The sequence below is a fragment of the Siniperca chuatsi genome, linkage group LG7 (genome assembly GCF_020085105.1).
Source record: "Siniperca chuatsi isolate FFG_IHB_CAS linkage group LG7, ASM2008510v1, whole genome shotgun sequence".
Lineage (NCBI taxonomy): Eukaryota > Metazoa > Chordata > Actinopteri > Centrarchiformes > Sinipercidae > Siniperca > Siniperca chuatsi.
In genome coordinates this window covers 23,335,110-23,911,825 of record NC_058048.1, presented here as the reverse complement: position 1 = coordinate 23,911,825, position 576,716 = coordinate 23,335,110, and the positions used below count along the sequence as shown (strand labels likewise).

General features: G+C 40.0%; 31 protein-coding genes and 3 pseudogenes across 63 annotated transcripts; 17 read left to right on the top strand and 17 right to left on the bottom strand.

Moving 5' to 3' along the window:
• Positions 1-1,918: 1,918 nt before the first annotated feature.
• Positions 1,919-21,671, bottom strand: wdr95 (WD40 repeat domain 95). 2 transcript variants are annotated; one of them, XM_044202874.1, is made up of 30 exons: positions 21,121-21,671; positions 20,418-20,682; positions 19,166-19,219; positions 18,995-19,078; positions 18,799-18,864; positions 17,499-17,729; positions 16,678-16,763; positions 16,452-16,544; positions 16,320-16,365; positions 16,173-16,219; positions 14,692-14,809; positions 14,427-14,496; positions 13,703-13,943; positions 13,508-13,613; positions 12,698-12,849; positions 12,387-12,489; positions 12,133-12,239; positions 11,957-12,036; positions 11,806-11,860; positions 11,676-11,721; positions 11,193-11,252; positions 6,824-6,986; positions 6,630-6,725; positions 6,469-6,527; positions 5,768-5,900; positions 5,600-5,639; positions 5,107-5,195; positions 4,037-4,221; positions 3,809-3,910; positions 1,919-3,684 (listed from the first exon to the last, which is right to left on the bottom strand). In XM_044202874.1, the coding sequence occupies exons 1-29, from the start codon at positions 21,186-21,188 to the stop codon at positions 3,842-3,844; spliced, it is 3,012 nt and encodes a 1,003-aa protein (XP_044058809.1). In that variant the 5' UTR covers positions 21,189-21,671; the 3' UTR covers positions 1,919-3,684; positions 3,809-3,841. The 2 variants fall into 2 exon arrangements, with proteins under 2 accessions (XP_044058809.1, XP_044058810.1); XM_044202875.1 differs by having other exon boundaries at positions 3,813-3,910.
• A 106-nt stretch (positions 21,672-21,777) lies between these two features.
• Positions 21,778-26,280, bottom strand: LOC122879131 (testis-expressed protein 26-like). 2 transcript variants are annotated; one of them, XM_044202876.1, is made up of 7 exons: positions 26,151-26,280; positions 23,346-23,424; positions 23,082-23,244; positions 22,819-22,975; positions 22,471-22,632; positions 22,208-22,366; positions 21,778-22,097 (listed from the first exon to the last, which is right to left on the bottom strand). In XM_044202876.1, exons 1-7 carry the CDS (start codon positions 26,197-26,199, stop codon positions 21,964-21,966), a joined length of 903 nt encoding a protein of 300 aa, XP_044058811.1. In that variant the 5' UTR covers positions 26,200-26,280; the 3' UTR covers positions 21,778-21,963. The 2 variants fall into 2 exon arrangements, with proteins under 2 accessions (XP_044058811.1, XP_044058812.1); XM_044202877.1 differs by lacking the exon at positions 26,151-26,280 and adding an exon at positions 24,421-24,998.
• hmgb1b (high mobility group box 1b) lies at positions 25,540-28,343 on the top strand. The gene is made up of 5 exons (XM_044202878.1): positions 25,540-25,694; positions 26,869-27,024; positions 27,176-27,321; positions 27,430-27,604; positions 27,766-28,343. Exons 2-5 carry the CDS (start codon positions 26,878-26,880, stop codon positions 27,898-27,900), a joined length of 603 nt encoding a protein of 200 aa, XP_044058813.1. The 5' UTR covers positions 25,540-25,694; positions 26,869-26,877; the 3' UTR covers positions 27,901-28,343.
• Positions 28,344-30,653: 2,310 nt separating this feature from the next.
• On the top strand, positions 30,654-45,236 carry LOC122879166 (protocadherin Fat 4). 3 transcript variants are annotated; one of them, XM_044202956.1, is made up of 16 exons: positions 30,655-31,067; positions 31,340-31,577; positions 31,820-32,158; positions 33,592-34,505; positions 34,603-34,777; positions 34,896-35,076; positions 35,342-35,592; positions 35,704-40,035; positions 40,128-40,229; positions 41,102-41,403; positions 41,513-41,604; positions 41,712-41,888; positions 42,252-42,379; positions 42,473-42,690; positions 42,780-43,038; positions 43,495-45,236. In XM_044202956.1, the coding sequence occupies exons 1-16, from the start codon at positions 31,014-31,016 to the stop codon at positions 44,898-44,900; spliced, it is 9,168 nt and encodes a 3,055-aa protein (XP_044058891.1). In that variant the 5' UTR covers positions 30,655-31,013; the 3' UTR covers positions 44,901-45,236. The 3 variants fall into 3 exon arrangements, with proteins under 3 accessions (XP_044058892.1, XP_044058891.1, XP_044058893.1); XM_044202957.1 differs by lacking the exon at positions 41,513-41,604 and having other exon boundaries at positions 30,654-31,067; positions 41,788-41,888; XM_044202958.1 differs by lacking the exon at positions 31,340-31,577 and having other exon boundaries at positions 30,656-31,067.
• Positions 45,237-46,612: 1,376 nt separating this feature from the next.
• Positions 46,613-48,225, bottom strand: LOC122879171 (olfactory receptor 52B2-like). Its single transcript, XM_044202964.1, has one exon. The coding sequence runs from the start codon at positions 47,839-47,841 to the stop codon at positions 46,885-46,887; it is 957 nt and encodes a 318-aa protein (XP_044058899.1). The 5' UTR covers positions 47,842-48,225; the 3' UTR covers positions 46,613-46,884.
• A 748-nt stretch (positions 48,226-48,973) lies between these two features.
• LOC122879167 (olfactory receptor 52E8-like) lies at positions 48,974-51,922 on the bottom strand. Of its 2 annotated transcripts, none has more exons than XM_044202960.1 (2): positions 51,718-51,922; positions 48,974-50,897 (listed from the first exon to the last, which is right to left on the bottom strand). In XM_044202960.1, exons 1-2 carry the CDS (start codon positions 51,916-51,918, stop codon positions 49,905-49,907), a joined length of 1,194 nt encoding a protein of 397 aa, XP_044058895.1. In that variant the 5' UTR covers positions 51,919-51,922; the 3' UTR covers positions 48,974-49,904. The 2 variants fall into 2 exon arrangements, with proteins under 2 accessions (XP_044058895.1, XP_044058896.1); XM_044202961.1 differs by lacking the exon at positions 51,718-51,922 and adding an exon at positions 51,077-51,695.
• Positions 51,923-53,541: 1,619 nt separating this feature from the next.
• On the top strand, positions 53,542-54,563 carry LOC122879172 (piggyBac transposable element-derived protein 4-like). The gene is made up of 2 exons (XM_044202965.1): positions 53,542-53,655; positions 54,133-54,563. The coding sequence occupies exons 1-2, from the start codon at positions 53,559-53,561 to the stop codon at positions 54,561-54,563; spliced, it is 528 nt and encodes a 175-aa protein (XP_044058900.1). The 5' UTR covers positions 53,542-53,558.
• Positions 54,564-55,719: 1,156 nt separating this feature from the next.
• LOC122879169 (olfactory receptor 52E8-like) lies at positions 55,720-77,567 on the bottom strand. Its single transcript, XM_044202962.1, is given in 2 exon segments — positions 55,720-57,633; positions 77,028-77,567. Coding segments are annotated over 2 exon segments (966 nt in total). The 3' UTR covers positions 55,720-57,207.
• LOC122879168 lies at positions 61,735-64,086 on the bottom strand (annotated as a pseudogene).
• Positions 70,133-72,261, bottom strand: LOC122879170 (olfactory receptor 52E8-like). The gene is made up of 2 exons (XM_044202963.1): positions 72,082-72,261; positions 70,133-71,851 (listed from the first exon to the last, which is right to left on the bottom strand). The coding sequence occupies exon 2, from the start codon at positions 71,809-71,811 to the stop codon at positions 70,849-70,851; it is 963 nt and encodes a 320-aa protein (XP_044058898.1). The 5' UTR covers positions 71,812-71,851; positions 72,082-72,261; the 3' UTR covers positions 70,133-70,848.
• A 2,410-nt stretch (positions 77,568-79,977) lies between the features above and the next one.
• On the bottom strand, positions 79,978-81,563 carry LOC122878939 (olfactory receptor 52E8-like). The gene has a single exon (XM_044202479.1). It carries the CDS (start codon positions 81,369-81,371, stop codon positions 80,406-80,408), a length of 966 nt encoding a protein of 321 aa, XP_044058414.1. The 5' UTR covers positions 81,372-81,563; the 3' UTR covers positions 79,978-80,405.
• A 926-nt stretch (positions 81,564-82,489) lies between these two features.
• Positions 82,490-85,479, bottom strand: LOC122878965 (olfactory receptor 2AT4-like). The gene is given in 3 exon segments (XM_044202542.1): positions 82,490-85,068; positions 85,071-85,234; positions 85,440-85,479. Coding segments are annotated over 2 exon segments (972 nt in total). The 5' UTR covers positions 85,210-85,234; positions 85,440-85,479; the 3' UTR covers positions 82,490-84,235.
• Positions 85,480-89,750: 4,271 nt separating this feature from the next.
• On the bottom strand, positions 89,751-91,896 carry LOC122878937 (olfactory receptor 2AT4-like). Its single transcript, XM_044202476.1, has 2 exons — positions 91,857-91,896; positions 89,751-91,647 (listed from the first exon to the last, which is right to left on the bottom strand). Exon 2 carries the CDS (start codon positions 91,620-91,622, stop codon positions 90,648-90,650), a length of 975 nt encoding a protein of 324 aa, XP_044058411.1. The 5' UTR covers positions 91,623-91,647; positions 91,857-91,896; the 3' UTR covers positions 89,751-90,647.
• A 3,113-nt stretch (positions 91,897-95,009) lies between these two features.
• LOC122878971 (olfactory receptor 2AT4-like) lies at positions 95,010-96,035 on the bottom strand. Its single transcript, XM_044202549.1, has one exon. It carries the CDS (start codon positions 96,021-96,023, stop codon positions 95,049-95,051), a length of 975 nt encoding a protein of 324 aa, XP_044058484.1. The 5' UTR covers positions 96,024-96,035; the 3' UTR covers positions 95,010-95,048.
• Positions 96,036-99,490: 3,455 nt separating this feature from the next.
• LOC122879308 (olfactory receptor 13G1-like) lies at positions 99,491-106,309 on the top strand. Its single transcript, XM_044203277.1, has 2 exons — positions 99,491-100,526; positions 105,667-106,309. Exons 1-2 carry the CDS (start codon positions 99,639-99,641, stop codon positions 105,703-105,705), a joined length of 927 nt encoding a protein of 308 aa, XP_044059212.1. The 5' UTR covers positions 99,491-99,638; the 3' UTR covers positions 105,706-106,309.
• Positions 106,310-108,116: 1,807 nt separating this feature from the next.
• Positions 108,117-109,667, top strand: LOC122879310 (olfactory receptor 4D1-like). Its single transcript, XM_044203279.1, has one exon. The coding sequence runs from the start codon at positions 108,289-108,291 to the stop codon at positions 109,213-109,215; it is 927 nt and encodes a 308-aa protein (XP_044059214.1). The 5' UTR covers positions 108,117-108,288; the 3' UTR covers positions 109,216-109,667.
• A 6,319-nt stretch (positions 109,668-115,986) lies between these two features.
• LOC122879309 (olfactory receptor 13G1-like) lies at positions 115,987-123,167 on the top strand. 2 transcript variants are annotated; one of them, XR_006378676.1, is made up of 2 exons: positions 115,987-117,352; positions 123,088-123,167. XR_006378676.1 is itself a non-coding variant. In XM_044203278.1 (1 exon), exon 1 carries the CDS (start codon positions 116,164-116,166, stop codon positions 117,088-117,090), a length of 927 nt encoding a protein of 308 aa, XP_044059213.1. In that variant the 5' UTR covers positions 115,987-116,163; the 3' UTR covers positions 117,091-117,700. The 2 variants fall into 2 exon arrangements, 1 of the variants encoding a protein (XP_044059213.1); XM_044203278.1 differs by lacking the exon at positions 123,088-123,167 and having other exon boundaries at positions 115,987-117,700.
• On the top strand, positions 119,491-121,025 carry LOC122879307 (olfactory receptor 13-like). The gene has a single exon (XM_044203276.1). The coding sequence runs from the start codon at positions 119,657-119,659 to the stop codon at positions 120,590-120,592; it is 936 nt and encodes a 311-aa protein (XP_044059211.1). The 5' UTR covers positions 119,491-119,656; the 3' UTR covers positions 120,593-121,025.
• Positions 123,168-123,596: 429 nt separating the features above from the next.
• On the top strand, positions 123,597-125,281 carry LOC122879311 (olfactory receptor 13G1-like). Its single transcript, XM_044203280.1, has one exon. The coding sequence runs from the start codon at positions 123,745-123,747 to the stop codon at positions 124,669-124,671; it is 927 nt and encodes a 308-aa protein (XP_044059215.1). The 5' UTR covers positions 123,597-123,744; the 3' UTR covers positions 124,672-125,281.
• Positions 125,282-127,070: 1,789 nt separating this feature from the next.
• On the top strand, positions 127,071-128,236 carry LOC122879314 (olfactory receptor 13G1-like). Its single transcript, XM_044203283.1, has one exon. It carries the CDS (start codon positions 127,242-127,244, stop codon positions 128,166-128,168), a length of 927 nt encoding a protein of 308 aa, XP_044059218.1. The 5' UTR covers positions 127,071-127,241; the 3' UTR covers positions 128,169-128,236.
• An 821-nt stretch (positions 128,237-129,057) lies between these two features.
• Positions 129,058-131,197, top strand: LOC122879106 (annotated as a pseudogene).
• A 5,868-nt stretch (positions 131,198-137,065) lies between these two features.
• LOC122879312 (olfactory receptor 13G1-like) lies at positions 137,066-138,403 on the top strand. The gene has a single exon (XM_044203281.1). It carries the CDS (start codon positions 137,214-137,216, stop codon positions 138,138-138,140), a length of 927 nt encoding a protein of 308 aa, XP_044059216.1. The 5' UTR covers positions 137,066-137,213; the 3' UTR covers positions 138,141-138,403.
• Positions 138,404-140,555: 2,152 nt separating this feature from the next.
• On the top strand, positions 140,556-143,332 carry LOC122879313 (olfactory receptor 13G1-like). Its single transcript, XM_044203282.1, has one exon. It carries the CDS (start codon positions 140,704-140,706, stop codon positions 141,628-141,630), a length of 927 nt encoding a protein of 308 aa, XP_044059217.1. The 5' UTR covers positions 140,556-140,703; the 3' UTR covers positions 141,631-143,332.
• A 4,726-nt stretch (positions 143,333-148,058) lies between these two features.
• LOC122879508 lies at positions 148,059-152,289 on the bottom strand (annotated as a pseudogene).
• A 3,272-nt stretch (positions 152,290-155,561) lies between these two features.
• On the bottom strand, positions 155,562-157,181 carry LOC122879422 (olfactory receptor 24-like). The gene has a single exon (XM_044203493.1). The coding sequence runs from the start codon at positions 156,957-156,959 to the stop codon at positions 156,018-156,020; it is 942 nt and encodes a 313-aa protein (XP_044059428.1). The 5' UTR covers positions 156,960-157,181; the 3' UTR covers positions 155,562-156,017.
• A 5,898-nt stretch (positions 157,182-163,079) lies between these two features.
• Positions 163,080-165,693, bottom strand: LOC122879421 (putative gustatory receptor clone PTE03). The gene has a single exon (XM_044203492.1). The coding sequence runs from the start codon at positions 164,725-164,727 to the stop codon at positions 163,786-163,788; it is 942 nt and encodes a 313-aa protein (XP_044059427.1). The 5' UTR covers positions 164,728-165,693; the 3' UTR covers positions 163,080-163,785.
• Positions 165,694-172,884: 7,191 nt separating this feature from the next.
• On the bottom strand, positions 172,885-173,875 carry LOC122879318 (olfactory receptor 52B2-like). The gene has a single exon (XM_044203289.1). The coding sequence runs from the start codon at positions 173,872-173,874 to the stop codon at positions 172,936-172,938; it is 939 nt and encodes a 312-aa protein (XP_044059224.1). The 5' UTR covers position 173,875; the 3' UTR covers positions 172,885-172,935.
• A 6,174-nt stretch (positions 173,876-180,049) lies between these two features.
• On the top strand, positions 180,050-182,817 carry LOC122879319 (olfactory receptor 52E4-like). The gene is made up of 2 exons (XM_044203290.1): positions 180,050-180,119; positions 180,421-182,817. The coding sequence occupies exon 2, from the start codon at positions 180,443-180,445 to the stop codon at positions 181,376-181,378; it is 936 nt and encodes a 311-aa protein (XP_044059225.1). The 5' UTR covers positions 180,050-180,119; positions 180,421-180,442; the 3' UTR covers positions 181,379-182,817.
• A 2,098-nt stretch (positions 182,818-184,915) lies between these two features.
• chrna10a (cholinergic receptor, nicotinic, alpha 10a) lies at positions 184,916-189,071 on the bottom strand. Its single transcript, XM_044201762.1, has 5 exons — positions 188,854-189,071; positions 187,715-187,860; positions 187,384-187,538; positions 186,190-186,722; positions 184,916-186,102 (listed from the first exon to the last, which is right to left on the bottom strand). The coding sequence occupies exons 1-5, from the start codon at positions 188,912-188,914 to the stop codon at positions 185,402-185,404; spliced, it is 1,596 nt and encodes a 531-aa protein (XP_044057697.1). The 5' UTR covers positions 188,915-189,071; the 3' UTR covers positions 184,916-185,401.
• A 379-nt stretch (positions 189,072-189,450) lies between these two features.
• Positions 189,451-191,873, top strand: LOC122878665 (post-GPI attachment to proteins factor 2-like). The gene is made up of 6 exons (XM_044201763.1): positions 189,451-189,731; positions 189,994-190,173; positions 190,272-190,521; positions 190,882-190,988; positions 191,087-191,195; positions 191,379-191,873. Exons 2-6 carry the CDS (start codon positions 190,006-190,008, stop codon positions 191,507-191,509), a joined length of 765 nt encoding a protein of 254 aa, XP_044057698.1. The 5' UTR covers positions 189,451-189,731; positions 189,994-190,005; the 3' UTR covers positions 191,510-191,873.
• Positions 191,874-193,478: 1,605 nt separating this feature from the next.
• Positions 193,479-219,634, top strand: stim1a (stromal interaction molecule 1a). 11 transcript variants are annotated; one of them, XM_044201753.1, is made up of 15 exons: positions 193,481-193,694; positions 194,405-194,536; positions 197,282-197,412; positions 200,527-200,641; positions 202,250-202,361; positions 202,949-203,064; positions 206,255-206,432; positions 211,971-212,148; positions 212,977-213,144; positions 213,525-213,625; positions 213,957-214,186; positions 215,048-215,128; positions 215,775-215,838; positions 216,119-216,192; positions 216,680-219,634. In XM_044201753.1, exons 1-15 carry the CDS (start codon positions 193,688-193,690, stop codon positions 217,141-217,143), a joined length of 2,151 nt encoding a protein of 716 aa, XP_044057688.1. In that variant the 5' UTR covers positions 193,481-193,687; the 3' UTR covers positions 217,144-219,634. The 11 variants fall into 11 exon arrangements, with proteins under 11 accessions (XP_044057685.1, XP_044057688.1, XP_044057687.1 ...); XM_044201757.1 differs by having other exon boundaries at positions 193,482-193,694; positions 216,633-218,555; XM_044201750.1 differs by having other exon boundaries at positions 193,479-193,694; positions 215,775-216,192; positions 216,633-219,634.
• Positions 219,635-219,946: 312 nt separating this feature from the next.
• On the top strand, positions 219,947-227,807 carry LOC122878662 (protein sel-1 homolog 3). Of its 3 annotated transcripts, none has more exons than XM_044201748.1 (23): positions 219,947-220,107; positions 220,208-220,682; positions 220,992-221,118; positions 221,218-221,339; positions 221,428-221,543; positions 221,637-221,698; positions 221,789-221,921; positions 222,004-222,139; positions 222,256-222,393; positions 223,166-223,371; positions 223,465-223,644; positions 224,314-224,433; positions 224,684-224,824; positions 224,958-225,020; positions 225,136-225,309; positions 225,404-225,531; positions 225,620-225,703; positions 225,794-225,884; positions 225,976-226,063; positions 226,154-226,263; positions 226,362-226,489; positions 226,595-226,697; positions 227,391-227,807. In XM_044201748.1, exons 1-23 carry the CDS (start codon positions 220,060-220,062, stop codon positions 227,478-227,480), a joined length of 3,063 nt encoding a protein of 1,020 aa, XP_044057683.1. In that variant the 5' UTR covers positions 219,947-220,059; the 3' UTR covers positions 227,481-227,807. The 3 variants fall into 3 exon arrangements, 2 of the variants coding, with proteins under 2 accessions (XP_044057683.1, XP_044057682.1); XM_044201747.1 differs by having other exon boundaries at positions 221,197-221,339; XR_006378519.1 differs by lacking the exons at positions 226,595-226,697; positions 227,391-227,807 and having other exon boundaries at positions 221,197-221,339; positions 225,794-225,835; positions 226,362-226,393.
• Positions 227,808-230,121: 2,314 nt separating this feature from the next.
• Positions 230,122-559,006, top strand: robo2 (roundabout, axon guidance receptor, homolog 2 (Drosophila)). Of its 14 annotated transcripts, none has more exons than XM_044202720.1 (33): positions 230,122-230,272; positions 233,054-233,192; positions 236,511-236,630; positions 403,456-403,782; positions 493,538-493,695; positions 494,000-494,120; positions 494,953-495,091; positions 506,162-506,298; positions 507,497-507,508; positions 511,897-512,021; positions 513,681-513,852; positions 516,531-516,736; positions 517,798-517,879; positions 517,994-518,159; positions 518,295-518,461; positions 519,854-519,975; positions 521,772-522,003; positions 524,933-525,057; positions 525,149-525,320; positions 526,423-526,611; positions 527,525-527,551; positions 530,482-530,524; positions 534,528-534,655; positions 535,590-535,862; positions 536,855-536,980; positions 543,891-544,047; positions 546,330-546,593; positions 547,649-547,863; positions 551,993-552,175; positions 552,679-552,837; positions 553,063-553,329; positions 554,974-555,168; positions 555,954-559,006. In XM_044202720.1, coding segments are annotated over exons 3-33 (4,797 nt in total). In that variant the 5' UTR covers positions 230,122-230,272; positions 233,054-233,192; positions 236,511-236,524; the 3' UTR covers positions 555,956-559,006. The 14 variants fall into 14 exon arrangements, with proteins under 14 accessions (XP_044058655.1, XP_044058658.1, XP_044058659.1 ...); XM_044202723.1 differs by lacking the exon at positions 230,122-230,272 and adding an exon at positions 230,278-230,292; XM_044202724.1 differs by lacking the exon at positions 230,122-230,272 and adding an exon at positions 230,733-230,747.
• LOC122879058 lies at positions 330,893-333,811 on the bottom strand. Of its 2 annotated transcripts, XM_044202734.1 has the most exons (3): positions 333,675-333,811; positions 331,183-331,642; positions 330,893-331,055 (listed from the first exon to the last, which is right to left on the bottom strand). In XM_044202734.1, exons 1-3 carry the CDS (start codon positions 333,784-333,786, stop codon positions 330,893-330,895), a joined length of 735 nt encoding a protein of 244 aa, XP_044058669.1. In that variant the 5' UTR covers positions 333,787-333,811. The 2 variants fall into 2 exon arrangements, with proteins under 2 accessions (XP_044058669.1, XP_044058670.1); XM_044202735.1 differs by lacking the exon at positions 333,675-333,811 and having other exon boundaries at positions 330,910-331,055; positions 331,183-331,498.
• Positions 559,007-576,716: the final 17,710 nt, after the last annotated feature.

Genomic DNA, 576,716 nt, shown 5'->3' with positions numbered 1-576,716 from the left:
GAATGTGGTGACGTGGGGCTACTTGTGTTATATTATGATCCCAAACATTTTTACATGTCAGACACATGTGCAACTACCAGTGATTGACATTAATAATGGCTTCATTGTATTTAAGTGTTGCTGAACTATTTTGCATGCTGGCTTACTTGTACACCTAAATTTAACTGAAACATCATTAGTGTTTTTAGTTACACCTGTAATGAAGGGCTGTAATGAAGCTGAGAGCTTAATGATGCTGTAGAAATGAAAGTGTCTAAACCCTGACCACCACTGGCTTGATTTAGCTTTTAAATGATAAAGAAGGAACGTTAAATCATGCACACTGTCTGTGATATGCGCACCATAATCATTTTATTTTGTATTGTATTATATTGCCCTTAAATAATCACAGCAAGAATGTGTGTAAGGATGCTTTACTTACAGTAATTTATTGAAAACAGTGTGACATGCAACAATTTAAGTTCAAGAAAATAAAAACACGGTCTAATTTAATAATAACTGTTTATACATACTCGATAGAATATCATTAACTTTGAACTTTAGTTGTTGGCATGACCTCTGTGGTCTGAGACTCAGAAATACCATATTATGGGAGCATGGGTGTTTCACTTTCACAGCTGTATAATTAGTTTTCTTTCAGTTGTAGAAACAGTATTTCCGACATCCTGTGAAGGCAGCATTCATGCAGATGCACTTTGACAGATCAGTCCAGATTTGTGACTATGAAGAAGTCTCTCCCACAGCTAGAAACAAGAAAACCAAGACAGCATCGCCCTGAATTTTTCTCCAGTGACAGTAAATGAAAAAGCAAATTTGTGGACAGTGACGGTTACTTGATTTTACAGAGACACAGTCAGATTTTCTGGTTCGTGATTGCTGGCAAAAGAAGCAAAGTGTCTGCAGTTTACTGTCACTGAAGCAGATACAAGTTTTGTGTGATGAAAGCCTCAGCTCTCATGTCCATAAATATTGATAATCTGCCTAAAACTCTAAGTACATCGTGCTTAACAAAAGATTTTGGCGTCCAAAAATGGATTTTCACTTTAACACCAGACTGTTTTCCTCCAGCCTGGGTGTAACTGAAACACATCGATTTGTGGAAAGTTGTGACCTATAATTATGATGTTTCCCACCCAGAATATTTCTGGTTTTCACATTCAAAATTACTGCTTCTCTCTCTGAAGGTGCTTACATTTACTAAACATTTCTGAATAATTCAGTGGTCCAACTGCTTTGAATCTGTGTGGGTAATTAGGTTATAGGGTTGGACCAAGTGTAATATTTAGTGTAATCAAAAAAATAAATGTGGTGTGTATTACCTCCCCCGGGTTACTCTTGTAATTATTGTTTGTCAATATTAAATTGCATACCCTCATACTTTCCCAGTAAGAGAAGGAGGGGGAGTGTGCAGGTGAGTGTGTGTGTGTGTGTGTGTGTGTGTGTGTGTACACAAGGTATGATAAATTGCAGGTTTTCAAGATCTCCATTGTTATGATTTCTATGAATAGTGGCCCAACAAAATATCAAAAACCACAGTGACGATTTACTTGATGGACTGTGCAAAATGCAATTGTATGCACACGCTGTACAATACACCTCATTCTGTTATGTCACCCTTTATTTTGCTTGCACAAACATGACTGTTTGCTGCACTCATATTTCTCACTGTCCCCTTTCTCATACCTAAAATGCACAGCCCTCTATTCTCCACGGTCACATGTTCTACAATTTTACTGCCCCTATCGTTTAGTATATGGTCTTTTTAGTTACCATGAAAGTCTATTTCCTCTAATGTAGCCTAGACAGGTGGTGTTTAATGTGGCAAACTCCAATGTCAGATAGATATCTCTCTTTGTCAAATCCTTGAAAGCTATAAAGCAGGTAGAGAACAGCTAAAGCAAGGGCATTGCATAAACTGTAATGTTAAACATGATTTATTTATAAAATATAAGGTTGGCAAATTTGAAAGTATACAGGCTTTTATTAATAATACAATGTATGCCAGAGCACCTTCACAATCATCTCTCATAATCAATACATTTATTACACATAATACATCATACATGTCGAAGATAAAATTATGCAAACTAGAGAAAATTATCACTGAAAGGATGTGATATGTTTTCTTTTCCCAGTAATTCTATCATATTTTCAGAATCAGGTCTGGATAGCTGGCTCAGGAACATTAAATTCTCTTTATCCCAGCCATTAATTCTTCAAAAAAGAAAGAAAAAAGTTTTTGTTATATTTAATCCTGAAATTACAGGGTTTTTTTGGCGCCTAGGGCGCAACTGAAACAACATGTAAACACAGTACAGACATATTATCACCTTTAAGTTGATATGGCTACATGTTAGTAAACAGTTGCCTATTTAGCAATCCAGCAGTCACGGAGCAACAAAAGCATTTATTTGGAGTCATGTTTGTGTCCACCTGATGAATGTAAGTCCAGTATACACTCACCTTTTAACTCTGTTTTTGGTCTCCACACACTCCTGAGGGATATATCTGGCTCTTTAGCTGCTAAATGCTCCACTATGTTCACCAGCTAGTCGCTAACTGTGTCTGCCTGCTGTTTAGTACTGGGCAGATAGTGTGCAGTGGATTTTTAGAGCTTTTTCACTGAAAACAGCTGCCTGCTGCACCCGAAAACAACACTATGAGAGCAGTGAGAGTGAACCAAAATAGTAAAGCTGCAGGCCAGTAAACCAAAACAATGAGCTTAAAGTCGCTATAAAGGTTTATAGAGTTGACAGTCGGGTGATAATTCTCTGAGGCTTTGTGTCTATGACCCATTTCACATTCACAGGAAGTCATGTGATTCATTGTTAATATAAAAATATTGGATTTAGCTGCTTAAAGGATGACAGACTGAAGTTCAGTATCTGTAAAATAATTCCATCCTTAGTTTAAATATTTGGCCTGGTTATAATAAAGAATATCTATGAGGAATTTATTTCTATTGTTTTACACATTGGTGTGTAACTCACTAAAATGGTCTACGTAAGTCTAAGGAACACTGAGGAAAATGTGTCCTGCTCATCTGAAGCCATAAATGTCAAAGTTATCATTGCTGCTCTAGTCTGATTGTAAAGTTTCCAACCTCTTTTTACTTCACTTCCTACCAGCACTAAGACCTGGACAGTTGTGTGTTTCAAAATGCAAATAAGAGCAATTTTGTGGAACAGCACTCTGGAAAGCCGTTTACTCAGCTCCTTTTTAAACGCGAGCAGCTGTAGATCCTGCAGAACTTGTAGAAACCTTCCAGCGAGCACTTGTGCAGGCTTAGTTTGGATTAATGATCATTTCAGTTATCGTCACATTTTCTCTTTAACACTTTCATTTATTCATTGTTTTACTTCACATGGTCTGTTGTTGAAAAATCCAGTTGGGTGTGATTACACACAGCCCGAATTCTCACTATTATTTCATTCTATTTATTTTTTCTTTGCTCTGTCTTTATGGTACTGGATGCTGCAATGACCCAGTTTTCCAGTTGTGATCAATACAGTTTCATCTTATTCAGTTGACTCCAGTTCCTCAGTGCTGCTTATGAAAGGATCGATACCAGCAAGGGAGGGGTCAGGTCTTTCAATAGTGTTTGGTGGCTCCACAGTATCAAAGCCTTTCAGAGCACAGTGGTTCGATTGCTTGTTAGTATGCCTGACAATTTCATGACAGAGCCTGAAATGCAAAAGAAGACGCACTCAATCTAAATATAAATCTGTCACTTTTAAAGCTGAGTCTGGTGTAAGACTTGCATTGCATATGTACAGTAGCCTTTGCTGTTGTAATGGTTATAACTCACCCACCCTTGTGTTCCTCTGGGTAAAACATGCTTTTAATCTTCCTCAATGTCTGTGTCACTGATGGATGTTGGAGGAAGTCTCAGCTTGCTGTGCGTCTCTGGCTGCAATTATGCCGCAAGAGAAGCACACAAAGTTCAGTTCAGTTCAACATTTGGAGGGGGACGAGACAGAGAGAGAAACACACCTTACACAGCTCAGATAATCATTTGTGAAGTAATGCAGCTCACCTTTAGTTCCCCTATATGAGCCTCAGTCTTGTCAGGATTGATGGCATCAGAAAGGCATGTTTTTACATTCAGAATTTCATGATCTGGCATACTCAGAGGATCAATCAGAATCTCATAGGGGACAGCAGGATGCTTCCAAGAAGAGGAGATGTGGATGCTCCAGCTCTCAGACTGCCCAAAGGTCCCTGTGGATAAAGACAGAAATTCTCCAATTTAATATTTTTCCAAATTGTACAGCATGGTGCTGAAGCAATGTGACACAGTCAAAACTGTGGCTTCTTAAAATGTCACAATGTCTGAATCTATTTGAAATAATTTCTCTGCAGCAGTGCCCTACTGTGCATCACACCTCCTACAGACCCATAGAACATTTTTATCTTTATTTCCTTTAAGTAATATCAATCCATTTGAAAAATAAATGCCACATTATTGCTTTTATAAACTTGAGCATTTTAATGACATTTCTTCACGTGCAACTATTTTTCAAAAAGGTGTGGAAAAATATCAAGACAGATGTGAACTTTACTTTCATTTTTTCTGTCTACTTTCTCTCAGTGGGCAAAACTGAAGATCATTGCACTGAGAAAAATCCCAATTTTCACCAAAATGTTATGGACTTTAGGGAGGTTCTGCATCACTACCAGACTGAATGGCCTGACTCAAAATCTAGTTCTAAGATTTTAATTTATTTAGGTAATATTGAGCTTACATAGTGCATATCTAAGTAGCAGTGCTTGTTTACCAGCTCTCTAGGCAAAATATAATTAAGCTGCCATGTAGTTTGCTAGGTGCACTGTATTTGATGGATACTTGAAGATAACCGGGCACATACACAATGCACAGGGAGTGGGTGGAAGGGGGTACCACAGGGGTACAACAGCTAATTTTTACCCCCCAAGCTCCCCTAGAGGGTTAATCCAGCCATGTGTACTGTCACACTGAAATGAACATGCCCATAAATAACAGCATTTCCACCTTATGCACTGCACCATGCTCAAGATTAATGTTATTAGCATGAACATTAATAATGTCTAGAAAGAGGGGACTGACAGATGCAAAATGACACCTACCTATGAATTCTCCATGTGCACTCCAAAGGCGCACAGTGTAGTCAGTGGATGAGGTAAGCAGCACTTGATCAACGTCAACAATCTGCAGGCTGGACCAGAATAAAGAGACATGAGATGAAATGGGAGAAGGCATTTCTGGCAGAACACTCTAAATCATCCACTCTGTTGGTACGTCTGATGGCAGATGCACCCCGGGCAGCATCTCACCTATACTGATCGTCTGTTTAAGACCTTCCCCCACACAGTCTCTTCTACACTTTGTTTGTCTGCTGCAGCAGGAGGAAGTTATCCTGTTCCTGCTGCCACAACACCCCAGACTGAGAATGATTGGTTCCACTAAGGATGTACCCACGGGGACTTTTAAGCATACAACTAGCTAAAAGTCAACCCAAAGTCTAACTGCTGTTTGACTGCAGTTACCCAATCATTTTAAACTTAAGATAAGATGAATTTGTGACTGACCATGCTAAAGCGTGTTGTGTATTTTACATACCCAGTAATGCTGCTGGTGTGGGCACGCCAGAAGTATTCAACTGAATCAATGTGAAAAAACAAACAGAAACACTCTCACAAAAGTGATTTTGCATGTTAGACAATATCTCTTCGTATTTCCACTGTATATCAAATGAAAGTCAATGGCAAGAAAAAAAATGAAGCTAACCTCTAGGTGATTTTTGCTCAGGGGAAAACTTCTCCATGTTGTAAATGTAGACATAACCAATTTGGTCTGCAGCGTACAGCAAAGTGTCCTTGTCTGTTTTAGCCAGTTTTATAATCTTTTGTTGGAATCTAGACTGCAAAATGGAAACAAAAATTAATTCAAATTCTTATGAGTACTTTTCAGTCACACATCACCAACTATTCATATTCATTATTTGGAAATGGCTCTCTTCCACTCAAATAATCTGATATATAAATGTGCCAGGCAACATACTGTAGAAACTAATCATGAAGAAATGAAAGTACATGAAAATAAGAGCACCTAAAAATTGGTAAGAGCCATTGTTGCTAGGTAACAAAACACAAGTGGGGTATGATGTTGTTTTTAGGGTTTTTTTGTGTGTCTTGTGTGAAAAAATATGAACATCTTTATGTTTTATAACCTAAAAAGCTGTTTTATTTCAGCTTCATGCCCTCATGTTCACCCACCTCCCAATATTAAGGTCCCCTGCTTTGCATTATGTAGCTGCAAGGAAGGTACCTGCTAGTTGTTAAAAAAAGTAGAACTAAGCAAAGAAACAGTGCACCACAAATTATCTTACTGTTTAATCAGCAATTTTGAAGGTAAGAGAAAGAAAAGTAAAACTAGAGTCCTTTCCCTTCATATCCCAAAGTGAAACCAAGAAATGTTAAATATCTTACAGCCTTGAAGTTGCCCACAAATTTTCCTCCACTGAGCACGTTCCAGAGATTTATAGAACCTGTAACAGAGAAAATACATAATCAACAGTGTATTGACAGACATTATGAAAGGTTGCAAAGTGCAATCTCGCGCTGTGATTATTGCTGTTCATAACACTGACCCATGGCCCCAGATGACAGGAGAGCTGTAGCCGAGGAATACTGCTGTAACTTGGAGTTCTTAAGGAAAATGATGCTTGGGACACTTGTATCCAGTCCTGTGGAACAGAAGAAACATCAAACAAATGCAATGTTGTTATCACATCAGAGTTTTTATTGAATACATTCATCATTCACTTTGAAGCTACAAAATCACCTTCAACATTTTGGTGCTCAGCTAGAAGAGGGCTGACAAACCGACACTGTATACGTCTAGAAACCACATTCCACACTATAATCTCTCCATCATAGCTGCTGGTGGCTAGGAGAGATGGGGGACACTGCGCCACACAAAGGATGTCCTCCTTATGGCCATTTTTCTGAGGAAAGACAAAAGTGTGAGCCTCTCTAAACAACTGCAAGATAAAAAGTTAATTAATGCCAAATTGAATTTGCAGTTCAACTGGCCAGAGTCATTTTAGTCAAGACCGAGTTATTATGAAGGATTCCTGTCTTTGTTTGCAAATTAAAAGATTTAGTGTATTACTTCTCCCATCACTTCAGCATGTTTTTAACCAGCTGTGGAAATAGGTTAAAGCTTCAAAGTGTATCTCTTACACTGGCATAGACAGTGCAAAGTTTCTGCCGCCTTTTCTTTTAAAACCAAATATTATTTTCTAACAGATAAAGCTTGATATGCTAATAGAAGGCTACAGATCATATACTACCTTAAAGGAATAGTTTTTGGGAACATTTCGGGGAAAAAAGCACATTTGCTTTCTTGCCGAGCATTAGATGAGAAGATTGATACCACTGTCATGTCTGTGCCTAAATATGAAGTTACAGCCAGCAGCCGGTTAGCTTAGCTTAGCACAAAGACTGGGAACAGCAGGACCGGTTTGTCCGAAGGTTAAAAACTCTGCCTATTAGCACCTCTACACCTCACTAATTAACATGTTACATCTTAGTCTTTGCAAAAACCAAAGCATAAAAAGGACGAGCTAGCTGTTTCCTCCTTTTCCCTGTTTTTATGCTAAGCTAAGATAACTAGCTGTCGGTGGTTGCTTATATTTCTCACTCAGTCAGACGTGAGTGGTATCAATCTTCTCATTTAACTCTCGGCAAGAAAGCGAATAAAATTATTTTACCAAAATGTTGAACCATTTCTTTAACCATATCAATTTCGAAATGATCAAGGGGTTTGCACACCTCACAGGATAAGTGAACATCTTAAAGATCACCAGTCTGTTTCAAAGAAAAAAAATCAAAGAAATGTCTCTCTGAAGAGCTAAGGAGTCCCATTAAACAGCTGGATGAAAAATTTTAATGTTGTGAGTTTTCACTGAAGTCTTGATTTTGCTTACAGTTCTCTGGCCAAGTGTGTCACACATTTTGGATCAACGACTGACTTGCTGTCAAACCCCTGAGTGAGCAGACAAGCCAAACATTGCTCCAGCCGCTGTAATTCACACTGATACAAAGCGATCCGTCTTGTGCTTTATGTGCTTATTTCTCACTGAGCTCAACAGGAATATTTAGCTTGGAGCGCTGCTGCCAACAAGAAACTACACAAATCAGGAAAAGCAGATGGCATTTTTGACTTAGTAACTGATTAGTGAATTTACTGTAAATTGTATTCCAAGCCAAAGCGAAATATTTAGCTGAATTGGGCCATGTATTACATTTTTAATGAGAATAATTTAATGAAATATTGAGAACACAACACTGACCATATGGAGGAACAGAAAATTCACAGTGAACCCGAGGCTCAGTGGATAAGGGAAAGGGACCAACATATATAGAACAACCCATTGATCTTCCTCCGGCAGGCCATTAATGAAAAACAATTTCAAGGAAGGGCTCTATAGAAAATCAAAGGGGTCACTTTTCTTACTGGCCACTGTAATGCAATCTTTCTTCTCTGTTAATGGTCCTCTTTGGGGGTGAGTGTAACCACCAGCTATAATGAAAGAGATGGAAGTGGACTCAGCGTCACCTCCTCCAATGGATTATACAGCGTTGCTGAGAATCAATTTTCCCTCTTATAGCTCATGTAGAGAAATTGTGTGCATTGTTGTCAGAGGTAACCTGACCAGTTATACAGGTAAAATCAGATAAAGGAACTGTAATCTACTGTGTGATATTGCTGGGGACTGATTATAAAAGGAGGTTTTAAAGCAGTGTAATGTGTGTTATATTGTATCACATATAAGCTATAGCAGAAATGTCTTTGGAGAAGGAATTTAGTTTTTAGTGAAATATCCCAACAACTATTTGGTTGATTCCATGAAATTTGGTACAGATACTCATGGTGCTCAGACAATAAATCCTAATGATTTTTAGTAAACCCCTGACTTTCACTGTAGTGCCAAACGAATGACATTCCCATCAGCCTCAGCTGTATTTTGTGTTTAGTGCTAATTAGCAAAAGTTAGCATGCTAACATGTTAAACTAAAATGATAAATATAGTAAACATTGTACCTGCTAATCATCTGCATGTTAGCATTGTTATTGTGAGCATGTTTGCATGCTGATGTTAGCATTCAGCTCAAAGCACCAGTTTGTCTTAATACAACCTTTATTTAACTAAGATAGGTCCCACTGAGATTTTCAAGGGAGTTCTGGCCAAGATAGGCAGCAGCACAAAATAAAAACAAGCGATTATAAACAGACACAAAACAGAAGAACAGACAATACTACAATATAAAACATCTCAAGGAACAAAGTGCAGTACAAGCAACGCATCCAAAACATCACTTTAAGCACCAACAACGATTCTAGTAGTAGTTGTTTAGAAAAATATATATAATATAAAAATTTTACCTTATAAATATAATAAATATTGTAGTCTAAAGGTTGGGTAATCAAATTAAATGAGTGGTTTCTTTCACAATGAGATATCCACTAAGTATAAAACCTACTCTGACAAAATGATCAATGATGAGAATTAGAAAGCAGAAAAAACATCAGTGGTGTTGGCAGCTATCTGTCGTGCCTTGCATTACAAAACATTTTAGAGGATCAAATCCTATTTCTTGAAATATCTGTATAACTTTTTGAATACACAATTATCATGTACCTAAACTTTTGTTCCGAAACTAATGCTCATCATCATTTTATGTACAAACAACAACGTGCAAGAAAAAGTCAAGGGATAAAATACTGAGGTAACCCTATGAGACACTGTGGTGGGAGTGCATTGGGCATTTGATGCACACCTTGTGTTCTGAACTGAGACAGTGATAAAACCATTCTTACATTTCAGTGACAGCTCTGGAGCACAGCCTGTCATAAACTACATGTATACTGACAGGTCAAAGCTTGGCTGCACTGGGACTTAGACAGAAAGCTACAGTATGTGATCTGAGGACATCAACAATGATGTGTACGGGAGAAAACTTTACTGAATATGATCAATAAATATTATATAATTACACTATATACATTAGTATATATCCAATATGGGTACAGGAAGATGGCAAATCATTTCAAAATATGTAATAGAAATTCTCTAAACTGAGAGAAATGAAACAAGGAAAAAGCAAGAATAAAAGGGAGATGGGGTAACTCTCTGCTTGAGTTAAAAAAATAATTCTGCAGGCGATGCTGCACAGTAGGGCAGAGATCAGGGAGGCTTTGTTACCCATCTCTCTCTGAGCTTTCCAGCGAGTCAGCAAAAACGATTTTTAGGACCAAAGACTACAGTGTCCTCCATGTGTCCATGTAATATGAACACAGAATCAGCAGGGAAGCTTTATCTTTACGGCCCTGTGGGTGCACCAGTGACTGAGGCAGGGCATGGACAGAAGTGGCCAAGCACCCCTACTATATAATGCACAATGATGAGTTAGTGTATACACAGCATTTCAGTGGTCTATTGTAGTCAATACGGAGCTAATTTAACAATTTCATATCCTACTGGGTACTTAAATATTTGCAATGCATCATATTTTCAGATTTTTATGTAAAATCTTAAACTGATTCTGCAAGTAGCTTGTAACCATGGCTGTCAAATAAATGTGATGGAGTAAAAAGCACAATATTTGTCTCTGAAATGTAGTGGAGTCGAAGTATAAAGTGACATAAAATGGCAATACTCAAGTAAAGTACCTGAGGTACCTCAAAATTGTACTTAAGTATGACAGTACTTAAGTAAATATACTTCATTACTTTCCACCACTGGAAAATGCAGTGCAATTTTAATATTTTTATAAATAAAAATACACTGAAACAACAAACAGGCTATGTCTGCTTTTGCCATGCTGATTATAAATATGGTGCTAATCGAATAACTACAGAGCTCGCACACATTGTGCACTTGCCTGATGTGTTTTTGATCATGTATTAAGTTCACAACAAAACGATCCAATTTGGCCTTCTGTCACTTTCAACACAGAAAGCTGTGCTTTTTAGAAATGGCGGAATAACGATTGAATCCATCCAATGTTTCTACTGCTGTCATCTAGTCTGCCTGAAATAAATGTCACAGGGGGAATACAAACTCTCAGTCGGAACTACTATTTTGGTCCACGTGAACATCTTTTCTCAAAGTTATTGTCAAGACAGTTTTCTGTTCATTAATCACCAGATCATCCTGCCATGAAGGCTGCGGCCTCTGGACATGATGAAGGTCCTCGGGTGTGTCCTGACAAAATACAGATGCACAGTCAGCAAACAGGAGACATTTTACATCTCAGTATGCAAAAGTACAAAACATTTTTCTATGTTTGAATCATAAAAATAGTAGCTGATAGAACACACTATTAGCACATTAAAATTATTATTAACCAAACAATGACAGGAAGTGTCATCCACAATGCACCAAAAAATGTGCACACTTCTTTCTCATTTGTCTGGTTTTATAATAAAATTCAAAACAGGCTACATGTGGCATGAACTATCAGTAGTTTTTTTGCTGTTTCAGAATGAAGTTTAGCTGGTAATAACATTGCAAACAAATGCAAATAGGATGCAATACGATGTAGGGATGGAGGAATTGAAGAAATAACTGGAATGGGATTTCTGAAACACAACTGACAAATACTCATGTCTTTTCTTTTGTACTCACTGAGTAAATGTCAATCTTCCGGTCCCGGCCGACAGACATCACATACCTTCAAACATAAATTGCACAAGCTCAGCATGGATTAAAATTTATACTGAGCCTACTACTTGCCAAATATCATGTCATTACTCACAAATTCCTGTGAACTTTCAGAAAGATGCAGTCACACACCTCATGACATTCACCATCTACAGGAAAGATTGAAAGTGATTTTTCACAATTACTGGATAATATAGTATTTCAAACTTTCGGTTGAGGGAGTAATGAAAATGTACAATACGTACCCTTCTTTAGTGTCTTTAGACACTGACCATTGTTGAAGTTCCAGATCTTTAAACAACCATCCCTTCCACCTGTAATGAGTCTGCAAACATAATAACATTCTGTAGTGTGATGAAGTGGTGGGTAAATATATTTTATGAAAGGTGAAACATTTCACAAGCTGCTTCATGTACTGTACCGCCTCCCTTTAGGGTCAAAAGTCATGCACGTGATGGCAGACAGGTCATGAGTGCCACCAAACTCAAAAACCTGACGACCAGTGTCAAAATCCCAGACTTTCACCACCTGAAACCAGTAACATTTTGAGTTAATTGTATGGTACTGTCTATGATGGTCATGTTCCTGTTTTAACACAGACTGGATTAATTTTTCAGTGGAAATGTGAAGTTGGTCATCTGTGTCCGTGATGTTGTAAAATACTAATTTACTCACAGATCCCTCGGTGCAGCTGACAACTTGACGAAACTCCTCACTGTAGCCGCAGCACATTACAGGCTCATTATGTGAAACAGTCAAACGGCTGTGAAGCCGTAGCCTTACAGAGGGAAAAGATAACAAAATGAATAACAGGGAGATGAATATTAAGAAACAGCAGCCATCTCTGAAGAAAATCTTAAATTCTGTATCTTTTGGGTGAAAGTGGGATGTTTAATCACAAACCATCATCCTTAAATTATTTTCAAAATGTCCTCAGAGTACATTTGATTCTATGATGAATAAAACACAATTGCATGACAGCCAACCTTATCTTCAGGGAGAGCACAGCCAAACAGTCAGCTGCAATGTAAAGGGATTTCATAGCAGAGGAATACGAGCATGCAGATATGTCACCATGAATCCTGCTTGATTTGGGGTCTGCTGTAAACAAGCAATACTGATCTTGAATATCCCAGATCTGAAATGGGAACAGGTGAACAGCGAACATAATTTATTTAAGCAAAAGCAATACCACATTAAAGAAACAAGTCCTGCATTTAAAATTTTAGTTAAGTAAAAGTATATAAGTATTAGCAATAATATCTACTAGTATCAAAATTAATTGTCATGCAGACTGGCTCCTGTATTGTTATATTATACTACTGGATCATCAATATTAATGTATGTAAGCTGCACTTAAACATTGTAGCTGGTTGAGGTGGAGCTCATTTATACTGCTTTTATTACTGCTGTGTAGTTTCATCTGTAATTATGCATCATGTTTTATAAACTGATTATACATTTGTTTGTAAAACCTTAATATGAAAAGCAACTAGTATCTATAGTTGTCATATGAATGTAGTGGAGTAAAAAGTAGAAACATTTCCTTCTGAATTGTAATGGAGTAGAAAAATGGACAAAATGGAAAACTCAAGTAAAGTACAAGTGTCTCAAAATGTTACTTAAGCACAATACTTGAGTAAATATAATTCTAATAAATAATAATCTTTCCACCACTGCTGGTGAAATGTCTGCAGTCGTTAATGCATATGCAGTAATACGAATGCTGTATCCATCTGGATCATTTAGAACAGACAAAATCACATATGAAAGATAAAAAACAAGTTATGAATCACTTTCACAGAGCCGTCTATGGAGACAGAGAAGATCTGACTGTCCGCTGAAAGGATGCAGAGGTAGACGATGGGAGCAGAGTGGCCTTTCAAAATACCAGTTGGTTTCCTAAAAAGAAAAACAGAACCAAGAGGAGGAGGCTTTTTAAGATAATGTTAATTGTCATAAAGAAAGCCCACTGAATTCTGGTTCCTCACCCAGAAAAATGCGGGTTCCACATGCGTATGAGTCTGTCCATGCCTCCAGTGACCAGCAAGCTGTGCTTTCGACAAAGATCAAAAGTCTTGACACCTTTTTGGATGGTGAAAACTGTCTGGTCACATGATGCCCGGAGCTGTGGAGTCCAGCTCAGTTGGACCTTCTTGGTCTTACCTTCATAGCAGGCCTCTCTAATCTCACTCAGCTGCTGCTCAGCGTCTGTTAAAGGCAGCACACAGCCTCAAGAAAAAAAACAAATAAAGCTTTTAATTACAAGGCCATGGGCATCAATCAAAACATGCTTTTTGGAGCAAGGGTAAGTCATTATCAGAATAAATGACCAAGCTGGCAAGTGGATGGGTGATCACGCACATACACACACACATATATACACACACATGCTGGCATTGATTGGTGAATTTGTGATAGATGAGTCATCATGAGTCATCACCCACAGCTCTCCTACCAGGCTGCCTAATGTTCAACACCAAGTTTAATTACTGCACATTGTAAAGTGAGTACTTTCTACCATCATTTTCAGCATGCGCCATTTTTTATTTGGATCTTAAATCACAGACAAGTCGAGGAGAATATGCATGCGGAAGAACAGATAAGTGTTGGTAAGTCCAAGTCACGGATTGTTTGTTATTATCCTGATGGTGCTGCACATACTATGCCAAATAAAAATAAAAAAGCCAAAGAAACAAGCTAAACAGAAATTACCTATAACGAGAGACGAAGATTCTTCATTTGATGAGGAGACAACAGCTTGAAAACTTTGAATATATTTTGCCTAAATATAGAGAGAAGAGTTAGTTGCTCAGTCTATTTCAGGATTATCTGTTCATAATACAAGTAAAATTCCACACCATTGAACAATATTTATTGTTACACAGCTTCTGCAGATATTGTAAGTGGTCACTTGGCTGAACATAAATATATTTCTTTTTAAGTAAAGTGTACATACACATGAAAGCTAAAATGTCACCTGTGTTACCCAGTCCTGATGAACCTTCCATCTTACAAATGTCACATTCGGAGAAAGCACTGCATTGTCAATCGCTATGTTGGGTATATTTACAACCTTTGGTAATTTATTCCATAATCTATAAAAAGAGAAATTGAGATGTACAATCAGACCTGAAACTGTCCACATTTTCTGAGTTATAGCCTCATATTTGTACACAACATATAATTTATTTGATTGGCAGGAAACCTATAGGAAGCAAAGGTATAATTTTCCACCACATCTTTGAAGTGACTGTGCTAATGCGACTCTCAACCCATACACTCCAGTTCCAGTAGAACAAAATAATTGCATGCTCACTACTGTGAAAGACATGCACAGGTGCCACATTTAACTGAAAAAAGAGAAATACAAAAGAGCATTTTTAAATGTTGTTGCCCACAATATGGGCACAATACAATGGCCTATCAATCAATGAATTACTAAGTACTGACTCACTGGAACAACTTATACATACTGTATGACACAAACAGATTCCCAACAGGTTTTTATAGCCTGGGAAAATAATAAAAACAGATGCATTTGCAATTGTTTTAAAAAACTAAAAATAACTCTTACTGAACTGAAGACCAGACATTTTAGTCTTAAATGTGATTCAAGATAAAAACGTACTTTTCTACTGCTCTAAATATCTGCCTATCAAAGTTCAATAGATGAAAATTGCATTATGTTAGAACCAGAAAGTTTGATTCATTGCAAATGTGTATCACAATTCAGAATGAAACTAAGCCATGACCTTTAAAAAAATAAACTCAAGAAAGGAAATCATAATTTTCATCTTATTCAGTTAAAGTAGCTCTGTTATTGTATGAATGCACAGATTTCTTTTTACGTACAATATTGGAAAATTACGCATCTAAATAAGCCATTCGGATTCTGAGTCTGATGTGGCATTTATTGTAAAATCGTGCCATACCTGCTATCATGTTACTCAGTAGAGAGTCCCAAACTTTTTACTCATCAGCACAAGTGTTATGTTGCTCAGGAATCACCAAACGTGCTACAAAAGTATCTTACTCATAGGAAATATTCTTGTTTCTGTTTTTCACTAACAATTTCTTTTTGATCAGACAAGAACATGATCTGGAAGGGAAACAAGTACACAAATCTGATTGGCTGTTAATAATCTCCCTCAGGCTCAGCTGAGTTTTCTTTGGTTACCCAGCTGTGTAGAGAATCAAAGAGTCTATTCGCTAACTTTGAGGAGCTGGCAGAATATATGCTCAAATATAATATGCTCTAAATTTTCTGATACAATTATTCTGTAAAAAAGTGTATACTGTGGATGCTAATAATACCTTTATAATGTGTTTATGATACCTTGCTATGGCGTCTTCTAATTCCTGTTCAAATAATACTGAATGGCAGTGTGTATGATGGTTAATTGAACAATAGAAATAAGAGTGAATATGTGTAGCAGGTCTTTGGAAAAGCACATTTACCTGAGGGTATCTCCAACAGAGGATATTAAAATGATGGTCACACATCCCTGAAACACAAACACAAAATTAACCTATCCCAGTATTAATAACATGGGATATAATCATTTTTGTTTGACAATTGGATCAGGATTTAACAAAGTGACCTACCTCAGTGTCTCCATACAGAATACAACATTTATCAGGGCCAGTGTAGCTATGAGGAAAAACACAAACCATCATGTGTGTTGGGACTTATTGTGACATTTGTAAGATACATTAACATGCAGTATTGTTGCTCACCTGTAGTCTAATGTCAAAGGCACTGTGTCTAGTGCATTGATCTGGCAATAAGGCTCCAGCGTGGAAAGCTCATAAAGTTGGATCTCTCTGTCCCTGCAAGATAATGAAGACAGGCACAATAAATAAAGCTAGAATAGTCTGGAACCTGCTGTTAACAAGAGTAATCAATGTACTCAATAAATAATTTGGTCTCTAACTTATTTTATTAAACCTTTTCTCATATTACCCCGTTCCGATCATCAACTTGTTGTACTCTGTCATCAGAGTAAAATCACTTGCCCACTTTGACTTCCTGTTTGCAGGTCCTTCATTCTGTAAATAATGAACAAATTAATGTTAAAAACTATCACTTTCATGAAATTCAATATATAACTATAAGAGGTAGACAAAATAACAGCTTTATAATTTGATGCAATCCAATAGAACAGACCTGAAATAAATACTTGACAATAAATAAATTGATCCAACTAACAAGTGTTGCCTGTGTTGCCTATAAGCCTGAAATATCTTATTTCCCTCATTTATAGACCTCCATTGCTGTCCAAAAACTACTAAAAACACATCAATGAGCACTGGGTGACATGTTCCTTCATTATGATGAACAGGACACTAATTTATTTTGAGCCATTGTCACATACACATCCTGCTGCTGTAAATACTCACTAGAACACCAAAGTGTATTAATCAGCCGCTAAAAATAGTCCCCAACAAATCGACTATTTACTCCTGATTGAGTCATTTTTGCTAAAAACTACAATGCCCAGCTGTTTTTGGAAATGTCTTTTAATGAAATATTCTAATGAAACTATATATGTGTGAGCCATTCATAAAGATTTGTGTCTTCAGTAGGAACCAGTGAGCTTGGGGCTGAGTGCCACAGACAGACTAGAGAAGTCAGAAAGTATTGAAAAATGGACTAACACATTGTTAGTTTTGATCTTTTCATGGGATTTGTTGACAATAAGACATATATAGATATATAGAATGACACCAGACTTCCAAGAGTCCTTAAAGTATTCAGGTAAATGTACAAAAGTTAAAACATACAAACATGTGTTTGGTCTTCAGTGGTTTAAGTTCAGGGCTCCAGTAGCAAACAACTCCATCTTCTTGCACTGTGACGATGGTGCCATCATGGGTGGAGTGGATGTTGACGATGGGAACGCCATGACACAACTCCTTCATAGTGGCTGGCATAGTGAAAGCCACCTGCTTACTGCGTCTTGCACTTTCCTGCTTCTCTTTGTACTCCTGCAGCATGTGCGTGCAGAACTCACCCTGCATCACATTACTTTGTGTTAGAACTGTTAATGTTCAGGTTGTCTATCCTGGATAGTCATAAAATTGTTATCATGCTTATATGAGCAAGGGCGTAGGTTTGGATTCAGAGACAAAAAGTTAGAAGTTCTTCAAAAAACAAACAAAAACAAAAAAATTCAAGTGTGTGGATAATGAATGCTATTTCCGACATTACATATGTATATCAATCTAGAAAATATGTAATTATGAGATTTATCATATCATGCTTTCCAAATTAATGGTAGTCTAATAAAAAAATAGAAATGCTATGCAATTTCTGTATTAATTCACTAACCTTACTTCAAATCACATTTTGTTTTTGTTGATAGAGACCTCATACTTCATGACGGATGAATATTGTATATGTATCTTCACTAAAAAGAGCATTGTCCTTTACTGTCTTATTTAATGTTCAATTTTTGACTGATGTTCTAGTATAGCATATTTTCAGGAGAATATTAAGTATAAAAGACATAGATTAATGATATAGATTAGACATATGCGCCCCATCCCCAGTGGAAATTCCGCCCCTTGTGTACAATTGTAAAACTAATTATTTGACTCTTGCAATTAATAAACAAATCATGCTCCAATGTTATATCAGAAATCTAGAAATATATTCTAATCACTTCTTTACAAATGTACAAACCAGGACAAAATGTTTCAGCTTTACAATCCATACAACCTGTAAAAATTGACTAACTATCCAAACGGAGAAAATACAGATAGAAAATATATTAAAAATCAAGTCAAGCGTCAAGAGTCAATACCAATGTAGGCTATTCCTTGGGACACCATCGCCTTTGAGTCAGCACAAGACAAATGTGTTAGTGTACAGTCAACTTGGCACTAGAAAAGCTGATTTAGCCCGAATCATTGTGTTCAGTTACACTTGCTTCACAAATCCTAACTGAATTACTGTTGCTGTCATATTTCATAGTGGCCTCACTTTTTTATTGCAGATTCCTGCTAGCATGCAAGGCAATTCTCCTGACACTGAATAAAAAGGCTGCATGCTCCATAATAAAAAAAAAGATTTTCATCTCACCCATGAAATCCTTCCTTGGCCTGAATAATCAATCTTCTTAAATAACCCTTGAATCTGTGCATTGCTCTGTGAAATTCAAAGAATAAAAGATTAAAGTACAATGCCACTTATTGTAAATTAATCAGGTAATTGCAAAGTCGTGAGACACAGAGAACACAGAGAGAAAGACATAAAGAGAAATGTCACACTGTCTTACTGTCTTAGGCAAACCCAAACACTTCTTCATTATACGTCCAAAATTCTTCGCATCAATGGATCTCAAGCCACCCGTTTCAAATTGCTTTATAAAGAAAAATACAGTCAAATCTTCCAGAAATGAATAACCAGACTGTCATTGTGTTTTTAAAAGATGCAGTTTATACAGTACCTCAAATGCTAGTTTCAGTTTCTGTAGGTTGTCGAATGATATCGTCTCATCAATCTTGTTGGAGAAAGGAAAAATGGTGACATTATATTATGACATAAGCCAATTTCTATCATGCAGGTTGATTATGAATATTATAAGAAAAAAGCACAATGCACAATAAGACCAGTTATTAAGTTTAACTGGCAAAAATGCTCCTTCCATTTTTTTTTACAGTCCACTCAAATCAACTCACCAGGCAGTTCATAAAGTCTGAATGCTAAAAATACAAATTAAGGTTAGAGAAGAGATATTAACAGTGTATTTTTATCAACACACATGATTAGAACTCCACCTCTGAGTACTAATGACTAACTTTTATGGCCACTGCAAGACACCACCGGCTATGACATGTCTCTGAGATGCTTGCACAAGGCCGGATGACAGGCCATGCTCTCTGTGTTAATGGCCTTTGCCACGGTTTCCTAGCAACGGGTCCTCGATCCATGACACTCTTTGATCTATCATTAATAAATAACAGGGATAAACAGCCTAATTCCTCAAGGATGTAACTAGGTTTCCCCACAGTATCTCCTGAAATGCCGAGATAATTGTTTAATCAGTCAGAGTGATGGAAGTACTGAACGTGTTCACATAACCTTAGCTGCTTTACAAATCCCTTTATTAGAGCTGCATAACTCTGAACTCCTGAGCCTGTTCCGCCTAATCTGTTATGGCACATTGCTCATTACATTAAGCAAGAGTGTGACTGACATCTGAAACTGAAACCCACAAACTACAGCCGGTGCATTTGCACCAGCCTCCTACATCATTCCTGTCAGTTTGAAAGCTTGAATTTGAATCTACTGGGGTCCTTTAAAGTAGTTGGCTCAGCAACTATGTTTGTTTTACTTTGGCCTGAAACATGGCCATCCCGTGCTCTGGGACAGATTGTTCTACCCGATGCACCGTCAGGCTGTAAGTAAATTGATCATCAACTTGATTTAAAATGGCATTTTTAGCATTACCTCACATTCATTATGCTGGTGGTGAGATATGCTTCAGCTGAAGTTGAGTTTAAGCACTCTAGAAAGAGTCTGTAAACTGGCAAGTGTTGCAATGTAACACTCTAGTGACACCTTGAGGAAAGTAGAAACTAGGAAAGTGTGAAAATGTTTAATTTCACTGTAGATTTCGGACAACCTTTCAGATGCAGATAGGTTCAAATAGGTCACATTTACTTTCTCTGATTTCATAGATGTTTTTAAAACTGTACCTTGAGGCTGCAGAGACTGCGAGTTGAGTCAATACTGTGGTGTTGTCGTCTCATGATTTGAGCCTGATCTCCAAGTGTGACAGAGTGTCTTCGCCTGTTCTGTTTCAGCAGCTCTCGAACCAGCCATTCTGGATGCTCTTTTCTGTCCTCGCTGATGCCCACTCGTCCTGGTGCTGAGAAGTCATCTGTGACTTTCTCATCCCGACTACCTGGCCCAGAAGTTTTTCTCGTCCTCTCCCCTGTACTCCCCAGTTCAGAGAGGATGCTAGAGGATTTGAGATGTTATTTTGACTAAATTCATGCACTGTTCTTATAGCACATTGTTATTATGGGTAAATATTGTTTTGGCCCTCATTTAAAGTATATGAAGACATTATTGTATCTTTACTTGACTCAGGGTAGCCAAAATTGTTACAAACTTTAAAAAAAGTGCTAGTGGAAACCACACATAATCTTAGGAATGTGTTTATAAATTCCACGTGACCAGACTTCTTGTATTACATGGTAACTGCTCCATGCTGCCACAAATGGCAACTCAAACACCATAACAACAGTAAACATTTTCTGAACATAGAGAGAAACAAGGCAAAGTCATTAACAACTGTCTAGACATTAAAACTAAATTGATATTGAATAGGATGAAACTCAACATAAACATGTGTTGTACTATGGCAGTAAGGAGAGCAACAAAATAGCAGATTACCTGGTCACATGTTGGGTTTGCAATCTTCCTGAAGCTGAAGAAGAGCGAACCTTTTTCCCCATAGGCATCCTTGTAAGATGGTGTATGTTAAAGGTTGATGTGATGTAAAAAGCAGACTTTAATGTAGCACATTTCCTCAGTCAGACCTCCAAACAAATGTTAAACAGACAGATCTCACATTAGACTACCCGACACTCACGCTAACATTACACCTGAGCAGAGCAGGTGGCCCCATGGTAACTAAGAAACCAAGAGTGACAACTGAGACTACAAAACTAAAGATAAGACTCTGCACTTACAGAGAAACAGCTTTATCACCATGTTAAATCTTGTTTAAAACTAACAATAGATTGCATTGTTTACATTGTTCTTTAGTCAGTTAACTATTGTAGCAATTTTCAGGTAATCATAGTTTAATTCATCTCAATATTTACACATTTTTACATTTTCATTGCAACTACCAAGGGAATGAATTAAACAAAAAGACAATTAATATTCCTTTTGGAAAGACTTGGAAAACAGTATTTCACAATACAAAAGTGATATTCTGTGCAGATAATCAATGCAACTTTTATTCTGTCTAGTTATCAAGCTGCAAACAGACTGCATAATGTCAGATAGCAGAATATGGGGTCGATGAAACAAGGCAGACAAATATCTTTTCATCAGGCAGAGATGTTTAATCATCACAACACACAGCTTCCACACAAAAACATCTGAAATTAATTCTGTAAGACACAAATTTACAGTGTGTGTGTGTGTATATATATATAATTTTACTCCTACCTTGAAAAAATGAAATACAAACACAGATAAACAAACTACTAACATAAGCACTAAGGTTCAGAGAGGTCCTGGCCAGCTTGATATCCACTCTGGTGAGCAGGAATTAAGCACAACTGCTGGAAGTTTATTCACATTCTCCCTGTTGTTTGGATATGCATCTTTACGCAAAACTGTTTTTACAGCCTCGTTTTCTGCAAAGCCAAAGACACAAAACAGCTATTACATGTCTGTCAAAATCAAAATCATTAAGCAATAAACTGTTCAAATGCTCAAACATTCAAAGGCATAATTTGACGCTAACCCTCAGGTAAAATTCTGTGTAACTGCTGCAGCTCCTGGGGTAGCAGAGACTTTATCACACATGTGACATTAGGGACACTCTTTCCACAAAACCTGTCGTAGTTTGTCAAATCTGATCTTTTCTGCAGAGTGTGGACGTGCCTTTGCACAACAGTTGGAACTGCAACACACAAAAGATAATCAATTGACTGAAATCATTAAGCTTGGTTGCAAGGACTCCTTGCTGTGTTTACATCAGTATTTGTTTTTTTTAGCATACAGTACCTATACCACGGCAGGCCACATTAGGATCTGTGTTGTTGTTGTTGTGAGAGTTATTGCACAGCAGTTCGAGTTTTTGCTTTGGCTGGCGGTAGTTGTCCCTCATCTCTGTGTCAGTAGGGAGTGGCACTTCACGCTTGCTGTGTACAGGTTCAAGTCTTCTTTCTGCATTATTAATATAATCATATCCTATCAAACAAGTCCCACAACAAAAGGAAACTAAGCTGTAGAGAGAAATATTATGATTTCAGTGATGGTTTGATTTGGACATGCCGGAGTGCTTGAATGTCATTAGTTCAGGCATGTTCTGACATGCTTTCATACAAGACTGAACCAACAGACTTGTCCTACCTTGAGGCATACCCATGAAGTCACATCTGTAGGTGGAGCGGTACTGTGCTGTCAAGGCCTTACGGATCTTCCTCTCAGATGGGGGACAATTCCAAGGGAAGCTAACATATTCAGAGCTTCGTGCGGCATCCCTAGGCAGCCTCCACATCATGAAAGACTTGGGGAAAATAGCTTGATTTAAAGGTTACGGTACACTGTGAGAGGTCAAGCATGACATTCAACTATAAATGTAAAATTGAGGCTAACACAGCCTAAATACCAACCTGACTGGGATGCGGGTTGTTTCTCCTCTGCCCTGAGGCTGTTCCTGTGCGAAGGCATTCAGGTTTACAGGCTGGCTTCCAGCAAAAATCCTCATTGTACACAGATGAACCAAAAGGTGCAGACAGCGAATACGAGTCTATAAATGAAGATGACGTTGGGCACCTACATATGCATCAACATAGACATATAATTACACACACACAAACACACAAATTCTCCATGTCTATTCAGAACTTTACCAGAAGCCCATAAATAGAACTTACAGCAGAACCTCTGCGGCTGTGTTTGGCCAGTAGACGAATTGTCTTGCATGAGATGTTTCATACGGATCCCACCACTGTTCTACAAAAGATTTTACTATTAGATCGTAACCCTGAATTCTTGATAGGACGTGCACACCAGTCACTATTATTACAAGTAATAAGCAGGGTGCACCTTCTCTTTGAATAATCTTTTTTAATCAGTTCAACACGCAAGACAGTAAACACACCTAACTCAGAGTTCACATCCAAGTTTCCCTCTTACAGTCAAGGGTTCAGGTTTCAGAAGTGGGGGAAACAATGAAGTAAAAAAATTAAGCAAATAACAAATAATGCTAAAATTGGTTATTGTGTTTTCCATAATAATGGTAGTATAAGAAAATTTAGAAATGCTATGTAAGCCTCTGTATTGTAACCCTACTTAAAATCATTTTTAGTTTCCTTAATACATACCTGATACTTTCTGATTTGCATCTTTATTACAAAGAGAACTGGGCTTTACTATCTTATTTTTGACTAATGTTCAGTTCTAGTTCTTCTTTTTTTCAGTAAGAGAACAATGTTCAGACTTCACTGAGAAAGTCAACTTGAAACTACAAAAGTGAGGGGGACATAAACAGGATTTTGTAAAGTGAGGGGAACATGTCCCCCCATCCCCAGTGGAAATTACACTCACACTCACAACAGCAGTTAAAAACCAAAATTACCCCGAGGCAAGGGGGCATGGATAGAGAAATTAAATGTGACACAATAATATTTACAATGCTGTAAGTTAAAAATTAAAGTATAACTACAGGAGCAATTATAATAAAATGTGACTTTGTAACAGTCCAAAATAATACTGTGGAATTATTCCCACTAAAAATGTATAGTATAATGTACTATATGATGTATATCATATAGCCTAATTACTCAACATAATGAGATAAACCTAGCAATTTACAGTAAACCAAGACGTAACAGAAATGTAAAAAAAGATATTATGATGCCTGCTAAATGAAATTAGACGTAGATTGTTACTTTCAAATTAGTTAACAAGTTTCTTTCAATCTTTACATATCCTTGGTTTTAAAATTACCTTTGGTTGCCATTGGTGACCACTGTTTTGGAAACTTGTGCTATAGTTGTTTTCGGTGTAATGGAAACCTTTCCATTTCTATTTCCAGAAGAAATTTCCCTCAGTGGACGGCTTGCTGAAAAGCGTAACTGACAACTGTGGATCCTAAATTTGAACCTTTATGTATAACAATTAGAAAGTTTCTCTTTCATGTATTGGCTCAATCTGTACAGCAGCAGAGCTGATCCCAGCAGGATGTTTCTAGGTGCTGTGGTTATGGAGACCTACAACATTTGAATGGCTGCTGTGAGCTGCTCAGCAGGGGAGATGTGGCATTAAAAATTCAACATTGCCAGAGATGCCTTATTTATGTCTGTTTCTGACAGAAACTCACAATGCTTCAGAAAGAAATACTGGACCTTTTACTCCACTTCATTTACTGTAAATGACAGCTATAGTTACTGGTTACTTTGCAGATAAACATGCTATATACAAAACATGGAACCATCTTATAAAATGATGGCTAGTATATAAAGAAGTTCAAATTCTTCCTTTATTTCGGGAGACTCATCTTTTTACAATTTATGATATTAATCACATTAATTCACAGACTCACTCCTACTCAACCAGACAGTCAGCCAATAATCTAAATCTTTAAATCTGCTATCTTCTAACCTGTGAAATAAATAAAAACTAAAATAAAATAAAATTAGCTTTACCTTGACCAGATACAGCATTAAAATGCTGCCTACATATTAATGCACACATAAAGACAATCTAGTGGTATAACACCATATATAGGCCTATAACAATATAACACTCTAAATCAGTGTTAAGGATAGTTTGTTGATAATAATACTTTTACTTAACTGTACTTAACGGAGTATTTTCACATTGTAGTATTACTTTTAGTTAGGTAACTTAAAGGATGTGGGTACTAGTTATACCCCCACACAATTCTGCACTTGTTTTCCATCCCAACTTCACTGACTTGCATGCATCTTTCCCTTCTCTGAAATAAAGGCGCAGACTGTTTGTCATTCAAGTTTAGCGCCATCGCCCCGTCGTGTTTTGGACGACCAACTGTACAACAAACAGGACTGAGACAGTGAGTGTCCAATAAGATACTCCAAGGAGTTGACGGCAGCCAATGTCCGACAGCCGGAGCCCAACACACGGGATAAACCTAAACACACAAGGATCCTCACTGCCAAAAGACCGCGCACTGACAGTGCTTTTCGTCCCATTGTTTGAAACGTATCGACGTACAGCTGGCCTCTTGTAGCGTTGTAGGGGTAAGCATCATAAATGTTATCTTATTAACAAAGCGACTTGTGTGTACATGTTACAGATGAAACAGTGGGCAGCGTTGTGGTTTGGACAATGTGCATCGGGTGTTGTAGGTTACATGTTTAGTTGCATGACTGACCTTAATAGGATGCTAACACAGAATCAAGATCCTGCTGTTGTTTAACACTGTCTTGCTAACTTGCTAACTGTCTAGGTACGTAGTTACCCAACACTGACATTAGCTGTGGCCATAAATAATAACCAAAACAAAGAGGAGGCTAACTCCCCCAATGACCCAAGTTAACTACTACGCTCGGGTTAGCGTAACGTCCGCTAATGTGTTACCAGCTAACAGCGACGAGCTAGCTAACTCACATAGCCTGACAATGGTGGCTGGTTGGTCTGGCCGTGTTGCTATCATAAAAGCTAACGCTAGCTAGAAGGTGAACGTGGGTTAATACCGCTGACTGGTGCTGAGGCAGCCCGGGTGTGGTGATGCAGGCGGAGCATCTTTCTCCGAGATCATCGGCACTTTCACTGAAATTTTAAATCCAATAATCTACATTTTTCAGACGTGCCATTTAGGTTAATAAACGGGTGGTGTGTGGCAGCAGTCTGCTAGCCATTGTTAGCAATCTAATCAGCCATTTTAATAATCGTCTCATGTGAGGAGCACTGTGGCATGACAGCTTGCTAGAATTAGCTAGCCTAGCTAAAAGGCTAACGCTAAAAGGAAGATGACACAAAGCAAAAGAGCGGAGCCATACTGGCTAGCGAACAATCAAAGGCGGTGGTAGCTAATATATTCATCAACATCCCAAAGCTGTCTAGCTACACGTTATATCAATGGGAGGCTAACGTTACTAGATAATATAACGCACTGTGCTGTTTGTCACTAGCGCTGTACTGTGTCACTGAATGGATGTTGGAAGTAAAGTACCAGTAAAGTAATTTGTAGCTGAGTGTAGTATTAAAATAAGCATCACGTTGGCCTCTGAATATAATGAATTATCAGTCACCCCAGACACCCTCCTCCCACCACCCATTTTAAACAATAGATGGAACTGACAAAGCAAGTGGCAGACAATTGACTAGGGGAATATTTAGATATTGCCACTGCCGCTGCATGACTAGACTTGGATACATTTCTCTCATAACATTTTTTTTCTCTCTATTTAGTCATCCAAGATGGGAAAGGATCCAAAGAAGCCAAGGGGCAAAATGTCCTCGTATGCCTATTTTGTGCAAACATGCCGAGAGGAGCATAAGAAGAAACATCCTGATGCCTCTGTCAACTTTGCAGAGTTCTCCAAGAAATGCTCTGAGCGATGGAAGGTAAATTATTGTAATAATTAATATTTCTAAATATTAATTATTCTAAATATCTGACTCTTAAAAAAAAAAAAAGTATTCTCTGAATCCAATATTTTCTTTCAAGCAGTGTATATCTTCTAGGTTGTTTAAAACTGCTTGTGTCTTCCCAAAGACAATGTCACCGAAAGAGAAAGGCAAGTTTGAAGATATGGCCAAACAAGACAAGGTGCGTTATGAAAGGGAAATGAAGAATTACATTCCCCCCAAGGGCCAGAAGAAGAAGCGATTCAAGGACCCAAACGCTCCCAAGAGACCACCGTATGTACCATAATCAACTTGCTCCACACTAATTTTTATTATATTTTTTTCTGACAAGTGCTAAGGGGATTATGATATTTTAAACACTGACATGTTATTTCCCCACAGGTCTGCATTCTTCCTCTTCTGTGCAGACTTTCGCTCCAAGGTAAAAGGTGAGAATCCTGGACTCACCATTGGGGACACAGCAAAGAAGTTGGGAGAGATGTGGAACAGCTCATCTGCAGAGAACAAGCAGCCATATGAGAAGAAGGCTGCGAAGCTGAAGGAGAAATACGACAAGGTAAATAGACTAAGCTAGACGTGTTTTTGTGAAATTTGAAAATCTTATTGTTGTTTTTGAGGTCCAAACGTGAAAGATTTGGGTGGGCGTTTACTTGGAAGCATATAAAAGAGTAGGTTTCTCTGTAGCACTAAAATCAACATTTGTTGTGCTTTCCACAGGATATCGTTGCCTACCGCACGAAGGGCAAAGTGGACTCAGCATCGGCTGCTGCAGCAGATGATGATGATGAAGACGATGAAGAAGAGGAGGGAGACGAGGAGGAGGACGAAGACGATGATGAGGATGATGAGTAGATTGCATAGGGATGGGACCTGAAGTTTTGTTTATGCCATATAACCCTAATATAATCAATTCACCATCTTGAAACAGAAGTCAGACTGAACAAGAACATGTGTATATTTAATGTTTTTAAGATGTATAGTGTTATTCTCCTTTTCTTGTAAAGTTAACACTACATATCTTAAGTTTGGGATTTTCTAGTGGTTGTTCTTTATCCCTGCCATATTATGTAACGATTTAGGAGGACTACAAATCAGTATGAAAGTAACTAGTCTTTAGGTGTTACGACTCAAAAATGAGATTTCTGAGTTGTTAGTGTATTTTTCTTTACTTTGAAAAATATTTTTTTATGTGCCGTCCCAATGTCTTTTTATTGTTCTTTGAATACCACTCTAATATCAAATGCAGCTGTCGACATTCAAGAATGTCTTCAATAAAGGTCGTTTTTTTTAAAGAGGTTTGTGTTTTTTTTCTTTGTCTAATTTGACTTTCTAAACATCTCCTTGGCAACCAGTCAGTTATCAAAGGTCTATCGTCATTTAAAAAGTATAGCTGATGGCTGCACAAGTGAGTAAGTGTAAGATAACATGACAGCTCTTAGTTTCTTCTGTCAAATTACACTTAAAGAGCAGAGTTGAAAACAGTTTTTTTTTTTTTTAAAGTTGAAATGAGGACTAAATGGTAACCAGATTAGTTGGATTCAGGGAAATGTTTGGCCAGCAGGACAGGAAATTGGCAACAGCAAGTAATATGAACACAATCAAACATGTCTTAGTTTGATTAGTTTGATTTTGCAGAGTTTATTGGTTCTAAAAACAGTCTAAGGGCTGTGATTTGGAAAGAGTCAATGAATCAGTGTTCTGCAGGATTATTGCATTTACCTGGAAATAAGTGTGCGTGTCTGCCTGACTTGTATTTTATCTTGTGCTAGGCTTTGTTTTTTTCCCCAAACTGTTTTGAAAAGTGAGCCTAATCCCTGGTTAATTATTGTGCTAAAGTTTGAGCAACCTCAATCCAGAAGGTGGCGCCACGATGGAGTAAATTGTACAGTATGCAGTTAAAAGTTTAGACTATAGTTAGTTATTGTGTCATGTACACACAAGTGCCAAGCCCACATGGACTTACAAGACACCAAAAAATAGTTGCAGTGATGAAGCATTTGTCAGAAATGAACATAACATTGCAAAGAAAGTATTTTGTCTTCTGTCCCATGCTATACAAATAAAATCAGCCAAACATAAGGTTCCCTTCCTAAAACACAGCTCAGGTTTCTTACAATCATTCATCCAGAAGAACTCACCAGAAATTAAGGACATTTCACTATAAAGAATAACCCTTTAATCATCATACAATGAGCAATAAAACATGAAAGGGACTTTGTCTTCAGTCTCATTTAAATAACGTAGCAGACTAATTCTTCTCTTCAGGAAGACTAGTAAACCTGCTACTTCCATAGCTCATGGTAATGTACCTAAATGTAATTGTGCACACAGAGATCTTTGACCTTTGGCTTTGACTGCTTCACATAGTGCTCTACACTGTAGTTATTTTTCATCAGACAATATGTCCCTAATTTAGGTTTGTACCAAACATACACAGTGCATATATTGTTTGTCCCTAAATGTCACCATGTTATATTATTGAAGCGGTATAATTCAATCAATGCCACGGACACACTTTACCAACAAAACAAATAGTCACATATAAGAATTAGTAGTGTTTTTTGTGACTTAAGGAGGATGAATTCTAACTGTTGGTTGAGTTATACTGGCCACATCCAAAACATAGAATTAAGTATTGAGCATCTATTTTAGTCTCAAAGTGTCCAGAGAAAAGTACTTTTTGTGTTTTGTGTGCACTTCCCCAGTGAGTCCAGGCAGGGACCTTTTGTGATCCTTTGCTGGGATAGAGTTCCCTCTCCGTGTAATTGGAGACAGTCTCACAGTCACGGTGGCCTCACAGTCCCTTAAAGGGGGTTCACATGTCCATTTATCAGACTTTTCCCAGCAGCATTGCCCTTTGCCATACAAAGGACTGTCCTCCTCTCAAAAGTGTTTGCAAATACGAATGAAGCCATACTGGTCTCCCTTCAGTGGGTGTAACACAAAAACAGGCTTTCATCCTCAGTGTTCCTGCATGTAGTTAACATTAGGATTACAACAGTTGTTTTTATTAGGGAAGAAGAAGTAATGATGGTGGTCCTGTTCCCCCGTGTACCACTTACATTATGTATTATAGTAACAATAATTCAGTAAACCATAAATGTAATCACTAAATGTAATCACATAAAAGGAATATCAAAGAGAATATTCTGGCAATGTGAATCATATACTCTAATTAATTATACACAATTGCTCCAAGAAACTGTTAGATTTTAGTTTACTTTAGTTGCTACACTAACAATCTGGCAATCTAAATTCAGTTTTAACATTCTGTGCTACAGTCATGTCAGCCCTCTTTTGAAACCTGTGATTCAGAGCAGTAGTTTTTTTTCTTTTCTCTCCTTTCACCCATTGAATGAATGCCTTGCAGTCTCTGAATGAATCCCGTATCTGACATGCAGCAAGAAAGGCTCCCTCTAGGCCACCTTACTGGAGGCAACTGTTCAAAGAGTCCATTTCATCTCTACACTGAGCAACCTCAATAGCAAAATCCATGGAGAGAATGTAAAACAGACTGATTCAGCAAAACATAGTAGTGCATATTATTAATCTTTTCTTTTTTACTTCCCAGAATTTGGGTTCATTTTAAAAAGAAAGCAAGGGCATGTGAACTAATTTATTTTAAGATTATGAGGCATGTTTTCTTTTGAAATACATATAACAACAAACTTTCAATGTGCTGCATTTTGGAGCACTTTTGGAAACTTTTTTTCCATGCAGGATTTGCATAGAGTGATGTCAAAGGGGCGTGTCAGTCAGGATTACAGGCTGAGGAGATTGAGTAATCACTATGGATACAGCTTTTAGTTTTCCATTTGTTGGTCTTGTGTGGAAGTAATGCTGTGCAGTTTCCAGCACTTCACTTTTTTACCACCATGTCTGTTTTGTTTTGCTCAGAATCTTATTCTCTTGCTTGATTTTGAAATTATGACGAAGTAAGAGGCACTTAGGAAGTAAACTTTATAATGGACTCTCCTGGACAATGGACAAAATATACACTTTTATTGTTTAATTTTCTGGTAAGTTGGAATCTTGACTCGTGTTGCAGTGAGAGCAGGTTTTTGAGATAACTGATCAACATCTCAATCACTGTTTAAATTTTAATAATTTATTAGATTTATAAGATTACAGTGCATTTAAATGTGCGGAATATGTACAGGCTGTGAAAACAAATGTCCCTGTAGGACAATAGAGACTATCTATCATTTAAATGCTTCAAAAGTTGCCTGTTTATGCATATTTCACTTCAACAAGAAACAGTCATTTCTTTGTTTTTTCTGTGGTTCCTCAGGTGTTTAATACTACCTTCATCATACCTTCATCTGGAAATACAGTGAATGTGAGCAGTGAGAGGCAATTTGCAGATATAATCTTAGGGCAGCATACGCCTCCCTCCTGGTTTTATACATCTATTGATGCTGTGTCCAAGCATGGCACAGTCAGCTTACACTCTCAGAACAGATGGCAAACACAGATGGCTTTCTCCAAAGCTGTTTATTCATTTGAAGTGAAAGAAGACACAGTACCAGGTTAGTCATCTGTGCAGGGAGGCCTATGTAAATTAGGCTCAAATGCATAATGTATGCTGACAACAGTTATTTTGAGTATTACGTGATTTAACTTGGGATTTTAGATCTATACTATACTCAATTCTAATATTCAGGATAGTTAAGGTCCTTCTGTTTTTAACAACAATGTTGCCAGAATGTTTTCTTTTCATTACACAGTCACTAGATCACCCAGTGATTATGCATTATCCATGTGTTGACAGGAACTGTTGTGGGAAAGGTGGAAACAGTGTTTGAGAGTCTCACGTCTATCACATACTCAGTGCAGGAGGATGACGGAGAGAACCTGTTTCTCCTCAGCCCTCTCTCAGGGGAGTTCCTATTATCCCGCAGGCTGGATTTCGAAGCACAAAGATTCTACATACTCACTGTGGTGATGCAGCAGGGGGATTCAGTATCCAGTGTCAGGGTGTACTTCAATGTGTTGGATGTGAACGACAACCCCCCTGTTTTCAGTCAGGATACCTTTTCTACTTCATTGCTGGAAGACACAAGGGTTGGAACTTGCTTCCTGTCCTTGAATGTGTCAGATAAAGATGATGGTAAGTGCAAAAGTACAACTGAAATATAACATTCATCCAACATTCAGCAGATGTCGCCATCCATGCATCTTCAGAAAACAATGAAGTAATCATTGATCAAAGGTGTCAACAACTGCAATGCAAAACAATATGATTAACAGTCAGAAAGAACCCCAAAATGATCAAAACGTTACACAGCAACAGTGAATAACGAAACAGTGTGGCAGAAATCTTTCAGTGTTCAGGTGAGTTTCCTTCTGATGATCAATTTTCTTCCCACAACAAAAAACCTGCATGTTTGGGATCCATGCAATTACTTCCTCCAATGGCCATGACTTAGGAACTGGTCTCTCTGGGTGCCAAAGGCTTTCTGATGCAGCCTTTACCTATCTACAGCAGCATCTATATGTTTAATAAGCATTGTTGATGAAAATCATAGTATTGAGAGAAGTCACCATATAGTGTTTAAATTTATATACAGCTAAAACCACATTTTAATGTTTAATTAATGGTTAGAATGACTTGATTGCAAAGAAAAAAATATACATGTGTGTTCAATGAATGAGAGCAGGGTGAGAAGCTAATGGGGCGCGGCTCTGCTACTGACCAGGTTTCACCTGTGCGGTGCTTCTGTGTTTGCTTCTGTTTTAACATTATTTTAACATGTCGTTTAAAGTATCCAAGTTGGGCTAATTGATCCATGTGTACAGCAAGTCTTTCTTGCCAAATGCAATTAGGATACAGAATGCAAAGCCTACTTACTTTGATCTTTCTTTTTATTTTACTTTGATTTTTATTTTATTTTACTTTACTTTTTATTTTTTTACTGTATTTGGGTATTTTAATCATGTTGTTTGCTGATAATTGGTTCCTGCTTAAAGTAAAAAAAATCTTACTTTTGTATGTTTTTGTAAAGGAAAGCTATTATTTTTGCATGAATATATTCATACTTTATACTTACTGCTCATGTACTACAAATACATGATTTTTTTCCACTGTCCTGTATCCTCCTTTTCATATTGGACATGCTGCTCCAACTGGGGTTTTATAGGTCCATCCAATTAATGGGGGTCGACAATCCTCACTGCATTGCATAGTTGAGCCAAAGCTAATGAGATGTTATAGCCATGTATGATAGCTATTCTTTTTTTGCCCCATTAATTTGATTTACCTGTACATGGCGAGCAGTCTGAAAAAAAGCATGGATGACTGTGAAAATTAAACCTTTTAAGTTATGAGTGTGAAAAGGCATGTAATATTCACACATTTCTTAGTTAAGTATATCAAAGTATAAAGTATATCATTAATATATGTACTTAGCAGCAAACAGATCTTAGTATCAGCGTGTCGTGTGCAAAGTGCAAAGCTTTGCTCCTTGATTTATCCACAAAGCCATTATGAGGACATTCCATCATTTGTGATAACATCATGTATTATCTTTTCCTCTCTGCCAGGTCACAATGGAGACTTGAAACTGAGAGTGGTTGGTGGAGAGGAAGAGGAAGTGTTCCTCATAAACTCAGCTGGTAGTTTATGCCTGAACACAGAGTTAGACAGAGAGAGACAATCCCTCTACAATCTGACAGTGACAGCCAATGACTGTGTCCAGCCTGAGTCTTTACAGTTCACCAGCACAGTGCGTGTTATTGTGGTGGTTGATGACATCAATGACAATGCTCCTTTGTTTGTGTCAGCCAAAATAGTCAGTATACCAGAGGACACTGCACTTAATTCTGTTATAATGACTGTACATGCTGAGGATGAAGACATTGGCTCCAACGGAGAAGTTTTATATTATTTAAATAACACTTCTGGTGGCATGTTTAGCATTGATAACAGAAGAGGAAAAGTATACCTGAAAAGGGCATTGGACAGAGAACATCTAGATACCCTGAATATTACTGTGACAGCTACTGATAAAGGCTCACCCAGGTTGGCAACCACTATGAATCTCACGGTGCACGTCGAGGATGCAAATGACCATGACCCCGAGTTCTCACAAAGCACCTACAGCCTGACAGTCAGAGAGGATACCCCCAGAGGAACGAGTCTGTTTCAGGTTCAGGCTCTTGATCGAGACATCGGGACAAATGGACAAGTGCGGTACATATTGACCCAGGGGGGTCCGTTTGTGGTGGACTCGGTGCGAGGTGTCATCACAGTCATGGATAAACTGGACAGGGAGAGTGATTCAAACTACATCTTAATCATAACAGCTGTAGATCAGGGGAATATACCCAGATCTGCTACTGCTGCTATCAGTGTCACAGTGTTGGATGTCAACGACTTTGCACCCCTCTTTACTCCAGAAACACTCACCATACATGTAATGGAGAATGAGGAGGACCCCTCTCAGCTAACATATCAGGTGCTACTGGCTCTTGTTAACCAAAGAGTTCAATGAATGTTGATCACAGAATGTTTTGATGTTAATTTCTAGATTGTTTATATCTTTTTTTAACCAGGTCTCAGCTTTGGATGAAGATTTAGGCATCAACAAGCAGCTTACCTATTTTATACAGAAAGAAAATAGTGATGGTTTGTTCTCCATCACTCCCAGTGGCACGTTTCAAATTTTACACAGCTTGGATAGAGAGAGGGAATCACTGTATTTCCTTACCATCATTGCTGTTGATTCAGGTGATTCAGGACAAAACTAAAATGCGATAAACTTTACAATATGTTGTTCTATAAACTTTGTACTGTCAGTGTCCCTTCACACAGTTTGATAATTTATTATTTACTTTGTCATTTGAAGGATTTCCACCTCTAACAGGTACTCTAAGTGTACATGTCATAGTGGATGATATCAATGATAACCGTCCAGAGTTTACTGAGGAAGTCTACAACACCATAGTGTCTGAGGACAGTCCTATAGGCACTGTGTTTGCCATGATAACAGCATCTGACATTGATGAGGGTGTCGGTGGGGAAATAAGGTAAAATGGCACATCAAAAAGTCACTTAAAATTTGACAGCAATGTTGAGAGGTACTGTCTATAATTTGAGAAATTACTGCTTAAATTACGCATTTTTGTCTGTGGCCTACTTTGGTATCACGTTTCTTGAGGATAGCTTAACATTAGGATCAACATTTCTTACACAGTAGTCTTGTGTATTTGCTGAATATGCTGCAAAAGAGCAACTGGAACTTGTTGATTTATACTTTATCGTTGGCTACTGCATCTTTTGACTCTCCTTTAGGTATTCCACGGAGAACCTCGATGTGCCTTTTGCCATTGACGAAACATCTGGTGAGCTGTTTACAACCGATGTACTGGACAGGGAGACAGTAGCCATTTACAGCTTGATGGTGATTGGCAGTGATAAGCATCCTACTCAGTCTCTGTCAAGCTCAGTGCTTGTTACTGTGCTCATTGGAGATATTAACGACCACTGGCCCCAGTTTATGAACAGCCCCTATGTGGCCTATGTGCCCACTGAGATGGCTCCAGGTAAGAGTTTTTACTTCCACTTGACAGTTATATATTTCATCCTGGATAACATGGACTTGATAGTATTGAGAGTTTTATTTTGTTTATGTTTTGTGTTTTTTTTCCCTACAGGCTCAGTTGTTTGTGCAGTACAAGCAACAGATGGAGATACTGAGATGAATGCAGAACTACATTATTCATTATATGGACTAAGTTCAGATCTGTTTGTCATCTATCCATATAGTGGCACTATATTCACTTCAAGTGCTATCCAGAGATGGGAAGATATAATTGTCAATGTACACGTGGAAGATGCTGGAGAAAATCCTAAATTTGACATCACTACCATCAGTATCAGGTTCCAGAACGTCTCTGATTTTCCAGTGATGAATGTGGACGTTCTGAGTTATTCCCTCTCTGAGGACAAGCCAGTGGGAACATTAGTGGCAGTTGTCTCTGCAGCGAGCATCAGAGCTGAACCTGTCTCTTTTTATCTAGCTTCTGGAAACTTTGAAGACATGTTTCATGTGGAGCAATTAAGTGGAGCGTTGACAGTGGAGAACCCTCTGGATTATGAGAACAAAAAGGAGTTCACTTTGTTGATAGAAGCTAGAGACTCTGGCTCGCCTCCTTTCTCATCGTTTGCAGAAATTCACATAAACATCAGTGATGTAAATGATAACTTCCCTCAGTTCACCCAAGTCGAGTACAGGTGTGAGGTTTTTGAGAACTCCCCACCATCCTGGGTTTGTGATGTTCTTGCCATTGACGCTGATTCAGGTAGTTACGGCATAGTGCAGTACAACATAACAGAAGGAAACACTAATAATTTTTTTACAATTGACCCTGAAAGTGGTTTATTGAGCACCACTTCAAGTTTAGACAGAGAAAATATCCCTGAATTCAATTTAACAGTTAAAGCTGCCGAACTAAACAACCCTCTTCATGAAGACAGAGCAACTGTTATTGTTGTTGTTTTAGACAGAAATGACAATGCACCTCGTTTTTCACAGATTTTTCTCACAGAGGTACCTGAGGATTCCCCAGTTGGACACACAATTATACAAGTCACCTCAACTGATGATGATACTGGTGCCAATGCAGTAATTAATTACTCCATAATTGTCCAAAGTGATGATATGCCATTTAATATTGACGTCACCAGTGGCTACATCACCGTTGAAAGACTTCTGGACAGGGAGATGCAGGATCATTATATCTTGAAAGTAAATGCAAATGATTCAGCATGGAGCATTAGCACCGACGTCACTATAGTCATTACAGATGTCAATGATAATAGACCAGTATTTTCTGATCATTTTTACACTGTTGTCCTCCCTGAAACAAAAGATAAAGAGGTGTTTGTTATGCAGGTTCTTGCTACAGATGCAGACATGGGGAACAACTGTGAGATTTTGTATGTTATTGAACCTCCGAATGAGGAGTTTTGGGTGAACACTTCCTCTGGTGAAATCAATACAAAGCAGCCACTGATGTTACATAATTCTGCTTTTGAAATCTACCAATTTACAGTCATTGCATTTGATTGTGGCAGAGTTCCTCTGCACAGTAACGCCACTGTCACAGTGAGATTAGAACCATATAACTACTACCCACCAATGTTTTTACCTTTGCAGCCTCTGATTGCTATCCCGTATCACATGGCTGTTGGTACTGAGGTGGCCCAGTTTGCAGCAATAGATCAGGATGTCAATAACACCAGCGTTGGTATTGAATATGTTTTGAATGGAGGTAATGCATCTGATTTCTTCTGGATCCAAGCTGACAATGGAAAAGTAATGTTAAATCAAAGTTTGATGGAGAGCGTAAATTTGTTTTTCACTTTATTAGTCATGGCAAAAGATCAGGGCCACCCCTCTTTATCATCACAGACTGAAATCACTTTTGAAATTACTGGGAGGAATCAATTTTCTCCGATCTTTAGAGAGCCAGATGTCACATTCACTGTTCCTGAGGACTTGTCGGTAGGATCAGTAATTGGGAAAATTCAAGCACAAGATGAGGATTATGGTCCCAATGGTGCTATCATGTACTGCATTACCCCAGAAAATCAATATTTACCATTCTCTGTAGGAGACTCCTCTGGGCTGCTAACACTGATCAGAGAGCTTGACTTTGAAACAGAAGGTATTTATCATTTCCAAATCAAAGCCATGGATGGTGGCTGGGTCTCTAAAACTGGCATGTTAAATGTTACAGTGGTAGTTATGGATGTGAATGACAATCCTCCAGTCTTTTCATCCTCAGAGTATACCACTTCAGTGCCTGAAAACTCAGAAAGTGGAACAAATGTCCTAGATGTGAAGGCTCTTGATGCTGATTCAGGTGCAAATGCACAAATATCCTACTCTCTCATTGCTGGCCATGTGGATAAATTTGCAATTGATTCAAGAAATGGCACAATCACCACTTTGGACGTCTTTGATTATGAGCAAGAGCAGATCTTTGATGTAACAATCAAAGCTTCAAACATTGGTGGTCATGCTTTATTTAGTTTGGCCCATGTTGTCATACAAATCTCAGATGTCAATGAGTCCACACCTACATTCAGGAAAAAAGAATACAACTTTTTGGTATTTAAAAATGTACCTGTTGGAACTAGGATTGGAAAAGTAACAGCTACAGATGATGACCAAGGCTCTGAAGGTCAGGTGTTTTACCTGATGTTTGGTCAAAACAAATATATGGGCTTTGAAATCAAAAAACTTTCTGGAGAAATATACACAACTGGCAGTTTGAGGAAACAAGGCAACAGTCACATAGTTTTAAAAGTTCTGGCGAAGAACTCTGGTGTTATTACTGGCGTGGACGTAGACGAGACTTTGGTCCACATCCGTGTCATCGACACTAACGATGCACCCATATTTACCTCTGCACTTTATTTGGCGAATGTGACAGAAGACAGCCCAGTTGGGGCATCTGTGATAACTGTGAGTGCTCTGGATCAGGACTCCATCTTTGACTGGAATCGTTTCTTCTTCACTATTGAAAATGGAAACACAAACTTCTCTTTTGCCATTGATCCATCCAGTGGTGTTATTTCAGTAAACTCTCCACTTGACAGAGAACTGGTACAAGTTTATAATCTGACTGTTACAGCCACTGATAATGGCTCTCCACCAGCCACAGGGACTACATATGTCATTGTGACTATTGATGACGTTAACGACAATGCTCCCAAACTCACATTCACTGAGGCTCAAGTGAAAGAAAATCAGCCTCAAGGCACCATAGTTGTCAGACTAAATGCATCTGATTCTGATTTGCCGCCAAACCAGGGACCTTTTACTTACTGGTTGGCAAATCCTTCAGCAGGTAGTCCTTTTTCACTGACTCCTGATGGAGTTTTATACACCACACGGACTATTGATCGGGAACAAATCTCTGCATATCGAGTCCTGGTGGCTGTTAGGGATGCAGGGATCCCTCTGCTGTCATCAACAACAATGATCCACATCAAGATTGTGGATTTAAACGATAACCCTTCATTGCCTAGAAACATCTTCATCGAGGTGAAATATTTTGGTAGTTCTTTCCAAGGAGGCATGGTCGGAAACGTCCATCCTGAGGATCAGGATGAGTCTGATACATTCAACTGCGCTATCAAAAGTGGTCCACTTAATATGTTTACAGTAGCTAATGGCACGTGTGAGCTGTGGTCGTCTCCTTTTCAAGGCGAGGCTACATTTAACATCACTATCGAAGCTACAGATCAGCTTCACCTCCCAGTCAACAACAGCATCTATGTAAACTACAAAGGATTCACAAATGCTTCTATAGACAGCTGCATATTATTCTATGTGTCATCATCCTCAATGGAAGAGTTTTTGTCTAATAATTATTTGCGATTTGTGAAAGCTCTGGACAGTCTGTTTAACCTACAGGCGTCTAAGACTCATGCATTTGGAATGAAACATATTGGCAGTGAAATCCTTCTATTGGCTGCGGTTAAAAATTACAACGGTCAATATCTTAGCAGAGAGGTGGCCAGTGGTATCTCTGCAGGCCATAAGAAATTACTGGAGGCTCAGAGCAATGTGACGATTTCTCACATCACCAGTGATCCATGTCTCACCAGCCCTTGTCAAAATGGGGCAACGTGCAACAAAAACATTTACATCACCCAGGATGTTGCTGTTCTGGAAAGCACGGCAGTCATCTTTGTGTCACCGCAGAAAGAGATTTTTAATTGTACCTGTCCAGCCGGCTTCACTGGGACACTGTGTGAAGATGACATTGATGAATGTGAGGTGAATCCCTGCGAGAATAAAGGCACATGTGTGAATACTCCAGGAAGTTTCTACTGTCACTGTCAGAGTGGCTTCTCTGGCTCTGTCTGCTCTACAGATGTAGATGAATGCCTGAAGGTGAATTGCCAAAACGGAGGAACTTGTATTCCCACTCGTGATAGATATCACTGTCACTGTGTGCCGGGATTTGAAGGTAGACTTTGGCATATTAAAAAATCCCACATTATTCTGCATTAATAGATTCCAGAATCTCTTGAAAGTCTGGACTTTATTTTCCTTTTCCAGGAGAAATGTGTGAGCAGTTCATAGACCACTGTAGATCAACCCCCTGTGTTCAGGGCAGCTGCGTCAATTCACAGACAGGATTCTCTTGTCATTGTCCCTTTGGTAAGAATAATGCTTAAAGAAAGATCTTTAAAAGTAAAACTTCAACATTTTGGGAAATATGTTAATTTGCTTTCTTGGGGAGAGTTAGATGAGAAGATTGATACCACTCTCTCACTTGTCCGTTAAATATAAGGCTACAGCCAGCAGCTGGTTAGGTTAGCTAAGCAGAAAGACTGGAAACAGGAGGAAACAGCTAGCCTGGCTCTGTCCAAAGGTAACAAAAGCAAACAAAATCATAAAGATCACTAATTAACCTGTTATATTTCGCTTGTTTAATATATATTTGGCCAGTAGCCTTTGCTAGGCAACCAGCGGAGACACCAGACACCAGTATACTCCATCAGAAGTGCTTGTCAGATGGTTGAATAGCTTCGGAACCCCCCCCACACACACACACCTTTCCGACATCAGAATTGGGGGGGATGTGTCCGACAATTTCTTTCACTTTCCTAAACCAATATTCACACCCACTTCATGCAGTGACTGGCCAGATGTGCGAAGGTGAGTAAGGAGCCTCTTTCTTTTGTTATTCTGCACACAACTATTTCTATCACTTTTCATGAGAGATTGTCTGAAATTGTATGCCATTTTCCCCATATTTAAACAAACTACTTCTCTTTTACCATATCACTTACTGTGCCCGCCAAAAAATTGTCTGGTGCATAACCCCTGGTAAAACAACAAATTGCACTTCAGTTCTTGACGATACATCTCATGTTTCAATTAACACGAGATGCTGCTGGTGGATTTTGTTTCCTTTGGACAGAGCCAGGCCCGTTTCCGTACTATTCCTTTCATTTTCATGAAATATACTCCAACCCAACAACTTATTTATTCAAATGTAGTAACACTATGTTTTATCTTTATTTTAGGAGTCAGTGGAGTCCACTGCGAGGAGCACAGTTATGGCTTTGAGGAGCTGTCCTTCATGGAGTTTCCCCCGTTGGATCGCAGCACAAATTTAATCTTTCTAGAGTTTGCGACAGTGCAGAGGAACTCCCTGCTCCTGTACAACCCTGGAGGATCATCCAGCAGAGAGTTCTTTGCACTGGAGATACTGGATGGGACTATACATCTCTCTTATGACCTGGGCTCAGGACCTGTGAGGCTGCAGACAAACAAGAAAGTGGCAGACGGATATTTTCACAGTGTTACTGCCAGGAGGACTGGCAATGTGAGTTTTAATTATACACATATACAAGGTTAATCAGATGATATTTTTAAGTTGGAAGTGAAAGAAGTGAATCTGGAAAGACTGATGTAGCACTATTTGCATTTAACAGATGGGTTCTTTGCATGTGGACAACTGCACAGATGTGATTGTTGAGAACAATGGATTTTGTTTTTCACAGAGTGATGGCAGAAGCTTAGAGAGGTAGCAGTGAAATGATAATTACTACTTTCCCATAATTCATCATTTCTGTTTTTTAGCTTGTGTTTAATCTTTATTAATGCCCTCTCTCCATCTTTATCTACAATCAGTACATTAGATGTTGGCAGTAATATGACATTTGGAGGACTGAGGACTTTTGAATCTATTTTACTGCATCCTGCTCAGATAAAAACCCATGATTTTGTTGGATGTATTCATAACATTCATGTGAATGGCATCCTGCTGAGACCTTCCATGGCCCTTGCAACATATAACATCCTTGATAGGTAAGCATTTCAATGTCCTTCACATTATACACAATTCACTTTCCCAATATAATGGTAAACTGTGAGGTTCTATGATTTAAACAATATTATCAGGGTGTCTTTGTGGCGTTTGGGATGCTGACCTTATGGACACAGCAGCCCTGTTCTGAGTCAAGCTGGGGACCTTAGTTGTATGTCATCCCCCCTCTCTCTCCCAACTAATTTGTCATCTCTCTACTGTCCCCATCTAATAATAATAAATACTTTTTAAAACTATACTATCAATTTATTTACATAATACAGAAAATGTATCTCTCTGTTACTTTTTTATAAATTTCTACATTTCAGCAATTTGTCTTTGTAACTTATTTTTGTTTTATAAAGGTGTCCTCGGGCAACACCATCCCCATGTCACAGCAACCCATGTAAGAACGGCGGCATGTGTCATGACCTTTGGTCTGACTATCTTTGTGAGTGCAAAAACCCTTTTACTGGAAGCAACTGTGCCAAAGGTAAAGACACCTTTTAATGTACAGGACAAATTTTTGTTAGACTGTTGTCTTAACTGAAATACTCCTTTTTTCATTTTCTTTCTTTTTGAACAGAAATTTCAGAGGAGCTTGTGTTGCGATTCAATGGGAATGACTACATTGAGTATGTCATCAAGGAGCGATTCAGGAGAGACTACCTGTTAAAAGACTTGCTGGATGATGAAAAAGAGGAAAATACCAGAGAACAAAGAATAATTAACATCAAGTTCAAGACCCAAGATAATGGCGTGTTAATGTTTGTTGCTGGACAGACAAGATACATTATGCTGAAGGTAGGTATGAAATGCTTTTATCCACAGATTTACTCAACTTGTATTTATTTTTGAGGTGTCAACTTGTTTGTTTTTTCTGTCTAATTTAGATAAAAGACAGAAAACCTGTGTACATTTCCAGAGATACACTGTCAGGACACCTTTCAGAGTTCACTGTGGGCTCTCCCGTGGCTGATGGGGTCTGGCATGTCCTCTCCTTGTCCAGCAATGGACAGAACACTTTTCTGATTGTGGATGGTAAACCAGTCTTGAACATCACTGACCAAAGTATGGATCTCACTCCTGTTAGTGTGGAAAAGATTATTTTTGGTGCAGCTCTGACAGGTGATTCAAAACTCCAACAGTCAGGTAAATATACAGTAATCACTACTGACAAATGAATTCTTTTTTTAATGTTAATGTGTGAATCCGATGTAAAAAGCCCATAAAATGTGTAGATCTTTTTACTACAATTGACTTTTTTTTAACCTAAATAATTAACATAATAATAATGACAACAAATTTTTCAGTTGGCAATGAATATATGTTGGACACATAATTACTCTTCACACAGGAGTTTTCATCATGTTAGGTTGTCTCTTTTTTGGTGTGGGAATAGAGCATGTGAGTTTGTGCTATATTCAGTCCTTTGCCTTTACATCTATAATAAACTTGTAAAAAAATTACTTAAATGAGGAGCAAACACCCACGTTTTCCTCACTGTTTAAGGTGATCACTCTAAATACAACATATATGTGTGAACTTACATGAAACGGTCAACTGACATGTTTTTTAGCACTTTGATCAACATTCTTTTTATGACAGGGTTCACTGGATGTGTGCAGTATTTCAATATGACCGGTTACACTCTGCCTGTCAGTGGACACAGTATGATGGTGGACGTCTGGCCGAGCTTGACTCTTGTCCAGTCGAGTTGCAGCTCTCCTGGGGTATGCCTCACCTCCCCCTGCTCTGAGGAAGACACAGCCAGGAGGGGTTGTCTCTCTTCACACTGTCAAAACCAGTGGAGGTGTGGACCTGCTGTGCAGAACAGGTCATGCATCTGTTTACATAATGTCTCCGACCACACCTGTGACATCTGCATCTCTACAACAGAGAGCAGTGATCGATGCTCTGAGGCGCAGGGTAGCGTGCCTCTGTGGCTCATAGCTGTGATTCTTCCTCTAATCTCCATCCTGGTGATTATAGGAATGTTTGTTGCCCTTTACAGAGTGAGGCGGCAGAATGCAAAGTGTCAGAGTCATAGCTCGCCACAGAAAACAGAGCAAGGGACAGACAACGTAACGTTTTGCTTTGATGACAACAGAACGGTCACAGATATTGCATCTGCAGAAAAAGAGAAACAACATGACTCGATGAGTGCTGCTCAGCAGAGGTTAAGTGTGGAGTTTTACTGTGATGCCAGTCTGTCAAGTGTTCAGCCGGTGCCAAACTGTGAGCTGGAGTATTATGAAATCGGCAGCATCTCTAGTGCATTTCATTCAGACACTGCCTCACTAAAGCTCAGCTGGCACAAGCATTTGTACAGCACAAAGTGTATGAAATCTGATCCTAAACGGTGGGGAGATTTGAGGACTTTGTTAGCAGGATTTAAGAAAGAATGCTCCAGTGAAGAGAGGGCAAAAAGTCCTACGAAGCCTCAAAATGTGGTGTCCCTAAACAAGCAGTTGTTGACCAAGATTGATACGGAGCAGTCCCAGCATTGTTACAAGAAGATGTTCCTACAACCAGAGTTCCTGGAACCTGTACAACGCCTCACTTTTGAAGAAATTAGTAAACTAAACACTCCTCTGGAGCAAACAATGTCACAGCGAGCATTCCTATGGTCCAAACCTGCCAAGTCCACCACAATGGTCGATGTGTCATCTGATAGTGAAACAGACAGCACATTCACTGGCTCACAGTATGAGTGCGGACAGTTTTCTTTCACCAGGAAATATATACATGACCAGTCTTCCCCGTCAGTGTGCAGCTTCAGACAACAAGACATCTTGCCTGTCAGCTCATTCTTAAAACACACCTGTCATTCTGCTGCAGGCCAGTATAAAGCTGAAAGTGCTCTCTCCAGTATGTGTGAGCAATGGGAAAATATTTTAAATATACACATACCTTTCAACAGCTATGCTTCCGTATTTGAGGATATTGCACGTCTACCCACTGAACCCAGCCATAGCTATGACATGCAAAGTGACATAGAGGAAACTATTTGATGGTCGTTATATAGGTGTAGCCAATGGGTCAGGTGGTGGCAGTCGGTAAATTACACTTTATTTAAATAATTTTGATATATTAAAACATGGCAATCCTAAGTTTTAGTTCGGACTTTGACCAGGTTCTGAATAAGCAGTGAAATATGTTTTCACTTAGACCAAAGCTCTTGATGTTTTCATGTTTACTTTCACTTTTTGCTGGTTTTCTCTGAAGACTTATCTGATTAAAGTTTATTTTTACATCTTAAGAGCAACCAGAGGATATCTGGTGATGATGCTTAAATGTATAAAACCCATGTAAAGTATTCATATGTCACTAAATGTCCTATTTATCCAGTCTTGTCTGTTTCTTCAGTAACCTTTGCATTAATTGATACGTGAATATTCAGGATGCTGTTTGCAGCTCAGTTTCTTATAAAATGGCACTTGTCAAAACATGAATTTTAGATAGCCAAAAGGCACTTTCCCAAAGACCAACAGAGTGGCTGTATTCCTTGTGTCAATTCACATTTACAGAACTGTCAAAATTCAAATTATGTTTAAGGGTAATGTGTCCTTGTGGAGTGTGAATGGAGAATTGCATGTGCCCTGAAATTGAACCCTTCAATACAATGCTGGCTGTGGATGAAACTGAGTTTACAATGATGAAACATTATGTTGTACTTGTTGTAAAAAGAGAAGACAAACTAATCCCTGAGACTCACTCAAATGACTGAATACAGTGGTCTGAAATTCTGTGGACTTGCATCCACAGTGTTCACTTTATTTTAATATACCCTGATGGTTTGGCTCTACCTAGTGGACAAATTCAAGGTTACATTCAGAGGAGCTCCCTTACTCCCTTAAACTGCATAGACTGTACAAAGATTGTGTATTTAGGACACATACAGAAGTGGAGTGCAGTGTTGGGGCACATTGTGATTTCAGGCAGAGTTGAGAGGTTTCACAAGCACTCTCGAAAATCAGCATAATCAAAAGAGTTTGTTTTAAATAGTACCAATGGTACCAAAGTACCAGAAACCTAAGCAAACAGTGGCATTGCACAATGTCCAGGATATTAGCCTGCAGATAAATTTCTCAAATATAACCAGTAATATGCTGAAAGTGTTGAAAATCTACTAGATGCATACTTGCAAACACAAAGAGGTGTTTTTAATGAAGTGTAGTGTAATTGTAATACTGTGTAGACAGTTATCTCTGTCTGTGGGGTTTTTATTTTGCATTTAAGTGTGCAGACCATCACAGTTTTAGATTTCAAGAACTAGACAGATACAAGATGAATTTATATCAGAAGCTGGTTTGATTTTCAGCTGAATTGGTATACAGGTATGAGCAGGAGCATTGTACTTAGCATTTGATGTCATTCTGTCCCACTTTCACTCTGCATGTTCATTTAAACATAAAAAGCTTATTCAAATACACAAATGATTATAGAAAGATATAGACTTAAAACACACATTTTGAAATAAAAATAACTACAATGGAATAAAAATAAACTCCATTAAAACTCACTGTACAAATACAAACGATAAAATAACATTTTGAGTTAACAATGTGATGAGCTTCTGCCTATTATACATTTGCATGTAGGTATTAATAAAATGATTCATTTTGACATTTTTATTTATTGATTGATTTTGGTCTATAATACGTTACAAAGATCTAGGGGAATGTTATCTAGTTCTTTTTGGGGTTTATTTCCATTTTGCGAAAATTCTTGCAGTACTAACCGTTCCCAAGATATATGTCTGTAGTTGGTCACCCAGGTTAAACAGAAGACACAGGTTAAAAATTGCTCCCAGGCAAACTTCCTGGTTAAAAAAGAAAAAACTTGTGGAAACTACTAGTGTGGTGATAAGTAATACCGGTAAATAAAGTAAATTCAAAATTTCTATCAACCGTCTTACATGGCACCTTTATGACAATGTATGATTTCCCATAGCTCATCTGAAAAATATTACTTAATAGTTTGTTTATGATCAGTTTAAATTGCAATGCTTAATTTTCTATTTTTAAATCTCTGCATCAAAGCTTCTTTAATGTCCTTCGTCTTGAAACAGTATATCGTTGGATTAACTACAGCTGGTATGAGGCTGTACATCATGGTAACAACAATACGGGCGTCAGTACTCAAACTGAATCCCAAATTGTCAGCAAGATAAACAAAACATCTCGGTACATAATAAAGGCAGGTAATAAAGATCTGAGGAGCACAGGTGGACAGGACTTTGTGGCGCCTCTCAGTATGAGACATTTTCAGAACAGCTATGATAATTGAAAAGTAAGAAAAAATTATGAATGTTAAAGGAACCAAGAGATTGACCAAGGCATTGACAAGTGAGACATTTTTAACATATGCAACATTTTCACCACACCCCAGCTGGGTTATTGATATATGATCACAGTAGCACTGTGTGATGATATTTAGGTTGCAGAAGGGCAAAGTTAAGGCATGAAGCACAATCCCTAACATACGTATGAATGTTACAACCCAGCACAGGCTACAAGCGATAGAAACTGCTTTATTTGTAATCACGGCAGGATATTGAAAAGGAAACCATATGGCAACAAAGCGATCCAAAGCCATTATCAGCAAAATTAAAGAATGAATAGCTCCCAAAGAATGGACAAAATACATTTGTGTAAAGCAGGCTCCAAATGAAGATATCGTGTCATTCCACCAATATATGGCAATGATTTTTGGAAGAGTCACAATGCCAAATGCCATGTCTGTCATTGCAAGGTGAAAAAAGATCAAGTATGTTGGTTTGTGAAGAGTCCTCTCATACATAATAACAGCTAAAATGAAAGCATTTCCAACCATGATAGTTAGGAAAATGAGAAGAAGAAGAACAGACACTGGTCCGTAATATTCAGGTGGAAGTCCAGGGAATCCAGTGATAATAAAGTCTTTTATAGTTGTAATATTGGTGTGTTTCATAATCACACGTTCATTGCAACAAAAATGAAAATGCAATAAATGGAACGGAATAAATAGCACTTTAGTGTCAATACTGATGTAGTAATATCGAGCAAAGGATACAAACTTATAGTACCTCAGAGGATATTCCACAAGCTATCCCAATGATTACTTTGCCATGCATGTCGCATATCGTCAGCACGTCTTACCTTTTAGACTCCAACTCTGAAAGACTATGGTCTGGTTCCATTAACAATCTTGATGCACTTTATATTGTTAATGCTTCCAAGAGTCTGGTCTAATGATGTGTGTGGAGATTAACACTCAGAGGAGCCTAAGTTTTTGAAGTGTCTAACTGCATACATTATGACAAACAAATAGTCAAGGTCTCAAGTCTGTGCTGTGGTTGACTGCAATGGTTTGTCTGTGTGATATTTGGGAAAAGCCATGTTTAATGCAGAAATCTGTTCAGGCATATAAAGATTTCTTGAAAGCGTTGTTTGTTTGAAATCGGAGTCTGTCTGGTTGAGGAGAGAAATATATATAATATATATAATAACATATGTATTCTGGCAAACATCTTCTGCAGTGAAGAGGCAGAACTATGGGAGGTCTATGGGAAGAAAATTGTCTTAAATCCTGCTAATTAATTTTAAAATCGTCATGTTAAAACAATAACAGCGATAATGAGAGGTAGCGTTCAAGAATTGCTCGATAACACTCATTGATCAAAAAAGCCTGAGCCAAGATATATAGTGTCTTTGCCAGGCCCCAACTAACTTCATTAAAAAGAGCATGTAACTTGAAGGAATAGTTTGACATTTTGGGAAATACGCGTTAAATGCTTTCTAGTTAGATCGATAACACTAATATCTGTCTGTTAAATACAAGGCTACAGCTGGTTATCTTAGCTTAGCATAAAGACTGGAAACAGCTTGCCTGGTTCTGTCCAAAGGTAACAAAACCCACCTATCAGCACCCCTAAAGCTCACTAATCAACATGCTATATCTCAATTGTTTAATCTGTAATAAAGCCCAAGTATAATTTCGCAAGCTGCCAAGCACGCTGAGCAGGAAGTCATTGTGCCAAGCCAAGAAACTGTCCCGCACATAACCCCCGTAAAACATCAACAACGATTAAACAAACAAGATATAATGGGTTAATCTGTAACCTTTATTGGTTGGCAAACAGATCTCTTCCCTGTTATTTGGAGATCCACTGGAAGGCTCACAGACAAAATAAACTGCCATAACATTTAGGGGCACTATGCATGTCAAATAATAATTATTTATTAATTTTGGTGATTTTTTAAATAATCATAGTTAAGCGTAACTGTTCGTTTCTTGAACGGAATTCCTCTCACACAGAAAACTCATAATACTGCGTCCTGATCTGATTTAAACAGACCCTTACAACTAATTTTCATGATCTGAGCATGTCTGCACAAAATAGGACAGGTCACTAATAAAGTATATTTAACATTATATTTTATAGTGTGCAGGAGTTTATGATTCTGATTTTTTACTTTGCAGGTGTGCGTGCATGTGTGAGAGAGATACATTCATTTGACCAGTTTTTTTGGCCAGAAGAATTCTTCAGTAATAAAGATTTTTTTGGACAGATGCTAGTAGAAAATATGTTTAAATGAGAAGAAATTGTAATAAATTTTATTTATGCACTTTTTAAACAAAGCTACAAAGTACTTTACAATAAAACAACAGAGTAACTTAGAGAACAACAAATAATGCTAAAGCATTATGAGATAACAAGACAACAAAATATATTACAATAGCCTGGGGAAAAGACCTGAGAGAGCCAAAAAGAAAAAGCTCAGTCACCCCTATTAACATGGCGTGTAGTTGGAACAATCAGGAGACCCCTGCATGAGGATCTCAGGCTGTGTTGTGGTTCGTAGAGGATTTTATAAATTCTAATTAGGAGCCTGAGAAGTTAACAGTGAAATCTTAAAACTGACTCTAAAATTCAAAGGAATGGAACACACAGCAAAGAAAATAACATATCACTTGATTTCATTAATTGCACAATGCTCTGCTATATTATTTTATTAATTGTACATGCCATATTATATTTTATCCAGTTTTGTGTTGATATTAACTTTCCAAATTAGGAATTTTTTTTTCAAATTTTCTTTGATATCTTTGGTTTTGAAACAGTAAATTATTGGGTTGACAACAGCAGGTAAAATACTGTACAGCATTACAACAACAATGCGAACTGGAACACTGAAAGTGAATCCCACATTATTTGCCAGGTACACGAAGCATCTTGGCATGTAATACAGACATGTGATGAGAAGCTGTGGCGTGCAGGTAGACAGAGTCTTGATGCGGCCCTCAGAGCTGGACATTCTTATAACAGCAACAATGATGACAAAATAAGAGAAGATAATAAAACCCACAGGCACCAACAAACTGATCATGGCAAGACCAAATGCAACAATTTGAACTTCTCGTACGTTCTCACATCCAAGCACTGTTATTGCTATATGGTCACAATAGCACTGTACAATTACATTTGAATTACAGAAAGGCAATGTAAGAGCATCTAAAACTACACCCACCATCCATGATATTGGCATAAGCCATGATATTCCACAAAGAACAGAAACAGTGGAGTTTGTGAAAAGAGCTGTGTAACGCAATGGAGCACAAACTGCAATAAAACGATCAAGAGCCATTACCATCAGGATGAAAGAATGAGCCGCCCCAATAAAATGAACAAAATACATTTGTACAAAGCATCCATAAAATGATATAATGCTGTCATCAAACCAATATTTTGATATAATCTTTGGTAGAGTAACAGTCCCAAATGCTAAGTCAGTTAATGCCAAGTGGCAAAAGATCAGATATGTAGGTTTGTGAAGAGACCTTTCACATTTAACAAACACTAAAATGAAAATATTTCCTACAGCTATAGCCAAGAAAAGTACAAAAAGCAGGGCCGACACAGGTCCATAATACTCCGGTGAAAGTCCAGGAAATCCGAGGATGAAGAAATGTTTTATCCTCGTTATATTAGTATACAACATAATCACTGAATTCACAATAACAACCTGTCAAATAGAAAACACAAAGATTAAAGGAGTTATTAGATGTGACAAGTTTAGAAAAATATTAAATAACTTGGAAGCATTAACAATAGACATAACTACTGCAATTCTGACATACAAATCATAAGCCACTACAGTTTGATTTCATGTTTTCTGTGGAGGATCTTAAGTGTAAATCTTACCTTGTAAGACTTACAGTAGACCTGCTTCCATGAGCGTACTGCAACATCTCACTGTATTGCCACCTAATATGTGCTTAATATTTTGTTTGATACTATATTTTATGTAAATAGGTAGAGCCCATAGGGTCACATTCCCAAATGAGTTCCACCAGTTGTACTTGGGATAAGTGTTGACATGACACATGACATGTTCAGTAAAATAGTATCTAGTTCATGGATACTATTCAGTTTCCAATCACTGGCTTACATCCATGAAAAATGTACAGCTACAGTGTAGTGTGGAGCAGCTTGCATGAAGACACATTATAAGACAACTCAGTTCATTTAAAAGTATAATACTTTCTTTTATGGGTTGCAACACAAATTAAATTGATTACATTAAGGCTTTGTCAGCAGTCAATGCAAAATCTCTGACGATGAAAGTGGAAGCCTGCTGAAATGTTTTGGAAAGCATGACAGGGCCTTAGTTCGTATGGAGTCTGGAGTGTGCCACTGGAAAATTATAGACTTATTTTGTAATGTGTTCGGCTTCATGTCTTGTGTAGTTTTACTTCCTGTCTGTCTGTTTTCTTTTCCCTCCAGTTTTGATTGTTTGCCTCACCCTAATTAGTTTCACCTGTGTCTTGTTATCCTGCCCTCACCTGTGTATTTGAGTCTGTATGCATCCTTTGCTTTGTGTCAGATTGTCTTCGTCCCTCTGTCATCAGTCCTGCCCAGTCCCCACTCTGTGGACCAGCCGGCTCCTGGTCTCCAGTTGGCAGCCTGGCCGACAACAGTCCCTGCGCCGCGGCGGCCAGCAGTTCCCACACCATGGTAGTCTTCTGTTTCTGCACCGCATACATGTCGTGTCCTGGTTGGACCGCAACTTCCTGAGCCGCAGCAGCCACCTGTTCATGAATTGCAGCAATCTGCTAAGCTACGACTGTCTCCTGAAATTCTTGAGCTGCAGCAGTCTCCTGAGCTGCAATCTCCTAATTTTGCTCAACTGCTACTGTCTCCTGTTCCTGAACCGCAGCAATGTCCTGAACCTGCTAAGCTGCAGCAGTCTCCTAAACTGCAGATGTCTCCTGATTCTGCTGAGCTGCTGGAATCACCAGACCCTGAGTTGGGGCAGCCTCCTGGTTTCTTGGTATCCCTGGCTCTACTGGCCTCTGTCGCCGGTCTCCAGCCTTGCTGCCCTGTCGCCGACCTCCAGTTATGTTTTTGTGTTTATGTTAAGCTATTTCCTGTTTATTTTGTAATGTTTAGCCTCATGTGTCTCTTGGCGTTTTACTTCCTGTTTGCTTTTCCCTCCAGTTTTGATTGTTTACCCTAATTAGTTTCACCTGTCTAGTTATCCTACCCTCACCTGTGTATTTAAGTCTATGTGCTTCCTTTGTTCTGTGTCAGATCATCTTCGTCCCACATGTCAAGCGTTTAGCTGTTTTCCCAGTGTTCTCTTGTAAGCCCTTGTATGTATTAATTTTTTTTTTTTTGTCATTAAATCACTGAACTGCACTAGCCCTGCTTGTGCATCTGCATATGGGTCCAACAAGTATTGCTTGACAAACCACAACTTTTCATTCTAATCAATAAATAACTTCATATATGAATGTTGCATTTAAATGATGCATTGAAAAAGATGATTACATTTTCCAATTAATTCTCTTATTTTTTCTAAATCTGGTTTACAAAAATTTTACAATGAGATTAATCGTAGAAAAGGTTTCAGTCGTAGTCATCTGGACACTGTTTTCAGAATCAAGCCGTTTTGGCTCCCATCCGGAAGTCATTCTCAATTGAGGCCCACCAGGTCAGACAGACCCATCGTTCCTTTCCTTTCGTTTTGTAAGACACGGTCAGACGCTACGCCCTCGGCCTGTGGGGTCAGGGAGACCCACAATAGTCTGCTCCGATACGACAAATGCTACGACACGCGCGCTGCCCCTGAGTGGCGGGTCAGGGTGATCCGATTGTATATCCTAGGCAGAACCAACGCCGCTCTGCCCTTGGGTGGTGGGTGGGTCAGAGAGACCCGTTCGTATATCCCATATATCCTTGGCGGTACCGACGCTGCTCTGCCCTCTCGCCTTCTCACTCAGTCCGCCGGGTCTGACAGACCCATTCTTATTATATCCTCTGCGGAACCGCTGCCGCCGTTCTGCCCTCGGGCGGTCCGCCAGGTCAGACAGACCCATGTTCTTATATTGTTGCTCGGCAGGACCCCCCCGCAACAACAAAAACAACAGGGGTCACGAAGGGTTACACACATGTACGTGCACACACACACCCACCCTACAATACAAAATGTCTCGCACCCTTACGGGGTGGAGCGAGGAGACTCCATCCGAGCGTTCAGGCTGTTGTTCACGCCGGCCGTAGAGCACCTGGTCCTGGATAAGACCAACCTGGAGGCCCGTCGTCGCAAGGCCACGGCCAGCCTGTGGGAAACCCGAGAGCGGATGGGTGGTGTTTCGCGCTGTCATACCCCTCAAGGTCTTTCATGCTTACTCCTCCCTGCTGCGATTCGACAACCGCGAGACCAGAGGCACCAGACGCGCCGGGGACAAGCTGGCTGTGGTCAGGGAGCTGTGGGACAGGTGGGTGGAGCGGCTGCCCTACCTCTACAACCCGGGGCCCAAGATAACTGTGGATGAGCAACTGGTACCGTGTGTGGGTGCCGCGGTAGGCTTATAATTGCCGTCTGTATATCCTTTGGTATTACTTTAGATAATATAGCGGTTCTAATTATAGGTGGTAGTGTAGGTGTCCTTATTGGTTTACGTTATTATTAGGTTAGTGCCATCCCGTTTATCGATTTCCTCTCTTCCCCTGTGTGTCGATGTTGACGTTGTTGATGATAATCGTATAATCGCCATCGGTATAACTTTCATTATTATTTTCGGTAATAACTCATATCTCATGCATAGATTGTATCGTAGGTGTCTTTATTGGTTTATATGACAGACAGACAGGCGCGGTGTGTCAACAACAACCACCAACACCACCTTTCGTTTCCCCACCACTGCCACCACCTTTCTCTTCCCCACCCACACATCTCTCCCACCCCACGCCAGGTCGCTGTCCCTTTAGGCAGTACATGCCCAGCAAACTGGCCAAGTACGGAATCAAGGCCTGGGTGGCCTGCGATGCAAAGTCCAGCTACGCATGGAAGATGCAGATCTACATCCGGAAGCCCACGGCCCCCGCTCCCGAAAGGAACCAGGGCATGCACGTGGTGCTTGACCTGACCGAGGGCCTGAGGGGTCCCCGCAACATCACCTACGACAATCTTTTCACCTCCTACGAGCTCCTCTGCTGGAACCTCACCTTGGTTGGCACGGTCAGGAAGAACAAGCCCAAGCTACCGCCCGCGCTGCTCGGCATCAAGGGAAGGGCAGTGCACTCCTCCCTGGTTGCCTTCACGGGCCCCGCAGCCCTGGTCTCCTACGTGCCCAAGAAGAACAGGAATGTGCTGCTCATGAGCACACTGCACGCGGATGCCTGACCGCGGCGACCGCAAACGGCTGTCGTCCTGCACTACAACAGGACCAAAGGCCTGGAGGGGGTTAGAAATGGGATGGTATGACTCACTTGTTTGTTGATTGTCAGAATTGTGTATCTTTTGTTTTTTCTTGTTTGTATTTTGTGAGTTAATAAACAACAACAATAAAATTCATTCATAAAGATCAACAGTTAACAATTTACATCAATATAAAAATAAAGAAAAATTTATTTAAAAATCCAGACTTGATCTTCCAAACAAAATTCCATAAAGAAATAATATTGTAGCACTCTTGTGGCAAAACCTTAACAAATGTGAGTCACTGTAATTGCTTTCCTTCAGGCTCACCTCTCGCTGTATATCAGTGACTTTTGAAAACTGTTGGCTCTGACTCCTCTCCCACTGAACTCAGATATTACTGAGATTCTTATTATTAGCCATGAACATATAGCAAAAACAAATTCAGTGGTTAGCTGCCTAAACTTCAAATGCTATGCCTAAAATCCATAGGTGTTATGTACAACCCTGAACTTAACATATTAAAATGACTGTACATGGTTGTATCTTTCTCCTGTAGATTATTGCATTTGTTGAAATGTCTCAAAATTCAGCTCAAATTTGGTTTCATTAAAGCCCCCATGTCTACAATATGAAAAGCTCTGACTTTGAGGGTGAGGCGAGCAGTTTTCAAATGGTTGCAATCTGCAATGTCACCGCTAGATGCCACTAAATCCTACACACTGCTTCTTTAACGCATTTATATGTAGAAGTGTATTAGTTGGCTTAATCTGTTTACTAGCAAAATATTGTGCCAGTGCAGGAAGTAAAGAAAATCCTTTTTACTTGAAAAATGTCTTTTGCGCTTAAGTGTATCGTAAGATAGTTTGAGCGGGCAGAATTGCAAGTACAATGTAATGCCGAAATTATTACAAAAACTGCACTGCGCCAACTACATGGAACACAACCACAGCTGTGCCACTCCATCCACCTTGGTGAGAACAGGTTTGTTTTGAGTCACATTTTAATGTCACAATCCATTTTCTATACAGTTAAGTGCCTGAGAATGTGCCAGGTGGGGAAAAAAACAAGCAGTATGATTTCAGCTCAACAACCACTACATTGCACTGTTCAGCAGAATTCAAGCAAGAAAAGTAAGAAATTTTGTTTACCACTTGTATTCACTGAGAGCTTAGCATTGAAAAATACAACATAATACAGTATGTTGTTACTATTAGTAAACCTCAAAATATCACTGAACTCCCAAACCCCTTGAGGATTTTCATATTGTCCAACAAAAGCCTTCTGCTTTTTAACTTGCAACACACACCGGTAGCATCACACATTGTTTTGTCATTTGACACATGCATTAATCAATGCCCGTAGAACAGACCAGAAACACAGTACAGACAGAAGAAGTACTCAAGGTACAGTTCTGAGGTACTGGGAGGTGCTGATCTAGGAGCAAATGTGACAAAATTGCTGCTTTTCTGGTGAATTGATGAGCATTAGAATTTTGTTCAGATCAAAGATTTGTCATCACTGACTATATAGGCTAGTTTGTTTTTCTCTAAGTGATCGCATCGTTCAAATAAACTTTAGTAAGTACATCAGTAGGTGATCACCGTTCATAATGCTGTGACGTTCAGTGCTGCTTTCGATTGTCTTCAGTCCATTCAGTCAGTCGTTGATTTAAACTGTTTTGTTCGGTTCAGTAGAAAACTAGGCCACATACAAGCATCGTTTACAAGGTTAATCTCTTCAGCCAACAAAGTTATCAAATCCTGATTGCTTCTGTGGCTTTCAGTATTTCATTTGGTCAGTGACAATGGTGATTCAGTATGGTCAGTTCAGTTGAAAGATTAGTTTGTACTTGTGCTGAACACCTCTAGGATATTGGCGCTTGGAAATAGGACAGCAGCTAAGTCGTAGTACCACTAGCATTAACAGACAATCTGGCAAAGACTGGTGAGAAGAGCTGGGTAGATATACTGCGTGGTCTTGATTGGTGGATGGAGAACAGCTGAGTAGCAGCAGATGACTAGCAGGTGTGTCTGATTCTGAGTGGAGGTTCTCTGGAGGCCACGACCCGCCAGCACACACATACAGACAAACACAGGAAAGGAACCAACAGGGGACAAAGAGACACTAGGAGTGGTACAGCTGTACCACGACAGCGTTGCCTTTAAGCCTCTAGACTGAACTGGGAGGACAAAAGATCCTTTGCAGTAATAGTGGAACAGTCTATTCAGAATATTCAGCCTAATTCAGACATTTTTATTATGGTTTTACTGTATCTATTATCTTAAAGGTAGTACCAACAACTTTGCAAAACAGGTAAAGATTATGTTTTTAAATCACATAGTTTGCCTATCAAGCCTTGCCTGAGAGATGACGCTTTTCAGTGCACAAGATAGAACTTGACATTAAATAGCAGTTTGCCATAACTGTTTCCTGTGAACTAAAGGTGCAAAAAAGAAAAAGGCCAAGGCTGAAATTTGGATAAATCAATGCCTGGGGGAAAGCAACAATTAAAGTTGGGGGTTAAGTGTACAGCCCACATTGTGATGGTGGGGTTGTCTTTAATTTCACAAGCTAAATCCTGCTGTTGTCTTATCATGTGCATTATGCCTCGCCTGTCAGCTTTACATTAATATGAAAGTTTTATCTCTATTCCAATTTTAGTTTTCTTCAGCCTCTTCATCAACGTCTGCTTAATGTCTTGAGTCTTGAAACAATATATGATCGGATTAACAGCAGCAGGAAAAAGACTGTACAACAATATCAATAAAATGCGAACATCTAAACTGAAAGAAAATCCAACAGTATTAGCTACGTAAACAAAACATCTGGGAAGGTAAAAAAGGCAAGTGATAAATATTTGTGGGGTACAAGTTGATAAGGTTTTTTTGCGCCCTGTAGCATTGGACATTTTCATAATAACCACAATAATGGAAACATAGGAAAACAAAATGAATGCAAGAGGAAGCAAAAGACAAAACATGGCTACACACAGAGAAGTGACTGCAACTATTTTAACATCCTCACCACATGCCTGACTTGTTATAGAAATGTGGTCACAGTAGCACTGAGCAATGACATTTGATTTACAGTAAGGTAAAGTGAGGGCATGGAGTACAACAGCTACCATCAAAGGCAGAGGTATGAACCAAGCAAACCCACAGAGCACAGATATGATGTTGTTTGTTATTAGGACAGCATAACGCATTGGAATACATATTGCAATAAATCGATCAAGAGCCATTACCAACAAGATAAAAGAAGTCACTGATCCTAAATAATGAACAAAGAACATCTGTGTAAAGCACCCATAAAATGAAATAATGCTATCACCAAACCAATATTTTGATATGATCTTTGGGAGAGTCACAGTGCCAAATGTTAAGTCATTCAGTGCCAGGTGACAGAAAACCAGATATGTTGGTTTTTGCAAGGACTTTTCATAGACAACAAATGCTAAAATAAAAATATTTCCTATTGCAATAGCCAGGTAGATGAAAAAGAACATAGATGACACAGGTCCATAATACTGTGGTGAAAGTCTAGGGAATCCAAGGATAAGGAAGTGTTTCATCCTTGTAAAATTGGAGATCATAATTTGAATTTACAATAAGAATCTATCACAACCAAGACATGAAATAAAGACCTGCCAGGTAAAAGCACTGATTAGTATATTAATTAATATATATATTAATTGCAGAATTTACTACCAACATACCATATCATTTAACAGATATATACAAAACAAAATGCCATATATCTGAAAATCACTTATGCAAAAAAGTATATCTAATGACTCTGATGCTCTCCCATACTCAGTCTGAATACAGCGCTTATTTTCCAGATTAGAGTTCAGTATCCAAAAACCCATTACAATGTGTAGATGCCAGGCAATATCAGCCTTTTATTGAGTTTGACATATCCTCTATGGATCATAATGTGAATCCAAGAGTCATATGTTTGTGAGTTCAACTTGAGGAACACATCAAAATAGCACAAAAATAATCCAGACACCATCTACTTCTAATTTTTGTTTAACTTTTTTGAAAGCTTAGATGAAACTAAAATCAACATTGATTAAGAAAGAGAAGAAAACTAATCAGGTCAATTCATGAAAATGACATGTAAATAAAATAAATAAATCACACCCAAACACTCTTTTTCATTGTTTCTTTTAGTTTAAGGCTGTACATAATTCAAAGGAAACCCTTTTCAAGCAAGCTTGTGTTCAAGCCTGGGCCAGAAAATCAATTTCCCCAACAGTGTTGAGCAAGTTACTTTCATATTTGTATTTAATTACATAATTTATATATATATATATATATATATATATATATATATATATTATTATTATTTTATTATCATCATCATCATCATCATTATTATTATTATTATTATTATTATTATTACACAGCTTTGTTGAATACTCGATTCTGATTGGTCAGTTATGGCATTCTACGATCTGTAATTTCCGAAGAACAGGCTGCTGCTATGAATAACAGACCGTTGCTATGGACGCAGTTCTAAAATCATTTTTAAACCAATTAAACCTATTAAAGAGGCACTTCTGGTGGCCCACCATGGAGGCAGACACTCTGGTGTTTGTGACGGCCTGCACAATCTGTGCCCGGGAAAAGTCTTCCAATCGTCCCTCTGCTGGGTTTCTACACCCTCTGCCTTTTCCCAGCTGTCCGTGGTCCCACATAGCCATGGACTTTGTCACCGGCCTACCTCCGTCCCAAGGTAACACAGTCATCTTAAGACTAGAAGTGCCAGAATTCCAAACTCACTAGAATTGCAGGAAGCGGTCATTTTGACCGCTAGATTCCAAACTCTATAATCTCTAATGATAAATTACCCAAATGGGCGATTAATGCATTTATTGTGTTAGGATATCTTTTAAAAAACAAATAACACCAAAATATACATATAAAAAACTTTAATTATACATTCATCAATATTCATATCGTCGCATATAGTAAACCGTAATTATTGCATACGTTATATTCACACCAGTGTCACCGGCTCCCGTTTTGCCTTCAGCCCATCGGTGATGCCCACGCTTGTGTGCACGGAACTCAGCAAACATACATTATTGCTCGGCTTTCCCTGGTAGATGGTGAACGTCGCATCTATACATGGCACACTTTTTGTGCTGAACAGCTCCGCTTGCTCTTTTGTGGAGGGAGGCGACTCACGCTTAGTTTTTTTCCCCAGGATGCCAACTAGGCTGGTCTTCTTGGCCTGTAAGGCAATGGCCAGTTTCATAGAAGTGAAGAAATTATCTGGTAATATTTCTTCTCTTACCCAGGAATGGCTCCCCAGTTTCAGCTCCACACTTTCTCCCACGAGCTGATCTTTGCTCCGCGTCTCCTCTTTTCTCAGAAACGGAGCCCCGTTCAGCATGTATTTTGAATTGATCTGCAGCCAGCCAAAATTGTCAGGTCATGAGCTGTCACCACGGTGCTGATGTGCCTCAGCCACAGTGCAGTCCCTGATGTGTTTCAGCATACCATCATCAAACACACACAAGAAGGCCGAGAGCCGTGTGTGCTGTGGGGCCAGCACAATAGAACAATAGAATAGCGCGAAAGTCACTGCGGTCAATATGACCGCGTATGGCCGAAATAGGTAAAAATGATCATATTTTCTTTGCCTTTTGTTTAATTTATATAAAACCTATTGTAAATAAAAATACAAATACTTTTAGGAAAAGTCAGGTACCAGCAAGATTGTATTTTATGTGGCCTATGTGCCCACTGAGATGGCTCCAGGTAAGAGTTTTTACTTCCACTTGACAGTTATATATTTCATCCTGGATAACATGGACTTGATAGAATTGAGAGTTTTCTTTTGTTTATGTTTTGTGTTTTTCCCTACAGGCTCAGTTGTTTGTGCAGTACGAGCAACAGATGGAGATACTGAGATGAATGCAGAACTACATTATTCATTATATGGACAAAGGATCAGTAATTGGGAAAATTCAAGCACAAGATGGGGATTACGGTCCCAATGGTGCTATCATGTACTGCATTACCCCAGAAAATCAATATTTACCATTCTCTGTAGGAGACTCCTCTGGGCTGCTAACACTGATCAGAGATCCTCAAGGCACCATAGTTGTCAGACTAAATGCATCTGATTCTGATTTGCTGCCAAACCAGGGACCTTTTACTTACTGGTTGGCAAATCCTTCAACAGGTAGTCCTTTTTCACTGACTCCTGATGGAGTTTTATTCACCGCACGGACTATTGATCGGGAACAAATCTCTGCATATCGAGTCCTGGTGGCTGTTAGGGATGCAGGGATCCCTCTGCTGTCATCAACAACAATGATCCACATCAAGATTGTGGATTTAAACGATAACCCTTCATTGCCTAGAAACATCTTCATCGAGGTGAAATATTTTGGTAGTTCTTTCCAAGGAGACATGGTCGGCAAAGTCTGATACATTCAACTGCGCTATCAAAAGTGGTCCACTTAATATGTTTACAGTAGCTAATGGCACGTGTGAGCTGTGGTCGTCTCCTTTTCAAGGCGAGGCTACATTTAACATCACTATCGAAGCTACAGATCAGCTTCACCTCCCAGTCAACAACAGCATCTATGTAAACTACAAAGGATTCACAAATGCTTCTATAGACAGCTGCATATTATTCTATGTGTCATTATCCTCAATGGAAGAGTTTTTGTCTAATAATTATTTGCGATTTGTGAAAGCTCTGGACAGTCTGTTTAACCTACAGGCGTCTAAGACTCATGCATTACTGCAGTATTACTGGAGGCTCAGAGCAATGTGACAATTTCTCACCAGTGATCCATGTCTCACCAGCCATTGTCAAATGCTTTCTAGTTAGATCAATAACACTAATATCTGTCTGTTAAATACAAGGCTACAGCTGGTTATCTTAGCTTAGCATAAAGACTGGAAACAGCTTGCCTGGTTCTGTCCAAAGGTAACAAAACCTACCTATCAGCACCCCTAAAGCTCACTAATCAACATGCTATATCTCAATTGTTTAATCTGTAATAAAGCCCAAGTATAATTTCGGCAAGCTGCCAAGCACGCTGAGCAGGAAGTCATTGTGCCAAGCCAAGAAACTGTCCCGCACATAACCCCCGTAAAACATCAACAACGATTAAACAAACAAGATATAATGGGTTAATCTGTAACCTTTATTGGTTGGCAAACAGATCTCTTCCCTGTTATTTGGAGATCCACTGGAAGGCTCACAGACAAAATAAACTGCCATAACATTTAGGGGCACTATGCATGTCAAATAATAATTATTTATTAATTTTGGTGATTTTTTAAATAATCATAGTTAAGCGTAACTGTTCGTTTCTTGAACGGAATTCCTCTCACACAGAAAACTCATAATACTGCGTCCTGATCTGATTTAAACAGACCCTTACAACTAATTTTCATGATCTGAGCATGTCTGCACAAAATAGGACAGGTCACTAATAAAGTATATTTAACATTATATTTTATAGTGTGCAGGAGTTTATGATTCTGATTTTTTACTTTGCAGGTGTGCGTGCATGTGTGAGAGAGATACATTCATTTGACCAGTTTTTTTGGCCAGAAGAATTCTTCAGTAATAAAGATTTTTTTGGACAGATGCTAGTAGAAAATATGTTTAAATGAGAAGAAATTGTAATAAATTTTATTTATGCACTTTTTAAACAAAGCTACAAAGTACTTTACAATAAAACAACAGAGTAACTTAGAGAACAACAAATAATGCTAAAGCATTATGAGATAACAAGACAACAAAATATATTACAATAGCCTGGGGAAAAGACCTGAGAGAGCCAAAAAGAAAAAGCTCAGTCACCCCTATTAACATGGCGTGTAGTTGGAACAATCAGGAGACCCCTGCATGAGGATCTCAGGCTGTGTTGTGGTTCGTAGAGGATTTTATAAATTCTAATTAGGAGCCTGAGAAGTTAACAGTGAAATCTTAAAACTGACTCTAAAATTCAAAGGAATGGAACACACAGCAAAGAAAATAACATATCACTTGATTTCATTAATTGCACAATGCTCTGCTATATTATTTTATTAATTGTACATGCCATATTATATTTTATCCAGTTTTGTGTTGATATTAACTTTCCAAATTAGGAATTTTTTTTTCAAATTTTCTTTGATATCTTTGGTTTTGAAACAGTAAATTATTGGGTTGACAACAGCAGGTAAAATACTGTACAGCATTACAACAACAATGCGAACTGGAACACTGAAAGTGAATCCCACATTATTTGCCAGGTACACGAAGCATCTTGGCATGTAATACAGACATGTGATGAGAAGCTGTGGCGTGCAGGTAGACAGAGTCTTGATGCGGCCCTCAGAGCTGGACATTCTCATAACAGCAACAATGATGACAAAATAAGAGAAGATAATAAAACCCACAGGCACCAACAAACTGATCATGGCAAGACCAAATGCAACAATTTGAACTTCTAAATGACGTTCTCACATCCAAGCACTGTTATTGCTATATGGTCACAATAGCACTGTACAATTACATTTGAATTACAGAAAGGCAATGTAAGAGCATCTAAAACTACACCCACCATGAATGATATTGGCATAAGCCATGATATTCCACAAAGAACAGAAACAGTGGAGTTTGTGAAAAGAGCTGTGTAACGCAATGGAGCACAAACTGCAATAAAACGATCAAGAGCCATTACCATCAGGATGAAAGAATGAGCCGCCCCAATAAAATGAACAAAATACATTTGTACAAAGCATCCATAAAATGATATAATGCTGTCATCAAACCAATATTTTGATATAATCTTTGGTAGAGTAACAGTCCCAAATGCTAAGTCAGTTAATGCCAAGTGGCAAAAGATCAGATATGTAGGTTTGTGAAGAGATCTTTCACATTTAACAAACACTAAAATGAAAATATTTCCTACGGCTATAGCCAAGAAAAGTACAAAAAGCAGGGCCGACACAGGTCCATAATACTCCGGTGAAAGTCCAGGAAATCCGAGGATGAAGAAATGTTTTATCCTCGTTATATTAGTATACAACATAATCACTGAATTCACAATAACAACCTGTCAAATAGAAAACACAAAGATTAAAGGAGTTATTAGATGTGACAAGTTTAGAAAAATATTAAATAACTTGGAAGCATTAACAATAGACATAACTACTGCAATTCTGACATACAAATCATAAGCCACTACAGTTTGATTTCATGTTTTCTGTGGAGGATCTTAAGTGTAAATCTTACCTTGTAAGACTTACAGTAGACCTGCTTCCATGAGCGTACTGCAACATCTCACTGTATTGCCACCTAATATGTGCTTAATATTTTGTTTGATACTATATTTTATGTAAATAGGTAGAGCCCATAGGGTCACATTCCCAAATGAGTTCCACCAGTTGTACTTGGGATAAGTGTTGACATGACACATGACATGTTCAGTAAAATAGTATCTAGTTCATGGATACTATTCAGTTTCCAATCACTGGCTTACATCCATGAAAAATGTACAGCTACAGTGTAGTGTGGAGCAGCTTGCATTAAGATATAAGACAACTCAGTTCATTTAAAAGTATAATACTTTCTTTTATGGGTTGCAACACAAATTAAATTGATTACATTAAGGCTTTGTCAGCAGTCAATGCAAAATCTCTGACGATGAAAGTGGAAGCCTGCTGAAATGTTTTGGAAAGCATGACAGGACCTTAGTTTGTATGGAGTCTGGAGTGAGCCACTGGAAAATTATAGACTTATTTTGTAATGTGTTCGGCCTCATGTGTCTTGTACAGTTTTACTTCCTGTCTGTGTTTGCTTTCCCCTCCAGTTTTTGGTTTGCCTCACCCTAATTAGTTTCACCTGTGTTTCCCTACAATATCTGATAGTAGCAACCAAAGCACCTTCTAATGTTTTTGGCTGGACTGCAGCAAAGCAGGACCAGCCCTATGAATACAAAAGTCTGTCCCTGAGTGAGTGACAACATTTCCACCTTGGCTGTTGCTCTTTCAAAATTAATAATCATGAACAATACTGAAGTACATGCTCAGGAGATTGTTACAGCGAGGCACGGACATTCCTAAATTATATCCTCAGGAGGCTTTTAAGCTCTGTTAATACTCGCAAGACACTGTGGCTCGGGCCTCCACAGATGGCACGTGATCTACGAGCACACACTGAGGTTTATATGCTCACCATTCTATCATTGCAGTATTCTCCAAAACTCCATTGGGCACAAAGAACCAGAAGAATGTCATAGACTCACTGACACTGCCAATCTCCTATACAGCTCCTCAATGCAGAGGAAGAATTGTAAGCTCATCTATTCATGGACGTACCTTTTTGCCGTACAAACCCTGTAAAGAAAGAAGTGAAGTATTTGGAACAACAAATGTATTCTAATGAAACAAAGGTTGAATATTCTGTAAACAATCTGATTCTGCTAGCAAAATATTGTTTATTCAAATGTAGATTTTTAAGATCGCCTCCTGTTTTCTCAGTTGTATTGTAATGAACTAATATCATGTTCTACAGGAACATGTGCCAGTTTGAACTTTTGTATTCAACAAAGTGAGAAAAAAAACTCTTTTGAACTCCATCTTGAAATAAAAAACCCCACGCCTAGTCTAAAAAATTGTGAGGTGCACTGCCACATACCGTGACAGGGACATTGCATCAAGCATAAACAAAGCTTTACAGTGAGCACATACAGTCCAATTACGTCCTGAGGAGCACATTGACCATACACAGTCCAGCCATATAGCCTACTTGGTTTTGAACTAGTCTTGTTATGGTTATGTTTAGGCACTCAAAACACTTGGTTATGGTAAGTTGGTGGTTAAATGTTGAAAAGTTGATATGTGACTTGAAGCACGAGACGTGTTTACTATTAATATTTAACCAAAGCCACACTCTTTCGCTTATGGTAACCAAAGTGCTTCTGTTGCCTAAAGAAAAACATTTAATCAATCAGCCATTACATATTTACTGAAAAAGTAAGTAGAACTTCACTAATACTTAAGAGCAAAAGTAATTAATTACATTACTTATTACATTACTTTAGTGTTGTCAGCCCAGCTCTGTTTAAAGCTACCTTTAAACAACTCCATTGCCTCCACCATGGATGTATTAAAAGAACAGCTTCCACACCAACAAGTCACATCTTTTGTACATGTAGGAGGGTAAAACAAGACATTGTTTAACAAGAAACTGTCCAACAGTTTGGAGGTATTTACTGACCATCAACAGCTTGCTCAGTACCAGTGACTGCACACAGCACACCAGAAGTCCCATCCTCTAAGTAAATTGCAGAGGTTCACAAATCCTCCACCTTGGGACAAAACCTAGATGATTCCTGAATGTAGGCCTAACAAAATGTTGAAAAAGCTGCCAATGGCTAGCTAGCAGCCAGGAAGACACAACATGTAAATAAGACAGCTTAGGAGTTACCGGGTTACCACTGAACACACAAAACTGAGATCAACCCTTCATCAACTCCTGGTAAGACAGCAAACAAGCTGGCCCCCAAATGTCAAAGTAACGGAGCATTACTGGGATTGTAATGTAATTACTCAGTTTCAACTGGTGATCCCTTACTCATTTCTAAACAAGACTAGATTGAAACGTAGTATATGGCTGGACAGCGTACGGTCAATGTGCTGAATTGTGGCCAAATTGATTAGACATATAGACAGTGTTAGTGTCTACAAAGTGAATTAGTATCCAAGACCAGCAGAATATTCCATTCTTAGCGTGCAATAGATTTGGAATGAGCTTCTGTCAATAGCACCTTATTTAGAGCCTGTATAAGGCAGAAATGTTGCACCGTTATTCCGCCTCGCCGTTCTGTATAAAATGAAAATGTCTGTGCCTGAAATGTGTTTGGGGGGTTAAGAGAAAAAATAGAGGGGTTCGCGAAATGAAGAAATTAATTTATTCTTTTAATCTGTTAAGTCTATGGGTCTTCTGAGGAGGTGGAGGGGTCTCTGACTAGCGGACTAGTGGAACATGAATAGAAGCCATAGGAAATGTGGCAGCTGCAGTTGTTATTAGTTGTTGGAGTTTAAAATAAGTTGCTGTTGTTTGCTGGCGTAGACAGTTGTTGAGACCCACAGACAAAATAACTATCTACTTGAGGGTGTGGCCTAAGTTTCTTTAGCACTCCAGTAACATAACAAGTAGCACCAGGAAAGCTACCTACCTGTACGTCAGGGTCAGTGAATACTGGAATCCTAGCCAGATTTGAATCTCCTATTATCAAAATAGGTTTCTCCACTTTAAATGTCCAATCCTGAATCTTCTTATTTGTGTGGGGGTGAACAGTGGGCTCAGAACATGACAGGTGAACAAATACCTGTGGAGGGCCACCCAGTGGATCAAAGGCTGGGAGGGTTTCAGATTGGATGGATCTCCTATTATTTTGATTTTCAGGAGTAACCCTCATCATCACGGAATCTGAAGTTACATGTCCTGTCCTGTTGAAAAACCTTCCTTCATTATCATTTAAATCGATGGCCCGTTGCAGGACTCTCAATATTCTGTGTGGTATTGTCAAGTGAAGGCCTAGAAGATGCTTCCTGTGCACTACATTGTAAACAAAGTAATTCTGCGTTATCACCGCGCACGAGATGGACCTTCTCCAGAGTCAATCCAAAGCGTGCCCGACCACCTCCCAGGGGGTTGAGGTGACGTTAGATGCTTCATCGGCTACAGATCTGTGTGTGTCTGTTTGGCCGAGGGCGGGGCTGAGCTGCACACACACAGGCAGAGCAGAGAACAGAGAAGCCGGGGACAGGTCAAAGTGTGTCACACAAATTCAAGTGGCACCTTCCCGCAGGGTTGTGTGGAGGTGTGGCCGTGTTTACAAAGTAACCGCCGTGAAACAATTAAAAAATAACATTTTATTTCTCAGATTCACTGCTTTCTTCTCGCTAATGCTGCTCCCTCTCTTCATTTAATCTAATGCTTGCTCGATCACTCCTGACACTCCTTCAAGTGGGTGGCCCTGTTGCAATGGAGATGCAAATCCCTGTCGCACTGGGCTGACGTGCTGAGTCAAACTGAGCCGACCTAAGCCACCACATGTATGCAAATGGGCTACTGGAGAGTCTTATGGAGCCTGGCTCAACACCATAGATCTATATTTCTCAATTGAAGAATTTGTTAACTTTCTCCTGTATCTAGTTCTACCCATTGACTGTATATAAAGATGGATGACATGAAAGCTCCCAAAAAGTGAAGCCAAAACATCTTCACCCCCCCGGTGGCTGGCTGCAGTATAGGTCAAAAAACCAGTCCCCTCCATGTTAGTGGGTGGGACATGGGCCAAAGTAAAAAATCAAAGTACAAGTTTCTTCCCCCAAAGATGGTTCTTTCATTCTTATCACGATGATGTACGCTCAAGTGTTAATTTTTCTGATAAGTTTGGTTTTAATTAGTTATTTGATGCTATAGAAAGGGGGTTACACATCATGAGTGACAGCTTAGGCCGGCACGCAATCCAGTCGGCTGGGTGCATGGACGGGACCTCGATACGTGGCTCCGACCTCGATCACTACTGGGCAGACTCTATCTGCAAATGACGTCACCAGCACAAGATGGCAGCTCCCGTATCCAGGATATTTTGGCTTCATTTTTGTACAGTGGGAGGAAGCTGAGACGCGTCGTCCATCTTTGTATGATCCAGAGCCTTTGCAAAAAGTGAGCCAAAAATATTATACTAATATTATCAAATGTAGCCTATAAACATTTATAAAATAGACTTATGCAGTGTCCAAAATCACCCACTACCCAAAATCACTCTCTCTATAGTGGACCATATTGACACAGCATATGGTCACTTCTGGTTACAAAAAAATAAGATGGCGACGGCCAAAATGCCAAACTCGAGGCTTCAAAACGGTAGTCCGCAAACCAATTGGTGACGTCACGGTGGCTACGGCCACTTCATTTATACAGTCTATGGGTGTAATGCTGCATTCCAGAAAAGTCGGAACTTGAAAATTTCACAGTTCCTACTTGTGAACTCGGGGCAAATTCATTTACCCCGACTTCACGAAGAAGCAGTTGTCTGACGTCACATAACAACGGCAGCACCCATGGAAGCGCACAGTAGGCTACATTTCAATCAATAGGGGTGGGGGGTAGTATGTATTTGTAGACTACAGTATTGTATTATGCTAGTTAATGTTGTTTCCTCCTCTGTTAAATGTAACCCACTCAAAGTAGTCTATATAGTGGGTGGTATCGTAGAAAAGGTTTCAGTCGTACTCATCTGGACACTGTTTTCAGAATCAAGACGTGAAATTGTGAAAAAATTGGACGGGAACGTTCCCGTCCAATTTTTTTCACAATTGAGAATGACTTCCGGATGGGAGCCGAAACGTCTTGATTCTGAAAACAGTGTCCAGATGACTACGACTGAAACCTTTTCTACGATGGAACACTCCTGGACGAATGAGGGACTACACCGTCCTATATAGTGGGTGTATTTTCAGTCTGTTTCCAGTCTGCAGTAGCTATTTTTCAGTGCTGTTGCTGCAGAGAGAAAAACAGTACTACAAGCATAGAGAGTCGAGCAGTTAGCATGAAAATGAGTCACAGTAAGGTGACGTTGAAGACGAATGTAAGATAAAAGTGTGGAGTTAGTGGTCCAAAGTTTATAATTTCTTACATGAACCATCTAGACAAGTTCCAAGGAGTAACAGGTACAACTTCTGCTGAGGATTTGATGCCTGTGTTTTATTTTCTCCGGTGTGTTAACACTAACGTTGTGCTAGCTTACCATAGCGGTTAACGTTAGATGAGTCTAAATGTTTTCAGCACTAACAAGTTCTTTTGGAAAGAGTACATGTCCTTTTTCATATTGTGTGTTTTGTGGTGTTTAGATCTGGCAGGTTTCTTGCTAAGACATTTGAAAACAAATGGAGCAATAATTGGAAAAACACTTGGTGGTCATGTTGCTGTGTAATATGCTTATGCCAGAGTTTTAACTTACATATTCAGCAGCTAATTTATCAATGCAGTCATTTTTACAGCTATAAATGTATCTTTTTGGATTTTTGAGAGATATTGGTGCCAGATCTGCAGTGTTTTTTTTATTTAATATAGACTAATGTTGCCCTGTTCATGTGGGTTGTTGGTTTTGTATGCATACATGACAAAAAGTGGACTGTTTGTTGGAGACATAGAGCAGATGAGTATCTGACCAGCAACCAGATCAACTCATCTCATCATTATTTCGTCACAGTTACTTCATACAGTAAGCACTGAGATTTCACCGCCCTCTATAATCCTCTGTTGCTCTTCTTGAGGTTTTCTTCCATTTTTTCCACCTTTTAAAGTGCGTTTTTTCTTTATCCAAATTTGAGGTCTAAGGATAGAGGGTCCCCACGGGGATAGTGAAACAAACTTAAATCCATGACATATAGTCTGAACACTTGTTGATGCACGTTAAATAAAATAGTAACAAAATGTTAACACTGACTTCTCTGGGAAAAGCTTTAGAAGTTATAATTATCTGATTAGTACCAGGTGTGGAGCATGATTTACTATGCCCAAAGAAACCTAACCCCACATCTGTGTACAGTAAACCTACACCTGGTGCTAATCAGTCCACTACTGATGGAAAGAAGAATGGATGTTTGTTTACACTATTCAGTGTGTTTGACAATGGCAAAATGAAATGTGCTTGGTATTTTTGCTCAAACTGTTGCAGTTTATTCTGGAGAGTGGTTGCTTGTCTCTTTTATTGACTTTCTTTCCCCTGTCTATCTGATGTCAGGACGTAACGTGCGTTCAGACCGCCACTGGCAAGTGCTTCAAAATTCACTCTGGCCGCCCTGCCAACAACGCTGTAGAAAGATTCATGGACTCTCTGACGTAGATGAAATAGGAGGCAAAGTTCGCTTGGTAACAAAATAAAAGGGCAGGAGTGTGTGAGTGAAAACGAGACTTTAGTTGTGGTATCTGAAGTCCTATCATAAAGCAGAAAATGTACAGGATTTTTTTCTTCCTGTTAGCTCATCACTTCTTTTGTATGATATACAGTGCAGTATTTGTAAAGCAATTACATGTGAATTTCCCAGTACATTTAGGCTAGCTATCATTATCTAAATTGCTGTAAAATGCATACTTAACAATAATGAAACACAAGCACACAAAAAAAATTTAATTTTCACATCTTGCTAACTTAAAAATAATTTTCTGTTGTCACATTTGTTGCAAATTAGGCTAAGCCAAACTTTTATCATCAGTATGCTAATTAGAATGAAATCTCTATTCCAATCCTAGTTGTTTTCAGCTTCTTTATCAAAGTTTGCTTTATGTCCTGAGTCTTGAAACAATATATGATCGGATTAACAGCAGCAGGAAAAAGACTGTACAACAATATCAATAAAATGCGAACATCTAAACTGAAAGAAAATCCAACAGTATTAGCTACGTAAACAAAACATCTGGGAAGGTAAAAAAGGCAAGTGATAAATATTTGTGGGGTACAAGTTGATAAGGTTTTTTTGCGCCCTGTAGCATTGGACATTTTCATAATAACCACAATAATGGAAACATAGGAAAACAAAATGAATGCAAGAGGAAGCAAAAGACAAAACATGGCCATACAGAGAGTAGTGACCTGCACAATTTTAACATCCTCACCACATGCCTGACTTGTTATAGAAATGTGGTCACAGTAGCACTGAGCAATGACATTTGATTTACAGTAAGGTAAAGTGAGGGCATGGAGTACAATGGTCATCATCAAAGGCAGAGGTATGAACCAAGCAAACCCACAGAGCACAGATATGATGTTGTTTGTTATTAGGACAGCATAACGCATTGGAATACATATTGCAATAAATCGATCAAGAGCCATTACCAACAAGATAAAAGAAGTCACTGATCCTAAATAATGAACAAAGAACATCTGTGTAAAGCACCCATAAAATGAAATAATGCTATCACCAAACCAATATTTTGATATGATCTTTGGGAGAGTCACAGTGCCAAATGTTAAGTCATTCAGTGCCAGGTGACAGAAAACCAGATATGTTGGTTTTTGCAAGGACTTTTCATAGACAACAAATGCTAAAATAAAAATATTTCCTATTGCAATAGCCAGGTAGATGAAAAAGAACATAGATGACACAGGTCCATAATACTGTGGTGAAAGTCCAGGGAATCCAAGGATGAAGAAACTTCTCATCCCTGTTACATTGGTGTAGATCATTATCACCTATTTCACAATCAGCACCAAGACAAAGAAATCCCTGAAAAGTACAAGTCAAAATTCATTATATGCGGCATATCAAAAGTAATATTTAACATGACCTAACAGTAACAATATGGAAGAAGATTATTAGTCTCTTATCAAATTAATCAGCTTAATCAATTAAAAAGATTTGAACTTGTCATGACAAACACAAAACATTTGCAAGTTAAAGCTTCTCTAATGTGAATATTTGCTTTTCTCTGTTTGATATGATTAGAAATGTAATACCTTTGAGTTTTTTGGTCAGAAAAAGTTAGCACTTTTGACGCATAGCTGTGGGTTCTGGTAACTTGTGATTGGCAATTACCATTATTTCTGACATTTAATACAGTAAATTATTTATCAATTATATGAAAAATAATCATTAGATTAAAGATCTCAAGATCTTGTCTCTGACTAAAATCTATCAAAACAAAACTGCCCAATGATAAAGGCATTTCCTCACATTTTGACAAAAGCATGTACATTTTGTTTTTTAACATTGAAACCCATGGGTTATCTGCGAATGTATAATATATAAAAGAGAACAAAGACAGTTTTAAATAGTTGTCGTGTTTTCCATTCTGAGTGCAGTGCCTGGGCGACAGCTAATATCTGCTCCCCCGGATGTCTGACCATGCATATCCTCAAAGGGTCATATTCTCAAATGAATCTTGAAAGTGCCCAAATAGCATAGTGGTATCTTCTTCCTTACGATTATCAACATTTAATCGAAAAGATTTGCATAAAACAATCTCAACCTTTTATATGGCATGGGAAAAAGGCAAGATGTTCATACTTCAGGATGTCTACTTCAAACAAAAAAGGTGGACTACAGCTACCTAACTTCAATTACCATATTCCAAAAAGTGAATACTTAAATCACATCACTTTACAGCATTCTATTACAAAGAATATTCCCATTAATATATTGAAGATTGACACACACAAATTTGAAAACACAATTTGTTCAATAGAAATATAGTTAAAATGTATTATACAATATTAAACCAAAGCACCAGCGATCAATTTAAGACTTAGGATTGAGGACCAAGACAATTTAATGAAATAGATCAGGGACCTCCATAAATTAGAGGATGATATATGGAAAAATGCAAGGCAGCCCTTCCGTTGTACAAAAAACTAAGCCCATTTAAAATACTCACACAGCTATACAAAATGGGCCTAAGGGATGGCAGTAAATGTATCAAATGTGGTGCTGCTGAAGGAACTCTGCTTCATCAGTTGTGGGACTGCAATAAAATTAAAGAGCTTTGGTTTAGTATAAGCGATGATCCGCATTAATATAGCTATTCCACTCACACCACAATCATGTATATTGGGAGATCTGCATAACGTCCATTGAGTATCTTCAAAGAATAAAAATCTTTCTCGTTATGTATGGTCACAAAGAAGGTAATCATGAATAATTGGATTGCTTTAAATACACCAATTCATTAAGAATGGATCACTGAAGCAACAGAAATTATTTAGTTGGAAAACGTAGCCTTTAGACTGCAAAATAATGAGACAGAATACTCTGAAACATGGGCGCCAGTGGAAAAGTACTTAATGTGACTATAAATAAAAGGAGAAAGAAAAAAAAAATCGAGATCACCATTTTATTTTTTTCTTATTTCTGATAAGCTGATAACTGTTAGAATATAATATTAACATTGCATGTTACCTGTGCTGTTAGATGAAAGTACAGTGAAAATTGAAGGATAGTTATGTTTGCGATTGATATTGTTTTAGGGGTGCATTACTAAAGGGCTGGTTTAGATTCATAAATTGGTTTGGAGGGGGTTAGAAATGGGATGGTATGACTCACTTGTGTGTTGATTGTCAGAATTGTGTATCTTTTGTTTTTCTGTTTGTATTTTGTGAGTTAATAAAAAAAGTGAAAAATCAAACAATAAAATTCATTCATAAAGATCAACAGTTAACAATTTACATCAATATAAAAATAAAGAAAAATTGATTTAAAAATCCAGACTTGATCTTCCAAACAAAATTCCATAAAGAAATAATATTGTAGCACTCTTGTGGCAAAACCTTAACAAATGTGAGTCACTGTAATTGCTTTCCTTCAGGCTCACCTCTCGCTGTATATCAGTGACTTTTGAAAACTGTTGGCTCTGACTCCTCTCCCACTGAACTCAGATATTACTGAGATTCTTATTATTAGCCATGAACATATAGCAAAAACAAATTCAGTGGTTAGCTGCCTAAACTTCAAATGCTATGCTTAAAATCCATAGGTGTTATGTACAACCCTGAACTTAACATATTAAAATGACTGTACATGGTTGTATCTTTCTCCTGTAGATTATTGCATTTGTTGAAATGTCTCAAAATTCAGCTCAAATTTGGTTTCATTAAAGCCCCCATGTCTACAATATGAAAAGCTCTGACTTTGGCGACCCCTAGTGGTAAGCAGTGTTGTGCAAGTTACTCTGGAAATGTAATTAGATTACTGATTACTCCTTTTGAAAGTAATCAAGTTACTTTTCTGATTAGTTTTTTTCAAAAGTAATTAGTTACATTAATAGTTACGTTACATGCCCGCACCCAAAAAAACAACAGAATAACCTTTTTGGCCCACTCATGAGTGTGTGAGTATTTTCTCAATGATGCAGCGAAAGGAAGGTGAGTCCGCAGTGGAAATAGGTAGCATTTCATCCACGATAAACCCAGCGACGAGTTTGTTCAGTTCTTCTCCACTTACGGTTGGTGTTGGACAGGAGAAATCCGACTTCCTTTGTTTAGCTGGAGAAGGACATCCACTGGCACTGAACTCGACAGTAGAAGTTGATGCATTGGTCTCATCACTTGGTGTTTTCTTGATAATTTTTACCGTGCTGTGCTGCCCTTTCAGGTGTTTTAATAAATTAGATGTGGAGTTTTTCGTGGTTGAAAAGGTTTTCGTCAACCCGCATAATTCACAACACACAATAATGTTCTTGCTTTTGACCGAAATAAAATCAAAATAATGACTCTTCTCCATGCTTAGATTGTTTTGATAGTAATCACCACTCAGGCGCTTACCAGTCAGTAGGTCTCAGGTAAATTTTTCTTTTTACAATCTAGATGATAAAACGCTGCATTCTGTCGCCAATGATATAACGCAGCTGTAACGCAAATTGACCTGGGCCTGTAACTATACTCTAATTACTATTTTCAAAATTGTAACGCGTTAAATTGCTCTGTTACTAAAAAAGAAATCAAATTACAGTAACGCGTTACTAAGTAATGCGTTACTGCCCAACACTGGTGGTAAGACATCGAAAAGAAATGTAACCCCCAACCCGTATAATTTGATTTAACACTGGAACTTAAAAAGGTCCAGTGTGTAACATTTAGGTAAAGCTATTGGCATAAATGGAATATAATATTTATAAGTATGTTTTATATTAGTGTATAATCACCTGAAAATAAAAATTGTTGTGTTTTCCTTACCTTAGAATAAATCATTTTTATCTACATAGGGAGCGGGTCTTTCATGGAGGTCGCCAAGGGGAGAGCTTAGCATTGAAAAATACAACATAATACAGTATATTGTTACTATTAGTAAACCTCAAAATATCACTGAACTCCCAAACCCCTTGAGGATTTTCATATTGTCCAACAAAAGCCTTCTGCTTTTTAACTTGCAACACACACCGGTAGCATCACACATTGTTTTGTCATTTGACACATGCATTAATCAATGCCCGTAGAACAGACCAGAAACACAGTACAGACAGAAGTACTCAAGGTACAGTTCTGAGGTACTGGGAGGTGCTGATCTAGGAGCAAATGTGACAAAATTGCTGCTTTTCTGGTGAATTGATGAGCATTAGAATTTTGTTCAGATCAAAGATTTGTCATCACTGACTATATAGGCTAGTTTGTTGTGATCGCATCGTTCAAATAAACTTTAGTAAGTACATCAGTAGGCGATCACCGTTCATAATGCTGTGACGTTCAGTGCTGCTTTCGATTGTCTTCAGTCCATTCAGTCAGTCGTTGATTTAAACTGTTTTGTTCGGTTCAGTAGAAAACTAGGCCACATACAAGCATCGTTTACAAGGTTAATCTCTTCAGCCAACAAAGTTATCAAATCCTGATTGCTTCTGTGGCTTTCAGTAAGAATTTAACCACGAAGTAATCACAATAGTGCTCTCAGTCACCAGTGAGCGGAGCTCAACTGCTAAAAGCTATTGATTCTGTCAGTGACAATGGTGATTCAGTATGGTCAGTTCAGTTGAAAGATAGGTTTGTACTTGTGCACCTCTAGAATATTGGCACTTGGAAATAGGACAGTGCCATTGACATACATCAGTCTGCAATCACATGTGTCAAGACACAATTTACATAGAAAACATGGGTGTGACTGACACGCATCATATGCCACCGTTGTGTGTTTGTTATATTACACAGATTCTAGATCCAAAAGCACGACTCAAAAACAGAGTTGAAATGGTTTGTTTTTGGTTTATTGTATGAACCAGTCAAAAGAGTAACTAGGTGCGTGGACTGTGCAGGACAGCTGGCTGGAGTGTAGCTGGTGAGATCAGGCAGGCAGAGCAAGGACAGCAGGCTGAAGTAGAGCAGAGGTGAACCCCGTGGTGAAAAGTTTCTGGAGAAACAGGGAGTAAATTGAAGGAAGGTGTCAGCTTGATTTCTGAACACAAGGAGTCAGAGAATTAGTGAAGGACTCAGGAAACATGCAGGGACACTTACTATAAAGCAAGCGCAGCAGCCAAGCCGTAGTACCACTAGCATTAACAGACAATCTGGCAAAGACTGGTGAGAAGAGCTGGGTAGATATACTGCGTGGTCTTGATTGGTCGATGGAGAACAGCTGAGTAGCAGCAGATGACTAGCAGGTGTGTCTGATTCTGAGTGGAGGTTCTCTAGAGGCCACGACCCGCCAGCACACACATACAGACAAACACAGGAAAGGAACCAACAGGGGACAAAGAGACACTAGGAGTGGTACAGCTGTACCATGACAGCGTTGACCTTAAGCCTCTAGACTGAACTGGGAGGACAAAAGATCCTTTGCAGTAATAGTGGAACAGTCTATTCAGAATATTCAGCCTAATTCAGACTTTTTTAATATTGTTTTTACTGTATCTATTATCTTAAAGGTAGTGTTCCAACAACTTTGGAAACGGTAAAGATCATATTTTTAAATCACATAGTTTGTGGTCACAGTAGCACTGAGCAATGACATTTGATTTACAGTAAGGTAAAGTGAGGGCATGGAGTACAACAGCTACCATCAAAGGCAGAGGTATGAACCAAGCAAACCCATAGAGCACAGATATGATGTTGTTTGTTTTTAGGATAGCATAACGCATTGGATTACATATTGCAATAAATCGATCAAGAGCCATTACGAACAAGATGAAAGAAGTCACTGATCCTAAATAATGAACAAAGAACATCTGTGTAAATCACCCATAAAATGAAATAATGCTATCACCAAACCAATATTTTGATATGATCTTTGGGAGAGTCACAGTGCCAAATGTTAAGTCATTCAGTGCCAGGTGACAGAAAACCAGATATGTTGGTTGTTCCAAGGACTTTTCATAGACAATAAATGCTAAAATGAAAATATTTCCTATTGCAATAGCCAGGTAGATGAAAAAGAACATAGCTGACACAGGTCCATAATACTGTGGTGAAAGTCCAGGGAATCCAAGGATAAGAAACTGTTTCATCCTTGTAAAATTGGAGATCATAATTTGAATTTACAATAAGAATCTATCACAACCAAGACATGAAATAAAGACCTGCCAGGTAAAAGCACTGATTAGTATATTAATTAATATATATATTAATTGCAGAATTTACTACCAACATACCATATCATTTAACAGATATATACAAAACAAAATGCCATATATCTGAAAATCACTTATGCAAAAAAGTATATCTAATGACTCTGATGCTCTCCCATACTCGTCTGAATACAGCGCTTATTTTCAGATTAGTTCAGTATTGAGTTTGACTTGGAACATATCTATTATTGAGTTTGACTTAACATATCCTCTATGGATCATAATGTGAAATGTGAATGTGTAAAGCTTAGATGAAACAAAAATCAATATTGATTAAGAAAGAGAAGAAAACTAATCAGGTCAATTCATGAAAATGACATGTAAATAAAATAAATAAATCACACCCAAACACTCTTTTTCATTGTTTCTTTTAGTTTAAGGCTGTACATAATTCAAAGGAAACCCTTTTCAAGCAAGCTTGTGTTCAAGCCTGGGCCAGAAAATCAATTTCCCCAACAGTGTTGAGCAAGTTACTTTCATATTTATATTTAATTATATAATTTATATATTACATATCATTATTATTATTATTATTATTATTATTATTATAACACGGCTTTGTTGAATACATGATTCTGATTGGTCAGTTGTGGCATTCTACGGTCTGTTATGGACGCAGTTCTAAAATCATTTTTAAACCAATTAAACCTATTAAAGAGGCACTTCTGGTGGCCCACCATGGAGGCAGACACTCTGGTGTTTGTGACGGCCTGCACAATCTGTGCCCGGGAAATGTCTTCCAATCGTCCCTCTGCTGGGTTTCTACACCCTCTGCCTTTTCCCAGTTGTCCGTGGTCCCACATAGCCATGGACTTTGTCACTGGCCTACCTCCGTCCCAAGGTAACACAGTCATCTTAACGGTAGTAGACCACTTTTCCAAATCCATTCACTTTGTGGCTCTCCCCAAACTTCCCACAGCTCGTGAGACAGCCGACGTCCTGGTCGATCAGGTTTTCCCCTCAATATCGTCTCCGACCGGGGTCTCCAGTTTAAAACTTCCACCAAGAGAATTCACCCCACATTCCATGTTTCACGAATCAAACCAGTGTCTTCCAGTCCTTTGACCTCTGACTCGTGATCTGTGAAAGATTCTCTTGCTTGTTTTTCTGAACTCCTGACTAACTTTCTGAATTCCTGTGTCCAGGCTCACCTCGTCTACCAACACCTGTCTCCAACCCTTCACCGGCTCCTCCAGCAACCGCTTACCACGGATTCTCTGCTGCTTCCACCTCAGCCTGCTGTCCTCGCTCCGCCTGCCTGCTCTCACCAGTCACTCGCCAGCCAGCTGTCATTGCCTAGTCCACTGGCTCCCGGCGTTTCACTCTACACACCTGGTGTCTCTTCGTGTTTACAATAAACTGAAACTAATCACCCCATCTCTCTCTGTGTCAGTCGTGCTTTTGGGTCCAGAATCTCTGTGTATCGTAACATTATATAATGTGGCAAAAACTCAGGGCATGAAGGTGGGGGTTTGAGATTCTGGAGAAATTCAATACCATGATATAGAGCGAACAACGACACAGCAAGTAATGTAACTAATTTAGCTAGGTTGTGGGATAACAAACTGTCCCTACAGTTGCTACTGAGAAGCTAAGAGCCAGAGAGGACAAGACGGTTTCCCAGAGCTAGCACACCAGCTCTAGACAGTGATACTCATAACTCTTTTGCTACTATAGCTAACATCACAACAACAGCAAACGAGAAAGTAAGCTGAATGTCCGTGGGCAAGTAATTTAACGTTACCTGACACATTAATCACGGCTGGAATAGTGTTGCGTGGCTCGGTAAGAGTCCCTTTGTTTATTTCCCATTTACAGAGCCAGGGCTGTGTACAAACACCAGATTTTTTTCTTAGATTCAGTCTTAGATTGTTCAGTATTGCACAAGGCAGAAATAACAATTTGGAAAGGTAAACATTTAATTGTTCTGGGTTTAGATGAATCTTTGAGATTTATTTTGGAGAGTTCAGAGCAGTGGAGTAATAAGACCTTTTGGCAGTCTTTTAAAGATAAAACTAAACCAGATCTCTACCAACAGAGGTGGATTAAGAAAAGAAAGGTGGTGTCCATTATGTGTTCATGGTTTGAAGTTTGCATGATGGCAAAATAGGCCAGTACTCTAAAGACGTACAGGGAAGGTGATTTATTTTTATCTTGCCTTTGTCAGACACAATTCCCACAGTATGTTGATATTTCTGAATCTCACTCACACGCTAAAATCCCTTAAGTGTGCATCATAATACAGCTCAGTTGGCTTCATATGACATCATAATATTGGAAACAATAAGGTACAATAAAGTACAACAATTTTTCTTTGGAAATGTTATTTGCAAATTTTAATCAGGCTTATTGAAATATATTAAAATTTTAAAGAAACATACAGTAAATGTAAAACAAGTAAGGTGCTGTGGTCTTTTGTACAGGTATTACATTTTTGTTTTATTTGAATGTCACATGGGTCGTGTCAATTTCTCACATTTACTTTTTACTTACAGTGCAGAACCATGTTTAGGTCATTGACAGAAAATGAAAACAACTGTATTTGAATTTATTTAGCAGAACTGCAAAATGTGTACATTCATAAAACAATGAAGTCTTTGCATCATAAAGAGTATATGTAGCACAAGCTTGCAATCTCTATTACTCTAGAATGGAAGTGGTTTAGATGGACAAACATTTTTCATTTGCTATACAAAGATATGGTAAGAATTTAATATATATATTCTGACACTTTATGCATTACTTTGAAACTTGCTTCATTCCAACTTGAGCATTTTTCATTCTCTTCATCAAAATATCTTTGATTTCCTTGGTTTTGAAGCAATATATGATTGGATTAACAGCACAAGGAAGAAGACTGTACAACAATATCAATAATATGCGGATGTCCAAACTGAAAGAAAATCCTATAGCATTTGCTAGATAAACAAAACATCTTGGCAGGTAATACAGGCAGGAAATGAATAACTGTGGTGTACAAGTTGATAAGACTTTGTATCGTCCCTGCATGTTTGGTATTCTCAAAACAACTACAAAGATGGAAATGTAGGAAAAAATTATAAATGAAAGTGGAAGCAAGAGACTAAACATTGCAAGACCGACAGCAACAGTCTGAACATATTTTACATTTCCACCACATGCCAGGCTTGTAATTGAAATGTGGTCACAATAACATTGCACAATGATGTTAGAATTACAATAGGGCAAGGTTAGGGCATGAATTACAACTGCCATCATCCTAAGAAATGTCCCAATCCATGACAACCCGCAAGCAATAGATATAATGTTGTTTGTAATTAGAACAGGATATTTTAAAGGAAGACAAACTGCAATAAAACGATCAAGAGCCATAATAAGCAGAAGGAGAGAATTAATAGCTCCCAAGGAATGAACAAAATACATCTGAGTGAAGCAGGCACCAAAAGATATTATCTTGTCATCCCACCAATATTTGGATATCATTTTTGGTAAGGTCACTGTCCCAAATAACAAATCATTCATTGCCAGATGACAGAAGATCAGATATGTTGGCTTATAAAGACGCCTCTCAGCCCTGACAAAAACTAAAATAAAAATGTTTCCAACAATAATAACCAAGTAAGTGAAGAAAAAAAGAGCAGACACAGGTCCATAGTACGTTGGATCAAGTCCTGGGAATCCAAGTATCATGAAGTCTTTGATTGTTGTTATGTTCGTATAAATCATTATAATTTATGTGTTAAAATGATGGAAAAAATCCTATCAAAAAAGCCATTTGCAAGATTGTAATTGGTCATCGATCTGCATTCAGATATTATTTAGGTGTTTTTCTATCACCTTTGAAGTATCATTATTTTAGTTTGAGAGCGTAGAGGCAAATCTCAAACATGATAGTCAAGGTTACAATGCATCCCGATCCAAACTGATTCTTACAGTGTTTTATACTCCTTAGTGAATGATGTAATGAGATGTTTGGAGTGAGATAATCTGTGTGCACTGTGCAGTACTTACCTCATTAATGCCTTGTTGATCAAATGTGTCTTAATTACCTGTATTTTATTTTATTTTAGGATATAGAATAACAGCTTGTAAACCAATAGAGATCTGTAACCAATCAAAATAACATTTGTTTGCAACTGTTAAGCAAAACACAAATTTTAATATATTCACACATATAACCAGATTTTTTCACAGATTATCTACTCCCAAATCATAATCACATTCGAACAACAACATATAACACTTTTAAGCACTTTTAAGTGCTGACATAAAAGTTTAAAAAATGTGCAAATTGCTACCAACTAGTTAGATGTGTAAAATTGATACAATTATAAGTTATGAGATGACCTGTTCTGTGGTAGCGACACACATACACCCTGTCTCTCACCTGTGAGTTCTCTCCATTGATGCTTTACTGTATCTGTACAGTCAAACACATGTTAGCCAACATTTTATATATGTTGGTTCCGATGTTAAAGTAATATTGTACTAATATTGTGGTAATATTTTGTTCATACATCTGCAGTCAAAGTGCTTGCTCTGAAAAATAACATTAGCATGCTAACAGTGTTTAACTGTAGCTCATGTCATGTCATGGCATCACCACCTGATTATGCCTAATCCTAGAGTTTTAATTATTGTTTTTACTCTTCTAATTACCTGTGCCAAGGAGGTTAAGTTTTCGGTGCTGTTTGTCTGTCAGCAGGATTACGGAAAAATTAATTGAATTCAATTAAATTCAGTTCACTTTTATTTATATAATGCCAATTCATAACAGAAGTTATCTCATTGCACTTTTCCTATAGAGCAGGTCTAGACCGTACTCTTTATAATATTATTTACAGAGACCCAACAATTCCCACCAAGATCAAGCACTTGGCAACAGTGGCAAGGAAAAACTTTCGAGAGAGAGCAGGAGGCAAGCACATTGCAATTTCCAATATAATTTTAAAATACTACTAATAAAGATACTAATAATAAGACTAATAATAATATGACTAATAATGATATTTGTAGTACTGGTTGTTGATCAGGACCATGGGGCAGTAGGTGGCTTGCAATCATAGATCCAGATTCTACAGCTCTGGAGGCAGAAATACCTGCAACTACTGGCCCAATTTTCATGAAATTTGGTGGAAGTGTGTAGCATGGGCCAAGGAAGAACCCATTACATTTTGGAGGGGATCCATGGTGAAAAAATATTATATGGTCACTCTAGCTTCTCTGTCCTCTCCTCTGCGTGTTTGACCAAGGGCAGGGCTCTGCTCCAACACACACACAGAGCGGACAGCAGAGCAGAGAGGCCGCGGAGGAGACAGTGAACCAGGTGACGTTTATGTCGTTTACGTACATGAAGTCCAGCACTTTATCATTTTTAACACAAAGATGATTATAACTATATTTGTATAAAAATTGTATATTTTAAAAACATATATTTTTGTTTGACAATTGAATTGAATTTTAGTAAAACATTATGGGATACTGTTCTTTTAAAATGTCTCAAAATCTGTGGATGGGCTGGTTCCAGAGCATGTGTCCGCTCAATCCTACTTCTGTTGTCATTTATTACTTATCGCAGTGTTAGACATCCATTACAATGATTTTATCCTCTGATTACAGTCCAATACAGTCCATTCTTTTCTTCTTGAAAGAAAGAAAGAAGACAATATAAACATTTCTCCTCAAAAATCTAAACAGAATATGAAACAGACCATTACAGTTACCTTGTAGAATAGACACTTGATAAGCAGTATTTATTTGACCTGTGGGACAGTATATATTTCTTGTACTAGTGGGTTTTGTCGTGGAGAAAACCTAATTTCTCTGCTGGAGGTCAAAAGACAAGGTAAATTATTCTGTTAAGAAGGAGCAGGCAAGGATCATTTTGGATTTGGCACTGTGTGATTTTGACTACACTCCCACTTCCAGGCAGTTGTTTTTGACCTGGCAACAACTGCATAAACTGGAAACCTGTGTGAGACATTGTCGGACTTAAGATAAAGTGTAGGTCAGAATTTAACAATCTTAGGGGATGCTTGATAAACAGTTCAGGTCCAAGGAGATTTAAAAGACTGATACAATTTATTAATAATTGATATATATATATTTTATTTAATTAATTTAGTAATAAAAATACAACATAGTGGATTGAAATATACCTTCATTCTCTATAATCCATTTTGAGCTCACTTTGTACTCTGACAGTAAAATACATGACACAATCCAATTCACATTACAACATGACAGGTCTCTACAGTAATTGCTGGGGTCAATAAGAGCGATAAACCTAACAATGGGGTCACAGGCCAGAAAACATTTGCAAAACCATTTTAGGCTGTTTTCCTCTGTACCCTGCAACAGAAATCACTGAACATTTTTGTAATAATGACATAAATGGCATTATTTGTTTTAAACCTTTTACCTCCCTCTAAGAATGGACTTCCTTTAAATTAAAATAATATGGTTAACATTGTGATAGCTTTGGCTTTCCATTTGTCCCCAATCAGTACCTTTTATGAAACTTTCCAGTCCTCACAAAGAGAGATGGCTGATAAGAAGAAAGGAAAAACATTGAATAATGCATTGGTTTATCAGTTACTAATAGCTGAAACTTGTGCTTTTTGTGGAACGTTCCTTCTGTTGAATTGCTTCCACAAGCTTTCTCTCATGTCTTTAGCTCTTAAGCAGTATATAAGTGGATTAATCATGGGGGGGCAAAGGCTATACAACATGATAATTACTATTCGCACATCAGCATTAAAATTAATGCCAACATTGCTGGCTAAATATACAAAACATCTGGGTAAATAATAGAGAGATATTATAATCAACTGAGTACTACAAGTGGACAGAGATTTTAGGCGACCTTGTACATTTGCTATCTTAAGCACTGTTATAATTATAGAGCAATATGAGAAGATTATAAATGCTAGAGGTACCAGTAGCGTAACCATTGCAAACACAAAAGCAGGAAAACCATAAGGGGCCCTGTCAGTGCATGCCAGCATTGTTATACCAATATGATCACAATAGCAGTGGTCGATTTTGTTTGAGGCACAGTAAGGAAGAGGGTATGCCCTTATAACTAACATTAAAGGGCCAGCCTTAGCAATAACCCATGCACTAATACTGAGAATGTGGATGGTGGAGTTTTTAAGAATAAGTGGATATCTGAGAGGATGGCAGATAGCCAAATACCTATCTAAAGCCATTAGGAAAAGAATATAGGAATTCACTGTGCCAAGATAGTGAACAAAGTACATTTGGACAAAGCAAGCAGTGAATGAAATGGTCCCTGATTGAAACCAATACTTACCAATGATCTTAGGTAAGGTGGTTGTGCTAAAGAGAATGTCACATGCACTCAGATTTAGAATTATATAATACATTGGCTTATGAAGGCTGCGATTGGTTGCAAATAAAAAAGAACTGTAGCATTGCCTGTCAAAGTTAAGAAATAAACTAAGAACAATACAGCTGAGGCAAGGCCTTGGTACTCTGGATGAAGTCCAGGGAATCCAGTAAGGATGAATTCAGTCACAATGCTATGATTTCCCTCTGCCATGATGGAGTAGAAATTTCCTAAACACCTTTGAAAAGGAAATATGGGTGCAGTGATACAACACATTAGATAAAACGCTCTAACATCATCTCAAACATTTAAACAGTAACAATACTTATATAGTATTATTTATCTGATAAACCATTTTATAGTAATTACTGTTGCATTAAAATAAAACCTTATTATAAGGCTTTAGCTACATCAGTTACTAGGACTCCACCTTTTACACTTACCTTTCTCAAACAGTGTGGCAGCAAACTCTGCAGATTCACCTGCTGATTCATCTCTTAAAAATACTTCTTACAGCATGCCTTGTGATGACAGTATGGTGTCCACCCTTTTTTTTAACTCTCTGGATCACTATCAATCAGTCAATTCATCTATCTAAGCCACACTAATGACATCAAGCAGAAAGACATCCATCAGTTAATCTCAAGATAAACAAAAAGTACAATAAACCCACTGGAGTCATTGATTGTGGATTATTCTGTAATCGAAATGGAAATTTTTGTCCCATAATTTTCTTATTACTATATATCATAGCTACTTATTATAGGTGTTAAAATGGTGCCTTTCAGACCATAATTAACAAAGTATTTGACATTAAATTGGTCAATGGGAAAATACTGTATACACTATAGCAAGGAACACTCACCTCATGATGGTTAATTGGAACAACCATTAATTTAATAATGCTAATGGACTATAAATCCCACAGGAGTAAACAACTGCACTTCAACACAACCCCACTGTGTACCTAAATTGATACTGAGGAAGAAGTGTTAATATCCTTAGTGTTTAATGGTGCTCTCAGCACATGTGCAGTATGTGTTTAATCTGAGTGGAGGGATATATGTAGTAGTTGTAGTTTTAGTATGGGTAATGTAATGTGTAAAATACTTGTAGTAACAGAATGATTAGAGGTGTAAGTGGTATATAACAGAAGCGTCATCTACATAAATGGTAAAACCTGTATTCAGTTTTGTAACAAGTATCTGTAAAGATAGAAGCAAAAGACAAACTTGAGATGCAATAGAAGGTCACCTTGACCCTTTATATCAATATGTATTTCTTAAAAAAAGAGTATCAATTAACAATTAAAATATTTTCTGGTTACAGCTTCTAAAATATGAGGGTTTGTTGCTTATCTAGAAAGCAACAACTTTCTCATAGAAAGGCTACGTTCTTTATGGTTTTAGTGAATTTCTGAATTTCATATCTGTTGCTCTGTATTTTATTTGCTTTTTTGTGTATTATTGTGAAGCACTTCATGACATCTGCTCTTGAAAGGTGCTATATACATACACTTACTTAATTGACTTTTCCCAACATTTTAAACTTAACTTTGTATTTTTTTACTTTTGGCTAGACAAAATAAGACATATGAATATTAATTTGGGCTTTGGGAAACACAGTGTTTGGAATATGTAAAGACAGACAGACCTACACGCTCACATGCACGCTTTAATCACACACTTGAGACCATTATTGACATGAGACACTAATTAGCTTCCTCTTGGAACTCAAATTTGTGTTGTTGCTTCTGAGTATCATCCGCCTAAAACAAACACGTCACTCTAACTCCAAGACAAAACTTTTTGAAGGTAAATTGTTGCGCTGAGCACAACATCAATTGATTGAGTGTATATCACTTTCACAATAAGCATTCATCTAGTCTAGGCCACCAAAATTGCATAGGTTTGTTGGGGTTGGGGTTTACAAGATGTTAGTTTTCAAGCAATTAAACTACTTGCTGGATCAGTATTCACATAAAAAAACTGGATGAAGCAGTGGGCAGTATTCAGAACATCCGTGTAATTTGCACATCCTGCCTGTGTCTGCATGGGTTTCCTCAAAGTGCTCTGGATTACTTGAATAGGCTAAAGACATTCAGTTTAGATCACTTGGAATTGCTAAATCCCCCATTAATGTGAATGTGGTTGTCTATGTTATCCCTGTGATAGACTGTGACCTGTCCAGGGTGTACCCCACCACTTGCTCAAAGCATGCTGGGAGAGGCTCCAAACAGGATAAGAGGATTAGAAAATGCTGCAAGTTAGAAAAAGCCATTGTCTATATGAAGACAATTGATTGTTGATTAAATAACTTAATAAGCACAAGCTTTTCTGATATAAGAAAACAACACTAAGAGTCTACAGCCTAGTGGCTGATGAGGCTGCACTTACAGTAGATACTACAGCAGTGCTTTGAGCTGAATGTGAACATCAGCATTAGTTTCAGTCGTAGTCATCTGGACATTGTTTTCAAAATCAAGACGTTTTGGCTCCCATCCGGAAGTCATTCTCACTTGTGAAAAAATGTGATGGGAACCCAGAAATTTAAGCTACTCTGTGTTACATAAGCCCTGCCCTTAGGAAGGAGTCTACCTGAGTATCTGTTGATTAGCTAGTTTCACCTGAAACTGACCTAATTGTTTCCATGATGGCCCAGTAATCAATAATCAGGCCTATTGTCCTTCCTGACGATAGAACACTCCTGGAGGAATGAGGGACTACACCTTCTTATCAGCATTAGTATTAGGTGATGGGGTGGGGTCACATTTTGGCCCATTCACAGCCCACCTACTCATCCGGTCTTTCTTTACTTTTCTTCCCTATTTCTTATAAGAATAGTGTGGCTCCTTTAAGGAACAGGGCAGTGCATAGTGAGTGTGTGGGTGGGAAAGGTTAGCAGTGAAGTTGTCTAGTGGCAGTAAATGTATAGTGTAGGTTACAGCCATAATCAGAGAATTAATAGCTCCCAAGGAATGAACAAAATACATCTGAGTGAAGCAGGCACCAAAATATATTATCTTGTCATCCCACCAATCTCTGGATTAAGCTTTATGCCTAATGTTTCTTGTTTCCAACAAGAATAACCAAGTATGTGAAAAAATGAAGAGCAGACAGGTCCACAGTACGTTGGGTCAAGTGCTGGGAATCCAAGTATCATGAAATCTTTGATTGTTGTTATGTTTGTATAAATCATTATAATTTATGTGATTTAGGGTTAGGTTCTTCTTGTTGAAGCTGCACTGGGTCTAATCGTGCCTGCTCACAGAGCCTCATCCTCATCACTTCCTTATGTACACACACACGTACTCACACAAACACACACTCACTCACAGCAGCTGGACCAGGCTTGACACAAAAGGTTCAATCCTTTATTGGCAGGTTACACTTTTCTGAAGTTGGAAAATTTCTGTGACACCGACATGTTTTGCACTTTGTATGTTTACTGTATAACAGAGTTTAGAGCTACTCTCCACTTAGGGAAAACTTGCTTAAGCTGGCTAATGTTCATAATAGAGCAACTGTATATGCTGCATGCAGTATCTCAAAGGTCCTGTCCTCATTGTAAAGTTGTGCCATGCTGTCACAGAGATGATTCTTAGATGGTGACTAACCTGCTATATTACACAAACACACATGATCTGGAACCAGCCTATCCACAGGTTACATGTTATATCTTGTAATATCAGAATCAGGATCAATAAAGTATTTCTGATTCTGATTCTGATAATACAAGATATAACATGTAACCTGTGGATAGGCTGGTTCCAGATCATGTGTCCGCTCAGTTTTACTTCTGTTCTCATGTATTACTTATCGCTACTTAGTGTTAGACATCCATTACAATGATTTTATCCTCTGATTACAGTCTGATACAGTCCATTCTTTTTTGAAAGAAAGAAGATTAAACAATATGAACATTTTCAAAACTCCTCAAAAATCTAAATAGAATATGAAACAGACAGTTACAGCTACCTCATATAATAGACACTTGATAAGCAGTATTGACCTGTGGGACAGTATGTATTTCTTGTACTAGTGGGTTTTGTCGTGGAGAAAACCTAAATTCTGTGTTGGAGGTCATAACGCAATCAGCCCAATCCTCAGCCTGCTTCCCAGCCAGCTAGGCTTCGAGCATGCTAGTCTCCAGCCTGCATCCCTGCCTGCTAGCCGCCAGCCTGATTCCCGGCCTGCTAGCAATCAACCTGCACTCCAGTCGCTGAGGCTTGGGTTCCTGAACCTGCTGCCTTCCTGTCCTGAGCCGACTAGCCCACTATCTGCCTTTTCTGAATCTTCCAAGACTTCTATGAACTGTTTGAGGCCATTTTCACAAGGTCCCGTGGAAGACACAGAAGAAGGCGTGGTCATCATGGCTCCCGACGCCTGTGGTTGTCTCAGCTGCCCAGAACTTCAACCTCTTCACCGCCCAGTGCCACAGAGCTGCCACCAGCCCTGTCAGGTTCCCAGTCGGTGGCCTGGCCGACACCTGCTCCTGGTTTCCAGTCGCGGCCCGTCCGTCTGTATGTGAAGCATTCCAGCCATTTTCCCCAGTGTTTGTTTCTAGTGTTTTTGGATGGTTTCACTGGTCCTTGCCTGTTTATAGATTTTCTGCCTGCTCCCTGTCAGATTTGTTTGCCTGTATTGGACTGCTTTCTGGCTTTGACCTTTGCCTGCCTCACCATCCCGTAAGCCTTTTGTGCATTGATTTTAACATATCATTAAATCATTGTACTCCACTTGCTCTGCCTCTGAGTCTGCGTTTGGGTCCTATTCTTCGTGTTCCCTGCTTACACAAGTGTGATATTGATAAACAGTTTGGGTCCAAGGAGATTTAAAAGTCTGATACAATTTATTTATAATTGATATATATATTTTATTTAATTAATTCTGTAATAAGAATACAACAGATGGGTTTGAAATATACCTTCATTCACAGTAAAATACATGAAACACTCCAATTCACATGACAACTTGACAGGTCTCTACAGTAACTGCTGGGGTCAATAAGAGCAATAAACCTAACAATGGGGTCGCAGGCTAGAAAACATTTGCAAAACCATTTTAGGCTGTTTTCCTCTGTACCCTGCAACATAAATGGCATTATTTGTTTATTTATTTGATCTTGAGAAGGTCCTTCATGCTTTTTTTCTTCTCGGTTAGACTATTATAATTAATTGAATTCAGGTTTGAGCCAAAAAACCATCTAGCGCCTTCAGCTGATTATATTTAATTTAATTTTAATATCTTATATTTAATTTCATTTAATTTCATTGTATTGCTGTATTTTTTAAATGCCTGACTGTATTTGCTTCAGTCCTGATTTGTTTTGACCCTGATTCAACCATGTAAAGCACTTTGTAATTTTTCTTTTGAAAAGTGCTGTATACATAAATTTGATTATTATTATTATTTGTTTATAAAATAGGACTTATGTTTCATTCAATAAATTTTGATATACTAGATAGAAGAAACCTTTTGCCTCCCTCTAAGAATGGACTTGGGTTTAAATTAAAATAACATGGTGAACAGTGTGATAGCTTTGGCTTTCCATTTGTCCCCAATCAGTACCTTTTATGAAACTTTCCTGTCCTCACGAAGAGAGATGGCTGATAAGAAGAAAGGAAAAACATTGAATAATGCATTGGTTTATCAGTTACTAATAGCTGAAACTTGTGCTTTTTGTGGAACGTTCCTTCTGTTGAATTGCTTCCACAAGCTTTCTCTCATGTCTTTAGCTCTTAAGCAGTATATAAGTGGATTAATCATGGGGGGGCAAAGGCTATACAACATGATAATTACTATTCGCACATCAGCACTAAATGTAATGCCAACATTGCTGGCTAAATATACAAAACATCTGGGTAAATAATAGAGGGAGATTATAATCAACTGAGTACTACAAGTGGACAGAGATTTTAGGCGACCTTGTACATTTGTTATCTTAAGTACTGTTATAATTATAGAGCAATATGAGAAGATTATAAATGCTAGAGGTACCAGTAGCATAACCATTGCAAACACAAAAGCAGGAAAACCATAAGGGGCCCTGTCAGTGCATGCCAGCATTGTTATACCAATATGATCACAATAGCAGTGGTCGATTTTGTTTGAGGCACAGTAAGGAAGAGGGTACGCCCTTATAACTAACATTAAAGCGCCAGCCTTAGCAATAACCCATGCACTAATACTGAGAATGTGGATGGTGGAGTTTTTAAGAATAAGTGGATATCTGAGAGGATGGCAGATAGCCAAATACCTATCTAAAGCCATTAGGAAAAGAATATAGGAATTCACTGTGCCAAGATAGTGAACAAAGTACATTTGGACAAAGCAAGCAGTGAATGAAATGGTCCCTGATTGAAACCAATACTTACCAATGATCTTAGGTAAGGTGGTTGTGCTAAAGAGAATGTCGCATGCACTCAGATTTAGAATTATATAATACATTGGCTTATGAAGGCTGCGATTGGTTGCAAATAAAAAAAGAACTGTAGCATTGCCTGTCAAAGTTAAGAAATAAACTAAGAACAATACAGCTGAGGCAAGGCCTTGGTACTCTGGATGAAGTCCAGGGAATCCAGTAAGGATGAATTCAGTCACAATGCTATGATTTCCCTCTGCCATGATGGAGTAGAAATTTCCTAAACACCTTTGAAAAGGAAATATGGGTGCAGTGATACAACACATTAGATAAAACGCTCTAACATCATCTCAAACATTTAAACAGTAACAATACTTATATAGTATTATTTATCTGATAAACCATTTTATAGTAATTACTGTTGCATTAAAATAAAACCTTATTATAAGGTTTTAGCTGGCTACATCAGTTACTGGGACTCCACCTTTTACACTTACCTTTCTCAAACAGTGTGGCAGCAAACTCTGCAGATTCACCTGCTGATTCATCTCTTAAAAATACTTCTTACAGCATGCCTTGTGATGACAGTATGGTGTCCACCCTTTTTTTTAACTCTCTGGATCACTATCAATCAGTCAATTCATCTCTCTAAGCCACACTAATGACATCAAGCAGAAAGACATCCATCAGTTAATCTCAAGATAAACAAAAAGTACAGTAAACCCACTGGAGTCATTGATTGTGGATTATTCTGTAATCGAAATGGAAATTTTGTCCCATAATTTTCTTATTACTATATATCATTACCATTAATTTAATAATGCTAATGTTTAATGGTGCTCTCAGCACATGTGCAGTATGTGTTTAATCTGAGTGGAGGGATATATGTAGTAGTTGTAGTTTTAGTATGGGTAATGTAATGTGTAAAATACTTGTAGTAACAGAATGATTAGAGGTGTAAGTGGTATATAACAGAAGCGTCATCTACATAAATGGTAAAACCTGTATTCAGTTTTGTAACAAGTATCTGTAAAGATAGAAGCAAAAGACAAACTTGAGGTGCACTAGAAGGTCACCTTGGCCCTTTATATCAATATGTATTTCTTAAAAAAAGAGTATCAATTAACAATTAAAATATTTTCTAGTTACAGCTTCTAAAATATGAGGGTTTGTTGCTTTTCTAGAAAGCAACAAATCCTCATAGAAAGGCTACGTTCTTTATGGTTTTAGTGAATTTCTGAATTTCATATCTGTTGCTCTGTATTTTATTTGCTTTTTTGTGTATTATTGTGAAGCACTTCATGACATCTGCTCTTGAAAGGTGCTATATACATACACTTACTTAATTGATGACATTTTCTACTTTTCCCAACATTTTAAACTTAACTTTGTATTTTTTTACTTTTGGCTAGACACAATAAGACATATGAAAATTCATTTGAGCTTTGAGAAACACAATGTTTGGAATATGTAAAGAAAAACATGCAATTCTGAGGAAAACAACATTGCAAAAGACTGTTTTGAGATGAGAATTCACTAAGGTATAAAGACACACACAGACAGACCTACACGCTCACATGCACGCTTTAATCACACACTTGAGACCATTATTGACATGAGACACTAATTAGCTTCCTCTTGGAACTCAAATTTGTGTTGTTGCTTCTGAGTATCATCCACCTAAAACAAACACGTCACTCTAACTCCAAGACAAAACTTTTTGAAGGTAAATTGTTGCGCTGAGCACAACATCAATTGATTGAGTGTATATCACTTTCACAATAAGCATTCATCTAGTCTAGGCCACCAAAATTGCATAGGTTTGTTGGGGTTGGGGTTTACAAGATGTTAGTTTTCAAGAAATTAAACTACTTGCTGGATCAGTATTCACATAAAAAAAACTGGATGAAGCAGTGGGCAGTATTCAGAACATCCGTGTAATTTGCACATCCTGCCTGTGTCTGCATGGGTTTCCTCAAAGTGCTCTGGATTACTTGAATAGGCTAAAGACATTCAGTTTAGGTCACCTGGAATTGCTAAATCCCCCATTAATGTGAATGTGGTTGTCTATGTTATCCCTGTGATAGACTGTGACCTGTCCAGGGTGTACCCCACCACTTGCTCAAAGCATGCTGGGAGAGGCACCAAACAGGATAAGAGGATTAGAAAATGCTGCAAGTTAGAAAAAGCCATTGTCTATTCAAAGACAATTTGCTGATTAAATAACTTAACTTAAAGCACAAGCTTTTCTAATATAAAAAAAAACACCAAGAGTCTACAGCCTAGTAACTGCTGAGGCTGCACTTACAGTAGATACTACAGCGGTGCTTTGAGCTGAATGTGAACATCAGCATTAGTATCGGGTGATGTCTACCAAACTGGCACATGACGATGTTCACAATGAAACATCGGGATGGACGATCACATTGTTGTGATCGATTATTGTTGTATCAAGGCTATTACCAAGACAGACTGCATGGTGATTCTGCACTTTAAATAAGATTGATTGATTGGTAAATTTGCCTCAGAGATTCAGCTGCCCAGCACCTCAACCTCTTCGCCGCCCAGTGCCACAGAGCTGCCACCAGCCCTGTCAGGTTCCCAGTCGGTGGCCTGGCCAACACCTGCTCCTGGTTCCCAGTCGGCGGCCCAGCCAACACCTAGTCCTGGTTCCCAGTCAGCGGCCTGGCCGTCTGTATGTGAAGCATTCCAGCCATTTTCCCCATTGTTTGTTTCTAGTGTTTTTGGATGGTTTCCCTGGACCTTGCCTGAGTCTGCGTTCGGGTCCTATTCTTCGTGTTTCCTGCTTACACAAGTGTGATATTGATAAACAGTTTGGGTCCCAGGAGATTTAAAAGTCTGATACAATTTATTTACAATTGATATATATATTTTATTTAATAAATTTTGTAATAAAAATACAACAGATGGGTTTGAAATATACCTTCATTCACAGTAAAATACATGAAACACTCCAATTCACATGACAACTTGACAGGTCTCTACAGTAACTGCTGGGGTCAATAAGAGCAATAAACCTAACAATGGGGTCGCAGGCTAGAAAACATTTGCAAAACCATTTTAGGCTGTTTTCCTCTGTACCCTGCAACATAAATCACTGAACATTGTTGTAATAATGACATAAATGGCATTATTTGTTTATTTATTTGATCTTGAGAAGGTCCTTCATGCTTTTTTTCTTCTCGGTTAGACTATTATAATTAATTGCATTCAGGTTTGAGCCAAAAAACCATCTTGCGCCTTCAACTGGTATCTTATAATATCTTATATTTAATTTAATTTAATTTCATTGTATTGCTGTATTTTTTAAATGCCTGATTGTATTTGCTTCAGTCCTGAAATGTTTTGACCCTGATTCAACGATGTAAAGCACTTTGTAATTTTGATTTTGAAAAGTGCTGTATACATAAATTTGATTATTATTATTATTTGTTTATGAAATAAGACTTATGTTTCATTCTATAAATTTTGATATACCTGATAGCAGAAACCTTTTGCCTCCCTCTAAGAATGGACTTGGGTTTAAATTAAAATAACATGGTGAACAGTGTGATAGCTTTGGCTTTCCATTTGTCCCCAATCAGTACTTTTTATGAAACTTTCCTGTCCTCATGAAGAGAGACGGCTGATAAGAAGAAAGGAAAAACATTGAATAATGCATTGGTTTATCAGTTACTAATAGCTGAAACTTGTGCTTTTTGTGGAACGTTCCTTCTGTTGAATTGCTTCCACAAGCTTTCTCTCATGTCTTTAGCTCTTAAGCAGTATATAAGTGGATTAATCATGGGGGGGCAAAGGCTATACAACATGATAATTACTATTCGCACATCAGCACTAAATGTAATGCCAACATTGCTGGCTAAATATACAAAACATCTGGGTAAATAATAGAGGGAGATTATAATCAACTGAGTACTACAAGTGGACAGAGATTTTAGGCGACCTTGTACATTTGCTATCTTAAGTACTGTTATAATTATAGAGCAATATGAGAAGATTATAAATGCTAGAGGTACCAGTAGCATAACCATTGCAAACACAAAAGCAAGAAAACCATAAGGTGCCCTGTCAGTGCATGCCAGCATTGTTATACCAATATGATCACAATAGCAGTGGTCGATTTTGTTTGAGGCACAGTAAGGAAGAGGGTATGCCCTTATAACTAACATTAAAGTGCCAGCCTTGGCAATAACCCATGCACTAATACTGAGAATGTGGATGGTGGAGTTTTTAAGACTAAGTAAATATCTGAGAGGATGGCAGATAGCCAAATACCTATCTGAAGCCATTAGGAAAAGAATATAGGAATTCACTGTGCCAAGATAGTGAACAAAGTACATTTGGACAAAGCAAGCAGTGAATGAAATGGTCCCTGATTGAAACCAATACTTACCAATGATCTTAGGTAAGGTGGTTGTGCTAAAGAGAATGTCGCATGCACTCAGATTTAGAATTATATAATACATTGGCTTATGAAGGCTGCGATTGGTTGCAAATAAAAAAAGAACTGTAGCATTGCCTGTCAAAGTTAAGAAATAAACTAAGAACAATACAGCTGAGGCAAGGCCTTGGTACTCTGGATGAAGTCCAGGGAATCCAGTAAGGATGAATTCAGTCACAATGCTATGATTTCCCTCTGCCATGATGGAGTAGAAATTTCCTAAACATCTTTGAAAAGGAAATATGGGGGCATTGATACAGCACATTAGATAAAACGCTCTAACATCATCTCAAACATTTAAACAGTAACAATACTTATATAGTATTATTTATCTGATAAACCATTTCATAGTAATTACTGTTCCAATAAAAAGAAACCTTATTATAAGGTTTTAGCTGGCTACATCAGTTACTGGGACTCCACCTTTTACACTTACCTTTCTCAAACAGTATGGCAGCATACTCTGCAGATTCACCTGCTGATTCATCTCTTAAAAATACTTCTTACAGCATGCCTTGTGATGACAGTTTGGTGCCCACCCTATTTTTGTTAACTTTCTGGATCACTAACAATCAGTCAATTCATCTCTCTAAGCCACACTTATGATGTTTTTTCATCAAGCAGAAAGACATCCATCAGGTAATTTCAAGATAAACAAAAAGTACAGTAAACCCACTGGAGTCATTGATTGTGGATTATTCTGTAATGGAAATGGAAATTTTTGTCCCATAATTTTCTTATTACTATATATCATAGCTACTTATTATAGGTGTTAAAATGATGCATTTCAGACCATAATTAACAAAGTAATTGACATTAAATTGGTCAGTGGGAAAATACTGTATACACTATAGCAAGGAACACTCACCTCATGATGGTTAATTGGAACAACCATTAATTTAATAATGCTAATGGACTATAAATCCCACAGGAGTAAACAACTGCACTTCAACACAACCCCACTGTGTACCTAAATTGATACTGAGGAAGGAGTGTTAATATCCTTGGTGTTTAATGGTGTTCTCAGCACATGTGCAGTATGTGTTTAATCTGAGTGGAGGGATATATGTAGTAGTTGTAGTTTTAGTATGGGTAATGTAATGTGTAAAATAATTGTAGTAACAGAATGATTAGAGGTGTAAGTGGTTTAAGTGGTACTTTTGGCTAGACACAATAAGACATGAAAATTCATTTGGGCTTTGAGAAACACAATGCTTGGAATATGTAAAGAAAAACATGTAATTCTGAGGAAAACAACATTGCAAAAGACTGTTTTGAGATGAGAATTCACTAAGGTATAAAGACACACACAGACAGACCTACACGCTCACATGCACACTTTAATCACACACTTGAGACCATTATTGACATGAGACACTAATTAGCTTCCTCTTGGAACTCAAATTTGTGTTGTTGCTTCTGAGTATCATCCGCCTAAAACAAACACGTCACTCTAACTCCAAGACAAAACTTTTTGAAGGTAAATTGTTGCGCTGAGCACAACATCAATTGATTGAGTGTATATTACTTGCACAATAAGCATTCATCTAGTCTAGGCCACCAAAATTGCATAGGTTTGTTGGGGTTGGGGTTTACAAGATGTTAGTTTTCAAGAAATTAAACTACTTGCTGGATCAGTATTCACATAAACTCTCAAAAAAACTGGATGAAGCAGTGGGCAGTATTCAGAACATCCGTGTAATTTGCACATCCTGCCTGTGTCTGCATGGGTTTCCTCAAAGTGCTCTGGATTACTTGAATAGGCATTCAGTTTAGGTCACCTGGAATTGCTAAATTCCCCATTAATATGAATGTGGTTGTCTATGTTATCCCTGTGATAGACTGTGACCTGTGACCATGAGGCTGCACTTACAGTAGATACTACAGCGGTGCTTTGAGCTGAATGTGAACATCAACATTAGTATTAGGTGATGTCTACCAAATTCCACAGTGAAACATTGACATGGATGATGAAATTGTTGGGTTTTTTTTTTTTTTTTTTTGGGGGGGTAAATTTGGGCCCATTCACAGCCCACCTACTCACCTGGTCTTTCTTTACTTTTCCTCCCTTTTTGTTATAAGAATAATGTGGCTCTTTAAGGAACAGGGCAGTGTGTAGTGAGCATGTGGGAGTGGGAAAGGTAGTTGTCTAGTGGTAGTAAATGTATTGTGTAGGTTACAGTTTGCCCATGAATAGATGCTGCAGCTCCTCAATACCCAAGACATTCCTGTGTCTTGCTTCCCAACTGCTGGGTAAAAGTGAAGGTGGTTAGCCCCAAGGTTAGCATCAACTTCAGCCCTGGTGGAAAACAAAGTCCTCCCTGTGCTTCCTGACCACGGTCTGAAAACTGCTTCAGGAATGGTTAACACTATGCTTAAGTTACCTCATTAAGCAGATCATATGATTATAAAAAATATTTTAAAATACTAGTCATAGTGATAAACTACTCTTATTAGCTTTTTACTCGCAAAGCTTTTATTGCACTTTCAATAAGTTCTCAGTGGTCGATGGCTGTCAGCCATCGGCGATGACCGATGCCGTCGTTTATCAGCCCAACCCTTTTCAGCATGCTAACGTGCTCACAATGACAATGTTTATATGCTAATGTTTAGTTGCTGAGACATTTCACTCATAACCACAAATATTAACCTCTTGGTGGTGCTAGAGGAAAAGTCAGGGGATCACCAAAGTCGTTAGGATACATCATCTGGGAACCATGAATGTCTGGTCAAAATTCTGCATCAATCCATTAAGTAGATGTTGAGATAATTCACTGGATAAGTGAAAACTTTGACCAGCTGGTGGCACTACATGAAAAGTCAGAGGATCACCCAGGTCACTAGAACTCATCGGAACCATGAATTTATTCACGGTAATCGATGGATTGCCTTGAATAATTGGAGATGTTTTAGCCCGGACTAAAGTGGTAGATTGTTAGGCCAATATTGCTATACCTCGAACCACGCCACTAGCATAGCTAAATATAGACAAGTCAGAGTTGGACAATTTGGACAATGAAAAGTCAGAGGATCACCCAGGTCACTAGAACTCATCGGGACCATGAATTTATTCACGGCAATCCATCGAACAGCTGTGGAGATATTTTAGCCCGGGCCAAAGTGGTGGATTGTCAGTTAGACATTGCCATCCTTAGAGCCACATGGCTACCATAGCTAAATATAGACAAGGCAGAGATGGCAACTTTTAAGACGCAAACATTTTCTCTTCTCAGGGTCCACTGTTTCCCTGTAATAGGACACCAGAAAGACAGCAATAAAAAAGACATTGTCATGTTTGATTCGTAGTTACTCTATGGTTACATGCACTATAGCTACTGTATAATGAGCAGTGATATAGAACACTAGTGAGTGGTGATGTTGATCCTTGACAGTACCTCTGTGTTTAAAGGAAAAGTTTAACATTTTTGGAGCTACAGTACACTTATTGGCTTTTGAGAACATCAATATCAGCCTTATGTTTGTGCGTTATGTACAGAACAAGAGCATAAAGATGGGGAGGGGGAAGCTAAAATTAGCTGGGGTCACTATCCAAAGTGATTGGATGATGGGTCTGCCCAATGAAAAGTTACTGTTCTGGTGAGCCTTAAAACCCTAAGTCTAGAGGCTGTCTGATGAACTCCATTGTTGGGTGTAGTGAAAGCTGTTTGATTGAGCTCAGAGTTATTTTTGTAAACTCTGACAACAACTGGTTAAGATTTGTTATGATCTACAATATGTTGCATGATCTTTTGCTTTGAGAAGAGTTTTTTCATCAACTTCTTTTTTGCATTTTATTTATCTTGATATTTTGACGAATATGCCTTTACAGAATGCTTCAATCAAAGTTACAGAATTTATTATAGGTGGTTTTGACACAACCAAAAGGCCTATGGTAGTTGGTGTGGTTATATTGATTACCTATGTTCTAGCTGTTCTTGCCAATATAGTAAATATCCTCTTCATTATTTATGACAAGAGATTACACAAACCAATGTATCTTCTGATTTGCAACCTTGCTGTTGTTGATATACTCTACACCTCCAGTGCCAGTCCCACAATGATCAGGGTTCTACTTGCTGGTGTTAATACTATAGCCTATGTGCCGTGCTTAATTCAAATGTTTGTTTTCCACTTGGGATGGGTGATGGAGATGTTTGCTTTAACGGTTATGGCATTTGATCGATTGATTGCTATTAGCTATCCTTTTCAGTACCACAGTTATTTAACAAATGTGCGCACTCTTGTCCTTACATATATCCTGTGGATTGTTGCCTGTGGTTTTGTGGCTGTAACGCCTGCAACTGTGCTTCCTCTCCCTCACTGCTACTCAAAGCTGATGTACACTTTCTGTGACTATGCTGCCGTAATACGAACTACTTGTGTTGACCCTAATTACTATTTCAATCTGACTACTGTCATATCATTCTTTTTTTTATTTTTCACTTTCACTTTTATTTGCCTGTCATACATATGTATAATATTTTTTGTGAAATTATCCTCAAATGATGACAAAAGAAAAATGGGCAGCACTTGTTTGAGTCACTTGATCGTGGTAACGTGTTACTACTGTCCATTATTTATCCTCATTGTCTTGACCAGGTTAGGTGTGGTATTAACTCTTGAGGCGCGCCATGGCTTAATGATCGGAGCCATCCTCGGTCCATCTCTTGTAAATCCTTTTGTGTACTGTCTTAGGACAAAAGAAATTAAAAATAAGATCTTTCAGATCAAAAAAGTTGTGACATCTCTATAGATTCTTGTGAACTGTGAATTTACTTTCATATAAAATTTGCATCCTTTAATGGTGTAATCATTATGCTAAAATGATGGAATATATCCATCCAAGCATTTTCTAAACTCCTCTTCACTTTTGTTTTACAATCTACATTTTGTCATTATAATTGTAAATTGTCATATATGACTTTCTGTGAATCTATTCTTTACACACAACATCTATTGCATGTCTGTCCGTCCTGGGAAAGGGATCCCTCCTCTGTTGGTCATCCTGAGGTTTCTTCCATTTTTTTCCCCTGTTACAAGGGTTTTTTGGGGGGGAGTTTTTCCTTAAGAACAGATCTAAGAACGGTCTAAGAACAGAGGGTGTTGTATGTTCTACAGATTGTAACACCCCTTGAGACAAATTGTGATTTGTGATATTGGGCTGTATAAATAAAATTGAACTTACCTGTTTTACCTGACTGTTACCTATTTTTATTATATCCTTTTCTCTGACATACATCATAGTAAACTGAATATCTTTGGGTTTTGGACTGTTGGTCAGACAAAAACAAGACATTTGAAGAAGTCACCTTGGACTTTATATAATTATAACCAACATTTTATAGACAAAACGATTGATCGAAAAAATAATCGGCAGGTGAAACAATAAATCAGTACATACATACAGGTATATGCGGGTGACAAATTAAAGGAAAAACCAACATAAAGTGTCTTAGGTGTTCAATGCGCCTTGGCATTGATTCTACACGTCTCTGGAACGCTAATGAACATCATTCTTCCTAAAGATCATTATAAACTTTATAATGATTTGGAGTGACCCTTTCCTCTAAGGGGACAAGGGGACCCAAACCATGGCAGCAAAATCCCCCCCACAGCATAACAGAGCCAACGGATCCCCTCACTATAGGGGTCAAGCATTCAGGCCTGTACCGTTCTCTTGGTGTACGCCACACATGCACTTGCCCGCTTGTTGAGAATATGACGAAGGACCATCTGACCATATCACTTTTGATATGAGTTGACTTGAGTTTGGTTTTTGTACCACTAAACTCTCAAATGTGCATTCATCTTTGTAATGAGGGGTTTATGCACTGCAACCCTACTATAATATCTCTCTCTATGTAATTATAATTAGTAATTATAATTACAATTATAATTACTGCCAGTTAAACCAAATAGAAAGCAAAATGTTACAAATACTGTGACAGACATAACAATATTACTAGTGTCACTGTAATTTGTCCAGTGTTTATATATTGAGTAAACCCTGATGCTCACATGTTATTATACTGGACATTTTCAAAAGGAGTAAAAAATGACTAAATCCCAAATTATTTCATTCTTGCAGTTGTGGCACATTCAATGCAACTTGATCTGTTAAAGACAATGTCCTTCTTATGCCTCATTCATTTCCCAAAACTGAAATGATATAATAAAAACTTGATCACAAAAATGATTGCTATGCATTACACTCAGACACTAACTGATGACAAGGAGCAGCTGGGAAGACAAGCAGCGCATCAGGGCTGAGAAATCAAAGGTGTGCAGAACAAGAAAGCTCATTGAGGACACCTGGTGGACAAGGAGCACAGGCAGGAAAACTAGAAACAGCATGGGAGGAGCAAAGTGAGGTCAAGGAAGGAAAGGATGGAAATCTAAAGTTACAAATATATAATTAATATTTAGTATGTACACAAAAAACACAAAAAGCTGTACAGTTAAAAGGGCTCAAAGGCTCTCCATACTCTTTGTTGCTCTCCACTGTGAGAGTGGTAATGTATTTGAAGAAGAGCCAACAGCCTAACAGTAATGAGTTTCATACCATCTCAGTATTATCAAAATAAGCAGCATAATATATAAGGCTAGTAGTGAATATGAAACTTTGATTGTTGGCAGGTTTCCCATTAACCTAATGTGCATGTCTTTGGACTGTGAGAGGAAACTGGAGCACCTGGAGGAAACCCACGCAGAATCAGGCAGAACATGCAAACTCCACACACGATTGCACCGTGCCACCTGACAAAATGTATTATGACACATACATGCTGTATATAATAACCTCAAAATGTTTGGTTTTGCAAATGCCGGTCAGTATACACTACAAAATTGCATACTTACCAGCATTACTTATTGCTTGTTAACAATTGTTAGGTCAATAAACTGTATGCCATTGTAGGTTGTCACAAAAAAATATACTGTTTAAAATGATGAATAAAAGTTTGAAGTTTGGGCACAAACAACAAATGTGACATTTGATTCTGATATCGTAGACACAAAACAGTTGTGTGACAGTAATCATGGTAAAAAAGTGCAAAAGAATCAAGTACTATAATGTTCATTTTTGTTAAAATCCTTGTTAATCCCTCAGATGAAAATTAGGGGGGATGGAGGGTGTGTGCAAGTGAATATTATCTAAATTCCCACATAGCAGAATATTTCTCTGAACCAGAAAGTAGTTTTCTTTCAAGGCTAGCTTTGAAACCTGGCCGGCTAACTGAGTGGCTTTCCACCTGTTTACGGCTGTCCTTAGCGTCTGGCGAGGCCAGCTAAGCCTTGGTGGCATCTTGCATCTAAGCCATGGGTGTGTACATAGTGTATATTTGCAAATAGTTCCTTTATCTGAGCACATGGGTGAGCACTCAGGTAGTGGTGATGTGTCATTTGAACTCAACCGCCATTTCATGCTCTAGCAGTAGCACACGGGTCATCATGGTCTCCTCGCGGTGTGTCTTACAGAGTGCCCGTACATATGGAATATGTAGGGTGGAGAAATAGTCTGGACACGATAGAGAATGGAGGGTAACCCAGGTTCTCTGAGTGGAGAGACTATCTCTCTAGCTCCCAGCCGCTCCGAAACGCGTTCTAATCAAGATTAACCGGAGAGGCCACAGATGATGAGTCTTAAAGAATATCCACGTCAGCTGCCCCCGTGGGGTCAGTCCACGTACATATGGAATATGTAGGGTGGAGAGATAGTCTCTGCAGTCAGAGAACATGGCTTACACATGTAACCCTCCGTTCCATTGACATGTCTGATTCGTACTTACTCTATGGTTACATGCACTATAGCTACTGTATAATGAGCAGTGATGTAGAATTTTTTTGACCATACCTCCATGTTTAAAGGAAAAGTTTAACATTTTTGGAGCGCCAGTACACTTATTGGCTTTTAAGACCATCAATATCAGCCTCATGTCTGTGCATTATGTATGGAACTGGAATCCAGTCATGTTTAGCTTAGCATAAAGATGGGGAGGGGGAAGCATCTAGTCCAAAGTGAGAAATAAAATGCCTACCAACACCTTTAAGGCTGAGTAGTTACAGTAACACGTTGTAGCTTGTGATTTAACATATCTGGTATTTTGGCATTCAAATATAGTCTTCTGTAATTGCTCTATTCAAACATGACAGGACCATTACAGATAGAGCTACAATGCTCACACCATAATTGGCACCTCTCAGGGAACGCAAAGCCCCCTTTTCCTACTTACAACAGTGATGCACTGCTGGAGAACAGTGATGAGTTGGAAATGAATGATACAGTATTTAGGTGATGGATTTTAAAACATTTTGCAGATGAATAACTGCTTATCTCTTTGGATTAATGAATGTTTATTGTATCTAAGGACAAAGTATCAGTATTGGGGTAGTAAATGGTAAATGGACTGAACTTATATAGCCCTTTTCTACCTTAACACACAATGCGCTCATTCACCCATTCACACTTACACTCACACACCTATGGCAGCCACTGTGTACCTGTATTCACCTGAGATCAGTCCTGACCAATGAAATTTAGCAGGCTTCAAATCTCTTCCACTTTGGGCCCTCTGACAGTTTGTTGTTGACATGCACAGATGTTGACCGACCTGTGCAGCAAATGTGGGATTTCTGATTATGGGTTTTGCTAATTAGCCAGCTACTAGCTAAAATTATCTGGGGTCAATATCCAATGTGATTGGACGATGGGTGTGCCCAATGAAAAGTTACTGTTCTGGTGAGCCTTAAAACCCTAAGTCTAGAGGCTGTCTGATGAACTCCATTGTTGGTTGTAGTGAAAGCTGTTTGATTGAGCTCAGAGTTATTTTTGTAAACTCTGACAACAACTGGTTATGATTTGTTATGATCTACAATATGTTGCATGATCTTTTGCTTTGAGAAGAGTTTTTTCATCAACTTCTTTTTTGCATTTTATTTATCTTGCTATTTTGACGAATATGCCTTTACAGAATGCTTCAATCAAAGTTACAGAATTTATTATAGGTGGTTTTGACACAACCAAAAGGCCTATGGTAGTTGGTGTGGTTATATTGATTACCTATGTTCTAGCTGTTCTTGCCAATATAGTAAATATCCTCTTCATTATTTATGACAAGAGATTACACAAACCAATGTATCTTCTGATTTGCAACCTTGCTGTTGTTGATATACTCTACACCTCCAGTGCCAGTCCAACAATGATCGGGGTTCTACTTGCTGGTGTTAATACTATAGCCTATGTGCCGTGCTTAATTCAAATGTTTGCTTTCTACTTGGGAGGGGTGATGGAGATGGTTGTTTTAACGGTTATGGCATTTGATCGATTAATTGCTATTAGCTATCCTTTTCAGTACCACAGTTATTTAACAAATGTGCGCACTCTTGTCCTTACATATATCCTGTGGATTGTTGCATGTGGTTGTGGGGCTGTAACGTCTGCAACTGTGCTTCCTCTCCCTCACTGCTACTCAAAGCTGATGTACACTTTCTGTGACTATGCTGCCGTAATACGAACTACTTGTGTTGACCCTAATTACTATTTCAATGTGATAACTGTCATATCATTCTTTATTTTATTTTTCACTTTCACTTTTATTTGCCTGTCATACATATGTATAATATTTTTTGTGAAATTATCCTCAAATAATGAAAAAAGAAAAATAGGCAGCACTTGTTTGAGTCACTTGATCGTGGTAACGTGTTACTATTGTCCAATTTTTATCCGCATTGTCTTGACCAGATTAGGTGTGGTATTAACTCTTGAGGCGCGCAATGGATTAATGATCGGAACCATCCTTGGTCCATCTCTTGTAAATCCTTTTGTGTACTGTCTTAGGACGAAAGAAATGAAATATAAGATCTTTAAGATATTCAAACAAGTTTAGACATTTCAGTAGATTCTTGTGAACTGTGAATTAACTTTATGGAAAACGTTGCACCCTTTGCTGGTGTAAGTATTATACTAAAATGATTGAATATATTTATCCATGCATTTTCTACACTGTTTATCCTGTTCAGGGTTGTAAGGGGCAGGAGCCTACTCCAGAAAACATTGGGTGAGAAGCAGCGAACACCCTGGGCAGGTCAGCAATCTATAGAAAAACACATTCACATTCACACGTACAGTACCAGCAATTTAGAGTTTCCAATTAACCTAATGTGCATGTCTTTGGACTGTGAGAAGAAACTGGAGCACCTGGAGGAAACCCACGCAGAGTCAGGGAGAACATGCAAACTCCACACACAATTGCACGGTGCCACCTGACAAAATGTATTATGACACATACATGCTGTATATAATAACCTCAAAATGTTTGGTTTTGCAAATGCTGGTCAGTATACACTACAAAAATGCATACTTACCAGCATTACTTATTGCTTGTTAACGATTTTTATGTCAATAAACTGTATGCCATTGTAGGTTGTCACAAAATGATATACGGTATAAAATGATGAATAAAAGTTTGAAGTTTGGGCACAAACAACAAATGTGACATTTGATTCTGATATCGTAGACAGAAAAGAGTTGTGTGGCTGTAATCATGGTAAAAAAGTGCAAAAGAATCAAAGACTTTAAGGTTCATTTTTGTTAAAATCCTTGTTAATCCCTCAGATGAAATTTAGGGGGGATGGAGGGTGTGTGCAAGTGAATATTATCTAAATTCCCACATAGCAGAATATTTCTCTGAACCAGAGAGTCGTTTTCTTTCAAAGCTAGCGTTGCAACCTGGCAGGCTAACTGAGTGGCCTTCCACCTGTTTACGGCTGTCCTTAGCGTCTGGCGAGGCCAGCTAAGCCTTGGTGGCATCTTGCATCTGAGCCATGGGTGTGTATATAGTGTATATTTGCAAATAGTTCCTTTATCTGAGCACATGAGTGAGCACTCTGGTAGTGGTGATGTGTCATTTGAACTCAACCGCCATTTCATGCTCTAGCAGTAGCACCCGGGTCATCATGGTCTCCTCGCAGTGTGTCTTACAGAGTCCCCGTACATATGGAATATGTAGGGTGGAGAAATAGTCTGGACACGATAGAGAATGGAGGGTAACCCAGGTTCTCTGAGTGGAGAGACTACCTCTCTAACTCCCAGCCGCTCCGAAACGCGTTCTAATCAAGATTAACCGGCAACGCCACAGATGATGTGTCTTAAAGAATATCCACGTCAGCTGCCCCTGTGGGGTCAGTCCACGTACATATGGAAAATGTAGGGTGGTGAGATAGTCTCTGCAGTCAGTGAACATGGGTTACACATGTAACCCTCCGTTCCATTGACATGTCTGATTCATACATACTCTGTGGTTACATGCACTATGCCTACTGAACAATGAGCAATGATGGAGAATCTTTTTGACCATACCTCCATGTTTAAAGGAAAAGTTTAACATTTTTGGAGCGCCAGTACACTTATTGGCTTTTAAGACCATCAATATCAACCTCTTGTCTGTGCATTATGTATGGAACTGGAATCCAGTCATGTTTAGCTTAGCATAAAGATGGGGAGGGGGAAGCATCTAGCCTATGTCAAAAGTGAGAAATAAAATGCCTACCAACACATTTAAGGCTGAGTAGTTACAGTAACACGTTGTAGCTTGTGATTTAACATATCTGGTATTTTGGCATTCAAATATAGTCTTCTGTAATTACTCTATTCAAACATGACAGGACCATTACAGATAGAGCTACAATGCTCACACCATAATTGGCACCTCTCAGGGAACGCAAAGCCCCCTTTTCCTACTTACAACAGTGATGCACTGCTGGAGAACAGTGATGAGTTGGAAATGAATGATACAGTATTTAGGTGATGGATTTTAAAACATTTTGCAGATGAATAACTGCTTATCTCTTTGGATTAATGAATGACTATTGTGTCTAAGGACAAAGTATCAGTATTGGGGTAGTAAATGGTAAATGGACTGAACTTATATAGCCCTTTTCTACCTTAACACACAATGCGCTCATTCACCCATTCACACTTACACTCACACACCTATGGCAGCCACTGTGTACCTGTATTCACCTGAGATCAGTCCTGACCAATGAAATTTAGCAGGCTTCAAATCTCTTCCACTTTGGGCCCTCTGACAGTTTGTTGTTGACATGCACAGATGTTGACCGACCTGTGCAGCAAATGTGGGATTTCTGATTATGGGTTTTGCTAATTAGCCAGCTACTAGCTAAAATTAGTTGAGGTCAATATCCAATGTGATTGGACGATGGGTGTGCCCAATGAAAAGTTACTGTTCTGGTGAGCCTTAAAACCCTAAGTCTAGAGGCTGTCTGGTGAACTCCATTGTTGGTTGTAGTGAAAGCTGTTTGATTGAGCTCAGAGTTATTTTTGTAAACTCTGACAACAACTGGTTATGGTTTGTTATGATCTACAATATGTTGCATGATCTTTTGCTTTGAGAAGAGTTTTTTCATCAACTTCTTTTTTACATTTTATTTATCTTGATATTTTGACGAATATGCCTTTACAGAATGCTTCAATCAAAGTTACAGAATTTATTATAGGTGGTTTTGACACAACCAAAAGGCCTATGGTAGTTGGTGTGGTTATATTGATTACCTATGTTCTAGCTGTTCTAGCCAATATAGTAAATATCCTCTTCATTATTTATGACAAGAGATTACACAAACCAATGTATCTTCTAATTTGCAACCTTGCTGTTGTTGATATACTCTACACCTCCAGTGCCAGTCCCACAATGATTGGGGTTCTACTTGCTGGTGTTAATACTATATCCTATGTGCAGTGCTTAATTCAAATGTTTGCTTTCCACTTGGGAGGGGTGATGGGGATGTTTGCTTTAACGGTTATGGCATTTGATCGATTGATTGCTATTAGCTATCCTTTTCAGTACCATAGTTATTTAACAAATGTGCGCACTCTTGTCCTTACATATATCCTGTGGATTGTTGCCTGTGGTTTTGTGGCTGTAACGCCTGCAACTGTGCTTCCTCTCCCTCACTGCTACTCAAAGCTGATGTACACTTTCTGTGACTATGCTGCCGTAATACGAACTACTTGTGTTGACCCTAATTACTATTTCAATCTGACTACCATCACAACATTCTGTTTTTTATTTTTCACTTTCACTTTTATTTGCCTGTCATACATATGTATGATATTTTTTGTGAAATTATCCTCAAATGATGACAAAAGAAAAATGGGCAGCACTTGTTTGAGTCACTTGATCGTGGTAACGTGTTACTACTGTCCATTATTTATCCGCATTGTCTTGACCAGGTTAGGTGTGGTATTAACTCTTGAGGCGCGCCATGGCTTAATGATCGGAGCCATCCTTGGTCCATCTCTTGTAAATCCTTTTGTGTACTGTCTTAGGACAAAAGAAATGAAATATAAGATCTTTAAGATATTCAAACAAGTTTAGACATTTCAGTAGATTCTTGTGAACTGTGAATTTATTTTATGGAAAACGTTGCATCCTTTTCTGGTGTAAGTATTAGGCTAAAATTATGGAATATATCCATCCAAGCATTTTCTAAACTCCTCTTCACTTTTGTTTTACAATCTACATTTTGTCACCATAATTGTGAATTTCATCATTATAATTGTAAATTGTCATATATGATTTTCTGTGAAGCTATTCATTACACACAACATCTAGTGCATGTCTGTCCGTCCTGGGAAAGGGATCCCTTCTCTGTTGGTCATCCTGAGGTTTCTTCCATTTTTTTCCCCTGTTACAAGTGTTTTTTGGGGGTGTTTTTCTCGAGGGTCTAAGGACAGAGGTTGTTTATATGCTCTACAGATTGTAACACCCCTTGAGACAAATTTTGATTTGTGATATTGGGCTGTATAAATAAAATTGACTTTACAACATTTGCTGGTTCCAACTTCTTAAATGTGAGGATTTGATCCTTTTCTCTGACATACATCATAGTAAACTGAATATCTTTGGGTTTTGGACTGTTGGTCAGACAAAAACAAGACATTTGAAGAAGTCACCTTGGACTTTATATAATTATAACCAACATTTTATAGACAAAATGATTGATCGAAAAAATAATCGGCAGATGAATCAATAAATCAGTACATATATACAGGTATATGCGGGTGACAAATTAAAGGAAAAACCAACATAAAGTGTCTTAGTAAGGTGTTCAATGCGCCTTGGCATTGATTCTACAAGTCTCTGGAACGCTACTGGCGGGATGAACATCATTCTTCCTAAAGATATTCCCTCATTTATTGTTTGGATGATGGTGTTAGAGAGCGCCGTCTTAACACTATGGTCCAAAATCTCCCATAGGTGTTCATTTGGGTTGAGATCTGGTGATTGCGAAGGCCATAGCATATGTTTCACATCATTTTCATAGTCAAACCATTCAGTAACCCCTCGTGCCCTATGGATAGGGGCATTGTCATCCTGGAAGAGACCACTCCCATCAGGTTAGAAATGTTTCATCACTGGGTGAAGGTGATCACTCAGAACAACTATATAATGATTTGGAGTGACCCTTCCCTCTAAGGGGACAAGGGGACCCAAACCATGGCAGCAACTCCCCCCCACAGCATAACAGAGCCAACGGATCCCCTCACTATTGGTGTCAAGCATTCAGGCCTGTACCGTTCTCTTGGTGTACGCCACACATGCGCTTGCCCACTTGTCGAGAAGATGGTGAAGGACCATCTGACCATATCACTTTTGATATGAGTTGACTTGAGTTTGGTTTTTGTACCACTAAACTCTCAAATGTGCATTCATCTTTGTAATGAGGGGTTTATGCACTGCAACCCTACTATAATATCCCTCTCTATGTAATTGTTGATGGGCTGTTCTTGCTGACACAGTCAGATCACTTCCTGCATTGACATTCTCAGTCACCTGAGGAAGAGTTGCTCTTCTGTTTTTCCTAACATATCGCACTAATGCACAAGCATCACGGTCATCAAATGTGCACTGCTGACCACAATTTCCACCCTGTTTACTGATGTCTTCCACAATAGATCTAAATAATAATAATAATAAAACTTTATTTATAGAGCACTTATCAAAACAAAGTACAAAGTGCTTCATAACAAGAGAAATAAAATACCACAATGAATGAAGAAATATAAAGAAATAAAATACACAAAAGTAATAAAATAAACAATAAAATAAACAGCCAGTTCAGTTAAAATCAGGATATGCTTTCAGATAAAAATGTGTTTTGAGAAGAGACTTAAATGAAGACACTGACTCAGACAGCCTAATTTCTTTGGGCAAGTTGTTCCAGAGCCTCAGGGCCCTGATAGCAAAAGCTCTGTCCCTCTTAGTTTTCATCCTGGACTCAGGAACAGACAGGAGACCCCTGCCCGAAGATTGCAAACTACGTGAAGGTTCATAAGGGATTACAAGGTCTAAAATATAGTCTGGAGCCAGGCCAAGAAGAGCCTTAAATGTAATCAACAAGATCTTAAAATCAATCCTAAAACAAACAGGGAGCCAATGTAAAGAGGCTAAAACAGGTGTTATGTGGTCGTACTTCTTGGTCCTTGTTAACAGCCTAGCAGCTGAATTTTGTACAGTCTGCAGTCGTGTCAAAGTTTTTTGATTGAGACTTGATTGAGACTTGAGAAGTGAACAGGCTGTTCCAATAATCAAGGAGTGAGGAGATAAAAGCATCTACAACAGTTTCTGCATCACTAAGATTTAAAATAGATCGGATTTTTGCAATGTTTCTGAAGTGATAAAAACATGATTGGACAAGCTTAGTGATATGTTGCTCAAAACATAAATTGTTATCAAACAGGACACCAAGATTTCTTGCAACAGGCTTGATATGTTCTGACAGGTTACCAGTAGATGGCAGTATTTGTTTAGTGATGTGTTGGGGCCCAATAGCAAGGATTTCAGTTTTATTTGAGTTGAGCTGAAGAAAATTTATCGACATCCAATTTTTCATGTCAGACAGCCAGTCCGGCAGAGAACTCAGCATACTAAGGTCAGTGGGCTTGACAGGGGAGGTACAACTGTGTGTCATCTGCATAACAATGAAAAGAAATCCCATGTCTGCGGATTACATCACCCAAAGGAAGCATGTATAAGGAGAACAGTATTGGTCCCAGAATTGAACCTTGAGGCACACCGCATTTGATATGGGAAAAGGATGACATGAAGTTATTAATGCTGACACAGAATTTCCTATTGGACAGATAAGATGAGAACCAGTCTAGTGCAGTGCCTGTCATGCCCACCCAGTGCCTCAGTCTATCTAAAAGAATGCCATGATCAATTGTGCCAAAGGCAGCACTTAAGTACAGCAGCACAAGAATTGAACACATGCCTGTGTCTGCATTCATTAAAAGGTCATTAGTGACTTTGAGAAGGCCTGTCTCAGTGCTGTGGTGTTGATGAAAGCCAGATTGGAACTTTTCAAAGGTATTATTGTTTTTCCACAGCAGCAAGAAGCTGCTTAGATACAAGTTTTTCGAGAATCTTGAAATAAAAGGAGATTGGGCGATAGTTATCCAGGAGGGTGGGATCAAGCCCAGGTTTTTTTAGGACTGGCTGGACACAAGCTGTTTTAAAGTAATCAGGGACGCAGCCAGTAAACAGCGAGCTGTTAAAAATAATTTGTAAATGGGGCGCAATGCAATCCATAACTTCCAATAAAAACCTAGTTGGGATTTTGTCGAGAGGGCTGGTGGATACTCTCATAAGCAACATGATGTCTGCGAGTTCAGGCAGCGTAACATCAGAAAAATAGCTCAAAGAATCCCTGAGCGGGTGATCCACATCTAAAAAGGCAAGATTGGGGGTGATATCAGATCTTATTAACTCCACCTTTCCAGCAAAGTGCAAAAGAAACTTTTCAAATGCAGATGTCACTTTAGTCACTGTTCCTGAAACGCTAGCCAGTTGAGCAGTCTTTGCTCCTGCCATCCGTGCCCCAACAATGAAGCCTCTTTTAAAGCCACTTAGATCTTTTCCTCTTGCCATCTTGATACAAATTCGGAATCAACTGGGCCTGCTCAGCATTTTTATACATGTCACATAGCATGATTGGATGTTAATTGCTTAATTGTACCATGCAGTGCACCTGTGTGGAAGTATCTGCATTCATTATGTTTCTCCGCTCATTTTTTCAGGTTTTTACTTTAATTTGTCACCCCTCTGTATATACAGATTATATATAAATATACTGTTTATAAAGAATTAGAACTATATTCTATGTTAATGGTATTCTACTTTTGCAGTTAGTATGCAAGAAATGAATGTATTGTTCCGGTTTGTACTAAAAGGACATGTGCCGATGACGTTAATTAAAATGCATCATTGGAAACTACTGCCAGTTAAACCAAATAGAAAGCAAAATGTTACAAATACTGTGACAGACATAACAATATTACTAGTGTCACTGTAATTTGTCCAGTGTTTATATATTGAGTAAACCCTGATGCTCACATGTTATTATACTGGAAATTTTCAAAAGGAGTAAAAAATGACTAAATCCCAAATTATTTCATTCTTGCAGTTGTGGCACATTCAATGCAACTTGATCTGTTAAAGACAATGTCCTTCTTATGCCTCATTCATTTCCCAAAACTGAAATGATATAATAAAAACTTGATCACAAAAATGATTGCTATGCATTACACTCAGACACTAACTGATGACAAGGAGCAGCTGGGAAGACAAGCAGCGCATCAGGGCTGAGAAATCAAAGGTGTGCAGAACAAGAAAGCTCATTGAGGACACCTGGTGGACAAGGAGCACAGGCAGGAAAACTAGAAACAGCATGGGAGGAGCAAAGTGAGGTCAAGGAAGGAAAGGATGGAAATCTAAAGTTACAAATATACAATTAATATTTAGTATGTACACAAAACCTGTACAGTCATAAGGGCTCAAAGGCTCTCCATACTCTTTGTTGCTCTCCACTGTGAGAGTGGTAATGTATTTGAAGCAGAGCCAACAGCCTAACAGTTATGAGTTTCATACAATCTCAGTATTATCAAAAAAAGCAGCAAAATGTATAAGCCTAGTAGTGAATATGAAACTTTGTTTGCTAGCAGGTTTCCCATTAACCTAATGTGCATGTCTTTGGACTGTGAGAGGAAACTGGAGCACCTGGAGGAAACCCACGCAGAATCAGGCAGAACATGCAAACTCCACACACGATTGCACCGTGCCACCTGACAAAATGTATTATGACACATACATGCTGTATATAATAACCTCAAAATGTTTGGTTTTGCAAATGCCGGTCAGTATACACTACAAAATTGCATACTTACCAGCATTACTTATTGCTTGTTAACGATTTTTATGTCAATAAACTGTATGCAATTGTAGGTTGTCACAAAATGATATACTGTATAAAATGATGAATAAAAGTTTGAAGTTTGGGCACAAACAACAAATGTGACATTTGATTCTGATATTGTAGACACAAAACAGTTGTGTGACAGTAATCATGGTAAAAAGTGCTAAAGAATCTTGAAGAAAGAATTTTGTTCAAATCCTTGTTAATCCCTCAGATGAAATTTAGGGGGGATGGAGGGTGTGTGCAAGTGAATATTTTCTAAATTCCCACATAGCAGAATATTTCCCTGAACCAGAGAGTCGTTTTCTTTCAAAGCTAGCGTTGCAACCTGGCAGGCTAACTGAGTGGCCTTCCACCTGTTTACGGCTGTCCTTAGCGTCTGGCGAGGCCAGCTAAGCCTTGGTGGCATCTTGCATCTAAGCCATGGGTGTGTATATAGTGTATATTTGCAAATAGTTCCTTTATCTGAGCACATGGGTGAGCACTCTGGTAGTGGTGATGTGTCATTTGAACTCAACCGCCATTTCATGCTCTCGCAGTAGCACTCGGGTCATCATGGTCTCCTCGCGGTGTGTCTTACAGAGTCCCTGTACCTATGGAATATGTAGGGTGGAGAAATAGTCTGGACACGATAGAGAATGGAGGGTAACCCAGGTTCTCTGAGTGGAGAGACTATGTCTCTAGCTCCCAGCCGCTCCGAAACGCGTTCTAATCAAGATTAACCGGAGAGGCCACAGATGATGTGTCTTAAAGAATATCCACGTCAGCTGCCCCCGTGGGGTCAGTCCACGTACATATGGAATATGTAGGGTGGAGAGATAGTCTCTGCAGTCAGAGAACATGGCTTACACATGTAACCCTCCGTTCCATTGACATGTCTGATTCGTACTTACTCTATGGTTACATGCACTATAGCTACTGTATAATGAGCAGTGATGTAGAATTTTTTCGACCATACCTCCATGTTTAAAGGAAAAGTTTAACATTTTTGGAGCGCCAGTACACTTATTGGCTTTTAAGACCATCAATATCAGCCTCATGTCTGTGCATTATGTATGGAACTGGAATCCAGTCATGTTTAGCTTAGCATAAAGATGGCGAGGGGGAAGCATCTAGCCTCTGTCCAAAGTGAGAAAAAAAATGCCTACCAACACCTTTAAGGCTGAGTAGTTACAGTAACACGTTGTAGCTTGTGATTTAACATATCTGGTATTTTGGCATTCAAATATAGTCTTCTGTAATTACTCTATTCAAACATGACAGGACCATTACAGATAGAGCTACAATGCTCATACCATAATTGGCACCTCTCAGGCAACGCAACGCCCCCTTTTCCTACTTACAACAGTGATGCACTGCTGGAGAACAGTGATGAGTTGGAAATGAATGATACAGTATTTAGGTGATGGATTTTAAAACATTTTGCAGATGAATAACTGCTTATCTCTTTGGATTAATGAATGATTATTGTGTCTAAGGACAAAGTATCAGTATTGGGGTAGTAAATAATAAATGGACTGAACTTATATAGCCCTTTTCTACCGTAACACACAATGCGCTCATTCACCCATTCATACTTACACTCACACACCTATGGCAGCCACTGTGTACCTGTATTCACCTGAGATCAGTCCTGAGCAATGACATTTAGCAGGTTTCAAATCTCTTCCACTTTGGGCCCTCTGACAGTTTGTTGTTGACATGCACAGATGTTGACCGACCTGTGCAGCAAATGTGGGATTTCTGATTATGGGTTTTGCTAATTAGCCAGCTACTAGCTAAAATTATCTGGGGTCACTATCCAATGTGATTGGACGATGGGTCTGCCCAATGAAAAGTTACTGTTCTGGTGAGCCTTAAAACCCTAAGTCTAGAGGCTGTCTGGTGAACTCCATTGTTGGTTGTAGTGAAAGCTGTTTGATTGAGCTCAGAGTTATTTTTGTGAACTCTGACAACAACTGGTTATGGTTTGTTATGATCTACAATATGTTGCATGATCTTTCGCTTTGAGAAGAGTTTTTTCATCAACTTCTTTTTTACATTTTATTTATCTTGATATTTTAACCAATATGCCTTTACAGAATGCTTCAATCAAAGTTACAGAATTTATTATAGGTGGTTTTGACACAACCAAAAGGCCTATGGTAGTTGGTGTGGTTATATTGATTACCTATGTTCTAGCTGTTCTTGCCAATATAGTAAATATCCTCTTCATTATTTATGACAAGAGATTACACAAACCAATGTATCTTCTGATTTGCAACCTTGCTGTTGTTGATATACTCTACACCTCCAGTGCCAGTCCAACAATGATTGGGGTTCTACTTGCTGGTGTTAATACTATAGCCTATGTGCCGTGCTTAATTCAAATGTTTGTTTTCTACTTGGGAGGGGTGATGGAGATGTTTGTTTTAACGGTTATGGCATTTGATCGATTGATTGCTATTAGCTATCCTTTTCAGTACCACAGTTATTTAACAAATGTGCGCACTCTTGTCCTTACATATATCCTGTGGATTGTTGCATGTGGTTGTGGGGCTGTAACGTCTGCAACTGTGCTTCCTCTCTCTCACTGCTACTCAAAGCTGATGTACACTTTCTGTGACTATGCTGCCGTAATACGAACTACTTGTGTTGACCCTAATTATTATTTCAATGTGATAACTGTCATAACATTCTTTCTTTTATTTTTCACTTTCACTTTTATTTGCCTGTCATACATATGTATAATATTTTTTGTGAAATTATCCTCAAATGATGACAAAAGAAAAATGGGCAGCACTTGTTTGAGTCACTTGATCGTGGTAACGTGTTACTATTGTCCACTATTTATCCGCATTGTCTTGACCAGGTTAGGTGTGGTATTAACTCTTGAGGCGCGCCATGGCTTAATGATTGGAGCCCTACTTGGTCCATCTCTTGTAAATCCTTTTGTGTACTGTCTTAGGACAAAAGAAATGAAATATAAGATCTTTAAGATATTCAAACAAGTTTAGACATTTCAGTAGATTCTTGTGAACTGTGAATTAACTTTATGGAAAACATTGCACCCTTTGCTGGTGTAAGTATTATACTAAAATGATGGAATATATTTATCCATGCATTTTCTACACTGTTTATCCTGTTCAGGGTTGTAAGGGGCAGGAGCCTACTCCAGAAAACATTGGGTGAGAAGCAGCGAACACCTTGGGCAGGTCAGCAATCTATAGAAAAACACAATCACATTCGCATTCACAAGTACAGTACCAGCAATTTAGAGTTTCCAATTAACCTAATGTGCATGTCTTTGGACTGTGAGAGGAAACTGGAGCACCTGGAGGAAACCCACGCAGAGTCAGGGAGAACATACAAACTCCACACACGATTGCACCGTGCCACCTGACAAAATGTATTATGACACATACATGCTGTATATAATAACCTCAAAATGTTTGGTTTTGCAAATGCTGGTCAGTATACACTACAAAATTGCATACTTACCAGCATTACTTATTGCTTGTTAACTATTTTTATGTCAATAAACTGTATGCCATTGTAGGTTTTCACAAAATGATATACTGTATAAAATGATGAATAAAAGTTTGAAGTTTGGGCACAAACAACAAATGTGACATTTGAATCTGATATCGTAGACAGAAAAGCGTTGTGTGGCCGTAATCATGGTAAAATAGTGCAAAAGAATCAAGTACTATAAGGTTCATTTTTGTTAAAATCCTTGTTAATCCCTCAGATGAAATTTAGGGGGGATGGAGGGTGTGTGCAAGTGAATATTATCTAAATTCCCACATAGCAGAATATTTCTCTGAACCAGAGAGTCGTTTTCTTTCAAAGCTAGCGTTGCAACCTGGCAGGCTAACTGAGTGGCCTTCCACCTGATTACGGCTGTCCTTAGAGTCTGGCGAGGCCAGCTAAGCCTTGGTGGCATCTTGCATCTGAGCCATGGGTGTGTACATAGTGTATATTTGCAAATAGTTCCTTTATCTGAGCACATGAGTGAGCACTCTGGTAGTGGTGATGTGTCATTTGAACTCAACTGCCATTTCATGCTCTCACAGTAGCACCCGCGTCATCATGGAGTCCCTGTACATATGGAATATGTAGGGTGGAGAAATAGTCTGGACACGATAGAGAATGGAGGGTAACCCAGGTTCTCTGAGTGGAGAGACTATCTCTCTAGCTCCCAGCCGCTCCGAAACGCGTTCTAATCAAGATTAACCGGAGAGGCCACAGATGATGTGTCTTAAAGAATATCCACGTCAGCAGCCCCCGTGGGGTCAGTCCACGTACATATGGAATATGTAGGGTGAAGAGATAGTCTCTGCAGTCAGAGAACATGGGTTACACATGTAACCCTCCGTTCTATTGACATGTCTGATTCGTTCTTAATCTATGGTTACATGCACTATAGCTACTGTATAATGAGCAGTGATGTAGAATTTTTTCGACCATACCTCCATCTTTAAAGGAAAAGTTTAACATTTTTGGAGCGCCAGTACACTTATTGGCTTTTAAGACCATCAATATCAACCTCATGTCTGTGCATTATGTATGGAACTGGAATCCAGTCATGTTTAGCTTAGCATAAAGATGGCGAGGGGGAAGCATCTAGCCTCTGTCCAAAGTGAGAAAAAAAATGCCAACCAACACCTTTAAGGCTGAGTAGTTACAGTAACACGTTGTAGCTTGTGATTTAACATATCTGGTATTTTGGCATTCAAATATAGTCTTCTGTAATTGCTCTATTCAAACATGACAGGACCATTACAGATAGAGCTACAATGCTCACACCATAATTGGCACCTCTCAGGGAACGCAAAGCCCCCTTTTCTTACTTACAACAGTGATGCACTGCTGGAGAACAGTGATGAGTTGGAAATGAATGATACAGTATTTAGGTGATGGATTTTAAAACATTTTGCAGATGAATAACTGCTTATCTCTTTGGATTAATGAATGACTATTGTGTCTCAGGACAAAGTATCAGTATTGGGGTAGTAAATGGTAAATGGACTGAACTTATATAGCCCTTTTCTACCATAACACACAATGCGCTCATTCACCCATTCACACTTACACTCACACACCTATGGCAGCCACTGTGTACCTGTATTCACCTGAGATCAGGCCTGAGCAATGACATTTAGCAGGTTTCAAATCTTTTCCACTTTGGGCCCTCTGACAGTTTGTTGTTGACATGCACAGATGTTGACTGACCTGTGCAGCAAATGTGGGATTTCTGATTATGGGTTTTGCTAATTAGCCAGCTACTAGCTAAAATTATCTGGGGTCACTATCCAATGTGATTGGACGATGGGTGTGCCCAATGAAAAGTTACTGTTCTGGTGAGCCTTAAAACCCTAAGTCTAGAGGCTGTCTGGTGAACTCCATTGTTGGTTGTAGTGAAAGCTGTTTGATTGAGCTGAGAGTTATTTTTGTGAACTCTGACAACAACTGGTTATGGTTTGTTATGATCTACAATATGTTGCATGATCTTTCGCTTTGAGAAGAGTTTTTTCATCAACTTCTTTTTTACATTTTATTTATCTTGATATTTTAACCAATATGCCTTTACAGAATGCTTCAATCACAGTTACAGAATTTATTATAGGTGGTTTTGACACAACCAAAAGGCCTATGGTAGTTGGTGTGGTTATATTGATTACCTATGTTCTAGCTGTTCTAGCCAATATAGTAAATATCCTCTTCATTATTTATGACAAGAGATTACACAAACCAATGTATCTTCTGATTTGCAACCTTGCTGTTGTTGATATACTCTACACCTCCAGTGCCAGTCCAACAATGATCGGGGTTCTACTTGCTGGTGTTAATACTATAGCCTATGTGCCGTGCTTAATTCAAATGTTTGTTTTCCACTTGGGAGGGGTGATGGAGATGTTTGCTTTAACGGTTATGGCATTTGATCGATTGATTGCTATTAGCTATCCTTTTCAGTACCACAGTTATTTAACAAATGTGCGCACTCTTGTCCTTACATATATCCTGTGGATTGTTGCATGTGGTTTTGTGGCTGTAACGCCTGCAACTGTGCTTCCTCTCCCTCACTGCTACTCAAAGCTGATGTACACTTTCTGTGACTATGCTGCCGTAATACGAACTACTTGTGTTGACCCTAATTACTATTTCAATCTGACTACCGTCATATCATTCTTTTTTTTATTTTTCACTTTCACTTTTATTTGCCTGTCATACATATGTATAATATTTTTTGTGAAATTATCCTCAAATGATGACAAAAGAAAAATAGGCAGCACTTGTTTGAGTCACTTGATCGTGGTAACGTGTTACTACTGTCCATTATTTATCCTCATTGTCTTGACCAGGTTAGGTGTGGTATTAACTCTTGAGGCGCGCCATGGCTTACTGATTGGAGCCCTCCTCGGTCCATCTCTTGTAAATCCTTTTGTGTACTGTCTTAGGACAAAAGAAATTAAAAATAAGATTTTCCAGATCAAAAAAGTTGTGACATCTCTATAGATTCTTGTGAACTGTGAATTTACTTTCGTATAAAATTTGCATCCTTTTCTGGTGTAAGTATTTTGCTAAAATGATGGAATATATCCATCCAAGCATTTTCTAAACTCCTCTTCACTTTTGTTATACAATCTACATTTCATCATTATAATTGTAAATTGTCATATATGATTTTCTGTGAAGCTATTCATTACACACAACATCTAGTGCATGTCTGTCCTTCCTGGGAAAGGGATCCCTTCTCTGTTGGTCATCCTGAGGTTTCTTCCATTTTTTTCCCCTGTTACAAGGGTTTTTTGGAGGGAGTTTTTCCTTATTCGAATCGAGGGTCTAAGGACAGAGGGTGTTGTATGTTCTACAGATTGTAACACCCCTTGAGACAAATTGTGATTTGTGATATTGGGCTGTATAAATAAAATTGACCTTACCTGTTTTACCCGACTGTTACCCATTTTTATTTCATCCATTTCTCTGACATACATCATAGTAAACTGAATATCTTTGGGTTTTGGACTGTTGGTCAGACAAAAACAAGACATTTGAAGAAGTCACCTTGGACTTTATATAATTATAACCAACATTTTATAGACAAAACGACTGATCGAAAAAATAATCGGCAGATGAATCGATAAATCAATGCATATATACAGATATATACCGGTGACAAATTAAAGAAAAAAAACACCATAAAGTGTCTTAGTAAGGTGTTCAATGCGCCTTGGCATTGATTCTACAAGTCTTTGGAACGCCAATGAACATCATTCTTCCTAAAGATCATTATAAACTTTATAATGATTTGGAGTGACCCTTTCCTCTAAGGGGACAAGGTGACCCAAACCATGGCAGCAAAATCCCCCCCACAGCATAACAGAGCCAACGGATCCCCTCACTATTGGTGTCAAGCATTCAGGCCTGTACCGTTCTCTTGGTGTACGCCACACATGCACTTGCCCGCTTGTCAAGAATATGACGAAGGACCATCTGACCATATCACTTTTGATATGAGATGACTTGAGTTTGGGTTTTGTACCACTAAACTCTCAAATGTGCATTCATCTTTGTAATGAGGGGTTTATGCACTGCAACCCTACTATAATATCCCTCTCTATGTAATTGTTGATGGGCTGTTCTTGCTGACACAGTCTGATCACTTCCTGCATTGACATTCTCAGTCACCTGAGGAAGAGTTGCTCTTCTGTTTTTCCTTACATATCGCACTAATGCACGAGCATCACGGTCAGCAAATGGGCGCTGTCGACCACAATTTCCACCCTGTTTACTGATGTCTTCCACAATAGATCTAAATGCAGATGTCACTTTAGTCACTGTTCCTGAAACACTAGCCAGTTGAGCAGTCTTTGAGACTCAAGCTCCTGACATCCGTGCCCCAACAATGAAGCCTCTTTTAAAGCCACTTAGATCTTTTCCTCTTGCCATCTTGATACAAATTCGCAATCAACTGGGCCTGCTCAGCATTTTTATACATGTCACATAGCATGATTGGATGTTAATTGCTTAATTGTACCATGCAGTGCACCTTTGTGGAAGCATCTGCATTTGTTATCTTTCTCCACTCATTTATTCAGGTTTTTACTTTAATGTGTCACCCCTCTGTATATACAGATTACATATAAATATAATGTATATATAAAATTAGAACTATATTCTATGTTAATGGTATTCTACTTTTGCAGTTAGTATGCAAGAAATGAATGTATTGTTCCAGTTTGTACTAAAAGGACATTAATTAAAATGCATCATTGGAAAACTACTGCCAGTTAAACCAAATAGAAAGCAAAATGTTACAAATACTGTGACAGACATAACAATATTACTAGTGTCACTGTAATTTGTCCAGTGTTTATATATTGAGTAAACCCTGATGCTCACATGTTATTATACTGGAAATTTTCAAAAGGAGTAAAAAATGACTAAATCCCAAATTATTTCATTCTTGCAGTTGTGGCACATTCAATGCAACTTGATCTGTTTAAGATAATGTCCTTCTTATGCCACATTCATTCCCCAAAACTGAAATGATATAATAAAAACTTGATCACAAAATGATTGCTATGCATTACACTCAGACACTAACTGATGACAAGGAGCAGCTGGGAAGACAAGCAGCGCATCAGGGCTGAGAAATCAAAGGTGTGCAGGACAAGCGAGCTCATTGAGGACACCTGGTGGACAAGGAGCACAGGCAGGAAAACTAGAAACAGCATGGGAGGAGCAAAGTGAGGTCAAGGAAGGAAAGGATGGAAATCTAAAGTTACAAATATACAATTAATATTTAGTATGTACACAAAAACCTGTACAGTTAAAAGGGCTCAAAGGCTCTCCATACTCTTTGTTGCTCTCCACTGTGAGAGTGGTAATGTATTTGAAGAAGAGCCAACAGCCTAACAGTAATGAGTTTCATACAATCTCAGTATTATCAACAAAAGCAGCATAATATATAAGCCTAGTAGTGAAAATGAAACTTTGTTTGCTAGCAGGTTTCCAATTAACCTAATGTGCATGTCTTTGGACTGTGAGAGGAAACTGGAGCACCTGGAGGAAACCCACGCAGAATCAGGGAGAACATACAAACTCCACACACGATTGCACCGGTACACCTGACCGTAACCACACAATGCGCTCATTCACCCATTCACACTTACACTCACACACCTATGGCAGCCACTGTGTACCTGTATTCACCTGAGATCAGTCCTGAGCAATGAAATTTAGCAGGTTTCGAATCTTTTCCACTTTGGGCCCTCTGACAGTTTGTTGTTGACATGCACAGATGTTGACCGACCTGTGCAGCAAATGTGGGATTTCTGATTTAGGGGTTTGCTAATTAGCCAGCTACTAGCTAAAATTAGTTGAGGTCAATATCCAATGTGATTGGACGATGGGTGCGCCCAATGAAAAGTTACTGGTTGTTCTGGTGAGCCTTAAAACCCTAAGTCTAGATGCTGTCTGGTGAATTCCATTGTTGGTTGTAGTGAAAGCTGTTTGATTGAGCTGAGAGTTATTTTTGTAAACTCTGACAACAACTGGTTATGATTTGTTATGACCTACAATATGTTGCATGATCTTTTGCTTTGAAAGGAGTTTTTTCATCAACTTCTTTTTTGCATTTTCTTTATCTTGATATTTTAACCAATATGCCTTTACAGAATGCTTCAATCACAGTTACAGAATTTATTATAGGTGGTTTTGACACAACCAAAAGGCCTATGGTAGTTGGTGTGGTTATATTGATTACCTATGTTCTAGCTGTTCTTGCCAATATAGTAAATATCCTCTTCATTATTTATGACAAGAGATTACACAAACCAATGTATCTTCTGATTTGCAACCTTGCTGTTGTTGATATACTCTACACCTCCAGTGCCAGTCCAACAATGATCGGGGTTCTACTTGCTGGTGTTAATACTATAGCCTATGTGCCGTGCTTAATTCAAATGTTTGCTTTCCACTTGGGAGGGGTGATGGAGATGTTTGCTTTAACGGTTATGGCATTTGATCGATTGATTGCTATTAGCTATCCTTTTCAGTACCACAGTTATTTAACAAATGTGCGCACTCTTGTCCTTACATATATCCTGTGGATTGTTGCCTGTGGTTTTGTGGCTGTAACGCCTGCAACTGTGCTTCCTCTCCCTCACTGCTACTCAAAGCTGATGTACACTTTCTGTGACTATGCTGCCGTAATACGAACTACTTGTGTTGACCCTAATTACTATTTCAATCTGACTACCGTCATAACATTCTTTTTTTTATTTTTCACTTTCACTTTTATTTGCCTGTCATACATATGTATAATATTTTTTGTGAAATTATCCTCAAATGATGACAAAAGAAAAATAGGCAGCACTTGTTTGAGTCACTTGATCGTGGTAACGTGTTACTATTGTCCATTATTCATCCGCATTGTCTTGACCAGGTTAGGTGTGGTATTAACTCTTGAGGAATGGCATGGATTAATGATCGGAGCCATCCTTGGTCCATCTCTTGTAAATCCTTTTGTGTACTGTCTTAGGACAAAAGAAATGAAATATAAGATCTTTAAGATATTCAAACAAGTTTAGACATTTCAGTAGATTCTTGTGAACTGTGAATTAACTTTATGGAAAACGTTGCACCCTTTGCTGGTGTAAGTATTATACTAAAATGATTGAATATATTTATCCATGCATTTTCTACACTGTTTATCCTGTTCAGGGTTGTAAGGGGCAGGAGCCTACTCCAGAAAACATTGGGTGAGATGCAGCAAACACCCTGGGCAGGTCAGCAATCTATAGAAAAACACATTCACATTCGCATTCACACGTACAGTACCAGCAATTTAGAGTTTCCAATTAACCTAATGTGCATGTCTTTGGACTGTGAGAGGAAACTGGAGCACCTGGAGGAAACCCACGCAGAATCAGGCAGAACATGCAAACTCCACACACGATTGCACCGTGCCACCTGACAAAATGTATTATGACACATACATGCTGTATATAATAACCTCAAAATGTTTGGTTTTGCAAATGCCGGTCAGTATACACTACAAAATTGCATACTTACCAGCATTACTTATTGCTTGTTAACTATTTTTATGTCAATAAACTGTATGCCATTGTAGGTTTTCACAAAATGATATACTGTATAAAATGATGAATAAAAGTTTGAAGTTTGGGCACAAACAACAAATGTGACATCGTGATATCGTAGAAAGAAAAGAGTTGTGTGGCTGTAATCATGGTAAAATAGTGCAAAAGAATCAAGTGCTATAATGTTAATTTTTGTTCAAATCCTTGTTAATCCCTCAGATGAATTTTAGGGGGAATGGAGGGTGTGTGCATGTGAATATTATCTAAATTCCCACATAGCAGAATATTTCTCTGAACCAGAGAGTAGTTTTCTTTCAAAGCTACCGTTGCAACCTGGCCGGCTAACTGAGTGGCCTTCCACCTGTTTACGGCTGTCCTTAGCGTCTGGCGAGGCCAGCTAAGCCTTGGTGGCATCTTGCATCTAAGCCATGGGTGTGTACATAGTGTATATTTGCAAATAGTTCCTTTATCTGAGCACATGAGTGAGCACTCTGGTAGTGGTGATGTGTCATTTGAACTCAACTGCCATTTCATGCTCTCGCAGTAGCACCCGCGTCATCATGGAGTCCCCGTACATATGGAATATGTAGGGTGGAGAAATAGTCTGGACACGATAGAGAATGGAGGGTAACCCAGGTTCTCTGAGTGGAGAGACTATCTCTCTAGCTCCCAGCCGCTCCGAAACGCGTTCTAATCAAGATTAACCGGAGAGGCCACAGATGATGTGTCTTAAAGAATATCCACGTCAGCTGCCCCCGTGGGGTCAGTCCACGTACATATGGAATATGTAGGGTGGAGAGATAGTCTCTGCAGTCAGAGAACATGGCTTACACATGTAACCCTCCGTTCCATTGACATGTCTGATTCGTTCTTACTCTATGGTTACATGCACTATAGCTACTGTATAATGAGCAGTGATGTATAATTTTTTGCAACCATACCTCCATGTTTAAAGGAAAAGTTTAACATTTTTGGAGCGCCAGTACACTTATTGGCTTTTAAGACCATCAATATCAACCTCATGTCTGTGCATTATGTATGGAACTGGAATCCAGTCATGTTTAGCTTAGCATAAAGATGGCGAGGGGGAAGCATCTAGCCTCTGTCCAAAGTGAGAAAAAAAATGCCTACCAACACCTTTAAGGCTGAGTAGTTACAGTAACACGTTGTAGCTTGTGATTTAACATATCTGGTATTTTGGCATTCAAATATAGTCTTCTGTAATTGCTCTATTCAAACATGACAGGACCATTACAGATTGAGCTACAATGCTCACACCATAATTGGCACCTCTCAGGGAACGCAAAGCCCCCTTTTCTTACTTACAACAGTGATGCACTGCTGGAGAACAGTGATGAGTTGGAAATGAATGATACAGTATTTAGATGATGGATTTTAAAACACTTTGCAGATGAATAACTGCTTATCTCTTTGGATTAATGAATGACTATTGTGTCTAAGGACAAAGTATCAGTATTGGGGTAGTAAATGGTAAATGGACTGAACTTATTTAGCCCTTTACTTAGCCCTTTTTTTAACACACAATGCGCTCATTCACCCATTCACACTTACACTCACACACCTATGGCAGCCACTGTGTACCTGTATTCACCTGAGATCAGTCCTGAGCAATGAAATTTAGCAGGTTTCAAATCTCTTCCACTTTGGGCCCTCTGACAGTTTGTTGTTGACATGCACAGATGTTGACCGAACTGTGCAGCAAATGTAAGATTTCTGATTTAGGGGTTTGCTAATTAGCCAGCTACTAGCTAAAATTAGTTGAGGTCAATATCCAATGTGATTGGACGATGGGTGTGCCCAATGAAAAGTTACTGTTCTGGTGAGCCTTAAAACCCTAAGTCTAGAGGCTGTCTGGTGAACTCCATTGTTGGTTGTAGTGAAAGCTGTTTGATTGAGCTCAGAGTTATTTTTGTAAACTCTGACAACAACTGGTTATGGTTTGTTATGATCTACAATATGTTGCATGATCTTTTGCTTTGAGAAGAGTTTTTTCATCAACTTCTTTTTTGCATTTTATTTATCTTGATATTTTGACGAATATGCCTTTACAGAATGCTTCAATCAAAGTTACAGAATTTATTATAGGTGGTTTTGACACAACCAAAAGGCCTATGGTAGTTGGTGTGGTTATATTGATTACCTATGTTCTAGCTGTTCTTGCCAATATAGTAAATATCCTCTTCATTATTTATGACAAGAGATTACACAAACCAATGTATCTTCTGATTTGCAACCTTGCTGTTGTTGATATACTCTACACCTCCAGTGCCAGTCCAACAATGATCGGGGTTCTACTTGCTGGTGTTAATACTATAGCCTATGTGCCGTGCTTAATTCAAATGTTTGCTTTCCACTTGGGAGGGGTGATGGAGATGTTTGCTTTAACGGTTATGGCATTTGATCGATTGATTGCTATTAGCTATCCTTTTCAGTACCACAGTTATTTAACAAATGTGCGCACTCTTGTCCTTACATATATCCTGTGGATTGTTGCATGTGGTTTTGTGGCTGTAACGCCTGCAACTGTGCTTCCTCTCCCTCACTGCTACTCAAAGCTGATGTACACTTTCTGTGACTATGCTGCCGTAATACGAACTACTTGTGTTGACCCTAATTACTATTTCAATCTGACTACCGTCATATCATTCTTTTTTTTATTTTTCACTTTCACTTTTATTTGCCTGTCATACATATGTATAATATTTTTTGTGAAATTATCCTCAAATGATGACAAAAGAAAAATGGGCAGCACTTGTTTGAGTCACTTGATCGTGGTAACGTGTTACTACTGTCCATTATTTATCCGCATTGTCTTGACCAGGTTAGGTGTGGTATTAACTCTTGAGGCGCGCCATGGCTTAATGATCGGAGCCATCCTTGGTCCATCTCTTGTAAATCCTTTTGTGTACTGTCTTACGACAAAAGAAATGAAATATAAGATCTTTAAGATATTCAAACAAGTTTAGACATTTCAGTAGATTCTTGTGAACTGTGAATTTACTTTATGGAAAACGTTGCATCCTTTTCTGGTGTAAGTATTAGGCTAAAATGATGGAATATATCCATCCAAGCATTTTCTAAACTCCTCTTCACTTTTGTTTTACAATCTACATTTTGTCACCATAATTGTGAATTGTCATATATGACTTTCTGTGAATCTATTCTTTACACACAACATCTATTACATGTCTGTCCTTCCTGGGAAAGGGATCCCTCTGTTGGTCATCCTGAGGTTTCTTCCATTTTTTTCCCCTGTTACAAGTGTTTTTTGGGGGAGTTTTTCCTTATTCGAATTGAGGGTCTAAGAACAGAGGTTGTTTGGATGCTCTACAGGTTTTAACACCCCTTGAGACAAATTATGATTTGTTATATTGGGCTGTATAAATAAAATTGACTTCACGTGTTAACTACTTTTATGTCAATAAACCTTATGCCATTTTAGGTTTCCACAAAATGATACACTATACAACATTGTATATAAAAGTTTGAAGTTTGGGATGAACCAATATGGATTCTGATATCGTAGAAAGACAATTCATATGCATGTCTCACAAACATCCAAAACATATGCCAAACATTTGCTGGTTCCAGCTTCTTAAATGTGAGGATTTGATCCTTTTCTCTGACATACATCATAGTAAACTGAATATCTTTGGGTTTTGGACTGTTGGTCAAACAAAAACAAGACATTTGAAGAAGTCACATTGGACTTTATATAATTATAACCAACATTTTATAGACAAAACGATTGATCGAAAAAATAATCGGCAGATGAATCAATAAATCCAACCAAGGCCATAGCATATGTTTCACATCATTTTCATAGTCAAACCATTCAGTGACCCCTCGTGCCTTATGGATAGGGGCATTGTCATCCTGGAAGAGACCACTCCCATCAGGTTAGAAATGTTTCATCATTGGGTGAAGGTGATCACTCAGAACAACTTTATAATGATTTGGAGTGACCCTTCCCTCTAAGGGGACAAGGGGACCCAAACCATGGCAGCAAAATCCCCCCCACAGCATAACAGAACCAACGGATCCCCTCACTATTGGTGTCAAGCATTCAGGCCTGTACCGTTCTCTTGGTGTACGCCACACATGCGCTTGCCCACTTGTCGAGAAGATGGTGAAGGACCATCTGACCATATCACTTTTGATATGAGTTGACTTGAGTTTGGTTTTTGTACCACTAAACTCTCAAATGTGCATTCATCTTTGTAATGAGGGGTTTATGCACTGCAACCCTACTATAATATCCCTCTCTATGTAATTGTTGATAGGCTGTTCTTGCTGACACAGTCAGATCACTTCCTGCATTGACATTCTCAGTCACCTGAGGAAGAGTTGCTCTTCTGTTTTTCCTAACATATCGCTGTGGAGGTGGGTATGGTTAGCTTTGGGTTTCCAGGCGGCTCATTACAACCCAATGGCCGGGCATATGGGGTGTAATAAAATAATGGCCCGATTCTATTGGCCTGGGATTTGGGGAGACGTTCGCCGTTGGTGTGCGTCTTGTCCCGAATGTCAGATGGTTAACCAACCAGCCACCCCGAGAGCGCCTTTGCGCCCATTACCATTGATGGAGGTCCCATTTGAACGCCTAGGTATGGACCTCATTGGGCCATTTTACCGGAGTGCACGTGGATATCGCTTTGTGCTAGTGTTAGTGGACTATGCAACTCGATATCCCGAAGCAGTGCCATTGCGCACAATCTCGGCAAAGAGTGTGGCGCAGGCACTGTTTCAGGTCATCTCCCGAGTCGGGATCCCGAAAGAGATCCTGACTGACCAGGGCACCTCATTCATGTCACGCACACTGAGAGAACTTTACGGATTATTGGGCATCAAGTCGATTCGAACCAGTGTATACCACCCTCAGACGGACGCAGGGGAGAGAGGCGGAGCCTGTTGCTCTGGTGACGACGGTGGATCGATGAGTTCGGGCCTGAGGTTTCAAAATCGACCAGTGCCGCCTCGCTCCCTTTTGACAACCATCTCACACTGTCCCAGAGAACAGACGTGGCCGAGTTGCAAGGGCGTTTTGCCGACGTGTTCTCCCCCCTTCCGGGTCGCACCAACTTTATAGAGCATCACATTGAGACTCACCCGGGAGTGACGGTGCGTTCACGGCCCTACCGGTTGCCTGAGCACAAACGGAAAATGGTGCAGGAAGAATTAAAGGCCATGCTGAAGATGGGGGTAATAGAAGAGTCCAACAGTGCCTGGTGTAGCCCCATCGTTCTTGTAGGCAAGAAGGATGGGACCATACGGTTCTGTGTGGACTACCGCAAAGTAAATGAAGTGTCACGATTTGATGCCTATCCAATGCCTCGGGTCGACGAGCTCCTGGATCAGTTGGGCACCGCTCATTTTTTCACGACGCTGGACTTGACCAAGGGCTACTGGCAGATTCCCTTGTCTCCAGAGTCTAAGGAAAAGACGGCTTTCTCTACTCCGTATGGGTTGTACCAATTTACCATACTTCCGTTCGGGTTGTTCAGGGCGCCGGCCACTTTCCAACGCCTCATGGACAGAGTACTGCGTCCGCACGCTGCATATGCAGCCGCCTACCTAGATGATGTTATCATCCACAGTGACAGCTGGGCGGAGCATGTGCGGCGGGTGGCTGCGGTGCTCGGGACATTGAGGCAGGCCGGTCTCACCGCCAACCCGAAGAAGTGTGCGTTTGGACGGAGGGAGGTACGGTATCTGGGGTACCACTTGGGCGGAGGTAGGTAGACAAGACGGCTGCGATTGCCGCCTGCCCAAAGCCTAAGTCAAAAAAAGAGGAGAGGCGGTTCCTGGGGCTGGCCGGCTATTACCGGCGATTCATTCCCAACTTCGCAGAGCTGACCAGTCCTTTGACCGATCTCACCCGGAAAGGTGCCTCAGATCCGGTCCAGTGGACGGAGCGGTGCCAACTGGCGTTCGAGAGGGTAAAGCAAGCCCTCTGTGGGGAGCCTCTCCTCCACACACCTGACTTTTCTCTCCCTTTTGTTCTGCTGACTGATGCGTCGAACAGGGGAGTGGGGGCCATTTTGTCCCAGCAGGTGCAGGGTGTTGACCGCCCGGTTGTATACATCAGCCGGAAGCTGTCAGAGCGGGAGGCCAGGTACAGTACAATCGAAAAGAGTGCCTGGCCATCCGGTGGGCGGTCGAGGCCCTGCGGTATTACCTGCTTGGCGCCCATTCACCCTCTGTTCGGACCATGCCCCCTCCAGTGGCTCCACCGCATGAAGGATGCCAACGCCCGGATCACACGGTGGTATCTGGCCCTCCAGCCTTTTAAGTTCAAAGTGATCCATAGGCCGGGGCGCAGATGGCGTGGCCGACTTCCTCTCCCGTTCCCATGGGGGTAGATTGGGCCGGATGGCTCCCGGCCTAAGTCGGGCGTTGGGGGTATGTGGAGGTGGGTATGGTTAGCTTTAAGCTGCAGAGGAGAGGTGGGGAGTTGCTCAGGTGAGCAGCATCAAGGAGAGATAATTGGCACAGCTGAACCCAGTGAACTAATTATTCTCTCCTTAAATACAGTAGCATGCTGGACAAGGGGGGGAGAGGCGGTTGGAGAGCGGACGGAAGAAGAGACAGAAAAGAAAGCAAGAACAACCAAAAATAAAGAACATACACTGCAACCCTGGTGTCAGCGTGGTATCTCTGGGCCAAGACGAACTCTCGGTAGCACGATAACGCTACAAATAATAATAAAACTTTATTTATAGAGCACTTATCAAAACAAAGTACAAAGTGCTTCATAACAAGAGAAATAAAATACCACAATGAATGAAGAAATATAAAGAAATAAAATACACAAAAGTAATAAAATAAACAATAAAATAAACAGCCAGTTCAGTTAAAATCAGGATATGCTTTCAGATAAAAATGTGTTTTGAGAAGAGACTTAAATGAAGACACTGACTCAGACAGCCTAATTTCTTTGGGCAAGTTGTTCCAGAGCCTCAGGGCCCTGATAGCAAAAGCTCTGTCCCTCTTAGTTTTCATCCTGGACTCAGGAACAGACAGGAGACCCCTGCCCGAAGATTGCAAACTACGTGAAGGTTCATAAGGGATTACAAGGTCTAAAATATAGTCTGGAGCCAGGCCAAGAAGAGCCTTAAATGTAATCAACAAGATCTTAAAATCAATCCTAAAACAAACAGGGAGCCAATGTAAAGAGGCTAAAACAGGTGTTATGTGGTCGTACTTCTTGGTCCTTGTTAACAGCCTAGCAGCTGAATTTTGTACAGTCTGCAGTCGTGTCAAAGTTTTTTGATTGAGACAAGTGAACAGGCTGTTCCAATAATCAAGGAGTGAGGAGATAAAAACATCTACAACAGTTTCTGCATCACTAAGATTTAAAATAGATCGGATTTTTGCAATGTTTCTGAAGTGATAAAAACATGATTGGACAAGCTTAGTGATATGTTGCTCAAAACATAAATTGTTATCAAACAGGACACCAAGATTTCTTGCAACAGGCTTGATATGTTCTGACAGGTTACCAGTAGATGGCAGTATTTGTTTAGTGATGTGTTGGGGCCCAATAGCAAGGATTTCAGTTTTATTTGAGTTGAGCTGAAGAAAATTTATCGACATCCAATTTTTCATGTCAGACAGCCAGTCCGGCAGAGAACTCAGCATACTAAGGTCAGTGGGCTTGACAGGGAGGTACAACTGTGTGTCATCTGCATAACAATGAAAAGAAATCCCATGTCTGCGGATTACATCACCCAAAGGAAGCATGTATAAGGAGAACAGTATTGGTCCCAGAATTGAACCTTGAGGCACACCGTACTTGATATGGGAAAAGGATGACATGAAGTTATTAATGCTGACACAGAATTTCCTATTGGACAGATAAGATGAGAACCAGTCTAGTGCAGTGCCTGTCATGCCCACCCAGTGCCTCAGTCTATCTAAAAGAATGCCATGATCAATTGTGCCAAAGGCAGCACTTAAGTACAGCAGCACAAGAATTGAACACATGCCTGTGTCTGCATTCATTAAAAGGTCATTAGTGACTTTGAGAAGGCCTGTCTCAGTGCTGTGGTGTTGATGAAAGCCAGATTGGAACTTTTCAAAGGTATTATTGTTTTCCACAGCAGCAAGAAGCTGCTTAGATACAAGTTTTTCGAGAATCTTCGAAATAAAAGGAGATTGGGCGATAGTTATCCAGGAGGGTGGGATCAAGCCCAGGTTTTTTTAGGACTGGCTGGACACAAGCTGTTTTAAAGTAATCAGGGACGCAGCCAGTAAACAGCGAGCTGTTAAAAATAATTTGTAAATGGGGCGCAATGCAATCCATAACTTCCAATAAAAACCTAGTTGGGATTTTGTCGAGAGGGCTGGTGGATACTCTCATAAGCAACATGATGTCTGCGAGTTCAGGCAGCGTAACATCAGAAAAATAGCTCAAAGAATCCCTGAGCGGGTGATCCACATCTAAAAAGGCAAGATTGGGGTGATATCAGATCTTATTAACTCCACCTTTCCAGCAAAGTGCAAAAGAAACTTTTCAAATGCAGATGTCACTTTAGTCACTGTTCCTGAAACGCTAGCCAGTTGAGCAGTCTTTGCTCCTGCCATCCGTGCCCCAACAATGAAGCCTCTTTTAAAGCCACTTAGATCTTTTCCTCTTGCCATCTTGATACAAATTCGGAATCAACTGGGCCTGCTCAGCATTTTTATACATGTCACATAGCATGATTGGATGTTAATTGCTTAATTGTACCATGCAGTGCACCTGTGTGGAAGTATCTGCATTCATTATGTTTCTCCGCTCATTTTTCAGGTTTTTACTTTAATTTGTCACCCCTCTGTATATACAGATTATATATAAATATACTGTTTATAAAGAATTAGAACTATATTCTATGTTAATGGTATTCTACTTTTGCAGTTAGTATGCAAGAAATGAATGTATTGTTCGGTTTGTACTAAAAGGACATGTGCCGATGGCGTTAATTAAAATGCATCATTGGAAACTACTGCCAGTTAAACCAAATAGAAAGCAAAATGTTACAAATACTGTGACAGACATAACAATATTACTAGTGTCACTGTAATTTGTCCAGTGTTTATATATTGAGTAAACCCTGATGCTCACATGTTATTATACTGAAATTTTCAAAAGGAGTAAAAATGACTAAATCCCAAATTATTTCATTCTTGCAGTTGTGGCACATTCAATGCAACTTGATCTGTTAAAGACAATGTCCTTCTTATGCCTCATTCATTTCCCAAAACTGAAATGATATAATAAAAACTTGATCACAAAAATGATTGCTATGCATTACACTCAGACACTAACTGATGACAAGGAGCAGCTGGGAAGACAAGCAGCGCATTAGGGCTGAGAAATCAAAGGTGTGCAGAACAAGAAAGCTCATTGAGGACACCTGGTGGACAAGGAGCACAGGCAGGAAAACTAGAAACAGCATGGGAGGAGCAAAGTGAGGTCAAGGAAGGAAAGGATGGAAATCTAAAGTTACAAATATACAATTAATATTTAGTATGTACACAAAACCTGTACAGTCATAAGGGCTCAAAGGCTCTCCATACTCTTTGTTGCTCTCCACTGTGAGAGTGGTAATGTATTTGAAGCAGAGCCAACAGCCTAACAGTTATGAGTTTCATACAATCTCAGTATTATCAAAAAAAGCAGCAAAATGTATAAGCCTAGTAGTGAATATGAAACTTTGTTTGCTAGCAGGTTTCCATTAACCTAATGTGCATGTCTTTGGACTGTGAGAGGAAACTGGAGCACCTGGAGGAAACCCACGCAGAATCAGGCAGAACATGCAAACTCCACACACGATTGCACCGTGCCACCTGACAAAATGTATTATGACACATACATGCTGTATATAATAACCTCAAAATGTTTGGTTTTGCAAATGCCGGTCAGTATACACTACAAAATTGCATACTTACCAGCATTACTTATTGCTTGTTAACGATTTTTATGTCAATAAACTGTATGCAATTGTAGGTTGTCACAAAATGATATACTGTATAAAATGATGAATAAAAGTTTGAAGTTTGGGCACAAACAACAAATGTGACATTTGATTCTGATATTGTAGACACAAAACAGTTGTGTGACAGTAATCATGGTAAAAAGTGCTAAAGAATCTTGAAGAAAGAATTTTGTTCAAATCCTTGTTAATCCCTCAGATGAAATTTAGGGGGGATGGAGGGTGTGTGCAAGTGAATATTTTCTAAATTCCCACATAGCAGAATATTTCCCTGAACCAGAGAGTCGTTTTCTTTCAAAGCTAGCGTTGCAACCTGGCAGGCTAACTGAGTGGCCTTCCACCTGTTTACGGCTGTCCTTAGCGTCTGGCGAGGCCAGCTAAGCCTTGGTGGCATCTTGCATCTAAGCCATGGGTGTGTACATAGTGTATATTTGCAAATAGTTCCTTTATCTGAGCACATGAGTGAGCACTCTGGTAGTGGTGATGTGTCATTTGAACTCAACTGCCATTTCATGCTCTCGCAGTAGCACCCGCGTCATCATGGAGTCCCCGTACATATGGAATATGTAGGGTGGAGAAATAGTCTGGACACGATAGAGAATGGAGGGTAACCCAGGTTCTCTGAGTGGAGAGACTATGTCTCTAGCTCCCAGCCGCTCGAAAGCGCGTTCTAATCAAGATTAACCGGAGAGGCCACAGATGATGTGTCTTAAAGAATATCCACGTCAGCTGCCCCCGTGGGTCAGTCCACGTACATATGGAATATGTAGGGTGGAGAGATAGTCTCTGCAGTCAGAGAACATGGCTTACACATGTAACCCTCCGTTCCATTGACATGTCTGATTCGTACTTACTCTATGGTTACATGCACTATAGCTACTGTATAATGAGCAGTGATGTAGAATTTTTCGACCATACCTCCATGTTTAAAGGAAAAGTTTAACATTTTTGGAGCGCCAGTACACTTATTGGCTTTTAAGACCATCAATATCAGCCTCATGTCTGTGCATTATGTATGGAACTGGAATCCAGTCATGTTTAGCTTAGCATAAAGATGGCGAGGGGGAAGCATCTAGCCTCTGTCCAAAGTGAGAAAAAAAATGCCTACCAACACCTTTAAGGCTGAGTAGTTACAGTAACACGTTGTAGCTTGTGATTTAACATATCTGGTATTTTGGCATTCAAATATAGTCTTCTGTAATTACTCTATTCAAACATGACAGGACCATTACAGATAGAGCTACAATGCTCATACCATAATTGGCACCTCTCAGGCAAGCATAACGCCCCCTTTTCCTACTTACAACAGTGATGCACTGCTGGAGAACAGTGATGAGTTGGAAATGAATGATACAGTATTTAGGTGATGGATTTTAAAACATTTTGCAGATGAATAACTGCTTATCTCTTTGGATTAATGAATGATTATTGTGTCTAAGGACAAAGTATCAGTATTGGGGTAGTAAATAATAAATGGACTGAACTTATATAGCCCTTTTCTACCGTAACACACAATGCGCTCATTCACCCATTCATACTTACACTCACACACCTATGGCAGCCACTGTGTACCTGTATTCACCTGAGATCAGTCCTGAGCAATGACATTTAGCAGGTTTCAAATCTTTTCCACTTTGGGCCCTCTGACAGTTTGTTGTTGACATGCACAGATGTTGACCGACCTGTGCAGCAAATGTGGGATTTCTGATTTAGGGGTTTGCTAATTAGCCAGCTACTAGCTAAAATTAGTTGAGGTCAATATCCAATGTGATTGGACGATGGGTGCGCCCAATGAAAAGTTACTGGTTGTTCTGGTGAGCCTTAAAACCCTAAGTCTAGATGCTGTCTGGTGAATTCCATTGTTGGTTGTAGTGAAAGCTGTTTGATTGAGCTGAGAGTTATTTTTGTAAACTCTGACAACAACTGGTTATGATTTGTTATGATCTACAATATGTTGCATGATCTTTTGCTTTGAAAAGAGTTTTTTCATCAACTTCTTTTTTGCATTTTCTTTATCTTGATATTTTAACCAATATGCCTTTACAGAATGCTTCAATCACAGTTACAGAATTTATTATAGGTGGTTTTGACACAACCAAAAGGCCTATGGTAGTTGGTGTGGTTATATTGATTACCTATGTTCTAGCTGTTCTAGCCAATATAGTAAATATCCTCTTCATTATTTATGACAAGAGATTACACAAACCAATGTATCTTCTGATTTGCAACCTTGCTGTTGTTGATATACTCTACACCTCCAGTGCCAGTCCAACAATGATCGGGGTTCTACTTGCTGGTGTTAATACTATAGCCTATGTGCCGTGCTTAATTCAAATGTTTGTTTTCCACTTGGGAGGGGTGATGGAGATGTTTGCTTTAACGGTTATGGCATTTGATCGATTGATTGCTATTAGCTATCCTTTTCAGTACCACAGTTATTTAACAAATGTGCGCACTCTTGTCCTTACATATATCCTGTGGATTGTTGCCTGTGGTTTTGTGGCTGTAACGCCTGCAACTGTGCTTCCTCTCTCTCACTGCTATTGGAAGCTGATGTACGCTTTCTGTGACTATGCTGCCGTAATACGAACTACTTGTGTTGACCCTAATTACTATTTCAATCTGATAACCGTCATAACATTCTTTCTTTTATTTTTCACTTTCACTTTTATTTGCCTGTCATACATATGTATAATATTTTTTGTGAAATTATCCTCAAATGATGACAAAAGAAAAATGGGCAGCACTTGTTTGAGTCACTTGATCGTGGTAACGTGTTACTATTGTCCATTATTCATCCGCATTGTCTTGACCAGGTTAGGTGTGGTATTAACTCTTGAGGAATGGCATGGATTAATGATCGGAGCCATCCTTGGTCCATCTCTTGTAAATCCTTTTGTGTACTGTCTTAGGACAAAAGAAATGAAATATAAGATCTTTAAGATATTCAAACAAGTTTAGACATTTCAGTAGATTCTTGTGAACTGTGAATTAACTTTATGGAAAACGTTGCACCCTTTGCTGGTGTAAGTATTATACTAAAATGATTGAATATATTTATCCATGCATTTTCTACACTGTTTATCCTGTTCAGGGTTGTAAGGGGCAGGAGCCTACTCCAGAAAACATTGGGTGAGATGCAGCAAACACCCTGGGCAGGTCAGCAATCTATAGAAAAACACATTCACATTCGCATTCACACGTACAGTACCAGCAATTTAGAGTTTCCAATTAACCTAATGTGCATGTCTTTGGACTGTGAGAGGAAACTGGAGCACCTGGAGGAAACCCACGCAGAATCAGGCAGAACATGCAAACTCCACACACACGATTGCACCGTGCCACCTGACAAAATGTATTATGACACATACATGCTGTATATAATAACCTCAAAATGTTTGGTTTTGCAAATGCCGGTCAGTATACACTACAAAATTGCATACTTACCAGCATTACTTATTGCTTGTTAACTATTTTTATGTCAATAAACTGTATGCCATTGTAGGTTTTCACAAAATGATATACTGTATAAAATGATGAATAAAAGTTTGAAGTTTGGGCACAAACAACAAATGTGACATTTGATTCTGATATCGTAGACAGAAAAGAGTTGTGTGGCTGTAAGCATGGTAAAAAAGTGCAAAAGAATCAAGTGCTATAATGTTAATTTTTGTTCAAATCCTTGTTAATCCCTCAGATGAAATTTAGGGGAGATGGAGGGTGTGTGCATGTGAATATTATCTAAATTCCCACATAGCAGAATATTTCTCTGAACCAGAGAGTCGTTTTCTTTCAAAGCTACCGTTGCAACCTGGCAGGCTAACTGAGTGGCCTTCCACCTGTTTACGGCTGTCCTTAGCGTCTGGCGAGGCCAGCTAAGCCTTGGTGGCATCTTGCATCTAAGCCATGGGTGTGTACATAGTGTATATTTGCAAATAGTTCCTTTATCTGAGCACATGAGTGAGCACTCTGGTAGTGGTGATGTGTCATTTGAACTCAACTGCCATTTCATGCTCTCGCAGTAGCACCAGCGTCATCATGGAGTCCCGTACATATGGAATATGTAGGGTGGAGAAATAGTCTGGACACGATAGAGAATGGAGGGTAACCCAGGTTCTCTGAGTGGAGAGACTATCTCTCTAGCTCCCAGCCGCTCGAAGCGCGTTCTAATCAAGATTAACCGGAGGCCACAGATGATGTGTCTTAAAGAATATCCACGTCAGCTGCCCCGTGGGGTCAGTCCACGTACATATGGAATATGTAGGGTGGAGAGATAGTCTCTGCAGTCAGAGAACATGGCTTACACATGTAACCCTCCGTTCCATTGACATGTCTGATTCGTACTTACTCTATGGTTACATGCACTATAGCTACTGTATAATGAGCAGTGATGTAGAATTTTTTCGACCATACCTCCATCTTTAAAGGAAAAGTTTAACATTTTTGGAGCGCCAGTACACTTATTGGCTTTTAAGACCATCAATATCAACCTCATGTCTGTGCATTATGTATGGAACTGGAATCCAGTCATGTTTAGCTTAGCATAAAGATGGCGAGGGGGAAGCATCTAGCCTCTGTCCAAAGTGAGAAAAAAAATGCCTACCAACACCTTTAAGGCTGAGTAGTTACAGTAACACGTTGTAGCTTGTGATTTAACATATCTGGTATTTTGGCATTCAAATATAGTCTTCTGTAATTGCTCTATTCAAACATGACAGGACCATTACAGATAGAGCTACAATGCTCACACCATAATTGGCACCTCTCAGGGAACGCAAAGCCCCCTTTTCCTACTTACAACAGTGATGCACTGCTGGAGAACAGTGATGAGTTGGAAATTAATGATACAGTATTTAGGTGATGGATTTTAAAACACTTTGCAGATGAATAACTGCTTATCTCTTTGGATTAATGAATGACTATTGTGTCTAAGGACAAAGTATCAGTATTGGGGTAGTAAATAGTAAATGGACTGAACTTATATAGCCCTTTTCTACCTTAACACACAATGCGCTCATTCACCCATTCACACTTACACTCACACACCTATGGCAGCCACTGTGTACCTGTATTCACCTGAGATCGGTCCTGAGCAATGAAATTTAGCAGGTTTCAAATCTCTTCCACTTTGGGCCCTCTGACAGTTTGTTGTTGACATGCACAGATGTTGACCGACCTGTGCAGCAAATGTGGGATTTCTGATTTAGGGGTTTGCTAATTAGCCAGGTACTAGCTAAAATTTGCTGGGGTCAATATCCAATGTGATTGGACGATGGGTCTGCCCAATGAAAAGTTACTGTTCTGGTGAGCCTTAAAACCCTAAGTCTAGAGGCTGTTTGGTGAACTCCATTGTTGGTTGTAGTGAAAGCTGTTTGATTGAGCTCAGAGTTATTTTTGTAAACTCTGACAACAACTGGTTATGGTTTGTTATAATCTACAATATGTTGCATGATCTTTTGCTTTGAGAAGAGTTTTTTCATCAACTTCTTTTTTGCATTTTATTTATCTTGCTATTTTGACGAATATGCCTTTACAGAATGCTTCAATCAAAGTTACAGAATTTATTATAGGTGGTTTTGACACAACCAAAAGGCCTATGGTAGTTGGTGTGGTTATATTGATTACCTATGTTCTAGCTGTTCTTGCCAATATAGTAAATATCCTCTTCATTATTTATGACAAGAGATTACACAAACCAATGTATCTTCTGATTTGCAACCTTGCTGTTGTTGATATACTCTACACCTCCAGTGCCAGTCCAACAATGATCGGGGTTCTACTTGCTGGTGTTAATACTATATCCTATGTGCCGTGCTTAATTCAAATGTTTGTTTTCCACTTGGGAGCGGTGATGGAGATGTTTGCTTTAACGGTTATGGCATTTGATCGATTAATTGCTATTAGCTATCCTTTTCAGTACCACAGTTATTTAACAAATGTGCGCACTCTTGTCCTTACATATATCCTGTGGATTGTTGCCTGTGGTTTTGTTGCTGTAATGCCTGCAACTGTGCTTCCTCTCCCTCACTGCTACTCAAAGCTGATGTACACTTTCTGTGACTATGCTGCCGTAATACGAACTACTTGTGTTGACCCTAATTACTATTTCAATCTGATTACCATCATATCATTCTTTCTTTTATTTTTCACTTTCACTTTTATTTGCCTGTCATACATATGTATAATATTTTTTGTGAAATTATCCTCAAATGATGACAAAAGAAAAATGGGCAGCACTTGTTTGAGTCACTTGATCGTGGTAACGTGTTACTACTGTCAATTATTTGTCCGCTTTGTCTTGACCAGATTAGGTGTGGTATTAACTCTTGAGGCGCGCCATGGCTTAATGATCGGAGCCACCCTCGGTCCATCTCTTGTAAATCCTTTTGTGTACTGTCTTAGGACGAAGGAAATGAAATATAAGATCTTTAAGATATTCAAACAAGTTTAGACATTTCAGTAGATTCTTGTGAACTGTGAATTAACTTTATGGAAAACGTTGCACCCTTTGCTGGTGTAAGTATTATACTAAAATGATTGAATATATTTATCCATGCATTTTCTACACTGTTTATCCTGTTCAGGGTTGTAAGGGGCAGGAGCCTACTCCAGAAAACATTGGGTGAGATGCAGCAAACACCCTGGGCAGGTCAGCAATCTATAGAAAAACACATTCACATTCGCATTCACACGTACAGTACCAGCAATTTAGAGTTTCCAATTAACCTAATGTGCATGTCTTTGGACTGTGAGAGGAAACTGGAGCACCTGGAGGAAACCCACGCAGAGTCAGGGAGAACATACAAACTCCACACACAATTGCACCATCATAGTAAACTGAATATCTTTGGGTTTTGGACATTTGAAGAAGTCACCTTGGACTTTATATAATTATATCCAACATTTTATAGACAAAACGATTAATCAAAAAAATAATCGGCAGATGAATCAATAAATCAGTACATATATACAGGTATATGTGGGTGACAAATTAAAGGAAAAACCAACATAAAGTGCCTTAGTAAGGTGTTCAATGCGCCTTGGCATTGATTCTACAAGTCTCTGGAACGCTACTGGCGGGATGAACACCATTCTTCCTAAAGATATTCCCTCATTTATTGTTTTGATGATGGTGTTAGAGAGCGCTGTCTTAACACTACGGTCCAAAATCTCCCATAGGTGTTCAATTGGGTTGAGATCTGGTGATTGCGAAGGCTATAGCATATGTTTCACATCATTTTCATAGTCAAACTATTCAGTGACCCCTCGTGCCTTATGGATAGGGGCATTGTCATCCTGGAAGAGACCACTCCCATCAGGTTAGAAATGTTTCATCATTGGGTGAAGGTGATCACTCAGAACAACTTTATAATGATTTGGAATGACCCTTCCCTCTAAGGGGACAAGGGGACCCAAACCATGCCAGCAAAATCCCCCCCACAGCATAACAGAGCCAACGGATCCCCTCACTATTGGTGTCAAACATTCAGGCCTGTACCGTTCTCTTGGTGTACGCCACACATGCACTTGCCCGCTTGTCAAGAATATGGTGAAGGACCATCTGACCATATCACTTTTGATATGAGATGACTTGAGTTTGGGTTTTGTACCACTAAACTCTCAAATGTGCATTCATCTTTGTAATGAGGGGTTTATGCACTGCAACCCTACTATAATATCCCTCTCTATGTAATTGTTGATGGGCTGTTCAGTCTGATCACTTCCTGCATTGACATTCTCAGCATTTTCATATATGTCACATAGCATGATTGGATGTTAATGGCTTAATTGTACCATGCAGTGCACCTGTGTGGAAGTATCTGCATTTGTTATGTTTCTCCACTCATTTATTCAGGTTTTTACTTTAATTTGTCACCCCTCTGTATATACAGATTATGTATAAATATACTGTATATATAAAGAATTAGAACTATATTTTATGTTAATGGTATTCTACTTTTGCAGTTAGTGTGCAAGAAATGAATGTATTGTTCCAGTTTGTACTAAAAGGACATTAATTTAAATGCATCATTGGAAAACTACTGCCAGTTAAACCAAATAGAAAGCAATATGTTACAAATACTGTGACAGACATAATAATATTACTGTAATTTGTCCAGTGTTTATATATTGAGTAAACCCTGATGCTCACATGTTATTATACTGGAAATTTCAAAAGGAGTAAAAAATGACTAAATCCCAAATTATTTCATTCTTGCAGTTGTGGCACATTCAGTGCAACTTGATCTGTTTAAGATAATGTCCTTCTTATGCCTCATTCATTCCCCAAAACTGAAATGATATATTAAAAACTTGATCACAAAAATGATTGCTATGCAGTACACTCAGACACTAACTGTTGACAAGGAGCAGCTGGGAAGACAAGCAGCACATCTCATGGTGCGAGCAGAACCAACTGCAGCTCAATGCGACAAAGTCTAAGGAGCTGGTTGTGGATCTACGGAGGGCCAAGGCACCAGTGACCCCGTTTTCCATCCAGGGGGTCAATGTGGACACTGTAGAGGACTACAAGTACCTGGGAGTACACTTAGACGATAAACTGGACTGGGCTAAGAACACTCAGGCTGTTTACAGGAAGGGCCAGAGCCGCCTCTATTTTCTGAGGAGGCTGAGGTCCTTAAACATCTGCCGGACAATGCTGAGGATATTTTATGAGTCTGTGGGAGCCAGTGCTATCCTGTATGCTGTTGCATGCTGGGGCAGCAGGCTGAGGGTAGCGGACGCTCAACAAACTGATCCGTAAGGCCAGTGACATTGTGGGGGTGGAGCTGGACTCTCTGGCAGTGGTGTCAGAGAGGAGGATGCTGGCCAAACTACATGCCATCTTGGACAGTGTCTCCCACCCACTCCATGACATCCTGGTCAAGCAAAGGAGCACCTTCAGCGGAAGACTCATCCCCCCAAAAAGCACCACAGAGCGCCACAGGAAGTCATTCCTGCCTGTGGCCATCAAACTCTTTAACTCCTCCCTCTAAGGGTTAGTCTGTATGTCTCTAGGTCACTAAACTGGACATTGATCATTACATCTCTGCTATACTTGAATAATTGTGCAATATCCATGTAATACTCATGTGCAATATTTAGCTTTTTCCTATTCATTATTCATACCTCCATTACTGCTGTTGCAATACTACTTATTACTTATATTATTACATTGCATTATTATACCGATAAACCCACTTGGTACTTCACACTTATTTTATTTTATACTTATACCCACTTGGTACTTGATTTATTTTCTGACCTATTTTTATAGTTTTTATAGTGTATTGTATTATATTTTTTTGCTAGTACTTCCTCCTGTGTACACTGACGTAAAGGCGAGCTGCTGTAACAAAGAGTTTCCCTTCAGGGATTATTACTTCGGGGAAGTATTTCTGATTCTGATTCTGATTCTGATCAGGGCTGAGAAATCAGTCAAAGGTGTGCAGGACAAGGGAGCTCCCTGAGGACACCTGGTGGACAAGGAGCACAGGCAGGAAAACTAGAAACAGCATGGGAGGAGCAAAGTGAGGGCAAGGAAGGAAAGGATGGAAATCTAAAGTTACAAATATACAATTAATATTTAGTATGTACACAAAAACCTGTACAGTTAAAAGGGCTCAAAGGCTCTCCATACTCTTTGTTGCTCTCCACTGTGAGAGTGGTAATGTATTTGAAGCAGAGCCAACATCCTAACAGTAATGAGTTTCATACCATCTCAGTATTATCAAAATAAGCAGCATAATATATAAGCCTAGTAGTGAATATGAAACTTTGTTTGCTAGCCGGTTTCAAACTTTGCAAGTTCTACACAACCTTAAAGATTATATTGATAACATTTTTATGTAGACAAATATTTTAAAAGAAAAATACATCCAGAGAGCTTTTAGAAAGGTGCGGAACAAAAGTATCACTTTTCCTTAAAAAATATATTATGATTGTGAATTATTCATTTTGACGGGTCCAAAATGAATATTTTGTTTATCTTTGTGTGAGATGTCTGAAGTTTGGTTCGTGTTTCTAACTAGGCTTGTGAGCCAATAGTATAATGGCGTTGGTATCACGTGGTATAGTTGCCAGTTAGTGTGGAAAAAATGGACACTGACATTAGCACATATTAGCTATCTTAATTTAATCGTCCGAACAATAACAATAACCCATAAAATTACAGTTCTGCATATTTAAACAAAATAAACAACAACTACTGACAGCCATAGCCCTTAAAACCTTAACTAATGTGTTGTCACTGGTTAGATTCAAAATTAGGAAAAAAAACAGCTTCAACCACTGATGAGCTATGTTAGCATTAGTGACGGTTGCATCCAGTTACCTAAAACTGCAACTGTTTCACAACGTTAACCACATATTTAACATCACGTGACTAATGTCATGTGATTTACGTAACATATGCTTGCAGCTCGTCCTCACCCTACAGCCAGTCCTCAACAGCCACCAGTATGGGCGCTAATTTAGAAAACACTCCTGTGGGTTGTATTAGAGGGTAAGAACAAATGACCTATGTGGTCGCATGGTTTGGACGACTTGTTGTTCATGAACAAGGGACATGCTAGCAGGACCGCCCTCAGCCCGTCATAATATCACAACTACCCTTCAGGAGGTGCAGTGCTAAAATATGTTAAGTACATTTACTGGAGTTCTGTACTTAAGTGTTTGAGGTACTTGTACTTTACTTGAGTATTTCCATGTCAGGCTACTTTATACTTCTACTCCACTACAATTCATAAGGACTGCATTTATTTGACAGTTTTAGTTACTACTTCACAGATTACGATTTTACATACAAAACATACAATGAGACCTACGTTTATTATGTAACGGCACAGTTAGGATATTCTAGACTAGTTCTAGATATTTTAGTGCTTTGAATCTCTTTCAGCTTGTAAGTCAAACTTTGAGAAAGCTTTCTTAAAAAGAAAAGATGTTCACAACTTTAGCATCACTGAATTGGAGAGCTATTGGTTGATTTTATGTACCAAATGTAATTAGTTACTGTGAGTAGTCTACATCTACTTGAGTAAGATATTAGTACTATTCCCATGGCTTATAAAGTGTTTCACATTCTTCTTTTTTATGAAATGCAACTTAGAGGCAAACCAATTAACTTTCACAAGCTCACTTGTCTGTCACTGTTACAAATGTTGCAAAACAAAATAGTAGCTGTTTACTGCAGTCACCAAACCCTTTGAGGGTCATTACCGGAGCTAAGTACTGAGGATAAATCACTCCGGAGGGCTGAGTGTGACGCATGTTTCCTATCAACACTTCGTAAACAATGAAGTCATTAACCTAATGAGCAAAGTTAAAGAAAGAAACAGTAACCAAGTGTTGGTAACCATGACAGAATGAATCACTGTGCCTCGCTTAGTAACAAAGTTCAATGGGCGAAGAGATCCTCTGACAGGTGACAACATACTCAGCCAACTAATCAGATGCTTTTAAACATTATGGGAAATTAATCTGGATTGGTTCTGTGTTTCTCAAGGTTCATGAATTACAAAACAAGTAAACAGCTTTTTTTCCCTTAATTTAAAACCTTTTTCCACAGCATGTCAAGTTTGACACATTATTTGCTGCCCTATGCCCAGTTTTCTGCTTTGTGGTACCCTTACCAGCCTTGTAAGAATGATAAGTTTTTATCTACAGTGATATACTGTATCTATCTGATCATTTCATTTTGTCAGCTTTGATATTTTATGTTATAATATAAAATCATATTTCCCACCACATAAGTTCAAATACTGTTCATTTACAAAAACAGATATCTCCATTTATTTTCCTAAATCATGTTTTTTTTATTATGGTTTTCGTGAAAGCAATATTCCCTCAGGAACGCTTTGAGGGAATTTCTTCCCTTTGGTGGTCAAAGGTCACTGTGACCTCACAAAACATGTTTTTGGCTGTAGTGTGTTTGTGCTACTGTGACTTCTCCTGGACACACACTGAGATACCGCTTACAGGTAATGTTTATTTATTACTGCCTTTGTTACACACACAATGTTACACTTGGTAATTGCCATTCCTCTGGACCGCGCCTTGCTTGCCCAGCTCCACCACTGGTTCCGAGGCTTCTCTGTCAATACGCCCCTACAATGGCAGCCCAGCCTCCCTGGCTGGCTGATGTGGCGCTGGTGTGTGTGTGAGAGGGCCCAGGTCCAGCATGCTACTGTGTATTTAGGGAGAGCATAATAAGTCACTCACTTTCAGCTGTGACAATTACCTCTCCCTGACGCTGCTCACCTGAGCCATTCCCCCACCTCTCCCTCTGCAGCTGACAGTTACCCATGCCCACCTCCACATTGGCCGTAACTCAAGATTGGATACCCATATTTCACAGCTGGTCGGACAATGAATTGGTGACACTTTTGACCCAAAGCTCAAAGGTCACTGTGACCTCAAAATGACCTTGACAAACACATTTTTGGCCATAACTCAAGAATTGATGCGTAATTATGACAGAATTTCACACATGACAGCGATAACGTGATAACATTACCCCAAAAGGTCAAAGGTCAACTTCACTGTGACATCATAATGTCCTGGATCCTCTTGATCCTGTGAGTGAGTGAGTGAGTGAGTGAGTTTCACCTACAGTTCATAGAGAGGCTTCGCATCTAGAAATGCCAGAAGAAAACAAAAGCACCACAAGAATCCATCTTTACATAGTAATCGAGTACATGTGTACCTATTTAGCCAATACATCCTTGACAATCCTTCATTAATCAGTTCATCGATGTATATTAACTGGAATCATACATATGTATCATCAGTATAGTGATGACTTCCATTTAGCCAAAAAATACACTTTTATATATACCTTTTATTCAATTCCTTCCAAGTATTCACTACATATATGAGTCTGGACAGACATGGATGTAAACTGCAACTTGACTGGTTAGCTGAGGCATACAACCACAGGGCGGTAATTCTAGGTCACACAACATTTATTTATTTTTTTATGTTTAATTACAGATAATTACAGCCCCAAAGGGCAGTTAGCATAGGTACAGAGGTTTAGTCTTCTCTTTTTTTTTAACACATTTTTTACACTTACTTCTTATCTTTCTTCCCTCTTGACTCTATTGGCCAGCAGTTAACTGGGATTTTACATTACCCTTCACGGTGTGTTTTTGTCTAATTTTGCATGGTTGTGATACATTATAAAACATTGTATAACAAAATACAGTAAAAACTTATTGTTGAAACTGTAAAACTATAATAATAAGTTATTATTGCTGCAGTTTTGCAACAGTTTTTCTCAGATCAGGGACATGCATTTATAAATTGCCAGATTACATTATTTGCTTCTTCTGCATAAATAAGCATCAATATTGTGCCCATATAAGCCTAATGGAGACAATGAAATGTTATTATAGGTTGAAAATGAACTATGTAGATAATTTGTGAGGTCTCTACACGGACATAAAATTTAGGTGTGCAATATCAAATTTCACCGCAGTGTGGAGACAAAGCATATTTTTGGCAAGGTAGCTCTGTAAGAATGATTATCAAAACACTGATATGATGTTTTTTACAGCATTTGGAAAGCTTTTAAATGTCATATTTAAGATAATTAGTACCATTGGCAGAGAGTGGGTGGGTGTGGGCATATGAAGACTCCTTCAAAGATTGTGAATACTTAACACAATATCAACAAATTCAGCTTAATTTCAGTTAACTTCAAACAATGTAACATGAGGCCCCATATTGCACTACCTATGGTTAGTTCCCTTGCTTGCAGCAACATAGCCATCACTCTGCTCTGTCAAGACTCTTCTCACCTTGTGCTCTTCTTATCTCTATCTGCTCCCATGTCTTCTAATTCTTCTTCTGAAGCATGATTCCATCCAGCCCAGTTCCTTGTCTGAAACACATCTCCTCTCTATACAAACATAAGCGCTAGTGAAGCACATGTTAATAAAATGATATTAAACTGCTGGTGGGAGGAAGGTTCCTGTTTTACTTTTATTGATAGACTTTGTGGCACTTGCTGTTTCAAAGCTCTGTTATCTGGCTGTTTACCCTTTTGACACTAGAAAAATGTTCACTTACTTTTTCCACTTTCACTGTGTTTCTAAATACCTAAATTATAAATTTGCCACTGTTAAAGTGTCATTGCATAACATCATATAAGCATCTGTTAATTTGCCACTATTTTCACATCAAGGATGCTCACAATGTGGTTATGATTGCTTTGTCAGTGGTGGTCCACAGTTTAGTTTCAGATCATCAAAGTAAACAAAAATTAAAAATGACAGTCAGTAGATATGTAGATGAAAGATAGTGCAGAATAGATGACCAAGAACAAAAATAGTCAAACTGTATTATAAATTTGATTATTTAGACTTATTTGATAACCTTAACTTTTAACTATTAACTAAAGAAATTTGAGAAAAAGATAAGCAAACATAAACATTTTATGTGCAGTTACTATGTACTTACAAGTTATTAAGTAATCAGGCTTCTTTAGATGTGTATATTGGATGATGTAATTGGTAGTTGATCTAAACCCATTTACAACAAAATAATACTTCTCCTCATTAAGGTAAGGGTCAATCTACTATAATGTAAAACAACACACGTAATATAGGATTTCCTTTCCTGAAGTTTGTGGCTTTCATTGAGCTTACTAAAACATGATTTATTTGACCATGCTTAGTTTTTATTGCTGGTTTTAATTCACACTAACTATACTGTGCTGTACTACCCTCCCCTGTCTACCAACCTCCAAAGGCACAAGAGGGCAGCAAATCACACAAAATGCAAACAGATACAAGCAGTGTGAGAGCAAATTCATGTGCTGTCTGTTTATTTGTTGTTATGAATGAGTTTAGTGTGTACTGATGGCGCCCTCTGCTGTATTTGTATTGTGAATACACACAGTAATATGAAGAAGTGATTGTTATGTGTTATGGAAATTTTTGTAATAGCTGCACAACATCAAGCTGCCAGTGACATGGATGACTGACAACCCTCACAGCCTGCTTTCTGTTTGCTTCATTTAAGGTGTACATTAGACATTTTAATTACTGAATTATGCCTTTGTCAGATTCCACGTAGTGCTCCTCTAATAAGCTGTAAATTTCAGTCAATTTCAATTTATTATGATGATTTTGGTTTAATTTGGAATTATTGCATGTTTGCCAGAGCTGAGAATAAGATGCATCATTCAAGTTAGTTAATATCTAATCAGCAGCATACAAGATACTGTGCATGACCTGTAGCAAATTAAATAGAGTTTACTGTCTATTCTAGACATTCCTCAATTTTTTTTTTATATCAAAATCCAATCTCTCCGGGTCTTTAGTTTACCTCATTCATTTCCTTTATTTTATATCCAAACAGCATTATTCTCCCACTTAGGTTAATGTACTGTATCTCAATCCTGTCTTTAAATTCTTAACTCAATAAGTTTAATCTCTTCAGTTTCACCCTGCACACATCAAATAGTGTCACATAAAACATGTTCACAGCAAACTTTGATGAGACACTGGAATCATAGGTTTCCCTCTTAACATATTAGATGAGTTCAACTATTTTGCATGTGCAAAATAATGCAATTAATGCATTTAAACTGTATATCAGCTGCCAAAAACAGTAGTGGTATGTTGTTTTACTGTTAAATTATTCTTGACAACAATAGGCATTGTGTAAACACACATCATTTGATAAGAGACATACCTCATTTTTGAAGCAACAGTAGATGAAAGAGCTCGAAATACAAGTCCTAAAGCACAAAACTGACAAACACTGGTAATTTATTTGTAAAATTCAAAGCTTTAGCTTGCTGCATAAAGGCACTGGCAGTGCATTAAGATGGAACGAGTTTATTCCTATAAAAGTGCACTAGTTTTTCTCGAATTTCTTTAGTTTTCAGTCCATATATGATTGGATTCAGTGTTGGGGGGAAAATTAATGTAGACATCCCTATGAATCTCCTTAGATGTGGTGCAATGTTCTTTATTCTGTATGATATGATGGTGAAAAGACCCAGACACTCCAACATGAGAAAAACAGTGAGATGTGTAGCACATGTCTGCAGAGCTTTGGCTTTTGTGTCTGATTGTTTGGATCTGAAGCATGCAACAAGGATCTGGAGATATGTATACAAAATCATCCCATTAGCTATCACTTGTGAAAGGGCGACTATAAAAAGCCCATAAATGTTATTGATGGTTGTGTCTGCACAGACCAGAGACAGCAAAGATGGATTATCACAGTAGGGGTGTGTCAGTTCAGATCGACAACGGGGTAAACGCAAAAGCAGAAAAAAAAGCACACCTATTAGAACTAAACTACTCATCCACATAAATGTGATTATTTTCATAATGTGAGCATTAGTCATAACTGTGTTGTATTTCAAAGGGCAACATATGGCAATGTATCTATCATATGCCATAGCAGTCAGAACGAACACTGTACCTCCTGCATAGATGTGGATAAAAAAAGCTTGGGCAACACAAGCTGAATATTGCATTGTCCTGCTGTTTGTCAGTATTTCTCTAATGGTCTGTGGAAAGAGTGCTGAGGAGCCTATAAGGTCGTTGATAGGAAGGTTCAGCAGAATTAGATACATGGGCTGATGCAGAGATTTGTTCAGTACAATGGTGAGGATTAGAATAAGGTTGCAGAAAAGTATGATCATGTAGCTCAGAGTTGCAAAAAGAAATGCAGGAAAGACAGTTTCAGAGGAGAGATTAAAGCGATTCAGCACTAAAACAGATGATGTGTTGTACAGGTCCATTTTTATGCTCTTCTTCCCTAGAAAATTGAAATATCCTTTATAAATTATATTATTAAGTAGCATAACTATTTCATACACAACATCAAGGACATAATACGACAAGAAATAAAGATAATGCTGTAAAAATTGTGAAAAGTCTGGTCATATTTGAGTTATAATTAGCAAACTTTAAATTCTCACTGCTAAGGACAGAACTTACCAAATTAAAGCCTGAATACGTCACTTCACTTTGAGTCCACATATATTTCAGTTAAACATGACACATCATATATCTTATACTGTACATAAAGACTGTACACGAGTTATAGTCTTTTTATTCACATCCAAGGTGAATAAATAATATAATAAGAAACATGTACTATCACTATCCAGTACTAGCAATACTAGCAATGACCAACTGGTAAGATGCTCAGATGGATTAGCAGCTTTATAGGAGTAATGTTTGCTTAACACCAGGCAGCTCCCTGGAGTTTTCTGGTTTACCATAAAGTTTCTTGTCTTGCAATGACAAACACACTGGCTCACAAGGGGCTTTGGAAGAATAAGAAATATATTAGTTAACCCGACCACCACCACACATTAACATAAACAAAGTAAAAATTATTGATTTAATAGAGATAGATTGAGATAAATGTAAATGTAAATTATGATTGTTTACAATTGTTTTGATGTAGTCCATAGCCTCCTAGTCAGCTGCATTTTATGACCTAAACACAGTATGTAAAGCATTACCTATTAATGCTTTACATACTGTGTTTTGGTCAGTTTTGGTCAGTTTTGGCTGTTACTCTGATGGTCAACACACCAGGCAATTAGGGATATTAAATTAACCAAGGATGCCAAGCCACATGGAAACATTCTTCCACCAACAATGAAAACTCCCAGGTACACAGGAAAGGTAACTAGGAATTTCATGTCTTGAAATTTGTAGCTTAGGCAAAAGATTAGTCTACAGAAAACTCTACAGCTAGTGTTGTGCCTTGCTGGCGATGCTTAGGCAAGTCAGCTGCTCAGCCCTGATGATAGAAGAGACTGGGCTCTGAAGAGACAGATTAGTCAATGATGGGGCCTATTAACTGCACTGGTTAAAAGAGGTGGTTGAGGGTGCTAGCTATTGACATTGGGGGTTGGTTCAGAATGCCCATGCTCGCATGCCCCGCAAGGGAAAGTATGTGAAAAATGGAGTGCCATACAGCATTGTATGCCCTAATAACATGCCCTAGTCATCTTTTCTCCCAACCCCACTATACTTTTCATCCTCAATACAGACAACCATTTATCCTCAATACAGACAACCATTTATCCTCAATATGGACCAGTGACATTGATCCTTCACTTCAGTCAGGACTGACTACCCTGCCTTGCAGTGGCTGATGTCATTTAGCAAATGAGAGCCCCATCTGACATGTTGGCTAGAGTACTTACAAGCATAAGATGATACACAGGGTGCGGGGCAAGACATGAAAATGCAAATGCTGTCTTTTTCACCGCCCCCGCAGTAATGACAATTGCCGCCACTGCAATAAACAGGAAGCACAGGACAGAGAGCAGATGGCACCTGATATAAAATACATCACTGTGGCTCCAAAGGGGCCGATGGTTGACAGTCGGCTTGCAGATTTGGATGTGACATAATGGGCGTGCCAACAATATAAGATGTTGACATCTCACCAGTGCTCCCATCCCTGGGAGTGGGTCACACAAAGAATAAGGGCTTTTAAACAAACAACTCAAAAGTTCACAAAAAGGCAAAGGTCCCAAAAGTTAACAGGCAGTGATTTCTCTCTCTGTTAGAACAGGTGGTGACGTGGGTGAGTGGGAATGGAGATCATTTTTCATACTCTTTATACAGTTCATTTTTATAGGGATATGCAACTATCTGAGAAGCCCAGTGCATAGCTAAAGAAATATGTATGTATATATACACAGTATGTACTTTTATTTAAAAACAATTTTCTTCCCTCACTGAATACATTTTCCATCCATCACTTTTGTGATTTGTGCACTTCACTAAAAGTATTTGCTACTGACAAAATGGATTGGTTTGCCAAAGGAATTAGGAGGATTTAAAATAAATAATCATTTGCATTAGGGCTGAAACAATTAATCGAGTAACTTGATTACTAGAAATCATTGATGCAAGTTATTTGCATTTAAGCTTCGTTTAATCCATATAACTGTATACAGCGCACTGTGTTTCACATGGATGATTATGTCGCACAACGCGCTTGTGTGTGATCAGAGACGGTTCAGAGTGTCTTTGGTGTGATTTAACAGCACAGATTACAAAAAGGAGGAAGAGAAATCTATCTATTATAAAACCGACCTAGCCTACCACAACAACATGAAGTCTATTCTTCAGCATCTCAGCAGAAAGCATAACGTTAGAGTCTATGCATCCAGTCCACAGAGCGGCCCCGACACAAGGTTTGTGAAGGCTAGTAATGCTGCGATGGTGTCAAGCAGGGTAGTAGGAAAACAAGGGTTTGATCCCAAATCCAGACAATGGGGGCAGAGCAGGTGCAGTTCAATGACTTTAATGATAAAAAAGTTTACACGGGTCACAGGCAGGTAGCGGTCAAAACCAGGGAATCAATCCAAACAAGGCAACCAAATCTGAGTCCAAAATCCCAGCAGGGTCCAAGGGAAAACAAATAATAACTCCAACAGCACTCCCAGGTAACAAAGGCCAGGACACTTGACACAGAGACAATGACAAAGAGACAAACCAATGACACAGACTAAATACACCCAGGTGAAGGGAGACAACGAGACACAGGTGAGACTAATCAGGACATAGCAAACAATCAAAACCTAGCTAACTTCCCTCATATGTCTGGCAGGAAAAGCAAACAAAGACCCACCTGGTTGCTTTTCCTGCCAGACATATGAGGGAAGTTAGCTAGGTTTTGTTCAAGATATTAACCACAGAAATAAAATACTGCAGTTAATTTGTTAAAACCTGAGCTTCATTCATCAGTTGTTTTTGCTTCCTGCAAATGCCACAAAGAAGACAGTAAAGGCTAACGTTATGCCTGAGCTGTAGTTAGGTTGAAACTTCCTTTTTTAAAGCAAAAGGTCTTTGTTTTTGCATTTCAGAACATGTTTTCTTTAAAACCCAGAATGTAATATGGCACTTAAATGCACTAAATGGGTTTAGTTTTGACATATAATATTATCGTATGCAATTTAAGCAATAAAAATGTAGATTTTTCTAAAAGAGGAAACCAATTGGTTGTTCATTTTAAGAGACGTGTCTTATTTATTTTCTTTTTTGCATATTTACTATTGCTCTTTGATAAAGCAAAAGTATTTCTTATCCAATTACTCGATTAATCGATGGAATAATCTGTAGAATACTCGATTACTAAAATAATTGATAGCTAATTTGTATATGTTTATTACATATATTTGTTAGCTCTTTAAATCAGTGTTGTCAATTACTGAAATAATAGACTATGTGTCTCAACCTCAACACAGTCAGATTTGTCACTGAATTTGCTTTTATTCCATTGTCAAGGACATGGGAAACGGATGCACATATTAAAAATGTCAGTGTTTCATTTCAGAATAAGTTATTCTTCGTATAGTGCACATACAGTATTAGAAAATACACATTATCCATTAAATTGATTTCATTTATTAGGAAATTAACACACAAAGCATAGGCACAGAGCATAGGCACATACTCAAAAGATCTGATTTAAATTCCTTTGATTTTATTGTAAAAGACATATATATGCACATTGCCACATAATTTCCATTGTAAAGGAAAATACATCTTTGTTTTTCATTTCCACATCAATAGCTTATATTATAATCCACATATTAGAAAACGTTAAATATCTGTAGACACAATTGCATTACATTACATTACATTACATTAGTTTTACACAGAGCAGAATGTATATATATATTTTTTCTCTTTTTAATTCAAATATGGATGCAGGTGCAACTGCTCTAACTTTCTTGAATTTACAGCAATGATTTTGTCCATATCTTCATATTTGTTCATCATATTCCTAAATAAAATATTTAAATAGGAAAGCCAAAAGTCAAAAGCCAAAACCGTGTTACAGCTTTGATGAAGCTACATTTCTTTTTAGAAACATTTTTATGCTCTGCCTGAGTTCCGTGGTTTTCAGTCCATATATAATGGGGTCCAAAATGGGGGGGAAAACTAAAACTGACACACCAAGAGCCCTTCTCACAAAAGGGGACACACTCTCAATGCGATGAGCAATGAGTGTGACTAGAGTATTGATTTCTAGGATTAAGTAAACCACTAAATGCGAGCCACATGTCCGAATGGCTTTTTGCCAGGCATCAGACTGATTAGTCTTGACACATGTACGCAAAATCTGTGCATATGTGTACATTATTGTTGACAGTACTCCACCTTGGAGTAAGACTATAGAAAACAGTCCATAGTAGTTGTTCACTCTGGTGTCCTCACAAGCCAGTTTCAATAATGATGGATTGTTACAGTACAAATCCACTATACTTGTTCTGCAAATTTTGAACCGTGCAAGCAATGAAATCAACGTGACTATTAATGAGAAATTTATAAACCATATTATAATAATAATTCTAACTAAGTTATGTGGACTCATGATGGCATTATACCTCAAAGGACAACATATAGCAATATATCTGTCATATGCCATGGCACTCAAGATCAGCAAGTTTCCTGTACCATAAACATGAATCAAAAAAGCCTGAGTAATACATACAGGATGGGAAATCAGTCTGTTCTGTGTCGCAATGCTGAAAACAAGCTGAGGAAAAAAAGCTGTAGCACCCACCATGTCACTAATAGGCAAGTTGAACAGCAGGATGAACATGGGCTTGTGTAGCTTTTTACTCCAAGCAATAGTTGTTAATACCAACAAGTTGAAAAACATAATAAACAGATATGTCAAAGTCCCAAAAACAAATGCTGGATAAATATATGCATCAGATAAGCCCAGTGTTTCCAATGTTAGTAAGACCGCCGAAGATGCATTTGTATACATACTTGTACAGTACTGTACACTATAATGTTGTAGTTGTTGTTACTGTTGAAATAAATTGCCAACTCTTACCAACTGATGAAGAAACAATTTTCAACTGAAAAAAAGAAAAACATAATTATAAACATGATATACAATATACAATATAATATACAATTCTAAATATTATCCCTATGAACAAACAATCTCAGATTAAGTGCTATGGAATAATGTTCTCAGCTGCAGTTGAACTGTGCTATAAGATGTAATGTAAAACTCTCTGCCTTTTATTGGCATTTAAGCACAAGAGTAACCAGTGATATTACCCAAGAGTGCAGTGCAGAAGGTTTTTGTGACAAGACTGACATACATAACATGTATGGTATGATGCAATGCACTTTTAAAATAGTTGTCTTTTGTATTGTGTACGAAACTACCGTTGCCATCTGTGTGACAACAGGGGATTAACCTCTTACAGCAGTTTCACTTTAATTGTATCAAACACGAGCTGAAAGTGTGTCCAGTAGACCCACATCATCGCCGATATGAAGAGAGAATAAAATCTATCCCCTCGAGACTATAAACTCACAGACCAGCTGATCGACTTCCATCACAGTGGCCACACATTTCACTTTCATTATGATCTCAGTCAGCTGAGTCAAGCTGATTTCATGCAGATAAGTGAGAGAAAGAAGTGAGAAGAATATTTGATAGCCACATGTGTGACAAAAACACTTCTTTCAGGTGTTATTTATAGATGTTTTGCTACATCTAAAATGTTCAAATCAAGTGCACGTTTTGCTAAGATGAAGTTTTAAAAATGTTCAAAGAGGGTCAATGTGGTTTTATTGATTGTTAACACTGGGTCATAGCAAATTTCACTCAGGTGGGATCATAGCTGAGCTTGATTCGTGGTTTTCATTGATGGCATTGTCCATCAACTCTTTGACTGGTGATGGGGTTGAGAGGCCACCACCTGAATTATGTTTCCGTTTTTCCAGGGAGAGAAACACTAGCTGTCGTGGGCCACACAACGGGGTAGCAAACCAGGAAGCGAGAAAAGTTTTTTGGCTGATGCGTTGGATGAGCAATTTTTATTAGAATGGATTCGCGCCATCTTGCAGCCTGGTAACAAGTCCTCCAAATTAAACGACAAGTCTACCATCTCTTGAATCCCAGTTTGTCTAACAATTTATTATTTTGCTAAATGTTGAAAATGTTTTCGTAAATATGTAAATGAACTTGGTGAAAACAGTTTGTGTTTGGTGCTTTTGCCTTTCCACACGCCATAGTCAAGTTTATGATCTTTGATCTTTGTTAAACTGGTACATACTCTGTTTATTATATTTATTTTAAAGTGTCAGCATCACTAATGCTACATAATATGACATATGGATTTGAATGTTAATGTATGTGTGCTCAGAATATGATGATTCAAAGATTCTTTGAGAATCGTGCTGACTCTGGTTTGTTATTAAAGAACTAATTGTGAATTTCCCAGTGAAATCTCAGTAGCTACTTGTTAGTTTTGTAGGATGATGCTTTACTTTACTTGATGGGGCACAAAAAAGGTTATGTAATGCGGGACTACTTGTTAACTACTCAGTGTGATGTACCACTTAACTTGAAAATAGTAACTAATGTTAAGTAATTAGTAATTAATGAGTCATTTCTGATTTTGTGCTGCTCAGTAGCTGATTCAGAGCTAACCCTAAAGTAGTCAGTATGTCAATTCAGATAGCTATGAACTAAACATACAAAATGATTCAGGAATATGCTGTCTTCAAGTCTGTCCATGACCATGATATTACACAACAGTACACACACACACACACACACATACACATATATATATAGTTAAGTATATATTCCTTTTTTAAAGCAAAAGGTGTGTCAGGTTCAAGATACCTAGAACATTTAAATCATATACAAGGAAAGAAAGACAAAGGCATTAACTTAAGTTTTACTCGAGGAGAGTAAGCATAGATGCATTCAGTTACATCTCCTACTCACTCTGAAGTGCATCCATGCAGCCTCCTCTTTTTTATTCAGTTTAGGAGATTCCCTGCTACATAGTTTTCTAAGGGGTGGGGGAAGTATATACTGCTACAATAAGAAAAGAAACAAAGTGATGTTGTCAGGTCTATCTCGTGAGAGCGGCCTTGGTGGTAGCCACAACTCATGAGACCATCTGGTGCGGTGTCAGCCTGCCCTGTCGGTATGGCAGGGTGCATTCCTGTTAATCTCACAGACACAAGTTTAATAACACACATATACACACAGCATTGCTGTGTACTTTAAAGGCTACTAAGAACAAAACATAAATGGGATAACTTATGTACATTTTTATTCTAACAAGGTGTTTGTTTTTGCATTTCAGAACATGTTTTCTTTAAAACCCAGAATGTAATATGGCACTTAAATGCACTAAATGGGTTTAGTTTTGACATATAATATTATTGTATGCAATTTAAGCAATAAAAATGTAGATTTTTCTAAAAGAGGAAACCAATTGGTTGTTCATTTTAAGAGACGTGTCTTATTTTCTTTTTTGCATATTTATTATTGCTCTTTAATAAAGCAAAAGTATTTCTTATCCGATTACTTGATTAATCGATAGTATAATCTGTAGAATACTCGATTACTAAAATAATTGATAGCTGCAGCCCTAATTTGTATATGCTTATTACATATATTTGTTTAATGCAACCACAAGGGGGCACAAGCCAGTGTTGTCTTCTGCCAGTCCCAAGTCTGGATAAATGCAGAGCGTTGTGTCAGGAAGGGCATCCGACGTAAAAGACATGCCAAATTAAAAATGCGAATCATGACAATGACTTCCATACCGGATCGGTCGGGGCCCGGGTTAACAACGACCGCCACCGGTGCTGTTGACCTACAGGGTACCAGTGGAAATTGGACTACTGTTGGTCGAAGACGAAGAAGGAGAGGAGGAAGGTGTGTTCGTAGGCAGAGAGAGAAGAGGAAAGCTAAGAATGTAGGACTGACAGTAGGGACTTTGAATGTTGGGACTATGACAGGGAAGGCTAGAGAGTTGATTGACATGATGCAGAGAAGGAAGGTGGACATACTGTGTGTCCAGGAGACTAGGTGGAAAGGTAGCAAGGCTAGAAGCTTAGGAGCAGGGTTCAAGTTGTTCTACCATGGGTCAGATAGGAAGAGAAACGGAGTAGGAGTTATCCTTAAAGAGGAGTTTGTGAGGAATGTTCTAGAGGTGAAAAGAGTATCAGACAGGTTGATGAGTCTGAAGCTGGAAATTGAAGGGGTGATATTCAATGTTGTGAGTGGTTATGCCCCACAGGTAGTATGTGAGTTAGAAGAGAAGGAGAAATTCTGGAGTGAGTTAGATGAAGTGATGCAGAGCATCCCCAGAGGTGAGAGAGTTGTGATTGGTGCAGATTTCAATGGACATGTAGGTGAAGGGAACAGAGGTGATGAGAATGTGATGGGCAGGTTTGGTCTTCAGGACAGGAACGCAGAAGGACAGATGGTGGTAGACTTTGCAAAGAGGATGGAAATGGCTGTGGTGAACACTTTCTTCCAGAAGAGGCAGGAACATAGGGTGACATATAAGAGCAGAGGTGGAAGCACTCAGGTGGACTACATCTTGTGTAGACGTTGTAATCTGAAAGAGACCAGTGACTGTAAAGTAGTGGTAGGGGAGAGTGTAGCCAGACAACACAGGATGGTAGTGTGTAAAATGACTCTGGTGGTGAGGAAGATGAAGAGGACAAAGGCAGAGTAGAGGACGAAGTGGTGGAAGTTGAAAAAGGAAGAATGTTGTGTAGTTTTCAGGGAGGAGCTGAGACAGACTCTTGGTGGTCAGGAAGTGCTCCCAGATGACTGGACCACTACAGCTAATGTGATCAGGGAGACAGGTAGGAGGGTACTCGGTGTGTCATCTGGAAAGAGGAAAGTGGACAAGGAGACTTGGTGGTGGAACGAGGAAGTTCAGGAGTGTATACAGAGAAAGAGGTTAGTTAAGAAGAAGTGGGACACTGAGAGGACTGAAGAGAGTAGACAGGAGTACAGGGAGATGCAGCGTAAGGTGAAGGTAGAGGTGGCAAAGGCCAAACAAAGAGCATATGAGGACTTGTATGCTAGGTTGGACACTAAAGAGGGAGAGGTGTATTTGTACAGGTTGGCCAGACAAAGAGATAGAGATGGGAAGGATGTGCTGCAGGTTAGGGTGATTAAAAATAAGGATGGAAATGTATTGACAGGTGCCAGGAGTGTGATGGGAAGATGGAAGGAGTACTTTGAAGAGTTGATGAATGAGGAAAATGAAAGGGAACGAAGAGTAGAAGAGGTGACTGGTGTGGAGCAGGAAGTAGCAAAGATTAGCAAGAGTGAAGTGAGGAGGACGTTGAAGAGGATGAAGAGTGGAAAGGCAGTTGGTCCTGATGACATACATGTGGAGGTATGGAAGTGTCTAGGAGAGGTGGCAGTAGAGTTTCGGACTAGTTTGTTTAACAAGATCTCGGAGAGTGAGAGGATGCCCGAGGAATGGAGGAGAAGTGTACTGGTACCAATTTTTAAGAACAAGGGAGATGTGCAGAGCTGTGGCAACTACAGAGGAATAAAGCTGATGAGCCATACAATGAAGTTGTGGGAAAGAGTAGTGGAAGCTAGGCTAAGGGCAGGGGTGAGCATTTGTGAGCAGCAATATGGTTTCATGCCTAGAAAGAGTACAACAGATGCAGTATTTGCGCTGAGGATGCTGATGGAGAAGTACAGAGAAGGTCTTAGGGAGTTGCATTGTGTCTTCGTAGATTTAGAGAAAGCGTATGACAGGGTGCCGAGAGAGGAGCTGTGGTACTGTATGAGGAAGTCTGGAGTGGCAGAGAAGTATGTTAGAGTGGTGCAGGACATGTATGAGAGTTGTAAGACCGTGGTGAGGTGTGCTGTAGGTGTGACAGAGGAGTTCAAGGTGGAGGTGGGTCTGCATCAAGGATCGGCTCTGAGCCCCTTCTTGTTTGCTCTGGTGATGGACAGGCTGACAGATGAGGTTAGACAGGAATCTCCATGGACTATGATGTTTGCGGATGACATTGTGATTTGTAGTGAGAGCAGGGAGCAGGTGGAGGAAAATCTAGAGAGATGGAGGTCTGCTCTGGAAAACAGAGGAATGAAGCTTAGCCGCAGTAAGACAGAATACATGTGTGTCAATGAGAGGGACCCAGGTGGAACGGTGAGGTTACAGGGAGCAGAGGTGAAGAAGGTGCAGGACTTTAAGTACTTAGGGTCAATGGTTCAGAGCAATGGAGACTGTGGAAAAGAGGTGAAGAGGCGAGTGCAAGCCGGTTGGAACGGGTGGAGAAAAGTGTCAGGTGTGTTGTGTGATAAAAGAGTATCAGCAAGAATGAAAGGAAAGGTGTTCGAGACGGTGGTGAGACCAGCGATGTTGTACAGCTTAGAGACAGTGGCACTGAAGAAAAGACAAGAAGCAGAGCTGGAGGTAGCAGAGCTTAAGATGTTGAGGTTCTCTTTGGGAGTGACGAGGATGGACAGGATCAGGAATGAGTACATCAGAGGGAGAGCTCATGTAAGATGTTTTGGAGATAAAGTCAGAGAGGCCAGACTGAGGTGGTTTGGACATGTTCAGAGGAGAGACTGCAAATATATTGGTAGAAGGATGCTGAGGTTGGAGCTGCCAGGCAGGGGGTCTAGAGGAAGACCAAAGAGGAGATTTATGGATGTAGTGAGAGAGGACATGAAGTTAATTGGTGTGAGTGAAGAGGATGCAGAGGACAGGGTTAGATGGAGGCACATGATTCGCTGTGGCGACCCTTGAAAGGGAACAGCCGAAAGGAAAAGAAGAAGAAGATTACACATATTTGTTTGCTCTTTAAATCAGTGTTGTCAATTACTGAAATAATAGTCTATGTGTCTCAACCTCAACACAGTCAGATTTACCACTGAATTTACTTTTATTCCATTGTCAAGGACATGGGAAAGGGATGCACATATTAAAAATCTCAGTGTTTCATTTCAGAATAAGTTATTCTTCGTATAGTGCACATACAGTTTTAGAAAATACACATTTTCCATTATATTGATTTTATTTATTAGGAAATTAACACACAGAGCATAGGCACAGAGCATAGGCACATACTCAAAAGATCTGATTTAATTTCCTTTTGTTTTATTGTAAAAGACAAATATATATATATGCACATTGCCACATAATTTCCATTGTAAAGGAAAATACATCTTTGTTTTTCATTTCCACATCAATAGCTCATATTATAATCCACATATTAGAAAACGTTAAATATCTGTAGTCACAATTGCATTACATTACATTACATTACATTAGTTTTACACAGAGCAGAATGTATATGTATTTTTTCTCATTTTAATTCAAATATGGATGCAGGTGCAACTGCTCTAATTTTCTTTTATTCACAGCAATGATTTTGTCCATATATTCATATTTGTTCATCATACTCCTTATAATTTATTAAAAATGACTTACAGTAGAAGGAATTCATAGATTCTCTCAGGAAGAGAAATGACCTCAGCTGTCTCATGTGATGTGTAGTATTTTTAAAAGGTTAGATAATTTACAGACAATTTAAATTAATTATCAAAAATTTTCCAAAAAACATCATCAGATGAAGAAACATGTAACGTGATGTATTTATTGTCCATTGTGAAAGAACGCATGACATATTTTTGCTCAAAGGATTAAATTATACTGGATTTGGAAGTCGTCTTTAGTTTAGACTGTACATATATATATAAAATTTGAAAAATAAAGGTTTAATCCCGCACATGAATGTAAAATATTTCATAGGAAAGCCAAAAGTCAAAACCCAAAACCGTGTTACAGCTTTGATGCAGCTACATTTCTTTTTAGAAACATTTTTACGCTCTGCCTGAGTTCCGTGGTTTTCAGTCCATATATAATGGGGTCCAAAATGGGGGGGAAAACTAAAACTGACACACCAAGAGCCCTTCTCACAAAAGGGGACACACTCTCAATGCGATGAGCAATGAATGTGACTAGAGTATTGATTTCTAGGATTAAGAAAACCACTAAATGCGAGCCACATGTCTGAATGGCTTTTTGCCGGGCATCAGACTGATTAGTCATGACACATGTACGCAAAATCTGTGCATATGTGTACATTATTATTGACAGTGGTCCACCTTGAAGTAAGACTATAGAAAACAGTCCATAGTAGTTGTTCACTCTGGTGTCCTCACAGGCCAGTTTCAATAATGATAGATTGTTACAGTACAAATCCACTATACTTGTTCTGCAAATTTTGAACCGTGCAAGCAATGAAATCAACGTGACTATTAATGAGAAATTTATAAACCATATTATAATAATAATTCTAACTAAGTTATGTGGACTCATGATGGCATTATACCTCAAAGGACAACATATAGCAATATATCTGTCATATGCCATGGCACTCAAGATCAGCAAGTTTCCTGTACCATAAACATGAATCAAAAAAGCCTGAGTAATACATACAGGATGGGAAATCAGTCTGTTCTGTGTCGCAATGCTGAAAACAAGCTGAGGAAAAAAAGCTGTAGCACCCACCATGTCACTAATGGGCAAGTTGAACAGCAGGATGAACATGGGCTTGTGTAGCTTTTTACTCCAAGCAATAGTTGTTAATACCAACAAGTTGAAAAACATAATAAACAGATATGTCAAAGTCCCAAAAACAAATGCTGGATAAATATATGCATCAGATAAGCCCAGTGTTTCCAATGTTAGTAAGACCGCCGAAGATGCATTTGTATACATACTTGTACAGTACTGTTGTTGTTGTTGTTGTTACTGTTGAAAAAAATTGCCAGCTCTTACCAACTGATGAAGAAACAATTTTCAACTGAAAAAAAGAAAAACATAATTATAAACATGATATACAATATACAATATAATATACAATTATAAATATTATCCCTATGAACAAACAATCTCAGTTTAAGTGCTATGGAATAATGTTCTCAGCTGCAGTTGAACTTTGCTATAAGATGTAATGTAAAACTCTCTGCCTTTTATTGGCATTTAAACACAAGAGTAACCAGTGATATTACCCAAGAGTGCAGTGCAGAAGGTTTTTGTGACAAGACTGACATACATAACATGTATGGTATGATGCAATGCACTTTTAAAATAGTTGTCTTTTGTATTGTGTACGAAACTACCGTTGCCATCTGTGTGACAACAGGGGATTAACCTCTTACAGCAGTTTCACTTTAATTGTATCAAACACGAGCTGAAAGTGTGTCCAGTAGACCCACATCATCGCCGATATGAAGAGAGAATAAAATCTATCCCCTGGAGACTATAAACTCACAGACCAGCTGATCGACTTCCATCACAGTGGCCACACATTTCACTTTCATTATGATCTCAGTCAGCTGAGTCAAGCTGATTTCATGCAGATAAGTGAGAGAAAGAAGTGAGAAGAATATTTGATAGCCACATGTGTGACAAAAACACTTCTTTCAGGTGTTATTTATAGATGTTTTGCTACATCTAAAATGTTCAAATCAAGTGCACGTTTTGCTAAGATGAAGTTTTAAAAATGTTCAAAGAGGGTCAATGTGGTTTTATTGATTGTTAACACTGGGTCATAGCAAATTTCACTCAGGTGGGATCATAGCTGAGCTTGATTCATGGTTTTCATTGATGGCATTGTCCATCAACTGTGTGTCTGGCGATGGGGTTGAGAGGCCACCACCTGAATTATGTTTAAATTTTTCCAGGGAGAGAATCACTAGCTGTCGTGGGCCACACAACGGGGTAGCAAACCAGGAAGCGAGAAAAGTTTTTTGGCTGATGAGCAATTTTTATTAGAATGGATTCGCGCCATCTTGGAGCCTGGTAACAAGTCCTCCAAATTAAACGACCAGTCTACAATCTCTTGAATCCCAGTTTGTCTAACAATTTATTATTTTAAGATGGTGTAGTCCCTCATTCGTCCATGAGTGTTCTATCGTAGAAAAGGTTTCAGTCGTAACTCGGGATTGCAGAGTGGGGTGCATTTGCATCTAAAAGCTACCAACCACACATTTGAAGACAGTGAGGTGAAGATTCTAAGTAGAGAGAAGAGTTGGTTTGAAAGGGGTGTCAAGGAAGCCATTTTTGTGAAAAAAGAAAACCCCTCTTAGAACAGGAATGGTGGTCTGAGATTAAATCTGCCCAAAGTTTACCACAGTGTATTAGCACCTTGGTCACGCCAATCATATGCTAATCAGGTACTTAATAGTGATGAGGGAGTTACAGCCAGAAAACAATAGGCCTGATTACTGATTACTGGGCCATCATGGAAACAGTTAGGTCAGTTTCAGGTGAAACTAGGCAGAGTAATCAACAGATACTCAGGTAGACTCCTTCCTGAGGGCAGGGCTTATGTAACACAGAGTAGCTTAAATTTCTGAGTCCATTTTTCACAATTGAGAATGACTTCCGGATGGGAGCCGAAATGTCTTGATTCTGAAAACAGTGTTAAGATGACTACGACTGAAACCTTTTCTACAATTTACTATTTTGCTAAATGTTGAAAATGTTTTGTAAATATGTAAATGCACTTGGTGAAAACAGTTTGTGTTTGGTGCTTTTGCCTTTCCACACACTGTAGTCAAGTTTATGATCTTATGTCATAGCTAGCCACTATGCCCCCCTGATCCTCATGTTACCCAGTGTTTCCACCATCCCTTATGTCTCCTGGCTGTCCTCTGTCTGTCATTGTGTTGTTTGTGTTCTAGCCTGGCTTCCTGGGTACCTGCTTGAGGCTGATCACCGGCACACCTGCATTCCATTATTCATCAGTCTCCACCGTTCTCATACCAGGCACCTCCACACCACTGACGCCAGACTTGAGTACGCCACGTTCGCTACGGCAAATAGTAAGTTACGATTAAAGTATTATCTTCTTGCATATCGGTGATTATGATCTCCCTCTGCCTCAGACACGTTCGCTGTCGGTGATCACCGCTCCAGACCACTCTACACCTTCGCTTCACCAGTCCACCGCCTGGTTGTTCAGCTACCATCTCTACACTCATCAGTCCAGAGCCGGCAGCCTCGTCTCCATTCAGAGTGCCGCCAGTTTTCGTCCCCGACCCGGTCCGGTCGAGTTCCCGAGGCTACCGTCAACTACGCCGAACTTCTCACTACCCACCAACTTTCTGATTAATAAAGACTGTGGTCAACTTACCGACCTCTGTCCCGTGTGTTCTGCATTTGGGTCCTAAAACCTGAGTTTACGACATCTTAGGTTAAACTGGTACATACTCTGTTTATTATATTTATTTTAAAGTGTCAGCATCACTAATGCTACATAATATGACATATGGATTTGAATGTTAATGTATGTGTGCTCAGAATATGATGATTCAAAGATTCTTTGAGAATCTTGCTCACTCTGGTTTGTTATTAAAGAACTAATTGTGAATTTCCCAGTGAAAACTCAGTAGCTACGTGTTTTGTAGGATGATGCTTTACTTTACTTGATGGGGCACAAAAAAGGTTATGTAATGCGGGACTACTTGTTAACTACTCAGTGTGATATACCACTTTTCTTGAGGGGGGAACAAAAATAGTAACTAATGTTAAGTAATTAGTAGTTAATGAGTCATTTCTGGCTTTGTGCTGCTAACCCTAAAGTAGTCAGTGTGTCAATTCAGATAGCTATGAACAAAATGATTCAGGAATATGCTGTCTTCAAGTCTGTCCATGACCATGATGTTACACAACAGTACATACACATATATATATAGATAGATAGATAGATAGATAGATAGATAGATAGATAGATGATGTGTGTGTGTGTGTGTGTGTGTGTGTGTGTATATGTATGTAAATTTAAGGGATAATATACAGCAAGGTGGTCCTGCATCCCCCTGTCTGGGATAATTTCACAATAATGACCAGCTTATTACACGGATACTTACTACTGTCTTCATAACAGCAGTCTGCTCTTCAGAAATAATAGACCATAGAATGCCATAATTGACCAATCAGAAGAAGTATTCAACAAAGCCATGTAATATATATGCAGTGGTGTGAAAAAGTGTTTGCCCCCTTTCTTTCTTTCATTTCTTTCTTCTTTCTTATGGTGGAGTCATGAACACTGACATTAACTGAGGCAAGTGAGGCCTGCAGTTCTTTGGATGTTGTTGTGGGATCTCTGAATGGCTGAAGAAGAACAAAATGAAGACTTTAGACTGGCCTAGTCAAAGTCCTTACCTGAATCCTATTGAGATGGGCCATGTAGCTTTGGATTTTGTTTTCCCTTAATAAGAACAACCTTCATTTAAAAACTGCATTTTGTGTTTACTTGTGTTATCTTTGACTAATATTTAAATTTGTTTGATGATCGGAAACATTTTAGTGTGACAAACAAGAAATCAGGAAGGGGGCAAGCACTTTTTCACACCACTGTGTATGTATATATATATATATATATATATATATATATATATATATATATATATATATATATATACATATATATATAGAACTTTGTCCTTCACCCTCCGCGGGTGGTCTCATCCTTCGTGCTCGGGTCCTCTACCAGAGGCCTGGGAGCTTGAGGGTTCTGCGCAGTATCTTTGCTGTTCCCAGTACTGCACTCTTCTGGACCGAGATGTCTGGTGTTCTTCCAGGGATCTGCTGTAGCCACTCCTCCAGTTTGGGGGTCACTGCCCCGAGTGTGCCGATGACCACGGGCACCACTGTTGCCTTCACCTTCCAGGCCTTCTCCAGCTCTTCTCTGAGCCCTTGGTACTTCTCTAGTTTCTCATGTTCCTTTTTCCTGATGCTGCCATCACTTGGTATCGCCACGTCAACCACAATGGCTTTCCTCTGCTGTTTGTCAACCACCACGATGTCAGGCTGGTTCGCCATTACCATTCTGTCAGTCTGAATCTGGAAGTCCCACAGGATCTTGGCTCGGTCATTCTCTACCACCTTCGGAGGTGTTTCCCACTTTGACCTCGGGGTTTCCAGTCCATACTCAGTGCAGATGTTCCTGTACACTATGCCAGCTACTTATGGCGCTCCATGTATGCTTTTCCTGCCAGCATCTTACACCCTGCAGTTATGTGCTGGATTGTCTCAGGGGCCTCTTTGCACAGCCTACACCTTGGGTCTTGTCTGGTGTGGTAGATCTGGGCCTCTATTGCTCTGGTGCTCAGGGCCTGCTCCTGTGCAGCCATGATGAGTGCCTCTGTGCTGTCCTTCAATCCAGCCCGCTCTAGCCATTGGTAGGACTTCTTGATATCAGCCACTTCAGTTATGTTCCGGTGGTACATCCCGTGTAGGGGTTTGTCCTCCCATGATGGTCCTTCCTCCAGCACGTCTTCCTCTGTTCCCCATTGCCTGAGACATTCCCTGAGCATGTCATCTGTTGGGGCCTTATCTTGGATGTATTTGTGGATCTTGGATGTTTCATCCTGGATAGTGGCTCTCACACTCACTAGTCCACGGCCGCCTTCCTTACGGCTAGCGTACAGTCTCGGGTGCTGGATTTGGGATGGAACCCTCCATGCATGGTGAGGAGCTTCGCGTCTTAACATCTGTGGTCTGTATCTCTTCCTTTGGCCACCTTATTATTCCCGCAGGGTATCTGATCACTGGCAGGGCGTAGCTGTTTATTGCCTGGGCCTTGTTCTTGCCATTGAGCTGACTTCTTAGGACTTCCCTTACTCGTTGGAGGTATTTGGCCATTGCCGTCTTCCTTGTTGCCTCTTCGAGGTTGCCATTTGCCTGTGGTATTCCAAGGTACTTGTAACCATCCTCAATGTCTGCTATTGTTCCTTCTGGGAGTGAGACCCTTCTGTGTGGACTACCTTCCCTCTCTTTGTCACCATTCGACTGCACTTCTCAAGCCCGAATGACATCCCAATGTCAGAGCTGTAGATCCTGGTGGTGTGGATCAGTGAGTCGATGTCCCGCTCGCTCTTAGCGTATAGCTTGATGTCATTCATGTAGAGGAGGTGACTGATGGTGGCCCCGTTCCTGAGTCGGTATCCATAGCCAGTCTTGTTGATTATTTGGCTGAGGGGGTTCAGACCTATGCAGAACAGCAGTGGGGACAGAGCATCTCCTTGGTTAATGCCACATTTGATGGATACTTGTGCAAGTGGCTTGCCATTGGCCTCAAGGGTGGTTTTCCACAGCCTCATCGAGTTTGCAATGAAGTCTCTTAGAGTCCTGTTGATGTTGTACATCTCTAAGCATTCAGTGATCCATGTGTGTGGCATTGAGTCATATGCTTTCTTGTAATCAATCCAGGCAGTGCACAGGTTGATGTGTCGGGCTCTGCAGTCTTGGGTGACTGTTCTGTCAACCAGGAGTTGGTGTTTGGCTCCTCTGGTTCCTCTGCCAATGCCCTTCTGTGCTTTGCTCATGTATTGATCCATGTGTCCACTTATCTTAGCCGCGATGATGCCTGACATGAGCTTCCATGTTGTGGAGAGACAGGTTATTGGCCGATAGTTGGATGGGACTGTACCCTTTGCGGGATCCTTCAGGATCAGGATTGTGCGCCCTTCGGTAAGCCATTCAGGGTGCTAGGCGCTCATGGAATGCAGTGAGCTTCTTTAGCCAGTAGGTGTGGATCCTGTCAGGGCCCGGTGCTGTCCAGTTCTTCATACCTGAGACTCTTTCTTGAATGTCTGCCGCTGTGATGGTGACTGGATTCTGTTCAGGGAAGTTGCTGTGGTCCTTTCTCAGGGCCGCCAGCCACTGTGCATCGCTGTTGTGTGATGCCTCCCTTTCCCATATACTTTTCCAGTACTGCTCCGTTTCCAGCCGTGGTGGGTCTGCTCTGCTGTTATTACCCTGCCATTGAGCGTACACTTTCGCAGGTTGAGTTGCGAACAGCCGGTTTATTCTTCTGGCTTCATTATCTCTCGTGTATCTCTATAGGCGGCTGGCCAAGGCTTGGAGCCTTTGTTTGGCAGTTTCGAGTGCTTCAGGTATGGGCATCTGGTTGTACTTCTTGGGTACTTGGCTTTCTCATTGCACCTCTCTCAGCCTCTGTCAGTTGGCTCACTTCTCTCCAGGCCTCCTTGATTTTTGCCTCCAACCTTCGTTTCCATGGTGGGTACTGTCTCTCATGGCTCGCTGCTGAGGCGTATATCAGCTCATTGGTTTCAGTGATGGTTGTGGTAGGGATCGCTCTCAATGCTGCATTCACATCTTCTAGGAGACTTTCTGATGGTACTTCACTTAGCCGTTGTAGTTGGCGTCGGGGTTGCCTTGTATTCATCCTCGCCATGATCTTATCTTTCAGGTCAGTCGTTCAGCGTGATTTCTCTTGGGGCTTCGTACCCAATCTCTGGTTGGGGAGCTGCTGGTTGCTCCCCTCTGACCTGTAGTCCTGGCTCCCCCTTGTTGTGATAGCAGTTGCCGCTTGTGGATGTTGGAACACTGAGCTACTATTTGCTTCGCTGTAAGCCTTGATTGTGGGTTTCATCCCACATCCTGTGCATGTAACCCCTCTGACTAGGGTTACTAGAGTAGTAGCATTCCAACAGAGCCTTATTATCACATCTCGCCCATTTCCGTCTTGTTCCAGTAGCCCATTTGTCGTCTTGATGCCCTGGTTCCCCAACACCTGACGCAGACCTTGTTTGGCCGGGCGACGTCTGAGCCGGCATGTCATATATTCCATTGTCACTCATAATCATGAGGTAGGCAGCAGCGTGAAGGGTCTTGCCTAAGGACCCACACTGGATGATGTTCCCCTTGTTCCTCCGTGTGAATGTCCCGTGGCCTACCAAATCGAGCTATCCAGCCGTTCCACACTGGATGATGGTCATTGCTCAATGCGTCCCGAAGGGGATTCGAACCCGGGCCCCATGTGAAAGTCCTGTGACTTACCAATTGAGCTATCCAGCCGCATATATATATATATATATATATATATATATATATATATATATATATATATATATATATATATATATATTCATGACTATATGTATCCAGTTTTCATCCAGTTTTCATCTGACTGAGTTTAATATGTGATACTATGAAAATGATTTTGTGTTGTTAATTGCAATGTTTTTCATTTTTTATTTTTTTTCCTTAAATGACAACATGAAATATCTTTCAGCATATTTGGATTTTATTAATGAACCACACTGCAAACATAAGCACATCTTGTATATATTGTACATATTTTTTGTTTGTTTTTGATTCTGCAAAAATTAGGGGATTAATTGATGTTTAGACACCAATTAGCTATGGTGCACGGAGTGCATGATAAGTAAATAAAAATGTGAACTCTTAAGAAGATGGGCTACAAAGGTCATTCTTCATTATGGAAAACAATTTTTAAACATACAATCAAATGTGAAGAGGATAAGAACAAGTAAAGAACAGGATAAATATCCGAAACAGTTTTACAAAAGACTTTAAATGAAAATATAATTTGAAGTATTACATGTTAGACTATATGCAGTGTGAGACTAATATCTCCATTTAGAATTATTCACCTTTGTACTTAAACAACAAAGCACTCTGCACACTAAAATAAACACAAAAGAAGATCACAATACAATTGTAACAAGCTCATACTGTAGTCAAGTAACAGTTTATGACAACAGTAAGATGCACGCAGTTTCACCCAGTATCAATTGTGAGACCCCAACTTTCTTAAAACTTGGTATCGTTGACTGGGCTAAATATGTTCCCCACTGTTAAAAACACTGTTTAGTTTAGTTTTTTTATTTACAACAAGTTGGTTTGAGGAAACTCTATATTAACAAAAACTTCAGTCAATGCACCTCAGAGTAAAATTTCCTGTCCCACACTAGAAAACAGCTTTTCCATATAGAAATTAGGGTTTCCACAATGAACAAAACTGTTGAAAGTGATTTTAGTTTGTGTTCAAGTTCATAGACTTGTTATGGTTCCATGCATAGTTGATATTGTTAGTACAATATTGTCATGAGACAAAACTGAATGCTGTTATCCACTTTGTGTAAAGATTTAGACCGATACTCTACTCTTTTTTAAGACTGTCATGAGAGTGTTTCGTATTTCACGGGTATATAGCCCATATACAATGGGATTGAGAAGCGGAGGTACAAGAAATATTAACATGCCCATTATCTTTTGCAAGTCAGGTGAGACATTTTTGAACCTATGAGATAAAATTGTGAAAGTTCCCACAATCTCAAATATGATCAATATAACCAACTGTGCAACGCACGTGTTGACAGCTTTCATCTTTGCTTCAGACCTCCTTGTAACCACACATGTGATCAGAATCTTCACATAGGAAAATGCCTGAACAGACACACTTACAGCTTGTATGACAGCTGTGTTAAATAATCCTATGATATTATTGACTGTTGTGTTTCCACATGTGAGCTTCAGTAGAGAGGGGTTATCACAGAACACATTCATAATAACAGATTTGCACCTGGGAAGCCTCGTCTGAAAAGAGAACAATGATACAATCAAGACAAAGTCAAGACCCCAAACCAGAGAGATAATACAAATAACAACTCTGGGGGTCATAATAGAGCTGTAGCGTAACGGCATGCAGATGGCAGCATAACGATCAAAAGACATTGCTGCAAGAATAAACAAAATTCCACCACCATACATGTGGAGCAAGAATGCTTGTAAAACACAGAGAGGATAGTAAACCGTATTTGTCTCCGTAACAATGTCTGAAAGTACTTTTGGTAACATTGCAGTTATGCCTATCAGATCATTGAGGGGGAGACTAAACAGGATGAAATACACTGGCTTGTGAAGGTTCCTCTTCAGAATGATCAAAGTCAGCATGGTTAGGTTGCAAAAAATGCCCAAAAAATAAATCACAATCCCAAGAAAAAATATAGGATACTTTCCTCCAGGTGGAATAACAAATGAGTCCAGCGTTAACTCAGAGCTAAACCCAAAAGATCTGTTTTCCATTGTCACTTAGATTATTAAGAAAAACAGTGATTCAATTTCATTACTGGAAATTGAGTCAATGTTTAAAGCAGTCAGACAACATGTCACTTTCAAAGTAGTGCTGCATGAAGTGTTGAGAACTGCCCTGAGGACCTTGCTTTATTTATTGTTACCATAACCATAACCATAACTTGGTTACATCACCTTTTGCCTCTGGGATTGTCAGTGGCTTTGCAAAGATGAATAATATCAGGATTACTATAAGTATAAAGTTTTGAGATCTCTTTATGAAGGAAAACAAACCTATGGAACCCAGCAGGTATTAAAGATGAAAAACGATAGATTTTCCCCCAGAAATAATTTGTGCCCTCAGATTACTTAATAAAAACATTTTATGCTCAAATAAATTACTAAATTACCATAAATGTGTCCTCATATTAGACCTAATTAATTACAATTAAGTTATGGTACTATAGCAGAAGGAACTAAAGTTATGGATTGTTGTGGCTTGTTAGTGGTGGTGTAAAAGGTTTTACTGTAGCTGCCCTCAAATTACTGAATTAATTCCCAGCAAAACTGATAAGAAAAGACGAGATGAGAAGATAATTGCAAGTGACGGCAGTATAAGGAACAGGCTAAAGATGTAAAGAAACAGATAAAGAACCATTTAAAATAACATAGATCATGACAAGAATAATGGACAACCAGCAAGTCCAGTTTTTGGAAATGCAGAGCTGTAGCTGATTTGATGACCAACTGTATTCAAACAGAAAGAGAATCAGTAGATTAATGGTAGGCCTTATTTAAGACAGACTGAGTAGGATTTTCCTAATGAGCAATGTATAGACTTGCAACCAACAAATCCGACTCAATCTGCCTTTAAAGAAGACATATCGTCAATCGAAATGACAAAAAGGAACAAGTCTTTTGTTGCAATATGCTGTTTATAATACACATAATGTACAGTATGTGGGTCTTTATGATGACCAGTACTGTCAATCACAACAGGTGCAGAGATTATGGTACCAAATGTCAGTGGCCCTTTACAACTGCAGGTCCTTAGGTCAACATTTGTGGTTCTTCCTAATTACCAAATTTACTGAATGTATAACGGTCTCTGCACTGTGGGACAATCAATAAAAAGAGGCTAGGCTGTTTAGATTTTCACAGTTTTACAATCATTTTAACCTGTTAAATCTACAGTGTGTCTGTTTCAATAGAGTTGGTTTTAATGGTGGACAATCAAGATTAATATCAAAGCTACATTTTGGCCTACAGTACTGCTAGGAAGGCCTGAAGTCTTCTCTTCTGAAGTTTTCATTACTTTGAAAAGGTATTGTATTGATATCACACAAGAGGAATACTGAAAATTACTAAAGGGCTACTGCAATGATATTACGTAACTAGATACACTACAAATAGGCAGTTTCATCAGCTAGATGCCTCATTACTTTGTCAAAACATGTTTATTAATGAGCTCCTTTGAGATATAATGAAACGATGTGTTATTAACTGTCTCACATTGTAATTAATCCCTAGACAATTAGTAAATCTCCAGTTGATAATGAGATTCCTTGTTATTTAGTAATGAAGAACATTGTTTAATAACGCCCAAGGGAGCTTGTGTGAGGTTGCATGTGACATTACAACTTGTAAACATTTGATTCCTTAACTTTAATCATCAAGTGTGTTATTATGTAAAACACTTTAACAGATTAAATGCACAGTTGACGTTAAAGTACCACAACATAGTCTTTGCTTTGTGTGTGTTTTTTCTCTCCATTCATCTGCAATGTTTTATAAAGAATCCACAGTTTTAATGAATATGTCAAATGGCTCAATCAATTAAAAATGTATAATGTATTAGAAGTGTACTGGTCAGCCTTTTCATATTTGTTTAGATATCCTAGAAGAAAAATACTAATTGAATTAGCACTGAAGTGGTCACATCAGGCCTTTGGGCCCTTGTTCATGCACACAAAAGGGCTGTTAGGAGATTAGGAAAGACTTACCATCTCACCCAAGAGAAATGGACACGACCGACCCTTGAGTTGCTTTGATAATTAATTTGACCCGCTAATTACTTTCTGTGGTCTTTCTCCTGTACACTTTACAACAATTGGAGTATAATCAAAATCATCATAATTGCCTCACGGCAAGGTGCATGGTACGACTCTGCCATCTGGGGCCTTCCTCTGTTTGGGACAATTCTGTTCCTGTGTGTAGAATTTAGTGATCATTTTTGCTTTCATAAAATGTGATATGGCCCTAAAGTAGTTAGTGAGATTGTTTTGTGCAGTTTACATTGTTAGGCATTTGTCACTGGAGAAAGGCCTAAGGGCCTAGTGTGTGAGTGTGAATGACTAACGCTTTCTGGTCGTAAAGTTATGTTATGTGGTATTTACATAGCAATACAGTATAATGTTTTCATTTACTCAAAAATTTGTATTTCTGTAACCTCTATAGACTATATTGTAACCTGTAGTATTTATCCTGACTGTGTGATGCCTCACAATTCTGGTGTTCTGTCACAGTGAGCCTCTATGCCCCCCTGATCTTTGTGTGCTTCAGTGTACCTGTCTCTCCTTGTGTTTCTTGGCTGTCTCCTGTCCGTGGTTGTGTGTGTATGTGTATATGTGTATCCACGTTCTGGTCTGGCTTCATGGTCTCCTGTATGCTGCTGATCACCGGCACACCTGACTTCAATCATCATCAATCTACTCCGCTTATCTACCGGGCACTTCCACACTACCGACGCCAGTCTCTGTACATGTGTACGCGCACCTCGTAACGGCCCCAACGTCAAGTAAGAAGTGTAAAGTGTTCTTTGTTTCTGCCTTGATAGTAACTCCGGTTATCTCTGTCACAGACTCACGCTCTGCTGGTGATCACAGCCTCAGTCAGGCCTTGGATCTTCTGTACCATGCCAACTGCCACGTCACCCTCGCCATCCGGCCAACCTCGCCTCCTTAGCCTGCCGCCTTCCCATGGGTTCACCACCTGGCCAGCCCAGCCCTTCTCCCTATGCTCGCCATTCCAGAACCAGCTCACCTCGTCTCCATGCGGAGCGCTGCCAGTCTCGTCCCCGACCCGGTCCAGTCGAGTCCTCGGGGCAGCCACGAACCACGCCGAATACTTCGTACACCAATAACTATCTGCACAATAAAGATTGTTCCAACTATACCCAGCTCTGTTCTGTGTATTTCTGCATTTGGGTTCAGAAAACACTCATACGACAGAATGATCTGGTCAACATGGACCCAGCGGAAACCAGATCCGATGAGTTGAAAGAACTGGTGTTGGACCTTTCGAGTTTGCTGGAGTGTTGGGGAACAGCCAGCAGTGAGCAGTCCAGGTTGACAGTCAAAGCTGCCGCGCATTTTGCTGTATCCCGCAAGCCCTGGCTGTGGGACTCCCTTCCTGAGTGGGCCAAGATTTTTGTGTCTGCTCCCAGTTCCCAGCTTGACTCGCCAGTCGTCAGTCTGCATCCCGGGCTGCTGGTCTCCAGTCAGCATCTCAGCCTGCTAGCCAGGAGGCACCTCAGCATATTGCTGTCTTGGCGCCTTCTGGGAAACGCTCCAGGAGGAAGCGTGGTTCCCCCAGCAGCTCACCTGCCCAGCTGCTCACCTGCACCGGTGCCCTGCTTCCCAGCTGCTCGCCTGCTCCACAGCCTCCACTCCCTGCTGGATCGCAACAGCCATCACTCCCTGCCTTTGTTGGATCGCAGTAGCCATCACTCCCTGCTGGATCGCAGCAACCATCACTCCCTATCTCTGCCGGATCAAAGCAGCCCCCTGTCTCTGCTGGATCGCAGCAGTCCCCTGTCCCTGGACTCTTTGCTGGATCGCAGCAGCCCCCAGTCCCTGGGCGCCCTGCTGGATCTCACCAGCCCCCAGTCCCTGGACTCTTCGCTGGATTGCAGTCGCCTCCTTTCCCGGCTGGATCGCAGCAACACCAACCCCTTGTCGCCACTGGATCACAATCGCCTCTTTTCCCGGCTGTATTGCAGCAGCACCAATCCCTTGCCGCCACTGGATTGCAGTCGCCTCCTTTCCCAGCTGGTTCCCAGCAGCAGCCATCCCTAGTCGTCGCTGGATCGCAGCCGCCTCCGGTCCCGGTTGGATCACAGCCGCAGTCATCCCTAGTCCCTGCAGGGTGGCAACAGCTCCCCGCTCCTGGACTCTCCACCGGACCTCAGCAGCTTCCTGGACTCTCTGCGGGATTGCAGTCGACTCCTGTCCCAGCTGGCTCGCAGCAGCACCAATCCTTGGCCAATGCTGGATCGCAACCACCTCCGCTTCCTGTTGGATCACAACACAACGCAGGACTGACTGCTGGGTCACTGAATCATCGGCGGGGTCACAGCAGCAGACGTACCCTCCTTCTCAGCCGGAGGCGCATGTTCCGGACTCCCAGACAATAGCGCTCCAGCCCGCTCCTCTGCCAGTCATCCCAACGCCGGCTCCCTGTCCTGCTGCCTCATACCCTGAACCCTGTCCTGTTGTCCCGTCGCTGGCTCCCCGTCCTGCTGTCCCCCCGTCCTGCTGTCCCGTCGCCGGCTCCCAGTCCGGCAGCCCCAACACTGGTTCCATGTCTTGTTGTCCCGTCACCGGCTCCATGTCCTGCTATCCTGTCATCAGATTCCTGTCCGGATGTCCAGTCGCCGGCTCCCAATCCTGATGTCCAGTCGCCGGCTCACTGTCCTGATGTCCAGACGCCGGTTCCCAGTCCCTGAGCTGATTGGCAGGCCTCCAGGGGGTTCCTGCCTTAGCCGCAGACCTACCGGGGGTCCCCGCCTCAGGCCTCCAGAGGGTCCACGCCTTTGCCGCAGACCTCCAGAGTGGTCCTGTCTTCGCCGCTGGCCTTCAGAGGGGTCCCGTTTTTGGCGCTGGCTGCCAGAAGGTTTCAGTGTTCACCGCCGGCCTCCAGAAGGTCTCAGTGTTCGCCGCCGGCCTCCAGAAGGTCTCAGTGTTCGCCGCCGGCCTCCAGAAGGTCTCAGTGTTAGCCGCCGGCCTCCTGTGACTCTCCATCTTCATCGCCGGCCTACTGTGACTCTCCGTCTTCGTCGCCAACCTCCGGTAACCGTCCTCCTGTGCCACCAGCATTCCGCCAGGCCTCCGGAAGGTGTCAATCTTCACCACAGACCTCAGGAGGTCAGCTCAGCACATGTCCAGCCCCCGGGCCGTCCGCCTGAGGTCTATCACTCGGCCATGGTATCCCTCCTCCAGACCCCTTGCGCCCGCCCAGGATACCAGGCTTCACGGGTTCACCACCTGGTCAGCTCAGCCCTTCTCCCTACGCTCGCCAGTCCAGAACCAGCTCACCTCGTCTCCATCCGGTGCGCTGCCAGTCTCGTCCCCGACCCGATCCGGTCGAGTCCTCGGGGCGGCTACGAACCACGCCAAATACTTCGTACACCAATAACTATCTGCACAATAAAGATTGTTCCAACTATACCCAGCTCTGTTCCGTGTGTTTCTGTATTTGGGTTCAGAAAACACTCATACGACATGTTCAAACTCAGGGTTGCAGGGTTTTGGGTCATTTCATACTTGCACATTTTTAATGTGAATAAAGTAAAATCTTATTAGAACGCTTTCCTCTGTGTTGACTTTATTCTGAAAATGTTTGATTGGATCCTTGTTAGATCATCAGTTGCTCACTTGTTATGTCTTAAAGAATTACATTAATATACAATATAAATTAATATATAGTACTTGTTGGGTGAGAGGTATTGAAAAAAACACAGGCAGAGAGGTTGACTTTAGTCACAAAAATGGATGTCCCTTTGATTAAAGGGGCATCTGACCACAGGGGCTTTTTGAATCTTGACTTGCCCAAGAGTCTTCAACATGTGTCGAAACAAGCAAAATTAAATATAACTCCATGCCTATACATGTGGGATCACGTGTCGATGGGAATCAATGTCAAATGTCACATGATAAAAGACATCAAGATCTCACTGCTGAGTTGAGATTCCCACCTCCTCAGGCAAGGTACTGTCAAATGCTCAGTTATTTAAACATACAACACGTGACTATGCCTGGTTGTAGGTTTTGTTGAGTATTTATTGTATATATGTACAGGATTAAGGTCAGTATCAATGTGGTGTAACATTTAATGTCACTTTAATGTACATAAAGCAACCACTCTGCATCTTTATGCTTATGCTTAATATTGTGTTTATAATGTTCCTGCCTTTACAGAACACAATTGTTCTCAGATGATTAAAATATTTGTACAGGAGAAGGAGAATAGTCAAAAAGGTAAGTATTGTCTTTACACACAAAGCATTTTTAATTTGTAATTGAATTCACTGATGTTTTTCTTTTAGTCTGATGAGCTATTGTAAGTATTTCATTTAGTATTGATACTTAAATGTTTCACTTCATGTCTTTTTGGACTAAAGAATGAAATGCACAATAAATAAGAGATTGGTGCCCAATATGCTACCCGAAATATTTGCTATATACATTTTTTGTTATTGGTCATATTTAAAATTTGACATATTTCAATGTAGATTTTTTTCCCCCACCCATCACTACCACTAATATTTTTTTCTTTTAGGTTTTTCATTAAATTAAACAGAATGGAAAGCAACATGACAGTTTCAAGTGATATCCTAGAAATCAAAGGCTTTGACATATCTCCAGAGTTCACGTACCCTCTATTTTTCTTACTGCTGTTTGTTTACTTTTCCCTGCTTTTTTCCAACATTGGAGTTCTGGTGCTTATCATCACTGAGAAGAGTTTGCACCAGCCAATGTACTTTCTTTTTTGTAACCTGTCTGTCAATGATCTAATCGGTAACTCAGTCCTACTGCCTCAGCTGATGGCTCATATCATTTCAACAGAACGGTTTATCACCTACAACCAATGTGTGGTTCAAGCCTTTTACAGCCACACGTTCGGATCAGCTTCTCATATGATTCTCATCATTATGGCAATTGACAGATATGTGGCAATATGTCAACCCTTAAGGTACAGCTCAATTATGACTACCAAAACTGTGATTGGGCTGTCAGCAACTGCATGGGGGCTGTCATTAGTGCTCGTGTCTGTTTTGGTAGGTCTCACAGTGAGGCTTTCCCGCTGTAGATCGGTTATACAAAATGCTTACTGTGACAATGCATCACTGTTCAAGCTTTCTTGTGAGGATGTGTCCATCAATAATATCTATGGACTCTTTTTCACTGTGCTGCTGTTCAGTTGCTCAATTGGAGGCATAGCTGTCACCTATTTCAGAATAGCTCTCATCTGCTGGATCAAGAAAAACAAAGAGTTGAATAACAGAGCACTGCAAACCTGTGCAAGCCATCTTGTTCTTTATCTTATTATGCTCTGGTCGGGGTTTTTAACAATCATATTGCATCGTTTCCCAAATTACCCAAATTTAAGGAAGACTGCATATGTTTTATTTCATGTGGTCCCTGCTAATTTAAATCCAGTCATTTATGGAGTGCAAACAAGGTCATTAAGGGATAAAATTGTCCAAGTACTGCAAAGAAAAGTGACTCCAACCTAATACCTTCTGTCTTCTATTCATGATTTGCCTAAGGCTTGAACATAAAGACACACATAGGTAATTGTTTTCACTTGTAACACCTGTTCTGAAGCATTTGAGATGCTTTTACACAGATGTGTGTTTCAATTGAAACAATAATAATGTTTTCACGTAAGTTGCAGTTGTAACTTGTAAGTATGTGGGATTCATATTTGTTTCAATATCTTAACTCTCATAAACATGCAAGGAAATGCAAGATCTTCTGTCTTCTGTTACCACATTTTCTGAATGAAAGGACCTTGTTTTTGTGTTACTAATTTTGATTATTGCAAGGTCCATGAAAATCACTAAAATAACAATTTCCATTTCCATTGCCTGAACTTTTCCTATAATGAGTATCAATGAGCATACACTTACAGTATATTCATGTATTTGCTTTCACTGAGCTGCAGGGATTATGGTAATATTTCATGTACCATATTCATTGTTAGTATCTTATCAGACTATTATTACTAAGACTTGAACTCAGAGTAAGCTGTCAATGCTGTGTTTCACTACAGTACAACAATACAATACAAAGAAACTTTACCTGTGCATACAATATTGTGCATAAAATAAGCTTGTAACAATAGCCAACACACACACATTCTTTGGTCATGTAACCCCAAAGGATGTATTTCACATCTCTTCAAAATATCCATATTATTTTCATTGAATGACAAAATCCTAAAATGACATACACAGTGAGAGTGTGTTACCTGTTATTAAAGAAAACCTGTAAAAATAAGAACTGACTGTTAACTCTTCAAGTATGTAGTCTTCTACATTAGGTTAAATATATTTCTTAATAAGCAGAAATGTACTGAATATACTGAAAGAAATACTGTCCTTGTGTTTCCTCAACGCTTGCTGTAGTGAGGATGTAATTTGGTTTTGTAGGCCTCAGGGACTCGGATGATCTCATGATGAAAGGTCAACCAGTGGTCTCAACAGGTCTTGTGGTCTGATTAAGATGCATCTCAGTTTAATTCTGTCTGAAAAGCAGTTCTCCACTTCTCTGAACTTGACAGTACACATATCTCAAATAGTTTTTTACAAATCAAAACACAGTTCCACTGATTAAGCCTTCTATTTTCCTTTGGGTTCAAATTAAAGAGTCATGGCCCACTTTGGATGCCATTACTCCACTATATCCTTGACAAGGGATTATACACATCAAGAGCCAAGCAAATGGTGATGATCCAGGGGATTTAACAGATAATCCATGTGAGTTACACTGAGATGTTGTTTTCTCTTATTCTGATTTCAGAACCTTTCCTGGCTATATCTCTTTGGTGGGATTTTCTCTCTTTAACTAATTAATGTCATGATAGTAAAATAAAAATGACCCACCTCCAGACTATTACTGTTATAGTTTGAGGGTTTCCTGTTTCCTGTTTTATTTTGTAGAATCCTCCTTCTCTTGTGTGTCTTGTGGTTTTACTGCCTGTCTTTGTTTGCTTTCCCTCCAGTTTTGATTGTTGGCCCTTCCTTGATTGATTGTGTGTGTGTGTGTGTGTGTGTGTGTGTGTGTGTGTGTGTGTGTGTGAGAGAGAGAGAGAGAGAGAGAGAGAGAGAGGAGTGTGTGAGTGTGAGTGTGAGAGAGAGTGTGAGAGACCATTAGGTGCACTTTTTGTTGTACCTCATTCTCGTGCCCAGTGTCCCGGCATTCTTACCGTGAGTTCTGTGGTTTGGATTCTTTGTCTCGCTTGGACCGTGTCAGGATTCTGGACTTTGAACTTTGCCTGTTCCCTGTTGGATTTGTTTAGCCTCATTGGACTCACTTCCCTGTTTCCACCACTGCCAGCCGGGATTACCTTTTACTTGGACCTGTGTCCGCCTATCTGCCTATTACCTGTTTATTGCCTGTCTGCCTACCGGTCTGTCTGTCTGTACCTGCCTGTAAACCACTTCACCCATTAAACACTGTAGTCATCCAGCTACCTCATCCTCGTACCGCTTCCTGGTCTTCTGTATTTGGGCCCACATTCTACACAGCACACGACAGAATGATCCAACCGATCATGGACCCAGTAGAGCTTTCCGAGGAAGCGGACCTGGTGGTCCGTGATGTGCCTAAAGGACATATGGGGGGAAATATGCGACAAGTCCCGCAGAGAGGCAATCAGATGTCGGGTAGAAACAAAACTTTCAACATTGCCTGGGCTGAGGGAGGCCATCCCTGTGTGGCTCACGGACTACCTTCATACCCAGACAACCCAGCCTGCAACCCTGCCTGCTACTCCTCAGCCGGTTTACCAGCCAGACTCCCTGCCTGCTAGCCCTTTGTCAGTCAGGCTTGGTTACCTGAGCCTGAAATCTGCCTATCCTGAGCCGGCCCCAGTCCCGAACCCATACCTAGGCACCCGCCTGGCTCTCGGTGGTCCTCGCAGCCATCGGACTGCACCCTGGCCTGCCAGCCATTGGACTGCACCCAGGCCTGCTGGCCCCCAGTTCATATCCCTGCATGCTTACCTCCTGCGTGCTAGTCAGCATCTCAGCCTGCAAGCTAGGGGGCACCTCAGTCTGTTGGCACCTTCTGGGAAACCCCCCAGGAGGAAGCGTGGCTCCCACAGCCGCTCGCCTGCCCCGCTGCCGCCTCCAGTCCCTGCTGGATCGCAGTAGCTCCCTGTCCCTGGTTCCCAGCTGGATCGCAGCAGCACCAATCCCTCGTCGCTGCTGGATCGCAGTAGCTCCCTGTCCCTGGTTCCCAGCTAGATGCAGCAGCACCAATCCCTCGTCGCTGCTGGATCACAACCGCCTCCTTTCCTGGTTGGATCGCAGCAGCACCAAGCCTCATTGGACTCACTTCCCTGTTTCCACCACTGCCAGCCAGTAACCCATTAACTTTTACTTTACTTACTTACTTTTACTTGGACCTGTATCTGCCTATTATCTGTTTGTTGCCTGTCTCCCTACCAGTCTGTCTGCCTGTAAACCACTTCACCCAATAGACACTGTAGTCATCCGGCTACCTCATCCTCATACCGCTTCCTGGTCTTCTGCATTTGGGCCCACATACTACACAGCATACAAATTGCAACTATTAGTATCTCATGCTCATGCTAGTGTGTATATTTTCACAATTAAATTAGTAAAATAAAGCCACATTTTCAGCTGTTTCTGGAAATACAATATCTGGAATTCTCTCAAACTTATCGAACAGTAGTCACAGAATGATTACAGCACTTGCCACATGGTCGCAACAGTGGCCAATTCGATTCCCGCCAGTAACCTTTGCTGCATGTCATACCCCTCTCTCTCCCCGTTTCCTGTGTACTTCTTCACCTGTCACTGTCAAATAAAGGTAACAGTAAATGCCCCAAAAAAGAAATCTTTAGAAAAACAATAGTCTGTCTTGTGTGTTGTTTGTTTCATCACTATCCTTTTGTACTGTACCAGTAAAATAATTGTTGTTGGTTCCAGGGATGTACACCTTTTACTCTGCTTCTGAGGCACACTATCCATAACAGATAGAAAATAAATTATGTTTGAAATTTGTGAAGCAGCAATGGATATCATTTGTCACTTCTTTATATTGCTTTGGTGAACCCCTTGAATTATTTAAGACACAAAGAAATAAATGTTGCTGTACAGAAACTAGTCAATATTATATTCATTTAAAATAAAAGCATAACTGTGGAAAGATCATCAGCAGAAAAATTGATTGATTTGCCAAGGGACTTCCTTGGCTTAGCTTAGTAACTCTCACACAGCATTTGGGACAAATGTTGGGGAATGCAAGTTGTCAACAACAAAACCCATAAACAAGAAGTTTATCAAAGATCTAATTAAACTTATAGTTAGGACTGTTGTAGGGTGGGTGATGACATGGCCTTCAGAATGGACAATTTCTAAGAGGTTTGGAAAAAAATGCAATCAGAAAGTTAATTAAATTATTGGATAAAATGTAGTACGTCATGAATCCTGTACTAACCTGTAATAATCCCTGTGTTATGTACAGCAATTAACACTGTCATTACCACCCACTTCTCTGTTCTGCAGTCAGATGGCTTTTCCCATGATGAGAAGGCTCATGAAAAACACCATTATGAAAAATATCCACATGAAGAAGCGATCCAAAACTTTGGCTACTTTCTTCCATTCCCCAGTCCTTTTTTGCGTGGCCCTCTGGTCTCTGTAACAGTTGGCTATGTACTCAATGTTACGCAGCAGCTGCCTCTCATTGCTTTGGGTACTGCAGGAAACCTCTCTGTCTTTTCTTTCTCCATCACTCACACCTCCTTTCCTGCATCTCCTCGGACCCCCCAAATCTCCACAGTCCATGCTCATGAACATGTCGTTCTTCCACGCGCTGTAGTGGTTGGTAGGGTTCTTCCCGATGGAGCCTATCGGACTCATCATCTGATCCATGTCTTCCCTCTCCTCTGCGCTCATAGAGCCCACACTCTCTTGTCCTCTCTCCATTTTGAAGACACAGTCTTCTCTGCCTGGTCCTGCCTGACCATTCATGGTGCAGTTGGTGTTCTTTACAGTTGGAGGCTCCTGTTTCTCCAGCTGTGGTGACATGCAGTTCTCCCCGACTTCATAAACAAAACACATTCTAGCCATGTGCTGCAGAATGACTTTCCTAGCCCACTTGGGAACAGGCTTGGCATCTGGGCCACAATGGTGTATGTTCATGATGAAGATGGTCAGGGCAGTGGAGGCAGTGATCATGGTCATCGTTGCAATGTAATACTTTCCTGTGGAAGAAAATATGACATTAACATAGAGTTGTAACGCACAGTCATTACATATGTTGGGATTTGACCCCATTTTATTGCACCTACCAATAAGTGGCACATTCTCAGAGGGTGGCATGATCTCTGCAACCAACAGCTGAAAGACGGTGAGCGCCAGCATCACGGTGACACCCAAAGACACCTTCTCTCCAGAGTCAGCAGGCAGGTAGAAGCCCAGTGGAGCCAGGAAAGAGATCATCACACATGGTATGAGCAAGTTGAAGACATAAAAGGAAGCTCTCCTCTTCAGTTTCAGCGTGTAGGTCACATCAGGGTAAGGATCAGCGCAGCAGCCATACAGAATAATGTTTTTCTTAGCCGGCATACCCAGCACCTCCCACTCCACATTTTCCACCAGGTCAGCCAGGTCAGCACTCTCCATGGCGTTCAGGATGTCCAGCTGGTTGCCGTTGTAGGTCCAGGAGCCGTACGTGAACCTGCACTGCTGAGCATCAAAGGGGAAGAAAGACACGTCCACTTTGCAGGAGCTCTTGGTGATAGCTGGAGAATCCCACATTATCTGCCCATCATGCCCAATCACCACATTGGTGTCCATGGAGCCAGTGAAATGGTCATCAGCACTGAAAGACAGAGAAAACTTATCTGGAAGAAGAGATTAGGGCAATGGTGTTCACATTCATCCCAAGAGAACATAAATAATTTGGATACCTTTAAAAAATCATTGAAGAGCAGCTGCAATTTCCTGGAGTAGGTGAAGAATGATTCAGGTCAGAAATTTGATCAGAATACAAAGGCACAAGTACACCAACTGAGGGAAGAGTCAACACATTTAGGAGTGTTGTACTCATTCCTCAGTGCTGTGTCTGCATTTTATATCTTTTCAGTAAGTGTTTGTGTTTGCATGTGTCAGCATATGGTTAGTGTACTTAGTAGCTATGAGCTGTTGTCATAATCAATGTATTGTCATCAGAGGTATCTTTCTTCCTCCCTGGCCCCACAATTTACTCAGGTGATACTTCCTTCCCCCTTCCTCTTCCTCTTTCTCATAAAAGTGGTACCTCTGATTTTAATAGTAAAATTCCAATATGTGTTATTCTATTTTTCTTGTCTATTTTACTTTTTATTATTACTTATATTACTGGTGTATAAAAAGCAGACAAAGGCCTGGACACTCCTATAAATAATGGCTTCAAAGAATGTTCAGCTTGTGCCTTTTATACTGACCAACAGGAGCCACACAGATAATAACTGAATGATTAACCCAATACCAGTCCGACCTACTTGTTATATAGGACTATATCAGGTCTCCATACATAACTACTAGGTATGCGGATGGTATCGAGTCCATCGTAATCATCTTTATTCCATTTGAGGTATGCATCAACCCACACTTGCCGTATCCATAAATATGCAGTCAAAATTTGATTTCGCTCATCCTGTAAAACATTGAAAATTATAGAAAATAATTGGCTACAACAGGGGACATATTACAGGTCAAACAGAAAGATAATTGAATATAAAGATGGCAATACTGATGTAATGCTGTTGTGTGGGTATATGCACAGATTATTTTCACACATACAATCTTGTGGTGTGCACTGTGGTGATTTACCATGTCGATAATTTGTGACAGTGTAACCTGCAGGGTCACATTCATTATGGTGTTTGTGTCCTCCACAGGCCTCAGCGCACTAGTATAGTTGGTGAATAAGTCATTCAGGAGCTTCTGGGCATATTTCCCATGAGCACACCAACAGGCTAAGACAGGGAGAGAAACAATTTATATTACATTATTATTATTTATATTACATTTTCTTTTTTCTTTTTTTTCAGTTAGTATTTATATATGTTTAATATATGTTAATATATGTATAATATATTCCGATGTGATCACTTTTGATCAATCAATTATCTGGCCAGTGACATCCAGAGCAAATGCAGTGATGCTGATGTGGGAAGAAAGGGAGAACATGGGAGAAAATGTGAATGCATGACAGATGGTGGAAGGGGATGTCAGGCTAGACTGCCTTTCTGTAAAGCTCTGGAAAGAGATCATGCAAATCTGCCATTATGTAGCTGCAGTGACTTTCTCTGCTCAGACTGTGTATGTGGAGTTTGGCATGTGCTGATTGAATGCTTAATCCAAGGAGATACAACATGAGTATCAAAATAGCCTAAACAGGGAGATTAAACATTCATGTGCTGTGAAAACATGAATGTGAAATTTATTCCAAAAAAGTATCACAGTAAATGCCATTTTTAGATATAATTTTGCATGTTTCATTAGGAAATGATTCATGCCACTTCTACATTTATAATTCCAAGTTACCAGAAAAACCTGTAAGGAGATGTATGAACAGTTTTCAAATGGACACACTACAATTTATATTCTAACTGGAGCTTGTTTCCAGGGTCAACAATGGATTTGGGCTTGCCAGATGTTAACTCTGAAACACTGTTTCAATAAAGCTTCTGATACAAAGAAGGTCTATGGGATTATGATGATTGCAAATCCCTCAACAACTGGCTCCATGTTTTGCGGATTCTGGGTAACAGCTTGCGTGGAAGAGGAATAGAAATCTGAGAAGAAATGGATGAGCCATAACATATTAAAATAATGACATTAATACAATGAAATACAACCGATAGACAATATTTTATGCAAATGTTATCTCGTCACCATTAAAAATGCCCTATATCAAGTCAACATTTTAGATCTCATAAGGAAAATAAAAATAAATGGAAACTTACTTGGCAAAATACTGACACACAGGAGCAAGCGAAATAAAGTTTGGATTCTCCATAGTTTCATCTTGCTGAAACAAATTAAATGGATCCAAAGACCATTTGAACTGCTCTGTGCCAAACAAGTTTCATTCACTAAAAATCAAAAACAGAAAGGAAACGAAAATCAGTCTGACAGCGGCTGCGGATGTGTTGCGTTTTTGAGCTGCACAAGTGCACTGAGAGAGGCGGGTCAGCGGATTGACAGAAGGACCAAGTTCTGATACAACGCTGCCACATGTTAACCCCATACACACAGGCCATCTGAGTCACACAGCAAGCGACACACACACACACACACACACACACACACACACACACAGTATGTATTTGATAGGATATATTTAAGTGAAAAAAATACTAATCGATCCTTTGTTTGATCTGGTGCAGCGCCACGGAGAGCTCACAGCTTTGTCCTCTCTTTTTTTGCGCTTTTTGTTTTTATATTGTGGTTAATTGTTATTAAGAGAAAGATTTTACAAATTTTTTAGCATGTGGTCTGCGATCTTTGCATCATCTTTGATATTCTGCTCCGCCCAAACGTAGCAACCTCAGCACTCTCCTCCGCTCACTTTCTCTTCCGGGTACTGATGTTTTTCATGTACTGTCCTCCTGCTATCTGTCGCACGAGGAGGATGTAGCATCCGTGGGTCTATTGTCATCTTCTGGGAGCATTCAGCTGAAATTCTAGCCTTGTGGATGCAAAAAATGTCGGAATATAAAATGGCTGGATGATCCCCAGCTGTTTTTTAAGACATTGCACCCTGTTGGTATCCGGAATATTCAGGTCCATCCCGCACCCTGATATAATGGATGGTGTTATAACGTATTTATTGACAAGCCAGGTGCGTGTAGCTTGTGGTAGCAATTATTGATTTCGTTTTTCAGACTTTAGATGTTCAGTAAATGCATGCATATGTATCAAAATGTCCCCAAAATAATTGAGTAAATATTGACAGCCTGTTACTGTGCAGATATGTTTACTCTTGGTATGCAGCCAATTGTATGTTGGCCTGGAGAAAGTCATTCATGCCACATGCATTACATTTGTCTGTGTGTGATCGCCTTTGTGAGATTAAAATGTGTTTAAATCAGCCTTTTTCACAGTTTTAGACCAAGATGCTACAAGGCTCAAATATCTTGGGTCATGAGAGGCCCCTGGTCATCAGGATATCATTCACCACCTGTGTTCTGGCTACTGTGTGCCTACCACTGCTTGGACTAATAACGTGTGTCTTCATATCCTCTGTTTTTCATTTTGAGGACTCTACTGGTACACACTGCCAGGTAATGTCCTTAGTTTGCAAACTGAACCAACCATGTTTTTTCTTTTGATGCTCCATACATTTTAGAAACTGTAGTAAATCATTACTGTGTGTTTTCAGGTTCCTAATTACCTGCCATCAATCAGTGCCTCAATAAGCCTAAGTCCCGAGTGCCACATATGGCGGTTCTGCATTGGACTGCACTCAGCACCGAGGTTCCTGGTGGCGTTTACCTACTTCAAATTTTACAAGACACGTTTTTCCTCGAGGTTCCCCGAGAGTTCACTCAGCTGCTTGAACCTGGCCTTTTCTATTTCTGAAAACCTCGGCCTCTTGCTCCTCACATATGTATCATCCAGTGAAACATACTGTGAGTAATTCACATTTTAGTTACTTTTATTGAAATTAAATGAGATTTTGATTTGATTTCAAATATATTTGAAGCCTTTGAAATGTTTGTGCCTTTAATTACTGAGTGGAGATCATCTGGGATAGGTTTTAATGGTTTATGAAAATTGCAAATAAAGCCTAATTTTTATTCTAAACTCTTCTTCAAGTAAAAAGCAAAGTATTATATTTTCAGCTGTTTGAAGCACGATACAGAGTTGGATCACTGTAACTGGCAGGTTAATGCACTGATTCAAAGTTTGACTTTTATTTGGAAATTAATTAATTATTACAATTACTGTCCTTTACTGAACAAAGTTCCATCTTTCTTTGTATATTTTAGTTGTACATAAGGAAGGTTTTGTCCTCTTCATTGTCAGTTCCCTTATCTACATGCTGATAACCTGCCGTTTATGGAAGGCTATTAAGAAGTATTCATTAAGTCCAGAGGTAAGAAATGCCAAATTGCACACTACAGACTAAAATCCCTCCTGTCTTTTGCAGTATTTCAGTCCAATTCAGTATTACTTTTTTCCCCTCCCTTATAGGATGCCAAGTCTCACTATTGGAAAGTGCGTTTATTATTTCTCAACGTATCCTTCTGTGCTTTCGCTGGATTCTTTTATTGGAAACACAACATGTACTGTGAATCAGGGAGTAAGTATTAAATCAGTTTAATCATTTTGGTTTAATCTGTAAGGGTTGTTGACTGTGGCTTAATGGAGAATGACACAAAATCTGAAAACATGTTAGTCATATGAACACAAATGTAAACTTGTAGCTACAAAATGCTGACCAAAACACATGTCTATCATGTAGCTCTGTTTATTCTTTTCACAGGTTATACTTTGTTTGCCCTGTTTGAGTATCTAGTGGTCTTCTCCAATATGGCCTTCCATCTCACAGCAGTGTGGGACTTTAAGAGCCGGGAGGTCATGGTCATTTCATCATCTGAAGATAAAGACTTCTGACTAGAAACTCAAGGACTAAGTGTTAAATGTTCAACCACTCAACCACCTGATAACAGCCTTGATCCTGCTCAAGAGGAAGAGTGGGATGAAGGCCTTTTCCATATATTTCCATGAGGATGGCTCTGAAGTCCTTAGAAGGTGTAGATGTCAGACAAGTTTGAACAAAAGATGTGCACATGTGCAACCTTATGGTCTATTCAGTTAGCTGTAAGTGCATTTTATTTTTGCCTCAGTGTCTCATTTATGGATGCCTTTGCCTACATACAATATGTTATGTAATGTGAATGTTAAATTTTTGTACAATGCACAAACACAATGTGTGGTCATACAGTATGTGTGCCAAAGTAAAGTGACAGTTCTTCAAGTATGCTTTGCTTTCATTTTGAAATACAAAAGGGTGGGACATGTCTAAAATATCTATAAATCACAATTTTGAGTCTCAGATACTGTCCACACATGCAGAAACAATGGCTTCTGACAATGTCTTTCATTCAAATTTCCCCAAAAAGTTTGCCACCAAGAGTTACTCTACTGTTATACTTCAACTGCAGAATTGAGACCACTGTTGTAAAAAGACATTTTTATGTTCATCATTCTTAGATTTACATTTTCATTTATATTTCAACAATATCTAAGCTATTAAATAATGTTTGATTGTTAGCAGTTGAAATTTATGCACAGTTTTCAAATGTGTATTCTCTGTACTACACGTGGCCTTAGCGCCCTGTTGTTGATCTACTGCAGGTATTAAGATCACACGCCGCTTACGTAACTGTGACCCAAAAGTTAATGCTGCTGGATAAAAATCCAGTGGCCCAGTGGTCATGTACAAACACAAATCACTGTAGAGTTTATGCACCACTGTGCATAAATCATCCTTATATGATAGTAAGGTAAGTCTACTCAAAATATGATATTGTTTAGATATGAGTGTATGCTATACACCATAACAAAATTGCAATGCTCTGAAGCCTCTTTTCATCCTCCCCACAGAATCCGACCCTGATGATGTAAGTACTGGCCAAGTACCAGCAAGAAGTCTCATTTTGGCTGCAAGACTTTGAATCAACAAAACCCAGAAAAATAAGTACTTCATATATAGTTTATAATGTGTTTAGGTAGATTAATGGATGGACCTCCAACACACATAGAATAAAGACAAATGTAAAGGCAGACATATGTATGACATGGGGTTGGTCGACATAGTTGCATTATTAATAAGAACAGTTTCCTTATATCAATATATATCACAATTTGTCAGATGTATGCAGAATCACATGTAAAGCACAACATTGGAATAAGGTTTATTGCCTCAGCATCAATTTGATTATTTTAGATCAGACAAAACTCTTCAAATATGTCAAACAAAACATTCAATAATTGATTTGTTAGTTTTTCATTACAATTTGGCTACAATTGACAGCAGAATTATTTTAAACTATCAATATGACCATATTATCACGAGATGATACCACTAAAAGTCAATAAACAACATATTTAATAAGCCGAATATGCTTTAATAAGCAGACACTTTCACTTGTGATTGGAGGAAAAGCACACATGTTATTAATAGCATTAACGATAACTGTGTTGTCTTCAAGTGTCCTAATATGCCATAAAGGTGTTATAATGGGTTAAGTATGCACAATACCAGGACCCTGAGACTGAAGTAGCTAAATGTAATTCAGCCAACATTAAGTTTATTATTCGCATTTGTGCTTTTCCCTATTTGACAGAAAGTCTTCCGTGAAAAAGCTATTGTATTTCCCAGCCCTAATGACAGGTAGATACTGTAGAAGGAAGGTTGAAAATTGGTGCAATTGTCCTTTAATATATCTACAGACCCTTGCGTCCCAATGTAATGGCTTAAACAATCCGTTAGATGGCACACTTCAGCAATTTGTTTAAATGTTTTTGACCAGCCATTATACACTCAAGACGTTAGGGGGCGACACTTGATGATGATAACAACCGATAGCCAGGGACTTTGGTGTAGAGGAAGACAAGCCCACCCTCTGTCCCCATTCTGCGGCTTTTTCGGTTCAGTCTCGGTCGGGGGAAAGACCGAGACCTTTTTCCAACAGGAGGTGGAGTTCGCTGTGCTTCAACTCCAGGCGACCAGGCGTCTGCTGCAATGTTAGCACAGAGCTAAAATTACAGATCTGCTGGCTTTAATATATGACAGGTAACTTTATTTTTGTATTATTCTGCATTACATTGTTCCAGTATGTATTTTTACCTAGCTAAATCTACAGTTGCTATTCATCAACGTCCCTTGTGTGACTTGCAGTGTCTTGTAGTTAGCTAAACGTCAACGGTGGCTAACGTACGTCTGTAGAAAATGCCGTAAGTCGACACCGACCTAAACTGAAAAAACACGGAAGCGTTAGTGTGAGGGCTTTGTAATGTTACTCCCCATTGTTTGATATACCATTTCATTTCCTAGTTAGCCGAGATGATTAGCTAACTAACTAGCCGGGGCTTGTCAGACATTCAGTCACCAGACGCCGACGGACCAGGTTGTGTGTTTGCAAACATGCCGCCAAGAACTCAGAAGCACAACGACACTGACAAAAGGAGGGTTTAAAGGCTTCCTTAGCTAAAGCCAGTATTAGCAAGCTAACGACTTTCATTCATTCAGGAAGAAGAGGTACACTTGACAAGTTATGGCATGTGTCTGCAGTTGCTGCAGGGGATCTTTATGTAACTAACCGTATTTCTTGGCGTGCTTTAAGCCGATTGGTGCAGTTTCTTCTCCTTTTCATATTTCATATTTTCTAAGAGACAAAATAGCCACCTCGTTTTTATTATGAGCGATGTTTAATTGATTAACCTATAAACACTGCAAATTCGTTATACTAGAATTGTCAAGGGACTCTGCTGTCTTCTTTCTAGCATCACCAGCCATGGATTTCAACATATTGGTGACCTTGTGGATATTTTGCTTGTGTCTCGTTGGAGAAAGTTGGACTGAAAAACCAAGTTCACCTACACCGGACAGTCAAATTGTTGAAAATGGGGTGTCAGGTGAGTAATCATTCATGGCATTAATTTGTTGTTCATTAAGTCTATTTTATATCCACACACTATATTTGGCAGTTAGAGTATTACTGTTCTTGCCACATCTTTGTGATTGTGCAATCACTATATGTAGCCATGCTGAGAATAGTCCGGCTGGCATTCTCCATTAAGCCCCGTCCTCCAACTTAGATCAAGCTAGCTAGTCAAACAGGAGGTAATTGATCTAATGTTTAGCGGTGAATGAGCAGGGGTTTCAGTAGTTTCTGAATCAGTAATAATCAAGATGTTAAACTGTTTCCACTAAATCTTAAAGTAGGATCAATATTGTATTTTATTTAATTTTTTTCTAAATTTGGAGGTACTATATTTACACCATGAATTATTTTTCATTACACTTTAATTGTGTAAAGTGGCATAAAAAGCTGGCCTAGCACAAGATTAAATTATGGAATGCACAGTATTATAGGATAGAGGACTACATAATAATATTACATATACACTCGCAATTTGGATTTGCACTTCTTATCATGTGTGTCACCAAATTCTTAACTACATAATGTAATGTGTAGACTCTCAATGTTAAAGGCAACGTGAACCTCTCATAACAGCACGCTCCTGCAGTGACTTACTGCACGGCGATAGGACATAGTAAGTGCTGCAGTTATGGTGTAACAAAGTTATGGAGTGTGTTCTTCATCTACATGCAGGCACACAGAGTGACTTGCGTAACATGAGCTCTGAAAAAGGGCAGGCTGACTGGTATGTAAATTATCTTATCTTGTGTCTCTGGAGGTTTGCAAGCCAAATGAGAAAGAGGGCCAGGTTGGGTGTATGAGAGTGCTGCAGGTGGTAGGTTTTCACTAGGATAACTGTCATTCTTTGTTTAAAATGGTGAGTGTGAGAGAGTAATTGTGTTTTTGGTATGTGGCTTTGCAGGTTTGCTTGTATACTGTGGCTCAAAAGTTAACTTTTCATTATGCGGAAGTTCACGTTGTGCGTCCAGCCTTTCTAGTTCTAGTTTAGTGGTTTCATGTAGAGAAATATAAAGCACAATTTGCCGGCTACAAAATCTTTCATAGACACACATTCATGGACACAGTGACTGTTGCAGAGATTAATCTGTAACATGGTTTACTTTTAGGTTTTTATCTCTAACCGCTAAACGAAATCTGTCATGACATGTTGTTTTGGAAATATAGAAAATGTGGATTGGTATGATAAATTGATCAGTGGGAGGGGGCATTACACTGTAAATTTCAGCACGACTCAAACTAAATGCCTGCAGTTGATTATACACTATTGTGTGGGTGACAGTAATTAATGATGAAGCAGTATCAATTGAGGTATATGGAGCTGAGCTCAGCCATTTATGAAAGGAGAGGTGAGTTTGATATTGCATACTCCTACACCATATTGTTGTGGGGATGATGCAGGCAACTTGAAAAGCAATGTCTGGGAATTCATTTCACCTAAGTGTTGAACCAAAACATACCCATCTACTAGTAAACCAGATTAAACTAGAATCAAGTCTTTTATTTAATAAATTGTAGTGCTGTGATTAGAAAAGTTCAATCAAAATTTTTATGTAGCGGCACATTCTTGTTGGTAAAACCCAAACTTAAGAAGCGCGAGCCACTTTTTCATGTTGGTGAGCAAGGCCAGCCTCCCCCTTAACTCTCACTGTCACGTTCCTCTTTTGTGTTTATAAAGCAATGAAATACACAATGAAGCAAACTGTTTGACATATGCTTCTTATATAACTTAATTTAAGCAGGAAAAGGCCTCACTGAGATTAAAAATCAGCAGCAGCAGCACATAGAACATAAAGGTTATATAAGACCGACTTAAAATGAATTGAATAAATGTATGCTTCTGAAGGTTTCAGGGGCAGTGTTCTTGTGAATTCACTTCAACCATGCTGCTTTAAATTAAAATTCACATTTAAACTTACTGTTAATAGCCTGCCATGCCCTTTCACACAACTTCTGAGTGTCTGCAGTACATGTCAAATAAGGTTTCCTCTTAGTGGGAGTGGCAGCATTATCTCTGATCTATGGCAGATGATTTCTAATTCCTCAGGAAGGAGAGGGAACACAGAGGGCAGACAGGCTTCACTAGATAACTTGCAGATTACAAAATTACATGATTATTTAGGCTATCACGGAAACATACACTTCTGATTGAACTACAATTCATTGTGGAGCCCTACAAACTAAAATCCTCACACGTTACTGAGGCCTGCCTGTCAAAATGCTGAATACAGTTGAACATAAACAACATTTAAAATAACAAACCCAAGTTTTATGACAAACAGAATTGTGAAATCCAAATCGATGGAAAAAAATATATAATTGAAAGCCCATTATTATTAAAAACTGATTCGCCTTGTGACATGGACTGTTTTTGATCTACACAGTAGGTCTGACAGTTATGGCATCTGGTTTCTTGGTTACATCCACACATTGAGTGAAATGTCTTACATAAACAAGTTTTTGTCTTCAGCTAAGGAATTTTGCAGTTCAGTTATCTTAGAGAGAGAGAGAGAGAGAGAGAGAGAGAGAAAAATCCAACCGGGGACTTTGCATTCTGATTTTTCTGCGAAAAGGTTAAAAAACCATGAACTTTTGTGGCCATCACATAATGAGCTGAAGTTAGGAGACTATTGAAGCACATGCAAGTTTGCAAGTGCTACCCATGAGTTTCAGAGTTGCCTCTTGACACCATCTTGATATGATTCTGTTTCTCCACCAGATTTTTGTCGCATCGATGAGCCACTATGCAAGGATGAGAACGCCATTCTCAGCTATGAGGCTATCCGTAGTATCCACAAGCAGATGGATGATGACGCAAATGGCAATGTAGACGTGGCAGAGACAGACGGCGTAAGTAACAGCTTAAATCATCATTAACAGGAGCTGATGCTCTGTTGAAGGTTTTCTGGTTTGTACAGTCACAGAGGTGGTCTTCATTCAGTCTGAAGAGGCTTACAGGTATCATTATTGTTGTCCTCTGTCATCTGACTTGTCATAGGATTTGGAGTTAATCATAGCCTGGTAATGACCTTAACTGAGTAACTGGAGGATTTGTCCTGTTTGCGCTCCAGTGCTCTTTTTTTACTGAAGTTTTTGTCAAATAATTAACCTAATTCACATTAAGTGAGGTTGTAACTGGCATGCATGGTATAGACATTGATGTTGTCACATTTGTACAAACTTATTGTAACAAAGGGTATTGGTGTACCTTTAATCAGACTGTGGTTTTATTTTTGAAATTTGTTAAGAATAGTGTTAGAAAGGTTTTCTTTACAATGTAGTGAAGTATAATGAAAGCACAGTATAAACAATTAGAGCTTACATCTGTTCACAGCTGTATAATGCTCATCAGAAGTCAAGTCTGTTGCTTGTCAGACATCACTGGTGCCTTAAAGACACTGCCTGTAGTCAATTTAGCTTACATCCTGAGTTCTAGTCTAAACTGCATATAGTGGCCTTGAGCAGGCCTCCTCTGGAGCCTCAATTCTGTATGATTCAGTCTGTGGCATGTGGTTAAGGCCTGACCAAAGCAGGCAGCGTCACCACTGCAGCCGTCTCTGCTTTTGGAAGAGGCAGTTGGCATGCAAATACCCCTAAGGCAAAGAATCAAGCTCAGTACAGTGAGCACTCATATCTGTAGTGGCTTTGAGCCAAGAAATAGAAAGCTCAAAACTATTAAGAGCACTTCAAAACAGTAGTCCAACTTCCTGTTATCATACAGTGATTGAAAAAGAGGATAGTTGATTTCTTTATGACCAAGATCAAAGTATCTGCACTGCATCTGGATTTTAAGAATAAGCCTCTGGTCTTGGCCACATTATACAGGTCCTGCTAATTTTCTAATGAATATATTTTCTAGAGCGTGATATTTCACCTGCAGTACAGACCATCTCTCTACCCTGTAGTGAAATCCTCCCACACAAATCTATCAAGAAAAAAAGGCATCATGACTTCACCCATGTCTTTCACCCATGCTGCATGAGTAGGCTTTTGTGGGAGTGCAAGTTTTTAAAAACCTAGTAACTGAGTTAGCTTACAATATAGTGGGCAACCATTACCTTGGTTCCATTGGCCAGTTGACCAGTACCACTCCAGTGGGGGCGAGGATGGAATTCAGATGTTGTTTCTATTACAATTAAGAAAAATCTATTTTATTTTTCAGGAAATTTCATATCTTTGGCTGGACAAATATCATATTTCACCCCAAAGTGTAACTCAACGGAAACATCAACTTGTAGCTAGGTACATGTTACAGATATACTTAAAGGAAAGGTTCAACATTTTGGCAAATGAGAAGAGTGATACCACTCTTATATCTGTCCAGTAAATTAAAGGCTGGAGCTAGATAGCTTCGATTAGTATAAAGACTAGAAACAGGGAAACAGCTAGCCTGGCTCTGTCTGAAGGTAACAAAGTCCACCGTAGGGGTGTCACAATTATCACATAATCATCTGATCGCAATTATTTGAGCTAACCGCAATCATTTTGCATAATCGTTAGAATCGTTTCTATTCACCTGTATAAAAACAGCTGGATGCTTTTAACCGCACCACCAATAGACTTTACTTGGTCGGGTCGCCCAGGTATATTAACGGCTGCCCAAGGGAAATTTGGTGACCCATTTTAGCATTTTTAAAGAGAGAGATTTTTTTTGTATAAGCTGGAAAGTGCACCTTTTTGGTGCAAAAGTCATTCGGTACAACGTACCGTTTCGATCATTTTGAAAGAGTCAAAGCGGAGCAAGCCAGTGTGTGTGTGTGGGAGAAAAGAGAACTGAGGGGAAAGCAAGGTGAGTAGATTAAAGTAGTTTGGGAGTAAACACTAAAATAAATCTATGTACACGTTCCAATGTTCAATACCAATAATGGCTTTTGTTCTTCATGAGGTGTATGTGTATTATTATTATTATTATTATTATTATTATTATTATTAAATTATTAAATTATTATTAGGCTTAAAATGAATAGTGGCATAAAATGAACAGAAAAAGAGAATTAAATCGGTAATTATTTGTATGACAATTAATCGTCAACTAAAATTTCATGATCGTGACATACCTACCAGCACCTCTAAAACTCACACATATCTCATTTGTTTAATTTGTACAAAAATCGAATTGGAAAAATTACAAGTTGCAGTTTTACGCAGGGTTATGTGCCGGATTTACTGGCCGCGAGCAGTAACTTCCTGGAATCAAAGCTGGTTGCCTGGAAACCTCACAGTGTCTTCTTGACTTCAGGAAGAAAAATGACGACGTTTTGTTGAGGCAAGATTCTCAGCAAGAAAGCAAATAAGTGTATCTCCCGAAATGTTGAACTTTTGCTTTAACATTACTCAATTATATTAATAATTACATTAACAATGTAGAGTAACTACTAACAAGAGTGAGGAAGCGCTGCGTTGCTCCAGACCATTAAATAGTTGACAAGCTTTTCAGGTCATGTATGGTTGAGATATTTATAGTGTTTTATGTTCCTTTCACAGTGAGTGAAGCAAATACACACATAAACCACAAGAATTGCATTTTCTTCTTTTATGGGGGTCATAAAAACCACAGTACTGAAACGGGTCATAGTGCTCATAACAAATCCAAACCCCTCAACAGCAAATTTCTAAAAATGTGATCTTTGTCCTCCAGCTATTCATACATTGTATTCAGTCAACCCCAACTCAGATGTACTGTCTGTGTTTAGTATGTGGGCATTTGCTATGATCTGATAATATTTGATTCCTGAATTAGGTGAAAGGAAAACTGAAACATTACACTGAGTGGTACATTCAAATTCTACATTGCAGCATTGGTCAAACTAAGCTAACTAAAGTTCTCTATGAGATTGAGTCAGTAATGGAGCTAGAAAAGATAATTTGTAAGATTTGAGGCCTTTAAGTGTTACTGTACTACTTTCGTGACTTGTGCAAGATAGATTCTTTGTAACCATTACAAACTTCCTTGTCATCCTGCAGTTCCTCAGAGAAGATCTAAATTACCATGACCCCAAAGCCAAGCATAACAGCTTCCATGGGGATGACCAGTTCATCAGTGTGGAGGACTTATGGAATGCATGGAAGGGCTCTGAAGGTACTGCTTTGAGGCATCTTTTTCCCCCTGAATGCCAGCAGTGATTGCACAAACAGGCCTTTCTTTCAGATCTTTTTTTGTATTTTGAGTCTTGAGTTGTAGGCTGTGAATCTTGTTTTGCACGCTATGTTTCACATTGATATGCTGTTTGATATTGGGCTTATAATTATTATTTATAATGAAACACTCGTTGTGACTTTGTTCTGGACAGCAGTGTAAATAGCCTGTAAATTAGAGTTTATGTATTTCCCTGTGACTGAAAGTATGGTTCACACCTTACCCCTGCTTGACCTTCTCACTCGCACAACAAAGGAGCAAGGCAGTTGATCAGATGGCTTGTATAGCAAAGTGCAGTCTACTTATCAGCTCCAGTCAGGGGAAGTACAGCCATCATTGAATCTGTCAGCACAAAATTAACATCCACACTTTCACCTCCTTCTGCCTATCTGTTTAGCTGGGCTGTCGTGTAATGTTTGAGAGCACTTTTCATATGCTGTGCTGTATCTGGCACTCATGTCTTTTCACACCCTTCCCTCCAGCTGCCTTTCTCCCCTTTTTTGCTCATCGAACTGACTTACCCTGCATTGCAGATTCTTGACAGGGCTCTGCAGGTTTTGAGCCAGGAAACTGGGTTTTTTGTTCAAGAGAGCAACACATTAACATAGACAGCCCACACTGTGGACTGTCTGCCAGGAATTGGGGAGTGGATTTTCCTTACCCATTTATTACTGTGGACAAACCAATGTATGTTATGCTATAGGATGCCTCATAGATCATTCAGGTGTGCTATATAGTAAAGTGTTATGATAGTGACACATTGTTGTATTGGCTCTTTACATTGGGTTTAAAATCAAAGGTTCTATGAGGTTACTCTCAGCTTTAATTTGAAGGTATTTACATCTATTTCAGATGAACATTGTACATTAGGTACATAGGGGAGATTAGGGGACAAACAGTATTTGTACACATTAACACAACTTTAAGTCATCATATTAATATTTGGTTGCAGATTTTTTGTAATCATTAACTGCTTAAAATCTATGACCCATAGACGTCATACCAAGCTACATACGCTTGGTGTCTTCCCTGGCGATACTCTGCTTGACTGGTACTGCAGCCATCTTCAGTTGCTGGTTTCTGGGCCTTTTTGCTGTCAGTTTGTTCTTAAAGTGATACACATGATGAGTTGGACTGAGGTCAGCTGACTGACTGCCCCAAGAAACACTTCTTAATTGCCTTTTCTGATTGTTTAGGACCACTGTTCTACTACATTGTTCTGAAATGAATGGAAAAAGCTTTAGGTCTAAAAGTACATTGTTCACTCAATATACGTAGATGTGAACACCTTCAAATGTTGTTAAAAATAAAAGTCAGGTGTATAACCACATAGTCATTGTTTCATTTCAAAACAAATTTGTTGGAAGAGAGCAAACAATTTAAAAAAACAAAAAAAACAAAACATATTACTAATACTTTTCTGACTGCACCAAATGTGATGGAGACGTATTATAGCCGTGCAGTCTTATCAATACTGAATTCTGCATGTATTAGATGAATGGGAATCGATGAGCGTTGTAACTATGTTTTATTTTTTCCTTTTCCCCTCAGTGTATAATTGGACAGTGGATCAGGTGGTGGAATGGCTCATCACCTATGTGGAACTGCCACAATATGTGGATGCATTTCGCAAGATGAGTTTTAATGGAAGTGCCATGCCAAGGTAAGGGATACTGTATCTCAACTTGTATCACCTTTTTCTAACCTCTCCAAATTGCAAAATGTACTAGATCTGTAAAAAATTTACCTCTTAAGCTTGACCACAAATACGCTGTGGTTTATATAAGGCTGGTAAAGACTTATTTATTCTCAGAAATGAAAATTGAATACTTCAATGAAAGTGGTAAGACTCAAGCTACAGAGTTTACTCATGACAGCAGTGATGCACAATGTGGAAATTATGCCAACACAAATAAATTGACTTGATGCAAATTCTTTAGTGCCAGCAATTTAAAAACTATTTACCCTCTTCATTACATTCCGTACTCTACTCAGTCAGTGTCAGTTTTTTTTACATTTATTTTAACTTATGGCTTTTTATTTCATTTTATTTGGCTTCAATAAAAGGGATCCATTCTGTACATTTGTCAAAATGGGTGTATCTTATAACCGTTTGTGTTTTTAAATCTGATTGGTTGGATTTAGATGGATTTGTTAAGGGGTCATATTACATATGGCTCAAAATGGATTACACCCTTTGCCCTTCCTTTGTTGTTCTTGCAAAATGACTGCATGTTTGTTCTCTCTCAGGTTCGCCATAAAGAACACAACTCTGGCACTCTCTATTCTGAAGATTCTGGATCGCAGCCATGTGCAAAAGTTGCAGCTCAAATCTTTGGACACTGTACTGTTTGGAGCACCCCTGAGTATGTGACATACTTCTTTTTTTAATTCCTGTACTCTCATTCATATAACATCAATGATTTGTTTGAGAGATGAGAAGGGGGGTTCTGTTTCATTACATTTTTATGAAGGTTCAGATTTCAGTCCCATTTGTTTGTCTATTTAATAAGCAGGATATCTCAAAAACTTGTAAACAGAATTGAGTCATATTTGGAGGAAAGCTGGGTGATGGACCAAATGGTTTCTTAATATTGTTACCAGACTGAAATGCTCCACTTACCTGGATGCTAAAAGATCTTTCACACACTGTAGTTTCCTGTCGTTACTGTTTTCATTGAGATACTGATCTAGTTGCAGAGTGTATTAAAACTAATTTGGAGGATTCTGCATCTGCATTATGTGCTTTTTTTAGTTGTTGTTGTTCCAAATGAAAGGCATTGCTTGCTCTTTAAATATGTTAGAAGTTTATGGCTCGCTCGCATATTTTCACCTAACCGGTTAAGTTGTATACAACTGGTCATCAGAGAGGCATAAAACATCTTTGAAATGACTAAGTCAACACTTCATGTAACTCCCTCACAGAAAAAACAATTGATTCTCTTGAATTGGAAGAATATTTCTGTGAAACATCGGTAGGAAGTGTTGCGTTTGTATTAACAGCCTACCAACATTACCAACATCCTGACCACCCTTGTCTGCTACTCTCATTTTTCATCAGCAGTTTGTCCCAATGCTATGTTGTGGTCGGGTTTTGTTTGCTTTATTCATTTATTTAGTCACTTACTCATCTACTCCCTTTAGTCAGCCCATCTTTGATATGTAGGAGAAATCCTGTTACCACCTGTATAAGTTTCAGAGATTGTGGAAGTGAGCTGAGGGTTAGCCCACGCTGCTCTGTATTCCAGACACACCTCACTGCGTACTGAGACAAATAAACCCCTCATCCTCTCTTTCTCCAGTATCACTGCTCCAGTTCTGTAACTGCAGATTATAATTCATCAGGGGTTTTTTCTTTAGGGATTCATAACATCACAATGGATGGGGTGTGTCTCAGCTGTCATACATCTTGGCAGCACTTTATATTTTCTTAAATAATCTGTGTTGACATTGGGAAAATGTTCCCAGAATGACTTCCCAAAAGTATTAGTACTTTTTTGAAAAACAACATGTTTGTCGTTAAAAGCTTAGTTACAGTGTGACCGCTTAATACTGACATTTTGTATTGTTGAGCTCAAAGTCTGGAACATTCTGGACTTGGTGTTGTGAAAAATATTAATCTATAGAGTACAAAATATTAATGGTGCGCAGAGACTTCCCTAGCCTTGAAGTTTGATCCTTTTTTACTACAGCACAACTAAGATGGATAAAAAGTGAAGTGGAAGGGCGCATATTTGGAAGAAGAGAGCTGATAATATCAGATATATGTAATCATTAGTGAAGCACGAAAAGGAAAATTTAATGAACCTTTTATTGAAAGCAGGCATTTGCATTGGAAAGAAGTGTGTAGTGGTCTGTGTCTGGCATGTGTCATTGTGGATGTGTTTTGTTAGAGTCACACCCGAAGGAAGACATTAGCAAGCGCTGTCTGGCTTTGACAGCCTTTCAAAGCCAGGGAGTCCCACTAACAGTCAGACTGACTGACTATATATACCAGCAGCATTTTAAGACACATCTCACAATGGGTTGATCCTAATCTAGTGGACATATGTGTGATGATTAACCCAAGCACATATTGGTCCAGTTACGTCCTGTTTTTGTGGTTAATTAAATGCCACTATGCTCTCTAGGTGGTCTTTCTGAAAGGCAGTGGATGTAGTGTTTACTGTATGTAAGTAGCAAATTACATAGACTAGACATGGGTGATGACAAAAGGCAGAGCAGTAAACAGAACCAGGACAACAGTGTAGCATTAGGCATTATTTTATATTCTCTCATAGATAATGCGCAGTATTTCCTTTTTAAGCATCCGTGCTCAGTCACAATGCAGGCCCAAGACAAATTTAGCACACATGCATTTCAGTTAAATACCGTGACCTCATTTTGGTGAGTTGTTCTCTTGGTGGTTGTCTTGGTGCATATACTGGCCTATCAAATGTAGCTGAAGCCTAGTTGTTGTACTTACTTATCCAGTAGAATTTAAGAAGAGACAGGAGCAGTGGTTTACAGCTGTCCTGTAGATTTTCTGTTTCTCAGTTCTAGTATATACTTTGACACAATAGCAGGCACAGCGGCTCCAAGTTCCTTGACTCTGGTGAACCTGTGTTTGTTCTGGACTTATATGCAAGTCTACAGGAATATACACAACCCTCCTGAAAGATCATTTAGCACAAGCTAGAGACTTAGTGACGCACCTTTTTCCATACATAGGGTTCATGTGGAGAGAGATGTGTGCTGTGGGGTGAAATTTGGATTCATAGTGTTTTCAAAGAACATTGTTTTTAGGTGGCATGTCGCTTTAGTCATATCTAAAGGCAAACAAGCCTGTACTGTCTTTTTCTCCTAATTTTACTTCCTTTTTGTCTCACTCCAGGAAGTAGAAGTCATGTTTTTGACATCTGTTTCCTGCACAAACCTTGCAGATTTTGCAAGAAAAAATATGCCTCATTGTGTAGCTTGTAAGGCTGAAATTCAGGCTGTGTGTTAGTTGGTGCATGACAATGCTGTGGGTTTAATTTTAAGATGGCCTTTGTAAATGTTCTCCTCCATTTGAAAGTTGATCTGAATCTAATCTAAGGCTTTTTAAAACTGGGATAGCTGCTTTCTAGCTGCTTTGATTTTTCAATAGCTATGAATTGAGGAATGGCATCCAGGATTTGATTCATAGCTCCTCATGTGTACCAACATGTTATAGTTGCCATTGTTTGGTTTTCTGTGAATGTTTATTAGTGATGGTTACCAGACTGAAATAGGCTGTGTTAAGCTGGCTTTGTCATGGTCTTTTGCACTAGGCCCCTCTCACCGCACAAACTGAACTTGTGCTACTGAATTTCCTATTTGTGTCACTCCACACAGCTTGCAGTATAACTAGGCTACGTTCAAGCACAAGCTTCACACCACATCTTTGTGAAGCTTGCTCATTGTTAGACAGCTTATCTTATGGTCCTGATATATATTGCCAATACACCACTTCTTCTATAGGTTTATTTATTGATTTTGATGTTTATAGCCTTGCCCAAATGTAACTTCTCCTCTTAATTTTTCTCTTTCTACCAGTGAATAGACATAACCACTTGAAGGACTTCATGCTGGTGGTGTCAATAGTTATAGGCATGGGTGGCTGCTGGTTTGCCTACATCCAGAACCGCTACTCTAAGGACCACATGAAGAAGATGATGAAAGATCTGGAGGGCCTGCAGAGAGCTGAACAGAGTCTGCATGACCTACAACAGAAGTGAGGGTTTTTCCCACCTCCCACACAACAAACTGTTATACTCTACTAGTACTGTAATGTATTGTGCACACATACCATTAGTTTTATATTTCCACATAAAACACAGTATTAAATGTCTTCATATTAGAACTTTTGAACATCAAACAAATTAATTTATACTCACCATCTTCTTGTCTATAGTATAGATCTCAAACACTACCATAAACTGACTTCAAACTAACTTTAACTCAAGAGTATTTTGATAAATGTCATTGTCAATCTTAATAATATCATCAGCCAGTGTTGGACTGGCAATACTTCTTACATGCCTTGTATGTGCATTGAGTTATTCCTCACACATCCCTAGCTCATTGACTTATTGAGTGGTTTGTCTCGAACATTTATTAAATGAGAGGAAAAAAATCCTGGACCCTTTTCCTCAGACACTGCGATATTCTGCTGTGAACTTAGTCTGTCAGCATTATCTCAGTCGACAGTGATTAAATAATCAGTCTAACAGCGTTTAGTATTTTGTTACGAGTTTATTAAATCTTTTCCCCCGAGGTTAAGGTTTTATTTCACAAATATGTATTTCTTCTGGTGTTAGCTTAAGAAGGCATTAATTGAAAGGAGGCAGCCTGCAGGAAATCCTGTCAGTCTGGGATTTTATTATACAAATAAGATGTGCTTGATTGTTAAGAATTTGCATATAATGGTTCTGAATCCTATATATATATTTCATAACTCAGTCATAACTTTCACAGGCTTACATGTACAGGACAGAGCCACATTGTTCTAAAATGGGAAGTAAAAGACTGTTGGGTAATGAGAGACTGGAAGAGCTGCACTATGATTCATTGGACAGAGCTTTAGATAAATGAATAAATTGACTTAAACAAGTCACATTTAAATTATATTTAACCATTAAATCTTTCTTTTAAAACCTTTATGACAACATATGATAAGATGATACAGATACATGAATGGTTCAAGGTAACATCAGTAAGTTTAGATGTGCTGCTTAAACAGCTGGAATGGCGTTTAAGCCAGTTTGACTATTTTTTAAGTTTCACCATCTGACTTAAGGGTCAGTTGCATTGCATTCACAAGCTAACTCCCAAGTGCAATGTTTTCCACATTGTTCAATCAGTATGCCCTTTAAAATGCATTTCCACGCAGACTTTTGAAAGCAAAAAATAACACAGAAATACAATGTTTTGGGTTTGTGACTAATCTATTACAGCCTTTCTAAACTGTTGGGATAAATTTGCCAAGCTTTGCTTTGAGCAATGGCGATCAAAGTCTTTGATATGGATATGGCACAAGTGTTTTTCCATTCATTAGACCAATTTTTTTACTAAACAATAGTAAACAGGCACTAATCTCATCAGGCTTTGGCCGGTTCCTAAGCATGACCATAAAATCGCAGGACAGCATGGTTATCTCCTGCTGTGAGGCCGCAGATGCATATGATCAAGGCATACAGTTAGGCTTCTTAAATTAATATTAGTATATATTGGGAACCACTGAGTATTGTTGGTAGCATTGGCTACAGTAACACAGACTCTGTAATCAGACTGCGGTGGTGAAGAGATGCCTGAGGTCTCAGTTTAGCAGATAATTTTCTTTCCAGCTCTCACCTGTGATCATACAATAACCTTTTAGAAGTGCTCAAAAGTATAAATTGCGGATCCAAGCAGTCAAGGTTAGACTTCTCTGCTAGGTGGCTAGCCTCAGTCTGCATGATACAGTGTGGAGCTCAGTGATTTTTGGTATTGAGCTGCTGCTCCTTGACAGTGACCCTTCCCCCTCGGTATCTTGCTTTGCTTTCACTGTAGGAAATAAACTATTCTGATCTTTTGAATATTTGGTTTTTAATAAATTTGTCCAAAAAACGGGTGAATGGATGACCTCTGTGAACCTTGCAGTTTAGCCATTATTAAACAAAGCTTGTGAATGTTGTGTGCCTGCAGTATCGCATAACTTCTTTTGTGACACAGGATACTTCATGCTGACCTGGTGTATTCTGCTGCCTTAATGATAAAATGTTTTGAAATGTTTTAAAATAAAGCACCCAAATAGAGCCAAAAGCATATACGCAATTGGCAATATCATGATGAATAATTGGTTATAAGACACATCTAACTATTTTGGTCCTGTTAATACTTTGAGGAATGCTCAGAATGTGCTTTTAAGTGTGCACTGTTTCCTCTTATTCCTTTAAAGGATACTCAAACACAGCTTCACCTCATACACAGGTCAGGGTTGGTTTTTTGGGTTTTTTTTTTTTTTTTACTTTTAAGGGATAAGGCATTACAGAGGTGCACAGATAGTGCCATCTAATTGTCTTAAAGTCACAATGAAATGACATTTGCTGCTGATGTTTAGCATCTGTAATCTGTAAAGTATTTCTGATTAAACATGTTACTGGGGCAGAACTTAAATTGAAAAGTGACTGTTCAAAAGTGAGCTACCTTCACTATTGCTCTAGGCCACAAATGCTTTGTAATGCAGTGCATTTTGAAATCAGTGAAGGTTTTTTTTTATGATTGAAAGGCTGCGTGAGAGGATTCTTGTCATAGATGCGTTGGTATTTTTGATTGGAATTTTTATCTATACCTGCTGGTCTGTCATGAAATTACCATTACATTCACTCCAGCTAGAAAAGGGTTAGGAGTTTAAAAGAAAAAGATTGTAAAATGTGTCAGTTGGTGGTTAGTGTGAGCATGTTGTGGCATTATGTTGTGTCACTGAAAACATAAGGATTCTTCTTGGACCAATGTTTTTCCACGGCATATTTCATTAAAATATGTCAATTCGTTTTTGAAATTGTGTACTAGGTTGAATTTGACCTGTGGCTGATTGTAAAGGAAAGCTCATGGTGTGGCCAAAATGGAAAGTGTTTAACCTCTGGGGATGCCATGTTTTGTTAAATCAAAACCAGGGATAGGATCAGTCCCATTCTCAGTCCAGAGTAAGGAACAGTGACAGCCGTTACTACATGACTGCATAACATTCCTCTCTTGATGCTTGGGACATTGAACAGGGAGACATGAGCTGTTGTAGGCAAAACTTTCAGTCTATTTTACTACCCTTATTACCCACATGAGTTGCTCTTTGTATCAGCTTGCTGTTTAGGAGACACATGTTTTTGAAACATGAGACGATAAGCTCTAATGAATAGCAGACTGAAAAGACAAAACTTAAGTTTCACTTACTGAACTGAGTTTAGTGTTTGTGTCAGCCTTGGATTCTTAATTGGATTCTTAATTTTCTGAACAGTAACACCTATTCCTATTGCGCTGTAGTATGTCCGTCATGGCTTCTGCGTGTGCATAATATATGTAATATACAGTATATTAAGTGCATTTCTTTATTGGAGCAGTATGATAAGGGAGTAGAAAGTAGTAATAACAACCAAAAGAGCCATTGACTGCTCCACTGGAGACAGACTATTCAGGTCAAACGTTGTCCCTCTGATAGACTGCCAGGTCAGTCTGTGTGTTGCGTCTGTGGCTTTATACTTTAAACAATTGTGAAAACACACCTGCCACTGCCAACTTTGAAGTGGGCTCTGACATTTCTTTCTTGCTAAGCTAATTGCTCATACTTAATTCTCTTCTGCAGATTAAACCACAGTGCCAGTAATAAATCTTAAAAGCCCACGGCGCAGACATTCAGCATGTTCTGCAGGTACCCAAACTTACCATAGCTGATTGTAGTACCTTGTTAGTTGTTTGGGACAGTGCTCATGAAGTAGAATACATCCCATAAAGCGTAATCTTTTTAAAATGACTATTAATTATACGGAGGATTTGCAGTAGCTTGTGTATTCATAATCAAAACGCTGTGGTATGCAGAAATCAGTCAAGCTAGCTATGTATCTACTGCCAAAAATTATGATTCTCAGACATTTCAGAGTTGGTGTTAAGCTTTAAACTGTTTTAAATCAGATTCCCCTATATGTGTTGCAGCTTGGACAACCAAGCACTGTGGCTGTGGGAAGGGATATTATATTATATTGTAGGTCAGTGTGACTAGCAAGAAAAGACTTTCATCTCATACAGTACATGTTGAGCTGAGAGAGAGAGAGTTATGTCCTCTGTCTGTAGCCGTGCCTTTCTTCCTGATCCCTGCTGCCAGCTGCTCTCTTTCCATACCTTCAAGCAGATCCTGTGGTGGTATCAGATAGCCTGGCCCAGCCATGGCTTCCCTGTTGAGAGACAGTGGGAGGAGGCTTTGACTGGAGCTGGTTTTCCTGGGTGCCTATTACAACCCTGTTTGACCCAGCCTTGCCTCACTGGTGGGAGATGATGTTAAGCACGACTGCTTAACATGTCAGCTCTAGTGCTAATTCACCCACATTTGGATTGGGGTGTGGTGTGCAGACAGACATCCTTGAAAAGGACTAGCAACAAGAACAACATTGCATGTGCTAGGCATTAATAAGTTAGTTTTCTTTCCACACAATTAATGTTATTTAGAGATGTAAGATAAATACAAATTTAATAATATTAGTGTATAAAAACATGTGGGGTATTATTTACCTTCTCCTGCAAAGTCTGCAGAGACATTGTGTCTGCGTCCTGTTTTGAAACAGCATTTGGCGTCTTCTCTCTGGGCACTGTAGCGCTACCAGTGCTTTCGAATCTTAGCTAGAGAATGGCAGAGGTCAGGGTCGAAAGCATTAGCAGGATTGCCCACCACCCACATTTTCCATAGCTAGCCCTCTGGATCACCTTTCATTTCTCTGCACTTCTCTGCTGTTGTGTTTAACCTGACAGGACAACAGTGCTTCTCCCTAGTGACAGAAATATAGTACTGCTTCCTGCCCTTCAGTGTCTGGAGACTAAAAACAGGAATTTTTTTTTGTTGTATTTTTGTTGTGTCATAAGTCTCAGTATTACATATTAGGACTTGGGGAATTCCATAATTGCTTAGCCAGATGAGGAACTGTTCGGGTAAAAGCCCATTGTAAGTATTATCACCTGAGAGCCCAGACTCACATTAGATTTACGGATCAAATGAAACCATTTCTTTGTTTAAAAATGTATATTATATTTCTACATACCTGTTAATCACAATTGTTCTGCTTTGGATTAGGTATTTATACAAATTACAGTATCTTAAAATGGTGTGTGTCTAAGCACAAATAATTATGTCATGGGCAACAAGCCCTTCTATAAAAAGACTTTTTTTCAGAGGCTAGTCTAAAAATATCAAACATACAAACCAACACAACAGGAGCACTGTACTTTTCTAAAGTTACATGCTGGCAGCTGTTCCCATTCTTGGCTCTGCTCCCTCTGATGTCAGTTTGTTGTGAGCTGCCTAGCAGCTGACCATGGTTCCTTGCTTTCTACATAGTAGCCATTGTTTCCGGTGATGCATGGCTGAAGCAAGTCCTACATTCCACACATACAGGTACTCACATGCTTAAACGTTATGCCTTCCCACAGACAATGACACTGGCACCTACTACACTGTTTCTTTGTTTGACCCTATTAATCAGCCACTGAACTAAAAATAATAATTTTTCTTTCCTCTCCTTGTTCTCAGGCTGCAGATCGCCCAGGAGGAGCACCGTACAGTAGAAGTGGAGAAGGTGAATCTGGAGCAGAAGCTGAGGGATGAGATCAACGCAGCCAAGCAGGAGGCCCAACGACTGAGAGAGCTGCGTGAGGGCACAGAGAATGAACTGAGTCGCCAAAAGTACGCTGAAGAAGAGCTAGAACAGGTACTTTCAAAGTAATAAATGTGATTTTAAACATGGAGTTTATAGTTTTTAGTTGGAAACAAATCTTTGCTTCAGCACAAAGCAGAAGCACTGAAACTGAGTGAATAGTGTTTTATGAACTTACAAGGTGACAACTTCACAGTATGTTTAGGTCTATCAGATTCACACTGGCTATAGTATAAATACACCCACTGATGTCTTTGTCCATTAGGAATTTGGCAGGAACCGCAGAGCACAGCCCACACAACTAAGCAAAACATGAGTATTTGCTTGAAGGACTATCACAGTGATCTCATTAAGGCACTTTTGTCACAGGTTTTTGTTTGTTTTTTTGTTTTTTCATTCAGAAACACAAAGATTCAGTGTAGTTGCAAGACACTTTTTGAGTTTCATGTTCAGTGGTCTGTGGCAAGGACAGTCACCACTTAATTCAGTGTCGAGATCCATCGGCCCTTAACTATAAACGTGTTTATAATATATCTTTCAGTTTTGGAGTATGTAAGATTGAGGCATGTCAGTGTTTTGTATGTGTGTGTTATACAATTTTGTGACAGTTTACAGCAATTGAGAAAATAATTTTCTACAACTTGTGTGTTTGTTGAGTATGAAATTAGTAAAATATATTTTTCATGTCTTTTCTTTATACTAATCTTGCATTTTGGTTGCAAAATTTCACAGAGCTTTTGCAGTTGTCCTATTTAAAAAAATCAGAAAATGCTAAAAATAAAATAATAATTGTTGCCTAGAATATGTTGCTTGATAATATAAAGTTTGTGGGCATGTTGTTTTTATGTGTTAATTTGTCACCTGATGGCTGACGTGTTGCAGGTGCGCATGGCGTTGAAGAAAGCAGAGAAGGAGTTGGAGTCACGTAGTAGCTGGTCACCACCAAACTCTCTCCAGAAGTGGCTGCAGCTCACCCACGAGGTGGAAGTGCAGTACTACAACATCAAAAAGCAAAATGCGGAACGGCAGCTCCTGGTGGCCAAAGAAGGGGTAAGCATGTAAATATCTAAAGTGGAATGCCATGCTGTTTTAAGAGTTCATGTTATTGCCTTGATCACAGCACATATCAATTTAAATTATATGGATTATATTCCAAAGCAGTTATTTTACAAGATTTGAGACTAGCCTGTCTGGAATATCTGAACCTGAGAAATTGGGTGTATATTTCAGTTGTTAATGCAATAAAAATAATTACAGTCAAAATGAAAACAGCCTCATTAAGTAATCTCGATTATGAGCTTGTGAAACAGTTATTCATGTTCTTGAACACTCAGTGGACTGTTGTACCTGGGAACAGGAGTCCCCTTTAACATAGTGTGTGGATAATGTCAATACAGCAGAGATAAATGTTTGGTCATTGGTTTTCACAGGCAGAGAAGATAAAGAAAAAAAGGAACACTCTCTTCGGGACTTTCCATGTGGCTCACAGCTCCTCCCTGGATGATGTGGACCACAAAATACTGGCAGCAAAGTAAGTCACAGATTGTAATGGGTCAGAATTTTAGAAAACTGGTCAAAGTTGCAGTTTCATTGGTTTAAAAAAAAAAAAAAGTGACTTAGGCCCTATTTGGACAGGATTAACATTACAGGGGGTGGAGGGGATTAAAATATTCACTCTGGGGTGAAACATTACCCACATACACGTTCCAAACTGGATTAAAATCACTGACCAGCACAGGTAATATTAAAAATCACCCCACTTCCCAGAGAGAAATAAATCCAGTCCGAAATAGGGCTTTAGACTTTGCTTACTTTACTTGACTTATTTCTCCTTTTCATACTTTCTCCTCCATCTGTCTTAGGCAAGCCCTGGGTGAGGTGACTGCTGCTCTGCGGGAGAGGCTTCATCGCTGGCAGCAGATAGAGATCCTCACAGGTTTTAACATCGTCAACAACCCAGGCCTTCCTTCTCTGGCCTCAGCCCTCAACCTTGATCCCAGCTTGACGGGCGGCAGAGCTACACCTCAGCATTTCATCATGTCTGATGACATGGACGACTTGGACGAGGATATCGTGCCTGGAACTCTGCAATGTAAGAGTTCATCCGAATCGCTCGGCCATTCTGTGGGGATTAGCAAACGAACCCCTAAACAATCCAAGACCGTGCTGGGGAAATCCAAAAGTCAGTCCACATGAGAATTTGGACCTTTTTATGCTACAATTACCTGAATTTGTCCTTGTGGCCTTGCTGGTGATGTAGGTAGTGAGGGTCACACATGTCTGTGATGGAATGGGTGTGAATGTTGTTTTCCATTTGTATAATGTGTACCATGTAAATTCACATAATTATCTTCACAATTACAGTTGAATGCCTTATGTTGATTGTTCTCATTTTGTGTAGACTGAAGACTCCTGTGACATTCCTCTGGTAATTCAACTGTCAAGAAAAATATACTTCTTAATGAGAACAAGTTTTTGTGCTGACCTATTTGTAGTGGTTGTATCCTAATGTGTGCTACAGACCCTTTTGAATCTGCTTTTAGACTAAGAAAAACATGTTAAATGCAGTCAGTGCCCAATTTAAACTCTTATTTAGGGTCAATATGAAACATACACACAAAAAATTAAAGCTGCCTATCATTTTTTATGAAATCATTATGTACAAAAATTATTATTTTCATTGCAGAATTCTTGGGTAAACACATCTCACATATCTTTATCTCATCTTTGTAGCCATGTTGTTATGGGCTCTATATTTGACTTATTATAGAAAAATATTTTAGGTTTGGGTTTGACGAACTGCAGGTGAAAGTTGTACTACAGAGTCCTTTTCCGACAGCAATAGTAAGTCTTTTAATCAAAATTAATTGCACTCCCTATCTCACTCCCCTCTCTCCCCTCACCACCTTTCTGGCATTTGGCTTCTACTGCTGTCTCATTGGCCTAACTACAGATGGCACCCGACTGTTGGAACGGCGAGCCAGTGACCTGTGGTCTGTTGGTTCAGACTGTCAGCCCATGTGGAAATATCCTGGTTGGCCATTTATTCATGCCCCAGTTTAGTCCTCAGTTTGACATCCCTGTCTCTTACCTTGACTCAAAGCCATGCAGCACTATAATACTTTTTAATTGGACAGTACGCTACAGATGGACACAAAAAAACAACAACTCTATGCTGCGTTCATCTAAAAACACCCCTGACCTCACCTTAGTTGCTTGCTTGCCTCATTTACTCCCTCCTCTAAATCTTATCACCACCAAGTGTACCCCTGCTTTCTTCCCATAGTGATTTGTCACTTACTTTTATTGTAAATAGGCTAATTATTGTTCAATATTTAGTTTATTAATTTAGACAAGATGTCTTTGTTGGTAACACCATCACTGTTTTCTCCTTTTGTTTGATTTAATATTTTTCCTTGTAAGGAGGAGAGATAAGACAGGAGCGTTGGGATTTTATCATAGTGTAATAATGGTGTGCAGTACAAAGGCTAAATGAAGTTAAAATTAGTAAATGGGGTGTATCTTTGAGCCTTAATAATTCTAAGTTTTAAGTCTGTTTAAGTCAAGAGAATATATCCCAGCACCTGAGTATCTTTCCACTAATCTCCCAGTCGGTCTCCCTTTGTCCATCAGACTTTTTATTAGTGGTTGTTGATAATGCTGTTGTTTTGTGCCCACAGCTCCCAGTATGATGTCCCTGCGCCAACGGCACATTGACCCCCAGCTGGCCATGGGCTCCCAGAGGTTGGTAGAGAGTTGCCTGTTGGCGGGGCAGCAGGGAGAGGGAACCCCATACCCACCCAGGTCTAGGGCTGCCCTCAGACAGTCACGCAGCCAGTCGTTTGGTCAGCTCGAGTGTCTCCCTCTGCCCCCTCTTTCCTCGGCTGTGTCTCATCCCGCCATCATCTGTTCTTCCAACCTAAACCCTCAGTCCCTGTCTTCCTTGTCCCCCTCTTCCTCCTGCTTACCCAGCTCTGTGGGTGGTGCCCCTCATTCCTCCCATATATATCATGCTTCTTTCCAGCCCATGGACCCCATTCCTGATTTCACCTTCTCGGATGTCTCCAAAGCACACTCTTCGTGCAGCAACAGCTTTGGGTACCCGTCTCTTTCCAATTCTCTACAATGTGTGTGGGTTTTACCACCTGTGGTCATTTTGTTTTTTAACCAATGTATCATAACGTAGGTACCTTCTGTACATCATTTTTTCCTCTTTGAGTCCATTTTATTTTGTCATGCTTTCTTTAGTTTTTATTTTACTTTTTATTTATTCTGCTTTCACATCATTGCACCTGATGAGGCGATACAGAATCTATGCATTTACTCTTTCTCAACGTCTCTGTGTTCCTGGTGTTCTTTGCCTGCTCAAATAACAAGTGTGGAGTTCCGGTGACCGGGCTGTGCCCAGCGTGTCCATGGCTTTGCAAGCATAGTGTAGATAAACCCCAGCATGCAAGGCTTCAACAACTTTTTTTTTTTTTTGGGGGTTCTCATTTCCTCTAACTTTTTTTTTTTTTTTTTTTTTTTTTTTCCCACAGGGACCTAAATCGCTCTGACTCTGACTCCTCCCTGTCCCTCTCCCAAGCTGGTGATCGGCTATCTGCCTACAGCTCCAAAGGCCACCTAATCAAGCCCACCGCACTCATTCACGGTCTGTCCAGCCGTCCAGATGACACCGTCTCACTGCATGCTCACACCCCCAACGGAGGGAACCGCATTCATGAGGTCAGTACAGCAGAGCCTGTCCTTGACAGCCCCATACTCATGAAGGAGGTGTACGGCATGGAGCAGTCGCCCAGCCTGGGAGAGATCAACAGTCTGTCAGAGTCGTCCCGCTCCCTCAGCCCCAACTCCACTGAACCTGAAACGCCGTCACCTACAGGAGGGCAACCAGGGGCCACGGGGGCAAAGGGCAGCACCCGCATCCCACAGCTGTCCTCCAAGAAAAGCCCGCTGGAGGAGGACAGTGGCTCTACAGGAGAAGACACAGATTCCACTGCCAGCCGCAAGAAACACACCTTCAAGATCTTCAAGAAACAGAGGAAATAAGGGCTACATGAACTACAGGCTATCAAAGCTGTTTGACTGTATTCCTCTGGTCTGTTTTTGAAAAAAGTTTCAAAGTTTGTGGGGTTCATTTATGGTCAAATGATGGCACAATTTGTTGCCGTTGTATCTTTTTGTAGGCACAACACCTACTCTGAGAAACTTGACTGTGGGAGCAAACAGCTGTTCAGTTTTATCTGCTTATGTTGAATATGTGGGGAATGGGTAGGTTTGTATATTGGAATGTAAAGTATTATTTATTCTGCAGGAAGTTATGCCAGTCTCCAAGGGAAATGTGTCTCCCAGTTGGTTTTTCTTTCTTGTTCTACAATCTATAACATTTTGCATGTCTTCACTTTTGTTTGACTGATACTCGAATGCTGTTAATGTTTGCTTGGTTCTTGTTGTTAACCTGCTTAAACAACACTTGATGTTTCTTTTATTACTACCTAACCACCTAGCCTACAAATCCAAAGTGAATGTGCACTCTTTCAATTTTTCATTGAGTCCCTTTTTTTTATTGATGGTTAAGTGTCTCTGTCGCTTGTTGTCGTCTTGGCAGAGCAAATTACACATGCAGGAGCTCCTCATACAGAAGAGGAGGAGTAGTAGTAGTAGTAGTAGTAGTAGTAGTAGTAGAAAGCTCAGACTAGAATGTTAGTCCCTCAAATTTCACTTTAGGCTGTTTAAAAAATGTTTTAAGTGCCGTTTGAACACAGCAATAGTAGCTACTATTGCTCTGTGGTGCTCTGATGTGATTTAGCCTCCCTAAAAGTGAAAAACAATATGATTTTTAAAAGGCTTAATTTGCAACCTTGGATCTCATCCAAGAGCACCTGAATGACATCACCTTGTATACAAAAGAGAGTTGGACAGACGTAAATCTAACTGCATCTTCAAATTTTCTTTTGCTTTATTTTTAGTATTTAGGATTGAGTGCATGAGAGAGTGAGAGAGAAGTGCTTTGCTGAAATATCCAGCTTTAAAACAACCACAACAGTTTTAGCCACTGATTAATTTTTAGGATTTACACGTATCTTCACTGGACCTGGAGGTGAACACATGTTTGAAAATCCTGGCTAAAAGTACCTGCTTGGGTGTAGGTATCCTTTTATTATTAGGCAGAAATGTTACCAAACACATAATTACCGAAATGTTAAACATTACAGTCTGAAAATACCAGACTGCATGATAATGACTGTATTGAATTGAAAAATGAGGATACATTTTGGAGAAAGTATACAGTTTACACCATGATGAAAAACAACAGATTTTTTTAACACAACACTTGAAGCACATTTTAATTGTAACTATTAAAAAAAAAAAAAAAGAAGTAAATGTTTTGTTTTTGACGATTATATTCAATAAAAGGGATGTTGGATAAATGGGATCCAACATTTTCCACTGAATTTTAATTTGATGAACGTGGTGCAAGTTTAACTTGGATTTTGGCTCCTGCTATCCACCATCTTATTGTTTCTGTTTTAATAATTATTTAGGTGGACAATGAAAACTTCACAGCAGTGTCAGTGAGGGATGGGTGCTGGTAAGGGCTATATTTAAGGCAAAATTACTTGCTCTGTTTAAGATAGACATTTTCAAGTTGTAACCACTTTGTAATCCTCCTTTTATGGAAGATTTAGCTCAACAAGTTATGGAAGCAGAAGATCAGTTGTGTCAAAGTGCCAAATCACTATTTCTCTCAGAGGCCTTTGTGTTTGTTGTATGTTTGGCCCTTTGAGCCCCCTTTACAAAGAAGACAAAACCCCGTGATATATATATTCAGTCTGTGATGTATATCCTGAGTTTAAATGCTGAATGTCAAAGGTATTGTTAATGTAACAGTATCCTCAGTACAGTATGTTTACATTTGTTATGGATAATTACTGTCCTCAGATTATCACAACAAAGAACATTGTGTCAGTTTTAATATTGACAGCCTCATATGAGCACGGAACTATGCATCAGTAGTTTTAGGTGATTACTAAAGTAGTAGGGATGCCGGTACACTTAGGGCGTTCCTGACCAATGAACAACCAAAAAGTGCTGCAAAAGACACAGTCGGCCTCCCCAGCCTCATAATGTAACAGATGGTTTGGACATGTTGGAATATTTTATTTTAGAAACCAGCTAAAAAAAAATATCAATTTCTTACTGGTACTTTTTTAAAGTGTCATTTGTATCTCTTTTGCACGACAGAGCTGTAAATGGATTATGCCGTGTGAGTGTGTGTGTGTGTCCGTCTGCTCCCAGTATAATGCACTGTAATGTTGATGCATGTCAACTATTGTAACGAAACCTATATTGGGTTAGAAGAGTGGATCAGCTTAAGCTCTTTACTCCACCTTACTTTTTCTTTCTCTTTATTTTGGGCTTCTATTTATGAATACATACAATATATTTGTACAGAGAAAATGATAATTTTGCATCTTCTGTGATGGTCTAGACTTTTATGGCACTCCTGCATGACAGCAATAAACTATTTTGAATGAAAGATTAGCTGTTTTGTCTTAGACATTACACTACATGCTGCACAACACTTAAGATTCCCATCTCATCTGTAGAAGGAAACAAAGGTGTCTTCTCTTAAATATGATTTTGCAGATGGCAGTTTACTTAATATATTTTTCCCAAAACAAAGCATTTCAATTTAAATGTAAATGTAGAATCTGCACAACAGGTGAATGCTATTGATTTACCTTTGGTTCTATGTTAAGTATTGGTATGTAACATAATTCACAAAGTTCCACCTTAACTGCACTGTGTATATAGTGATTGGGTTGGGCTATGTGCTGTTAAATATTTACCTATGCTTCAATGTAATTGAGGTGGAGCAGGATGAGGTCCGGATCTTGCAGCTTCTTTCTTTGCAGCTTGAAAATCTTGAATGGAAAGATTAATGAAAACACTGTGTGAACCATGGATTTCCATACACTACAGATGCATCTGTTTTGTCTCAGTATGCAGGTAGGAGCAGGTTTCCCTTCTCAATCTGTGATACTCTTTTCCCTTCTGCTTTTAACTGATGTCATTAGCAACTGTGTGCATGTCTTCTGCCTTTATACAGCTTGTCTGGGCTTTAGACCAGGTGACACTCCTGAATCCTCCAGAGGAGCCTCTGTCAGACCATCATTTGAAGATACTTTACTCTTGTGATGAACCTGCTACAGTACAGCTGGACTGTATTTTATCTTTTGACACTGGCATCGTTTCCACACTCCTGCTAAAACAGTGGAGCTGCATCCCTGGTGAACCTAAAATAAGGACTCTGGAGCTGAATCTGCCAGACTGGTTGGTGTATCAAGCTGATGGGATTGTTCCAGATTCCCAGGGGGTGCTAAGTTGTATCCTGCTAGCGTCAGTCAGATACAATGGATATGATGATACTAAGAGGTCTGTCGCAGCTCAGGATGTGGCAACTTTGCAGCCTAAGCCCTTTTTCAGTCGACCTGTAAAACTGCATCAGCTGTGCATTGGCTGGAGCACACAAATGCTGCAATTAACTCAACGGTTTTCAAAGAAACAATGCCCTTTGGAGCAAGGTAAGATTAGAGAAGTGAGCTTAAAACTGCCATAAACTGCATGTGTGGATCTAAAACCAAAAATAGTTTAAGTGGAGCTTTGAAAAATCCAAAATCTCTTCTGTCAACATTTTAAAATCAAAGCACTATCCTCAGAAACAACAGATGCATGATTTTAGGATGAGTCAACAATTTAATGGTCATAATAGATTTGTTTATTATTATGATATGACTGAATGATTGGGTTTTAAGATTGTGGGTAACTCATGAATTAAAATTCTTCAGCTGTCCTGCAAACTTCAACTTCAAGTTTCTGTTTATGTTATTCAGAAACAGTGCATTTGCTGTCTTCAGTATATGCTTCAACTGGAGAAAGCTTTGGTATCACAAAGACACTGGACCCTTATAGCAATGAGTTTCTGGAGTTTTTGCGCGTTCAAGCCATCTCTTTTCCATGGTAAGACAACAAAAGTCACACCAAACACAGCCTAGCTTTCTAATCTGTTAATGCAGATATTTAAGTTAGTTAACTTAGTGTGCTTTGTATTTTTGCCAGGTGTATGTTCTCCATCTGGATATATGTGACCAGACACTGCCAGGGAAACACATGTGGCGTGTTTCACCATATAGACTCCCATAATAATTATGTCACACCAACACTGTTTCTGACAAATTCAGGTAATTAACATTTTTCTAGAGATAGATATTTATTTATGTATTTGTTAAACAGTCTTACATTAGCCTCCCACTGTTGCCATATGTACAGGCCAGCTACACATCCAGATGAATTCGGAGTCGGAGGAATCCTCTGCATTTCTCTCTCCATTCAAGGTGCCTTTAAGTGAGTGGTGCCAAATCAGTATGATGTTGCAGGGTAGAATGGTGAGTAGTCTCTTATTGACAGAGGATAGCCTTACAGTATGTAAATAATGGTAATAATTAAAAAAAAAAGTGGTCATTGTCACTGCATCTCAGGTGACAGTCTCCATGGTGTGCATGGATAAGGAGCAGAGAACAGTTCATTCTATGGAACATATGTAAGTCCACTGACATGACAAAGTGATGAAATTATGTGAAGATCAGAAATAAAAATGCACTTCAAATGTTCTGCATATCTGTTATTACAGGTTGAGGCATATTGTCGTGTTGGATGACACAGAGGGCTATTTTGTGATTGGTGGTGGGAAATACATAAAAGGTGTGGAAGGTTATTATGGACCATTGGTTTACTACCGCAACAGAATATCACCTCCCAGCATGGTAATGTACTGCACCTGCCCACAGTTACTGTCTATGTGGACTAGTCACTACATTTGAGTCTTATCATTTTCCTCTTCTCCAGTCTGAAGTTGTTATTCCAGATGTTATTGTGACAGTGAACCTGACCGGATGGCTGCAGACCTGTCAAGCATTTCGTCTCGAGATGAATATGAAAATCAGTGGCTATTCTCTCAAAGCCAAACGGTGGACAGATTCTGGTAATATGCTTATATATCCACTAGAGGGTGCTAAAATTACTGTTTCTGACGTAATCTCAAGAGCCTTCTGCAGAGCTACTGACAGTACAAAGAAAGTGTTTATGTTGTTTTTTCAGAGACCTGTTTTGATGCTTTCCATGAGTGGACGGTAAAGGACAGACTACCATCAAAATCACAGTGTGAGCTGTGGGAGGCAACTGTCCCTCATAGAAGACAAGCTGCAAGACTGGCCAAGTTTTTGGTTTCCAAACATGGTAAGAGATAAACTGCACAAAATAAGTTTGTCCGAGGTGGGAAGCAACAATAAATATGTTTACCTAAGTACTGGACTGGAGTACAATGTTAAGGTACTTTCCCACATCACTACATTTATCTGATGATTGTGAAAATGTACTTTGCAGATTAAGCTTTTTATATTCAAAACCTGAGATACTTGCAGCATCTACATCTACAACACTGAAGCATATTTATGATTCAACATCTTCACAATGAGCACTTAAACTCTGACAATTACATATGTTTCACTGGTCATATGTGTTTACTCAAGTATGATTTTAATTGCAGGAATTTGTAAAGAAGGTACTCTGCATTTTGTATTTTCTTAACACCTTAATATCCAGTTTTCCCCTTTAGTTGCCCCTTTAGTAGCTTTAAGTTTGGTAAAAACACCCTTTTCCACATTCTGGCATTATTACTGTAAATACAGTATATTCTGTATCATTTTATTCCAGCTCTAAGTTAAAGCTATTTGATGTTTACAGCTAATGAAATAGTCTAACCCATTCCATCAAATGGAAATATTCTGGATGTCTTCCACAAATTCACATATTTGGACTTTTTGGGATCTCCACTAAAATTTAAAATAAAATCTGTGGGTTTGAATGAAGTTTTTAAAGACTGACCCACTTTTGTTTGTTAAGAGGCTGACTAAACAATTTGAGTACTTATTCTGCTTATTATTCACTGATGATATCCTTGTGTCATTTAACATAAAGCACTGAAATCAGTTCACTTCCTGACTTGCAGGAAAAGGAAGAGTTAGCCTGCCAGCTGTGGGCAGAGCACTGTACTCCTTATCACTTCATAAGCTGGGCAGAGAAAGCACGACTGGAGTGGTCAGCAGAATATTACCACTGCTGCTCCAAGCTGGCTGCTTAGCTGATAACCGAGCTCTGCACATGTCGTCGGTGCTCTACAGCACTGGCCTGGGAGTCAAGAAACAGCCCAGTAAGGTGTGTGCTACTGGGTCACCTCTATCAAAACTATCCATGTGGGGAACATGTCCAATTTTTTTATATTCTCTCACGCCCTTGTGTTTGGCACAGGCTTGGCTCCTGGCCCTGCTGGCAGCCCAGAAAGATGATCGATTAGCACTTCTGCATCTTGGGCACCTGCACCACCGGGGTCTCCATGGCGTTTCCACAGACCCAGACCTGGCCTATGCATATTATGCAAACATTGCTAAACAGACAACTTTAGACCGTCATAATCCCACACCACAGCAGGTACTGTTTGTAACTGGATGCTTTGGTGTGCTAATTTTGCATTTCTTGTTTAATCCAAAAGTAATGCGGTTCTACTGTATGTTGTACCAAAAGCTTATCATTGGAGTAGGACTTTGTGGGTTCCTTTTTTACATCCTTATCTGTCACTAAACCTACCTATGTTCATAAGAGTCAGTATTAACCTTTTCTTGCGTAAGTATCGTAATTAATGGAACAATTTAAATTATCATAAACATATTTGTGAAAAGTATGACACAAAATATCAGAGAATAGTATTTAAACAATGTATTCTGTCATAACTAGCAGTGTCAGACATACAGTAATTGTAATGCAGAGCCTGGGAGGAAACTCTCACATGTAGCTGTGGGCTTATTACAACATATGAGCTGATATGTGATATGGTAATACATTTTCTGCTCCCCTTTTTATGGCTATAGTTTTCAGATTTCCATCACCAATAAGTTTACCTTTGTCACTGCTTTTCATATGAAGAAAGACAACAGTATGATAAATTTGGTAATATTACAGTGCTCAAAGGAGTTCATGTTTTGTGTAAAGCACAGAGCTGCATTTCTGGACTATTTGCAACTGAAGCGGAATGAAGGGCACAAAAGAAAAGAAAATCCATTGACTTTTACATGTCTCCTCTCTTTCCGTTCTTTTTGTTAGACATTTGTTGAGGCTGTTTACTTAAACAATGATGAGGTGTTGAATCTCCAGACCAATGAAGACCATCATATCTTCCAGTGGCTGAAACTGCAGGCACACAGGGGAGCAGCTGAAGCCGAGGTACCCTGTTCTGTCATCAATGCTTGTTAACTTGCAAATATATATATACACAAGCACATGAAATCAAATAAAAACAAGTGTGATAAAAATGAAAAGTATGTCACGAATTTCAAGAAACAAGGCCTCAAGTTTTGGGTTTGTGTCTCAAAGTACACCTTTCCGGGTAAAAGAAAATGGCCACAGACACTCAAACAAGGTGAGGAAGTTTTATCATCTAATTTTTTGTAATGATTCAACAACTGTCTTGCAGCAAGCGATAGCTCGCATGCTGTTCTGGGGTCAGCAGGGGGTGTCTCCAAACATCCAGATGGCTGTGAGACACTACGAAAGGGGAGCTGTCCAGTGGGAAGATCCGGTGTCAATGTATGACTATGGCATAGTCCTACTGCAGGTCAGAATCGAATTTGATGTAGAATGAGAAACATGACAATTTATAACTTAATCTACTAAAAGAGTACACCCTCCTTTGGTATTATCATTTAGTATTATCCTCTATTATTAAATATGAATTTGTTTCTCTGTAGGGGCATGGAGTTGAAAAGGACATTCCAAAAGCTGTCACTTTTCTGAAGAAAGCAATGGACAAGGTTTTGTATGGTTAAATGATAATTACTCTTATACTGTAACATCAGGAGTCTGCTTTCTGCTGCAAAAAAAACTTTCCACTCCCTATATTGCTTCTTACAATATTTTGTCCCACAGGGTTTTGTTCCTGCAATCAATGCTCTGGCCTGGTACTATGAGCAGATTGAGCAAGACTACAAGAAGGCAGTGCAGCTGTGGGAGCAGGCTGATCTCCTCGAGTGTCCAGACGCTGCTTTGAATCTTGGTGTCATTTACTCACAGGGTCTGTATCCTGGAAAAGCTGCTGACCAGGTTAGCTCAAGTATAATCAGAAATGCTGCTAGTATGCTTACAGACTAGTCTTGAGCGCTTAAATCAGGAGGTAAATCATTTGTCTTTCCGACAGTTAATGGCCTATCAGTATTATCTGAAGTCTGCAGAGAGAGGGCACATCAGGGGAGCAATTCACCTCGCTGACATCTGGACCACTGGGATACCTGGCCACATCAACAGACGTCCATCAGATGCTGTTTTGTTAGCTACTTATCCTTTTATTTATTTCACTTCACATATATGATTTTTCCTTATGTCATGAATGAAATGTCTTTTTAACTGACTGCAGGTGGGTAAAGTGGGCAGCTGAGCACAACGGATACCTGGGCAGCATCTTGCGGAAAGCCTTGGATTCATATCTCAAGAGTGACATGTAAGCTTTCTCTCTATTCACACTTGCCATGATCCTGATCAGGCCACTTGATTGCAGTTGCAACAAATTAACATTCTAGCTTTTCAACAGGTTCGGCTCACTGTTATATTACATCATGGCTGCTGAGTCCGGGTACGCAGCTGCCCAATTCAATGTGGCATATCTATGTGAACAAAATACTGTGAGTTATATCTATATTAGCTGTAGTGGCATGGTATTGTTACTGTTTTATTCATTCTTGTCATTTTAAGAATTTTTTACTCTATCCATAGTTGGGTTTTCTGGATCCTGCTTTTGCATCAAACTGCATGTGGAGATATTACAACCTTACAATCCAAAGTCAAAATCCTAACACTTATGGTAAATAACTATCCTTTGGGACTTAATATTTGGAAACTTGTATGCAAATATTCACAATTGAAACCTTTTTTAATTCTATTACCTCTCCAGCCTTGATTAGGATGGGTGACCTGTTGTATGATGGGCAGGGTGATGGGCAGAAAGACGTGTTTTCTGCGGCAGAGATGTACATACAGGCAGCACTAAGGAACAATCCACAGGTCTGCTTCTTTTAAATAGATGTTCTTGCTGTGTGTATATATATATATTTTTCAAGTTTGTGTTTATTCATAATATAAGCCATACTGTTCTTCCACAGGGATGGTACAACCTTGGCCTCCTTGCTGAAGAGGGTTACAGGCTGCCGCTGTCAGTATTAACTGAACTCGGCCTTACAGAGCTGTACCTGGCAGACAAAAGTTTGTTTCTAAGTGCTTTGTACGAAAGGTGCGTTTGAATTATATGTGTATGAGTACATTGGTTGTGTAAGTGCAGTGTACTGTTTTCAACATAAATCTATAAGAAAAATGATTCCATATTTTCTTCCAAAAGATGCAGAGACTCAGAAGATACAGATTCATACTTTCCTTGCAGCCTTGCCCTCTTAAATGTGTATCTTCAGTCTTTCCAAAAGGACTATAGTGCTGCTATTAAGGTTAGTGTGGTATGCTCAAGCTACATTTATTATCAGCAAATATGGGCCTTTTCAGAGTGTATTATTATTTAGTATTTTAGTAATATTATTGTATTATCATTGGTGAATTAATATGTAAATAGATTTTCTTTCATATGCATTTCAATATAAATAATAGTGGGTTAATGTCTAATAAAATACTCTATATAAATACAAGTATCTTGCTGATAATTATTATTATCATCTATTCATCTATTGCAGACTCCTATATATTAACTCAATAATCATTTAACATTTACCTGCTCATCATTTGGTTGAAACACATGCAGTATGCAATCTTTAATGTATCAGTTTATTTTGTAGCTGATCACTAACTATTGTTGGGCACTTTAATTCATAACAATGCATCACATTTCATAACCTGTAAAACCCTAATATTAAAGAAACTAGTCACTATGGCTGTCAGATAATGTGGTACAATAGTGCAATATTTCCCAATGAAATGTGGTAGAGTAGAAGTATAAAGTAGCATACTGAGTAAAGTACAAGTACCTCAAAATTGTACTTAAATACAGTACTAGAGTAAATGTATATAGTTACTTTCCACCACTGGCAAAAGTACAGCAGCAGGTCAGCAGGCATATCAGACTTACAGCATGTTTTTTATTGTGATGTAACATCTTGCTGACATTTTGGTCACGTTATTTCCCACAGGTCTTCACTGCTGTTGCCGTGATTGCAACTCCACCGATATTCTTAATCATCCTCGGTGTGCTCAGGAGACCTGTCCTGTCTCTCAACTAGAGCCGAGATTCTTATTAGGATCGTCAGTGCAACAAACTGAGGGAACAAAGTGCAAAGTCAACCTGCACGCCAACAGCGCTGCAATATGTTGTATTCGTTTACATATGTTTACTGTGGGATCACTGTAAAAAGAACAAATGTGATTGTTATAAAAAAAATGATATTGTTTTATTTTGTACATGTCTTGAATGTTTTGGGTTTGTAAGTTTCTTTCTGGTAAAAGAATGTATCGACTTTTCATGAAAAGAATAACTTGATTAAACAATAAAGGGCCTGAATAAGTGCTACAAGACTTGTAGTTTCAAGATACAGTTGGTAGATCAAAGATGTTGTTGTTGGATGTCCTTTTGATTCCCAGTGTAATGATTCCTTCACCCCGCGGTGGTCCGTGAGTGGATGACTTACAGAATTTCAGGTAATGAATGTCCAGGTGTAGCCTCAGTGCTTGCTAAACAAGCATCTAACAGGTCATCTGGACTCCAGGCTTTTCTAATGTGACACATATACCTTAAATTTGAAAATTAATATTTGGGTCTTCCTGTTTAAAAGGTCAAAATGCAATCTTATAGGAGGGTTATGGATAATAACATCAAAATTAGAACAAGTCTGGAAGCCTTGCAGGCAATAACAATGTTAGAGGGTCATTCAAAAACAGTCTTTCCTGGCTTCAATACAATGCAAAACGTATTTCACTGTGGCCTCCTCAGATGGAGGATTTAAGGAAGGATTTATGGAAAGATAGGGGGATTTCAACCCTGGGGCATTTATTTGATTAAAGAGCAATGCATTCAAACAAATTCAACAGGAATATGGTCTCCCCAGAAATCACTTCTGCAAATATTTACAAATTTTTAGCCGTATTCAGAATCAAAGCAGTCACTTCTTTGACTGTCAAACTTCACAGATATATTGTTAACTCCTTGTTAGAGGCAAGAAATCAGTTCTCGTTCTCAACAGATGAAACAACATGGGTAAAAATATGATAATTTGTGAGGGAGATTTGCATGTGTAATAGAACCAGAGAGACTCAGTTTAGGACATACTGTTAACAGATTACCCCCCGTCTTAGACACAGTATGAATCCAGGTTTGACAGAAATGTGCTCAAAATGTCAAGTGGAGGTGGAAAGTTATGAGCACTGAATGTGGACATGTATCCATATTAGGGAGTAATGATTAATAATAATAATAATAATAATTTTCAATATTCTTACATTTGCCTGTGTATTGTTGGTATTGTTGGAGCTGTCTGTGTTTATGTGTTGAAAAACAAAAGCAAAAATATTGTTAAAAAAATTCTGTATTATTTCCACATAACTCACTGATGCTCATCATGTATGGAAAATAAGTTGGCCAGAGAATTTCTAGCAACTCATATTCCACTAACCAAAATCAAGCAAGCAATTACAGACACTCCTCATGAGACCAAATCCATTTAACTCAACATCTCATTAACACCAGCAGACAACTTTAATTGCTTTGCTTCTGTTTATAGGGATGATTCAGAATTTCTGGGGGTTATGATGATAAGGATGGGATCAGAAAGCTCAGAAATGTGTACTTTTAATCAGCTTTAAAAAAAATAGACGTGGTGTCACTGCCATTGAACTGAATATAGACTGATATTTTCAAGATGGCTTTCCACAGAAATACAACTTCTGAAATAAATTTCAAGAGGTTCAAATGATCTTAATAAAAAAAAATGCACATGGCAGATGGGCACACATTGTGTGCCTTATATCCCCACAAACACATAGTTCTCAAAAAACAGGCCTTTTCATTAATATCCTTACAGAGAAATTGTGGTTCCATATTTTTAGCTTGGATCCTGTCTGTCCATGTTTTTGTTCCTGACTCCTGACAATCATTTCCCAGATACGCTTCATTTGGCATCACATGACTGTAGTTACCTCTGAGGACACTAAGGTCATGTCTACAGTATTTTTCTGTAAATATGGGGTGTTGTAGCAACCTGAGTGGAGTTTACATTCTACAATTAATTATACATGCTGTGTTTTTTGTATTTGGGATACTGTTAGGAGTAACAAAACGTCAATGTAATAATAACTGTACAGGAAATGGACTGTCAGGAAATGTTAAAACATGCACATAAAACATGGAATCACGTATACCCAGTCCAATCATACATACCACAGTTTGTTCTCAAAATACATCAACCGTTCTTGTGTATTACTGTGACTTTATCCTGATATTATCATGAATTAATTATTGTAATATTATGACTTTATTCTTATAAGACTGACTTTTTTCTCTAAATATTTTGACTTTATTTTCAAAGAAACAGTGGCCCTTACACTCCGTCACAGTTTCCAGTATTTTTAGACCCAATGTATTTAAATATGAGTACTTTTAGGCTAGAAATAAATTAACTTATTAATGATTTAGTATTTTCCCACACTCATTTTTATTCATAGCAGTGTGAAAGGGATTTTAAACAATTATATTGAGAAATAAAATTTACTGAAACAGTAACTAAATAGCTGAGTTAGTAAAGAAATACATCAATAATAGTAAATAATTTTAACAATGTTTTTAGACTTTTTGGTTTCTGAGGGTTTGTAGGATGTGTTGCTGGAAATGACTCATCACATCAATACTTCTACAATCCTGACTACGTCATGCGCAGGGCGTGGCCAGGATTAACAGAGCGCGAGGCAGGAGGGAACGTTCTCTTGGACATTCCAACAATTAGCTGTCACCCTTACTTTAACTCTTAAAAGAAACTCAGTCAAGCCCAAGTACATTTCTGCCAGCAGGAAGGAAAGTTGAAAAGTAGGTGAACATGCTGTAATGTACGTATCCTATAGCAAATAAAGTTAATGTAAGCATTAACTTGCTGTCAGCCTAAATTAACAGCTAACTAACTTAAGTTATTGTAGAGGAAAAGCCCAATTTGCATGTGTCTGCATATTAAGCTACATTTGAGTCACAGAGGTAACTTAACCATCAGTTTCTCTGAAAGATAATTAACTGGTGACATTTGAACAGAAGGTCGTTTAAAAATTTTATTTCATTTCCAGAATCCCCAAATAAGTTACTCTTAACATCTGGATAAAAAAATATTCCGTCCACTTGATTAAAAAGTTGCCTGTTTCCGAATCAAAACAAAGATGGCACCCCACTGTCTACTTAGATAGGAAACGGTCGCAATTTGGGAAACGAATAAAAAATCTTTTTTACCATGCAGCGAACGGATTTTTTTTTTTATCCAGATGTTAGGAGAGTCTTTGGGGATTCTGAAAATACCGTAAGTACAACGACTAGTTGTAAACGAGTTAAAACATCGCCTGTTAATTATCTAGAGAGAGAGATGAGAAATTGATGGTTACCTCTGTATGCTAATACATGAAAGGCACAAACTTTGGAACAGCCAACAAGTCATTGCAGTGGAAACCCCTATAGGATTTACTACTGACTATCATATTTTGCCTGACAGGAGTGACTTTACAGAGGAAAAGCACAGGTGTAGTGAAGAGGATGCAGAGGACAGGGTTAGATGAAGGCACATGATTCGCTGTGGCGACCCCTGAAAGGGAACAGCCGAAAGGAAAAGAAGAAGAAGCTAATGTCATTAATTATATGACTGAAAACAGGTGTGTTGCTGCTTGTATCAGGTGTTTCGACGTCATCGATATACTGTCATTTATTCTCAGCATTTCACCTCGCCTTTTTTGCAAACTGGAATTGAAAGGTCAATTACCCTTAGAAAGAGATAGCTTACTGTATTCTTTTCTTCTAATGTTACATAATTATATATACTGTAGGTGATAAGCAACCCAATTTAATGTTAACAGCCATCTCGATTGGATGATGCAGACTTTGCCTATCAAAACAACACAGACAAGACAAGCTATGAAGCTGAATACCCTGGCCAGGTGCAGTTTGCCAGCTAAAGGGAAAACTCACCAGTGTTGCCAAGGGCATGATTGTTTGACACAGCAATACCTGAACATTAAGAGACCTGTCTATGAGCACTCTGATTCTTTGTACAATGTACACAAAACCATGTGAGCAAAGTTCACATTATGGACTGCCAAATGTCACTCAGCAATGTAATTTTGATTATGTTTAATTCAAGTTTGCATGTACAGTGACTTTAATTAAAACTGGAGTTGAAATGTTGTCGCATGGTGTTGATATTTTCTGTTTTAAGGAAAGGATCAGTGAATTCAAGGGTAATGGTGGCATATGACTAATGTACCTTTTGGACAGCAGGGTGTGTAGTCAGCAGGGAGAATGTCCTTCAGCTGTAGACTCGGGTTCAAGTCCCTGCGTCAGTTTATGTTTTTGTGGAAGTTGCTAAATTCTTACAGTCTCGAGGATATCTAGCTGAGCTCTTCTCTGCTGTGACCTTCCTGTCGTCAAGGGCAGTGACGTGGTTACAGAGGGTTGCTGAAATAATGTCAACACGTCATTGATATGGACTTAAACTCTAAAGTGACTAAATTATATTACAAACACTGCTAAAGTGTTTGGTCAAGTTATGCTGCCTGCCAGTTAGAGACATTTATCAGCAGTAAAACAAGTCCAGAAATTAGCATGTTGTTGTTCTTTTATATAGCAATATGAGACAACTGACAGCGCTCACATTGGCCAAATATGTGCCTAAATTGTGCCTAAAGTGCTGGCTTAAAAATTCACAAGAACCTAAGTAAAGCATACACACTTGAGAGCCAGAGCCCTTTTTCTGTTGAGTAGCTCCATTAGAGCAGTTGATAATTGATGCTTTGCACAAGGACACTTTGACAGAAGTTGTTCAGGGTAAGGAGGGTTTACCCATCAACTTTCGACATAGTCATCTTTGAAAGTATTTTCAACAGCAGTTTTTTGTATGTATATCCTGGCCAATACTGGAATTTTGAGGCCGATGTCGATATTTGAGAGTTAAAAAAATCTGATAACAATACATTGCCCTTCACCATTCAGTTCTGGTAGACAAATTATGTAATGGAGACATTGTTTCTAAATGACCTCAAACATATCTTTGGCATTTCTGTACTGTAATATCTTGTTGCTTATTGGCCAGCACATATGCAGATACTGACTGAGTTTTATTTACCATTAGTGTTTTTACCACTAAAACTACCACTAAAACTAAGGCAGTAAAGCCTATTTATGCTCTCGTCCTTTGATAAACAGTTTTTCCATGATACTTTGGTTTTCCTGCATCTTATTGTGAATTTCAAATGTTTTGTATTACTTTGTGCATTGAAAAGCTATAGGGTATGCTGCCTGTGCTTCAATAAGATCCTATATAGATTGAGATTTAAGTGCACAGCAGCCAGGCTTGGATTTGGAGCTCAAAAGCTGAAATGCGAACAAATTAATAGAAAAGGAAACAGCAGCACTGAGGGAATGTGAAATCGAATTAGTTTAACTCTGCGATTTTTACTCTGTGCACATTGGCTTTTCCAAGAATGCAGCTCCTGACAATCTACATTATCAAAGCAATCTGTCTCTCTTTTCCTTTTCTTCTCATTCCCATCCACTGGTTTTCCTCTCCTTTTCTCTTTTTTCCTTTTCCCCTCTTTTTCCCTCCCTCTGTCTTTGCAGATGGGCTATTTGGCCGGTGAAAGGGAAGAGAGCCAGTGCCAGTTGTGAGCGTACACGGAGGCAAAGGGAAAAAACTCACTCAGGCAGCAGTGGGAGCCGGACTCGTTTGTGGGATATACAGCAGAAACACAACACGGAGGTACAGATACAGTACTATGTATTTGTGTGTGTGTGTGTGTGTGTGTGTGTGTGTGTTTGGGGGATGGGAGTATAAAGTAGTCCTCTATAGCACTAAATTAGGAGTTCTTCATCGTCTTTCACTGCAGCACTGAAAACTTGCAGTATATTTTAAACTGTTCTTTTCTGAGACTCACTTAATGTTTTTACAACATATTTCAAAAGTTAGTTACAAACATCAAAGGAATGTATGTAGGTAAGTGTTGTCAGTAGTCTTCATTGTTTAAAGTTAAATCTTCATGTACCTGTATTAAGCTTAATCAGCACATGTTACATGAAGGACATATTTATGCTTAAAGATGTTTTGTGTCCAGTGTTTTTCCTCTGAATATTCATTTTGTTAGCTGAATGGCTGAATGGTTTTCAGCTCTGATTAATATTCTGCTGTGAGTGTATAACTCATACATAATCCAAATTTCCCTCACAAGGGGGAATCTCTGGGGTAAAACCTGACCATTTATTTTATTAGAAATTATAAACAGTAGATGATGAATACATGATGCAAAATGTGTTGTATGCTTGCAATACTCAATGTTTTTGGTAGTTGTACGAGTTGATGAAAATAGGGGAATATCTTTTCTGTCCGATGCATGTAAGATGGACAACTGAAAAACGCCTCGTGCACAGACATGCCATAATTTAATTGTGGGATCAAGAGTTACCTTGACGTACACACTGATTCGAAAGAAGTCACTCAGGTCACACTCCATATTGCTCAAATGCCTCATTTGGAAGCCAGTTACAATATTGACTTGATTTTGCAATATATTTTTTCAGCTCTAAGACACATATTGGGGGTGGGAGTATTTTGTTTAGTTTTTCCCCAACCAATCAGTAGCGAGTGACATACAGTATCTGACCATAGACTGTATATAAAGATGGACGACGCATCTCCACTTTCTCCCACTGTACAAAAATGAAGCAAAAATATCCCGGATACAGGAGCTGCCATCTTGCGCTTTTGACGTCATTTGCAACCAGAGTTGGCGCAGTAGTGATCGGAGTTGGAGCCACGGTATCGAGGTCCCGCCTATACACACATTAAAACCAAACTTATCAGACACTTAACACTTTAACATAAATAAGTGTGATAAGAACTACCTAAAATGACAGAAACCACCTTTGGGAAAAATTTATTTTCTGAGTGCTTTGAGTTTTTAGTTTGGCCTAACTCCACAAACATGGAGGGGGCAGGGTTTATGACTTATGCTGCAGCCAGCCACCAGGGGGCGATCAACATGTTTTGGCTTCACTTTTGGGGAGCTGTCATGCCGTCCATCTTTATATACAGTCTGTTTCAGACCCACTGAAATATTTTTTTCAGCCAACAAAGTAACGTTTCTTGTTTTCTACAGCATTTGAAGAAATTAGAAAGAGTTGTTATTTCTGTATATTTTACATACAACAATCTGTACAGCTGATCTCTGTTGCTATTATTTGGGCTCTGGCACAGGTGACGTCCCCATTTTTTTCCTGCCTATAAAGCTTTGATTGGCTCTGTAGTTTTCTAACTGGGGAAACAATCAACAATGTACACCAGAATTTGAATCCTATTTGAAATGCTGGAAATATCTGAGACATTAGCCTCCATTCACATGTCTAGAACCAGGCTACTTGGCGCATCTCTGTTTATTTGTCCCCTTTGGTTTCTCTCAAACATAAGTGCAGTGTAAGAAAGTTTATTGCAACACCCAGACATAATCGCAATTTCATACAGGTTTTGATGTTTAGAATGCAGTTTGTAATATATCGATTTGAGTTTTTAATACCATTAAATATTCAATACTCATTTATTTACAATTGTTAAATGGTGGCAAAGGCAGTATGCTGCTAGACTGGAGTATAGGAATTTGTGGATGAGGTGTAAAGGTTGGTGATCAAACATAATGCCTGTTGTTTGCATGGTGTTTTTTTTTTGTATTTTGGGGCACAGCAAATGGGTTTTGTTTAATAATTAATCTCTTTCTTGGGTGTCAAGATGTGAATATAAATTAGTGTGTAAAAAGTGTAGGCCTATTGATTTCATTCTTCCTTTGGAAGCCTGTTTTGAAATGTCAGGGTGAATGATAGCACTTAGTAAACTTTGCCATGCAGTATGCATTAGTTATTAGAGTGACAGGATGGATCTTTGCCCACATTTTATGTCAGTTGTTTTCTCTGTAAAGACAGCAGTAGTGGCATTAGAGATTGCCATTTTGAAAAGTTACAGTATCTATCCTGGTAAGATGTTTTCTTAAACCCAAAAATTTTAAATGGCATTAGAGTCAAAGTAGTAGTACACCAGTGAAAATCAATATGTAAGACCTTGATTTTGTCTAGCTTTTTAAACCTGAGCAATCTCCTAAGATATATTATTCATTCCCACCACCAAATAAGAATGCAACCAGTAAAGTTGCAGAAAATAAAATTATTGATGTATTATTTTCTATAGTATCTGCTATGTTCTCATTTATTCATACCCCTGTAGCACTGCTTGGTCTGACGAAAATAATCTGAGCACGCGAACAGGTTGTCTAATGTTCAAAATGATGCATTACAAGTTGGCAATTTAACGCTAGTTTATCACTGATCAGCTTACAGCTAACTAAGCTGGCCACTATACTAGCTGTCTGCTAATGTGTTGCTAAAGCAACATTTTAAGTAACTGTTGAATGAACTTCATGAACTAGTGTATTTTACTCTTTTTACTTTGACTCTTGTGGACTTTATGTGTATGTTTACTTGATTAATTTTACTTCCTATGAGAACTTATTGTTGATCTTTCACTGTTGATACTTTTCTTCCTGATATAGAGGATATAAAGCACAATGTAACTCATATGACTGCTAGCCTATACTTTTGTTAATCCAGTTTCCCTGTTACTGTACTAACTAATTTTTACAATACCTTTGGTCTGTTTTTTTGTTTTATGTTGTAAGAAATAATACTTTATTAAATGTAATGGCAATACAATACATTTTCTTGAATGCATGTTTACAGTTGTGTTATTAGAATCTGATAAATTGTTGGTCAGTGAATGCTTTTTGTATTAATAGCTGTGGTACTTTGGCCAGAGACTAATATTTAGCACTGAACATTTGGTGAAATATATCTGCCAGATGATTTATCTTTCCTGCCTGGCCTCATGAGCCCAGCAGTCTCATATTTTCTTTTTTTCATATCATGTGTTTAATGGGCCATTTCCCCAACTATATCAAGAAATGTGAAAATTAAATGGAAATTCCTGTCAATATCTTAATAGCTTGTTTCTCAGTATATACAGTACGCTTTTTTTCCCCAGTATCCAATGGTGCCATGGCCGCAAGAAGCCAGAGCAGTGTGCTCCGAGTGGGTGTGCCTTTTTCCACCTTCCAGCTCCTTCTAATTCTCTGTGGTCACTTACTGGATGCTCAGGGTCAAGGTAAGAATCAAATATTTTCTATTGTGTTTCTTCTTGGTCCAGTTGCAAGACAGAGAGCATGCATAGGGCCATCATTGTCATTTTTCCCACAACTTGTGGCCAGTGACTACGCATACTTCCCTTTTGCTCTGTGGTGCTAGAACAATGCTTGGGGACATGTAGAAAGATTTGAACCTGGGTCGCTACGGTAAGGACTTAGCTTTGTACATGGGGCACGGGCTCTACAGGTGAGCTGAGAATCCTCTGGCTCTGGAAAATGGTGATGGACTACTTTTCACTTTTCAGTTCATTGAAAAAAGAATTGAATAACTGATAATGCATATGATTGTTTGTTGCAGTCCTAGTCTTGGGACTGATTAAGGGTCACAGTTGCATTTTGTTCGTCCCTCATTCTTTGAAATTTGTGATATTTTTTATTACTGTTCAGATTGTATGTAAGGTTATGAAACGGGAATGCAAAGCAACAACAGTATGCTACAGAATGATGTATTTAACAACCAAGACAGAGTAAAATTGTTAAGAAATTATTTCATCCAGGTGTATAATTTGCAAAGGTACTGTATATTAGGTGTGTAGTAAGCTGCCAGTTTGTAGACCAGATTTAATCTTCATATCCTAGGGAGACAAGGCCACTATGCCCTCTGCTGTCAAAGCACTCCACTGGCTTCCATCCCTCCCTGTGACTGGTTTTATTTATAGCATGGCAGGAATTGCTACACTAACAAGTGACAAGGGCTCAAAATATACACACGTGCACGCACACACACACACACACACACAGAAGGACACACATGCAGCACACTAGTGCCAGCTTTCAGGGGTGGTAAGGGGCAGCAACAAGGTTAATGCACGAGAATTGGGAGTAGTGTATTCAGCCCTTATAAAATGAGCTCTGATTAATGGGCCTCAGCTGCGGCATATGCCAGGGCGAATCGTGTGGGAGGACAGGAGAGGACAAGTGCCAGACAAGGAGGAGATTAGAGCCATCCTTAGAAACAAATATCAAACATTTACCTGGCATTTGGAATAATGAGTTTACAGTTACGTTTCCTGATTTGAAGATATTCTCTCAGCTGCCTTTTCTGTAGTATTGAGAACTACTCCCACTTGTGCTAATTAAAGTTACATTTATTTAACAGATAAAGAAAGGAGGCCCCAAAACTCTTGAGCTACAAGCCTGAAACTTGATAAATGTTTTAATTGTCTTGCACTGAATACTGCAAATCACAAGCTCAACACCAGCTTTGTAAAGATTATTATGTTAATGTTGCAGGTAACTGAGGGTAAATCCTTTAACTTATTTGTCAGTAATGCAGTAATTGCTGTACATTAGAGTGAAGAACAGGATGGGGTCATTTTGAACAGCCAGGATTCAGCAGGAAAAGCCCCTTTTTATATTAACTGTTGACAATGCTAGGGCTGGCACACCAACAATATACTTTAGGATGTAATGTAATAAACTAATGGAGTGTTACTCATTTGTATAGGCTATATACAGTAATTGTTTGTTGGTTATTACTATTTATTTTTAACTGGATTAATTTGTAATTCATCAATGTCTTGATAGTAGTTTGTTTTTTGTTGATTCATTTATCTATTCATTTATTTACTGATCCATTTATCCATCAGCTTGCACAAGCAATTATTTATGATTAGCAGAACTGCTGACCCTTTAACTACTTTGGGTACCTCTGGTATTGGTCAGAAATCCATGTGGCCAGTTAAAATTCAGATTGTCATGTGTCTTGAATCCTCATATAGTGTCGCTGTGTATGGAAACTGATTTTAGTTATCCTGCAGAGAAGTAAACACAAATACACTGTAACAAGAAGCAGGCTCATTGCATAGTACAACCTGTAAAGACAAATGTAGATAAATGTCTTTATCCACGTGTGCGGTGTGAAAATGGGATCGGGTGTTTGCTGTCAGGTTTACGGGTTATACATACAGTATTACAAAAAGAAGGATGTGCTTACACTTTAAATACCACTAGTGGCATTTAATGTCAAATTTAAGTGTATTTGTATGCTTTTTAGAAGGTTTTTACTGCACTGTGGTTTGTGGAATAGATAAGAGTTTCTTTGTGGTCAACATCTGGTTATTAGCTTTTCTGCTTCCCATGCCTTCTGCTGAGGATATGGCATTCTTGTCAAGGTGAACTATGTGCTGCAGAGACACAGGCAGGAGAGTGAGCTTGTCCTGTATGCTTACAGTTTGCTATGCCAGATGCGAATAATGACAAGTCACATTGGTGGCAGAGATAAATACCTTTTATATACAGCAGTTGTCCATGTGAGCTTCAAAAGAAAATCAAGAGTAACATTACATAATTGATATAAACAGCAAAAACGTTTTACATTGTTGTAAATCCAGTCAAACAGATACTTGTTTTGTTTTTTTTTGGATTGGAGGGAGAACATAATTTCTGTCTAAGCAGTAACTCATCTCATAAACTTAAAGAATTCATCATGAACATTGTACAGGTGTAGTCATTAGACACCCTCCTCTTCGCTCAACTTGAAATAAATGGGTAGCCAGTTAAAATTACAGAGTTGAATGGCTGAGTAAACATCAGTGAAAATGCAAGGTCGTCATCCAACAGATATTTATAATCAGGCTTTTGAGAGATTAGTGTAGGACATTTTTCAGAGGGTTTGCCCCACAGGGCTTTAGATTACATAACCTCTAACAACTGGTGAGGCAGGTGTGGTGGACTCAAATGCAGACCCATTATGACAGCTGGTAAGATAAGAATAGTTTTTACTTTCCAATTTGCAGGTTCAGTATACAGTCCAGAGAAACAAACAAGTCCATTAGGGTGATGTAAAGGCAGGGTTCAGGTTACCAGGAAGAATAGGAATAAACGCTGGAACGTGAGACTTCTGAGTACTACAACAAACTAGCAGCAAGTGACTGAAAGCTACCAACTAAATACACAGGTGAGTGAAGACAATGGGAAACAGGTGCAACTAATTAGGTAATTAGTGAGCAGGGCTGGCGGGAAAACACACACGAGGGGCAGGAAGTGAAGTGCTCTAAAACGAGAGGAAAGATTAATACCACAGTAAAACAGGAAACACAAATGATGCATGATCAAGAAAATAAACAAATGACCTAAGAGGCAAGGCAGGATGTTACATAACCAGGAATCTTCTTTTAAATGAATAAAGACTGTAGAGACTGTATTCTGTATGATGATGATACACAACATTTAACAACATCAGTGAGTAATGCTGCTTGATAACATGTATTGAGAAACAAACTTAATAGATTTATCTTTTAATGTGCATCTTTTCTGGCAAATGCAAGAAATTAATATTAAGTATTTATCAAAATCTTTTCTGTTTTCTGCAAAGCTGACTGTATTAATTTGGTACTTAATCAAACACTGGTGACATCAGAAAGTCCTCAGTCTCTCCCACAAAAAGAGAGACGTACATTAACATAAACATAAGCATAAACATTAGGGATGTGTACAGAGAACCTTACATTGGTACCTGTTCCTGGTTGGTCAAAACTAGGGCTGCACGATATCGTAAAAAAATCATATTGCGATTATTTAGACAGATACTACGATTGCAATATTATTCACAATTAGTGGGAATGATCATTTTTCATTTTCACTGAAAAAAACTATTAAAATCATGATGATGTGACATGTGTCGGGGTCTGTACCAAACAAAAAAGTTTTCTTACATTTGTAGAACAAGATTTGAAGGCCAGGCAAGCTCTCACACATCTATAATTCTGCCAAGTCACGATCTCTGATTAAACAATCATGTGAAGGATATGCAAGTAATTTCTCAGATACACTGGGAAAACCAGTACAGTACAGCACTGGAGGCACTTCAGCTGCTTGTAATGTGCCAAAAGACAACTCTGCCTTATCAGCTGTGGAAACCTGCCAACCACCTTGCAGATTGATTTTTTTATTACTAAGAATAAATGGATATTGAATCTGTGAGTAACGGAGTGACCTGGCAATGAAGACACTAATGTATTTAAGTCCAGTGAGGGAAAGTACAGTTTGACAGCTAAGCTGATTCTATTAGGTGTAGTGTTTTACATTTACACAATGAAAAGTGGCCAAACTTGTGAGTAAGAACATTGAGAGACTCATTACACTGGCAATTGTCATATATTTTCAACCCCCTCTGTTAGTATTGTTTTATTTATCATGCGCTGTATTTGTGTTAAACGAATGGCACATATAACAGTAGACTGTGTCACTTTATATGAAGCCCATATCTGTAATCCACAAACTCTATTTTAATAGAGAATCGTAAGAGCTGCTACAAACCTTCTTAATGCATTATTATATTACGTAACAACAGTCATAAGTACAATTCTTGTTCACAATCACAGTACACATTTTGCATTAAAAGTGTTGTAAATATCGTGTTGCTAACTATAATGCTTGGAGAGTGTGGTGATGGCTTGCCATAACACGTTCCTGACAGCTCACTGTCTGCTTCAAGTAAAGTAAAGATACGCTGATATCTAGCAAACATACCGGAGGGCTCAGACAGAGGCAGGATATGTCTATGACTATCATGCCGTTTGTCACTGCAGGCATTTAGTTGATCCTGACACCTGAGTCAACATTCAAAACCTTGAGAGAGCATGGCAGACATTCAAAGTGGAAGTGTGGTGGCACAGAGGAAACAGAACTGCAGCCTTGCTTTAAGAACATCTGTATTAAGTGAATGGGAGTCTTGGCTCATTTGGCACGACCCACCCAGTATTGATAAATCTTGCCTATCTGACTCCCTGTCTATCTCAATGCTTCTCCAGTCAAATGTAAACATTTTTGTGAAGATATGTTGATACATTTTGACCTTTGTCATTGTTAGTGATTCACCAATCCAACTTTTTCTCTCCCGATAGTGATTCCAATACCTAAAATCCTGATATCTGGCAATACAGAGTACCAATCTGATATCTGACATATAGTCATAAATAAGGCAATATTTTGTGCCAGGAACAGAATGAATGTAACTGATACCGGAAACAATCTTATAATGACATTGATGAAGAAGTTGTGTGTAATATGGATCTGTCACATCTGGCTGATACACAATCCATTTAATGAGGTCAGTATCAGTGCAGATACCGATAGCAGAAAGAAGTTTTTCTTTACTTAAGGCAAAAAGTATAAACTATGACACTATAAACGTGTTATTCCTGCATACGCATGCTATAAATATACCTTTATTTTATTTTGAAGTGGACAAGGAGCTGTTCTTAAGGCAGTTTAGGCAGGTTTAATTCATATGGAGCTCAAGTGTGCAACATCATTTTCCCTTTTTCCTCTTTCTTCTTTCTGTGATCAGTACCTTACTGCAGTGTTTGGTTTAGTATGTGTTATCTCTCCACAGTGCAACATGTTGGTAGTAACATTCAGATTAAACAATAGCAACATGTGCAGGCAGTGCTATTGCTGAGATTATATTTATTACAAGACCTACAACGAATGAAGACCTGGTGTTTCACTGCAGTTGCAAACTGCTAATTTCTTGTTCGTAGTTTTCTTTAGTACAGCCCACTAAATACCACACATATTAGACAGTATGGTATCCTTGATTTTAAAGAAAATGTAGTCACCACCCTTTTCTCCTCTCAAAGCATATATATATTATTCTTTTTTAAGGTGGCATCTTTTGGGAATATGCTGAGCCATTGAGGACATGTCCACATTTCTCATCACACTAGATGGCAGTATTGCTTTGTTTAAAAACAGTAATTCACCCTACTTTTCTAGGTGGGAACAGTTAAGTGTCAGAAAGACAGGCTTAAATTAATTAATAATTACTTCTACAGTAGTCTTTCATTGATTAAATCTGATCCCGGCATTCCTCGTTTTGCATTCATATTACCTAATTTCTTTTATTTGTATCTGTGATATGGAGGGGCTTTGATTTGACTTTTTAAAATACTTTTTATAACTTAACTTATGTTGATATGATTTTATAACAAAACATTTCTATTAAGTAGAGACAACATCATTGTTTAGAGTGAGGTGGTTTTTGTGTTTTCCAGACATGTGGTGCTGCAGTGTTTCCTTTTTTAATGAAAGTGTGGAGTCAAAGTCATCAAAGATTTATTATCCCAAACATTGGTGGTTGTAGTCAATTGAAAAAAGCTCACAACACAGCAGGGTTGCAGCACCATTACAACACAAATGACTTTAGAAAGCCATCTTTTGAAAACCACCATTAGGGAGTTCATTTATTTTGATGACCTTTAATGTCATTGAGTTTTTGTGGCAGTGTTTATTTAAAAAGACTATGGCTCTTGCTGCTGTGCTGTTCATCTGCTTCGCTCTGATTTACCAATGTATAGGGTCATGAAATATTACAGAAGGCCGTAAAAGGCATGGCATATCCACTGCCCAGTACAGAAGAAGACTGAAGTCCCAGTGGACTATGTCACAGTCACAGCCTCTGACTCCCTACAAACAGCAAGGCCCATTAAGTCTAACTATCTGGCTTTACGCTTACCACTTGCAGCACCTCTTTTCAACTAAAATCACTGTGATAATTATGTGTATTATATTTTACAGGAGAAAAATGATAGAAATGTGACAAACACTAAGTTTGTATTATGAGGTTGTGCCCTTTTAAATGGTCTCCCTGGAGAACTGGAGAGTAACAAAGAAATTCCATTTGAATTCATGTTTGTCGTTTAGCTGACACTCCCACCCAGAGCAACTTGCACGGAGTACAAACATCATCAGCTTCACAGGCAAACAGTAGTCAGAAGTTCAAGGGAGGAGAGACAGACAATATTTTTTTGGGACTGGAAATACAGCACTGCGAGTCTGAATCACCATAGCTCCTGCTGCTGAAATGTTGACAAAACAATCTCTCCATGAGGTCCGTTTAGTAGCTGTTCTGGAGCTTTCTATTGTATCACACAATCTCAAGATTGAGTTTCCCCAGTCGTCATGGAACTGTAGATGTTTAAATGAGTACTACTCACCCTGTGAAAAGAGTTGGATGATTTCTCCTGTGGCTCTGGAGGGAGTTTTGTAAAGTCCGAGAAAATAACCCTGATGACATTATCAGGGTTATCTCAGCTTGGGCTTGGAGACTACAAATTTTTAACAGAAAGCCTGCGTTACAAACTGCGGCACAGAGTTTGAAAGGCGTGGCAGGGAAAGCAAAAGAAGCTATTGAGTTGCATTATGATAAATGTAGGATCCATCGGTTTTTTGTAGCTTGACTATACTAATACTAGGGAATAAAAATTGGGATAACTCAGCCTCAGCCTGCTGCTTCAATGATAATTATGTTGGACTTTTTTTGACAGGAAAAGCTGAAAAGAGACAGGAAATTTGGGGGGGGGGGGGTGACATGCAGCAATGGGTCGCGGGTTGGATTCGAACCATTGTACATGGGGTGCACACTTTACCAGGTGAGCTACCGGGGGCGCCCCACTGCTTCAATTTGTACTATTCTTTTTTTACAATTAACATGTCTCTTGCAAGCCTCCTAATTTTACGGAAGTCCGATATTAAATAGCTGGATTACTCCTGTACAGGCTTCTTGTTAATGTTGGCTTAAGTTTCTGTTGGGATGGAAAGTTCACTCTTTCACAGTCTCACCAGAAGGTCCATTTAGTAGCTGTTCTTCACTTCATCTTCCTCAACAGATAAGTTAAATTCTATTGACCAATTGATTTTATGTTGTAGATGCATTTAGATATATTTTCCATAAAATGCATCAAGTGTGGTTTGTGCACACTCACTCTCATCTGCTGTCATGGCATCCAAATAAAGGTCAGCCACATACTTTTAGAAAGGAAAACTAGATGAATAGTTTGCAGCTGAGATTTCATTAGATTGACAGAAATAAACACTTAGAGCTATAATGGAACATGATACTGTGGGTTGACCTGCCTTGAGGGAAGAGTTAAAGCTGCAGAGGAAAAGGTCCAGTATAGCTTTTCATCCTACACAATGACCCCTGCATTGTGTACTCTTGTGTAATGCCCTTTCTCCCTTGAGAGGAGCCCAGATGGCAATCTCTCATTGTGATCCTGTGGCTATAATAGCTGTGGACTCAGGATTTAGGCATATCACTGCGTGCCCTTGGAGAGACGATCATTAAGGAGATCTGTTTGATTTTTGAAATGAGACCCAGTGCCTGTGCTTGCAAGTGATGCTGACTATGCATGTGAGTTGTTTATTTATTTATTTTTTTTGTGCTCACCAGTGTGATTTATAAATTTAGCTGTGCTGCCGGAGTGGGAAGAATCCAGATGTCCTTGGAGTGTTGGAGTGTTTGTCCTCTGTGCGTGATGGTAATGTGGTAAGGGGTGTGGCTGCGTGACTGGGCTCGACATGGCTTTGGCGGTAGTACTGACACTGTTCTTCAAAATGACATCTGAGGGAGGGACCTTTCACCAAATGCATCACAGTCTCATCAAGTGTTGCAGTCTGCCCAGATTAATGGGGCTGAGAGCTGATTATGCAGGGCTGTACATCATGTCTGTCTAACTGCCTGCTGCTCTCCCTGCCTGTCAATGATCCACTCTCCTGTATCCTATGCTTCCACGAAAAAAGCAGAAAGTGGCACTGTCGCCTTCAGCAAGAAGGACTCCTGTGGTTTACCCCCAGACTTAAGCAATGTGATGTGGTTGAGCAGTTTGTCATTTTTCTCTGGCTAAAGTACCGGTTTGGTGAAACATCCCCACTATCCTGTGCACTATACTCACTTGTAAAGCCATCCATCTTTCTCCTGGCCTTTGTTCATACACTTACAAAAGCATACCTCATATTAATAAACAATGCTGAGACACAGTGTACAGAAGGAGCGTGTTTGAGGAGTCATCTGTGGAACGCCCTAGAACAAACAATATTTTAAAAGAATTTGCAAAAAGTCATAATGTATGGTCTGTGTGGCAGCCTTGTTGTTTTATTTTGTGACTGTGTCAGACTGTAAAGTTTAAAGTGTAATTAAATGGATTGGAACTGCTAATATACAGATATTTTACAACTCCAAAGGCCTTAACTGCTGAGTTGGACTACCTGCGTGTGTAAATTACCTCTGTCGCCGCACCCTGTGAGCCCAGCCCCGTGTGGGGGATGGATTAATCTTCCCAGCACATTATTGAATGTGTTCCCTTGCTTGGGAGCAGCCGATAAATTGTGCTTGTCACAATGGCCCTGCACCTGCTCTCCATAGCCTTGGAATTTCTAACAAAGCATCACATTTCTGAACACAGCACTCGGGGCTATAAAAAATAGAGTCACAACATGGATAGAAAATGCTTGAGGAAGCTGGGGGGTTTGGACTGGGGAGGAGGAAGGGTAGAAACACAGGAAAGAGAGGTATATTGTCCTAGTTGTTGCTTTACATTTTATAACATACCACATGCAAACACCTACCCTCCAAACCTGCCCTCCAAAACAGGATTTTTAAATTATTTTGAGATATTACCATTGATCAAAAAAAGATAATCAGATTGTACATGTGTACCTAATAAAGTGGCTACTGAGTATAGCAAGAATGTGCAGATATAATGATTCCCCATCTTTGCTTAGCAAACTATTCAATATGGAACTAGCTCTGTTAACTTATATATTACATATTAAATTTTGTGTTACAAAGCTGTTGTGCTTCTGAACTGTGGGAAAAAATGTTGCCCTATTAACCAATACTGACTGTGTTACAAAGTCCATATTTTTGTTTTGACCAAAACTTACTGCATGTTCATTTAAAAATTCTTAGCACAAATGTTTTGTGTTAGCATCTTGTGCAATATAATTAAAATGTTTACATCTAAAATTGGTGTCTCTTTAAAAAACATTGTTGAATCCATACCTCTAAGATTGTCAGTCACAGAGATCTAGATTCTGATTATATTACAAATTATGTATTTAACTGACTCTCTTATCCAGAGTGTCTTACAGTGAGTGGGAGGACTGCATTTTAATGTCTTCCTCAAGACACTTCAGTGTGACTTCTGGCTGTTGATGGGACTGAATATTACAGTTGGCATACAGTCTCCATACACTGGGCATTGCAACTGTAATGGCTTCATATGATTCACGGGGAAGTGAAATCCTTGGCTAATAACAGCTATGAACAGTCCACTGAGCAGAATTAGCCAGTCAGCTCAATCTGATACGCTTAAATACACATCCACTATGAATATTTCACATTTGGAAACAAACACAACTGAATCAATGGGCTCCCTTTACATCTTTTGCACCGCTCAATGATTGAAACAGCTCTGACAACCTTATGCAATTATTGTCATCCAAATCAATATTCTGTACACTCCACTGAACTCACTAAAGACTATTGAGTTCATGAAAATCTTGGAAATTTAATTTTCCTCCGATTTCTCCTTTTTAGTTTAGTTGCTGCTTGATTCAGAAACATTCTTCATATACAAAGTATACCATATAGTTTCGCTGAATGGATGTTTGAGCCTAAAATGAGATATGTAATGTAAAAATGCCTTTTCAGTTTCACCAATAGGGGGAGCTTGCACACTTGCCATCACCTGCATTCTTCACAGCCTCCTTTTAGTCTTTCGTCAAGCATCTTTATTCATGCACCACCATATAGCCCTTTTTACAACCTTTGTTTTACTCTCCACCTTAAAAGTTCATATAATGTATATTTTCATTGCTTTTGTTTGTTTTGTCACATTAGTTGTCAGTGATTTGCGGGGCTCACACAACCGTGATTAGTTTGCTCCATTGTCACTGAAAATATTGTTTTTCCTGAACAAGACCATTGACAGCAGTTAAATGAATTTCTCTACATCTCCTACTCCATCTTCACCCTCGTCATTCCTGTCTCTTTGTTTTCACTCACTCACTTCTCACTCTGTCTTTGCTTACTCCGCCAACCACCACCCACCCCCACTCTCCACCTTGGCTGCTCTCATGCAGTTTCATCCCCAGAGGTGAAGAGCAGACTCCTATAATTACCTAAGTGTCTGTGAAATGAATCATTGGGCGGCTGATTGAGCTGCATGATGGGAAACATCCATCCTGAGTAGTACGACTGAGTGTTCTCAGTCCTCCATCCTATCTCTCTGCTGATGCCCAGGGCTGGCACATGTGCATACTCAATCCCACTGCTGAGAGAGACAGGGTGTGGTCTTCTTAATGGCAGTAGGAGGCGCTCATCTTACACATAGCTTTGCACACGTAAACAGACTACAGCACTGTGGCTTTGGATGTGATGTCACAGTACAGTACACTGTCGGCACCAAGTAGCCAATATGCTTTGAAAAACTGTGAAACACATAAGAAGCCCTGTGATAGTGGTTTAACATGGTTAAATGCTTTTGCATCTATGAAAGATATACTGTACTGCTTGCAGTAGAGGGGGAGGAGAAGGAGAGATGGCTGCCTCTCTTTCCTGCAATGACTCAGAGTTTCATGATCGGTGTGAAAAAAAATCACCAGTTTAAATAAAAAGCAGCGGCACTTAAAATCTATAGGTTGCCTGTACAGGTGCTGTGCTGTTGCATTTCTTGGATGCGAGGTCGCTCCAGACTGTGATTGACTGCTGAGTTCAATGCTCAGTCGAAATCAGGATGGCTGGTTTAAATGTCCTAAATATAGGCTATATTCGGCATCCTGAAATCTGAGAGAGAGCTGACAGAGAGAGAGAGAGCGTATTCACACCTGTAGCTGTCTTTTGTCTTAGATGTGTTAACTGCTGCCTGTAGGGAAGGTCTGGGGTATGGTTTGGGGTATGGTGTGCATCATGGTGCGCCATGATGCACACTGATAATATCTCTGCAAACTTCTGTGAAATCCCACAGTACAGCTGTTGTCATTAACCTTTGGTTATTAATAGTTGATTTTGTCAGAGGACGTCATGATCGTAAAATAGAGATTTGATGGATGTCTCAGTCAGCAGTGCGCAGTTTATCTTGACCTGAAAATGTTGTCTTGACCCATAACCCATATTTAAAAATACATTCAACTGGTTTACGTGGACAAAGAGACAGTTGTGCCTGACCGATCAAACTGTAAGAATGTATCCCATTGTTCCACTAATGGCCCATCAGTGTGACCCCCACATCTAGCCTCTGCAAAACAGGCATACACACTGATGCTGAAAATGGAACACAATGCAACACATTTTAAGCATATTATTTTAAACAAAGTAAAATAAATGACTGAGAAATGAATCCCATTTTATGTAAAACATTTCAACTCATTGCAATATATAACCTACGCTAGAGGTGAGGTAAAAAAACAAAACAAATCTCCATAGAAATGTAAACTCCTCAGGCATCTCAGAATCACTCCCACAGTAGTTACAGCTTTCAGCTACAATGCTGCAAATCATTATTTTATAATCCCGACATCGTCTGACAAAATCAGCATAAATACAGGTTGATGACAACAGCTGTGTAACAGGCTATATTGACGTTTAACATGAATGACCACAGAGAAAGTTAGAGACAACAGGGGGCAGAAGCACCCTCAATGTTTTCAGTGGATTATGTTCACCTGTGTTTCCTTATGCTCAGAGCATCTCTTTGGCAGAGCATCTCAGACCTCTCCAGAATCCAGCGTGGATACCTTCATTGGCTAATTATTTAAATCTTTTGACACATGGATTTTGTGGTTACTGAATGTGTGTGCTTCTCCAAACCTAATTTTGTATTTGTTTGATAAAGGGACTGTTGAAGGACTTTATAAGGACTAATATTTTGCATATGGACTTGTTTCTTCCTGACTTTATCTACTCCTTGTACACCGTTAAATGAATGGGTCACCAGTAACCCCAGTGAAAAATAGCTGAATTTACAAAAGACACCACCCTTGTGGTCCTTAAAAACCATAAGATTGTTTATGTAAGGCAGTGACTTCTTGTTGTCAGTAAATGTTTTGTCAACTTGACAACGTGATCAACCTCTACAGGAACTGCTCTCTGAGCCGACCAGAGCAGATCGTTCTGAAGTTGCCTGATGATTTCCCATGAGAAATAAACAGCATGACTGTTTACATGATTGACTGGTTTAAGTTCCTGGGTGCCATGATCTTAGATACCTACAGATGTGATAACACCTCCATCTTCAAAGCCACTTGACAGATACCCAATGTACAAATATTGAACCTTTCAAAATGTTTAACATTTTAACCTAGTTCACTTTCATTCGACCTTCTCCCATTTCCTAATTTCCATATTTAAAGAACAACTTGACACTCATGGGTCAAAGTCTGTTCAAGTCTGATGTACGTTTGACCACTCCAAGTTGTGATGTGTCATTGCAATATAGTGCAGTGTGGATATTGTGCAAATTATATATTCCACACTTTTCATAACTGACAATTCGACATCACAGCCACTTCATGCTGTGATTGGCCAGATGTAGGCAGGGTTTTAATTTCTCTCTCTAGATATTTTTTTGATTCTTTATGCAACTTCGTCTGTAACTTTTGCATATGTACGAATGAGTGCAACACTGTGAAAGCTTTCCAGGAAAGACTACAACATATATTGTGGCCCGTAATCTCCATTTGAACAAATATCGTGTCTCACCCCGTTCATAATAGCAGTTTTTCACCCTGCCTTTGGGTGGGGTCAATCTGAACAGCTATAAACACGTTCGACATGGCTGGTCCAAAAGTTGTACAGACTAGTTTGTTTCAAGTATACCCATCCGCCTTAAAACTTTGTCACGTATTAATTTTAAAGTTAATTCCCACCCCAGCCACAGCCTGGTCACCCTGCTGCTGTCTGGCAAGCGATACAGAAGTATCCTCTGTCGTACCACCCGACTACAGAGCAGCTTCTTTCCTCAGGCTGTGAGACTCCTCAACTCCACCTTATCCTCCGCACTTCCCCATAAATAAATGACATGGAACTTTCTGTCATGCTGGTTTTGCACATTACCATACCACTACCTTGTATAATATATGTATATAAGTAACTGTATTTTTATTTTTATTCTATTCTAATGTTAAATATTTGTATTTATGTTCTGTAGCATGAAGGGGGCTACGACTTTCATTGTGCAGCCCTGTGTTTTAGAATGACAAAAGTACCTTGAACATTTAGTTCAGTTAATACCACACATCTTTTTATTTAAGAGTTATATTTTACATTTACAATTTAAATATTACACAGAAAGCAAGAGACATATTACTGTTATTGATCAAAGGGGACACATTAAGCTTGCATTTTGCTTGCAACATATATAACTTTATATATAACTTTGGTAACATTGATATTCCCAGTGGGTGACATTGTTATTGAATAGCTAGGCTATACTGAATAGTTTACTATTTCTGCGTCTAAGGTCTTATGTATCCTTGCACCCTGTTATGAGTAAGTGCTGTGTCAAATGGTTAATTTCTTGCATCCACTACATCAAGAGAAAGTCATTTAAAGACACTTTTAGAGATGCAAGTCTGCAAATACAACTTCAGTCATATTTGTGCTCAGCAGTTTAGCTTAAACTCAACACTTAAAGCTTTGGTTTGGTCTCTCAGAGCTCAGTACGCCTGCTGCCTTGATGCTGACTCTGTGCTCACAGAGACGAAGAGAGATAGGGGGACACACAGTGTGTGACAACAGCCTTTCTCCCTGGCTGGCATTAGACATGGGAGTTTATACTGAGGAGAGGATGAATGCTGTGACAAAGTCAGTAGGACAGAGGGGGAATGGGACTGCATGGGCTTGATTGTTTAATTAGACTTTACTTCATGGCATGCCAAGCCAAATGAAAAAAGAGGAAAAAAGGATTGGGGGGGAAAAAAGCCTGACATTCTTGGCCAGAACTCATTGTCACAGATTGTGATGGGCTCATGAGATTCTGGTGAGTTGCTGATAGTGTTGTCATTGTCGAGTTTGCACTTCTGTTCAAAGCCAAGACTTTGCACACAAACAATGACAGTTTTTAAATTAAATTTAATTGTTTATTTATTTATTTATTTATTTTAAACCTGCTGATAGAGTCATGAAGTGGGACAGTGGGCATTTCATTGGCCATGCTTCCTTATGTCTCACACCTCAGAAATGTTACTCCTTGGTATCACCCAACTCTATCAAAGCAGATATTAGAGCTTAGAGCTCTACTGATGTCATTTTGAGGTAAGATGGCCTATCTTATGCTGCTCAATATAATCTCTCAGACCAATAAGGCTTCAGGCCTGACTGAAAGCTCTGACATGACTGGGCACTTTTGCCCTGACATCCTTGAGGCATGGACCATGGAACATAAGAGTTTTCTTCAGTTCTTATGAAATGATGTACATGGTCTTAGAGTTGATACTGATTGAAAGGTGTCAAATGAAAACATTGTTCACAGTCTGTTTAGGGTTTTTAAAAGAGTAACTCGACATCAGCTGAGTGTATTTTTCTTTTTACCTCCAGTGGTTGAAGATCTCACCTTGTTGCAGTGATGTAGAACTATACTGGATGTGTTCACTACAACCAGACATCATTGTTGGATGGCAATCACACTGAGAGTGAAGGTGCCCTTTTCCAATTGATTCCACTGGGTTTGAAGCTTTAACACATAGTTCATGTGCTCTGGATACCTCACATTTTAGCCACCTGGCATGCCTTGTGTGTTTGGAGGAGGGCTCCACATACCTTGAGCTGAAAGAAGGTAAACTGAGCAGATAATTTCTCAATATCACCATGGCTTTTTTTCAGTGCAGGGACAGGCCTGCCCAACTAAACAGTCAACAACAAGAGGGGGGGAGGCTAGTAGCTCTTGTGTGAAATGGTTTAGAGCTGCTAACACATTGCAGTGAGCCTTGCTTCTTGATGTACAACAGACTTGAAATTTTTAACCAGAAGAGGTCCAGAATGTATATTTTAGCCTTGTGTCAAGTTGCTCTTTGATAGTGATGTGACTCCCATCCCTCCACTAAACATTAAGTATGAAAAGACAGTAGATATTCCCTACAGCAGGGCAATTCAATTACAAATGCACTTGGGCCAGATTTTAAAACCAGGAAATGTAGATGGGCTAGACATTTTCAGCAGCCTATTTAAAACCTTTATTTTAGTTTTTGGTAATGACAAATTTTAAACAAATGCAAATGAATGTTTGGAGATGGCAGTAAAATAGACAAATACTTGCCAGTCCAGGCAAGGTTAAACTGACGGTTTTCATTGTCAAATTTACGTTTCAGGGTTGACAGACATATTTTCAGTAGATCACTTCCCTGCTTGTGACTGTCGATAGCCAGATGTTTTGAAAAGCTACTAAGCATGGTCGGAACTCACATGAGAAAACGTTGATTTGGGAAAGATATGATTGGCGGTGTCGCTACATCCTGCCCGATCGGTACAGTGCATGTGGAACTCTCAACAGAGATGAGAAGGAAGCGAGATGGCTCACTCATTAGCTACTTCCCTACACTATATATGTAGTTTACTTATTTTGTCACACATCAGATTAATGTATGCTGGACCACTTGGAGGTTGCTTCTGGGCTGGATGTGGCCCGCGGGCCGCCAATTGAATGGGCCTGCCCTACAGGCTTGTCTCAATATATTGTAATTTCTCTAGCACACCTGATTTAGAGTACCACCAATTGAAGAGCGATTCCCACCTGTCTTGAGAAATTGACAGTGCGGTGTTCTGTGACATCTGTTTGCTGTTGCTGGGTGCTCTGGGTAATCCAGTGCATTTGTATGGAGCAGCATCCTGACAACTGCAGTAGCTCCCCAGCAGCCTGAGAGGGATTATAACTGTGCAGTTGATATGCCTGACTATTGTCAGAGCAGGCACCTCCACCCACGCACACTTCTACACAATGTCAGCCAGCCATCACAGGCTGAAGAAGAATCATCGAACTCTCAAAATATTAAAGTCCCTCTTGTGTCCTTCCTTTTTCCATGCTTTATCATCTAGTCTTTTTTTCATAATTTCACACTGTGTCTAAGTCTGCATTCAGTGAACATGCATACTTCTTTTCCAAAGGAGATACTCAGTGGGAAAAATGAAAATGTTAACATCCACTTTCTTTTTAATTAATTGTGCTTTTGTTGTCTGGTATACACAATATTCTGTCCTCAAGAAGGACCATATATTACATTTTTCATATGGATTCTGGTCTGAAACAAACAAAAGATATTGCTTCTTGTTTTTTTCTATGTTTAATGCATTACTTCTTGAATATAAGTGTTTATGAGGCCTGATAAGGTCTGTGATATGTGACACAGAGTGTAATATCACTGCTGTAGCCACTGCTTGACTAGCCAGTGTCTAAGATTGGGACAAAATGCCTGCAAGGATAAGCTGCACAAGGCAGTTTGAGTGTGACAGCGTGAGAGAATTAGTACAGATTTATTGAATTTTCAATAGAAATAGGGGAAAAAAGACTCAAACTAATAAAACACCACAGGCTATTTTCCTATAGGGCAGTATTTATGACTTTTTGCCTTTTGTGGAAATGCGCCCTCAATAAGAACTGAGTGGCACAGGTTTATGCATTTGTCTGTAGGCTATGTTGTAATTATGAACCCCCATCGCCCTGCTAAGAAGGGGCTGAGAGAGGGCCAGTCACGCTGCATCCAAAGTGAGCGGTGCCTTTATTTTCCTGTCATGCTGACACAGTTATATTCAGTCTTTCTTTTCATTTGCTTCCCGTTATTGCAGTATGATTTACATATGCTGCGCTTTGGAAAGAAAATTCTGAAGTGAAAGTCAAATTTCAGAAACTGACAGCAAGTCATACAGGACTTTCATGCTTCTTATGTGTTTATTTATCTTTTGTCAAAAAGAGCTCACGAAGAAATAACAGATTATGAGGATTATTAATAGATGTTTCACTAACCTTTTAATGAGGATCTGCCAAAAGGAGGAGGACATAAGCACAACACACCTTTGTTTCACTCCTAACCACTCTCTGATGTATGACTGTATTACCAAATTATGTGCATAAATATATATGCTGCTTATCCAGATTGCTTATAAGATAACTTCTTTCACAGTTCACAATCAACTAATGGATTTAATACTAGTATAGAGTTTTGAATCCATGCTAAAATCCCACATCTACTGTTGTAAAATCCTGTGTTTGGTCTGTTTTGCTTTCGCACCACTAATCAGAGTCCGCTTTAAAGCGAACGGTGACACACCTTTTCAGGCTGTTTAGTCCAGACCAGAGTTTGACTTACAGCTTTTACACCAACCTAAATTAATTGAACCATACAGGCAAAAGAACTAAAGTTTGATTGAAATGCACAAGTTAGGTGTGAAAGCACCCTCAGGCAAATGTGTAAAGTAGCCTATAAAATTAACATATAGTTGAGCTTCTGTACCAGAATTTCTAGATGCTCTTTTTTTAATGTTTTCCTCTGATTGCTGGGCTTCAATTCAGTCAATGTCACACATTAACAAATTGCTTCACATAGGCACCGTTATCCTCATCTAGACCTTATAGAGCAAGACATTTCAATTGGATAACAAAGGCCCTCCCTCTTCCACTTTTTCTCTATTTAACAATGACAACTCTAATCATCAGAAATTGATATTTCAAATGCCAAATCTGGAGCTTCATTAAAGTGGTGTCAGGGGCAATAATAAATATCTTTAAATTAGGAACAAATGTATTAAATAATGGCTTTAATCTAATTCATATCATCATGTTCTCTTATGAAAGCTATTAAATTCTTGTGATTGGCAAATGCTTCTTTGTCTGGAGGCTAAAATGGGCAACAACCCATATTTTTGTTAAGCATGATATGAAAGCATTAATTTTCACCAGCAAACCTGACAGAACAGGCCTCCTAGGGGCGAGTTAATACAAAATGATCACATTTTCACTCATAATCAATATTGGTCAGTGACAGTGGGCCCCTATTTTTCATCCCGCCAGTTGTCTGGAGAGAATGATATGTGGCTCTTTCCTGGTAAAGGGCCCTCTCAGCGACTTGGAGATGGAAATGGCATTTTTAACAAGTGGCCTGGGAAGCTATTGATTATAGTGCCATTTCTGGGGCTGCAGTTTCTAGGCCCTGAGAGCCTCTTCAACCATCTACGCCTGTTGGTTCTTAACAGAGTGAAAGCAGGAATATTGAAATTGTGTCCACCGTGGTATGTTGTTTTGTTTGGAACAGTTACTGTGCATTTGTCATGATGCCATTTTTGTTGTCTTTGTTGACTTTGTTGGGTCTCCGTCGCATGTTTTTAATCTTAGTTGAGCTACCGGATCAAATGCGAAGAAAGAGCAGGTGTTTTTAACTAAAGTTGTGTTAGTGATTTTTTTTTCTGCTTTTACATATGTTTACATATTTAAACCCTCCACAAATACTAGCTGTCCATCTATGTCAGACTTTATGTTATGTATGACCCTTAACACTAGTGGGCTTCCAGTTGTCAGAGATACACTTCTCTTACATCATCCGTCATATAAAAGAACAACAAAATCAGACAAAACTCTTCTTTTAACTGTCTGGATATGTGTGTTGTTTTGTCACATTTCAAAAACCAGATTAAAACTGTCCTTTTAAGATGGGTGCTACAAATCTGCTGTCATGGACTATACTAAAAACGATGCTGTTTGAAAGATCAGATTCTGGTAGGTAATACAAGAGTCAGTCTGCTCTGCTTATAAATTTGTAGGAAGAAAATTCTGTACAGCTCCTTGTTAAGTTGACTTCAGGCATAGCTCACTTTTGCAGCTTATTTCCCCTATGACACCTTTCCCTCATTGCTCCCAAGCCTACTATATAATCTTGTAGCATTGAGAGCAGAAGCAGTCTAGTAACTCAGCAGCATAACAACTCAGATTGTTTTTGCAACCTCGTAGGTCATAACTCATTCTGAAAGTAGGACTTGAAACTAGGGACGTCCAGAGCTGATCCATTATGAATATTATAAAGAGTACGGTCTAGACTTGCTCTATATGAAAAGTGCAATGAGAGAACTTCTGTTATGAATTGGCACTAGATAAATAAAATTGAACTGAATCCACAGGACTGGGATCTGGGCCGATCAAGGCATAGTTGCCTCAAACACCGTCAGTGTAATTAAATAAAAGAATAAGGCTGTCGTTATTCTGTATTTTTCTTATTGTCTATAAATCACATGAACAAAACAAAAACAACAATGTGTTAGTCAGTCTCTCAATACTTTCTGACTTCCCTACCCTTTCTCTGGCATTTAGCCCCAAGCCCATTTGAGCTCAATGAAGATGTAAATCTTTAAATCTTCTACAAAATTAGTCACAAATATATAGTTACATTTTTTATTTTTAAAGCCCAGTTAATTTTCTAAAACTGGTGGGCACTGTAGTTTTTAGCTAATATTAATCAAAGAGAAGTAAATACATTAATAATAAATTAATGCACTTTTGGTGCTCTGGTAAGAATTTAAATGCTGGCCATGTTAACATGATACCCAGTGCAACAGTGTGGCTCACTGAAGTGTTATTAATAGTTTTTGGACACAATGGAGGTGTATGGCACAGAGAAATAAGCTGTATCAGGCTTTGGCTTCACAGACAATAATTGTTCCTAGGGTCATTCATTCATGTATTCTGTTTTGTTATTGTACAGCACTTTGTAACTGTGTTTTGAAAGGTGCTATATAAATAAAGTTTATAATTATTATTATTATGTAACTGATGGTTTAATGCAAGACAGAAGTTAACAAGTTAGCATGAGCTACCTGTTAGCACACATCTATTTGCCAGACGGTGGATTCACCTGAGTAAACAGACCCAACATTGTGTTATCCTGGTGTGAGGGCCCACTGAGACACAGCTGGCAGGAAAGAAAATTGTGTATTCGATCTGTGGCAATGTCTATAGTATGTCAGTATAAGTGGTATTTGTCTTAACTACAGTTAATAAAGACGTCCTAAGCCTAACACCGTTTCTACACAGGAGGCATAGCGTGAGCAGCAGATTCAGATTCTTCAGCCTTTCACATTGATTGTCTGTAGTACATGACCAGTCGCAGTTTTGTTGTCTTACAGTAAGTGGAGTGAGTGATTATGGCAGTGTTGGGATATGTGTTGGGCATTTTCAACTCCTCTCTGAGGGCTGTGAGTATCAAGAGTTTTTGGGAAGCTGGGTGTATGAAGAGAAAGTTGACACAGAAGATGACAAGAAGCAATGTTGAGTGCAGTCTGCTTTCTATTCTGTAAGGTTTTTGTTTAGTGCACAGACAAACAATTTCACATTGTCCCCCCTGTCATTCAGGTGAGAGCAGATACAGCCTCTTTTAGTAGGGCTGTCAACATTTTAAAGTGAGATATAATTATGTGCTTGTGAGAAAGTCACAGAATGTTTTTAAACAAGAAGGAAATAAACTATAATAACGTTAAGGATTAGAATATGGTTAAAATACGATTGCAGAAACATAAAACTCAATTAATAGTTAATTGGGGAAAAACAGGTAAAATTAATGTAATTGACCCTTTCTATAAAAATAGGTTTAAAAAGGTGATCCTAAAAATGACATTAATTTCAGCCAATCACCTAAAATGTAATTAAAATGTCCCTTTTTGAGCTGAATTTCAAAACATTTTAGGCGAAACTGAAATTCATGTCTGCATAATGATGTGTTATGCAAAGTATTATATGAAAATTAATTAGGCTACAATTGCAATAACCTGTGGTACAAATCTTTTGAATAAGAAACACCCATCCCCTGTAGCCTTGAAAGGTGCATTTAAAGTTTGTATTTTTCTCACTGAAAGAGATGAGCCGGTGCAGTCAGTTTGAATTCAGCCAGTTACAATGGATTCCAATGGTGACAGGTTTTAACAGCAAAAAAGAAAACTACCAAAATGGCCATACAAACCTCTTAAACCACTTCTGCAGCATGATCCACTGTTCCTCTGTCCATCTTGCTCTCAGTATGTTCCAAACAGTCACACAGCTCCATATCGCCACTTGAAGTAGCATATTTAGCTGTATATTTGTGAAACAATGAAACTATGAGTGTTTATCTTAAGTTTCTATGGATATTTTGAAAAGTTGTGCACGTGGGAGTTTGTGCTTGGGTTTGCACTTGCCCCTAATAACAAGAAAATGACCTTGTAATAACTTAATATCTGAACAGCACAAGTACTCTAGCACATCCGGGGGTTAAGGTGAGGGTTTCAGTTCCATATTGTTATAACCTGTGTTACAGGCTGTTGATTGACAGCAGAACAAGACAGGATAGTGTAAACATAAGAAACTGAACAAAATCTTGTATGTCCCTTCCTTCTAAAAAGAAAAAAAAAAACCCGCAAACAGCAACAACAAAAAACATATCTGAAGTATCTTAACAATATTTAAAGGTAAATCCGTTACATTGTTTATTGTAGGTTTTATTGCCCACACACAGAGAAAACTAATTTCTCCATCATACATGGACAGCATACATTTTGCCAGTCAAGCTTCGCAAAAAGGATTCTCTCTGACCTTAGGGCACCATAACATTGCATAAATGCTTACAGAAGCATCCATTTTCATTGCTCATTAATTGCCTAATTACTTCCCAACTGTCGTCATTTCAAATGATGGCTTACTGACCATGAGGGCAAGTCTCCCAGCTGGTGTCTGAAAACAGCCTATTAATCCTTTGTCACAGCATTATTATGAACCTGTCTGCATTAACAGTCCATTCAACTCTTATCACAACTTGAGCTTTGTTTTCCAGGATGCAAACTGTATATGTATATAGTCAGGTCTAATGAGCCTGTTATTGTTGTTTGCACTGTTGGCTTATTAGAAACACCTCTAACTATAAAACAATCCAACTCAAAAGCACAACAAACTACAGCCTCCAAAATGACCCTAAACAATGAATCAACACCTCTCTAAAAATTTTCCAGCAAGAACTGGACATCATATACGTCATGAAAGTAAGAGTTACTGCAGGGATGTTGTATTAGACTACAGTTTTACCTAGGTGTACCTAATAAACTGGGTGTGTGTTGTAATGTGTATGGTAGTATAATACATTTCATTTATAGATAAAATAACCAGATGGGAATACATGTTTTTGTCTAATCCAGTAAATTGTAAACTTGACAAATCAAAGTACTTAATAACATTGATGCAAAAAACCTCCTGAACCACATGCACACACTTACTTTTGTGTATCTTTTGCTGTTATCTGGGAGGAAAAGTTCATTTCATCTGCACCATCTTCAAGTATTTGGGTGCATCTTTTATAATATTCTGGGGAAGAAGGAGGTTGACTCATACAATATGCAAGCTTTGCAAAAAGAAGGTGCGGTATTTACTACAAACATGAGGGTTTGCATCATACGCCATCATCCAGACTAATGTCAGTAAGATGGAGCAGTGAACTCCACCATTTTTACAAATTTTTTACAAAACTACCATATAGTTCTGATTGGGGCAAAGAAAATAATTTATCTTGTTTCATTTTAGTAGACCAGCACCTTTTCGTGACACAGCTATACTGGGAGAGTAGCAGTCACCTGTGATGTGTGGACATCATGAGCAACTCAGTCTTTGTCACTTTCATTTGTCATCAAGAGATGACTGGCAGCTTGAGTTTCATGTTCTACAAACTACAGTAATTAACCAACGCTGCACAGATGAAAATGTGAATGAGTTGTTGCATGCTGTTGCAGATGAGTGGTACCTTACAACCACAGATCTGGTCATTTTCACTGGTAACGCTGCTAACATGCTTGAGGCTGCACATCTGGATAACTTCAAACACATTAAGTGTTTTGCACATATCCTCAACCTAGCTGCTCAGTGAGTTCAGCAGTTGCCTTCTATGTCACGACTGCTTGGAAGGATTAGGCAAATCACCGCAGCTAATCATGCCCTGGAGGAGAAAAAAAGGCTACTGCAGTTGCCACCTCACAAGTTGAAGACTGATGTGGCCACCAGCTTGAATAGCTCCTTCCACATGGTGGACAGATTCCTCAAACAATAACCTGCCATTTGTGCTGCTCTCCTCTCTTCTTCAGGTGAGAAAAAGTGCAGTTGACATTTTCACACTAACCAAAATGGAAGGCTAGGCTAGGGAAGGCTCTCAAGCCACTGAAAGCAGTGGCCATCATCATGTCCAAGGAGAGGACACTTTGTCAACGATTGCTCCACGACACAGAAACACGTTTTGGTGGTGCTGACACACCAATTCTTCAGGAAATTTAACAGGCGATGCATACAGAGGTGGCTAAGAGATACATCACTGTGCAGGAAATGACTATTCTCCAGACAGCCTCTTTCCTTAACCTGAGGTTTAAGGCACTTTCTTCTCCCAAGATTAACAACTGGACATAATCTCCAATGTGATTGCTGAGGCTGCAGCACTTGAGGTAATTTTATACTTTGATAAAGTGTACAATTTATGCATATACATTGTGTATCATAATTGCAGATAGATAATAGTGATTGTACATAAACATACTTGTCACAAGATATCTTGTCAGTTAATTTCAAAGGAAAATAACTTTATAAAATACATTAAGAATTCATCTGGAAAGAAAAAGATGTTTGTTTTTTTGTTGTTTGTCTTTTCTACTGCTGCAGGAGGGCCGAAGAAAATGCTGAAAAATCAAATCACCCAAGTTCAGGTTCAGATGAAGGCCACGTTATCCGAACGGTATTTGTGCATCTCTGATGCATTGCAGCATAGTCCGTATATTTTCCACTGCTTGGGACATGGCAATAGCACACCAGAGCAATCCAGAGCACATGGACCAACTTCTGTCTCTACAAAAGCATCTAGACATTCCAGTCAGTAGTGGTGGTCAATGAATTACACTCCAGTCAGTATGTTCAAAAGGCAATAATTGCATTTTTTCCAGCAAAACGTAGCACAGTTTCTTGTTTGTTCAAATTACACAACTTCATAGCTAAACGGAACAGTCCTTGTCTTTCGTTAATTTGCTTTTTTTTTTCCTGTTGCATTGTTGTGTCAAAGTTACATAGTTGTTGTTGTTATTATTTACAAAATTTCATTGTTTTTATATAAACACCAGACTGTAACATGTTTACAGATTATTGCAGTCAAAGTTTACAAATAAAAAAACGTGTACTCCCACACAGTTTTCTCTGCTTTATTTGTTCAGTGAGACACTGACCTTCAGCCAGACCAGTTAGCTTAACTGCCAGTTATGTTTTTTTTTATTGCAGTTTAGTGGGCTAAACATATAAGTGAATGGTTTGGCACACATTGCACCAGAAAATAGAGCTGCTTTTTTATATTTATTGAATCCAGAATCATCAGTTCTTAATAAAATTGTTAGATTCCCAAAGATTCCCAGCCCTACTCATTTCTCATTTCATATCTTTGTGCGAAACCTGCATATTATGATCAGTACAGAAGTAATGAACAGTGAAGTGAAATGATATTCTATTTGAGCACCAATGCATATACAACCTAATTTGAGAGTCAGCAAGTCTTAGGTGCACACTCAGCCAGGAGCTGTAAAGTGTGAGGCTTAACAGCTTTATGAAAAAATATCAGCTTTTTCTATGATTTTTCCATAGCGCACTTGTTAAAGTAATACTGGATACTATTGCGACAGGACATAAAAGGCTGTTAACCCTGTAACAGTTGCCTTAGCTGAAAGAGATCATTTACAGTTTTCGTGCCAGATTTTAATTTCCCCCTGCCATTGATCTACCTTTCATAAAAAATATATTTTGACTTCAAAAATTTAAATAAATATTTTTTTCATCACAATCCTTCCAAATGTCCAATGGCCTTTCAAATTTCAGATCCCGTTAATTGGAATTGCATACAGATTTCAAGCAGTACTCATTCTCAAAAAGGTTTTACTGTGCAGGCATAGCAACCACTTGAACACCACCATGTGAGAGATGATAATCACTCTTGTGTCCTCTCTTGTTGTTACATGTTGCTCATTAAAGCTGCTTAGTGTGTGGCTGGGCCACAGCTGTACATGTGCGGCCATATGCGGGGATCCTCCTGTCCTTTCTCCTGTTTGACACATAAGCTCTGCTGGTGCCAGATGAGTTCTCACTGACAGCTGGATGTAGGCCGGTCAATCCTCACGGGTTCACCTGTCAGCCTGTGTTTCAGTTTGCCTTCTAAAACAACGCTGACACTTCCTCTGTCCCTCCTCTGCTGTCACTCTTTCTCCTCTCCTTCACCTCCTCACTGACTCACTGACTTCTATCATCAGTACAGGGTTAATCATGTAGCTGCTTGGTTAGGGCACCTGTCTTTCCAACATATCAGATCCTCCTACAGTATTTATCTGTAAATACTGTCTAATTCATCTCGTCTGTATCCTGTTGTATCCTAATCTCACTTCTACTCTAAGGGTTTTTAGCTCTAGTTTTACAGTAGGTTAACTGTCTTATCACGCAGGATGTTTACACTGCCTTTTCATCCCATCCCATCCCATTCCATCCCATCCCATTTCCATTTCTGTTGAGACAGAAATGAGAGAAGGGGATTGTTTACTAAACAATCATCAATGTGCAGTGCATTAATTGGTTTATACACAACATTAACTACACAATTATTTTTTTAGTGGAGCAGTGATGTGGGCAAGAACATGTTATAAGAAAATTAGTCAGTAGCCAGGTCATGGCCATTTATGTGGTAGGCTACACCCAGTCTCAATTTCATAGCTCATAGCTCACATGGTTGTGAACTTTTCTTTTGTGTCCCTCTATTGGTCGATTAAAAAAAAAAAAAAAAAAAAAAAAAAAAAAAAAAAAAGCCACTGCAGGCTCACTCAATATTCTTTCATCATGGACAACGGAGCATACAGTTGAGATCTGTTTTGCAATCAAATTTTCACTAATGGCTGCCATGCTAACAGATCAGATTTTTCTGGAAAATAGCATTGAAGTGTATTTCAACACCCCTAACTAATGTAAGTTTGGTGCAAATTGGACAGCAAACAAAGAGTCTAAAAAAGTCTATAGACAAAATTGTTAATAACTATGGAATAAATATACGTATTAGACAAAATGTAAGTGTATGTGGATGGTATAGTATGTATGCTAGTGTATCATCGTTCTCATCAACAGCCCCATGTAAAACCATAGGCAGCTGACAAGACGATTGTACTCTACCTGGCCAGCACAGAAAGGGCAGACAGTTGAAGTCAATTAGTGTTTCGTAAAGAATGTCACATCTGACTCATATGGGATGTGATGGGATGTTGTGCGGTGTGTGGAAGTAGGTAATTCTTTGCTAACATTCCATAAGTACTCTCAGGGTGGCTTCTTTGAGTTTGATTTGGAGTCTTCCTGCCCCCTAGTGGTGTAATCATTAATATAGCTGTAGATATTTAGAATTTGAACTGTGCCGTTACAGTACTGTAAATCAGAGTTTGACAGTAGCAGTTGCCCAGTTGCTGTTCTGGTCTGGCCCTAGTTGGCAACCACTTGTCATTTTTATCCCCCCCTTGCTGTGGCCAGTTGGAGTGCTGCTGTTGCATCTGTTTAATCAGGCAGACACGATGAAAGAAGTGTTGAGTGTTCAGTTTGTGTCAGTATCATAGAATAACAGAATATCAATTAAGACAGCATTAATAATGAAACAGCCACTCTTGAACAAAACAGACCACTGGCAAGCAATTATAAAAGTAACTGATGGACATGTTATGTGACACCACACAATGGTACACAATAGTAAATGGCTTATTTCATTATATTAAAAATATTTTTAACAAGCTGCTGAAACGGCATAGATTAATTTGTTTATTAGTCTAATAAACATTTGCCACATGTATTGTTGAATATGACTGTATGTACATAATCTTTTTCATCACATTGAATTTGGTATTGTTTCATCTGACCATTGGAGCATATTTTGTCTGCCAGGTCTCAATGCTTTTCCTTTGACTTTCTTACCTAACATAATGTCATAATAATTAATCAGCATAGCTTTTTCAGCTTAATTTGATTAATTGCTCTTCTGCAGAGTTTGTATAGGAACAAACAACATGTGGACATGTCATTTATCAACAAAATCTGCTTCAGGTATTAAAGTTCAAATAACAACAGCGTGAGAATAATTAATGATGCCGACATTGTGTAATAAGTCACACAATTAAACAAAAAAAGCAAAATAAGACACTACACTTACACTGCAATGTACAATACATGTATGCAAAACATACACAAATGCATTGACACATGTCCTCTGGGCAAAATCTAGTTAATGTAGTGCATCTCAGTACATACTGTACAATATGCCAATGCTGCCTGTGCTGCACTTTGCTCTGAGTAGCATTTAAAGATCTTTAGGAAAAACAATATCCATAAATAAGAGATTTGCATCATAGGACTGAGATTTTTTTTTTTCAACAAACACACACCTTTTTAGACTTGAGGGGCACTAAAATTAAACAGTAAGGTGGAATTGATCTACCAGTATTTACTCTAACCAAACATCTACCTGTTCATTCAGGAAGAATTATTTGTAACATTCCTCTCACACATGTTTGTAGACCATATATGTGTTAGTTTATTTAATCTATCTGTGTGGCAAGGATTTTAAAGCAATTGAATGATTCATTATTGGTACTTGGCCTGAAATTACTTGAGAATAACATCTTACTGGGGACAGGAAATGTCTGAGGACTGATGCAACAGAAATGATAAAAAATGATACGATTATTAGCTTTATTGTATTAGTTACACTAAGATGCACTTGTCATATACAGAGTGTTCTACCTCTCCGATCACTGTAACTCAAGCTCATCTTTGATTTCTCGGCTTGTAGTCTGGTGTTACTGCTAATGGCGTGCTGTATCAGTGGAGACAGTAAAGGTGATGGCTAGCCTGAGTGGACTTCTGTCCTGTATAAAACCCTATCTCCAGATGGGCCAAGGAAGATTTAGTGATGATCGAAGGGGTCTTTTAAATGAGTGAGTGCTGGAAATGTGGAGACACATCTCCACACCCAGCCATTTGGACTGGAATGGCAGAGAGGTGAGCACTGAGGTCCTGTCCATTTGGAAGACTGACAGCACAATCAGAAGCGTCTTAATCACATTTAGTTGTCTCGTTAATCAAAGGAAGTACTATTGTTAAATGTTATGCCTCTGTCCATCAATGCACCAGTACATTTCCGTTAATAATTTGGCTAACCTTCAAGGAAAGTTCTTCTAGTGAACACATGGAAGGAAAAGCTTGCAGCTGCTATCTATTTTATTTTTTAGTTTGCAAATATCATAATATAGCATTTTCAAGTCACAAAAGAGAGAGGAGCGATTATCTGGTTCAGAGTTTTGAATATTTGATTAAGATGACATTGGAGATTTTGAAGCATGAATATTTTTGTTATATGAAAGTGTTCTGTGTAGGCCTTTTGCTTGTAAGAAACAGTTACTGAAATGGTAAACACTTTACAGTTACACAGTATTTATTTGGAGCACTATTGGGCATTATAACGGAATCAGGTATATTTTTTTACAAGGCAATTTAACATATGCTATTTATAATTTCCAAAGCAACGTTTTTTTTTCATATGGTCTATGTGTTTTTAATTTAGGTGCTTTTTGTTAGAAATAGAGAACTTTACCTCAGTAAAAACATCAAATGCAGCGGAAGCAAGTAAGACAATAATATAATAAATAATAATTTAATGATCTTTAAATGATAACATAATGAGGTCATAATATACGGGCAAACACAGTTTAAACATGATAGCATACATTATATGTTAATAATGTTACTAATAATGCGCTTACTTTCTGTCACTAGTTAGAACCAGCTTTCTCTCCTGTACTACCCGAATCCCGTTCTATATGGTACACCACTCTCTGTGACAATTACAGTCAACTTAGTTAAATGTGCCCTGTGAGGTTGTCTTGTAAACAAACAAAGCTTACAATGTTACAATGTTTACTTTCAGTGTTATTCACCAAAACACATTGTTTGCATCCTTAAAGATTTTTCAAATGAGCACATTTCCTTCCTCATATAATATTTGCAAAACTGATTATATTTGCTTTATTTATTATATTTGCTTTTTTAAATCAGGCATTCTTAACATTCATGTGTACTAGCTTGCAGTCTTCTTCTTCTCTGCCTTCGTTGGGGCTTTGTTACATTTCTTTGCATGTTACTGCCACCAACTGTTGATCAGTGAAATAGCGTGAAACCGGCAGCAGGAATGTGTATTGCATTACCTGCGTGCTCACACGTGTGCATGTGTGTCTTTGTGACAATACTGACAATCGTAGAGCTACTAGTGGCCAAACACCCCACAGGGAACCTTTTTAAATTGTAGCAGAAGCAGCGATGGGCAACTGGAAAAAGTGGTGAGCTGAGAAACAAACTACTTACAATGTACCACATAGTGTTGACCTTATACTCATACTTACATTCAAGGTACAACAGGTCACAGAGCTTTATTTTTGCAAATAGATGAAACTTCAGGGTATGCATTGTTGAGTGATGGGATACTTATCTCTCTTGTAACCCCACTTTGTAAATTAGGCTGCAGATAATTGCGTGTTACCTAGTACAAAGTCTGGGCAGCTCAATTCAGAACCTATGAATATTTGGCTGAAATACAAAAGCCTAAAGGAATAATGTATTTTTAATAGTAATTTAGTTCACAATGTAAAAGCACAAATTGACATGTAGCATTATATAAATATTAACTAATGTAACGGCCATTGAAATTATTTGCTTACAAACAATATTTGCCCAAAACTGAAGTTGTTCATTTTATATCACTTGATATATGTTGGGGAAAGTACACCAGTGCTGAGAAAAAGTCAGATACACATGTTCCCTTACATTTACTTCCTGTACCTGTAGTTTGTTAGAATACCTTTAAGAATGATGAAAAAGTAAAAGCTTTTGTACTTATTTGACCTCCAGAGTATTTCTGATAATGTACATTGTTACTGTTATGATCTAGGCTGAATACAGCATTTTGGATTTTGTGGAATGTTAAGTGGAGTTTTCTTCTGTGGCAACACTGTAATCAGTTAATGGTGATTTGCTGGCATGGTTGGACTCATCCCTCTGTCACTGTAATGATCTTTCCATTCTAGTACTCATTTCAACCATATTTCATTAATCTTTCTAACTGCTGTGACCTCTCAACTCCGGACAAGGCTGGGGTCCTGAACACTTGTCCACTTCCTAGCCGAGTACCAAGAACTGTAGACCCCTCCTGAATGCCTCCCCCTGTTAGCTGATGGTGTAATTCAATCCTTGCAGTTTATAGAGAGATTTCTGTGTCCGTGGGGCTTGATACCACATGAGAACAGCAATTCTTAATACAAAATTGATTCACAGAATCAATCATCACCAATCAATACATTGTAGTGTGACACTGGGCCTTGGATTCTGATGGGTCTTTTATCAGACCCCCCCCACTTGCTCCCACTCTCTGTGGCATAATGCATTGATATGTTGTCGGAGAAAGGCAAACACTAGTTGTCTTCAACTAGTGAAAACACATTGACATCTCTGTACAGTAAGTTGAGGTTTAACCAGGGACAAACACACAACACAGACTCATGATGAGCATCAGCTTGCAGCCAGGTGACCAACAATTTATCTCCAAAACATTCATATTTAGCTTTGCATCATCTATGACTAAGTCATAGCTGTTTGTTTAGAATCAAGTTTTTGTTTATATTAGCTTTTTAATTTAAAAAAAGCATTGAAAAATAAAACTCCAGCAAACAACACAAATGTAAAAACCCACTTCCACGCTTTGCAGGTGAGTTTCAACCGACTTTCTGCAACCTTCAAGTTGGACTCATAAAAGCTAGCTAACTGTCATCCCTGTCAGCACAGTCTGAGAGGTGGACGAGACATGTCATCCCGGCAAAATTTAAAATGTGTTTTGAGGCCCCCTAGCTGAGTGGCTGCCACTCTTTCTCATCGGCAGGCAGATTTAATGCCCAGCACTACTCCCGAGAGCAATGGGCCTACCCCAGCACATCAAGGGGTGTATTTCTCTTTCTCTCTCGCTCTCTCTCCATCTCTCTCTCTCTGTGAAGGGACCCAGATGGGGGTATTGTGGAGCTGAACCTTGAATTCCCTCTAGAATGTTTCTATAGGTCAATAGTTTGACCTCTCTACTTCCTGTAGGGATCTGAATAGGAATTATGTGTTATGAATTTGTTTGCCACTGCTATATAGGAACTAACACTAGGTCATAAACAGTGTGTGCCTCCACTGTAGTAATGGTACTGCATATTCTCAATTGTAGCTCAATAGCATAAGTTCATAGCTTAAATAATGTTGAGATATTTGAAATCTATTACTGCATTTAAGAGAAACATCAAGGAATTGACCATTTATAGCAGATGGATATGTATGTCGATTTGGCTGAATACTGAAAAGAGCTGCAACTGCATGAGGGTGATTTCAGAGTAGTCAGTGAGTGCCAAGTTATAAAGGCCACCATGTACACCTGTGTGAGTGATGATAGTGAAGCATAGCCTAAATGAAACAGCTGATGCTAAATAGCTGAAGAAAGTGTGACTTCAATTCTCTGCATTAAATAATGCAGTGCTCTGCATTAGTGCTGGAACCATTAATTGAGTAATTGACTAATCAATTACTCAACAAAAAATTATTCACCAATTATTTTGATAATCACTGAGGAAATGTGAGGATTTCCTTATTCTTTGATTTGTGTCAGTGTAAAGTGAATATTTTTGGGTTTTGGACCGTTGGTTGTACAAAACAAGCAAGACAAAGAAGATATCACCTTTTTACTGGGGAACTTGTGATTGTCATTTTTCACTATTTTCTGACATTTTATAGACCAATTGAATGAGTGATTGATTGATTAATCAAAATCCTAATTGAATGATTAATCGATAATGGTAATAATCGATAGTTGCAGACCTGCTCCATTTTGTGCACCTCATTACTGAAGCTCCAAGCTGAAATCCTTAACCTTGTGTATACTGTCATTTTCTTCAGCAGCAAGAGACTATTTTGATTTCAGCAAAGATCATGAAGTTGTTGTTACAGTGACAGTGTGGAAGCTTGCTGTTGATTTAAATCAGCCAATGCACAAGTTAGAAAATGCACCAGCTAACGAAGTGGGCTTATGCCTTATGCTAAAAATACATGGGAATTCATGCATGGTTTGAAATACATCACTGCCAGTGTGTGCGTGAATATTGGAAGTTGGAAGTATTGTCAGTCAGGACAGGAGCTACCTGATGGTTGACCAAAATTTTTTAATTGCAAAATATGGATGGCAAGTTACTGGTATTTATTTCAGACATTTTCTCTCAAACCAATGTGTTAAAAGCAAACACATTTTCAATATACCCCCTGTATGTGTGAATAAGTGAAGGGTAGTTCCCCATATAAAAAGTGATCCTATTTTTTGGAAGAGAGCAAAATAGTGTGGGGGGAAGAGAATATCATTATGCAAACACCTGGCTTCAGTCTGAGTGCATTTCTCTCCTGCTGTTATTTCTGTGTAGTCATATTTTGAACTGGATATAAGGGGGTAGATTTCATATTGACTGGCTTATTATACTCATTCAATTTGCAGTGATCAAAAGTGTTACTGAAATGGAAGGATGAGCTGTAGGCTTGGGTGACTGTATGGATGCTGGGCTGGCAGCTCCAATAAAGCCTGAGGGGACTCAAGTCTACCTGGAAGTGTCTGGGAGATGATGTGATTGTTGCTGATGATATGGGGTAATGGAAGTGTATAGCTTTCAATCTACTGGCAGTCTCTCCTACTCCTCTGCCTGCAGCTGGGGATCTCATTTTGTAAACACCTCCAGAAAGTTAGTCTGAGAGGCTTAGTGCCTCACTCTATCCATCTGACCAAATAGTACCCCCACAATGCTTTGGGTGTGTGTTTTTTTAATGAGAGCTTCTTTCGCTGATCCCAGACCACCTTTGGCATTTCTGCCACAGTTATTTTGTGTTTGATAATAAATAACCCCAGTGGAGTTGCTTTATATTCTTAGAGCAAACAAGCCTCCAGACTGTATACAGCTGATGATCGATTGGCCAACAGTCTAGTAGTTTGCAAATGTACAGTATTCAAATGAATGAGACTGTGCAACAGCCTGAAGCTAAACTGAGGTAATGATTTATGTCTAGTGGCACATCGACTTCAGATAAGTACAGCCCATTTCTCACCTTTCCATAACATTATCTATTATGGTTCTTTTCTACTTTTTGCACCAGTTCATGAAATGCAGAATGGGTGGATGTACTGTGTTGTGTACATTAATGTTCCAACTGTTAGAGTGTAAAGGATGTAATGGTATAACGTGTGTGTAGTATATCTTGAAAATACTGATAGTTGAAATAACTTTGACAGTTTCTGCATGAAAGTAAAATAATCTGCACTCTGATCTTAAACTGTACAATACAAAGAAAATAAAGTTAAAGCCATAATTTAAGCTAAATGTAACATTATACTTACCTTCACATGAATTCATGACGACTTGAAGTGTTGTTTTCCTTAGGGTCATATAACAGGTCAACATGATGCTTGTTAAGATGTTAATATTATCAAGCTTCATATTTTTAACTGGAAACAATCAGCTAAATTGACAATAGTCACCAGCAGATTTGATCAGCTTTTGCCAATAAAAATGAATACATTTTACTAGATCTGAATATGGATATCCGTCTCTATCAGTCTGTAAAACTATAATGTTAGCTGAGCAACCAAAGTGTAGACTGAGAACTCAACAGTATAATGTAGGGGCTGTCTGATATCATTATCTTTGATAATGTCATGTGTTATTTTATCAGTAGTTTGTCATTGCTGTCATAATTGGACAACCACTTTTGAATGTCATTACGATTACTTTTGAGTACTTGATAAGAAAAGTTAAGTTCCACCACTAACATAGTGATGTAGTGCTGGTCAGTTTAGCAGAACTATACACCTCCTTTGACGGTGGAGACTGTGACAGCTTTGGCCTGTTTCTAAGGATCACAGGCTGGTGAATTTATTGGCAGCAACATGTCAGCTTTCAAGTAAAAATGCTTCTAAAACTTATTTGGCATTTCTATCCCCTTTACTTTTTACTCCATTTTGTAATAGTGTGGTTAATACGCTGCAACTCCATTGTACTGCATAATTATGTTGTCATAGTAATCAGAGTTAAATGTATCTTTTGAAATATTGAACTTAACTGAGCAACTGCGCACAAACTTCTTTATTTCCTGGAACATTGGATCTTAGTCACGTTTCCGTCATGGAAGGTTCATTTATTTTGTTTAATTTATTTATCATACTCATTGCCGTAACTGCAATCTGTGATAGCTTAATGATGACAATGATGTGTTCTGTTAAATGTGACAGAAGCAGCCTGTATGTTACTGTCATTTTAATAGCGTCATTATACCAGCATCTTGCAGGACTTTGCGATGAACATACGAATAATTACAAACTAGTATTGCTACATTCTATTAATGTGCACTGTCAGAAAACATACATTTATTTCTGCAGACCACAGCTGAGTGTGTAATTGAGATTTTATAGTGTTTTGAGATATGAGAGAGACACAGAGAAAGAGAGAGAGAGAGAGTTGAGAGCTGGGACTCTTCAAACCTGTTATTTAATTGAGAGTGTGATATAGGGCATACAGAGCTGATGACCTTCACCAGTGAGACCAGTGATCAGGTGAAACTCCTCAGCCAAAGTGGGGATAGGAGCACTGTCCACATCTTTCCATGTACCGTTCCCCTCCACCCCACTAATGGAGACTAGAGTAGCAATAAATTGATTCTTCTCATTACAGTTTCATAATGCACTTCAATTGTAGCGCAGTCTCTGCATTGTGAATGTTGTAAACAAACATTGTTCATGCTGTAATGGCTTAAAGTAGGGTAAGAATTATTTCTGTTAATGTCTGCATCACGTATCTGCTCTGGTTGCCAGAGTTTTCCTGAACTATAATGTCACTTCTGCCTAGTTTTCTTGAGATTTTCTTGGGAAGCATATTTTCTTATGCTATGCTGTATTTTCTTGATCACTTCAAAGCGATTTGGTAAAAAAAAGCATTTAAAACATTATTCTAATATCATGCACCTTTACAATTATGGTATAATCAATCATACTAATCCCATTACAGTACCCCATTAGTTAGCATTATGGTCCCTGTGTGTAATTCCAGTCTCATGCTACCTGTTGAAAGATGTTTTCACGGTTTACAGCTTTTGTATGCATGTGTGGTATACAGGATTAAAGATATTTTGGTGTTTTGTATTTCCTTTCCTGAGCGTAAAGACATAAAGGTTTTAACTACTGTAACTGTTGTGACTGTCAAAGCTTTATTTGAAAAAATACAGGCGGCTGCACAATATGGTAAAAAATTACGTTACAGTTTTGTCAGACACAGTATTATATGACTTGAAAGGTCAGAGTATTAAAGGTCCTGTGTATTGTATTATTACATGTACTATTGAAAATAGTAATGATGAATTATTATGAATATTCTGTTATCAAAATATTGGCAATCCTCAGACATCTAGTGCACTGCAAACATGATGAATGAAATATTTAATAACACAAAATAGCAAAGTAACAAACTTGCACCAGCTTTGTAATGTGTGTCCAACCCATGTTAATATTAAAGTAATATTTTACATAACATTTTTGTCCATAATTCAAGTGTGTGATCCTATTAATAAGGTTTTAACATTGTCAGTTGGCTGTTAAGGGGAAAAAGTTGTTTGGTGTAAAGGGGGACAAGGGATTGATGAGTATGGAGACAAAAGGAAAGCTCAGCACATGGTAGCAGTTTGGGTGGGTCTCAGAGATAAGGAAAGCCTCAGGCAGGAGCCACGCTGCCACCAGAATACCATCTAAGCATGACACTGTTGCTTTTTTTAGCGCCTGCTTTCCAGTTGTGTGCAATACTCTATTAGACAAAATGTCCATCTGCCAATATATTCAGAATGCACTATGGAGGTTATTAACATGCCCTTGGCAAAAAGGGTTTAGCTCTGTGGGGCAGGCATCTCCATAAATTGCGGCAGAGGCAGTTTTATTACAGGTTGTAAATAGAAGCCCCTGCCATATTTTATGACAGCCATCACTAACTCATTCTGATTCTTATTACCTCTCTGTTCTTTGACTTGCGGGACCATTCACAGACACATTCTGTGCACAAGTTTATGCGGTATAAAGGATTGATTGTGAAGGAATTTATTCCTGATGTAATTGCACCTTCAGCTTGCGCCACACTTTTGACTTCAATTGCTGTTTTCATGTACATTATAACAAGCCCAGCCTGTTTCTGAATGGTTACATATAAAATTTACATATGGATGCCTATATCTATGCCAGTTTGATTGAAGAGCTGTTTAGTACAGCATGTTATCGAGGTGCAGAACACAATACATTTTTGATTAGTTTACAAAATTAGATCATCCATATTGAGTTTGAGGGAAGCACATACATTTGCTCTTTACAAACACAGTAATTGTTGAATTCTAACTGATTTAATAGGAAATGATATACCAGTTCATTGTTTAGGGATGGTTGTTTATGTAATTTTGTAATTAAAAATTGGCGTGACCTTTAATCAAAATCAAACTGGAGTACATTCCTTAATGGACATTGCTTTACAAGCCATAATGATTTCCAGTTTTCACAGTGACAGACCAGCCAAGCACATACAGTATGTACATTACAATCATATTTATGAATTGTTTTATACAAGCACTGCTCTTTTCTAGTTTGGCTTGTTTACTTATTTGAATTGGCTGACAGAGCCGTAATCTGTTTATGATCATTAACATTTGGTTGCCAGGATACATACTGGGAGTATGTTGCTTTGTCGACCATAATCTATAAATTTTGAGTGAAAATTAAAATGTATAAAAACAGGCTGGCATGGATGTCCTGTCTTTGATATACAGTATTTGCTGCACCAGTATTGGTGAATTAAAATTTATGCTAAAAGACAGCATTCAGCTGCTAATAAAAGAAAGGTTCCACCACTGATTATTTGGTTGAAAGTTTCTGGGCTCTGACTCTGGTAAATTCTAATTAGAACGTTAATCATTACCCAGAGATTAGCATTGCAGGAGAAATAATCATTTCACTGCTGCACAACAGTCATTTCAAGAGAGACAAACAACCAAATCTATTCCATTATAGACTTCCAAACTACACCCCTGTCCTCTGCTGGGACACACATGGGCGGAGTGAATGGGGATGGATGGTTGGATTAGGAATGCCGGGAGCGAGTAGATTATCCAGTATCTGGGCAGGCAGATGCGCAGAGGAGAAAACGACTACACAAAGCGCCAGATCTCCATCAGGGGATCAATTCATGGTGCTCGCTCTGTCACTTCCTGTTAAAAAGCAAATTTCATGGTGTTTTCAAGAGGCCGGCGTCGGAAAAACATCAAGAAGACATTTTCTTTCTCTCTGTCTCTCTTCTTTCTACTCCTTCTTGTCTACTCTTTAACTCTTTCTACTCTACACTCACTCTCCATTTTTGGGAGAGTTGTAAGACGTGCAAATGTGCTCTGTCTTCTCTCACACACATGCACAATTGCACTTAAGACACACGCATGCTGTAACCTATATTTGCTGAGTATGGTGAATGCCTATGTGTAAATTTTTTAAGAGGTTTAGCCAGCGAGAGCTGGAATGAGCATTGCTGTTGGCTGAGTTTCTCAGCCCGGGGCCCCTTGCCTCGCTCCCCCATTTCACCCAGTAGAGCTTCATCCTTATCACTGTCCTGCACCCCATCACTGCTGAAGCTGGGCTCCTCTCCTGCTTGACCACATTTATCCAGGGGGCTCTTGTCTGGGGGTGATAAGCTGTCAGACTTACCAGTATGGATGTATGGGTTCCCACATCCCCTCCACTTCACTCCACTCTACTCCGCTTTACTCCTTCCACAGTAGTAGTGACTTTTTTGGTGACAGTACACTACTCAACAATACAACAACATTCTGTACATCTGTCTTGACTATCACACACTGCACAGGTTCCCCTCTTATCCCTCTTATTCCCTCTCCTTTTTCCCAATTCTGTTTCTTAGTACTGTGTTAAAGAGGCAGAAAGTATTTTGAAGCAAAAACAACTTTGAATGGTTAGTGTAATGGGCTCAAAGGGACCTTAGACAAAGACACTGAATGCTAATTCCAGCAACACTTCACCAGATTTATGTCTGTGTGAACTAATTTTACACAAGAGGCAGTAAACATCAAAGTATGTCCCTTTTATCGACTGATGACACACGCGCAGAGTTTGTTTTTGGAACATCTGTGCTGTTTTTCTGTTTCTGAACTTTGTATTAAGAACTTTTTCCACATAACTGTTAATATATCTGCTACAGATTAATGTGTTGTTGTGTCATTTAGCTGCCTATTAGAGGGAGCCTGATGCATACTGGCTTTTAGATTAGCCAGCCGTTTGGTAAACGTAAAATAACTCTTAGCTCTTTGATGTTCAGTGTGAGAGTTAGACTAATGCTAACCTTTTGTGGTTGTGTGTAATGTGTAAATGAATACTGTGCAGTAGTTGCAACAACACTACTACCATTATAGCAATGATTGCTATTTTCAAGGTTCTTGATCTACACCAGTGGCTTATGAAGGAGCACAGCCATGTGACACAGACTGTAACAAGCTGTCACTGTAGACCACTAACTATTTAGCACAAGCTGTACCACATGCTCCATGTATTTTCTGGTCGTCCTCTACTAACCGCTTGCATATATGCTATTCGGTGCTTAGCCTTGCCAGCATCCTTTAAATTTGGAGCCCAAGGTACCACACCAGGCTCTTTATATGCAAAAAGAATAATCTCTGAGTATTACTGTTTAACACAAAAAGCTCCAGGCTATTGATGAAAAACTCCTACTTAGAGGTGTAGACATGCAGCAAGATATATTGTAGCATTAGGTTTGAATTTACCTTGTATGGTGCAGATTTGCTTTGTAATTTTATAACTCAATTAACAGGGGACTGTTATACTTTAGAATTATGTACTTTAGCTACGGTGTAATAGCCCAGAGAGAAGCAAACATTGCGCTTGTTTATCTGTCATCGGAAATATGTATTGCCAACAGATGCTCCTGCTGGTGTCTTAGAGAAAATACACATTTCTTTCCTCATGTGCAGAAAGCTTAATTATAGTTCCTGGTGTCGTTGCAGGTTGTTATGAAGGGAAAGCGAGATAGCGTGAAGGGGGGCAGGTAGGAAATGAGTGAAGATTATGTGTGGATTCAAGATATTAATTTGCACTGTATATAAAAAATGATGGACTTGATCATGGGTTTCCTCAGAAGCTGTAATTAGTTCATTAAAGCCATAGTGTGTGTACGAGACAGCCTGTTCATACTCCCTGCGTGTGAAGTACCTGTTTTATGAACATAACGACCTTGGAGCTCTGTCAGAGAAATGTGGCTGGTATCTTGATAAAGAGTGGGCCTTGCCTCCAAAAAACAGGGTCTTACAAAATCATGGCTGTATCTAGTTATCAATTAGAATATGGATGGTTTTAATATGCTTGTTTAATTTTTTTATTTAAAATGTTTATCTTGGCTCTGGTGTATTGGAGAAGTTGAGATTTTCCAGTTTTTAACATAAATATGTTCATTTTCTTGCAGTGGCTGCTAACAGGTTCCTGCAGCACTGCCACAGGCGCTAATTTGGAGGAGTGACTGTGAGGAGGTTGTGTTATAAGACAGCTACAGTAGTTTGTTTCAATGATAAAAATCTTATAAATTTTTATGGGATTATCGGATATGTGATAGTTCTTTTGATATGATCAGTCGATTAACCGAATCGTTAACAATTCTGATAATTGCTTAATCGTTAGTCATTTATTGATCACAAATGTGAATATTTGCTTCTTTTATCTGTTTTATATAATGTAAATTTAATATCTTTAAGTTTTGGATTGTTGCCTGGGGGAAAAAAACAAGAAATTTGAAGATGTCACCTTGGGCAATAGGAAATGCAGTTTTCAAAGAAAGACAACCATCAGTTGCAGGGCTTGTGGAGTAGCATGATTTTATTACATGTGGAAGTTTCTAATACATGTTCCAAATAAACAAATTTCTCCACAATGATTTTGTTTGACTTTGTCTGCACTGGTCCAGGGATATTTAGTACACTTTTTCGACCATGAGCTGTCACAGCAGAGGGGGATGGGTCAATAGGCGAGAACCCTACAATTTCCCCACCAGAGTGCTCCTTTCTTCCTGCCCTCTCTTTCTCCTTCTCTTCTTGCTCCATTGCCCCTAGTGAAGCCTAGCCCCTAACTTTGGGAAGGTAGATGCAATCTCCATGCACATGTCTTACGGATAAAGAGTATTTCTACAAATATGGACCTTGTCTTTTCTCTCCCTCCTTTGCTCAACAACTACCTGTTATTCCTACTGTTTGTTGGTTTACACTACCAGACAACCTCAGTCCACCACACCCCTAAAGAAGTCTTTCTAGAGGGCAGAAGGTGGATTGTGCTACCACCTCTCGTCTCTTCCACGATGTGAAGCTCTAGGCAAAAGCGCAGAGGAATGAATTCCCTCTGAAACCCAGAGTGAGGAGGGCAGGAAATAATTCAGCAGCAGCTCCAGCAGCAGCGTCGGCATCAACAGCGGTGGCAGCAGTGAGCGTGAGAGAGACGGAGAGAGAGGGAGTGTGTGTGTGAGGGTGTGTGTGAGATCTTGAGTGAGAGCGAGTTCCTATGCACTGTGCCGAGCGTAGTTGAGCTGTGCCGTCGCGTGGCAAGCTGTGTGTTCCCTTTTGGTTCCCGTGCACTCTGGTGAGGCAGAGCTTACAGAAGGGAGAGATGTGGCTTCACTCGGAGCTCCAGCATCAGTGAAGACCAGCACCCAGCCGGGGCATCACAGAGCAGCATGGTAGGACTAGAAACCCACTGCTGACACCAGCGTGACTGATGATGACAGCCCACGCGTGGGTTACCATGCGCCACAGCCGCGCCGCTCTAGGAGGAAACACAGCCATGTGAAAGTGACTCGGCTGCCAGCAACTCTTGGACATGTTTTCCAGGGCAAAGTCTGGATTTCTTTCTGTGTTTGAACTTGTTTTTTTTCTCTTGGTGCTGTCTGGCTGTCCCGAACTCACCTATCAGGCAAGGACTAAAGGCAGATGGAACAAGGGGGGTAAGTGATGAAGGGCAACTATGATTTACATTTGTAGTATTTATTCATAAGTTTGGGTTTGAAATGTTGAGCTGCACTGTATCTGTATGTTTTTAAATGAATTGAAGATTTGATGGACATTTTCAGATTATCTTGGGTGGGACAGTGTTAAAATTTTGAATGACACATTCTCATCACAGACCAACCTTGCCTTGAAACACTTTTGGATGTTTTGCGCCAACATATGATATATGTTAAAGTCTGGACTTGCACATAATGTTCTTCCTCTGGTACAATTATGACTCACTGTGGTAGCAGAGGTGTGTTTTAAATGAAGTTGACCTTTTTTTTTTAGCATAGGAGGAAGTGATGGCCACTTATGTCCACTGAATGGTTTTGTCTAACTTTTCAGTGCTAGCCAATGTAAAGCTGTCAAACAATGAACACTTTAATGTTTTTCATACTTTTAAGTGTTTTCATCACCCTTTTACTATTCTGCTGCTATCATTTAATGGTCTATTTTGAAACCCCTCCACTCTCTATACACATACTCACACACACACACCCTGCCCTCTCTGTGTGGCAGTGTCTTGCCTATCCTGGAATGTTTGGTTGGCAGGACATGCCACCAGTGTCTCAGAACTCTGATATTTGGTTTAAAGACTTAGATCACTAGTCTTGAGGAGAGGTGTTAATAATTCATCTCAGCCCCTCCGTGGGAGCGGTCCTCTCGCCTCTCTTGTAGCATTTAATCCCCTTTGTCGGATTAAAGGAACCTCTAATCTTAGTGCTAGTGCTCAGTGAGAAGGCTGAGAGATGCTCTCTGCAGCCTATCGGCATTGTTAGCACTCGAGGCTCACGCTCAGTGGGATGTGTATGTCTTCAAAGAGGCAGTGTCACCACTGTGATCTATTTAATGATTCCTTGCCACTTTGCTTTTGCTCTTGTTCTGCCTCACCCGTTCTCTACATTACATTTCTTAAAATGCATCTCTTTTAAACCCTCCTTGTACCGTGTCCATGCACTTCTCACTGACATGCATCATTACCTTGCAGAAGTTCTAAGTTAAAGAGCAACTAAACCCCAAAGTTTTGGCTGAAGTGCCTCTACCCTGGAGAATCAAAAAACGCCTCTAGAACATGAAAAAAGTATCAACAAGGGCAGCGCTGGGAGGGGGTGCAATTGTATAGACCTACAACCAATCAGAACAACGAAACGCGTGACGTTACGTAGCGCTGAGTGATGGGGCAGTGCTTGGTCGTTTTCAAGCAGGAAAAAATGGCAGCCTGGTCACAATCTTTCACAAATTACAACTAAACAGTAGACTAAAATGTGTTTCTGAAAGCATTTGAGGTGGGAAATAGGCAATGCAGTAACAGAATCAGGATTCATATTTGATCAGCACTGCCTAGTTTAGCATATTTATATCAATATGTAGAATTCAAATACTTTGCACTAAAATGTCAAGTTTTACACTTGAATCCATCAACAACACTACTAAATACCCATGTACATTGGTTTTCAGCTGAAAAAAAATGGTTTGGGGGTTTAGTTACTCTTTAATGACTTGGACCATGTTCTCAGATTGATATTACACACTCAAATATTGGGTACATGATGTTTTTCGATGTCCTCTTACTGTAATCAGTTCATATGTGTATAAATTGTTAGTTTACATATGAAATAGGTCATACAAATTCCCAATCATTTCATTTTCCAGATGTTTGCTGTCAATGTGATAACAACCTATGAGAGAGACAAGTTTTATTTTGCCAGAGCTTTTCAAAAACAACATGCATTTTCAGCCCAGTTTTTGACTCATATGAAATGATGGGTAAGATGTGTTCAAGGTTGGAATTTGATGTGTTTTGTGCAAATATGAATCAGCAATCTGTAAACCAAGGGTAAATTCAATATGAAATCTCAGCTATTACTGGCCTCTGGTGAAATGGAGGGCAGTGACCTCCCTTGTTGTAATTAGGCCATAGACGCCATCCCTATCTGTGCACAGTTGAACAAATCATTCCATAGCCAATTGTAACCTTGCTTGCTTTATTATAATTTTGTGACGCGTTTTAGAAAGACTAATATTTTCCGTAATTAAGATAAGATCTGTGCAGGGCTGACAAATGTTTATGGATTAACTATAGAAGATATTGGGTGGGAATAACTATTTAACATTTTATTTGTGTGCCAGCATAGTGTCATTGGATTTCTCTCACGAGCAGTAATTAACATTGACTGGAAATTGCTATTCATTATCATATATCACATCATGATTTTCATGCTTATGTCATTTACAACTGCACAGTCGTAGCTAAATTATCAATATGCTTCCTATTGTTACTACTTATATACAATTGTGTGAAAAGGTGTTTGTCCTTCCTGATTTCTTATTTTTTTGCATGTTTGTCACACTTAAATGTTTCAGATCATTAAACAATTTTAAATGTTAGTCAAAGATAACACAAGTAAACACAAAATGCAGTTTTTAAATTTTTTTAAGATTGTTATTATTAAGGGAAAACAAGATCCAAGCCTACATGGCCCTGTGTGAAATAGTGATTGCCCCCTAAACCTAATAACTGGTTGGGCCACCCTTAGCAGCAACAACTGCATGCAATCAAGCGTTTGCGATAACTTGCAATGAGTCTTTTACAGCATTGTGGAGGAATTTTGGCCCACTCATCTTTGCAGAATTGTTGTAATTTAGCCACATTAGAGGGTTTTTGAGCATGAACTGCTTTTTTTAAGGTCATGCCACAGCATCTCAATAGGATTCAGGTCAGGACTTTGACTAGACCACTCCAAAGTCTTCATTTTGTTCTTCTTTTCTTCTTTTGTTCTTCAAAAAAATAAGAAATCAGGAAAGGGGCAAAAATGTTTTCACACCACTGTAGCTAAGAACACACTCATTAGAAATTAAATGGCTGAGCTTTATGTTATACATCGACAGTATTTATTTTACCAGTGTACTAAAAGACCACTAAATTTGTGACTCAATAATTGTAGGTTGTTAAAACGTATGTTTCTCAAACTGTACAACCTTTGCCATAAATATAATTCTAAACACAAGCTGCACTGATTCAAGTGTGGTTGAAGTAATATCCACCCAAATTCTATCTTTTGAATATCAACACTCACCCTCTGTATGCCTGAAAGGTGGATGTAGAAAGTTTGCATTTTGCTCTCACACAAAGAGCAGCATATAATTCATGTCAATCACAACAGATTACAATGTTGTTCCAAAGTTGACCAATTATCAAAACGTCCTTAGACATTTATCAAACCACTTTTGCAGTCTAAATAGACTGCTTCCTGTGCTGTGCTATAACCGTCCTCGAAGCTTCAAAGCTATAATCTTTTACAGATCAGCTACTGTCGCTGTCAAGCCTAGACTTACAAACTTTCCCTAAGAACACACTAGGAAGGTTTAATAAGATACGGAAATGAATGACGTACTATAAAGGTGTATTCCCAAATTGACCACTTGCATGCTACTGTACCACACCATGGGACAATGTAAGACCAAACAAATGGAAAATAAATACAATTTTGAACGATTGTATAGATAAGTTCCTTGTATATTTATGATTCTGTGTGACCAAACTGTGTTTCACTTTGACTTTCAGCCATCCTTGCACAGCCTGATGTATGCTGACTGTGGGTAGTCAGTGGATTAACACCAGGTGTACGAGCTGTGGCATGGTGAAGGTTGCCACAGAATGTTATTTATTGTCATCCCATCTCTAGAGAGTGGAGCACTACTTTTGGAGGTCTTGTGATCCAGAAACAACCCACTTACTTCAGAATCAGAATCAGAAATACTTTTTGATCCCCGAGGGGAAATTCTTTGCAATGGCAACAGGCAGCATGCACGTTGGCGCATGCACACTTTATATCCTTCCTATGCATCATATGATGTCTGACATCACCCAGAATCCAGCAAATTACTGTTCCTTTATATTCTCATACCACCCTGCAGAGAAAGCCTCCATAACCAATATCACACAGGTGCCCAGAACAGGGGCAGCAGAGATTGAAGTGAGCCTGGCAACAGGGGGGAAATCCAATTGGATGTATTACGATCCCACCAAAATACAATAAATGGTAATGTGAAGACAGTGCCAGGTGGAGAGAAACCTGGCTCTTTTCACATAGAGCTCTGAAGACAAACGATATGTAGACTAGCCCAGATTTAAGAACAGGGTCATTTTTTGTAATGTTCTCAACAACTGATTTACTAAACAGGGGCCTGCTGAGGCAGTCAGTGAAAGAGTAATGGTAAAAAGAAGTGACTAACACCTATTACAGAAATACCACTCACACTCCTCTATCTCCCACAGCTGTGTATCTGACCATCTGGGATGGGAGTGAGAGAGTATCAGATTTATAGACCAGGAGAGGAGAGCAGGAATTAATATTACCGCTTCCTACTCACACAGGAATAGTGTAGCCTACTACAGATCAACAGCCCAAATTGCTTACTTCATCACTGTGTTTGCACATACTCCATAACTGTGCAATTAGTAAGTGCTATTCAGGGCTGCTCAGACCGTGAAAAAGAATAAAGCAACCATCTACTGTGGACTGAAAATGTTCCTTATCAACATTTATTGAGGCTACCTCCATTCTAATAGAATTTGCAATTCTTATTCTAAATTATTTAACTATTTAAAATCACTATTTAATGATCAACTCAATGAGAAACTTGTATTGTTAAAAGATAACACTTACACTTTTACTTTCTAATAAAGTGGTAGATAATATGGCTAAACTGTTGTCCTGTTGCCTGCTCGTGTTTGTTGCTCAGTCTGACTTTTTTTAGCGATGTTGCAGCATTTTGAGCTACTGAGAATAAGACCCAAGTTTAAATAAAGTGGAATTATTCTTTTAAGCTTCATATTCATAGATGGTATCTCCACTGCGGTGTACATACCGGCAACACATTACTCTGTCGTGTTCTTACCTAATTTGATTAGTGCTCTAGCAGCTTCTTCTTAGATTAACTGTTTAGTCATGTTAGTCATTGTTTTGGCTGCTTGAGTAAAGATATTGTATTGTTTGTTTTACATGTTGGGGTGAATATTACCATAAGTTACTTAAGACCTTTAGTTTCTGTTAGCTGGCGCTAAAAACATTACGCTTACAGCATGTCATTGTATTGTTATTCTGGGAGGTTTAGTATCACAACATGGGTTGAATATTTTTCTTAAGACTTAAGGTCATTATTTTATGAACCCGTCTTCCCTTTATGTAGAATTACTATAAATGGATATCATCCCCAACCCCCCAATATGGCACTCATGCCCTGGCCCTAGCAGGAAGGCAGAACTGGCTGCGGGGATAGAAATAAAATACAAACTAATGGGGGGAAAATTAGGCAACAGCCTGACAGAAAAATTAAATCACTGTCATTACTTTCAATTAATATGTTTTGACTTGTGTCTTGGGGCAGGGAACACAGTGAAGGCTGTCATAGAGCAAGGAGAAAATTACTCACTATCTGTTCCTGTGACGTTTTGCTGACATAATATGACTCAGTTTGGTTTCACTGGTGAGAACTTTGAGAATCGTTTTCTGCTAATGTAAAAATGTACACACTTGACATTATAAACAAAATGTTTACATCTATAATGAAGCAGACTTTGCTCCTTCATAATTACTCAATCATGAAGAAAAAGGCTAGAAAGGCAGAAAATACGCCTGCTGTTCCTCGTTCAATCCAATTACATCATTAAGCTTTGTGCCACTGCAAGTTGAGAATAATCAGTTTCTCAAATGTACTTGCCTTAATTTTGTACTCCCACGTCTTGTTAGAAATAAATGTAATGTGTACAAGCAAGTGTGGGCGAGATTACAGATACAGTGGTAACAGGATTGAGTCAAGATTAGGTAAATGTTGTTGCCACCCAATTTAGTGCGGCAGACGGCTGTTACCAAATCAAATCCATTGCTAAGAAAATAATTATTGTGTGATTGTATCATGGCATTTTTCTGTCTTACTATAAAGTACTGTAAAAAATTATGCTAAACTGTGCGACATACATCTATAGACACATGCATTCAAATGTTGAGAATTCTGAAAACACAATTACTGTAACATTAACATATCATTAATTAATTTGACAAACAACATGACAATGGGCCAGCATGTACAATACCAGCACCCTGAACCTGTGCAGCTAAATGAAATTCAGCCATCATTTATTTTATTATTTACACCTGTGCTTTTCCTACTGTGACATGTCAAAATTGAAATAAGTCTATACACCTATTAGTTGGTCTTAGGCCTCTGACCTGCAGTATGTTTGTATGTGTTGTTTGGCTTTCTTTTTCTGTTTGAATAATTTTACAGCAAATTATTGTGTAACCCTGTATATTGAACTTTGAATGGCGTTTGTCTGGATCTCTTTGTATTGATATTATCATTTTCTAATTCAGTTCAGCAGAATAACCCATCTTCAGTTAATACAACAATGTTCTAGCATGCGTGTTGGCAATGCAAGGTGTCCTGAGTTCGTATAAGCTCTAGTTTTGCTGTGTTTTCTTTTCCACCCATGGACGGCGGACCGATAAGAGAGAAAAGATCATTCTTATAAAAGCTACATGTTGGTTTGTAATTGATTTTACTTATGTTTAAATTGCCCTATTAAGCCAGAACCTATTTAACCTCAATGAACTTCACCAATTCCAAGATACAGTTGTCTTAAAGCTAAACAGCCTAAATGCAACTGAATGTAAAAATGTGTCTGTTGTAAGGATTATTAGATAAGGTCTTCCAACCAAGGACATTTGGTGAGTCATAGAACGTAAAATCATTACACAACTCAGTTTCTCCAATTCTTAGTCTTCAAATATCTGTAAATCACTCCTAGTGCAACATGGTCTAAAAAAATGTTATTTTTTATATTGGTAATAATATTTGTATCATGTATTTGTTACACACTAATTTTGTTAACATGACTTTGCTAATTACCAGTCATAATAATAATAATAATAATAATAATTCTACACTATTATCAGGTTAAATAATCTTGATTATACAGTTAAACGTATAAATGATCTTTTAACACATAGCTTTCCTAACCTTTTTAAATGAGGGATTTATCATAAGGTTAAAAAAAGTTGCATATTGGATTAATCTTATTGAAAGATTTGTTATTGTGGGCAATTATAGACTGAGGCAGTGAAATAACTGATTCAGTAAATTGGTAAAGTGCCATCACTGGGTATTGCACTTCCTCCTCTTCACCATTCCAGCTCCCAACCCACTTGCCATACAGCGCAGCTTAATTGCCACATTCCAGTCACACATCCTCTAATGAAGCTGATTTCTAATTGCAGTGGAAATTACACTTTACAATAACAGTGTTTTATGGGTGAATTTCAGACTGTAAATATGACAACTTAGCGTGATGGATAGAAATGGGTGTGTTTTACTGCCTAGGACCCTTTCACCCTGTCATTCCCTGACTTGGCTACAACCAACTTGCAGAGTATCTGCTTGATCCCATGTGAAGATGGTCTACGTGTAATAGTGTATGCATGGGTGCTTTACTGCGCTCCATATCTTTCCCTCTTGCTTCTCTCATTCGCTCAATAGAGATGATGATGATGGTCATGCTGATGATCATGATGATCGTCATGGAATACAAGTTTTGCTGTTTAAATTTTTGATTTGAATATTTGTAATGCAGCAAAAGGACTGAGGTAGGCTGCAGAGGAGAGTGTTTAAAGCTTCTTCTTTAACTTGTCGTCCAAGGCATTTTCTTTTTGGGAAATATTTATTATTTCCTTGGAAATGTCAGCAGCTAAGGATAGAGTAACACCACAGTCTCTGCCCAATTGAATTTTTCTACTGTTGCCAGGAAGATGACGCTGTCATGGTCAGAAACAGGAATCCTTCACAATGCATGTCAGTGACAGAACTATATCTCAGTAAGCTTTTTTTACCTTATCTGTGACTCTCTGTCTTGCTCTAACTCACTTTCTTTTCATATACCTCCTTACCTCTCTTTGCTCTCTGCAATAAAACTTTAAAGAGATAAGAAGCTTTTTTCTATTTCAGGGTCACCATTAGCCTGAATAATGCATTGACAAGAGCAGAGCAGTTTGAGTTCTATGGAGGATAGAAGCACAGCCTTCAATTAAATTATACATCATTATCACAGCTGGCAAGCCTGGTGCGACGGTACCCTCTCCATCCTCCTCTAAATGTTCCATGTTACTGTCTTGTCCAATACTGTGTGTCAAGCAACAGTCTCTTCCTGTGCCAGCACAGAGCTGGGATGCAGATAAGGCCGCCTGTGCTGGAGGTACACGTAAAAAAAAAAGGGAACAGTCTAATGCAGGAACATAGCTTAAAGGAACATACTGGTGTTATTCTGCATTCCTGTCATTAACAGAGATTGTACCTGTCTTTAATAGACAATGGCCTCTAGTTTGATGGTGTTAAACTGACCCAATCAGTTAATAAAACCCCAGCACTATGCTTCAGTCAGATGGCAATGTAATCTCCCGTTTGTATTTTGTTATGAATGTTCTGCTGACAGTGCTCAACTCTGACTAGTGTATTAGCACCTGTGACAGCCGACTGGTGAACAATCTTTCTTTTTTAAGTGGACCTTGAGTTAATAATTGCTTTGTCAACATGTAGTTTCCAAGGTCAACAGTTAACTTTGACTCTCAAATTTCTTTCCCTTTATTCAAGGAACCTCCAAATAAGATGCACAGATTGAATTGGTGTGCACAATACACTGTTAACTGCAATAGAAGTGAGGAGGATAGGCTTTTATACAAATCAAGGAGTCGCTGTAATATTATAGAGGGTATGCACATGATGTTACCACAAATGGGAAGTTGCCATAATCGCTCCTCTTCAAGTGGCAACCTGAAACAGTCAGGATCTGCTATCAAGACAGTTTGTTGACATGTGTGGCATAGGCATAAACGTCATTTGAACTTGGAGTATGCTCATGCTTTCATGCTGGGGTTGTCTAAAACCTGACCAGAAATTCCAGCTATAATAAATCCACACTGATAGCTTTGCTCTATGGATATTATACAAAATACTACAGGACAATAATAGAGCTATTTAGTTGTCAATCATATAAATTGCCTTAGTAATGCACAGTGCACTAAGTGTGCAGCTGTATATTTAAGAAGAAACAAAAATGTTTATTTCAAACAAAAATAATTCTGTTGGCAGATACTCAACATGAAAAGACTAGGGAGTAGGAGCAAAAAATGTGATCCTCAAAGCATACACTGTGTGCACATATGCACACAAAGTTTGTTAAACACACGAATAACCTCCAGTGATAGCAAAAAGTCCGAAATGCACCATGGTATGGTTCTTTAAAGTAGATGTAGGCAGTCTGGTAGGTCAGATGTGGGTCCATGGAAAGGAAAGGAGGCTACATTTTGCCTCTCGCCAGCGCTGTAGAAAGTATGTCTAACCAGATGCTGAATGTCATTTTGGACCCCAGGAGATGCAGCAAAAAGCTCTGGCTTTGTGGGAAATATGTCAGTGCAGTATTTATATGAAGCAAGGGATTTTCACTGCCAGATTAAGGTGTCTACAAAGGCCCTCTTTACATTTTGCATTAGCATGTGACTTATCCAGATCCCCTCTCTTGCCATCACAAAGATGTCACCAAAATGGCAGATGCTGTTCAGTTAAAACGTGTCTTTTGGGTGGGTTCTAGTATCATTTATGAAAGTGAATTTGAAACTCCTTATTTAACTTAATTGTTGCGTGGTCTATTTTGTTAGTTACCTCACTGGAAGGAGGTCAGGGTTGATGGTCAGGCATACAATGTACATGACTGACACTGGAGACTGGGGCCTCTGTTCTGTGTTCCACGTGTTGTTAGGTTTAGGTGACTAAAACATTTGGTTAGGTTAGGGAAAAAAATTGTTTTTTGTGAAATACTGAACAAGTAAATTATCAACACATAATTAATTTTTTACTGATTAAGGAAATTGCTTAAAATTTACATCCCTAGTTAGCACTTTTTGTTACTCTTTGAAACAGATTAATTTCTTTGAGAAACAGTAGCTGAGCAGAAGACAGTTGTTTGCTGCTGTGACTAAAATGAGAGCAAGCTCCTCATTAGCTGTGCATTCATGATGATTATTGTAGTATGTATTCTATCATACTGCAGTTGTAAAGATTATGTCAGATGTAAAGATCAAACAATGCTCATTGGCATCTGAAGTAAATTCGTTTTCAGACTTGTTTTGGGCCAAACCCACCAGGTCAAGTGCCAAGTTAGACATGCACAGTTCAGCAGGGGTACAAAAACATAGACTCCTGTTCCAAATCTTAAAATAAAATGTATTTGTATCAACTGAACTTTGCAGTAGGAATTTAAATTTTTTTATATAACTTAATTGCATTGCCTTTTTGCTTTTGAAATAGTAATCAGTAAAGTAATCATATAGATGACTAATTAGCTTGTCATCCTTTTGCTTATTTCAAAGTAAAAATAATTTTTCCACCCAAACAATGATGAGGAAATGAATCAATCAGTGGGCTTGGAAAAAGTGTTTTGGGTGATTGGGTGAAGCTTAAATCTGATAATCAGAGGGGGCTGTCATTCGTTACATTTACAAGAAATTGTAAAAAGCTATTATCCCAGGATGGAGGAGGTAGTTTCTGTTATAAGGGGGTCTTTAGCTTTTTCGGTTTAAAGCAAAGATAGGTGCCATCACAACAAACTCTAATGCAGATCAACCTAAAGCAGTGATGATATCTGTTTTTGTGAAGAAGACATTGTAGAAAAACAGAACTGTCAGGATATATCTGCTATTCTACTTGAAGAAGAACTGGAAACTGGAGTTGAGAAGGACATTCTCAAGTATGTTATTACCTGCCCTATATTAGTGCTGCATAATTAACATTGTCCTTAGCCCACTAGTAATTAATTAACCCCAAAGACCTTAATTTACAGACGAATAATGCATAACAATGGATTAACTTCCTGTTCTCATTACTAAGATTGATTGATTCAAATCACAGCTGCGTTATCGGTCATGTTTAAATATGACCATATTATCAGCGAGTTGCCATTATTGAGTTACCACCAGCACTGAACTCCGGCAGCACAATATTCAGTTTTCTCAAGTATGTCTGTCTCTCATGCTGAAAGAGCAGACACAGGAAGCAGTTTTGAAACTATGAACATGGAAGCCTCCAAGTTGTGAGTTGTTGTTTCAAGAGAGTTTAACGTAGCATCCAGTTTGTTGAAAAACATTCAAAACCATAATCTTGGGTCTTACAGTAAAAGTAGAATAAGGAAAATTTGCTAAAGGCTGATTGTGCGTCTTAAGGTCACAATAGTTTTAGATATTATCCCTAAAATGAATTATTTAATACAGTTTATTTGAAATGAGAATATAATAGATCATGTCATGGTGTGGGTATAAGTATATATAAAAATCCAAAGACTATTGTTCTTGCATTTGACAGGGCCAAATACACTTAGCATGTGCTAATTGTCTGAAAGTCTTCTAACTGCATTGAAGCAAGTTATGAGGTGATTATAGGCATTATAAGTTAGGTGTTTTAGGAAGCCTGATTATATGTGCTGTTAAAATCAGCTTGTGGCAGTGTAATTTGGTTGTTGTGACAAGAGTTTTTGTTAGTTTGTTTTTTCAATATGTTGAATCGACAACTGTAGATGTATTCTGGATGGATTTTGCGCTTCCTGTCTTTTGATTGGAACTCCAATGACACTGCACACATGCAAACATCTGAATCGGGCCCAGTTATATTATATTTACTTATTACAGTGTTTTCTTGCATTTTCAACACAAACATGAAAAAAAGAACTCAAAATACCCAGCAGGATATGTTTTGGAATATAGTGTGTTGACAATATGAGAATATATGAAAACAAGCATAATGGCTAATGGTAGGTTGGGTGAAATAATGTCCTTCATTATGTTCGTCACAGGAAGAAATCCAACTACTTGGGCTTATACTCAGCTGTTACGCCATATAAGTTTCAATTATAAAAACAAGTAATTGTATAATAAGCACCTGCGTGTGCGTGTGACCATATTTGTGAGAGCTGTGCTCCTGTGACTGGCAGTGTTGCTTTACAGGTTGTCATTGTAAAGTCATATTTAGTGCAGCATTATGCCTCTGTGCACTTTTGTATTGCTGGATTAGAGTGTTTATTGTCCAATTTATCATGTTCAGTTTGCCTGCCATGAAAAATATCTCCCTATCTCTGAATATGGAATGGCTCTGCTTTGCAAATACAGCAATACGAATATTAACAAGTGGTCTCTGCAATCTTCCAGCTGATGCCCTGCAAAGGTTTGAGAGCACGATTTCCTGCAGAGACCAAAATAACTTGCAGAATATTAACCCAAAGGCAATGAGCGTAAAACAGAGTAATACTCAGAATATTGCTTTACCTGCCAAGGATCATTTTCTGCTTAAGCCTATAAAATGTATGAAATGAGAAAATGTTGAATTACTGTGAACTTCAATCTATGGTTTCTTCTGTGTCATAACGTTTCCAGCAGAGGTTTCTCACCTTTGCTTTCTGTTGTAATGGGTGGCCATGATGCAATGGCAGCATGAAGTGATATAAGACCATGGATGCTTTGAAAGATGAGATGGAAGTCTGCACACTGAGGCTGGATTAAGAGTTTAATGACTGGTAAAATTGTGGCATTTCGTCCAAGGTGACCCCTGTGGAGAGATGATCATGCCAAAGCTAGATGAAAAGTGAAGGTAATCCTTTCTTCCTCATTTCCAGATAGCTGTCACCAGCACAGGCTTTGTCACCAAGGCCCAAGGCATGTAATTACACTTTTATTGGCTTTAGGGAGACTGCATCATTCATTTAAAGAATAATCTCACTTGTGAGCACAAGCCACAGTACAGATAGATCATACCTGCATGAAAGCCTCTTGTTCTGACTCGCTATGGTTTAATGGACATTTATGAATCTAGGTTTGATGCATTGTTAATAGTGTGTAAGGTGTTAATACCGGAGAAGTCATACCAGAAGTCATGCCTCTCTCCTCTTCAGTCAGGGCATTTTGTGAGTTGAAGAGCAAGGCCATATGACTGTGACACCAGCAGCATGCGAGTGTCTGGGTCTACTGCCAGCCAGCCTTGACACCATTAGCTGTGGTGACACATTAAGGTTCTGTTTGCCTTGTAATTTGTTTTGTCTGTCAATTTGATGGATGTCTTGTTTGCCGGCACTTCCTCACACGTTGGAAAATGGTGGCTCGAGGACATTGTTAAACGAACTTCAAAAAGGGAAGCAGAAGGCATTTGTTTTCTCCAAACAGGATTTTTGTGTTAATGGGTGTGTGCAACATTGTCTTGACTCCATGCCACGCCAGACACTGGGTAATTAAAGGTGAAAAGCTAATTTGAGCAGAAAGGCAGGGCAGGTCCAGAGGCTCAAGTGAGCTACAAATAGAGATCCCAGTGACATTCTATGGAGTAAATTTCTTTCTTCTTCTTATATGATTGTGGAAATCTTAACTTTGTGGCTGGCCACTTCATGCCCCTCTTTCTGTGTAGAAAAATGGTTTGCGCCGAATTGTAAAGACTATAAAACCACCATTATGTCAATTTCATCTGCTCTTTCTTCCTGTAAATGAATGCTGGTACCCCAGTACATTAATTCTGCCACAAAGTAGCCACCACTAATTCCATTTAAAAAAAATTGTTCACACTATTGACCTCACCTCTGTGACTGAGCAGCACTGCAATATCCATATAACTGCAGTTTAGCACACTTGAGGAAGTGTAGAGGTGCGACAAAGAATGACTTGACCTGTTTCTGCTCAGATGATAGGTCGTGCAAGCGACAGCACAGAACTGTTGAAAATTCCCTTGCCTGACCACACGTCCCCAGCTTTGCAGTGTGGGAAGCCATCAAGGCCGTCTACCTGGACCACTCAGCTGAGGAAACCTTACTGCTACACCATCAGCTCAGCTTAATGAACCACCTCACCATTACCTACATGTAATGCCCAAGAAGGTGTGAGAATGAACAGCACAGTCCCACACCTTACTTGGTGGGCTTTTGGTCATTAAGACATCGGTGACTTTTATGTAAATGTTTCTTACAGCTTTATTCAGACATGACAGGAAAGCGATGTTTGCATGCATTTGGAGCGCAAGAGTGTATGTGGTCTCACTGCTTCAGAACAGTGATAGTAACAGTAGTTCAAAAGTAATGATATCAAGAAATAGGAGTGTTGGCTGCATCACTGATGGATTTTAAAACTTTTTATTTTTTGTTGAATATTGAATTAATGACCATCGTGAGTGCACGGGAAGCTTGCTACCGCTTCCCTCAGTGAACCCGTCAGTCAGTTCCGTCATTTATTAGAGAATTATGCTCCTTATTTTGTGTTTCAACAGTGCATATTGAATTCCTATATGCTCTAATGTAAAGCTTTTTGTTGGGTTTTCATAACAGTAGTAATAATCAATATATAGGGTGGAAATGCTGGTCTGATTATTGCTGTGGTTATACAAGGGTTTTGTTTTGTTTTGTTCTGTTCTTGAACTCTTTTGCCCGCAGCTTGAGGGGAAAGAACTGATCTGACACAAGAAAACTTATTACAGTAAATGTATTACAGTACTCTAAAGGCAGAACATGATGTGTATTTAATATCTGTCTGTGCATGTTTCACCTTTACATTAATATGACTGCATTCATTTCAGACTTATGATTGCCATCGTAACTTTTACAGTACGGAAAAGTGACTTGAACTTATTCAGACATGAGCTGGACATGTAAAATTGGCTTCACATTACGTACGGAGGTGTATGTCTAAAAGGGGCCTTACTGTGTTGGCATGTCTTCATTGGTGCAAGCAAGTATGGTAAATACGAGGAAATAAAGACACAATAAAAAATTTAAGATGATGAATAAATTAGCCCATTTTCCTCCAAAGTGCAGAAAATGCAGATGACAGTTTAGAATACAGTCAGGTGGCCATCTCCACTGCATACTATTATTAGAAGGATCTAGGGAACAGTGTGTGGTGGAATATCTGGTGCCACTATACTTTTTTGTTCTGTCGCCTCCAGTTGACAGTGTAAGAAAGCAGAGACCACGGCAGCAAGCTTACTCAGTCTCAAAACTTGACTGAAGTAAGTCCTGTGTATCTTCTCCTCCGGTGGTTTCATTTGTTACAACAGACCTTGAAATTTGAGAGACTGTGTGAAGAGCAGTGTAAGACTGTAACAGACATATCACAGTCTCAAAGCCATGGCTTCCTCTCCATTTTTTCACATGTGGAGAAGATAATGTGTTACAGCTGAATCTTTTCACCACCCTAATCCATGGAGCAGGGGATGAAATCTTATTTAGGGATCAGCACAAAGTGCATCACTTCCATGATAGCAACAACATGCAACTCTGCAAGCTCTTTTTAAGAGCATTAGAGCCTAGGAATGAATCAGTCAGCAAAAATACCCCTTGGCTCAATTTTATTTTTCGATTAGAACAGAAACAGCCAAGATGTTGCAATCCTAGAGTATGTTACTAAAATGGTCATGTCTTAATCTCTCCATTCATTCACAATGTCAACCAAACCAGCCATTAAACATTTCTATACATTAAATATGGACGCCTACTTGCATTGGCATAGCAAAATATTTGAGACTGAGAGCCTTGGATTATTCAGATACAAAAGCTTGGTGAATGAGCTTTGCTTTTGTATGTTTGTTTCTTTTTCTGTCCTTTTGAATCTGAAGCCAAGCGTGTCTCAGTAGGATATGCAAATTTAGAAGAAGAATGGCTGTCTGGTTCCCTCAGAAGCGCTTATCCTTTACTGTAGCTTCAGTGCTGAATAGAGCTAGATTTTAATGTGTTATAAGGTGCTGTTTGGACAAACTCTTACATTTGTGCGATGGAATAAATATTTGTTCGCTGTCTGAGGAACATAACTGGACCCTTTGGTAGAGATTAAAGTGTTTGTGTTTCTCTGTTATGTTATTGATGGTCTGAATAACTTTGTCTTGTCTATAAATAGCAATTTGTTATCCAGTACTCTGTCAACACTCTTATTATCATCTTATTTTAGGTCCTGACAAGCTAGTCTTAGTTTGAATAACACCTGCTCATACAAAAGAAAGGAGGGCACCTCACTTTATATCGTGCAGAATCATTGGAGGCTGAACTTGCTGCTCTGCTACACTTGCATAGCAAATAAGGGTCTCCAAGGAGCCATGAAAAGCTGGTGGAAAGTGTCACTGCTTATAAATGGGAGCTCAGGAGAGGTGTTACACTGCAAAGAGCCAAGAAGTAAAACTGCAGAGCTGCAATTTGACAAGCAGGTTCAATCTCTGTGTTACTCAAGTAGCTGCTGACTGTGATTGTTCACCACACATACTGTTCACCACAAAAGCTCTAATGGTCTCACTTTTGCTGCTTATAATGCTTGAAATGTCTCCAGCACTTTGTTGGACAGCTTCAGAGATGGAGTTATTCAGTTTGTGGATACCGTCAAAATCTTTTTTGCAGTCAACATGCGTTTGTGATTAAGAAGACTCCATTAGCATATTGGATCACTGTTCCAATTAATGAAGATAATTTCCTCCATGCCCACACATGCCCCAAATCTGTGCTCGGTGGCAGTAATAGTAACAGCTGAGAGGATAGACTTTGACTCAGACAGATGAATGAGCAGATGTAAATTGACAGTCTACGACCACAGGTGAATCTAATGATGGGGATATTATGGAAAAACAACCTACTTACACTCTAGAATCATAATAGTGCTTAATTTCCAACAATGTAATGATTTATTCTAAAATGTTTATCTATCTAGCTATATATTTTGACAACATCGTAATGATATATAATATGAAGGTTCATTTTAATCTTACTTGTATCAAGGTAAGCATGGACCTATTACTTAATTAATAATTAATAAGAATAATTAATGAATATCTTAGCCTCTCACTTTTAGTTTTTAAGCACATGTTGGTTGTCAAGCAGAGGCAGGAGCGCAATACATATTCATCATACTAGTCCTGTAACTGTGCATCTACTGTGGCTTAAACTAACTACAGATTTCCAAACAGATGGTAACCGAGTGGCTTATTATGGTAGATGAGGCTCAAATGTTCTCTATCCACTTAGCTATACTGTAGAGTGGCTAGAATGAAGAAGGTGTGGTGCTACTGTAAATAGGCCATCATGATCACATATGAATATTTTATTGTATGTGCTTTAATGGGTTACTTCAGTGAGCCTCAGGGGATTTTTTTGAACTGGACTTCCTGGTACACAGCACCCATAGCTACTCCATAGGTTTACCCCTTGTAAATAATCCTGTATTATTCTCTCGACCCCATGAATATGTAACCGTGGATAATGGCTACTAACACTCAAAATGTTTGTGCCATTAGTACATGAATTTTACTGTCTCTTCTTGTTTATTTATTTTTTTAGTTTTATCTTTTTAGGTTTTAATTGTGTCTTTGTAGACACATTTCAGAAATATGTAACTTTTTGTTGCTGCGCAAATAAGCCTGTGGTTGAAAGCATCCTTAACACATTTCAAACCCCTTTTAAATGGATTTACAGTTGCATAATACAATAAACACATGCAGTATGCCATTATGTTGGGCACAAATCAATTTGTTTGGTGATGAACATGTTGGGCAAATGCTATTTGTTTGCATTCGTACTTGGTTAGTCATTTTGTGGTGCCAAAGGATCCTGCTTGTGCAGCTGTGGGTGGAGCAGCAATGTTGGTACTGGTTGCATCAGGATATTGCGCTTCTGCCTGCTAGGGTTGGCGCCTCTGGTCACCAAAATTCTAAAAAATAGTTGACCACACCCATGTGCTCTTGCATCCTGATTCTGTGGTTGTTATTGTTGCACCTAGTTTCAAGTAATTAAAAAAGTCCTCAAGTGGCCCCAAAGCAGTATAATTGAACACCTGAAAAACAGCTACTCATATTCAAAATTAGTGACAGTACAGAAAATGTCAGTACATTTTGCATTTATATCTTTCTCAAGGAAATAGCATACTATCTGAATAGGACATTTTGGAGAGGAGAAAAAAATCACCTTTTGTTGCAAATTCACATTTCCCTTACAATACTTTTGTAGGCTTAAGCCCTGACTCAATAAAACCAGACAAAAGGCAGGGGGCGGTTTTATCCTCAAACTCGTCCCATTGGGATGACGTGCTGTCTTTGTTATCTTACACCCAACATCAAACTCCTGATCCCAATCATAGCCTTTTTTTATCTGTCCATGCTCTGAGAGCACACTACTCCCCCACGTCACCCCAACTGCTCCAACACTACTCTTCAGATTAGAGAACTCGCCAGCTCTCAGCTTTATCTACCACTGTTCCCAACCAAACAAAATTGGCTCCAGAGGGGAGTGGGAAGGAGAATCACTAGGAGACGAGACAGGCTGGCTTTATCTTAATCAGCAGCAGACATTAAAAAGTTACACAGAATGAGTTTTTTCTCGCTCGTCTCTGAGTAGGGTCATTAGGGTTAACACTGTAAAGAAGGGATGGGATGTAGGAGAGATTTGTCTCAGTATGTTCTGACTTGAAGTACAGTTGTGAATTGAATACACCTGGTAAAACATGGTGGGATAAACATGAAAAGAATCAATATGATGCTTAACAGCACTTTCTGTCTTGGTTCTGATGTCAAGAGGCTCATGAGGAATGCCTACAGTTTTGTTTCGTTATTATCAAATGTCAGTATCATAACTTGGAAAGTTTGCTTTACTCATATCCTCACTGCAGATTGTGTGGGTGAACATGGCTCTGTTAGATGTGTCAACATCTTTTAACATTTATTCTTGTGCAGAACTCAGAGATATTCCTATTATTTTTTTGGCATCTAACAAATGCAGTACATAACACACTCCCTATCCACCGTAACCAACTGCAAAACAGATACAGTAAACAGAATTGCTTGGGGCATGTTAAGTGTGTTGGGGATGCAGAGAATGTGGATAGAATCAGCTGTGATAGAACTAATGATGTACACATCTGTTTGACTATCAAACTAGCATCAAATACATTTGTTAACATTGTGATCTTCCATATGCATGTTCTATTTTACCCCATTCACACCTGGTATTAACATACACTCTGTATCTAGACATCTTGTCTGGATAAGGAAAAACGCACATTAATTGGATCGGATCGGATTGACCAGACCACATCTGGAGGAGGTCTGACTATGATTTGATTTTAGGCAGATGTAAATCCAATCTGTACAGTTTGACCATGTCCTCAAGATAAAAAAATCTGCCCTACAAGTTTAAAAGTCGCCTAGCTCCGCCTTTTCCGGCAAAGGCTACTGGTTGTAACTACTATAAATTATTTGAAGTTCAGTTGTTTAAATTGGATAGCGGCTGTCTAAGGAGCAAGGAGGAAATGTGTTGCTTAATGCAGTAGATAGTTTAACTGCCCTTGACCCAGGACCACCAAATCCACCAGCTCCGTCTACATAATGTGCATATCGAGATCTGATCATAATGCAGGCAGAATTGCAATAATGTGAACACTTATTAATACCAAGACCCATGTAAAGACCCATAATCTGATGTCATTATCGAGATCAAGCGACACAGACCACATTTCAGACCACATTTTAATACCAGGTGGAAATGGGGTTCGTATTCAGCAGACATGTTTTCTAGTCGGTCATTTAGAAACATAGTAAGCTAGTTAGTCTTTTGCTTATTTGAAGATTATATTACAAATGACTTTACTATAAAAGGTTTGTAAATGAGTGTGTGCCTTAACAGTGCATAAAAAATGATCTATTTTAGATTATGGGCTGTTTTTAATAATGTTTCCCATTCTTATCAGTTCTCACATAATGGATTGTCCTGGTTTCAATCCAACAATCGCTCACGATTTAAATGTGATGAAAAACTCAGTGCAGTAAAGTGCAGATGTCCCTGCAGCCAGGATCCAAAAAGATGGACTTCAAACATGACAGTGAAGGGCAGGGGTTATGGACAGTACCAAGTCCCTCATCAAAATTTTGATTGAAACCATAAGACAGTGACAGATTCACTGTGACCTTGACCCAAGCTGACATGACCGGGGTGAGCCAGTCAAAATGCTTCACCCATGACGAGCTCTCAGCTCCCTTCGAAGAGTTGACCTAACTGGCATGTTTCTCTTTTACTCTTTGTCATTAACTAAGACACAGCCTTCCTGCATCTCCTCTACTCATCCTCCATAACTCAATTCTCTGTAACCCTTCACATCAAACCTCCCATTTGGCCTTATTTTCCCATGAGCTGCATGTATTAATCAAGCCTAAGGCTTGATTGACAGAAGTTATCACCAGTGGATCAGTACAGCGCTGCCTATCTGGGCCTTTCCTTCTGACTAGGAGACTATCAGAGCTTCTGCTATCTCTTGCGCCTGCAGCCAGTGTCTACCATAAGGAAGGCTGTTACATTTGTGGTTCTCTCTTATCTCTTCCATTTTTAAACATCCCACAATCAAAGAGCCTGTAGCATTTCCTGGCTAATTGCCAGAGGATAATAAATTGCAAAATCCCCCAACACCCCCATCCTCTACCTTCACCTCCATCTCTGGTGCTTACAGTTATTCACTGGCAGCAGGTAGCTAATAATCCGCTTCATTGCCACCGCTCTTATTCGCCTGACTGTAAGCAAATCCAGTATTCAGTTACATGTTGAGTGACCCACTTTAATGGAAACTGTACCTGAATCCGTGAAACACATCAAACAAATGGAAAATTATCCTAAGCATCATTAGGCTACACTCTATCTGCCAAGATGGAAATTTGGAGCACTGAGGCTGAGCTGGAGTTTTCATTTAAAGATATTGGTCTCTCTCATTGCCCCAATTTACAGGATTACTATCTATTCATTATGAGCTGGTTATGTTAAACCAGATTTACTGTATTTAAACAGATGGCATATGAGGGTGTCAATTTTGCATGACAGGATTAGGCTCATCTCGCCATTTGGGTGTCTTTTTAAAAAGCAGCAGAATATTAAAACACGAGTGCATTAAGCAAGATGCTTTCATGTAGTCTTGCTGAGTGTAACACTGAGGGGTGATAATTACTGGGGATACACCCTTGGTCCTAATAATTTAAGGCTTAATTATTCTTTGAAAAAGAAATGTTGCCTTTGGGCGACTGATGATCTCAACTCTAGCATTTCATCTAAGCCTTATCTAGATTCCTATAGTCTTTAATGGCTCTAATTCAGCATTTGTAAGCTTTCTAATACTAAACAACATTGGCCCACTGAGGTTTATCTGTGTCAGGATGTTCCCTCTGATTATCACTTTAACAGCAGCAATCTTCATTTTGAAGTGTGACAGTTTGTTATTAACTGTATTAACTCATTACTGTATTACCCCCCATACACAAAACACTATAATACATGCATATAAAGCATACCATCTCTCTCTCTTTTTGAAATATTATTTTCTCCAGGGGAGGCAAAACATTTATCTAATGTTTTGGCATGAGAAGCCAAGGGTTTTTCATGTTTTCCATACAACAATGTGCCTGAGATTATGTTGGTGTTTGAATTATACACTTTTGAGGTCTTCAAGATTGGCACCAGAATGTGGATTATTTTGAGCATCATCTCTGTTTGACTCATGATCAAAGCTGTTGTGAAGCATCTGATGAATATATACATATAAACTGGTTACAACTGGCAATAAGCCCTTGTATTTGTAATTAGAGAGCACTTTATTTGACTACTATCAAACAGCTATATTGTTGGAAGAAGAAACTTCATTCAATATGATGCCTTACTGATTACAAAAGAAAGTCGTATTCAACATTTGTCTTTCAACATTTTTTCGATTATGAAATTTTACCAATAATTGAACTGTAATTTCCGTCATTTTACATCACCAACAGAACAAAAAAGCATAGCAAACTCTTTGCAAAGAAAACCATGAAAATGTTGATTTTGTACAAAAATTATAATCACAATAAACCGTATCTTTCTAAGAAACAATTGTACACTGATGACAATGTGAAACACAATGAAGGCCTTTGTCTTCAGTTCTTCACTTTCAGTTTTACACTCACTACTTATATACATTAAGTACAGTAACCTTGTTAAAATTGCCATGTTATAAACACAGTTTGGTTGTAGGACATTCACTTCAACATACATTTTAGTTATAAACACTGGACTGTGTGTAGAACTTTTGTGATTTAGATTTATTTTTAAACTGAAAAAGAGAAATGTGTTTTTGCAGAATAGTTTTAAGGCTCTGGGACATGAGATTCAGGTCTTTGTAATTATGGACGAAGTGACAGTATTAGCATGTGAACAGTTCATTATAATACAGTAATAATAATATTAACTTTATTTATATAGCACCTTTTGTAAAACAGTGTTTTACAATAAAAACCAAATAAAATAATTTAAATAATTGCAACAAATACCATCAGATTAAGAAAAAGCCATACAAAACTCACTGCTGTACAGTTAGATCGCAGCGAAGAAGAGTTCTCAGGCTTATTGTTTATTTTAGTTCAGTCAGTGTCTGCCATTATGAATAACTCCTGGATTATTCATAGGTTGACTGAACATGAAAGAAACACCTACACACACATTTACATATGGGGCTGCCTGGTACAGCCACAGTCTCATACCACTGTCCACTGAGCAGCTCTACTGTAGCAGTTAGGAATAAAAATATAGTGCCATTTCAGTGCATTTACAGTGCAGAAATAAATAGCCCCAAATTTAATAAAAGGAAGTGACAACTAGAAGCGTTTTAGCTTTGATTTAAAAGAACAGGTGTCAGATCTTAAGGATGTTTGCTCCAGATATGTTGTGCACTGAAACTAAAAGCTTTGTTTTAACTCTCAGAAGAGTATCCAGTCCAGCTCCAGATGACTTGAAAGGTTTGTAATACAGGAAATGTAATACAGGAACTATCAATAGTTCCTACATGAAACTGCTAACAACAAATCTGTGCATTATCTTGGAGTAACTGGGTCATGATTTCTGGAAAGAGACATTGCTGTTGGGTTTTTCAAATGTGTTTTTTTGGCACTTTGAGCACCACAAGCCAAATGCCATATAGTCCCATTATATAAAAAAAAAGGCAGACATCTCTACGGCCGACATCCCCAAAACTCGGCAACTCAAACCAAAACAATAAAGTAGTAGTTTTAAGTAAGTAAAATTAATAATATCTTAAAATGAATCCCTTGATGCACATGTTCTGAGTGGATTAATCTGTCTGTCTCTCACTCAGTTGTTTTAACTAGGGCTAAAACTGTCTGATTGATCATTGATGAATTTTTTGAGAAGACCTTTGAAGATTATTATAACTAATATTTGTTATTGTTGTTATTTTGCTACATGTTGATGGCATAACTCTGAAAAACAAACTTGTTTACCATGTGGCTGTGAGAAACTGAATATTTAAAAAAATACCAGCCTTAACAGTAACAATAACATAATATTTTAGGGCAAGAACTTCATCTATGTTTCAGTGGTGTGTCCTCTAGATTATGTACTATGCTGTACCTGTCATTAGGGGATCCCCGTTGTAACCCCCCAGTCATCCTTCTCACCATTCCTCTGTCCCATTTCTCCCTCCCTTTTTCCTCTGGGTACTAATTAATGTGTGGAGGAGGCTGAGAAGTTAACCAGCAGCCACATCATAGCAGCATCCCTGTGTCTCCAAGGCTCCTCCCTGGACAGAAGATGCTACTTTTGATACCACCTGAACACAGACACACATACAGACACAGATATTCACTCATTGATCTTATCCTTATTGTTTCAACTCTCTTTCTTACTCACTTTATTTTTGATCACACTTACTTCCCACTCACATACACATGCTGACACACACACATATGTACATACAATATATACTGTTCAAATTAAAATTTACCAAATGCCAAGCTAAAACATTTGCCTTTATAATGGAATAGTAGAAACCAGTCTGGCTCTCTTCCTGACAGACTTGATACTTTGGTGTTCACATGCAGTCTCTGGTCTAAATCAGTTCCGATTTAGCTAAAATAGGAAACAGCATGACCCAAAAGATTACATTGAAACCCATTTCACTAAATAATCACTTAAGTCAAATACCAATTCAATCCACAGGGGCTTTATTGGCATAAGAGACGTTTACATTGCCAAAGCAAGTGTGAAATAAAAATAACAAAAAAAAAAGTACATAAACAGAAGACTTGTGATTTTGCTGATAGATAGATAGATAGATAGATAGATAGATAATTTCTGTCTATCTATCTATCTATCTATCTATCTATCTATCTATCTATCTATCTATCTATCTATCTATCTATCTATCTATCTATCTATCTATCTATCTATCTATCTCATATTAAAAATATTTTGTGATAGATTTTGATAGCAGTTTTTGTATAAACATGCATATTTGACAAGAATATTGTCATAGAGCAAAAGTGCTCCTTATCATGTGAGAATGAGTTTGCTTGGAGGGGGCAGTGGCTTGAATCAGGATGTAGACTGGAGCACTTGCTCACATTCATACTTACTTTATTCATACTTTAACAAAGATGATGAGATATGCACAATCTCACTGATTAATAAAGCACATAACAGTAATGGACAGAAAGAACATGTTCATTATTAACAGCCTTTTCTAGCCTTAGTGTATACAAGCACTTTTTTTATTAACTGACCTGGTGACCTCAGGAAACCACATAATGTACATTTTAAATGCAAACATTACTTTCAATTAAGTAAACATGTGTTAGACTCACTTGATGTAGAGGCTTAAATGTATACAAACACAATGAACTGATTTCTGTTATTGATTATTTGTTATTGTTATGTTATTTGTATTGCATTTAATCATTATTATAATCAATTTAATCATCTTTCTTAACAAACCTTAAATGTCCTAATGTGTGTATGTATATTTTGTGCATGTATAAGTGTCACTGTATGCATAAATTCTCATGAATGTACAGTATACAGTATGTTTAAATGTTCAGGCAAACTATGATTTTTCTCAGATTTTTAGGGTCACAGCGCTAGGTATTATGGATGGCAGACATAAGAACATTTAGTCATTTAGAATTATGAATAATGTCTTTAGACTTTCGGGCTTCAGTAAAGAATACAGAAAATAACGAATGCAGCCACTTATGAAGGAAGTTGTTTGTGTAAAGCAAGTCCTGGATGCATTATTGAAGTTTTACCATGCTGCATAATAAATCCTCTTGACTACTATTATTCATTGCATAATGGCTTCCATTCATCACTGAAAACATGAGGTAAATTAGCTGTTGGAACCTGGTGTTTGGCTCAAACGCTTTTCTGAAAAAAACTTTCAAAGTCTTTGTCCGTTAGTTAATTTCTTGAAGAAAAGACCAACTTTAGTTACATAACGTAGCCTCTTTTAGAGGCTGCATTTGCACTTTAACAATAAGATTGCTCCATACAATGACATATTGTGCACTATTGAATGGGAGATATTTGTCAGACCTCACACACTTACACATTACTCATGAGATAATTCTCACATTTTCTTCTCATGAGTGCTGTATTTTTTAGATCATCACATTGCTCAGAAGAAATGTGTCTATCTCCTCCCATTATATTCAACCCTTCCCCCAAAATGATAATTAAACAAGGAATGCGTCAGAAAGCCTAGAATTAAAGTACTTAATTATGCATTCTTCACACATTAATCTTTCATGATTTGGGAATCAACATTCTTAATTATTCAAAACTGCAAAATGTATGAAAAGTTAAATGTGGAAAAGGCAGAGCAGATGAATACAGGAATAAGCAAAACAAAATGCACATGGAGGTGTTGAAGTAAAGGTCTATAACCACATAGTGTGCAGCAATGTTTCTCTCTCACTCAAATCCTCACCATTCAGTCAAAAATGTGCATCAGGGAAGAAGGCTCTGTTTAATTACCTGGTAAAAAGTTAATGCAGGGCAGAGGAAGTGAATGGCAAGTGGTGCAGAAGAGATCTTTGACCTGGAACAGCAGTCCTGCTGGGAACTTAGACCAGTCGGGACAGACAGAGGGTCTAATTTGGCAATCGTGTTGGATCAAAGTGAAACTCACGTTACAGTAAGTGAATATATTAGGATATACATGGTATTTTTCTGATTTGATCTGCCCGGTTTCTCCAGAATCATATCTGGGAAGGAAAGTGACCATTATGCAGAATTTGGAATTTGTGTCTGTATTTTGATATGAAATAGTTTATTCCACATTAAGTGAGAATGGAAATTAATTAATTTACTCCATTTTAAATGGTTGCAAAAGATAAAAAGCCACATTTTAAACTAGCCATATTTCAACAAAGACAACAACCCCTTTCATGTTTGTTAAAAGGTTGCGCTAATGCTGTATATGCTCTTTCTGTTTGTTTGTGTATATATACATTGTGTTTGTTTTTGGCTAACAACAGTATGAAACAAACTGAATGCATTTCCACACCACTGTGTTGTGCATATAAATAGGTTTCATGTTTATGTATTCTGAAGGTCCATCTGAGGGTAAAAGTGGAACATAACAGTGACCTGCACCTCTGAAATCTTCTGTAGTCTGACAGTGACTCCATAAACCACTACCCTAGGAAAGAGTTACTGTGGCTGGAGGTCACCCAGGCAAGTCTGTTGGGATGGCACAAGGGCTCCCAGCATGTTTTCTGGCCACTGCTGCTGCTACCGCCGGCCACCATAACAAAGACGGTTGCCTAAGCCAGCACTTGGCCTCTCTCTGGCCCTTGAAGGCAATCACAAACACATGTGCACCCGTGTACGTGTGCATACACACATAACTGTGCAAGAGAGTTGACCAAGGTTCCCCACGAGGGTCTTGGCCTGTCATCTGACAAAGCCTAACAATAGCAATGAGCAGATGCCTGGGTTCCAGGGCCAAACAGATGGATGGGCCAAGTGGCTTTGGATAAGAATCACCCTCCTAACCCATAAAGGCAGCTTGGGGTTCTGGCTGTCAGGGTGCTATGTTTTTAGATAAATTAGCACAGCGAGATGAAAAACAGTGGGTTTTGCAAAAGTCCAGGAACAGCTTGCAGGAAGGCAGGCATAAAAGAGAGAGGCTTGCTTAGGGCCCAGAATCCCACCAAGTCTAATCCCTCACCCATTGCTTGAAAGGCCAGAAGGGAGGGCCAGTATCTCTCCATGAGGGACTGAAATATTAAAGCAGTTATAAACCATCAGGCTGGTCTGTACCATGGCTGACCGGATAACTTGGAATGGCCACTAGATTTAGGGTGCCATGGGCAGTGTGACAATAAAAAGACACATCACAGGGCAGTGCATCAGTTGTCTGACTTCCATCCCTTTGTACATTTTGGCTACTCTTCCAAGCTGCTGTTTTTTTTTTTTTTTTTTTTTTAATTGTGTTGCTTGTGTGCTATTTCTACATTTGCTTTTTGATGTTTTCTTTTTTTCCACCACATCTTCCAAGGCTTAGCGACCATAAAAACCTGCGATATTAGGAGACCAGTTAAAGAAAGCCTTCCCCTTCAAAGAGCCTCAGTGTGCAGCTGATGCTACACTGTGATGAGGCCTGTGCTGGCCGAGAGCTGTAATTTAAGGTAGAGGAGGTGCTGGCTGTCTGACCCCTGGCTTGTCAAGCAACCCTCACAGCATACACAGTATTGAAACTCTGGCAGTCAAACAGGGAGGGGCAGGCGGCGTAATAGCTCTGAGTGGAGTGGGAGAGGGTGCTTAGCCAGGGTAATTTAGGAGCAGGACATACGGATGGGATTGGGGGCAGAGAAGAGACTGTGCAGGTTAGCAGTGATTAGACAGAAGGGCTCTCTTGAGTGCAGCAATGGAACTTGGCCACCATGACAGAAGGGGGGGAGACACCCACCTTGTGATATCATCAAAAGGGGTGAAAATCATAAGGGTGCTGACCGTAGATTTGGGAATTCCATAATCAAAGGGTTTATGTGAAGTCCTTAGGATAACGCTGATCATGCTGTTTGTTAAAGAGCAAGTAGGACACCAGGTTGCTACGCTCAGTGAAAATGTCCCCGCGGTCAGCAATGTACAATAATGGTTTTCCCAGAGGATAAGGATATACGAAGGTAAACAATCACCAGCCAAGTACTGTAATGCTGCACTGCAGCATCAGGCTCTGATCACACACCATCACAAGACTTAAGAAATAGCACAAGTAATCATGCAGTGGAGCGGCAGGGTTGTTAAATAAACACTCTGAGGTTCAAGAGGTCATTGTTGATAAGGTGGGGAAACAATGAACGCGTGGAAACTTACTACAGGCGAATTGACAGCAGGATGTTGCAGACCTATCAAGCCAAGCAATGAATACACAATGCCGGTAGTCATTAAACTCCTTGCTCTTATTTATATGAAGGTAAAACATAAATGGATAACCACGAACGGCACTCAGCACCTGCAAGCTGCCCATGTCTGTTTGGACATTAAGTGTAATGAAAGCCACACGTCTCCTGTCTGGACGGGTAGGAAATGATGCAGCTCAAATGAAACTGCTTCTCAGTTCAATGTTTTCACACTTCACACTCCATTATGGTGGTGCTGATGTGAGCGACTCCAGGTGAGCAGCGGGGATGAAGGCTGTCAGAGGAGGAGAGGGGCTGCGGTCCTTAGAGTGGGAGTGGGAGAAAGGAATGGGAATGGAAGCACAGCTCATTGGGAACATCAGCCTGCTATGGGGAGGACAGGGAACACGACTCATTAGATATGGGCCTCTGCACTTTCTATACTGAGCTGCATGTTAATGTAGGGAAGACATGGCTGAATTGAGACTCCAGTCCTAGACGATCACAGTGCTAGAGAACTGAAAAAGGTTGTGGCTTTTCTGTGTAGCATATGGTGGATGTAGCATCACATAACCTTCTAACAAGCTAGCAGTTGTAATATAGTCAACAACAGGTTCACATAGCCATATAACATAAACAGTTTGATACTTTTGTCTGAGATTTACTGGGAACATTTACAGGATAGACCACATGATTGACTTGAATAGTTAACGAGAAAAAAGTCTTGGATCATATACATTATGACCATTGAAGAGCAAGTGAGCCCTGATGGAGATTGAAGGAGAGTGAAAACCTTTATCATACTAATGAGGGATATTAGCCATACTTTCCAGGCTTCAACAACGTTGAAAATTTTACACTTGACATTAATTGCCTTTCTCAAGTACTGAATTTTTTTTTTTTTTAACCTCAAGAGTGTCATTTTATGAGGCTGAGTTAAATATCGAGGGGGTTGGTAATGAATGTGGACAGGAGTCAGCCAAAAGTTTTCTATTTGCAAGGTTGAGACTTTAATAAAAAGCTCTTCTGATGGCATTTACCACTACAGGCACGTACACACACCTTTCCTGTGTGTCATAGGAATGCAGACAAGGCAACATCAATTCAGTCACATTAAGTGGGGAAAACTGCCCTGTAAACGATTACTCCACATCAAATACATAGGGATGAACTGTGTTTAAACACCACAAAACAAATGGGGGCTTGTTTGCTCTTGAATTTTCTTTCTTTTCTTGGCGAAGACTAATTAGATGCTCGAGGATACATCTGATTGAACAACACACTACTCTCACAATTAAATGTCATGTGCAATTACGATGAGAAGAGTGACTGATCCTCATACCACATTTGCATGCATCTTTCCATCGTCCTACCAGCTCTCCTTTTCTATCTTGGTTTTCATCTTGGCCTTTGTAAAGGCAGAGATTGTGAAATCTGTCGGATTATTGATCAAAACAAAATGCCCTTTGAGAATTTAGGACATTATATACTGCACATAGCATTTACAGCAATACAATGTGGCATAAAATCCAATGAAATCTATTATTTTCACCTTGTATGAGATAGTCCCATAAATAGTGTGTTTGTCTGTTTCTCAGTACTTTCTGACTTTCCCAGCCTGTCTGTGGCTAAATAATGAAAAAAAAGACGAAATAGTTTTCTTAAAACAGCTGGGCGCTTTAGTTTTTAGCAAACATTACTCAAACGGGAGTAAGTAGTGCATTTGCTGCGGACAATTTTCAGCTGCAGGTTTGGTGCACTAGTGAGTGTTTATGGCAGCAGGACAGTATATGTGGGATTGACTTAAAATGAACAGTGGCCATGCTTATTGTAATAAAGGAACAAATCTGTTGTTCATTTATGTGTTCTGGGTCAACACTGGAGGTCTATGGCACAACGAATAAGCTACATCAGGCTTTGGATGCACAGGCAATACTTGTTAGTAGGATATATTCATTTTTGATTTTGGTCTTTTCATAGGATTTGTTGACAATAAAAATAAAATATAACCTGACTTTTCCTTTTAATGATTCCATTAAGAGGTTGTACTTTAGATAACGTACTTTATGTGTTGCTGATGGTCCTATATTCCAAACAGAGGTGTCCCAGTTTTAAGCAGATTTATGTGAGCTTTACAGTCCCCAACTGAGGTAGAAAAAATTCCCTCTGGGCAAAACTCCCACTCACTCACACCAAAGTGAACAACAACAACAACAGCTAAAAGTGAGGTCCCTTTGCAAGTTGCCTCAAGCCTTGCACGATTTCCGCTACATCGTTGTTGTGTTTTGCTTGTTGCTCACCTGCAGTGATTTATGTGTGTATCTGGCTGGGTTTTTGCTATCATATTTTAACTTTATTTTTAGGGCATTTCAGCTGTAACAGTCTCTTCTTGCAGCACAGGCTGGGACTTAGACTCAAGCCTCAATGCCACAAGCACCTGGCCTGCACCTGAGTCTGCTGCATTATGGGGTTTTTAAAACATACTATATCATTTGGTCCCATCTAGACTCCTTTTAAAGAGACAGTTGCTACGGAAGTGTTTTTGATTTGACTCACACGAGGTGACCGTTTCCTTTATCACAGTCTATCCTGCAACAGTTAATCTCAAGAGGACTCATTTAGATTCTCCCCCGTCCTGCTGCACCGCTCTGATCAGTCACCTGTTCTCTGTTTCACACAAAGCTTGCGTGGGCCATGCGGAGTGTTCATCCCCAGTGCTGCCATATCACTGGGAGAGGGTGTTTTCCCCTGAATAATCCAGTTTTACTCCTCCGAAGAGCCTGCACACTGCTGCCTTGATGGCTGTGGTGTTGTAGCATACAGCTAGATCCACCCTACTCTTCCTCTCTCTTGCACATTACCCCACCTATCTTACATGCTCGTCATCTGTTTCCAGAGGTGAGATTTGGAATCGGGTGGGAGTGTGTCCAATGGCATTAACCCACAGTGGAGCTTGAATCACAGATTAGAGCAGAGGAGGGACTGTGCAGAGTGGGGCTGGGTGGGAGGTGATACAGTGGTGAGATGAGGCTTCGGGCGCCTGGGGAGGGTGGACAGCTCTCATCAGGGCCAGCAGGGATAGAGGAATAATACAGAGATGTGGGGCTTTAAATCCAAAAAGGGATAGGCTTAAATCTTCTGCTATTGAGATGGAGCTTTGGGGCTAATAAAGGATTCCCTTGAAGGAAGAGTGAGAGCTCGGCAGCCTCCAGAGTTTGTAGTGTCCCTGCTGGTGCCAGAGCAGACCAATTTATTATGTGTTCCTTCTGAACACTGCCACATTCATGGAGGAGACAAATTCGCCTTCATGTCAGTGTAGTTTAGTCAAAACTTTTACTGACTTGTCTGTTCTCAAATTTGTCCCCTTAAACCAGCTTTAGAGTGCCATATTGGGATGTATTGAAGCACCTAACTTCAAGAGCTCATAAAAGGAATATTATTTCTCAGTGTTTCCTTTCCTCTCCTCTCCTTATTAACACTATTAGCAGTTTTATTAAATCTAATCCTTCTTCTTGTTGGTATAGATCTATTTGATGTGACATTATAACATGATGAGTTTTCAAATATTCCATTAGGTTACTAGAAGTATCTATACAACACATGTGATGATCTGGTCATCATTTTGGTCCAAAGAAGGATTATAACACAAAAAGTATTTTATGTTTTGTTTTTTGGTTTGTTTGTGCTGATACTTTCAGTATGGTCAATTTCACTTAAACTCGGTGGCTTTAAACACCACAAGAATGTGTGAAATATGACAACAAAATATCATGTTTATTTGTGGGGATATCTTGTAGACAGAAATCAATAAGCAGTTTACAGTATATTATTATTTTCTCTCATGTCATAGATCCACCATTGGAGGTATTGGCAAAAACTACTTGTACCTTGACATCCTCTGCTTCTTACCGTGCATTCAGACTGCCGCCGGCGAGAGCTTCAAAATTCGCTCCTGCTGCCCTTCCAACAACGCTGTAGAAAGATTTGTGGACATAGATGTCATAGCTCATTACCATAAATTTGCCCGGACTTCAACTTCCCTCGATGCCCACACCGTCCAAGACACTGCCGGCTCACATAGAAAACAAATGACTTCCGGTCACTTTGACGTTCTCGCAGGCGCGGTCTGAACGCATGGTTACAGCCTTAATGTCAGTCAGTAAGGAAAAAATACCTTACCAACATTATTTATATTTGGGTGAACTTTCAAAATGGTAAATACATCAATCTTGTATGTTCTGCTCTTTCTGTGTGTGTGTGTGTGTGTGTTTGTGTGTGTATGGGTGAATGAGTCCATCAGTCTTCTTTGCGCCCATTAATAAGAGTCAGGTTCATAAATAACAGGACTGGTGTTTGCATGCCAGTGGTACCCTCATTTCACCAGCACATTAAACCCAGTAAAAATGCACTGTTTGTTTATACCTGTCTACAAGTTACCCCCACTGCATACTGAGAATCATCAGGAGCTCTATCAATAAGGAGGCACTTCAGCGGTTTAAGCAAGATAGGTGGGTGGAAAGCAATTTTAAATTTTTATTTTTTGGTAGCAGGTGCAAGGCTGAGTAACTGAAAAGTGTGGCGCTGTGAACATTAGGGTGAGGTGCGTGGGCAAGAATGTTGTTTGTAATAATTGTAGTTATTGTAAAAAAGGCATTTAGTGAAGTGTCACTGATGGATCTAATGTGAACCAGCCGCTTATTTTCTTCTCCTGCAAATGCATCCCCAGATGTTTGGTTGCCATTATGGATGCAGCTACCAACTATTTACGTTAAAGGTGGGGTATGCGATTCTGGAGAAAACGTTAACGTTAACTAGGTTGGGTTAGTTTATCTAGGTTGTGGGTAACATTACCTGGCACACAAATCATTGCTGAAATGGCTGTAATAGTGTTGTGTGGCTCATAGCCACTTTGTTTGTTTCCCATTTACAGAGCGAGGGCTGTGTACAAACACTGGATTTTTTTTTTCAGTGCACACACAGAACAGAAAGCTAGCAACTATGAGGATATATTCGCTGAATTTGACAAAAAGACGTATTGGATTAGAATCGCATACCCCACCTTTAATGATTCATGTGATGATTACTTATGTCTCTTCATTGATGCATTGTTTATGCTATAAAATGTAAAAACGCTCATCAAAATATCCCAGAACCCAAGTTTTGGACATCCCTATGAACGTCTTCAAATTGCATCATTTTTCTGGCTAACAGACAAAAAAACTAAATATATTCAATTTACAATGAACAAAAAAAAACTAATCACTGCTTGCGATAAATGAATTATATGGATTGTTGGCAATTCTTTTTGTCGATTAAGTAATTGATTAAGTGATTAATCATTTCAGTGCCAAGTGCCATTGTTGTGTTTAAACTAGTGCTGTTTTTCTCTGCTTTATATAATTGTAAATTGAATACTTTTTGGATTTGTCAGATGTAAATTATTGATTAATCTAAAAAAAATTATCACCAGATTAATTGATAAAGAAAACAATCAGAAGTTGTAGTAGCCGTAGTTTGAATCTGGCCGTCTTCATACCACCCAGCATCACTATTACCAACAGTAACTCCTTAAGGAGCCTAACCTGTCTCCTAACAAGTACTGAAATTAGGACAACTAGCCTGCACCAGCCAGTTATTTACACTGCACCGAGCCAAGTAGTCATTATTATTCAAATTCATTCAATTGCAAAAGTGGGGGGAGAGTGGTCTTATGAAGATGAGGAAATGCAGATAATTAGCAGGAAGGCATTTTGTTTGAACCCAGCCACTTCGACTTGGGATGCGCTACGAAGGTTGGGTGATAAACAAGCAATGGAAAAACACAAGGGGGAAAGAGAAAAAACACAACAAGCTCTTTCATCTAAACCCACACAGAGATAAATCTAAGGAATAATCAACTGTTGTATTGTGGGTAGACAGCTGTGGAATTAGCCATCTCCAATCTGATTGTCCCCAGCACTTTAATCCCTAATGCAGATAAATATGGCTCTGAAGTCGTTGGGGGAGAGTTGCTGCAGCAGCCCTGGGTCTGGCCATCTAACAGCTTCTGTCTAAATGGCTTTGACTGTCGATGAAACGAGGCTGTGGCAGCGGCACTGATGTGATGTTAGCTCGCTCCCTCTGTTTGTCTGTCTGCCTGCTTGTTGTTCGCTATAGGTATCATTGTTTCCATTCCATTTCACAGCAATCGGCCTTGGTGAGGGAAAAGTGCTTTTCTATCCTTGAGCTGTGTCTTTGTCATATCAAGGCCTCTAGCTTGAGCTGCAGATTCTGTATAAGCCTAAGTGTGTGTGTGTGTGTGTGTGGATGTTTTATATACAGTATGTGCCTATAGTTATTGCAGTTTAACTTCATGGTGCATGGTTTTTAAACGTGTGCAAGTGTGTATGCTCGAGTGTGTGAATGAAAATGTGTTTGTGAGCTCTGAATATATTGAGAATGCTGATGGATCTATTTTAGGCTAAAAGAGTCTCTGTCAAAAGGAATTACATTAGTATGACAACAGACATTCAAGGCTTGTTGAAAGCACAGTCACTAGAATAAAGAATCTTTTATCAAATCCAAGCTAGCACTTTTTACAAATTGTATGCAAACACCTTTATTGTGCTCTTTTATTTTTCAAAACTGACAAAACATATTTTGTGTGGCTATTTGAATTGCCTGTTTTTTTGGGGGGGGGGTATATTTTTTGATGGATACGTATTCAGGTGCCTGCTGATTGTGCCTGGTTTTGATTTAGTGAGCCTGTCCTCAATATAGCAAAATTTTAAGCAACATTTATGCAGCTGTACAACTCTGACAATGTTTGTGGCTGATTCCTTTTCAGTTTTAATTGCTTCCTGATAACCATGGTAGAATGATGCTAGAAGTAATTAATCACACACCCCTTTTGTGAGTACATGTATAACACACAAGTAGACTCAAGCAGACACACACACACGCACGCACAGGGCTGTGGCAAGGTGATCAATCAACCTGCGACAATGTTCCAAACACACCATCATTCCCTCCATGGCTGCCTTTATCAACAGGCTAATTTGTCTCCCTCTGCACCTCAAACATTATGAGTCCTCACGCATTTAGCCCCACACCTTTACCTTTTATCTTCCTACCCACCACTTAATACAGCAATTAGAGAGCTGTGGAGGTTGCAGCTTCCTATTAACTCTTGCCAGCTCAGGCTATTTGCAACAATCACATACTGTAACCTGTAGCCTGCTGTGACAGCTACAGTGTTCAGCAGACAAGGCGATAGCTACCTCAGCCCAATATTGCTCTCTCTACCTCTTCTCTTCCGCTTCTTTTCATAACACATCCTGTAGATATTGTTGTTAGATTATTTCTTGCATACCAGTCTCATCGATCTTCCTGCTTACAATTCTTCCATCTCATATACAGGCTCACTGGGTTGATAAAGCAATCAGCGCTACAGTAGCATTAAGGTAGGAAAACATATTAGCAATGCTGCTGTGCTCTCTCCTCCCCCTTTCATTTCTTTATAGTTGCCCACACCTTGTTTCTGTTTGGCTCTACGTCTCTCTCCTCCACTCTGTCCCTTGCTCTCGCTTACTTTTCTTCTTTCATGTGCTCTCCTGCTCTTGTTCTGCCCTCATACTCCAATCTTTCATGTTGATTTCAAAACTGGCAAGTCCACAGATGAAAAGTGGAATGGAGTTGGTTGAAGAGAGCCAATTTCCTCGTCTCTTGTGAAGATTAGCTGAGGCTCATTGGAACGTATGCTTTGTGTTAAAGAGCCTGCCAAATGACAGAACACGGTTGGGTTATTCATAATTATCTTTTCATTACTCTGCATGTATAATGACTGCCCCCATTATTAAACTCAAGACAATGTACAGAATTACATTACCCCAGACACCACTGAAACAGGTGCATCTATTGTACATTACAGTTGATGTCTTTTTGATAACATAGTCATTTTCTTTATTTGTTCATTTGAAATGAGTGATTGACTGTGATATTTTACAAAAAAAACATTGCACACTATCAGATGGCATTTGCTTATTAATGTGGTTAACATCATACATACAATGTATAACATGTTCGTACACTACTGTAGCTTCTGGGACAAAATGAATGCAATTTTCTTTATTGAGGAAGCAAAACTGTAGTTATTAGTAATATTTCGAATCAGTAAGACCTAGTTGTGAGTAAAATTTGAGGGCTCACAGAGGGTAGAGCATCTGTTATAGGATGTAGCCTGTATACATTTAGAATTACTGTAGATTACCATACAATACTATACCAAACGTTTTGTCTTCATTCCTGGTTTACCTGCTATAATGCATAATCTGAAACAAGGTATGGAACTATATGCACATTTTTACGTGACTGAAGGTTTAAAAGGTTTGAGGGATCATCAGGAGAAAAAGCCGAACATTACAAAAGCCAGGGCACAGTCCATGCATCAGCATTACATTGAGAGCGTTTGCACTACTTGCACTTGTCACTTTTGCAGTTTTTTACACACATGCCCTGCAATTCTCAGACTAATCAGCAAGTATTGTTTCTTAAAATGACTCCTCAATCCATTTTTAAATTCCCTCTCTGTTGGTCCCAGTCTTGCAGATCTTTAGCATTACATTGAGAGAATAATTTTTGGTTTGTAGTAGAGTTTGTCTTGCTTAGAAAATGTGTGCAAATGCAAACAGAGCGTCCGTTTGAGTGCATATGTGCACATACATACACATGGTTCTGCACATAGTGCCAAATGGTACAAATGTGAGCAAGGACTTGGTTTATGGATTTTTGAATGAGGATGGGATAGAGAAAATAGGTGGTTTGGTTGTAGTATTTCTGTCATCCCACTACAAACAGAAAAACAATAGGACTGCAGGCTTGTGAATAGACTCCGTTATTAACCCCATAAATCACTGGACTGCTGATGGTTTCCATATATGAGACAATTCATCAGATTTTTGCAGTCACACACACACACACACACACACAAGCACATATGTGTACAAACACATAAGCTTGAAAAATGTGAAATGTTGCAAATCTTCCACACAATAGCATGACATTGCATCTTCTGTTTCATTTTCCTGCATATCCACACTGAGACGGACAATTTCTTTCAAAAATCAATCACATCCTTACTGGTTCTTACTAATGGTGTTAGACAAGGCATTTGCCATTTGGGCTACTTGGCTGCTAAGAGAAAAGATACCATGAATAATCCTGGTGATTCCTATGGTTCCTCTGCAAAAAAAAACAGAGGGTAGATAAGATTATAGGTAATGAAGAAGAATGGATTGAGGCAAAGCAGAGAGAAGTAGGAGAGGGTCTTAACTCCATGACCAGCAGCTTTGTGATAGTGATTTAAGAGGTCAGAGAAGGAAGATAAAAGCTTGTGCATTATTAATGCTGAAGGATTCTAACTGGATGTGATTGGAAGTTTCTGCTGAAGAAAAAACGAAATTCATCAAAGTGCCAGTGTGTGTATGTGTGTTCTCACATCACTGCCTCATGAAATGATCCCAACATTTGAGTCTTTATTTTAGTCCTATCCTGTGTTGCATAGTGTAAAAATAGCCCTTTTCTTTTGCTAGTTGCTATTTTCTAAGGATGAAAGTGTATGTCAAATGAACTAAATTAATCAAAAATGAATTTTTAAACTCAATTGCGCAGAAAGTGAGCCTCATTTCTCTTCTCTGCTGCAGTGATTAAAAAAAAAAACATTTCTATTGGTGTCTATTGGTGTGCAATTGAGGAAAGTTTGTGCATAGAGCATCGGTGAAATGGCAAACTGTCAGTGGAGCAGTCAGGTCCATGTGCATGTGGATTGGTCCTATGAATGTTTGTGTGTCTGTGTACATATTTGTACATGTGTGTTTGCGTGCGAGATTGAGTGTAAGCTTGTGGTTAGCTGTCGCCCCTGGTGCAGATTGATGTCTTACAGACAGGTAATTTATGACCTCTCTGTGGCTTGCCGGGAGAAGGGTGACACGCGACTTTCCCCGTGGATAAATAAGTACTACTCTGGGGCCCACATCACCTCACCCCTGCATGTTTGTGAAAGAACATATTTAGCTCCCGCTCTTTTCTAAAATTTATTTTTTGGTCTTCTCAAACAGCTCTCAGCTTTCTGTTGGTCTTCTTATCTTGCTTTCTTCTGTTCTTTTCTTTCATTCTCCACACATTTCAACACATTTTTTTTCTCTGTGCCCCTCTTTTAATACCATGTACCCTCTTTCCCTTTTCCACCGTGTTCCTCTCCCACCTCTGGTTGTCTTTGTTTTGCCCCCTCTCTCAGCAGGGAGCTGGGGACTTTGACATGCCAGCCATCATTTACAGAAATATGGTGTGAAATTGATCTCATGGAGAACCATGCTGCAACAGTAAATTTGGGAGGGAGGGCTGCAGATTAATTTCAAGGTCTTTTTGGTGAAACACATGGCCTGTCTGAAACAGGGAGAACATATGAAGGTGTGATATCATATTGTAATTTATCATGTGGCTATACTCTGCTGCCTGTATGTCTGTGCAAGAGGTTTATTGAGGGGACAAGACAGTTTCATTTGAGCTGAAATAAACATCAAATGGTGGCCTAGCTCAATCAATCCCTTTGTCCGTCCAAGTAATTCTTCCCCAGAGAGGAAAGCTGTAGTGAGCCGGGCAGGAGCAGGAAGTCGAATGGCAGAGAGGGAGAAAGATGCATGAACTGAGGTTGACTGATGGATGGGGAAGTTATTACACCGCTGGGAAGACATGTCATTTATTGCAAGTTGCTTGTCTCTCGTTGCCTCTTGTGTCTTTTATGGCAGTGATTACAGAGCGGATGCATGGACAAACAGCTCCCACAGAGATCCCCATCAGCCATATAAAACACATGCACACAGACACACACACACAAACTAGATTTTAACCTCCCACAGCAAGCCGAGCCACCATCAGGACAGTCAGCACCTGTTTCAGTACAATGCAGGGAGGGGGAGGAAGTCATCAGGAAAAGTTACATTTGTCAGGTCTGCTACAGGACCTTGTCTGTCCCTGATGTGATGACGTGCTAAAGTCACAGTCCATCAGACCTTGAGCATGTTCTTCTGCTTCACTCTACTAGGGACCTGTTAACAAGCACAAAACCTGTTCAGACAGGAGACGTTAGTGTGCCTGTTTAAGACCATGGCTCTTTCCCAGATCAGTCAAGCAAAATGTCTGTGGTAGAGCTGGAAGAAATAATGGAATAAATAAATGTAATTATATTTGCATAGACCTGTAAACATATTTGACAAAAAAAAAATCCTAACTTAAAAGAGACCACATCTCATAGTCTTCATCAGCAGATGGAGTGGTAACACCTGTCAGAGTTCAGAGATGGTCTTTGGTGCCGTCAGAGGTGATGGCCTTCTCATTTGTTCTCCAGCCATCCACTGCCTCCTGGTCAATGACAACATAGAATTTAAACATTATTTCCTGTCATTAAGCACTCATTTAATGTTTAGGGCAAAATAGAGTTAAAATTAAAATTTTGAGACACATTTAGTTGTGTGGGGCTACAACTATGTTCTCAACCCGTTTATCTCAGTGTCCCTGAGTCAGATCAGTGGTTAGGGACAGGAGCTTAGTACATGCTACCACAGGAGGGTGCCAAAGTCTAAAATTGTCCACGGTGGCTTTATGGAATTGCCATCAATCATAGTCAATCAAAATCATAGTCAAGGGTAGTTCTGAGTTTCGCTTGAAATTGTTTGGTAATATTGCCTTTATGATATGTGAGTTTTACCTTATTTTGAGTGTTATAAACACGTCGTACACATAATACAGTCTCTGATTAAAGGATAAGTAAACAACAGACATTCAGGTATTTGGCAGTTTTCAATTATTTGTGCTAAGGAAACAAAAGGTTTTGAGGTGTAATACCGATCCCTAGTACAGAATGACAGACAGGAGGCTGTTCTGCACAGCGTTCTCACACACCGTCCCTTGGCTCAGCTTCCCTGAGTCAGTAAGTCACCACAAACGCCAAGTTGCTAGCTATGGCTACACTTCTTCTGCGCCATGGCAACAGGAAAGATGCAGCAGGACAGATGCAGCCTGAATGTACAGCCCAGCCTGGCCCTAATTTTCTATCCAAGGACAGTGGCAATTTAGTAGTGCCTGATTCTGACACTGTGCCAAGCCATGCTCTTCTTTGTTGTCCTATTTTTCATAATAACACTTTCTTTCCAGGGCTAAACAATAACAGAAGGGAGGGACTTTAATAAGCCTCCATCTCAGCCCTGTGCAGCTCAGGGGCTTGTGGCAACAGTAACTGTGTGTATTTATTATTGATGGCTAGCACCTTGGTCCTGTGTTTGCAGTGGGGGAACAGAACAGGAGAGAAACCAGGTCATCTACTGCACAATGCCGGAGGCCCAGCTGACTCACCCACCCGGCTTTATTGCATTATTATTGCATTTCTTTCATTACTGCTATCGCCTGCCTTTTCAATACCTCTGGCTTGGAGTCACAGTTCCCATAGAGTTTACCTTATGGCCTTATGGAGAGCCACTTCTCACTACTACATCTACTCTATTACACACACACAAACACTCTTTCTCTCTCTTTGCCTTACTGTTTCTCTCCTCTCAATCTTAACAGCCTCCCCTCCCCTTTTTCTTTTTTTCTTTCCTCCCTTCTCTAGAGTTATTTTTCTCCTCTTTGAAGAACAGCGATAACGATTTGCCTTAGAAACACACCACTTCTATTCACTTCTGTTTAGTTGCTTCAAGGTATAATTTGCTGAATCAAAAAAGGATGTTTTGCTACAAACGTTTACTCAGTGTTTTACTCTGGGGTAATATTCAAGCCTAGTGGATGATTATTTTCTGTTTAACAGCCTGGTTTACACATGGGTCTGTGCTGTGGGTGCAATTAGGATGGACAGAATGTTGTTGCTGAAAATTATGTTTTGAGGTCAAATACATAGTAAACACCTCAGATATATCACATTGACCCCCTGTGTGTGTGTTTTTTTTTTTTTTACATTTTAGAGTGGTAAATTAACTTGTGTTGCTGGAATTTTATTATACTACATGTAACACCCACACATTTAAGTTGAATTCATTATAATTTGTGGGTTTACGAGGATGGTCACAGCATTTGTAAACATTGAGGCAGAACATTTTTATCCAAGTCATATTGCTCTTTCTGTCTCAGAGAAGGCAGTTGTGGGTGTTTGATCCCATCAATGTGGTGATTAAGTGTTCTTTGTCTCGTATTTTTCAACTAGAAAAGATTTTACTCTTTTTATGTGCGTGTGAATTGTAAATGTAATGGGACTAAATGATACCATCACATCCTGCATTAGCCATTACTGTTTCAGGGTAATTGTGTTTCCCAGAATTAGCAGTAGGTCAGCCTATTGTATTATCACACCCAGTGATCCTGGATATGAATACCACACTGAAATGTTTCCTATTCAAACATGTAAAATACACTCTTAAAACAGTATAAATGCAGCGTACTTTACCAAACCACTCCATCTTACTTTTCAATCACTGACAATTAGATTTTGTCATGGTTGTATGAACCTGATATTGACCTTGATATTTATTTACTTGACATATGTCATGCATGTTGGTTAGTACTCTGGATTTATTCTTAACACAAGGGGTTACTTGGCATTCCTGTTGCAGGTGCCTACGGTGTAGGTTTTGATTTATAGTTCAATGCTTGATTTCACCCGTTGATACCACCACCAAACCGATGTATTGTACATCATTAGGCCGTATTGTGCTTTGATTAGATTCCCCACAGTTTACAGTCTTTCATTCACTTTGAGTTGTAGAGTGGCGATGGAAATGTTTGCCTCGTCTAGCCACTGAAAAGGAGACTATTGCCTTGCAATCAATAGCCAAAGTAATCATGTTTATGCTCTTATCACTCACTGTGAGAGAGCGGCAAGCAGAAGGTTTGAAATGGGAATGGCTTTGCTAAATGTGTCTTAATGAAAAGGAGAAGATTACTGAGACTTTTTCCAACTATCTTAATGTTGTCTTCTTGTTAGCCCAGGATGGCCAGTCACAGTTCTCGCAGTCTCCTCGAGGGATCTGCATGGGTGCTTTAGCCCTCATGTGTAGTTATATATCTGCTGAGGTGCATGTCAGCTAAAGTAAAGCCTATACGGGCTATATGCATAGGCTCTGTAACTACACCAGTCAGCGCTGACCAACGCTTTCACCGTTTCACAAATGTCGCTGGCGGCAGGTCATCAGCTGTTGCTAATTAAAGTGGCAATCCTTAAGATTTCAGTCCTGGTTGATTTGGCGACACGTAGTTACTGATGGTAACAACAAATGCAGTTTAATTCTACAGGTCACAGAATTCTGGGGTCAGCAAAACAAACTGTCATTTTAATAAATAAGTCAGGCAATTTTTGGCCTTTTTCCATACTTTTTGAGCAACCGTGATCTGATTTTATGCTGCACAAGGCATGAGTCTGCGAACAGCAGGGCACAGTGAAAGGAGTTGGTTACCTGGCTGAGAAGTTGGAGGTGTGCAACCTGTCCCCTGCAACTCTTCATCAAACAGCTCACTGTGGCTGCTCCTTCTTGTTCCTTTACTCCCTGCACTATTTCAAACTGATCCGCTGTCAAAAAATGCCGAAAATGACCATTGTCTTGTTTTGTGGATGCATTTTTGATGAATGATGGCGCCGAGCAAAGCTTACTGACAAACACATTGCAATTCCTGTGACTCAACTTATGTTTTGCCTGTTAAATATTTAATGTGAAGCTGCAGCAGTGGGAAATGTTCGGTTTGCGTTAGTAGTAACTTAATACAGCATTTTCCCCGGGAATATCGCCTCAGACACCCAGTTTGTGATACTGCAAATATATAAATATTGCAATACTTTCATCAGTGAGGCATAGGCTCACCATTGTGTTACCTCATTTGGTGATAGTGACATTTATTTAAATGAAAATATTTGCCAGTGTTTCTGTAGTTCTGAAGTAAACTTTCAATCAAATCATATCAATAATTTAAGTTTATAAACTTTTTGAATCAGTGTCTTCAATATTTGGGTCAAGAAGCTTGTGAAAATAAGGGGTCAGATTTAGTAGTCTACAGCAGTGTCGATACAAAATATATTTGATTGGGGCCACCCTAATTTAAAGACGGCACCTAAATAACTCTGGGAGATTGTGATGGGAATTTCTCATTATTTTCTTATATTTGATAGACTTAATGATTAATGGAAAAAATAATCAACAGGTGAATCGATAATGAGTTTAATGGACTTTCCGATCTATATCTAGAATTTTGCTGTTTGCCTTTCTACAGGCTGTCCGTGCTCATCCTGTGGCCACCCTCTTTATTTATTTTATACTGTATGTGTCTATGCTCTGTCTCATAAACTGTTCCATCCAAGCCTTGTTTAATGGCAGAGGCAGGGCCACAAGAGGCCATTCAAGGCCAGAGGTGACCAGCAGCCACATGTTCCTTGGGTCAGTCGTAATTAGCTGGCCTGCAGCCTGGGGGCTCCAGTAAAAACGAGATAGGTCATCTCAATCTCCCGTCGTCTTGGCCAAGCTTTTTCATGCGCTAGTTTTAAATGTGTTCAGCGACCCCCAACCAAGTGCTTCCATAAAACACTATGCAGTGTCCCTGGGCAGTCAAGAGTCAGTCACGTTGTTTTTTCCCTCTATGAATATTTCTAAAACTACTGATGCATGAAGCTGCATGAAAGCATCAACGTAACATTGTGTCTGCCCTGTTCTCCTTTAAATCTTCTGGACTCTCTCTGAACAAGGCTCATCCAGGCACAGTCGTCTTCCCCTCATTACACAAATAGAATGCAGTTCATCTTTATTAGAAACCTGCATACCTAACTAATAATAATTGATAGTGTCAAAGCAGGCTTCTATCAGAGGAATAGCAAATGAGGGTTATATAACAAAAGCACTGTCTCTGACAACTTTTATGGTTCATGAGTTTAACTTTGATGCATTGGGTTAAGTGCTGGGGAGATGTCTTGTTTTGCATTTGTGATCATTAAGGCTGTGATGACCTCTGTACAAAAGGTAGGCTAGAGTTTATTTTAATTGCAATATAGTCCAAATTATTGCAGTCAAACTGGATGATTACGAGCTCTGCACAATAAATAGGCTAGACTAATAGCAGCAAAGAGGAAAATACAGGGTATAATTATGTGTTTTACATGTCAAAATTGAGGTCACAATATATGTCAGTGTCAGTGGATAAGGGCAGTGAGTTTCCAGCATTATGGCTTGCTATTTAACCTTTTGATAAACATCCTCAAAAAATGTTGCTTTTATTCTCAGGAATATACATATTTGATGAAACCATAGTTGATTTTGTCCCCAAGTGCATCATTTTCAAAACTTCAGCTCTCTGTTTGTCTGTCTGTCTACTACTAACTTGCTCTCCGCGTGTCGTTTTTAACTTGTCTTGCTAAGCTCATCATTTATCTTCAGACTCCCATAATATTCAGACAGTGATGTCTTTTATGGCTATTATTAGAAATGGTGTCTGTCTTCAGAAGCTGGCACAAAAGTGTGAGTGGTCCCTTGAGCACTGTTTCATATCAAGGTTAACTTGTAGTGATTAGGATAAGGAGACAAGTAGTTGCCATGGGGATGAAGGAAATGGCAGTGGAAAACCCGGAGTGACAGAAGTCTGATGTTTCTGTTGCTCTGTATACAACAAAGCTAATCTGAATACAGTTCATATGTATTATTTCCTTCAAAAGGTTTTTCTTGGCTACATTAGTCATATTGTGATGATGTAAACAAATAGATCCCTCTTACATAATGATCATAGCACACATAACCAGTGCTGATGTTAAAAAATAATAGTCTTGAACACACTAGTATATTATTAAGAATAAATATTTTGAGATGCTTAGATACATTGCACTAATAGCAATATTGCAATCATTCTTCAGCAATTCCAGGATTTTGTTTTTGGGAATTTAACAGCAGCCTGACAGATCGTTTAAAACCAATCAAGGCTCTTATTACTTTCCATTCACTGATGAGTTTTGGTTGGCCGACTAATCTATTGCTTTGGGAATTCTGCCATCTGTCATTGAAAAATATGTTATAAGGAGAATTACTTGATGTAGGTCAATCTTAATGACATTCAAACATTGCATTAAGCAAATGTAATAGCCCTCTGATACTTCATGAAGAATACTGCATGGACTGTACTGTAAACAATAAAAAGATCAATAATTTAGAACCTGTCTTGGATGAAAACTCTGAGAATTGCTATTCTTTAACTCATTTAAATTACTATTATAGGGTCTTTATGGTAAATCCCCTTTAAATCATAATCCCAAATTATGTAAAAACCCTAATCTCAATCTGTTACTATCAACTGGGTCATCTTCATTCATTAAAAAAAAACATGTATTTAGCCAAGAGATAGCTCAGAATGATGATAGTTTTCTAACAAAAATTCAGTTCTTTTTCGTTTTGGCCATTTGTATAATGCCATGTAGGTTGAGTAGACTTTCTCATGACACCTACTCCTTCTATGGAGTTGATCCAAAATCCTCTTCAGCATACTTTTCCCTTGGCAGTGCCTTGTACACTGCATGGATAATCCTTGGAGGAGAGGGCTAATGCCCCCAGATCGCCCCCATGAGAGGCGCTATCCTCACATCCCTACTGCAGAGCTCTCTCTTCTCCCTGGTGCCGTCCCCAGCAACAAAATAATTAATGAGCTCAACCAGCCTATCGCTGCAGAAACTTCCCTCCCCAATCTCCATTATCCACATCATGCAATGATAATTTGACTTACGTAGGTGCTAATTTCATATAAGTTAAAAGGCAATTAGGAAAATGTGTCTTTTTGACGGGCAGAGGGATTAAGGCTAAGCTGTGATGCCACCAGTCTTCAGAGGGTGCAGGCTTATAGTGGGTATGAAGGCCCCTGCTTGGCAACACCCATTATCGGTCATCACATTAATAACCCCATATTTCACATCTCCATTTGATGTGCTACATTTAATTAAAGTGCGAGGTTGTGTGACGAATTAATGCTTAATTGGAAAGCACCTTTTGAACATTCCCTTTGCCCTACACAAGATGTGGTTAGTTATGGGGTGAGAGAAGTTGTCTTATTTCTTTTTCTAAGCCAAAATTCAACCTTCTATTGTTAATGTTCCCACGCTGCTAAAATGGACAAATGTTGTATATAGTAAACACTTCTCCCAGTAGATGCACGCATCACTGTGCCACGTACAGTATGTACCATATTCTTCAAAGGATATGCCCTCATTAATTTTGCAGTGTTATATAGCAAGTTTAGAAGGCATGTTGCATGTGAGAATACCAAATACGCATACCCCCCTCACCTTCCTGCTGAAAGTAAATGTAAAAGCCCTGTCTGCATTGATATTACATATTATTGAAAATGTGTACAACTGGCCACCATCTCCTGTTTGGAATCTTAAACATCTGCCATTCCAGAGTAGTTTACAGCTCATAAAAATGTAAATCTGCCATACTGGGGTGGAGTGTGTGTAGAAACTAATTTATAAATACCTTAGACAAACTGTATATTTCTCATGCATTTATTTCTCCCTTTGAAGGCTGGTGGCTAAGAATTGGAGCTAATCTGACATTTCATAAATCTCACACTATTTAGGGAGATATTTGAAGATAGAGGTATTATTTCCTCTCCTACCTCAGCATTCCCATAGCGGTGGGAGGATGATTATTATGGATTTGTGGAGAAGTGGTGTTAACGAGTTTACTTGCACTGTTTAGAGGCTAAAAAGCTATTTTAACCTCAGCAATAACCATGCAGGATATTGAAATATGGTGTATGCTCAGTGGAGTTCCTTGATTCTGCATATTCCTGAGGACTCTTGACTATTGTTTCACCTGCTGTTCTGTTTAGATCCAGTCTCTCCTGCCCAGACTGCTTGTCTTGTGTGTGTTCTGCTCTGAAGGAGACCTAACAAATTAAATGTTTGCGGCAGGCAAACTAAGTTCCATTACAAACAAGTTAGCTCCATTTACTCTCTTGCCTTGTGCCAAATTAAAGCTCTGATTCAAAGTTACACTGAGCCTGTCACTCCCTTAGATTTCACCCTGTTGCACGACAGCCATGTTTTCCTGTGTGGCTGTATTTCCCATCCCACACCCAGTCTGCATCAAGCTCTCATGTCTGCATTTTTTCATCATTTGTACCTCACACTGTGTAGTAATGACTCCCTGTAACTTGATTAATCCAAGTATTGATTTTATTGTTAAATGTGAGATTAGATGCATGAACTCCAGCACTATTCATCAAAATGCACTGGCATATAATTAAATTGTCTGTTTATATTTTATGACTGTACACATTTATTAAATATTAATATTAATATTTGGTATTATTTTACCCACAGGACAATGATACTGTATGTAAACAGAGAGCAAAGGTTGAATACTGATATCCATCTTTGGTGGTAGAGGTTAATCAAAAAACACAACATTAGCACATAGTGTAATTTTAGATGCCAGGGGCAATTACTGTACATGAGGAAAGAAATGGCAGATAGTAAGCATGGAAAATGTTGATGTAAAATAAGTCTTTATTATTCAGAAAATGTGACTCGTTACTTCAGCTTTTTATTTTAGGAGACATCATGTGGATGTCTGTATATTACTCTCACTGCAATACCTGACTGATCCCCATTCAAACTTCTACTGTGGAATAGACCTGAGATAAAAATAGATTATGATTAAAAAAATTACTCACACTGGCATTAAAATACAAGCACTTAAAAATGTTTTGAGGAAAGATGGGTCACTGTGACTGGTCAATTGAAGTCAAATGTGCCATTTCTTTTTTGTTTATTTAAAAAAATGTTACTTTAAGAACAGAATCTTTAACAGCATTATAAAAGAATCCAAGCAGAATTATACAGTAAAAGCTAATAACCTTTTGGGAACTGCCACGTTTTTAGAGTGTGCCATGCTTTTATCTCCTAGTGAGTCACCTGATCCACTTTCTCATTCCTGATAACATCCTCTACTCTTGGTACTTTCTCCCTTGTCCATCATCCATGCTATAGCTATAAAAAACCCACACATACCCACCCCCCACACACACACACACACACACACACACACACACACACTCCATTTCTGGGTACTGGGATTATGGACTGTGTCCCAATGCATCCATATTTCAGAGTTGTATCTCTAGTGTCACTCTACATCTTGTCTGTGGAAGCAATATGGAGGATCCAGCTCGTGTTTAAGCATGTTTATGTTGCTGACCCAGTTACTGGATTCTCGCAGCGTTAGATATGTGGACAGGGTGGGGCAGCAACATAGGCATCATTTATTTCAATTTAGCTCTCCATTGCAAAGTATGCATACACACAAAGAGGTGTATATGGCCACACATGGACACACATGCATGCAAATACGTAGACGCACACCTCTACATACATGTGACTTGCACTTTACAGCTTAACCATGCTTTTCATGTGATTCTCAGATTAGATGAATAAATATATGCATTACATACCATGCACACTAGGTATGCACACCTCCAAGCTTCTATAGATGCTGTAGAGTAGCTACACGGTTATAATGCAAGTGAGCTCATGATTGATGGATAATTGAAGACCTGAACTGTGTAGAGGAAGTGGCTGGATAACCAGGGGAAGACAGAATCATGAGGAATGCTTTAGAGTTTCATTTAAAATCCAAGGTATTCAATAATGTAGAGAGCGCTTTGAAAGCTCAGTCGAGTATTCAAGCACAGAGGTTGTCAACAATGTTGGGAAAGTTAAAGGCACAGCTTGTACCGAGTAGTGTTTGTGGCGGGTTTGGAAGCCTGTGTATTTGTGTGTGTGTGTGTGTGTGTGTGTGTGACAAAGATGCAGACACAGAAATGTGTGTGTGTGTGAGAGAGAGAGCATGTTAATGTATGCTGTTATAGTATGTGGCAAAATGACATGAAACAACAACGTAGCAACTCCTTATGTTTAAGATTTCTGGCACTTCTGCATTTTTATTGCATTTCCTGCAATGATTGCTTTTATGCCTTTAAAACCTACACTTTAAATGCTAAAATGTAACTATCGCAACATTGACAGTGATCAACCGTGTGCTGTTATGTTTCCCAGAACTACTGCTCCATGCACAAACATGTAGTCAGCTTATCATTTGAACAACCAAATGTTGTCATACAGCCCTCTCTGATGGAGTCATCATCAATGCTCAGGCTGTTATTTCACTACACCCTATGTATGTTTTAATATTAGCATCTATATAACAGAGAAATGTCTGATTTCCTATGTGGTTTGTTAAAATTTCTTTATTTGTTGTGCTACATTATTATGGTGACTTGAAATTGCATTTGGCAATTGAACGGTGGCCACTATAATAAAGTACCATACAGTGCTATGACATCTTTCTATTTTCTGTGAATGATGTTTGAATTTCTGAGTCCTGCTGTTTTATTTTCTATGTCATAGTGGCTATTCCTGGCGTTGCTAACAACTGAGTTGCCTGTTGTATTTGTTCCATACAAATAACTGACACTAAAAATTTAAAATGCATCACTTCACATGGCCTCCCCTACTAGGTGTTTATAACAGAAGATGTAAATCTTTCATGAACTTAGTAGAGGTCAAATGATTATTGTTACATCAGTTGGTGAGAATAATTATAGCAAAACAGACATCAGAATTTACATTAGAATATATGCAGTGTGTACATACGATACAGTGTGTACAGTGTTGTAGGGATGGGAATTAATTCAATGAAAGCTGAAACTATTTGAAGATGAAGTGACCAGGTGATTGAAAGAAAACTAATATGCAAAGATTTTGAGAATCGATTAGTCAAGTATTTTTTTTTCTGCAAAAATACCAATAATTCACTGTCCAGCTTCTCCAAAGAGAATATTTGTTGTTTTTCTTAGTCTTCTATGATAGTAAACTAAATTACTTTGTGTTTTGGACTGTTAGTTGGACAAAACAAACAATTTGAAGACGTCACCTCCTGTTCTGGGAAAATGTTATCTGCATGTTTCATGTATTTTCATACATTTAGTAGACCAAACATTTAATCGAGAAAATAATCAGCTGATTAATCGATAATAAAAATGATTGTTAGTTGCAGCCCTAAATTCAATATTATCAACTTTTGATAAAATCATATTGTGACAACATAATCATATTGTCTTCTGCCCTAACTATGTGTGTAGGTGCACAGCTATGCAGCGAGCTAAACACACGTCCAATAAAGGTTGAAGACAGTGGATTGCTTTTGAAGGTTTTTACTGGAAGCAATTGTGAAACTGTGAAAACAGTATTGGGCAACAAATTCAATGATGGTGATTATACATCAGAAAACAATGAGATTCCTTAAACCAGAGTTAGACCTAAGGTATTGTAAAAATGAGTTAGTACAGTAACACGGAAACTGGATTCACAAAAGTATAGACTAGTTGTCAAAGTAGTGCTTCATTGTACTTCATGGAGTATCACCAGTGAAAGATCAATATTAAGTTATCATAGGAAGTAAAACACAGTCATTAATGTAGTAAACATACACATAAAGTCCACAAGAGTAAAATGCACAACAGTTATCCTAACAACAATTCAATAATACTTAGAATAGAAAAAAACAGATAACTCGTAATAAGATAAGAGTCTGTGCCTTCGTGAGTGCTATGCACGAAACAGTCTTATTTGTTGAGTCCTTAAAATGTTGCTTTAGCAACACATTAGCAGACAGCTAGTATAGTGGCTAGCTTGGTTAGCAGTAAGCTGATCATAGAAAAACTAAATTATTCTAAATCACAAGGGGTAATCAAGCATTTTCTCTTGTTGGCCTTAAACTGTGGAAGAGTTTGCCACTCACTGTTTGATCTTCTCCCTCCATTGATATCTTTAAAACCTGTCTAAAGACCCATCTCTTTTCTTTAGCCTTTTAATAGTCATCATGAAGACATGACTGGTCACACTGTTTTTTTATTTATTTGTTCTCTGTGCAATGCTGTTGTGTTTTATGATTTTATTTTGTCTTTATTCATTTACTTATATCTTCTTAATTATGTCTGTGTTTTTATTTGATTCCAATTCTTATCTCTCTGTAAAGCACTTTGGTCAACATGTAAGGGATAATGCCCTACAAGGTGTCCATTATCAGAAATTAATGGTCGACGGGGAGGCCAGAACTGTCTGACACACAGCTGAGGTTATGGACACCTTGAAGGGCATTATCCCACTTATACCATGGCCACTTGCCAAAGAAAAAAATTAAGACCATTATTTTATAATTTCATGCGTTTTTCAATCAAAATCTGAAATTATTCACAAGACATAACTCAGTTTTCCTGGTAATGCCTGAGGGTTTGACTAATACCTGGAACAATCATTACCATCTCATAAGGTTCTTATGCAATGGAAACATTATTCACTCCTCCAGTAAATAGGACGACCCTTAGATATGACTTGGAAATGGGAGATATTTCTAGTCCGCTCAGCTCATAGAACCCTTTGGTTCAGCAATGAGCCAGAAAGCTAACGTTATGCTAGCAAAAGACAAAGTCAATAGCATTGTGTACGGTTGACAAACAGTAAATATAATTTGACAGTATGTTTCACAACAAGACCTAGCTATCCAGCCATGTCATTGTCCCCAAATCAATATCCAGACTTTCATGAACAAATGATAGGCCATGCGTACTGTCAGCTGCAGCCTGAAGTAACGAGTTGAATAGCGAATGGGATGTGAGATGATCGCTTATGTGATACAAAGTTCAGAAGGGCAGTGTACTTCTTGCAGTTCGTGTGTTATAGTTGCCATCCTGTGTGCTAGCTACAGTAGCTGTCTTATTTAAAATTAAATTTGACATTTCCATTTATTGTGAAATTCAATGGAGAAATAGGCAAGTCCAGCATAGCAGCCTTTGAAGGAGGGTGTTTGACAGCTGGAGACTGACCATGATGGGCGCTGCTTTTCGGGGGAATTGGAAGATGACGAGATTCTCCATTATCGTCTCTCCCACACTAACGGGCCCAGTAAGCCTGCAGGCTGCCCTCGCATCGATGGCCTGTCACCGATATTATCTGATGGCTCTCCAGGCCGGCATTCGAGAGCCAACCTCCAGCGCCACAGCGAAGCTGTGGTATGTGTTGACCTGCGAAAGACCCACCTGAAAGGTACAATTATAAGGATATTTATTATATTTTGGGGATGAAGGGAGACAGTGCTATTTAGTCTCATACAAAATTATTAGACTGTCATGTCTTTATTAGCCGATAGACATTAAGTGTAATCACCTTTTTCGCTGATCTTGTTCCACATGTTCTCGAGGTAGTGGGCACCCATCGGCTCCTGGCTGTACCACACATCGGAGGCAACAGCATGCTTCGGGTGGAGGTAGAAAGATTTGGCATCTGATTTGGAAATATATCTCTTGAAACTTGCAACTGGACACAGCAGATCCTCGGGCCAGGCAAACCTTGTCTGGGTCATTTGGGTCTTTATGATTCTTAGTTTGTGGATTGTGTGCCAGGCTGACATGTTCGACCCCATCCTCATCTCTCTGGCGGATGAAAGATGCCATGGATAGCTCCTGGTTGCCCTCCCTGCCATGCCAAGCCAAACATAGTTGGATGTCGAACCAGACTTTTCTGACCAGGCCAAGGGGCGTATCGGGAATCAGTGGCATTTCTAATGACTTCAAAGTCCGACTCAGAGATATGGGGATGGTGAAGGCTGGTATCTCTACCGCTTTCCCTGTAATGTTTAAGTGTAGCTTTAAACACTGCATTGGTGGTCTTGAATCTGGTGTCAGTCATGACATTGAATTCAGTTAAATGACGGTTAATAGCGGCCCTCAGACTCCTTAGGCTGGCAACACTGTACTCCCCCCACTTTGGTGGACTGGACAGCAGCATAAAACCCCCGCAGGGTCTCGTTTAGAGCATCGGTGATGTAGTTTTCAAAGTTGGAGTCTATTCGTTTTTGTGCAAGGAATGCTCTCAGGGGCGAATTCTGAAAAGTATTGCGCGGCTTTTGCGGCCGCCAAACTTGCGCAAATAAGACAACTGTGTAATTCTCAAAGCACCCGCAAAGGGTGAAATGCGCCCCTAACTGCACTGCCAAGCAAATAGCGTCTTGATGCTCCGGTGCTATTTGCATGTTATTAAATTAGGTACTATGCATACATTTGATGCAAAATTGGCCCCTTTCTATGCAAATGAGCATCACTGCAAAAAATGGCAATTCACAAACACTAGCGCTAATAGCCACACGCAGTTAGAGTGAAAATTATTTGCGTCTTCAGAGAGTTGGGGGTGGTGTCAAGTCCAGACTTCCCAGAGATCATGGCAGCAGTGGAAAACAACATAAAATCTAATGCTGTGAGAAATGGAGACGATGGTTACACACTGTAACAGTCCAGCATGGAGCAAAGTAGGAGAGAAAACAGCTTTCCATGAACCCAGAGGCATGAGGGAGAGCGCACAGTTGAAGCACCCCAAAGAGTAAGTCATAGAAAAACAAGAGACATCCCGTAGATAGAAACGAATGAAAAGAGCAGCAGGAGTTAATAGATAATTAGAATAGTTATAAACATTTTAAGATGAGTGGAAAGTATTGTTCTAGCAACTGCATTCATACATTTTTTTTTACTCAAACGTTGCTTAACCATGTCATGTGATATGCTACTTCAGTACACCTTAAGAACAAATATTACTAGGACCACTACAGAAAATTGCAGATGAACATTTAACAGATGCAAAACAATGGCAAATTGCGCTCAGCTGCATAACTTAATGGGTGTGTTTGCGTTGTAATGTCATTAGCGCAATATCTTTTGTGAATCGGAACTTGAGACGGGACAGATAGCAGTTGCAAGTGACACGCAATTCATGGTGCTGTCAGAGGCCGCAATCCATTCTTTGTGAATTTGCCCCTCAGTGTGTTAATTGCCCATTTCGTTGTTTGTTTGTTTTTTGTGTTGATCTCACTCTTTCATCTTCTATTTGATTATTCTCCCTTGTGCCATTTCCAGTCATCAAAGTTGTCATATTCTCCAAATAGGTTAAAAGAAATGTTGAAGTAACTCATTGTTGTATTTAGGTGTTAGCTTGTTAACGTGTTGCAATAAATTGTAAATAGCGGCTTTGACCCTGTTGTTATGGTTATTCATTTTAGATACAGGCTGATACTATGTAGCCAGCACATTAATTTAGAACAGTGAACAGACAGTTTCACTGGAACTACTTAGTAGGTGTCCATTCTCAGGAATTAATGGACCCGCTGCAGCCAATCAGAATTGAGTATTCACACAGACCATGGTATAATTGTTAATAAATAATTAATAATAAATAAATAATAAATTCACTTGACTTGACAAATCAACAGTCACAAAACATAAAAATAAAAACATACAGATAATACTCCAACAAGGGCATCTGTGGAGTAGATAAAAGATGCTTGTCAATATTTGCCTGGACACAGATCTGACAAAATGGTGGATGCAACAATGTCAGTTAAGCTGCTATAGGACTGTGTCAGTAGTGGTTGCTACTAGCAACAGAACAACCAACTGAAACCAACTGCTGGTGGCAGATTAATAATTTCAAGCAAATAGTAAAAACAAATAAAAACAACACAAAATAGGTTTTGATGTGTATATGTGTTAAGACTTTGGTCTGATTAGTTTTACATTTCCCATATTATTATGGTTATGGATATCAAACCTTTTTAATTTAACTGTGGCAGCTTTCTCCTGTAATGTGCCCTACTAAGTGTTTGGACTCACCATAGACTGCTGGATCCCCCAGTAATGAGCCATGTGAAGAAGCTGCTGTCCTGCTGCTGTCGAAACCCCCACCACCTTCACACACACACACGTACACACATACACGGCTCATTCACCACCATTGAGGATTGCTGTTTGTCTTGTGGGTCTTAAAAGAGAGATGTTTCCTCTGTTGTGGCAACAACAGGTGTACTGTCTCACAAGGAACAACTGTATCTTTCAAAATCTATATCAGCTTTAAGATGGGTTATCATTATCTTGTTTTTGCTCACACAAGTCTACACAGGTAATTACTGAACGATAGGAGCTGCATAATTTACCCTTGATCTCACTGACAACACATCCATCTGTCTGTCCTTCATAATTCTGCTGTCAGTGAACCTGTGACACCGCTTGTCCTTGTTGCAAAGCTTGTTGCTCAGACAGGATTGTGAGATTGATGTATTCACAAACCTTTACTGATGTCCCTCTCTGTGTGTCTGTCCTGCTAAGCTGGAGAGCTCAGTCTGTAGGGGTTACGAATGTTAAGAATAGTACTGTCATTATTGGGTTTTGTCTCTGGGCCTGTGTTCAGGTTCCTGTTGGTCTCTGAGGTGATTGTCATGATGTTCTCACTCTGAAACTAAGCCAGACAGCTGACATCATTGACCAGCTCCCCTTTCTCTCTTCTGCTGTCAAGATAACACCATCCCTCCTTCCACTCCGGTCACAGCAGAAGACGAAGGGAGTTCGCTGGTCTTGGCAATGTTGGCTGTGGAAGTAATTAGAATGCACACTTCTTAGGTTCTTACATAGATATGCTAATCCACTCAATTAATCTTGTCCCCTTGCATGTAAACGTGGGAGCCAGATGCTACACCAGTTGCTCCTCACTCTCTAAACTGTTAATGTTTTGCTGTTTTACTGGGAGAGAGCAATCTGCTGGAAAATAATCAAGGCCGCCTGGCCAGGACATCACTATGGTAACTATCCATGACCCCACACTGCGCAGGATCAGAGCTATCTGTAGATTAATTAAGCTGACTGCTATGAATCCTCCATCTCCCACCACCCTTTATCAGTGGGCTCCACTATGGCCACTGGTTATACAGTGACCCATTGATTGAATTGCCCCTCTCTCCTCTTTAGTGGGACGGCAATTTACAAGTCAGTTGTTTATTTGAACAACACTCTAAAGTGAATGAGTTGAATCGGTTTGCCAAAGGAACTGAATCTATATCTGAATTTATCTGGATGGTTTCTGTACGGTTCAAAGTGAGCCTATGAGCTTGTGAAGGGGCTGGTAGCTTTAGAGAAATTGTCCTGAATTGACTCACTTACATTTGACAGCCTGAAAGAAAGTCAGTACCATATTAGTTCATGGTATGGACCCAACCTTAATGTTCTGCTCTTAGGATCAGTATCAGTACAAAAGTGAGCTGCTGAGCCACTAAATCTTAAACGTCTGCTTCTCCAAAAGGCTAGTTACAACATTTTCCCCTTTGTAATTTGTGTCATCTCTTCATGAATATGTTGAGACTTTTTCTCAATGCAATCTTACTGTACTCTATTTTATATACATATATATATATATATATTAGTATACCCTAACTGAAAAATGTTACACCTTAATTAATGTACATCAGTCCATCATGAATGATTTACAAATCCATCATTGATAATAATTAAATGTGAGGTGAGCAAAATGTAACTATAGTTAATACTGTATATTGTTAGGAAGATGGGCAAACTTATCATTTCTTGTAGTGTTTCAAACTGACCATTTGCTGAAAAAACAGAAAAAAATCTACATTTAGAAATCTTATTTTGAGCAACAAAATACCCCACAGTGGCGATTAAAAATTATGTGTACTTTACACACCTGCAGCTACTTCACAGTAAGCATTCAGTTGCTGCCAATGATAGCTATGCTGCTTGAATTCAAATGTAATGCCTGATGGTATCTTGTGAAATTCTTGTTTCATACTTGGCAGTAATATTTGAACCTATCACTATACAGTAGTAGCATTCAACTCCTCAGTGTGAAAAAGATGAGTCACTTTGTATTTATGATAGATGAAAATGAAATTTTTTTATGAAAAGTACTGCAAAGTGCCGCCAAAAAAATATTATTCTTTGTTTGTTCTCTCATCATAGCTAAAACACATTGGTCTTCTAAGATTTTCTTTCATACATCTTTGGAGACCTAAAAATAATTAAAAAAAATGAATCTTTATATTAACATATATTAACAAATGCAAAATAAAACCAAAAAGTATATACAAGAAAGTCTTATTTGTGGTTAGTTAGTATCATTTGTATCATTTGTTTTGCCAGTTGTAGTTGAAGTGTTATGTGTATTGTACATTTCCTGTCCACAGCATTGTAGCTACTCTAGTCCACTGACCATCACTGGTAGCTGATCAAGCCACTTTATCAGCTTCATCAGGTGCTGTGCTGTTTCACCAGGGTTGGGTTGGGGAGAGTAGGGGAGGGAGGGGGTTGGGGTTGTTTTCTTTTTTCACTTCATGCTTTGGTAGCCACGGCTATGTTGACCAGGGTCTGTCTGTATGTGTACTTTGGGCTTGACATGAGGACAGTGCAGGATCAGTTGGAGAATCAGTGGAACAGAACTTGACAAGACAACATGAAGGCTCCCTCTGGAGGAGGTTAGACAGAAGAAGACTTTGTCTGTAGGGGAAACATTTCATTCAGCGTTTGATTGATCCTCTGTTACTTCTTGTTTTACCTCAGTTGAATCCTGATGCATGATTGCAGAGGATGTCTCAAAAGTCTCTTACCTTACCTGATAGAGCACGTGCACTATGTACCAAGGCTGAGTCCTTACCAAACCCCAGTGGCCCTGGTTTGATTCCAGCCCTGGCCCTTTGCTGCATGACATTTCCCCCCCTCCTGTCTCCCTTCAGCTGTTCCTATCCAATAAAGACAAAAAGCCAGAAAATAATTTTATTTAAAAAAAAAAAAAGAGTCTGAGATACAGTGGAGTGCTAAAGTAGTAAAACTATCATCAAGGGGGGAAGAAATAATTTTAGTTTTTTGCTCTAGATTATTACCACAAGATGACACCACACTGGTTGTCACCATGGTGGACGGAAACATTTGGTACTTTGTGCCCTTCAGTAAATATGTAAAAACATCTTGAGTCTAACCTCTTAGTTAAACAAATAAGTACTCTACCCATTTTACATGTCAAAGTCGATTTACCATTCACCAGTCACAGTACAGTACTATGGACTGTAAAAACTGTTCTATAATGCCTTCTGTGCCTTTGGAGTGAGCTCATTCAAGTCTGAGAAAATTACTTAAGTGACATTGCTTGAGTAATCTTAGCTTGGGCTTGTAGACCACACATTTTAAACAGAAATCCTGCATTGCAAACTGAGGGTGTTGAGTGTGAAAAACCAGGGATGTTAAACAGACATTAATTGTATAATGCATTATGGGAAGTGAGCAATCCAGGGTTATTGGAGCTTGAACCATATCGCAGACTAAAAATCGGGATATATCAGTCTCTGCTGCATTGATTTTGACAGTTGTATTTTCAATCTGTCTCTCGAGTCCCCCAACTTTATTAAATTGCAAGACTAAGTTGAGGGAGGGCCCCTTTTTAAAACAACATTTAAAAAACTTTGGCTACCAACAAAAATGATTTTATTGGCTGACAAAGACCTATAAGGCCTGTCACAAAGATCAACAATTGAGCAATTAAAATCCTTTATGCATCAGTTACCAGTTACCATTACGAAAACTTCATTGTCCACAATGTGAAAATTTGCCTTTGGTTTCACCATAAGACATGCCATAAAAACATACATACGACAATACATACATAAAAGAGGAAATACAAAATGCGTTGTGTGATGGTGAGCAGAGGGAGCTGAAACTAATAGCAAAATCTCATAAACAGAAAATGAAGAAGCATTGAACAGCTCAGCAGCACTAAGCTTGCTTCAATGGAGAATGAGAGCACAAAAGAACACAAACAACAAAATGGATTTGAAATCAGATCAGAGGCAGACAAAGAGCAGGACATTTACTTTGCCTTAATATAAACATCTTTGTTTTAGCATTTTTTTTCTACAGCAGTTGAATCCTTTTAAGCTTATCTATAAGATGTTGCTAAGTGAAAACAAGCTTTTACAAATGTAATAAAAGGGGGAAACATTTTCTTTTTTAGACATTTGGGGAAAGTTAAACATTATTCTTTGAAAATTGGCTAGTTATTATTACATTTAAACAGATATTTCCTAATAAGGCTTAAATAAATTAATAAACACACAAGTGAATCATTCACTTATCAAATTTACATAACATAGGGCCACAATGTTGATATTCGTCTTGATACTGATAAGGAAACAGTGCCTGAAACTGATAAACATGCCAATATTCACAGTACAGGTGACTCCTAATTTGGGAATCACATACATTAATGCATCAGACTACGAATAGTAGCATTGCCATCTTTGGGATTTAATAATATCTCATTGTGACTGCTTCTGTCTAGTAAAACAAGATCATTACTAGTTTCATATTCAAATGATGATTACCTTTTGAAAGTTTACTGATGTGCTCTGACTACAGAAACAGTGTGAACATTGGTGCGCGTGTGTGTGTGTGTAAATATAATCTGCTCTGCAAACCCGGATTTGTCACTTGGCTGCAGGATCCCTTGCATGGCTGGCAGTGTCACTGTGTGAGATGGCTGCTGTTGTGATGGGTAGTTGATTATGGCTCATCTGCCTGCCAGCACCCTCAATCAACATCCACAACTAAAGGGATGAGGAAGAGGGATGTTTATTTGGGCCTGGATTCTGTAAATGCCAGTGTGGATACATAAGCCCCGTGCCTTATTTCTAAGCTCAACTTTCTCTGCTTTCTCTCTCTCTGACTCCCTCTTTCATGCTCCTTCTCATTCTCTCCCTGTCAGCTTTCTGCTTCCCCTTCCTCAGTCCCTCCGACACAATCAGAGAGAAATGTTTATGAGCCAAGCTTGAAATCGTGACCCAAGCCACCCTGTCCCACATCTCCGTCACCTGATGTATTTTTTCCAACCTCCTGTCTCTATGCCAGAGTAAAATTGGCCAACCCTTAACATCTCCTACAGCCCCACCAGACAACCTCCTCCCTCTCCCCCTAGCCTGGCTCAACCCAGGCTGCCAGTCTGCTGTGCTGTTCTGTGCTCTACACGCTCCAGTGCGCTGTCGGCTGGTGACAGGCTATTTGGGATTTACCCACTGTTGCTGTGTCTGTCTCTTCATCTGCAGCCTTTCAAGGCAGTAAAAAGCAGTCTCTCCTCCCCCCTTATCCTCCCCCCCCCCCCCCCCTTCAGCTCAACTCATTCCACCATCCTCCCACTGCCCCTTTCCTTCCCCTCCCCTCCCGCCATCTCTGCTCCTAATCCCATCCTCCTAAAGACTGTAATTGAGCAGTGCGGCGTGCTGGGATTAGGACTGTTATTGGGGATATTCTCATTGCAGGAGAAATTTGGGTGAAAGTGTGGGCAACTGGAATCTGCTGACACTCAGATGTGAGCAGGTGGTTAGGGACTGTGGGGTGTAGGGGAAAGGGAGAGGGGTTAGTATTCAGAGGCAGGGTCGGCTGAGGGAACTGCCGTTACCGGACCCCTGTTCTGACAAGGTCGATCTCCAGGTCACTGCTGATATCCAACAAACTGACAGAAAATCCATAAAACCATAACGCTTAAACAATAAAACATCAGCTCCTACAGCCCAATATGACATCAGATCACTGAACAATGATGGACATATAGTATTCTCCATATAGTATCTAACATTTGGAATTACATTTCACCAGAACTATGGAGGCCATTTCAGTGATTGATAGCTTTTAATAGCAATCAGTATGAATCCATGGCATGGCAGCTGATCTGCTATGTGCTGAGAAAAATGTATGGCCTGGCATGACTTGGGTCTGTGGTGGAGATTTACTGGTTGGCGCATAGTAGTGCTGGTTGTTTAGATGTGTTTGCCAATTCCTACTGATCAGGTCTTTGGTCCTTGTTCCAGTATTTCGAGGCAACCCTCTTTTTTATCCTCCATCAGGAGATAAGATAAAAGAGACTACACAGACAGACTGATACAGAGTTGATTTTTCCCTCGCTCCCTGAGTTAATTGAGGGATTTGCCATGACCCAGATGAATATTGATTCCTAATGGAAACCAGACTTCAATTGGCAAGTAGGTCTCGCAGGCCATTGAAGCAGTCAAAAAAAGCGTTGATATATCTGGCAACGTCGAAAATGGTTAAATGTCCTTAGTAATATAGTAAAATGCCAACTGTACATTTCCATTGAAGTGTGCATCGGCCAAGTTGTCAGGTGGCCAGCATGAGGTGGGATGTGTATTTAAACTCTTTAGGATTTAAAAAGTCTTGCAAACTGCTGTGGAATCATCAAGTTTATTTCCCTGTACTTTGTAAGCTGCTTAAGTCCTGTGCCAGCTTAGCATTGCCATATTAACATCACCCAGTGAGACAGCTCTGACAAGCTCCCTTCCTCCACACTTGCCTCCTGCTCCTACTGCCTGACTGGCACTGTGGAAAAAAATGTCTTATGAACTGACACACACAACCACATGAATACACATGAGCGTACACCTTTTGCCGCACACACGCAGACACTTAAATACACTTTAAGCAGACGTGGTTTTATGTACTTTACATCAAACACTTGTACAAGCTCTAATGTCTGCCAAGAGTTTTTCTTCTTACCTAAATGATTTTAAAAAAAATGTAGCTGAGGCATGTAGATGTGATGATTGACAAAGCTTAATGTCATGTTACCAGCTGATAAACGCCATTGCCTAGCCTTGTGTTCCTGGCTGGATTCCCTGTTTCCTCACTGCTGAGTTTGTACTCCTGTGCCAATGTGAATGTAGGGATGTGTAGATGGAGGATTATAAAGTCACTGTTAGGCAAACATATGAACACAACACAGTTGTGGCGATTAATTAATGACATGTCATGTAAGTAGTTTGCATTACATGATGTTATAAGATGAAACCAGCTGCCCTATGACTTTGATGAGAATGCTTGTTAAGTTTGGTTAGCTGTTGGACAATCATTGTATTAGATAATATATTTTTACAAAATGGTATTAGCTTTTGTTCAAACTGTGCAAAAGTTATTAATTGGATTGCTGTCAGTTTCTGTCAGGTATGGTTTGTTATGTAGTTTAGATCCATTGGACATCCAAATTGGAGCAGTTTTTAGGAGGGAAAGAATTTTTTTTGTTTGTTTTCACGTGAAGGCACAATTTTTCTCAACATCTGAATGTGAGTAATTCCTCTCTTCTGAGATATAATGTGAACATAGGATGAGCCTCAGCTTATGACAGGTCCAGCCTTTTGTCTCCTCTCCTGTCAGTGACTAAATTTAACATGCATAAGCCTCTTACCAATACAGAGGCAAACAAAATGGACTTTTATTGGTTCTCATAAAACAAAAGTATCATTATTATTGCTTGAAGGAATATGCCCGCAAAATTATGTATGTCTGTCAAACTGATTTCAGAGGCAGGGCAAAGCAGTACATTTGGAAAGTGAAAATGTAATTCTATTCATGACATTATATATTCCCTCAATATTGTAACATTTATATTATGTGCCAGGCTGGGTTTCCTCTGGAGGCTCTCTCGTCTCAAAGTCTTCTGTTTTCATAATAAAGACCTTATAATGGTATAAAGAGTACTCTACGCTTTCATATTGCCTTCTACCAACAATTTTCCCCTTTTAAGCTATTGCTCACATTTTAATATAAAACCAAATATTTACTACAGACCCCATCTTTTCTCAGTGAATGATGGCAGGAAGAATGGAGCCCATGGTTGGTGTGTAATTTATAATATGTAATGTATGATTTGTCTGGGTAATGAGAACAGAGCTCTTTTCTAAGCTATTCCACCCACTGAATGCCTTGATTGATTAGGGCCTGGCGAAACAAACTCAGAGGATTCATGCCTGCCTTAATGCTATGAACCCCAAGCTGGAATATTAACCTACATGTATTACAATGAAATATTCACCTTCTTGTGCCTTATAAATCACAAAGTGGGCAGAGATTACAGTGAATGTGGCACTGGTGTGATCAGGGTCAGCCCATTTTCTCCTCTCTCTCTGCTTCCCTTCCTTCTCTGTCTGGCTTCCTTTCTGCCAAGACAGTAAGAGCATGTCAAAGACAGACCACAGGGTGGGGTAGGAGGACACATAACCAGCCATATGTCTTAACTCTGCAGCACAGCAGTCATGGGGGGAGATGGGAATACTGCCTAATCCATAGCACAATTTGTGTATAAATGCAGATATAATTTGTTGACCGTTGTTCTTAGAAACTGTATTTCATACTTTACATCTGCCGTAATGAAGAGTTCATAATATTACTAATTATGGGATCATGTTTAGGGACTGGTTGGATAAAGGTTTAGTTTTACAGTCTTTTGTATTATTTTCCTGGAAGAGGAACACTGAGATAGACAAAATTAATGACATGTATTATAAAACCCAAAAGACATGCATTAGTACTTAATAGGTTTTGATAGCCATATGCATTCCTTTTGTTTAGCAGTACATCCCATTGTGGGGGCGTTATACTGTGCCCTGAGGCTGTATTGTAGGTGAGTAATGGGGGAGCAAATGTAAACAGTGGGTTTGGGAAGCAGTTCAATCATGGGCTCATGCTGAGACCTTTAATATTCAACTGGAATTTCAGTTTGACATAAACTTTCATAAAATTGACAAGAGAGGCACTAACACAGCTATTCCCAAGGGTAAAACAAAAAGGGCTGAACAATGCCCAAACACATACACATACACACACACACACACACACGAGACAGGAAGATAAACAGTTTCCCCGATCAGCGTGCCACATTAATGCAATTTAGAGATGAGTAACAGCGAGAAACAGACAGCATATTATCAACTAATGGCTTTGGTTTTGCAATCCATCTAACAGCAAATGTGCATGCTGATATAAATAACATTACTAACAGTGCTTGGAAAAAAATATATCTACAGCAAAGAAATGATCTTGAAACATCAAATGCAAAGAATAGTTCTTTAAGAAATTAATGAAATAGGTCGGGTTCTGCTATGATATTTAAATTGGACAGAGACAAAGAAAGTGTAGACATGAGAGATGGACAGCTTGCGTTTAAGCTCAGACTTGCTTTAAAGCAGTTGCCAGTTGTGTGACATGACACAGACAGCTGACATCAAAACAAGAGCAGCATAATAAGGTTTGTGTGTATCTCTGTGTGTCTTGACAGCAGTCAAATTGATCAATCAACAATATAAATCCCTTGAGATTTACTGAGTGACATATTTTATTGGTTCCTTACAACTTTTTTCCCAAGGACCATCTAATACTATAGTCTACTGGTGTCAAACATGTTCAGGTTCGATGAGATCAGTGATGGAAATGTGACTGATGAAGGCAATTATAGCTTAGTAATCATGTTTAAATTTTACTTCCTATCTCAGCAATCATCATCTGTTCTGTATAATTGTGCTGCTTCACAAATTGTGTCAGTTTTTTTATGTTGGTAGAATCAAATTCTGCTTTGCTACCTTTGTTCAAATTGCAACTAAAGAAAAACAGCCTCAAGTTTCCACAGGACCATATTATAACATAAAACGTTTTTTCACTGTAGTAAGTAAATTGCCAGAAATCAGTTTTTTTTCCCTTCCTGACAGCAATATGAAATTCTGCAATATGTATTCTGGTTTTCTCTCACTCAAGGATCCAGCAATCAGCAGTATTTGTTGTACTGTGCTAGACTACCATTAAAAAAGGTTAAGGTAAAAATACAGAGTTGCACATTAACAAGAAGGAATGAGATGTAAGTTTCACAGTCTGACTTTAAGCCTGCAGCTGTGAGCATTCCTGAAAATAACTGCCTGAGTGTCTCTGGGTTATTATTGTGCCTGTCCTCCCAGGATGGGAGTTGGTGGCAGGAGCTGCTCAGAGGTATTGGAAAGCTAACAGGATTAACAACTCCATCCCCCCCTCACCCACTTTGGCCCTCACATGTGCATATAAGAGTCAATTTCTATGGTAATGCACTGTTTACATGAATGGAAAAAATCTATTATTTGCCATTTTAGCCATAAAAGCAAATGATAAATTGTGTTTTTTTCTACTTTACCAGATTCCCACCAGCTTTGTTCCTGTTTTTGGTTTTCCAATGGAAAACAAATTGATGTCCACACTTTTGATAAAACGGCCCCACAGGATAGTAAATAACTGGAGTGCAATCTCACTCCTGTCTCAGGTAGCTTTCCCATCCATAGAGCTGTCTCTTTTACAATATCTTTGTATTCATTCATATTTCTTAAACAAGACATTCTTCTTCTTCCCCTGTTCATTATTTTTGTAAGTGGTTTCCCTGTTCATTTATAACAGTCCTATTCATGATATTCATGAACAAAGAGCTAGAATAATAACCATTAACATAATGAACAGCTATAGACACATGTCATACACTTGTGGAAACATAAAAGCTATTTGAAACCCCCTTATACACTGATGAGATGGGGTATCATAGGGAAAACATATCAGCAGAGTGCATACATTTTTGTCCTAACAACAAATTTTTAATTTGTCACTGAGCCACTTCTAAATGTTGTCTTGTGTTTTTGTTGTTTTTCCACATTTGTGTGGACACTGTCCAAAGTATGGCTATCTGTATGGCTAATACGTACAGTGAGACTAGTAGCAATGCTAGGTATTCCCCTGATGACTCTTGAATTGCAAAGTGTATCTCGAGAAGTTAGAAGCACAGGACAGTAATCTTATTTTCTGTAAATATTGTATTGACTTAAAACCCCTATGTAAAAATAGTAAAAACGTTCAAACATCTTTGACAGACCGGATGACGATTCTGACACCACTATCTTTCAAATGATTTCACTGTATAAACCTTGAATTTCTGTCAAATATTTTGCCTAGTTTTTGTGTAGAAAAATGCAAAAGTTATTTTGTTAGATACCTGCACCCTGAGAGTAAGGTTTTATTAATTAAAATGCCCACACTGTTTGACCTCAAGTTGGATTTTGATGGGTATTGAAATTTGTACTATAAATGAGAGTAAAAGAGGCAACTGTGCATTAATGGGTTCTTTGTGAGTTTGGGGGGGATCTGTGTTTGTGCCTTCACCTAGTAAAGCCATCAAAATTGTTCCTTGCGCTCGTATGTGCAATAAGTGGTGGTCTGTGCAGGTGCAAATACAAATGACATTTCAAAACAAATTGCACAGTGCTGCGTGGTCGGTATAAACACAACCTTAGCTGCACCACTCCATCTACCTTAGTGCAAACAGTTTCCTTTGGAGCCATGGCATTATATAACAGGTGTTGGCGCAAAAACATCACTTGTGCTAAACAAAATTGGTTAACGTTACCACCAGCTTTGCACTAGTAGACACCATTAGAGGCCATTGTGTCTTGTGTCCCTTCTGTATTGAGTTAAATAAAATGAAAATATTTTCAGTGGCATAGCTGATATAATCTAGCATGAAGCAGCTCCAGAATAAAAACAGTTTTTCCGTATGTTTTTTTCTGTATCTACAGTGATTTAGACAACAGTAATAATAGGCAGTTAAATTGTCATATACGAACTCATTTGAACTATGTAAATGTTATGCATATTTATATAATGTGTACTGAGGCTACAAAGAAATGATGATTTGTCATCCTTCACTGTGTCACATAACACAATGACATTCTTAAAGTAGTTTGCATTGATCATGTTTTTGCCAATTTTGATTTGACTCTGAATGAGTGCATTGCCTCAGTTACTGTTTAGACCGGCTGTGTGTTGGTTAAACAACCCTGAGGGTTTAACTGGTTGGCATTGCTCCACATGGAGGGGAGACTGGTGAGTTGGCTGCTGTCATGTCTGCTAATAAAGACATCACATCCAATGGGCACGCATGCTCACGTCCTTGGTTGGCATGACAAATAATACCATTAACCCTACCTCCCAAAGCAGCCATTTTGATTGATGTGCGAGCAGAAGTGAATGGAGTGTATGTGTGTATGTTTGTGTGTGTGTGTGTGTGTTTAAACCCACAGTGGTCTTTATTGCTGTGATATTTCTAGTATGTATGCAGCTGGTCAGTATTCCAATTAAAAATGGAAATGTTGCATGTGATGAGATGCATCATATCAGATCTTTGTATGACGCCTCCACAGATTTACAGTGCAGTTTTACTGTACGCACATGGGTTGCCTGTGATATATCACCAGGTGGCAGCATTTATGTACAGAATAAGCAGGAGCTGCAGTGGATCTGAATTCCTGCACTCAACCCTATAGACCCCTACAGCTTGGAAAAGGCATGGAATAGGATTTTGCACATTTCGTATTAGAAATTAAAAATCTAATTTCTGAGGATGAGATACCCCAATGTCTCATAATTAAGAAATGGAAGACATTTAATGTGGATAAAAATTTAATGGCTCATTCATAATTTACAACAACAGATGGGCATTCTGGAACATGGGATTGGATGCATGTGACATGATGTCACTACTCAGGGGGATGTTATGTGCTTTGTATAATTATAAAGTGATGGGGTCATTTTGTTTTGTTTACCCTGAAAATTATCTACAGTCTTCAGCAAAACAGGATGTGTTTTTGAGTGGGAAAATATACAGTTGCTGAAGGTCAATGGCCACTTAAGAAATTATGAAGTAAATACACACGCACACACACATCATGTTCGCCTTTATACTGTACAGCAGTCAAAGGAACTGTGCTTTTTTTGTCTGCTACCAGCTAGTTTCCTCAACCTTTCCTCAGCTTCTTTCTGTGGATCTCATACCAGTAGAGACTCTTGTTATTTACTGATTTAATTGATAAAGAGCACACTCGCCAATAGCATTAATGATTTAAAATGTTAGTGTGAGAGTGGTGCCAGATATCAGTCAGTGTAAGTGTTTAATTCTTGTTGTTCATCATGTGTAACTGCTTCACCAATTCTAAACTGACAGATGCACACACACGTTTATTGTCCTTTTTACCAATAGAAAGAGTGAATTGTGTGCACGTGTGGCTTTCCAGAGCTATGTATGTCACCATTAAAACTGTCATTTAACAGATTGCCAATTACACATCTCCTGCATTCACCCCCATCAGCTCCAGCAGCCCCCCTTCAGATTGCCCTTGAGTCGGTAAATGCTGTGCGAATCAGAAGCACTGAACAGGACTGAATGTGTATCTGACTGTTTAAATAAAGGAAATTGCAGTCAGAACACTCTGGACCCAAATCAGATTTCAGTGATGATGATTTGACTTACCGTAAGACATGCTGAGAAGTCTTTGTGTCCTGTGTGTATGTGTGCTCGCACACACACACACATCCGTATGTGTGATTTGTGGGGCTGATTGCATTAGGTGCTAGGAGTTAGTCCCTGTGGAGGAGCCACATGCTCATTGTACCCCAGCTGTAGCCGAGATCTAATATTCCTCCACCAGCACCATTATGTCTTTGATGGGCCAAACCCAATCTTCTGCTTCTTTGTGTCTGTCTAGCAGGGTGGAGAACAGAGTGAAACATTGTGTGAGGAAACACATCGTATGCAATATTAATTTCTTATGAAGTAGACTTACAATCCTGGCTGTAAGATAACTTCAACTCAAGACTTTTCTGTTTCTTATACTGGCATGTGGATTTCTCAGATGCATGAGAGGTCAAACACCAGTCTGAAGAGTGACACTTAAAAAGATTACTCAACCAGAATGTCCATATTAATCACAATCATATAGTGCACAAATTTGTTGATTTTCTCAGTTCAGAGGTCAGGGGAGCATCTATTTCTGTTAGTAGTTGATGTGTACTTGAGTTTTTTTTGTTTGTTTTTTTAAGCAATTGTTGCAGAGGCATGGTGTAGTGTGGGTGGGGCAGACAGATGGCACTATCGTTACCTCTCTTAAAATGGCCACAGTGAAAGCCAACATTAGTCAGCATTCAAGTTCTGCTCAATATCTCCATCCACCCAAACGGCAGCCCTGGCAAACAGGGAAGCACCGTCCTCACTCTGTGCAACCTATATTCATTTAGGATTAATTCTACAGCTGTTGCATTTGTTTAGCATATAATGAAAAGGCTCTGTCTATTTTAAGAGACACAGCCCTGTCTGATCCCGCTGTATGCTCCGGTTATAGACGAGAAATTGGCCTTTTCAGTGTGTAATCTCACTCATTGTCTCTGCTGATTTCCATTATTGTCATCAATTCATACGCAGTTAGGAGGGTGCCGTGTTAGATTGACAGTAGCTAGTGGAGAAGCAATTAACACAAACAGCTGGTTAGAGAAAGAGTGTGTCATCCATGAGGGACAAAAGACAAACACTGTTATTGCAAATGCTTCTTATTCTTAATATATATTTTAATATTTATAGTAGTTGAAATAATATTTTACAAAAAATGTGGTATTGTTTGACATGTGTAGTTGAAATTAAAGTGTTTCAGTAGCAGATTAGTGTTTTAACATCCAGAATTGCAACTTGCAAGAGTAACTGTATATTTAGGGTATTTAGAGGTCTTTGTCTTCAGAAATTTAGATTGATTGTCTTAACTCTTGGATGCGAGACAGGAAAACCCGAACATGTTAACTTGTGTGTGTTTGGACTGTGGGGAAAAAACCTGCAAACGCCTCAGGTTGGCTGGGTCATGCTTACTATACAATTAACAAAAACAATTAAATGTCGTTCCATGTACAGTGTTTCTTCTTGAAGGTGTACAATGTCTTTACCAGAAAAGTCATCACATCCCCATCCCATCTTGGATGTGTGATAATATGATGCTATGCTATATGAGTTTTTATGGTTGCATGAGTCTTTTTATCTCCTACAGTTGAGTTTCATGTTTTTTTATTTCCATTTGTCTGCTGGTCATGTATTTGCAGATTTTTGAAATAGATATTTATTTTCTAAAATGAGAGAGGCAGTGCCTCTGGAGTAGGGAGTCGAACTGTTTCCCCTAATACTAACTTTGTTGCCATGGTAACACTTCATTCTGGCAGTACAGCGAAGGCTATTGAAGATAAATTGCCCATTTGCCACATGTTGGGTCTTTTGCCATATGTGCACATTTCTGACACCAGATTTATGTGCTCATATGAGCAGCAGTTAAGATACTATTTCTTTATACTGAGGTGCAGATTCATTTCACCGATGACCTGCTTGTTTACCAACATCTGCTTAATTAACCTCCTGCCTTGGCTGCAGAGGAGCTGCCCCAACAGACTACCAAGTGCCATCCCCCAATCTAGAACAGCGGCCAACTGGCCAGCAGGTGGCCGCATAAACCTCTGGACCCAGGACAAGATTGATCACTCCAATAACACCTCAGGATTCAAATGTGTAAGATGATTGCTATAGTGATTGGATGCCGCTAATAAACAGCAGGCTATATTTGGGAGAGCATCTCCCACTGGGTCATTTAGAGTCCACTGTGTCCAAACATGGCAGCTCTATGGCCAGATGTTTGATAACAGACTCACTTCCACTACCAAGTTTCTGAACTTCAGTAGCCTTAAAATTATTGTTTTAAGTGAGTGCAAATATTAATACGCTGTTATGGCATCACTATTATTTATAGCATTTTTTTCCAGACCTATGAAAGTATTTTAATCCATTATTCAGTGGTTATGTATGCATGTGCATATGTTTTAGCCATCATTCTATTTGTTATGATAACAAGACTCACCAGTGTCATTGCTGGGACCTGGAGATGCAGCAGCTACCGGCTTCAACTTTAACATCCCTTATTTACAGAAGTTGTGCGTGCATACAGAATTATATTCTTATACTTTTGAGCATTCTCATTTTGTGTCACTTGTGTCTCAAGTTGTGTCTCCAAATATGTTGTTTAGATAATGTGGCTAAATTGAAGGTTTGCTTACAGTCTGTGTGATTGTGTAACAGATTGTTTTCCTTACCCTGCTGGACACTCTTGTAGCAACGTCACTGCTTCCCCAGAGCTCAACAATTATCTTAGTGAGTAAAATGTTACTGTAACTGAAAGGAATGGTTTTACCCAAGATTTTATTTGATTTTGATTGATTGGTTGGTTGGTTGATTGGATAATTGCCTGTTGGTGACATTCATAGACAGATTGCAGCTGAGATCTGAATATTATCAAGTTCAGTGATGTTTCTGCTATTTGCGATTTTCTGCTTTTCAGCTGTCTGCTATTTCATTTGGCCTCATCAGACTGACCAGCAATCTAGATGAGTGTCATTATCTTCAAATTTGAGACCTTGGTTCTGTAGTAGAAAAATGTAGCCTATCCAGTTTAGGTATTGAGCAACTGTTTTAAACAGAGGATTTCTGACACATCAGGATCCTTAAGTCCAACTATAGATAGATCTGCTCTATAAAAATGTCTTAGTTTATGGCCTCTTTTCATTAACAAATCAGTAACTAAAACATTTTAACTTTTGGTCTTACTTAGCCTATGACTCCACCAGTAGTGTTTGTTTTATATTTTCTTTCTGGAAGCTCTGAAAAAAGATGATGGGTGTATTTAGATCACTGGTGGAGGGAAAAGTTGCCCACTCAGAGTAGTTGGTTAGACTGATAAAATGGGTAGGAAGATTTATAATGCTTTCATTTTGAATTCTAACCCACAAATATTCAACATCATGTAGCTTTTTGATTCACACACCACTTTTTTGCATTTTGCTAGAAAAATAGCTAATGTCATAACTAGTCCAAGAGACCAGACGTCTTTCCACGTAATAATATGGCATCAGATGGTATGACAAATCTCTTATGGTTTCTAATCATGAATTATTAAAAACAGCAAAGTGATTATTGATAAATTATATCATTCTCAATATTCACTTCATGTGCTGGAATTATATAAAAATGTTTTATTGATGTAATTTAAGCCCCCTCAAATGTTTTGATCATGGCTTTAGGACATAGATGAACTTGTACTGATTGCGAGAGAAAAGGCAATAAGAACAAAGAAGTGGGAAGTAACCTTTGAAGATGATCTTCTTTGTCACCTCTCTTTGCCACCGGCAATGTTTCTAGTGAGGCAAAAGCTAATTTTATTAAGACATGGGGGATGGGTTGTGTTCGCCTCAGAGTTGAGCCTACATTATATCATTATACACTTCATCAGTGTTTCAGAGAAAGGAACAGAATGATCAATACATAATTCTGCAGGCGCTCACACCAAAACAGGGTACCTGGCTGAGTGAAATCAAATAGTGTGTACATGATTCAGCCACTGAAATTACAGAGGTTGGGAACCAGCCAAGGTGTTCATGTGGCCAGGTATAGGAGTAAGAGCCTTGGCTTTCTTTAATCTACTTTCTGCCTCTCCTGCTTCTATCATTGTCCTTTCAGCACTCGGGTGAGCAGTGCAAGGTAGACTGGAAGGGTGAAGCACTCAGAACATGACTTTATCTCTTTTCACCAGCCGCTCTCTGCTCCCATCTATAGAGGGAGCAGGGGAGGAGATTGAAATGCAGTGCAACGGTGCTGTCGCAGAGGCTAACCCTGAAAAAAGGCCTTAAAACGAGTCACAGTGACAGCAAGTCCCACAGCAATGGAAACCGGGGGGAAGGGAGGGGAAGGGAACCAATAATTATGGCTTACCTTTGTTGTGTGCCCCAACATGGCTGAGTGCACTGCAGTATAACCTCTGTGTCACAGCTTCTCGCCACTGTGCTGCCTATTTTTTATGTTTACCCAGGCACAGCATGTCTACTGTACACACCAGTGATAATGATACTGATGATAGTTTATGTTCATTTTCTGTAATGAAAGTGTGGAGCTGCCATATAGAGTTAAAGTGTGATCTATGCTTATGTCCATATGTGGTCAGGAACACAAATTACCTGCTCTTGAATGCTGCTCAATCTACCTTAGATTCAACTTTAAACCTTTTATTGAACCAGTTTAAATTAAAACTTGACTCAAACTTGAAAAAAAGTGCTAAAATGCAACTGTGATTGTGTGTTAATGTGTGTTTATGCCAATGCATGTGAGGCAGTGCGAGCATAAGCCTGAACAGGGGGAGGGGAGTAATGGTGCCCTCTGCTATTCCTAGTCAGCATGTTAATTAAAGAATTATTAACACTGTTCCATATGTAGTCAGACGCTGGTGATTAAAATGAAATACTATGTTCAGCCTTTTTTGTTCTAATCTATGAAACTAAGCCTCTGATATGTAATTACAGCTGTGGTATCATTTAAATTAGAATTCTTCTGACATTAAAATGTCTCATTTAAATGCTGCTACTATCAGATCCAAGTTAGTTTAGTACAAACTGCCTTTGTTTGATCTGACCCATTGTATTGCCAGTCACACCGGAGGTAAATAGAAACTCTGACTTGCACAGAAACACATGAAACATATTGATTCATTGTTATAGATAAGGAGGCTATGTCCCCTGAAACAAAAGTTGGGGGGGGAAACATTTCAAATATCTTTACATTGCTATCTGTCCATGTCCATATTATGTCCATCAGGTAGAGTATGACAGGGTTCGGTATTATTTAGATGTACTGATTCAAATTCAGATTTGATTCTGATTGTTATCACATTCTGGTTCTGATTCTTGTTGTATTCTTTTCGTTATATTTAACTGTGAAAAGGAAAATATGTTGAATTAAAAAAAAACACCTTTACTTCTAACTGTTTTAGGCAGCCATAAATGAGAAATATTGAGCCTTAGATGTACAGTGTGTGAGGTAGTTATGTAGGTAGGTGGTGTCTAGATGTGTACTGATTTTTAAACATAAAAACTCCAAGATACAACGCTTTAGGCAGGCCTTTTATGTGTGAACCCAAACTGATATTTTATTTTTTGGGGTATTTCATTATTTAAGTGCATTATTTAAGATTTTAGTTTAGATTTAGATTTTTTTCCCAAGCAGGGTTAAGGGAAATAGACTCACCAGAAATGGGATCATTGAGCATTATTAGTGGTCTAACATCACAGGATTTGCTACTAAATGCTACTTACAGTAAATGCTGGATTAGCACAGGGAAAATGCCAGTAGCTTGCAGAAATTTCCAGGAATGCAAACATTCAAAAAAACATGTTGTGTGCGTTTTTAAAATGTTTTTTGAATGTGTGTGTATTTGTGTGCATGGTAATGTGTATGAACGTGTGTGTGTGTGTGTGTGTGTGTGTGTGTGTATGGCCTTGTGTCTCTACTGTACCTGTGTGGAGACAGGTTGTTTGCCCAGCCACGGCAGAGCAGCAGTCACCGCTTGGCTCACGCACCAACTGCTGTCACATTGCAGGACACACTCTGACTCATTCACTTTATACCCTTCACTGCCCATACACCTCCTCGGGCTTTTCACCTCTCTCATGGGTTACCAAACTGACATCACTGAATATGAAGATATTAAAAGGGCACAGTATACCGCGGTTTAAGTTTTTTCACAGTGCCAGAACTAAAGAAGAATAACAAAAATGTACAAAAAAAATTATCGCATCGCAAAGGCATCGCTCTGTTGTGCATTTCAGAATGAAAATTAAAGATGCACTAACAATTTATTTGGCCACTTGGGGGCAACAGAACAAACTGTAAAACCTAAAATTAACATATTACAACCTTAATAAGTTGTTATGGTCAGCATGTTAGCAAACAGTTGCTTAATACACATCCAACTGACACTGAGCTACATAAGTGTTCGTTTGGAATTGTGGTTGTGTTCACCTGATAAATGTAAGGCTTTGTTTTGGTGTCCACCAACTCCTTAGAAAAATATTCGGCCCTATCTTGCTAGATACGCACATGGGAGAAGCTAGATGCTTGAAATGCTTGTGTTCATCAGCAAGTCTCTAACATTGTCTGTTTGCTGTTTGGTGCTGGGCAAGTATTGAGCAGTGGGTTTGTTAGTGCTGTTTGTCAGGAAAAAGCTGCCTGGTGGTGCTGCAAACAAGGTTGTTGAGAATGGAGTTGTGGGCTGGAGAACCAAAACAATGATCCAAAGTAGACTAAAAGCCTTAAGGGGCCTATGGGCCAAGTGGGACTGCAGAGTCGAGACATAACTAAGCTGTAGTCATTTGTTTTATTGTTAATATAAAAAATATTGATTAGCAAAGCTTGCACTGTAGTGATGCCTCTGGTTAAAATTGTCTTAAGAACAAAAGGCTTGTAAACTCTTTTACATACAGGAAGTTGCTATTTAACACATTTTATCCTGTTTCATATTGCAAATGAAAAGTTTGTTCTGTGTGTTTGTACAGAATGACATATTGTCATCTGTTTGATAGTGCCATGTTATTTCTCAGTGGTATTTATCAGTGGTGGCCATTTCCAAGTACATAATAGTAGTGGTCTAAAAGTACAGTAACAGTACATAGAAGCATGGTGATAGTGAGTTTCACAATTGCCACTCAAGACTTGAGGTTTCAGTAAATCAAATAAACTTTAGCAATTTTTTTCCACAAACAGAGGGACAAAAAAAGAAAATATAGATATATATTACCTATTATTGTTAATGAAACTGGAGGGATTTGGTGACAATAAGCAGGCTTTATTGGTATACTATATCTTGAGCTGGAGTGCTAGAGGTTATACAAACAAACCCCCTTAAACCAAACAGAGAGCTCTGTTTCTGTTTACCAGCGTTAATGCTCTGTTATTTAGTGCCACAGGCCCACAGGCCCACAGGAGCAGGGTTCGTCTGCAGGGTGAATATTCATTTGGGACTGACACCTGAGACTCACAAGGTTCTTACAGAGCACATCCTCATTCTTCATTAGCGACGTGATGGATGTACAGTATTGACTGCATTGTTTCAGTGAAATATCCACTGTAGTCAACACATTCATTATTTGCTTCTGTGTTTATTCCATATTATTGTCTGTGTAGCTTTGTCGAAATGTGCTTGATAATTAGGAAATGTTGCTGTTTGTAAAATTGACATGGTAGTGCAAGGCAAAAAGCACGATATTGTGGTTAAATGTTTAAATATAGCAGTACTGGCAAGGTCATGAGAACAGTATTAACAACAAAACGTAACAGTGTATTACAACAGTGTGTTACAAAACAACATTTAAATGTAACAGTGTAATTTCCCTTCATGTTAGTGCACTGGGAAGCATAGAATTTTAGTGCTCATGCTTTTGAGCTTCCCCAGACTCCATTGTGTGAAATATAATGAAGGCATTGAGTGCTTCATGAAATCCATTTCCCTCTAGATCAATCTGGCCTAATGTCATCTGTCTCATTCACATCTAACTGCCTAGGACTGTATTAATAATTGCATCGGCTGTATTGATTTCTATTGACCGTCGGAGCGGCCTATGTGAAACACTGTAGTGTTCAAGCGGCCTGACCCTAAATCAAGTGACATCTCATTAGAACAGACAGTGGCTCTTAAACAGATCTTTTCCGGCAATAAAAATGGAAATGGGAAATGGTCACTAACATAAAAGAAGATTGTTTCGTCATTCTTTGCTGATATGTCATTCGCTGAATAAGTCAATATGTCCCCTCTGAGGTTGACAAAAGGTGTCTTGTTCATTTTTTTTGAGATTGTTCAAGCTATTGTAATTCAATTTTCCTGTAACAATGTAAAAAAAAACATTTTAGCTATCCTCTGAATTGTCACATTGACAAGTTATTTGTTTGTTCCCACAGAGCAGCCACTGAATGTTTTCTTTGTTTAATTTATTGCACAATTCTATGTAAACTCAAGATGCTGAATTGTTTAAAAATATTGTGAGGGTTGTTGTCTGCAATGCAGAGACCAGTACATCTGGAAACAACAATCATACCATGTTAAGAGCCATGTAGATCACAGATCAGTATCTTGCATCCACACTGCTTTAGTTAAATAGTTACTGGATATTCTATGGAAATTATGGTTACATATGGTTTTTTATCCTGAGTGTTATTATCATAACTGTGGCCACTTTGGCACATGCTAACTTTGCAGTCGGCACCTCCGTTGCAGAGATTCCAGAAATGCAAATCTGGCAAAACAACATATATTGGGGAAAGTTGCGCAAGCTTACTTAAGCTTTCAAAATATGCTTCAATTTTACATAAATCATTTTAAGTGCTTGTCTCTGAGTCCGACCCGAAAGTACACACAGAAAGTAGCCTCCTGGTTAATGTAGCTAACTGCATAGGGATCTACTTCTGGGGAAACATAACAAACTAGGTTCCTATTCATCTGCACACAGCAGTTTGTTTACATGTGTAAATCTGAGGGTCACTGTCATTTTAGCTAGAGAATTAGTGACGAACAAAAGATTTGTTTATGTTATTGTCTAATGAATTTGCCTTTAACAACCCCATCATACCCACATGTAACCTAATCACTGATATTCAAATTTTCCTTTTCCTTTCTTTCTTTTTTGCCTCCCGATGACTCCTTCGGCGGACCATACCCCACTAGGTAAGTGCACACATACATTTACTACATCAAATTCTGTTGCTGGGACAATTATTTATATGTGTAATAAACTAAAGGAAACATTGGAATCATGTCATCAGTTGATCAAATATCACAGTGGAAAGAGGGCAGGACCTATAGTTGTGAGGACTGATTTCTTTCTTAGTCTAATGAGTCGCTGCTTACTGGCTGCCACCATAGGTTAATCTCCTTCTTTGGCCTTCTTTTCACTATAAAAAAACCACAAAAAAACCCCAACTTCACGTTGAATGGTTCATTCATGTCCTTTCTACTGAGTTTACCATCTTCATTGTCAGAACACTTCCAACACTTCTTGCTGGATTTAGGAATTAAGAATTTTAGACATGTCCAGTCGAAGTTCATTTTTTTATATTGTACTTTGTTGCATTTTGCTAACATATCCTTCAAATATAACAACAAAAAAACTTGATACTTTTGAACATGTTTAACAATTTAAATACATTGTTTTACCGTGTGTATTATACATACATTGAAATTATACAAAACACAAACAACACATGCCACTTAAATTGACAGAAAAGATGTTTAGGACTTTATCAGATTATCAGTTGATACAATGGCCTTTTTTTTTTTTTTTTTTTTTTTTTTTTTTTTACAGTGCAGCCCAGGCCAATATAAAGGATAATCTGTGGCTGGATCTGGTGCTAAATGAGTGCTTTATGATTCAGTGCTGCTCTCTCATGGCTGAGCTCGATTCAGTAATGAGTTAGTAATGAAATTTGGTTTGGTGGATGCTGGGTAATGTGGCTAAGCAATGCACCAGGGGTCCATGGCGTATGCTCACTTGCTTGTTGGGCCCTGAGCTCTGATGAAACCCCCACAGGTTTTAATATTAGAGCAGAGGCCAGCATTGGGGAGCTGGGCTAACACAGCCTTATTGCTTTCTGATAAAAGAATATTGACAAAGGACAGGCATTTTCCACATCTCACCTAGGTCGCACATATGTCATGATTAACGATTAATGAGATAAATAACCTATCTAATGTCTCTATAATAATTCTCTCTAATTTAACAATATGGCTATAGAGTCTCCTAGCTCCCTTCTCTATCAGCTCCCATTTACATTCCAATCTTTCCATCAGACTATTCTGCTGAAAGCAGCAAAATGGGAGCGCTCGTTTTCAAGTTTAACAGTCATTCGATTTTTAACAGAGTGACAGCATCATGAATCCAGACAGCTCCTTTTAATGTGTTAGTATGCTCAACCTTGTAAATTCCTTTGTGACTCTCTGTAAATTTAGCATCAATTACACTGTGTAGTGAAGATCCGTGATAAATCTGTGCGCTGAAAGTGTTGCTGTGTGTTCAGATGAAGATTGTTGTTCTTGCAAATATCCTGAACCAGCCATGCATTTGAAAGAAAATCTCACTGTGTTGTCAGTATGTAAATTCATTTGTATTCATCTCACTACTTCCATGATTGATTGACTATAAAATGTAAATGCATACCCCCAGACAGTTCATCCTCAGCACAATTTAAGGCTACTGTTGAATACAACATCAAACCTGAAATTATTACAGGTACGCATGTAGCTACACTAAACACTGTTTCGATAAACAATCCATCAGCCCTCTAGTGTCACATGAAATTAATATGTTGCCTCATTGGAGTTTTCAGTTTGTTCTTTTGCAGTGCTGTGCTTTCTCTTGCTTTTGAGGATGAGAAGCCATTTATGTGGAACTCAAGCCGATATACGTATCATTGCCTCCACAATCTTTCACTTAGATATAAGCCACTTTCCTGCACTGCCTGAGTCAAACCCACCTAATCCGCTGTGTACTTGCCTGCCTTCCCAGTTTGCCACTGCAGTGACGGTGACACTGCACGTGTATACAGCACAGGGCCACATAAAGGCTAACTCAACCTAAGGGGAAGAGGAATCCCTGTAATGACTAGTTGAGAGAGCTGGATGAAAGGAGCACAGCAGAGAATAGAGACCAGAGAGCGGAGCTCAGCTGACCCAAGGATCACGCTCTGGTTTGGCCCCTTGAGGTTTAGATCACAACCAATTGTAGCAGCCCCACTGCCCGGGCCTCACACACACACACAGCATGTTCTGAGCAGGGCTGTTCACCACCCCACTACAACCCTGCGGCTACCTTTCCATAGGAGCCAAAGCTGAAGGTCTATAGGGATGTAGGAGGGATGTAGGTATTAAGGAAGAATTAGATCCTAACTCTCCTTACAATGCCCTAGGCAATATTATTATTAAAAACTACCTTTTGTATTTGTCACACCATTGGAGTCTACCTTATTTTCACGTAACCGTAGTGTTTCAAAGGGTAAATTTTTTTCTCTGCCTTTGTTAATGTACATTAATATGCACTACACTGTCAAAGCACAAGCAACACTAGACCCCAACAGTGTTCTGTGAACCTCATTTAAATGGAAATTGTACAATTATAACCCCTGTGAAACTACCACTGTGATGAGAGAACTGAGACTTTTTTATGTCAAACATGCATTTTTGGTAATGCAATTACTGATGCTGAGTTTCTTCTCTCTTTTCTGTTGGGAGGGAAGACTGCTTAAGGTGTGTTTTGCTTCTAAATGCACTGTGGCAAAGATAATGGCAGCTATCAAGCTATCAAGCTTTTTTTTCCATGAGGCCCACACACAGGGAGCCCATGAGACAGAGTTGCAGTAGTAATCTTCTTTCCTGCATGACTCCCACCTTTAACTGGGCTAGGCATGGCCTGCTGGCACAATAGCCTCACCACTTATCATAACCACCTGCCATTTACCTGCAAACACAATCCTATTCTCTGACTCTGTAATTACTGTGTTTGCTTCCACTTTGTTGTGTGTCCACCATGCTGATAGTCCTTTCCAAAGATGACAGCTACTGCTGGTTCTCCAAAGGCTCTACATGTGCCATATGCACCTTTCCAATATTGTTTATCTTTTTTGTTCCAAAGCACCCTGAAGAGACAAACATGTATCACATCTTGTTTTTATGCTTGTGTACAACCCATGCATCCCTTTTCTTCTTATGTTTTTTCTGTAAATTGAGTCAATGAAGTGGTGGGGGTTGTGAAACACTATGAGCAACCATTCTTTCATTCGAAATACAGGAAGACACTTGACTCCTCAGGTAGACAGTACAGTCAAAAGTACTGCGATGGGTTTCACAACCTGTCTTTTTCCCAGCATGGCTACAGCTGCAAGATGTTAACTTCAGGCCTTTCCATAAATACAAGGCTTCTCAACTGACCGGGAGCACTGTGGGGAAGGGAGGTTCTATGAAAGGGGATGGGAGTGGAATGCGGTTTTTGGGGGTAAAAAGCAGCTGTTTGAAGACCATAAAAACTTCCATGATGTAGGTCCTGTGTACTTGATAATGATGACCCTGGATCCCATTACTCCAGAATCAGGGAGTCAACATCAATGCCCTACAATTTAAAAACAGGATTCCAGTCTGTAATGAGAGGCCCCTGGTCTGGACTGCACGGGATAGCCACGTGATACAGGATGTCACCCCGGCTCCAGGTCACACAGCAAACACACTGACCTCAGTATGACAGCTACATACTGTCCATCCATTAAGTTTATATTTGTAGACATACACATAGATTTAAGAGAAATAAATAAATAAAATATTTAAGGTTAAAATCATTCATGACAAGTGTGGGTCACTGGTCATATTTTAAAATAATCTCACAATCTGTAAAACTTCCATGGTTTTAGTAAGTTATTCTGAATTACCAAATCTTTTTCTGCTGATGTAGCTATAGTATAGTCTATTGGTTCTCAAAGTAGGATCCGGGGACCCCCAGTGGTCCGTGAGTCAGTTTCGGGGTCCTTGACGTGAAAAAGTTTGAGAACCACTGGTACTATAGTCAATAGTCATAGTCAATTTTATCTTACAAAACCTTTAGTGTATGGCCAAAATAGAATTTTTAATTTTGCATGATAATTAGTGACAATTGTTTACCCACTGATGTAGCCATGCTTTGCAGTCTACTGTGGGTAAGGTTTGTTTTCTCTTATGCTGATTTAACATTGAAACTTGGCAAACCATCTCTACTTTTTTGTGTTTGGTTTTAACAGTAATGTATGCAAATGTGTTATCCAAAAATATTTATTTTAACAAATAGTTTTATTTATTCAGCCCTGTAATCATTTGTTGTCTTAAAAATGTGTGAATATTGCATCATATTCAAACAAGAAATCTACCTTATTTCAAGATGTCATGAAGCTTTGGAGGCAGATGAAATCAATTAAAGGGGATTTTGAATAGATTTGTATACATTTAGTAATTTATTGGTAAAATAATCCACACCAAATTGATATGGCGTAAATCAGTGGATTATATTATGATTACAATTTTAAATGGACCATCAGATCTTCGTAACAAATGTTATTTTAAAAATAACCTTTCCAAAAGGGAATCACAGTGTATACAATACAGAGCCTGTATCTCAAGGGACAACTGATAAAATAATTTCAAGGAAGGACAATTGGTCTCTACTGAATTTCAAAACTCATTTAATGTCTTTAACCAATTTTTGACAGATGGGAAAGTGGCAATTTTGTTTAGTTCCCTGAAGACTAAACAAATGAGGTGCAGTGGGGTCACTGACAAGCTCCTGTGACTGAATCAACGCCGCCCTTTTCATAATTGCTCTAGAAAATGTGCTGTAGGTTTCTGCTTGATACACCCTGCCATCTTGCGCCCACAGATTTAGCCAGACCCTGACCCCCCACAGCTGTAATTCATATCACGATTAGATTTCCCCTCATGCTTCTTCCATATTTTTTCTGTTATATATATATATGAAACTCCATCTATGTGCGGGCAGCATCCTCACTCAGTTGATAATACAGTTTATTTAAACCCACCATGGTGGGTTTGGTGGAATGGAGGTCATATAGGAGACTCTAACCTGTGTCATCTATAATTCATTGTCAGAATATGCTCTTCTTAGTGGGATTAAAGTTTAATAACTTGACAGGCTCTGTAAATACCCCTTTGTGCAGAGCCAATGTCCTGCCTTGTGTGGGGACCGGTACAGGGGCTAGATCTTGTGCTGAGTAGGGGGCTGGGAGAGATGGGGCGTATCTGTTGGGGGAGAGGAGGTGCAATAAGCCCAGGTTAAGCCCTGAGAGCCCACCGTCAGCAGGCCAGTCTCCTGCATAAGGACAAGCCCCAGCTGAAATGTGTTTCCCTGCAGATAAGGTCCAGTCCAGAATGGGGGCATGGATGAGATGTGGCCCCTATCTGTTATGGTTCTTTTTGTGTGGGCAAGCGATTAGGTTAGGGGAAATGTAATACCTCTGTGAAGGAGTTTTGCTATGTATGTACCTACTGTAGTAACTTGGGGTAAGGTTAGACAGGGTTGAGGACATACTGTATGTGCGTCTACAGTTCTTGGAGTCGTAGAGTTGGAGTTTTACAGTCTAATCATCAGAGCAGTATATTACTCAAAACTGCATATTGTGTGCAGCATAAAGCACTTACTATGCGGCACGTTTGTAGCATTTTATTGTAGCTGTTTTGGATTTTACAGTCTCACGGAACTCTGGCTTTGCAGCGAGATGCCTGGCTGTCTTTGGCTGGCTCTGTCATCATTATTAGCTATGTCTTGTTTATGGCTGCATTTAGCCAGTGGACTAGGTGGGGTCACAGAAAGGAAACTCTCTCTATTTGGCCATCACTCAGTGCTTGCTAAAAATTACCTCTTTGCTGCAGCACTGAACCCCAGTGTTCCTACAGTACAGTAATGCTCTGTTTTCAGTAACTGAGTTATCAATAACATATCTCTGATGTGGTTAGACATCATAGCACCACTTCACTTCTAGTGACCTTTCTCCTGCATCCTTTTCCAGTTTTGATCAGGCTTGTGGAAATTTGCCAGTGCCTGATTGCTAAGCAGCAGTGTTTTGGCATTCTTAGAAATCAGTTGAAGTGTGTCTTATAGTCCAGGCTCAGATTCAGCTTTCATTGGATCTGTTTGGCACCAGACCAACCAATTAACCTCCCTAAATGGTAATCTGGATTGTTTGAAATCCTTTTTGTCACATTTAGACCCCCTGTGGTTTCTATCAGGGAACAACGAGTAAGGGGTGATACATAGTGTGAGTGAGTGTGTGTGTACATGCAGGGTACCACTGCACGGTATAAGCAGAGAGTTTAAGGTGTAGTGTCTGAGCTAAGGCCTAGTAATTTCATTTTGTCTTTAATATAGCTTGAACTCCCTTCAAAGGTATGGACATGTAAATGTATTTCTGCCATTTTCCCCCTCAGTGGCCCCTCTCTTTCAGGTTTATGGAGCACATTATGGTCTAATTGCTTTTATTTGGATCCTGCTTGTAAAACCAAACCTGTGGTGATGCTCTTCAGACCATCTCCTCACTTCAAAGTAAAACCATCTATCCCCCCCAACCCTCTTATTTACTGTTGTGGCTAGGTGAGCAGGAAGAAGTGCTTCCCTCCATCTCTACTGATGTAGGCACCAGATTGCAATTATTCGTGATGGACGGGTCAGAAAAGCCTTTCCTTCTTCACAAAACTCAATTCACCTCCATTGTATTGTTGTGTCTTCCCTGCAAGTAACGTGAATTTCTGTGTTCTCCTGAATGTTTGTGTGTCTGTGCGTGCGGGTGCTGTGGTGGTCTTGTGATTTCACCACATAAAACAACTTGTATTCTGGGTCTCTTGGGGGCTGATCTTTTGACATAGAATAGATTAAACACTGGCTGAAAAGGCTTTGTGTATTGCACTGGGCAAGTGGGCATATGGTACAACAGCCAGGTAATGCTAGTGTAATGCATTCCCACCACACGTCTGTTGCAGCTCTGAATGTATGACCAACAGCTACACTGCAGCTCTGAATGAGTGTTTAAATGTTGCCTTGTAATTTGCTAGAAGCCTTGTAGCTTGTGTTACAGTTCAGTGTTGGGTAAAGTGTGGAGAATTCACATAATACCAGCAGAGTGCTCAAGGAGAGGAGGTGAAATACTCTGCTTGTTTGTTATCGCCATTGTTGCCAATGAAATGTCTAAACCCATTAACGTATTTTCAGTAATAAAAAGCTTCTGTTACTGTCTCTTCTAATGCACATTTCCTTTATCTGCGGGAACTAGCAGGCTCCAACTGTTCCAAAATGTATTAGAAACAGCCTGCAGAGACAAACTGCTGGCTTGACTAACATACTACATCATGTAGATGACATATTTCAGTTTTTAAATACGTAGTTTTATCTTTCAAATCATCATCAAATGTAATGAGCACTCTTTGGGCAGTTTTTTCAGTACTGTGCATTTTTAGTTCTGGTAGTAGATAAGACATAAAACAAAACTTTAGTCAGAATGACAGGAAACTATGTGCAACTTTATCTTTAAATTCAGTTCAGGCATAATGGAAGTCATTTTGATATGACTGTAGCTGCAGTCAATCATGTTTGGACAAAGGGAACACATTCATTCTTCAACATGATGTACTCCATTAGTCAAAGCTCCAATATATCTCTTTTAGCTGTTATTAAATTTTTTTTTTATAAACTGTAGGAGTCTGTTACAAACCTAAAAGGTGGCAAAGTAAAATCAGTAAAATGACAGATATAGGTGTTTCATGTGCATTAATGGCAATTGACAATAACAACAAATTCAAATTGCATCAGTTTTGTCCTCTAAGCTATGTGACCCTAAGTAGTGTATAGCAATATGAACACTGTAAATTGTAAATGCAATGCGTTCACGCAATTATTGATTTGATTGGATATATTGATTGAGAAGTAATGTAATTGGACTCTTGATTCCTGGCCTCAGTATACACAGATTTTAACCTTTCTTTTTACCTGAATACAAGTCCTCTCTTTGTTCCTGAATTTGATCAAGTGGGATTGTTTTGTCAAAAATTATGGCTGGCCATTTGTCTTCATTCAGAGAACAATTGCAGTGTAACAAAGGGCTTTCATTCTATTGTTTTCCCCAGTTGTATTCATTTTTCTCTGGTATGGTCATTTTTTCTCAGGGAACATATTTTGTACAGTTATACGAATCCAGAATGTCTTAATCCTGAATACCTAATTATATATTCATACAAAGATAATCAAATTAAGTGATTTCTTACCATCTTTAGTGGTAAAATGTGCTCTTCTCTGTGGCATCCTTTGTAAACATTACTGTCAGAATCCAGTAGAGGGCACATTTTACTAGTTGCTATTCTCTTTGAAATCACTTCTCCCTTCTCTCTCTTACTCCACTGTGACTGAATATAAAATAAGAATTGGATATTGAACAACCACAAGCTGATTGCCATATAGTCCCATTATATTCAAAAAATGCAGACATCTCTATGTCCGATATCTCCAAAACTCAGCAACTCACACAAACATCTAGATGGATAAATAGCACTACAGGTAAGAGGAAAAATATATATTTTTGATTTTGGGGTGACTTGTTCTTGTTTTTGTTTTTCAGTTTTTCTCTGCTAGGTCAAACCTATTATTTGAGCTGAAAGAATGAGCCATTTGGTATGTGTGTTAAGTGATAAAAAGAAGAAAGAAGAGTAAAAGGTTGCCCTAACAGGTTCACTTACACCATGTTCTTAAACTGAGCTTTTTCTTAGACGTCATTTTAATGGTCAGATTGTAAATCATTTGGGGTGTACCTGCATTTAAGTTAAAATATGAGAAGCATAGCGACAGCCCTGGCCACCTCTCTGTTAAACACACACACAATTTATGACCACCATCATGGGACTCCTGGGAGAAAAGCTCAATGTTGTGGCTACACAGCAGAGGGATATAGCAATCCCAGTCACAAGGGCCTAAAAGTTCATTACTTAAAACCCAGAGATAGATTTGGAGTGCTGAACTTTAAAATCCTGAGAATATGTGTTTTAAGCCTCTTGAATAAGCTGTGCATCTGGTTTCTTTTAGTACCAGTGTGTTGCTTTTCATAGAAGAGAAATGTCACTTAGAGATCATGGTACTCAGAGTTCATGGCACCCATTAGAGGAGATTCACTGGCTTTTTAAAGAGATATTTGTGTGGGTTGCAGCTTTTCCTAGAATTGCAACAGCTTGCAAGGACAGATATATTAAATACCTTCCATACAGTATGCTTGGTTTATAACATGAATGACTGAATTGATTTATCACTCTTTTGCTACCTTTACAGCACATTAGGAATGTCAGACTTTCACCATGTTCTTAAACTGAGCTTTTTCTTAGACGTCATTTTATTGGTCAGATTGTAAATCATTTGGGGTGTACCTGCATTTAAGTTAAAATATGAGGAGCATAGCGACAGCCTTGGCCACCTCTGTTAAACACACACACAATGTATGACCACCATCAGAACTGCATCTTCTCATCTTTTCTTTCTGCTTTTATAAATGGTTTCATTTCGAAGTTGTGTCGTAACTGCGTTCATGTACATGTGGTTTTGTAAATAGTAGTAGTATATAACTACTATACTTCCTACACACTACTATATTTTTCTGTATTACTATATGTCATGGACAAAACAATCTCCACACTAAAGTGTCCTGGTTTTTATGGTCACTGCAGTTAATATTTAACAGCATCTTAACCAAAAACATATTCTGCAGAGACTGAATCTAACATGCAATAAAGACTATACTGTACTACAAAGACCTCTGATACATCTGCAATTTGTTACATGATTATAGATCATAACAGAACGCTCCATAGCATAGTACCTGTATTGTGTAATAAAATGTAGCACTTTTGTTGAATAAATTTGAATATAAGTGGAGAGATGACTGTTCAGCACTGCAGTAAGGAATAGTAGAGAGTTTGAAAGCCTGAAGTGTTGACATACTTCCTCAGAGCCTGTGTAATATAACACATGAAAGACAACCTGCTGTTAGGTAGAGAGGGTGCAGCAGATACAAGTATATAATATATATATATATATATATATATATATATATATATATATATATAATTTATTTATTTATTTTTTTTATCTAAATGAAGAATATCCAGCATGAGGTGAACTCAGTCCTTGCATTCTGAGTCTTGGAGGGAACAAACCGTAAATATTAGGCCTAGACTGACATGTTTTAAAGTAATAGGTTGCACATAGCAAGCAAAGCTTTATTTATATAGCACATTTCATTCCACGTGGAAGCGCAATGTTCTGCACAGCATAGCTTGAGCTACCCCCGAAGTTAACATAGACATAAGAATAATAATAAATGTGAAAGTTAAGTTATAGAAATAAATAATAATTAAATATTTAAAACTTAAGAATGAAAACAACTAAATAAAACAATTAAGACCAACAGTCGACCAATAAAAATAATACGACACATGAGTTAAAACCAATAAAATAAGAATAAATAAAATAAAATTAGCTGTTCCAAACGAAGTCAAACAAGATGTTTTTTTTGTTTTTTTTAGAAATTCCTGTGAACAGAGCGTTACAGTAGTATAGTCAACTGGAAATAAAAATATGAACGATTCTTTTCAGCATCCTCCTGGGATAAAATGCTCCTTACCGTTGCAATATTTATTAAATGATAAAATCCGGTTTTAACTATTCTGTTGATGTGGCTCTGGAAAGTGAGGCCAGCGTCAAGGATGACGCCATGGTCAGATACAGTTGTGACAGTTTAAAAGAGATTTCCTGTCGGTTAGCCTTTGCCCCGATGACATTGATTTCCGTCTTGTCATTGTTTAACTGTAAAAAATTACTAGACATCCAGTTATCAATATTCTTGATACATTCTGATAAAATGTCAATAGAATATCAATAATTTTGCTTAGAAATGGGAGGTTAGAGAATGGTCTGTAGTTACTGATAATAGATGGATCTAGAGTGGGCTTCTTTAAAAGTGGTTTAACAATTGAAGATTTATATATTTATGATATTTGCCCTAATGTTGTTGAGAAAGAAGGCTGCAAAACCCTCACACTTATCGATGGGGGAAAAAATCATATGGAATTGAAGTTCTGGAGTTATTTAAAAGTTTATCTACAGTATCAGATAGAATCCTTGAATTGTGTGTATTATTGTTTAAAATGTGCTTGCGTTGCTATTCTAATTTCTGAGTTATAACTGATTAAAAGATTTCTATAACTATCAAGATGCTCTAGAAGCTGGGTTTTACGCCATTTATGCTCAGCCCTTCTGCTGTCCCATTTCTTCCTCCTTATCAATTCACTCGTTAGCCATGGACTTTTACTAGATAACACTTTCATTTTGACAGGAGTAATATCATCTAGCACAAGTGTGGTAGCTTGATTAAAGGCAATTACCATGTCATCACAGGAAGACATGTTAGACATTACAGCATTGCGGAATTTGGTAGCAAAGACATCAGCTGAATTAGCAGGCAGGTACCGTTTCTGGACCATTTTGATGGAGTTTACACTTACAGGATCAAGATTGATGCCTGATGGTCTGATAAAACACCATTGAGTGCTGATACAGAAAAGACATTAACTCCTTTGGACATAATTAAGTCCAAGGTATGGCCCCAGTTATGAGTGGGTCCAGTTACATGTTGAGAGAAACCATAGGTCTCCAGGTCTCCAATAGTAGTATTCAGTGTTATCTACACAGATATTAAAATCAACATAAATCAATAAAAAATCTAAATCTAAGGAAGTTCGGGACAATTGGTCATTGAATTCATCACTAAAAGTGCTGGCTGTTTTTGGCGGTCGATACACTATGATTAGTAATGTAGGAGTTATGGATTTCAGTGTCTCAAAGGAAGTGTGGTAGTGATGCCTCTGTCAGTGTAAAGGTACCACTAGAGTCCAGCCAAGTTTCAGTTAAAAATATGTCCAGCTTGTGATCTATAATTAGGTCGCTAACCAGTGCAGCCTTTCCACTTAATGATCTCACATTTAATAAAGCAAGTTTTAAAATGGTCTCATTCAGCCCAGTAGTTGAGACTGCAGTCTGTGAGAGAGAGAGGGATTAATCTGAGTCCGATTTTGATGGTTGGCTGACCTGTGTACAGTTTTCTGTGTAGTATAATGTGATTGCCTACCTTCAATAACTTGAGTAGGCATGATGGGATAGGTTACGGAATCAAGCTGTCAGTCAATGGGGAGGGGGATATTACTGGTACAACCTATGGGAATCGGGCCTAATAGAATACAGAGCTTTGCAAGGCCCTGAATATTATCACTTCGTGACTCGTAGACCTATTGTAGCTTTATTGACTGCTTAAGTCTGATATCGTTTGTGCCTACATGAACAATAATGGTATGGGCATTTGGGTGGATGTCATTAAGAACAGGGATGAGTCCAATCATGTCCAGGATTTTGGCACCAGGCCATTCCACCATTTGGAATTTCCACAAACCTTAATAAGGAGTCCCCAACTAGGAGAAACTCTGGTTCTCTGTCTGCACAGCCTCTGCTGTACATGGCCAGGTTCGCAGGAGCCCCATCAAGGCTGGGGACAGTATCTTTGTAACACCATTTACAGTGATGACCACAGGTGCGTCCTCTGCACTGGGTGCTGAGCGTTTCCTTGCCCGTGGCGCAGACCTCCGGTCGCACACGGTGGGTTGGCTGGCCAAAGCCAGACTGTCAGCGAGTTCAGCTAGCGGTGCAAAGGCATTTGAGAGGGGCAGCATATAAAAGTCGTTGCTTGGATCAAAGAGAGGAAGGGAGATACTACGCTTTCCCTTTACAACATCAGATATTCAATAGCCTGCTCTACTGTATGCACAACATTTTTTTTGCTCAGTGTTGGATCAGACGTCACCAAAATATTTGGTTGGTGTATTGATAATACACCCAAAACTAGCAGTTGTAACAGACTCTGTTGTAACCGTTTTAAGTTTAAACAGACAAAAATAGTTTTGCACGTAATGCCTCGCGTTATAAGAAGGTGAGTGAAAAGCTATGTCTCCCCAGCGAATAGTCCCGTGGTTTAAGATCTTGCCACTTCTATGCCCCTTTTAGATCTAAAGGTTGTGAGTTTAAACCCTGCTAAGGGCAGTACTCACTGATTGAGGCTACAAAACACAGTCCTTCTGATAAGACCCCCCTCTCCCTCTCTCTTTCTATTTTTAACTGTTGGTCACCTCAAACCTTCAGCTTTCATTCACAACCAGATTTGGTTCAGAGAATCTCTGGAACAAACCAGGAAAAAATACTTTTTCAGATTTTTTGATATTCCATGTGGTTTTGCTATAATTGGCCCTAAAAGTTTGCTCAAATATTGTCGGCAGGACTTATATTACGAACAATGTCATATCTCCTGAACACTTTGTGCTATTGCAACCAAATTTGGTGGTCATGTGTAGATATGATGTATGAGTGACCATAACAAATGTGTTGCCATTTGGCCAGTAGGTGGCGCTGTAGCAGCATCATAAGTTTAAATAGCCATAATGCTCCTGTTTGGTCCGTGTCATTTTGTTCCCTCAAAATGTGCGAAGGTGCATGACAAAGCATGTCCTCAATGGCTCACAATGTAAGTCACCTCACCTGAGGATACAAAGGTCCTGGTCCCAAGTCCCAGGGTGATCAAGTCCTTACCTGCTTTTCAAGCTCTCTTCTTCTCTAAAACCACACCATTGTGCTTGGACCCCGTCAATTGCTGTTTGAAATAGGTAGACACACCATAAACGTATGCATGCAAGTACCTACATGAGAAACCTGTGTCCTACTTTTAGTTAGTATGTTCTGATCTTCCATATGCTGTAAACTTAAATAACAGTCTACTCATACTGTGAAACCCATTTATGATATATAAGTGTAGTTAACATATAATTCTGAACGGTGATAAAGCAGTTTTACTGGAAGAGTCTGGTTATAGAAAAATGATAGGCATGCTCCATCCAAAGAGAAGTGAGAATTCATCCGAGCCACACATTTCTTTTATGCCTTCTATACTCATGTCTGAGGCATCACAATCAGCCTCTCAAGGATAAAAACAGCAGAATTTACTGCAGCTCTTACTTTAGTCTTACAGGCCCTAAATTACTTTTTTGTAGCCATCCCTTCCATCCACTTATTTTCTTAAATGTTCGCTGCTTTTTACTGATGATAACATTTACAAACCAAAGCAACAACATGGCTGATTTTCACCTAATCAAAAGCATCCTTCACAATCACTGATTTATTTTAATTTCAAGAGGAATTTATTTATCTTTTTTTCCAGGGTGAACAGTCTTCTTATCCAAGTCAGGTCCATACAGCATCAACTGCTCTTTTCTGCATCATGGTCCATAATCACCATCTCCAATTTAATGTGTATCACTTCATACTACAACACCCATCCTGCTCACATTATAGTGGCAATAATGGCACTTTTTAGTGCTTGATTATATCCTCAGGACAGATCAGACAGTGACCACCTTCCTGCTGCAAACTAATCAGCTCCAAAAAATTACTTATTGATCCCATCCCAGACCAAGGAGGGGGATTTAGTGGTGGGGTCAGTGGGAGGGCCCGTGGTTCCTGATTGCCAGCCAGCATTTCTGAATCATGAAAATACAGACTCACACAATCACACACACAAATGCATACACATCCATACTCATGTTGTGTCTTTTCATTTTTTAACCAAAATGAACCAGTTACAACCCCAACATGTTCTTCTAACAGGCTTTCCTTTCACAAAAATGTCATGCAACATCTCTTCCCCTTAAAATACATACATTGGAAATTGATTTTTTTATATATACTGTGCATGACATTTGGCTTGGAAAAGTAAGATGATGGGACTGGAATTGAAAATTCATCTGTGGTAGGAATGCTCACTGTATGATCCTATTGACTTTTGTAATAGCTCACTGTGGGAATTTAGTCATGTATTGAGATGCTGAAGGGTTCTTATATTGTCCTTGTACAACAATTATTTCTTTGTTACATTTTATTGATGTAAATATGGTACTATATATAGTTACAGCTCACCAATATTTTCAGTTGTGTTTTATCAATAATACAATTTTTACAGCATTGCAAACTCTGTTTGACCAAACCATGGTCCACATGTTTTTCTTGTATTATTCCCAGGGCATAGCAGCTCGCATTTCAGACAGCATTGATCGGATCTTTTAGAGATGAATGGATTAATTACAGGCAGTGAAAGGAGACGAAATACAGTCTGGCGTGGGGACGAATGGAATTGAGGGCTGGGATTGAGAAAGCCATTAAGGCAAATTGAGGGCATTAATGACTGTAGCACTGCCAGGGGGCCCCAGTGGCCCACCCTTTTCCCTGGCACTATGGCTGTGTAATGGCTTCCTCAGCTGCTCTTTTTAGGAATTGGTTGAGCAGTGGCTCTGTGGCAGCATGGCTTACATGATGTTCTTTTCCACACCTTTGAGACTTTACGAGGTCTCAAAGAGGTTGCTGTCAGAAACCACAAGAACCACCTGCACCACATTGTATAGACATGATGGCCCAAAGACACTTAAGATACAGTGCAGGTTGTAAATGCTCATTAGACATGTTCGACCAGGGACACCGATGATTAATACTATAGTTTATGAGAAATATAGTTGTGTGGCTTATTTCTCTTCTATTCTTTCCAATAGAAAGAAGTGGGCAAATAGGCACGTCTAATGAAATACAGCAAACCCCACGAATCATTAAGCCCACGCCTTGCAGCAATATGCTGACACGTGAAACAAGACTTCAATAAATAATATATAGCAAAAGGAAATATGGGTCTTGTGTTTATCTAATTAAACAACATCAAATATGAATAACAATCAATTATGGTCTGCTTATAGGCTTTAAATCTTCATCACTGTAACATGGACCTGCTTCTCTTTAAAGTCACATACTTTACAATTCACCCACACTAAAATCAAATGCGTTTTAACTACAAGTTGCAACTCAGTGTACGTTATGTCACCATTGAATGTTATGCACATCAGCTCCAGGACTTTATTCATGTAGCAATCAATAATTATAATAATAACAATAATTATAATAATCATAGTCTGTGTGCTCCTCTTTGTTCTTCACTTGTAAGTTTGTTTCACCCCTTCTCAATGTCTAGGCTGTTTAAATCTAATCTAGCTGAACACATTACTCCACTCACATGGCCCCCAGCTGAATGTAGCAACTCATAAAAACCCAATATTTCAGCCATATTGATTCCTCTGGTAAAATTGGTTTGAGCTATGAATGTGCTGCAGCACTGTACACTGAAATGTTTTGCAGCCGTGGGGGAAAAGAACGAGGGTGACCTTGAATTTTTCCCCCTCTCTTACTTTCATGTCAGTTTTTCTTATTCTGCCTTTGAGCACAGTTTCATGGTTTTCTGATATCCTCATGTACCCTGTAACTTGAGTGACCTATGGCACAGTATTCACATTCTCTTAACCTGAATTTCATTCTCTATTCATGCCTTTTCAAAAGAGAAAAATATTTGGATTTGTTCCTAACTTTGATTGAGGAAATGACAAGAAGCAGTTCTTGTTTGATCTCAGGTTCAGATCATTTATTTGATGGTTTCTCTGCTTCCTTTCATCTTTTTAGCTCCTTCAGCAAGAGTTCAGTCAGATGGAAAGTATGTTATGTGCTTGTATGTAATCCCTGACCAGGATTTCAATAGTATGCTGCTGCATTTCTCTTACAGCACACTGACTACACACTACGCTTTGGTGATATGGAATGTAGCATGCAGAGACAGCTAAATATGAGCCTATCATAATGGAATAACCCTAATGGCTGGGACATTTGTGGTTACATGTAAACAAATAGTTTCTGTTTACATAGTAGCAACAGTAGTTTTAGCTTCACTTGCACTTTATCCCCCCTATTAACTTCATTAGTACAGACAATTGAAAGATCACTGCTACAGCTGGCTGTTTAATTTTTTACAGACATCCGTTAACTTTATAATGACCACAGCTGTGGTTTACAGCTATTAGTACAAGTGATGGGACTCATTAGGATTATATCAATACTGGTATCGATATCGGTGCACCTATATTGATACTGGTATCAAACAAGGTGCACCAGTGTGCCCTTTATTTGTCTTCCTTTTTCATTTTTTTGCAAAGTGATCATGGCATACTGTTAATTGTTGTTCATCAGGAGGGAGAGAGAATTAGTGCGTGAGATGTAGACTATGACTGACTGGCAGCCTTCTGCTCCAGATGGAGGCTCATGTGTCGAGAGCAGTGACTCAGTATAAGCACACAGGTAGTTAGTTGCTTCGAAACAGGTAACATATCAGATGTAAGGAAACATATGAAAATGCGTGGCATACAGTACATTTAAGAGTGTTGCTATATATTGACAGAAGGAAGACCACCAGACAACCACAGCTAGCTAAAGTTGATGTTAGTGTTTGAACTTTTGCTTAAACTGGCGGTGTTACTCTATAAAGTTGCTCTATGAAGTTAATAACTGATAATGAGTGTTGCCTTGACATGAGGTCGACTCTTGCCAACTTGAGGTGGGGAAGTGGACTAGCTGTAGTGATGGCAGAGCAGCAGCCACTTTGGTCAAAAAAGAAAATCCAAAACACAGCAAGCAAATGGCATATTGTCCCATTAGATCGCCAGTGTTACCCCCATTACACACCAAACATACATGTAGTGTTACCTGTGTTTTCTTTTGCTTTGCTTTCCAGTTAGCCAAATCTGCAGAACATTTTTATCTGTCACCTATAACTACAGTCCACAGAATGTAAACACACACATGACGTAGTCTCACAACATTAAAGAATGCATTATCATTAGCGAACAGCTACATGTTGGCTCAAAGCAAACTGAAAATGCCTATCAATTTTAACATTCTGACAAATCAGGATCTAGCACCAATTAAAGACTGGTCTTCGGTACCCATCCCTAATTAGTAATGCTATGTGTCATTCAAAGTATGTGCGTGTGCATGCGTGCCTGTGGGCAGGCTTGTGTGTGAGTAGCATGTGCATTCCTTCATCATGTCCTTGTCACATTGTTACCTCCGTGCCGATGGCTGTTTTGCTCCTTCTGCATTGTTTGTCCACTCAAGCAGTCAGTGTATTTCAGCTGCAGAGGGCTGACAGATTTGACAGTCTGCTGTGAGTGGAGGTAGCAGCGATACAGAGTGTTCCTCCAACTTTTTGCTGGCCACAATACTAGTTTGTGATTTGAAAAAACAAAAAAACAAGAAACCTCAGCCCTGTTGTAGTGGTTCACATTGTGGTGCAGTTGGGTCAGTCTAATGCTGAACTGTAATAAAGCAAAGGGGTGAAACCGAAACTCAGTAGAGACTGATCGAAGGAAGTAGGAAATTGTGCGCTTGGATCTTCAGCAGCAGGTCCATTGTGGTGAAATTCTGCAGCTCCAGAAAAAAGTTCCACCTGATGGAAATAAATTGGCTGGGGGAGTCAGTGCTGAGTCGGAGTCTCTAAAGACAAACCCAGCTTCTAAATGGCTCAATTTAGCTTTTGTTGGAGCCAGGAACCAGAGCAGGTCACTGCCCCACAACCCAGCATAGTGAAAATCAATAGGTAGTTTCAGAACAAGGGGCCTTATTAAAACAGGTCCTTTTTCTGTGAGGTGTTTGGATGACACTGTCTCACAGAAATCATTAAGCTCAGCTCAAACTGTTCACCACGTTTAAATTGTTGCAATCCCTTTTGACCCACACATCCTCTCTTGTTACATCCTCTTTTTGATCCTGAAGATAGTGGGAGTCCAATTGCAATCTGTTGTAATTGTAGAATACCAGAGACTATATAGACATGAATCCTGTTTATAGCTAGCACACAATAAGGAGCTCACAACAAATTCTATTGGCTCTCCTCCAAATACAGCCACAATGAATATCAACAAAAAAGACTTCCAAGAGGAAGAAAAACAACAACATGAATAGATGGATTTACAATGTCACAGATAATGCTGTAACTGATGTTTATTTTGATGCTCCTCATCTTACAACTCGTACATCCATTTGTTTTTAAATTTAGCAAATATAGATGTTTTCTGTCACCTTTTCTTCTTCTCTTCTATCTTTGTCTCTCTTTCTGTTGTAAAGGTAACAACCTCACGCTTTTAGAGCAGAGATGACATTTTCGATTTTATGTGTTAGACCTTAATGGCACACAGTAAAGTCTCAAGGCCAGCAGCACTGCACAGCAGTGTAGTAAAATCCAAATAATATTGTTGACCCAAGGCCACGTGCCCACACACTCATTCTGTTAACCTAGAAGGCTAACACCGACCACAGCAACAGTGGCAACACCCTGTACATGGCGATTCATGAGGCTTCAAGCAGCTAATTTCTTTCTTGATGATTTTTAAAAGTAGGTTATTTGAGTCACAGTCTCACTGCAGAACTTATTCATTCCCATTTGACTGCACTGTGATTTTCTTTGTTTGGTTTTTACCTCCATTCTGAATTAATAATATAATTCACTCCTGCAGGGAATGTATTTATAATTTATGGTTGTGTATTGTAACATTGTGGTGTGCTCCGGCTTCTGTTTTGTTTTATGTTAACTGTAAATCAAAACAAGGAAAGAGATGCATCAAAGTGCCAAGCTAGTGCATTACATTAACCCGAACCCAAACACAAATATATGCATTGACAAATATGTGAATGAACAGATACAAATACACATACCATAGCTGCAAACCAGTCACCTTTTGAATTTGAATGAAAAATGTGGCATCCACGTGATCCTCCGCCTGGGCAAATCACAGACACAGACAGTGTGTGTCTCCATTAACTCTTGCTATAAGGAGGGCGTAACAATATTATGTAATTAAAAGTGCACTGATAACTCTTGTGTAAATTTAGTAAATCATGCCATTTAATTGCTGCTTCCCACCTAATATAGCATCTAAATGGATTTGTATACTCTGTCCACACAATATCTAGTGTTTTTGTCTGCCACTGTTTTCATTCTATAGTTTTTGGGCTTTAGGGTGGAGTGGAAGGCATGTAACAGTGGGTGGCAGAGTATAATAATGTTCAAAATGCATATGAAAACAAGTAGATATATTTGTGCTTATACTGAATACCAACCTGTTGTTAAGATAAATGTGCGTGCAATATTTACTTCATTTGTGATAGCAAAAAAAAAAAAACAACTGAGAATTTTTTTTAGCTTACAGTCATGTTAGCACATGTCATATATCTCTCTGCATATTTTGGTGAACAGCCTCAGCAGCCTTGATGAAACCTGTAAGGTGTCCTAAGCCTCTGTGGGGAAAGGGGAGAGGGAATTTGAAGGAGGGGACAGGATGGTACAGTGAAGTGTCTTTGATGCAGCTGCTAATCAGTAACCACCCACTCGCAGAACGTAAATTGAAATCATTAAACTTTTATGATAGTCTCTTCATGCCAAAAAATCAGCGGGCAGCTCAGAAGTGCTTGGGCCATAGCAGTGGAGACTAGGTGTGGGTCAACACTGTGAAGGGAGGGCGAAGTTGTTACACAGACAGACACATAGAGATGGTGCCAGAAACCAAATGGTGCTGAGTCTGGCTTATGTTGTAACAACAGAGAGTTATCCAGAGGAATCAGCATCTAATTTTATTAGTCCAGATTTGGCCATCTTGTAGTTTTGTGCTAAAACCAGATGTCTGTTTTCTACTCGTTTCCATTGACCCATTTCAATTGAGACCCACTAACCCATTTTTATTAATTAATAAAGAAAGTAATGCATTTATCATTTATTAATTGCTGTATATATAACGGTCACATTATGAACAGCCTACACTTGTTGGACACTTTAAACTGAGCAGAAGGATCCAAAATCTGTCCAGAAACAATGGTGGATACACTGAGCTATCTTTACTGATGCAATATACTCTTTTCAGTTTAAAATTCCCTATTTATTGATATTGATATTTATTCATACGTATTATTGTGTATTCTATTTTTTTTGCTAAGTACTTCTATTCCTGTGTGCAGTGACGTGATAGTGAGCTGCTGTAGCAAAAGAGTTTCCCCTCGAGGATCAATAAAGTATTTATGATTCTGATTCTGATCACCTTCTACTGCAGTCTGACGTTAGAAATCAACTCAGTTTTTACAGCTGATGGAAATGTGAATATACACATAACTAGTAAAATGTGGATTCAGTCACTATAGTAAGTAGAACAAATGTTTGAGGCAGAATTTGTAATGTGCCCGGAATAAAAGAGAGAGCAAACATCTACTGTCTGTTGTAACAGCTTAAAACTGAAGAAAGAGCTATTCTTGGTGGAAGAAACAGTGTGATACAGGGTTGAAAGTAAACCAGATTAGACAACAAAGGCAACAGAAAACAATAATTTAGTGCTGCATTAAAACAGATTATTAATGTGCAAAAATGCTCTTTGATGATTGCTTACAACTTTGATGTATACCAGCTTCAGCTATTGTATGATGTACAGTATCTGTGAAAAATAACATATTTGATAGATGTTAGATTTAAGCAGAAATGCAGTCTCACTAAGCTTCCCATTGTTTGGCCTCATTCTATCACCTTTTACTGTGCTCTGCTGCACAAATAAATTAGAGGAAAACGCAGCATTGCCTTTTCTTCGTGCCATTTTAGTATGTAAATGAGTGGTTTCAGTAAAATGCTTTGTTTCATTTGCCAATTAGGCATCCTGCTTGCTGCATAAAAGTTCTGTAATACCAGTCAGCACACATTGTATAACATGTTTAGAGTTGTTTACAATATTTTAAAATACAATAAAACACCATAAATAAGTGAAATTATGATTAACATGCCATGTAGCCATAAAGCATTTTAAGTACCAATGCAGCATTTTTGTATTGATGACATCATGGATTTATAGGCTGCTATTTGAACAGCCTTTGTGTATTCATAGCTTTCAGGTCTGTTTGGCTTAATGTCCCAGTGCTGCCGGCAGTATTTGTGGCATGGTGCGAAGTCTGACTTCTTCAGTGCTCAGGCTAGGCCTGTAATGGCTCTGTTGGGACAGCGTAAAAGTGCTTCTTCAGCGCTCATTAATGGAGCAAATTGAACAGGTCTCCAGGCCTACTTCTGTAATGAGGGCCCCCTCTTTTCTTCCTCCCATTCCCACCATCATCCTGCAGTCTATTGTTCACCTACAGTTAAGGTCAGAGCTGCCGAACAGTAATTGTATCACTCTGACCCTCTTTTGGTTTTTATTTTGTCACAGGGACCTGCTCTTTATTGGGTGCGGGCCATCCCTCAGGTTGTAAAAGCCACAGTGCCCCTCCTCCCATACCTAGGGACAGGGGTGCTGCCTGCCTGCCAGCGATCAATATGCCACTGTCGTTAACTGGATTTGTTGCTGTGGTGCTTGCTTATGAGGCAGCAATTAGAGTGTGAAGTGGCAAGGCCAGGGTACGAGGCTGCGGCCGTGCGAGGCTTGGCCCCGGGGGATGGAAATGTCAGGGGCAAAAGCCCAGTTTCATTAGGGCTTGAAGAGACTATGACGATCCATACTGTCTGTGTAATTCATTCTGCTGAAGGGGGTTAGAATTATTTGTGGGAGACTGTTAGCAAACAGAAAGAGGTCACAGGTTAGGAGTAGCTGTGGAAACTTGCTCACTGTGAAATCCACTTACACCCTGTGGAATCCACTTACATGCCTCCATTGTTTTATTACCAGATCAGTGGTTTGAGGGGAGCTTAGCCTGAATGATACAGCTAAACTGCAGCCTCTTGTCATGTAACAACTCAAATGTCATTTTCAAACGGAATAAATCTATCCTTCAGTAAGGTGTTACCGCATACAGTATATTCTGAACATTGTGCATAGTAGCTTTTTGCCAGTCCTTCCTTAAATGTCATCACCTGCTGCTTGTAGGCATTTATTGTGTCTCTATTAGTGTGTGTGCAAGTTCATGCCTAAAAATAATTAAAGGCCAGCATGGTCGTGTCCAGCGAGTCAGACGATCTGTGTCAGACCATCACTCAGCTCAGATGGTGACATTGAGGCATTTATGGCGGTTGGGGTGCCTGGGGCTCCCCCAGTGTCTGGATATTTTTCTCTCCCAAAAAGGGTCATGGTGTCCCTGGTCGAACATGCGGAAGAGGTGCCCTAATGTGTCATTTGGGATTGACTCTGCCCTAAGGCTCTAAATCACTTTCCATTCTGGGGGGACAGTTAAGTTTGAACCTCTGATGTCCACTGCCTTCATTTGATTCTGTCAATAGCACTCAGCATACAGGGGTGGGCTGTCTATTTAAGTGGAATACCCCTCAATTTTAGTGTCGATGTGTTTTATTCAATGCAGTGGTCACAGGAAGTCCAAAAAGTATCGATAAATGAGAAGCCAAATGTAAGCAACTGCTTCAGAGACTAGACATCTAATATTCTGATTTGTCATCTCATAACAATATGTAGTCAAGCTTTGTTCTTCATTCAAAACCATACCCAGTCATCCTGGGTAGTGTCAAATTGCTCCACGGAGCTGTACACGATAACATCGCAGACTAAAGCGTGCAACAAATTTTAGTTTCTGGCAATAGGGGACAACAGATGTTCAAATTGTCCCAGGCCACAGGGTTACCAAATCCAAATATTGAGATTAATGTTTTCCCCCTTCTAACACCTGACTGAAGGTGAGGAACAAAGCAGACAATTTAAAGGACATGAGGGGGTTGTATTGTTTTTGTAGTCACGATTACAGCCAGTTTACAGTGTACAGAGGGGACAGGGAGATTGAAGAGGTTTAAGTAGGGACGAGAGAAGCAGTGAGAGGAGCAGTTTTAATTCTAGGCTCTGTTCCAAAAGTGAGTGCATGGTTGAAAGTGTAATGGGGTACATATTTTGAGTGTAATCTTCTCTTGCAAGAAAGAAACAGCCTTTTAGCAGATAAAAGTTTTATTTGAAACTGTTTATACACATTCATATTCCCTGAAAATTGACTTTTGCTGCAATAGGCACATTAAAGTTCAGTGTTAGAGTTTACACTCCAGCATACTGGGTTGAGTGATAAAATATATTAAGCATAATAGTAAATATATATTATCAGTAAGACAGACACACAGTGAAAAAGTACAAAGTTTGATGACCGAGCTGTTGAATGTAGTAAGAGAGGAGAGAAGGACTGAAGAAGACATTGATAAATGGAGACTTTTGTCTTATTTTTTGCATAATGAATACTTCATTCTATTTAAGATTGCAGCCCAAAATCTTATCCCAATCCTCCATCACAGACCTCTGAGTTGTCAGCTGCCTAGTAAAATAAGTACAGAAGAATTGAATCATCATGTCTGACTTTTCCATGACTGGGTGAGCAGCTGCTCTGCAAGCCGCAAGTTATTTTCCATTCCCGATCTATAAAGGGTGGGCAGAAAAGAATGAGCACCTGTACAACATAATGTCATCCAATATATAATGCAATTCAATACAATAAACACCTTTAATAGAGAGATACTACCTTTTGTAAAGCTTGCAGTATACTGTTATTTCTATTGTATATTTGCTTCCTGTTTATATAGAACATTAATTGCATGACTTCCAACGATTGGATAGTTTAGCAATCTTTAAATACTTTACTGATCGCATGCCACCACTACAGAGGGGGGTTTAATTAAACTCTTAGTTTATGCTCACATCCACTCTGCTTCCTCTAACAAAGAATAATAAATATTTACAGCTGCTAATACAAGAAATCTCAGTGTCTCAGTGATAAACAGGAATAGTTGGTACATGATAAGTAAAAACCCTATTTGGTAATGGACTAATTCATATTTACAGTATAGACTATAAGAAAATACAAGGCTTGGGAGCAGTAATGCAGACACAATTAAACACAATACCAATTTTAGAAAATGTTCATGGTGGATATGTGTGACAATGCTGGAATGAGGCAAAGTGATACCAATCATACTAACACTACCAACTGATCTCATTCTCATTAAAATGAAAATAAATAACTTCCCATTTTAACAGAGACTGTTAAGATTGACACAGTGGGTTTGCTCATGCCAAATATGAAACCAGTCTTATCAGTTTTTATAGTCTGGTAAGTTGTGCAGGACTAAGGGATTTACAAACCAGAGGAAACAGCCTGCTCAGAGCCTTGCTAATGATGTCTGTAGCTGTCGGTCTGAGGAGGAGGACTGGAGAGAGGAAGGACAATGTCCTAACAGATAAGGAGGTTGGAGAGATACTTGAGAAGCTCTTGCCCTCCCTTCCTCTCATTCTCTCCCTTCTGACTCGTCACAGCTCAAGTATTCACTTCTCATCCATTAACGGCTGCTGCCCATCGCTCACTGGACGAAACTGTTTACCCTGTTATCAAGGTCTGCCCGAGGTGGGGGATGACAGTTGCGATGACTTTCCACAGAGGCAGATTAAGCGGCTATGTTCAGGAAAAAGTAGGCCAGCTAATTAGCTGCAGCTCTCAGGACTCTGGGAGTGGGCTGTTTTTCACCTAGACAGGGAAATTCCATAAATGACAGGAATGTGGTTGAAGAAGAGGGGCTGGAATATCTAATACAAGTGGGAGGAAAAGAGACGTTGACATAAAATAGAAAAAAAGGAGACGGATCATCCTGTAAAGTTTACTTTGGATTCCCTGTAACTGAATGTATCTCATCGTGTACTTTGTAGATTCTCTTTTGACATTTGTGAGTTTTTCAGTAGCTTTTTCAGGGAAAAATAGTTACCACCTGTGTACAGGACTAAAGGTAAATTTTTCAATGTGAAATTTTTTTGTTTTGTTTGTTGTCATTGGAACAGCACTGATAAGATGTTGCACTGTATTTTCTTTGCTGCAGCATCATCATATTTCTTTTGGTTCTACATTTTTCTGAAGTATGGTTGTAGTGAGTAAAAATACCTAGTATTAAAAGCCCTGAAAACATATTTTATGGATTTTATTTTTCATATTATGAGTGATGGGATCTTACCTTTTCCTGCCAAAGTTAGAATAGTTTTTGTCATTTCACAAGTGGGCACATACATTTGCAAACAAAATCACATACTGATAGCTAGTTTATTCAGTGCTTAACGTGACATGAAAGTGGGAGAGAAGAACAGACAATGACAAATTAGAAGTCGATGTGAAAAGCAAGAATTCCTATACAGTAATCCCCAGTTTTCCAACATTTGATAGAGTGCCACTATCTCTCTTCCTGTACCTTCAGTGAACGCAGAGGAAGACGGAGCGATGCATTACATACAGAGTTTATGTCCTGCTGATAGAAGCTTCTCTCCACATCGAGCTCAGGTGTCATGTCCTCCATACTTCCTCCATCTGTCCAGCCTCCTCCTTAAGCTCCTCTGAGGGAGTATCGGAGAGTACAGAATTTAACATGTGTGGCACTGACTTCCATTAAATGTTTTATTGCCCTGAATAAACTCAGATCTGCTGTGTTATGTCTCCAAAAACTTGGGTTCTTATAAATGTCTCCCTGTTCCATATATCATATTAAAACCACAAGCCTAAATAGCAAAAGCAGTCCAGTCGTGCTGAGGCTCTGCCAGCATTGAGGGTCTGTTTGTGTTCAGCCTGCCACATTTCTGGACAGAGACTTTATTGAATCCTTACTCAGTAGCCATATAAACTTTTTGTATTTGTGTGGATCTTATTCACTGCTGAGCGGTATGATTTGAATTGTTGGACAATGCATCATAGTGAGAGGTTTGTCACTTTTTCAGCATAATATGATATTGGGTTGTGTGTATTAAAGAGTGGAAGGAGAGGAGGGAAACAGAGATATCTATTAGATCTATGGACTCTTTGTCATGCTGGAACTGAATCTGTAAAACTTGCTTAATAAGAAAGTAATATTTCAGCAAATGTTAACGTGCATCAGTGATGTGTTTATGAGTTATGAGTGTGCTGTACTGTGCTGTGTGTGTGTGTTTGTGTCTGTCATTGTTTTGTATAGAAATGATCGCGTCAGTGTGTGTGCCTATGTGGGTGTTATTGCCAAGGATAGTGCGGAGCAGAGCACAGCTTAGTATCTATGTTTGACATAGAGGCCCATTAATAAGCGCCTGATCCGAGCCCAGTGACAGGACTGCTGACAGAGGAGGATCATAGGGAAGAATCATGCCCTGCTGAGGGAGTCTGGGCTGCAGGTAGGCCCATTCTGCCTTCCCCAGGTGTCATTACGGATGCTAGGGAGGGAGCACAGGAGGGAGGGTGCTACTGACATCTACATTAATCACCCCTCCACACATCATCCTCCCTCCGCACACTGCCGCCCCCCACCTCCAGCTCCTAATCATCCCCACACAGAGACCCAAACCCAGTAAGGGGATACTCAGCCATGAAAGATATCCAGCTAAGAGCTCCCCAAATACCACTCTGATCTGATCGTGAGGGATGTTGCTACCTGAACCTCTGACCTGGCTCACAATTATAAACACTTTCCTCTTTCTCTCCCAGACACATACATAAAGACAGATGCAGCTTTGCTGAAACTACACATTCTGTCACTGTCTGCATTAGATTCATAGTTTGCATTTGAATTGGACCTCAGCTACATGCAATTAAAATGCAGAAAATGTCTCTGCTGGAATGTGTCTCCAAACCTCCAGAGTGTGTGCTATTGTTGTACACACTGATTGTCTCGTAGATATCACACTCTCCACTTAGGGACCTCCTATTGATCCTCAGCTGTGCTTTTATCTACAAAACAAAAACAAAAAAAACACAACACTGCAGCACTTTATGTTCACATGGCTTCACTATAAATAAAACATAAAAGATCTGGATCCTTAATCATTTACAGGAAAAATGAGAGAATACAGTAATTAAAGGGTGCAGATTTAAAAGTGATCATATCAATCCATAATACACTGCTTACATTTTCTCTAAAGGTAAGCTACTTTATTATGTAAATATTAATGGAAGAAATGATTTAACTTAATTTTGCCACAAAAGTCAGTGGACTTTGGGAATAAACTTGACCGATGAAAGTCATGTCACTTAGAAGTGGACAAGGATAGATGTGGGTCACGCCAAACAACCTTCCTAATGAACGGATCCACCCAGGATCCATCAGTGAGCAGATGTCCTGAGGACAATAATGGGAAATTATCTGATTGATTATTAGTTTTGATTCAATTAACAACACATAATTGCACAAAAACGTGAGAGTAATTGTGGCATGATTAGTTTGGGTTAAAACAAATGATCCATTTCAGCATCTGGTGGTGAACTCAAATTGTCTTTGCACGGATGGAAAAAAACGGGGGGCAGTGGGGGACTGCATAAAAGACTGTTTTTCTCCATGTTTTTAATATCTTTGGTTTCATCTGTGTTGTTGATGCAGCCATTCCAAACCACCACTCTTTCTTTGCTTTCCCCTCAGTAACGTCACACTTATTTGTGTGTGGTTACACCTCATCTGCATGCGCTCAGTTTTTGAAATGAAAGAAATAATCAGCCCTGTTTGTCAGTAATATTATGAATGTCACCCTAATGAAAGATCTGTGATGTTCTTCCAACAGTGGAATGAAGTATAAGCTCATATTACAGTGTCCATGAGTTATCAGTCCATGGCTTAGCCCCACCATCTCATTTTTATGTAACATGCCTTGCCCTGAGTAAACACAGCCTCCAGTTTAATTAAAATAAATCCACTTTCAGCTGATATTTAGAAACCCGGGGAATATCATTGCCTCCGCTACAGATACAGTGATTGAAAGTGGAGAATAAAAAGCTGGGCTTGAGGGAGAGTTACACTCTACTTACTTTTCCATCAATGAAGCCATACACTCCATTGTTTGTTTGAAGTGCGCTTTTCTTCTTAGTAATTTACCTTTCTCCAATTCCCTTTTTTTCTCTCTTTTATTTGCCTTGAACCTTCAACAACACTGATGACACAATAAATTTTTGTTTGGCTGTGTGTGTGTGTGTGTGTGTGTGATTGCACACATCTGGTAGAATCTAGGACACTATGGAGGCACTGAGAAGGCAGCATTTGCATGCAGCTCACAAACATTAAAATATGAAGACAAATCACTGTGTCTGGCCAGCTGACAGCGCTGCCTGCAATGGGAACAAGCAAGCAAACTTACAACATGTCGCAGTTCCCAGTAAGGCCTTACTGCAAGCCTAAACATGCAGCTTGACAAACAAACGGAAGAAAAAACCCCACGATCAGTCAAAGCTATTATTAAAGACAACAGAAGTTGTTCCCTTTGCTAAAGCCATCCTGTCATGGTGTTAGTCTCTATATTTTTTATTGGGAGAGTATGGTTTTCACAGACACCTTCAGGGCACATACTGTGAGTTTTGAGGGCTTTGTTCTATGGCTGACTTTGATGTAAGTCATAAAAAGGGAAATCCAAACCTTTTAGGTTGAGCTCCAGCTAGTGTCGTGTCTGTTCAGGTAAAAACAAAGAGGCCAACTTGTTAGATTGATCTTATAGCTTTCATATTTGTGTGGTCATACTTTCTTTTTCTTTTATTTATATAGATGTTGATTTAATGTTGCATACAGCTACAGTATTTGCATTCTGTAAGTTATTTGGATAAAATAATAAACCAATTTGCATTTGGTGTATTCTGTGGAGAAAGAAAAAGACAACAGTAGCGTAATTATTATCAGTAGTTTTGTTGTGACATGAAGCTGAAAATTAGCCTTACGCAGTTACAACATATACCAGTTCTTTAACCTTATATTACTGTGTGTTGAAGGAGCTCTTCTGATGTGGTATTTATCAAATCAGCTTAATCCTGCTGCTAAATGTAACCCAAAAATGCATTTGATGGCACAATTATGTTACATCAATCACATTGCTTTAGAACATATTTCTGTTGGGGCTACACATGCTGTCTCCTGTTTTTATACCACTTGATAGAGCAGCATTAAAAAGCCTATTGACAAGACGTTTGCTACAATTGACACCAGTAGGGGGAGCTCACAGCTCATAGCTCACTGTATAATAAACTGGTGAGACAACATGAAGAAGGTTAATGGGCAGCAGTACAGACCACTTACACAACCCACCTCTGTATCTGAATCTCAACATATCTTGGGTCCTGACTGCTGCACCCAATCATATGACCTAAATTTGTTCACAATTAGAAATAGGATTGTAGTGATTTTTTTGTGCGCTTGCTGTATTCTGTCTTTGTGTGCACACTTTGCCCTGAAAAAGACATACATGTAGGCAATATTGGTATGCAGAGAGGCTGCCTCTCTCCTCATCTCGGTGCAGGGGCTCGGTCAATCAGTCATTGATTTCTGACAGATCATATTTACAATTCTTCTTCAATATCCCAATGCATTAACATCCATACATTCAGCATCTTCTTTCTCACATCTTTAATATGCCTACAATATATGGAGTCCATTGATTCTAATTTCAATTGTGGATTACATTTTTTAATCATACGATCTGCATTATTCTCTTTTTCCAAATGATTCTTCCTTATATAAAGCTCCTTGTGTTATCACATATGTTGCATATGTTGGCTGTTTGTTTTTGTTTAACTGTAGTAAATAAGGTGTTTAAAGTACCTGGATATTTTCAGATAAGATTTGTCCAATATCCATCAGTGTAATGCTCGCATTGTGTGGTAAACAATGACTTTATGTGCTAAACTTTTATCTAAAGCTATAAATGATATGTAAACTCATTTATATGTGTGTAAACAGAGTTTATGTGGGTTTTTCCTTCACTCCAATACATTTCTGCTTAAAATGATTACCTTACCTGTAGCAAAGGGGTCACTAGCCTACTCTTCATTTCTTCATAACTACAGACAGATTTGGACTGAGATCCCAGCTCTCCTCAGCTTTTGCTTCCCCTCAGTCTACTACTCTCTTCCTTTCTCGCTGCTCTTTTCTCCGACCGATCCGTTTTTCGTGCAAGTGTGTCAAGCTTCAGTGTGGTGGGCTGCGGGCTGTGCCGGGTGCGCATAGACCGTGCGCTCCTAGCGGCAGCGCTGTTGAAACCAAAAAGCAGAGAGATAAGGAGGCTGTTGAACTGACTTGTAGTAGGCTACGACTGTACATTTACAACGCTTTATCCCAGGCAAAGCACATGGGTCTTTTGGGAGGTGGTTCCCGTTGTAATAAAAACAAGTTTTGGGGAATGTATGGGAGTTTAAGGCTGGTTTCCAGTCAGAGTATCAGCCGAGCCATGTGTTGAACTGTGGAGACATCTCTGAAGATTTGAGCGGTGCCAGAGACGCGTCCTTAGGAACCGAGGACCCGCGGAGAAGTGCACACCCTACGTCTGTTTTCCAGTGTGGACTTTATTTATCTTCTCTCATGCTCTGTGGGCTTCAGTTTGTGTAGTGGGTCATCTTGGAGAAATTGCGGATGAACTCACGGGGTAAGCAGCGGTAATACTCAAAGACCGAGAGTTTGGTTTCAAGGTTTGGTGGATATGAACACCCCGAGCAGCTCCGGGTGACCTACTGTGAAATGGATCCTCTCAATTTTTGGACATTGAAACTGGCTTTCGTCAGTAACTAGGACCTTTCCACAACTCCCAGAAACACGGAGGAGACTTGTTTGTCATTTTGGACATATTTTTTCTGCTGTGAATTCGAGGATTTGCGCGCCCGCCGTGGATGTTTAATATGCTAGTATGGGTCCGCTAGCGTTCATCCTTGTTGGTGGATTACTGTATTTTCAAGTTAATGGTAAGTTGCCTAACATGTGTTGTTGTGTAAAACTTCTCATTATATGTATTAAAAAAGATTCAGTTCTGCTTTACGCAGACTTCGCCAGTCACTGCCGCTGGCACTCCACTCATCGTTTTTACCCAGTTTTGATTTGTGAGCAATATTGTAAATGTATGTTGTTGGACTCTGGTGTGCGGGAAAAAAATACATTTAATAAATTCACTGAGTTTTGATGATTACAGACCTGTTAAGTCGGCAACTAGTATACAGTTGTTACCAGGGAATACTGCTGATAACAAAGCTAATCTTATGGACTTTAAATGTATCCCGCATCATCGCAGAACATATTTTTCAATGCATGTTTTCATTCATTAAAGTCAAAGTAGCCCAATACATGAACAAGCAGCTGTATTCAACAGATAACTCTTCCGTCCAATGCAGCTAATCGTCGCCTCTCAGGTTAAAATAAGGGCAGAGATGAGTTGATTTGTTTCTTCCAGTGCAACAGATAGAAGAAGCATGCAGAACGTGTTTTAAATAGCTTGTAAATATTATTGAGTGATAATCATAAAGTAGACCTGTTGCAAAAATGATAAAAAAAAACAAAAACAAAAATGGTTTCAATGTTTTTTCTCCTCTCTGAGACTCAGTGTAAAGCAGAGAAAGATCTGTGATTATGAATGATTCTCCGGGTCTGTGACAGTGGCTACAGGTTAAATCGCTAATGCAGGGGTGGAAGGCGTTTTATTAAAGGATGTTTTAATTATGGCAAACAAATCCAAAATATGTGGGTGTATTCAGGCGGCACAAATGAAAGGTAAAGGAGTCTAACACAACACAAAGTAGTTCAGACCTGTGGGTGGGAGGTTCACTGGCTTGCAGGTGTGTTGTGAACCCCCTGCCTCCGCACTGTAGTAGATGGTGGTTCGCTTTAGGGTTTCAGTGCTGCGATTGTGCATCGTAGTGTAAACCGGCTTAAATCCAAAGTGGGACAGTGCCCCAGATTATTATTCCCATTTATTTTATTAAACTTTAATAATGATGCAAATGAGATTGATACTGTTTAATTCCTGCAGCCAAAAGCTTGGGCCCTCTTCGTCCAATCCGGCGCTGAGTGCTAAATCAGCATATATATATATATATATATATATATATATATATATACGATATTTATATATATATTATATTATATATATACTGGCCGATTTTACAAGGTTTCTTTGGATTCACTGGCCTACAAGAGAAGTGGTTTAATAGAGGAATTAGTACAGCCTCAACTGCTGAGTTAATGTGATGACACATCAATCATCAAAATAGGAGGGCTTAGGTGAGGAAATCGTGATTGGGATTGGTTCCACCTGTGACTGGTGGAATCATGGCAGGGATTAAGACGTATTATTTTTAAAATGCATAAACCTGAAGTATGATTGAATTTTAGTGCAACTTTTGAATTGGACACACCTTTTCACAGTTGCCTCACACACACACACACACACACACACACACACACACACACACACACACACACACAAGCCTGCACAGTCAAAGTGGTGCTCATGATCATAGAATGAGGAAATAATACTCCCAACCAGTCACATACTGGGACATTATATCAGAACTATGTTGTGAGTGATGATTCGCACATGTGTTTGCTTTGTATTGTTTGTACAACTTAGCAGTATGTAAAGCAGAGTTTTTGTTGTCGCTGAATGCAAGAGCCTGCAAGGCCCCATTTTTCTTTCCTTTCACCTGTCAACTCCCGCTTTTGTTCTTCACAGCTGCAAATTTTGGTTCTGAAGCACTCCTCATGCCTTCTGTAGTTAGCAAATCAAGTCCCCTTTCTTCTGGGATTTGAATATTTCTGTTTCTCTTTCTTTTACCTTTTTTTGGTGTCTTTCACTCTGTTCAGCCAAACCCACTGGTTGCTAAGCAGTGGCTGATGGCATTGCTAGTTGTCCAGAGAGAGAGGGTGCACATCTCCCTGGGAGCAGTGGATCTTCCCAATCATTTGCCTGTCATCCTCCTCCCCCCTCTTCCTTGCTCTGCACCTCCATCCCTGCAGAACCCACCCATCACCCAGCCCTTTTCAGAGGTAATCTGAGGGTCCTTGGAGAGGGAGGAGCTTCCTCTAAGAGTCCACTTAGGCAGACAAAAAGGTCTGGAGTTGTATTCACTGGGCAGCATAGCCAACAAAGCCAAGCCTTGTGAATGGCGTCAGTCACTGTTTAGTGTGCTGTGATTAATACTGCTAGTGTTTAGGAGAGGAGAGAAAAGGTGCGATGGAGAGAGAATAGGGGGAGAAACTGAGTGTGTGTTGGGTGTTGTTGCCAGGGTTGGAAGAGAGGGGATTGTTTTGAGACCTGAGATAAGATTGCACATCTACAAACAGGGTTACCACACTTTTTTAAGAATCCAAATGATTGCAGTTGAAGATATTTCCAGGAATACACCAGTCAGCAGCTGCCTGGTTATCTCTTAAACTACATGTGCTGTTTTTGATGCTGGATTAGAACATGCTTTGCATAGTGGACATGCACTCCTGACCCTGCGCTATTCTGAGATCTCCTGCATGCTTGTGTCTGATGTAGGAACTGGTGACATCACGTCCATCCTGGGTGTCACTCTGAGAGGTGCTGAAATATGGTCCAACTTAAATCTGTCTAAAAGGCTGTGGAGACAGCCACTCTGGGTCTTTGGTGGCCTAGACAGTGTATTGCTTTCTATCCGCCAGTAGGGTTGTGGTTTCAGTAATGCTGAGTCAAGAGAAACTCGAACCCGTAGAGTGGTTGTGTATGTGTCAGGGAAAGGGAGGGGAAAGAGGGGAGGGAGAGACAGAATGAGTGTAATCAAATATAAAAATTGAGGGAAGAGTTGTTAAACAACACAATTTTTTAAGGGAAATGGCGAGGATGAGGCTTTATTACCAATACACCCTGGAGACTAACAGCTCTGTTGATGGTCATGATTGAATGAGAGAGGTTTAAAGTACTGCCCTATAATGGAAAGTAAGCCCAGATTAAAACAGTCTAGGTGAATGATGAGGCAGGCTGAGGTCATTGTGTAAGAGCCATTGCAATGTTTCGCCCCAAATGTGATTGTTCTGCTTGAGTTGGCAGCGTTTAGGCAGTGTTATTGTAATTGCGGTTCATTTGCTGGAATGGGGCTTCTGTAATGATGAACCCTCATCTGAGATCTATGGGAAGCTCCTCTCTACTGTCTCCCGCAGTCTCATCACTGTCAAGGACGCCGCTTTCCTCTGCATCAAAGAGCACTACTGTTTATTGTCTGATTAACATCAAAAATGAGTGGTGAATAAAGACAAAGGTGGTGATCATAAATGGAAGTGAATGAACAGGGAACAAAGAAAGAGGTGAGCACTTGTCCAATGAAAATCAGCTTACAGGCCCTTGTGTGTGTGTGTGTGTGTGTGTGTGTGAGTGAGTGTTACTTGACCAGTAATGTGGGCCTGTCAACTCCTATGATATTTTAACAGCCAAGTCTGGCTACTCTGTAGATCAAGTTTCAGCAGCCATCACTTTACATGTTCAGGATAGAAGAGAATAGGCTTTGAACTCTGCATACTTCTTTTAAGTCCAAAGTATTGCTCTGTGATCACTCAAAAATAAAAGGATTCACAGCTGTTTTAAATTCTGGGATCATGCTGGTTGAAGCCTTTCCAGTTTCATTCAGAAGTGGGAGAGAAAATGTCACCGCCAGATAATGCACATGGCTGATTTTGCTGTAAGACCAGTACTCCAGCAGAATGCAGGGGAGGTAATACCACTTTTCCCTGTTTTACCTCTGCTTTATTAAGCCCCAGCCAAGCATACTTCTGACATTTACAGAGCAGAAAAGGGCCTGATGCCTTGATGCTTTTGCCTTGAGAAACAAAGACAAAAGAGGAGAGATTACAACAGGAAGAGGCAGAGGTTTAATGCTAACAGGTAGGCGGCAGTAAAGGATAAGTGTCTTTCCTCATATGATTTACATTTCCAAACTTCCCCAGACCCATCTCATTCATCGCTCTCTTTCACTCACACACACATACAACTGTCTTTTGTTGGCATTGTCCATGAGGGTGGAATTCAAACACTGAGGGGGTTGTTGGACACCTGTGATGGTAGTATAGTGGGAGTGTGTGTGGAGGAAGGAATGGGGGAGGAGTGATATGATGAATTGAGCGTGCTGACTATGAGGTAAAGCAAGCAGTCAGGGCCTCCACCTGTCTCACACACCTGTATTTACAGAATACACACCTGTGCTTATCCTTCTGGGCCCCTAGATGCAGATATAATCCTTGCTCTCTTCTCTCACTGCCTCTGTTTTCCAAACAGCCGATTAAGAGTTTGAGGCAGGCCAACAGATAGAAAACGTTGATCTAATTACTGTTATATAATCCCTGATGATGAGATGATAGTGAATGAACCCTTATTGATCAAACCCAAATACTCAGCCAGCAGTTACAATTTAAACTGCCTCTGTGTAGGACAGATTACTCAATTGCAGTGTGGATGTGACGAGCATTCTTATCTCCACAAAACTTGATTATCTTAAGAGCATGCCAAAATGCAGACAGGAAGTCAGGATTAAGTACAAGTCTGTGATGCCTTAAACTTGCTGGAAGAGACAGCATGTTTGCCTTATCAGTGTTTTTATGTTCCATGCTGCACTGAAACGTCGTGTTTGGAAAAGCGTCTAATTACTCTATATCCCATTGCCCTTACTCTACCCTCTGGTTGGCTGTCTCGCAGCAACCTTTCAGATAGAAGGGTGGGATGTCAAGGTTGAATGACTCACCAAAGTACATACAACTATATAACTTTTCGTGCTCATGGGTGCAGGCGGACTGTAAACACACAGAGAAGTATACAACAGGCAAATGCATACTGGCAGACATGAAGGCACTGTGGAACAAGTAAGGAGACGGTACATAAATGCACATGAGTTGAATGGCACATGCTGTATTAATTCACATCCCTGTTTATTGGACGTACCTGTTTATGGTATATTTCAAGTCATTATCACATTCCTTATTGTTTTTCTTATTTGTGTTTTCAGTCAGTAACATACCTTGTTTTTCTTCATTGTCAAGAGTTTGTGTGACAGTTGTACCTGAGCTGAGTGTCTCACCAGTGCCTTGAAGATGAGGTCAGGCCTGGTGATAAAAATGCATGAGCTGTCACTCAGTGTGAGATGTGTGAAGATGGACAGCCAGAGCATGACACTCAAGCACACATCCGTCACACACAGCAGTAGTCCAGCGCAGCTGTAATGCCGCTCAGAATGGTGGAACCAGTGAATAAGTGTCTTGTTCCACCATCTCCATCCCCGGCTTGGTCAATGGATCACCCAGCCATGACAGCTTGGTACCTTTTCTTCCCTGTAACTAACTGGGGAATCTAACCCTATAGAAGTACATAGATTCTAAACTATACACCATCACTTACCAAACCAGTGTTTTAATGTGGAAACTATTGTAACCTGCCTGTCTTCTGAGGGGCCTGAACTCTTGTGAAAAGACTTATATCTCCCTGCATGTCAATAAGGGCATGGCAACATTTACAGTACTGTATAGCTGGCTCCCTGGCCCAACATGTGAGCACTGATATGTTGATAATGTTGGGGTTTTTTATGAATTGCAAATACTGTATAGTGCTATTATTTTGCCTGGATAATACAGTGAATGATGTGCTGTCACTGTTATTCGGGTCTCTCTGCTACATTTATAATACCTTATTTGGTTATAAAACAGTGTTCCCTGGCAATGTATTTCTAAATAACCTTGTGTCTGACTAAAAACGACTGTTAAGCCAAGCAACCTGATTTAACAGCATTCTCATTATAAGACATTTAGAAGATAATCACATTAATAAATACCTAATATTTGATAAGTAATGGGAATTGTACTGTATGTCAGTGCTGTGGGAATCTGTGCTTGTTGTGTCCCTGCTGCAAAAACATGGCACCACGCTGCTTTGTAAACCGAGCCAGCATGACCAGAGGTGAGTTGATTTACTGTATATAATGGCTCCTGGTGAGACTGTCTTTGTGGTTGAAGTCTCAGTGGCACGAGCCAAGTGTCACAACCATTGTGGCGGATAAGACGAAAGCCTTAATCGCATCCTTGACCGTTTGAACTCTCCAGTTTCACTTCCAGGATGGTGATGATTTTTCTGGACAGCTGCTCACAGGCATTTGTCATTTAGAGGCCCGGTAACACCCAGCCAGTGGTAGAATTATGAAATGTAGTGGGTTTGTGTGTGTGAATGTGTTTGTGAGCACCATTAATAACCATCAAAGCCCATTGTTTTTGTGTTAGCATGGATTTATGGGCCTGAGTAAATTGAATGAGCCCTTCATCTACTTATTGCTAGCTCCCTTGACCCTGTTGCCCTAAGCCAGACCAGATGAAGTGTCCCATGGAATAGAAATGTAATAAATCTCATCTTGACTTGGTATGTTGTGTACAAACAGTGAGCTGTAAGGGCCATTTGATTACCTCACTCTGCTCCCTGAGTCCATCAGTTGGATGGTGTGTGGTTACAGCTCTTATTCCTCATGTTCACATGTGGGTCTAAGGACCACTGGAGTGGCTGGAGGTGGTGACTGCCCTCAATGACATGCAGGGACACGGCAACGTGTTCACCCACAGGTCAGCACCCACGGCACACCTCCAATTATCCACTCATCTCTCAACACAGTGTATCATAGACACCTGAAGGCCTACTCCTCCACTCTCCCCTCCCCTTCGCCTTCATTTCTAAAGCAATAAAGTACTTATTTATTTCGCCCTATTCAATCTGCTGGGGCAGCTCAGCAATGCAGGTAAAGAGATTACAATGCTTGAGGGAGAATCAGTTGATGCCATTCATTTCATTGCGCTTCCCTTCCCTTCCCTGTTTAGAGTAGCCCACACTTGAAAGAAGGGAATTGGTGATGTGAAATTTTGCACCAACATTCACATGCACACCACACACACAGAGATATGTATTTTGAGAACACCAACATAAACACTGCTGCTTGCTTATCTGATTTTATAGCACATTTATAGCAATTAAAGTAACCAAAGAAAATTGTGCTCTACTGCCTACTCTAGTTTTTCTACTGATGACCACTGCTTGACTGGAGCAAGTGGACAATAACTTAACTCAAGGGCTCCTCTTCAGGAGTTGACGAGGAAGGGGAGACTATTTATCATTCAATCCACCGCTTTCATTTTTACTACTTGTTCTGGGATTTGAATCATTGGTTTTCCACACACAAGCACACATCTTTAATATCAAGGCTACTGCCACAGTGCAAACCAGAGGCAGACAAGAAAATGGTTGAGCACAGGCTGCTCAGAAGGATCTGCAGAAAAAGAGAGATGGCTAAAGAAGGTGGGATGGTGCAGCAAACTACATGCTTGAGTGGCCATGGCATCGGAAATCATTTAATCTGCATCACACAGTTTAGTGTCCCTACCAGTAGCCTGACAGTCCCACAGAGCTGGTGCTATACTCCTACACTAATCAACCCATATATAGAGAGAAAGCAGCACCCTTATCAACACATTGCACTTCAACATGAAGAGGTCTTAACTAGCCAACTGCTGAAGAAAAGATAGTTCATGGTTACTGATATAGAATGAAGAGTGAGAATGAGAGTAGTTTGGGGGGAAAACAACTGGTGGTAACTGCTTGATATGCAAGCTATGTGAATCAGCCCTTTGCAGCAAAATCAGATATTCTGTTTCCCACAGTAATCTATTTATATATTCTAACTGCATGGAAGAGAAAGGGCAAATACACAGATGCAGAGTCAATACGACCCCACCACACCACTGCCTGAAATACACTCAGAGTGGAAATCTATCTGATATTTGTTGGAGGCAAGCATGGATGCAGTGAGATGTTGAGAGCAGCTCCTAGAATTACTCTTGTGTTTGCTTTCAGAGTATAGTATATTCGCAGGAGAAAGGAGGGGGTGACAGTAGAGTAGCAGAGCACTGAGGTGGAACAGAGCCCATCATGTGAGCTTGCTAGCTAGCTAGCTCAAACTCCCTCCCTCTCGTGCAACAGAAGATGAAGCGGAAGAATGTGCTCTGCACTTGTGAACACCCTTCATTTCACTTTCTGTGTCTTCACTGTGAGGATTTTGCTCTGTAATCCAGGCTGCATCTAGTGGCTGGCTGTATGCATTGGACTGGGATGGACTTAAGTAGATACAGCAGGTTGTCTTTAGTGGCACCTCACCGAGATGAGCTGTATTTCTGGTATACTCTCATGTTATTTCTGGTATCGGGGTATACTGGAGCTCGTGTGCTGTGACGCCACTGACAGGCCACCGTAAAGAAGATGAATCTCTGGTGCAGAACAGGCTTCTTGCAAGTGTCGCGGCAGGCCAGTGCAGAGGCGAATACAGCCAGTAACATCATTCTATTGCCACCCCCAGTTTCCCCCTGCCGCTCTCTCGCGTTTCCATTCTGATGACATGACGGATATGACTCTGTCACCCTCACAGCGAGGGTAGGATGTAACAGGACAGGGATCAAGTGAAGGAGACGGAGAGATATTGGGAGGGAAAGGCAGAGATATATAGAGAGAAGGAGATGGAGTGGGAGGTTGAGGAGATGTGGAGAGAGCCAGGAGAAGTGGGAGGCAGGGGGAGAATATATTTCAGAATGGACAACATGGATATAATGTATAATTAATTCCTTCTGAAATTTCTTTGAGGTTTTAGTTTTTTGTGTGTACAATCTTATATTCACCCAGCTCACTGGGTTTCAGCACCGTCTGCCTGAAATGCCTCTGCCATTTCAGTATCCACATTACAGGGTTACTGTGTCTTGGCCTGGACCTTGGTTTTCATGTTTGATGTTTTATGGAGCCTCAGTGACTGTAACTTTTTGCCTTGGTCCGAGGTTGCCGTTGGTTACCTGTGATCAGCGCACTGTCTGTTTGCAGAATAACTAATATCTCTTTGGGGAGCCCTTCCTTTTATGCTCTGGCTGAGACTGGTGTGGATATTGATTTGGTTGGTGGGCTAGGATTTCTCCTGGGAGCTAATAAAAATAATTACTGAAAGATCATCAAAGGCCTGACCTTCTGTTGCACACATGAATAAATATGTGACAAAAATAATAGAAAAGACCCATTCTATGTGTGTGGTCAGTGGAATATGAGGGAGAATAAGCTGTTATGATAGTTGAAGTGGTGTTTTTAGCCTGTATTTTAACAACATATGTAACCTATTTTTGTTAAACTATGTTAAATTTGTATATGCCTTTAGTTATATTTTAATGATAAAAGTGATAGGTTATTTGGAACATAGAAAAACACTACAGTGAGAAAGCATGCTGTAAACCTGCATGTTTCTTGGATAGCAGCATTGCAAAACTGCATCGGATTTCAATGAAGCTGACATAAGTAGACTGAAAGAAAAGGCAGAAAAGAATCAGCTTCTGGTTCAGTAATCCCTCTCTGGTTTCATTCTCTGTCTGTGTGCTTGTTTGTTTGTTCTCTGGTTCCTACTTTCCTCCAGGAGAGGATGACTGCACAGCAGTGGTGAAAAGTAATGGTGGTGTTATTGCAGACACGGGAAACACAGCATTTTGATTGGAGCGTGTGCCCTGAGACCCAGTGAAGTGCACTCGCCTCAGCTCAGAGAGCACTTGATTGCACATCACCAATGATCGCATTAAAAGGGCAACAGAAAGCCCATTTACCGTAAAGAGAGTGAGAAAGGGGGCCCAATAGGAAGCTGAAAATTGACTTTCACTTCTGTTAGGAGCTTGGTCTGATACATGAGGTTTTTTTAATTTGTTCTTCTTGGACAGCATCTGTAGGACATGGGTGCCACATGAGGTCACAGTAAAAAAAACAACAACAACACACACAAGGTACAAACATTTTAGTTTGTGCTTTCGAAAGTGAAGCTAGCTCAACAACTGGCAAAGTTTACATGTTGAGGTTATCCAGTACTGAGACTGATGTGCCTCTTTTAAAACATATTCTGTGGCATATGGATGTGCTTTTAACCTTTTATACCTCTACACCTGACTACCTCCACTCAGGAAGGACAGTGACCAGTCACGTCTGGCCCTCTGTGCACCCGGCTCAGCTTTTCCTGGCAGTGAAAGGACAATTGTAGAGGCATCTGCTGTGTTCATTTCTACCGGAAAGAGGAGAGCAGATGGAGACTCAAGGTTTAAGTGATTAGAAGGCAGTAGATTGGAATATAAATTGGATTTAAAGACATTAGACTGATATAAATCGAATGGAGTCGCTGCAGTTTAGTGCTGTGCATGCGCATTGGCCTTAGTGGAAAGCCACCTCAGGGCCTGTGGATTATAAGAGAAGCAGATGCTCCAATGAGATAAGAATAAATGTGCGTTTGACACTCCTTCTGAGGGAGATGGGGGTCTCCATGTCCGTCCTTTATCTTGCCCTCCATTTATCAATGTCACAGTGTTAATTACTGCTCCATTTATTAAGTCACTTACCACCAGAATACAAACTTGCCCCTCTGCCCCTGAGCTGACAGGGAAACTGACTGCTTGCTAGGTTACTGTTACCTACCACTGGTGAAAGAGATTGGGTTAAAAACTTGTCTTACTCTACAGCATACTGTAGGTTTTTGTTCCACCACCAATAGTACATCTTCACTTTTCCACATAATGCCAATGAGATTAGATCATGCACTCCCGGAGCAGGATATCACCACCCCCTCTACTGCAAACCCCTGTCTGTGGTGCCACTTAGAGCAAGACACTACTCCTGATCACTAATCAATGACAGGGTTACTGACTACCTGACTGGCAGACCACAGCATGTGCGTCTGCAGCACTGTGTGTCGGACAGCATGGTCAGCAACACTGGGGCCCCTCAGGGGACTGTCCTCTCTCCCTTCCTCTTCACCATCTACACCACAGACTTCAGCTACCACACAGAGTCCTGCCACCTTCAGAAGTTTTCTGATGACTCTGCTGTGGTAGGAAGTATCAGCAGTGGTGAGGAGACTGAGTACAGGGCTGTGGTGGGTAACTTTGTCTCATGGTGTGAGCAGAAACATCTGCAGCTCAATGCGACAAAGTCTAAGGAGCTGGTTGTAGACCCACGAAAGGCCAAGGCACCAGTGACCCCGGTTTCCATCCAGGGGGTCAGTGTGGACATTGTTGACGACTACAAGTACCTTGGACTACATATGGACAATAAACTGGACTGGGCTAAGAACACTCAAGCTCTTTACAGGAAGGGCCAGAGCCCCCTTTACTTTCTGAGGAGGCTGAGGTCCTTCAACATCTGCTGGACAATGCTGAGGATGTTTTATGAGTCTGTGGTGGCCAGTGCTATCCTGTCTGCTGTTGCATGCTGGGGCAGCAGGCTGAAGGTAGCGGACGCTAACAGACTCAACAAACTGATTTGTAAGGCCAGTGACATTGTGGGGGGTGGAGCTGGACTCTCTAGCGGTGAGAGGAGGATGCTGGCCAAACTACATGCCATCTTGGACAGTGTCTCCCACCCACTCCATGACGTGCTGGTCAAACAAAGGAGTACCTTCAGCGAAAGACTCACAGGAAGTCATTCCTGCCTGTGGCCATCAAACTCTTTAATTCCTCCCTCTAAGTGTTAGTCTATATGACCCTAAGTCAGTCCACTTGTACTTCACACTTAATTTTATACTTATATCCACTTTGTACCTAATTTATCTTACCTGTATTATAGTGTATTATATTCTGATTTGCCTAGAACTTCTATCCCTGTGTGCACTGACATGATAGTGAGCTGCTGTAACAAAAGCGTTTCCCCTCGGGGCTCAATAAAGTATTTCTGATCTGATTCTGATTCTGAAATGGAGGGAATCAGCCCAAATTAGGAAGAATAGAGAACAGACTACCTTCTGTTCGGGGGTCAGTATGCAACTGCCTGATGCCTGATTCCTGTTGAAACAAATGGTGGACTAGTACACATTTACTCAGAATGTGTTTGCATATGTGTGTGTGTGTGTGTGTATGAACATGTGCACACACATGCACCACACTCAGTCTTTGAGGTGTATTTTGCTTATCATTGGGTTTCACTGCGCCTGTCCTTTTGCCCGCAGACTCCTGGCCAGAAAAGACTGGGGTACAGCAAGTCTCGGTTTCTCCTGGGAGATTCGAGTGAAAGGGCTGGTGGAACATGTGCATACCCAGGCAAACAATGAGCTGGAAGCTCCACTCTTTTGCCTCCATCCCATGTTGAAATTAGCCCTTACATAAGCACAAAAGCCTATGTGGTACACTGCTCTTCTGTGGAACAGGCGTCGTCCTATTACCACACTGCACTGCCCCGGGGAAGGGCACAGTCATCAACTCAGCTCAATCACATGCACACCTGCAACAACAAATTTTAAGACAAAGAGCCCAGCACTCTACTTAATACAACACTGACTGGTTAACATTTGGCTGCCAACTGAATCGGAGTTATTGATGGGGTATTGTATGTGTTTCAAAAGAAAGAGGATTAAAAAAAAAAGGCTGTTGGAAAAGTTTGCCTTATTCCCAATTCCGCTTACTGTGTCTTTGATTGTTTGATGCAAACTCTTTGATTGTTGCATGGTTCCCAGGGCCTCTGATGTATGTGTGTGTGTGTGTGTGTGTGTGGTCTACAACATCTTATCTCCATGGTTAAGACCTGGTCACAGACACACAGAGCACTCTGACTTGGGGAGCATTATCTTAGCTGCCAGACTCCCAGCGCTCACCCATTGCAAACCCTAATAAAAAGGAGTGGGCTAAGGTTTTGAGCCACAGGGGATTAGCATTTGACATTAGTCTGGACCCTGGCATTCATATTCACATCACATGTATACTTCTACAACAGTGGATTCAACAGTTTTACTTGTTTGCACCCCATTGAAAGCCAAATATATAATTTGGTTGTATGCCTCCATTCACTGTTCACCCATGGGTCCAATTACCCACAAGCCCTTGCATATAGGGTTGAGATGAGCAGATGGCTGCTTTTTGAGTGGCCTTAAATGGTGATTAAAGGGTCCAATATATGTTTTATACATGCTTCTAACCAAAGACAATCTTTGGTAACTAAATTTGGTAACTATTAGTTATCCATTTTTCATTGCTTATCCAGGTCTGGGTAGCGGTGGCAGCAAGCTAAGGAAAATAGCTCATATGTCCTTCTCCCCAGCAGTGTTGATTTGGCACCTGATTTTCAGTTTTCGGGAGAAAATGTAATCACATTTTAGAGTGCTGGTTGTTTTTGTGATTTATCCTAGCTGTTTTGTTGTCTCATTTTTAGTGGGATTGTAGCTATATGAAGTTAGTCCATAAATAATATATTCAGTTCAATTGTATTTATATAGCGCCAATTCATAACAGAAGTTATCTCATTGCACCTGCAGAGCAGGTTTTGACATTACTCTTTATAATATTATTTACAGAGACTCAACAATTCCCACCAAGAGCAAGCATTTTGGCGACAGTGGCAAGGAAAAAACTTCCTTTTAAGAGGCAGAATCTTCAAGCAGAACCAGACTCAGGGTGGGCGGCCATCTTCCTCTGCCGTGTTGGGTTGAGAGAGAGAGAGAGAGAGATGTGGAATTTGCATTATGCAAATTCCACATAGGATTTTAAAATAATAATAATTCAATGATAGTGGTAATATTAATATTAATAAAACAATAATAGTAATAATAATGATAAGAATACTAATGATAAGAATAGTAATAAGACTAATAATAATAATTGTAGTGTGGTTGTCGAGCAGGAACATGGGAGCAGTAGGAGGCCAGATTCTGCAGTTCTGGATTCAGAAATACCTGTTGAAAGCGACAGAAGGAGAGAGGAGAGAGACGGCAAAGCACAAAAGAGAGAGAAGATATTGAGTTAGTAACATGCATTAATGGGATAAGAATGCACACAGATGGAGAGGGAGAGGAGGAGAGAGGTGCGTCATTGGAAGTCTCCCGGCAGTCTAGGCGTATAGCAGCATAACTAAGGGATGGTTCAGGACACCTGAGCCAGCCCTAACTATAGAGTTTTATCAAAGAGGAAAGTTTTAAGTCTACTCTTAAATGTGGAGATGATGTCTCCCGAACCCAAACTGGGATCTGATTCCACAGGAGAGGAGCTTGATAACTGAATGCGCTGGCTCCCATTCTACTTTTGGAGACTCTAGTAACTACAAGTAACCCTGCATTCTGGGAGTGCAGTGTCCTAATGGGGTAATAAGGTACTATGAGCTCTTTGAGATACTATGGTGCCTGACCATTAAGATCGTTGTAGGTGAGGAGAAGGATTATAAATTCCATTCTGGATTTTAAAGGGAGCCAGTGCCGAGAAGCAAATATTGGAGATATATGATCTCTTTTCCTAGTTCTTGTCAGTACACGTGCTGCAGCATTCTGGATCAGCTGGAGAGTCTTAAGGGACTTACTCGGGCAGCCTGATAATAAGAAATTGCAATATTCCAGCCTAGAAGTAACAAATGCATGCATGGACTAGTTTTTCTGCATCATTTTGAAATATGTATTTCTTTCCTTCACAGAAAAAGTAGTTAACCTTAAAATACAACTAGTCATAAACACAATATGTTGCTTGGTAGTTATAAGTTGCATTGGTAAAACTGGTCAAGTAGTTAAGTAGCTAAATTAACTTCTCAAAAGAAGACATTTTGGGCAGTAGCATTCTGTAATGCGTGCAGATCATTGGAAAAGAAAGAACTTAGAGTAAAAGTAAAATAGTTAATTTGCCCAGTCGTCCATTTTTTCCCAGTATATTTATATTTTAAGTGAAAATTGTAATACATGTCTTCATAGTTTTGCTTACAAATGCTACTATTTATTTAGTTATTTTTAGGGCTGTCCCCGACTAAAGATTTTCCTAGTCAACTAGTAGCCATAAGTTCAAGTCATTAGTGCGTTTTTGATATTAATTTAATTATTTAAATATATATTTTTAGGGCATCAGAAAATGGTTTGAGTTCCAGGGCTGAGAAAGAATGTTAATAAGTAACATTGTTAACATTGTTGCCTGTTAATGACAATGCTAACGGCAAAAGTGGTAATGATTCTGAATGTGTCGGAACAGCCAGCAAGGAGACTGGACGTTTTGTTAATTTATTTCAACACAGTATAACATCACACAAGTCTCGTTCAAAACATGGGAATAAATGACTTCCAATTTCACAAAAACAAATACTCGCGGACTTATCAACGCGATGGATGATATATACTTACAAACTAACTCGCAGACGTTGCAAACTTCGGTCCTAATAGGACTGAAGTTTGCAACATTAGTGAGTTAGTTTGTCAGCCAGCTGCACAGCTAACTGAGCTAACTAGCTAATGGCACCTGCAGTTAGCAGCAGTTAGCGGTTAAGTGCCCCATATCGCTAATGACTTCCGTGTTACAAGAGAAAACGTCCGTGTTGCAACCGTCCCCCTGATATTTTCGTCCCGGCCTTAACGACAAGGTGCAGCTCCTGAATGGAGTTTGAGGAGGGTTTTTTTTTTCTGCGACTAACCGACCAATGAAAACTTGGTTGACTTAGACCTTTCTCATCGACTAACGGTTTTGCCGACTATTAGGGGGCAGCCTTAGTTATTTTATTATATACTTATCATTCCACTATATATTATATAGTCATGTTTTTGTCATAGAAACAAGGTTGCCAACATATATTTTTCTTCATCCTGAGGCCTTCCCCTGCTAGATGGGGTATGTAATCTTGTTGTGTTTATTAATTTAACCCCTTCCTTTTCCCTATTTTCAAAGCAGTGTACCTGCTGGCTATTATGTTAATGGCTGAGGCTTTTGATTTGAGAAGCCCTTTTTATATTAAAATATCGAACCCGAAATTATGCTAAAAGTCTTTATGCTGTTCCTCCTTAATTGCATATCTTCTTTCTCCTCCAGGATCCCGTCTGCGCCAGGAGGACTCCCCACCCCGGATTGTGGAGCACCCCTCTGACCTGATTGTCTCCAAAGGGGAGCCCGCCACTCTCAACTGTAAAGCAGAGGGGCGGCCAACCCCAACAGTGGAGTGGTACAAGGATGGAGAGCGGGTGGAAACGGACAAAGATGACCCACGTTCTCACCGCATGCTGCTGCCCAGTGGCTCGCTTTTCTTCCTTCGCATCGTTCATGGACGACGGAGCAAACCAGATGAGGGAGCCTATGTCTGCGTGGCCCGGAACTACCTGGGAGAAGCTGTCAGCCGTAACGCATCTTTGGAAGTAGCATGTGAGTCTGTCTCCTCTTTCTTCTTAATTTCTCCTCTTTGCTGTGTTGCTTAAATTATTTTGTTCATATAATTTAATAAGTTATTTTGCTGGATGAAGAAAAGTATTTATCTTGCTGCTTCTAGATATTGGAAAGACTGTCAACATTATACAATCTTTTTTTTTACCATTTATACATTGAAAATGTAATTGTCTTTACTATAGGGAATAACAAATCAACATTTAATTTGAGGCAGCTGTAATTATACTTTAGATTTTTCTCTCACAAGTGGATGTGGGTAGAACGTCAGGCCCAGATCAAAGTCTTGATGGACATTTAACACAGGCACTCCTGGACTGTGTTGGTGAACACTGACAGGCAGAACCTGAGCTGTGGATCAAATTACCTTTGAAGATGAGCCTCCCCCACCAGCAGGTTCAGGCTTGGCTTCCAATGGAGCAGCTCCGAGGCACCTCAACTGCCCATGACATGGAGTGGAAAGTCTCCATGTCCTTATGATGTTTTAACTGGTTGTACTTTTAGTAACACAGTCCTGTGTTCCAAACAAAGGCTATGTTCATGAGACATAATCCTGCTACAATATGTATGTTTAGTGATATTCACAGATTTTTTTAATGCTTCACTTGATTTGTGTGATTTGGCATGGATAGGAGACTTCGAGATCTCACATCATGATAAGTGACATGAGCTTGGCAGAGTTAGCTGTAATTAACTTCTATCAGCAATTTAGCAAAATGCTATGCTCTCATTCTCCTTAGTAAACATAAACAAGCAAACTTTTTGCTAATTAATTAAACGTTCAAACAATGTTTTGAACAGAAGACGCAGCAGAAATAATATCTCCCACATCCCAATAAAAAGGACCTGTAACTGTATTTCTAAGGTGATTACAATGATCATTGGTAGTAGGATGGGTGGTTTGTGATCCTTGGGAAATGGACTTTGTCTGTTGAGAGGAGGGGGTTGGTCTACGCCTCTGATCCAGTCCCCTGCCTTCCCAAGGGCCTTTCAGCCGCCCCCAGGTGCTAACTGTGTGACAGCAGCTTGATCTATCGATTGCTGTAAGAGGGCTCTCCCAGTCTAAATGAAAATTCATGAAAAATTGATGAAGTCTCCAGGTTATTTTATTTTTCCCTTCTCATGCTGTTTCTTAGCCTTTATTTTCAGTACTCTCTCTCTCTCTCTCTCTCCCTCATGTAATATAGGTTGAGCAGCAGTGGGGGTTGAATAGAGGCATTGACTGCTTGAATGGCTTACATGTGACGGGTGAGGGGATAAAGAAGAGCTAGCAAGGTGAAGAAATAAGAACACACCTATGATGGGTATTACCAGTGATCCTGGGTTTGAGAGATAGAGGTTCAGGCCAAAGCCTCAGGCCAAACAAGGATACAGAACTGTACCTTGTAACTAGCTGTACAGTACCATTTTGACAAAAAGTACACCATCATCATCAGAAAACACACTTTACTGGCCAAACAAATGTACCTAAATACCTGACCATGCACAAATACCTCGTAGTGCATGTTGCCTTGGGCTAATTTACTGGTCACTTTGCAGGCACAGAGATAGATGTATAAACAACTGTGCAGCATCTTGGGATTTAATAAGCCTTCTAACTGGACTTCCTGGTTCGTTTTTTCATCTTCTACCTGTGCTCTGAATCAATATGCCCAACCAGGACCATGTTTGGGCAAAGAAAAAAGTTGTTGCCTGGAGTGCCACTGCCACCAGAGGGATACCAACGGGGAGGGAGAAAAAAATTTAAATTAATCAAAATACACTTACTTGTTCGTCAAAGTGACGGCAGATCTTCCAATTCCATTTATAGATAAACCGATATTGGCACAACACTACCTCACACAATTTTGCTTATACTGACCTGACCTGACCAGAGATACTTTGAGAATGACAGCTGTGTTGGCCTGACCGAGATGGAGTGTGGGTGTAGGAAATGGTTGTGCTGGTGGGTCAAGTGCAGTTCAACAGGGACAGTTACTATGTTACTTGATTATGATGTGACAGTGCAATGAAGTTTTATTAAAGTATAATATTGTTGATGTAAATAATTTGATTGTGAGCAGTTTAAAGCCCTCAGAGGCACTTCAAAGAAAATGGAGGAGATGAGGAGTAAGAAAGGAGCATGAAATATGCAGGTAGGGTATTTTATTAAGATGTTAATGACTTGTTGCAACTTTAATGACAAGTAATCTAATGGATATTGAGTAGGAATGTCCTGAAGCCGATCTGCAGGATGGGTGTCTCAACCAATCAAATGTCTGGCCTAGGGCACCAGAATGGACAGAATCAGTTCAGCACTCGTCTAATGTAGCTCCATTGTTGTTTTGCCATAGTGCCAGTTTCATTGTGAGTGCACCCTCTCTCTCGCTCTCTTTCTCACGCTCCGTCTCTCTTAAATATACAGTAGTATTAGTCTGTCTGTCTTTAAATGTAGGTAACAGATCAAATAATCATGTTCACTTCTTTGTAAAATATATATATAAACAGTAAGTATTCATTAACAACAACAATGAAGTGCTGATCAATTATAAATAAGCTGACCTCAGTGACATAAAGATATGACCATCTGCAGCGTATTTTCTTTGTGTATCTTTGTTTTGCAAGAAATAAGACTATCATAGATCCAAAAGAGGAGGGAGGGCCATTTTGCGGGGCGCTCCATGCGCAGTTTGTTTTGGGCCCTGGGCTTTCTCAGCTTTCTCTTTCAGCCAGGTCTAAAGGGGGACTGGGGGAGCAGAAGGGGGTGGGGTGCTTAATCCCACTGCATTGGCTTACTGCAGTGATTAGCTTTATCAGGTCCTGACATCCGTCTAGTGATTGTAAAGCCAAAGCTAATCACACAAGAAAAAGCAGCATTTAAATCTATATCCATGTTGAACTGGGTTTGTGTTTATGATATGTCTTGCCCCCCCCTCGTCTTCTACCTCCCCTCGTATTGAACACACCTTCGCCCCCCTTCCATTTGCAAGTGGTTGAGCAGGACCCTAGTGAGATAATTGAATTGCAGCTCTAAAACAGATTGAGCTCAGTGTCCACTGAGCAGAGTGGCACTGCTTCATGCTGGACATCAAGCTGGGCAGCACTCACCACTCTCTCTGTTAGAGGAGAAAAGGTGGAGTGGAGAGGAAGAGGGGAAAGAGGCCTCTGAGAGGTGCCTCTGCATTATTAATGTGGGCCAGACTGGGGAGACTTGTGCCGTTACTGGGCTTAGTCTTTCAAACATGTCTCCTTTTAGTGTTGGATGTAGAACACACATTGTTCACAAATGGGTGGACAAGAGCATGAAATGCCTTATTATATCTAAGTGCATGTGCAGGGTGTGAGGATAATGCTTAGACATCACTTTCCTGCATTTGGAAGGAGATTTCATTATAGCTGTTGTATACTGTCTTGTACTTCAGAAGATGGAGAACTTGTAAACATGTTGCCTAGAGGGTATCTGAGCAGTCTGCTTTGTAATCTTATTCCTCCTCCCATGCTCTCCAAAACTGACTGCAGGCCGGCTCCATGGGATGGATATACCGCATATATGAGGAGATGTGCCCCCTTTTCTCTTTTCTGAATAAACTAGGTCAATGAGCAGGTTCATAAATCATTGTGAAGCCTGTGTCAGAAATGCTAGCTGCAGCCACCGCTGCTGAATAAATTGCTAGCACTGTGGATATCTGTGTATATGTAAGTGTGACAAGGTGCACCTGGGGCGATAGGATCCCAAGGAAAATGTTAATTAGCCCCATCTTTTCAGGTGGATGGGTAGCACACGTACGTAGTGCTCCAGATACAAGCATGTAGGGTGAACAGTTGCACTTTTAATTGAGTGTCGAATGTGACTCAGGCCCTCTGACGTGTATGTGGTTGTATGTGTATTAAATGTGTGTAATCGTCTGGGGGGAGAGGCATTGCAAAGGAATGAAAACACAGAATCTTGAGGTGTAGATCTGTATCCTTTGCTGCTTCGTTCAGCTTGTAACCTTTAAAAATGCTAATGACACAGAAATGAAACAGATGTCTTGGGTTGGTTCTAAATGTCGCTTGGAATGGGATTGGATGACTTTTAAAAAGGTCCTTTGATATCATCTAATGTACCACTTCTGCAATAAAGTGAATCGTTAGGTAGCATTTGGTGCTCGTACAACAAGGTAATTAGCAGGAAAATAGAGTTGGGAGAGGTGTGAGTGGTGAAGAGAGGAGGAGGGTACCAAGCTGTTCCTGTTGTGTCCAGCATGAGGGGAAGCTAATAAAGGGACAGGCCAGGAGGAGCAGACCAGGTGGGGAGTCAGGCTGAGCTGCGCTGCGGAGGCTTTCACAAGCTCATCTGGACTCATTATTCTGTTTCAGAAATGAGAAAATGTGACAAGTGTACACAAACACCTGCCCTCATGCTCGTATAAATCCTGGTAGGCTGAGGTTTAATATGCGCTGAAGTCCTTGAGAAATAATGAAGGGTAATGAAGGAAGCAGCAACAATGCAACCATTACACCATATTAATGATGCATGCTACAGTTAGGAAATATAACACAGGCTCAAAAACTGAGCATGGTCTTATTTGTATTTAAATATGTTTTACTCTCACTGTACATCTCAGTGTGTCTGTTTGTTTATGTGGTGGGATGTGTAGAACACAGAGTTGAGGGTCAGTCTAAAACAATTATAACGCTCTTCGATTTTCTGCGCCTTTGAATAGCACTGTTTTGGCGCACTTTATAGAGTTGCAAACTGGGTGGAGCACTGGTTCGAGAAGTGTTTTTTTTGTACTACAATACACATGAGCCTCAGCCGCTGTTGCCATGGAGAAGAGGCCAGTCAGAGACGCCAATCAACGCTTTGTCGTTAGAGTTGAGAGCAAAATAAGCTGCCATAGTTGCTGAGAAAATGTAATTCTGCTCTATACTTAACCACTTCTTTACATTTTGAAGAAAAAATAATCAGAATGACTATTGTTTTTGTTTAATTACTCAGTACTATTGATATTTTTTGCTGAAGGTGGCCAAGTTCAGTGCAGAAAGAAGGTGAGAGTGTTGTCCTGCGATAAGAGAGATGGTGAGGACAGGCAAGGGTGTGAGAAATATCTTTCCCTGATAAACTGTGAGAGAGGAAAAATCCCTGATTAAATGTGTCAGCTCTGTGTCTGTGCTGCTAGAGTTTTCTGACCTCTGTAAAGAGGTGTTGTTATCTATTGGGATTTACTCACACAATGTCCACACAAAAATCCACGTGCACACAGACTGTTCTCGCCAGCCCTATACAGCAGCATGCAGATTGCTCTCTCATTTATCAGCCACAGATGGCCACAGTAAATGAGGAGTTCCTTCCACAACCCAACTCCCATGGAAAGAGACTGGCCTGCAGAAATGGAACAGAAATTTGGAAAACTCTCACAGGGAGATAAATCATAGGAATACACTGCAGTCACTACCATCACTCTGACCTTTCACTGTCACACACACAAACTAGCACATTCACACACACGATATGTCCTGAGACTGCACTTTTACTATCCTCAGCAGGCCTTGTGTCCCAGCTCTGACCTCCCTAACTCCACCAAGGGAAATAGACGGTCTTTGTTACCTTCTTACCTTCAGAAGAAGAGTGTATTAGTGAAGATGGGATATATAGCACACCTAGACCGTGGCACTCAATGGCTGAATAATGACAACAATAATGGAGTAGTGCAGCAAGAGCTGAGGACAAAGATGAAGAATGTGGTGAGAAGGTGCAAGAAGGTGGCAAAGTGATGGAGCACTTAATGAGATCCAAGTTTGGGATGACCTTTGACCATCTTTCTCAGCCCTTTATCAGTCTTTTTCTCTCCCTTTTTCTCATTCTTCACCTCTCTACTTCCACCATTGTGTCACCTTCGAGTGTATAAACTGGATTAAACAAGTGTGTGGCGCTCCGTCATGGATGCCATGGCCCGTCAGTAGAGGAGTGAGCCGTCAAGCAAAGAATGCTGAGCCAACCGCTTCTCACGCCCATTAGTGCCCGGCAAGATGAAGCACCCATCGCACCGGGTTTTGTTGTGTTTCTTTTATACACCCTACTCTCGCTCCTTCACACTCTCCCTCTTTCTCTCTTTATAGTGACACTGTTATTGATGGCCTCTTCACTCTGACAATACAGGGCTATTGCTTTGTCTCTCCTGCCTGCCTGTGTTTTGCCTTCTCTGTCCTCGTTCTCCTTGCTCCCTCCACCTCCACGTGTCTCATCACCCATGCTTCACACTCTGGGTGCTTGCTCTGCAGTGACTGAAAAATAAATCTCTGCATTAACATTGGGTCCCTAAATTGTACATTCTTGGCAGCATTGTTGTAAAAAGTAAGCACCATCAGACAAGCACATTCTCTAAAATAAACTTACCCTGCCTTGCCACTTCTTTTACTCTCATCAGATAGTTTTGGATGTAGACTGTAAATTATTGAAATCTGTCTGCAGGCTGGTTATTGATCAGTCTTAAAACACAGACAGGCTCAGAGGCTCCTGCTTTCATGGGTGGATTGTGCTTTGATTTATGTTTTAATATTGACTTACGGTTGTGATATATTCAAGCCCTGTGTAGCTTGCAGTTTTTAGTAAGCAAATTTTTTTTGATGACCATCAAATATCTTCCAGAATATACCCTACTTTATCAGTCTATTAATCTGTTCTTCAGGCTGTGTGTAGAAAACCTAAAACATGGGGTTGTTAAATTGTTGCACAGGTGTGACATTTACCAGCATATAGATGAATATGTCTGATACCACTCTATTTGCTGTCAGGTGGGCAAAGGGACAAGTGAGTGATAATAATATTAATCGAAAAATTTGACCCTGAGTGAAATCCCTGTAAACTGCTGCGTTCTGAGGGTGGCTTGCCATTGAGTCCAGCCAGGATTGGATCCTCTGACCCCTGGAGAACCCTTTGCCCTATCCTATCCACCCCAGATCTCTGTCAAACCATAATTCCTTAACCCAGCGCTCTCCTCCGATGAATGTTTCCCTGTAGTGACTGACCTCCCCCACCCACCTTCCTCTCTCTCTTTGAGACCCTCTGAGACTGCCAGAGATGGTAATCCATCATATGGAGCTGGGGAGGAGGTGACAGGGTGGAAGGCTGAAGTTCAGGCGCTAGCTGATATGGGTTTGAATCGAATGTCGCTGAAATTGATTCACCCTTTGGTGTGTGGAATGGTGTGTTATTTCTGCACTGATGTTCCTGCTTCAAATGCCCATTATTTCCTTGGTTACTTTCACACACACCCTTAAACACACATTCATTCACACGCATACATGCCTTTGCGCAACACTGTAGGGTGCACAATGTTGCTGGGGATTGATCTTGTGCAAGGGTCAGGACTCAGCCAGACCCATGATTCAGTCTGTTTATTTTGGGTTACGACTGTCACACTGCACACTGGCGCTGTGATGGATATATCTTGTGGAAAGCTGTTGTGCATACTTACACACAATTACACATACACACTTACACAAGTGCACAAGCACACACAGAAATGCTTGAGGTAAATGGCTTTTGTGGCTGTTTTTCTAGTTGTGCAAATATTAAGGACAGTCCCTCCTTAAAGTAGCCCTTTGGGAACACAGGAGACACGGAATTTCAGCTTCATTAGGTTCTCAACTGAACTGTGTGGATGGAGAGGAAGTAGGAAACTGGAGGAAGGAAGGAGGGGAATACATACACGACACGAATTCCAAACGGGCCCTAGGAAGTTGAGAGTTCATAGTGTACAATTTTGCCAGCCTTGCGGTTTTGAGAAAAAAACACCAGGACCTCCTTTCTCACAACATAACTTGATTTGTGTTTATTTATTAATTAATAATTATTATTTATTCTTTTTCTGCAGTCCCTTAAACTGTTACCAGGCTTTGCTTGGCCCTGGGCCATGGCAGAGTTATCGTGGGTCCGGATGTGTTATGACTTGGTGATCTCTCTATGGCGTAGACAGATATTGTGTTTGGCTTGGATTACATTTTCTGTAAGGGACACCTATCAGCCACCAGAGCCCTCAACAGCTGCAGACCAGAGTTGAAACCTGATCATAGGGTCTCTGCTGTCTCCCTCTCTGCCCGTCTCCCCCCCTGTATCACTCTTTATCCTCTTTCCCCTTTTCCACTCCCTCCATCTCTCATTTCCTTTCCTGCTGTTTGAAAGTAATACTCTAGCATTTTGATCACTTTCAAAAGTGAAGGGAGACAAGATCAAATGTTTAAGTGTGGTTTCTAAGACAGCTGTGGTTCCATTCCGTTTTACAGCCTGACCTTTACATGACTGCGCCTCTGCATCCATTGGGAATATCAGCAGAGGAAGTTGGGTGGCTGCTGTGTCTAGTTGAAGGTGACCTTGTGTGTTGCAGAGTTAATGGCTTCCCATTTCGATGTGGAGTGTGTCCTAACTGCTGCCTCTGCCTGTTAGACCTCTCTGGGATCAGTCCCAGGCTTGGCTGAGGTGAAGGAGGGGACACAGAGGTTTGATGTTGTTCACTCAGCAGCCACTAGTTCACTGCAGGACCTCGCCTCTGTTGAGAAATAAACGTCAAAGGTTCTCAGCTTCAGGACCGGCAAAGAGACGTGATTTCATAGAGGGAAATGGGCTACCTCAGTTATGTATAATGCAGTGTGACCAGGTGCAGTGAGATGACATCACATTGTGAATGAGACTGGGAGCTGTGGTATGTGTGGCCACCTGCTTCTGCAGCTGGGAGGATGATTAGCAGCTAGCCAGGCTGATTATTAACCAGCCAGACACTCATCCAGCCAGCGGACAGACAGAAAGACCGGGACACTGACAGACATTGCACATTGCCAGATATGAGCCTGCACATTGGTTGGCACAGAAGAGACCAGACAGACTCGCCCAGACCACTTAAGCACTAGCATGGCCAAAGGCCAACTGAATAGAAATCAGAACACCCTATTCAAATGCTAAGCAGAATCTTATCTCAGTGTCTCTTGCTGCTGGCCCACATGCTCTACACTGTCCAGGGCAAAGCTATTAACAAACATTTCTCCTATGTTTGCCTGTGTTTCATTGTGTGTGTGTTTAGATAGGTGTATGCGCAGTTGTATGTATTTTTCTCTTTGCTTGGTGTGTCGATGAGAAATTCTGGAAGATATTGCTTGAGCAAAATTCTATCTTATAGTTAGTGTTTCCAATGATTACTGTTGATGTATTAGTCTAAACCCAATAATACCATACACAGCAGTACCACCACCCAGTGAGACAGAAATTAAGGCAGTGAATCATCTTAAGCGTGGCTATAATTGCAGGGATTTGTCTTGGATCCACTGAGATCTTCTTATTTGACAGGAAATGAAATCTAACGACACTGAGTGATCACCAGGGGGTGTGTGGCTAACTGATGAGCGTGCTCATTTGACTCCACCGATCTTTAAAAGCCATTAACACTCTCCTGTTTTATGCACAAATTAGGCATCCACACACAAAGGCACACAGGCACAGCAGCACATAGATGTTTGGAACTCGTATACAAGTGTTTGTAAAGGCACATATGCACATGCACACACATGCCTGTACCCACACACGTACACACATTTTGTAATAGACTCCAAACTCCCTTTTGTCGGCCAACTTGCACAGTGAACATTTGCCCATTTTGAAGCCTAAATGGCACAGTAAGGGAAAAATGAACCCCAAGACACCCCATTGTAATGGAGCTGAAAAGAACAGCTTAATTGGCCAACATAAGCCATGCCCAGGCATTAACTGTGAAATTTACATGTTAGCTTTTTTCCCGTCTTTCTTTTAAAGGTCCCTGTGGTGTTCATGTGGAACAGACATATGAATTACAACTCTGACACTTCATGAATATCGATTTGGCTGCTGTTGCTGTGCAGGAAGTTATGGAAAACAGTATTATTCAAAACATGTTGAGTGGGATAAATCGGCAATTAGTCGGTTGTTAGTCTATGCAACTAATGTGTTATTAGTTTAATTGCCTGTTTTTGGTAATTCACTTATCATACAACCTCATTCTGTGAAAAACATCCTGAACATTAAAAATGAACTGTAATTTAGAAATATTGTAGCCATGTTGTTAATTGTTTCCATGATCCCTGGATGACTAAGCTTATTTAAAATGTTAAATTTGAGAATATTTTAGCAATGGTAAATAGCTCTTATCAGATTCTCAGACTCCAAGCAGAAGGGAGTTGTCCACATGATTTAGCTCCATTCACAGCAGTACAGGAGGGTGATAGGCCAGTAATACCTCTGGGTCCAGATAAGCTGACCTTTGGCCAGCTCTGGATGTGACCTCTGACTGACCATCGATTGACCATCATCTGACCCCATGGTTTGAAAACAGAGCTGCATACGGGTCCATTTGGCAGTCTGGAGAGCATCTCTAGCATACACTGCTAATACAGTTACCCTGGTGTTATTGGGAGATGTATGAAAGGAGAAACAGCCCAGGAAGGCAGGGTTATTCTTGTGTCAGAGGAAGAAAAGCACAGATAATTCAATTACAGGCTAAGGGATATGAGCATCTGTCAGCTTATTCATTCTTATAGTACTCAAGTTCTGTTGTTACTGCAGTAACCTCAAAACTAGATTGCCGCCGGATTCAACTCATTACCCTCTTCATGACAAATTGAGCCCAGATTGGTATTCTGACATCTACGAACCTTAACACCCTCATTTACCATGTGTTTTATCATTTTACAGTACAAAAGGCCTTTTCTGCTTTGTAATACATTTTGTGAAACTAAACCTTGCACAATCTTTCTACATTTGCTGAGTGCTAGACCAGATTCTGCTATCTCTCCTCAGCATCTTGCCACTCTTCCACCCCCATCCCTCCTCCATTCCTCCCTTATCCCTTAAATTGCTGTTCCCTAACTGACTGTAGATGATAACAATTTTAGCCCTGCAGCCAAAACACCCATTCCCATCCCCCAGCAACCTAGTGACTGACTGCTAATAAAATTTGTAGAATTTCTCATAAACCTTAATAAGTAACTTGACTCAATAAAGGATACTTGATGAGGGCAGGAGACAGCAATGTGATTTGGAAGAAAAAAAGAGGGGGATATATCATTCATCTCAAAATCACTCAACGGTGGCAACTGGGGTGTTGATTGTCATAAATATTCTTGGACCTTCAATTTTCACCCCCACGCCCCACCCCCACCTCACCCCGCAAGATCATCTCCCCTCTTCTGACTGCATCCATGTGCCAGCAACGGCACCCTCAGTCCTCTCTCTCTGTCTGTCTCTTCTCTCACACGCAGCAGGGGGATGGTTGGCCTAAGAATGTGGCATCATTAACTTTCTTGAGTGGCAGACATTAGACGTGCGGAGGGCTGTCCTTTTCCACCCCCTGCTGGGTGTCCCTCAACCCCCATCACTCCTTGCTGTCATCCTCCATCTCTGCGTTCCTTGCTTCTTCTCCCCCAAACAGCCATTCACAGATTTCATACACTTGATGCTCAGTCAAGGGTGAACGAGAGGATGCATATCCAATTTCAGTGCCATGGGTGTGCACAATTTGTATTATATGTACTCATGTGTATGTGTGGTGGTGGGGGTAGATTTGTCTATATTTATATAACTGTCTAACTATTGAACTGTTGTGGCTCTGGCTCTTTATAAAAGTGTGGAGACTCCACTACCACACAGTGTCAGGAGTTTTTGTTGTTACCACCAGTGTGGCACGTGCTGCTGAGCTCCCTGTTGCGCGACGCCCTGTCTCATTAATCACAAGCCCTGTGCTGGAGCCCTGACAACCCACAACCTGGTGGCCTACCACCTCCCCTCATGTATACTGGGAAGGCTCTGCACCATTATCTGCTCACAGCTGCCAGTGGTCATTTGAACCAACCCCCCTTTTCAATTGAAACTCCTCACTTCACATATCCCCGACCAAGTTTGTTGGCTTTCTCTCGTCTCGGGTTCACAAGTTTTGAACCCCTGGGGCAAAGGTCAGTGGATTTGCCAAGTTGTCACGGCAACCCTCGACAACATCAGCTGTCAAGAGATTTGGCCGGCCATGACGAAGGCAAGCAGAGAGCTCTGCTTGGCTGACCGCTTCCTTCTGGAGAGCAGAGGAAGCAGGACAGAAGGGGAGAGAACAGTCTTTTTGTTAAGCATACTCTCTCCCTCTTCCTTGGCTTCGGTCTGTGTCTGGAGTAATAAGGGTTGTGGCAGAGGGGTATTTAGGCGTTCATGGGGGAGTGTTAAGGGCTTGTTGGGGTCCAAGTCAGGCTTGTACTGTGGGGTGCTGGGGCTCAGAGCGGTGGCGTGGTCTAGTTGTGTCATGAGCATGTATCTGAGCTGTCACTTGTCTCTAATTGGCTTAGATCAGCCCACAAGAGGCTCAAAGCTTACTGACCCACCCTCTCTCTCTTTCTGTCTCTCTCTCTACCCCTCTCTCATTAGCTTTTGTTCCTCTGCCAAGCTAAGACAGTGGTCTCCTCCTCTTCTTTCCACTGGACCGTTTGATCCAAAATCTCTCTCTCATTCCAGCAGGCCATTCACTTTCTCTGCCTGCATGAATGTCCTGTTATGGAGGAAAATCTTGCGAGGAACAGGCTACTAGAATGATGAGAGAGGATGCAGAGGGCAGCTTGATCTAATTCTGATTGGACACCTGATTGATCTGGGCCCCAGGGTCATCGCAGGGTCAATACATGGACTGATGATAACATGGTTCATCTTAAGGGAATAAACCTATCGCGGCACTTTCACATGCCATTACACCTCGTAGCAATCCAAACATCAATTCATATCAGTCTCCTCCACCATTACAGTTAAAGATGTATCCTAGCACCTCATTTACCAATGCTGCAATCAGTCAGCCATTCTGAATCCTGTCAGAGTGGGTGTTCCTTCTTGGGCAGTGTAGGATTTACGATGTGCTACAAGGGTTCAGGGAATGACCCTCTAGTGTGCATCCCTGATGATGTTCTAATTAGATGGGGTGACCTTTCTTCACTGTAATTTTTAAGCGTATTTGGTCCTTGGGGGTGGGAACAGATAGATTAAGAAGCAGCAGGGGTGGGCTGATTGATGTGTGCTGTGGTTGGTGTGGTTGTGGATGGACAGTGACAGGTAGAGGGACAGTAATATATGAGTCCACAGCTGTTGAATGGGAAGGGATGTACAGACTGATACATGGGTTGAGTTGAGTCACTACTGGACATTGGATCATTAACATCACTGCGATACTTGAAATATTATGCAATATTCTCTGTTTAATACTCCTTTGCAATATACTCTGTTTTCAGTTTAAATAAACCCTATTTATTGATATTTATTCATACTTTTATTACTGCTGTGCAATATCCACCATTTCATAATCATCTTAATAAGCTACACTTAACTTGACAGTACTCATTATTGCATACTATTACTTATTACTTATCTTATTACATTTTATTATACCATACATACTTATCAACCTCTAAATACACTTTGGTACTTACACTTATTTTAGCTTTTATACTTATATCCACTTTGTACTTAATTTATCTTACTTGTATTATAGCGTATTATATTTTGATTTGCTTAGTACTTCTATTCCTTCTATTCTCAAGTGTGCATTGACGTGATAGTGAGCAGCTGTAACGAAAGAACAGCAAAGCAATGTGAAAGTGGTTTAAAACATTAAATAACAGAGAAAAAATGCAGAGGAACTACATCACACAACAAAGGTCACAAATGATGTCAACTATGTTCTATTTTCTCAATGTTGAGAAAAAATTAAACCTCAGTTTTTACAAGTTGGGAAAAGTAGAGGTGAATGGGACAATGAGCCACAATCAGGTGGGGATATGTGGAGAAAAATTCACCATACACACTGATGTATTGTAAAAAGTACATTAATATTTATATACATTTTATCATAATGCATGCATACTGTTATCAAAATAATACCCTGCAATATTATATAAATTTTATAGATACAAATACACTGTAAATATAGATATTTGTGGTATAAACAGTATGTGACTGTGTGTGTTTGTGCTATCTACTGTATGGTTATCCCTTATTTTGCTTTGCATTCATGTATAGCAGTTTCACTGTGCTCACAAAGCTCCCGGCATATATTTATTTATTTGTGTCAATATAAAATTTGCTTTGCTTTTCTTTGTAGCCAGAATGAGTTGAAGTGTGGTGAATGGGTTGTTTTGGTGCATTGACTGGTGGAGCCTATTTTGACAGTATATGAAGCTGGAACTAATTCCTGAATATTTATTTGGCTTGGTCTAAGCAAGCTAAGCACTAACCCTACTTAATATTCCAGGGAATGCTAACATTACAGCCTATTGGTGATAGCAAAAGAGCCTCATACCAGCCGGCTGCTCATACAGTCTTTGGGAGATTGTGAGTAGAAAAATTCAGGAACCTCAGAATGTCAAAATATATTTTTCACTTGCAAATGAGCATGAATGCATGCATCAATTTAAGGTGCTTTTACAGTTGTCTTTTGTTATTTTATGTCATTTAGCCCCAAGCTAATATCTGAAGCCGTAAGAGCAAATACGTATTGTCGTGGATGTTAACTGGATTCATCAGCATGTTTTAATTATTGTCAAACATTTCCTTCTGAAATCAGTTTTATCACTCAATGTAGATGGGTGGTGCAGATGGTCTTACTGTTGGGCCTGAGTGTGTTGTTCTTTGTGCTGTACAGTCTGTGTGCTACAGTGTGTACTTCTCACATGATATATCTTTCCTCAGCTCTGGTCAGACTGACTTTATAAACACAGGTCTTCGTGCACCTCTCATTAATATAGTCAACCAAACACCCAACCTCAGTTAAAACCTTTTATCTATATTCTTCCTGCATCTCATCCAACATTGACAGAAAAAGGGTAAAAAGATAAAAGAGCATAAGGAGGAAAGAGAGACTCATCCCTTTCCCCCAGGCATCTCCAACAGGCTTTAGGCGCTTTGTTGTGGACTGCATCTGAAAAGATCAGCTTTAAAAACCTAAGCAAATATCCATGAAAAGGTTTGTGAGGGGAGGGCATTGAACGTTCTGTAGAACAGGTGTGTTTTATAGCACTGTATTTCTTCCTTGGTCTTTAATGCTCTACAGCCCCACATTGTGTGTGTGTGTGTGTATTTCTTAGTGGCTGAAGCTCCACTATAGCGGTGAGCAAGCCCCAGCAGGAGGGTCACAGTCAACCCTGTGCCATGTGAGAGCTGCAGGGAGCAGGCTAACGAGGTGTCCAGGCAGCTGACTGCTTTGTCCTGCTGCCTGTGAGTGGCGATGGCACAAATAGTGTCCTGCAGAGAGTCCTGTCTGTTCTTTGTGTCTGCCTTTCTTCACTGCCCAGCACTTTGGGTTACAAAAGGATGCCGTGCGAAGCAGCATTGTGGCATCAGGTGGACAAGGCCCTCTGCCTGTCGCTCATTTCCCTCCTCCCCATCCGTCTCCTCTCTAGACCACAAAAAAGCATATACTTGAGTCTTGGATAGCTTTGAGCTTTTGTGTAATGCAGTTGGTAGGCTCCTGTGTTATTTTCACAGAAGCCTTGGCAAATAACTATGATTTTATTAGATTCCCCATCCTCTTTCCTTGTTCCATCTTTCCTATCTTTCCTCTCCTTTTCTGTCACATCATGCTGAAGTGAGTGAAGATCCAGGGGACAGGCAGTTCTCTGTCATGTGTTTGCTGCTTGTATTTGCTCAGTCTCCCATCTTCCTCTCTTTGCTCTCCTCTCTAATTTATGAACTGCTACACTTGAGTGGGCCTAGCGCCTATTAAAACCAGCACAACGCCTGTGTTTGTTCTGGCCTTTCCTGCTCCACAGGAAGCTCATCTAGAGCCCCCACTAGTTAATGCCACTGCAGGGGGTGAGCAAGAAACATGGACACCTCTGTGGATCCTCTGCCCACTGGAGGGAGAGGTTTGATGCTTCTTTTAAAAGGCCAAAGTCATTTGTCTTTGTTGTTTTCTGTCTCCCAGGGATTGTTTAGAGAGAAAAAGACAGCGAGAGAGATAAAGAGTGAAAGGGAGTAAGAGCAAGCAAGAAAACATGCCTTTCTCTCAGGAATCTCTTTGTAGATGGTGTGAATGTTTCTCATCTGGGCCACTGTACTGAAAGCTGTACTTTACTCTGTTGTTCTACGTTCAGTTTTCTCTTCACTCTTTCACTTAAACAGCTGTGCATTGTCTCATCCTCACAGTTTAAAACATTAGATATAAAATCTGAACAAATTCAACATTGATGCATTTAATATATTTAAGTGCTCACCTTTCTTTAGTGCTATAAATCAAACTTTGCCAACACCATATGTGTGTATGGCCCTGTAAATCTCCATCAATATTTAATCATTTGGACAGCAGGTCTGAATAACGGTCTTAAGATTCATGGTACCTCAGAACAAAGACTCTGAGCTTTGATCCTTCAACCTGTGTGTCACTGTCTTCCCCATATGCCAGAGAAGCTGTGATTGCTCTGGTGTGTCAGCATCATGAGCTAAATATCCATATGGAAGCCAGCTCTAACAAAGAATCCATACCGTAGGCATCAAACAGCATTCACATTCGCAGAACAGCATCAGTGCAATGTTTTATATGTGAATACCACTTGCTGAGCTCAACTGCAGTGTTTCCATGTTGTTATAGTAATCGGATTTAAAACAGAGGAACACAGAGGCAGACAACCAAGAGAGAACCACAAAAATCACAGAAAGGTTAGGATGGAATCCCAAAGGATTACAAATCCCTTCCCTGAAATCTCATTGTTTGGAAACCATGAAACCGGATTCCTGTAACAAGTCTCTGATCAGTGGAGCCTCGGCCCAAAGGACTCAATTAGACCAGAACGGCCCTTTCTGGCCAGGCCTTTATTTTGCCTCCTTCCTTCTCCCAGCATGCTGCTACCACTGCAGTGGAGCTGTCTAATGCCCCAGACTGGGAGCCTGGCTATACAGCACTCTGAACAATCACATCACACAGCATAAATCCACACCAGGATGTGTGTATGCATATTTGTGTGTGTTGCTTCACAGTAAACCTGTGGCACTCCCCTTGACTTAGTGTTTTAATTGGCAGCACGAGTATGGTAAACGTATATTTAAAACACTGGCAGAAAATAGCAGATACTGAAACATCCCTGTAGTCAGAGGCAGTAATCCAGAATTTAATGTCAGTCATTTTGCCCTCCTTCACTTATGATTAGAGTGAGTTATGGTAATTTCTTGATTATGGGTTGGCCCCTGTCTGTGAGCCTGAGGATACTCCTTGTCTGAGCTCAACAGAAGATGGCAATGGGGAGCATGCAACCCACTGGATCTGCTGTGTCAAACACTTACTTTGAGTTGCCATAAATACAAGCTGTACTTTGTTCTGCGTGTTTGTCTTCAACTTGTCCTGCAGTTGCTGTAGCACATGATGGCAATGTGGCAGGTAAATCTGTGGTTCAACATCCGATTTGTGTAAGTCATCTCTAAAGGTATCTACAGTGAGCGAGCTGAAAGAGGTAGATGAAAGATGAGAAACATTGGGACCAACTAAGAATAGTTAGGCAGCTAGGCTGATGTTATGGGTGCGTGAATTAATGTGTGTATGATAATGAGTGAGTGTATGTGTGAGGGAGAGAAGCATCAGCAGTCAGGTCAGCAATCTCCATAACTTGGCTTTCATTGTCTGGAAACCCTATACCACCTCACTGATTCACATTCAATCAGCAATTCAATCGGTGATTCAGATAATACAAGCTGGATCATCCACATTGCTTTCTTCACACGAAAGTCAATTAGAGGTTCATTTAAAAAGCAAAATTAGTTGTTATAGATTTAATAAGTGACCTGGGCTGTGGTGGACTGGGCAGAGCCTGGGAGACAGTGGTTGGAGGTCTGTGGGGAAATGAGTGCCTCCTCTCTAAAGCCCACTGGTAATGACTTCTGTTTAGTCTTGATAATGTCTACTAATTAGTTAATCAAAGACAATGGCCTTCTACATACACCTCCCACCTTAGCAGCTTCTGTCTGCTTCATTGAACAACAGCTCAGAGTGTAAAGCCTTGAAATCCCCATTCAGTCTCATCACTGGCGGACACACCTGGTTGGGTTTGGTGTGTGCCTGCAGCAAGATGTACAACACATTCATTTGCTGAATTAATGTTAATGGAGGCATGAGCAAAAAATATGCAGTGATCTGTGTTATAAAACATGTAAGAGGATAATGAAATATTATAAAAGCAATACACTTCATCCCATGTGAGGTGTCCATGCTGGTCAGAAGGTCGATATAAAGACCCTCTGGACTGGACAGGCTGGAAAAACAGAGCATTGACAGAGTGTCTCAGCACCCCTTGGAGCTGCCATCATTGGGTGAGTAATACTCTGTTTTCTCCATAATCAATTAGTAAGCCTTCATTAGCTAGGCCATTCATTATGTTGGCATGTCAGGGACGGGACATGGTGCAGTGGTCGCCCCTGGGATGGGCACGTCAGTGGGTGCTGATACATGACGAGGCTCACACAATCGCTCTTGCATCTAAAGAGGACACAGCCATTACTTTATTGCACAGCCAAGTAAGCATTACTCTGCATGGCCAGTGCAACATTACTTTGTTGCACAGCCAGCCATGTAAGCATTATTCATTTTAGTTGCACAGCTAAGTAAATATTATTTACTGCTCTTACACCACTAAATGTTCATTACACAATATTGTTAAAACCATTTGAGCTAATTTATTTTTCAAGTACAAAAGCTATTTCTTCTCAACATGGTTGTTTATTTGGGAGCTGAATGCCGACAGTACGTATTTCGGGATTCTTAAGATGAGAAAGTGCGAGCAGCCCTGCTGTTGGCTTTTAGCTTGAACTACATGGTAAGACATCCTAAACATATCCCAATTACTTTGGTTTCTCACAGCCCTTGTGAATATTACAGTAGCTTGTGAGCTGCACTAGGAATCATTAATGTAAAACAGATGTTAGACGCATTCCCTGGTGCACCAGCTCTCATCGCTGGAGTCTGTTCCACTGCAGCATCAACTGCTCTGCTTGTTTGGATGTATATTTAATAGAAACAGAATTTATTCTACAATATACGTGTGTGTGTGTATATATATATATATATATATATATATATATATATATATATATATATATATATATATATATATATATATATATATATATATATATATATATATATATATATAGTGATTGTGTGTATGCATTTGTGTGTTGGTGTGTCAGCGTTTGTGTGTGGGCAGTGTTAAAGATGCCCATAGCACAGTGTGAGCCCTCTCTCCGTGTGTAATGGCCTGTGCTATAGAATTATGATGAGGGGCAGACAGAGTTTAAAAGAGTAAGATATTGAATGGCCCTATGATGGATGAGAGCTGTTTGGGGATCAATTAAACAATAAGAAATTAATTCTGCCAGCGACATGCTCATTAGGGACTTGGGGAAAAGAAGGCAAGGGGGAGAAAGAAATGTGTCACTGCTGTATTTATTTATTTATTTTTATTATTCCTCTTGTAAATTTCCAGACATTTGACAAATATAGATGCCAGTCATTAGCAGCAACAGCTTTATTTTAACACATACAAAACATTTATAATTTAGCAACACTGAATCTGATGATAAAAGGTATGCTGTTTGCATACTGGCACTCTCTAGATCCTCCATTTATGTATATGATATTGCTGACCTTGTTTAAAGGCCTCGGCTAAGAGCTTTTTTTCCCTTCTCCCACTGAAAAGAAGCTTCTATCAACCTTGGACTCTACAGTGCACTTGCGTCTTTGTGTTGCCCACTGCAGCTAGGTTTGGCTGAGAAGAGAAACAGAGGAAAGTCAACCAATTATGAGAGCAGCTCGTATCAAAGGGCCGCTGAGCGCTGCAGATACGGGAGCCAACAGATGTGAGTAACAGCTGCCATGTTGAGTGTCAACCTTCTCGGTGCTGTCAGTTTCCATTTGCCCTGTGCACGAGTAAATAATGTGTTGTCTTAATTCATTTGCCTCTGCTTGCAACAGCCGGTGCATAATGGATTCTAATATTAAACATGATACCGTTCCAGTGTGCAATTAGTGTGTAGCTCCGCCTATTAACACCTACATATTAATGACATTTTCCAGAGTTTGCTGAATGGGGGTTGTGGGCCTAGTCATTGTAGGAGTGGGGCAATCCAATTGGCAGGCACCAGTGGTTGGGGACCCATCAGTCTGCCTGCCAATGGAGGCACTATGGAACTTCTGTGGTACTGTGGCAGAGGCAACACAGCAGCCCCCCCACCCCCCGGGAAGACTATCCTGATGCGCTGGCTCAGGGGGTGAGCACACAGACGGACAGGCAGGGCTAGTTGCCAAGCTGGGCCAGGCCCACTCAGTGCGCAGTCTGCCTGTGTGTGCAAATGTCTACTTGGGGGGTTTGATGTGGATGGACTGCTAAGTGGAAGTTGAGAGGATGGCGCCGGGGTGTGGCTGCTAAGTGAGAGTGGTCGAGGGTACACTTTGTACAGATGGGGGGATGGTACGTTTGCTTGCTGAGCAGATGTTTTAGGGGTGTATGTTTGTCCAGGGGGTGTGACATGGTCAATGAAGGGCAGTCAAGGGACTACAGAGAGGACATTTGTTCTTGAGCCTGCTGCTCTTCTGAGACTGCTCATCCAAAAATGTTTAAGGTGAAGCTGGAGACTTGACATCTGGGACATAATGGTCAGAGTCTCAGAGCTAAATCTTCCCTTTGCTGTCTTTGCTCTTATCAGGTGACTTGAAACTTGCCTCGTTAATGCAATTTTAGGACTATGTTAATGTGGACGTTTGGTCAACAGGCACCTTATATTTTCTACTGCCTGGTAAGGAGGGGTAATGATTGGGTATATGCATTATAGCACTCCCTTCATCCCTAGCCTATCTGCCTGTCTACTGTGGTGTGCTATTCTCTGGTGCACAGAAACAGATTGGAGTTTTCATTAAGGCAGAAAAACTGTTAGATTCTTGACAGCTTTTGATCTGGACATATGCTCTGATACAGTGGAAACAAACATAGAGACCAAGCCTAGAAAATCTCTCCCTCTCATCTCTATCACTCTTTTTCCACCATCCTGATGCACTATATTTCTGTCTACATTCATATTTCACCTGTAGTCGAGGATAAGTGCTCTGGTGCATGCTTGGAGCTGTTTTTCATATTTGGTGGAGCTTTTTTATAATTGGCGGATGGTGACGGGTCTTTGAGTATGGATCATGGCTGTGTAATAACTCTCTCTGTGTGTATGGGTGTGAGTGCAGGGTGTAGACCAGCACTGAATGGGAATGAGATGAATGCTGGGTGGAAATGAATTTCTAAAGGCCATGGTGCTTCATCATGGGCCCAGCACTGCCCGTCCCACTCCTGCCTGAATAACACCAGAATTATCACTCAGAGGGAGGAGAGAGCGATGAATACCTCCAGCTACTACACCCTGGGGACTCTGGTACCCGCCACCCCTCCCTAATGCTTTCTCTTTTACACACACACACACACACATATATATATGAATGTACCACACACTCACACAGGTAGAGATATGGAAGGGGGGGCAACATTATGCACTAATGGTGTGCTCCATTAATCATACAATGATGAAGGCCATTTCCTTTATTTAATTGGCTGCCAGTATCTCAGTGTCTTTGTTGCATGTCATTTCAGACTCTCACTGGCAATATGCTTGTGTGTGCTCCACTCTTTTAGCTAGCAGTTCAGTATGAGGGTATGGCTGAGAGCTCTAGAGACACATCAAACAAGTGTCTTTTGTATCTGTTCGTTGTATATCGCTAATAGACTGAACAATATTGGGAAACAACCCTATATTTCTGTCATGCAGTATTTCCACAAAATCGATCAGCATTCAGTTAGTCTCAAGTTATTTTATTTATTTTACCATGCAATTGTAGAATAATTTTTTATTCTTAATTATTCAACAATGATTATTTGGTTAGCATTCAACAACTACTCAGGGAGCTATAGTTTTTGAATGTTAACAAAAGAACTAAAGTTGTTAATGTGATGAAATTTTAAAACTTTTCTAGCAAGTAGACAGATTAAAGAAACGGTCTAGAGGAAAATATGTTATAGGCCTAAGACTAGTGGAACAGAAGCTAGCTTGGAAGTGGGGTGGGACCAGGAATTAACCAGTGACTGCAGTGTCACATGAAAGAATCAAATGTGTGTACAGTAGAGCACATCATACAAAGGTTTCTTGAGTGAAAAGGATATGAATAAGATTCCTCATTACTATCACCTGCCCCCTTTCCTCAATGGGTCTGTCCAGTCCTCCAGTTGCTTTTTATTATCATCCACTTCATTCTTTAGAGACCCACATAAATGCAAAGGGCAAACTTACACCAATAAAACCATGTGCCTGTTTTCAATAGATATTCACAATTAGTGTGTTGATTTACAGTTAGCACTTTTGAAAACATACTTTTTGTCCCAAAACTTTGTTATTCGTGGCATGCTAAAATTGATTTTTGTGCAGAAATACTGTGAACTCTAGGCTTTATCCATTGTTTATACACCAGAGGAAAAGCAGAATTTGTGTGCAACTGAACAGATGTCCCACTAAGAGTTGCATGTTAATAAAAATTATATTGTTGGTGATATGGCTAACACCAATGACAAATATTTTTTAGTTTAGTGTAACATTCTGCATTGTAAGTATGAAAGGCATATTTTTTCATCAGTGATGCTTACCAACAGAATTGCCTGCGTGGGAACCCACTGTGGGCATTATAGTACAAGCTGATTTGCCCACAGTAGCAGATACTGCATTGATCTGGATTTTTATGCTCTTTTTTAACTATGAAATAGTGGTAAATTGTTGGTTTGTAAATTGCTTTGTGCTACATTTCTTCACTGCACATCCAGCATATTGATAGAAAACCACAACAACAAAAAGTTTATTTTTTTGGCATTAACTATTTAGTCAGAAATGTAGGGATGTGCAGAAAGCTAAAGTTGATGTTTCTGTTTATGTTAATTTCTAAAACATATTCCCTACACAGTCTTTTGTGTTGCTCCTAATTAGACAAGACAGCTCTCACGTTATAACAATAACAGAAGCAAAAAAAGAGAGTATGCAATTATATACTACTTACAAAGGCTTTTTTTGATTCACAAAACACTTGGTAGCAGCTTACACAGGCATGTCTATTATCATAATGCATACTGCCTGTTCACAGTGTGGAGAGGAGAGCAAGAGAGAATAATGCTGCAGTTGGCTGGTTTTGCTCTTTGAAGGCTGAAGGAGGGCATGGCAATATTTACTGAAAGAGTGCCCACCCTCAGTCCCACCCTGCTAGGCTGGCGTTTGAGCTTCACAGCTGGGGGATGTGTTTTGCACCAGTACATCTCTTCTACCCCCCTCCCCCTCAATCCCCCCTCTGCAAGCCCTCTACGGACGCGCTGCACAGGGACACCAACTTCCTCATTAAAAAACCAACAGCCATTAATGTTAGATGAGGGAAAGAGTAGCTGGAGGAGGGAGAGAAGGGAGAAAGAGGGAGGTGTTTTCCCCTTGATCGACTCCTAAGGATGTATGATGAATCCTCACAGACACACAGGCCGACATGCTGAGAAAGGGGAGGAGATGAGAGTCTGCAGACATTTTTCCCAAAGACAGACAGACTGACAGACTTAATCGAGGTCTTATAAAATGGCTGCAGCATCTCATAGAGACACAAGCTGACATACTGACAAATGGATCAGAGATTGAAACTGATTAATTGTGAAGTGAAAGATTTACATGACTGCAGGAAGCATAGTTAATGACAGATTTGTTCAAAAACACGCGTCTCCTTCCCTTTCTCCCTCTGTCTCACACACACACACACACACACATAATAAATATGGATACAACTAGTGCCCTGTATAGATGGACTGTTAATACCCAATATGCCCCCGCTGTGAGGTCTTAAATTGGTAGGCTCCCTGGAGTGGGAAAAAAGTGACAGGGAGAGGAGGGGTAACACAATCTCAGCCATAAGTCTGGGGTCAGAGTGATAAACGTGGCTTAGAGCTTAAACATAAACAAACATGCACACGCACACCCAAATGCAATAAACAGTTCACAAACCATTGCCATGCATTGTTTTGTTGCTGAGGGTTCTTCACACTCGCAGCAATCCAAGACTGTAATGGTCAATTCCCTTTGGCAATCGACCAATCTGCTGAGACCCTCCACTCGATTCCACATCTACCTTTCCAATTGTGATAGACAGTTTGGTCCAGAGAATCAATCCCATCAATTTTGGGATTGACCCCAGCTGCACAGTCTGTAAAGTCTTGAGCATACAGGCTCAGATTTTAAACACCAGGGCTTATTTAGATATTTACATGCCAGTAGTTTATGCATGTCATGGAGCTTTTCCTTTGCTGCGGTCATGAGGATCACCATCATGCACTCTGTGTGTGTTGATGTGTGTGGGAGGAAATTGGGGTCATTGTTATTCCAGTGTTTTTACAGAGAACTCGAGGAAGAAGCAGAGATTACAGCCCAAAGCAATCTGGGTGGATGTTTCAGAGGGTGTGTGTATAGTTGTATTGTATTTGCGTGTCTGCTGCGCATGTGTTTGTAAGCGCTCGTCTTTCCACATATTCATCCAATATCATTGGGGTTGCATGGAGAGTTCCAGAGCCCTGATGAGAAGGGAGGGGGGGCCCTGTAGCCCTATAGTGGTGGCTGGTCTGTGGGGAGCTTACTGTGTGTGTGCATGTCTGCAGGCCCTGTCTGTGTGCATAGAGCTGGGGGAGACAGAGACGGAGAGAGCGGGCAACCAGAGCTTGCTGGCTGGGTAATGAATTTACTCCTGCGGCACTCTTTAAAGCGTAATTACACTCATCAAAGCCAGGAAGGCCTGTCTCGCCCACTGACTCCTAGCTAAAACAAAGGCAGAGCAAAAACACCACAGCTTAATTTTCTTTCCATATTACCATACAACAGTTACCACTACAAACCACAATATAATTTTTTGTCTTTTTCTATCTTCAGCCAGAGCACAGACTATAAGTCAGATTTTTCTGTGTAGAAATGACTGACTGTAACAATTAGTGGCTGAAGGGCATAAATACTCTAGTTCAGTTGAACCAATTTGAACAATACAGAAAGTCTTTCCATTCTCACAGCCTTCAGTGTCCACAGCATCATCATCATTTCCTCTATTACTTGATCAAAGTTCACTTTTTAGCTCTGTATAAGATACCTGGTTCCCGATGTCCCTCTTTGACTCTGTTCTCAAATTCAACCCCACGTTCCTCTTGCCATCGCTGTCCGCCCCCTTGTCTCCCCTTGGACCCCCCCCCCTTCACCTCCAGTTTCTGTGAGAAAATGTCAAGGTTGTGTGTGAACACTTGGTTGTGTGTCCAGGCACACATGGTGTGTGTGTGGTAAGCATACAGACAGAAACCCAGCTACACCTGTTATAGCTCTGGGGACGAGAGGGGGGCAGAGACAAGGGACGCAACGCACCACCCAGCTCTAAGACTGGGATAAAGAGGATCAGACAATGCTGGGTCAAAATTAATTCAAACATACACAGACATGTGCACACACATGTGCAGTCTCACACATGTACAGTGCAATTTTGTAAAATTATTTTATTGAAGGCATAACTGAATTAATTGAAGCCTCTGTTGCGTATTCGGTGTCATTGACACACACACATTTGCAACTTTTGATAATGACTACCAGTGCCAGTACAGATCAGTCCACAGGAATTTGCCATAGGACAGATGTGGCTGACAACTGTGGGCATACCGCTATTACACCCACATAAGTGTGTCTCTCAGAAGTCACACTTCTGTAAAACAACCGCCGCTTTGATCAGTAGACATGTTAGTTCATGATTTGAACCATCATGATTCAACATCATAAAACTTGACATCTGCAGAGTGACAAATTAATTATGAGCAAGTCCCTTTTGGTATGAGAAAAAAATGTTGTGTCTGAAGAATCACTGCAAAGGAATGGTGGTGTCATGGCCATACATTGTGCTATATAAAAATTAAAATCTTTCCTACAAATTCTTTTTAGTCTATAGGAAAGAGAGTTAAGGCAATGAATGTATTGTGTGTGCTATTGGTTTTGTGTGTTTGTGCAGCAGGGTGTGTTTAGTCTAATTACTGCAGCCCTCCGCTTGGTGAGGTGATTTACACATTGTTTTTCTCCACCGGGTTTTTTGGTAAATTTGAGATAAGCACTCTCTCTCTCTCTCTCTCGCCCTCTGTCTCACTCAATCTTCCCTCCAACTCAACATAATAAACAGTTTCAGTGTTTTGTTTTCCTCCGCAAGGCCTTTGTGTCTCTTGAGGATTTATCATCTGCCTACAGTATTTTAGGGGTTTTAATCTCCTACCATTTGATTGCTACCAGCTAATTAAACAGAGAGGATGCCAAGCAGGTGACAGAGGGATGGAACAGTGAGGTGGCATCAGTCCCTGTCTGGAATCCAGGGTATCTTTCTTGTCCTCTGCCCTATTTGCCACAGTCTGCACAAATAGTCTAAGTATGCTTTATTTGTATATTATAACAGTACTACAGTATGAATTTTAGTTTGTACAGTGAAGTACAGTATATCTTCAGATCTGTCTACTAAGTTGTTTTTCTTCTTGGTTAAATAGACCTAGTTTTTATTTTGCTACTGGACTGCCAGAGGCCAGTGAAAGGGAGGAGTGCTAGATTTCAAGGCTCTGCGGCTGGGAATAAGGAACTGCTGACATCAGCATCAAAAGCCATATTAGTGAGAAGGAAAGGATCGCATTGAAAAAAAAATGCTTAGATTTATTTCTGTAAAAACTGAAATTGGCTGCAATTTTTTTTCCCTTGTTTTCTTAGTAACAAAGTTCAATGTCCCTTATGAATTTTTAGCAGAATGAAATGATGGCACACAGATATGTAGGGGACAAGGATAAATGTCACAGATGACAATGAGTTTGTCACAGCAAAGATGCTCTTTCCCCCAGTCTCTCAGCAGAGATGCTCTCTTCACAGGTCTCAATCCCTTGTCAAGTGGTTGAACCTGCACATCCATATGCATGCTGCTACACATGAAACAGCGTGCATCTGCTTGTCGTGCTATGCAGCTGCCCTAGTAGACAGGCAGACAGGATGTCCTTAGCCCCAAGGCCAGTGAGACAACACAGGATCTGCTGACCGCGAGAAAGAGGCCACCAAGCTCCTTAGGGCAGACTGATGCACTGCTGTGACTGTGGATGAACTGCTGTATCTAGTTGACAAAGTAGACTCTCTCAGCATATCAGCAGTGTGATATTCAAACTGACTTCTTTTGGCAATTCACCAATTTACTCTCTTGGGAATGAACTTTCATCAAGGGGGTAAGGATTGTGGTATTTTTTAAGGTGAGGATGCTGAAAGGCCACTTACATATTTCCTAATTATATTCTTTTAGAAGGCAGAGCGCATGTCTTAATTATAGTAAGTCAAACAGATAATTCATAACCAGTGAAGAGATATCAAACTACCTGCTTAATTAAGCATTTGTTAGGGTTAAGTGTGAGCATGAAGCTTTGAAATGAAACAACCCCTATTCCTTTTTTATTTTTTATTTGACTAATATTATTATCATTAGAACTTAATGGGTTTATTTTTGTTTTTAATCATGTTGCATTCCATTTTTAATTTCACAGAAAATATATGCCTACTGCTATTTTACTTCTGTTTAATCACAACCAGAATCATCTTTCACATCTTAAACTGGTATCCATTAACCATGGGAGAAAATGGGGTATCTTTTTCATAGGTAGTATCTTGAAAAGGTTGATTTATTGACAATTGGTGTAATCTTTTATGTATTCTCAACTTTTGTAAATAAATTCTTTTTAAATGATGTTTCTGTATGGCTCTTTAATGCTGCACATTAGTGATGATAAAACCCAGTATCTCAAATATGAAGTGCCACCAGCAAAGTTTAATTAATCTTAATTGCTTTGAAACAAGCCAGCCTGCAGAATTGCCTAGTTTTTCTAAACGACTCTTCCCTCAACAATATTGCATGCAACCATTTTTCCCCCTGTCTTTCCTGGCTTGATGAAATGCGCTTTTCCTTGCTATCTATTCCTTATCCACTCTGTTCCGCCACACACTCTTCTCTCCATCTGAGCAAAAGCTTTCGGAGGCTGCCAGAGCAGACCCGTCATCTGCTGGCAGTCTCTTTGCTGTTGTTGGTGGGGGATGAGTAATGGCAGTACTACTGTCCTTATCACCAGTCCACACACCTGCACTCCTCCCTGCGCCACACACTTAATTGCCCCCCGCACCCCACCCCTGCTTCAGGCCCCGATATCTGCTTATGCCTCACATTCCTGGATAGAGGCCTTATGTCCATGGTTGCATGGATTTATAACTTTGCTATGGAAGCTAGGAACCAACATTTTGGGCTTGGTGAGGCAGGGGATGCTGTCATCTTGGTAAACTGGTGAGGAGGGTCTTGTTTTTTGAGCATGGGAAGGGGGCAGTGTTACCTTCCTTTGCAGTAAATGTGCTGAAGACAAGGAGGGTTGACATTTTCCTATGAATTTCAGGATTGACAGATCCATAGTGCTCAGGGTCAAAGCTGGTATACCACTGAGTAAAACAATGAGGCAGAGAGAGCATAAAACAAATAAAAACAGAAGGCATGGAGGCGCATTGAAGTGATGTCCACACAAAGCCTGACAGACAGTCCCAGAGTGAGGGTCACAACAAGGTGGATGCAAATAGAACAACTGGTCCTCATGGGTTGTATTGGTCTCTCTTCTCACTTTGATGCATACCTTTCACTTTGCTTATATGAACGAATGCTTTATATTTGCATACAGCCAAGCAGACTTTTAATAATTTACACTTCATGGACTATAGTAAGCTTTGAAAGATGGTTTTCGAGCAACAGAATGAAGCTCAGTACACTTTTTCCACCTTTGGGCTTTTCATTTTGTTAGCAAGACAATCCAGAATAAAAGCTTGGGAATAATCCAGATATTTTTAAATGGATCTGTATCAGTTGTATGAAGCCTGATCAATTTCCACATCTTTGTTTGCTTGTTCCAGTTACCTTGTTCTAGTGCAAAATGTTGCAAGTGAGTGGACTGTGAAGCAGAGTGAACCTGCCAATCATGTTACTCTAAGGTGCGATTCAAGCGCACCAGACATGTACGTTGTTATAGTATATATATATTCAAAGAAGTACAGAGTCATTGGCTTGACAACAGTGAAGACCACAGCAGATATTGTATGTTTCTTTATGTGGGAGGTGCAAGACCAACAAGCAGTGACTTCATGTGGGATTTTGTTGAGATCTTTCCTTCCAAGGCAACATTACTTTGGGTTGTTGATTGAGGTAATTGGAGAACCATTTGAAGTCCTGTGGTTCTAGATTCCTCTGGCCCACTCCTGACAGGCCTGTAATAGCCTTGTCTCTCAGTCACCAGGAGACCAGTAGACTTAGCCCAATCCACCTTCAAGGCCTTGTGAAAGACCTCTCTCAGGAGAGAGGTGATTGTACCTTAAGAGATTGTATCAATGTGTATTATCTGTCTTTCTAAACATGGAGAACTACAATGTCTTTCCTGATAAATGCACTTGAATACATTTATTCTCCTTTGAATTGTCTTTTCTCTCTCAAGCTGCAAATGTCACAGTTTGGAGAAATGAATATTAGTGTGTTCTCTTAGCACTTTTCTTTTTTCTGTCCTCTAAGGGTTATTACACAAAGATGGTGGAGTGAAAACCTGAGACATGCAAAGCATTCTTGTGTGTGAGATTGATTGCAGACAGTTCATTCAAGTGAGCTGCATTCTCAAATAGAAACGGTGGCAGCAGTGGCTGCAACTCTGGCCTATAAAAAGCAGCAGCAACAGCTCTAGTATCCATTTATGAGTATCCATCCTCCTCTGAGCAAATACCCCAGAGAGCACCTCCATTAGGGCTCCAGCTGGAGACAGTAGCAACACAGTTACACTCGTGTCTTGCCACCAGCCTCCCAGGTCAGGAGGGTGCTAAGAGGTTCCTATTGGCAACCGACCCTTCCCCAGTGATAAATATCCAGAGGCACACTGGATGACACCAAATTTTTCATCATTAATCCGGGCCATTATGAGGCTGTTTCCCCGGCATTGATCCCCAGTCCAGTCCAGCTGACGCAGCCCCTCCAGGGTGATGCGGGGGGGTCACTGGGGGAACTGGGACATAGTCAGTCAAGTGCAGGGTGGGAAAGCTTGGATAAACACAGATGTGAAGTGTTGCTTGTGCATACTAATCATCCTATACTCTATGTTTAAACGTACACACATTTAAACACAGTTGAATACAACCATACACACACACACAAATATAAACCATGCTGTGTTGGATGAAACCAGATTCTGTGAGGAATAGGATGTTGAGAATCAAGGCCAGATGTCCAGGTGTTTGCTTATAATAAAGCCTTAATTATATTCACATGGGCTGCAGAAACAGTTGCTCTGCATTACGTTTTATAAACACACATACTATACATACACACACCAGTGAGCCCAGGGGGCAGATGCACAGCTATTGTCTTAATTTCATTCTCCACTTTTCTTTGATTTGCTCTCCTTTACTCCTCCTGGCTGGGCCAATTGAGAATGGCCTGCTGTTGCGCACACCCAGTATTCCAGAAAATGAGACGAACAGAATGCATTATGTCCCACTGGGGAGAGACGTAGAGCAGGGAGATTTACCTTCTTTTTACAAATGATATCAAATCAGGGAAAGGAAAGTCTGTCAGCTGTGAAATTACTGATCATCCGGGTCTTTCTTGTTTCTGAGAGAGAGCCATAGAGACAGTAAGAGAGGAGCAATAGAGGAGAATAGGATGGTAAGGTATTTGACTCGGCATGTGTTCCCTGTCTCCTATCTTCCTCCTCCCTGTCATCAGTTGTTGAGGACAATCTTGCCCAGGCTGATTGTGTGTCCACCTCTTTTGATGAAGGCAGGCACAGAGATTGTCATAGGGCCACATGTAGGCAGTGAACTTTACATCCAGGCTAACAGTGGGGACTGCTGAGGGTCCCTCTACTTTAAATGGCTCTCTTTCCTTTTGTTACACAGAAGATGGCTTAATGATGGCCAACGTGAATATTGTTTGCCAACCACCAACTTTATCCATTAGTCTTCGCCTTTATGTTACAACATAAACATGCAGAGATGATGATCTCAAGGTTGGTGGTGTAATAGAGCTCCATCACGAGTAACCATATAATCCATATAGCTCTCTCTCAGACCAGTCCTCATTGATGTTGTGACAGCCAGCTCGGTCAGAGTGGTGTGGTGGTGGCAGAGTTGCGTCTAGAGAGGAGGGGGTCAGATGGACGAGGTAATTACCCGGATCAGTGAGCATGAAGGTGGGGCCATGGACCGCTGTCATCACCGGGCTAACAGCTGGAGGCTAAAGCCCCTTCAACAGCTGGTAGATTACATACACACACAAGCACACACACACACAAACGCATGTGCACAGTCCGCAAGAATTATCTTCACCTGTACTGAAAAGAGACAAGTGGCCAGTGCTGTGATAATCAATAGCACAGCCAGCCAACTACTTTACCCTTTCTTTACAATGCTGTGCACTCCATGAGCAAAACATACAAGATCATCTTTGTCACACTGTTCATACAGTCATTAAGGTTGTATGAGAATGTGACCTCCTCCATTTCCTGTCGTCTTCCTGTATGTTTTTGAGCTGTTGACATCCCTGTCTCACTCCTTCATCCTCCCACATGAGGAGAATAGAGACATTAATGGAGCTGGCAATCCTACTGTGTGAGTTATTACTCTGCTCTTTCCCTAATGGAGAAAAATTTAATTATCAGCTAATTTGCTGTGTTGTCTCTGGTGACATGAAGTTCCCCATAGTGTCGGCTCCCATTAAATGCTCTGCTTTGACTCCTTTATTCAGACACAGGGAGTAAAGAACCCAGGTAGGCACAATGAAATTCTGAGCATATTCGCCTTTTATGGCACATATGGCACGCAACACACCATATGTTGGTATATTAGCAACTTTGTGTTGTTCTGCATCCCAATATCAGTCTCAGCTTCAGATCATATTCAGATCTGATCTGAGGCATCATGAAATTAGATAATGGAAGTGAGTTTTGATAATCATTCCTCTCTATTTACATGGTGGGGTTTTCTCATCTGTGTGCCAAATGTTTAACATGCATTGCAGTTTTCTTATTTTCCTCTCACAGTAAATTGGTCTGACTTCATGATTACAAAGACAAGATGAAATAGGAACATCTCTAAATCTGTGAAATAAATAATTCAGTCCCCTCTGAGAACTATACACAATAGACCTATTTTTAAAAATAAGGGACCTGCATTAAACCTTCACATAGTCTGTCTTATTGTTACCCACTAAGTGTGTTCCATAGTGTTCGTCATTTATCTGTCTGTCTCTGCTTGTAACCGCTGGGTATAATAATAGTCAGGAGTGGAGCCGTCTTCCTTCCACATATAATGTGGATGTCATCCAGTGGGACCATTAAAACAATGTGTTATGATTGGGCATCTTGAGCAGTGAAAGGGATTGATTTCCATTTACCCCCCATTAAATCCTCAGACATCTGGCATGCCTTTGCCAGCACGTTTCCAGCTCCTCCTTTTTGTTTTCTGTTGAAATATTCAGGAGTACCTCTTATTTTTGCGCTCCTCCTACCCCCCTGTCAAAATACACTCAGCCTAATTTATGTATTTATTTAGTTTTAGGATGTGTGTGTACACTATGCACTCTATGTGAATAATCCTTTGACAGCTGAATTGAAATCAAGTGATATTATGTGACTTGACTCCATGATTGTTTTAGTGTGTAAGTGTGGTTTTTGATACCTGCATGCATGTGGCGTGTCTGAATGAGTGAGTCTATGTGCAAGTGGTTGTGTATGTGTGCACGTGCTATTGTGAGGCTCTGTGGATGCTGATGTTGTGTTGTTGTATGGTATACCTGCAGGCCAAGCGTAAAGACGGAGGGGGCACATGAAAAATACATGATGATCATCCCGCCACAGTGCACACAAAATCATAATTGGAGAGAGGGCCCCCTCCTTATTTGTGTATAGAGAGGCACCGACAGAAGTGGCGTATTCGGTTCATTAGGCCTTTGTTTTATCTTCACCCAAAGATGCTTGGTTTAGCTTTTGTTTTGCTACTCTGTATTCAATACAATAGTTCGGCATTGAAATAGTAGATATGTATATTTAGGATGATATGTTTTTGTATTATATTTTTGAGTATGCAATTTAACAGACATTTGTTTTTGACTTGTTCCTCATCCTATTTTATTTTCTTTTTAGCAATACATTTCATTTTCCAAATCATTTGACTAAGAATAGTGCTCCAGTTTCTCCATCTTCAATCTGAATATTCTAGTGGCTGTTATTGAATTTGGCCTGAGGCTCTGACAAAAAGCGTGTAAATATATGGGTCAGGAGTAGGAAGTGTTTGGCCAACCCCGTCTCTGCTCTCTCTGCCACTAGAACAAACACCACACAGCTGCTTATCCATGCATACCTTGCCTGCAACACAATATCTTATCAGCTGAGAATCCACACAGGCCAAATCAATTAGAGCCTGTGAATATCTATGGATCTGCAGTGTGAAAGCATCAGTATCCCTCCAGATCCTCCCGAGAACAGCCAAATTAATAACTCTAAGTGGATAATGCCCTTGCTCCTATCAACATCAAAATTGAATTCTTGCAAACAGCTGAAATACAGCCAGGGCATGTAGCACTGTGGTAGTCAGCATTGCAGGCTGTTGCTTTGATAGCTTGGTATCCTACGGTCCTGCTCTGCACATTGAAATTCAAAATGCAAATTCTTAACAGTATCTAATTGGCAGGGGGTGTTTTATATAAAAGTGTTCCTGGAGCCATTTCTTTCCAGACACTCTCTGTTCAGCACTGATTCTCCACTGAGTGGCTCTGTTGAACAAAGAGACTGTGAGCAAGGATCAGTTTGCAGTTTTACAGTCTGCATAAAGAGTCGTGTCGAGCAGAAACAGAAGTCAGGTCCACTGGCTAACTGGGAACTCTCAGGGAGGGGAGGGGAACCAGCAGTGCTTGTGAAATAAGTGGAAAGGACAGAGTAAGTGCATATACATAATGCATAGTAACATGAGAGCCAGCAGCCTCCTCCCCTTTTTTGAATGCCCACTGACTGTTGAGATCTCATTGCGATCTCTCATTTGTGCCGTTTTACCCACTGTGGGTCATCTATAGTGCCAGGAGCACCACAACACACTCATTCAGAGAGTCCTTGTATTGGCACCACTTAGACTGCTCACATTTACATAGGCTGTGATGGCATGGTTGAGAATGATGCAATTGAACAGTCAGGAAGATAAGGCCTTTTTCCTCTGTATCATCAACAGTATTTGAAGCAGCAGTGCATCAACATAGACTCATTCATTTGTTTGTCCCTGGAGTTTGTTAAAGTTAATCTGGCTCTGATTAGCTCTTTTAATAAGATAAAGTGTCTGCTCTCTGGAGTGGTTTATTCTTCCCAGGGAACGGGCTTCTATGGGTTTTCCATGTTGTACTTTCCAAGGACTTTGTCATGTTTTACACCCTATCATAAATTCAACTCAGCAATGACCCTGATTCACACACAACCTCTTTCTTATCCTGTTCAGTCTGTTTTGCTCAATGAAGTTTTGCTTATTTCAAGGTCATAGACTTCCTGATTACTTTTTCCACTTCCTCATATTTTTTTCTTGCTCAATCCCCCTGTCTTTATCTCTCTTGGTGTCCCCTTTGCCCTTCTTCATTCGCTTCATCATTTCACTCTCCTCCATCATGAGTGGATAGTCAGACTAAGTAGTTCTTGTCTTTGTACATCTCCAGTACATCATCCACAATGGCCCTTGAAACTGCCAAGTAAAAATAGATAAATGTTTTTTTTCAACTCTTAAAAGCTGCGGCATGGACAGAGAGGGCAATGTCAAAAGAGAAATAGTGGCAAACAAGTGGCAAATAACTAAAGTGGCAAAAATGAAATAGCAGCAGATAAGCTGCCACTCTCTCAAAGGTATTTCACTCTTTTCAATTTGAAATTGTATTAAACAGCTTCTAAGAAAGACAATGCAGTTTTTTTAGGCAGCCATTTCTTTGCCCAGTGGTCTTTTCAAATGTTTGAAACCTGCAAATAGTCAGGTTAGCTGTACTGATTTTCTTGCAGCAGTGTTTTAAAGAGCTCAATGTGGCAGATGATGGGTTAAGAAAGCTGCTGTCTATCCTCCTCTTTGTCCTCCTCACACATCATTGGTGTGTGAAGTTATTGGGGTCCACCATGATCTGATAGAAGGGGGGATGGGGTCACGTAATCCACTGGCCTGCCTGCAAACACTCTTTCATGCTAGACTGCCTTTCAATAAATAAGAAATGTTGTCTCCCTCACCAATATAATATTAACCTGATCTCCCCCTTGGAGAGTATGGGGGTTACCTCCTGGGTTAGGGGAGGTAGAAAGGCCTCCAGGCCACACTGCTAATGGATACACACATACACAGTGTTTGAGGATTAGACCAAAGCCCATCTAGGGGGAATATGGCCCAGGATAGCAGAGGGGGGTTGTGGAAAGTAAAGGCATCTCATTTCTACATCAGGTCACCACCACATATTTACTTGATGATCATCAAGTTCACAATGCACAAAACTAATGTGATGCATATAAAAATAAAAACAATTTCTGTGTTGAATCATATGGACATACAGAGGCAGAGAGAGCTGAAACTGAACTGTGGAACAAGCCGGGGTGGAGGGATGTTGCAGCCCTCTGTAGCCGTGGCTTCATGCTGTGTTTACCTTTGAATTCCTCTCACTTCTCATCCTAAATTCACTTTTCACTGGGAGACAATCTATTGGTCACAGTCTGGGAGTAAAGCAGCGCGGCTTAGGCCACAGAGGGTGAGCTCCATCCTAAACAGGTACTACTCAAAAGTCTCTCATCGAGAGTTGGTGCCAAATTCCAACACTCTCATTCAGCTGATTGAAATAATTTTGAGGATTATACAAGATAAAATATTATGCTGGAGACACAAAGAATAATTGCTAATAGTGGCTTTAGAATGGCCTCATTCTGGAAATGAGAATGAGGGTGACAGAGAATATTTCAAGTCTTTATCTTGAGCTTTCATTAATGCAAGTTTAATGGAAAGGATGCTGAGAGAGGAATGTTAATTATCGCCATTCATTTTTCACCAAGCAGAAAGCTGAGGATGGCTCCACCAGAACAAAGATGATTCAGACTTCTTGTTCTCATAACCTGTGCTTGTGAGCCAATCTGTCTTGTTGCATGTTAATGTCGCCCACAATTGGCTGCTTATAAGAATATTTTTTTGTGCAAAACACACTTATAGAAAGCTTTTTATGCCTGTAGTCAAATCAATAGTCATGTAGAATATTGATCTACTTTGTGAGCAAAGAGAGTACAAAATCTTAACCATGTATCTTTTATATAAATATATAATATATATATTTTATATATATATTGGAATATAACCCAGGGTCATAGGAAAATCGTCTGAAAGGTTGAGTTTGTGTCTTGGTCTGTAGAGGAATGCAGATGTGGTGGTGAATGCAGAGTGGATGCACCATTGTTAACTGTGTGGAACTCGTCTATAATTTACAGGGTCTCCACCCCTCTCCGTCACTAATGGATGGGGGTGTCTGCTCGGAGACTGAGCGGGGCGTTGAGATTGCCTCTTGAAGACCCCCCTCCACCACAGCAGATAAAGAAAACCCACTTCAATTTGGTGCGTGTCTAGTCCACGCAACGGGTTACCAAAGATACTGAGACAAATCTTGAATACAGTTTTGAGGTGGGACATATCTTGTGAGGGTAGATATTTGAGAGAGGGGTGATGGGGGAGAGGTACAATGCGAGTGTACACAGATCATTACCATCCCCTATAGCTCCAGGGCTCGTCATGCTGAAGGCAGGCAGATTGAAAGGGCTAATGGGAGCCAGGTTGATGCTGTGTGGAGTAATTTAGTGCAGGAGGTGTGGTGGTTGAGAGAAAGGCAGGGGGAGAAGGAGGTCTTAATCCTCATCATAAAAAAAGAGATATACCGTTTCACCTTAGTGTGGGGGAGCACCTTCGATACATTGAGGACAGGTGCTCAGCTGAGAGAATGATGGAGGTCACTGCTGCCTCTAGGCTATATTGAAATGACTGTATGCCGAAAGCTGCCTATCCTTCTCTGTGTAGTGTCAGCTCAAAAGAGAACAGCCTTTGTTGTTGGCCTCTTCAGAGCCTTGACACCAGATGTGATTGTCAGCCACAGGATGAAGAACAGCTGCTGTGAGGTTGGAATGGTATGGCCTGGATAAAAATACTCACCATGTTTGCCTGTGAAGTTCAGTGGCTGTGGTGATAGCATGTAGTGGCTGGTATGGCTAGGCTGGTTGGGCTGGGCTGGGCCAGACTAGAATTTGGGCTGAGTTAGATTTGTCAGGGATATACAGGATTAGCGCAAGCAGCAAACAACACCATGTCCACAGCAGCTATTTGAAACACTCCATCACACAGTAGCTTAAATGTTACAATACACTCACGCTGACTGAAATTCACTTTTCCTTTTGGTATTCATTTATTTGCTCTGCTCTTAGATGGACTAACCTCACTCTTCTGTCATTTATACAGAGAGACAGAGACATTTCTCTCCTTCTGGCAGAGGAAGGATCAAGAAACAGAGGTTCCATCCAGATAGCTTTAGGCAGAGCCGTGTGATGAGAGCCTGATGAAATCATTGTTTGAATCTGAAGGACACAGAGGAAACTGTCTGAAACACTTACAATCAATTTAATTTGAGCTTTGGGATCAAAGGCAGGCCTCTGGGCTGCTCAGTATTTTTAGTGCTGGCTTTAAAGCCATCAGTCATTTTCAATCCTGATTAATTTATGGAAATCACAAGCTATTTTTGAGGTGTAAATTCTCATTAGATTACAGATGGGTAGATGATGACTGATGCATCAGCACGGTGATGTTGACTGAAATTCAACTGGATCCTCCATTGATTTTTTTTTTAATATACGCTATATGCTGTGTTTTAACATTCAGTAAGGCTAACTTTACATACTTTAGGCCCATGTGGTTTTATGTTTAGTAATGCTGCAGGCAATGGTGCCATTGTGAAAAGGACTTCACAGTAGTTGCTCAGTGACTCAAGATATCTCCAGTAGCAACAAACTCCCTCATACATAACACTTTGTAAAAACTTTCTTATTTTATACATAATGTTCTCTGTATTGTATGTAGTACTTTTAAAAGGTTAGATGTTGTGTTTGACCTATTAAAAGGTGGCCTGAGGACACAGCACTCAAGCTTGGGACTGATTACACGGCTGTGGACTAAGCTACTGATAGAATCTACACCTCCTTTGAGAAGACCAGAGATGTCATCGAATGTGTACATGAACCCGCGAGACATAGAAGTGTATTAGTATTTATAAAAGCAAGAGAGTGAACACACTCCAGTGCACCAGGATTAGCTTGTGTGGCTTGGTGGGCAACCTGCTGTTTTCTGCATCTTTTCCAACCCAGGTGTTTTCAGAGGAAGATTAGGACAAGGCCAGATTGTTGAGTAATTGGTGGAGAGAGGCCTCTGCTCCCTATGATCCCATCACACTCTTCACACCTCACTGGTATTCCCCCGAGACCAGTGTCATACAGATAGGAGTGAGAGCTGTATGTGTGCATGTATGTGAGTGTGTGTGTGTATTTGAATTCATGTGTTTGTGTGGCAAAAGTGACAGAAAACAGGAGGGGACGGGATGCAGATAAAGGTGGCTGAGAAACACAATATGTAGATTTTCCTTGTTACCCAATAGTGTTTAATTTAATTTTTCAATTATAAAAAAAGAGCATAAGATCTCTCTGTCTGGGATGTTGGTGTGCATGAATGGAAGATGTCAGTGCCGGAAGTCTGTTGACCTGTGTGCCTGTCCTGGGGTTCACGCCTGGATTTGCAATATTTCCTCAGCTAGCACCCATTGGCTTTTTTTCTTTCCCCCTTTTGATCTCAGACGGATAAATTCTGCCTGACTGCCCCTCCGTCAGAGGAAAACCCAATGGTGGGTTAGGCAAGGTCATGTGGAGAGAGGGACACAGTGAGGGTAGGAGACAGCGAATGGCGGGCAACAAATAAAGAAAAGACACCACTGAAAATTCATTCATTCATGTCATTTTAACACATTGCATCAGCGCTATAAGCTGGTTTCATCACAGATCAAGGTGTTGACATCGTGCTGGCATGTTTGGCCCATTCTGTTGTTCAAAACCAAATAGAGTAGACCCCTTTTAACACAAAGCATTATGCTGTGTATGCCACTCCTGTCAAACACACACATTTTAAAAAGATTTAATGTTAAGACTTTCTTTACAACAAGCAAACAAGCCCACATTCTCTGTTAATACTAGTGGATCACAGAGATTAGCAGACATAATACTAGTAACAGGCCAAGGCAATATGCTTCTTGATACCATCTACTTCAGCCTCCTTATCTGGACTTTTCCCTGCCTTACCTGCCAGCCCACATTGCATGTCGTTATGTATATTTGCTTAGTGGTTAAAAAGACACTGAGGCCACTGTCATGTTATCATCCAGCAGGGCTCTTTATTTATTTACCAGTCTATCCTTTCTGATTCTGCTCATGTATTCCCTCTGTCCCTGACTCTGTTTCCTTTGAAGTAGGTCATTTTATAGACGGGGAAAGGTCATTCCCTCTGACTCCGTTGGGCTCTGTCTGTCTGTCTGTCTGTCTGTCTGTCTGTCTGTCTGTCTGTCTATTGGAGTCAGTAAAGGAGTGGCAGACTGAGACAGGAAATATTATTGGAGAGCAATGCTAATATGTATATAATGCTATTAGTGCTGTGCAGTGGCACTGGTAATGAATGAGTGACTGCCAGGGGTCCTCTGCTCTGACAGACCTGTTGACAGACTCTGTCCACATGTGTATGTGTGCGTGTGTTTTGAAGCGGAGGGGGGCAGCTCAGCTTTGTCACTCTCTCAGCACCCAGCCTTATAGATTGGACACATGGCCGCATGCCTGCAATTAGCCATACAAAAGTATTTTCATCCCCTGCTTGTGCATCGTTACAGGCATGCAGACCATTTGTGTGGATACACAAAGGCACACACATGCCTGTGTGTGCATGAATCAGATATACATACACAAACTTGACGCCTAGATGCCAGAAAAGGTTGTCCCTTGTAGTTCAAAAAGAGTTGTGATTTCAAAAATTATGATCTAGAATAAGAAACCTTTGTAAAAATGGCCCCCTTGCTAGCAAGTCTTGACGTTTTATGTTGGTAAACCTTCTTAGGTCAGACAAAGGTCAATGGATTCTTATAAAATCGCAGCAGTCTGTCTTTTTTAAGGTACTTTAGTTGAGTGGTTATTTTTACCAAACAACATTCCTTTGAAGATTGTATTATTTCGTTGTTGCTTTCTCCTTTGTGGTAACGAATTTACAAGTCAAGTGCTGGGGCGGGGGAGAATAGATGCAGACAGAGATGCTCCTTTTTGTCTGCGGTTTACACTAGTGGTCTTTCTTCACAGCTACAGGCATACAGGAAGACAGTAGGTGTGACGTTGGAGGTTTGACCTAACCACCACCAGCTCCACCTTCCCCCCCTCAAGTCCTCCTCCATCCTGACTGACATCCCTCTATGGGCCTGTACCCCCAGCAGCGATGGTCAATAAATCCCTGCCTGATCCAGCACTTCAAAAACAACTTGCCCCATTCCCTGCTCAAGCCAACAGCGTCATGAATAACAATTAACACCCTGCAAAAACAGCAGTAACCTCCGATAACTCCAGTCTGTCTGGCTTTGGGGTGCATTTGCAGTAATGATTTCTGTGCCTTCCTCATTGCCTCTCTCTCAGCCTCTATCGCTTTGTCTCTCTGCTCCTCTCTATGTATCTCTCTTTTTCACATGCACTCTATATCTTGGCCAATCTATGTCCTCTTTTAAATGTGTATCTGACAATTACGGCTTTAGATAGATGGCTGTAATGTAGCTACAAAATGCACTTATGAAAGTTCATATTAGGAAGATTATCTTTATTTTTCCCCACCTCTATTTTGTGCCAGGAAGGTCTAGTAGTAAAAAATATTAGGTATTTTAGATTATTATTAAATCCAGTCTGCTCTACTGCAGTGGTTAATAAACAGCATACATTTTAAAGTGAATATAAAATTCTTACTCACACACTGTTTTTCATATTTATAAACCTCAGTACTCTGCCTAATGTTTCCCTCTTGTCTCTTCTCTCTCCTTCCTGACACTCTTGCCTGATGATGCTGTCCTTTCCCAAATCTCATCATTCAGGTGAGTCATTTTTTAATCCAATTCAGTTATTTGACCTTCATTCTAGAAGAAAAAAACTCTCACAACTGATTGTTTAAAGTTTGCTCCTCATATGATTTCTCTATAATGTGATGAGACATCACTGAGTAAGGTTTGCTTTCATCTGTGCTCATTATAAATTATACGAATCAGGTGTAAATGCAGTTCCTCAGTTTTCACTGCACTTGTATTGTAACACACTCAAAAACACACTTCTGTAAACACATACAGTATGTGAACATGCAGACATGCACACCTCAGTCACACCTACAGCCATAACTGCTTTCTGAATAAGCTGATGGGTACTAGAATTGTCCCACTGGATCTGGCTGAAATAACTGTGATATTCCTTTGAAGGCCCCTTTAGACTGCAAAGTAATGAACACTTTCAGCATGGAGCCTGCATTTTGTGGTGTGAAATTGTCGTGCGGTGGAATGAACAAAATGGGATTTAGACTTGCTTTTTGGGGGAGCACATCCCCCACACTCCGCCCCCGCTTCACGTCCTTGTTTTACCAAATATGCTCATCTACCTCTGGTATGTGTTTTCTCCTCCTATTTTTCCTCTTCTTCTACCTCTCCTCCTGCCTGTAGCATCCCATTTTCCTTTCCACCCTTGTTTCCATATATTTCCCCTCATAGATCTCCCTAGCTCCCTCTTTCTCCTCTCTTCCTACCCTCTATCCTCGTCTCCATATGCTGTGTCTGGGTTCGTTTACATGGCTGGAGGAAAGGAGAGGAGAGGGCTAGTCTGAATTATACATGCAGCAGCAGTAGTGCACCAATCCAGTCAGGACCCACCAGATGCTTGCCCTCCAGATTCACTGCGTTTGTCTCTTTTGCCTCTCATAACATGCACTTGTTGTAGCTGTGTCTTTTTTATTGTCTGTGTGTGTTCTTATGTGTGGCCCTATTTGATCATTTTAAAATGGTCACAATATTAATAGCACAATGGCATCAGTTCCGAGAAGAAACTGTACTTATGTTTGCATTGCAGTCAACAGCACTGCACAGGACTACAGTTGAAATTGCATATAATTGTATTTCATAGTTCATATTTCACATAATACTTCCCTCACTCATGTTTATCATATGCATGAACCTTTCGACTGGGTCCTGGGGTTAGTGGCTCCTATTTCTCAGATGAACGTGATTGGAACCCCCTCGTCAGATGTGAGTGTCTGCAACATATGTGTGTACGTGTGTGTGTGTACCTGTATGTGTGACAGGGAGATTTACATGCTCTAATGATGAGGGATCAGGGTGAGGACAGGGCCTGTCAGCGCCCCTAATGAGAGAGGGCCTGTAGCCTCGGGCCAGGGTAAAGAATTGGAGAGGAATATGGATGGGGGTGGGGGTCGCACTAAGCAGTGGGGGGTCCCACGGCAACAGAGGCTGGCATCTGTCTTTGGTGACACTGTCCTCATGGCTAATTCACAGCACCCGTCCTGAATTCCTCTGTACAGAGATGATGTAGATAGAAAGAGGTGCCCCTACTCTGTTGAAGAGGACTACTGATTAGGGCTCTTAGACTCTGCGAGAATTGAAGCCTTTTCACTCAGGCACACAATGTCATCCCGCTGTCTCAGCTCTGCTAAATTATGCTGCATATTGATTCAGAATTCAGCTGTAACAACCCCATGCTGGATAACTGGGTTCGGATTGAAAAAATATAAATGAATAAAATCAAGGATCTGGAGTGACTTCTAATGTTTAGAATTTATTGGCTCTCACCAGTAGTTGTTTATTGATTTCAAGCACATGCAGACAATCAACAGTTTTGTGCGAAGGTATTTTTTATAATGTTTGCTCCGAGAAAGGCAGAATCCCAGGGATTAGCTGAGTCTTATACTAAGCCTCTAAAGATGCCCTGTAGACCTGTGTAGTTTCTCTACTCTTACCTCTACCTGCAGGATTGTCTTCTCAGCTCTGCATTAGTGTGAGCTGTTGGTGTAACATCACACCTATTTCTCTACCTCAGGCACTCCAGGCCAAATGTGTTCAAACCAGAAATGGTAAGACTGACCTACCCACTGGCTCCTGTGCCCCAGATGGACTCACTTGGACTCCACTACCCACAGACATGCACACATGCTCACTTGCCTACACACACAGTTAACAATAAGCAGAAAATAAACAGATTTGAATCAGATTATGACCATGTAATCATTAGTCACTTCAGACTGCTATATTCTGCATTTTGTTGCTTTTTCCTTTTGTTATCAGGGATAAGCGCTGCAGGGTCATCAAAATCTCCCTAAAAGCTTTAATGATATAGTTGACAATATGTCGTGCATTACAGCAGCCATTGACTTGACCTCTGACATCAGAAACATCCTCAGGGCATGCCCTGGCTATTCGGGGATCTCCCATGATACACTGAAGCCACTCTGTCCACACATGTTGCAGTGTGGCTTTGCTAAAGACCATTGATAATTCAGCTAATGAGTGTGAGGGGATGACCAGGATTAACCCTCTTTAGCATCCCACTGTCTATCTGCCTGTCTGGCTCTGCCTCACTGAGCCCCTGCAAAAAGACAATCAATAGCCCGAGATATGTCACACAGAGCTACTGATTTGATCCACCACAAGAGACTTTCTGAGCAAAAGAAAGCACGTGTTTTGCTCACAAAAAATACTAGCGTAATGCAGCATTTACAATATGCTGTATAGCGGCCCCCGTGGTGGTCTCAGTTTGGTAAAAGAGAAAGAGGACAAGCATTAGAGAGCCTTTTGCAGAGAGCAGCCCAGTGTTGCCACATTCAGCAGGCAGGGCCTTGTTCGGGGATGTGTTCTGGGCCTGGCTTCACCACATCAGTAGAGGAGGCCTCATCCAGCAGCACTGCCTCCTAGCTTCTCTCCACCTCCTAACCTAGAGGCCGAGCCCGGCCCTGCCTCCACTGCTCTAATTATAACAGGAGCTCCACAATCTGTAATTTATAAGTCTAAAACACTGTAATTAACTACAGCTTTTATAGGGAGTCATAAATAATGCCAGGCCCTTTTTATAAAGCTAACTTCTCTGCTCTACCCTTTCCTTGCCTGCTCTGGGTTTGTTTCGAGGTAACATGGGGAGACCTGGGATTATTATTCAAGCCACCCACCTCATCCAACCCCATAATGTCCCACTCATGCAGAGAACTTCAAAGACTTTTTCAGTTTTTCTGACTGATATGGGGGATTTTGTGGGGTTACCCAACAACATTACGTCAGAACATCTTGTCAAGTTCTGCCAGTTTTGGGATGTTTGACTTAGTGGTGGGGGGGTTGAAGGACTTTGGCTTAACATGTCTTTGGTGTTCATGGAAATGTTTCTAAGTGCAGTAAGGGATCCCTCTGATATACTTGTCTTTAGAATAGTGATGTAATTAATGACTCTAACAGAGTAAGACAGAAAACCACAGAAGGCCAGGAAAATGTTACCATATGGCTGAAGTAAAGACAGATTTCTCTATAATGCCCTGAGAAAAATATAGGACCCAGTGACAACATACACACACACAGTTTTCAGGTTAACAGTTAAGAGGAGGCTATATTTTATGTAGCTGCAGTATAGTCTGGTCTCTGTGTAGTGAAAAAAAATCCCCCACTGTGTCTCCCCACCTTTTAAGCGTTTTTCTTATGCTGTAGCAGATTTTTTCAAGGTAGTTGAGATAGTCAGATATGCAAGGGAGATGTAGGTGCATACGTATGATGGTTCCTGCTGTAATCAGCCACATTGTCTGATGGCTGTTTTCCTCCCTGTCTTTTTGGGTGGTTGGTGATTTATGTGGTAGTCTTTACATTCAGTCCTTAGGGAGGGACAGCCACCAACCAGGCTGGAACAGCTCGACTCAGCATTCTTCTCCTGTCACAACCAGCCTTCCAACTTGTTCCTCAGACAACACAAAACAACCTGTACAGAGAAAAATGACCCCCTCCCACCAAAAAAGAAAAAAAAATCTCTCTGTTTTGTGTGAGAAAAGGTTAACAAAAGTGAGATACATAGTGAGGCACAAAACAACAGCAAACAAAACAGAGTGTAACAAAGCCCAAGGCTGAGGGTAGACAGAGAGGTGAAGTATGGGATAAAGAATGGGCCACCCTGGGCACAAGGAAAACTCTTAGCACCCACTCCCCAGGTCTCAACAGACAATAGTCCATCTGCTGGAAACACACAAGCGCTTTCAGTCTGCAGAAAAGCCCCCTCGTTTGGATTCAGCCTCCCAGTATCTTTCCCTCTCCTCCCTTTCGACCACCCAGACACTGCCACCGCCCCATCTCCCCACTCTTGCACATCACACATATGCAGGAGATGATTATAGTCCTCCCTGTCTTACGGCCCTGCCTCCAGTTTTTTTAGTATCCACCAGAGACAGATCCTACTGATAGTTCAAGGCAGACAGAGGCTCTGTTGTATTGCTGCTTAAACCCTTCTCTTTAGCGGACTGTTCAGCTTGGAATCAATTAATCTCAAGCCTGCCTGGTAAAAAGCCTGCAGGAGGGATTTTAGTTGAAACCAGCATTTTGGGTATTTTCCAAGAAAATGCGCAGTTGAGAATTTGGTTTTAGGTGTTATGAAGAGCTAAATAGAATACTGATCCACTCCACGGTCTGTCTCAAGAGATAAAAAGAAACCCTTAAAAAAAGGTTTTTTTCCTTTACTTTTGAAGATGCATATAATGAATGTGTACACATATGTCTGTCTGCTTGGCAGTCTGTGTTTCTGCTTGTTTGTTTGTGCCTTTGTGTGAGCAGTGCTGCGGCTGGGACTGAGTGGCATCCTCAGCGGAGCAGTTGGGCCTCCTGAGATGTGGCTCTGGGGTTTCCTGTGCTCCCATGCTATGCCATGGTCTTTAATGACAATATGGTGGCCAAGGCAGTGGCAGCTCCTCTGAGAGAGAGAGGGGAGGAGGTGGGGTAGGGCAGGGGCTGATTAGAGAAGAAGCCAAATATGTTTACCAGGCTTTACTGCTCACTGTTTTAACCCCTATCAGGCTCTCCGTGGAGATTAGGCTTTCATTTTGACTCCACCAGAGTATATGCAGCTTATCTTAGTTCAGCTTTCATCACCTTCACTGATTCCGGATCTGTTATGAAATAATCTTTGTTGTTGGTTTATTGTTGCAGTTATTAATGAATAACTATTAAACTATTATGTAAATTCAGTTCATAGGACATCCTATACCTCCATACCATCCACCAGGCTCCAAAGGGGTCCTGGGATGTTGTGGCCTGGATTCCAAATGTTGTTAGTGGGTTTACGAAATGGGTTTTAGTCTTAATATGGTTGGCAGCTTGCCATTGGTCCCGCACTGATTCTGTTGAGGATAACTAAAGTAAATGCCTGTGTGTGCGTGTTTGCATATTCTTGTGGATGTTACAACCAGAAAGCTCTTGACGTGAAGTAGATGTTAATCCTCCCTCTAACTAAGCTGCCAGCTCTTGGGTATAATTTGAACCCATCCAATCTAAATCTCAGTGTGCCTCTTCTCTAAGTGGTAGGTTGTGGACTGCAGTTTCCGTCTGTGCGTGGCAGCTTTTATCTGATGACATAATGTGTTGACCCTCCTCGTTGTGTTCCATGCATTGGCCTGCTGGTTGTACAGTCGCGTAATCCGGAAATGAGTAAGTGGCAGGGAGTGGGGATGTTCTCTTTAAAGCTTAGCTATCTGCCTAGCAGTGATGAGAGGGTTCCGTTTAGGGATGAGAGTAGCTCAGCACATCTCTGTGGTCTTTCTCCTGCCGCAGCCGCTTTTCAGGGACAGACAGAACGGATGCTGGCAGATGAGGACAAGCCTCCTCCTGTCCCTGCTTCACACTAGTTCACCACAAATGACTCTATGGTAACACACACACCTGTGGGAGTAATAGCAACTGCCTGTGTGACTACTGTTATTGTGTTTACCAGAAAGCAAGACAAGCTACTTATCTCTATACAGTGTCTTTTATATCTCAGATGTAAATGCAAATATATTCTTTATAGAGCCTAATTTATTCTCTGCTCTTTTCATTATTAAACACCAACCAAACCACATAGTGCTCTGAGCGCAGTAGCATTTACCTTGGGAGATTTGTGTACCATGTGAGGTGATGCTGCAGAGTGGTCCCGTCTATAATAACCATAATCAAATCAGTGCCAGTAAATATGCCTCTTGAGCTGAGCAGGCTTGGCGTTAATGACAGAAGTGTTGAGATGTAGCAGTATGCTGAAGAAAGGGACTAGATGATTTATTTGCTGAGGAAATTGCTGTCACAGCAGCCCTGCTCTCAGCCCTTTCCCTGGTGCCCAGTGGGCCAATTAGACCAGCCTCTAATCCAAGGTACAACACCTAACTATGCCACCAGAGAGTATACGCATACACAACACAGACCGGCTGCTGTCATACACATTTCAGTCTTAGAAACTCTCCATTTTGCATTCTTATCAACCTCCCCTCTGTCTTGGTTTCTCTCCCCTTCTTTCTCTCCCGTGTGGTACCTGCTCCACTGTGGGCCAGTCAGGCAGTATGGCTGCATGGCCGTTGCCGTATAGTCACTGCCATGCTCAGGTGATTAGGCCTCATTATGAAGACATTTGTGCTACACTAATTAACGAGCCTGTTATGTTGCCTCTCAACCTCTTCTCTCCTTCCCTCCTTCCCTCTTATGTCCCTGCTTAAGTTCAGGCTGTGGTCTCCCACCTGCTCCACAGCCTGACGTTTGCCCTTGCACTGTAGCAGCTACCAGATTGTAGACTTCACACTGTGGCTACTCTCCCCCAACCAAGTGTTGACAGTTAATTTGACTTCACCTTCATCAAGAGCAACAATAAATCAGAAATTATGTGACACTCAATCAGTGCAGACTGGCAGTGTGGCTGTATGGATGTTTAACACTGTTTTGATCAGATATTCATCTGTATGCTTTCATCCAACACTGTGGCTGATTATACAGCTTCGTGACCGATCACTGTACATGCACGTTTCCGACAAACAGACAGTCAGTCACTCCAACAGTCATGTCTAGCAGCTGTTACAAAGGGAATGCCCTCTAATCACTGCACTGTCATGTACACCGAAAGAGAGGCCTCGTCTTGTCAATTCAGACCATAAAGCATGTGAATATCCAAAAGAAGCTCTACAGACGGGTCTCTGCGTTCCGTTGTTGCCACTGGTCTTCCCTTGACAGTGGCACCATTAGCAACCGGTGTCAGGGCAAGGGCAAATCTGGGCGGGAATGGATGGTCTCCAGGGGGATTGCAGGAGGCTGAGGACGAGGGGGACGGGTGTCATATTGCAAATCATCAAACAAAGCAATGTGATTACCGCCATTAACTGGTTTTAATATCAGAGCTAGGATATTGCCAGAATCTCCACAGTGGAAACTTAAAAATGTCAAACATGATTTAAAACATTATTACACTGCCTAGTGGGGAAGAGGAGACGTTCTCTCCTTTTTTCAGTTTGTTTGATTTTTATAATAAATCTCTCTGTATTCTCTCCGCTTCAGCTATCCTGTCTAGATTCTGACGACTACAGTACAGTATAGTTTCTGAGAGAAATGATCTGTGAGAAAAATACCAGAAAATCAAAACATATTACACTCACCTCATAAAAATCATTGTGTCAGTTTTTGCGCTCCAAAACAAGTCTTTCAATTGGAAGTCTCAGAAAACTACACTCTACAATATCCTGCATTGATCTCAATGTGAGGTCTGTGTAGTCACATTTTGGCTCTTGTCATGATAGGAGCCTATTGTGTTCTCTGTGTGATTGTGCTATGATCTAAACACACAGGGAGTCCCCAATCCTGTTGTCTCCCCATGTTGTTGCCTGGGGGGGCCCTGTTGGAACAGGCCTTTCCACGGCCAGGCCTTTGATACTCGCAGAAGCCATTAGTTCCAGTGTTGACTAGGGACGACTCAGGAGTACTGGGGTGGGCTGTACCTTGATATTGGTCTCTGAAAAACCTTAGTTAGGCTAGAGAGCAAGACAGGCTGGATTTGCAAAGCCTAGGCTGGGGTCAAAAAGGCTACAATTTGCCTCCACTCCAATCCACTGCTTGCCGTCCCTCTTGAGCATTATTTTTCCTAAAGCCGTAGCTTGTTGTCTGAGTCTGAGTAGCATGCATATGCAATGATTTCTGAATTCCCATGCACCTGCTCTCCCCTCCCTGCTGCTTCCACATATCTAGGGCCCTCAGGGGAAGAACGGAACTGATTTTTTTTGCCACTCCACCCTCACCCTCCCACCCATCAGTCAATCTCCTGCTCCTCACTCATTTCCCTCCTGCTGGAATGCCAGCATGATATGATGTGTTTGACAAAATGCAAAGAAATTGAAAAAAAAAATAGATGCATGACAATCCATCCTGCTGAACTGAGATGAAATATGCATCAGACATTACACTTTCAGTTAATTATCTTCATATCAATCATTTTTTGTGATGTGCTACTATGATTACCTGAACTACTTTAAATAATTCCTCTTATTTTAACACTTGCATTCAGTGATCAGTCTTTCTCTCAAGTTTGAATTAACTTCATCTTCTTAATGGAGCATTTCCTGGTATGTAGAAGCTTTGGAAGTGTATGTGTCTATGAGTTGAGCCAGCAGGCTGTGCACTGCACATTTTGCTCTTTTTGTCTCTCATCAGCAGGTTTGTGGTGTGGCATGTTGAAGTGGTGTGTGCTCATTTTCAAATTTGTTTGCTTCATAAATCATTGGCTTTCTCCGTAGTACAGGGAGAAAGGAAACTGGCAGGGAGTGAAAAAGCGCTCTTTAAGCACCCCCAGCTGCTCAGCTATCCTACACTTGGGATCCTCCTTATACACAAGTGAAGACTTAGGCAGTGGAAATTGAACCAATCCATCAAACAGGGTGCAATTTGTTTAACCTTCCCCTGTCAGATATTTAATGGCTCTGTTATTACATGTAGGGAAATGCCACACATACTGTCCTAACTAGTTTAATAATTATAGATATGAGTACAGGTAGGAAGATGCATGTTGTGTATATGCTCAAACTGAGTGACTAATGGAGTACCGTTTGTTGTGGGAGGCGTGTTGAAGGGAATAGCAGAGTGTTGCAGAGAACACCATGGCAAAGAGCATTAGACAAGAACTAAAGAGAATGTAGGAGAAAGAGCGTATAAGAGAAGTGGAAAAAAGTGCAGGAATAATAAAACAGTCTCTCTGGCGGGTAGCCAGGCAGAGTGTGAGGGCAGGGTTCAGATAAAAAGAAGAATGGGAGACTTGGAAGTCAGCCAGTCAGATTTAACAGTTTTTTTTACTCTCCCTTCTCCTCCCCCCATTTATTGTCAATGCCAAGATCTTTTGCCAGAAAAGTAATGGAAACTCCCTTGTAGCTAGCGTTCCAATAGTGGAGCAGAAGAGTAGGTTGGTTGAAAGGACACTTTTGATTGCTGTTGTCTTACATGTACAGTATGTGCGGTTTGCTGCGATAGTCGATACAATTCTCCTCTGTATTTGACACCCTATTTTGTGTTTAATGGGTCAGCGGTACTTTAACTGTCCACTGCACACCCCAACAACCCCATCTCATCCCAATACTTCTTGAATTGACCCAGTGGAATTCCAGATATGGTTGTTATGTTTTTCTAAACGCAAGAATCAAACAAAATATCCACACACTATACTAATAGCTTCCGTCAGTGTTTATTGAGGAACATTTCGATCTAACACAGAGCTTCGTCAGGCATTGTCGTTGCTCAATAAACATTGACGGGAGCTATTAGTATACAGTGTGCAGATTTTTTGTTTGATTCTTGCCTTTAGTCTGCTTTTTGATCCAGCAACTGTAAAAGTTTTTTGGATGTGCACACATGTAGTCATTTAAAATCTCTGACAAAAACAGTAAGAGTACTCTAGGGAAGTCAGCTTGGGACTGGAAGGTCCCCATTTTGACTCCCATGTGTTTCTGGAAACATGGATGATGAAATTAAATGAACAATATTCAGCAACCACCACTGCAATGGAGACTTTAAGTCCCAGCTGTACATTTTCTTGGTGGCAAACATTAGTGGACTGGGCAGCTTCTATGTGTGAATACGAAGCATAGAGATGCTGAAAAGACAGCATACTCAGTTGACCTTCCCTGCATAAATAAAGGATTGGAAAAAATGTGTACCCTGCATCAATGATGAAAGGACAGAAGATGCATGGTGCAGAAATTGCAGCCTGCTTGTGCAGTTGACATAATGCCCCGCAATGACACTTATTAAATTATAACAAGCCCGTCCGTGGCACCCCATCTTTGCCCCTGCAGCCCCCACCCCCTTTCAGAGCCCAGAGGTTTGTCAGAGCACCAAAAGCAAAATGCTGACATTGTGGGCTGCTGCTGTTCCTCGTTATTGCAGCCCACATCTCAGAGCTGTCAGGAGCTAGCTGGTGGTGATGTGGGGAAATTGGACTGACTGCTTTCTGGAGGGTATTCCCCCCTGCTGTGCCCTGACCTGAAATATCAGAGAAAGGCCACTAGTCACTGGACCATCACCTGCTGTAGTACTTGGAGAAGCAATGGCAATTGTACCTTAACTAGAGGCAGCAGTAGCTAGTGTTTGGATTTCAAAGTTCGTTTAAGAAAGGAAGCATGCATCTTAGCTTTTTTCCTCTACCCTCTCTCTTTCAGCTGAAGTGAGAGGAGTCTTAAGAGAGAAGGAGCTTGTGCAAGATTCACCAGTGGAAAGAATTTATCAGTGATTAGTAGAAGATTGGATAAACTAATCCTTGGGAGCTACTTCAAGGCTCCTCAGTCCCTTCTCCTGGGGACAGAGGCTTGTGTGTGTTAAGCTAATATCTAAAATCTATCCTCGCATACACATGCATACATATGCTCAAACACAAACTAGTATAAATAGTATAAACAGAAATACAAAATAAAAAGGTTCAGTCTTTAAACAAGGCTTTGTAATAATGCAAATGTATTCAGATAAACTCATGTTCACACACATTGAAACACGCACACTCATGCACTACCCACAAAATCCCTTCTCCACCACCTGCTAACCCACATTCATAATGTTTTCCTCTCCCCTGCAGCTCATCAGGGATTAGGGAAATTGCCTGGAATGAAAGAAATATGTTCTTTGATGGCCCCTTTTCATGCATATGGTGGCACAAGACGCAGCTGGAGGTTCTTTCTGGAGCCAAGGAGTAGGGTTCAGCTGTAAAAAACCCAAACACAGTGAATGAAGGGGCGTTGTGTCCTGTTTTCTCACTGTTTCAAGATGGATCATTTTTGGTTGTGCTCTTAGTAGTGATCATTACCATTCAGTTTATCCACTATTTACAAGTATATTCTATAGACTTCAGTGGCAATGTTATGGATTAGGCATCAGTCTGCTGGTGAAGTCTACCATGTACAGCTACATATTCTTTCAGCAGATGTTAAGTGAACTGGGACATCCTGTAACCACAATTTTACCCTTCTCTAATCTAATTGGCTCTCCAGCCTGCAAAACTGCTGGAACATTTTGCAGTGGTGTTACATGATGCTGATTTTGTTTCACAAAGTACACATGGCCTCTTCCTTAGTTGCACCACATGTAGGCACCACAGCTCATACTGCATAGCCAACTGGATGCCAGCAGCCTGATGGTGAGGGTAGAGGTAATGACCCCCTGTGCATGCGTGGGTGGGTGGGAGAGGGCAGACGAGCGGGTAGTGGTCTATAATTGTACCCAGTGTGACTGCATGCTGAGGGTTTCAATCGGCCCATCTCTACTTGATGGTCTGCAAAAGAAGTACATCCAATTGGGGGCTGGGGAGGTAATTGAAGGGTTTTAGCCAAGTCTGCCATTGTACCACACAACAAGTTCAGGTTTATCACCACAGGAGGGCGATACATATAATCTTTTTAGGTCTTTTGAGTGTAAGGAATGTCTGAGTAACCAAACCTCACTGCTTCCTGGGAAGGAGTGAGGAAAATTATACAAGATCATTTTTCCATATTGCCAGCGTAACGTGAAATATGCAGTAATGTGTGTTAGATTGCATGTGCCCTCCATGGCCAGTTAAGCTATATTACAGTTAAAAATGTGAAGGTGAGAATATGTACTCAGTTTAATTGAGAGAAGTATCCACCTATGGGTCATTGTTATGCCCCCTCTCTTCATTTGGCAGCCTCTGCACCAGTCAATGGCAGTCCTAGCGTTCAATCTATTAACAATGTGTACGTATCGACTAGCTGTGAAGTAATGTATATTCCTGCAATTATTGGGGTCCTACTTATGCATTTCCTCACCTATGACCTTTACACAGCTGCAGGCATTTAGGCTATGTTACCATGATAAATACATTCTGCTTTTGTTAGTAGATATGGAGAAAGGCATGCACACTCTGACAGTATTCAGGCTGTCATGCAATCTTCCAGAAACTGATTTATTAACTAAAATATCCATTTGTGGGTACAAATTAGTAATAAGTGCCCTCAAATTATTACCTTTTGATGTCTTCTTGGCTTTGTATGTGGACACTACTCAGGTAGTGGTTTTATTGGCAATCAAGAGTAATTTTTTCATTGTAAGCTGTTCTTCTTTGCTCTCCGTCTGTCTGCCCCTCTCTGTCTTTCACTTAAGGATAAACATCCCATTTTGTGTGTCTTTCTGTGGGCTCGGCTTGGATGTTTGCTTAGTTTTAACCACAGCAGAGAGGCTTTGATCATTTAGAGATGGACTTTGCTTTTTTTAGGACTTGTATTTCAAGTGTGTGCTAATGACCAGCAGAGATGCAGATGTGCACAGCAGATACTGTACATACAGTACAAAGAAGGCAGAGAGAGAAGGACAAATCATATAGAGTACATGTGTATGTATACATTTGTGTGCTTGCTGGCCTGTTTCTTCATTGTGAAAATTATAGTTAGTTAGTTAGTTTGGAGTACCATGCGGCCTAGTCTCCACAATCCCACTGCGGCCGTTTTGTTGCCCCAGTGAAATGAAGGGTGGAAAGGAGGGAAAAAAAATGCTGGATTTGAAATGGACTCCCAACCTGGAACCCAGGGCCTGGTCCAAGAACCACAACCAGGCCAGAGTTACTCCTCTGTGGTCACTCCAGGCTTGTAGCGTCCTGGCACAGGCCAGTGGCACAGAAATAACAGCAAAGAAAATGGAAGTCATTATGGGGCTGGGTTAGTGCTCACATTGAATTATTATGATGGTGTCCAAAATAAACATGCACACCGCAGTTCGTTGGTTTATGAGCAAAGGGGGGAAATGATCAAGATTGAAAAATAAATGTAATTAGAAAAAGTGGCATCGTATTTCCTTTGAAGTCTGTAATTTTCTAATTTTGTTCTAATTCAGTTCTTTCTGCCAAGAGAGTTGGCAGTAGGTCCCTAAAATACTTGATATGATGTTGGAGTGTTGAATATAGAAAAGGAAAGTGTGGAATAGATCTATTTAAGGACTTTACTGATTGGATTTCTGAGGACATCAGTGAAGGAATATATGTACAGGTTAGGAAAGTAGTATTATCCAGTTGTCCAGTAACACATAGTTCAGTTCTACCTCTTAATATTCTGAACTCCAGTCAGAAAATTGACAGACACACAAACACTCACACACATACAGCTGCACTTAGCAAATCAGTAACGGAGACTCTAAATCCTCTACTCTAAAGCTTCCCCTACTGTGCTAATGGAGGGCTCATATCTTCTTAGTCCCATAGGAAAGTGCTGTATACCTTCCCATTGTGAGGCTAATCTGTAGTTTATGGGCCAGAGAATATCTCTCCAACCACAACAACTAACCCTTAAAAACTCTCCCACAAACCACACAGGGTCATATCTCAAGTAATTAACTGAGCTCAGCCCAACACATGAGCTGCCTGCTTCCAGGCGTTGAGAAGCAGAAAGACAGCACTTGCATGGGGTCCTGGGATGGTGACTGCCCTGGGGGTTATTGGAATTGATTGGATATCCTTACTTAGGAATGACCAAGCTTCTCTAAGCACTTAGCATGCTGACCTAAGAAAGATGAAGTCTGGGTCCTCTTGGCAATTTCCACACAAATCCACTTCTCTACAGCACTCTGACATGACATTGGGGTGGTGCTCTCCCTCTTCATCTTTCTTACCCCTCTTTCTGTTGGAAGAGCAGCATAATGCCCACCCCAGGGTCACAGCATCAGGGCCGCAGTGTGAAGGTAAATAGCTGTGGAGGGTAATGAAGTAGATTAATAATAAATGTGGGAGTGTGCCATGTGGTGCCAGGATCCTGGGGCGGCCAGGAACAGTGGGGTGTATGAGGGCCTGTCTGCCCTGGGCTCACAGTGCACACAGTTGAATGGGTGCCAATGCAGCCAGATCAACAACCGATCAACAACAGGAGCATCCCGATGTTCCTCTGATCTGGACAGATCAGGTCTTAGTGGGGGTGTCTGGGTCTTTTTCTAGCTTACTCTGATGAAAATCTTGGTTTTAAATTGGGTTGTTTTTTTTTTTTGTGTTTTTTTACAGATTCTTTCCCATAAGTTATATAAATACAGCACATATACTGTAATGTTACTTTCAGTTTATACTTTTTAGTGACTATGAACCTTTTAGCCTTAGAAAAGTAACACTGAGTTGATGATATGATATGCGTACAGTATATTGTGAATCATGGTAAAATCTGATATATTATAAGAAATTGAAGAAATATCACAACATAATTTATCCTAATCATTTCCAGCCAATATGGAAACAATCTATTTTAAATCATGTTTTGTCACATTTTCAACATCAAATAAAGTTGACCAAATACAGGCCCCTTAAAAGCATACAGCATTGTGGTGTGCAGTTTAACGTTAAAGCTATCTTCTTCAAGCTTCTTGAATCTTGTATGATTTAGTGCTCGTCCTTGCATTCATGTCTTTTGTCATGTAGAAGTACTTCTGATTGTGTTCTTACCGTTTTACAGGACCAGCTTTTATGTAGCAATCAGTGTTAGTTAATGGATGAAGATTTCAATGCAATGGGGAAGAATAAAGTATCATAGGTTATCATTGCTTCAGCTGCAGTTTCATCTTGGGGATGCAGGTGTAATGCACTTGAGAAATATCTACCTAATGATTGCTTATGACATTTTTAGGTCATTGACAGCTGTCTGATTTTTACATTGAAAAAGCTTAAAGCAAATCTCTCTTGCCCTTTCCTTCTATCTCCATTTGGTATTTCAATTGTGTTCAACTTCACACCCAAGAAGAGATACAATCTTCAGTCTTAAATGTGGTAATTTTGTGGATAATTGTGTGGTCAAGAATCCACATGTTGATTTTTGAGTCAGTGGAAAATGACAGAAATATCCAGGCATTTTGCTCTTAGCAGGTGTTTCACCACATTTTACACATGTTACTAGCACCCAGTCTGGCCAAAGCTAACATTCAGTATAAGCATCATCTGGGTGCATTATTCATAAGAAAATTCCTGCTGTCTGTAGGTATTAAGTAAAATGTAATTGCCACAAATGTATGCTAGAAGTGTGGAAGATGTCTTTGACAACCATAAAATATGTAATACATTTTCTACCATTTTATGGTGGGCCAAAGGCACTATACATAGCTTATAGCTTGTGTTTGGTAAAAATCCCACAGCCAGACTATCACACCACTGACACAAAACACCTTTTAGCCGCACATCCTGTTATATACCCTCATCGCCTTTTGCCTGCAAGTGAATGTCCGTTCACGGGAATTTAAATTGTTTTTCTTGGCCTCAGACAAAGTAATGATAATGGTGATCCGCCAGGCATAAAACGGGAAAAGAGAAAGAAAATGGTCAAGGTTGAGAGAGTAAATTTCCTGGGGTCAGAGGTCTAGGGATTAGCAGATGTCAGAAAGAAAGCTGGGAGGATGGGGTGATGCAAGGGTGGAAGGGAGAAGAGGTAGAGGGCATGTAGAAGTGGGATAGGGAAAATGATAGTGGTCTCAGACTGGGTTCTAACAGCAACCCCAGGTCATGGTTAGTTCCTCTTAGACCTACGTGAAATGCAAGGTTTACATCGCTTTCTTTCTTACTGGAGATTGCAGTTGCTTTCTGTTTGCTTCTAACTAACCAGCTGTTCTTTTTTTTTCATGTCTGTTCCTGACGATCCTTTTGTCTTCTGCTGTATCCTTCTCAACAATGGCCTTGCCTTCCATAGGTAAGTGAAACATCAACACGATATAGATAAACATATTCATTCACAGTATATAAGTTACATGCAGAAATTTTGTTGTGCAACACAGACAGAACCTAAACAAAAAATATATATACTTGTTGATAGAGATACAGAGATCATGACAGCTAGCAAAGGCTAAGAAGAGCAACCACTTGGTTTAGAACTAATGGCTTTAACAGGATTCTCATGCCCCCCAAATTACACACTTAAACAAGGATCTTACCCAATCCTCCCAGGCTGAGCAGTTAATATTTGTTCTGAGGACCCGTCTGTGTGTGTTTAAGCCCAGCTGGGATCCTGGTGAGTACAGAGGGAGTGAGAGCAGGACGCTGAAGAGAAAATAATATCTAGAAAATCAGCTTAATTGGCTTGAATTAAAACAGCACAGGAGAAATTGAAGTGGATGTGGAGCGAGGTTATCTGGAACGGTGCACTTGTACAAAAATGTTTATGTGTATGTGTGGGAGGGCACCGCAGCAAGTTGCTAGTGTTGCTCCGGGTTGCTTGGCACCAGATGGGCTCCCTGAGTGAGGAGCAGCTGAAGAGTTTGATGAGCCCCAGCGAGGCCCTGTGCGGAGATGTGAAAGAGACCCCGCCTTCCGTACATGTAGCTCCATCAGGGGGGTGGAGGTATACAGGCCTTGGGAGGGCTGTTAAGCATTCATCAACAGTCGTCCTCCCACCCTCCACAGCTGGTTTAGCCCATATCCGTTGTCTCGAAGAGGCCAAGGGCAGGGTCACCAAACCCTCTATAGCCATAAAACATACATCACTCTCTACTCCATTTTCTCGTCTGCCATTATTCTTGACACAGTTTTAGCAGATTCTCCTTCTCACACAATTATTTGGAGTTTGGGCAAACTTTTTGTGTTTCCCCTTAATGTATTGGTCTTTGTTTGGCTTTCTTCCACCTACATTTCACTCCCACTATTTGTAGGGAGGCAAATATAGGTCTCCTCTATCTGGTCCAAATATTGAGTATCACACTTCTTTTAGCCTCTGCATCTTGATTTTTTACCAGCAAACAACATTCCTCCTAGCTTGGTGTTATCTCCCCAGGGTTACTGTCAGGACGAAAGGGAGGTGATCCAGACAGACTCCATCTTGTTGGACCACAGTCAGATAGTAGCTAGTGAGGGCCTCCTTTGTTCCGATGACCTTCTGTATCAGAGAGGGAGAGACACAGAGAGCAGACAAAGCCTCAGACAAAAAATAATGATAGAGTGTAGTGTTGTATAGTGTTATATATCTGTGGACTAGTACAGTAGTAGAAACATTAAGACACGCTCCTCCATATGGATAGCTCTTTGTCTCTGTTGCAATCTTGCTGATTCACTGATTTACCTTACTTTACATACTACCAATGTCTATAGTATAGACAGCTTCAACTAGTCAGGTTGTCCAGGGCAGGTGGTTCTAGTTACCAAGCAGCAGTGGAGCGTATAGGAAGTGTCTCAATCCAGCACAGATTGTATGCTGGCAGTTTACTGATAAGAAGGCAGCATCATGGTAGTGGAGTTGATGAGTCAGGAAACATTTCTTCTTTAGCAAAGATTAAGTTCAAACCACAGTGACAACCCCACCTCAAGTGTATTTGAACAAGACACTGAATCACTGTCAGTTTCAGGAATGCCCTAAACGTTGACTATGTGGTGAAAAGCATCCAAAAATGCAATTTAATTTTTTTTTTTTAAATATCAACATGAAATAACCAATAAAAATCACAAGTCAAACAAATCTGTTTGTCTGTAGCATGCACAATGGAAAAGGGGCTTTATGTAGTCTGTATGCTTTTTTTTCTTCTCTCCAGAGGCACTTGATGACATAACCAGAGTGAGTGAGAAAAAGAGAGAGGAAATGACAATCCATAAACATGGCATGTTTCATCTGCTCTGTTGTAATTATTGGAGAAGGCAGAGGAGGTTGTCTGTAGAACATCTTTAATGGCCATCTCCTCTTTTTCTGTGACTGTCCGGACAGGCTGACACCCCATATCTCAGTGAAGCTGTCCAAGTCTGCCAGCAGGGACTCTCCCAGCCTGAATCTCTGAAATATTTAACTCTGCTCTGTGTGTGTGTGTTAGTGTGAATGTGTGTATTTGGATAGCATTTTGCATTTGCATGTAGAATTGGTATAAATTTGTGGCAAGAGACTTTTTCTACATTTGAAACGATGAATATGGATTTTATGGACTGGCAAAAAAAAAAAATGTATATGATATCTTTGAAATGTATCAGTCCCAAGTCTTGTGTGTGGTTATTGGTACATAAATAATTAACTGGAACTTTGAACAATCAGAAGTCATGCTGTACCAACACTGAAAAAAACGATAGCTAGTGTGAAATCACACTGTGAACAGCTTTTCATAAAGCATGTTTCGCCTGGTAGACATGCACACTCAGCAGTTAAATTACACTGCATGTATTCTAATTGGAAAATTGCCCCTGCCTTGATTTGCATGTTTGTGATACAGCGCATTAGGAGCTAAAGAAAAGGTAATGAGTGCTCCACCAACCAAAACTATCCATTCGAGCCTATACTACTACTACTATTGTGAGTAATGTAATAATAACATATGTTAATGTATTTGCAATTTTTTCCATTTCAATGAGTTCAAGGTAAGGGCTTTGGGGAAATAAAACAGTGCCATATTGTCCAGTTCTGCATTGAATATATATTTGCAAACCAATATATCAGTTTAACCTTAATGTGCATATGTGCATCTGTGTATTTATTGTCATGCATTATGTTTATGCAGCACTCAGAAGAAGGTCGAAGCAAGATTGGTTATCAGGATTAACAGTGGCCTTCTCATCCTCTTTTTCATTGCTTATTTATGTTACACTCCACTTACATCTCTGGCCATCCACGCTACCTTTTACTGTTAGAATAAAACCTGAAAACTTTCCAAAAGTAGTTTTGGGCTAACATCTCCTCTGTTTCCTCTGGCTTTGATTCCTCATCCCTCTCTGACTCAACGGATGGAGAGGGCAGGAGAGGGTATAAGATTTAGACAGGTTTTATCTCCCTAGCCAAGCTGCAGTGCAACTCTGAACTGCCTGCTTGCTAAACCTGTCAGAACCAGACAGAGGACTCTGGTGGAATGAGACCTGAGGATGACTTGTGTGTCACTCTTGGCTTATATCCTCTCCCTTCACTGCTTGAAAGCCACAGGCTTAGTGAGGAGGCAAGCTGAAACACACAATGTGTGGAGAAACATTCCTGACATTGTTGCCTGAGCCAGTCAGAGGTAATTGTTTATTTGAATATTCCGGTGCAAGACAGCTTCCCCATGTCAATTGCTCAGAAAACAAATTACGATGAGCAGTGCTGTTGAGAGAAATTGAGTGATGAATGGTGCAGAAAGTCCCTATGTGCAGAACTTGGCAGAAAATCCTGCAGTTCATAGAACTCACTTGTACACACAAGCCCTTCTCATCTATAGGGAAATGCTATCATGCCCTGACCCCAGGATTTAACCTGATCTTCTTACTGACTCTACACACTTGCACGTTTTGTTTACAAAGTTTAACCTGCAGGGTAAGGTGAACACACAAAGTGGAATCAGCAAACTAGTCTGAATAAACACTGCAGACCTTGAATTGCATATTTCTGTAATAGTTAACTACACTAGAAGTTCTCCCATGGTCTTTTCTTTGCCCTGATGGTCATGTACACATAGAATGTCAGTGTCTGGCAGCAAACACATCAACGACTGTTTACCCATCAAACAGTCTGTGCGGAGTGGGAGATGTTTATTTGGCCCTGGGCTCTCATTCAGCTAATAGGCAGGGCTTCACTCTTGATGAATTGTCAAAAAGAAAGTGCCACATTACTCCTCTGATGGCACTTAGAGAGTGTTATTGCTTTTTATTGCTTTCCTCCCTTAATGAGTGGAAGGGAGCCCAATTACCAGTAGAGGCCATCAGGTTTCATCTCCGTAACACATTTCAACTGGCGAGTATTATTATTGTTCATTAGGTTAGGGCCAGATTCTATGTAGCTAATGAGAAACCTCAGCAGCCAAGTACCCCTCATGTACCAACAAGACCACAATTCAATTCATTATAACATATTGCCTAATAATGGCTTGAGAGAGAAGGGCGATCATCAGTTCTTATTTTCTTCTTCCTTTAAAGAAACATCACAGTAAGCTGCATTGTGGGGAGTGTTTGTTTTAACAGCGGCTCTCAGAAGGAGTTGAGTTTGGTAGAGGACTGTTGAAAAAGAGCTCTGTGTGTTTGTTGGCAATGAGAGGAGATTGGGACTGGAGGAGGCCTGCCAACACTGCTGTTTTAGTACACACAGCGTTATTGGGTTACTCCAGCGGGGGTGGGAGTAGACTCGGTGGGCCCGGATTAGCATGGGGGCAGAGAGCAGACAGCTGGGTGTTTCTGGTGGTACAGGATAGAGCTAGGCATGTGTTTATGTGTGTGTCTGAAGAAGAGAGAAAGAAAGAGAAATAGGAAGCATGCACAGCCGCTTTAACAGCCGCAGCTTAACCGTTTTCTCCGCCACATTTACTCCTCCTTTCGGGGCCATTTCTCGTTTACAGTCTGTGGTGTAAACAGGGAACAACTTCCCGTGGTGTGAGAGGGCTTCAGGTGAAAAATAGAGGCTATCACCTCCATCTCCATCCCCAGTGACACACCTCATCTTCTAGTCTACCAGTCCCAAGCTCGCCAAGGACTAATTAGCTCACTGTCACAGAACGCAACCAGAGTAATTGCGCTGAGTGTGAAAACTCAGCCCGTAGCAACCTGGCTTGTGTACACACGAGGCTCCTCAAATAACGTGGTGCAATGGCAGGCGGCCACCACAGTCTTCTCTCCTTTATTTATTCACTTACTCAGTCACTTAGCCTTGCTTGTCATCCTCGCTCTGACTCTTAATCAGATTTACCATGCAGTTAGGACTGTTTCAGTCTTCATTTTGTTCTCTGTGGCTTTACTGCTTTTTTATTTGGAACTGTCATTCTTTCTTCCCTTATTATTTTTCTTCTTTCTTGTGGTCGTAAGTTTTTTATTATTTTCCTTTTAGTGACTCTCTGACGATAGTGGTGTAAATTGGGTCATGAATTCAGTCCTCTTTGATCCATTAGATGCTTAAGGATCTTTTTCAGCTAGTTGCTGTATTCTTTTTGAAGAGACCAGAGGTTGACTCAACAAACACTGACCCTGGGGGCTGTCAGTCCTTTCAGAAAGACATGGAAATCCTATTTCTGACTGGCATAGGTTCACACATAAATAGTAGCAGATATTTATAAGACTTTGCCAATAATATCACATTACTTTTTAGGGATTAAAATGAGAGGAACTACAGTATTTAGGGAATTATGCAGTGACTTTGAATGTAGTTCACAGGCTTCAGGGTTATGACACTTACCAAATAAAATACCAAAAACCCTTTACACTTAAAAAATATCCAGTTTGAGTTACATGTTGCAAATGCAGAAGACACACACCTTGACACTCGTTCAAACACAAACACAGAGCTTTCACACTGAAACAGCAAAACAAGGGAGGGTAAGTCTTTTTCGAAATAAATGGAGAGACTATTCACTCCCCCTGAGACAGCAGTATTTAGTAATGTCACCTGGGGCAAGCGGGGAGGGGGTCAGAAGCCAGGGGGGTGAAAATGGAGCCATCTAACCTTCACCATCCTTCATCCTGATGGCTAGTTTAAGGGAGGGAGGAGGAAAAGGGGAAGCTGGATTGGAGAGGAGGACAGTCGGAGCATGGGGGGACTCAGACCAGGCTTCCCACTATGATGGATAGAGGATGTTAAAAGAGAAAAGAGCAGTTGATGCTAGTGTTGCTGCAGAAGCAAAGGAATAAAAGAAGGAAGACTGAATAAAAGGATTCATCACTAGGGAAAAGGTATTAGTCTGATTGAAGGACCAGTAGAGAGTAGAAGAGAGGGAGGAGTGGACAGGGGGGGCAGAGGGAGTGACATAATCTCTGAGGTGTAAAGGTGAAGATTTGGTAAAAGAAGGAATTAACACCGGCTGGCAGATGGAGCGTATTCCGGGGAATGTTAAATAATCATGCTGAGTCTAAAGAGAACGGGGAGAAATGGGCATTGTTATGTCTTATCCCGTGCCTTCAAAGTGCCATTTTTTCCCTGCTGTCTGTCTAGTGGTGGGTCGCGGGTGTTAGGGGGATTATGAGTTTTGCCAGGCAGACCAGGGTTAAGATGAATGGTTGTCCTTTTGGATCCAAGATGGTCATTATCATTCCCACATGGTGCCGTCAGATAAAGCCCTCAAAGCCTTTTTGATTCACATGGGTTTGTTGTCCGTCTCATTTTATTTTATTTTTTTTTGTTTCTTTGTTTTCTCAGTAAACACAGTACTACTTTATACCTCCTCCTGAAGCAGAGTGAAGCCTGTCACAGTCCTGTTTGTTACTTCTGCATACATCATCTTTAGGACTGAAGTAAGTTACATTAGCTATAAATGAAATAGTAGCAGTTTCCATTCCAATTTACTGCATGTAAATAATTTTGAAAACCAATGTGAAAATAATTAATCAATTAGTTGCTCAGAGAATTAATCAAGTGTAACTTTGGCAATGGATTATTTTTTCATATAGAGGCATTTGCCATTTATTAAATAAAAATAACACTTTTTGTTTTGAATGTAAAAGCTAACATTTTGCCTGTTTCAGATTAATAAAACAATTACTGTACTTAACTGCTGGTTAGACTAAGCAAGCAGATTTTAGAGAGTGAATGATGACTAAGAAATATGTCAATAGGTTAAAAATATATTGATTTAATTGTTAATTCGGGCCCTATTTACTCTTGCAGTGGCTTTCTAAAAGCACAGTTGTTTTCAAAAAGGAAAGTATTCATTGGCTTTGTCATGTGTTGCATACTAGGGTTTTTTTATTCATTGACAGACAGTCCTTGGCCATCCAATACATTTGTCTATAGTGAGACACAACAATAAATGTGTTAAATCTGTTACCTTGGTAGCAAATAACAGGGTTTAGAACCATTTCTCACATGGATTCCCTTAATGACTATCTCTGTCTCATTCTTCTCCAATCAGAGGCCAGTGTGATTAGTCATGTCAGTCACTGGTAAAAGCCCCTCATACACAGTGGCGCTGCAGTTTTCTGTCTGAATAGACTTGGGAGGAAGCTCTCCAGTGGCAGCCTGGACACTGGAGCCATTCATATTCACATCCTCTTTAGTAGTGTCACTTCAATATTGTAGTATGGGGAAACATGTTGAAATTACTCTCCACAGGATTATTGTCAGCCTTTGTGCTTTCTATTATGGCCAAGCTGCACATTCAGCAAATAATCATACACCAAGGCTCGCTAGATGATTCTCTTGAATGGGAATGGGGTTTAACTGACTGAGAGTCTGGTCAGCTCACTGGCACTTGTAGCTATTTTGGACCATTTCTGTTCAGCCTGTGGCTTTGTGTACTGTATATGCATGTGAGCTTGACAGCTAGTGGTGGTGATGGTGATCTGAGTATGCATGCATATGTTCATTCATGCATGCTGATGTGTGTCTAAAGACGAAGACATAATAGTTAATAGAATGAATAAATTATAAAACTAGTGGTCCATACTATTTTACTTTCACAGTCTATGTACATCATTTGTTCATGTTGACAGTAAAGAAGCACATATAGTTCACTCTGTAATGCACTTTGCTTTAGCCTTTTGCCCATACCCTACCCTCCTCCTTTGTGTTGCCCATGTTTGCTCAGCAGTGGACACAGGCCTCTGCTAAGAGCATCTGGGGTGCTATGATTAAGTATTAATTCAGGCGTGTGATCGATTTCCCTCCAGCTGCTACAAAAGAACTGAACACAGAGGGCAATGTTCAAATCCTGACTCGGATTAGTGTTCAACAAGAGATCTTTTTTTCTGTTTTACTATGGGCGCAATGTACAATATTCACTGCTGAACCGACACGCAAACAAAGAATTGTCTTCTCTTGTATCATCATCTATCATCATCACTTTATACTCTTTGTTTTTTCCTCACCAAACACAAGCCTCAAACACTTGTAGTGTTACATAATTTTACTTCAACCCAATGATTCTTTGTGTCTTCCGTTCATCGAAGGGGTGCTGTAGTGTTTCATTTTGATCATAGTATGAGAGATTATCTTTCACTCTTTCTGAGAGTAGCAAACAGTCTCAGACACGCATCCCTATCTGTTCAACTCTCCCCCTGCAGTTCACTTGATCTCTGACCCCTGCTCAGGATAGATTGACACTCATGCCACTCAGTCGGTGGAAAGGCCTCCTCAGCCCACCTCTAACCCTGCAGGTCACCAATTAGACTGTGCATCCGTCATCCAGCCAGCCATCCCAAACCCCTCTTTTCCTTTAGATGATACCCCACGACATGGAGGCCATATTGGTCCTGTCCATTTGTCTTCATCAGGGTCTATCACAGTAGCAGCCTCACTAGCCCCAGAGGGGCCCCCCATCTCTGGTCATGTCTCACTCACTGCCTCTAAGGTCCATGCATATTCTCATCAACCCTTACCCTGAGAAGCACCTGATGGCAGGTACAATGGCATTCTATTACATTGAAGCTGTTTTGTTTTCAGCATGATAATGAAGAGAGGGAATGGGGTGCAAGCAGAGGACAGCGCACTGAATAACGATGGGTTTGGAGGGGCCGTAGTGCACTGGAGCGTACTGTAGGGCTTTGCTGGCCAGTATATTTCCCTGGAATTGGAGGGTGTGAAACAAGGCTGAAATGGCAGGCAGAGGCCAGTTAATGGGCTTGTCAACACAGCCAACCTTGCTTTGAGTTTACTGTTTTAGTATCATTTTCTGTGTGTGGGTGTGCTATGGTGTGTATTTCTGACCATGTGGGCATACATGTGTGTGCATACGTGTGCGTGAGGGCCTGCTCCCTCATCACTCAAGTTGAATGGACGTCAGCCAGCAGTGAAATTAGACTGTCTCTCCCTCAGTGGTGGACTGTCACTACTGAGATGGAAGGAGGGTGAGCGGTCTGGTCCCAAGGCACTTTTAGTGGAGGCCCATTTTGAAGCGTTTAATGTTTGACACACACTGACACACTGTCAAAAGCACAATGACCTACAAACAGCCATACTCTCCATCAAAAAGGTATGGCAAAGCCACAGCACAGGACCACATACTCAAAGTCATACACCCATTAAATCAATCAAGTGGTGGCTCTCTATTTTATCTAAAAACCTCTATTTGGCACCAACTCAAAAGCTAGCTGCTCAAATTCCAGTAAGCCAATCCATTTGATTGCCTGACAGAGTGGGGATAATACCTTTTGTTACTCAGATACAGTGATTTCTGGAGTGAGGTTTTAGTCATATTCAAGCCAGGGTAGACTCCATCAACTGCTCAATGTAAATGAACAAATACTCAAGAGAGACTCCCTGATTTTGGTTTTGCAATAATTTTAGAGAAAACTTTGGATAAACATCTGTATCTGCCTAGACTTTATATTGGTACATCCTTAGATTTCAGAATTGTGATTAAGGGGGTTATGCATGCATGTGCATGTGTTGGTGCATGCATTTCATGGTTAATCTCAAGTCCACCCTCTCTCTTCACAAGCTTTGATTATAAGGTTTGGTTATTACTGTAGAGATAATCTTCATACTTTACTGTTTCTGTCACTGTTGGCATTCCCCATCACTCTTTATGTTCTAGACATCTAATATATAACTCACTTTTTTACTCCTTTTCCTCTTTCAAACCCACATACTAAACATTTATTTTTGTAAACATTCTTTATGAAAGTTTTTTTTACTCATTCATCAGAGAAGCCAACAGGGCACAGAAACAGCTGCAGACGCACAGCATGTTGTGACTTTATGGTGATATTGCTCATGCACTCCCTAAAGCATCTCTTTGTCTGTCGGCTAAGTGGAGTGAGGTTACAGTCTCTTATTTTGTCAGGCTTTTACCACTCCTCCGCTTCCCCTTCTCTCCCATTACAGGTCATCCTGCGGCATCTCCCGCCGCTGCGCTTAAATGTTTAAAAGCCTTTTCCCCTACAGCTTTACTGTTTGTTTACCTATTTATTATCTTACCATGCCTCTCATTTATACGGCCTGTTGTAATATGTTTCTATCTCTCCTTTTTCTCTTTTTATATCTGGCTTGTTTTTTTTTTTTTTTTTTTTTTTTTTTGTTTTTTATTGTGTTTGTGTGCTCTGATAAGAATAAGTGCCTAGCCAAGTGCTTGGCCTGGCATTTATATGAGTCTACCATTGATCCTAACACTCACACCAGACCAAATATGTCCACTGAGAACTGGAGGAAGCCACTTTTCCATATATACTATATCTTTTTTTTTCTCTGTTAATTTATACAGTTATTGGATTCCTCCGGTCCCGTTCTCAGCCTATCCTGTGATCCCTTTTGTTTATACAAGGTCTGGTTGTCCTTGCAGATTTAGCCACTTTAATTTGCGGTTGCCCATAAATGCTGTGTTGATTCACGGCTGGTAATTTAGCGTCTGGCCACGAGGGGAGTGGACAGGCCCTGGTTCCCGCTCATTAATAGTAGGGCTGTGACACAGAAAGAGTGGAAAATCTTCCAGGTTCCATTGATTCACCGTCTTCCTGCTGCATACTGCAGCCCTGCCTAATGCCCTAGTTCAACAACCTTAGTAGGTCGAGGGCGGGTGAGGGAGAGAGCCAAAAAATGTCTTGGCCTGAAACAGATTACTGTCTCTACTGAGTAGCCTCACTGCTTCCCACTCCAGTTAACACCACTCTCTAGAGAGGTAACTGCACTATGCAAGGTCCGTGTTTGGTCTCTTAAGTTTTCTCCAGCCGTCAGTGAGTCTTAGTCATCTCAGAGTTATGTGTTTAGACAGAAGGCTTGAGAACAAAGATATGTGTTTAGCAGGTGTCTCCACCATGTAGCATTTAATACTTCCAGTTTGTAATTTGTTGGTGGTACGTGTGTAGAGTGAGTTCTGATGAAGACTAATGGCTCATTAGCTTCCACTAAATCACAGTTGACGTTCAGTGAAAACAGTCATGACCCTATGGCCCTTCCAGACACCCAGGGGCTCAGGCAACTGAACCCTAAGGGGTTAAAGGTCGACTGAAACAGTTAACAGAGCAAGAGTCACACCTGACCTGACCCCACTGTAACCTGAGAGGCAAAGATTGGCTGCCGCTTAGAATCCCCTAATCTGTCACTTCAGACCCTTCCATTTTAGCATAGCACACACATATAGAAGGCCATGAACACTAGAGGAGGCTATAGTGAATCGCTGCTGTGAATACCATGAAGGAGAACTGGAGGTGCAGGGTGTGTTGTGACAAAGATAGAGAGGGACAGAAAGACTGTCATCTCACTGTCCCTCTGGGGTGTGGAGGTTATCAGAATCCTTCATTGCTGTGGAAGCAACACCATCACACATGATGCGCCAAACTAACTCTAGATATACTGCAACCTAAAGACCCTCCTAAAAGGTAAGCAATCCAATAATCTTTTATAATCTAAAATATCATTTCAGGGATTATATTGTTGGTTTTCCTTTTAAAAAGCAGAAACTTTGACCAGTAAGCACAACAACAGATACTTCAGCAGATTAATTGGGGCTTAGAAACATATGCATATGTTTGTGTTAGAGACCCCTTTCTTCTCCAACAAAGAGCCTGGCTTTGCCAGCCTTGATGCACCCCTCTGCTCCAGTATGGTGGCTATGTGTCTGGTAGGTCTACGTGTCAGGGCTGCTGAGGCCCTGTCTCCTCTCTAGGGAGTCTCCTTCCACTCGCTGACTTCATCCTCCTGCTGTTGCTGCCCTGTGGGACACAGAGGCACACAGGGCCCAGATTGAGCCACTCTTGCTTGGCCCTGCTCCATTCCTCCAACAACGCTAATTACATCTCAAATGGTAATAGATGAGGCCTCGTTAGCAGCTCTCACTCCCTTGAAAGATTCACAAACATACATCAGAGGGGCCACTGATCGGTCTGAGCTCCCTCCTTCAAAGGTTGGACTTCACAGGGAGCTGGGGGCCCGCTTCACTAATTACTCCTGCAGTTCCACACTGCTGCCCTGTGCACTGCCTGCACCAAGCAGACAGCTTTTCTCACCAGCGCTATTCTCAGACAGGCCTACCCTCAAACCCAGGCCAAACTTGTGTGTTAAATCTATAATTCAATGATCAAATTAGCTCTATGTCTATTTTTGTCTCTTTGTAAACCAGCTGCTAATGCGATGATGTTGCAGAAATCAGTTCTGTCATAGTCGCTGACAGTTTTAACCTCAATTTTGAAAACTCCTGCATATTAAAGAGAGAGATAAAGAAATATGATGTCATTATAATTATTGGGCAAAAAATGCTGACATCTCAACATTAGGTATGTCATTAGTGCTCCCCCTAACAAAATTAGCCTAATTAAGGCTAGAGTTCATTATTAAATTATCTTACCACAAAGCATGTCATTTTCTGCGCTCAATATTAGAAATGTAATTTTATGCAGCAGAGATCCACTTAATGGGATGAAAACAGATCTAAAGTTCCGACTGCATTCACTCAAGTGTGTCATCACTTACTCTGATGTGGGTCGGCACGTATTTGTGAATGTATGTGTGTGTGTCTATGATGCATCACCATGAAGAGAAGCTTCTCTTCTGGCTTGTTAAGCTCATGGGCATGTAAGATATTGACTGGTATATACCTCTATCAGGATCTTTATTGGTTCAGAACTGTGGCTGGGCTCTCTTCATTGTTTTAGTGATTTAATTCCATAGAATCCTATTAGATTTCATTATCATTTGTGTTTTATTTGCTGGCTGTTGTGAAGGAGATGGAGTCAACAAGAAGATTAGACACTGCTCTAATTGTGGTGTGGTTTACAGTGGGCCTGTTTGCCTGCATCGATCCGCTGTGAGAAATAATAATAAAATGGAAGTAAAGCGATGCAGGGAAGGAAGAGGCGGCAAGCAAGCAGGACTTGTTACTGAAGGAATGATGTATTGATCGCGTCTGACAGGGTGCTGTGGACCGATCAATCCTGATGGGCAAGAGGAGCCTGTTAGGAGATTCTCCTGGGCCGTCAGGGTCACTCAGACAACAGGCAATGGGAGAGAAATTAACTCATCAAGGAAAAGGGGTAGATGGAAAGATGGATGGCTGCATGAATAATCAAGAGAAAAAAATGTTAGGGTTATGTTGAAAATAGTTTTTTTTATTTAAATGTATGGTACCATAAGGTTAGAAGGTTGTTCATTTGTGTATAAATACATGATTGGGCTATGACATCCATACAAATGAACCTACTACCCTTGACCTGTTCCATACTGGTGTCGGAAAACACTCATGCAAATGAGAAGAGCCATGCAGTGTGTGGACATTTTGTCCTGCATACTGCTTCTGTATATGGTAAGCAGTTGCCTACCTTTTACTCTGTTGTAAGTGATTTAAATTAAGGGAGCCTGATGGAAAGAGGAATGCATTCTGTCAAAAAGAAAGTCAATTACTCAAGAGTAAAGAAGAAACCACTGTCGAACAGGTGAATAGTTTTAGATAATGAGGTAAAAATAAAGCAGATAAGAGAAAAAAGGTGTAATGACGGTAAAGATGTAGTATTATCTGTCTCCGCTGTCCAGCATCTATCCAGGATGCCTTTCTCCTTTTCCCTTGAGTACACTATGCCTGGCCTTGCCCAAGCTAATTGATAGCATGTACATTAATTTTGGTCAGACATGAGTGGCTGCTATTAATGAAGGTGGAATTTGCTGGCCTGACAGTGAAGTGAGGGCTCACGGGAGAGTGATCTACAGCTTGAGGCACAGTCTAGAGGCAAATGCTGGAGTGGTGTAGAGTAGTGCAGCCATTACATTTCAAGAATGCATTCACTGTGAACTCAGAATGAATCCTTTTTCACAGTAAAATTACCTCTATAAATTGGTCTAGGAGCCATTTTCGGCATGTAGAGTAGAAACGTGAACAAAGTTTTCCTTCTCAATTGCTTGGACAAAACTCATAAAAGATATTGATGAAGTGAGCAGGAGGGGTCACTTTACTGTGGCAAACTTAAGATTGGGTCTGTTTGTGCTTTATCTGCTCAGATCGATGGGTCTGTCCACACTGGCAGCCCATTTCCATTACCCCCCATAATTGCTGGCATTAATAGCACACACATTTAAGTATTGTCAGCCACGAAGTGATTATGGTAATCAGCAGATGAATTCGAAAAGGCAATTTTAAACTGCAATTTTTTTTTTCTCAAATTAGTTGATCGACTTCAATCATCTGAGTACTCTAGGGAAGAGTGGTCATGAATTATCTGTGTTAATGACAGGTTTTTAGCTGGGCAAGGGTGTTTGCACTATAACACGACAAAGCAAACACATGTGTTGTTTGTTTCAGCGTGTTTGTCAGTTGCACGGTGCTGCAGGGTCAGGTTGAACGCAACAATTACCTGTTGAGATCAGACTCCTGTGGAGAATGCTAAGTGCTGGTTGTCACTGTGGCATGGTGAGATCAGGGGTCCCTCTCCCTCGGCAGAGTGCTCACATGTCACCTTTATGCTATTTAAACAGAGACTCCCTGACCTATCTCCTCTTATCTCCCGCCTTCTTTTCCCCACCCATTTCTCTGCCTCTCCCCTCCTGCCCTCATATTTAATTCAGTAGCAGTCCGTGTAGCAGGACCACTGTGTGTGGGTTACTTCATAAAGGCTGGACTGAAACAAGGACTGACCGTCGTGGCCCCTTTCTTAATAGTACACTCTCAGAAAATAAAGCACATAATTCTACCTTTAGGGGTACAATGGCTTGTCACTGGGTCAGTACCCTCTAAGGTACAGCTGGTGAACCCTCACATTGGGTACTTATTTGTACCCTTGTGGTTTGTACCTTATAGAGACCAGTCTTGTATCTCTGGAGACAATTTTGTGTGTATATTTATAAAATATAGTGTTTTATTTATTTATACACAAGAAACAGAATCAAAGTTATCAGAATTTATTAAATCCTTTTCATTTTCACATTTTTTTTGTGTGTTTAAACACAGTGTTCACATTTCATTTTCATTTTTAACAATGTCGAACTGTGACATATAAACTATTGTCCACAGAGTAAGTGTCATTTGCCTGGAAGTCCATTTCATCTCCTGGTTTCAGTCCCTTAACTTATAATGGACAGGTTCTGTCAGATTAAGCTTGAATTTACAATATCATTATATGGAGATCGAATAGCCTTTGATGCCTCATCAAAAAAATCATCAGACTGTATGACTATTTTTAGCTGTGGACTTTCTGATAAATCAAAACCACTTTTCTGCAGGTGGTAAGCTATAAAAGTATCATAGTTCTTAAAAAAAACAGTAATAAATTAACATTATCAACAATTTCTTGTTGAACAGAGACTGGTAGGTGATTTTTCTCTCTACATTTCAGAATGAAATCTTGAAAAGATTTTCTCTGAACTTGAGTAACAGTTTTCAATTTCCGATTTTCAATAACCGTGTCTGACCTCATTATCATTTCCATTTCTATAGTAGTCTTTGTCAGAACATAAAACATTGTCTTTATGTTTCTGATACATGTCGTCTAAAAGACTAGACTAAAGATATTTAGTAAATGCTGACTGGCAGTCATTAAGTCCACATGTAATAGTGAAATTGGCTTCATGGGCATGGATAAGTCCTTTGTGCTGAATTTGTTTCATCAAGGTGAATGTTCTCCTAGAGCATTTGGAGCACTGGTATGGACGAGGCATTGTGGCCTCAATAGAGGATATTTATTTGCCTAGTGACAGTTACTGCCATAGGCTGGTCACCATCCTCTGCTATTTTGACAATGTACCTTTGGAGGTACACCACGATGGCGTCCACTTTAACAATGTTTGGAGATCTCCTGGTGAAGGCGATTTTTCAGTCTTGATCAGTCAATTGAATAGTTGGGTATGGCGTGTCAGGATCACACTGTTCAAAACCAAAATATAAAAAGACAAAGCAAATTAACATGTCACCCTTACCAAATGTGTGTTTCTTATATACACACACAACCCTGAAGAAGTCCGGCATAAAAGGACAGTTTACCCATTTTAACATAATTTTACTTGCTCTCTAAGGAGGTATGTAAGGCTGTTGTGATGCTGTTCATTGTTCTTGCTGTGATGGATATTGATAGGGTTGTTACAATGCTAATTATTAGACTCCTGTTATTGGGTAGATACAAATTTAAATACCAGCTAAATCTACCGAAACAAGGTTTAACATTAAGTGTTGCCAGTGGTTAATTTGACCGCTCCTGTAACTTGGTGACATTAATAAAATAAATTTACACTTTGATACCAAGCACATTCATCATCAACCTTCCTTCATTTTTATTCAATTTTCTTTCTTTACACATTATATTGCTCAATTTGTGGTTTCTGATTATAATGTGACTTTGTTCTGATGTGTTATGCACAGCCAGATCACAGCCAGAAAATAAAAATTTGGTGTTCAAGCTTCACAATAGAAGTGTAAATCTCAAGAACACTTGTAAAATTGCTGTTACAACTTGTTTGAGTGGATTTAGGCAAGTATTAAAGAAATCTAAATGAGTAATTTAACAATGGTTGAAAGCTAACAGTTAGCATTGGGACCATCCTGCCAGTATTCAGCACAGCAAAAATTATGAGGTGGTCAGCATCATTACCACCCAAATACCACTTAGGGTAAGTGAAATGAAAAATATTTCAAAGTGGGTAAAGTATCCCTTTAATAATAAGTAATTTCCTTCCTAGAAACTATAGGGATGCTTCTATTAGTAGGTTTGTCAAGTGTATTTGCTGGTATGGTACAAGATGGGTAGAGTTGAAACTAGCAGAAGCAAGCATCTGATTGGCTTAGGGAGCAGCTCGTCCAATCAGATGCTTGCTGACCCTGGCTTCAATTTTCTACTTATCTTCCCTTTATTTCAAAAATGGCAGCATTCACTTATCCAAGGTAAGTACATTCCAATTGACAAATCAATCAGTTTCCTGTATTCAAGTAACTCTTTTACCAAGATGACAACTATAATTTGAACCAGCTACAATCAGAATCAGCCTGCATTAATTAAACCACGAACTAGATCATTCATGATGTCCAAATTACAGTTAGAACAATGTTAAGTGTGTCCCTGCCTTAATGTTTGAGTCACAACCTAAGTAGCTCATACATTCTACTGAGCAAAAGTAAATGAGGTACGAGGCTGGACGCAGCGGCTTTATTTGTTTTGTAATTCCCCAAGATGTGCACCACTGACCTTAGACACATTTCTCTGACTGGTTCTTGCAGTTTCTATAGGTTGCTTTAATTTGTTGTGGCCAAATTTCTCCTTACTACATCTCACTTCATTGTTGTCAACCAGGGGTGCATGTTCTGATTTGAATTTACGCTTCAGAGACATGTGCCATGTATGCTAGTTGAAACAGAAACAGCACTAACAACTTTTGAGAGTGATATACTGATCATGTGTTATTCCTGACTAGATAGGACATAATGCTAAAGAACATTGATTAGCATGTTTTTTATGACGGACATTTAGCATGCACACAACATTGGACACTTGTAATATCTCTAGTGTTAAAGATACTGTGTAGAATTATTTGCAGATTCACTTACTTAACCATTTCCCTCAAGATCCTTGGAGAAAGGATATTTTAGGATACTATTAACGTCTTTGCAGCTTGCATGTATTACGAAAGAGTTTAACATAAAATTTTTTAAAAAATCTTCTAATTAAGAAAAAGCCCTGACACAAAAAAGAAAAAAAAAAAGTTTTTTTCTTGGTAATGTTTCTATTTTCTGTAGTTTCCTAGAATCAGATGAACTCATAGATGCAATTTGAATGGATGGGAAGGTTAGTTTAGCCGTAGCTCAACTGCTGCAAGACTTGCAGCAGTTCATCTACTTCCTTCCACAAGTAGATGAATTTAGCTTTTTTTAACTACTCCTAAGATAGATAGTTGATACGTCAGTGACATTTAAATGCTACAAATCATTCTATTGCTTTACTAAGTCTAACATTACCTTCAACACACTTACATCCCGTATTGTGCCACAGCTTCATAGAGGACTTTGATTATTGTGTGTCTGTCCTTTGGGTTTTTCTGACATGGTTCTTTGTTGTCTAGTTTTGTTTGTAGATGTCTGGGGAACATTGGAATGTCAAAACTAGCAGGCAGTCTCACATTAGCTCCATTGCTGTAATATAGCAGATTTTTTTTTCTTTTAATTTTAGGAACTCAACTTAAAATACACAATTTACATTGCTATGAACATACCAGTTAGTAGGTTACCTACCAATAAGAAAAATGCATTTACAGTCTTTCACCACTTTTTTTTGTTTACAGAAAGTAGTCCTTGTAACAGGTCAGGTATAAAAGTTTAGGCAGCATTAAAACAGCAAAGTCAGCCCTAAATATTAACTACTAGCTAGACAATAATAACTAGAAAGTTATGGTAACTGTATTCTTAAGCTTCAAGCTGGTCACTCATGCTAAGATGAAACATAACTCAGGAAGATGCTCTGAAAACATACACACACTTACCTTGATGTAGCTGAAGAGGTAGATTGCTGACATTCATCTGGAGGCACATGCTCTAAAGTCAGTGTTATTACTGGCTCTTTCAGCTTGCACACAAACTGACTGAATTTTACCTGCTTCTTGAAAGACAAGAAAGACTTGAAACAAGTATGCAACCATATTCTCTGTGATGCCACAATCAACCGTTTCACCATCCACATCATTATCTGAAAAAAAGTAAACAGAGGAAGATGAAATAGCTGCACACTTAACCAGAATGTAGTCAAGATAACCTCAATGGGGCTATCAAAACTAGACAAAAACTTTAGCCAGTGAGCTACAGGAGCCATTTTACGCCAACGTTAGCCAACTTGGTGAGCTGTATGTGCGATTTTACATTAGCTAGTAGAGGAAAAACTTTACCTGGCGATCTACAGGCGCCATTTTACAATAGCTAGCATGCTAACGCTAACATTTTGGGACTGCTGGATTTACAGTGGCCTAAGGTTAACTGTAATCCAGTTTAAATTAAATTTACCTCTGAATCTCTGGGCTTCATCTCTATGCTTGCTTCAGTTATATTTACAGTTATATAAGAGGTCCTCAGTTGAAAAGCCTGTGAGCACCGTGACGGTGAGTTGTCTGCAGCGCAGACCAAAAGAAAGACAAACCGCGTTGCAACTCGCATTTTGTGAACTTGAAAGTCCAACAACCAATCATTGGAGGCTCTGTATGTTTGACACATGTGCGATCTTCGTACATTCTCTCCAATAATAAGACAATGGAATACACCACCATGGGCGCGCACGGCTTTTTCCTGCCTTGCAATGCCTCTGCAGCAGGCAGGGCTGACAGAGAGCAGCTATCTGAGACACAAAAGGGTGTGTCATATATCTGTACTCAGGATTCAGCACCTTCCCCTTTGTGTGTGTTGTGTGTGTGTTTGTGTATTGTTTTTCATTTACTTACAGTCAATATTATGTCATAATGACAATATTGACTGAATAATTGTATTAGCAATTTTTCATATCCACAAATCTGCTTGCAAACCTTTATTTATTTTATTTTAAAGCTACTCAACCTTAGCCTACAAGTTAAAATCTACCTCAAATAAATAAGGAAACAGTAAAACCTATTTTGTTTTTGGCCTAACACACACTGTCTCCTGATATTGTACCTTAACACTTAGAAGAAACGGTACACATATGTAGCTTTTGCTGCTTGGGAACATATATGTACCTTTCTGGCCCTCAAAAAGGTACACATAGTTACCTTGATTGTAGACTGTGTAGATTGTACCTTGGGGGACAGAAATGGACTCCTACTGTACCCCTATTTCTGACAGTGTAGCTACAATAACAATGGTTCTCCCATTGACCAAACCATCTTCAATGGCTCATTAATGTGAGACACATCTTAGAAGTTGTAGACAATTTAAGCATCATTATTTATTTTTTTGAGCGCATCTAGTAAAGGGATGGGGCTGCAAAGGTCCATGCTGAAATGGACATAGAGGAAGCAGTCATGCATGAGTGGAGCTCCTAGCTCCTCATTTAAAGACCTCTTTTGGAGGAGGAGGATCCTTTCTTGTGGCTTGTTATGCTTCCCCCACATTCAGACATGCTGTATAAAAATACATCCCTCCATCCCTGCTATCACGGATTCAGTTATTCAGTTATTCATGGCTTGAGGCTGAATAATGAAAGATGGTGAAAAAACACTTCACTCTGCCTCTCTTTTTCTCTGTCTCTTGACTGGATTGCTACTTAGTTCTTGACTCCTATTGAGCAGGAGCATCTCCAGTATCAGTGAAGTCAATAATATTGGGAGAAAAGTCACTAAAATGACATTTGATATTCAATAATGCTAATGCAAATAGAAAATAATTAGCTAATCTATACTAATCAAATTGTCTAAATCAGGGTCACACAAATACACATCTAATTACAGGACACACATGCACACAAGCTTTGTCTATGTGCATATCCACAGAAAACAGAATCCTATGTTTTTACACAATTTTCCAGCCATACAGTATGTTTGGTGAGAGCCTCAGCATCTTGACAGTGATCTGTGCCATCAAAGAGCCCAGAGTGATGCGGCATATGCATACAGAAGTAACTCTTTTTACGGCTGTGGTGGAGCAGAGGCTTGCACAGCATGGCGGCTACAATTGCCACCACTCTGTTCTACTCTTTTATGTGGATATGGGAGATGGAGGTGTTTGAAGACAGGGATAAGTCTGGTGTTGCAACGCTGTCAGCCACCGCTTCATTCTTCAGTTACAGTCATTTGAAGGCAAGAAATCTAGCTCTGAGACGTGCCAAGCAGAAACTGGGAAACAGCCATAATCTTTGTGAGACGATACAGAGTGAGACGATTTTCTTGATCACCTGAGATCTAAATGCATGATTATGTATGTTGAGTGATATGCACATGCAACATGTGGTTCTTGTTGGTCATCGATTATTAGGGAAGGCTTTGCCTCTGTTGTATGTATAACATTATGAAATAGCCTTTGCCAAAACAGACACACAGTGATTTTACAGTAATTTATCCCCCCACACTCCCTAATGTACCTTCTTGGCTCTGTGTGTCCAGCAGGGGGCAGATCACCAGACATGCAAAACAGAATCTTGTGAAGGCTGTTATCTGTATGTGTAGCTCTATCTGAGAGAACTGATAAAACCACACACCCTAATTGGGTTTTACAGCAACCACAGTCTCACAATGCTCTTTCATTACCCAGGGGACAGTGCATCTGGTTGTTTCTGTGTTCAGACATACAGAGGGTTTACAGCATCAGTGTGTGTGTGTGTGTGTGTGTGTGTGCGCGTGTGTGTGTGCGTGTGCACATATACGTGAGTTAGGGTCTGTGTGTGTGTGTGTGTGCCTATATCATAGATATGTGTGTCAACCACCCCCACTGATCTGAGAGTGCAATGCCCATGTGCAATCACGGATTTCAGTGGAGGCAAGATAAGCAGCTCAAGTGGTCTCTGCAGCCACACTAAATGTCCTCCCCAACTACAGTCCTGCCTACATCCTGCTTTCTGGGGTTAGACATGACGATTTCAAATGTCATTGTATCACAGTGACCTTTCAAGGACCTGGAATTAATCAAGAAAAAAAATGTGCCTTCTATCCTAAATGGCAAGAATAGTCACCTTTGATCCGAGCATTAGATGGAATTGTCTTCAGAACCAAACTGATTTTAGGATGGTTCAAAGGCTATGTTTGCTGTAAAAGGTCTGTGTCACAAAATCAGTAGCATTTGTGGTTTTTGTTATTATTCTGAAGAGTAGTAGGCATAGTTTCTCTTTCAAATAATGTAGTTTAAAATACATCAAATATGACAACAATTTATTTTACATGTCTGTAATTTCTTAATAATTTCTTAGGAAGAAATATATAATGTGGTATCATTATAGGGAAAACGGGAACAAGAAAAGCTCTATTTAAACCTAAGTAAATATTCTTTCATTAATCATTTATTGTTGGAAACTGTCCATATATGTTGAATTTTACAATTGTCCATAGACAAACATTTTTGAGTGTTCAGTTAACCAGCTGTCCACTGACTAAAAGACACCCAAGTTATCATTGGAATCAATTGGAATTTATTAATTGGAAGTGTACAAATTGAACACTGTCTCTATTTTATTTAGAATTAGTACCAAATTACTTATTGGAAATTATTTGGACTTAGGAAATATTATTTGAAAATTGTTTTTTAAGAAAAAGCTTTACAAATATTTCCTCAATTACAGATTCCCAATGACAACTTCATGTCTAAAATGTGTCTGCATCCCAATCGTGGTAGAGTAATACAGCATTGTTTCCCATTATCAGCAAATGTCCCATAATGCCCTTAATGTTCTTTGTGGTTGAAACACACTAGATAATAACACAAAAACACAGTAACACAAAGCTTCAGTATCAAACACTCATGAGCATCATTCACAGCAGACATGTGGCAGACCACAGCCATACCCACTCCACCCCCTTCCCACCTTCTATCTTTAGCAGTTCTGGCTCAGTATTTCTAGCTCACTGAATTATTAGCTAATTGCCAGGTGAAATCAGTATTGATTGTGTGTTGCACGGCAGCTAGTGGTAATAGTAGTATATAACTGGTCGCAAACTGGATTCCTCTACTGGGTGATGTGAAAGCTGGGGACTGTAAAGATAAAGGACACTGTGTGGATCAAAGTGGAAATGCTTGCCCATGCACACACACATAAAATAGTGTATTTTTTAGCGTTGTGTCTTTGCTGCAGAATCTGTGCCCTGGAGAGCTGTGGGATCACTGTTCTGTGCTGCTGTTGAGCCACTGTCTTGTCCTTGCTATGTAGGTCATCGGTGCCCTCCAACGATATCTTATCTGATCTGCAGTGCAGTCAATACTGTTGACAGAACTCCAAATAGCTTCGGATTAGAAGTTGCCTCATTAACTTTGTTCCTTTGCCTAAATGATTAACCTCACATCTCCAGCCTACCGAGATGTATTGGAAGCTTGTAGTACCAACACAGTATGAAACTGTTTAATCTGCCTTTTTGATGTGGTGCCTGAGAAAATTTAAAGGGGGTGGGATAAACTAGGAGGAAAAAAATGGAGAGGTTTAAAAAAAATAATAAGAAAAAAAGGGAGGGCTGAGGGGCCGAACAGGAATGGTTTAGACACAGTGCTCTGCGCTGATCCTGAGCATAGCAGCCAGTGGTGTGTTTCAGATTGTTTTCCATTTGCATGATAATATGAGCATGGATTGACTCACACACACACACATGTGCACACAAACCAGGGTTATTACATACAGACTGACGGTTCCAGCAGGCCAGATTACCTGAGTGAGTATCCTGGGTTTTTACTCCACGCCCTGAAATGGATGAAATCCCCCCTATTAGCACACAGGTTACATAAGCCTGGTGTACAGGTATATCCAGCTGCACTGAGGCAGTAAGCTGATTACAGATGGACCTAACACAATTACTCCTCTGTAATGCAATTAACATGAATTGGATTGTGAAATAAGCAACCAGACAGACATGTCATGCAGATTCTCTGAAGATGTAGAGCTCCTCCGCCAGAGAAGCTATAGCTTCAATAAATCATTTAAATGCTCCGCTAAGCTAGCTAATGTCAGAGCATTTCAGCACACACGCTGAAGTCTTTCACATCGCATATAAATAAGCTATACAGTAAATTGTCTGTGTGTGCGTGTGTTTGTTTTCTCCTAGGATTTTTGGACTAATGGACTGTATATGAATGTAACTCCGGCTATTTCAGTGCAATATAGAGTGATCAGTTTGTTATTAGTGCTGTTGGTACATTGCTCTGCCGTGTGCTGGGCAACTGCTTTCCATACAAACTGACAGACTCTGCAGCACAGACACTTGAAATTGTAATTTGTGTGTGTATGAGTGTGTGGTACTTAGGTGAGCCTAATGTAGCAGTCATTTGCTGAGCAGGCAGCAGCACTGTTACAATTTATTCCAAGTATTTAGATGTTATGTGCAGCATTCAATCACGCTTCAGAAGACGCACATGAAGTATATAGCACATCTTCAGGATGATAGTGGTGCTGGTTGTACAGAGGGGAATTTTCAGATGCACATTCTGACTAAATGGTGAATTGCTTCTTCCCCCTCAATCATAAACAGCTCACACATATACACACTGGGACATAGAGATGGAGAAAAAAAAATCCCTATCCGTGGGTGAGGCTGTTGTAAAGGTCATCTCCGTATCCAGTTTAATTTTTGCTCTTCCTCAAGAGTTAAGATCTATAAAGTGATCAATAAATCTCTTTAAATGTCTCTGCATCAAGGCTGCATGTGATTTAACACCCTGCCACATCTGCTGCCTGCTTTCTGTTCGCCACACTGACAGATCTCAACCTTCCTCTGCTCACAAATCTAACTGTACCCCCCCGTCCCACAGCCACCCACCTAGAAAATGGCCAGAACTTTACATTTGATGGATATCAGAACTGGTTTAAAGTCCTCTGTACAGTTCTGATCCAGAACCGCCAGACGATTCCTGGTATGGAAAATGTGTCACCTATGATCTACAGTGGGGAACAAAGTGTCCTTAGGTGTGGGATTCTTCCTTTCAGGCAGTATTGATTGAAGGAAAGATGATCTGAGGAGGCCATTAGGAGGATTGAGGAGGGGGGAACAGGCAAGGAAGGACTGTGATGAACACCTCTCTAATCATTATGCCGCGTACAGCACTGCCTACACCATCAGCCTCTCATGCAGATTCACACACACACACACACACACACACACACACACACACACACACACACACACACACACACACAGGCAGCCAGACAGTAAAGTACGATAGTTTAGAATTTACAGCAGTAGTGTGAAATCAGTCTTCAGTTGTGTTTGTTTAGATTCGTGTTTGTGCCCGTTTTCTGCTGCCATGTTGTGGGGCTGGCTCTGCATCTGCACTAATACACACATGACTGCACACCACTGATGGGTGGGGCTCTGTCACAATGAGCACAAGGAGACACAGTAATGGCACACACACACACACACACACACAGACATACCCAAGCAAACACATGCAAGCACTGAATTTTTATGATGTCTTCCAGTATCTTCTTGGTCCAGGCATGTAGATTGGTGTCTAGGGAGGGATGCTGAGTACAGTAAACGGGGCTGCCTACAGCTGTTGTAAACACCTCCCTTCCTCCTCCTGCCTGTCCTGCAGAACAGTGTGGAGCACACTTGCACTTGGGGCTCATCAGACCAAGCTAGATAAAAGCTGCTCAACTCCAGCTGAGAGCTTAATTAAAACGGGGCTGCCATCGCGGAGTGACACCTTTTACAAGCTCCTAACGGCTCTCTGCTCGCCGTTACTGCCAATCCAATTATAGACCAAAACAATAAAATAGATACAGAACGAGCTGCAGCAAATAGGCTGGCATAAAGAAAAAGAGGGGGAAGCTATTAAAGATTATATGAAGATTTGCATGGTGGACTGCAGAACTAGGCTGCAGGGGTTTCATTTTCACCAAAGATGCCTGTGCAAGTATGCCACACCGGATAAGCGACTCAGCTTCTGTCTGTGTGTGTGCACTTGTGTGTGTGCTTGTGCGGTCTCTGAGGAAATCCAGCTCTGTTCTCTCTGCCTGGACACAGTTCAGCAGCATCCTGGGGATTATCTTTCCCTGTGGAAGGTCGCTACCTCAATGTCATTAGGCCAGAGCTCACACAAATATGCTGAAGACACACACGCACACAAACGGCACAAACAGCATTTTAGCAAATTTCTATGCTTGTGGCTTCTAACACTGTTCCTGTTTTCAATGGAGTTACTCCTCTAGTGCAACAGTGTGTCATAGCTGACATCTGTTACACTTGATCAGCCACATGAGAAAACTGTGGGGGGCTATACATATTAACTATAACACTGCAGGTGAGAGGGAAAGTGAGGATGAAAAATAATGATATATTAAGACACAGTTTAAGGTGGTGTAGGAAGAGAACAAGATGGCAGATGAAAGGTTGGTATTTTGTTCTGTATGTATAGAAAATTAAGTTTTTACTCATGGCGGAAAAGTCAAGCGGGACTGTCTTTAATTTTCTATTCTAAGACCTGTGGGTTTCCATGGACATAATAAATATGAGGTTGAGTCTAGTTTTTTGGTAGTTAATGAGAGTCCCACGTGTTTAGCCTACTTCTAATGTGTTACACACTGCTGATTCAGAGTGACTTGTCTGCCTGAGTCTCCCCAGACTATGAGGCCCTGGGACCACTAGACTTAAATGTACATCCTGGGCAAAAAGGAAACCATGGGCCAGCTTATTTTACAGAACTTTATTCTTGATAAGAATCAATACCAACAGTCATAACAAGATGTAGAGAGAGCAGCTTTCACAGCTGCTAAAGGGAGTTTGCTTTCAGTATGTTCAGATATTTACCTCTCAATATGCCTACTCAGCCACTCTGTTGCGTAGCACTATTACACTTCTAATCATAAAACTCCAGCTGCTTCCATACCATATCTATCATATTTATGTAGGACTGATGCAATGGGAGACTAAGAGAGAAGATATTAACAGGAGACATTTGCCTGTCTGCCTGAGTGCACTACTTCCTCTCCTCTTCTTCCTCTCACTTTACTTCCTCTCTGTTCTTCCTTTACCCAATGCAGGAGCAGGCCCACCTGCTCCATAATGATGCCTCACTACCTCTGTCTGTGCTGTCTCTGTGCTGGAATTGGCAGGAAATCAATCCCACTCTCATCTACAACCCGCAACCCCCCCTTCTTCTCCTTCCTTCACGTCTTACTCCCCCTCCCGGCTGTAAATTGTCCATTCTGGTCTGCACAAGCATCAGCACAACATCATGCCTTATCAGAGCAGGCACAAAGACCCATGGGCACATTGTTCGTCAGTATCAGCCAGCTCCAGTTTCAGCACACTGTCTGCACTTGCCAAGCCCCCCAAACACATTCATGACCATAAACAGAATGAAAACTGGAGTGGCCACCAAAATCATTTTGGGGCAAAACGCATCTTTAATTGTAGCGCCTGTTAATTACAGAGTGCTATGAGAATGGAAAAAGATAGAAAGGAGGATACAGCACATCGTTATTTATTATGCAAATGTATTCCATTTTACACACAATTAAGTGATTAGAAAGCTGTCGCTCTCTGCTCTCTTTCTTCTCCTTGTCCTTCCTTGTCTTTTTCTTTGCTTTTCAGCATATTACTGTAATGAAGCCATTACTTCTTCAAGTGAATTTTAATGAGTTTTTAACTAACATTTTAATGAGCTATACATTACCATAAAGCAAGGATTAAGCTAAATTGAATTGTGTGGGTGAATGTGTATGTGTATGTATAGTATGTGTGTGTGTTGGTATTGTTAAAGGGTGTAAAGGATAGAGGTTCATTAAGAGTTAATTATATTGTTTCTCAGGAGCAGCACCACACATTTTTCCTGGATCGGCCAGCAGAATCGCCTTCTGGTCTTACTGTCATTACCGTGCTGCCCAGGGACTTGTTAGGCCAAATTAGGGGTGCTGTTTGAAAAATGAGCTTTGAACGGGACTGCTGTTTAAATAAGGATGTTTGTTTAGGCTTATCTACTGAATCAGAGGTAGATTCACAGTATGCGGTATGAATTTGATGGAATGCACTCCATTCTTTTACAGTCAGCCCCATCTATTCAGCACCTTTGTACTCCTCTCTCCAGTTTGACCTTGATCAGGCATCCTCTCATCATCCCGTTGTGTTGTGTTATGTCTTGCCTCTTTCCTCTCAGCGTTCTTGCTAGCGCACACATGCTGTATCTCTTTTATTCCATCCAAGGCTCATTTCATATGATATCACCACCTGTGATTTCCCCCCACTACGGTATCACTGACGGCCATATGATTCTCTTTACCTTCACTCTTTTCCATATTTCCTGCATCTTATCTGTGAAAGTGACAGTGTTATTTACAATCCCTTAGCTCGGGATTTGCAGATAGGGAGAATGGTGGTGAGATCATATCGGCCTTGGCCATGGTCTATGGACAATGACTGGGTGTGCATGTATATGGCTTCATCTGTGAAACCTCATCTACAGTCAGTGCAGAGAAAGCCCTGACAAGCCAGTGAAAGTGAGTGAAGGGGGCAAGATGCAGTACATGGGACAACGCTGTGGGATTGGGAAAAAAAATTATGAACTGAGAAGATGGAAGAAAAAGAAAGACAGAGAATGATGGTGATAGGACAGAATAAGACAGACAGAGAGATGGTGATGAGTTGTGCTAATGATGAGAGTCTCTACTCAGTTCTCAGAGGAGGTACAGCCTTGGGCACTGCCAGCCGGCCATATTTTTGCAGCTGTTTCTCTGGTCTGACCTGCAACCCCTCAGTGGAGGAATACAGGGGATACGTGTGAACCTGCTGCTTGCCTGCCTGCTGAGGGGGTAATTTCTGCATCTGGATGGGGGGGCAAAGGTTAGCTCTGGCCAGTGGGAGGGCAACTGAGCGAGTCAGAGCTTGCATCCAGACAAATGGAGCACATCTCCTTTCACAGTGTAGTATTATATAGTGTGGCATTATCCTTCTCCTGCCTTCAGCGTCAACAGTAATATAAAACATCAATGACAGCACATAGAGTGGGTTTGGTATGTTTTGTCAAGTGACATATATATTGTCTCTCTTCTCTAAGGGTGGAATTGAAAATGGCGGTATTGTAATGGCACTCTGCCGGATGAAGCGCAAAAAGCACTCGAATGAAATTATATTATAGCTTGGAGCTACCTCTCTACAGCTCTCCAAGTTTGTGTGTGCGTGTGTGTGCATGGTTTATTTTCTAATCAGAGTGTGGGTAGAAGGTGGTGGGTCTGGGTGCCGGGATATGTCCCCGGGCTTCTAGCTGTTGTAATCTCTCTCTGTGTTTCTTAGCCCCTGACCCAGGAGAATATCTATGAAAGCACAGAGGGTCTTTTTCTCCAGTAAATAGGGAGGGAAAAGTAATAACAACCACACAAACATTCACATTTGAAGCATTACAAAAGATACCAATCCCTGCAGCTTTTAAGAAATGTTTCACAGTTTGTCAGGTTTGTGTAAAGGTTTTTGTGTGTGTGGTGAATGTCTATCAAAGTGATGTGAATGTCAAACCGGAGGGAAAAAGATTGGTTTTAGACATCAGTCTGTGGTGTTGTGGCAGTGAGCGCAACCTTTGTGAACCAAAGCTAGGTACGCTCCTGTAGGTGAATGCATTTGTCAGCACTTATCTCAGTATGCAGGCTGGACGCCTCAGTCAAGGCTCTCCACTAATCTTACCGACAAGCAGTGTCACCCTCCAGTGAGTAATATCTTGGGTGGGAGAAGAGGGTGCACTGTACAAAATATCTCTCCTCATCCTGTCCTTGCCCTGCCACCTCTGTGCTATGATGCCGGGTGTTTGTGCTGTCATGTATCTGCGTCGCGATGTTTTTTTGTGCGCTGAGTCTATCTTAGGTAAGAACACACACACACAGATGGACCTCACTAATGGGTGCTGCTGCTGGCACAGGCCTCCACTGCCAATGTAGGACAATCTGGTTTACAAAGTAACTGTGTGGGTGTCTCCTTTTTATTTTGATAAAGACCCCCACTCTCAACCCCTTGGCTGTTTCACTGTGCAAGTTGCAACTTGACTCCCTCCCATTTAAGTTTGAGGTGATGAAACAGTGCCAGCTAAAAGAGCTGCAAATTTGCCATGCTTTGCCCCCTGCCTGATGCTCCTTCATTCAAATCGGCCCACTCCTCTGATATTTGGGAAATACATAAATAAATAAAATACGAGAGGCAAAGGCAGATTAATATTACTCAGATATGGGTTCTTTTTAGCCTGCAGCCGGATTGACAGATGTAAGACTTGCCAACAGAGGGGTGTAAATGTAAAAATATATAAATATTAATAAGCTAGTAAGCAAGACGGCAGAGTTAGGGGCCTGCTGGAACTCAATGGGAGGTGAGATGTTTTCAGTGGTAGAAGAGCTGAGTGTTTCAGGGGGATAGAAAGGCAATTACCTTACATCTGTTGGCTGATTCGGGCCTGAATACCTACAGGGCCTCAGAGTTGGAGCCGCAGATCAGTTTCTGACAGCAAATGCACAAACCCACTTAATGATACACACATATTGGATGCACCTCACATAGATTAACAGAGAAAACAGTCATGTTATGATTCTAATATAAAAGCACTCACTTGCCTTATGATCACTGACATAGTGTAGTTCAGCCCATGGAGGTTCCTGCAGGCAACAATGGGAGAGATACATGCTCATACTTTAATGAAGCAAAGCAAACGTTACACTGAGGTGATGAATATTTGAGGTGTGTGTGTGTGTGTGTGTGTGTGTGTGTGTGTGTATGTGTGTTTTAACCGTAGGAGGATGACCTTGATGACTGTGTCCTTGTAGTTAGGATTAGATAGTGTACTAAGGTGTATTTGGATTGGCCCCTCCCCTCATTTACTTAGTAAATGTATCTGTTCAGAGTATTGTCTTGGTATTAACAAGCCCTGAACCAACACACAGGGCATAATCCCTTTACCAGTGATGTGTCATCTGTTTGTTTGCTTGCAGCTGTTTCTAACCCTGTGTTTATCCTGTCCTCAACAAGTGTGTGTATATTGTATTTTATTTTATTTGCTGGAGTGTGTGGCTACTCTGTTTTTATTTTTCTGTTTGTACATTTTGTGTATTTATTTAGATTGCAGGGTAGGGATGCATTTACTGTGACGTACTGTGCAGCATTAGATTAGACAGTGTGGTACAAGCACCGTAATGATGCACCTAATGTGTGTTTCTTTTGTCACTGTTCTGTTTCAAAGGAAATTGATTCTGACAAAATCCCATGGGTGCTAGCAATGAATGGAAAGGAGCAATTAAATCCAACGTGATCTTGAAAACAACAGGCAGTGTATGGTCCACACCAGGCTATGATTTTAAACCACACGACTTCTGTTTGTAATGCAAATACAGAGAGCCCAGTGGTGATGGCTGTTATGCCCACCCTGGCCAGGGGGTAGGCCACTCTGAAACTGGCTAATTACCTTAGCTCTTTAGATTAGAGGGCCCCACTGCATGAGAGGAAGAAAATCTCTTCTTCTACCTCTTCTCTATTCTCTCCTATTACCCCTGTGTAAAGGTTTCATTTGAATTCATGTCACACAAAAGTCCCACTCTGTACCGCTGTGCATCCCCAGGATAATTGGGTTGAAAGCTTCCTCTCTTCCTCCACCTTGCTTTCCCTTGGTCTAAATAAATAAATAAGAAGACGATGGCTGTATGGCTTTCTGCAGAGAGGCTAAGAAGAGTGAATGAAGAAATGAGAGAAGCCTGGAGCACAGGGACCAGTTATCCCCTCTTATAATCCTGGCCCTTCCCGTCATTGTCCCCAGTGCCATGTGGAATTTACATAAGGACCTGTGGTGCTGCCCTTAATTTAGCCCTCCTCAAGCATCTTCAAACATCCTCCAACAAGCTCAGTCCTTTTATCCTTCAGAGGAATCATGTGTCCCTTGCTGGATGGACACTGCTGAAGCTGAAATTCCTAAAGTGCTACTCCACGGATTAGATTTATTATAGATCAAATGGAGAAAGATCTGTTTGAGTACACACAGCAGGAGTGAGCCAGAGCGACCTCCAGTTTTAATTTCTTACAGTTAGTTTAGTATGTTTGTGTACATTTGTGGTTTCACTTTTGCGTTTGTGTGCTCATGTGTGTTTGTGTATGACGGCAGCTCTCCTTGTTTGATAATGAGCTGGTGTTGTGTGTTTCACTGAACACTATGCAGGGTGAGAGGCTATATCTGTGATGAAAGGCCTACCTGAGGGTGATTAGATACAAGGCCACAGTTGTTCATCAGGCCACCCGCTGTTTTTTGTGTGTTAGCACGGATCTGGTTGTGTGTAAGTGTGTGTATGTGAACATGCCAGCAAAGTGAAGCAGTGTTGCACTGTGAGCTCTCACATGTGAATGACACCAGGCTTCAGGGCATTCTGTCTCTGTTTGTTCTGCTAACTCCACAGAGACCTCCATTAGCTCCAATTAGCTTTCACTTATGCTCGCCTTGTCAGATGAAACTGCACATCCCATTTATAGTCACGATGAAAGCTGCATACATTCACGCTGTGTAGTGCACACAATGCACACAACATAATACATAAGAAGACATTAAAAATAGTGAATTTAAACATTTTGACATTTAAATTCAACAGTATGCTACACAACTATACTCTTCCTGAACCGTTTCCTCCTTTTTTCCCTCAGTGCTGCGGGATGACTTCAGACAAAACCCTACAGATGTGGTGGTGGCAGCAGGAGAGCCGGCAATCCTTGAGTGTGTTCCTCCCAGAGGCCATCCTGAACCTACCATCTACTGGAAGAAAGACAAAGTGCGAATTGACGACAAGGATGACAGGATCACTGTGAGTACTATTACCATCTGTTTTAATACCTGGACTGAATGGGAAGAACTGCTGTCAATGTCTATTGTGTGTCTTTGTTATTAGTGTGTGGGCACACAAAAAGCTCTTGCTTCTGGAATAGTCTGCCACAAAACACATTTGACAGTGTTTTCATTTCAAGCCAGTGAGGGATCATTGCTTTGCTGCTGCACTTGTGACTTGGTTTGACAATGAAGGCCCTCAATGCATTAGGAAGAGAAAAAGGGGAGAAAATTGGGAGACAGTGGAATTTTTTTTTAAATGTACTATCTGTGTATTTCTTCAGATTCGAGGAGGGAAGCTAATGATCTCCAACACACGAAAGAGTGACGCTGGCATGTACATCTGTGTGGGTACCAACATGGTTGGAGAGAGGGACAGCGAGACAGCACAAGTCACAGTGTTTGGTAAGCTTTATTTCTCCAGTTCTCCAGAAACTTTTGTTTCTCCTCAATGATGTACAAGAGCGACTTCCACACGAATACTGTATATTCTCAGTTACTGTATAGCTCTCAAGTTGGGATGTGTCTCTAATGTACGTCAAGCTCAAAAGTGGAAATACTCTTAGGGAAAGTGTTTTCCCAGTTGAATTGTAATTCCTGGTGATCATGCTTTTTAGTGTCATTACTATATTTCTTTGGGTCGCCCCCTTGAGCTCGTTCTAAGCTCCATACAAATAGCCTATACATCTTTAAACTTTAGTCAATATGGGCATGCTACATCGTTACATTGGTTAGAATCTCCACAATTCATTAGTTTTTTACGGAAACAATGAGCACCAAAGTATAATTCATTCAGATTTACCGGCATGGTAAACAAGAGAGATGAAAAAAGAAAGTGTTGCCTCCCTACCTTTTGAAGCAGTCAAAAAGTCAGAATATGTGTATTGATTATTTATATTCCGTTAGTCTGTAAGGGTCTACCGATCAAACTAATCAAAATGGTTTTTCATAAAAATTAATCCAAGTTGAAATAACTATGGTAATCTCTGTGCATCGGAGCTAGATCAAATGAATGATTTGTAATTGATATGTTATTCGATAGCCTAATTTTTATACAATTAATATTCATACTGGGTTAAATAAACAATTTGATAGTATTTCCAATCTTTGCTGAGCAAGGGTGGACGCCTATCCCAGATATAGGCAGGTTGAGTTCAGTGATTGAAGCAAATAAAAGCCTGGGCTATTAATTTTTTAAAGTCTTACGGCATTTCTATGATCTGTGCTCATTCTGCAGAGCGACCAACCTTCCTCCGGAGGCCCATCAATCAGGTGGTCCTGGAAGAGGAGACGGTGGAGTTCCGCTGCCAGGTACAAGGAGACCCTCAGCCAAATGTACGCTGGAGGAAAGATGACGTTGATGTTCCCCGTGGGAGGTATGTACATCTAGAAGAATATTCTCAAAAAAGGCAAGGATGAGATAAGATGGTGGCTCACAGGAGCAAACAGTTCACCCTTCCACTGTTACAGTGTATGAGCAACCGGTTTTGAGTATTTCTGTGTGTAGTACTGATGTGACAGGCTGCACTTAATGCAAAGGAGCTGTGGAGGCATTGATGTCAGTCTGAGTGACTGTTTCAAACTAATGATAACTCATACTGCCAGCTCTCACCTGACCTGGCTGCCAGGGTGCATTAAATAGCTCTATTAGGCTATACACAATGCACATTACACATTCAGGATAAAATGACTCCACCCTTGGGTGCCCCAGAAGACAGCACCCACAACCATAACAGGGATAGACAGTTTCTCATGTCAAGGAAAGGCTCTGCATGAAGACAAACATATATTGAGCTAGACAATTAAAACCGTGAATGACAGGTAAGTGGGCAAGGTGGTTGAAAGGTAGACATTTAGACAAGCAGAAAAAATCTGGCACATTGAAAACAAACAGGTAGAGAGAGAGACAGATAGAATGACAGTAGATACGAAGAGACAGAGTATAGCAGCTGACGTGGCCCTCAAGTGTCTGTGTACAGGTGCAGATGTTCACGTGAAATCTTGGCACAGACACCTCAGAAACCTGAAACATAGTCACTCCATCCCTTACACATTTAACCCCATTCAGTCTGTGTACCCTTGCTGACATGCATTCACTCACAGTTGCAAAAATGGAGACTGATGAAAGAAAAAACAATAAAAGTCTGTAATTTACTGAGAAATGCTAGCACCATTGCCAGCTATAGTTTGGCTCACTTCCTGAAAAAAGCCACTGATGATATAGTGATACTGCTCCTGTTGGGTCCTTTGTGTTGGCCTGTTGCTTCACTGTGAGTCACTGGACTCACAGTCAACAGCAGTGTAATGGTCAGGAGTGGACTTCAAAGAGACCAGCGTTCTGTCCCCAGCCAACAAGCCAGTCACACACTGCTTGGATCACCTCATAAAACATACTCTCAGTGGACCTGACATCTCTCAAGGCTAGCTGCAGAGCTGAGCGTGGGTGGGTTGTTTGTGTCTGATAAGGATTTGGTTCACTAGGCAGTGGGACACAAGCACTGTGCCAAAGCAAACACATAAAAGTATTTCACTCATGTCTTTGATAAGGAGTTGGCTCTGAAAATGAATTCATTTTGTACCCTAATTAACAGATTTATAACGGAGTAGGATGGGTGTCATATGCCTCCGTCCTTGCTAACTGTATCATCCCTTTGAAGTTTGGCCTTATTTGGATATGGAAAAAGAACTGAACACATGAAAAAGACACTGCCAAAATTAATAAGAAATAAATATTGCCAATTGTTTCTAATTACAATGTGAGAGCTTTTGTTTTCCTCACTTTATTTAATTCTCCAGTTTTGCTTTGAAGCAGAAAGCAAGCATGAAGACTGCAATATTCTAATTCTGACATTTTCTGTTGCCTTTGTTGTGTGCCAAAAAGAAGACTCCTCATATTGTTAAGTGACAAACTGTTCCTGCCTTCTCTACTGCTTATCCTCACTTAATAAGCATCAAACAGGTCTTCTCTCTGACTGACAGAGGAATTGTTTAAAATCCCACAAAAGAATAGTTTCCAGAAGAAAAAAACAGCTTCTGCAGCACAGCCATTGTGTTATTACACTGTAGGCGTCTGTAGCTGTATCAGAAGTGGTCTTCACCATATGAATAAAAGACGACTAAAGATCAAGCATTCAGTGGGGAGCAGTCTTTGTTTGCTCTTTATCTAAAAAGGGTTACACTGTCCTTATTATTATGATAAGCTGTAGAAAGGGAGAGACTTAGTAAGGCCGCTCCTTCTTTACCATCAAATTGTTTTAACTTGCCTTTGCTGGTCCCTTTACATGCGTTGTGCATGCCTGTGTCTTTCTGTGGGTGCTTGTGTGTGTGTGCAACTTTTATACTAGGAAGAAGGGAAATGGAGCCTCAGCTGAGTAAACAGGTCTTTAATATGCTCAGTGGCTCCAGCAGCTTTCCAGGCAAACACACACACACTGGTACATAGACATAAAGCATGCCAGGATGGCACTGGCTACAGTCTCTGTGGGATAGAAGATGAGATAGAGACAGCACAAGAATGGTTTCAATTAGAGGACAAAGACTATGGTGCTGCTTTTTTACCTCTGTGTGGGTGTTTTACTGTGTTTGTAAAAACTAAATTAAAATCACCAATCAAGCTTATCTACTCTAGGACACTTGTCAGCAGGCTTTGTACTGCAATGTAATAAGTCAATTCCAGAAAATATTTAGGTTAAGTTGTTCACATGAGTTGCTTAAAGCACTGGGTCATTCATATTGGTGTATGCACGCTATGGAGCGCAGCCCAGTTAATAACTCAGTACTTCGTCTTCGTCTTCGTCTAAATCGTCTTTATGGTATGCACTGGTAGCTATCTTCAGACTTTTTCTCCAAAAATTTTACATAAACCCCATTCGGGGGCAGTGGCAATCTCATCCTTCTGGACTGTATTTCACCCAATACCAAATTACAGGATCTGGTTCTTTAAAAGGGAAAGATTTCATCTTTTTGTAAATATTGTTATTAATATAAGTGTTATCAAATTATCAAATGGTTCTTTCTGAATTCCTATTATACCTTTACTTTAAGGACAGGACTGGAGTCTATGAGGTGTTAGGGTTAAATACGGTCTGCGATCACTGTAATCGCTCTTTCCTCCTCGCTCTACGCCTGGACCTCGGGAGGTCTGCGTTACGCAGGTCCCCCCTGCAGAAGAACAAAGGATTAGGCCGCAAAACAGGTCTCTGCCTTCGTCTTAAGATTTCTGGTTAGCTCACTGCTAACAGGGAGTAAGTAAGCTCTTTTTCCTCCTGGCTTCGTCTCCAGTGTGCAGCAGACGGCTGCTTGCTTTCCTCCACTGTGCAATCTGCTTGGAGCAAAAACTTGCAGCAGAACCGAACTCTCTGATCTTACAGCAGCGACGCGAGGGCCTGTGTAAGATTTCTGCAAACAAATTTAATTAGTGCCAGCAGCTACCACACAAAGCCTGTCAGCTAACTTCACATGCTAATAGGAGCACAAAGCAAGATAACGCTGAAATCTGTTAGGACAACAAAGACGGAGTGACCGGGTTCCTTTAATCTCTACAAGCGGACACTGCACAGCAAGGACTTTCTTCAATTGGAACCAACATTCTTCCCTTCCTGGCTCATCCACGGAACCACCAACAGCAGCACGTTCAAAGCACTGAACTTAATTGGGCATTATATAGCTTAACAGTGTACTTGGCTAAGCACAGGACTGTTTAGTTTTAATGATGTACATGTACTGTGTTTATTGAGTATTATTGTTGTGATGTGTTTTCACTGTTAATTTGGTAGCCACATGCTAAGTTGATGTTAGTGATGTTCACACAGACACAGGGTGTTGCATGCAAGTAACTCTCTTAACTTGGCACTCCTAGCTTACAGATCACACACATATACTTCAATTTGGCCTTAAACACAAGGCACACAGTGGAGAGTAACTTTAAAACTCCCACTTCACATGCTTCCTTGTTTCTGACCACGTGTTTTCATGCTTGTGCACGCGAGACATATGGAGGCCGACCACACACTTGGATCACACACACACACACCCTTTGTTCTGTAGTTTAGTGAATTTAGAGTTAGTCATCATATTGTGTGTTTTGCTTTGTTTATCTTTTAAATAAATGTTTGTGTTTAATTATGCTGGTTTCTTTAATGTTGCACAAGAATGGATAATTCCCCAACCTCTTCTATGTTGAACTCCAAATCCTTCAACCTACTAGCTATTAATGGTCATTTTGGTTATGGCTATTAATTTAATTATTAATCAGAGTTCCAAATTGATAGTTTAGTGTATTTTATGAGACTGAATCAATTAATTAACTATCATGTCTCTTCTTTAAGGAGAGTGGTGCCCCTGAGGACTTTATTCATTAAAGTTATTTATGATTATCTTAATTCTGATAGCCATAACTAATTGATTGCACCAGAAGTTGGTGCCCCTTTAACCATTGTAAATCCCAACAACATGTAGTCCACTACACATAAAAATTAGTTATTGGAAGGCAGATTATCCAAGACATAATAATTACCTGTAGCTGAAATCAGCCCATTTGTTGAGCATGCAGGTTCTTACTCTAATAATGGCTTTTTTCCCCTTCATCATCTGGGCTCCCACATAGGACTGTATGTGGCCATCAGGTCAGGAAAAACGTTTCTTCAACTTCCATTGTAACACAGCATTTTAAAATGTGTGCTGAGCTAATGAAACTCTATAATACATGGCCTCTCTCAGGACGGGACTTAAATTGTGAGAGGACCAATAAGTGTGCTGAAAAACAGGAGTTACCTCAGGCTTTAATTATTATTATTATCAGGGAAGGAGGAGGAAAATCTGCGCTGCGGGCGGGATTAAAATCACTGACCAGCACATGTAATATTAAAATCACCCAACCCCTCTAGAGAAATAAATCTAGTTTGAATGGGGCTCATTTTTCGCCAACATAGGCTCATTCTTTTTGCCAACATAGGCTACATAAGATTCAGATGGTAGTCTATCTTCCCAGCGGAAAATCTTTGGCATGTGTAGTCAAGCAGCTGGATTGTCGCATGTGTCTGAAAATATGAAAACTTGTAGTTTATTTAAGGTGTATACAGTACATAGTGTATCTACAATGCCCTTCCATAATCTTGCTGAAATTACACTTTCCACATTTGTTTATGCGTAAACAGGCCAATTTATTATTTATAAGACATCAATGGCATCATATTAAAGCAACAACAAGGAGAAGCCACAACAACAGATTCTGGTGGATGGAGTACACATGAAACATGCTGTCTGGTGTCCTTCGGCAGCTTTGCCTCAACTCTCTCATTTATGGAGTTTCCTGATCGGTTTACTTGTTGCTAAAGTAACCGCTAATTGCTGCTAACTGTAGCTGCCATTAGCTAGTTAGCTCAGTTAGCCATGTAGCTAGCAGTCCTATTAACGCTAGCTGACTCAGCCCGGACTAGGAGCTCAGAGCATTGGGGGGGTGTTGTTGTTTAAACTGCTATCACAGGAGTTTAGGACTGTCGGGAGGAGCAGGTTTAATAAAGCTAATAAAGCTTTATTTAAAAGTTCTGTATGCAACATTCACTACCACTACTATGTTGCACTAGAGCATGAGCATCTCAGACCAAAAAAAATGGGCGCTATGACCCATTGAGAAAAACAGTAATTGTACCTCGCAGATCATCGTAAAACACACTTCATTTAAACTGGACAGAGACAAAAATAAAACTCACCAAAACCGTCTTTGTTAGTTTCCACTTTTCCAACAATCACCAACTCTGGTCGAGAAGGAGGGAGTGTGATGTCATTCTCTGCTCAGGAAGCCATTACTCCACTATATCTTTACAGAGCAAACAGTTGTTTGCTGCTATATTAATGTTCAAAATCTCGTATACAGAACATTTAAGCCTTAAAGCTTATAGGACCGCTAGCTGCACGGCTAACTGAGCTAACCAGCTGACGGCAGCTACAGTTAGCAGCAGAGCACTCGGAGGACATCAGAGGGAAAACCAGAAACTATTTTCTCCATAAAATATGATCCAGTTTCACCAAAATCTGTGAATAAAGTTATAAGTTGCTTTTTTGTACAAGTTATTGTATAGTAATCAGTGAGGCCCAGCCCCCAGAAACACTCCGCTCCGGCAGTATCTATCGTTTTTCCAACCTAATTCTTGTCTCATTTATGGTCTGATAAACAGTAAATTCATCAAATTCAGGTTGAAAACAACTACAGATTTGGTCTTTGCAAATGGAAATGATGTACATGTTTATTTGCATATAGAGCAAGGAAGCACGATCAGATCAGAAGAAGTGGTCACTCGAGATGCATGTGGAGACACATTCTAATGCCAGATGTGAACTGACGTACTTGGAGCTGTCCACTTGTGATCAGATCACTGATGAATGTGAATCCCAGTGAAAAGACTTGGACAGTGTGTGTTATCTCCCGCTGCCTACCAGCTCAGTATGGCCCACGTCTTTCCCTCCTTTGGTTTCCCTCTCCCTCCTCATTTGCTCTGGACCCTTGTGCCCTCTGCTGTGCCTTATCAGAGCCCCTTTGGTTTTGCAGTCTATCTGTATTCAGGCCCCCTGTCCCCATTGACCTCCTCAACCCAGCCCCTGCAACATTCAGCAGAAAAGCCTTTCTTTCTGACTCAATCCCTTTGTGGTGTGTGGATATGTGTGTTTGCGGGTGTGGGTTTGTGTATGATAGAGGTGTGTGGGTCATTCTATTTGAGAGAGCTGTTAGAGCTAGTGTGACAGGAGCGCCTGTGTTATGCTGACCATCCAGTTTCAGTGATTTCTCACCTCCGCAACTCAGCAGAATGAAAATATGACAGGCTATGGTTCCTGTCTCCATTACTTCCCCTGATATATAAGTGGATACATCTGGTATTTATGAGAGCGCATGTGTAAGGCGATTGGTGAGTTGAATGAACCTCTTTAAGGTTTATTGACACTGATGTCAACAACAAAGTAATAATAATTCACTCTTTATAATAGAGGATATAGAAAATATTGTTTTGCATTAATTAAAAAGATGTGCTGCTGATCATTCATTATGTATCAGTGCTTTTCATTTATCTCCATGAATGATAGAGAAATACCTTTCTACTGCTAAGAAAGCACTAAAATAAATACCTCAGCATACACGTCTGACTTTCTCAGTGCTTTTGGTGTTTGTGCATCCTTTGGTCTTCACACACACACATACACACACGCTTTGCTGTTCCTTTTTCTCTATGTGCAACATTTTCCAGCACAATCATGGCATCTGCTCTAAACCACTTTGACAAAGTAAAGACTGTACTGCTACCACCGTTGCTGTGGCACTGAAGAGAAGTAAGTCTTTTAAAGGCAAATAATTTAGGATACATTTGCTCACCACAAACCCCCAGCCTAACCATAGGGGAGGAAATCTTGCCAAACTAATCTTTGATTAATGTAGGATAAGGTGATGAATGTCAGTCGGACTGATGGGATGGTCCTGACCCAGCTAAGGTGTGAGAGGTGCCAAGAGGGAGTGGAGCTCTGGAGCTCTCAGAAGGAAGATCGAAAGTGATAGTGGTTAATTGATTCCCTCCCATGGGTGACAAGGCCTGGACAGGTAGACTCCAGCTCTTTTGATCAGGATGAGGTGAAATAGCAGTCAGGTGGTGTGAAACTGGATCAGAGTGTCAGAATGAAATGGAGCAGAGTGGGGACTTTGTGTCAGAGCAGTCAGGCCAGAGAGCAGGCTGGAATTAGTCCTCTGCTGTATCTTGAGTCTGACTCATGTGCTCAGAGTTGGCACACAACCCTTCTGCCTACCACCAGCCCCACATTCACATTTACGCACAGAGGAGAGGCAGATAAGATCCTCTCAGGTTGAGTCATTTTGTGGATAACTGTTCACACATTCAGTCATCCCTACAACCAAGAGATAAGATTCTCTTAAAGGTGGGGTATGCTATTCTGGAGTAATCCAATACCATGACAAATACCATGATATAGAGCGAACAACGACAAAGCAAGTAAGTAACATTAGATAGATTATTGGTTCGCAAACTGTCCCTACAGTTGTTGCTGCGAAGCTAACAGCCAGAGAGGACGAGACGTTTCCCAGAGCCAGCAAACCAGCTCCAGACAGTAATACTCAAAACTCTCCTGCACCTCACAACTACAGCATATCTTGACAAACTAGAGAGTCATTTAACGTTACCTGGCACACAAATCATGGATGGAATAGTGTTGTGTGGCTCGGTCCGAGCCACTTTGTTTCTCATTTTCAGAGCCAGGGCTGTGTACAAACACCAGATTTCAGCACACACACAGAATGGACAGCTAGCGGACCATTAGGAGATATTCGATGAATTTGACAAAAAAAAGTGTATTGTACCCCACCTTTAATGTGAGGGAATTGGCACAAGTCTGAAGGTGGAACGCGGGTGAGTGTGTTCCTGACATACAGTTTCAAGGCAAATCCTCTGAGATGAACCAGAGGCTTTTTGAGATCTATTGCTTTTAAAGTGTGTCCAATAAAGTTTTCATCTTTGCACAGCCTTCTCCGTGCTGCAAACACATCAAGTTGACATTGACAACCCAGAAAAATGCTGCTTTGTCTTGGCATTTGCTTACATTCCCATCACTCCTCATCTCCCTGTATGAATGAATGACTCTGCACATGTGTGGATATGTGTTGGATGATTGTATACTTTGTTCTCTGTGTGAGTGTGTGTGTACAGTGTGCCTTTTCCAGTTGAAAAGGAGGGAGAGTCCAGTGGCGTGAGCTTGGCTCTCCTATCCTTTCCACAGCCCTTCTACATGTGCAATTACAGTCCTCCTCTAATAGAGAACAGAGCTTTACCCCAATCCAGTTTCAATAAAGAGCTACTGTTCCCTTTCTGTGTGTACTTACATGGTGTGTGTGGCCACAACTACCTCTTATCCCTGAGTATTTCCATCATCTTGTCATCTAGGCTGATTCCATATAGGAAGTTGATTACAGATTGATTGGGCTCATGTTTCCCACTAACAAGTCATGGACCAGCCTGAGGTTCTGTTTGAGAGATTGATGGAGACGGGACTAGAACAATAAGCATTTTGGCCAGTAGGTGCAAAAGACAAAATCGAGGTGAAAGCTGTACTGTATTGTCCCAATATTTCCTGTTGTGGAAAGAAAATAAGCTAACCACAAAAATATATATTCATGGTCCCAGATGATGAATTATATTGACTTTGGTGATCCTCTGACTTTTCCTGTAGTGCCACCATGAGGTTGACATATGTGGTTTTGAGTTTAATGTCTCAACAACTATTGGATGGGTTAGCATGATATTTTTTTACATACATTCATGGTACAGAGAGGATGAATCCTAATGACTTTGGTAAACCCGTTTCATCTAGTTCCAACATCTGATAAAAAATGTCAGTTTCAACTTGTCCCTGCCACTCTTCTGCTCATCTCCACCTCCTCTAGCAAGTCAGGAGTTCATATTGAGCTGCCCATCCTAGCTGGAGGGCAGGGTATGGGAGGATTACTTTTCTATTAGCTTGTTTGTTTTTCAACTGACAACAGGCTTGTCCCAAAAGGTGCTGTCTCATTCCTTTGGATGGCACTCACTCGGTTTCAACAATAAATGCTTTATTCATGCCCCCCACCATTACCTGAACTGTACATCCCCTCTCTCTAGAACAAGGCATTCAGTCATGACTCAGTCAAATAATCATTATGGCTCCTTAAGTACCTGTGTGGAGAGGAGGAACTGGCAGTCAAAGTTGAGGAATGTGCTTCAATAAAGCTGCCTTTGAATGCTTGCTCAGGAAATGTCATAACAGCAGGCGAAAAAAAAGACATGGATAGACAGGACAGATTAGTTTTGCAGCTGCCAGTGGCAAACAGCCATCAGTACACCTGATGGTCGAGCAGAGGGGTCTTTCCCACTCTGAGGGAAATGGACCATAAAGTCACATCAGAAAGTATCGCTTTAAATCATATCTAATTGTCCAATATATTATCCAGAGTAAACAGCTATACACCTTCATATTGTGTACAAACTTCACAGTTTAAAGTATAACTCACTACTTTATCTTTTTATGAACTATTAACAATTCCCCTGAAGAGACCAAAACCAAAAATTAATTTATCCCTCTAACAAGTGTCATCTAGGCAAAGCCTAATATAGCTTATTCCTCTGTGCCATAGAGCTATATTGTCGTCCAAAAAGCCATTAAAAACACATAAGAGTCATACTGTTTCACTGGCTGGCATATTTCTTCATTACAATGAACATGGCCAGTGTAGTTTGTTCTAAAACAACTCTGACTGCATTTTCAATTTCTGAAGGGTTAGCTCCATGGTGGGCAGACATCACTGCTCTTTGTTCTTTTATATGTTTTTAATAGTTTGGAGTTTGGAGTTTTATGGAAGAGACACATAAGCTATAATAAAAAGATAATATAACATCTGACTTTGGGGACTCCAAGTGGTGGTATCAAAAAAGACACTATGGCAGACTGCAATGCACAGATTAAAAGGCTGAATTCAATACATAGACTGCACCAATTTCACCCAGATTGGCTCATTCTACAAACTCTACAAAAATAATTTAAAATATTTTGTAATCATATAGAAATTCTGTGCAGGGGTTTTAAAGGGGCAAACAAAGTGTCGAACTCTAATACAGTGGCCCTTTATCTGTTCATCTCAACTCTGATCTCAGTGTCTGTGAGTGACAGACTGTGGACAGCAGAAGGTTGTCAGGCTGACAGACCACCATCACACAGACCCACCACCTCCACCAGCACACTACTTAAACACTGCCAGGACAGCACCCCCTTCAATTACAGACTGGAACAACAAACCAGACCAGCATTATCCCCGTGTCAACTGCCATACAATTCATGCAGGTCTAAGCACACATACAACCATCTGCAAATATACATAAACACAAACATTTGCCTACTGCAGTGGAATTGAAATTAGGGTCAACTTTGCCTTAGTATTGTTGTTGTGTTTATTCAGTCAGTTGCTTTACAATAAGAAGGTATGGCTCTATATAGATTTATTGCAACTGTGTAGTAGACGCACAATGGCACAGTTATGCACATGTACACACACACACACACACACACACACAAAGCTCTGAATATGATTTAAACATATCTACACAGAGAGAGAGAAACATCTCATGAATATTGAACAAGTTTTGAGGGTTCCAACTGAACACACACCTCTCTGTGTACTGTGTCATTGTTGAATAATTGATCCTCCTCCTTGCAATCTCCATTTGTCGGAATGAACAGTTGTGCTCCTCTCCAAGAGGAAATACACTTTTCACGGCTAATGCCAGACAGTGCAACATGCATGGGTGGAGTACTGAAGCACGTCTTATTTGTCACAGGGTTAACGTTTTGTCTGAATTTATAATATTTGCATTTAATGCTGAACAGGCAACTTCAGATTCATGATGTTACATCTTTGTTGACAGGTATGAGATCAAGTATGACAAGGACGACTATGTGTTGAGAGTGAAGAAGGCTTCCATTACCGACGAGGGCATGTTCATCTGTGTGGCAGAAAACCGTGTGGGCAAGCTGGAGGCCTCTGCCACTCTCACAGTCAGAGGTATGAAACACCTTTGTTCTTTGTTATTTTTTCACATTAGCTAGAGCATATCAACACTCAGAGAAGTCATGGACCACTGAGGTTATTGTACTTGTACACCAAAGTGAGGTTTAGATTGGCAGTTTACTCCATAGGGTCCCCTTTACACAAATGGAAATCCAGAATGCTGACTCCCACAGCCAAAAGAGATGTAGACAGTCTATGAATCTGTTTAATTGTTTACATTTCCAAGTGCAGTGTTGACACAGTCTGCCACCCTCCCCCTGTCGTGGTGGTCTGCTAGCCACGCTACCCTCCATCCTGCAACCACCCAGTCAGCAAAGCCATTTCACAGATTACTGGTGCACACCGCCAGTCCCACACCTGGGGTTTGCAAGGGTAATAAAAACATTCTAACAATAATTTTCCCTTTTCACCACTCTTCTTCCCATTAAACCCAAGTGTTTAAGGTCTCTGTGGACCGCTTTAGAGCGACACAGGGGGCCAGAGGGAGGTAAAACAAGGTCTGGGTTGACTTCTCTTTTTACCCTTTTTGGAAGGTGGATTTGTGAAAGTAGCATCTTAGTGTTTTACTTGATGGTGAGGACACATACAGTAACACAGAGGAAATACTGGGATAACCACGACCTGCACCAACTCTTCTGGATAGAGTGTGGGGTTTCAGAAGCTCCCGTCTCTGGCTGTAACCCACATGCTGTCTTCACTTAGTCTTCGAAATCTTGTTTGCTCTCTCTCTCTTCCTCTTGCTCTTTTTTTCTGCTTTGTCCATCAGCACTATTGATAAATACACTCTCACCTTGCTATTACAAACACACACCACCCGTAGAATTGTAGATTTCATTATTGCAGACAGCGATGGTCCAGTAGTATATTTGTCTCTGATGAGTAGAATTGGCTGCTATTTGAATGCAAATGAAGATTTCTGACCACCAGCGGGCGCTCATACCAGACTGCCTTCATCATTCAGGTGTCTGACAAACAGAGGCTTTGATCTTATCAATAAAACTGTCCAACGGACAGAAGCTACAGGATCCTCTCTGCCATGCTTATCCTGTGCCAGAAATGTGTTGGCACCAACACAACATGTCATTCATTCTGACTTTGATTTCTTTTTGTCTTATTTTATTATGTTTGTTCTGTTCCTCTTTGTGTGTCTGTGTCTTAATTTGTATCCACTCCTCCATTGTTGTGTCTCCAGCTCGCCCTGTCGGTAAGTACCCATCCTTCTGATTTAATTCCATCCTGCATGCCGTCTCCATACACACTGCTGCGTTTGACTGCTTGACACTCAATTACCATTGCTTTAACTTTACTGAATTTGACTAACACAGGTGTTACCACACATTGTGTACCCTCAGATTTAATGTTTGCAAATAGTTATGTAGTCTCTGTAGATTTTACAGCTCTACCTGGATTACTAAGATGAAAAACAGTAATAGCCTATTACACCAGGTCTGTCTGTTAATTGAATATGATACATACCCAGCCTAATCAATGCAGCCAGCTGCACTTATTTTGTTTGCAGCAACGCCACAGAACTCAGAGACAAAGCTCCTAGGGAACACTTTATGTCCATATGACTTCTAGGTTTTCTGAATAACCATTTATGTTTTAAAATTAAATAATAAGTACATAGAATGAACTTCAAATACATGTCAACAAACTTTATCTTTATCGACATGACAGCAATCAATCTGTAACTTTGTAATGAAAGTTGCTTCATAACATCAACATGATGTTATCATGGAGCAAACTTTCCAAGCACTTTTTTTTTTCATAGAAATCATCATTTAGTATATTCTTCAGTGTGAAAATTTCAGAATGTAAACAGCAGCCACAAAATATGCCAAATAATAGTCTTTGCCAAGTGCACATTCTTCTTTGTAGGTTTTTATTTTTATCCACTTACATTTGATCTCAACCAGCAGCTGATGGAACTGGTGTAGGTTTCAACAGCACCGTGCTACAGCACAGACTTATCAAGAACAGTAACTCAAAGTTTCCGTTACCAGTTTATCTCTAAACTGAAGGCTCTATAGATTCTAGACTCTGTCCCTTACAATGACTGAGTGGGCTGGCAGTCTGATAGTCTCAGACATTGTCATCTCATATGGTCCAGGACATGTTTAACTTGCAAGTCTTGAGGCCATCTGTGGATTTTTGGAACACAAAACTGAGATCTGTTTGTTTTGGACGAGCTTCTTTCCTTCTGAGCCCCACAACACAGAGCGGGGAATCTCATTTAATTTCCCTGTAGATTGGAAAAAGGTCAAGGCAGAACCAAATATGATACACTTAAAATGTTAAATTGTTAGAGGAAGTGAGTGAAAATGGGCATCTGGAGAGAAAGGTGTGCTTTTTGAGAGTAGAAACAGTAACGAGAAACATGTGTCAGGACAAAGAAGGGAAATAAAAAGAATGGCAGAAGTGTGTGTCAAGACAGGCTTGACTGGCAGAAAAACCCAGACACTGTCTCAGTGGCAGGACTTTGGTTGCCAAAACAGCAGTGGCTGTTCTGCGATTGTCAAACTGTCAGCTTTCAAGAAGATGGAGGAAATTACACATTCAGTCTGCCTGTGGGAAGAGACAGTAATTGCCATCGACTTCTGAATAAAATATGACTGAACGTGGGATTTTAAAGGAGGAGGCAGTGTTTCTTAGTTTATGTGCCTGGGTGCACTGAATGGATGTCTGTCTCTCTGTCCATTTGTTCTTTTCACCCTGACTGCTGTTTTATGCTGAACCCTCTCCAAACCAGGCAGATGTGACTTGTCATGAATTAAATATGGACCCCTGATCATGTGTTTTCTTAGGAGGGGACAGGAAGGAGCCTCTTACATGTCATTAAGGGTCTCTGAATCAAAAACAGGGCCAGTATGAGTTAGCCCTGAGTCAAGCTGTGAAACTGTCACACATTGACTTCTTCTTGATTTGTCTGAGTTTTTGATCCATGCTTCTCTGGGCCTCCATCTCCTTTTTAGGTCCATCCCCCTCACATTTCCCATAAGTGTTTTTATTCCTTTTCCACTGTAATTCAAAAGACAGAAAGGGAGATTGAAAGTAGTGCCACAGGTATAGAATAAACCCACGATTAATCTCAGGCCACCAGGAAAAGCTAAGCAAGCACAAACTATGGTTTTGGTACTATGGTTTAGATACTTTACTCAAATTAAAACAGTAGAGTTGATGTTTTGACCTGTTATCAATGGGTCAAACAGCCAAGTGCAGTAGGAAACATTTTTACTTAATTAGGGTATCTCGGTTAAAAAAAAGCCTCCACTGATGCCAAGTTGTTGGCTACAAGAAAGATGATTCACAAACAGATTTCTTTCTTTCATTAGGTTTGGTGAAATCTAGCTGAGCAACAATTTTTTGTTTCTGACATTCAGCTGCAAACAATCATCCCTACAAGCAAAAACCAATTATAAACCTCATAAACATTCACATAACTTAATTCTGTTTAACAGTACTTAGCATCATAAATGTGGAAATAAGTTAGGTTAAATCTTTTCTATAAATGAAACTGAGTTTGTGTGCAACAAGAGCCTATGAGAATGGGAAAGAAGGAAACACTGATGAAGAGAGTGTGAGAAAGGACAAGGCCAGGCGGTGCAGTGATAGGGACCAGTCTGTAAGGTGTTAAACCATATTTTTAGCGAGTGGTTAGTAATGCAGTGTGTGGGATGGAACAGAGCAGAGGAAGTGAAGGGAGGGAACTGAGTCCTTGCCAGAGCATGATTTAGGAGCTCTGTATCAGGCCCAGCATTGTGAGAGCCACAAGATATCCAAGCTGCAGAAGGCCAAATGGGAAGGCAGTAAATCTGTAGCCATCTGTACCATTCCCAACTGTGTGTATCTTTGACAAATACACACCCCCAAAAAGGGATTACATGGAGAAACCAGCCAAATGGGAAGAGTTTGGCCTTACTGGAACCAGCTGGCTTGTCAGTGGAAGGACTTACAAAGAAACCAAAAGAAACAGAAATGGTGCAAGATGTTGCATTGCAACAATTCAGATTTTGTTTTGTCATAGAATAAAACAATCTGCAGAAATTTCTCAATTTTTCATTTTGTTTGTCTAAAGAATATGACCTCTACTACCCATTGTCTGCACTTACTTGAGGTTATGGCAGGGACTCTGAGTCTTTAATTTGTTGACTTTCATTATCTCTGCAGGAACCATGTTTCCTCTTGTAAGGGACGTGTCGTTGATTTCTTATCTTGGCAAACATGGCACTTGTCAACATGGGACTAAGACCCCCAGTGACATCGAATAAACAAGTAGAGCTATTGGATCATGCTGTAAATTACCTCAGGTCAAAGTTCAGACATTTTCAGAGATCTAGTTTTGCAGCTGAGATAATTGTGGTAATATTCTGCTGTTGCACATATGATTAGCATATGGCAGCTGTGTGAGAAATGTGAGTCCATGTTACTGGTAGTTCTTAAAGATTGACTATGAAGGATGAAAATGTCTTCTTTGCTTCTATGCTGGAATGCATTGTCATCCATATGCAGGACACTGTAGTTTTGGATTATTTAGGATAAAAACAGACATTTTAAATCAGTTGCTCAAATATTAACATCTCTGTTTGTGTTAAGTAATACACTTCGTCATGGGAAAGGAAACACACAATATTCCATTATTATCCAAGCTATGCACTCTGATTCATCAGCCTTTGCTTGTTAATTGTCCCATGAAAAATCATGGTGAATGTTGGAAATGTGGGGGAAGGGTGGTGTGAAATCCTGCCTCCCTAACCTTCCATCAAGGAATGATCAGGGAGTGAAGAGAGACAACACTGCACACCAAAAGAACGTGTATCTAATCTCTAAATTCCTCGCTCTTTATTATTGAACTGCATCTGTCAAGTTGTCGGTCAAAAATTTCTCACTCTGTCCCGACTGCGAGTCTGCGACAACTGGTCTGGCTCCTGATGGAGTCGTGAATATTGACTCAGAAAGCTTCACACTACGATTTCAAAGTTTGATAGCTTTTCAAACCTCTTCCCTCTCTGATGGAGAGGTGTTATCTTGAAGTGTGGTAAACACAGAAATAGTCTTTTCTGTCTCTCACTCCCTTTTGATACAACTTTGATCAGAAGTACTGAGCCACTTCAGATCTTGACTTTTATATGAGATGCATTCTGATGCAGACTAAATCTTACATATGGAAAGTCAGACATGATTAACCCCTATATGTCTATACCTGTTCATAGTTTTGGATGTTTCCAGGGCATGGGTGTGCCTTTGTGTTGTCTCAGATCTAAACGCCATTGTGACCAAGGCGCTTCCCTGTGTGAATGCCAATGTGACTGTCATTCATTCAGCCTTAGCTTCACCTGGATGAATGGCCAACCTGGTTACCATGGCAATGATAGTGATTGGTGTCCTTCCTCTGTTCAGAGCCATTAAAGAGCAAAAGACGGATATAACGCTGCATGGAAGCTCTGTATGGCACTTCCATTTTGATTCAGCCGTGTGGTATATTGCTTGTTTTTGCTTGAAATCCCCAAGCCCTGATAATCTCCAGCCCTGATGTTTGTCCTCAATATGTACCACTGGTCTAACACTGGTGTTTTTGCCCTTTGACTTCAGCTGCACCTCAGTTTGTCATCCGCCCAAGGGACCAAATTGTGGCTCAAGGCCGCACTGCCACCTTCCCGTGTGAAACCAAAGGAAACCCTCAGCCTGCTGTCTTCTGGCAGAAGGAGGGAAGTCAGGTAAGAGCAAACAATCTCACACAACCCAGTGTGTAGAAAACATTTTTATCTTCTTTATTGCTTTTTTGCATTATTTCTTATATGTGAAAATATATTGCTATCTTAGTTGGCAGCTTTCATTATCTCCTGCGCGTCTAGTGTAATTAACATTCAGCACTTTGTTTGCATTCCCTTGGCTGTATGCACAATTGCTGAGTACTTGTGATTCTCCTGCCCTGCACAGACACACACACAGCACTTCAAACTACACTATCTGTAATCAGTATTTTTACTACAGACACAGATACACCTTTGTTCTCAGGAGCCGCCAAAACGGCAGTGTGCCTGGCAAAGTGCTAATCGGTTTCCCGTGACCCTGCACTGATAAGAACGATCCTATCCCTCACTCAAGCAGACAAACCATTCAAATACCTGGGTGTCCTCACAACGCTCAACAACAGTGCCAATTAGGAGCCTGTTGGGGCTTGTAGATGAGCCAGAGATATGATTTGGCTAAGGTTCAAACACACACACACACACACACACATAGCCTGCAGGCCAACAATTACAGCAAAGTTCTCTTAAAAGAGTAAACACAAATAAGACATGCTTACATGTTCACACAAACATTTGGCGTAATAGTCACCCACTTTACCCCTTATCAATGTGTGACCTAAAGCGTATGACTTAGTAACACTGAGTAATGTTGTGAACTTGTTCAGATTGAGCAGATTTATATCCAGCGTATGACTCACATTGTCATTAAAGATGAGCCTTTTGAAATTAATGCACTACAAACACTTGTAGTACAAGAAGTTGCACGTCCTCGCCATCTCTGCACTTGTTCCTGTCCTTGTGTTTATCAAGGCTTTCTCTACCTCACCCACACTGACGTATAAAAGGTATGAAGGTATTTGTTGAAAGAACAAATGAAAGCTAATTCAGTACAGTAATTAAATGACAGAAAAGCCTTTTTCTCACACTTGAGGATAATGGAGTGTACATCTCTCATGTGCTGGAGAAGCGTTGAGCCTAATTAAAAAAAAAAAACAACATAATTTGTCACATTAAAGTGATTAGGTGTAATTGAATCCAGCTAATGTATTTGCTGGTTACCTTTGAGGTTCATAAGATAAAAGGAATACAAAAAAGAATTGGGATAGAGTGGCTGAAAGAAATAGTGGCAATGTTTTGTCAGTGTGTTCAGTCCTCTGATCCGGTGTATTTACTCTGAAATATGTTGGATTGATTTTCCCCATCCTCTTTAGCTATTCTAAAAATAAATTGTATTATATTTAGCATAAGCTCAACTCGTATGGGGTAGTCTCTGTGAGTAAAAGAGCAGCTCAAAACTGCTGTGGAATTGAAGCAGAAAGGAAAGTAGTCGTGAAGCCAACAAGAGCAAAAGTTGCCTTCATAACACAGTGGAGCCTTTGGCTTGGCCCAAGAATAAGTATGAAACCAAGTCATCAAACTGTATACATGTTGGGCAGTTTTTTGAGGTTGGTTAACCAATTGATAGATTAAATTTTTCATACTGTAGTCCAATCTGTGTGTATGTGAGTGTGCACACTATATGTGTGAGTTTTGTGATGGTGGGTGTGTGACTGTTTTGTCATTTTTCCAGGTTGTACTGGTTCCATGTTCTCACTAATTGCCTGTTTGTTCCTCTTCCTGCAGAATTTGCTCTTTCCCAACCAACCCCAGCAACCCAACAGTCGCTTCTCTGTGTCACCCAGCGGAGACCTCACCATCTCATCTGTGCAGCGGGCAGATGCTGGTTACTACATCTGCCAGGCCCTGACCGTTGCAGGCAGTATCCTCGCCAAGGCTCAATTGGAGGTCACAGATGGTGAGGGAAAACTGACACGTAACTTCTTCCATGCCAACACACTAAAGCACACTAGCACACGCCTTAGCACCACTGCAAATGTGGTGAAGTTGGTGCATATAAACACAGATGTACTTTCAATATGCATGTTTGATTCTCTCCAACATGCATACATTTACCCTTCAACTAATAAATTATTTATACTGATATCATTGTTAGTTTGTTATGGTTTGACTGTGACACCTTTCTTGCCTCTATGAGTTTACATGGGAATTTGGCCTTTAACACCCAGAAAAGTATAGGTACACAAGCACAAATTATTATTTTTTTTGTTATTCCATGTGCAAGAATAAATTCAGTTTTGGTTTGAGAAATGTCAGTATGCCCATGACCTTCAGTTACTGTGTTTTTGCAGTACGGTCTTTGTTTAATTTTTTTCCTGACACAATTTAATTAAAATTTTCTACTTTTCCTTTTGGAAAGGAAATAAAGCATTGCCCTTGAGTTCCTTCAAGTTTAATGATCAGTGTTTGGGTGAGTGGGCGAGGGAGGGAGCAAGAGAAAGAGACACAGAGAAAGAGGGGGGACATGATTGAGTGAGTGAGTGACAATGGTTTTCTGTGGAATGAATTATATGGTCCTGTGATGTGTGGGAACATCTAATCTGCTCAGCTGTTGTGATGTAAAGATAGACGGCCATCCATATGTCTGCTGAAGTACCTGCTAGCAGAAAGATTAAAAGCACTACAGGAACACTTATTTTCCAGCATTTTGTTTGAAGCAGAAATGGTTCTATTGCACATACAAAATTGATATGTCCTTCAATTGCCTGAAATAATATATCATCACATTTTACAGCCAAATACTCTGGCTTATCAACAGTTAGTTTCATTTGTATCTGTACTGTATGTTTTTGAATTTAAATCTGTCATTTTTTCTGCTCAAATGTGCAGCCAAAGGCATGTTAGCAAGATGGGTGTTTGGCAGGTCTAAAAGAAAAGGAGGGAGAGGAGGAAAGAGTGCAGGAGGGCCAGGGTGAGGTCATGGCCACACCTGCTGCAGTCTTTATGTGATTTACTGCCCCAAGCCCCAGCAACAGTCTGTGGAGTTCAAGGAGATCTGTAATGAGAAATTCCTGATCCAGAGAGCCAAGGCCTTAGTTGAGCCTTGCCTCCTCCCCCTGTCACTCCTACATGCCATCAAACACATACATCAGGCGCATCAGATCCCTGGACCTAGCAATGTCTTATGCTTGTGCACTTGCTTCTGTCAAAACTAGTCATAGCTTACTGTCTTCTCTAAATAAGGCAAGCATTGGAGTCATGTGCTTCACTTAAAACATGTATTAACAAACATGGATGCACAACATAATTCAGGCTATTTAGTAGTGAAACAAAAGGCTTTATTCTAGCTTATAATGATGGTGTGAATATTTAGGTGAAAGCAATGGCAGACAGAAAACTTCCCGGGTGTGTTTGTGAGATAAGATAAACTACAGCATAGTGAGTTCCTGGCCAGTAGCAGGTGCTTTGAATCCACTCTTGGCTTAGTTTCTGATTTACATTATCCCTTTTGATTCATGTGATTGCATTTGCCCTAATATAAACATTCCACGGAACTAAAACAACAAGTGAAATATCATTATTGAAATTGATGTATGACATTTGGCTTGTGGTAGATAATATATCAGGTTTCTGCACAGTTTTTCTCTTTCTGTCTTAGATGATCCAAAGTGAGGGGGTGACCATAACACAGCAAAAGTGTATTACTTGGAATCACTTCCTTTTGTCAGATGTAGCTGCTAGAGAGAAAATAGGGGTGGAAACGAGGGTGTGATAATGTGTTGAAAGGTTACTGAGGTAGACTTGGTAATTAGCCCCTGCAGGTCTGACATCATTAATCCATACCTTCTAATTAATGTGGGTTCTGTGATGCCAGGGGGACTCCACATTATTCAACTCTAAATATATAAACTGCCTGTGTGCTAGAGTGCTAACTCTCTCTGAGATCACCTCTGACATACCCACTATTTCATAGAATGAACCCACAGGCTTTTTTTGGCACATTATAACAAATGATTTTGCTCATGTAAATGGAATTCCTCACAGCATTAGCATTCATCTAAAGTGAAACTAGAACAAAAAAAAGATTTGTCTTCTCTGATTATTTGATGTTAAGATTTATATACTATTCTTCACTCTGTTTACACCTCAAATGACTTTCATGAGGTGGTTTCAGTAACATTTAGTATTTGAAGTTAACCTTTCATTGTGCCCCACACTGCACATAATGAAGTATTTATCTGAACCACACTGAGTCAATAGGCAAGAGTCTCACCGCTAAACTGTACCACAAAGTCTAGAGTAGTGTACAAAAATAAGGCTACCCAGGCAGTAACTGGAAACTGCTTAGCATCCCTCTGCCACATCAATGAAACTAGAAAACACTACTCAGCTGTTCTTTCCCTGCTTCCTGGAAATACAGGATATGACCATTGTTCTGTGGTGCAATTTACAAGACCTGTAGAGAAAATAGTCTACTTTATGATAGATACCCACATCCACCCCCAGTGCATTTTATGATCAATGCTGTCACTCACTTTATTTTACAGTCAGGCCGCCTTATGTGAACATCGTCATCCATCTGAAACTGCAGAATGATACGGATAATATGTTCACATTTTTGTTTTTGTATCACAGTGCTCACAGACAGGCCGCCACCTATCATTCGCCAAGGCCCGTCCAATCAGACTCTCGGAGTGGACGGTGTGGCACTGTTGAAGTGCCAGGCATCAGGAGACCCCATCCCCTCCATAAGCTGGCTGAAGGATGGGGTCAGTCTGCTGGGAAAGGACCCCCGCATGTCCCTGCAGGAACTGGGGAGCCTCCAGATCAAAAACATCAAGGTAAAGGATTTCATTGGTCTTATTGGTATTAAGAACGTCTAATCAATTTGTGCTACTGTGGCAAAATTATATCACAATAGCTTTTTCCATTACTAGAGTTAACTGTGATTGTCTATTGTCAGCTCCCTTATTGCTTCACACTTTGTCACCACTTTATTTTTTCATAGTTGTCACTGGCCCTCTGTTATGAATCTTAATTTAAGATGTTATACAGTCATATGCATTTGTATGGTCATGCAATAGGATATGGCTTAAGCATAACTTCGATTAGCAAGGTACTGCAATGCCTTAAAGAGATGAAAAGGCAGCATTGATTTTTTTTAAATTGTTTGATAGTATCACTTAGTGCACAGCAGCTCCAACTGGGCTCAGCTGTGCAGGATTGGATGGTCTCCAGCTGTAGGATAGAAACATGTATGCACTTACAGATATATACACACATGTGTACACACATACACATTTAGAGTAGATTAAATTTAAAAGGCTCACATCTTCTTTTCCCCACTTGGAGGCCTCAGTGGAATATCTATTATGCTTGACAAAGCTGCCGACCACTGACATGTTATTTAATAAATGGAAGGAAAGCACAGGGACAAAAACCAACAAACAACCAAAGTTCCTAAGAGGGATAGAGAGACAAGCCAGCTGTCATCGGTCCAGGGGGTTCCAGCAGCCCACCGTAAATTAATTAGCCTGGCTTTGTTGTGGTCGGCAGGACAGTGAGGAAATAAGCAGGGGGAGTGGAAAAGTGATGGAAGGGTGGTGAGTAGAAAATGGAATTCATTAGGAAATTAGCGTCAGCACTTTGAGGCACTCACAAATGACACACAATTTGGCCAGCACAAGGCTAGCTCACAAGGTCGCCCCATCACTTTTCGGCATTTCAGTGATAGGAAGATCACATGTATTGAGTCATTGCTACTGCTCTCAGGATGTGCGAAATGAAATTACCCTTTCACAAAAAGTGTTATTAGTGGAGTTGTTAAGCTCTGTGTGTCGATGCTGTTAGTGTGTGTGCTTGTTTTTATTCATATATACATGTGTATTCTACTGTAAACCAGCTTTCAGACTCTGGGATCTACACATGTGTGGCTACCAGCTCCAGCGGTGAAACATCATGGAGTGCTTTCTTGGAAGTCAAAGGTACAAGATGGCGTAATGATTCCATGTATTTTATGTACAGAAAAAAATAGTTTCTTAACTTGTCAGCTGTAATTTTAATTAGAGAAAGTGGTTTCCTTCTCTCCATCCATTCAGAATCAGGTGGAGTGATGGTCATGAAAAACCACGATGAGAATGAGCTTCCAGGCCCACCATCTAAACCTCAGGTCACTGATGTCACCAAGAACAGTGTGTCCTTGTCCTGGCAGCCTGGGATGGCTGGAGCATCACCCGTCTCCACTTTTGTCATTGAAGCATTCAGGTCTGTTTTACCAGTAACATCAAACCCTCACTCACTATTTAATAGCCTTGGTTGGATTGCAGGTGCATGTATATTGTACCATGTTAAAAAACATTGAAAAATAATGTGAAATCACCTTTTTTTCTTGCATTACAGTCAATCAGTGAGCAATAGCTGGCAAACAGTAGCAGATCATATCAAAACCACCCAGTTTACTGTCAAAGGTCTCCGTCCCAACACCATCTACCTGTTCATGGTCCGAGCAGTCAACAGCCAGGGCCTGAGTGATCCAAGCCCCATGTCTGATCCTGTCAGAACACAAGGTACCTTACATAATTCAATTAAAATCAGTTCAATTCAATTTTATTTATATAGCTTATATAGAGCAGGTCTAGACCGTACTCTTTATAACAACCGTACTCTATAAAATGAATATGAAAGGAATTCATTATATTGACAGTGTTTATTGAATACATGTATAGTTATTTCATAACCTGTCATAATCACTTTCACTATTGGCATGTGGTTTTCATTTTTGCTGAGTATAATTTCTGTTTCTACTGATATGGTAAGGTCACTGTGCGCCCCTTCAAAGTGTGATACTTATCAGCCCCTCTCAGCAATATGCAGTGCTATAGCTATATCGAAACACTGCAGTACTTTCCAGAGGTCAAATTTTCTATCTCAGTCCAGCTCATTAAGGCTACACTTAAGCAATTATGTAAAATAAGCTTGTCTACTTTTGGAAGACCTAACTGAGTTAGTGCTATCCCTGCTATGGTAATGATCATAACAGGAGAAAATGACTCCCTCCAAACCCAAAGATTTGATTATGGTACCGGACAGACCACAGTCTCCAGATTACATTGATATGACAAGTCCACTGCAGAAAAAAAAGCCACCTTTGGCCAAGCTCTGTCAAATGCAAGCCAAAAGTGTGTTAAAAAAAAGAGTCAATTTGAATTGCAGCATATCTCTCTCATACTGAGGTGAAGGTCTTGAGATGATATATAGATGTGTTTATTGACATGGCATGCACTGATGACAAATTGATTTTTCACTTCTTTCTAACTGTTTGGCCTGTCTTACCCTGTTAGTGTGGCCTGTGATTCATGACTGTGTTGGGTTGTCTGGATGAAGCTTTCTTGAAATATAATTTCCTCTTGCGAGTTTTTTGCTTCCTTTTAGTAAATAACTCAAAATGTGCCTCATTTGAACCACACTCAGTATCTCATACACTGGAGTTTTTTATTGCTTGTAACTTGAAACACATGCATGTGCAAAATTGTAAATTAGCTGGAAAATAGTGTCATAGTGTCCATTCATCTCAGAGTTAATTCGTTGATGTGGTTGTTCAGTCAGGCTCCAGGAAGTGCAGACAAGTGACACATCTAAAGAACTTTGTCAGCCCAAGTCTCCTTTCTTTTCTCCTAACCAGACAAGTGCCTTAATACAAAATGGAATGAGGTCATTTTAATGCAGATGAAGTTGCTCCTTTTCAAATGAAGTCGTGATCACCAAGTGTACGCTTCTTTGTTGAAACTGATTGGTCTATTCAGTCACTCTTTTCCCATTCCACTTCTGATGGTGATGAAGCAAGGTTTATTGTGAGGAACTGAGTGAACTCTGTGAAAACCAAGTGTAGGAGAGTGGGCAACGTTTTATTTTTGGCCCTCTCACGCTTTTTCTCATTTTTTTTTCTTGATCTCTCATAGATATAAGTCCTCCAGCTCAGGGTGTCGACCACAGGCACGTACAGAAGGAGCTTGGCGAGGTTATAGTTCGGTTGCACAACCCAGTTGTCCTGAGTCCCACAACCATTCAGGTCACATGGACGGTAAGTGCAGTGCAGTCTTCTAGCATACAGAATACAACTATGTTTAACAATTTGTATGTGGTTTTCTTATCTCTCTACACTCCTTTTACATCTTTGATTTTGCAAAATTGTGTCATAAAGTCAAGATAGTTCATACTAAAGATCCCTCTTTGAAGCCAGAAAGGTGCTCCTCGAGGCTACCATTTGTTTTATGTCAGGAAATTTTAGTCAGGTTGTTCCCTAAGACTGCACCTTTGAAATATTGTAATTGGTGACTTAAAAGTAACTGAACATCAAATAGCTGAGAAATTGTTTCTTTTAACCACACTGAACATCAAAAGAAATGTCAGAGACATCTGGTTGTTCATCAGTCTTCCATATGTCTTCGGCTGCTTCCCCTCTTAAAACAAAGACTTTGCACAGATGAAATTAGATTGAAATTAATGGTCATGGTTAAACTGTATTTTGTAAATACAAGGTTTCCTGATTTCCTACTGCCATGAGATGATGCATTAATCTTAGTCTTTTACACTCATGCATGCGAACAATATAAGCACACACCTGCTATTCCACCATACATATGCAAATATTGTGGTGTTTGCCTTTCCACAAGAATCACCCCATTATGTCCCAAAATTAGGCGGTTTTATTGAATGTGAAAAATGTAAAAACAGCTACAGCCTTGGCTAAAATGTTTTTTTTATTTAATTGTATGGTAATGAGGACACAAAGGCTATTTATATTATTCAAAGCTGAGGTGTTCATATATGTGCTGGTTTATTTTGATTGTGGTGCTATAAATTACTCAGGTGCAAGTATTTACAGTATACACCTATCACTTAGTGGCATGGGGTGCCTGTTTCCATTTTCAAATGAACCACATTAGCAGTTTTCCTGGTGACATGTTTATTGAACCCTGTAATAAGTCTCACCCAAGACTTGGTAGCTAATTTAATGCTAAAGCATTGGTTTATGATTGTAATGTACAATCAACACAAAACATGGCTACCTAATCAATCAGGGGCCCTTTCAGTAAACAGAGGGGCCAATCTCAGAGAGCTTTTATATTCCCAAATCATTCCATTAATAAAAGTCACGCAGGGAATCCATTTTGCTGATTTACTCGGGCTACACTGGCGAAAAACAGCTGCTTAATATCTCACTTGAAAGCCCCACTCACTTCTTCTACTGTTAACAAGCCATTACAATGAGTTATGCACACGCTCCTCCTCTACATTAATTTAGCTTTTTCTGTCTAGCTAAATGGGCCCAAGTTTTAAGGGAGGGGTCCTTTGTGGGTTGCAGGGGGCTATCACGCTTCCAGTCTCTCCGTCTTTTCTATGGGACAGATCTGCTGTTATCACCTCTGCTGTGTATTCTCCTCATGTCCCCAGGGTGTCTGTATTTGTTGCTGCATGACATTCTCATACTCACAGCCCATTTTAGATGTGTTGGGACCTGCTTTCCAGTGTTATTAGTTAGTATTTATGAGACATGCATATGTCCTTTAAGGTGGTGTTACAGAAAGTCTTTTTAATAGAGGAGGGAACACTTTGGGGCTGGGAGCTGGGTGTATGAGGTAATGTCAGGGTGTTAATTGAGCTAAGTGTGTCATAGCTGGTGATAAAAGGCCCATTAAACAAGAAACAGCCTCTAAAGTGTCATGAATGCAATCCTGTGAGGAAGACATACATTGCAGAAAAACATCCTTTTATATTATCTAGTGGCTTGCCAAAGATATCATCTACCAATCTCCTCTGCACAGTTCTTTTTGCACTGAAATACAACAGTAATCTTGTCTTCATTCACTTTCTCAGGTGGACCGTCAGTCCCAGTTCATCCAGGGTTACCGAGTTCTGTACAGGCAGACATCAGGACTGCCTTCACCAGGAACCTGGCAGACCCAGGAGGTGAAGGTCCCTTCTGAGCGCAGTGTCATCCTCTCTGCACTCAAAAAAGGCATTGTGTATGAGATCAAGGTCCGTCCTTATTTCAATGAGTTTCAAGGCATGGACAGTGAATCCAGGACGGCACGGACGACTGAGGAAGGTATGAAGAAGAAGAACGTGCTGAGTATTTGTAGTTATGTCAGGAGCAATAGAACATAGTGAGTCAAACTGTAGTGTGTCCACACAAATGTGGCATGACGGGTGACACATGATGCCATAGGCTGCTTTCCTGTTGTTTTTTGTCATAATATCACAGGCACCGCTGCCCCTCCCTTTGGTACTGAGAACTGAGGGTATATGTGTAAATATGTGTGCGTGCATGCATGTGTGTTTGTGCCTGTCTGTCTGACCTTCCTGCTGTGCTTTTTTTGTTTATGATTGGTGGTGTTAGTGCCAACCTTTATCTAATCCATCACCCAGCACCCGCAGGCCTGAGCTGTGATTGGACACATCACACACTTCCTCCTGCGAATATGATCTGTCGCCCAAAGCTTGATTCATACAGGCTCTGACAAGGCTACAGAGCAGTGTGGCACAATATCACACACAAACACACACACAGGTTTGTGTTTGGATGAATTTACTGTTTTGACCTATGCCAAAACAGAAATGCATCCAACAGCACAGCACCAGCCTTGCTTCAACCTTCAAGTCTAATAACTGAAATTAAATTACGATGTGATCTGAAGTAAAGACAAAGAGTAGATGCATACAACAGCACAAAAAGACGAATACAGACTCTTTATACTGGAGACAAGCTGTCTTGCCACAACATATTTAGGCCTGCATGTATAGTAGACAGTTCACATCCTGAACCATAGGCCTGTCACACATTCTGTGTGACAGGCCTATTTATTTTCCCTTTCTCAGACGGACTATATCTCCTGTGGCCAGCCAGTATACGCACTGCTGTAGTGGAACTGCCATCACATCACAGCTGTCCCCAACACACACTCACACTAACACACACATACAGTAAACTCATACATGCCAGCACACCACCTCCCCCTAAGGCCTCCAGAACCTGCATGTCCCAACTATTACCAATGCTGATAACTCTCCCTGCTTCTCCTCTATCTGCATCCCAGTCCCTTAGAGAGCTCGACCACTTTCTATTTCTGTCACAACCCTGCTGCTGTGCCTGGTCATAGCTGATATACCATCAAACACGTGGCTCTAGGCTCCTCAGAGACCCTGGGACTACAGAGGAGGGCAGCTAGATGGATAGAGAAGTCTTGTTCAGAGGGTGATTAAAACTTAGATTGTCCATTAGCTAACACAATTAGAGAATCCATAGAGCAGGTCCAGACGGATGCAGGGTTACAGTATGCTCAGCGCTCAAATGCTGTGTCCAACTTTGTAGTCTCTGCCTTTTTTACACATTCTCTCACTCTCTATCTGGACAGTCATGTCATGGCTGATAAATTAACTCTGGTTGCCATCTGATTCCCACTGAATGATTGTCTAAGATGTCACTAAGGAGGCCCATCTTTTATGCAAAATAATGTTTTTTTAGGGGAAAGGGAAATCAGTAATGTTTGTATGCATTTTCATTTGTAGTGGACTAATCCCACACCACCCACTGCTTTACATTAGCTATTGGCTTTTTTTGTATGGATATGATATGTTTGTATTCCTTCATCATGCAGCACAGCCCTGTGTGTGCGTGAGAGACAGGGGGTCACATTCCTGACTGCCATACATCACTCTGCTAATGGCTCTATTAGCACAGCCTCCGAGGCCTCTAATGAAAAATGTGTATTGTTTATAATAAATATGCATGATAATAAGCTGCTAAATCATTCATAACATTAACTTTGAACGACATTGTCTCTGATGGCTGCCAAGCACCAATCCTGTGCTTTGTCACCTGGATGTAATGCAGCGTTGGAGAGCCCTGAGCATGATGGTTGATCAGATGCTCCCTTGCTAGATTGTTTCTAATCTGGCCAAGGTGTTGGGTTCATCATTGGAGCCATTCATCTTCCACCATGCCAGGGCCTTCTGGCTCTCTGGGGGCCGGTGTGGCCAATCGCGCTGAGGGATGAGCACAGATTTACAGGGTGACACGTGCCATTTTGGATGGAGGCGATGTGAGGGAGAGGCAGCCCAGGAGTAATTGACCTGTCAGTATTCTGCTGTGGTGCCGCTCCCCTGCCAACCACTGCGGAAATGAGAAAACATTATTTTTAAAACGTTATTTCCAGTTGGGCCAACTGTTATTTATTTTTCCTTTGTTACCCCTTGTGGGGTCAGAAGATTGTTGCCATCAGAATAACAACAGAGTGAGGTTTATGAAAGCTTGGACTTGTCTTGTTTCTATCCACTCTCTGTCTGCCTGTGGATAGAGCCGATTCATTTAGATGTGCCTCGCTCTGAAGTTTCCCTCTGATCCTTACCTACTGGCTTTAGTTTCATCTGGCTGATCGATGGAAACAGTCAATATGTTTACTGAGACCTTGTTTCCTTCCCCTAAAATGTATTTTTTTTTCATATTTCCTTCTCGTCTTTGCTTCATCCTATAAGCTTGTTGACCTGTATGCCACCCTGGCTCGGTCAGTTCCAGAGTCTTAGCTTGACTGAGAGCACTTTCCTGACTGTGCCAGGCTGTCATTCCACAAATCAATACCAGTATTCTCTGTGCAAATCCACCAGGTTGGAGCAGAGGATGAGATATTAAATCATAGTGAAACGTTAAAGATAGGCCATAGCCATGTCAGACCTGCCCTGGTCTTCATGTAAATCCCCTTCTAATGAAACATCTTGACAGCCTTCAGCCACCTGTGCCATAAGAATAACATTCCTTGGAAGGGTGTGTGTGTGTGTGTGTGTGTATGTGTGTGTCTGTTTTTGTGTATGTGCACTTGTGCATACATATTTATAAACTCCTGTTCAAAGACATTCGGACGTACACTTATGCTCTGCATCCCAATATTCTTATTTCTAAGGATTAAATACTCCTCTGCTGACTGAACTACAGAATAGTGTTTTTGATTGTTGACCTGGTTATTTTGTGCCTCCTCTTTCAGCTCCCAGTGCCCCTCCTCAGCAGGTAACAGTCCTGACTGTGGGAAACCAGAACAGCACTTCTATTAGCATCTCCTGGGATCCCCCTCCACCAGACCACCAGAATGGCATCATCCAAGAGTACAAGGTTTGTCCCACCCAGTCAGCATGGATTCTCATTTAACTTATACAATGTAATCAACTGCCTCTCTATTGTTTCTACTCTCTACTTGCTTTAGATTTGGTGTCTAGGGAATGAGACACGTTTCCATGTAAACAAGACAGTGGATGCAGCCATACGCTCAGTGGTGGTGGGCGGGCTTCAAGTGGGAGTGGTGTACCGGGTGGAAGTGGCTGCCAGCACAAGTGCAGGGGTTGGAGTCAAGAGTGAACCTCAGTCTATTATCATCGGTAAGATTTATTGATAAAAAGCATTCACAACTTTTCAACATCCATTTTTAGGTTTTACCAAATATTAACATTAGTGTTCACAAAGAATAATATCATATTTCAGAGTTAGAACAGCCAGAGTTTCAGCCAAAGAATAAATAGTGTGAATGTTTTCATTAAATACTAGAAATTGCCAAATGGATAATATTGTAAAAATACTACTATTTTGATACGTGGTCTGTCCACATATGATTTATGTGGAGCTGAGGCAGATTGTGCCTGATTTGACCCATAACTGACAGCTTAGCCTGTAGCATGTTCTTATTTCCCCAGTGTCACTCACATAATCCATCTCCAAGAGCAGAGCCCCAAGCTTGCAGTTATAATATATTGTGTGTTTGCATGTCTGTCGATGTGCAAATGGGTGTGTGTTCATGTTGTTACACAGTAATATAAAGATGAAGAACATTTGTGCAACTTTACATGCATGCACATATAATATGTACATGTTTATCTTTATGAGTGTGTATTTGTGCCTGCCAATGTGTGGGAACATTTGTTTGTGCTCTTATCATGCTCCAAGAAATAGTGTCAAGCAGACTAGTCAGGGTGAGATGCGATTGAAGATCAATACAGGCCAGGATCCTCTCCTCTCATTTCACATGGTGTGTTTTACTGGCAATGGAGTGAATTAGGGGCTGAGCTAAGCAAACAACCTGCTCACCTTGGGGGTTTGTTATAAGCTTTAAGGCTTTGTCTTTTTCAGTCTGTACATTATATTTCACTGCACATCTTTTATATCTATGTCCTGCTCCCCTGGTCAATATGTCAGCTGAAATTCATCAGACCTACTTTCTTTCCTTCTTTCTTTCTTTCTTTCTTTCTTCTTTCTTTCTACTTGTGAGCTTAATCTAGCCCTTACCCTGTCTTGATGTATCTATAGGTGTTACTTCTGCACAGTGAAAAAGTGGAACATTCTCAAGCCCCTCCGTATTACATGGGCAATTGTGTTAACTTTCACCTTGAAGCAGCAAATCATGCACAACGGCACTGTCCTGTTTCTCTCCAGCAACCTTCCACCCAGCATCACATTAATGTTGCCTGTTTATCCCCGTGCCCTCAGGTAAGGAGTTTCGGGATGTGATTATACATGGAAACCGGAACAACAGCATCACAGAACAGATCACTGATGTGGTGAAACAGCCTGCTTTTATAGCCGGTATCGGAGGGGCCTGCTGGGTCATCCTCATGGGCTTCAGCATCTGGCTCTACTGGAGGAGAAAGAAGAGAAAGGGCCTGAGCAACTATGCAGGTTTGACTAATCATAGTCTCATAGTCACTTATGCAAATTTACACTGACAGTCTGCTCTTGTCCCTTAGCAAGCATTGTAAAATTCTCTTTCAAAGCAAGAGTTTTTTTCTACTACATTATCATCTTTCAGTCTTAATCAGTACAGTTTTGATGAAACATCATAGAAGTTGCTAGCAGTGTCCACTGCTGGCTATGGTGTTAAAGCTCAACAGGAAGACAGATGTCAGTGTGAATAATTTCCAGAGGGCTACAGTTTTTGACAGATCCACCCACGGTGTTGGTTAGTAGCCCAGGGTGGTCGAGCTGAGTGGGCAGACTGGACTCTCTGCTGGTCACTGATGCTGGAGTTTGTCCAGCTCTCCTCCCACACACTGACCCTGACATCTTACTGAGTGACCCCCAGTCAATACTAGCAACCACCAAGTCCACATACACTGCCAAGGGTACAAGATTTAATTAGAGAGCAGAAAATGGTAATGAACTGACACAGTGCTGCAGTCGGTGCAACACAATATTCTAACATTAGTTCTTGCCTTATTAATAAGCAGAAATTCAAGAGAAACACATATTTATTCAGCCATTTATTCTTATTATTTTTAGCCAGTCAAAAAGAGCATGTACAGTGGCAGCTGCTATAATCTGGTTTGGTTAATTTACTCTTCATTTCTGAATGTTGCATTTATGTGTTTGTGTGTTTTCTTTGGTTTGTGCCACCGTCTGTACACCTCTGTGGCCTCTGAGCTGGCTGCTTTCCTGGCTGTCGCTCTGCACACTGGGTGACGATGTGGTATTAGAATCTCTGGCCCTCAGCACCTCTCGGCTTGACCCCATCCCCAGTGTGCAGATACCCCAAAAGCACCGCTTATCTCTTCAGGCTTTTAACACACAACTTCTCTGTCTTCTTGTTTTGCAGTTCAGTCCTTCACCTTCACCCCTGCAGGTACTGTTCATTTGTCCCGTCTCCTCATCCCACCTCAACAGAGATTCATTTCTTGTCCGCTTATAGTATATATGCTTGTATTGTCAGACTGATGGTCGTGGCTAATGCAAATCCAAACTTCATAACCATGAAGGCAATTTAACCAACCAGAGAAGCAAATATACAAGTCAAAGAAATCTAGACTTGCTATCGGCCATGACCAGAGTCCTGAAAACTTAAGCCCTTATTCCTGCTGAACCTACAGCCTTATTTACATTTTGTGTTTTCATGTGTATGTCTGTTGTGTCTACCTGTTTTTGAATGAAGTTTCATCTTCTATCTTTTTTGTTGCGGTCTTGTGGTGCAGGATAATAATCTCTTCCATCAATAATCTTATTCATCTTTGTTTTCTTTTTAAGACTCGAATCAGGTTGTAATTTACATATCTGTTCTCCATAGGTGTCAGTTACGCAGCTGGTGTATTATTTTTTCTCCCCTTATCGTTCCGTTTAGTTTTTGTGTTCTTTACTTGTGCATATTTGGCTACCTTGGCTTGTCTTTTGTTCATTAGTAAACTAGAGCCATTTTGATGGTGTAACAGTGTTATATTCTGTTCTCTGCTGAGTTAAGCCTGAGTGGCACCAACACTGTACAAATCATTCATCTGACTGTCTGTGGATGGAATGGACTGATAGAAGAGTTGCCTATCAAAGACACTGGGTAGTTGAGTGTAAAGAGAAAGTTAAAAAAGAAGAAAAGGCATTACAGATTACAATGAAAATGATGCCTAGAGTCCTCTGTACTGTACAGTATCTGATAGCTGTGGTGCAATGAGTCAGGGGTCAGTGCCCTTCCCTCTGTTTCCTGGATTTACTGACAACCTTAACCAGTAACCTTTTTTGGTAAGCCTACAGCCAAAAACCTAATTTACTCTGGCCTTTCCACAGCAGCTGTAACAACAGATTATGGAACGCATTAATATGTTCGTGAAAATTGTCTGGTTTTAAATTGGAGGCACACCTCAGAGAAGCCAGAGAGGTTATTTCACTGAAATAGTTTTGAGTGGCAAGCACAAAACAAGGTCAAATATAGCAGATATTATAGAGTTAGAGTGAGGTGATATTTAGAACATGAGCCAGAGTGCGGCTGAAGAGTCTTACAGTGCTGCTCTTCATTGTATTGACAATTAGTTGATGTATCGAGAGTGTCCTGTCTCAGTCTCCTAAAGCTGTCAGTACAGGAGAGGTAAATCACTACACTGTTGAGGTACACGGCCAGCAGGAAGGAGATTTGATGGAATTTTTATGCGCTGATTATGTCTCCCCCCCCCCCTTAATACTTATTAAAGGGGATTAATCTGTATTCATATTGGAGAGAGTGCTTATCTGGAAGACGGAGGCGAGAAGCACAGCTATGCCGCCATGTCACTCTGGCTACATAAAAGTATTCCACAGAAGCCCAGAAATGTGCCTGAGCACAGATACGGACTTCAGAGGCCCTCCCGCTGCATAGCCTCCCCTCGCCTCCACCTCCTTCTCCTGTCAGTCCTCTCTCAAACGACAGAGAATTCTCTAATGCAAGTTTGTTGTGGTGGAACAAAGAGAAATGGCTTTAGCTATGACTGAATAAGGAATGCCAACTCTGTCTCAAGCTGTCAAAGCTATATTTTATTCAGGCAGACCTGCAATGTTGGTTTTATCTGAGTAAAATGTTTGTTAACAGTAAGTATTTTAATGCCACTCACTGCTATTCAGTTGCTTAAACCTTAATGCAGTAAATAAACTATCAACTGTTCTGAGATGCATCAAATTGTGTTTCTATTGTTTAAAACCTTAAAATCCTGTTCATGAGAGAGAAAATTAGATTAAGTAAGATTAGGTAATGTTGATGATGCATTGAAATGTCCTGTTAGCAGCCTCTGTAATCTATTGTGGGAGTTCTCCCTGTCATCTGTGTTACTACATCACCCACAGAAAAGCCCCCTCTCTCAACCATGCCTGGGCTTGTTGTGGAATCAACCTGAATGAAACAGAAAAGGGAGGAGGAATGTTCAGCCTCCTTCTCTCTTTAATCTCCATCTGTGGAACAAATGAGCCAAATTACTAACAGCTCTCCTTCTCTCTGTTGAGTAAACCAGCTCTCTATTTTCCCTCCTCTCTTTTTTTTTCATCAGTACGCTGTGATTTCCAAAACTCTTGCTTGCTGCTTTCTGTGTTTCCTGTGATCCATTGAAGTTCTTACATGCTTAGAACTCCTGATGCTGCTTTGTCATCATGGTCGTTGAACAGAGATGAAATGGATCCTTCACAGCCGTCTCTCACTTTGAGCCATGGAGTTTTACTAGCCACTGACAAAGAGCGGCCCTTGTTATCTATAGATCACCGTAATGGAACAGGCCACATGTATGGCTTCTGGGGAGCCCTGCTTGCTGAAGGATCAGTAACTCAGCCTCCAAGCTTACAGATAGAAAACTCAACGTGATTAATGAGCCCTCTGCCTTTTCTAATCATTTTTTGGCTGAGATTTAATCACAAATCTGATAATAACTCAGCAGCAAAATAAGAAAGATGAAATGAGTTTTGCCTCTCATCAGGCATCTTGTCCTTGAGGAACACATGACGTCTCCACTTATGCAAAGCAAAGCAATATGCAATCCTCATCATTGCACTTTTTTATTTTAATTTTCATGAAAGGCATTGGACGCAGAGGGACATCTGCATCCCTTTGTGAATCCATCAACTATCTGGAAGTGTAAGAAAAAGTGAACAGATGAATACATAACTGTTGAAGCACAAGGGCAAACTGGACAATACTGAAGAGACAATGTATCTTATATTAATTATGGAAATAAATCATGGTTGTTTGCTCTGTATAATACTAGAAAAACTTAATATCTGGCTTTGTCTTTTTTTTCTCCATCTTTTTCCTCTTTCTTTATTTTCTGACTTTAGTGACATTCCAGAGAGTTGATGGTGGTCTGATGAGCAATGGAAGGTGAGTGTCCCACCAGAAACAATACAATGGCAATCAGTATTCGAGTGCAATAGCACAAGCAAATAAAAAAAAAAAAATATTCCCGTCATTATTATTTCATTCTCTCTGTCCTAAGCTTTCCATGTCTTAACACAACCTTTCCTCCACAGTCATGCATCGAGTCCACAGCAAGCTGCTTTTGATTCTAACACTGATAAATGACTGATAGATTGATAGATAACCAATACCTGTTTGTGTGCCTGCCATGCAAACCGGCGTGCAAATATACATTTCTACCACATCTCTGTTCATGCATCGATAGATGAACTCATAAATCTCCTCAACAGAATTAACAGAAACAATTTAAGCAGAGAGTGCTTTTATTTTGTCATTTATCTTCCGCTGCTGGCTACAGGCAACCCAGAAGCCCTCTGGAGTGATAAATTTGCCTGTCACCTTGCATGGGCGACTGGGATCTGAGCACATGTAATAATGTAAAAATAATTACCCAGGGGAGAGGTGTGTGGAGGTACCCCTCTTGCACCCCCATACAGCCTGCTCCATTTCAGTGTGTGTTGGTGAAAAAGAGATGGGCTACAGAGAATAGGGCACATCTCAATGACACCAGTTAGACTGAGCTTTTGTGGGTATTCAAGAGACTCCCTTGAGAGTCCTGGGCTTCTGTCTATCTACTGCTTATCACACCTGACTAGGTAAAGCCTCCAGATCTCAAACACTCAGCGAGAGATTGCCAACTAAATCTGACCCTGTGTGTCTCTGGGCTTTTGGGAATGTGTCTGTTCTGAAGTCTGGTTGTAGAATTTATATTTTTATGCTTTTTTTGTTTTCATTTTTTCCCTTACTGTGTGCGTATGACTGGATGCCACAATGAACAATTTTGTTCCATGAGCTGCCAGCATGCTCTCAATGAATTAGCCACGCCACTTGCCATGCCTTTTCTCATCTACTTTCTGCTGTAGTGTTTTTCCTTCAATTTTCCATATAAGTGGTTCTGATTCTCACTCCAGCGAATGGGATTTGAAATGTCTGTATTTGTGGTGCTCTATATTTGTCATATCTTTAGTCAGTAGCAGTAACTGCTACAATTTTCACAACACTGAAAAAAGATGCAGTCTGGAACTCTTATTCTAATACAAGCTTCTGATCCGTTAGTCACTCTAGTGCCATCAAATCCCAGATGTTGCAACTTGACCATCTGCCCTGAGACTGAAAATGTGTAGCAGAGTATCAGAGGAAAATGTGTTCATTTGTTACATGAGATGTTTATTGCATTAATTAGACAATAGCAAATGAAGCTGCGTCTGTTTCCAGTTTCTCATTGGCTCCTGCCAAATTTCCCTGACTGAACAATTAAACTTAATCGATCACAAAGTAAATGATTCATGGAAGATGAATTGGTTGCATATTGGTAGACCTGGACAATTTGACTGTGGCTGCTCAATTGAAATTGATAAAAGCTGATAAGGGCTCATTCCTTATCCCCTTGCCAATAGGGAGATGGTAATTAGAAGGTAGTAATAACTTCCTATCTTGACACTGATCAATATTTTAGCAAAGCAGATTCATTCCTATAGGCGGGGAGAATGGGCTAGGCATTGCAGTGTTTCACAGGTTTCACTAAAACTGTTGCTGTGGAGATTCCTTTACACCTCAGGATCTGAATGCTAAATGATAGCATGTTCCCTGAGAGGTAATCTAGACAGTAATCTGTGTTTCTCATTGCTCTAAATGTTAGCTAATGTCTAGACTTTTAATCCAAGTTCCATTCACTAGTCTGTGGGACCATAAACACCTGATTTATGAAGTTGCTTTGGAATTAATATCTCTAACTTGGCTTATTTATGGGAAGCTCAGTGTCAGGCATCTTAGACAGTATTTATGGTTTCCCTACCCATCACAAGTAACTGAAATGTCTAACAGCAAGAGGAAATACTCCAAATCAAATTTCATCTGCCAAGGTTGCCATCCATCCTATGTTGGGCAGGGATTGAAAGTTAGGTGTTGACTTTTCATTAGACATATGACCTGGTGTCCACCCTTCACCCACTCCCCATTACCCCACCATCTCTCATGCACACACACACACACACACACACAGATACAACAAATGTCCCCAGTAGAAATCAGTCTTATTCTAATTATCCTCAGCAGGAATGCTGCTGTGTGATAAATACAAGGACGATGCAGCCATTTCCACTGTCAGCTCCTTGTCTTTCAAATGGTCTTTCTCTAGTGGGCTGGAGGAGGACTCGCTGGAGCACACAGGACAAGTGGGACAAGTAATGAGTCAAAGGCCTTTTACTTTGTGTACATTTGTGGTGCAGTCTTGCTGGAGTCAACAGAAGAGAACAATGTCCTCTTCTTTTTCAGCCTCTTGGAATTTTTAGTCTGACAGATGCTAAGCGCACAAGAGGTAGGGAGAGAAAGAGGAGGTGTAGGTGTATAAGGGGAAAATAATGGAAAATAGGGTTAGGGAAAGATGGTATGGCAAGAGAGAATGATGGCAGTGGAGGAACATGGCAGACAGAAACAGAGGTAGGAAGGAGGGGGAGAGATGTATTACCCTATAAAAATGCATCTGTCTGATGCACAGCCATCAATTTGAATGACTTGTCTCCCCCGAGGGCCTGTTTTGGCATTCAGGAACCACAGCGAGGGCTCTTAGCTTGCCAGGGATGCAGTTCATTTGGACTCCCCCCTCTTTAGAACACCTCGTCTCATTAGAACCTGTGGCTGAGGGAGAGACTGACTGCAGCATGCCCATTACCTGTCCTTGTCCGCAGGGCTTGACTCTCTCCCAGTCCCTCAGAGCCAACACGTCACCTCACTGGAGCTCAGACAAAAAAACCCATCAGGCAGCCTGGCTGCTAACTACAGTGCTCCACAGCTTCTCAATGCCCACATGTGTATCTGTAGTCTGCTACATATAGCACTGCTGGGCACAGACAGCGGGGTGTGCTGTGTTTCTGAGAAGGCAATGCCATCCTCCTCATCACATGTGGTGCTGGTCTGACCAACGCAGGGTGTGATGCGGGAAAAATGTATAAAAGAAACCCTTAGCTAAATACTTATTATATTTTTGTTGAGGGTCTTATGAGTATGATGTATCAATGAAGTGACACATAAACAAAGGCATTTAACTCCATCTCTCATTCTCATTTAACTCCATCTGTGTTACCCATGGTAACGAGCCTCAGACGTGATTGTACAGTAAAGTGGCCCTAATGGCCTCCCAGCAGTCACCCATGACAGGTTAAAGTCTTAATGGCTGCTTTTTATGGTTCTCACCCCCTCAGGAGAGACACAACACCTGTTAAATGGAGCTGCCCTCTCCCATATGCAGGCATCCCACAAGTGGGTTGGGGCATCATGGTGGGACTAGAGCCTAGGTTTGACGTCTCATCAAATAAGATTTAGACTGTCTGGACATCACCACAAGGGGTTGATGGGAAAACACAGCAGAATGTACAAGATATTAATGAATAAAGAAACATATACATGTGGGTGTCCGCATGCACTGTTGCACAACATGTGTGCAGAGAGCAAATGCATGAATTAGTGTCTCCACAGTGTGCTTTTGCATTAATAACTTTGGGAATGTGACAAAGACACAGCAGGAGAAACAGAGAGATAAAGGGCTGTGTTTGCCTGAAGGAATTCCAACTTTGTGGGGGAAGAAATGTATCTGTACAGTATTTCCCCCTATCTCAGAAGTGTTTCATTAGCTTCAGTGGCTTATGGCAAGCTTATCTCACACAAACACACATTCTTTGTTGGAAACTAACATTTAAACATATGTTTGATTTTTTGTCTTCTTATTGTCTTGCCGCTGATTGCTGTCATGTGTTTTATTCATTATTTCTGAATCCAGTAACATAATGCAGAATTAAACCATGCATAATATGTAATTGGAAATGTTGTTTTTTTGTACAGAAAGCTCTGGCATTAATGTAATTTTACAGCCTATGTTTAATCTAGTGTTTCATCCTGTGTTTCTGCCTAGCCGGCCAGGCCTCCTAAATGCCAGTGACCCAGGTTATCCCTGGTTAGCGGACTCTTGGCCAGCCACCAGCCTGCCTGTCAACAGCAGCTCAGGGGGAACCAATGACCTGAGTAACTTTGGCCGAGGAGGTGAGTGCCCTGGTGCTGTCCCAGGTGCTTTGAGAAAGAGACCAGAAGAGATGAAGAGAGAGAGATGGCCTGTCTTCCTTTGTGTTCTACCAGTTGTTCATCATTCATATGCATGCAAGATGTATACATATATGCATATTGTGCATTGGGTATATATTTATATATCACAGCAGAGGACAGCTAGAGCATTAACAGCAGGGCCTCCACTGTCACAAGACTGAGTAATGGCAAATAGCCCAGCCTGGTGTCATAGCCCATACCTCAGAACAAGAGAATGTGAGGGGAGAGACAGGCAGAGGAGGCAGAGGAGCAGGGGGTGGATGGGTGTTTAAAAGGATGGTCTTGAGCAGCCAGTCGTGAAGGACAGGCGCAGCTTGACTGCCGCAGATGCGGACACTCCGCCATGGCTCTACATCATCTCCCCTTCACTGGGCATACAAACCACGCACTAGGGAGAGAGTCTGCTTGCTCTTTCCTTAGCTCTCTCTCTCCCTCCCTTCCTCTGTCATCACACACACATGCAGAGCAGCAGTATTATTCCTCATGTATATGAACAGAGATGGGAGGGGAGTGAGATATCCACACATGTGGAGGGGAAACGCAGTACCTCGACTGGGAGGCTGAGGGTTGGAATGCATGAAGAACTCGGATGAATTTTTTGAATGAGGTGATCCTGTTAAATGCTGTTTCTTGTGTGATGTGATGCTGACCTGAAAGCATAAAAGGCCCAGACTGTAATTCCATAACACTCCAGGACCACATGCACTTCAATCCCAGGTCACTCAAGGCCTGATGTTCAGGGATGGTCATCTTCTCTTTGTCTGCCATAAAAAACAGACAATTTTTTATTTAAATACTCCAGGGTTACAGTTGGCCTGGACATTTATTTTAGAAAACAGCTATCCTATAAACTCCCTCGTTTCCTCTTTTCCAGATCTCCCTACCGGGCAAGGGGATAAGACAGGCACCATGCTCTCTGATGGAGCTATCTACAGCAGCATAGACTTCACCACCAAAGCCAACTACAACAGCCCTGGCCAAACATCCCAGGCCACTCCCTATGCCACCACCCAGATTCTCCACTCCAGCAGCATCCACGAGCTGGCTGTGGACCTGCCCGAGGCCCAGTGGAAGGCCTCACTCCAGGCCAAGCAGGAGATGGCCAACCTCGGGTACTCCCTGCCCGACAAGAACTCCTGCAACAACAGTAAGTTACACCGAGAAAGTGGCGATTTGTGGGGATTTCTTTGCCCTCTTATGTGAGGTTCAGCAAGGGTTTATAGAGTATCTTATCCTGTGACATCAAAAACTAAGTGAATTAACTCAGATCTCAAGCCACAAATTTACAGTTGTAACAAGATGGCCATTAGGAATTTAAACTTTTCCACCAAAAGTATCTGATGCCTTTCCAAATGCACTGTGGTTAGGAGGAGGTTGTCTTAAAAAGAGTCATTTTTCCCCCAGCAGACATCATCTTGGTTACTCTCCAAGGTTGAATAAACATCTCATGAAGGAGTAGTGCATTTAAAACATCCATCCATTTTCTTGCTGGGTTTTCATGATGGTACCACTCCTCCTTCAGTTTCAGAGCAATTGCCAATCCATTTTAGCTTGACTAATATTTAAGAAAATAATCCAAATTAATTACTGTGGATTTGATGCAGGATTTTTTAAAGCTGAGTAGAGTTTCATACTTAAGGTGTAATGAATATCCCTCAGCTGTATTCTAATACATATTTATGATCTCATTTTCCAACATTCTAAAACAGATTAATTATAGTTTTTACATAGCCCCTTTAATGCAATGAATCTTTAAAAACATATTTTCTAATTCTCCCTGGCATTATTTTTAGAAGTATGATCACATATGATTATGTATGATTATATCTCTCTGAAGGGGGACAAATATTGAATTAAAATCTCCACTATTGACTCATTTATCCAGTTTCATGATTTGAAAAGAGTTTTGTGAAAGATTAGCACTATGTTTTCAAATCAACAACAAATCAAATTAGTCCAGCGAATATATTGTTTGTAGCATACAAATCAATGAAAGGTGAAAAAGTGCACCTTGTTGAATGTATGAATCCTGAATATTTCCTGCTTGCTTAATGCTCTAACTGCATGTTTGCATGTGCTTGTGCTAACTGCCAATCACCTGATGCCACTGTGATTTTTGCCCTTTAACCCCCACTGTAGCCCTCCTTTTCATTCCTGACTACCGATTGGCCGAAGGATTGTCTAATAGAATACCACACAACCAATCACAAGATTTCAGCACCACCAGCTCTCACAACAGCTCAGAGCGAAGCGGCAGTCTCTCAGGTTGGTTTACGCAGCAGAGAATCTTATAAAGCAAACTGGGACACTCTCTGGGGCTCTGCCGCTTGACTTTATGATTGACTGATGTCTTAATTGCTTTATTGATCTACTTGCATGTCCTACCCTGACGTCTAAGAAAATTGTTATTAACACAGCCCCTCTCCCTCACCAGAGATGCTTTGCTCACTCAGCTCCCACTGCTTACAGTTCATTACATGTGAATGCTTTAAAGTATTTTTTTTTGTTATATGGGATTCTGAGTACAATAGCTGCTACTGTATGTGGCCTTGTTGTGATATTCGATATGAGTCTACAGCTTATTGGAGCATAAAGAAACAGGAGAAACAGGATTGAAATCAGAGAGAAAGAATAGTATTATGTACTACTACTATCCTGACAGGATATGGCAGCAAGTGCTAATGCTGGGTTTCTGCCATCACTGCCGGCCCTTGTAAAGGCTTTGTCTCTCACTGTGTGATTGAGCAGACGGGAACAGGGGCAGAGGGAGTCTTTCAGACAGTCTGGACTATATACACATACACACACACCATTAGAGATGCTTGGCTGAGTAAAGTGGCAAAAATACCTCCCTTTTTCCCCTCTTCCCCTAATGGTGGCTGACTACACTAAAATCCATGTTCAGAGAATTACAATGTCATTTATAGGACACCAAGGCAGCCTTCTGCCTGCCTCCCTTCCACTCTCCTCTTTTATCTAGTTACAAGCCACTGCCTTAACTGGTCTCTAATTCAATGCTCTGGCACACAGTGGGCTGGAGAGAAAGATGTGAAGTGGCCATGCCTTACAGGCAGAGTCTTCCCATAGACACGCAGGTTACTGAGGGCTACGACTGGGCTTGGCACATGCTGTATTATTTCATGAGATGAAGAGAAATGTAATTAACAAAAAAAAGATTCATGCACATTATAGTATGTGAGAGAATATGCTTTGAAAGAATAGCTCGACATTTTGGGAAACACTTTCCCTTTCTTGCCGAGAGTTAGATAAGAAGATCAATACCACTCTCACCTCTGTATGCTAAATAAGCTACAACAAGCAGCCAGTTAGCTTAGCTTAGCATAAAGACTGGAAGTAGTGGGAAACAGGTAACCTATCTCTGTCCAAAGTTAACAAAGTCCGCCTACTAGCATCTAACCTCCCGTAAAACCACAACTTGTCACTTCTACACTTCAGTTTTTGTACAGATTAAACAAACAAGATGTAACATATACATTAGTGAGCTTCAGAGGTGCTAGTAGGTGGATTTTGTTACCTTTGGACAGAGCCAGGCTAGCTGTTTCCCCCTGCTTCCATTCTTTATGCTAAGCTAAGCTAACTGGCTGCTTGTTGTAGCATCTTATTTGACATGTTTGTCAGACATGACAGTGGTGTCGATCTTCTCATCTAACTCTTGGCAAGAAAGCAAATAAGTGTTTTTGCCAAAATGTTGAACTATTTCCATAATTAGTTTTTTATGAGTAAAATGCACAGAATGTAATTTCTACCACTAGGGGTCTCTCACATCAAAACAATAACAAAAGACCTAGTTTGATAACATTGTGAATAGTGCTGCACTACATGGTTAAAAAAAATCATATTGCGATTATTTTGACAGATATTACGATTAAAACTGGATAAAAAGTCAATTTATGACAACCACAACGCTGACACATGCGCAAAGGGGATATGACGCCATTGACAGGCGACCAAATGAAATGGACCGTTACCTTGAATTACGGATTTCTCTAGGTTTGAAAATTGTTGGAAACATTTGGGATAATGTAAGTACACAACTCAACAAAATACATGAGAGGTCAAGTCATTTTTAGACATTTTAATGCGGAAAAGTTACATATTATACATTCAAGTAAGTAATAATTATCTGTATTAATGATGCTATAAAAGTGAATTAATTAACAGATGTGGTATTCATTAGACCCACTGCTATATTGAACAGGTGATAAGCACTAAAATGTGTTTTGGCTATATATGTCTTTTATATTGTATATGCTCTGAAGTGTATGCTACATCTCACAACAGGGTTGTGACAACAGCAATTTGAATCAGCACAAGCTAAGATTTGATTTAGACTTCAACCAAAGTAAACTCAGCATTTGAAGGGGGGAAAAGTTGAAGTTACAGTGCCTTGCTCTCCCTCTAAGGAGATGGGAGGAATAATGAATGTCAGGTCTGAAGGAGGAGAGCAGGATGAAAAGGAACAGAAATAGAGCAGCTTTCATGGCAGCATGGATCTCCACTGGGGACATGAAGCTGCTCATTAAAACCTTTCTTAGTGTAGGGGAGAAGAGGTAACTGGTGTTTTCTGTGTTTTCTGTTTGAGACTCCTGCACTCCCCTCACACCCTGTGAAGCTACAAAGTCCATGATTATGTGAAGTCTATTGTTGTGTGTGTGACCTGCTGTGCTCCTGCACTCTCCATATAAGTTTAATTTCACCTCATTATGTAATGTGTTGTATTTTTTTAAACTAATCTAAAAAAAAATGGTGATACATGACTTTCAGTTATTTTGGTGTTCTTTTTGAAATGATTCTCCCACTCTTAAGTTATATCTGGCTGCATAGTCTTTCTAGAGTCTCTGCTCTGTGGCTTTCCCCCTCAGCGCTGACGCACCCAATGAAAACAAAGCAAGCTCAAGGCTATGCAGCCCTACAGTTATAGGCTGGGAGCGCCCAAACCTTGAGTATAAATACCCAATGCTCAATCTATATTTAGTATGAATTCCCCTTTGAAGAGAGGCCCAGTTTTGTCAGAGGAGATGGGTTCACTGTGTAATTCCTGTATAGCTCCTAGCCACAGCCTCTCTCTGTATTTTTCATATTTGGGGTGAGCTGTTGTAATTCCAGTGCCAGACCATCCTTCCCTAGAAGCGGCTCATTTACAATATTGATGGCTGGTCTTGTGTGGAGGGACTAAGGATGATTGAACAATCACGTCAGCTCACCATTTATTGGTAAAAGTCAAGCGTCGCCCAGAGGTACGATTAGGAAACCCAATTACTTTTAGACTATACTTACACTGTGGTGCCGCCTGCCTTGGGCTTACAGTTGTATCTTTTATTACTTCCATTCTTTATTAATCTTATTCTGACACCTCCTCTATCTACTCATGCCTGATATTTCCTCCCCTGCCCCAGCATTTTTATCATGCTCATCTTTGAAGTGTTTTTGTTTTTCTTGCTGGTAAAAGACTTATAATAGTAACATAATCAGAATTTTCTGGACTTAAAACATATTGTACAGAGTTTCTTATTTCTCTGCCATGTGGCTTCCATGAAAATCAATAGAAATGTACCTCGTTGCTTCTGTTCGTTTCTTTCGATGACAGTGATGTACTTTTTACTGTGTCTGAGTCAAGTCAGTTTATTAGATTATATTAGAGTGCATGATGTTACATTGCACAAGATGCAATATTGGCAGCTTTTTTGTGGCACTGGGAAAAGTGATTACAGGCCTTTGGCAGCAGAGGCAAACCAACAGATGACAGACACAAATGTCTTCAATAGAGTTTCCCAAAGATGGCTTTCACTAGTCTCTGTGTCTGGTGACATCAGTTTGAGGTATATCCTGGATTGAGATTTAAGGTGTTTACTGGTAGAGAGGCACTTCAGCCCGCCACAAATGGATTTATATATGCAAATACTGTTCAGTATGTCTCCCCACTTCCATTCCATATGCACAATCTAAGAAGCATGACAGAAAAGTTATACAATAGTGTGAAAAAGAGTTTGCCCCCTTTTTTTTTGCATGTTTGTCACACTTAAATGTTTCAGATCATCAAACAAATTTAAATATTAGTCAAAGATAACACAAGTAAACACAAAAGGCAGTTTTTAAATGAGGGTTGTTATTATTATGGGAAAACAAAATCCAAACCTACATGGCCCTGTGTGAAAAAGTGATCCCCCCACTTATTAAAACATAACTGTGTTTTACCACACCTGAGTTCAATTTCTCTAGCCACACCCAGGCCTGATTACTGCCACACCTGTTCTCAATCCAGAAATCACTTAAATAGGACCTGCCTGACAAAGTGAAGTAGACCAAAAGATCTTCAAAAGCTAGACATCATGCCGAGATCCAAAGAAATTCAGGAACAAATGAGAATGGAAGTAATTGAGATCTATCAGTCTGGAAAAGGTTATAAAGCCATTTCTAAAGCTTTGGGACTCCAGCGAACCACAGTGAGAGCCATTATCCACAAATGGTGAAAAAATGGAACAGTGGTGAACCTTCCCAGGAGTGGCCGGCCGACCAAAATTACCCCAAGAGCGCAGCGACAACTCATCCAAGAGGTCACAAAAGACCCCACAACAACATCCAAAGAACTGCAGGCCTCACTTGCCTCAGTTAAGGTCAGTGTTCATGATTCCACCATAAGAAAGAGAATGGCAAAAATGGCCTGCATGGCAGAGTTCCCAGACGAAAACCACTGCTGCGCAAAAAGAACATAAAGGCTTGTCTCATTTTTGCCAGAAAACATCTTGATGATCCCCAAGACATTTGGGAAAATACTCTGTGGACTGACGAGACAAAAGTTGAACTTTTTGGAAGGTGTGTGTCCCATTACATCTGGCGTAAAAGTAACACCCCATTTCAGAAAAAGAACATCATACCAACAGTAAAATATGGTGGTGGTAGTGTGATGGTCTGGGGCTGTTTTGCTGGAAGCCTTGCTGTGATAAATGGAACCATGAATTCTGTTGTCTACCAAAAACTCCTGAAGGAGAATGTCAGGCCATCTGTTCATGACCTCAAGCTGAAGCGAACTTGGGTTCTGCAGCAGGACAATGATCCAGAACACACCAGCAAGTCCACCTCTGAATGGCTGAAGAAGAACAAAATGAGGACTTTGGAGTGGCCTAGTCAAAGTCCTGACCTGAATCCTATTGAGATGCTGTGGCATGACCTTAAAAAGGCAGTTCATGCTCGAAAACCCTCCAATGTGGCTGAATTACAACAATTCTGCAAAGATGAGTGGGCCAAAATTCCTCCACAGCGCTGTAAAAGACTCATTGCAAGTTATCGCAAACGCTTGATTGCAGTTGATGCTGCTATTAGGTTTAGGGGGCAATCAATATTTCACACAGAGCCATGTAGTGTTGGATTTTGTTTTCCCCTTAATAATAACAATCTTCATTTAAAAACTGCATTTTGTGTTTACTTGTGTTATCTTTGACTAATATTTAAATTTGTTTGATAATCTGAAACAAATATTTAAGTGTGACAAACATGCAAAAACATAAGAAATTAGGAAGGGGGCAAACACTTTTTCACACCACTGTATATACCATTTGTTTATTGCTTTTACTCTACAGAATATTTGGATATGTTAGGTAGACCCGAAGAAATGTATTGATTAATTGATTAGTCTGCAATTTTCTTGATGATTGCTTAATTTAGGTTTAGGTCTTTTTTTCTAGCAAAAATGCAGAACATCCCCTAGTTCCAGCTTCTCACTTGTGAGGATATGCTACTTTTCTTTGTCTTTTGTGATAGTAAACTAAATATATTTGTATATCCTTTTGTATAATATCTTGGACTGTTAGTTGAGCAAGCAGGCAATTTGAAGATGTCACCTTGATCTTTAGGAAATTGTGGCAGGCATTTTTTTTTTACTAAATACTGATATTTTATAGACCAAACAATTGCTGATTTATTAAAAAAAAAATTAATCAATAATGAAAAGAATCATCATAGTTGCAGCCCTAATGTTAGGGTAGCATGTTCTGCCCATTGAGGTACACAAGGCATCAGTACCACACGTCTGTAGTTGCTTGAAATGAAGGGACTGAATTGTCCAGTTAAGGTAAAGTTAATTATGATAGAAGAGAGCTCTTACCTTTGTGGAAGTTGTAATAACATATTTCCACATATACCAGTGAGTAAAGAATTACTAAAGGAGTTGGTAACAAATGTTAACCATCCAAAAACAGATGGTCTTTTTAAATTGATAGGTTGCCAGTAAATAAAGACAAAAAACAGCTCTGAAATGTAGTTGAAGTTAATGTAAATAAATGATTTTGTTTTTGATTATAAGCTTCAGCTGTATTTTAAGTTGTATGATGATCCAACCATAGTAAGAGTTCATTTTCCATCAGCATGTCTTAGTCTTCAGGAATATGTGTATACTGTATATACCCCATCTTAAAAAACAGATTTTGGCTCAAAGTCAAATGTGCTTTAAAGAAAAAAAAGGTTTCTTTCACTGTGACCAAATCGTATAAAACCCAGTATTGACCTGGCTGGCAGATTTATAAAGATGGATGGGACAGAGGAGAATCTGGTGTTGGAGGGATATGAGTGGAAATGGATGGGGTTAGTGGCTCTCCGGTGTAATAAAAGAAATGAAAGTAGTAATAGACTCTCAGTGAATTCCATTAGGGACACACTGACACTACACAAGCCATTCATTATGATGATGCTGTGAAGTGAGATATTTCATTGTGGAACCCAAAGCCTAGTGTGAAAGGGGACACTGAGGGATGGGTGGAGCACAAAGGTCTGCCTTAGCCTCGTTTACTGCCGTTCTCTCCTGTTTCTATGGAGATTTGAGGCTTTTCAGCCAATTAATCAATGGAAGCATGCTTTTCATCAGGCAACCTTGAGCTTTTCTGTGTAAACACTGACAGGCAGGAGCCCACTGAAATGTTGTGTTTGAAATTGTGTGTGATTTTTCCAAGGGTATGTTAAAATTGAGTCCAAATGGATCTGTAATCTAAGTAACATGTTTGGATCAAATTGAGTTTCTTTAGAATACATATTTGTCACGTGGCAAAAGCAGCTACTGTAATTTGCAATGGTATCCAACTTATATATTAGTTTCTAATTGATTTTCTTTTACAATCTAATTTTCAATGACTGTCTCTCTTAAATGCATCCCTTCCTTTTGTAGGTGGAAAGGGAGGAAAGAAGAAGAAGACCAAGGCAGGCTCCAAACCCACCAAAGCCAATGGGTCCAACTGGGCCAATGTTCCCCTCCCCCCTCCTCCTGTTCACCCTCTCCCTGGCACTGAAATGGACCATTATCCCAATGAGCACCTTGAAGGAGGGTATGTCTACAAGGGATGTAACCAAATCCAAATACATTATTTGGATACAAACAGATAATGTGCTCTAAACAGATACGAATAACACATACATGTTTTGCTGTAATATTTTATTTAGTGTTGAGTACAGGATAAAACTTGACTGGTAACTGGTGTTGCAAAGGTTTTATTTTTACCTCATGATCAGATATTGAAGCCTGGCACTTTGCACTTTTAGGTAAATGGTTAAAATATTATGTTACAAATATTATTTTGTAGGCAGCTAAAGTTACACATAATCTTATGAGGGGTAAAAATTGCAGTAGAAAAGCAAATTGAAGACAGAAAATGAAGCAGTATAGCCAATTTCTAACAACTTCCAGCATATGCCCCGCCCACGTCCGATATGAATCCAAATACTTATTTTTGTGAAATAAACAGATACAGAAAGTAGCTTTGCGGTACACCACTAATGTCTACTGACTGTACCTCATAGAGATTTCCATCTCTGTTGTATATGCACTTGAGCTTGCTTATTGCTGTCATTGTGTGTTTTCTCCTCTGACTACTGCAGTAGTGGAGAGTCTAGTGTCTTTCTTGCTGGAACAAACAAGACAGTGCTTGCCAGTGTGAGCAATGCTACACATTTCTGTGTGTAATAACTAGGTTCAGCTCTGTTTTCTCTGCAGCTAATTACTGTACTACTGTACATCTGGAGAAAAGTGATGGATCAATGTGTGTATAGTCTCCACAGGCAGCCAGATACACACACACACACACACACATACTCACTTACACAGGCTCTCACACAGAAACTCATATACAGATGGCTGCAGATCAAACTATCTGCTGATCCTGTCTTCAATCTATGGGATGACTTCATGGCTGGAAAATAAATGGAGAAAAAAAAACAATGTTCGAGCAGTCTCCCGCTGCTACTAGCTCATCGACACACAGATGGTTTCAGATTAATCTATTTGCTGAATTCCACAGTGGGGGAAAAAATCATAATTGCATTGTTTCCTAAAGAGAAAAGCGAGAGACAGACTGGGAATTATACCAGTAGAGTGTTATCCACCTCTGAGTCTGAAGTAGATGTTCTTATAGATGTTTGATGCAATACCAATCACTCCTTTAGTTTATCTACGCACTAATTACATGACTTTTTTAATCAGCTGACGCATTTTTAACATTCCATTTAGTATAGTGAATCCACTGTTGTACTGTTGGTACAAAGTAACAGAGGTGTATTTAAGTGATAGTGTGTTTCTCTTTTTGGTCCAGTAGGTGCTATGTCCTCTTACTCCCATTTCCAATCTGGGAGAGTCATCTGCTTTAATAGGCTATCTGGCAAATGAAGAGTCCTGTGCCCTGTAAATCTGAAGCTGCTCTTAATGGCAGCAAATTAAAACAGTTATGTCCTATGGAGTGTGCACTGACAAATTTCTTTAATGAACATTTTCTTTATGGCTAGTATTATTTCAGCATGTATAAGCACAGTTATGAGGAAGTGAAGCCTGACTACCCCCATAATTCCACTCAGGACTGTTGTAAAACAAATTCTTACGAAAGTTGGACAAGGTCACAAAGCTCTATGTTAGTATATAGGAATTTCTCTTAAAATATTTATATTTTTATGCTGTCTGCCATTTCCTTCCCTTTTCAGTAACCTTTTTACATTTGGAGGTATTGACAATATCACACACCTTATTGTAGTTCTGTTTCTGCCCATATTTCTTTCAATTTCTTTTCTCAATAAGCGTAAAATATATATGTAATATATAGCTGTGTTTAACATATGCCATACATTCATAATTCTTTGGTTGTGGTTGTTTTATATTCTTCAAATATAGATGATCAGATTAGAGCTGAAACAATTAGTCGATTAATCAATTAGCCGATTGGCTGAAAATTGATCGGCAAATATTTTGATAATGAATTGATCATTTTAGTCATAGTCACAAGCAAAAATGTCAAACGTTCTCTGGTTTCAGCTTCTCAATTGTGCGGATTTGCTGCTTTTCTTTGTCATATATGAAAGTATCTAAATTTCTTGGTTCTAAACTGGTTTTGGACTGTTGGTCGGGTAAAATAAGGAATTTTAATACGCCGCTTTGGGAAATTATAATGGGCATTTTTCTATATTTTCTGACATTGTAGATAAAATGATTAATCAAACAATAAATCTGTATATTAATCAAAAATAAAAATAATTGTTAGTTGCAGCCCAGACTAAAGATTGCATACACAATTTCACACATCAACTGTGGGAACTTTTGTGCAGTAAATGTCTCTTCTCACATCAGGTATGAGAGTGATGGTTGGGGCCCGCCCATGCCTGTGCAGACCTATCTTCACCAGGGCATGGAGGATGAGCTGGAGGAGGAGGAGGAGAGGGTTCCCACCCCGCCCATCCGAGGGGTTGCCTCTTCTCCAGCTGCTGTGTCCTTTGGACAGCAGTCCACAGCCACCCTTACCCCTTCACCTCGGGACGAGATGCAGCCCATGCTCCAGGCCCATTTGGATGAACTGACCAGAGCATACCAAATGGACATGGCAAAACAGACATGGTAAACACTGCAGTATTAAAACAGCATTATAAAGATTTAAATTGGATAATTTATTTACCCCTAGTCTTTATTGTAGTTGAAAGAAATACAGTTACACTATCGAACTTAAATGCTTATTTTAATATGCAATTATCTCATTTACATCTATTTATTTCGAAAGATAAATGCTGTTATAGTTGATAATATATGCATTGTTGTCATTTTAAAATGCTTACTGTACATTCTGTTCTGCGTGTACTGCTGCCAGAATTTATTTTGGTCCTGCAGTGTTCTTCATGTCAACTGTGTGCGCAGTGGAGATAAACCCATTAATCATGTCATTTTAATGGGTCCATGCTACCACTTAGGCGACTACTGTATTTTGCTCACACTAAGATACACAATTTCTTACCCACGGGTGTTTACTCTCCCCACACCCATACGGCATATTCCATTGTTGTTGTGCTCATGCAAGTCAGATGAAGGCCATGCTTCATTCTGTCAGCAACACAGAGAGAATGAGAGACTGGCATTCATTCATAATAGTGAAGTGGGGGGGCAGGGAAGCTTGTCAGGAAGGAGATGTCATGTTACCCAGTAATGACTATGTTGGTTAGAGAGCATCTCTGACAACACCAGAGGGCCAGTAATTACAACCAATTCCCACTGCAAAACGCGTCAAAGACGTTGCGCTCCTCAAACAAACGCGGCTGTCAGCAGAGCGGGTTGCCACTGAGGTGACAGCCATGTGTCGACAGGCCGGGAGAGCATGCCTTTGTACCATCTACAGCAGCAATTAGTGGGTCATTGTGTTAGCATGCAAGCAGCACCGTAGAATTAGTGGAATTGTCCAAATTTATTCAGCGCTTCACATAAGAAAGGAGGTTTCTACTATTAGCTCTACACTTCCACATACATCCTTATTTTTTTTGCCATCCTATGGCGTAGAAACTACTGGCTATTCCCTTTATTCTGTCTTTATTCATCAGTCCTCCACATTCCTCTATATGTACTGTATGTTCACTCCAGTAGATTAATATGTTAATTAATAGAAATATATCTATTTCTCTTCCCAGGCACATGCAGGTGGGCTCACTTCCTCCCCAGGCTCCAGCTCCTCCAGTGGGCTACGTGTCGAGCACAATGGTTTCTGACCTGGAGACTGACCTGCCTGATGAGGATGAGGAGGAGGAGGAAGAGGAGGAGGATGAAGGCTATGGAGCCAGGCATCCCCGCGGTATTGAGCACACACCAGGGTCTAGCATGGACAACCTGGACAGCTCTGTAACAGGTAAGGTAGTTCTGAATTGAGGCTATATTCTGATAAGGAAGATTCTGGAAAACCTTCCAGTACTTGTGCAATGCATATGTATATATTTGTACAATTAAATTGTTGTTGTTTTTTACCATTTTAGACACTGATTAATCAGTGTTGCACATTTCTGTTCAAATCAAAATGACTACATTCTAATTACTCTGAATGGGAAAACATTCAATTCCCATTGTTGTTGCATCATGTCTTACAGTAAATGGATTGTTGTTCATGACATGTTCTTCATCAGTTTGCTATGCGTACATTTTATGTGAACATGCGTAAGGAGTCTCCCTCAATCAAGTTTTTTAAGCACTTTTGGCAGACTCTGGGGAATTTTAATTATCATTTCCAAAAAAGAGATAAGAAAGCCCATGAATTTTAAACAGGATAGTGAGAGGGAAATTAAGAGGAGGGAGAGGCATGGCGAGCAGGGTAGAGTGACTGTGATTTAACTCACACACAGCACAGGAGCCAGCGCCACCCGTATCTTCCCGAGGAGATTTGAAATAAATTTCACGTGCGGCATATTCCATTCCAGTCTAGAGGCACCATTTCCATTTTTACAACTCACTGAAAACTTTTACAACCGTCTGTCAGGGGGACATATGAAGGGCATGACATTGCTGCGTCAGAGCTGGGTTCTGGACTGCTGCTTTCATACTGGCCTGGCCACTCTATCCATCTATAAACTAGAAGCTAAAACTGGAGGGACATTTATGAAAAATGTGTGACATTTGACTATTATGCACCATAGGAACAACTTGTGATACAAAATACTGGTGTGTTGTAGCCCTGTGACATTGTGTATCAATCAAGTCTTCCAATAAAGTCTGTGAATACTAAAAAATAAAATCCATATCGGAAAATGTATGGGTGTAAAGAAACAGCAAGCGAGCAGGAAATATACTGTATATGAAAGTAGAGGAGCTGAGCCATTTGAGAAAGGAAGCATGAGAATAAGAGGGTTGACAGCGCTGCTTGTTGGTCTACCCTGTCAGTGGCAGCCCTAAAGAGTAGTTTTCCATGGGATGATGGAACAGTGGTTTTGGTAACACTGACACATGCTACTGCTGATGTATTTAGAGGAATATAAAGCAACAACTGGGCCGTAATCTACTGCATCTCTCCTCCACTGTATTACTCTGAAGACAGCACTATTTCTTCTTATCTTTCTGCAAGTCTGCCTTGCATCCCATCGTTTGACAACACAGACACGGTCCCATCTCCAGGGTTAGCGGGAGGAAGAGAGGGATTATCGGGGAAACCGAGATTTATTGTGGCCACCATTTTGAGGCTATACAAATAGGGGAGGGTAGGAATGAGATTCCTGTCGAGCCTCGCTTGATAGATTTGTCATTGTTTTAATAATATGGAAATAGGTCTGTTTTCATAATGTTACACCAAAGGCCAGTAAATCAAACATTTTCACCAGAAAATAAGCAAGCCTTCTCCTCGAGGACCATTTTTCACCAGCAGATTGTCTGCACAGGCTTTCCAATGCGTTATTCTATCCTCTGAGATAATACAACACATTTTTTAGCAGATAAATGTAAATCCTGATGTTGTGGTGGGTATTGCAGAGCCATGTCTTGCTTGAGCCAGAGAGATGAAGTGAACACATAGGTATTACGTGGCTTTGTGTGTAGGCGTTACAGGTCATGTAAAGCTGAGAATGTGGTAGCAGTGATGCTGTTATACCTACAATGAGCTGAAAGCTGGGCTGTTCTGGGCGATTACTCTCCCATAAAGCCTTGCCAGGTTTGTGAGGAGCAGGGTCACGTCTCCTGACGGCAGGTAGAGATGCCTGCTCGTCAGGGGGAATGATTTTCCCGCTTAACGACATGCAGATTAGGGTTTCCGTCTGTATAAATCAGTTTTAGTGGCAGGAGGGACCTGGGCTGGGTTTTACTGCCCCCCAACCATCTCCCGTTTACTGGCCTTGCTCTATCAGTGCGTGGAGCACGGGAGGTGTCAGCCAGTGGTTTTTAGAGTACATGGCTTGGCCCATTGCTCTGGTTCAAGACATAATAAAATGACAGACCCATAGTACAAACCTTGTTCTGGAGCTACAGAAAAAAAAAGAAAGAAAACTAGATTGAATTTTTTATCAAATTATGTGACAATGATCACAGTTTGATTGGACTGCTATTTCTGAGAATAGAAGTGGTCCAGAGGTTCAGCAGTAGAAAGTGGCAGTTAGTGCAACTGAAAAGTCATTCTGTGATGTGATTTGCTGAGGCAGTGTTCCTTTGCTGAGCCGGAGGAGTTGGAAGCTTCAGTGCTTTGGCTGGCACTGCCTATACTTCAATATCTGCTCTTTTCTTTGTGGGAGGATTGGACCCAGTGGAATTGCTGTCTTTCATTCTTAGAGAAAAACTCTTAGAAAAGAATTTCAAAGAAAATAGCTAGTCAAGATAGAGGGCTCGAAGTAGTTACTGCCTTGGAATTCAGTTAGCTCTGTAAAAATGGGTTGTGTAAGGGGTTCTCTACCTTATGCAAGCATATATTTTAAAGAAGTTTCCATTAATCTGAGAGAATTTTACTGCAATAGGAGTGAAAAGCTGTTGCAACTTTATCTGTTGAAGGTGCAATTTCCTGAAGTCACATCCAGTGGCTGAGTAATCACCTCTTTGAGACATATGGTTAAAGATGAAGAGACTCACAGATGGGGAAGTTGGAAAACTCTCTGAAGGGGAGTTCCCAGTGTATCTGGATAAATAAACCACGATCATATTACCAAGTTTTATGTATAATTTTTAAAGTGTCATATAGTATTGCAAAGAGAAGTATCACCTGAGAGACCAAACACTTATTACTGCAGCTAATATATGTGTGATTTGAATTCATTTGAATCTCTAAACTCTTCCAACCGCCCTGGCCAGCACGAAGATACCTTTTGTATCATACTAACCTTTTAATAAAAGATTTTTTGTTCCCATCGCACCCTCTACAACCTTTACCCTCACACCTCGCCAGTTCTCTGTTACACCAGTCTGTTCAATCACATCACTCTTGTGTTCAAGGGTAGAGTGTGTGAGCAGAGCACTTGGGTTTGTGCCATTTGAGCAAAGTCTGCCAAACCAGTCCCACTGAAAGCTATCAAATTAGCTGACAGTTCTCTGTGTTTTTGCTTGCCAAAGTGCCATATTTTTATTGGCTGACTGATACTTTTATATTTAAAGTGTAGCTGGCCTAGCTTTTTATGTTAAGAAAAAGATCAAAGCATGAAGAAATGCTCACAGTAGCACAGATATATAGGCCGAAAGTCAGAAGTCTTACAATATGTACACATCTTCCTTATATTGTATGTGCGCTTTCGATCCTGTCAAATACTCAATTATGTTTCAGTGTTTTTAGCATGTTAAGTAGGGTATTGATATAATCCCTCATCTTTTAATCATCTTTAACGTAGCATATGAGTAGAGGTGGCTAATACAGTAGCTATCAATAAGATACCTTGATTTATTGTTAAAATTATCTCTTTTCTTAAAATTATAGCACCCCGTAGACAGTGGTGGCGGTGCATTTTTAAACAGGAATAAAAAACTGTGTGTGCATACCACCAGGTGTTTGACTCAATACATTATTTTGTGAGATGCTTCATCTGTGTCACCTGAGGCAGTTTTGTAGCTAACTGCTACAGTAGCTCTGCACAGGTGCGCACATTGTTCTTTATCAAAAGAATAGCAAAATCACTTGATGTCGGTCCTGCAGTTCCACTGTGTACATTCTGGTGTGTGTTTATGTACACCTTTGTGTATGTGTATGCAATATGCAGTATGTTCTGCATGTGATTGTACTAGATGAAAGAGGACAGGCCAGAACAGAATGACTACACAAAAGCACTCACCTGCAAGAACAGAAATGCCCTGCAGCAAATACGAAATCATTTACGTGTAGGACGTCAATATTACATCTTTTTTACAAGATCACTCAATACATTAATCCATCTAAATATAAAATCACAGCACAGATGTTCAAATGTTCCATAAAGGTTATGGCCACTGAGCTGAAAAGTATGAAGTATGTGGTTTTAATTCACACACACAATTCTAACACACTCCCATAGGCCTACACATTTTCTGAAACCTGTGGTGTTCCACAGGGTCCATGGTGAATGGGTGGGGCTCAGCCTCGGAGGATGACCGTAATTTCTCCAGCCATAGGTCCAGTTTGGGCAGTTCATCTGATGGCTCCATCTTTACCCACTGCAGCTTTGCACAGGCCCTGGTGGCCGCTGCAGACAAGGCAGGCTACCGCCTGGAGGGCACTAGCCTCAGCAAGAGAGGTTGGTGTGTGGAGATCAGCTACCCACTGCTGGACTGGAACTTCTACCAGTGGCAGATGATTTGTTCCTTTCTGCTCTGATTCTTCCTCCTGTCATCCATTGGCAGATGTTTTCCCCATAATGTTGGCTTAGGATTTCCTCTCTGCTGCTTGTGGACGCTGTGCCCAGGTTGTGCATGGCACCTGGTGTACATGGCTGTGGATATCTCCTTATCCTTAACTTTAGCTTAGCTCCTCTATAACTCATCTGGCTTTGCATTCTGGCTTTCTTGGGTTAAATGAGAAATAACTGGGTGACATGTTATACTTGCAACCTTTTACAGGCTTCTACCAGAGTGCTTTCTCTTCTAATGAAAACCTTTACCTTTGTTTTCTAATAGGTTTTTGGATCTTGACTGATAACCTCTACCTTTCTTGATGGCAGCCTCAGTTCCACTGTCTAGGTGTTGGCTGCTTAATGTGTTTATTAATCAGCTGGCCTGTGGTCCTGTATCCCTCTTGCAGGTAAAGGCTTGTCCCACAGGCCCCGGCCCAGCAGTCCATTCTCAACAGATGGCAGCACAGTCGGCACACAAAGCTTGGGCCACCAGAGGGCCACCAGGCCCACACGCAAACCCCGAAGCCAGGGCACAGCACCCCACCGGAGAGATCCTGGTGCAGACGGTGAGGCAGCAACTGAGAACACATTTTAAATAGTTTATGTAGAAAGTTCTCTAAAACACATGTTGTTGTTTTATAAACAAGGAGTTATGTTTATACGTAATATAATATTGGATGGAAACCTTTCTAGACATGATTAGAGTCTTCAGTTTTTTACAAGTAAACTACATTTTATGAGTAATTTATGGCTTCAGTTGATTCATTCTGTGGGTTTCCCTTTTGGCACAGACCTACCTCCTCCCCCTGAGCCTCCCCCCTGTCAGGGGCAGGGCCGTATCCAGGGGGCCCGCAGCGTAAGCAGCATGGTACTGCCTACAGATAGGAAGGCTTCATCTCTGGAGCGCCCGCCTATGTCAGGAGCCCTGCCTGGGCCAGATGACATGAAGACCTCCATCGACAGACAGACACGCACTTCTCTGGAACATCATCGCCAGGCTCAAGACAGGCTGGGCTCCATGGACCGTGCTGATGATGGGCGCAGGGGACACAAAACAGGTACGGTTGAAACAAGATTAAAGTCTGTAGCCATGCAAACGGGTAAACAACCCTGTAAAGCTGTTTTTGTTACACACCTCATGCTCATTAATGCAACTTAACATGCTTACAATTGAAATCTTTTCATGTTCAGCATGCTACATCAACATGTCAGCGTTAGCATGTTATCAAACTATTTTAGCATTAAGCTGAAAGTCAGTTGGGGCTGACAGTAGTTTGGTCATTAGGTTTTGAAGTACTGTATGTTCTCATGAACTAAAGTATTGGACAGCTTATTCGGATTTATTCTTTAGCAATCTATCCAGTGGTTGTCGAGACAGTTTAATCTGTATCAAATGTTAAACTGACAGATGCATGGACGGACTGATGACTGACATCTTCATCACTAGAGCCATGCTGCCAGCAGGGTTACAAAAAGTTCAAGGATCGCATATCTTTTTAGAGTAGTGCACTCTAGGCTTTACATAAGCACCTACCCTATTTATTTCTAAATATGAGGGGCTACTAAAATTATGTGTAATATATACCAATTCTGCCCCACTTCCCACCCAAACAAAATCCGTAGAATTGTTTTGCTTACTTACAACTATTCATTACTAAGGAAATAAAATATCTAGGCTTCACATTCTAAACAAGCAGAAATGTTCCTGTTCATGAAGTATTTGTTTTAATAAAGAGGTAATTCATTGCATTATAGTAAGAAAACAACAAGGACACAGGATTTTTGCTGTGGCTTGGCAGTGGGGGATTTTTCTCTAAGTTATTGTGTGAAGTTAGCTTTCATGCTGTGTTGAGACTGGACTCCCATGAACAGATTGCACTGTCTGCCACTTGCTGTGGTTTCCAGAATGCCCCCTTCAGCCCTCCCTCAGCCTCCCCAATGCCCCTATAACTGTTGCCAATATGGGCCTGCTCCGCTCCAAGAAAGGCAGGAGGCCCCTGCAACTGAAATGCACTCTAATCGCTTCAGCTTTCTTTTCTCACACAAACAGCAGCCACTTTACACCCCATCTGTGTGTTTCTGTGTTCATGTGTATGTGCGTGCCTGCATGTGTATTTGTGACCATTAGAGATCTCCATGCTGTGCGCCCTGCCCTCTTTGTGCCAGGACTTTCTCAGACAGTTAATCTGAGACTGTGAGACAAAGACAGGTGCCACAATCAGCATCTTTACAAAAAAAAAAATAACCCATAGGTGAATTTCCATATGTGTCAGTGTGCTGACTGATTCACAGTAGAATCCACTGAGGTCAGGGCAGGCTCTATCAGTCATTAGCAGAGCAGTGGGGAGCAGTATGATGAGATTTCACGCAACGACAGAGACTGCTGAGGGTCAATGTTATGCTGCCCTGCAGCAAGGGGTGCCGCAGCAGCCAGTGGTCCCTCTGTTATTGTATTTGTCCCCTCATAAGGCTGGTAGCTGCAAGGCCATGTGTGAGGCTGAGAGTCCTCTCTCTGTGGCACACCCTGGCATAGCCTGTTGGCACCGCCACTCTGCAGATGTCAGGAGGCGGGGGGGTTTGTAAAGTGCTCTTTGTCTCCTTGCATCAGATGTTAGATGTGTTTCACTGCAACAATAAAGGTCATGTGTTATGTCTACTTTCCGAACTTAAAGTATGCCTTTTGATCCCTCTTGTGTTTTCAGAGGACGGGTGCCTGCCATACAGTAAACCATCCTTCCCCTCCCCAGGTGGCCACAGCTCCTCTGGCACAGCCTCCTCCAAGGGCTCGACAGGGCCACGCAAGACCGAGGGTCCACGACAGCCACAGCAGTGGACCGCCACAGAGCATGCTGAATTCCTGGGGACCAATGGACAGGGACAGTACTCAGGAGAGTTATGTGAGTAATTAAGTATTTTGATGTTTTACAGCAGTGTTTTACGATATATGGCACTGCATATATAGTGAAAAAAGTCATGTTTTGTAGTCCAACAATTCTGACCATAATATGACCATAACTACTTCTGGCCAAACGACAGTATATCCATCCGTGTAATACTTCTGTGTAGGGCTGGTTGCCTCACAACTTTACTGTGACAACAAGACTCTGAGAGATCCCTGCACCTGGCTGTTGTTCGCTGAGAAATAGTTACAGCACACAACCCGTAAAACCACAACTCTTTATTTTTATGTTTGTTCGTGAATGGATTAAACAAACGAGATCCAAGATGTTAATTAGTGAGCTTTAGACGTGTAGATGGGCATTTTTAACTTTAGCCTCTAAAGTGGCTAGCTGTTATCCAGTCTTTTAACTTTTTTAAAATTTGTTTAGCTTGATACATTATCTTTGTTTATCTGCATGTCTATCCTGTAAATGTGTCCCTTGCACTGTCTTTCTGTATATTGAGAGCTACTGTAAACTGGAGTTAAATTGTCAATTGTATGTGTCAGCATACTTGGCCAATACAGTTAATTTTGATTTACAGTATGCTAAACTAAGCGAGCAACTCCTTGCTTCAACTCGTTAACGTACAGACATGAGAGTGGTATCATTCTTTATCTAATTCTTGGAAAGAAAGCGAATATGCTTATTTACCAAAGTGTTGTACTATTTCTTTATATAAATGTGTCACTTCTGAATTTTGACACATTTTTTTTATCTTTTATTTCCCTTTATTCTCACAGAGTGATCTGACTGGGATGTGAACTGGAACCTGGTCTGTCCTCGAAAGAATGACGCCCTCCCAGTTGGGGCAGCAAACTTTGTCCTTATCTGTGTGTTCTCAGAGGGAAGGAGTGCAGCAGAGGGCACTACAGAGAAAAGCAGTGTCACAGAACTGGAAATGTGATGTATAGACACAGACATACTGTACATCTCACTATGTTTTCGTCCTCAAGAAAATATTTTCCACCTCCTACCTTACTGTAATTTTCTTTTTGTTAGTAAAAACAAGTAAAAAAAAAAATTAAACATCTATATGAGAACAGATTTTCTGGTAACTGCCCTTGGGGAAAAGGGAATTTTGTTTCCTGTAAATATATTCTTTAACTTGTTGTTGCATTGCTATGCAAGCCTAATTCAGTTTGAGCTTTTTATTTCCATATACAGGAACAGTTGGTTTTATCTGGTTATTTGTATTATATGTGAATTGAGTGGCTGTTGTGCCATAAAATAATTGTTTTATAATCCATTGTTTGTTAATAGTTACCATTAATTATTATCATTATTATTATTATTAATTATTGTTTTGCACTGCAATTTTTGGTGATAAGCACAAAAACATAGCTCCTGCTGACATGAAGAACCGGAAGAATATGTGAAGAGGAGTTTCTGTACTGTAAAGTAAAGAGAAGAAAATTATATACTAATGTACAGAGAGATATTAAAGAGTAAGGCTTTGCTCACAGACAGCAACAAACAAGGCACCCGTTCCCATAGTTGAGACTAATTGGGTGACAGACACACAAGGTTCCCGAAGGTCTGAAGGGCAGATATGAGGCTGGAAGAATTGTTCGTAGAGGATACTGTATTACTGTAGGTGACCGAGTTGATTTAATTCCTAATTAACTGTCCTAAAACAATAGTTTGATATCAGAAATTTATTTTACTCAATGTTTTGGGCAACTCCAGGTTGAGGGAGTTGGAGGGTATCCAAGCATTTCAAGTTTTGTTTTTATGATTTACTGCCTAGATAATTTTACTACACTGAGTTTCCGCTCCTCATTCAGTATAAGAACACGCTAACCATAAAACAGTCAAAAGGGAGGAGGAGTCAGTGAAATCTGTCCACATGCTGTAGTTCAGTCAAAGCACTTACAGAGGCAGATTTATGATTCTTCTATAGCCTTAATGGGTAAACGGACATCACAAAAGAGTATATCTTTTGATTAGTAGCAATGATACTCCCAAACATAACTTAAATATCAGTGGAGCAACATAATTTGTTTACATCTTTTATGTTTTAGATTTTATGTCTTTAGTTCCATCCATTTTATTATTGTTTGCTTTTTAGAGCACTTACTGTTTTATGTCTGTTATAATATCTGTGGTACAGTATCATCCAAGAAAACAACACATTGACCTGTTCGGCCCAGCTAAGTGCTGCTAAAATTAGGTAATCTATTAAAGCAGTTGTTGCTCTAAAGGTTGGTGCGTCAGTTACCAGTACACTATGATCAGCACAGTCTTGTGTCACTAACTTTGAGAAGAAATGGTGTGTGTTCGATTTACAGTCTAGCTTTGAGTCACAGTTTGATCCCAAACAGTGAAGTGATTATGGAGAAAAGCCTTGTATATTAATTAGCAGGTCCCACTGCCTCCATGTCTACAGTCACAGGGTGGAGCAGAAACCTTTCTATCTGCCTGACCGCCACAAAACACACACTTATCATCTGCAGCTTTCGACTTCTCAGCCTCTGAATCTCAATTTTTGTCTTTTCAGACAATGTTTTTATTGGTTGTCCTTTTTTTAATGAAAAGCTTGTTTCTTTATATGCCTTTTATGGACTCCAAAACGCTGCTTACAACAATGTTTTCAATATTAATGTTCAGGATTTTTGTGGTTCAATGACTGGTTGTTTTGTCTTTTTTGTACCGCTAATGTTAATAAACGGGGGGTGGAAACTAAAGGCTGTCAGATGCTGTTGTACTGTTGTCGTCATGCCATCGTCCTTTTATATCATCCACCCAGTGGCCAGTGTTCTGGAAATGAGGTGCAAAGAGTATCTCAGGTTATTTTACATTCTGGTGGTGTTTATGTATGTGTATATATGTGTATATATCCATATGCATCTCCACTTGATTATGCCATTCCATTTTCATTGACAAAAATATCCCTCTCATGTCCGATTCTGTTGTCCCCTCTTTTCTTTTCTGCTGTGGATTTTGATTCTGAGTATAATGTGCTGGTTCATCCACCTTAAGACAAGATGTCAGTAAAAGAACATACCAAATTAAGATTGATATTTCTAATGTCTAATGCGTTTTAGTGTCTCTTTAATACTCATTGTTTTCTTTTAAATCACAGTGTCGTTTTGTATTTATTAAAATGATAATAAAAGTATATTGTGAAATATGCATAAAGATTCGTGGAATATAAAACGTGTTTTTTGTTCCTTGTAAAGTTTGCAGTCAGAGACGAGCAGCGAGGCCATAAGGAGATGATAGGCACACTGTGCTCACAGCATGGTGAAATGCCGGGTCAGTAGTCGTCTGAGTCACTCTGCGTCCTGCATGTTCACCGCACTGCTCTTCTCATGTCAAAACTAAAGAAACTTTAAACCTTTTTGAACACAAGGAGCAAAAATGCTCTTAATTTGCTTGTCAAGACAATAGAGAAAATGTCTTTTTGCAAGGATGAAAGTACTTTGGCTTTCCCTGTCTTTTGTTCATTTTCTCAATATTGTTGATTCTTTGTAGCCTATCTGTGTGTTGCCTTTTTGCTATAAAAGAGGATTAAAAATGACAAAAAGAAAAAGTTGTTGGGTGAAGTCTTTCTGTACAGTATGGGGTGAGGTGACACCCCGATCCAATGCCATTTCTACAGTACAGTACATTCAGCTTTTTTTTCTGTAAACCACTTTCTGTAATTCACTTGCATGTCCTTGTCCAAGAAGAGAGTGGATCAAGAAAATAAACTTTTACAGTCTCATTCCCATGTCCTGTAAGATAAATCCATGTTCTTTTATTTCCTTGTACCTGGATCAATATCAAATAAAATATTTTTGAAAAATGAAAATGCCTAAAGTTTGTCTTTGATAGAAAGACTGCTGTACAGGGGAATTGACAGCCCCAAATTGGGTGTAAAAAGAGAAATAATGCAGGACAATACATAGGAAATTGTCATTATTTGTCTTGTAGCTGTAATATTTCAGTTTTTGTAGGCTACTTCCTTATACTGCAGCTACAACCACATGAAAAATGGCAAGTTTGCCTGTTTCGCCAAAACATGCCCCTTGTGATATCTTGTTAGTGTTTGACTCAGCAATATGTGTGTAGTTATTTTGTGCTCTGTGTGTGTGTACAAGTGCACTAGAGATGTGTAGCCTACTGTGTGTGTTTGTGAAAGAGCTCCTGACTCAGCTGTAATTTTTTTCGTCAAACCAATCTCTACCTTGATCCTTCTAGAGGAGCAGCTTCAAACACAAGCCCAAATCTCCTACATCGCTGAGACAGGCATCTTGCTTTCAAGCTCTCTTATATGGAGCCCACAGTAAAACAACTTGTGAAAGAAATGATGCAAAACTGGATATATAAAGCTGGGAACAGCTTCTGTATCAGCAGAAAAGGCTTGTTTTTTAATCTCTCCAGTTGACATACACACAGTTCACACCACCTGTGGTGACCACAAATTAGCAATACCTGCTTACATAATGACCACACTCGTGGGCTGCTGTGATTCGTTGATTTCAAAGCAAGCAGTGAAGTGTCTGCTGTTGCTGTATTATTGAATTGTACGGTATACCATGTGAGTTGGCATCAGCGTTTTTTTTGTTTTCCACTTAACATGTAAGAAAAATATGAACCACTCTTTGGAACATACAGCTCTAGGATTGCCTCAGACTGTGATTTGGTCTCTGCTGGTACCTGAACCTCGTCGTTTGGAAGTGTTTGTAGCATGGCCTGAGCTGATGGGCCCTCTTTTCTGCACAGTCCATGAAATCAGGAAATGCTGAAGGCATTGAGGGACACCATAAATGGCCTGTATGGGTAGAATGGCAGGCAGTTGTTGTGACCTCTACCGTTACCTTACAGAAGGGCAGATGTTTGACTGGTGATGGAAGCTCTGCAGCACGAGCCATTTGAGCCCCTTGGAATGTTTTAGCTGTGATGTCTCTCACAGGGTTTTGTTCTTATTGGCTAAAAAAGTGGGAGAACTACATAGCACTTCATTCCATATGGAGTGCTGCAACTTCATGTCAAGTGATCAAGGCCAGCTCCAGTGCGTAGTCTACCTAATGGTCCTTGTGGCGAGGTGCCCTCTTGTCAGAGATCTGTGCAGCACCCCCATCTACCTAGTTAGTGACCAGATGTGTGGTAGAAACAAGCATAGCACTTGTTGCAGGTCAGAGTTCACTGTTGTTCAACTTTTCCCTGTAACTTTGTATCACTTTCATACACTGTTTCGGGCCAGAGTTTAGGGAAATTTCATTGAACAGAAGGTTAATGTACCCACAGTTTAACCATTAGAGCCCCCAGGTGCAGCCTTTACCATTAGGCAATGTAGGCATCTGCACCTAATAGCTATAGACAAAAATGTGATAGTATTATTATCCATAACCAGTTTTATAGATAGATAGATAGATAGATAGATAGATAGATAGATAGATAGATAGATAGATAGATAGATAGATAGATTTTATTTTCCCCAAAGGCAACTTTGTTTCGTTATACTGTATGTGCATTATATATGCTATTATGTATAGATAAAATCATGTCAATCATAAAATAATGTGTTATTTATATCCTGCAGTAATCATTCAGAAAATGCCCTAAAGGTGATTATTTTATCATCTTCCCCACCCTCGCCCTCAGCAGATGGACTATTCCATCACTAGACAGGCCACAGTGTCAATCATGAACACCTGAGCGAATTTCCTGGCAAACAAGGCCGCATGTCCACGATTTGCGGATCAATTTGACGCAAGTAGTCAAGGAATACTGTCTAAAAGTGAAACGTGCTATCCTATTTCCAAGCGAAAAAAGCATCAAGTATGCAGAAGTGTTGTGAAATTTACTGCGTGAAAAATTAAATGTTCACTATCATCCCTTCCAACACAGTTGTCGTGGATTAGCCTATGCCCAGAGTTTGGTGAGGAAAGAACACCTGGAATAAGGTAAGACAGCTGACTCTGTGACTGCATGTTTGTTAATTGCTGGTTTAACGAGAAGAGCAACAGTTTGTCAGGCTCTATAATTACCGAGCTCGTCAATATGAGTGTTTGTTGGGTTGTTTACAGTTCTGTGGCAGCTAGAGGTGGCTGATTAAAATGCCTAACTTGAGTAACTCACAGGGCTGCAGTATGTTTTCATGTCCCCGTGCTAGTTAATTTATCCCTTATTGACATACTGGCAGGTATATAATATCACTTATGTATTTTCATGACTTTTGTCTGACATTAGATATTAGTGTTTGGCATTCTTTCCTTTTCATGCCAGACATATTGTCATTTCACATAGCTGATCAGTAGGCAGGCTACTGAGGATGGGGGGGGGCTCTGTATTATTTATCTGTGCTGCCCATTCATGGTCTGCAGGGGGAACAGATCATTTCTCACTTCTTATTGGTGTAGTTCAGGTTGGTGCCATGCTACTAACTGGAATTCCATGTGTTGTGAAGAACCGCTGAATCAAGTGTCTTTCATCATCTCTTTAATTTAATTTAGAGATACAAAAAGAGAAACTGAATGCTGAAAATGGCCCAATATAATCTAAGTAAATGTGTTTTTCTGCCTTGGATGCATGCATATCTTTGGATGTTTGTAAATGGAAAGTTTTGTTTGCGCAAACGTGTTCAGTAGGTGAACATTCTGGCGATGGTGACAGCTAATTAAATTACAGCTGCTGTGTTGTGCTTCTGCAAGAGGAGCTACTGTAGATCTGCTCTGTTTCATGAAGTGGGTCCCAGTATGGAATATATAGAGTGGAGAGAACAACTGGTTACATGTTATCACGGTTCAACCGCAGGTGGTGTGTCTTTTCGAGCATGTGAACTGTCCCCATGGGGCCCAAATTTATATATTGGTGAAAGATAACACAAGTAAACACAAAATGCAGTTTTTAAATGAAGGTTGTTATTAAGGGAAAACAAAATCCAAACCTACATGGCCCTGTGTGAAATAGTGATTGCCCCCTAAACCTAATAACTGGTTGGGCCGCCCTTAGCAGCAACAACTGCAATCAAGTGTTTGCGATAACTTGCAAATGAAGACTTGGAGGATTTTCGAGCATGAACTGCCTTTTTAAGGTCATGCCACAGCGTCTCAATAGGATTCAGGTCAGGACTTTGACTAGGCCACTTCAAATGTGGCTGAATTACAACAATTCTGCAAAGATGAGTGGGCCAAAATTCCTCCACAGCGCTGTAAAAGACTCATTGCAAGTTATCGCAAACGCTTGATTGCAGTTGTTGCTGCTAAGGGTGGCCCAACCAGTTATTAGGTTTAGGGGGCAATCAATATTTCACACAGGGCCATGTAGGCTTGGATTTTGTTTTCCCTTAATAATAACAATCTTCATTTAAAAAATGCATTTTGTGTTTACTTGTGTTATCTTTGACTAATATTTAAATTTGTTAGATGATCTGAAACATTTAAGTGTGACAAACATGCAAAAAAATAAGAAATCAGGAAGGGGGCAAACACTTTTCACACCACTGTGTATAGGGTGGAATGATATGAAAGCAACCACTTTGGTTTGGTCTTATTTAGGCTACATATATCTTGCTGAACCTTTTTTTATTTTCTGACTCATTATTTTGTAAACATGGGCCTTTTGCGTTTTGGACGCTGACAAATGTCAGGCCTGTGAAACTTGATGTGTGATTTATTTTGTGGTGGCATTGAGTTTCATTTCTCTCCATGATGAGTGATCAAGATTTTAAAGGTTAGCCCTTGATTTTAAATCTGTTTAAACAAAATAATTTGTTGGCACTAATGAAATAATGGTTCAGCTTTCTTTCTCAGTTCCTCATAAATGTCAACTATTAGTCATTTTAGTTGTGTGTGTTTTGGCTCACTTTCTCCCTTCAGCTGTATTCTTCTTTGCTGTCCTCTTCCATCTGAAAAACATGTTTATGCAAAAAAACCCTGAGCCAGTTTCTTCTGTAACTCCTGTCCTTATTTTTGAACCAAGGCTGGCATTTTGGGATGTATTTGGGTGACATAGAAGAGTTTATTTATGCACTTGTTTATTTGTTTATCTATCAGAGCATTTGAACTGATGGTGCAGTGGGAGAGCATGCTCTCTAGTCAGAGAGTGCAGTTTTTCCTTACTGTAGTCATGTCTGCATTTTAAAAATAGCCTCCTGTTCAGCTATGCATACCAGCTTATTAACACTTGTTTACTTAGTGTCGGGATAAAATTTAATTGGATTAAAATGTTTTGGATACAAGACTGCACTGCTTACAGTGATGATCTTTTCTTCCCTTCCTTTGCATTACTATCACAGTTATACTTTATAAGTGTCTGTCATGCACATGTGCACATGTTAAAGCCCTGTTAGAATGTTATAATAAATCATTTTTTAAATAATTCACATGACCAAGAAATCATGTTTCTGCAGCAGAAATCTAGCTGTTAAGAGCTGTCTCTCGTAATCCCTCACCCCAATTAGGAAAGATTTTCTTACATGACGTTTAGGAAACCACATACTGCAAAATGAAGACTTTTTTTTTATTGTAGGCACATTAATGCATAACATTTAAAACAACCCCACACAGAGTCAAAGAATAATGTTGTGTTAATAACTAATTTTCATGATATTTCTTTGGAATGGTTGGGAGGTTTTTGCATTCATATTTATGGAAAAGGTTCAGCGATCTATCCTGACCCTTTAAACAAACCCATCAGTGCAGACTAGGCAGGAACTGCTCCCATTTCACACCTCTTCCTCTGCCTGTGCCTGGGGGGCAGGACGAGTAATGACTGCTCCGCTCCTTGCCAACAAAGCAACTTTCCCTCTCCACTCCCATCTTTTATTTCCAACTGTTTACCAGTGTGCACTCTTCCAACTCTTCCTCATTTCTCACCTCCGCCAGAATGTGCAGCAAATACGCAGTTTGCGGTGATGTACCTGTTTGTCTGTATTCTCCCAGAAGCCTGTGCTTTCATACGGCTGTGTAATTGTTGCATCAGATGTTGGTGAAGCTGGTCTGTGGAGAGAGCAGAAACTGGTTAGGCAGGCAGAAGGAAATAAGGTTTGCTCAGCAAATACATGCTGCAGTAGGATACAAGTTATCAGGGTGTGAGTGAGTGTGCATGTGTGTGTGCCTTGATGTCTGTACCAGTGTGTTTGCACTGGGAGAAAGTAGCTGCTGTGTATGTGCTTTCATGTGTGTGTGTATTTGTTGATGAAAGGAAGCATCTACTGCTCGTGTTGCAGGATTTTTTTCCCCTCCTGCTTCTCCTCCCCTTTGTCTCCTGACTGGTGACAATGAGTGGAGGTGAGAGGGCAGCAGTACCAATGCAACGCCATTCATCACACATGTCAAACAGCTAGACCAGCTGCTGGGGACAAGCAGCAAAAATTTGCATTTCATCCCTCTCCCTCGCTCCCTCTCTCTGTCTGTCTCAGCCTCATCTCTCTCTATATTTTCATCATAGCTCCACATTTGATAAATGACTCCAGAAGCCAGATAATTTTCCACTTGTTTGGATGAAAACATGGCGTTATTGACCAGCACTTTCCATATATTGAGCTTTGTGTCACAAAATGGACTAGTTCGGCTGGTTGCATGCAGTTCTTCTTTGATAAGACCACTATCCCTGTGCTGCTGAGTCCATAATGACAGTGTGGGGGAATGAAACTGACCGTTACTGGTTAATGTTGAGAATAGTAAATTTTCCAGGCCAAGGTGGACAATCTCTGTCTTCATTAGGGCTTCAACTAACATTCATTTTTGTTGTTGATTAAGCAGACAATTACTTTCACAATTTATTGATGAATCCCTTGGTCTATTAAACGTCTGAACTAATGACAAATTCCTATCGCGGTTTACCAGAGCCCAAGATGATGTTTTCAAATGTCTTGTTTTCTCCAGCCAAGAGCCTAAAACGCGTCAGTTTGGAGAAGCTGGCCCCGGGTAAGGGTCGGCATTTCATGTTATCCGTCAACCAAGAGAAAAAACAAATTTATATGCAAGTTCAAAACATTCTCACACACTTGGAAATATTGGAAAAAATATAATATTTTAATTTCACCAAGCAAATCTGTAGATACATTATACTCTCCTATGGCGTTTCTACACAGGATGCGTTTCAGTCGTCCGTCTCAACAAATAGGCTTCTGTTTTAATCAATCCTACTTTGTACACAGGCTGCGTAACGGCTCACATTTTACTTGCACTATACACATGTAAACACCTCCAGAGTCTATTTTCTTTCCCCTTACATGCCTAACTACAGTGATTGTGTGTTGGGCTCTGAGAGCTGCCAAAATGCAGATAGTCTACAAGTTATCCAGTCTTTTAGTCAGCTTGTGACTGATTTATCTTTTTATTAGCATATGTTATCATGATCATTAAGACTGTTGCTTTTGAGGTATTAAGCGATCAAAAAATTTTGACATAGACATTGATGATTTGTTCTCTTTGGAGCCCTGTTACTTGTTTAATGTTGCTTTTATAACTTGCATATTAGAGTGCTGATTACTCTTTGTTAGTTGAGAGGTGCTGCTAATTGGCAATCGATCTAATGGGAACTTTGTAGGAGTGTTTGTAATTCTGTTGTAAGTTTTATAATTTTTTTGTTTATTTGCAGGTTATTTGAGTTATCAGTAATTTAGCATGAGATGTTTGCGTTATTCTGTGTATATGACTAGATGTGGAGTGGGAGGGGGCATTACATTTTACCTTGCAGTCTTTTCAAAACTATTCATACAAGCTGAAAGCAGGGACATTTGTGAGAGCAGAGATTTTATTCAAGAGAAAAGCAAACTGACTGATTATCATGTATTGTAATGGCATCCAGTGAAGGTGAAAGCTGTTGAAAAAGTGTGCATGATTTTACTTTTGTGACGTGAATAGCTTGTGTGAATGTGTGTTTGTGTTAGCCCCACACATTGCCACTAGATGTTTTCATCTAAGTACACTTGTCATTCACTGACAGAATGTACCAGTGTTTCTGAGTACAGAACTGTAGCTGCCTATTCCTGTGGGCTTTTAATATACCATTGCTGCTAGTGGGATGGCTTGATGAACAATCTCTTAATCAAAGCTTAATTGTTTAGCATGATCCTGAGTGACCTGCTTAATGGAACCCCGATTAATGATGTGTGTTAACGAACACAGTGGGAGACCCCCCCCCCCCCAAAAACCTTCTCTGACTCTCGTTAATTAAAGGCTGGGTCCAACAGTATCTGGATTATGCAGTATAATGTAATGCAAATAAAAACAGAAACCCTCAAGTTAACTAATGTTTGTCTTGAAGCTGTGTGACAATACTGTTGTATTAGATTTTTGTTCAGATTACATTCTTTTCAGTTGATTTTTGGTGGGGTTTTTGGATGTTCTTTAAATCACCAGAAACAAGAGATTTTCTTTTACATGATATACGATTATATGTACATATCCAAGGGAATCAAGCCGTACAGATGAATTCAGAAATGTTTTCTCTGACTGTGAGCCCAAACTACACGTATCCCTTTTCATGTCCTTCAAATCTTGTCCACAAAAAAGAGGCATATCTAAACCCACGCTCTGCCTTCTGCTTGAAAACCACACTGAAGAAAAAAGAAGCAGCTTTGCCAAGGCCAGCTTTTGTCTCTGGTTGTATGAAGTGGGGCAGAAATATGCAAAACTATCCTTTTCTTCCTTACACACACACACACACACATAAACACAGGGATAAAGCATAAGAGTGAGATATATATTTTTCAAGTTTAACCTTTATGGAAGCTTACTCATGTTTTTCACACAGTAGCACTTCAACATGTGTGATGGGCAGAGCTTTGCAGATAGAAGTTCTTGCCAAGGACTTGCACTGAAAATCTGCCCTTGCGCTTTGAATGTTACAAGGCTGTGGCTGTTTTCAATGGCACTGCCGCATAATAAACTTATTTTTCAAAAATAAAATAACCTTTTTAGAATGAACTGATTTAATCCAATAAGAGCTTTTAGAGTGTGCTGTACACATTATTTAATAAATTGCTAAATTCACTGTAGGCTTTTTGTATAACATTTTATAAGCTTGATTTCCTGCTGTGACATTTAAAACTGAGCACATTGGCACATTGGTGAAGAGGAATCCTTAGTCTTTTCTTCCTGATAATGTTCTCTCTTCTTCACCTGCTGCATGTTCCTGTGAAGTAATGTGTCCAGCGAGGAGGACAATCGTTGGCCTCCAAGATAATCAGTTAATCACCCCAAGACTGGCAAGGTCACTGTAGAAACATGTTGCCCAACCACTTATCTTCTCCGGCTCAGGCCACACAGGAGGCAGGAGAGGGGCTGGAAAGGAGGAGGGATAATGCAGGAGATTAGTTAAAAGGATCATATTTCATATTGTCATCTATGATCTGTTTTGGGTCCCTCAAGTTAAATGTCAACTTTACTCAATTATTTAAAAATGGCTTTATCATATCACATATTATATAGGTTGCAAAACTTGAGCACGGTTTGACCGGTCTTAGCTCTCGTGGATCTGCAGGTCCTTTTTGAGGCTAAAAATGTACCTGCACACTGCTACCTTCTCAGAATTCCTCCTCGACTCCTTTTTCCACTCATTACTTCGGTCACGGACGAATAGCAGATGGTCCAGCTGCCGGTTTAATTGTCTTTATTACCGACGCATCTGCTTTCTGCTTTTCTAATCCAGAACACCATGGCATCGTGCAGGCAGCCGAGACCACGTTTGTGAAATACCATGAACTGAAAAAACAACTCCTTCTCTGTCAGATTGCAGTAACGGCACTCGCGTAACTCTCAGCAAATCACAGTAAGTGTGTATTTTCAGGGCAGAAGATTAGATATGATGCCACAGTAACCTACCAGCTTACACCTCGGCTTGTGTTGCTCCAAAAAAAACAAAACATTATTGTGTGGGTATATTTTCGTCTTGCCATCTGCCTCACATGTGTTGCTTATACCCGAACGTCTGTAAATGAGAGAAGGAGAATCCCTGTGGCTCTGCTCAGTTATTTTCTTAGCTGCTGAGATGTGTTGTACCGAGCTGAGGCTGAGGGAGAAAACAGCAGATGTTAGGCTCTGACAATCCTTTCTGCCTTGGATCTGCAACAACAAAGCAGCTGAGGGAAAATGTCATCCGCGCATCATCCCTGACGGCCCAGCATGAATGAATAATTACTCTACTTTGACTCAGGTCAGGGGAAAGAAGGTAAAGAAACCTCTAACCCTTTCAAATGGGAAGCCCTGCATCATGACATGTGATAAGATGGTGACACTGAGGAGGCTGTGACATGCAGAGATCCTTCAGAAATAAAAAGATTTTTCTTGTGGCAAAACACTCAAGGAAATGAAATGATTCACCCCAGCAGCTCAGTACGTGCTCTTCCTCAAAAGGATGAGATGGGGATATGGGGTTCATCTGTGAAGAGGAGGGGGGAGGGAGAACATTGGAGGATTGGTTGGCTGTGTTGAACTAACTGCAGTCATGTCAGGAAGGAAGCAAGGCTTTAGAAATGCATCATTGTCACCATTATGCTTAATAATTTGAATGACATCTCTGTGCATGACTCAAAAGCACTTGTATGGGGGCTGGCGGGGTTATTAGAAATGACTCCCCCAATGATGCGTGTCACTGAAGCAGCAAATTAACATGAGGAGATGGTGGCATGTTAAAAGCAGCAGAGAAAGGGAGGGAAAAGCTGAGATTGAGGGAAGAGGGAGAGATGTGAAGGGAAACAGCAATAGATGCGGCGAAAGATGTTGCTATTTTCACTCTCTTTGTTAGCTGAGACGTTCTGGTTGTGGTGTTCCAGCTCCTGCTCTGTTAAAGCTTTTTCTGAACACCAGGTGCTCCTATTGTGATAAATGATTCTCAACTGTGCCGAACAATGGCAGAGGCACCCAGACATATCCCTCATCAAATAGTTCCACAGCTCCTCTTCCACAAACAACACAATAAGCACACTGGATTGTGCCGGTGGTTGTTTGGCTTGCCATCACACAAGACTGAAGGCTATTTTCGCTTCCTGTTTACCATGTTACTCATATAGTAAGTGTCTGTCCCCTGGAAGACACTACTAGAGGATTTTTCTGCCAGTTGACTGGCCAGTTTCTTGTCTATCACCCATGCTTCCTCGTCCCCTCTCTTTGCTCAGCTCCTGTGCATTCCTTTGTTTCCCTGTCTCCCGTCTCTGACAGCAAACAAGGCTTAATACATGTACAGTGCCTTCACCTTTTTCCACCCAGTAATTTATGCTGTTAGGGGTTTTCCTCTGTTTGGATGGCCAGGCTTTCATGTGTGCGCAAAGCAGTATCTTGGGGTATTGACACGTTCCTCCGTGTTCAGCATGAAACAGACTGTAGCAGGTAATTGATAGGGGTGTACTGCCACAGACACACAACGCAAACTGAGATAAACCCCACCAGTTTTTAACACCAGCAATTAGATTACCAGTTGGAAATAGAGAGGTGATCTCAGCAAAGTGCTGATAATGTATACACTTAACTATTTCAAGTAGAAACATCAGCGTGATGTTTTAAGATGTCATCCTGGCTGTGGGAAAATGTGATGTGATATATATTTGATATGTCATCAAATAAATACTAATAAGCAACAGATAATAAAAATAATTGTTAGTTGCACCTGATTTCAAGCCCCCCATGTTCCTGAAACTTGTTGATTGTGGACCTGCAGTATGTTCCTGAAGCCCCTGTGCTTCTATATATCTATGAAGGAGCTCATATTCATCTTTATGTTGGGGACAACACCTATGTGCTTCTAATGTCATTTCTCCTACAACTCCTTGTCCTCAGAGTAAAACCTCTTCCCATCCGTCCTCACTCCCCAACCACACAATAGTCCTGTTCAGCATTCAGCCAGGCACACTGGCCAGGATTCTGCCGAAGTGATAAAACCCCATTTATCAGCTGGAAGCGTCGGCAGACTGCAGATATATCCAATGTCTATGCTTTTGATGCCAGGCCACACCAGTATGATTCTGGCTGGCTTACTGAACCCCCAGTGGTTACCCGCTCAAGCTCAAGATCTCATTACCAAGTGGCGTAACTTGCTAATGAATTTGTCTCTAATCATGTTATTTGTAAGTGTCTCACACAACTTTGGGTAAAACATGTTACAGTTCTCCCAACAGGAACAGAAATAAAATGTCGCTCTGGGATTTTTTTTTTCTTTTCAGAAAACAACTCTGCAATCCATATTTTTTTGTGATTTGGCAGTTTATTTCAGAGGCATCTAACAGGAATCCTAATTGGAAAGGTTTTGAAACACTTGAGTGATGAAAACCATTTGGATTTTATTTTCATTATTTATTTATTTATTTATTTATTTCCCATTTAAAGCAGCCAAAGCCACGGTTGTAAACTACAGGTTTTTCCCTTCCTCCCAGTTGACTGTAAGCTTCACGTACGACCTCCTACCTCAGGTTGATTACTGGACCTGTTAACATTCGATCATAAACGTTACACGTATCTAATAAAGATTTTGAAAAGTTGCAGCAGCAGCATTGTTCTAATCGCTTTGCAAATATTGCCTCAGAGGAATAAAAATCGCATCACGCTTAGATCCAATTTGTGCTACACTCACCAATTACTTTCACGGTCCACTTCCCGTCTAATACAGAAAGGCCAGATTATCCGCTGGATGTCTGGGTGTTGCACACCCTAATTACAAACACAAATTGGAAAAATGCAACTTGTGACAAAAAATGTAGCATGTGATTTGTCCTCTTTCCAAGAAAAATATTTGTACTAATTTACTTCGAGTCCGTGTCCTCAAGGAGATAACTGGTCTCTAAGAAACGGAAAGCCTACTTGTGTAAAATGTGAAGAGTTTTTGATCTTTCTATTGGTCTTGTAATCAGATAAAGTTGTAGCATGGATGTACTGTGTCTAATTGGGTTGATGTATAATTAATCTAAACAGTAGTACCAGCTTAGTTCATTACATGACTGATTAAGAGGATATACAGAGGCAAAGACAGAACGTTAGGTTATCAAATATAGTGAAGTGCTTTGAAGTGCTGTTTAAATCTCCAAAGACCTAGAACTAGCTTAAAACAGACTTTTAAGGCACCATAACCCAGTGTAAATTGACTACTGCACTCCACTTACAGCTTGTTTTGCTCTGCATTGCTGCTGCACAAGCTCACTGCAGTGTCTCTGTTTCTGCTGGCTGCACAAATCTCATGCCTGGACTCACAGAGGACACGGGTAGCGAGGAAGTCAGGGCTGATTCCTGGTGTAACTGAGGAGAGAACCAGTAGCATTGAGTACAACATTAATGCATGTGAACTTGGAGTCACATCTAATGACTGCTTTGTTCTTAATGCTGAGTCTAGCTGAGGGACAGGTCCAACCTATAGAAGCTGAATCTGTGACACAGGGGACTTGATGGGAGGTTTGAGTCTCAGATTAAGTATTATGATAAGCACATCAAAAGTTTTCAGTTGGTTCTTGCTGCCAATATTTTCTGTTTAAATCACACAAAGGATATTTATGGCTGCAACTAATGATTATTTTCATTATTAATCTGTTTTTTCTTGATTACTCAATTGATCATTTAGTCTATAAAAGAGTTAGAAAATAGTGACAATGCCCATCACAATTTCCAGAACCAATGCGACATCTTCAAATTGCTTGTTTTATCCGCCCAACAGTCCAAAACTCCAGAGAAAAGCAGCAAATCATCGCATTTGAGAAGATGAAACCAGAGAATGTACTTTTTGCTTGATAAGTGACTTAAATGATAAATCAGTTGGCTAAATTATTGATTAGTCCATCAAATTAATTAATCCACCAGTTGTTTCTGAACTAACAGACTTACAGTATGTAGGCAAAATTTTAGCTCCAGTTAGAATCAACAGTCCTAGATGAAGCATGTCACAAACTCTTCAAAAATGAGTTTGTGAAAAGCCTCTCATTCTATGCAACAGAGTTCACACCTGCCAAATTCAAAGCAAACTCTCATGAGGCAAAAACGTACAGATGGAGTCACAGAGAGCCCAGGGCGGCAGGTAGGACTGTGAGCGAGTCAGGGAGCTGGTAGAGACAGAGCAGCACTCCAGGAGATAGATGCGTCCTGCCACTGTATAAATTGGCTGTCGGAAATGTTGTGCAAGGAAACGACGCAATTGGTGGGAAGTTGGAGGCAGAGTGACACTGATGGAGAGATGAAGAGGAAGGAAAGACAGGGTGAGGGTCAAATGGGAAGAGGTAGTGGGATGAACATTGGGAGAAGGCTAAGGTCGGTGTTAAATGTCTCATAACGGGCTGGAGATTGGGAGATGACTGTTTCAGAATAAAAGGCCTTCAGAGATAGGACAATAAATGAAGATAAAGATGGCTTACATTCAATTATGGACAAAGAAAACCACACATAACATGGTTATCAGATGTCTATTATGGGATGAATCCCGGTTATTAAAGCTACAACTGTGATGACTATCATTTTCATAATGACCGCGTTATTGTTTTTAGTGCCTTTTTATATGCTTCACTTGTACAGCATTCTTATGTGAACTACGTCATAAACAGTACAGTAACCTCATTGCTGAACAATGACTGGCTTGAATTCAGAACAATAAAGGAAAGAGCCACACTGTAGAATAGCAATTATTCAAAGGATCTGGCAGGTCGGATAAAATGAATGAAACCTTATGACTTGGCAAACTAGCTTCATGGTTAATGCAAGACTTCCTGGATGGAGGTGGAAGTTATTGGAGGACTGTTCCCCTGCGGGATAGTAAAGTGATTTGGCCATACTCTGCAGATGTCTGCCATATAGAGGAAGAGATAGTAGCTGTCTGCTGCAGGATGGATGAGATGAGGAAATGAGAGAGACAAAGATCAGGGATCGGACTATGACTAGGATGCCAATGACAGTATCAAAGGAGCAATGCCGAGAATGGTGAGTAGAGGAAAGACGCAATGGTTGCATCTCCATTTCTGTTCCAGTTGCTGGCAGCACAAGATCTTATTTGACCAATTCAGAGGATCACCTAGTATAGACAGAAGATAAATTGGCACCTCTGTAATTGCCTGAACCTTTAACCTGGAGGCAGGAAGTGGTCACTTTACCCTGGAGGTCTAATGTTTGGCCTCTATCATAGAATAGCATCAGCTATTGACACACCTCAGTAATGGCCTACCTTAAGGCTGGTAGCTTCACACAGAGTAATGATGACCCATGCTCGCCTGCAAGGCACTGCTTTTCTTCTCATCGATGCAATTACTGCACTGAGGCATGGATGCCCCTATAGCAAGGAGGAAGATCACAATTCCCTGCTGTTCCTCTTACCACCAGTCCTAAAGCAGAAAATACTTAAAGGAACAACACTGACCTTGTGTTAAAGTGTGAAGCTAATTGGTTAATCAGTAATATTGAAATGGATATAGGGATCTGTGCACAGGTTGTCGAGATGCATTAATTATTGTTGATGCTCATGTGCGTCTAGCCCCCACCAGTGAAAAATGAGATGACAAAAGAGGTAATTTCCTCTTTCTCTCAAGATGGTGTGTAATTGTGTGAGGGTGGGGGGTGGGGGTGATCTGTGTGAGGCTTCTCCCTCTCCATTCCTTCTGACAAAGACTTTAATTCACCGTAATTATACAGATGGATTGAAATATACAGCAAGACAGGGAATCACTCCAATTATGCAGAGTTGATTAAAACTTGGACCCCATGCCAGGGTGCTGCAGGAGCATGGGAGGAGTCAAGATGTGCACCATAGAAGCACTGAACACATGAGCCCAGTGAACATCTGCACCACGAGGACCAAAACAACAGAAGATGATTTCTGCATCTCAGACGTGTTTCACTCTCTAGCTGAAAAGTAACAATATACGTTTGATGGTCTGGTGCATAAGGAAGAGTTTCTGCTCTTGACAGAAGGCACACTCCTCGCGTTGAAATCGCACTGCCTCCTAATGAAGATGGATCAATGTTATTCATTTACTGACAACCACACACAGTGTACAGCACAGCCCATCTCCTGTGTTATGTCACTGCATATAGCTATAGCATTTACGTGCAGTGGTGGGGATAAGTCCTTGGCATCTGGAGACCATGGTCACTGGAGGAGAACGTGGAAAAGACAAAGGGAGGCAGAAAAAAAACGGGAGATGGAAAGACACAGAGACAAAGAGAATGAGAGGGAGAGAGTAAAAGATCACAAATAGGGAGGAACGGAGTGAAAAGGGCAAGACATTTGTCACCCTCTCCTACAGGACCATTGGAAGAAAGAACAATATCATTAATCTCCTGACATTTCAATATTGTATTAACCTTTCTTGTGGAATTCTCTGGGCTCATTAGTCTTTTTTGAGGGGGAGAAAAATAATAATCAATAGAACAAGCTCTCGACACGATCTAGAAATATACTGCAGTCAGATAACATACAACCTCAAGCCAGTCATATGAAGCTGTCCTGTCTTTAGCAATCACTCCCTTTATCTACTTTAAATTAATTGGTTAAAATACAAACATATCAAATAAAAAGATAAATGGAATTGAAAGGGTGTAGCTGTTGCTCTCAAGTAGGTCACAGTCATAAAAGAGAAAAATGGCCGGGCTGTAAAACAATAGCTTAAGATGGCAACACAAGCACATCAGCCATCTTATGTGAAGAGAAAAATGCCCCAAGGCCACACAAAGCGTGATGAACCCATGTCTCGTCTCACCCACTCAGTCAGCAGCCTGTCAGCAACACAAAGAAAGAAAGAAAGAAAGAGGATGAATCCAAAGGTGCCCACATCCTTTAAACTCCACCTCCACGATCCTCCCTTCCCTGTAACACCTCCACAGCCCGCTCAACCATGTCCTCACCTTCCATCTATCAATGCCTGAAGAACACCAGCCATTCAAATCACCAGCACTCCCCAGGTCATTTGACTAAGAAAACACCCCAATTTATCCCCATTATGTGCCCTTGCTGAACATCAAGCACTGCCAGGCCTTTTGTCTATCATCATTTACATTTAGCCTCTATAATTGGTCGTGTCAGTGTTTTGTTGAGTGTTTGGCTATGTTCTTATGAAAACATGTTGCTTTTGAATGGTGTGATTGTATGTTTACATTGGGCATACCTAACCTTGGGGAGGAGTCACCTGGGTTCAAGGGTTATTTCAATACTGTCATTATAGGTGTACCTAACAGCTTGACTAAGACAAGAGCCTTCTGATGGGTTTCTTTGAATTCACAGGGAAACGAGTGGGTGGCAGATTCATACACCTACACTAATATGTCTCTCTGTGTGAGGCGGGTTTTTAATTAGTGTTCTATTTTGTCATTTAGCAGAAATCAATCATATTTGTAATAGGAGAAATATTCTATTGGACATGAGCCTAATTAATAATCCGCAGGAGGTAGACAAAATAACAAACACTTAATGAGAAAGGACTCTGAAGTAGAGCTGGGAAGATTATATACTATAACAATAGATGTACAGTGGTGTGAAAAAGTGTTTGCCCCCTTCCTGATTTCTTATGTTTTTGCATGTTTGTCAAACTTAAATGTTTCAGATCATCTAACAAATTAAAATATTAGTCAAAGATAACACAAGTAAACACAAAATGCAGTTAAATGAAGATTGTTGTTATTATTAAGGGAAAAGCCCTGTGTGAAATAGTAATAATAACCTAATAACTGGTTGGGCCACCCTTAGCAGCATCAACTGCAATCAAGCATTTACAATATCTTGCAGTGAGTCTTCTCCAGCGCTGTGGAGGAATTTTGGCCCACTCATCTTTGCAGAATTGTTGTAATTCAGCCACATTGGAGGGTTTTCGAGCATGAACTGCCTTTTTAAGGTCATGCCACAGCATCTCAATAAGATTCAGGTCAGGACTTTAATTAGGTTATTATTACTATTTCACACAAGGCCATGTAGGTTTGGATTTTGTTTTCCCCTTAAAAATAACAATGTTCATTTAAAAACTGCATTTTGTGTTTACTTGTGTTATCTTTGACTAATATTTTAATTTGTTAGATGATCTGAAACATTTAAGTTTGACAAACATGCAAAAACATAAGAAATCAGGAAGGAAGGAGGCAAACACTTTTTCACACAACTGTAGATGTTGCTGTACAATCTCCACCAAACTATCTAGGCCATTGCAGCCCCAGTGTTACAAATCAAGGAGCTGGACTGTTTTATGGCAACATAGGATTTACAGAATTTTTGCATCAATGTGATGAAGTACCTGGTAAGATATTTAATTTACTACATTAGCCCCAAAACAGACATTTTTCTGTGGTTTCTCAATTAAATTTCCAGAAAATGTAGATGATTCTGAAGGTAATGCTGAGATGATTAGTTGATTTTTTTTTGATTAGTTTATAGACAGACAACAATAACCAAAAAAGTTATTTTTCAAGCAAAGATTTTGCTAAAAAGTTTTCGCTGGTTCCAGTTTCTCAAATGTGAGGTTTTCTCTGTTTTTGTATCAGTGTAAACTCAATATCTTATAATATGTATCAGTGCATTATAGATTTTATAGATTGGACAATAAATCAACTAATAAAATTGAAACATAATAAAAATAATGGTTAGTTACCTACATAATATACAGTATATCACAATATAAAATT

Bases quoted from the DNA above. Each gene is read 5' to 3' on its own strand.
- LOC122879309 (XM_044203278.1), top strand. From the start codon at position 116,164: ATGCCTTTACAGAATGCTTCAATCAAAGTTACAGAATTTATTATAGGT.
- robo2 (XM_044202718.1), top strand. From the start codon at position 278,494: ATGTTTTCCAGGGCAAAGTCTGGATTTCTTTCTGTGTTTGAACTTGTT. The intron at 517,880-517,993 runs GTACAAGATGGC...CCATCCATTCAG, and splicing joins TGCTTTCTTGGAAGTCAAAG to AATCAGGTGGAGTGATGGTC. The intron at 553,330-554,973 runs GTACGGTTGAAA...TTGTGTTTTCAG, and splicing joins GCGCAGGGGACACAAAACAG to AGGACGGGTGCCTGCCATAC.
- LOC122879312 (XM_044203281.1), top strand. From the start codon at position 137,214: ATGCCTTTACAGAATGCTTCAATCACAGTTACAGAATTTATTATAGGT.
- LOC122879422 (XM_044203493.1), bottom strand. From the start codon at position 156,959: ATGTATACAAATGCATCTTCGGCGGTCTTACTAACATTGGAAACACTG.
- LOC122879166 (XM_044202956.1), top strand. From the start codon at position 31,014: ATGGACTCTCCTGGACAATGGACAAAATATACACTTTTATTGTTTAAT. The intron at 31,578-31,819 runs GTTAGTCATCTG...ATGTGTTGACAG, and splicing joins GAAAGAAGACACAGTACCAG to GAACTGTTGTGGGAAAGGTG. The intron at 34,778-34,895 runs GTGATTCAGGAC...TGTCATTTGAAG, and splicing joins CATCATTGCTGTTGATTCAG to GATTTCCACCTCTAACAGGT.
- LOC122879167 (XM_044202960.1), bottom strand. From the start codon at position 51,918: ATGTATGCGGTGCAGAAACAGAAGACTACCATGGTGTGGGAACTGCTG. The intron at 50,898-51,717 runs GTGAGGGCAGGA...TCTATTTGACAG, and splicing joins ATACAGACTCAAATACACAG to GTTGTTATTGTGAATTCAGT.
- stim1a (XM_044201750.1), top strand. The intron at 200,642-202,249 runs GTACTGCTTTGA...TTTTCCCCTCAG, and splicing joins TGCATGGAAGGGCTCTGAAG to TGTATAATTGGACAGTGGAT. The intron at 206,433-211,970 runs GTGAGGGTTTTT...CCTTGTTCTCAG, and splicing joins CTGCATGACCTACAACAGAA to GCTGCAGATCGCCCAGGAGG.
- LOC122879131 (XM_044202876.1), bottom strand. From the start codon at position 26,199: ATGCTCCGCCTGCATCACCACACCCGGGCTGCCTCAGCACCAGTCAGC. The intron at 23,245-23,345 runs GTAAGTTCTATT...ATGCATATGTAG, and splicing joins ACAGCCGCAGAGGTTCTGCT to GTGCCCAACGTCATCTTCAT. The intron at 22,976-23,081 runs GTTGGTATTTAG...ATTTTCCCCAAG, and splicing joins ACAACCCGCATCCCAGTCAG to TCTTTCATGATGTGGAGGCT.
- LOC122879313 (XM_044203282.1), top strand. From the start codon at position 140,704: ATGCCTTTACAGAATGCTTCAATCAAAGTTACAGAATTTATTATAGGT.
- LOC122879172 (XM_044202965.1), top strand. From the start codon at position 53,559: ATGCTTACTCCTCCCTGCTGCGATTCGACAACCGCGAGACCAGAGGCA. The intron at 53,656-54,132 runs GTGGGTGGAGCG...ACCCCACGCCAG, and splicing joins GTCAGGGAGCTGTGGGACAG to GTCGCTGTCCCTTTAGGCAG.
- LOC122878937 (XM_044202476.1), bottom strand. From the start codon at position 91,622: ATGGCAGAGGGAAATCATAGCATTGTGACTGAATTCATCCTTACTGGA.
- LOC122879308 (XM_044203277.1), top strand. From the start codon at position 99,639: ATGCCTTTACAGAATGCTTCAATCAAAGTTACAGAATTTATTATAGGT. The intron at 100,527-105,666 runs ATTAAAAATAAG...AGGACGAAAGAA, and splicing joins ACTGTCTTAGGACAAAAGAA to ATGAAATATAAGATCTTTAA.
- chrna10a (XM_044201762.1), bottom strand. From the start codon at position 188,914: ATGAAACTATGGAGAATCCAAACTTTATTTCGCTTGCTCCTGTGTGTC. The intron at 187,539-187,714 runs GTAAATCACCAC...AATGTTTTACAG, and splicing joins TGTCACAAATTATCGACATG to GATGAGCGAAATCAAATTTT. The intron at 186,103-186,189 runs GTAGGTGCAATA...TTTCTTCCACAG, and splicing joins TGAGAATGTGCCACTTATTG to GAAAGTATTACATTGCAACG.
- LOC122878662 (XM_044201747.1), top strand. From the start codon at position 220,060: ATGGATTTCCATACACTACAGATGCATCTGTTTTGTCTCAGTATGCAG. The intron at 221,699-221,788 runs GTAAGTCCACTG...CTGTTATTACAG, and splicing joins GTTCATTCTATGGAACATAT to GTTGAGGCATATTGTCGTGT. The intron at 226,698-227,390 runs GTTAGTGTGGTA...TATTTCCCACAG, and splicing joins ACTATAGTGCTGCTATTAAG to GTCTTCACTGCTGTTGCCGT.
- LOC122879310 (XM_044203279.1), top strand. From the start codon at position 108,289: ATGCCTTTACAGAATGCTTCAATCAAAGTTACAGAATTTATTATAGGT.
- LOC122879421 (XM_044203492.1), bottom strand. From the start codon at position 164,727: ATGTATACAAATGCATCTTCGGCGGTCTTACTAACATTGGAAACACTG.
- LOC122878971 (XM_044202549.1), bottom strand. From the start codon at position 96,023: ATGGCAGAGGGAAATCATAGCATTGTGACTGAATTCATCCTTACTGGA.
- hmgb1b (XM_044202878.1), top strand. From the start codon at position 26,878: ATGGGAAAGGATCCAAAGAAGCCAAGGGGCAAAATGTCCTCGTATGCC. The intron at 27,322-27,429 runs GTATGTACCATA...ATTTCCCCACAG, and splicing joins AACGCTCCCAAGAGACCACC to GTCTGCATTCTTCCTCTTCT. The intron at 27,605-27,765 runs GTAAATAGACTA...TGCTTTCCACAG, and splicing joins TGAAGGAGAAATACGACAAG to GATATCGTTGCCTACCGCAC.
- LOC122879170 (XM_044202963.1), bottom strand. From the start codon at position 71,811: ATGATCTACACCAATGTAACAGGGATGAGAAGTTTCTTCATCCTTGGA.
- LOC122879319 (XM_044203290.1), top strand. From the start codon at position 180,443: ATGGAAAGCAACATGACAGTTTCAAGTGATATCCTAGAAATCAAAGGC.
- LOC122878939 (XM_044202479.1), bottom strand. From the start codon at position 81,371: ATGATTTATACGAACATAACAACAATCAAAGACTTCATGATACTTGGA.
- wdr95 (XM_044202874.1), bottom strand. From the start codon at position 21,188: ATGCCTATGGGGAAAAAGGTTCGCTCTTCTTCAGCTTCAGGAAGATTG. The intron at 19,220-20,417 runs GTACAGTTTTAA...TTCTCCAACAAG, and splicing joins GCAGTCTCTGCAGCCTCAAG to ATTGATGAGACGATATCATT. The intron at 11,722-11,805 runs GTGAGTAATGAC...TTATGTTTGAAG, and splicing joins CTGAAAGTTCACAGGAATTT to GTATGTGATGTCTGTCGGCC.
- LOC122879311 (XM_044203280.1), top strand. From the start codon at position 123,745: ATGCCTTTACAGAATGCTTCAATCACAGTTACAGAATTTATTATAGGT.
- LOC122879171 (XM_044202964.1), bottom strand. From the start codon at position 47,841: ATGAAACACACCAATATTACAACTATAAAAGACTTTATTATCACTGGA.
- LOC122879318 (XM_044203289.1), bottom strand. From the start codon at position 173,874: ATGGAAAACAGATCTTTTGGGTTTAGCTCTGAGTTAACGCTGGACTCA.
- LOC122879307 (XM_044203276.1), top strand. From the start codon at position 119,657: ATGCCTTTACAGAATGCTTCAATCACAGTTACAGAATTTATTATAGGT.
- LOC122879058 (XM_044202734.1), bottom strand. From the start codon at position 333,786: ATGAGCCGTGTATGTGTGTACGTGTGTGTGTGTGAAGGTGGTGGGGGT. The intron at 331,643-333,674 runs GTGAGTCCAAAC...TAAACATTACAG, and splicing joins GGGGGATCCAGCAGTCTATG to GGAAAGCGGTAGAGATACCA. The intron at 331,056-331,182 runs GTGATTACACTT...TGTACCTTTCAG, and splicing joins GAACAAGATCAGCGAAAAAG to GTGGGTCTTTCGCAGGTCAA.
- LOC122878665 (XM_044201763.1), top strand. From the start codon at position 190,006: ATGCTACAAGGCTCAAATATCTTGGGTCATGAGAGGCCCCTGGTCATC. The intron at 190,522-190,881 runs GTGAGTAATTCA...TGTATATTTTAG, and splicing joins ATCATCCAGTGAAACATACT to TTGTACATAAGGAAGGTTTT. The intron at 190,989-191,086 runs GTAAGAAATGCC...CCTCCCTTATAG, and splicing joins AGTATTCATTAAGTCCAGAG to GATGCCAAGTCTCACTATTG.
- LOC122879314 (XM_044203283.1), top strand. From the start codon at position 127,242: ATGCCTTTACAGAATGCTTCAATCAAAGTTACAGAATTTATTATAGGT.